Raw genomic sequence first — 482,128 nt, 5'->3', positions numbered from 1 at the left:
GAAAGTGCCATCACTTAAGGAAAGAGTACAAATCAGGAGGTACATTTTACAGAGACAGTCAAACATTTTTTACAGTCTGCAGTGCTACATAGTCTAATTTTTTGACCACAAGGACATAAACCCAAGGTCAATTTAGTCATACGTCGGGAACCCTGCCTTTATGATGTATTGCTGTATGCCCACCCATATTCTACAATGTGTATGTCCACCTTCTCCTCCCATATGTTTTATGTATAACTACCTTCTCCCACCCCATAATATACAGTATTCCCACCTTCTCCCCATATTCTAGTCTATGCCCACCTTTCCCCATAATATTCAGTGTATGCCAACCTTCCCCCATATTCTACAGTGTATGCCCACCTTCCCCATAAAATACATTGTATGCTCACCTTCCCCCATATTCTATAATGAATGCCCACCTTCCCCCATAATATACAGTGTATGTCTACCTTCCCCCATAATATACTGCAGTGTGCCCACCTTCCCTCCATATTCTACAGGGAATGCCCACCTTCCCCCATAATATAGTGTATGTCCACCTTCCCCCTGTATTCTATATTGTATATGTCCACCTTCTCCCCCATATGTCATATTTATACCCACGTTCTCCCACCCCATATTCTACTTTGTATGCCCACTTTCCCCATATTCTACAGTGTCCACTTTTTCCCATATGTTATATGTATACCCACCTTCTCCCTCATATGTTATATCTATACCCACATTCTCCCACCCCATATTCTACAGTGTATGCCCACCTTCCCCCGTATGTTATAAAATGTATACCCACATTCTCCCAGTATTCTACAATGTGTATACAGTATATATCCACTTTCAACCCCTCCCGTATTCTACACTGTGTATGCCAACCTTCTCCCCTTTACTTTTAACTGCTTTCAAAAAAAATTCACGGTCATCACTCCGCAATAGAAAAAAAAATTAAAATGCTGTGGGCAGGTGACAAATGGTTATTTACTTTTTCACTGTGCAGACTCCCTATTGTCACATACACTTGCTCCTCCTCACATTGAGGCTTGCAGGCTGCAATGCCCCATTTCTTCCCTGCAGCCCTTATGGCCAGAGTTTATATACTAAGCCTGCGCAGGCTGTCACTATGTTCATTGGCTGGCCACAGGCTCCCCACTTGTGGCCGGACCACCTCACCCACTTGCGGCCGGACCCCCCCTCCTACACTTGCAGCAGGGCACCCTCTGCCCCTGCTCGCGGCCAGAACCCCGTTACTGGGTGGCAGATGGGCCCCCTAGCTGCTCCAGGCCCTATGCGCCTGCCTGTACCGCCTTGTGGGAAATGTGGCCCTGCCACTGGGCATTTAGTCCATCATTAAGATATGGTGAGAATATGGCACAAATATGTATGGAACAGACTATCCTCTAATCGAGCATTCTCACAAGAAGTACTTTTGCATTGAAGACTGCGAAAAGGTCTCTGGCTGTTTTGACAGAGTTAAAGGATCTGATTCATAGGTTCATCAGTGAATGCAAATTGTGTGTGAAAAAGTCACATGCAAAATGAGCGTATTTTCAGCCATATTCAAATTTATAGACATGTATACTCATAATAGGGTGCAAAATGCACTCCCCAAATGTACGAGAAAAAAACACACAAACAAAAGCAAACTTTTCACCAATACAAAACAACTCTTGTCAAAGATCAGCACATACAGTAAGACCTAAAACTAAGACAAAAAAACAAAAAACAAAATTGATATGCAGTTAGGCCACAGTGATGATTACAAGTGAGAGCAGCATCCTACATAAGCAATTGCATACATAAAAAAAAACACCATGAAAACCTTACAATCTATAGGGAAAAAGGCATAGGTGTACAAGGATAACTGCTACATATTGCATATTGATCAGTCACACAGCAATGTTGGCCTGAGGTCAGCGTATGTGTGAGTGTAGAAAAAGAACATATATAAAGTTGTGTCCAAACTCAAATCTACTGTAAATTGCAGTGTAAAAATAAAACTACCCAGTATTTTTTTGGTTACATGCAACAACAGTCAGTATTTACCCTGCATGCATGCAAAAAAAAAATGTATTTGCTCCCCTTGCATTGCAACATGGTTTGTCCAAGTCATTAACCCTGCATGCAACCAACCTCAGAATCGGGCCCAATCATTCATGAATTAAGGTGCCCATACATAAAGCGATGCACCGTGTAGGGTGACTGCCGATCCGTCGGCAGACTGATAGTGCTGTCAACGCTGGCAATCGTGCAGTCCCCGCAGATCGCACGATATGCCGGCTTCCCCTCCTTCATCTGAATGGGATCGTATCGCATCCCAGATCAGATGAACATGCAGGAAGACCTGGGGATGCGATTTACGATCCCGCGGGAGCGCACAGCATGGTATCAGGTACCCATAGCACCTACATCATGCCGTGTATGTGGGCCTTTAGAGTTTTTGCAGTGTCTTGTATGAGACAATTTCTCAGATGTTTTTAACAGGATTTGGATACAAATCATGGGCGTTGGAATGGGGGGGGGGTCAAATGGGCGTCTTGCGACCCCAAAACACTTCAAAGGAGCATCGGACGCGGGCTGTCAGGGGCTGTGCTTTATAGTAATTTGCTGCACAGCCCCTACTACACCGCATGGAGGAGGTGTAATGTGCCAGTCTTTAAGTTTAAAACAGCGCACATCACACTTCCTCCTCCGTGCGGTGCAGGGGCTGTGCAGCCTATTATAATGCACAGCCCCTGACAGTCCGCGGCTGTCGCTTAGGTAAGGGTAGGGGATAGATCCCCTTCTGTAGCCTTAGGTAGGAGGAGAGTTCAGAGTCAAGGTGACACCCAGGCAGCGAGCTTAACAACTTCGCTGCTGAGGGTTTTCTCATTTGTACCGAGGTCATTTTTTCACATTTGTGCTCATCAATATCAATGATTTTTTTATGTGGTACCCACCCAATTTATACCTTTGGTTTTTTTTTCCAGAAAACTTTGTATTTTCAGATAATACTATTACTTTTTACTCATTCTAATTCTATGTAAATAAACCATGAACCCAAATGGACAACAAAAGTGTTTTTTTAATTGAAATTTCAAAAGAAGGAACCCAAAGCAAACATGCATTCTGTGTTCCCTTGTGGCTCTTGTTTTGCTAATAATCCACTTTTCCAAAATAGTATAAAACAGGATTCTATGTGTAGGTTTTGGGGGGAAAAAAAAAATCTGCATGTCCCCCCCCTCCCCCCAATTTTTGCTGTGTCGATTTGAGCACACTGGGCATTATTCAGAGCTTTATGCTGTTATCATCGCTGCTACATCCCAGGACACAGCAGTGGTGTTAACATATGCTATGCTCAAAAGATGAATACTGTACATCTATTTTTTTTATTAAGGAACAGTTTAATTAACATTTATATAGCACTAACAGATTGCACAGCGCTTTACAGAAAGAATGTTTAGTCATTCACATCAGTGTCCCTGCCCTGTGGACAGGGGCGGATTGGGAATTTAAAATGGCCCTGGAAAAATTTCAGAAAGTGGCCCACGTTGGCTAAATAAAATAGCAACACATGAGAAAGGGCGTGGCATATGAAATACAGTGGCAGCGAGCCACTCCCCTTGTTTTCGTCACACTTAAAACATGCTCCAGTTTATAGACACCCTGAGCGATGTGCACAGTATTTATTCAGTGGATATGAGAGGGCTTCCCCTCCCCCCCACCACAAGGGGAGCTCTGTCTCACAAGGCAAGGAAGGTCTCATCTTGCAATGTTAAGAGATCCACGGTAAAAGTTTGGGGCAGGGCAAAATGTTTGTGTTTTTCTGAATAAACAATTTTATATTAATAAAATATATATGCTAATTTGGTACCATTTATATCAATAATATAGTTTCTAAAATTGGTGCTTTAAATGAAGATTATTGTCCCCCAACCTTTTCTTATTTTACCAGCGTTTCAGGATCCAGTCATAGCACTGACAGCGAGGATTCCGGCAGTCAGCATGCCGGCGCCGGAATCTAGTCACTAGTCAGAATCCCGATGCCAGCATCCTGGCAGTAAGTAGTGGGGTTAGGGGATAGGTTTGGGCATTATGGGTCGATGGTTAGTTTTAGGGTGCAGGGAGATGGAGGATAGGTTTAGGCTCTAGGGTGGGGGAGGGGGGGGTTAGATTTAGTTACCAGGAACGGTAGGTTAGGGTAAGGGGGTGGGATGTAGGATACCGACCGACAGATGTCTGTATCCTAACCCAGTCGGGATGATTGCATCAGGATTTTGACCGCCAGGATCCCGAGCAACGACATCCCGTACCCAACTCAGAGAAAAAGTGGTAGCTGCATTGTTCACAGGGAGGGAGAACACTTGCCTGGGTAGGGGGGGCTGGGGGGGAGAGAGAGATCGTGACATGAGGGACACTGGGCTAGATGAAGGGACAGTGAGATGGGGGTGCACTGGTCTGGATAAGATGGGAAACACTGGGCTCAATGGGGTGGGCACTGTTACTGAGCTGGCTGGGGTTTTTTTTTTTTTTCAAGAGGTGGGGCAGTGAGAAGGGGTCTGGTTGTGGAGGGAAAGGGGAGACACTGGGATGGGGGAGGGAGTCGGTGAGATGTTTGGGGGACATTGAGCTGAAGAAGGGTGAGACACAGGGTTGGAAGCACTTACCTGGGGTTGTTCATGTTCCATGTCCAGCATGCCTGGCCCCCGCTCTCTCACTGGAGCAGTGTCAGAAGCCACAGCAGCCTCCAGAGCAGCAGCACCTCAGCTCCGGCTGCTGCTGGGATTTGGGAGATAGGAGTTGAGGTCCAAGAGCCGAGTTGACAGTGACGTGGTGTCAGTGAGGCACGGTCGGGTTGGGTGGGTGGGATTGCCGGGCTGTCAGTCTCAGGCAGTCACACCACTGAGAGGCTGCTAAACTGACTCAGCTCATGTTCACTCTCCAGCTCAGTGAACATGAGCTGAGTCCGGGCCACCTCCCGATCAGCTGTCCTGGACAAAAACGAAAAAAGGAAAGATTTTAGTGGCCCCAACATGGTCCAGCCCACTGGGGAAAGTGCCATGGAAGTCTACGGCCAATCTGACCGTGAACCTTATAATTTATATTACCTTCCTAACAGACACACACATGAGGTCATTTTGTCAGAAGCCAATAAACCTACCAATACAAAAAATAAAAAAATTTTAGATTGAGAGAGGAAACCATAGCACACATAAGCATACCAACTCAACACCGATAGGGCTCTGTATGGAATCGAACCCATGACCCCAGTAAGGTGAGGCAACAATGTTAATGGTTATGCCCATGTGCTGCCCAACATAGTAATACAATGTTTTTCTTTAAATTATGATTAAGAATATTTTGTGTTGGCTAGTAGTAAGAATTCATTAAAACCTTTTAAATGATGTAAATAGAAGAATACATAAATATAAACTCATAGGCACAGTGTAATAGTATTTTTTGCTTATAACTTAAGTGATTAGTATGGTTTTTGAATGAGGATGTCACACATTACCGAAACATAACGTATTAATTTCACTTTTTATTTATATTCTGCTCCTTTATTATGGATCGCTGGAGATCAAAGTGCCACAAATGAAAATAATGTTCTAGACATAGTCTTACTACTGTAGCTTTTACAGAGAATGTGTGGTTTGTTTGTGTATGCTGGATCATTTAGAACAATCTGCTTTGTTTGGCAAAGGTGTCATTATCACAAGGGCCATCTAGCCTGGCAGAGAGAGAGTACACAGAAAAACAAGAGGAAACATGCTGATTGCAACTCAGTGAATTGAAAATTGATGATAACTTGTTAATAGGGTGTTAAATGATTGATTTATTGTTCTCACTGAGTTTGTGGTACACAGTGTCTAGACTAGGGCATTACCAGTTACAATGTACAGCTGCATTTTCAGCTGCGATTATTTTTTCAGTACCCCCTGCTTCAGATGTATGAGAAAAATTACAGTTCTACTATAGTATATGAAATTGTTGCTATTATTTATGATCTATCAAGTGTTCCGTAAATGCAACACATTTTATAAAAACCTATTTCCCAAGAACTTATTTTTAAAGCTAATTCCAATAAGTGTAAAGATCTGATGGTAAAGCTCCATTTGAAATAAATTAAGCAATATCTTTATTATAGACAAAGGTATTGCAAACTTATAAAGCATCAAGAATGACCTTCAGAGGATCAGAGTCAAACAATTGTGTATTGCATGAGAAGTAACATGTGATATGTAATAGGGGATGAGCGATGACTGATGAGGTGTAGTGACACAGGATGAGTGACAATCACATCATAAACGATGAGTGTTGAGTGACTGCAAGAATGATTGATTATTAAAATGAGGTAGAAGCAGAATAAGTGATATACAATAAATCTTTATTATAGTAAGCTTCTCAATATTAGCTGGAGTATAATCCATATGTATTGCACTTCACAGTTTAGTAGCTAGTGGGGTGGAAAATAAGCGGCCCCCAAGCTGTTATAGAACTACATATCCCAGCATGCCCTTTCAGAGTTTTGTTATTTGGCCATGCTAGAACTGTTGCAAGGCAATCTGGTATGTGTAGTTCTACAACAGCTGTAGGGGCGCTTATTGCCTGATAGTAGCTTGCTTTGGTGGCATGGGCACTTCAATTTAATAATCCAATTCAAGTAAAGAATGGCATTTCAGTACACACCATTGCTTGTCCCTAATTACTTGTTAGTCATGACTTATCCATCATCTCTTGTCATACATTATGCTTATTATACATAATTTATTATCCTTATTCACGTCACTTATTTGTCTGATTCTGTCAAATAATAATTCGGATGTTTGACACTGACATATGTCAATGTCCTATTATGAACACTGTACACTGAGAAATTATATAAGGGCCTATTTATCATCGAAGGCTGTATGGCCCCTGATTGAGTAATGATCTCGCTGCGAGGGATACTTTGCATCGGAGCAATTAATCATTGCTCCAGTGCGGGGACAGCTGCTCCGAAAAGCATCTGTCCCTTCGGTTAGTATCGCAGCTACAGAAGTAGCTGCGTTACTTACCTCCTCCCTGTCGGCGCGGCTACGCAAAGCCACCGGGGAGGTTGTGAGAAGGTGTTGGAGGGATCTGCTGGAATCCCTCTTCGCATCCCTGGCACCTCTTCCCATAGGAAGGAGTGGGGATCCAAGAACAAGCACCATCTGAAAATGGCGCTTGTTCTCGCAAGAAAAATCTGAAAACGTTCTGTTTTCTGAGTTTTCTGAATATCAGGTGATCCATTTGGGACCCCTGATGATGAATGGGCCCGGTAATTAAAATATGCCAAAACTAGCGTTTCTGCATGGTTAACGGGTGATTTATCGAAGATTAATTGGTCCCATAGTCACACACAAATTATATAGGCAGTGGAGAAATATGGAAACACCTGACAAAAAAGATGCACTAAGTATACTGAAAGCAATGACTTACAGTAAGTAATACATGAGCCACAGCTGTTTGTAAGTAATCAGCTCTTTCAGTGTCGGGCACAGCCCGGGTAGTCTAAAATTATAACTATCATGGGTGCAGTGACTTTGGAAAAAGGAAGATTGTTGGGGTAGTTTGGAAGGAGCCTTGGGGACGAAGACTGCACAATTTGTGCTGCATGAGCAGACGTTTCTATGGTGATGTATGCATACCCCAGAATCGTGTGATATTCTTCCATTTGAAGTGTAAGAAAAACAGGAAAGCAACTGCAGATAATTGTCCTTAGCTTGTGGTGTAAGCAGACAGTTTTCATCAAATACAATCTAACTAGAATTCCACGGAGCAGGATATCCGGTTGCAATGCCAAAACTGCTCATCCCACCTGGCAATGCACATTTGTGGGTCCAGTGGGATACTGAGCAGTGACGGAAAGTGATATGGTCAGGTAAGTGATCCTTTCCCATTAATTAGCAACATGTATAGCGCAGCATGTTCTGTTGCGTTTTATAATTGGGTGCAAACAGTAATAAAATAAGACTGTGTAATAATTGACAGGCATAGGGGGCTATTCATCAACGGGGGCTACTCCACAATGATTATGTATCCAACTCGCCGTGGGGGATACTTATCCGAAAAGCAGTTGTCCCAATGATTAGTAAGGGCAAAGCTGAAACAAGAAGAGCAAGTTAGAATGGAGACTGGGACCGTGAAGATGCATTAGTTTGAATAGCATAGGATGGGAAGTAGTGCTCAAATACATTGATAGATTTTCAGAAGGCATTTATAGATTGAAGGCTGTGGGAGAGTCTAAACAGGAGTAGTAGAGAAATCAATAAGAAGATAGCAAAGGAGAAGTTGGGGAGATGGTTATCAGAAACATGATGAGGCACAGGTCATATATAGATTTAAGAAGAAAAGTATTTTGAGATAAAATGTGAGAATTATGAAAGCTGGTGCTGAGGGATTTGCGGATAAGGGTAATTGGAATTGGTTGCTGAAGGACATTATGTGGGTTTTTGCAAAGTGGTGCAGCGGATGTGGAGCAGCAAGAACGGAAGATCATTCTTTATGATGTGTATGGAGAGGTGAGGGGAATGCCAGATAGGAGGAAGTTACAGAAATCGAAGCTAGAAATAATTATGGCAAAATATGACTCTGACACATGTGGGATCTGCCATGTTTAACAAAATTGGGACATGCACTAGTGCAGTGATTCCCAACCTCGGTCCCCAAGGCACACTAACTGTCCTGGTTTTAGTGATATCCATGATTGTGCACAGATGGTTTAAACAAAATAACAGAGACACTAAGTCACCTGTGCTCAAATATGGCTATCCCTAAAACCTGGACTGTTAGTGTGCCTTGAGGACAATGGTTGGGAACCCCTGCACTAGTGTGGACAAACTATGACCAGCAAATTATTTTGAACCACAAAATCTGCTGTACCTTCCTCTAATAGGTTTTCTCTACCTCATTAACCTCATTTTACTCAACCACAGTTACACTATGTAGGCAAAAGTGATTGGACTGTTTCAGCTGGTTTGGCATGGGTCCACTAGTTGTAATAATGCATGGTCACATTAACTCTGAGAAGTATAGAGATATTCTCAATAACTCTGTGCTCTCTACACTGTGGCAGTTCTATGGCAACAACAAATGTTATTTATCAGGACGACAATGCCACCTGTCATGTTTCCAGGGTGACCCTGGACTGATATACAGAAAATTCGGTAACCGGGATGGACTTTCCAGCTCAGAGTCCAGATCTTAACCCCACTGGGACGAATTGGAGCGACGGGTGCATTCTAGGCTGAATCAACCTTCAGTGTCACAATTTATTACTATACTTAAGGTGGAATGGCAAAACATACCGCCTGCTGTTGTCCAGGAATTTGTGGACAGTTTGCCAAGAAGAGTGCCTGCAGTAATCACTGCACATGGTGGACCTACAAGTACTGACGTTAATAAAATCTCCCTGATCTATTTGCTGTCAGTAGCCAATCAAGTTTGTCTGCATAGTGTATAAATGCATTAGCTAGTTTGGTATCACTGAGTTAGTCCTAGGCAAAGATCTTTAGAAGAAACTGTCCTGGCATTTGGTTACAGTCATCATCTTTTGCCTCTAGCATTTACATTTATGTAGTCGTTTCCAGTACGACAGCATTGTTCACTCACTGCCAGTATTACTTATCATGTCGCTCTTCTTGATGGATTTTCCATGGTACAGTTGGCACATTTTTCATATTAGCTTTTTGATAAAGTAGTTCTAGTTCCTCTTTCATGACTTTTTCTTCTGTAGGATCTCTTCAAATTATGGAAAGTCATATCATAAAATCTGGGGCTGTGGTAGTTTTGAAGCTATCGAGCCTACTACAGTGACTGTCTAATCCTGACCGTGGCTGAATCATAGGTTTTGGTGGTTCCATGTATAAATATGGTGCACTTGAACCTCATGTAGTTGTTAATTCGCAGTCTTGGGAAACTGCATTATCCAGCACAAAAGCAGGATCAAGTATGTAATGTATCTAGATGTCACGGTAACTATGGAATGTTAAAAACGAATATTGGTCTCCTCTCCAACTTGAGTCCTATATTCAAATAACAATAATACCCAGATTAGAATCCTAGCCACTCTTCCACCCAGAGGGAGTCCATTAGACAATTTCTGTTATTTACAAATTCCTGATAGATTTTCACCTCCCTTCCCAAGTTTACCTCTGCTTGGAGCCGGGACATTGAGACACAATATGGAGTATTCACTAGGTGTTATAAATGTACCAGTGTTTTGAGTAAAATTTTTCTAGGTTTCTCTGGTGAATGTTGGAGATGTAATAGGGGTTTGGGATCTTTTACATATTTGGTTTCCCTGCCCCATACAGGTTCCCTTTTGGACCAAGATTCTATTACAAGCTAAGGTAAGGAATTTGTGGGTTATTATTGATTGGCCCATCTCCGATATAAGAAGTCACTTTTGAGGCACATGAATAGTGCCGTAAAGGCAGCGATATCCATAAAATAAAGATGTACTACTTTCCATTTGGTTAACAAATGGCTGGTCTGACTAGATATGTATATGGTCATGAAAGGCATAACTTTGTCAACCATGGACTGCTTTTTGGAATTAACTATGACCTGGTTTTACTTGTTGGAATTTAAAGAATCCCTTAAATACAAGACTTTAAAAGTCTAATAAAAAATAAAATAATGTTATTTGCCATGGTTTTTGGCCATAACCTATAATGTTGAAAGGAGATCTGTCCCCCTTTCATTCCCATCACCTACACTTCATTCCCACTCCTCTCTCCCTTGGTTGGTCTGTCCTATCCTTCATTTTGTTATGTGGAAAAAAATGAATTTGCTATGTGCACTATTACCACAACTTTATATTTTTTTTATAATGCACTTATATTCTGCTATATTGTACTTGTGAATATTTAAATAATAGATACTATAAATATAAAGCAGATACAAGGACAGTTAAACTCCACTCAGAGTATTGTTGTAAGGCTTGTATTTGTTTGTGGAACCAGAGTTGGGTAGATGTCTTTTTGAGAGGTGGGAGGTGTGTATGCAAAGCTGGCAGGCCTAAGGAGACCTTTTGGCATGTAAAATAGATTCTTCCCTGACCGGGAATCGAACTCTGGTCTTGCAGAGAGATGCCGTATCGTACCCACTAGACCACCAGGGACGTCGGTATTGTTGATGGTATGAACTATGTAGCAGAGAAGAGTGTAGCAGTATATTTACCAGGCTGAACTGGGGTGTTACTTGATAATAATAATAAAGCACTTGGTTCTGTAGTACAGGACACCTGAGTGGCAGATCTTGGCAGAAGGATTTACTAGGCTTGGACTGGGTTTTCTCTGCATGGCTGGTAACTGTGGAAAAATCTGGAACGGAACCAGGAAAGCAGGAACGGCTAATATACCGGAGTAGACAGATGGATGCTTTGTACGGGTGTAGCACAGATTCCACACACAGCTTATGCGAGCGGCCAAAAAGATGGTAGCGATGGTCAAGACCATCGCGACCATCAGGCTTGCGACGAGACCCTGTGGTAGGGTCTCGCTGCCGCAAGACCTGGCGTACTTTTGGCTCAATCAGAGCCAAAAGCACTCACACTGACATCACTAGTGATGTCAGTGGGGCCAGCCCCAGACGGTAGGCGTTCCCATGGGAACGCCATCTGTCTGGGCAGAAACCCCCCGGCATGCCCACCAAAGGGGGCGTGCTGTCACTCACCATCGACAGCACGCCCCCTTTGGTGCGAGACCCATAGCGACGGCTTGGCCATCGCTGTTCGGGTCTCACGCATGCGCACGACGCAGCTCCCTCCGTCGAGCGCATGCGCACTAGGGCACCATCGACCCGCTTGTGAGTGGGTCTGAATCAGGCCCTGAGCTAGACAGTTGTATACTTGCAGAGGTGCAGACCAGAATCGGCAACACAGGAACAGGCTGGATATTACCTATGCAACTAGAGATGCGGATTGCACAGGATTAGAATGACACAGGAGTTAATGCAGCAAACACAATCTAAACTGCATCTGCAGGATACAAACGAAAGTAGCAGGAGCTCAGTAGGGACTGAGCTAGATAGTATACAGGCAATGACTGAGAGCCAGAGACTGAAATATATACTCGGGGCTAGCTGGATTGGATGAGCAGTGTCAGATGATACTGGCTGACTAGTTATTGGCCGGATCGCCGGCAGGTGATCGGGACAGCAGTACTTCGGGGCTGGCTGGATGTGTGCTGTGGCCTAGTAGGCCAGAAACTGTGCAGCCTGTGTCTCACAGGGATGATAGTGGACGCACACTGAGCTCGGAGCGAGCTGGCAGGCCACAGGAGCAGTGACCCAGCAACAGGGGTAACAAGCCCAGGTTGTGACAATTGTCTTTAAAATTGGTAATGGAGATTTGAACTTTTAAGTTTTTAACTAGACTTGGTAAAATGAAGTAGCAAGGTCAAAACCAAAATACAGAACACAGAAATAATATGTAAGGTAGTTGACAGGTCTGATGACTGAAAAAGACTGATAACCTGGCACATCTGGCTGCTAAATAGATATATGCTTTTATGGGCACAGGGGGAGGTGCAGCTAATTAACTTGAGTCCAGTGCACAGAGATTTGGAGCAGCTGTGATCTTCAGTAATCTTCTTAAGTTTCCTGACCAGGGTGGTAAAACTCCACAAATCATAGCAACAGGCAGGTTTCTGATAAGATTGTTCGCACTCTGTACAGGTATCAGCCCACTGAGGACATTGGACCTCAATCAGAGTCGGTCGTTGCGGCCACTCAGTCGTAAGGTAAAAGGGGCCGCATATGCAAATGAAGCGCTCGCAAGTTGCATCGTTAAGTTGGGATCGTTAGCTGGACGAGCAAGGGGAGGATGCAGCCGTAAGACTAAAAATACACCCCCTTCTCGTTCGCAATACACGTCATCTCCGGGCATATAAGGATTAATCGAGACCATCGGGAACCATCGGAGCTGGTCGTAGAGCTTAAGGTAGACCATACCCTCTCTTAAGCACTGCGATCAAGTCAGTGTAAAAACCTCCCATGTCACATGTGCCATGACACTACTTAGTTAATTATGCACTCCCATAAAACGCTGTTGGCATAGTCAGGCACGCCTGCGTTCGGATCTCCACTCCACCGTTCACAAGCACCTTCCACTGTTACCACCCACAAACGCCTCATCCTGTCACTCAAACTACCGACCTGACCAAGTTGAAGGAGAGAGAAATTTCTGATCGTAATAGCTAGTTTGCGCACGCGAGTTGTGAATTTTACGCATGCGCAGTTTAGCGAACATCGGTGGCGTGCGACCTAGCGGCCGAAACGACCGACTCTGAATGAGGTCCTTTGTGCCTTCAGTCACTTCTTCCTGTTGAGTATGGACCAGCCCTACACCTGCATAGTCTCTATCATAGAGATTGGTCATGTTGTTGTTTTGTGCACCTTGGCAGCACTTTCTTCAGTATCACCATTGCCTATTAGATTTTTTCATCACAGTCAGTAAGTTTCTGTTATACGATTGAAAATTAATGAGACAGCTTTTTTATCCAGAATGAGAACTCCACAGGATCTGAACATTTATCTTTTTCAAAGTAGTGTCCTTCACATTCAATATATTTTTGTAGCGTTTCACTGATTCAAAGACGTGCAGTAGACTGTTTTGTGACATCACCATTCGTGTTGCTGCTTCATCATCTGTTGAGAACTTTTTTCCGCGCAGTTGTTTTTTCAGGGTTGGGTAATGCACAGGGCGCCAAGTCCGGGCTATATGGAGGGTGTTCCAGTGCTGTCCCATTCATTTCAGTCATTGCTGCCATTGCAACAGCAGCAATATGTGGTCGGGCATTGTCTTGGAGCAAAAAACACTTTCTTCAGCAAATGCAGTCTTTTCTTTTTCATGACACCACGAAAATGGGTTTTCAGGACATTTGCATAGTAGTCATCATTATTTGTCTGTCACGGCAGTGGCGGAACTAGGGGTGGTGCAGCCGGTGGCTTGCACCAGGGCCAGTTGTGGTGCAGGGGCCCATGGCCGCCGCCGCTGCACCCGCTGCTAGTGTCCATCGGGCCCCACAAGTGTAGTGCAGACTGCAGTGAGAGCGGTCAGCACTACACAGTAACAAACAGCCGCCAGTGGTGGCAGACTCAGTGTGTTTGTTATAGCAGCCAATGAGAGTCAGACAGACTCATTGGATGCTGCATCCACGGAGGGAGCCGGCTGGAGCTCACTCATGAGCTCCGCCTTCTGGCTCCCCCTGCAGCGGGTGATGGGAGAGACGTCATGACGTCTCTCCCTTAGTGCAGAGCGGGGTGGGAGGAGTGGACACCTGCGGTCGCGGCAGGAGCTGGGATTCAGGTAAATTGTGTTCTTTTTGTGTTTGTGTAAGGGGGCACAGGAACTGTCACAGCATAGGGGGACGTTACTGGGGGCACTGTATAGGGGAGGTGGACGCTACTGGGGGGCCCTGTATATGGAGGACTACTACTGGGGCACTGCATAGGGAGAACTACTACTGGGGGCACTGTGTAGGGGGCAATGCATGGGGGGGCTACTACTGGGGGCACTGCATAGGGGGAACTGCTACTGGGGGCACTGCATGGGAGGGGGCACTGCATAGGGGGTGAACAAAGCATTTTCTTGCACTTGGGCCCACCACTCTCTAGTTCTGCCACTGTGTCACGGGGGAACCCAGTGCTGTAGGATCATACCGTGCCCATGAAAGAACAGCAGAAGTATGACTTTACATGCCGAAGGAATCACACAGAATTTTTTGGACTGAGGAAAATTTGCGTGTTTCTATACACTGGACTGTTTGGATTCCAGATCATAATGACGAATCCACGATTCAATATACACGTCACAATCGATGTCAGGAAATCGGGTATCCTCTCCAACATTCGAAACGTGTTCTTGCCGTCGCATCTGCTCCTCTGTGAGATTTCTGGATACTCACCTGACTAACACGCGATGCATTTTCAGTTCCTATGTCAGAATATGCTGAACTTGTTCAAATTAGATGCCAAATAAAGCCAAAAGTTTGCGTAAATTTAACCTGTCATTTTGCAACATCTTCGCAGCTTTGGCAATGTTGACATCTGTAACCGCGGTGGATGGTCCCAGAACGTGCTTCGTCGCTCACATATTACCCTCTTTGAAGTGCTTTCACTGCCGAAATACCGCAGCACGGCTAATTGTTTCTCCACCGTATACTTTCTGTAACATTTTCATTTCCGCTTTTTTTAAGGTTAACACAAAATTCAATCACACATCTGACGTAATCTCAGTCACATCATCTTCATCCGCCATGAGGAAACGTACGAAGCTCTTCCACTCGCTGTGACCAAACAAAGAAGACTACGGCAGTCCATCCGCAGGTTCAGACACATTAATGCATGAGCTTCACAATAACCAGCATAGCGCTGCCACGTCTACCTATGGGACAGAAAAACATAGATGTTTTCTGTCCCATATGTTGACTTTATCAGTCAACCTTAACCAAGTTACCACTTAAGCCTTCTAACAGCATATAGGTGAAACTGCAGATGCAAGAGTCTTCAGGTAGTTAAAGGCAGTAATAGCTGTTAAGGTGTAGATGAAGTTTGTCAGGCAATTTCATATGTTTTTGAAACTCTTTCCTGACACAACATGTGTTGTGGGTGACAATATAGCTCATACCAATTTGCTAAGAATTCGAATGAAAATGGTTACTCAGACAGGACACCTGTGCATTTGGGCTCAGTGGTCACTCTAAAGCCCATATCAGATCCAACTCAACTTAGTTGCTTTTACAACTTATTTGCGTTTTACTGAAGATGATTACCTCAGGACTGATTACAAATCCAAATTGTATCCTTCCTTGTGCCGTGAGATACAGAGGGCTTTGGCAAGTTTTCAGGTTAGCTAAGTTAGGACTCATCTGTAAACTATCCAATGACAGCGTTAGCTGCAGGAAACTATTAGACATATAATTCTGGGATAGGGCTGGTGGCAGACAGGCAATAAAAATTAAAATTGCAATGAGAAGTTGGGTCAGGCAAGAGACAAGATATGTGGCCATAAATGCACCAAGATCAGGACAGGAAAGACTAACAAGATCCAAAACAGTCAGCAATATAAAACTGGAGACAGGAAGCCTGGTGCCGCTTCTGGTAATGCAGCAACTATCAACGGCACTGGTAAAACACCCTAGTAGCTATTTACACTTCCATAAGCCAATCAGCTAAGTCAGGTCCATTTCCAATCAATGAGCCCTACAAAAAGAGAAATAGGACAACTGGCCCAGGAACCAGAAAAGCTGGGATGTCTGTCTGTAAAATGCCAGAGTCTGTTACTAAGAGCTCAGAGAGCTCATCGCAAGCATGGAAAGAAAAGCCGACATTTCTAACAAAGGCACATTAGGCTCTTTATCATATTTTTGCCCAGAGTTTAATTAAACAGTTTGGAACGGAACCAAAGTCGCATGCAATGTGGCCGTATTGTGTGCTTGGAAATAGATGTGTTTCTGCCTGTATTCAGACTTGGCCATATCTATGTGGCTGTACTGCCCCTGTATATATGCTTATGAAAGCAGCTGTCGTCTCTCGTGGCGTGCATCTGCATCAGGCCTATCCTTGTTACAGGAGATCCATCTAAAATCAGGCAGCTCTCTATGGGCCTGAATAAGAGCTTGTATGGTTTTGCACAGTAGCAGGGAAGTGGTTGTGCAATACCATACAACTAATATGCTAATGCAGGAGGAGACATCTGGTGCAAATAGATGCCTCCTTACTGCATCACAGTTCCGAGTGTTGCGTCCATCAAATCTTCTGCGAGACCATTGCATTCTGAGTAATCCTGAGGTTACTCAAATTGCCCCTTGCAGCTCCGCAGCCGAGGCCAGGATGTCTGGGTGGGAATACGCAGACCCTGGTCATGCCTACAAAATGGGAACGACATGCCCCGTTTTGTAGAACTGTCTGGGTCACCACCCCGCTTCTCCCCTTGACTGTGAGCTTTAAGGGGCAAACTGTGAGCGGTCTTGTGAGAGGAAGACCTGCACATGCGCAGGTCTCTCACAATCAGAGTAGTGTGCAAACAATCTGGTTTACAGACTATTCTGAATCAGTCCCTATGTACACACAACTCAGAATAGCTCATAATGCCATCTTTCCCTGCACCAAGTTACACTGCTATCTCCTGAACCCTAGTGTTTCTATTCTCACCAGAGTGCTGCTGCAGGTTATCTGGACCCAGAGCTGATCTAAGCTACAGCCATCTCTAGCTGCTGGCTGCATGCATTGTGATGTCACAATGCAGGTCACAGCCCTATATACAGGATGCCCAGCTACTGGCAGCCATTTTGTGGTGACTGTTTGTCTTACATTGATACTCTGAGTAGTTCCTGCTTTATTTAAGCGACTTTGGATAACGACTACTGATATGGATTTTGAATTACATCTTTCAATAAGGTCCTCAACAGCAACATCTTTAGAAAAAGAGTCTGAATAACATCTTTAGGTAAGGACTATATAACAAATTTTGGCCTGCCAACCTTACCCTTTCAGGCACCTCCCATTTTATCTGCAGTTTTTAATTTAAAAGCAGTGGATAAAGAAACGTATTCATCTGACACTTGTCCAATCTCCTGGGGATCCAACTGCAGACCAGACTGTTGACACAATCCTACTGGAAACCTAGACGCAGATTCAACACCCAATATATACATCCACCCTATCCAATTTTGCAGCAGATCTTGTGGACTGCCACCAGGGCCGGACTGGGACTAAAAATAGGCCCTGGCATTTTAAAGCACACAGGCCCACCTCACGTCAGCACCTGGCTCCTGGCATAGACTCCTCCATTTACTAATCCTGACTACTCCCACATCTTAGTCTATGCGCTTACACATATAATTAATATTAGAACATAAAAGTGTACATCATTCTCTGTATTAAAATACACACAAGAGCACATCCTGCAGGAGATTCATACATGTGCCATATTTAAACATTTGGTATTTGGTTAGTTCTGTTAAAGCTGGCGCTATGTTGGTATATGTCACACACAATGTAAAAGAAAGGCATTTTCCAATTGACCAAGGCCTAGCCTAGCAGTTGTAGAGGATTAGATGGTGTTCTAATTAGATGGTGTTCTAATTAGCCGGCTCCGTCGTGCGCATGCGCGAGACCCGGCTAGCGACGGGTGATCCGTCGTTAGGGGTCTCGTAGCAGACTGGGCGAGCTGTCGATGTTGAGTGACAGCTCGCTCCGTTTGCTTGGCGGGCCGGGGGCGGCTCCACTGACATCATCAGTGATGTCAGTGGGGAGCTTCCTGCTCAAACAGAGCAGGAAGCTCCCTGGAGCTTAAGGTTGACGAGACCCTACCTTAGGCTCTCGTCGTAAGCCCCATTGGTCGCGATGGTCTTGACCATCACCCTTAGCGGTCGTTAACCACAGCCTAACAACTGACATGGAGGCGGCCTACAAGGATGCAAGCGGCCGCCCTGTTCCAGAACGACCGCTTGCATCCTACGACCGCCTCTGAATGAGGCCCAGTGTTTCTGATCTCACCAGAGTGTTGCTGCATGACATCTGTGCCCAGAGCTGATCTAAGCTAAAGCCATCTATAGTTGCTGCCTGCATGCATTGTCCTGTCACAATGCAGGTCACAGCCCTATATAAAGGATGCCCAGCTACTGGCAGCCATTTTGTGGTGACATTTTGTCTTACAATGACACTGAGTAGTTCCTGCTTTATTTAAGCGACTTTGGATAATGACTACTGATATGGAGTTTGGATTACATCTTCCAATAAGGTCCTTAACAGCAAATTATTTAGAAATAGATACCGAATAACATCTTCAAGTAAGGACTATATAACAAATTCTGGCTTGTCACTCTTACCCTTTCAATCACCTCTCTCCATTTTATCTCCACAACTGTTTAATTTTGCAGCAGGCCTCAGATCTGCATCTGCTAAAACAATCTTCTAAAAGGATTGTGTCACCGTACACACTCTTCAAATCTTTGGCACACCAGCTGCAACTCACAGGCAAGGGCGTAGCTATAATAGGTGCAGTGAATAGGGTTGCTACAGGGCCCAGGCCGCCTCTGGGCCCCAGCCCTCTCCCTGCACCGAGTTACACTGCCATCTCCTGAGACCTGGCTTTTAAATTCTCACCATAGTGCTCCTGCATGAGATATGGGCCCAGAGCTGATCTAAGCAACAGTCAGCTCTAACTGCTGACTGCATGCATTGTGATGTCACAATGCAGGTCACAGCCCTATATAAAGGCTGTTCAGCTACTGGCAGCCATTTTGTGGTGACATTTTGTCCTACATTGATTCACTCTCAGTAGTTCCTGCTTTAAGTGACTTTGGATAACGACTACAGATATTGACTTTGGTTTACATCTTCCAATAAGGTTCTCAACAGCAATATCTTATAAAGAATCTGAATTACATCTTTAGGTAAGGACTATATAACAAATTTTAGCCTGCCACCCTTACCCTTAAAGACACCTCCCATTTTATCTGCATTTTCTAATTTAGAAACAATGGATAAAGCAAATTATTCATCTGATATAAGGCTGCATGACTTAAGGGTACACACTTGTCCAATCATTAGGAGATCTAACTGCAGACCAGACTGTTGATATAATCCTACTGGAGACCTGGATGCAGATTTAACACCCAATATTTACATCCACACCTTTCCAATCTTGCAGCAGATCTACATCTGCTGAAACAGTCTACTAAAAGGATTGTGTCACCGTACACATTGTACCAATCTTTGACAGACCAGCTGCAACGCACAGGGAAGAGCATAGCTACAGTAGGTGCAGAGAATAGGACTGCTACGGGACCCAAACCGCCCCCGGAGCCCAGCCCTCTCCCTGCACTGAGTCACACTGCCATCTCCTGAGCCCCAGCATTTCTATTCTCACCAGAGTGATGCTGCAGGCATGGGCATAACTACCATAGGTCCAAGGGGTGCAGCTGCTATGGGGCCCAGAGATTAAGGGGAGCTTATCTTCCTTGTCAAAGTTACATTTGTTTTATACATTTTTCACCATTGGGTGGTACATAGGGGTTTTTACAAACGTTTGCTATGGGGCCTTCAAATACCTAGTTTCGTCCCTGCCTAAAGAACTGTGTATCATGATGAGAAGGTATATTCTATTGACTCCTTTTTACATGATTAGCAATAAAAATAATTTCCACTATCCTTCCATCTTAGCTTTTATTACACACTTCTGAGTTAAAACATACGTAGGTGTAGCGCTGGGACTAACCCATTGGACTATTGAAGATTATTACATTAGCTAACACTATTTTATATATCGAGTGTAACCAGGCCAAGTAGCTGGGTATCTTAGAGTATCAGTGTCCTGCCAGTGCAGTTGTATTTACCAACGTGTCCAAAATGTAGCTATCCGGTTTTCATTGGGTTATTGAGGTGATTCTGGAACCACGGTCTTTTTATCGGGCCACTTACCAAATATTGCTGCTGACGTTGCAGTGTAAGAATTTCTCAGACTGTATTTATGGAGGTTGTTGTATTTACATTATATTGTAGATAGGATGTGTTAAATACATCTCCTTATGCTGTTGCTTCTAGAGCTGGTAATGCATTTGTTGAGCTGCATGTTGCTCTCCATGGTGCTGAGGGCTCTTGATCATAGGACATATGATCCTAATGTACAGGGTTCAGTTGTTATGCCATAATCAGATGACAGAAGTTGCCAGATTGTCCTGAAGCAAAATTGTCAGTGACATGGCTTTTTCATCTTTTGTCTATAAATGAGTTTTAGACCAATAATACAAATAATTCATCTCTTTATAATTACTTTACTGTTGCATAACAATGAGGAACTAATTATTATGGATAATATTTAAAAAAATAAATAAACATTAAATGTAGGGAATTGGTTATTTCTACGAAGTAGTGTAAAATAATGATTAATGTGCATTAACAGACAGATACTGCTATCAAAAAAGTCATGTAATGGGACACCCCATTATATTAAAAATTTGGATTACAGACCCACCACTGACTAGTGCCTGGAGGCCAGCGGTTTTTGTTTTCCCCCTCTTCCTCTCTCTCTCTGCTTGTTCTCCCGTCTCTGTCTCTCCCTCCCCATTCAACGCATTTAATATGGTTTCCGGCTTTTACCCTCTTCCCTGAAGGTGCATTCAAGGTGTGTTGAGGAGAGGTGGGATTGGTGTCCGCAGTCAAGGGATGTGGGGCTCATGAGGGATTGAATGTGTGACCATCCAGCTGTGTGGGTGAGTGGCAGGGGGGCTGTGTCCTGTCACGCAGCCAGGGAGAGTTGTAGGTGGAAGTGGCATGTGGCTGTGTCTTGGCAGGCAGCAAGTGAGGGCAGGGGGGGGTGTTGTCCTGGCTGGCAGCACTGAGACCTGTGAAGGAACGGGAGGGGGGCTGTGTCCTGGGAGGCAACCTATTAGAGTGGTGTGTGTATGTGGCAGGGTGCTTGGCCTAGACAGACATTAGCAGGTGTGCCATATTCTTTTTATTTCTTAATGATAGATTTAACAGTCCTTCAGAGTATATTAAGAATCTTTAATATCTTCCTATACTCATCCCCTGATTGGTAATCAAATTTGCTTTGAATGTTCTTTGATTTTCATGATGAAGCTCATGTTTGGAAATGCAGTAATCAACTGTGTGACTTATTTTCAAAATCTATTGAAACACTTTAACAGAAATAGATACCAATCAATTTTAATTATTTTACTTATAAATGCATCTGAATACTTGAATAAGTTTGAGGATAGATAAGCACCCTGTTTGATATGTAATTTTGTTAGGTAAGTTAAGGGTTAAAAGCTGGAAGGGGGTGGGGTTAGTATTCGTCACTTGAGGACTATAAGCCTATGGAAGGATTTAGGGGAGGGCTTAGAGGTCCCATATAAATAGCCTGGTGAAGGGAGCCATCTTCCTCTTTCCAGTTTATTTCAACCAGGCTGGCTAAGTGTCATACATATTGTATTATAACTGTCGTCTGTCTTTTATTGTTTATTCACTTCATCTGTTTGTCTTGCATCAATCCTGTGTCCTTTTTATCTCCTGCTTTTCTTATTCTATTTCTTTCCTCTCCTTTTCTTTACACACCTGTTCCCCTCTTTTCTTTTTCCTCCCCTGCTCCCCTTCCTCCGCCCCCAGTTGTTCACCATTGCCCCCCCTCCCTGCCTTGCCATTGCCCAGGCCCCGTCGTCCTGCTCCCCCCCCTGCCACTTGATGCAGGCTGCTAGTCCCTTTAACTCTAAGTCAGTTCCTCCATCTAAACCCCGGGCGTGGCCTGCTTCCGTCCGCGATGCCGCCTCAGCCCGGGTCCCCGCTTCCTGGCAGCGGGCTCCTGGCACCCCCGCCCCCCTCTCATTATGCTCCCCGGTTCCATCCCGGCTGTACCTGGCCAGCCCGCGCCCTGCATCGGCAGATGGCCCCACCCACAGGGTCGCAGCAGCCATTTTAGTTTCTCCTGGCAGCGGCAAGGAGCACTGCCCCCGCAATATCAACCCCACAATTGTTTATACCCAGGGTCTCCCCACATAGCATGCTCCCCATGCGCGGTCCCACATCACTGGGAAAGCAGGAGCAGCACCCAGCAACTTTCTTACATCAGTTTCTCCTGCCCCCATAGGGGGGCTTACACCCCTTTGCATTTGGGCATTTGACACGCAGCAAAAACCCCTGTTCCCCTCCTAATTATATTTGGGGTGCAGCAGACCGACTGGTCCCCCTTATTTTCCAGCTACAGGGCCTCCAAACAACCCCCCCTTACAATTTTCCAACCCGTAACGTCCAGCCCCGCCCATGTACCACCAACCACCGCCTCCCACACAGTACCAATCCGCCCCCTCCCCCATGTTTTTTTTCACCTTACTACCAGGCGCAGAGACCGCCCCTTTGCCCCCGGAGCCACGTGCCCGCAAGCAGCACGCACGCCACAACCCCCACTTCTCCTTCCGCCCCCAGCCACCAGCACCCCCACCCGGGTCCCCTTCACGCCAGGCATCTCTGTGGAGGGACCTGCTGTTCCCTTGGTTTCACCTGTGATTGTTTCAAGCCCCCAGGTTGCATTTTCGGAGTCTTCCAAGCACGTTGTCGAGGTCCCGTGGACGGATAGTATGGTGATTACGTCGAGTCAAGTCGTGGTGGGTGCACCGTGCAGCGAGGGACTGTTGGCGAACACACAGGAGGCAGGGGCTGGTCCTTACGTGTCAGGATCCGGTGAGCATGGTGTTAACCTATTCATGCAGCACACATTCCCCATCCACTGATGCTTCTAGTGATCCTTCCAGTTCATCTGAAAGGCCGCGCAAGCTCATGAGTTGCTTAGTGCACAAATTTAAAGGGAAGTAGGGGAGCCCTTAAAGTTCTACCACAGTTTCGGCAACTAAGGTTGCAAATACGGCCATCCTTAGGGGTTTAAGGTTTAACGTAGAGTGCGCTTAAAGAAGGGTTAATCTGTGGATATGTTTGCGTCCCAAATGGAAAGGTTGGGCAATCTCACAAAATATCTGTCAGATCACTGCGTCGTTTAACAATCTTGCAGACATGCACTGGAAATGGTGCAACGTTTTCAGGGGGGAGGGCACTACTAGCTAAGGCAGATATTGAATCTGCTTTTCGACTGCTGCCCATTTCACCCAGAGTCCTTTAAATATATGGGGTTTGGAGTTGCAGGGCTCAATTAAGTTAGAAAGAGGGAAAGCCCTTGTGGCTTTGTGGTTAAGATGACTGTTTTACATGCCGGCCGATTGGCCTTTCCATTTCGTGTACTTTATTTGAGTGTTTTAGTTACTTTTTGCAGTAGTGTGTCCAGGCGGGCATAGGACATAAAAATAACATAAAGCAGCGCTGATGTCTAAATCCTTAATACAATTTAATAAACATATAAAATGTTAAAACCACATGTAACATACATAAAAAACCATATGATCCTAATGCATATGATATGTAAATTGAGAGCAAAGAGCTGCAACCAGCATTTGAAAGACTGCTGACCCTGGTATGCTGTAAAGGTTAATGCAGACTTAGTAACCTGATAAGTGGATCCAAGTTCAAAACAGCAGCACTTGTAAATGAATTGAAAGTCCAACAGTTAACACTCAGGTTGATTTACCCACTGCAGTAGTCCACAATGTCCAAAATTAGCAATGGTCCCACACTGAGGTTTGTCCAACGCAGAAAGCGTTTCACCTTGAAAAAGCTGCCTAAAACAGTGAAACGCATTGGTGCCAATCTTGAACTGTACCCTGGATGCTGATATCTTATTGGACTACCTGAACTTTTAGATACACCACAGCAGCGCAAGTTGGACTTTGCATTACTAGTTCCAAGCTCCACTTCAACATCACCAGGTCCGCTTTCTGCGTTGGACAAACCTCAGTGTGGGACCATCGCTAATTTTGGACATTGTGGACTACTGCAGTGGGTAAATCAACCTGAGTGTTAACTGTTGGACTTTCCATTCATTTACAAGTGCTGCTGTTTTGAACTTGGATCCACTTATCAGGTTACTAAGTCTGTTATACAGCATTCCAGGGTGAGCAGTCTTTCAAATGATGGTTGCAGCTCTTTGCTCTCAATTTACATATCATGTGCATTAGGATCATATGTTTTTTTATGTATGTGTCATGTGGTTTTAACATTTTATATGTTTATTAAATGGTATTAAGGATTTAGACATCAGTGCTGCTTTGTGTTATTTTTGTTTATCATTGGAGACTAACTATCTCCTTTTTGCAGCTGCTTTGAGTAGCAACACATGTCAGCGCCTTTTCTGTATTTTCAGGAACATTTTTGGGTATAGGACATACTGTTGTGTCCCGCTACTTGGATGTTTTCATGTTAAGGGGCTAGTAGATAGCCGAGTTTGCGAGTATTTAATTAATTTCCTTAGTTTCGTCGTTATGGGAGCCCCGGTGGCTCGTGACAGGAAGGAGGGTTCAGTTATGCGCATATATTATTTGGGGATAGAAATCGATACCTTGATAGGATAATGCCGCTTGCCTATGGTGAAGGCGTGGCGTTTTGGGGAGTTGCTAGAAGCATTTAATTTTCGCGAAAAAGGTTTCGCTAATACAGTTGCAGTCGCCGTTGGGCCCCCTCAGTTTGGCGTTTAGAGTCATACATAGGGGTCGGTTTTTCAGTAGACTGTTAGAGGGAGCCACAGCGGGGGTTAGGAAGCCTCATCACCTCATATGCGTCCCTCTGGAGCGGAGTGGAGATTCTGCGCTTTTGTTTGGTTTTTATGCGCAAATTCAACGGAGTACAGTTCTGCCCGTAACCAAGACCGAACTTAGACTGTTACAGATACGTCGTGTTCCTTAAGTGGTGCATTTGAAAGGGAGTGTGGCGCGGAGCCTTGTCTGGTTTCTTGTGGGGTTCAGTGCCTAGCCAGGAACATCCTTATTATTGAGATTTTTTCAATTGTAGTGGCGGTCGAACTGAGATCCAGCAAGCTTTGCAATAGGCAAATCCTGTTTTGGTGATAACTTAGGTGTGGTATAGGCCGGCACTAATCGGGGACGGACTTAGATCCGACCTCACGGTTAGGCATTTACACTGCTAGGTGTTTAAGGAATATTGAGTTTAGGGCATGGCATGTTTCCGGCGTTGCTAACGAGATAGCGGACGTCTTATATCGTTCAGTGGGACAGGTTTCATTTGCTCGCGCCTCCGGCTAATTTACATGGTTTATCCTTCCCCTTCCATACCTGGCGGATCGTCGCGCCGGCATCAAGGGCCTCACACTGAAGTCATTGGCACCAAGTAAATTAAGACCTACATGCCGGTTTTGTGCAATTGGCAAGGTTTTTAGCTTCCAAAAGCGGGCGGTTTCAGACGGTTGATGATTGTATGGCAGAGTTTGTCTGTAGCTGCTATGACAGGGGTCGTTCCAAGGTGGCTGTGTCTTCAGCGTCACCCAGTATAATTTTCAAAGTTGCACATTTGGCAGATCCTGACAAATAATTTGTATTAACCAAGGCATTAATAGGGTGGGCAAGGGAGCGTCCTAACACAGGCATTATGCGGAGCCCCATCAACCCAGCCCTATTACAGGATTTGATTGGGCCAGTAAAGGGGTTGCTTTGGTCAAGTACCAGGCCCCCCCCCCCTTTTTGAGTATTGCATTTCCTTAGCTTACTTTAGGGCTTTTAGAATGGGCGAGCTAGTTGCTGCTACTAAGAGGTCTGCACTATCAGGTTTAATGTTAACATAAGGTGGTTATCAAGCTAGTATTGATCTTATGCTGAATACATGGGTCTAAGACAGACTAGCTGGCCAGGAAGCAATGGATTTCTATTCAGATGCATGCAGATCCCGTGATTTAGCCAGTTGCTCCTTGGGGTACTTTAATAAGGTTCGCCCTCCAGGTGGCGGGCAGTGGTTATCCATGTTAATCTAACCCCCTTTGTCCAGGTTAACGATACTGAATTAGAACCTCTATACACTCCTTCCTATACCTTCTAATATCCTGCCTATACCTTCTAAGGATGATGCTAATTTGCGTACGCAGTCATACAGTAAATAAAGACTTCAGACCTGGAATATGTGGTTCCAAAGCACAAAGTATTATTCAAGTAAAAGTACAGTCAGTTACACGCTATTGATCCAGACACAATTCAGCGCAAAGGAATTATACAGACCCAAGTACAGTATACATATGCAGCGCTTCCGGACCAGATGTTAGGCATCAGCAAGAAACCCCTTTGTCAATCAGCATTCAGCAAGAAGACTAAAACCCACTGTTGGAGCACACATATTTATACCCCCCAGGAATAGGCAACACAAGAGAAGTTTGTTGCTGATGCCATTGGTTCCCAAGGGGGATGCATCTGTTACAGAGCATTTAACAGGCTGATTCAAATAGACCTAACCCAGCCTCCAACAACTGGGAGTCTCTGGTTTTCCACCTCATGCAACATCCTAACAGTTGTTCATATAATATACATTTTGTTGCTTGAAGTCTCTGCGGTCCATAAGTTGAGAATGCATGATACGATCTCCACACCGATAATACCGGAATTCTGTTGAAAGAGTACGCATCAGTACAAAACCAAACATTGCTTACTTTGCATGTATAAAACCTTAGTTACCAAATAATCTTTATTTCACAGCATTTATACTAAATGAAAACTTAAATCTTGTACTTTAAAGCTTATGGGACCCTGTATGTGGATATGTAATGTGTGAGTATGCGGGGTTTGTTATAAGGACGCTAGTTAACTTGGGACAGATGCGTGCGCATAAAGCTAATAAACAGCGTTTTCATATAGGATCTTATGCATTCGCTAATATGTGACTGGTTAACCGCGCAATTGTGCGTATTAATGTGTATATGAGAAATGGTGAAAGATGCAATCGCATGGTGCTAATAGTAATATCGCCATATGTACTTAAATGTGAGTTTATCTAAAATGGCGCTTGGGCGGCCATTTGCAAAATGGCGTCTTGCAGCCAGTCGCAAGATGGCGTCACTGCGATTCAATTTTAAACTGATCTTGTCTCACCCTCGTAAACAACCACCTTGTCGAAGCTGGATTATTGGCTGTTTCAGAATTATATTATAGCTAGGGCGGTGGAAGTCGTATTTAAAAGGGGGACAACTTGCATTAAGTAGTTGCGCTCCTTGCGAGTTTGTTGGGAAACCCAGGGGCCTTATGCCTACTGCCGCTAGGGATTCTGAAAGGATTTTCAGCTTTTGCCCTCAGAGGTTTTGCTGTTTTTCATCTTCAGATGGGTCACCCAACTATTTGTTTCCCTTTCCTTGGGGTTAGATTGTTGTTGTTGTTATATACATACCAATTTCTGTCTGTATAAATACAAATATCTGTCTGTATAAATGCCAATTTCTGTCTAGGTGAACTTTCGGACAGGGTTGTCCGGGAGTGCTAACTGTCGGGTGTGGGAAAAATTCCTATATTTACTGGCCTAGTCAGCACCCTTTGGAGTTACGGGCCCAATTTTTTGTTGTGAGTGGATAAGTTGCTTTGGTTAGGATTACGAGAAATGCAGTGAAAGTGCCTGCTAGATGCCCCATGGTCAGCAGAGGAGAAGTTTGGGGCCCCACTTGGGAGGCAATGATTTGGGCGCGTTTGTGGGTATTGAACGGATATGGCCATTGCACGCTTGTCATTTAGCGTTGGCGGACGCGTCATACAATACCCAAGTTACGTTACGGGGCGGAGAGCTTTCATAGGCGCGATGGGCTACACCTCACGGGCGCGGGGCTAGAGCAGTTGACCAGTGACCTCCACAGTTTTCACTTTAATTTTAAGAATGTCACAGTTTTGGTGGGGGCCTGGTTCTGCAAACCGGGCTTTGGCGGGAAGCAGTGCTCATGGTCAGCCTATTATTGGCGCAGGAGTGCCTGTGGTAGCTTTCTTCCTTTGAGAGCCGCCAGTTTGTCACCGCCTAAAGGGGGAACATGGTCATTGTTCCAAGGGAGGGGCCAATGCTGTGCCAATTAGGGGAGGCTGGTACTGGCCAAGGTCAGTCTGTGCAGGGCGGGGATCCGCCCCTTTTATTTGTATTGGTATCCATTGGGCTGTGGCCTCGGAGCACTGCTTTCTTCTTGCCACCTATTCTAAAATTTCAATTTGATCAATAAATTATGGCTGTGACCTCTCTTAATTCCATATACATGTCAGTGTATTTCTAGGTTTAGGGTTAAGTTTACAAAAGGGAATAATAAAACAAATGGGTGACTTAAGACGATTGAGATCACCTTGTTTATTTAGGTGAGTCTTAACAACCTGAGTTAATACATCTGTAATAAATTATTGTTTCTCATTCATTTTTTTTAAGCATCACTAATGAAGAAAAAGCTTTAGCGTTTTCTATATTTAGGGATATTTTTTGTTGGACTAGCAACAATTCTTCAATAAATCATTTGTAATTCCAGGATGTAAGAAAATAAACTGACATCTATACTAATATTATAAGAACATTATGCCTGCACTTTTTCATCTCCACCCGTCAAATTAGAGCCGAGCAATAATGGGCACCCACTCACTTAAATAGGATAGTCTACATAGCAGCCTGTGCAGAGGGCACACAGTGACATTAGTGTGAGTGGTGGATGAAGGCACTGCTGCTACCTCCCGGTCTGTATAGCGCTGCTGGTCATGTGAGCCACTCCCGCGACAGTGCCCCTATGCAAAGCAATACACCTCACCTATCTCTATCTATTTATCTATGGGATTACAGTACATCTGACACTAAGCTTTGCGCTACAGTTAATACCATTACACAGGCAAGCCACAGACTACAATTCCCAGAAGGATCTGCATTCTGCACTTGTTCAAGTCGTCAGGAGGATGTCACATGAGCAGTGTCAGGTGGTAAGGGCAAGTGATAGTTGGAAGCAGGGGGCAGTTGGTCGGGGAGGAGGTGAGGCAGGACGCGCTGGTGTCAGAGGAAGCGTTACAAGCAGGGGCGTATCTATGTGTGCGGGGAAAACGGGCCCCTGGGTCCAGGGGGGCCCCGCACAGAACACCCTGCATAGTATTACTTACCTCTCCGGAGTCCCACGTCAGCGCGGGGGTCTGGCGCTGTAGAAACGACTGGAAAATGGCCACCGCGGCCATTTTCCCATCATTTGCGCATGCGCATTACAGGGAAATGCCCTCTACAGCCATTTTCCCGGTGAGCAGCGCATACTCTATAGACTCTGGGTGCACTCTAGCGCCCAGAGTCTATAACTCCAGTGCTGGCCGTGCACATCTCAGTGCGCTGCTGGCAGCCAGACAGAGAGGAGGTGTCCGTGTCGGAGACTGTACACGGGCCCCCTCCTCTCTAGAAATGCCCCTGGTTACAAGCAGTGAGAGACGGCAGCAAAAGTAAAGATAAAGAGCATTGAGGGGAGCAGCAAAATCAGAATCTGACAGAGAGAGCACAGCAGTGAGGGTGAGAGAAAGAAGAGACTGATTTAGAAGCAGTGGTCAGATAGGAGTAGTAAGCGGTGTGAGAGAGAAGGAGACTTTTATTTATCTGCTTTTGAGAGGGCTGTTCTTCTGAGTGACAGTCCACGCGGCACAGCTCTGCCAGTAAAAGACTGGTCCTGTGAAGACCAGCAAAATGCCACAGTTGTAACATTGTATTTTGGTGGAGAAAGCTGAATTCATCTGGGTATTCAGTAAATATATCCCTAAGTGTTAAGCTGGGTACACACTATGACGACGGCCTATCAGATGATTGGTAAGTGCATACATAACTGGGCAGGCAATTACATGTGTCAGCCCAGTTGTCAGTCACCGGTGGCCTTTGCAGCAAGTGGGTAGACGGTCGGCTGAACGTGTGTACACACAGCACAATGTGCTGATAAATCTGCAGATATATTGGGCATCAATAATACAAAATGTTTTTGTGTAGCCGAATGGCGCTGGATATTCAAATGTAAAAATATAGGACAGATAATGTGGTACTTAGTCCTTATAGCAGATGTAGAATCCTGACGTATCTCCTCATATGTGGAGTTCTCAAGGTCTCCCAATATTGTCCATTTAGTACATGGAAAAGAAGAAATACAGAAAAAGTGTCTTTAAAGGACTGGTGGGTTTTCTTTACGGTGTCTATAATGCTATTCGTTGGTCGGGTATAGTGAAGGCGTACCCTGACTCACGTTAAAATAGGTAAAGATAATCCCAAAAAGGTTTCTTTACCCCTTCTATTTGTTAAATGATTTTCTGCATGTATGCCGCTTTCATGAAAAGGGGATTAGATCATGCGTACCCTACTCACGTGGTAAGGGTCTTGTATTCTGCCTATAAAGGTTTCTTTAGACTTGCAACAGGATACTCTTGTAATGTATCTCCATACAGTGAGTCCTCCAAAAAAAAAAGGAGGAATGGTGCCAAATATAGTACAATGTCTTTAATGAAGAAGTGACACAAAACGTAAAATCCAAATAAAAAGAAATATATTGACCTGTGTATATAGCAGATAATGCCAGGTCTCCCGTTTAGTTGTCCAGTAAGTTCCTTATAACCAACGCGTTTCAACCTGTCACTGCAGGTCTTTTTCAAGGTATAAGGGTAGGTACATATCAGGGTGCTTTAAATACCCTGTCTGACCAATTAATTAAACAAAGGAACTTGACTGGTGTATATTATAAAACATATATATAGTGAACCTAAGTGTAGCATATATCAATTCATGTTCCTGGGCACAAAATTAGCCCAGCTGTTCTCACTTGTATGCTTATTTGCCTACCGGAAGTGACAACTGGTGTATCCCTAATAGCAATCCCCATCCAGCTCTAACTTTCCCTTAGTGTATCATCCAAATCTCTCCCCCTCCCCCCGGAGCGCATGGCACCCATCTAAGCCAGCCGGCGGGCACAGTCACAGGACGCCACCCGCGTAGTTCATCGGAAAAACCGGAAGTCGTGTCACGCCTTGGTGACGCTCTTCCGGAATAGGACGGGGCGTAAATTCATCGGGAAAGAACAGTCTCTTAATTGCGGGGCCTCCATGTTGGAGTCCAAATTGACACAGATAGCAGTGTGCCATTTCGTTAGTAACATCTAAACAAATCCACAATACAAAAGACTAGCAGTACACATACCGGACATCCCACAAGGGAAATAGCCCAAAAGTTAAAAATATTTCAATTACATAATGTGATCTCCTAAAAAATAGGGAAATCACATTATATTGTAGACCATACCATATTTGATAAATACCAACATCACAAATCATTGGGGCATAGAATATAAAAAATAAAAATAGTCATCATATAAATATCATTAATAATATAAAATCTGTGCATAAAATCCTAATACTAAAATCAATAGCTTATAAATTAGTAACTTATAAATTAGTAAAAAGCAATTATTAAAAGGGATATGAAAAAGTCTAAGATGATTTATAAGCTTATAAAAACCATTTAACTTCGAAATCTTGATTAAGGCCACCAGGGAATAATGTTTTATATTGGTATATCATTTTCATTTCTTCCCTAGCGATCGCCATCTTATTGTCAGTGCATCGTATAGGCTTTTTTACTATTTTTAATCCCAAGAATTTTTTTATCCCATCAGTCGCACAATGGTGGAATTTTTGGAAATGGGCGGATAATGAATGTGTTTCTACACCTTTTCTAATGTTCCTAAGGTGCTCTCCAATCCTAGTTTTCAAATTCCTTATTGTTCTTCCGATGTATTTTTTATTTATTTATTTTTTATATTCTATGCCCCAATGATTTGTGATGTTGGTATTTATCAAATATGGTATGGTCTACAATATAATGTGATTTCCCTATTTTTTAGGAGATCACATTATGTAATTGAAATATTTTTAACTTTTGGGCTATTTCCCTTGTGGGATGTCCGGTATGTGTACTGCTAGTCTTTTCTATTGTGGATTTGTTTAGATGTTACTAACGAAATAGCACACTGCTATCTGTGTCAATTTGGACTCCAACATGGAGGCCCCGCAATTAAGAGACTGTTCTTTCCCGATGAATTTACGCCCCGTCCTATTCCGGAAGAGCGTCACCAAGGCGTGACGCGACTTCCGGTTTTTCCGATGAACTACGCGGGTGGCGTCCTGTGACTGTGCCCGCCGGCTGGCGTAGATGGACGCCATGCGCTCCGGGGGGGGGGGAGAGATTTGGATGATACACTAAGGGAAAGTTAGAGCTGGATGGGGATTGCTATTAGGGATACACCAGTTGTCACTTCCGGTAGGCAAATAAGCATACAAGTGAGAACAGCTGGGCTAATTTTGTGCCCAGGAACATGAATTGATATATGCTACACTTAGGTTCACTATATATATGTTTTATAATATACACCAGTCAAGTTCCTTTGTTTAATTAATTGGTCAGACAGGGTATTTAAAGCACCCTGATATGTACCTACCCTTATACCTTGAAAAAGACCTGCAGTGACAGGTTGAAACGCGTTGGTTATAAGGAACTTACTGGACAACTAAACGGGAGACCTGGCATTATCTGCTATATACACAGGTCAATATATTTCTTTTTATTTGGATTTTACGTTTTGTGTCACTTCTTCATTAAAGACATTGTACTATATTTGGCACCATTCCTCCTTTTTTTTTTTTGGAGGACTCACTGTATGGAGATACATTACAAGAGTATCCTGTTGCAAGTCTAAAGAAACCTTTATAGGCAGAATACAAGACCCTTACCACGTGAGTAGGGTACGCATGATCTAATCCCCTTTTCATGAAAGTGGCATACATGCAGAAAATCATTTAACAAATAGAAGGGATAAAGAAACCTTTTTGGGATTATCTTTACCTATTTTAACGTGAGTCAGGGTACGCCTTCATTATACCCGACCAACGAATAGCATTATAGACACCGTAAAGAAAACCCACCAGTCCTTTAAAGACACTTTTTCTGTATTTCTTCTTTTCCATGTACTAAATGGACAATATTGGGAGACCTTGAGAACTCCACATATGAGGAGATACGTCAGGATTCTACATCTGCTATAAGGACTAAGTACCATATTATCTGTCCTATATTTTTACATTTGAATATCCAGCGCCATTCGGCTACACAAAAACATTTTGTATTATTTTGTTTATATTGGGATTTTGTGAGTTCCCTTCTTTTTGTGTTAGGCAGTAGGCAGCAGGTGTTTCGCACTACATCTTATAGTCGCTTTTTTGTGATCCAAATATTGGGCATCAACTCTGCTGCACAACCATAAGCGATATGTCTGTGAATTATGTAATTCAGACATATCGTTGGTACACACCAATTGAACGGCCTATATATCGGCCAGTGTGTATCCAGCATAAGAGTTATTATTCCACAAACAGATGTAAAGTTGCATACCCACTATGTGATCTATTGTACGATATATCATTCCGTCGTGGATCGAGCGATATATTGTACAGATCGTGCAGTGTATATGTCTGATACATAATTTGTGATGGACATTCATCGCATCATCCCATCTGCTAATCTGCACAGCATGTAACGATATATTGTGCCATCATATACCGGATCGTGTAGTTTGAACAATGCGCACCATGCATCATTACAAACAGAGGCTCCTCCAGAGGTGTGTGATGTCCTGGTTTTGTTGTGGACCCGGGTGGTGCTAGGAGCAGACACAGAAGCAGATTTAAAACAAAACGTGGAACTTTTAATAAGTGGTTTGGCAGACATGAACAATGGGAGAAAATAAGTCCAGGGATGGCACTAAAGTGCAAATGGGAACTGAGGTGAATGCAATTAGCAAGAGTCCAGGTAGTGGCAGATAGGAGTAGTCTAGTATCCGGGTCTTGTGAGGGTGGTGAAAAAAGACTTGTCCAGCAGTGTGAGGTTCCTGTTAATAGGGAAATGTCCAGTTAATGACAGGCAGGGGAAATCGGGTGTAGTGGTTGAAATGAAAAATGCTGGCTGAGGGAAAATCATCCAGCAGAATGTCAGTGGAGGCAAGGTGCAGGATGAATAGCAGACTCAGGTTCTCAGGCAAGGGGAAGGTAATGGAGGATGCAGGGTAATCCAGCAGGGTTGGCGAAGACAAGCAGGCAGGCAGGTAGCGTATCACAGGAACAGATGGTGAGCACAGGGAACTCTCTCTCAGCTATGCTGAGAAACATGTTGCACTGGCAATGAAGTGAGGCTCTGAACCTCCCTAAATACTAAGTGCTGTGCCGTGACTGGCCAAAGAGAGCATGTGACAAACCAGGATTGGGCGATTAGATCACGTTACCGGAGGCAAGATGGCGGCGCCCGCGCCGGAACGGAAGCACCACCAGCCCAAAGTGACAACATGCCCGCACAGAAACACGCACAGCCAACGCCCCTCGCCATATTGAGACCTCACAGGTAATACCTGTCGACCACCATTCTGAGAAACTCTGGTCGTGACAAGGTGGGGCTGCAGCGTGGTCCAAAATTCAAATAGGGGAGCCACAAACTGTTACCCTAAATGCTGACAAACATCACTGGCAGTTGGTGTAACTCCCCTATTTGAATTATGGACCACGCTGCAGTCCCACCTCCAGAGCCGCCACTGGTCACTTTACTTTTTGGCATATCTGCGCGTTTGTACCGTCATAAGGTGTAAATGTGATTTAACATGTACTTTTAAGGTGAACAAATTAAGGTTAAAACACTGCAGCACAATCAGCCCAGCTTGTGAGAGACTGTTAATTAACATTGTAGGGAAAAAGTATCAAGCTGATGTATACGCAGGACTGCAAATAGAGGAGCCTTGATGCTGGCCCAGCGCTTAATCATATATTTGCAAATGTATGCAACTAATACCTCTGAATTTCTATTATCAGGTAGGATTCAAGTATTTTTATTGATATTGCTGCAGTGTGCTGGAGGGAATAGATCTTCTTTTTCTGTGGTATACGCAATACTGCAAGGTATTACGTATGTGAGATAGCGGTATCAGGATGCGGCCTGGAATCGGCCTTTACTCACCGCTGAACTGGCGTCCTTGGGCTCCAAGGTGTTCGGATGCCAGGTGTAAGTGGTGAGTTATGGCTGAGGATTCTCCCCGGGGTCCGCTAGGGCTTCCATGTGTGCATCCTGGTTCCAGTGGTGGCGGGCATGGGCACAGCCATGTTGGTTCATCTCACCAGTCTCCTCCATTGGCAGTCCTGCGTTCTCACGATCCAATGACCAACTGCCTAGGGGTATTTAGATCAGACTCCTGCAACAGGAAGTTGCCTGATTAACATCACTGTATGACTGAACGTCACTGTTTTCTTGTGACATCCTTATCATGTTCCAGAGCAGGTATTGCTTTCCTGGCTTCCTGTTGTCTTCTGTGACCTTCGTGTACTCACTACCTGTGTTCCTGTACCAGTCCATGTCTGCACCTCCGGTGTGTCTCAAGAGCACAGTTTGTGTGTTTATTTCCAGTGTTCCTGTATCCTCTGTGTACCCAGTACTTATGCCTTCATGTTCGCACTTCCTGTGCATCTCAAGTAGCAACCTTGTGTACTCAAGGTGTTCCTGTGTCTCAATACAAGTTCGTTCCCGCACCTCCGGTGCACTCATTACCCGGGCCTCAGTATGTTCCCAGAGCATCTTTGTGTACTCAGTTCCTGTGTCCGTCCCCGCATTCCCGGTTCATCCCCAGTGCCTCTTTTTGTACACAATACCCTGATCACAGTAATATCTGCACCTCCCGTGCGTCTCAAGTGTATTCCCGCGTACTCACTCCTGTGTACCTTTTACCAGTTTGTGTCAGCAGCTCCAGTGTGTCTCAAGTGCAACTCTGTTTTTATGCCCTTTTTTTCCTGAGCAAGCCTATCTTTGGATCATCCTCTCCCAGTGCTTCTAGTGCCTCTTTATTTCAGTTTCTTTCTAGTGGTAATCCATTCCCAGTCTCCCTGTATTTTTTTTCTAGTGTTCCCTGTGTAAGTGAATTTCTCATTATATTTGTTACGGTCTTCTGTCACTCCCAGGTACCTGTTCAGAGCACCGCGACCTGCTCACTTGGTGCAGCGAAAACCAAAGCCCAACTGGAGGGGTCACTGGAGAAAACCACCAAGTGAGTTAGACTCCGTGCCTTTAGGCAGGTCTAGCTAGACCTGGGTTTGGCTGCAATTAGAAGACTGTCTGTCACCCCGGTCACTGCTTCATGGCTATCCTAAGCCCCCCGGTTCTTGACGTCAACAGAGGTATTTCTAGTGCCCGTTTGCGACGCGCGGTAGTGGGCAGCAGTGGGCGACTATGCTGGCTGTGCGGTGGCATTGCAATAGCATTTATTAGCATTTTTTCGCAGCGGGTCTGCATGCGTAATCGCAGCTGTCATCGCAATAGTGATCCGTAATGAAACAGGCCCCATGTCATCTATATGATTGTGTAAGGCTGTTCCATCTACTCAATGTGCATGCAGTGGAAGAAAGGTTGGGCGCCCCAATGGCTCCCACTTTGAGCAATGTAGATGGGACAGACCTGGAAGATGAGAGTGGAGGGATAGAATGTAGCCAAAGTGGGGGGAGGGGGGAGGGAAGCAGAGGGTGGGGAGTGGGATGGAGCTGAAGGGGGCGGGGCCACTATAATGCAGGTGGGAGGGAAAGGGACAGGCCTAATACTTACCCATAGGCTAAGAGGCCTTCTTTACATGAGGGACTGGTTAAACTGCAGGAACAGGGTTTGTTCACAGAATTCAATGGTCTGCTGTAGCAAAAAGAAGACATTATGTGCGCCACCCTAAGGGGTTGGGTATGAAATACCGGCATCTGACTAGCCGCCACCCTAAGTCTGGAACCAAACAACTTGTAAATGTACATGTATATTATTTTACTAGCCATTTTCTTGAAGAGAACCACATCTTATTTCTCAGTTAGATATTAACTTATAATGGTTATATGTATTTATTGATCTGAATAATATATAACTGCAGCATCTTTAGCATTTATTGAATTCTTAGGCATTTAATGTTTTAATTATTTTTCATTGAACATAGTGTTAGGAAAGGGTTACATGTTTAAATTTTTTCAATATTGGTTCCAGTCACATACTAATCTACTAGTGACTTTGTTTTCTTGCTGGACATCTGCATACTAAAGGTGCCCATCCACTGGACGATTAAATTGAGCGATTGAACGATAACGCTATGGTTCAATAGTTCATTAATTGTCCGCAAATCGATTGGAAAAATGTCTAAAACGACTAGCAATGCGCGCTCCCGCTGGTCATTTAGACATCTATCATCGGGCAAACATGCTGGACAACCTGACGAGAACGTCAGGTTCAGCATGTTTGCAGATGATCGATGTGCCTACACTGAACGAGCAAACGACTGCACGATTACAATGTCGTAATTGTGCAGTCGTTTAGATGTGTTTTAGTGGATGGGCACCTTAGCTCTAATAACTTTATGCTGAACTTTTTTTTGTACATCGGTGCATATTAACCTACACATTTCAGTTGGTAGACTGGTGTTAGGAAGACTTCTTTTTATCTGTATGGTTTATCTTATTATCATTGTATGGATATTTTGTGTGTATATGTTTATTAGATTCATCTGTATTAAAAATTATTTTACATTTACAAGTAAAGAGCCCTCCTTTTGGATTACTTGTCTTTTGTGCAACTATTTCTAGAGAGACCGCTCCTCTTCATGGTAGCTGCAGTTTACTTATAAATTATTTCAATTAACAGTTATAGATGGTCGTGTACATTCAACTCTGCATCAAGCTCCACATGTCACACGTGATTGTATTTGACATGTGGTGTTACTGATGTTTTCCTAACTCCAGCAGGTTACTACACTTAGACTTATGCAGATGGGCACTTTGAGAGCTTTTTATTTGGATTACCTTTAGAACAAAACCTAGTAACAGCGCACTCTCCTATCGCCATATTAAGCTTCTTAATTTGGACTTTAAAGTTTTGGCTAAAATGATGGCGACTCACCATCAGGGTATCTTATCCTTGTTATTTACCGAATACCAGCTAAGTGTTGTGGTGGGTCGCCATTCAGTAAAAGGGCTTCATCTTTTTTTTTGTAGTCTCCCCTTCTGCTCGTTCTAACATGCTCCTCAGCCCGGATGCTCATAAGGCATTTGATGTGGTCTCTTGGCCATATCTCTATAATATCTTGTCTCATCATGGTTTTTGTGTGGACCTTTGGGCATTGATCAGCTTTTTTCTATGATTCCCCTGCCTCCTTATCCCTATTACTTTTCGACATAGTTCTGTATCTTATGCTGAGAGCTATTCAGGTTTGGTTAGCCATTGAACATATTCAGATTGGAGACAGATCCATTAAAATCTCAGCTTTCACTGAATATATATATATATATATATATATATATATATATATATATATATATACCTTTCCAACCCCGACGATTCTTTACGTCTTCTTAATGGACAAAATTAAAGAGTTTGGCCTATCTTCAGGATTGGTGTGACCGTTGATAAGTCATCTGCATTATTGAATCAATCGGGACTGCACATGACCTTCCTGGGCACGAACTGTTGAATTGATGTGGGCAATGATTTTCTTATTTCGGTGCGGGACCTTTAGGTCTAGCTGTATAGATGTGTCCTCATACACTGTTGCTCAAATCGCTGCTGCTGCTTATTTCCATGTCAAATTATGTTGTGCTTCATATACAGTCTCCGTAACACATAGATATGGAAGTGTTGCATATAAAATGAATCAATGCAGATTCCTGGTACGTCTTAGCCACATCACATTGGGACTAAAGGCAGTATTCAATTAGTGGTGATAATATTGCCGGGAACAAAATCAGCCAATTTCGCCACGATTATCGCATGCGAAAAAAAAACAGACAAAAACGTGTAGGCGCGATAAAAAAATAAGTGAGAAAGTCAGGACATGTAGGAAATTGCATCTGTACCCCAAAAAATGGCTGACTTACATCGGAAATTAATTTCGAAGTGTATTATTGGGCATAATAAAAGTATTTAGGGTACTTAAATTGCGTCTGTTGGCGGTAATTTGCATACTTGAAAAACTGATAAAATTAGAGAGAGCTATTATTTTCCAGGAAATTACTGTTCCACATAAGTTGGGGGTACTTTAAAATGGGTGCAAGTATATTTTCTTGTCGTAAAAGTGTACTTTTAAAAACCATAAAAAAAAGGCTGCTGCAATCACGTGCAATGTTTAAACCACTAGACGCATCCATATAGCCCCCCAAAATACCAGACCCAATACATTTAAACCGATTTTTATTGTTTTCACCCAAAATTTGTTCGTTTTTTGCCAAATTACGCAAAAATCTTTTGGGGAAATGTATCATTAGGGAGGTATCCAAAGGGTTCTGAAAGAAATCCCCAAATTTTAGGCAAAAATAGGGATTTTGCTTTTTTTTTTTTTTCCACCTGGTCGAGATGGTGAAAACTTTTTGCTTATTTCTCACCATTCGATTATCGCAGGTGTGATAATTTACAGCAAAATCACGGGGGCGAATAAGACATTGCGGATGCGATAATTTACCACAAAAACGGCACTTATTGCACCTAATTGAATCCGCCTCTGACGCTTTTTTGACCGAAAATGATTCAAAAAGAACCTTTGTGCAAGCAGAGTCACACGTTCTGTGAGTTCACAGATGCCAGGTATCACGCACCTCATGGCATATAGAGGTGCTGGAACCATATTTGGGGCAGACTGCAAGAGATACTGGAACTAGATGATGTAGCACAAAAGAAGCAGAATAGTTGTACTGGCAAAGTGTGATCAGCAGTTCTTGGTTTAAATAAAGTATAGTTAGTGCTGATAGGCTGGGCCAAACATGTGACTGCAGTTGCCGAAAGCTGGTTGGCAGGGCATGTAGTTTATAGACCAGAGGTTTAAATGCTGCCGGTTTATATCCCGAAAGCAGGAGCCCGACAAGGGACTTAAGATAGGCGTTGAAATACCGACGCCTATCTTAATTTCGACGCTGGAATGCCGAAGGACGCCGATCAAGGTAAGTCCGGCCGTCCTTAGCACTTCACTGCGGGGGGTTCGGTTTAGGCACTACCAGGGGGACTTGAGGTCAGGCCCTCTTTGGGAAGGGTTAGGCTAGGGGAAGGGGGGGGGGCTAGAGTTAGAAACCCCCCGGGAGGGTTGGGTTTAGGGGGCGGGGGTGGGGGTTAGGTTTAGGCACCCCCGGGGGGACTTGGGGTTAGGCATCACCTCGTGAGTTTTAGGGTTAGGCGAGGGAAAGGGTAGGGTTAGAGTACTTACATGCTCCATCGGGATTCTCCTCTGTCGGGTTTCCGGTGTCGGCATTTCATCAATAGCCACCTGGATTTCATACCTAACCCGGTTGGCAGAGTGGGTCATGTGATCTCATCCAGGATGACAGCGCTCATGGTTCAGAATGACAGGAACCGCTGTGAGTGAGATGCCAGCCACGTACACAGAAGAGTGACCACAGGTCTCAGGGATGCAAAAGACGGCCACAGATAGCAGTAAGGTGACACCACCAGACTTAGTAACTGGGACCTGGACTTCAATAAGTGACATTACGCAAGCTAGTTAATTTAATAATTTGGATTTTTTCAGGATCAGCACTATGCTAGTTTGACACCTGTAGATACATCTAATCCTCTAGAAAAGATATTATCTACATATTATACCTAGCTCCATTCTCCATTAGACTGCTCTAGAACCATATTTGCAGACTCCTCCTGCATCATACCCGCAATAACCTATACGGAAATACTTTATAATTTTCTTCCTAAGCCTCAGCCTAAGAGACATTTCCATATTGGATTGACAGATGATCACAAATGCCTTACATGTGTGACCACCATGGCTAATTTATTTAATTGCCTTTGGCAATGCCCTACTATTTAGACAGTCTGAATTAGTGTATGGAAATTTACAGTAGACCATGTAGTAAGCTCCTTTCCCCTTACCCCAGAATGGGCGATATTTGGGATTATTCCTGATGTTGTTATTAGTCATTTCTTCAGCAGCACACAAAAGCGTCTTACAGATGTAGATTCATGCTCCCCCCCCCCCCCCCCACAATGCTATTATTCAAAACAAAACCGTTTTACATCTTTAGTATGGAGTGGATAGAGGCTTCCCTTCAAAAAGAGAACTGTTTGAAACATGGGTACGTTTTTTGATGTAGTCTCCTCATATTAAACCCAGATTTGTAGGTGCTTTCGTTCCACGATGTGGTTTGAGACTTTTACACCTTTTACACCAGAGCTAAAACCCGGGCTATTGCAGGGTTAACCCAGATAGCTCCTTGGTGTAAAATGGGAAAGGGTTGCATTCCTGCATCGAGTGACTTGGCAATCCAACCAGGTAACTTGCGGGGTTTAACACGGGAATGACCCGTGAAACCCTGCAGTGTAAACGGCGCGATACGGGTCACAATAACCTGGAGTGAACTGCGCCGACTCGGGAATATCCTGGGTCGGCGTCGGCTAAACTCTGGGTCTGATCCGGTTTGGAACCCTTTTCCAACCTCCGGGTCAGACCCGGAATTTAGGTATAAAAGCGGTACTACTTCTCCAGGATAATCCGATATTATATTCATGATGCCAACTATTATATGACTATTAAGGATTTCCCGTCTTTGCTGTAACCAAAACAAAACAAAATCAGATTATAGATTATCCTGTTCTTTTGGTAACCACTATTTTTCTTTGTATTGTATTTATTGGAGGTTATTGTCATTGAGGTGGCTTCTTCTACGGGAACTTGAAAAATGTTTTTAAATGCTTAGAGAAAATGCATTAAAGTAATTTGTAAATCATAAACTACTAATCTGCTGGTTTTAGTGACTGAAAATTTGATAAATTTTAAAAGTGTAGTCCACACATTTTCCTTTGTTTTTATTCCAATTTTTCAGCTCATAACAATGGTAAGTTAATTGTTAACTTTTATGCTTCTAGTAAAAAAACAAGTATATATTTATACTATTTCTAACCTATATACTTGTCAGTTAACATCTCTACTTCTGACCAATTGCCCATCTCTGTTCACTACAACATGCATAAAGTGGAGTTGCCCATAGCAACTAGATTTTTGCTTTTATTTTCTAAACAGCACTATGCAGTCATAGTTACAGATAGTTCTTTAGTTTATTCTTCAACAATATTGCAGCCATGTAACACAGCAGTGCATCCTTATTGTTCAGTAAAGGTTCTTAAATGTATTTATTTTTGTACAACTGGAATATATACACGTTACAAAAAACTGCGCATCATATCAACTATGAGATATAAATGTAAAAGATTGAGTGTACATCTCCTCTAACACTTAATTTTGCTATGAACTGTACCTTCTGGTTTGAATTACCACAGCCAACCCTTCCTGATTTGATAAAGCACTGTATGCACACATTTAATTACACTGCTGCTTTAAATACAATGCATTTGACAGCAGAGATGATACAGCTAAAGGGAGAATGACTGAAATGACTCAGATACCTTGAAGGATGTGGTGCTGGATCCTCAGTGTGTGACCAGGTTAACCCTTCCCAGGGCTCCGAAGGAAGGCCTCAAATCAAACAGGGAAAACATCTGAAGTCAACTGGGGATAACTGCACGCAAGAGAAGGCGTAATTACTTCAGATTTTATTTAGGGACTGGTAGAAACCACTGAGTCCAACAAGGGAACAGACTTCACACTTATTAAGCAACTTTCTCTGGATGCCAAAATTAACCTCTAGGTTAATGCTGCTACACACACAGTAGCTGTATTATTTATTATTTCCCAGGTACAAATATCAGCTACTAATAGTATAATGTACATTGCATTAATTAGAGGGGATTGACGTTTTTATTTACAGTAACTGACTTTCCTGGTATACACACACTTTATTAAGCAATTTATAATTAATTATACTGTTCATTATTTCTCTAGCTAATTATCATGGGACAGTGAAATCACAAATTCGAATTACAAACCACTACAAGCACCCTTTAACTGCAGGTATATCCATTTATTAGCCTGTAACACATTTACAGAAGTACATCAACATGTCTGTGTTATAGATGTGCTGCAAGCAAATGTTTTAATATTATACTGTATTTAGGCCAGTAATTAATTATTGGAGACCCATCTCTATTTTATCACATGGAAGGACAGGGCACAATCGTATAATGGTGAGCAGGTTATCGGAAATCCATCTGTATCAGCAATATAGTGACATACAGGACTTGCTGTTTTTATTTCTTTTTCAGTCAGCAGACCGGGATATTGATTACACATAGCAGTCAACCCCATCTTCTGTATGTATGTATGTATGTGTGTGTGTATGTATATATATATATATATATATATATATATATATATATGTGTGTGTGTGTGTATATATATAATATGCAGAAGGTGGAGTTGACTGTAATCAATATATAGACATCTGCTATAAAAAGAGCAGTCGGTACATTTGCCATGCAGCAGCTTGATCATTCTTGTACAGCTGTTAGAGTGTACTGTGGCTTTAAGAGACACCTCCCCTACTCTGCTCTAAACAATGGTTTCAACCGAGCTCTGCTTCCCATTGCAAAAATTGTAATGTGCCATTTTTACCATGGATGCCTTTCCATTTGGATGCTGACAGGGGAGGCAGACATGCTGAGGTGCCAAGCTGATCCTGGCTGCAGTCTCCTGCCTGGAGGGTGCAGTGACTCTAGCATGCTGTGAGCTAGGTCTGTGCTCGGATTGATGGGGATTTGGTCCAGGAGTGCTCCGCGTGTATCCAGTGGAGATTGCAGACTGATTTTATTCATCTGGTGAAGAAGCAGCAGAATATAGAGTATTAGGTATTGGAACGTGTTGTTCTTATGAGATCACTTGCATTGATTTTTCATATTGCAATGAGAATCTAGCAAAGTTGAGTAATGCATGACCTAACCATCCCTAACAAGTACACCCCAGTTAGTTCTTGATACTACAGAAATAAGCTTATATAATAGATTTTTTTTTAAATGAGTTAATATTATGGACCTATACATTATATACTTGCTTGCATGTTATTATTGTGTTTATATGACTTCTTATTGGAATTTGCTTCAGCCCTTGGATATACACTGGGGTGAGAGGAGTTAAATAGGAGGAGGGATATGCATGATGTAATGCAATTGAGACAATGGCAAGGATTTTCCTGCAAGAATTAAAGCGTGCAGACTCTACTATATCAGTGCTGCTGATTGATCTCCCTGCCTTAGAATAAGATGCTTTTATTATATGTATCAATATTATAGGTGACGGTTTCCGCCATAGGGGGGTAAAAAAAAATCAATGACGGGAAATATCTCGCCCTGCTAGATACTACATCCATTCCAGGCTGGGGGAGAACGATGCAGCCTGTGAGTTGTTTAATAAATACTCTTCATTCATGAATAGAGATATTAGCAGAGTAGAGCAGAGCCACGGTATGTAGGAAACGAGATGCAGAGCACCTGTGTCTGAACATTGAATCAGGTGCAGAGCAACTCAGCTACTGTAAATGCACAGGGTCACCCTGATCACTGGTGTGGCAGCAGCTGCAATAGGACACAGGGCTCACTATCTACAGTAAGGAATACTTCATGTGTCATGTGCTGAGGGAGTGGCTGGGCAGACAGGTGTAGGAGCTCAGCACCTTGTGGCAATAGACTGCAATATAAGTGCTAATATATGGGGGATGGTGACATCATTTGATGGTAGTGATTACATAAGCCATTTATTTCACATGCATGCAGTACTTGCCATAGCTGAGAATTTTCCTTTCTACATTACACCCCAAGCAGTATGTTCATGGATGTCAGACTGGTCATTGGCTTTTGTCTCTGAAACTTCATGACCTGATTAAGGATAGCCCAGCACGTATACCATATGGGATCGACTGCCAGTCAATCATATGTATTCCGTTAAGTTTCTTAAAGGGGCAAAAAAGTAACAGAAATGCTCATACAAAAAAGCCTGTAATACTCATCCTAAATGATTTATTTAACATGCAATTGAAAAAAATTGCCAGTAATCGTTTTTTCTTTACCACTTTGAATAGCAAGCATTATGTTATATGACTGTTATGTTTGGCTTCTTACTTTCTTTCAGTAAATGCATTTACTTACTTTATTTTTGTACTTTAAAGAAAATATTGGTACTATGATACTACTTATATATTGATTTGTAGACCTTTTTGCTTATGCAAGTTTTCAAATGTTCTCCTTATGACATATTATAGAGTGTATTTATTGAAAGTGATGATGGATGTTTGCAGTTAACTTGAACTACACTAGAGTTAGGAACTTGGTTGCTATGGGCAACATATATTCTTCTGCACACATTTTTGTATACACCACACCATTTCTATAGACACTGGTTGGTAAATTTACTAAAGTGAGAGTTTGTTAGAAGTGGAGATGTTGCCCATAGCAACCAGTCAGATTCTACTTGCACCTTCTAGAAGAGAATAGCTACAATTTGGTTGCTATAGGCAAAATCTCCGCTTCTAAAAACTCTCACTTTAGTAAATTTACCCCTGGGTGTCCAAATCTACTGGGAGTAATTATTGTGTAAGCAGTGTTGCATAAGGCGCAAGCTATGTTCTATTCATTGTACTTGTTAATATTTTGTGGACTTTCAGAGAACACCACACAAACACTCTTCTTAATCCTTTAGTTTTTGTGTCCCCTAAATATACCACTGGAGAAGTAGGGAAGCTTATATCGGAAGGCATTACAGTTGTTTCTTATGTTTGCTCAGAAAGATACGTGGGAGCTTTGCAGTTTAAAACATGTAATTATGTGCTGTTAATCGTAGGGTGAGTGATTCAAAATTCAACACACAATACTCTTCATGATTGTTTAATTGCCTAGGTAACTATGTGGTTGAATTATTGCACTCCATAGATAGCTGTTTCTATGCTTAGATGTAAGGAGCATGAAAAAAGTGCATTTTTGTGTACACTAGTTGTAGGAGATTTTTTTTTTTTGTAAGTGTTATTTTTATAAAAGCAAATTGATAAATGTACAGCAGTTTCCACACCTTTGTATCAGCATACACATGGAGCATCTCATCTGCTTGCAGAAGTCCAAAAAGACCAAGGGGTATATTTATTTAAGTCTGGCGTTAATGTAGGGTACACACTGAAGCTACCCAGCAGCCGAATTACCAATTTGGTAAGCATGCACAATTACCAATTGACGGCTCTATATATCTGGCTAGACATCACAACTGGGTGGGCATTTATATTTGCCTGCCCTATTGTGATGTCAGTGTGGCAGTTCTTGCGTCCAGTGTCGGGATGGTGGGTCGCCATACACACCAGCAGATACGCACAATACAGTATATCCAAGATATATGGCATCTGCCATATAGCACAGCTGTCACAAAGTATCTGTGAACGACATCATTCACAGATATATATCGTGTGTAAATACGAGCCCATGCACTTAACGATATATCATTTGTTGGCTGTGCGAACAATATATTGCATAGTGTGTACCCAGAAATTGGAATGGAATATTTTGCACAGGCAAAAAAAAGAAAATATATTCCATTTTGGGGCACTCTTATTTGAAATCTTCAATGTATGTGATATGATTGTGATGTTTAAAATATCCCTTTTATTATTAAGTAATTTAAAAAATTGTGTTTATAAAGGAAGAAAAAATTCCTATAGGCGAAAATATATAAGTAAATAAATTGATTCTGCTTAACAGTCCAGAAAACTTGTTTATAGAAGCTAACAAAACATTTAGGGCCAAATGTAATAGGGTGAGGGCTTAGAAAATGTGAGAGTTTAGCAGTAAACTCTCACATTGGTTGAGTTTTATCTTCAAAATGTGAAAATATCTGAATGAGATTATAAATCGTGAGAGTTTTTTAAGTCTAAAAAAACATGCAAGTTCGCTCTGTTACTTTGTTTTTGGACTCTATTACATTGGCAAAGTTTAAAAAGTGTCAGAAACTCTCACTTTTCTAAACTCTCACCCTATTACATTTGGCTCTTAGTCTTCAAATTAAGTGTGATCGCTACCAATCATCTGGTTTGGGCAGTGTTGCCTTTTGTACTAAAATTACTGCTCCGCTCACACTTTGTGGCAAAGGTGTCTATAATTGCGTGTGTATAGTGTATGAGATAGGCACTGATATTGCACAGATCAAAATTAAATAGACAAATTGTTTTGCACCAATCAAATTGGCACAGATCAAAATTGCACAGCATTCAATAGAGTGAAACAATAATGCACAGGCTGCAGTACACACTGATATTGCACAGATCTAAATTAAATAGAAAAGATTTGTTTTTGCCCAATCAAAATAGCACAAATCAAAATTGCATGAATCAAAATAGCACAGCTCCCATGTGGTAATAAAACAAAACAATATGAGTGTTCTAAAGTGTTAACAGTCATATAAATAACACAGAACACTATTAAATGAATCGGTTTATAAATCAAATTTGCATAGACCACAAATGCATAGATCATATATAATCATTTATACGTAAGGACATAAAGCAATATCCGGGTTGTATTCCTATCTGTATATCACATTTATCCCTTTAGTAGCAGAGCAGTAATATTATGGTGTGACCACCTGATAATTATTTAGAGATAGTAAGACATCCTAAGTGCCCCCAACTTCTACTTTTGCCCGTTGTACTAGTATTGGACGGGCAATGAGAGAGTGGGAGAGCTGGTGTCTCATGAAAGTAAAGTGTGGTGGTTAGATGTTAGACCCGTGGGCCTGATTCAGACCCGCTCACGAGCGCATATGGTGGGACACTGCGCGCATGCTCCGCTGCAAGTGAGAAATTCACTCGCTCCGGGGCTCGTTACAAACGGGGCGGCTGTCGATGTTGATCGACAGCTTGCCCCTCTTTGTAGGCGGGGAGGGGGGGTGGCTGGACAAACTGAGGCATTCCTGAAGAAACGCCTGCCGTTTGTGGGCAACTCTACTGACATCACTCGTGATGTCAGTAGTGAGCTTCCTGCTCTTTAAGAGCCGGAAGTCACTGGGGCTTGTGGGAATGAGACCCTACCACAAGGGTATCGTCGCAAGCCCGATGGTCGCAACCATCACCTGGCCGCCCGCTAAAGCTGTGGGTGGTCACCCACAGCTTAGCGAGCGGCCTGGAGGCCGGGCAAATAAAAAGGCCGCCCTGATTCAGAGCGAGCGCTCACAACGAGCATCCGGCTCTGAATCAGGGCCTCTGTACGGGTGTTAGGTGGACCTTAGTGCTAAATAGCTTTGCAGGGACCAGATTCGCCAATGGGTGTTAGGTGGATCCTGACGCAATATGCATTGCAAGGGCCAGATTTGCCCAGGTCAGTCAGACTACCACCTGAAAGAGAGAATAAATATACACCTGTCTGTGTGGTCACACCATACCTGGAGGACTGTCTTTCTATGTCAGCTGTATATCCACAATGGGTCGGTATGCTCCCTATAAACAGCAATGTATCGCTGAAAGCTGCAATGTGCATGCTGCTTTTAGAAGCATGTGCTTCCACATCTAGTGTGTACCCAGCATTATGATCAGTATCCCCTATTATCACAGCATTGCAGATTTTAGTTGCACCACAATTTACCAATCTGGGGTCTCCTTTTGGAGCCCCATTTAAATCCCAGAATCTCTGTGAGGGTGTTTTTTCTCCTTTACAGGGCCGGTTCTCCCGCTCCGCATGGTACGCAGCTGCGTAAGGCGCCACATAGTGAAGGGCGCCTCAGCTGCTTACCATGCGGGCCGCGGTGCAGACGGTTACTCTGTGACACAGCTGCACCGCGTGTGTAGTGCTGACCGGACGGAGTTCGGTCAGCGCTACACAGCACAAACACACAGCCGCCGGCGCCGGCAGCTGTGTGTTTGCTTTAGCAGCTGATGAGAGTCAGACAGACTCTCATCGGCTGCTGCTCCCACTGCCGGAGCTGGACATCTTCCGGCTCCCGCAGTGGGTAATGGGAGTGACGTCATGACGTGACGTCACTCCCATAATGCAAAGCGGCGGACGGAGGAGCTGGTATCGGCGGCGGGACCAGGAGCGGGTTTCAGGTAAGTATTTTTTTTTAAATTTTAATTATGTCTCTACTGCAGGGGCACTACAAGGGGGGATTACTACTTAAGACACTACAGGGGGTAATACTACTGGGGGGCGCTACAAGGGGGGACTACTACTTATGACACTACAGGGGGTAGTACTACTGGGCGGTGCTACAAGGGGGTATTACTAGGGGGGGAATACTACTGGGGGGCAGTAAAAAGGGGGAATTACTAGGGGGGAATACTACAGGGGGTAATACTACTGGGGGCACTTCAAGGGGGGATTACTAGGGGGGGAATACTACTGGGGGCACTACAGGGGGGGAATACTACTTGGGGCACTACAAGGGGGGGATTACTACTGGGGGCACTACAACGGGGGGATTACTACTAGGGGCACTACAGGGGGGGACCACTACTGGGGGCACTATATAAAGGGGACTGCATAATGGGTACCACTACTGGGGGCACTGCATGGGGGGGGTACTACTGGGGCACTATATAAGGGGAATACTACTGGGGGGCACAAGGGGCACTGCACAGGGAGGACCACTACCGGGGCACTGTAAAAGGGGCACTGCATAGGGGGTACCACTACTGGGGGCACTGCATAGGGGGACTACTACTGGGGGCACTATATAAGGGGAATACTACTGGGGACACAAGGGGCACTGCACAGGGGGGACCACTACCGATGGCACTGTAAAAGGGGCACTGCATAGGGGGGCGCCAAAAAATATACTTGCTTACCAAAAAATTTGGGCCCTGCTCCTTTACCAACAGAATATTGCTGTTGGTGAAGGGTAATAGCAAACTGTGTTGGCATCACACTCCAGTTTAGCCCTGTGGATATCAAGCAAAACCTCTCTGACTTCACAGGTCGTCCTTTACTGTGTGTAGGGTAACTCCATCCCAGATTTTCTTTGCTTGGTAAGTTGCGTTAAGTCACTGCACCCATAGAGGTCTCTGGGGATGGTGGTAAGTGGCGCTAAATAGGTGAGCATCGGTGTTTGAGAAAGTAGAAGATGAGAAAATCTCTTTGAAAAGATCTGAGAATGTACTTTGCTCACCTTCATAAATAGACCCTCAATTGTCCTCTAAATTGTTGCACAACCTATACATTAAGGCCCTGATTCAGAGCCGGACGCTCTGACCAGAGCGCTCGCTCTGAATCAGGGCCCACCTCCATTAAAATGGAGCGTCCTCCTGGACGCTCGTATAGCTGTGGGTCACCACCCACAGCATATACGAGCGTGCAGGATGATGGTCGCGATGGTCTTGACCATCGCGACCATCGCCACTGCGAGCAGAAGCCTGCGGTTGAGTTTCTCAACCGCAAGGCCAGGAGTGATTTTGGCTCTATCAGAGCCAAAATCACTCCCACTTACATCACTAGTGATGTCAGTGGGGCCGGCTTCTGACGGTAGGCGTTCCCTTGGGAACGCCTCCGTCTGGCAGGCACACCCCCGGCACGCCCACCAAAGGGGGCGTGCTGTCAATCAACATCGACAGCACGCCCCCTTTGATCAGACACTACGAGCGAAGGAAAGTCCTTCGCTCGTCGCATCTCGCGCATGCGCACGATGGAGCTCCCTCCGTCGTGCGCATGCGCAGTGCAGACCATCGACCCACTTGCGAGCGGACAACCGCTCGCGAGTGGGTCTGAATCAGGGCCTAAGTCCTCAATCCATACTTGCTAACTTTCTGACTTCCCCTCCTGGGCAACCAGTCTGACAGGGATGCTGCATGATGGAACGATTGCGATAACCAACACTGTGAAGCGGGGGGGCGGAGCCACGATTATGCGATTCATAAGGTAGTGGGCAGCAGAGTGAAACTAACCCACTCTTTCAGGTGTCCAGGAGAGCCACCCAAAATTTGGGGTTGGACGTGTCGGGAGAGTAGACAAGTATGCCTGGATCTCAGAACTTTGCATTAGAAAGAAAACTTTTTTAAGCACAGTAATCGTAGAAATATTAGTTCTAAACAAACTTTGAGCTTCACTGCATTAAGTAGTTAAGACAGAACAGTTCCCTATTGTACTTGTTCTATATGTACCTCTACAGAGAGGACTATAAGGGGCCTATGTATCAAGCTGGTTGTTACATAAAATGATGCATCAACTGCAGTTTCTGCATAATTGTATGTATTGTACTAATGGCACAATGCAGGCCGTTTCACAGATATCTCAGGCAAAGTGCTAATTAGCACTGCAGAACGCAGTCCCCATTATTATCAATGAGAACTACAATCTGACCCCTACGTACCAAACTCCAAAAAGATAAGCTTTTACGGAGTTTGGCCCCAGTAGTTTACAGCATCTTGAGGTGGTGTAAACTGCTTTAAGTCTATGGAGGTTCCAGGAGCAGGAGAGAGAACTTTCGACCTTTCTCGCAGCCTCCGGCTAGCTTCGGAAGCTTACGCTAGGTGCATGCACAGTGCCAGCTTTCACAGGAGAAGTCTTTCACAAATTGAAAGACTTCTATTAAATGCTGGGGATATAACTTGCAGAGACAGCGGTTATCGCAACCGCTGGCCCTGCTAGTTGCCTTTTGTACATAGCTGGGATATTTCATTAAATTAAAATATCTCCAGTGATAGGGATAGATAATAATTGCAGCAATTTCATGATTATTAGTACATAGATCCCTCAAGCTGGGGTACACATTAGACGATTTTTGGCCCGATCTGAGTGAAGGGCCAACATACAGTATCATCAAAATAGTCTAGTGTGTACCCACTATGTTGGCTGTTGAGAGCTCCCGTTTGGTCGTGGTCGTCACCCGTAGCATCAGGTCATCCCTACATGCAACTTGGATGGGGCAGGGGTCGACATATGAGGCGGTCAGTCTGGCACTGGATCATCTAACGTGTACCGGCCACCCGATATGTTGGCCCGTCATTGGGGGAGGGGGGTCATCTGTCGCATTGCTGGGTACACATAGTTTAATGTGTACCCAGCTTAAGCGGCCAACGTTTTAACTACTCAATATCGCATCGGACGGGCATGCTGGACAATCCGGCATGCCAGACCGAGCGATATTTAACCCTCGGTCGCCCGCACACACGCTACAATTATCGCGGCGATCCATGGATATTGAGTGGATCGCCCCGATAATTGTAGAGTGTACGGCCATTTTAAATGATCCACAGGTAGTTCTAATTATTTTACAAGTGATTCTGTGAAAACAACTAGAAAGCATGCACTATTAAAGAACCCAGAGTACTGGATTTGGGAATACTGGCTTGATGTTCTGGTGCGTATTTATTAACATGCAAAAGATTATTTTTTTATTGCAGTTTACAAAAAAAATAATTTATCAACGCACTGTATCAAAATTCCCTGGGCTAGATGAATGACACTCTGCTGACCTGGCAATACTGTCCTGGAGCGGTACTTGCCACTTCACCAGTCCAGTCTCTGGACATATACATGCGTGGGCAGCTCACATATACACAGGGAAAATATATTTTTTTAAATTAATACATTGAATTAAAATGCTTAATTCAATTAGTGTTATGAATCCAACTGCCTGCTCCATGTGAGACCCCTAGAACCCAGCTAGCGCGATCTTCACCAAAAACAACCGCCCATTGTTCCCTTAGAACTGATACGTTCACCGGTACTTAGACGGCCGCCTGGACTTCCGCTCGGGGTAGTAGGGGCTCACATGGAGGTACAAGGGAATTCAAGAGATGAAGTGTACAGTTAGAGCTGATAAAGGTAATGGTTCTGATGAGTTGGCAATTGCATCGATGATACGGCAAGTGTGCCGATGGTGTGGCAAGTGTGCCGATGTTGCGGCAATAGCCGTAGATACAGTCTAGGGTTTCGAAACTGCTTTGAGAGCCAATGGTGTGGTGACTGTGCCAATGGTGCATAGATAGTCTAGGGTAAGCAGACGGCTTTGAGAGCTGAATGGAAGCAATATCATGGAGAGAACAAAAAGCTACCCATGCAGCTATGCTGATTAACTCCACAGACACGCTATAGTCAGCACAGGTGCAATAGTTCAGTGAGTATAAATAGGCTGAAGCACGTAATCAAGCTGCACATGTGGATGAGACATCACTTCCTGAAGCGTGTCGATCGCCTGGCAACAGGAACAACAGGAGTAACCCCGTTCTTCCTGGGAAACCTATCAGAAAGGGTCAAGTCGTGACCGTGACTTGTAACAATTAGATTGTTTTCTATAGCTATGTTCACAGTGGATGCTCAATGGACCACTAGCAAGTTGCATGGCCTGTCTATTGTGCACTATATAAGCACTATATATGTCATTGATTCCCTGAATATTTTAGTTGTATGCATTTATCCTTTATTAGTCAGGGCGTGGTGGGCGACATTATGGTGTGGTCAAACATCACAGTGGCATGCTCTGCCCTTGGGATGCGGTATGCTGCCCTACACCTCCTACCATTACCCTAAAACCAGTGCCTCCTAAACGTTTTGCGCACATAGGGCCCCATTTACTAACGAGTTTTATCACCAAAACGAGTGATAAAGGTCACTGTGTATGATAAATGGTGCTCCAGCCAATCAGCTCCCAACTGTCAACTGTCAGAAAAATGACAGTTGGGAGCTGATTGGCTGGAGCACCATTTATCATACACAGTGACCTTTATCACTCATTTTGGTGATAAAACTCGATGATAAATGGGGGCCATAGTGCGGCATAAAAAAAGTGAGAGTGATAGTCGAGAAGCACACTAAACTACATCCCAAGACACAACAGACTTTGAATTCACAAAAAAAAAAAGCTCTGTGCTCATTGTCATATACTATTTCATTGCTTTCACTAGCTTCAGGGCCGCAACTAGGGGGGGGGCTGGAGGTGCACGTGCACCGGGTGATCCGCTGTACCTGGTGCCAGTGACCTCCGGCGCTGCAGAGAGGCTCCAAGCCGGACGTCCGCTGGTAATATTTATTACCAGCGGGCGCCCGGCTCCTTCTCTGCAGCGACGCGGTGTAGCCGGAGCCGGAGGCTGGAGTTCTCTCCCGAACTCCAGCTTCCGGCTCTCCCCACGGGCACTATGGGGGAGACGTCATGACATCTCCCCCATAGTTCCAAGGAGCAGCCGGCGGACCGGACGCGACGCTGGATGCAGGAGCGGGGTTCAAGGTAAGTATTTTTTTTTTTTTAATAAGCTGCACTACAGGGGCATTATTATGGGGGCAGGGGCATTACCACAGGGGCATTACTATGGGGGCATAGGCAATAAGGGGCATTAATAATGGGGCATGAGCACTACAGGGGCATTACTATTGGGGCATGGGCACTACAGGGGCATTACCACAGGGGCATTACTGTGGGGGCATGAGCACTACAGGGGCATTACTGTAAGGGCACTACAGGGATATTACTATGGGGGCATGGGCAATACAGGGGCATTACTATGAGAGCATGGGCACTACAGGGGCATTACTATGAAAGCATGGGCACTACAGGGGCATTACTACATTACTATGGGGGTATTAACATATGGGCATTACTATGGGGGCATTACAATATGGGCACTACTGCAGGGGGAATTACATGGGGGGCGCCAAATTACTGTCTTGCCCCTGGTGACAAAAATCCTAGTTTTGGCCCTGCTAGCTTATAGCACCTATTACATTCGTTCTTTATCACTTTCACAGCCATGCATATCTGTTTTAGTGATGGGTATGACTAGATATCCAATTAAAGCATTACTAAAACGGTACCATGTATTGCAGGTAACGAGTGTGCTGGCCCCAAATCTTGTGGGAGGAATTGACATCTCTACTTTGGTAGCGCAGAGCTGCACGTGATAACGGTAGTGTCATATTAGGGCGGTGGAAACAAGCCAAATAATGTAGACTTAATGATGTATTTACTAAAGTGGAGATTTTGACTATAGCAACCAATCAGATTCTCGCTATTATCTGTTAGAAGTTGCTATGGGCAACATCTCTACTTCTAAAATTAGGCATAAATATACCCCTTAGAGTGGAAGGAGCCTAGTGTGACAGGTATAGAGCACAGGGTTTGGATTTTGGCTAGGCCAACACTAATTCAAGCAGCACATAGTGCTTATGTTTGGCACTTGGAAAGCTGTTTGGGGCTATCAGAGATGCAGCCACGTCCCAAAGATGGTGTTGCCACACAAAGTGGGTGGCATATCAATTATGCTTGGGGCCTGATATTCACAGCAGAGCATGGCCATGCCCCCAGCCACTAAGTACTGTAGCCCATCATTTCTACTGGCAGTCCTTATTTAAATGTTACTGCCACTGCCAGCATACCCATGTACACTAAATTATCAATATAATATAAAATTGTAATACAGGTTGAGTCTCCAATATCCAAATATTCCGAAATACGGAATGTTTTTGGCATGATTGAGATAATGAAACCTTTGATTTTTGATGGTTCAATGTACATACATTTTGTCTAAGGCACAAATTATTGCAAATATTGTATACAATTACCTTCAGGTAGTGTGCAAATGTTGTATATGAAACATAAATAAATTTCACTTCTGTACACAAACTTTGTTTGAGCCACAAAATGATTGAAAATATTGTATAAAATGACCTGCAGGCTGTGTGTATAAGATGTATATAACACACAAATGCATTCTGTGTGTATATTTGGGTCCTATTCCCAATTTCATTATGGTATTCAATTATTCCAAAATACCCCTGGTCCCAAGCATTTTGGATATGGGAGACTCAACCTGTATTTACAATTGGTATAATTTTGTAGCAGTTAAAAGTAAAGCTAAACAAAAATTTGAGAACATTATAGTTAGTGCTACACTGACACTTTTGCATTGCATTTCAAATCTTGGGGCCCCTATAACATAATACCCAGGGCTCCTGAGTGCCCCTGGCCCTTTCCTGGGATTAAGCAGAGCCCATCTTGTGGCAGCAATGCAAAGTAGACCATTATGGATATCCATGCACACCCTCAGGATGTAAAATCTAACCGCAGTTTGATAATTTGGCCCTTACCCAGGTCTTCATTATGTACCATGTGATAAATAGATGTGATGGCAAAAGGTGTAAATGCTGTTAAATACTATTTATTCATCAAATTTATTTTGCCAAATAATAAACAGATTTGATGAGGAGACTCTATATTTCCAGTCAGTTATGAACAAAATGGGGGAACAAAATGTAGATTAAAACACATTACTGTGTAAGTACCTAATCAAAATGACAATTCTGATTAATTCCATAAATTGAATAAATAAGATTATAAATAATCGACCGCAAGTAACAGGAAGTGGTAACAAGGCTGTTATTTGCCCTAAGAAAAGAGCAACACCAAAATGGTGCAAGCTTAAATCATAGCGATCAATGAAGTTAGACTTCACTATGACAAGAAGGAGAATATATTTGCTGTTTATCCCAAGCAGAATTAATGTTTAAAGTGGGCATTATTTATTTGTACTGATTGAGTCCCCCATATCCAAATATTCCGAAATAAGGAATTTTTTGAGCATGAGTGAGATAGTGACACCTTTGTGTGCAATGTATATAAACTTTGTTTAAGGCACAAAATTATTAAAAATATTGGTTAAAATTACCTTCAGGCTGTGTGTATAAGGCGTATATGGAACATAAATTAATTTAGTGTTTAGACTTGGGTCCCATCCCCAAGATAATTCATTATGGTATGCACATATTCCAAAATAAGGAAAAATCCGATATCCAAAGTACTTCTGGTTCCAAGCATTTTGAATATGGGAAACTCAACCTGTATTTATTTTTTAATATATAATATCACCAGCATTTTCTGTTGTAATTTACATCCAAAAAGAATACCCCTGTAATAGCACCCTATCATAATGGTCACTTTCTCTACTAGGGTATAGTAGCCCTCTCTCTCATGAATTTGAACACCATGGGCAGTCAGGGTTTTTAAAAATCCAGAAGTTTGCTTAATAAGTTATATGCACAAGTAATTCTGTTTATTAATAAAATGAACATAAAGTTGTTGTCAGGCCTTCTCATCACAGTAATCAGGCACTTACAAATATACAACGCATACAATAGAATTTGTGAATACTGACAAGTATGTTAAATCTGGACAGTATATACTGTATACATGTGCAATAATTGGAAAATGCTCTAAAATGGCAAAGAAAAAACAATTGTAATCTCGTAATTTGATTTTCACTTATTTCTCATCTGTCAGAATGTTGTTCTGCAGATATGGGGCCAAATGTAATAGGGTGAGAGATTAGCAGTAATATCTCACAGTTTTTAAACTCTGCCAATATAATAGAGTCCAAGAACATGCAAACTAACATTTTAGACTAACAAAAATCTCTCATGATTTAAACTCTCATCCAGATGTTTTCCCATTTTGAAGGTAAAACTCGACCAATGTCATAGTGAGAGATTACTGCTGAACTCTGATATTTTCTAAACTCTCTCCCTATTACATTTGTCCCATGGTTTTCATTTTACCAGTGAATAGTAATTTACAGATGATTTGGGGACGATTCTTCTGTAGTTCTCCAGCTTTTCACTTAGTTTGTTAGAACTGGTAAATTCTATCTGTGAATGTACAGACCTAAATGATTTCTCACTACAAATCCCACTGTAACTGTACTGTAAAATCATATAAATGATGATACTAAAGGGCCTGCAATGCAGATTTACACGCAGTTGAGCGAATATCTGTGATCTACGCATGCGTCTGAGTCTCACTGTGCATGCATCAAGTTACACTTTCGCTGTCAGAATGTATTCACAAAGTGATTGACAGGCAGAGACTGTTTGGGGGAGGCAAGGAGGGGTGGAGACTCAAACGCAGGCTGCGATCCCGTATGCAGTCAAAATGGCTCAGTTTCTCAGTTCCTGTGGCCATTCTGCACAACCATAGGGTTACTCAGAAGTCCAATAATCGACTGATCTGTGACCGATGCTGCCTCTTTGTACACAGTCGTTAGGATTTGCAAAGCCGCCCGTAGGCGACTCAGTAGAAATCCGGGCGGCTGCCTTATTTGCATATTTACGCACCGCTGCTGCGTACAAATTTTCAGCTACAGTGGCATTAGCGTACATCTCTGAATTAGACCTTAAATCTCTCAATGTACAGTATGTAGCCACTTCAAGATCAGTGGAATCGATCAGACTGTTGTACCGTTTGTCAGATCTTTTGAAAAAAATGTCAGGTGTATGACCAGCTTAACCCTAATTGAGAAACCGTAAACCAGTCATATAATTCAAGCAAGGTAAAGCATATTAAAGCAGTTTTTTCTCCAGTAGATCAAATGATAACTGTGGTCATTGTCTAATAATTTTTGGTTTATATATAGAGAAACTGGACTGGGGTGACTGTGCATAATTGACATCGTTTGCATTAGGTGTATTATGGGGTCTTGACGTTTTAAGTAAAGTATAATCTAAAGCTGGGTACACACTAGACGATATGTCGTCCGATATGACGGGTTGGGCCGACATCGGACACATAGTGTAGTGCAGGGGTAGGCAACCTCGGTCCTCGTGAGCTACCAACAGTTCACGTTTTCTAGACCACCTAGCAGGTGCACAGGTGTATTCATTACTAACTAACACATTTGAAAAGATCCACAGGTGGAGCTAATTATATCACTTGTGATTCTGTGAGGAGACCTGCAAAACATGCACCGTTGGTAGCTCTTGAGGACCAGGCTTGGCTACCACTGGTCTAATGTGTACGGACATGCAGGCCGATCAGAAGATATCTTGAACGACCCCATGCTCCTGGATGTAGCCACTGAAGGATATATGTGTGGTCGCACAATATATCTAGTGTGTACGGCTACCGACATATCTTTCTGTCTGAGAGTCGGCCATGATCCAGGATTGTCTAGTGTGTACCCAGCTTTAGTTTCCCTGGGAGTAACTATGTTGAATGTATTATTTCACTTTTCCACTATAAGAAGTTATGAGTCATTTAGTAACAAAAACAAAATGTAACATCCAAAGGAATGTCGAAAGGGTGCAGGAGAGGGGTCGTAAGATCACTTTCCTGCGAGAATCCCTCCATAAGCATAAAGCGGTTAACACCATTTGAAGATGGCATTAACCCAGTGGTTCCCAAATTGTTTAGAATCACGGCACCCTAGAGTATCAGCATTGTTTTTATGGCGCCCCTAAGCAGGGTCTAAAGTGGGCAGAAATGGGGTGGAACCGAGTTCAGTCACCTCTAATGGTAGGTGGAACCAATTCCACCTCCACCAAGTCCCTGCACAGAAGTCCTACAGACAGAGAGCCACTCACTTGTCTGCCTATGGATTTATGGAGGCTCAATTTCTTCAGAGGTCCCTTATTTCAGAGAAACCAGCATATAGGTAAGGAAAGAATCAAGCGAAGGCAATACACAGGGGTTGCAAAAAAACATTGGGCATCCAAGTGACATAGACTAGTTTGTGGGGATCCCATAAAAACCTCAGTCAAGGCAGAAAAATAACACTGATTATATAGTGCCTAGGCGGCCCCTAACTATTCACTTTACCGTTTCCTGTATGTGTAAAGAACTGTTTTCACACTTGTTTTGGCCTGTCAGACTAGCGTGGCAGTTGGGGTGGGAAGTAGGCGGCGGGAGAGATGAGTTCCATCACCTATCCAGGACCACTTTAAGCCCTGCCCCTAAGCCATAAGTTTGTTATTGAGAAATTCTGGACAAAAAAAATGATTAAATTGTGCTTACTTGTCATCCTTAGGTTTAGGTATATGGTGGAGGACAGGTTTGTGCTTCTGTTTGTCCACATATTTACATTATATCGACCATAAATAATTTGATTTGGTACTGGTCCTCCAACCTGAGGCACCCCTGCAAGTGTTGTGAGGCACCCCAGGGAGCCACGGCACACAGTTTGGGAACCACTGCATTAAGCAATGGGGCAACCACCTAACCGTTTTCTAGTTTGCTACATAGAGGTCAGACTGTAGTCTGCAGCGCTAATTAGCATATTGCATTGGGCTATTGTTACAGAAGCCGGGAAACAAAATCAAGGAATTGTTGCTTCTGCGTAACTTTATGAAAAATGGGCTTGATAAAAGTGCCCCATAGTGAGAAATAAGGTTTGTTTTTCTCAAAATTAAAGCTGTTTTTCAAGCTTATTTGCTTCTTAGGTTTTATACTGTACATTCCCTACAGTGAAGAGGCACAAAATGAAAAACCTATATAGCAATGTTTGTAGCGGTTTGCCGCCTCCTCAAGATGCCTCCTTATGTAAGTTTCCTCTAGAGACATTGCACACCCCTCATCTCAGTGCTCTTTGCATGGGATCTATTTGATGGCTCTGTACAAATTTGTTTGTTTTCAGATTTCCTTCCTCCTCCATACATTTTAATTTGCTTTATGTTAGGAAACTGTAATATGTTTCATAGAAAATTAGCAGTTGAGCAGAGACAGGAGATCAGCATGGAAACAGTCTGAAGACCCATCAAAATGGTACTACTGCAGGCTGGGAGAAAGGAGGTAAATTATGTACAGAGTCAGCAGACTGTTCAGATTCTGCATTGTCTGCTTGGTAATGTAATTACATCTTAAATTAATTACCATTATTTCAAATATATGGGAACAGATAAAGAATGAATGTAAACCAGTAAACACTGTAATATATTGGAAATGTTATCTGAACATATCTTTAGAAATACCAATAACACACTGAAGAATCACTAAACTCCAAAAGTAATGTTTCAGATAGGAACCATGATGGTAGAATACATTGCATTTGCACTGGCAGTCCTGAATTTCAGAACTTGAATGAGGCGGTACGAGAAAATAGTGGACGGGGCTTCTACAGAAAGTAGGTGTAGTTGATTGGAAAGTACAAGTGGTGGATGGATCGCCGGATCCAGCGATTGTATCGGAAACGCCAATCCGCTGGTTGGAAATGCAGATTGGTGGCCATCTATGTTTTGCGATCCGTTGGCTAGTCTGTGTAATTCTCCATGTTAAATTTCACCGATGTGCCAATCACGATCCTATTTCTACTTCAGGGTCCATAGGGTATCCACAGGATACCTTGGGGTATAGGCGATGGCGGCAGACATCCAGGCACCACAGAGTTAAATTTTCAGCCTCCCAGGATGCACTGGGGTCCCTCCTATACCCCGCCCTCGAGCCTCAGGCCACTCAGTTTTCGTCGGTGCCTGGCCGGACCAGTCGCACCGTACAGAGGGGGGTCTTTTCAAGGCCCCTGAAGATTTCTTCGCAGCTGTGGCTGCACAACTAGAGTGCTCCAGCATAGGACAGTCAGTATTGACGTCCATGCTGTCACTCCTACACCCCGCTGGTACCAGAACGCCGGTACCGATCTGGGGATGCTGGTTGGTAGCTGGGGTCACAGCTAGCGGTGACCCCGGCTACCTGGACTGTGGCCGGATGCACGGGGGACAAGGTAAGCGGCGGGGTCCCGCGGTGGGCACCCGCCGGTAACACAGTCCTTTTTGGTCCCCAGGCAGGGGGCTCCCTGGGGACCAGCTGCGCATGGGGCCAGGTACTGATCCTGCGCCTTCCACTAGACCACCAGGGACAGCGGACCGCAGCATGTGCGGTACAGCGCGGCGTCCCAGGGGTTAATAGCAGGCCAGGGGAGAACGCCTTCCCTGTCTCACAGCCGGCGTCTCCCCCGCTGCACAGTGCCATTCCACAGCGGTCTGAGCGGGCTGTGTCAGCGCTCCTCCTCCGGGCCCGCCTCCTCTCTGCTCCTCGGTGGCCATTTTCTCACTACATGTGCTGGGAATGACAAACGCTGCTGGAAGCTGTTACAGGTGCCATTGCAGTCCGGGTCCCCCGCATACCTCTCCTTCAATAAGGTCAGTGTCTGCAGCACTGTTTCCTACCAGGCTCTGGTCTGTGTAATTGATCGCAGTGCTTGTAATGCAGGATGTTATCTGTGCATTGTATGTGACTTAAATGCTAGCGCTGTTTGCCTGTACTTTCATTTCTGACTGTCAAGCCTTTTTTCCTATCCCTGTTCTTCTGCTACAGCCCTTGCGGTGCGGTGTCGCAGGGTGTTTATTACCTCACAGTAAACGTGGTTTTTCTGTGTGGGAGGTCACATACGCTCCGTTCACAATCCTCATGTCTGAAAGTGAACGAGGATATCCTCTTACAGCTATAATGTACTGATATCATGTGCAGTTAGCGGAGGGATATGTAGACGCTGAGGGTTTATGGAGGGCATGTTGTATTATATATCACGCCCCATTTCTGTCACTGTGCCTGCACAAAAAGGGACCGCCCTCGGCTGGCTAAGATGCTTACAGCCCTTGTGGGCAACGCTCCCTGCGTTTCCCCATAGGGGTTATCGCAGCGAGTGGTGGTCTCATCACATGCAGGGGTCCCTGGGCAGTTGATGGTACCCCAGTGTATCCTGTTTTTCGTCCCCCCAGGTCTCGCAGGAGCCTGTGTGGGTGAATTTATTGTCCAAATGGTATAGCACCTGATGGACGTTTTGCAGGGGGAGTCACCATTTCGGCCTTCTAAACGGCCTTTCGGGTCTCAGACGGGTAAAGACATGACGTCTGATGACGGTGACATTATTGACTTTCAGACACGAGCCCCTTAGTGCAAAGGAGGCGTAGTCTGGGTCTAAAGTCTATATACCTGGCCTTATACAGGCAGTCCGTGCGACTTTGGTTATTACATATCCCCCGTGGCTAAATCCAACTATGCCTTCTTTAAGGATAAGGGTGTTGCCACTGTAATTCCTCTATCTGGTCAGGTGGATCATTTAGAGGAGGCGTGGAAAATCCGGGTAAGCGGTTCCAGCCTCAAAAACTGTTGACCTTTTTGCATACCCCTTTGCGAATAATTATTTTTCCGAATGGGAGTTACCTTTACGGGTAGATTCTCATGTTACACGCCTAGTGAGGAGTATTACGTGGCCCATGCCCTCCAGGTCCTCCTTGAAGGAGGTTACACATTGCAAGGTGCAAATATATCTAAAATCCAATTATTCCCTTGCTGGAGGGGCTTCCAGGCCGGCTATGGCTGTGTGCTGGGGGTCCAGAGCCATGGAGCGCTGGGTAGGTAACTGGATCTCTGCACACTGACTCTCCAGCAGAGCAGGTGGATAGTGGCAAATTCTCAGAGACTTAGCCACGTTCATAATGAGACAGTCTTAAATATAGCCTACTCCTTTCCAGAATCTCCTTGGCAGCAGTAGCGGCTCGCCGCTCCCTGTGGTTGCGCTCTTGGAAAGCGGACGCAGATTCCATTTGGAATGCTTTGCCTTTTACGGGACAGGTCCTGTTTGGCCCTCGTCTGGACACAATTGTGGCCCCGCAGGCAGCAGCTACGTCTGCCTGTCTGCCATCGGCTACAGTCCCATCGGGGTCTGGGGTTTTGTCTTTTCGGCCCTGTGAGGCCAGGGTAAGTCTAAAATATAGCTTTCCAAGACAGTCAGTAGCCAGGAAATCTGCTCAGCCATAAGAACAGGCTTGGATTATAAGACGTCCTACTCCCAAGTTGGACTATAAGCCTTCAGCCTCACGGGACGGGCCTCCTCTCGGGGGACCCCAGAGTTGGAGGCCGGCTTCTCCAGTTCGCCCAGTGCTGGTGTCTGACCTCCACGGACACTGGGGTAAGAGAAGTATTTTCTTGAATGTATGTCCTCTCCTCCCGGTGAAAGCCTCTCAGATGGTTTTTCATTACAGGTCTTCTGTCAATTCAAGACAAGGCCCTGTAATTTTTGAGGGTGTTACACTCTATGCTACAAGCAGGAGTTATAGTACCTATTCCGTTGCCCCAAAGGGGAACGAGATATTACTCCATCCTCTTTCTGGTACGGAAACCCAATGGGTCTTACCTGGACACCCCCAACCTCGAATCCTTCAACAAATTCTTAAGGGTTCCTTGGTTCAGGAGGGGGACCTTGCATTCTCAATCTGGGCGACCTCCTGGTGTTACCAGGGTCTCCAGAGATACTTCAGTGCCATCTGCAACGGACAATATCTGTGTTGCTACGTTTGGGCTGACTGATACACTGGAAATGGTCCTCTCTGATTCTTCACAGAGGATGCTCCATATCCCAACATCTGAGGATCTTTGTGATTGAGGAAAAGATCTCTGCATTACAGGCAAAGGTACGCAGTTGCCTGCAGAGTCGCCGAGTGTCTATTCACTCGGCAATGTGGTTCCTGGGTTCCAGGGTGTCGCTGTTCGACATGGTGGAGAGTACCCAGTGTCACTCTAGAAAAATTGATCCTCTCCGGATGGGATGGGTTGCCCCATAGGATAAAGTCAATAGTGCTTTCCCCGAAGGTTTGTCTCTCTCTGGCCTGATGGCTGCAGAAAGCTTACCTAAACAAGGGGCACCCCCTTTGGGATTGCGCACCGGGTCCTACTGACAACGGACGCCAGTATCCGTGGCTGGGAAGCAGTGAGGGGTCCACACTTGTTACAGGGCAGGTGGACTCCAGTAGTTTTTGCGCTTTCCATAAACATCTGAGAACTCTGAGCAGTATTCACGGTTCTCCAGCATGCAGGACAGGTCCTCCACGGAAATACCGTGCAGGTACGGTCTGACAACGCCATCATGATGGCTTATGTAAACCACCTAGAGGGTTCCCGAAGTCGGGCGACACTTACAGTGGTGTCTCGAATTCTGGCTTGGGTGGAAGGCTATATCCCTGCCGTCATCGGCAGTGTTCATTCAGAAATCCTCAGATGGAAAGCAGGCTTTCCCAGCTATCTGGACGTGCATTCAGGGAAATGTCCTCTTCATCAGGAGGTGTTCAATCTTCTGGTGAACAAGTGGAGCCTTTCAGAGATGAGACTCTTATGGTAGACGTATGTTGGTCCAGTGGACCTTCTAAGTTGTGTACCTCGTCCCTCCGTTATCCCTTCCTCCAGTAATAGCAAAAAGGAGGCGCGCTCCTGCTGATAGCTTGTGCGTGGGCCAGACGGCACTATTACTTAGATCTTTGGAGTGTTTCAGTTAACACTCCGAAGCTATTACCTCTACGACAGACCTGTTGTCTCAGGATCCTGGCTGATACCCAGACCTGGGTTGTCTGTCCTTGCCGGTGTGGCGGTGGAGACTGCCCTCTTAAGGTCTAGGAGTTTTTCCAGCTCTATAGTTAACAGGGCCTATGTCCATGCTAAGAGCTCGGAAGATTTTATCTGCAAGAATTTACCATCAGGTATGGCATACTTTCTTTCAATTGTGTCGCCCTACAGGCTCTGCTCCTCGGGTATTCCAGATATCCAGAGTGTTGGCTTTCCTACAGGTGGGCTTAGATAACGGTCTTCGCCTTGCTTAACTGAAGGTGCAGTATTCTGCCCTGTTGGTTTCATCGTAGGATTGCTACTCTTCCTGATGTCCGCACCTTTGTGCAGGTATACATTATATTCAGCATCCCTTTGTTCCTCCTGTGGCTCCTTGGGATTTGGCTGTGGTCTTTAGGGCTCTCTGAGGACCGCCATTTGATCCACTGGGCTCAGTGGACTTCAAATGGCTTATGGCTAGGAATGTATTCCTTCTGGCCATTGATTTGGCCGGTAGGATCTCAGAATGGGGGGCTCTGTCATGTAGACCTCCCTCTTTCTCATCTTTCCTAGGAACAGGGCAGTGCTTCGCACTTGCCCTGGTTTTGTACCTACTGTGGTGTCTAGTTTCCACATCAATGAGGAAATTATAGTACCTGCCTTTACTTCCCCAGTCCTTTCTGCTGGTGAGGCCTCTTTGGATGTGGTATGGGCTCTAAGAATTTAAGTTGACCGTACCAGTCCATTTAAGAAATCAGACTCTCGGTTTTGTCCTTTCTGGTTTCCATAAAATAGGTTGGTCTGCCACTGCGCTAACTTTGGCAGGATGGATTCACAGGTCTTCCTGTTCCATCCTCTTTTAAAGCTCTTCCACTAGGTCTGTGGGTCCTTTGTGGGCAGCTCGACGTGGCGCTTCAGCGGTGATTGGCAGCCACGTGGTCATCTGTCCATATTTTTGTAAGGTATTATGTTTTTGATACCTTCGCCTCTCAGGATGCTTCCTTCGGGCGGCGGATTCTCCTTACAGCACAGGAGCGTCCCCACCCTTAAAGGATACTGCTTTGGGACATCCCCAAGGTATCCTATGGATACCCTATGGACCCTGAAGTAGAAAATATGAGATATGGTAAGAACTTACCCTTGTTATCTCTATTTCTACGAAGTCCTTAGGGTTCCACAGGACTCCCGCCCTGTCGCACCTGGACTGCAGATGGGCTTTGATCTGGTCACCGGTTTATCAGTCTCCTTCTGGTGAGAATGTGATTCTTGTGTGTTCCAGACTTTCTTCTCTCTCTTTTTTGCTCCTGCTCCGGCCTATAGCTTGTTACGAAACTGAGTGGCCTGAGGCTCGGGGGCGGGGTATAGGAGAGGGACCCCAGTGCATCCTGGGAGGCTGAAAATTTAACTCTGTGGTGCCTGGATGTCTGCCGCCATCGCCTATACCCCAAGGTATCCTGTGGAACCCTATGGACTTCGTAGAAATAGAGATAACAAGGGTAAGTTCTTACCATATCTCATATTATATCGTTGTCTGCAAATCGGTGAAATCCAACATGTTGGATTTCACCGATCCTCCGACCCAGCATCGCAGGATTGCGATGATCCGTCGCAGATGTGTGGGGGCCATTAGTTTGTGACGAATTTGATTGGACGAATGTCGTGAGGTATAAATTTGGAACCCCTGGACATAGTGCTCACCTGTGGAATGGAGGGATGGGTTCTGAGCAGAGCTATAACTAGACTCTTTGGTGCCCTGTGCCAGAAAGAGCGTTGGTGCCCCCCCCCCCGCGCAGATTGTTTGCCATCACGCATGTGTATAAGCTGCACTGCGCATGCGCAGCGATCGCTTTGCAATTACGCACATAGGAATCCACCGCAAAGTGAGTGACAGGTGGACTGCGTGGGTTAACGGGGGTGGTCGGAAAAGCGCATGCGTGTCTGTACGTTAGAACAGCGTTTTATGGGCGTGCATAAATTAGCCACTAAAATTGCATACGCAGCACCAGAGCCCTCTGTGTGCGAGCTGTTGAGTCTGCGGCTGGTCAGACCTGCCAGAGAGGGAGGCCACTTTGAGCCAAGGGATACAGGAGGAATTCAGAGTTGTTCTAGTCGTTTGCTGCTTGATCTGTCTCTCCAAGTTGCTGTTGCGCTAATGCGAACACCCAATTTACATGACCCTTTTTGGTCTTGTGTAAGTAACCTATCTTATTCTGCACTACAATGCGCCTGTACACCTTTGCCCATGTCATAGCCTACCCATAGTCAACCCTTACATTGCCATACACTGCTGGAACTACTGTTCCAATCATCCTTTATTGACACCGCTTAGTGTCCATGAGACTACTTTGCTCCTTTTTTCATTGCACTTATTTATGCTCATTAAAAGATGGTGCTTATATAAGTTACTAGCTATTTCCCTCACGCTGAACTGAGTTTTTCTTTTCTGTCCCTCTTTCCTCATTTCCCTCTTCAGCACTTACTACATCGTTCTCTTTTCCCATCTTTCTATGTCTTTCCTCTGTCTATTTCTCCTGCTAACTCTGACACTCTTCCCTCTTTTTAGATCCTTTTTTATTTTATTTTTTATTTCTGTCCTGCTACTCTGGCGCTCTCTTGCTCTTTTTCCCCTTTTCACCCCTCATCTGTCTTGGTGTTGGGGCTCTCCTGCCTCACTGTTTGTTACTATCACCTTTTCTTTTTGTGTAGACTTCAGTACCATCTTCAGCTCATCCTGTTGTCATGCTGATCGAGCACTGGCTGCGGATTGCACTATGCACATACCAGAGACCCAGGCTATGGAAGATTACATCAAAGAGGCTCTGGCCAATGGCTTAATCCGTCCGTCCAAGTCCCCAGTAGGGGCAGGGTTTTTTTTTTGTGCAGAAGAAGGATGGATCTCTTAGACCCTGCATTGACTACCGGGACTTAAATAAGATCACGATGAAAAATTCGTACCCATTACCCCTCATCTCTGTACTCTTCGACCAGCTCCGACAGGCCTCCATCTTTTCAAAGATCGATCTCCGGGGAGCTTATAACCTCATCAGGTTCAAGGCCGGAGATGAGTGGAAAACGGCGTTCAGTACTCACACTGGGCACTATGAGTACTTAGTAATGCCATTCGGCTTGGCCAATGCTCCCGCAATCTATCATGATTTCATCAACTATGTCCACCAGGATTTTCTGGGCAAGTTTGTCGTGGTATATTTAGACAATAACCTCACCGTCTCATCATCCATGAGTGAACATCAGAACCACGTCAAACAGGTCCTTCAAAAACTTAGAGAGAACCATCTGTTTGCCAAGGCCGAGAAGTGTGATTTCCGTGTGCGACAGGTGACGTTTCTAGGGTACGTTATTTCCCCCCATGGGTTTGCTATGGAACCAAAGAGGGTTAAGGCCATCCTAGACTGGGTCCAGCCAACCACTTTAAAGACCATTCATCATTTCCTCGGTTTTTCCAACTATTACAGGAGGTTCATTGGGTCCTTCTCCACCATTGTGGCTCCCATTGTCGAGCTCACTAAGAAGGGTGCAGACACCATTCACTGGTCGGACAAGGCTGCACACTGTTTTGTTGTCCTTAAGAATGCTTTAATCAGTGCTCCGGTCCTTCGTCATCCAGATCTGGACCTTCCTTTCTTGGTTTAAGTAGATGCTTCTGAGATCGGAGCAGGAGCAGTGTTGTCCCAGAAGGATCCCAGTGACTGCAAGGTCCATCCGTGTGCCGCCTTCTCACGAAAATTTTCCTCGGCTGAGAGAAACTACGATGTGGGGAACCGTGAACTATTGGCCATCAAGTATTCCTTTGGAGACTGGAGACATTGGCTGGAGGGGGCCAAGCACCAGATCTCCATCTTCACTGATCACAAGAATCTGACGTACATCGGGGCAGCCAAGAGACTTAATGCCTGACGAGCTCGCTAGGCACTATTCTTCACTCTTTAACTATACCATTTCCTTTAGACCTGGGTCCAGGAATGTTAAAGCGGATGCCCTCTCCAGGAGCTTCTCTCCCGTACAGCAGGATGAAGCTCATCTTGAGCCTATTGTGCCCAACTCCTGTCTTCACTTGGCACTTACCCGATGTTTAGCGGAGATCATCAGTGCTCATCAAATGGAAGCACCTGCTGACAAACCTCCACATCTGCTCTTTGTGCCTGAAAGATTCAAGAGACAGGTTCTTCTGGACTTTCATGCCCGATGAGCCTCTGGACACCTGGGTATCATCAAGACCACAGACTTGTTGTCCCAGTCTGTGTGATGGCCTTCCCTTCCTGTGGATACTCGTGAATTTGTCCTCACTTGTGAGACTTGTGCCTGCAATAAGACTTCTCGCACCAATTGTGCGGGCTTCCTGCTACCACTATCTGTTCCCAAAAGGTCATGGTCCCACATTGCCATGGACTTTATTGTGTATCTTCCCATTTCAGCAGGTTGTTCCGTGATTTGGACAGTGGTGGACAGGTTCAGCAATATGGTCCATTGTATCCCTCTGCCAAAGCTTCCATCTGCTAAAGAACTTGCAAACCTATTCATTCAGCATGTCTTCCGACTGCACTGGTTACCAGTTGATGTGGTTTCTGACCGGGGGTCACAATTTGTTGAGATATTCTGGAAACATTTCTGTTCTGCCCCGGGGATACATCTTAGCCTGTCGTCTGGATATCATCCACAATCCAACTGGCAAACAAAAGAGCCAATCAGACCCTAGAGCATTATCTACGGTGCCACATCTCCAAGTGCCAGAATGACTGGGTGTCACATTTGCCTTTAGCGGAATTTGCTTACAACTCCTGCCATTTTGCTTCCACGGTGTCACCATTCTTCTGCGTTATGAGCCAACACCCTAGGGCTAATTCATTTGACATCAGCCTCTCTTTATCCACGGATCCTCCTGCAATCTCTAGATTACGGCGCATTTGGGGTAAGGTCCATGCCAATTTGATTGAAGCCGTTGCTCGGACCAAGAGGATCGTGGACAAACATAGTAGGTCATGTACCTTTTCAGAGAGGAGATCTGGTCTGGCTTTCTACCAGGGACATCAGACTTCATCAACCCACTAGAAAGCTCGGTCCCAAGTTCATTGGTCCTTTTTGGATCATCTCACAGGTCAACCCGGTGACTTTCAGACTTCAGTTACCAGCTTCTCTCAAGATAAACAACTCCTTCCACTGCTCTCTTCTCAAGGCTGTTTTCACCTCTGCCACGTTCGGGAGTTCTCGGGTATCCACACCCAGACCAGTGGAGGTTCGAGGCCAACAAGAATGTATTGTTGAAAGAATCCTGGATTTGAGAGTTTCTAGGGGTCACCCTCAGTTTCTGGTGCACTGGAAAGGTTATATACCTGAAGAGCGGTCATGGGTGTCAGAACATACCTTACACGCTCCCTGGCTGAAAAAGGCGTTCTTCCGCGACTTTCCATTTAAACCGGGCTCTAGGGGCTCTTCAACCCAGCGTCAAGGGGGGGGGGTACTGTTACAAGTCCAGTCCAGGACTCGTAGATGGTTCAAGACTTTCCTGCTCCTCCCCCCCCCCCCCCCCACTGGATATGCTCCCAGGAGACCAGGACGTCTGAGACCTGGGCTGGGTTCCTCCCATGTCACCTGTTGGGTCCTTCCTCTATTTCTACACACTGGATTTCAGCTGCCTTGCAGGCTATAGCGTTTATTTCACAGTGCTCGGCTCAGCTGTGCATGGTCAGCTATTTTCTCCAAGCGATTTCACCATGGACTGCATACCCGGCTTCTCAGCTACTCCAGCAGCCGTTCTCCAACAGCCTGCATACCCGGCTTCTTAGCCATTCCAGCAGCCATTCTCCCACAGCTTGCATACCCGGCTTCTTAGCCACTCTAGCAGCCGTTCTCCCACAGCCTGCACTCCCAGCTTCTTAGCCACCACAGCAGCCGTTCTCCCACAACTTCGGCCTCAGGCCACAACATCGGCCTCAGCTGCTCCGCCCAGCCACTCAGCCTAATCTTTGGTACCAACTTCATCTTCACACTGGATTTCAGCTGCTTTGCAGGCTATAGCGTTTATTTCACAGCGCTCGGCTCAGCTGTGCATGGTCAGCTATTTTCTCCAAGCGATTTCACCATGGACTGCATACCTGGCTTCTCAGCCACTCCAGCAGCCGTTCTCCCACAGCCTGCATACCCGGCTTCTCAGCCACTCCAGCAGCCGTTCTCCCACAGCCTGCATACCCGGCTTCTTAGCCACTCCAGCAGCCGTTCTCCCACAGCCTGCATACCCGGCTTCTTAGCCACTCCAGCAGCCGTTCTACCACAGCCTGCACTCCCAGCTTCTTAGCCAACACAGCAGCCATTCTCCCACAACATCGGCCTCAGCTGCTCCGCCCAGCCACTCAGCCAAATCTTTGGTACCAACTTCATCTTCACCGGTTGGCCAACCGCTACAGCTATATGGCGCAAACGCCTCCACTTGTATTTTCTACCATCGATAAGACTACTTCTACCGGCTTTCAGCCAGTTGTCCGGGGCAATTAATAAACTTCCCTTTCCACCTTGTCTGTACCGCTCATCCACAGGGATTCAACCGTAACAGTATCCTTAGCATAACATTTTCTTTACTATTGTACTTTTTGGAATGTCTTCGCCTTTTATTCTCAACACAGTGGCCTGTGCATCCCTTTGTGCCCTTTTCCTTTTGTTCTATACTGGAATACATTTTTGATTATGGATAATCATGTTGCAGTTTTGTGATTGGTTGATTTTCAGGAGTATCTTTGTTTCTTCTTCCTCCATAGGGGATACAGGCTTTATGCTGGGTATAGGTTGGTGGGTTGGAGTCTGGGCACCACATAGTTAATACTTGTTCACCACAGGCCAGGCTACCCCCTGCCACTATACCCCAGCTACAGGCACTTCAGTTTTTCATTGGTGCCTGTAGCAGCGGCACACTGTGTAAGCTTTACAAATGACTTAATTTTTTTTTCTTTAATTTTACTGAGTATGCAGTGCCCAGCCCTCATTTCAGCCTGGGTTGCTAAGGCCATCAGTTGCTGGGCTGACACCTTGGAGGATGGCCTCACTTCAGGTACTCGCAGGAATTAATTTTTGTCTCTCGTAGAGCATATCCGTGAGGCGGCTTCTTATCTTGTGGCTATAGACACAGGTATACTTACTTCCAAGGTTTTTTGCCTCTTCAATGTCAGCTAGAAGAGCCCTCTGGTTTTATTCCTGGAGTGGGGATACTGACTTTAAGAAGAAGCTCTCCCCTTTTCGGGGGATATTCTTTTTGGTCCAGAAATAGACTAAATAGTAGCTACAGTGGCGGCATCTAAGACTGCCTTTCTCCCTTCTGGAGGAGCCTCTAAGTCACGATCTTCTACTTTTCTCTCCTTTGGTCTGGTGGGAAAGCCCAAGGGCTTGTCGTTCTGTAGGTCCCATGAATCCTCCGCTAAGGGTTCTAAACCAGCAGATAAGCAATCCTGGTCTGCCAGACACTAACTGCTAAGCCAGCCGACAAGCCTGCTGCATGACTGGGCAGGCCACCACCTGGGGAATACCAGCGTGGGAGGCCGGCTTCTTTTTTCAGAAATTTGTAAGGCGACCACTGAGGAAGCCTAGTTAAGAGGGGTGGTCTCCCAGTGATACTCGTTGACCTTTTGAGAGCATCCTCTGACCCAGGTTTTTTCCACAGGTCTTCCTTTGAATCAGGAGAAAGCAGGAGCCATGAAGTAGTCCATTCACTCTCTACTGGCCTCCAGGGTCATTGTTTTGGTTCCCGCATCTCAGCGGGGCACAGACTTCTTTGCCTGTCTTTTCTGTTTAAGAAGCCAAGCGGATCCTTCCAACTTCTCAACCTGAAGTCTCTCAACAGGTACTTGAGGATTCCCCAGTTCTGTATGGAATCGCTTTGCTCCATTATTCTTGCCACGGACCTGGGGGACTTCATGCCCTCTTTAGACATCCAGGATGCTTATTTGCATGTTCCCATCCATCTCTGTCACCAGCGATTCCTCAGGAGGAACATTTCCATATTTCGGGCTTTGCCATTTCGACTTTTCACGGCTTCTCATTTCTTCACGAAAGTCGTGGCGGCTCATCTTCAGAGCAGGGGAATCAGAATATTTCCTTATCTGGACGACTTGCTCTCCTGGCCCAGTGTCCTGAGGTTCTCAAGGAGCACGTCTGGGTCTTGGTGTACCTTCTGCATGCTCACTGATGGATCATCAGTTGGAAGAAATCCTCTCTGACCCTTTCAGGAAATAGTGCATTTGGGGGCCTTGTTGGACTCCAAGGCTCAGCGGGTGTTCCTACTGGCGGACAAAGTTTTGGACAACCAGACCAATATTTGTTTATTTCCGCATAATTGCCGGGTGTCAATACCCACTTGCATGCAGATTCTGGGTTCCCTGGTCTCCACTTTCGACATGGAGTATGCCCAGTTTCATTCCGGCCTCTCCAGTTAGAGATTTAGCCCGGTGGAACAAATTTCATGTACAGCTCAGGTCACAAATGATTGTTCTAGCTCAGGAAGTGCCTCATTCCCACTTGTGGTGGCTCCATGGATCCCATATGAAATGGGGACGTCTCTTTTGGGTTCAGGACTGGGTCCTCCTGCCTACTGATGCAAGTTTTCGGGGTTGGGGATGGTGTCCTGTCAGCAGACTTTTTTCAGACTTCTTTACGTAATTCAATTCTGTCAATTAGCAGCTCCACCATTTTGTGAGTGACAACAATCTCCTGTGAGTGTGCTGAATCTGCAGTTAACCACAGGGTGTGATGGCATACCATATTTGTATTGTGTAAGGAACACGTCCATTAAGGCGTCAACCTTAATGATCGTAATTTAATTGCTTTTTGAAGTTTGAGTGGCAGAAAATCAATAGGTCTTGTGAATTTTCAGATCATGTGTAAGCAGCCTTAATGGGACATGTGAAACCGTAAGGTTTTGTGTCTATGGAATATATATATATATATATATATATATATATATATTTAGTACTGTCAATCAGTTTTAGGCAGGTATGGAAAAAAAATGCTGCAAAGTAAGAATGCTTTCAAAATAGAAGTGTTAATAGTTTATTTTTATCAATTAACAAAATGCAAAGTGAACAAACAGAAATCTAAATCAATATTTGGTGTGACCACCCTTTGCCTTCAAAACAGCATAAATTATTTTAGGTACAGTTTTTGAAGGAATTTAGCTGGGAGGTTGTTCCAAAAATCTTTAACCACAGATATTCTGTGGATGTAGGCTTGCTCAAATCCTTCTGTCTCTTCATATAATCCCAGACAGACTCAATGAAGTTGACATCAGGGCTCTGTGGGGGCCATATCCTCAGTACCAGGACTCCTTGTTGTTTGTTATACCTCCCAAATGTCCCCTTTTTCTGGGTCTGTCCCGTGTTGGTGGAAGCATACACGCTATGCAGAGCAGTGGGAGAATAGATGCCATTCGCACGTGCACAGCATCTGTTCTCTAGTGTAGGGAGAGGTGGGGGCTGCCCAGCATCTCTAAAAGTGCTGGGCACAGCCCCAGTGTGATGGAAATGGGGGGGGGGGGTGCCGCGAGGCTCTGCCTCGTTTCCCCTTTACGGACACGCGCTCTGTCCCTCCTTGCAAAACGAGAATGTTGGGAGGTATGTTTATGTTGAAGATAGTTCTCAATGACATTGGCTGTATGTTTGGGGTCGTTATCCCATTCCTTCTGCAGAATAAATTTAGAGCCCATCAGATGCCTCCCTGATGGTATTGCATGATGGATAAGTACCTGCCTGTATTTCTCAGCACCATTAATCCTGACCAAGGGGGGTATTCAATTACAGGCGAAATCGGCCGTTTTTGCCGTCTTTGGCGAAATCGGACGATATCGCAGCCGATTTCGCCAACGATGGAAACATCAGTTTTTCGCCTGAAACTGGAGAAAACTCTTCTCCAGCCTAGGGCAGGTGAAAAAATTAGCAAAATCCCTATTTTTTAGTAAAAATGTGGGGATTTCTTACAGAACACTTTGGACAGCCCCCCTAATGATACTTTAGCGGAAAAAAAAAATCATAATTTGTGCACTTTGGCGACAATCGAACTCTGAAATTTCAGTCAATTATTTTTTTCCACGAAAAATGCATTTAATGTACTGGGGCTGGTATTTCAGAGGGCCATAAGGATGCACCAATTGTTTTAAACATCGCACGTGGCTGGGGCAGGCGGTTTTTTTTATAACCGCTAAAAAAAACCTGCGCCAGCCATGTGCGATGTTTAGAACACTTGACGCATCCTTATGGCACTCCGAAATACCAGCCCCAATACGTCAAACAGATTTTTCACGGGAAAAAAAAAAACATTTTGACCGAAATTTCAGCGGTTATTTTTTGCCAAAGTGCGCATCTTGCGATTTTTTTTTTCCCGCTAAAGTATCATTAGGGGGGTTGTCCAAAAGGTTCTGAAAGAAATCCCCACTTTTTTAGCTAAAAATGGGGATTTTGCTTATTTTTTTTGTTTTGCCTGATCTGGGATGAAGAATAGTTTTCTCCAGTTTCTTTTCTCCAATTGCGTTTTCGACCTGTTTTTTTTGGCAAAAATATTGCAGTTTTTGGGCGAAAAACTACAGTTTTCGCTGCTAATTGAATACGGCCCCAAATCTCCAACTCCATTTGCTGAAATGCAGCCCCAAACTTGCAAGGAACCTCCACCATGTTTCACTGTTGCCTGCAGACACTCATTATTGTACTGTTCTCAAATCATAGTTGCCTACTTTCTGGCTGCTCCTTCCGGGAGGGAGCAGCCAGATCGGCAGGGCAGCGGGGGGCGTGGCCGAAAAAGGGGGCGTGTCAGGACGGGTGCCTGCCGTTTGTAGGCTTCACGGGGGCGGGGTAACGCGATCGCGTCATTTTGGCCCCGCCCCCGCCACACAATGCCGATAATACAGGCATTGTGAGGCAGGGGGCGGGGTCAAAATGACGTGAATCGCGTCACTGGCTGCCCTCAAAGCGGGGGTTAAGAGTAAGTTGCGGGGGATGTCGGGGGGATCGCCGGCTGCCGGGAGGCTTGCCTGCCTTTCCGGGGGGGCGGGAGCTGCACCCGATTATCGGGAGGCTCCCGCCCAAATCGGGAGGGTAGGCAACCCTGTCTCAAATAGATTATAATAATCACATAATAAACTGCCAGTAGTACTGAGTTTATGGGTGAGCCATTTATGAACCTACATTAATGTGTTCTTCTTTAAATGGGTATTTATGGAAGAAAATAAAAATATACAACCAAAGTAAAGCCATGCCCATGTTTTGCACACTGTGTTGTTTCATCCAGTCGTGTATGATGTATGTCTGCTGTACTGGTTACCTGTTTCAGTGGTTTAGGAGCAGTAGCAATGTCTCAGAAATGTGTTACAATGGAATCCCTCTAACTATTAAGAGATGGCTAGCTCAAAGCTCAATTAAAATGTCAGTGTTCTGAGTACAGTCAGATTCTTGACATAGCTTTAAAGGTCATATTTAGCCTGGAGATTTTTTTTTTATTTGAATCTGGAACTACTGTACTGTATGCTGAGGCAAAGAGGGCTAAACTGAGGAATGTACAGAATATGTGCAAACCCAGCAATAGCAACCTTTGTCCTGCCAGGACCTGCTGTACTACAACTTCCATTGTGCCTTGCCAGCTGCTGGTTGATATTCACACTTCCATAAATTAGAGAAATATTCTATTTACACTAAAGCTTTTCCGATACATGAAACTGATTTATTTAGATGGTAAACGTGACATTCTTTAACGACAGTGGTGCATTTATTGCTGAGGTTGAATGCTTTTATTACTGTTTTGGGTAAGTTTTTTGTGAGAGGGCTATATGCCTTTCTAATTCTTCTAATATTATCATACATATTTTATACACCTGCTTATACCATTTAGAAGTAGATAGTATATAGAATACTTTAATAAAAAATGGCCTCCTGTCTGTTTTTTTGCTGTAAGGCACTGGTTCTCTGTAAAACACAAATGTCATATTTCAAAAGATCTGAGGGCATATTTATGAAGCGTCAAGTTTGACCTCAAAATTTAAATCGGCTCTAAAATGAAGTGCAAAATCCAGGGGGCATGATGGTGGAGAGACACAGGAGGATGGGACTAGAGAGAGACAAGAGGGGGGGGGGGGGATGCCTGTCTTTGCACCTGGGCCCACCACTCACTAGTTCCACCACAACTCGCATGTGAAACTTATTAACTCACACTCATTGTTAAAATAGGTTATTGGTGTGTAAGGGAGAGTGTTGCTGTAGAAGTGGAGGCAGGCCCGGCGACGGGGGGACTAAGGGGACACCAGTACCGAGCCCCGAGGGTCAGGGGGGCCCCCGAAGATTCAGGGACAAAACAAACAGGGCCGCAGGACCTATTAATACCTTCTAAACTGCAGTGCTGCTGTGTAGTGTAGTAGACTGGAATCTTTTTCCCTGTCACAGCAACCGTTCAGCACAAGCCCTACCCACCGCCACCCTTCCTTTTCCAAGTCAAACACCGCACTGACACGCAGGGGCCGGTGCTCCTCCTCCTGGGCCAACATCCCTGCCTGAACCCAGCACCTAACTCATTCTCAACCCTCCTGTTCCTTCCTCTCCTCTCTCCCATCTGCTTCTTTCACTCAGCTCAACTGAAAGTTTATCACTTCTCCCCCCCGCGGCACTCCCAACCCTCCTCCTCCCCTTGCGGCACTCCCCCTTACGCCCATACTCCGAGTCTTTCTCCTTAGGGTCCAGCTAAAAAGTGTAGAGGGTCTCTCCCAAGCCAAACATAAGGAGTGTCCATTCACACAGCCTCAGCATCAAGGTAGGTATGTTAATGTCACTATAATATTTTAACACATATATGTATATGTCTATATACTGTGTGTGTGTGTGTGTATATGTGTGTGTGTGTATATATATATATATATATATATATATATATATATATATGTGTATATATATATATATGTATATGTGTGTGTATATATATATATATATATGTGACTATTTATACATGTATGTACTGTGTTAATAGGAAAATGTATGTGGCTCCTACCTCTTGAATAAATATATACATTTCTCTATCTGTAATCATGTGTGTCTGGACCCGGCATGTGTCCTTAGAGGAGTGGTTAAGGAGGAAGGGGTTGGGGGCCCGGAGATATCAGTGTACCGGGCCCCAAGTTTTCTGTTGCCGGCTTTGGGTGGAGGGTATGTGTTGATGCAGTAGGAGGTGAGGGATTGTGTTAAATGGAGGGAAATGGCTTAACACTCCACTATATGGAATTGCTACTATGCTGTACTTTTACAAATTCTGATAAATATGGCAGAATTGCAATTTGCAAAGTGTTTTATTTTTCCTGTACTGAATTCTACAAATCTTATGTGTTAAGTTTTATTAGGACTCCTTCAAATGTTGAGCTATTTCCCCATGTGACCCTTGGATCAAAAGAATGTTTACTGCCCTGACTTACAGTAGAGCATCCTCAAGAAGCCTCTGTCAGGAGAGAAGGGAGGGTTGGGGGCAAAGAGACATCGGAAGAAGGTGGGGAAGGGCAGCGTTAAAATGGGAAAAAGAAAATAACGTTTTAGCGCCTCACTCATAGACAGTTTAATCTCTTTACATGTTGTTTTTGATTTAAATTCTGAATGTGATGTAGAGATGAACTCCTTTACATAACCGTAAGCCAGGTCTCACAGTGCTCATGATCTCTATAACTTACAGTAGATAGGGCAGAAGCCCACAACAGAGACCTGACCATTCATTCTTTCTGGTAATTGGCTTAGTTTGTTTTATTTAAAATGAAAGGCCAGGTTTTCTGGCATTAATTCTGTCTGTCTCTGGTTTAATCCTATATTTTCATCAGTTATCAATTAAGTATAACCCTGAAATAGAAGTATGATTTTAAAAATATATGCTAATGCCCTCAGCCATACATTACTAACAACTGTGTTTTTTCAGTTTTTGTGCAAGATAAATTAACAATGTTCAATTGATTGTGTCCATCAAGTCCCGTCTCCGTCTGCATAATGCCCAGGTCTTGGTCTATCCAAACTTCTTGCTTTGGGGCCGATTTATCTGTTATTTCATTTCACCCCAGTAATTATGATTTCTAGTCCCGGCAATAATCATTGTTCTTAGCTTGCCAATTATTCAGTGTCTCTTGTTGGAACGCAGGCTCCAATATATGCAAAGTGTAAGAAGTTAAGTTAGTGTCACAGCCACTGACACTGTAATGTAGCAATTCGCATGCAGAATACACTAGCAGTCGCACACAGAACATAGGCATGCTGCATATCATTTTAATCAGCAGAAGCTGCTTATGCGTCTTATTCACATTGCTGTGTGACTAAGACGCATTTGAAGGTAAAAACCTGCATGAAAAAAAATTGTTGGCGCTACAGTGTCACGCCACGGCATGGCGCAATTAGAAGGGCATATCATTTTAATCAGCAGAGGCTGCTTTTGCATCCTATTCACATTGCAGTGCAAATAAGACGCATTTGAAGGTAAAAAGTCACACGAAAAGACGCTCTGTGCTACGGAGATGCATGGCGCTTACGCCTTATGTTTAACGCGACTTGTAGCATACAGAGGTAAGATGTATGTGGACACATCTGTAAATGCAGCATTAAAGTTGATTATATCATGCTGTATCCTTGCAAGCCATGGATAACGGCATATGCCGTAAGGCCAAGCAAATTTCTGACCTGCTTCTGTGGAGGCGATTTCATGAGTAAATGTCTATACAACATAGTACACCAAACCTTCCCTAGGTCTCTGGAATAGTACCCGTCTGTCTGGCCCCATGCATTTCTAGGCAGCAAAAATGATCCCACAAAGCTCTTACTTTCTACAAATAGTTTTTCAGCATCTGGACTGTGGACTAACAGTCATACAGCTACTCAGAATACTATTCTCATGCCTCTTACCCATTATTTCCTTTATTTACAAGAATAAAGGTATTACAAAATATCTTTCTAATATCCCTCCTAAAATATTACATATAATGGATTTTACTAGTGTTAGTGCTAGAGAATTGGTTGTAAGTGTGTGATGTATGTATCTTGCACTAAGGCATGCAATTTATTGTCCTACATCAGTGTTGGCTAACCTTGACACTCCAGCTGTTATGGAACTACATAACCCAGCATGCACTGCTACAGTTTTGCTAGTAGGGCATGCTAAAACTGTGGCAGGGCATGCTGGGATATATAGTTCCACAACAGCTGGAGTGTCAAGGTTAGCCAACACTGTCCTACATCATTAAGTACAGGACAACAGTTAATGAAACTATAACATGGAGCGTGAAGGGTTTAAGAAAAATGCCAATTCTTTACACCCCAGGGCCTTAATAACCATTCCCAGCACTTCAGCTGACACAATATACACACCTTGTGGCCAGAAAACTCCTCGGGATGTAGTTTAAATCCCAGCTGTCAGGATGACGGCGCCGGAATCTCGACACCAGTCAGAATCCCAGCGCCAGCATCCTGGCGGTAAGTAGTGGGGTTAGGGTTAAGCACTAGGCGTGGAGAGTTAGGTTTAGGCTGCGGGGAGGGGGGGTAGGTTAAGTTTAGGCTGCGAGTTAAGGGTTAGGTTTAAGGGTAGGGGGTAGGATACTTACCGACAGGTGTCGGTATCCTAACCCTGTTGGGATGCCAGCATCAGCATTTCATACCCAACCCAACTCTCCATAATGTTTAATTCTTTTTTTTCAATGCTATGCTACGTTCCTCACATGTCTTTCACAAAAGTAAGATAGTGGTGCCTGGATCCATGGGTAGCTGGAGTCTATGTGGTGGAGATAAGATTTAGAATAGAGGATTCACTGATGTTTATACTTTACTCTGGCACTTACTCTCCCTAAGGCAATTAGATTGCATATTGCCAGGGGAATACACAGCAAATCACAATACTGCTCCTCACAATAAATCTCCTAGTGGAGTTGCCATCTTTTCAGTGGGTTCCCCAGCAATGGCAGGGTTTGCAAAGAATGGACCCCACAATTTAGGTAATAGGGAGCTGTTCCACATTTTCTAAGGAAATGTCCTTAAACTGTTTCCTTTTGGAGGTCTGAGTTTTAGGAAGTGGCTATTGAGCACATATTACTGCGATGTTTCATATTGCATTTTAATATTTGCCTCTATATGTCCTTATTAATGTCTAATAACTTAGGACCTCCTGCTGCTATTAAACAGCTAAATTTTTCATGTAATGGTTATTTGTGTCATCTGGATTTGTAGTGTGACATTAGCTGGAGTTTCAGGCTGCATTTTTCTGCGTTAATTAACCATGACCTATTTTACCTTTCATGTGATTAAATATATTAACAGATGTTTTCCTACATTTCACTATTTAAAAAAAATAATAAAAATGGAATAAAATTGCTGTATGAGATTTCTGAAGCTATTTTTTGCTCTCCTAGAAATGATGTGTGAAGTAATGCCGACGATAAATGAGGACACCCCTATGAGCCAGAGGGGGTCCCAGAGTAGTGGCTCCGACTCGGACTCTCACTTTGAGCAGCTGATGGTGAATATGCTGGATGAGCGCGATCGTCTGCTGGATACATTGCGTGAAACCCAAGAGAGCCTCGGACTGGCCCAGCAGCGACTTCAAGATGTTGTATACGATCGAGACGCACTCCAACGCCAGCTGAATTCTGCACTGCCCCAGGTAGGCTCATACAGCTCTCACGATAAGCTATCGCTTCATGTTTTATTTTAGTGGTTTAGTTTTTCTACTTTAGTTCTGTTTTAGCTGCAAGTCGTCATCTCCAGAGCAAATTAAAGCTTTAGTTTTTGTAATGTAATGTTGCTGTTATAAATACTGGAGAGATAAAAACAGAGATTGGACTGCTGTACATTCGGTAACAATGTACTTGTAGGCAATTACTGTAAAGTGTCACAGGTTTATTTATTTGTATTTTGTTTTGCTTTGGAGTTGCAACTTTTACTGGAAGAGTAATCTTTTACATTACCGTTTAAATTACAGGTTGATTTTGCAGCTTACTAATGTACTTCTCTCCACTCACCTCCTAGGAAGTTTTCATCAACGCGCCTTATAGAGTTATAGAACTCCTTTGCAGTTCTGTACATTGGGTTCCTTCTTGCATTAGTGTAATTTATAATAAGACTGAACACATATTGGCCTAGAGGAGTTAATGTCAAATTAAACTGCTGATATTTCCACAGCCAGGCAATCAAACATACAGAAGAACAATTTATTTATTACGTGCTGAAGAGTTTAATGTCCGTCAAAAAAGGCAATTTTCACTGGAAAAAGGCTCTTTCACTGCTTTGTCTAAACTTAACATAGTGTTAATGCAACAAAATGTGGACTTTCTCCGATGTTAGCCTAGTTACCAGCACTTACCGCCAACCCTATATTACTACATACGGTATATCAAATTACCTGAGTGGCATTTCAGGATGGCATCATCTACCTTTTATATGAGGCCCAGCTCCCCAGAGAAGCTTCTCTGTTTCTCTCGTCCGGTCACTGCCGAACTTAACAACGAAGTGAATAAATATGTCCTCTTTTCTAATGCAGGGGAGGGGTATATTTGCCAGGGTTTAGCAAGCATCCCCTGCATGTTATGTGGCAACAGTACTACATTATGTATTGCAGAGATGTTCTGTGACAAATGATAGTTACTGTTGCCCAATAACCTTCCATAATAAATCGAATCCTAACACAAAAGAATGTACATACAGGCATAGGACCTATTTATTACCACTTGGAGTCTTTATTAATAATAGGATTTAATATAATATTGGAGTGTTATGTCTAAAATTTCCTCAAGAAATTAAAAAAAGTCTTCTCTAGAACTGCTGTACCATTTTATTCCTTATGGCATGGATTTGGCAGTGCTCTTCACAGTAATGGCGTGGTTTGGCAGTGCTCTTCACAGTAATGGCGTGGGTTTGGCAGTGCTCTTCACAGTAATGGCGTGGGTTTGGCAGTGCTCTTCACAGTAATGGCATGGTTTGGCAGTGCTCTTCACAGTAATGGCGTGGGTTTGGCATTGCTCTTCACAGTAATGGCGTGGGTTTGGCAGTGCTCTTCACAGTAATGGCGTGGGTTTGGCAGTGCTCTTCACAGTGATGGCGTGGGTTTTCGCAGTGCTCTTCACAGTAATGGCGTGGGTTTTGCAGTGCTCTTCACAGTAATGGCGTGGGTTTGGCAGTGCTCTTCACAGTAATGGCGTGGGTTTGGCAGTGCTCTTCACAGTGATGGCGTGGGTTTGGCAGTGCTCTTCACAGTAATGGCGTGGGTTTGGCAGTGCTCTTCACAGTAATGGCGTGGGTTTGGCAGTGCTCTTCACAGTGATGGCGTGGGTTTGGCAGTGCTCTTCACAGTAATGGCGTGGGTTTGGCAGTGCTCTTCACAGTGATGGCGTGGGTTTGGCAGTGCTCTTCACAGTGATGGCGTGGGTTTGGCAGTGCTCTTCACAGTGATGGCGTGGGTTTGGCAGTGCTCTTCACAGTGATGGCGTGGTTTGGCAGTGCTCTTCACAGTGATGGCGTGGTTTGGCAGTGCTCTTCACAGTGATGGCGTGGTTTGGCAGTGCTCTTCACAGTGATGGCGTGGTTTGGCAGTGCTCTTCACAGTGATGGCGTGGTTTGGCAGTGCTCTTCAGTGATCATAGGAAGAAACGAAGCAGAGATAATTTGTTTACTTCTTTTCATTTATAGTATCTTTCTTGATAAATGACTATATTCCTATAGATGGATGACTGTATATAGAAGAGATTAATAAGACTTTATTGCCAGCAAATAAAGTATAACATGTCTAGCCTTGTGTTATAGTAAATTAGGCTAGCGATGGGGAAGAAATTATGTACAGTAGCTGTAAGCTATATTTTATTTGGAAAGAGCATTTTAGTTTTTGAGACATGAAAGTGTTTAATTGCAATGCATTATATTATAACTGTATTACTGTTATAACACTATCTGGTGGGCCTGCCATGTAGCTGGAAATATAATTAGCTACTTGCTTATTTCTGTGGATCATTGAATTGCATTCTCTATCAAAGGGGACCATTTGACTATTAATTATGAAATGACTCCATAATTTTGCTCATGCTATGTGATCATGTTGTAATTGAGTCACCCTGTATTGCCCATAATAAATATATAAGGTTATAAACTATTTTAGCAGGGCGCATGGGCTATACGCTGGTGCTTCATATAGCTGTGAATATGTAGACAGACAGACAGACTATACACTGTTGTGGCCACCAGGTTATTTTATGCAAAGTGGATATTCCGCACATTATGCAGACATAGGATGTCTAAATCTGTATTAGGAAGGCATGCACAGACTAATGCAGTGTATCACTTATGAAACAGTGGGTAAATGTTACGATCTGACGGACTTTGAACATGGACTGATTGTTGGCGCTCGCAGCAGCAGTGCAAACATTAGCAAAATGGCTGCACTGGTGAATTGTTCAAGGGCACCAGTTGTTACAGTGGACCAGCAGACTAAAAAACTGAGTTTGCATCAAATTATGTGTAATGTGAATCGGGGACCAATTCATATGGCCCCACAAACAGTACACCACATATTACATCGATTGCCTCCGCCAGCCTGAAGAGCTGTGATGATAGAGAAGGATCCATGCTTTTGTGCTGTCTCCATATCCTTACCCTACCATCTGCACGGTGTGACTAAAACGTGATTTGTCAGACCATGTGACCGGTTTCCAATCATTTACTGTCCAATTTCTGTGCTCCTAAACAAACTGGAGGCATATCACCCTGTATGCAGCCTGCTGCCTCTGTAGCCTATTTGATGTAACATGAGGGGTACTATTCATTGAGAGACCATCTGACTAGATTCCAGATGCACCGTTGCACGACTGTGGGACTGAACAAGTCTGCCTGTTATCCGTTGCATTGTGGCAGGGCACGCTGGGACGTGTAGATCCACAGCAGCTTGAGTGTCATACGTTGTCCAATATTTTTAAAAAAAGTGTGAATTATGTTCTTAGGTTTTTTTTTAGCTATGTTTACACAAACTATACATGCCAAAAAAGCCTAAATCACGGAAATGAATATAGATACAATGCAGTTGTCTTTTTACAAAGGTGCATAAGGGTTTAAACACCAGTATCGATCTTCATTCCTGAAATGAAAGGAAAACACATAGATTTTAGTATAGTTGAACTAATCACATGTATAGGACAAAACATACAATTATGCAAATTATAATACTTTACCTATAAAATGGTGAACACATCCGAACATTGGGGTTCTGAGGCGAACTAAGTCCCGGCTCTGATCACTTTGAGGTTATGAGTATAACAGAGTCCCAACTCTGGTCTTCTCGGCAAGTTCGGAACTCTGATCTAGAATTTTGGACTGCATTTAAGTCTCTCCCTCTTGATTTCAGGTGCTGTGAGGTGGTCAAAATTGGTTGGAAATGAATGTTATTGATGTTATTAATAAGATAAGAACAACAACAGGTGTCAGGGGTTCAATTTATAAATTTATATTTGTTAATAGTGTGAATGTTATGGAATATTCATACTATAATCATATACTATATATATGTTGTGATTAAAAATACCTATGTGATCAAAACATGTGAATAATATTAATATGTGTAAGCTCAAATATGTGATAATGAGCAGATATATATGATAGATGATATAATATAGAAGGGTCCTGGATCAGGTTATGCTGTGTAATAAAGTGTGTGCAAATAATATTCATTCTCCTTACTGAGAATGTAGGCCGTATATATTGTATATAATTGTGTAAGGGCGTCCTGTTTCTACAATGCACGTGCAGTGAAAGACTGGGCATGTGCCCCAATGGCTCTCACTGCGAGGGAGACGGGACAGAAGGTAAGTAGTGAGTCTATGGGGCAGTGTGTGCAAGGCTATTGAGCAGTGAATGTGTATGTGGCTATGGGGCAGTGTGTGTGTGTGTGTGTGTATGTCTGAGGCTATGCAGCACCATGTGTGTGAGGTGGTGGGTACGCCAAAGAAAATTCTCGCCCTGGCTTCACTTGGTCTAGAACTGGCCCTGGCAGCAGTGGCGTAACTTCATCCCAGGTGCCCGGAGGCAAGATAAATGTTGGTGCCCCCCCAAATTAAAATGTACCACCCCCCCAGCACCTATGCCAGCCCCAGCTGCCGCCCCCCTATGCATTTCCCCCAGTAGTGGTCCCCCTATGCAGTGCCGCCTATGTAGTGCCCCCCAGTAATGGTCCCCCTATGCAGTACCTCCAGTAGTGGTCCCCCTTTGCAGTGCCCCAGTAGTAATGGCCCCTGTAGTGCCCCCAGTAGTAAGCACCCTGTTGTGCCCCCAGTAGTAAGCCACCAATAATTCCCCCTGTAGTGAGGCCCCCCCGCGAGTGCACACACATACAAAAAAAAACAATACTTACCTGAAACTCCGCTACAGTGCTGCTGCCTTCCATCCCCGGCGCCCGCTTCTCGGAACTATGGGAGTGACGTTATGTCACTCCCATAGTGCACTGCGGGACCCGGAAGCGGAGCTCAGGAGTGAGCTCCGTTCCTCCGGCTACCGCCGGGGGGAAACAAGGAGCCGGGCGCCCGCTGGTAACACGCTCAGCGGGCGCCCGGCAAATAGGTGGTGCGACCACACCCCCCGTATTGACGCCGTTGGAGGTGGAGCGCCGATCAGCGGCGCTCCATCTTCATAGCAGTGCCCGGAACGGCCCGGGGGACAATGGAGCCAGGTGCTCCCTGAAGTGCTGGAGCCCGGCGGCAAATGACTCCATTGTCTCCGGGAGTTCCGCCACTGCCTGGCAGTAAGGTATGTACTATGTTGGATATACATATACAACTGTATGTTACATGTTGACTTAGAGGATGGACTTTAAGGAAACTGAGTTTGCATATTTGTTTTTTGTTTTTTTTAACCATATATTGCCAAATGTGCAGCTATTAATATCCTACTGAAATCTGAGTATTTTTTTTATAAAAGCATTTCTTGTAGTTGGTTTTTAGTCGTATAAGATTAAGTCTGTGCATGTCTTACTCTTCTGGGTGTAACCAGCCCAGCATAGTGTGTGTAGTGGTGTCTGATAATAATTTCCATGTATGACATGAATGCAATGTGTACTGCGCCTGTTGTGCTAAACCTAATGCGTTATTAGTTGTTGCATGAATTGCTGTATTGGAGGGATTGTAAATTCTTATGCCTGTATTTGGGTGGAGTAGTCGGACATCGTAGCCACTAATGTGCACGTTCATGTCTGTACATCATACTTGCCGACAATCTGGCTGCCCCTTCCGGGAGGGAGCAGCCAGATCGGCATGACTGGGGGGCGTGGCCAACAAACGGGGCGGGACCGGCCAGTGGATGAGAGTTTGCGGGGCGGGGCCACGCAATCACGTCATTTTGGCCCCGCCCCCACTACACACTGCCTATATTACAGGCAGTGTGAAGCAGGGGGCGAGGCCAAAATGACGCGATTCCACGTGAATCGCGTCACCGCCGTCCTCCGCTGCGGGGGCTTTACATGTAAGTACGGGGGGATAGGAGGGGTCGCTGGCAGCCGGGAGGATTGCCTGCCTTCCCGGGAGGTCGGGAGCGGCACCCAATTTTCGGGAGGCTCCCGACCAAATCGGGAGGGTAGGCAAGTATGCTGTACATAGGACGGACAGATGACGCATAGTTTGATATGTATATTTATTTTCCATTCTTGAATTTTTTTTTCTTGTTTTATACCTGCAGAATATTTGCAGTGGTGTGTGTATAGTACAGGGAATAGCAGAGTGCATACACTTTACTCGATTCTATTAGGTGTGAGTAGGGTCCTGTGAGCCGTTCTCACAGCAAACTTGTGTCGCATGATGGTCTCTGTATTCCTAGAGTGAGTAACAGTGCACTATAGAAATAAATTCCTAAGTCAAACTACAACTCCTGCAGCAGCACTTGGGTAACTGTGGACCTCATTCAGAGGCGGTCATTAGTTGTAAGCGGTCACACTGAATAAGGGCAGCCGCTTGCATCCTGAACGACCACCTCCTTGTCGATCGCTAAGCTGTGGGTTAACACCCACAGCTCTAGCGACCGACATGGGTGATGGTCGCCATGGTCAAGACCATCGGGGCTTACGACCAGACCCTAAGGTTGGGTCTGGGCACTCGTAAGCCCCAGGGAGCTTCCTGCTCTGATCAGCAATGATGTCAGTGGGGCTGCCCCCAAACGGCAAGTGTTCCTGCGGGAACGCCTCAGTTTGGGCAGGCACGCCCTCTGCCCGCCTCCCAAAAGGGGCAAGCTGTCACTCACCATCAACAGCTCGCCCCGTCTGCTGCGAGACCCCTAGCGATGGAGCGTCCGTCGCTAGCCGGGTCTCGGGCATGCGCACGACGGAGCCGGCTCCATCGTGTTCACGCCCAGTGGGGCAACATAGAGTCGGTTGCGAGCGCTCAGGGCTTGCGACCGACTCTGAATGAACCCCCTGTATCCCTATCCAAGCACTGGTTAGGATAAATTGTCTGTACAGGGATGTGCTTTTGTCTGCATATGTTCCCAGAGCTGCATTGTAGCGTTTCAGTGTTGTGTCTGTGAGTGAGGAGGCAGGGTGAGAGCAATGATGTCCTCATACAGAGCCTAATCAGAATAAGATTTTGCATATTGGTTACAAATAAGCTGAATTTGGATCGCCTCTTTTGTACATAGTATAAACCTGTATTTCCTGTGGTTTTTGTATAACATTTATATAGATTATTTCTACTTCAGGGTCCATAGGGTATCCACAGGATACCTTGGGGGTATAGGTGTGACGTCAGTCGCAGGGCACCAAAGAGTTAAGCTTTCAGCCTCCCAGGATGCACTGGGTCCCCCTCCTATACCCCGCCCCCGAGCCAAGGCACCTCAGTTTAGTTTGGTGCCCGGCCGGAGTCGGGTGCACCTGTTGGAGTGGGGGCTAGAAGAGCCCCTGAAGCTTTTTCTTCATGCAGCTGTGGCTGCACATCTGGATGAACAGCATGGACAGTCAGTCCTGACGTCCATGCTGTCTTCCCTACACCCCGCCGGTACCAGAACGCCGGTACTGATCCGGGGATGCTGGTGGGCGTCTGGGGTCACAGCTAGCGGTGACCCCAGATGCTCCGGACCATGGCCGGATTCAAGGGGGACAGAGGTAAGCAGCGGGGTCCCGCGGTGGGTCCCCGCTGATAACATGGTCCTAAGTCCCCAGGCAGGCTGCAGCGTGGAGCCAGGCGACCAACCTGCGCTTCCACTACCCCCTGGGACAGCGGACCGCAGCAGAGCGGTAGCGCTGCGGCGTCCCTGGGGTTAAATGCATGCCAGGGGATCGCGCCTTCCCTGTCTCACAGCCGGCGCCTCCCCCGCTGCACACAGCCCTCTCTGCACTGTGCTGACTGGTCCTGTGTCAGCGCTCCTCCCCCAGGCCAGCTTCTCTCTGCTCCTCGGCGGCCATCTTCTCTGCAACGCATGGTGAACGCTGCTGGAAGCCTGGAAGGAAGCATCGTGGTCTGGGTCCCCCCGCATACCTCTCCTCCGCTGTGGCTCAGGTCTGTGTATGCAGCGCTGTGTCCTACCAGGCCCTGTGTCTGTGTAGTTGAGTGATCAGCGCTGTTAGTGCAGGAATTGTTATTTCTCTGCATTGTATGTGACTGTGCTAGCGCTGCTGCCTGTAACTTTATCTTCTCAAAACTGTCAGCTTTATTACTGTCCCTGTCTTTCTGCTAAAGCCCTTGCAGTGCGGTGCTGCAGGGTGGTCTCTCGCCTATTTAATACTTAATTGGTGAGAGGGGTCACATACGTGGTGCCATCATGTCTGAAAGTGATTTTCCCCTCCGGCTACAGTGTACCACGTGCAAAGTACCGTTAGCGGAGGGGGAGGGTAGCGCGGAGGGCCTTTGCCGGCAGTGTTTGTCCATGGCGCGGCCTATTACGGTTACAGCACCGGTACAGGAGCCGCCCTGGGCTTGTTTCGCTCAGGCGCTAACAGCTTTAGTGGGCCAGTTAGCTCCGCAGCCCGCGTTTACTCCGATGGGTTTGTCCCAGCAGTCTGTGGTGTCGTCACCCATGCAGGGGTTCCCACGACAATTGGTGGTACCCCACAGTCTCCCTATTTCCCCGCTCCCGGGTTCTCAGGAGCCAGCTTGGGTTAACTCCCTGACGAGTTCTGTACAACACTTGTCGGATGTGTTGCAAGGGGAGTCTGTGATGCGGCCTCATAAAAGGCCGGTGGCGTCCCTTATGAGGATGACGAAGGGACGTCTGATGATGGGGAGATTCTGGATCCTTACGATCAGGAACCTCTCCATACTAAGGACGCTGATGCTAAGTCCAAAGTATATATTCCTGGACTTATTCGGGCGGTCCGCACAGCCTTGGTGATTGAGGACGAAGTTCCCCCAGCGGCTAAATCTAAGTATGCCTTTTTCAAAGATGTGAAGGGCGATGCCACAGTCTTTCCTCTTTCGGGTCAGTTGGTGGACCATTTAAAGGAGGCGTGGAAACAGCCTGGCAAAAGATACCAGCCGCAGAGACGCCTGGCGGTGGCTTATCCGTTCGCGGATAATTATTTTGCTAAGTGGGAATCCCCTCCACAGGTGGATTCTCACGTGACCCGTCTTGTCCGTAGTGCCACATTGCCGATGCCATCCATGTCCTCCCTTAAGGATGCTACGGACCGCAAGGTGGAAATCTGCCTGAAGTCCGCTTATTCCCTTGCAGGGGGGGCAGCACGGCCGGCTATGGCCATTTGCTTGGTTGCCAGAGCGATGGAGCGCTGGGCGGATTCATTAGAGGCTTCTTTTGAATCCGACTGTCCGGCCGAACAGGCGGAGTTGATTGGCAATCTCCGTGATTCGGCCACCTACATCGACGAGGCGGCTCTAGACATTAGTACTCTGGTGTCTAGAATTTCTTCAGCAGTGGTAGCTGCTCGTCGCACCTTGTGGCTGCGATCCTGGAAGGTGGACGCAGATTCCAAGAAAGGTCTGGAAGCGTTGCCGTTTACCGGAGAAGTTCTCTTCGGTCCGGATCTGGATAAGATTGTGGCCACGCTGGCGGCAGCCAAATCTGCTTGTCTCCCGTCGGCCGCTGCTCCTTCTGGTTCTGGCCCATCGTCCTTTCGGTCATCTAGGGTCCAGGGCAGGCCCAAACCACAGTCGTTTCCTCGACAGGCTGGCCCTAAGAAATCGGTCAAGCCCCGGAAACAGGCATGGAGTACCAGACGTCCGGCCCCCAAGCCAGATGACAAGCCTGCGGCCTGACGGTCCGGGCCTCCCTTTGGGGGATCCCAGGGTGGGAGGCCGCCTGCTGCAGTTCGCCCGGTGTTGGTCGGTCACTACGACAGACACTTGGGTTCTGGAGGTGGTCTCCCACGGGTACGCCCTCTCCTTCTGGCACAGACCCCCGGCTCGATTCTTCACCACGGGTCTACCATCAGACCGGAGCAAGGCTACGGAGCTGCGGAAGGTATTGCACACTATGCTCCAGGCTGGAGTTATAGTGCCTGTTCCATTCTCCCAGAGGGGCCAGGGTTTCTATTCAAATCTATTTTTGGTACAGAAACCCAATGGGTCATATCGTCCGATTCTCAACCTCAAAGCACTCAACAAGTCTTTGCGGGTCCCGAAGTTTCGGATGGAGACCCTACGGTCCATCGTTCTGGCGCTGGAACCTGGGGACTACATGGTGTCATTTTACATACAGGACGCTTACCTGCATGTCCCTATTCTTTTGCGCCATCAACAGTTCCTTCGGTTTGCAATCCGCAGCGACCACTTCCAGTTTCGGGCGTTACCTTTTGGCCTGGCGACAGCACCACGTGTTTTCACCAAGGTGATGGTGGTCATGGCGGCTTCTCTGCGGCTGCAAGGAGTCCGCATGTTGCCGTACTTGGACGACCTGTTGTTGGTGGCAGGATCTCCAGAGCTGCTGTTACACCACTTGGACCTGACCATTGCACTGCTGCAACGGCACGGCTGGCTAATCAACTGGCAGAAGTCCACTCTAATCCCGTCTCGGAGGATTCTGCATCTTGGAGCCTTATTGGACTCGGGACAGCAAAGGATCTTCGTGACGGAGGACAAGATCTCTGCTTTACAGTCAAGGGTGCGCAGTTGTCTGCACAGCCGCCGGGTGTCCTTACACTCGGCGATGAGGTTACTGGGCTCCATGGTGTCGGTGTTCGACATGGTGGAATACGCCTAGTTTCACTCCAGACCTCTGCAGCAACTGATCCTGTCCAAGTGGAACGGGCTGCCTCAGTCTCTGAAGTCCCAGACGATTGTGCTCACCCCGGAGGTTCGCCTGTCCCTTGCGTGGTGGTTAAAGACGACCCACCTCAACGAGGGACTTCCGTTCTGGGTTCCAAATTGGGTCCTGTTGACAACGGACGCCAGTCTTCGGGGCTGGGGAGCAGTTTCGGGTCCACACTTGTTCCAGGGCAGGTGGACGCCGACAGAAGCGGAGCTTCCAATAAATATCTTGGAACTCTGTGCGGTCTTCAATGCTCTCCTGCAGGCACAGAGGTTTCTCCAGGGTCACCCGGTGCAGGTCCAGTCGGACAACGCTACCACCGTGGCCTACATAAACAGGCAAGGAGGAACTCACAGTCGGGCTGCTCTCGTAGAGGTCTCTCGGATCCTGGTTTGGGCGGAGCGCAATCTTCCGGCCATATCAGCGGTCTTCATCCCGGGAGTGCTAAATTGGGAGGCGGACTTTCATCCAGGGGAATGGTCCCTGCACCCGGACGTTTTTCAACTACTGGTGGACAGGTGGGGTCTTCCAGAAATCGACCTCATGGCGTCCCGGCACAACAACAAGTTGCCGGTGTACGGGTCTCGCACAAGAGACGAAGGGGCATCTCTGGTGGATGCTCTGTCCGTCCGGTGGACGTTCCGGTTCGCATACCTGTTCCCTCCGGAAATTCAAACAGGAAGGAGGGACGCTCCTGTTGATAGCTCCCGCGTGGCCCAGGCGGCACTGGTTCTCAGACCTTCAGGGTCTGTCCGTTGACAGTCCTCTGCGGTTGCCGCTACGACCGGACCTTCTGTCTCAGGGTCCTTGCCTTCACCCGGACCTGACTCGGCTGTCTTTGACGGCGTGGCTGTTGAGACGGCCATGCTGAGGTCCCGGGGGTTTTCCAGCTCTGTGGTGCGTACCATGTTACGAGCTCGGAAACCGTCTTCCGCGAGGATATACCATCGCGTGTGGCATACGTTCTTCCAGTGGTGTCGACCGAGAGGTTATGCACCGCGGGAGTTTAGTCTGTCTCGGATTCTCGCCTTCCTGCAAGCGGGACTAGATCATGGGCTTCGCCTTGCTTCTTTGAAGGTACAGGTTTCGGCTCTATCTGTCTGGTTTCACCGTAGGATTGCTACAATCCCAGATGTGCGCACCTTTATGCAAGGTGTTCTCCGTATTCAGCCGCCCTTTGTTCAACCTGTGGCGCCTTGGGATTTGGCTGTGGTCCTGAGGGCTCTCCAAGGACCGCCGTTTGAACCACTGGGCTCAGTGGATCTTAAATGGCTAACAGCTAAGACTGTTTTCCTTCTGGCCATTGCTTCGGCCAAACGTGTTTCTGAGTTAGGGGCTCTTTCTTGTAGACCCCCTTTCTTGGTTTTTCATGGGAACAGGGCAGTGCTCCGTACTCGGCCCGAGTTTCTTCACAAAGTTGTTTCCCAGTTTCATGTTAACGAGGAAATCGTTGTTCCAGCCTTTAACTCACCGGGTCTTTCCGTGGGTGAGGCCTCTTTGGATGTTGTGCGGGCCTTAAGGACTTATGTTGACCGCACTTCTTCGTTTAGGAAGTCGGACGCTTTGTTTGTCCTCTATGGCTTCCGTAAAAAGGGTTGGCCTGCTTCAAAGCAAACTTTGGCAGCCTGGATCCGTATGGCTATTTCTGAAGCTTATCTTCATGAAGGCCTACCGGTCCCTCCTTCTCTGAAGGCTCATTCCACTAGGTCTGTGGGTCCTTCGTGGGCAGCTCGACGTGGTGCCTCTGCAGTTCAGATCTGCAAGGCTGCTACGTGGTCCTCTGTCCATACCTTCGTGAGGTATTACAGGTTTGACACCTTCGCCTCTCAGGATGCTTCCTTCGGGCGGCGGATTCTCCTTTCTGCACAGGAGCGTCCCCACCCTTAAAGGATACTGCTTTGGGACATCCCCAAGGTATCCTGTGGATACCCTATGGACCCTGAAGTAGAAAATATGAGATATGGTAAGAACTTACCCTTGTTATCTCTATTTCTGCGAAGTCCATAGGGTTCCACAGGACTCCCGCCCTGTCGCACCTGTGCTGCAGATGGGCTTTGCTCTGGTCACCGGTTTTCCGTCTCCCTCTGGTGAGAATGTGATTCTTGTATGTGTCCAGATCTTTGTTCTCTCTCTTCCTTCTCCTCCTCCGGCCTATGGCTTGGTAACGAACTGAGGTGCCTTGGCTCGGGGGCGGGGTATAGGAGGGGGACCCAGTGCATCCTGGGAGGCTGAAAGCTTAACTCTTTGGTGCCCTGTGACTGACGTCACACCTATACCCCCAAGGTATCCTGTGGAACCCTATGGACTTCGTAGAAATAGAGATAACAAGGGTAAGTTCTTACCATATCTCATATTTTTCATCTGCAAAGTAATAGATTTCCTTTTAGAAGTTGAAACGTCTTCCTGTTTGAATGGGAGGTATTTAGGCTAATATTCTGAAGAAGTCACCCCATTTTTATTTAATATGGCAACACAGCCCTGGTGCCTTTTGCTGGCCAACAGTTATGGCCAGTGCTATAGCTTTTAATTAACTAAGCCAGGATCAGACATTTGTCATCAGATATTTATTCCAATTGCCAGAGCCATTACTAGACTTTTTGGTGCCTTGTGCCAGAAAGAGCATTGGCGCTCCCTATTTTTTAAATAGGGACATAAAGCACCCCAAAAAAGGGGCATGGCCTCATGGGGAAGGGCCAGGAAGGAGATAGATGAGGCCAGGAGATGCTGGGGATAAAATAAGAGGAAGCTACATGTGAGAATGATAAAACCAAAATTGACTGGCCCGAGCAGCACCCCTTGTCCTGCGGTGCCCTGTGCCATGGCACTGGTCACACTACCCTAGATACGGCCCTGCCAATTGCTATGGTTAGAGATGGCCTAAGATGATTGATCCAATTTGTTACCCAGTGAAAGGATCCACCTAAGAAATAAAATACATACACCTATATCTTCTTATACTGGAATATGTTAAAATTGATCACTTTATTAATCAAGTGTATGTTTGTATTCTGTTAAAATAGTGTTCACATAAGGAGATTGTGTTTGGTGAAATAACACTGTCCTTTTCCCCATTACCAGGCCCTAACTTTCTTGCCACACAATATAGGAAATTCCAGTGCTTTCAAGAGATCCAACTCAATAGTTTTATATCCAACTAAATTCAGTTTACATAAAAATAGAAAGCATATGTTAATTTTATTTGTAGGTTTAAGGGAAATATATAGTGTAAAAACCATATAAATCAGACAAACAATGAATAAATTAATATTTTCCACCAAATATGTGGTAAAGAACATACACATTAGGTAGGTATTAAAATAGGTGATTTCCACTGCCAATATTGTACTACAAGTTTATATATAAACAAAATAGGTAAATCCAATGACTATATTACCATGTGGGCTTCTATACTCCTAGTACCGGTATACATACATAAAACATGGACAACATGTAAATAGTCTCCAATTGAAACGTTGCACTTATATTCTATATAGAAAATAGTCAAATGGTAATAAATCCGGTGGTTGAAATAGATAGTCGGTGCTATTATAATTCCCAGATGTAAATTTTCAAAACATTGTTGATCCTGATTATAAAAAAGAGATTACCTCTGTAACAATGTTTTTCCCTGAGAGTGCTAGGTGGGTGGGGATTCCCAATGCAAATAACTCACCCTGCTGTCACTGGTCTTCGGATTTTCCATGGTAATTCTGTCTATGGGCCGTCTGACTCTCAGCGTTCCTCTGTGTCACTGTCCAAGGTCGCGGCTATGCAGATGGGCGGTGAGGTGTCTGCCGGCAGACAGTTGCACGCTGATGCTCCCAGCATGTGTTCGATGACTCCGCAATCAACGCGTTTTGCCTCAAACAAGGCTTCTTCAGGATTTTCTGAATAATCGATCCCTCGCCAGCCTTTCATTAAATGCTGTATAGTCTCTGACGTCAAATCAAACCTCACTACTTTGCTCGGCTTCCAAGTTCCTTGCCCTCAGCGATTGGTAGTTAGGATTTCTTCATGTATGTTTCGGATAATCCTTTTTATGTGGGCTAAAAAATGGTTCCAGACACAGCTATAAAAATCCATATTGTCATTGAATATACTTATTTCATAGATGGTAAATTAATAAAAAAACGAAAAAAAAACAAAGTTTAAATTATACAAAAAACACACACAAAAATGAATAGAACATCAAAATATTAATATAGTATTAAAATATGTAGTGTGGACCTGGTTAAAAAAAAAAAAAAAAATGTTGCCAGGTGAATGCCATCCATATTGAAATGCTGGACTTTAACACATTGGTTCCAGGGTAAGGTGCATTGTAGTTTTACTTCTTGATTATAAATTGTAACAAGAAGTAACAAAGGGAAAGCGAAGAGGAATACACAGTGATGAATAGACACCAAATTGTTAAACTTAAGTTTGGAGAACAGAGTATATTCCTAAAAGACATTATAATGACAGAAAACCGGGATTGGTAATCCTGGATAATATCCAATAAAACAGATAATTGAGAACAGAAGTCACACTAATAAGGACCAGCTATTCGGATCTATTCACCACCTTTATTAATTTATATGGGGTAAATGTATAGAAAGAAAGTTCTCTCTTTTTGTTTTGGGCACAAGTTCTAACTGATTAGTTATAAAATTTTACTTTTTTATTTTATTAATTTAAAAGATATAAAGGACTTAAAGACAGACAACATTTACACATGTAAGATGAGGCAGTAGCGGCCTCTGATATAAAAACGGTTATGTTTAAGTGGTCAATCTGTGTGTAACACTTGGATAGATTTAGGCAGTTGAGATGTAATAACGCTAGAGGTGAAATTTGTTCAACTAGAGTAAATTAAATAAGAGGGTTATGGTCCCTTTATATAACCTCGACAAGCACAAGCTATTATATAGCAATTCAATATTTATTGACTATATATGTAAAAGTAAAATTGCATATCTTAATCATATATGTCAGACCAAAAGTTAGCAGTCGCTTTTCTCTTTGCAAACTTTTGGTCTGACATATATGATTACGATATGCAATTTTACTTTTATCAATACATATTGAATTGACCACTATACAATAGAGTACAACGGTGGGTTGCTATATCATAGCTTGTTTTTATATCAGAGGCAGTTACTGCCTCATCTTACATGTGTAAATGTTGTCTGTCTTTGTCCTTTATATGTTTTAAATGAATAAAATAAAAGTTACATTTTATAACTAATCAGGTAGAACTTGTGCCTTAAACAAAAAGAGAGTACTTTCTTTCTATACATTTACATACTTACCTTACTCTCATAGGTGCACCTCCACACAAACTAGATTATATGGATATATAACTATCTTGATGCAATATACGATTGTGGAAGTATTGCTACCTGTTATGACTCGTATATATATTACTGAAGTATTTGGTGCCAGTGCTTAGATTTTTCCTTCACTACCTTTCCCTCATTTGATCATTTATAAGGGGTGTAAGAAATCCCTAGTTTCAAATCAGGGTAGGAAGGATAAATTCATACTTTCAAAAATGACAGAGATTTGGTATTTCAAATATGGTTCAGGATTTGAGGAAGGGATATACTGTATTTCAAAGTCTATATTTAGAGCCTTTCCAGATAGTGTTCCCATGTTATAGATCATCTTGGTTTCTTCTTTCAGAAATTGTCACTTCTTTTATACCTACGAATTGGAGTAAAGCTGGGTCACTTGCATGTGCTGATTTAAAGTGTGGTGGAATGTTATAGTTTTCCTTTTTGTTCTTGATATTGCATATGTGTGTGTTGATCTGTACGCCAAATTTCGAACCGTTTTACCTATTTATTGTAACCCGCAAGGACAAGAATAGCAGATACACAACTCCTTTTGTGTTACAGGTTATTAGATCTCTTATAGTGTACTTAGTGTCGTATGTTTTTGATATGACACTTTTTTGTGGGTTTGGATGTACTGTTTTTTACTTTCTTACATGCTGCACAGAAACCACAGCCACGGAAACCTTCTCCATTTTTAGTTAGCTAATTGTTCTTATTTTCTTCCTGAGATTTTTCTTTTTGAGATGGCTTTTCACCAAAATGGTCCTTATGGTTGGAGCTGTTATAAAAGGATCTCATCTCTTTATCCGCCTGTGCCAGTGTTTCTTTAATATCCGTTCTAGATGTTTGCTTTGTGTGTATAGATGTGTGATTAGTGCAGCCCATCCACTATTTGTTATCTTGCCACACAACCTCATTTTCACAATTTATGCCATCAAGGCTTTATACCGCTATATAGACTGGTACAGAGGCAGTTTTGCAATGTTACAATGTCGATAACACTTCTTTAATGCCTTTCTAGTACTGGGCTGTCCTGTGCTCCGTATTATGTATCAATAGTATACAACTTTCTCTTAGACATAATCAGTAGCCTCTCCATGCTCGTTGTTGTGGTATAAAGATCAGCCGGATAATATCCTTGTACAGTTGAGGAAAATATAATTTTGTAGCTTGGGACAGGGCTGATTACCGTAAGTTAAAGCACCCACCCTGTACACTATTAAATGCTGACTGTTACTCACTGGATGCCAACAAAACCAAATGTTACTTTATTGGTAAACTTTTCATGCTGTTTAAAGCTGGTTACACACTAATCTAGCCACTGCAGCAAGCCACTGGATCGTCTAATGTGTACCTGCTGCCCGATATGTCGGCACGTTGCAGGAGGGGGGGGATGCACTTGATACACACATTGTTTACTGTATACCCAGCCTAAGAAATATATAACCAGCTGTTGGATAATAGACCTCATCATTTATTTATGCACAAAACGGGTAATAGAATAGGGTGCAAGTTTGTTAAAGTTGCAATTTGGTAAGAGATGTATAGCAGCCTTTTAAAATAATCAGTGTTACATCTCACAGCCTCCCCTTCCTAAAGGTTCAAAGATACAGCACATATTGATAACTTGTGTCTTGTCTTGCCTTCAGGAAGGGTAGAAGTGAGAATATATGGGGAATGTACTGGCTGCAGTTTGCAGCTACAGTTATATAAGAACAGTAAGGGACATTAACTTTGGCATTTTGTTTCTGTGGCTTGTAATTTCAGTTCAGGGCTTTATTATCGCCTTTTCTTTTTATTCTTCCCAGGGATTACACATTTACGCATTTTCACTTGGGGACTGATTCTGAGTCACATGCAATGCCGGTATTTGCACAAAAAGTTAATGTTATTTTTAACTGTGCACGTGTCTAATGCTGCCCATCCACTAGAAGACAGGCACAAGACTGTACGATTCCGACATTGTAATCGTGCAGTCGTTTGTCAGTCTGTGATGTGCCTACACTGAATGAGCAGTCCTTCAGTGTAGGCACATCAATCATCTGCAAACATGCTGAACCTGACGTTCTCGTCAGGTTGTCCAGCATGTTTGCCGGATGATAGATGTCTAAATGACCGATGATAGATGTCTAAATGACCAGCGGGAGCGCAAATCGCTCAATTTAATCGAAACACCCAAGCAGCGCATGAGTCCCGAGGTGTGTATGCAGTTGCACATACGTGCAGTTGCTATAGAGACGCACAAGGAAATGTGCTGGGCGGAGACAGCGAGGTGGCTGTTCAGACACACCAAGATGGTCAGTCTTATAGACTTGTTATGGTAATGTTGCAGGCGTGTTGCTCAACTGGTTGTGAAGTCAGCCGGTTAATCGCTCACGTTGGAGGTCATACTCAGATGGAGGTTCTGCATCTAGCTTGGGGCTGGTGCATGTTTGGATGTTGTGACCAAAGCTTGTTCCCAGTGGCATAACCAGGGGGGTGCGTGTGGGGTGCCCTGGCAGACTGGGGTGCTGACAGCCTGGCAAATGTCTAGCGCTGGGATCAAGTGTTGAACCCAGCGCCGGAAGACCTGCAGTCTGGTGAGATGTGTCCATGGCGGGACACATCTCACCGAACTGTTCCCAGCAGCGGGTGACATTTGGCTGGTGTGTACACCCAAAATGTCTGTGAACGACGACGTTCTCAGACCTATCAGGTTGTCCCTGCAGCACAGTTGATGCCAATATATCGTGCAGATATATTGGTGCATCTGCATGTGTGTATATGGGAGACCCTCCCACCCATATGCTGTCTGCAGGAACCAATGACAATTACGTAATTTCAGGTTCCTGTGGCCAGACATGTTGGGCGGCGGATTGGTAAGTGTATATGCACAATTCATTTGAGCAGAACACTTACCATATCAGTGGATCGGTCGGCCCATTTGGCAGCTAGTCGATCCATCGCTTAGGTGTGTATCCAGCATTAGAGTCAGGCCCTTGGTATTGTAGCTCTGAGCTCTAATACAAGGTTATATTGTGTTGGAATATTGGCCTGTCTTTGAAACATTGTGATTATATTTAGATTTATACATTTATTCATCATTATTTTAGTTTTGGTGGCAGAGTATAACATAAAGACAAGGTTTGCAGTAAAAACATTAAGAAAACATTGCGTACATGACATCTACATCAACCTTTTCCAATGCCATAAAATCTACACACTTGAAACCTGCATGATGACACCACTGCATTGTAATGTGGTTAATATATTATGATTATTTGTAAACAATATTTGGAACAGATTAACTATACAGTTATCAATCTAATAAGAAAATTACAATTGTATCACATTTTTATGTTTATCCTTTTGAAAATTTTGTTTTTAATGGATGCTTACCAAATAAGGAGTTTGATGAGGACTCTCCTATGTGTGACACTAGCAAAAAAAAAAGTTGCCAAACTAGGTAAAATCCTATATGTATGGCTTACGGTACATGTTCTCTGTTGATGATGTACGCATAGATAAAAAAATATGTACTAACAATCTGGCATTTTCCATTAGGACTGGTGTACTTTTGCCTATTAGTCAGCTAGTCTTGGTTTCCAGACACGTTTGTTCAGCACTTGTGGGATTAGATACAATTATAAGCAGGGGCAATTTAAGAGAGGAGGGGGCTTGTGTGCATTCTCTGTGCAGGCCCCCTCCTCTTTGGCAGTGCAGTAGACTTAGGCTTTGCCCCAAAGTCTACTGTGCATGCACGGGTCTCCGGGAACATGGTGTCCGTGCCTATTTCCCAGGGACATCACTACAGCACATGTTCAAAACAGTGGGAAAATGACTGCCACACCATTTTCCCGGTGATTAAAGTCTGCAGAACCGGCTGACTTGGGACTACGGAGAGGCAAGTATACAAATTATATGGGTGCAGGGTTTTTGCGTGTGTGTCCCCCTGGACCCATTGTAAATATGCCAATGATTACAATGCGCCCCGTGAATAATGGAATGTGCCATGTACACAAAAGGTGGTTGGTGTGCTTCTTAATATATGGCCGCTTATTAGTTCCATTCCAAAATGGCAAATGATAAAAAAAAATCTGTGCTGCATCAAACCCATGTAAATTATAAAGCAAAGAACACATTAAAGATACAAGCAAGAACATGATTTTCAAATGCTATAGATAATAGACTGTATTACCTAGCCTGAAGGCATGTTAATGAAAGTATATTGCACAGGTTTTTGTTTTTTTGTTTAATTTCATGCCTTGCTATGAGGTTTGCACTGTAGATGGAAAATCAGCTTGTTTCTTCAATTGGGCACTTGCAAAAGGAATCATTCTCCTCCATCCTTCAAGCTGAATCACTGACAATATAGTGGAACACAGTTTTTCAATCAATAACCCATTATGTGTTAGAACACACATTCAGTGGCTGCAGGAGGAAGTCCATTCTTTGAAATTGCCAATGTCTGTAGAAATTGAATCCTCTTATTGAAAACTGCTCTGAGTAAATGTATATATGACATGTCTAATAATCGTAAATTATTTAATACTATTATCAGGACCCTTTTCATTGACATGTAAAGTTCAGCTCTTATTATAGTTGGTAATGCTTTAAAGTTTCTGCATGTAAAGAGTATATACTGATCATATAACATAGAAAATATACTGTATTTAGCTTTATCCTTGTACTGCAGTTATTATAAAGTAAATAAGAAACCTGCCATATTTTGTATTAATATTATTGTCCCTTTTTAATGCAGCGGCCAAAACCACTGAAGACGTGGCAATTTTTAAAAGCGCTGCTTAGTAAATTTATCCCCTTGTCTCAGGAACATGGCTAAGAACCTGGTCTACTTATGCACTGTCAGGGAACGATTCCATTACTGGCTTGGCTGCATCGCGCCGTTCCGGAACAGCAAATCACTACCAGCAACATTGCTAGTTTGTTGTCGCACCCCATAGAGGGGCACAGGATAATTAAGAGCTACTGTAATAGACAGAAGTATGTGCAGCGACCATCGCAGTATGTTTGCTGGCATATCACAGCTAATTGAATCGCTCCATCAATGTTGTTAGAACCATAAAACATTTTTTTACACTTTATAAATGTAAAACCATTGACTTTAGCACTTTTCCTAAGTTAAACTCTATATAAAACCATTCATTTAAATTAAACACTGAAATAGACCTAAGGTTGTGTATGTCTTTCCAGTCTGTTTGAATTTGTTTAGGGCATGAGTTTCTCAAAATATTAGTCACGGATGCAGCTGGATAACTGAGACCAGGTTTTGCAAAGAAACTCTACTATCTTGTTACCTCCATTAAAATAAAAGTATCGGTCTGTACTTTAAATTGTCTTCTGGCGTTGACCATTACATTGAAGCAAAAACATTGTTTCATACTCAGTAGACTAGTAGACTGCATGAGCAAGATAGGAGAGCACGTGGTAAGTTCATAGCAGTTGGTAAGGGTGGATGTAGTTATATTCCAGGCGGACGGGATGCCGGTTATCGATATACCGCCACCCGAATCCCGCTGCCCGGGAAAATGCCGATGGCGAAAGCCCTTTATTGATCACCATACCGGCGTCTGTATCCTGATCATAAGACGGCAGAGCCAGGTAAGTCTTAGCTGCAGGGGGGGGGGGGGGTTATGTTTAGCCACCCCCGGGAGGGTTAGGTTTAGGGTGCTGGAAGTTGGGGGGGGTTAGGCACCCTCCGAGAAGGTTAGGGTTAGGCACCACTAAGGGAGGTTAGGGTTAGTGGGGGAGAGGGGCAGGGATAGAAAACTTACACCCACCGTCGGGTTAACTGTCCTGCACCACTCACCCTCCTACATTTCTGTTTAACTTACAGGATTTCACAGACATGTGGGATGGACTTGTAAATGTGGAGAACTTTGATACATGTGCATCTAATGATGGGTCTCCTGCTTGTCTTGCCCCAAAGCAAAACTCTGCTATGCTTTTGTTGTATCATCCCTTTTATTTCATTTCTTCTGTCTTGTACAATCATACAAATGTAAGCCTTGTGCAGTACGTATAGGAGGGTCCCAGGATATTTGGAGACTCTTAATCAGCTGCTGGTACTAATTGTGATCCCCTGTGGCTGTGTCTAAAGGGTCATCTCAGGCTGTGGAGTTGCTTCCTCCTTGCACAGTTGTTGGTGCGGTCAGAAATAGAACTATAACTGTTCTGCAGAGTTTTTTTTTTTTTTTCCCCATTCAGCCCTTTCAGTTTGCTGATGAGACGGGTAGTTTTTTCAGCAGCGCATGGTAAAGGTCCCCATACATCAGCAATGGATTGCAGCAATTTGCAATCGATTGTGTATAAAAATCTTTCCCTTTTTCAATCGATTGTGGCAATTCTGCAATTGATTGAAAAATGGAAAGATTTTTATACACTATCGATTGCAAATTGCACAATTGCTGCAATCCATTGCTGATGTATGGGGGCCTTTAGATTCAGGTCCTCAGTGACTGCCCTATGATGTGCAGGGTTAGTAGCCCCCAATATCAAGAATCCTTAGAAGACAGCAGGGGTCTCCCTAAGATTTCTGGATTTTGTATTTATTTAGCAGCAACAGTGCTCTAAATTACAATTCTAAAAAAAGGTGCACAGAGTGATTAACATTAGGTATTTGTACTCCCCTTTCCTGTTTGCATATTGGCTGTATCATACTGTATGTATAGATAGTGCAATTTTTAAAGCTGGTTAGCAGGTACAAATGTACCATTTTTGATTGTGGAATGCAGACAGGATGAAAGATTTAAATGACTTAGGCCCTATTTACTACAATCCGCATTTGAAATGCAGTTCGTAGTGTGATATTTTTCACACTATTTAAATTTCACAGGGATCATCAAAAATCCCCTACAGGTAAAGTTCTGTCCCTGCAAATCCCATCCGCAACCTTATCTCTGTATTATTCGCAAACTATACAGTGAGAAGGTGTCCACGCATGCGCCGACCGGCTCACCATACAAACCCCCTCCGCGACCGAGACCACCTCTCCCCGCGATCACCCCTGCACTTTCACTTACCTCCGGTCATTGGTGCTCTGTTATGTCCTTCAAGGCTCCAGTCAGCTGGTCTCTCATCCTGCAGTGTGACCCTGGTCAGCTTTTCTATTCAGCAGCTGACCAGGGTCGCCGTGCAGGAGCCCCGGAGGACATCACCGAGCATCCTGGATGCAGGTAAGTGATTTGTTTTTGTGTTTTTGCAGTAATCAGCTCGTAGTCTGTTTAGACCACACAACTGATCACTGGTCCCCGACTTCCGTGTCTGCTCTGCCTGTTAGAGCAGAGCAGGAGTCGGGGAACCGGGGGAAGCCCTGGATAACGCGTTATTGTCACAGGGCTTCCCCCGGTATTTTTTCACAACATATTTTTAGTAACTTTGGCCAGATCACATTCCCATTACAATTATGGGAAATGCGATCTGCTTACTAAAAATAAGTGATAATTAGGGCTTGGAGTAGAATTTTACGATTTCTACTCCAATTGCCCTTTAGTAACTTTATGTGAAACTAAAATAATGTGAAAAGGGTGTGAAAACACAATTTTTCACTGTATTTTAGTAAAAATAATGTTAATAAATAGGCCCCTTAGAATTTGGTATGCATGTAGAGCACTAAAGAGGGCGACTGTGTTTTGATGTTATCCAACTATAGTATAATTTTGTAGGATCCTCTTCAGTTGTGGCATTGGTATACACAGACCTATTACTTTCAGCACCTATACAGAGCTAGTGTGGAAGATCAGTGTCCATGATGAAGATCAGTGTCCATGATGAAGATCAGTATCCATGGAGTGGTGTCGACTTCACAGGTTGTTTTGGGAATGGTTGCCTAAGCCTTAGATGTGAGTTCTAAACTTTGGAAGCCTGACACTGTGCTTAGTGTTAAAATAAACTTATACACACCTAATGTGTGTAAGTGAAAAAAAAGTGTCCCCTTCCAATAGCTAATATGAGATTCCATTACCAATAGATTTATTTTCAATAAATCCCAGATGGCACACCAAATGCACATGTGTGGAATAAATACATTTAAACCACAGTTGTTTCTTTCATGTGGTGTTCTAAATTCTCTAAATATGTTTCTCCTAGGCAGCATGGAGGAAAGAAAAAATATTTAAAATCTAGTGCAATACTGTGTGAAAGAAAAAAAAGGATACTTTAATCTACAGTGTAGTAATTTGCAATTAAAAAAACAACATATAAAATGACAGCATATAACAAATAATGGTAATTCTGAAATCATACCTCCCAACTTTCTTGCTTTCCAGGGAATCTCTATTGTCCCACCCATGAGCCGCAGTGTCCCACGTGGGAGGAAGGGCTGGTTGGAGGGAGCACTATCACGCTGCATTGCTAAGCAGCTGTTGACTACATGCTATGTACATGCACAGCATCTACACAGTGTGGGGAAAATCCTGAGGGCAGCCCAGCATCTCTGGGAGTGCTGGGCACACCCACAGAGTGATGAAAAATGGGTGCATGCCATGAGACTACGCCCCCTTACACACAAGGTCACTCTTCTTTTTTTACTCCCAAATGTTGGGAGGTATACTGGAATGCAGATGAATAGATCTCCTACCAGAGTCCTATGAAAAAAAGTCACATTAAACACAGCTTGTATCCTTCCCTGGTCGTCACTAGGCGATGTATAGACTCTCTCTCTTGATTAAAGTTCTTCAATGGTGATGGTATTAGTTAAGATCCTCTCCACACTCAGCTTAACATGTTTTGGTATAGATAACATGTTTTTGTATGGATTGCTTTTCTTAAAAGCAAGTATGAGAAGGAATTGTGGGGCTTTTATTTATACCTCCTAACTTATCCCATTAAATTGCTTAAAATTATAACATATACCACTTAGAAATGTTTTTAACTAATGTCATGTAAAGAATATAAACATGGTATAGCCAGAACTTCCAGTTTGTATTCCATTTGGTAAAACATGTGCTCCACCACAAACATGATCACTAGAGCTTCCTGTTTGTATTCCATCTGATAAAACATGTGCTCCACCACAAACATGATCACTAGAGCTTCCTGTTTGTGTTTCATATGGAAACAAACATTGCGTTACTGGAACTTCCTGTTTGTGTTCTGACTGCAAACCTGTATACATTCCACTATGCAATTTAATCAAAATAAAGCTGCATAGCTACAGGATATATATATATATATATATATATATATATATATATATATATATATATATATTACACAGTGCTCGAAGTGGGAATTTAGAGGTGGAGGTATGGAAATTTGAATACTCCCCAAGCAGCACACTACATGCCCCTTCTTTCCCCCTGACCTGTGGACTATCCTCCAGGGTCTCCTTAATGGGAAGCTTGTCTAGGCTGATTTATGGCTGATGCTCATTAACAGGAGAGAGTCACAGCAGCTGAGCAGCGTCTTCCTGTTTCTGCATCCAAGAGCACCGACAGCAGAGCAGTTGTCCCACCCCTGAACCAGCTGTCAGGTGAACCGCAACAGTAGTAACTTTGGATGACAGGAGTATGACTCAACCAGTGCGTATTGGCTGCCAATCAAAAGGAAGGACGGCTTTTCAAATCCGGCGCCTTCTCATTGGCTGGCAAGCCGCGATTAGCTCGCAGCCACGCCAGAGTTAAGAAGCTTCCCTTTTCTTGATTGGCAGCTGGTCCGCGAGCCAAGATTGGCTGGTGGCCAGTGCCAACTTTAAACTGCAGTGCGGGACCTGATGCTCCCGGCTCCGTCCCAGCACTGACTGCCGCTTGTTGAGTTGTGTCCCCAGCAGGACACACCTTACACAATGCTGCTGCTGTTCCTGCGCTGGGATCCCATACTCGATCCCAGCGCTGGCACAAATAAATGAAGTGGCAGCATGTCATACCGCCGTATACTGCCTCACTTCGAGCACTGTATGTGTGTGTGAGGTCGTGGGTTCAATTCCCACCATGGCCCTAACTGTGTGGAGTTTGTATATTCTCCCCGTGCTTGCGTGGGTTTCCTCTGGGTACTCCGGTTTCCTTCCACACTCCAAAAATTATACTGGTAGGCTAATTGGCTCACAACAAAAATAAAAAAAATAACCTTCGTGTGTGTGCGTGTGTGCAAGTGTGTGGTGGGGAATATAGATTGTAAGCTCCATTGGGGCAAGAACTGATGTGAATGGCCAAATATTCTCTGTAAAGCGCTGCGGAATATGTGTGCGCTATATAAATAACTGGTAATATATATGAAAATAAAACAATGCTTGTATAGCTTGGCTACAAAGTCTCTCAAGCACAAATAGAAGGAGGTATGGTGCTCCCAGTTTAAGCAGGCAATCCAAATATTTGAAGTCTAATGGCGCACATCCACTAGGCGATATTAATGAGTGATTGAACGATAACGATAACGACATCGTTATTGTTAAATCGCTCATTAATCGCGCACTATCATGTCGCAAATGACCAGCGATGTGCTCTCCCGATGGTCGTTTCCGACATCACTCATCGCCTGAACATGCTGGTCAATCTGCCGATAACAACAGATTGGGCATGTTTAAGGGTGGGGGAGGGTGCCTACACTGAGCGACCTATCGTTTAGTGTAGGCACTGCAGGGGCAGAGGAATGACTGTACGATTACAATGTTGTAATCGTACTGTTGTTCCACTATCTGCTAGTAGATGTGCCCCTCGAATCATTAAAAGAAAAGTGGAATACATTCACTCGGGAACAATCTGTAGTCATGCAGCAGATCATTTAACATGGTCACAACAAGATAGAGACTGCACTCAGATACAGCAACACAGATTTGCTGAAGTTCCAGAACATTGACAACTGTTGTCTGTGTATTCAGGAGCTCATTCAGACCCGCTCGCTAGATATGTTCACTCGCACCCTGCGTATGCAAATCCAGTGCACGCCCAGCAAGGGAGACTATCGCACGGCAAGGCATTAGCACGCCCACTATGTCTTGGCGTGCGATCACTTCGTGTATGCAGACGCCCATCAGCCACTCTTAAGACGCCCATTTGTGTACGTCATCTCCATGAAACCATTGATACATCGAGCACCATCAGATGCGATCGCAGCACTTTAAGTTGACTATACCCTGCTGCAAGCACTGCGATCACTACAGTGTGAAATACAACCAAGTGACGTGTACTATGACGCTGCCTGTTAATTATGCACGCCTATGAAACTGTGTTGAGACACTCAGGCACACCTCCACTCCCCCATTTCTTATGGCCAGCCCCTGTCACCACCCACAAACGGCTTCTCCTGTCACTCACTCTGCTGGGCTGTGTATGCGCAGCGAGCGATCTCATCCTAGCAAACGGGTCTGAATCCGCTCCTCAGGAAATTTGGCCAACACTTTTTTTTTTCTAACCCTAATCTTCATCCTAACCCTCCCTCCTGGTGCCTAACCCTGTCGATCTTTTGTCCCAGTTGACCTTTTTCCATATCTAACATCTGGTGTCTATCTAGACATTGTCTACCTTTTTACTGTATATCTATAGTCGGGATGGCCGGCGGTTCAGATCCCGACAGGTGAGTATTTTTTCTATTTATTAACCTAACCTCCCCCCCCCCCCCCTAACCCTCCCTTAAGGGTGCCTAAACCTAACCCCCCCCTTCCCCGCAACCTAACCCTAAGTCTCCCCGGGGGGGTGCCCAACGCTAGCCCCCCCCTTCCCCTAGCCTAACCTCCTGGGGAGTCCACCCCGGGAGCCCCTAACCTGACCTTCCCCCCCTCGCGGCTGTCTGCGCCCGGCTTACCTTCGAACGGTAAGTCGGGTGTCGGGCACCCGGCGTAGGTCTAATGACAGGCATCGGGATTTCGACGCCTGTCATTAGACACTTGCCGGGATTAGATTGTCGGGATGCCGATGGTCGGCATTTAGACCGTCGGCGGCCGGACTAAGTACCGTCCGGAAACCCTAGGCAGGCATAAGTACTGTTGTTAAATAGACTTCCAGTGGCCTATAGTGACTGAAACTTGCTACTACCTAGTTCCTACCTCTGTCTGTATGTTACTAGCTGGTTTTGTTCTATGTTTCCAATTGTGAAGCGCAACAGAATCTGTTGTGCTATATAAGAAACTGTTAATAAATACTGTACATTTTTTACATACTCTGTAAGGCGCTGCAAACCCCTTGTGGTGTCATATAAATAAAGAATAATAATTTGAAGAAAAGCTATATTCCTAAAAGGAATATATTAACAATTTAAGTTATTATCTTTAATCTTGTGCTGACTAATAAAATAATGACATTGTATATGTACATAATAAATGTCAACATTATTTTATTTTACTGTTAAAATAATTATATTTTTATTTAGGGATAGTAATTCATTGTTCATATCTATGGTGAGCAGTCATTTCATTAGATAACATGCTTTGCCCAGAAAACTACTTAATGTTAAGCAAGTACATGACGATTTAGAGTATGATCAGCATCTGACAGCAAAAATATGCCTTTGGTAGGGATATGAACCTCTTTTTAATGCTACCGGAGGTATGTATGCATGATAAAAGATCATGGAATGACTGAGGCTTCTTTCATTTCCTGTAAAAGTCAAAATTCACTGATGTTGGGTATTAAACTAATTGAACTACTGCCATCTAGTGTATAAACGTGAAATTAAGTAATAACTTAAATTCTAACTTTTAGCCAACAGCAGGTCCCTTGATCATCTGTTTTTATGTCATGCTTTCACCCAGGTTATGTTTGTGCAGCCATTGCTGCTTGAATTATATTGGATATACTTGGTTCTAGTGGCCTTCCATGAATATATTTCTTTTTAATCCTATCAACTAGATTCACTTGTATCATTCTGGCAGGTTGTCATCTGGAGATTTTATATCTTCTGTCTGCAAAGTGCTAGGGGAAATATGGTTATAGGGATACTTTTGTACATGTAGAACTTTCATTGCCATTTTTTAAGTGGAAACTGCTCATAACCGTATGAAAAGTGCCATAAAAGTCAGACTGATATCATTTTACTGCTCTCATAAAATTTGCACTGAACATCTAACACATCTACCTTGTGCCAGCTGGTTCTCTATACTATCTGCTTTTTCCACACTCGTGGAATAATACAGAATATCTGTTAAAAATATAAAAAAATAAAAATACAAATAACCAGCTAAGATTTCACACAGCCACATTGACTGTAATCATCCACACTGCCTAACACCCTGCATTTCCTGTACATATCCACACAGTCTCACCCCCCCACCTCCACTTTAATGTACATATTTACTGTACATATCCACAGTTTCACCCCCCACACACACATTTCCTGTATACATCCATATAGTGTCACACACCCACATTTCCTGTATACATTCATATAAAGTCACACCCTCAAGTTAATTTAGATAATTAAACACACCCCTCTACACCACAGTCAGCCAATAAGAATTGGGTGTGTGTTTAACTTATAGATCCCATACATCAGCAATCAATTGGGGCAGTTATTCGTTTTGCAGATGATTGTCTGCAATGTATGGGGTTCACCAATCACCAATTCCGATCAAATAATTATTGCAATTGGGGAATCAGGTTGTCCAACATGTTGGCTTTACCTGACCAATCGGGGATGTAGATTGCTAGTGTATGGTACCGATCAGCCATTTTGCAGACCGTTGCTAGTAAAATGACGATCCTTTTATGATTGTCAAATCCGTTTGGTGAAAATGATAATTGCAGGTATGTCAGCAATGTATGGGCGTATGTTGGTGGATTATTATTTTTTTTGTGATTGCTGATGTATGCGCCCCAATTGAATATAAACACACAAAATGTGTATATTATGCACAATGTTTATGGTGCATTTTGAGCTTATTGTGTTTGTTTAAAAGGACCAGAACTGCTTTGATTCTGTAGTTATTTCTCAATTACTTTAAAAATAAATAAAACAATTGTTAAAGGAGATCTACACCCAAACACCTATTTTAGTAGCAAGTCTTCTACAGCCATGTATGCGGATATTGTGACCAGTTGAAAATGGGAACACAAAATTTGTCCTCATCAGTGGCGGCTCCAGAGGTGGGGCTGCAGCACAGTCCAAAATTCAAATAGGGGAGCCACACCAACTGTCACCCCAAATGCTGCCAAACATTACCGGCTAGGACTTAGTGACAGTTGGTGTGGCTCCCCTATCTGAATTTTGGACTGCGCTGCAGCCCCACCTCTGGAGCCACCACTGGTCCTTATGAAAACTCATTGCGCATGGGAAAGAAATTTTGCACTTCCATTACTGTTGCTGTAATTGTGGCTAGTTTCACAGCAAAAATGTAACATTAGGCATAGATGAGTGCAGGATATTACTTACCTGCTTATTTGCACTCAGAAGCAGTAGTAGGCAATCTGGGCATTGACCTTGGGGCCAAAATACAACAACACAAAAAGGAAAATGAAATAATACTGCTTAGGCAGGTGTAAGGAGGTGCCCTTGATGTCTTCCATTATCTAGGTAGTGGCGGATTAGCCATAGACATTTTCCCGGTGGCCCCCCATCATGTCATAGGACCACTTGGGGACAGGAACAGGCAGCTCTGGTTCCAAACTTAATGATAAAGGACAACATTTTTGTTGGGTGATTGTGTACCACATGCGGCCTATTGTCTTTTAGAGACAGTGAGCTGTAATTTACACAGGCATCACTGCCTATTTCTGTATCTATGTGCATCACTGCCCCCACCTGTGCTTGCCATCTATTCTGCTCCTCCACCGCTTCCTCCTCCTTCTCGCTTCTTTCTTTGGGTGTCTGCCATTCTGCAGAAATGGGAATGTGAGTAGCTTTACCTTTCCTCCCCTGGCTCCATTTACCCCCTGCATTTGTCTCGTACTTGGTGCCTGTGTCTCTATCTTTCCCCGAGCTTGCACCCTGCGGTACACACTGCAGTGACCGACCACCCGATATGTTGGGCACCGGCTCCATTCACTATGCCGGCGTCAGCATCTGGGTCGTTCCATCAGCCTTACATGCAGGCCGATTGAACGTCCCCAATGAACGACCTGCTGGGAGTGCGCATAGTGGGTACACACTGGCCAATATGGACGATATGTCGGTCCGATCTGCAGTATCGGGCGAAATATAATCTAGTGTGTACCCACCTTAACACGAAGGGACTGACCAAGACAGACACACGGAGCCAGAGGGGAGCATTCTGCCATAGACACAAACAGAGGGTGTGGGAAGCATGCAGGTGAAATTGAGTCATAGGTTGGGCAGGGGAGGAGAGGGAAAACTAGTCACATTCTCTTCCTCCAATGCATCATAATACAGTAGTTCTTCCCAATTAATTAAGCCAGGGATGCATAAACACACAGCAATAGGTAGCGCTGCCTGTGGAAATTACCTTAATTCATTTAATCATTGTCTATTTACTGTTTATCTTGATTCACTGATTTTCTGCCATTTTCCTTCCAGTGCTGTAACATGGTATATATAGCATTAGCAATTCTAGAGAGTAATATACCAGAATGTTCAGGTTTATGTGGGTAAGGTACAGTGGTAAATGTTTGAAAGTGGTGAATCCCATCACAGTATATTACAAAAGCTTCTGCCCCAATGCTAAGCAGTGGATGTCCATGTTCCAAAGCATGGATGGCTTAATGACTGGAAAACCACTTGCAAACTTGTTTTGGCGAGCATTATTATTTTCTCACACTCATCAGGGGATATTACATATTTAATCCAGCTTTACCACCTATTCTGTATTTGTCATTCAGTCAGCTAAAAAAATGGGTCACAACATTAGAGATCATTGATTTTTTTTTTTTTTTAGGAATACTATTCCCACTTTGCAAGATTAAGATTTCTTATGTACCATTATTTAAGAATTCTGAGCATCCATACTATTTCTATTTTGAGGATATGGTAACTTCTATACCATTTCAACAGATTGTGGCTCCTCTCCGTCCTTTAGATTTTCAAATTGATGACTCTCCGTTTGTATTTTGTACCTGGTACTTGATGAAAACTGGCGCAGGAAGCTGGCAAATTCTCCAGAGTACGGAATAGCTAAAAATACAATCTTGGTTGATTCATCTTCACATCAATAATGCAGGTGAAGTAACTCAGAAGAGACAGAAAAGCCTTGGAGAAGACTGAATGAAAGTTGCTTTTAATATAGCTTGGAGTGCCTGAACAATACGTGGAACAAAAATGTGAATTAAACTATTTAGACTATACTTCCAAAAAGCTGTTGCTATTGAGATGTGCTATGCATTAAAATGTGGAGAGGGAATGTTACATATTTAAACCTAAAAAAACAAAAACTAAACCTAATTTGTATAAGGGTTCTTGACCTTTGAAGAAAATCTCACGTTATTTAGAGACACACTGCATACATCATTACCAGGTGGTGGTAAATTCACTGGAACACCCACCGTTACATTAAATATACTGCAGATCCTACTAAGAGGAGTGGCTTATGGGTGTTGGTGAATTTGTATATTTTAGGCCTTGGAGTCTAGCTTCCTTGAAACTCTATTAGCCTGCTCATAGCGTGCAGGTTCCTGACCTTTTATAGATGATGTTGTTATCAGACACTAGATGAATATTTGAGACTGCTGCTCCTGGGGGCAATGCAGAATAAGGGGGACTACCAAGGGGGCAATGCAGCATAAGGGGGACTACTAAGGGGGCAATGCAGCATAATGGGAACTACTACTGGGGTTAATGCAGCATAGGCAGGACTACTACTGGTGGCAATGCAGCATAAGGGGGACTACTACTGGGGGCAATGCAGCATAGAGGGGACCACTACTGGGGACAATGCAGCATAAGGGGGACTACTACTGGGGGCAATGCAGCATAGGGGGGACCATTACTGGGGGGCACTGCATAGGGAGGACCACTACTGGGGGCACTGCTGTGAGGTGGTCTAAGTTGACTGTAAAAAACTGGAAATTAATGTTATTGAGGATAACAACACTCTAGGAAGAAAAAAAAAGCCCAAATTATGTGATTTTTAGCTTTTTTTTGGCAAGTTTTGTACTAAAATCCAAAGCCGGACGAGAAATCGGCCAAATCCAAATCCAGCAAAAATGGTCCGGCGCACATTCGTCTGGCCACTCTACCATACAGGCCTGATTGGTGGATTGCTACAGGGATGGTTGTCCTTCGGGAATGTTCTCCTCTCTTCACAGAGGAATGCTGTAGCTCTGACAGAGTGACCATCGGGTTCTTGGTCACCTTCCTGACTAGGGCCCTTCTCCCCCGATCGCTCAGTTTAGACGGACAGCCAGCTCTAGGAAGAGTCCTGTGGTTCCAAACTTCTTCCTTTACGGTTGATGGAAGCCACTGTGCTCATTAGGACCTTCAAAGCAACAGATAATTTTTCTGTACCCATCCCCAGATTTGTGCCTCGAGACAATCCTGTCTCGGAGGTCTACAGACAATTACTTGGACTTCATGCTTGGTTTGTGCTCTGACATGCACTGTCAAGTGTGGGACCTTATATTGACAGGTGTATGTCTTTCAAAATCATGTCCAATCAACTGATTTACTCCAGATGAACTCCAATTAAGCTAAGGGAACATCTCAAGGTTGATCAGTGGAAACAGGATGCACCTGAGCTCAATTTTGAGCTTCATGGCAAAGGCCGTGAATACTTATGTACATGTAATTTCTTAAGCTGCATACACACACAACGATTTGGTCACCAACGATTTTATGAACGATTTTCTGTCAGATTATCTGTCAGATTTTTTAAAGTGTAATGAATGATTTTTTTTTTGAACTACAAATGATTTTTGCATATTCCCTTAATGAAAATCATTGAGTTGGTCAGTCTGACTGAACTACAAACTACAAACGTGAACGCGCATGAACGATAATCATTCACCGTTTTAACTCCGAAAGTGAACGATTCTTTTCAACGATTGAACGATAAATGATATGGTTAATCGTTCAAAGAAATCGTTGTGTGTGTATGCACCTGTAGTGGTTTTTTTTTTTTTTTTTCAATTAAATTTGCAAAAATCTCAAAAAAACATTTTACACGTTGTCATTATGGGGTATTGTGTGTAGAATTTTGAGGACAAAAATGAATTTATTCCATTTTGGAATAAGGCTGTAACATAACAAAATGTGGAAAAGTGACAAGCTGTGAATACTTTCCGGATGCACTGTATGTGGCCCCCCCTTACCCCATCCAATTTTTCAAGTTAACCCCTTGTGCAGACAGATAGTAGAGTTCATGAGCAGGGGCGCTGAGATGGGGGGAGGGGGGGGCGGGTACTGATTACCCAGGCCCGGCCATGGCAGGGGGCCTGGGCCGCCCGCAGCACAACAGTAGCTGTTTGTTGTTGTTTCCATTCATGTTTACTAAACTTCCTTGGGTGGCTAGCGACAGTCGGGGGAGGAGGCTCTTGGCATTGGGGCGAGGGGGGTATCAGTCACCGCACTGAGGTGACCACAATGACAATGAACCATGCTGGCTGCAGCAGCCGCCGCACCGCTGCGGAGCTCGTCGTCTTGCGAGATTATTATGTCATCATCTCGCGAGGCTCTGTCTTCACTGGGCTTCAGGCTCCGGGGGCGGCGGACTGGGGGGGAGGTGCTACAGGCAGGCTAAGTGACAGCGGGCAGTCCTGTTTGTGTGGCGAAGACAAGTCTGACAAGGGAAAGGAGTGTATGACTGAGGGAAGAGCCGAGTGCACCACTTCTGTAATCTGTAACTCAACTGTGAGTGACTTGGTTGTCCACTCTTAGACACTATAGTAGTGCTGCAAGTGCTGTACATTGAGAATTTCTATATGGTTATTTAAAAAATATGAATTAACCACCATTAGTACATATTAGGGGTGTGTATATATATATATATATATATATATATATATATAGTGCCCCGGGAAGCTGCTGTACCGGGGCCCAGGATTTCTCTTGGCGGCCCTGTTCATGAGAGCCATACCCCATGACTTTAGTTCTCTTAGTGTACACCTTAATACTAGAATATTGATCAATTTAAATAAAAAAGCATCCAGAGACATGCAGTTAGTTGGGTGTTTTGTAATTGATACAAACATATGGGTTATATAATCCTTTTTATTAAAGTGACATATCCATAGATCGTAGGTTGCGACTTTTTCCAATTATGAAAGTTGGATTTCAGGGCCTATTCATTATACCTTCTTTAACGTTTTTTTTAAACCGTTCCCTACTTTTAAGTAAGGGAGCCCTTAATTAAACTAGTAACGCAGGAGGTATCACTGATATCTCCTGGTTACAGTCCTACTGCATTAACTTCCACCGATGTGGAAATTAGGCAATGCCTCAAATTCCAAAATCCTGAGATGGTGTAAAGGCCCCATAAGGCTTCACAAGCTGTCATTTAATTGGCAGCTTGTGAAGCAGTGGTACCCCACCTCTCCCTTCTGCATTCCGTCCTGGCCAGCTCCCTCCCCGCTGCTGCAGTGTGAAGCGTGTCTCCCCTCTGTCCTGTCCCCGGTGGCACTTGTAAGTGCTTACGTAACTGTTTACTTTAAGTAGTAAATTAATAAAATAGAAGTAACACTTACAAGTGCCACCGGGGAACAAACCTGCAACATGCAAAAAATAGTTAATGTATTTATTATTTAACACCTACCACTGCTGTTATGCATTCTGTGCATGCGCTGCTTCTGTGAAAGGAAGCGATGCATGCATAACAGTGGTAAGTTAGACCAGGCAGGGAAAAGTATCTATTTTCTGAAAAGCTGTCATTGCAAAATAGATATTCAGAATAGATATTTATGGAGCGTAGGAATGATGAATTCCTCTAGTAATTAGGTAGATCTCCCTGGATCACTGAGGGGTCGATTTCTGAAGTAATGAAAAACACTTTCTCTGTCTTTCGTTATCACTGTTTCACCTCCAACTTTTTAACAAGAGGAATACTGCAAAGAAATCACTAATCTCTCTTGCAGTTCTTCTGTGTTTGTTTGTTTCGGAGACCCCATTACCTTCTATGGGGACTGCAGGACTTTTTATCAAGCGGTGGAAAGTGACGGCATTACTCTATACCCTTCTATGGGTGATCTGGGAAGCTGTAGAGGCTTTGCTGGATACCCCCCCAGATTAAGTGTCAGTGTGCTAAGCATTTTGCCTGAACTCGCTGGCAGGGTTAGCTGCCGTTGAGGGACCTAATAACCGCTGCACAGGAGATGGCTTTTGAAACTGCTCCAAGCGGAGCCCCTGATTTATAAATCAAGGGCAAACTGCATTGTTTTTAGACTACTTTGATTTTATGCCATTTAAATAAGTATAGTTGAGCTAAAGTGTCTGGTGCAATTTCTTCTACACTCAAAAAGTTTGTGTGCATCATAAAAAATATGTTCATTTATATGGCTAATAAGAGATAGACCATGAACAAGTGATCATGTACTAAATCCCTCTTCTAATCTGCTAGATCAGTGGTTATCAAACTCTGTCCTCAGGACCCCAAACAGTTAACATTTTCCATGTCATCCAGCTGGTGCACAGGTGTATTCATTACTCACTGACACATTTTAAAAGATCCACAGGTGGAGCTAATTATTTCACTTGTGATTCCGTGAGGAGACCTGGAAAACATGCACTGTTTGGGGTCCTGAGGACCGAGTTTGAGAACCTGTGTGCTAGATGTACGGGAAACTGTTTTCTAAAACATAACTCCTGCTTTAATGTCACTAATAGTTTTCAGCTAAAAGTAATTATTCAAGACAGTAGATGGCAGTAGCACGTCATCTAACAACATAAACAAGTTTATTAAAGTACTTTAATGCGATAAGATGTCTTCTCTCTAGAATGAAAGTTATTTACTATTTTTTAAATGTCTTAATCGTGCCAGTTACTAGTCTCCACTAACCATCAATTAACAATTTAGTGGAGGCCAAGCATCAAATCTACAGAGCTTTAGTTTGTAACACTTAGTGAAAGAGCAGATACTGTGGTTATATGTATATTTTGTGCATTTTCACCCATACGTGTGTGTGTAGAAATGTAACAAGACAAGGGCACCACACACAGAACATTAAATGTGATTAATAATTAAATCAATTGTGAACATCAGTTGTGTACCTGCACACAACAAGGTGGATAGTAGCATGCTCATCAGATTTTAAAGGTGATATGGTGCATACACACGGTACAACTTGAACAACCATAGATATCGTTGATAGATTTCCCTCCAACTTTCTGTAGTGCAGGGCAAACTATTTTGGTTGTACACACTGATAGATATTTCAGTAATGATATTATAGATATATATCATAGATACCTATCTTTTTACAGGCAAATCTTTACAAAATCGTCAAGTTGGCCTGCATGCATGAAAGACCAAAGATATCGTTATCATTCATGCGGGAACGCGCATCGTTGGCCGATTGTTCACTGCATTAAAATTAACGATATGAACGATTTATCGTTGAACGTTATCGTTCAGGAAAATCGTCCCGTGTGTATGCAGCTATAGACTTTCCAGCGTGTGGTTTCTTTTGCAAGCGTTATAGTTTCTCCAAATAACTACAAATAAGACAATAGTGTTATGTGTTCAAGCTTGGTGGTTTTGTAGTGGGTCATTTAACTAAATACTTCAAAACAGATTCACAGAGCTTTAAGAAATTGATCTCTGGGCAGTGGTCGAACTCCCGGAGGCAATGGAAGAATTGGCCTTCGGGTGCCAGATGCCACGGGGGCACCGAGAAGTAGGCCCAAAGGCGGGGGTACAAGGGGCACAGTTATAACGGGCCTCAAGGTTCCAAGCCCACAGATAACTCCTTCTATAACTGCTGCCTGTTCCCTGACTATCACTGCAGCGGCGCAGGCAGCATTTATAGTTGGTTTTATCTGTGGGGTCAGGGGAGCTGCCGTCGCTTGATCCTCCAGCACCACTGGCTTCTAGTGCAATAGAGATTTTTGAAAGACAGAGGAGCAGTGACACAGCCAGAAGACACGTAAGAAGTTAAGTGTCTATGGGCAGGAGTCAAAGGGATGTGGGGGCTGGTGAGACAAGTGAGCTGGAGAGACACTGGAGAACAGAAGAGACAGAAGGGGACTGGCGCTGGAGAGACACGGGGGGAGGCTGGTGCTGCAGAAACACAGGGGAATTGGGCTGGAGAGACACGAGGGGATGAGGCTTAAGAGAACTGTGGGAAAGTAACTGGTGATCATCAACAATTGACAGGATTACTGGTACAGTACATCCTTCTTTGCCGCCTCAGCTGTGCTACTGCACCAACAGACTTTGGCACATGTGTTAGCTGGGGCTAAGGGGAGAGCCAATGTATATTTCACCTCCAGGCACTTGGTATGAATTTACGCCAGTTTCTCCTGTCTCTGGGTATTTCACAAATATGGGTGACACCTCCGATATCATTAGCATGTCTCGTTTTCAAGATTTTAGAGAAAAAGTGTGATATTGTATACACAAGTATAAATGTATTGATAATCCCATAATAAAATGTCAGTGCATAATCATAAAATTGGAGCTTATCTGAGATCCTTGGAGCACAAACACAGATAGAAAAAGTCCTCTGGCCAGGAGAATTACAATTTCCCTCTCTATCTAGCATTTGTCAGGTTGTGTAATAGCTGCTGTGGCTGGGGAGTAAAACATGAAGATGATGAAGCCTACAGCAGTATGAAATAGGAGCACTTCAATTGTAAGCATTTGTTTATTTACCATAAGAGGCAAGAGAGAGACTGGATATTGGCACGTTCTGGTATGCATACTATACTATATGTTGCTGTGGTGAGCGGTGCTGTGTGCTGACTGATATACTTGTTGATTGGAGTGACACAATTTTTGGAGTTGGCAAGTGAAGAACTGTTTTCCACACTTTTTGCACTTGCACTTTATGGTACAGTATGTAGCCAATCTGCCTTCTACAGATGTGTCCACATACATCTAGCTTCCTTACGTGTGAAACAGCCCTTCTAGCTGCTCCATGCCGTAGCGTGACTCTGTAGCGCAGAGTATATTTTCGTGTGTCTTTTTACCTTCAAATGTGTCTTATTCGCACAGCAATGCAAATAGCACAAGCAGCTTCTGCTGATTAAAATGATATGCAGCATGTTTATGTTCTGTGTGGGAATGCATCTGCATGCAAAACACCAAGGCCTTCATTCAGAGGCAGCCGTACGGTCTACGACCGCACGGCCGCCTCGATGTTTGTCAAGTGCGCATGCGCACGAGGGAGCCGGCTCCTTCGTGCGCATGCGTGAGACCTGCTACGACCGACAACGCCGGTCGTAGCTGGTCTCTTTCCAAAGGGGGCGAGCTGTTGATGTTGATTGACAGCTCGCCCCGTTTGGAAGGCGGGCCGGGGGGGTGGCAGCCCAAACGGAGGCGTTCCCATGGGAACGCCTACCGTTTGGGGGAGGCCCCACTAACATCACTAGTGATATCAGTGGAGAGCTTCCGGCTCTGACAGAGCCAGAAGCTCTCCGGGGCTTACGACAAGTGAGACCCTACCCTAGGGTCTCGTCGTAAGTCGCGATGGTCTCAGACCATCGCGACCATCACCCTAGCTGTCGTTAGAGCTGTGGGTGTAAACCCACAGCCTAACGACTGAAACAGAGGCGGGCGGTCAGAGGACAGAGAATAGATGTATGTGGACACAGCTGTACCTCGGTGCGCTACAAGTTGCGTTTACATAACATGTTAGTGCCGAGTGTCTCTTCATGCAACTTTTTCCCCTTCAAATGTGTCCTCTTTGCAAAGCAATACAAATAGGCCACACAATCAGATTATGCTGATTATATGCGGCATGCCTATATTCTGTGTGTGGGTGCTATGTTAAAGTGTCAGCGACTGTGACATCCTATTCGCATCACTTTGCGAATAAGACTCATTTGAAGGTAGAAAGTTGCATGAAGAAATGCTTAGCGCTACAAAGTCACACCAGGGCATGGTGGATTCAGTCCCAAGATAGGACTGAGGCAGGCAAGTGTGTGTATATAGCCTAGGTGGGGTGGAAGCCAGTCAGGCTGCCTGTGGAGAGTCCAAGTGGGATTGTGGCAGTAATAGAGCCCAGTGTGCCAAGCCTATATACTGTATATACACCATGTCACTGCAGCCCCCTGCATATCACAGCAGCCTTCTGCTTGTTACACCTGCCTTGCATATCGCAAAAGCCTTCTGCTTCTAACTACCGCCTCCTATACTTCACCACAGACCCCTGCGCCTCAATCTTGCTTCTTACCACAGTTCCCTGCATCATACCACAGACCTTTGCATCTCATTAGTGTCACAACCCCCCCCCCCCTACTGCTTCCCTGCAGCTGGCTGCGTCCTGACCACTGAGATGTGCTGGGAAGTACAGGAGGATCATGGATGAGAGATTTGTATTGCAGCTACCATAAGCATTATCAGGAGCATGTCCCTGGGGCTGGGGTACCTGTGCTTATTTCCGCAGCCTCCATGCACACCCCTCCCCGGCTTGCGAACGTGGTGATAAGCAATGTCCTTTTTGCACGATGTACGCTGTATTTCCTGGGCTTCCTGTTGAGCTTCCACGCCGTGGAACAGTGCTGACTTCCATTGGAGGTGCCTCCTGTTCAGAGGACGCGTGGCTGAGCGAGAACATCACACTGGAGAGGGAGAACTTCACGCTGGAGGAGTAGTGGCCGGAGTCCGCCTGCAGGTTCAGCGTATGGAATCCGATGGTTGCGATAAATGTTTTTGTTCAGATGGTAGTATTTTTACCATTTGATGGTGGCGGACTGATGTTTGCCACCATCAAATGTAAATCATTTGATGGTGTTCTGATGTTTTTTTCTTTTGTTGTTTTTTTTTAATTCCTGATATCTATGCCTCCCATGGCTCCTTCCTGGCTACTGTCTGCTTCAGGGCATATTCATGGGTTCGTAAGAGGCTGTCTATCACTCTGTCTGCCTCAAGACGTGACCCTGCTCAGTCCCTGACTCCCTTCCCTTTCTAGGCTGCTGCTAAGCGACAGAACACCTTGTTATATCTGATTGGCTCTCACTGTCTCTTGCTGTTTCAGCACTCTGGCCAGCTCCTATACAGCAGCTTGGAGCAAGATTTTTATATCTGTGACTTTGCTTCACTAAAATAGTCATTGCTTGGCTCCCTTTTGTCACAGAGGAATGGTTTATATGCCTAAACCTTCTTTGAATAATGCTGTATAGAATAGTGAAAACCCCATCAAAATACTTCCAGTGTTTCAAGAGATTAGCAGACCCCCTATATATATTACACAGGTGCATAAATATTGGGACATTGACAAAATTTTCATATTTTGGCCTCTATTCACCACCACAATGGTTTTGAAATGAAACAAACAAGATGTGCTTTAACTGCAGACTTTCAGATTTAATTTGAGGGAAATTACATCCAAATCAGGTGAACGGTGTATATGTGCCTCCCACTTTTTAAGGGGCCAAAAGTAATGGGACAATCAACTCAAAAGCTATTTCATGGACAGGTGTGGGCTACTCCCTTGTTATTTCATTATCAATTAAGCAGGTAAAAGGTCTGGAGTTGATTCTAGGTGTGACATTTACATTTGGAATCAGTTGCTGTCGACTCTCAATATGAGATCCAAAGAGCTGTCACTATCAGTGAAGCAAGCCATCATTAGGCTGAAAAATTAAAACAAACCCATCGGAGAGATAGCAAAAACATTAGGTGTGGCCAAATCAACTGTTTGGAACATTCTTAAAAAGAAAGAATGCATCGGAGAGCTCAGCAACACCAAAAGACCCGGAAGATCACGGAAAACAACTGTGGTGGGTGACAGAAGAATTATTTCCCTGGTGAAGAAAAACCCCTTCACAACAGTAGGCCAAATCAAGAACACTCTCCAGGAGGTAGGTGTATATGTGTCAAAGTCAACAATCAAGAGAAGACCACAAGAGTGAATATAGAGGGTTCACCACAAGATGTAAACCATTGGTGAGCCTCAAAAACAGGAAGACCAGATTAGAGTTTGCCAAACAATATCTAATAAAGCCATTACAGTTCTGGAACAACATCCTATGGACAGATGAGACAAAGATCAACTTGTACCAGAGTGATGGGAAGAGAAGAGAAGGAAAGGAACTGCTCATGATCCAAAACATACCACCTCATCAGTGAAGCATGGTTGTGGTAGTGTCATGGCGTGGGCATGTATGGCTGCCAATGGAACTGTTCCCTTGTATTTATTGATGATGTGACTGCTGACAAAAGCAGCAGAATGAATTCTGAAGTGTTTCGGGCAATATTATATGCTCATATTCAGTCAAATGCTTCAGAACTCATTGGACAGCGTTTCACAGTGCAGATGGACAATGACCCGAAGCATACTGCAAAAACAACCAAAGAGATTTTTAAGACTAAAAAGTGGAATGTTATGCAATGGCCAAGTCAATCCCCTGACCTGAATCCGATTGAGCATGCATTTCACTTGATGAAGACAAAACTGAAGGGAAAATGCCCCAAGAACAAGCAGGAACTGAAGACATTTGCAGTAGAGGCCTGGCAGAGCATCACCAGGGATGAAACCCAGCGTCTGGTGATGTCTATGCGTTCCAGATTTCAGGCTGTAATTGCCTGCAAAGGATTTGCAACAAAGTATTAAAAAGTGAAAGTTACATTTAGGATTGTTTAGTTTGTCCCATTACTTTTGGCCCCTTAAAAAGTGGGAGGCACATATAGAAACCATTGTAATTCCTACACCGTTCACCTGATTTGGATGTAATTACCCTCAAATTAAATCTGAAAGTCTGCAGTTAAAGCACATCTTGTTTGTTTCATTTCAAAACCATTGTGGTGGTGAATAGAGGCCAAAATATGAAAATTCTGTCCCAATATTTATGCACCTGACTATCTATATATCTATCTATCTATCTATCTATCTATCTATCTATATATATATATATATATATATATATATATATATATATATATATATAAAATATTATTTGCTAATTTACTATAAGATTTGCATCCTTAATATGGAGGGCCACCTCACAGTTCTCTCCAGCCTCATTCCCTCTGCCTCGCTATCCCCAGGTGTTTGCCTTTGTTAAATGGCCTAGTACCCCCATTTTTACTACCTAACATTTTTATGTCTATGTGCATCCACATAAATGATCATTTCCATTGTTCTGTGCAAATTACACAGTGCTTTAGTATTATTCATGCAGGGGAAAGTGATTTGGAATATTCTGCAGTTTTCAAGTTTCCCCAAATGTTTCCTGACTATGGGCCTGATTCATTACCAATTGCAACTGCGATTACACACGCAATCGGCTGATTGTTGCATTCTGCGCATGTGTGTGCATTGCAGTGCGCGAAGACTTTACTGCGAACGCAGTGACTACGCAGACCCATAGCAGAGTTATTGACAGGAAGTGACCTTTTGAATGGTGGTGACCATTCAAAAGGTGGGGTGGTCGTCAAAACGCAGGTGTTCCAGTGCTTTTGAACGCCATTACAGGGACGTGCATAAATTGGCCATTGCAATGCCATACGCAGCTTGGGCTTTCACTGCGTGCGAAGAGGTCAGCAATTTCTGAATAAGGTCAGACCTTGTGCAATTATGCGTGAGTCTCTGATAGTACTCGATGTTACCGATGGGTTCGCAGACTTGCAAAGTATTACGCATGTGTATAAGGTAAAGTGGGCGTCCTTATGTTGGGCTGTGACGGCATTGCGATTGCAATTAGCCTATTTTCGCTGTGAGACTGCGCGCGTAATCGCAGTTGCAATCACAATAGCGATCCGTAGTAAATCAGATTTTCATGCTTATTTCTGACACAAAGCTATTTTACATCTGTAGTGCTAATATCTGTGCAGTTCCATGTTCTCTAGCAAATTAACTACATTTCTTGAAGCTATTATGTTTTATTCATTTACATGCTTCATCCACCATGTGATGCTGTGTATCCAGGTTTTGAGCTGAAACTCGCCCTGTTAGTTAATAAAGCATAGCTGTATTAGAGCAGATGACTAATGTAGATACAGTGTCTGTGTGGTAATGTAGGTCATGTGTTGTAATGCTCAGATAAAACTCTTTTGTTGTGTATGCTGACACCTGAAATAACCAGCACTGCACAGACAGATTTCCAGTAACTACATTTCTTGTGTTTGATAACATCATCTACTTGGCTAAGATATGATACATACCGTATGTACAGACATTTGCTTGTTGCAGTGCACACAACTAATACTGTGTTACCTAAACCTTTACTGCTGAAGTTTAGTGGTCTGTTCCATAAGAATGTTAGAGAAATACCTATAGATTGATGCTTATAGAAAGTAACTTGATAAAGACTAAGGGGCCTATTCATTAAACATAAAAATTCTCTGGAGATAATTAGCTTTAGAACTCTCATGGAGTTCTAGCTAATTATAGGTGGAATTCATCATTCCACCTCTCCATAAGTATCTATTCCGAAAAGCTGTCATTTTGCGATGACAGCTTTTCGGGAAATAGATACTTTTCCCTCTCTACACTACCTTATCGCATCTGGAAACAGTGCTGCGCATGCGCTGTTACATCTGTAAAACCAGCGCATGCGCAGCACTGCCTACAGATGCGTTAAGTTTCTTACCCCCCCACCCCCTTCCCCCCTCCGCTCACCTTCCCCCCTCCGGCTCCGTCCTGCTGGTCTGTCATGTGGTTTCCCAGCAGACCACATGACAGATTAGAAAAAAAAAAAAAAAACTTTTTTTTTTGTCTAAACTTTCTTGTGCTCTGCTGGGGAGCACACATGTCCGACCAGCCTCCGGAGCCTGAGGACGGAGCAGAGCGCCGGAGGGACTCGTCGGCGGACCTGCACACGCGGATACAGGTAAGTTTCACCTGCTATTCGCCACCTCACAGTGGCGAATAGTAACTGCATCAAATTCCGAAATTTGATAATTTTCGGAATTTGATGAATACCACAATTTCCACATCCCCATACTAATGTATGGGGAGTGTGGAAATTAACGCAGGGGAACTTAGCAAGGAGATATCTGTGATATCTCCTGTACTAAGTGGCTTCATGAATACCAAAATAACGTTATATAAGGAAAATGTCCTTAAAAACGTTATTTTAGTGTTGATGAATAGGCCCCTGTAGCCGGTCATACACTGTGCGATATTCACCGTGCTACGCGACGGGGGTTCTGACGTCCAACATATCGGGCGGCCCCCACACGCAGTACTATCGGGTGGCTGACCGACCGATATGCCGGCTCCCCCACTGCATGGGATCGCACATCGCATACCCAGATCGACTGAACCTGCAGTAAGATCTGGGGCTGTGATGTACGACCCCACGAGTGCGCGCTCTGTCCGTTATCATGCCCATACACAGTGTGATATAGCAGCCAAGCCATACCAATCTGTCGGATCGGCTGATTTATCGCACCATGTATGGGCCGCTTTAGACTAAAGAAACTTTAGAGGAATGATTCAGTTTTGAAATACTTGAATATCTATGACCTAATTAGATCTTTAAAGCACAATACTGTATGCAGAGCACTTGTGCATATGCTACTCTTCTCGGCAATATACAATGCATTACATGTCATTGACTAATTGGAACAGTCTAATCATCCTCTATAAAGACTGTTTGTTTGTTTTTTTCAAAATAGGCTTCTTCTATATACTCCTTCTCCTCCATTCAGGTATTTATATTAAATGAAACACATGCACATTTTTTTTATTTTTTATAAGATACTGTTACTTTGGAGTTGTACAAACAATTCTCTGGTGTCACTATAGAGTCAAAAAGTAACCGTCATCTGTATGATGGCCAGTACATTAATTTTGTGATCTCTGTCTTAACAGCAAAGTTTGAACCTTCACCTCTTGTTTCGGGAGACCAGCGGGCGTCTGCATCGCTGGTCGTTTATGACCTAAATGTGCCTGATACATGCGCGATTTGCAACCGGTTGCACGATAACGACGTCGTTATCATGCAATCGCCTGCAAATATCGCTAAATGAATACCCCCCCTTTAGGTAATTTGTTAGAGCTTTCCAACTAGCTGTTTGAGTGTGATGTGTTGTCACGCTCTTTTAGCCTCCTTGGCCTCAAGTGTGATTACAGCAATAAATATTACTTATTTATACATAAGTATAAACCATGAGGCGTGCTTCTGCTCTCTTGTGAAATGTGCTGCAGTAATAAGTATCGTTCTTGCCCTCTCAGATTGAATTGATGTTCAAATATAGCATTACTGCAGGCTGAGTGTTATTTGAGGGACAGTAGGTGACACTGGGGCTCACTCAGTAGTATGCAAGTTGACCACAGTGGTTTCTTGATATATGCAAGTCGGCTGCACCACCAATATCCGCATGTGATACCTGTTGTCCTCATTATCAGCATGCATATGCAGTTGTACCAGCCTTATCCAATCCTCAGCTGGATCCTTGGATAAGCTAACCCACAAATCTGTCTCCATGTCCACGGCACACTTTTACTGTGTATGAATTCCCAATGGCCACTCAGTTGCACCCATTTTGCTGGCTGACTTGTGTCATAAATGCCGACATTCAGTTCCCTCCTTCCGGTAGGGAGCTGAATGTCTGTGCACAGCGGGGGGCGTGGCCGGGCGATGATGCGGTGTTAGGGGCGGAACCGGGGATGGAGCCACGCGATCGCATCATCGTGGCTCCGCCCCCTCTTCACAATGACGAAAATATTGGCATTGTGAAGCAGGGGGCAGAGCTACGATGATGCGATTCAGCGCAAATCGCGTCATTGGGCCCCCCGCTGCGGGGTTTCTTGTAGTAGTTGGGGGGGGGGTTCAGGCGGCAGCCGGGAGGCTTGCCTGCCTTTCCGGGGGGTCAGGAGCGGCAGCCGATATTCGGGAGGCTCCTGACCAAATTGGGAGGGTAGGCAAGCCTGACTGAATAGCTTGCTGATCTGTAGAGATGTGTGTGTACAACTCTGATCCATAAGCAGTGCAAATAAAGCCAGATGTGGCCACTTTGCGTTTGACTCCGAATCAAGCCCTCTGTGTTTAAGTTGTCACCGTGTGCTCTATTGTAATTCTCCATTTTATCTTGTTATGTTCTGAAGTGTTTTTTATTTTGATCACAGTAATGTATATCCAACAAACTTCCCTGTGTGTTGATGATTGAACAAAGAAGCATATTCTGTAAGAATTGTGGCCTGTGCCTCACCTCATCTCTGGTAATTGTCTTACTCTCACCCATCTTATTTGTCATTTGCTACCTACTAATTTATTATTTCCCTAACATGCCCAATCAGACTCTTCCTTCGAAACAGCCTTAAACTCTTTAAACATACTCTGAAACCCCTTCTCTTTTTAATCACGTACCTAGTCCCATCTATATTACCCAGTCTAATGTAGCCTTACATCTGTCTCACTGAGCCTCACTCATCTCTATTGTTCCAGCTGTTCCTTCTAACTCTCCATCCTCTGATGCACTCCGCACATTCAGTCACACATTTCACTATTTAACGTTATTGAACTAGAATATAAACTAGAATATGGTGTTGGGGATATGAACGGCCTAGCAAGAAGCATATGTTACATGAAAAATAATAAACCCAGGCCAAAACAGCCTGCAATGAGAGAAGCATAAGGCCAACTGTCCATACCTTTTCTTAGCAACTCGTAAGGAGCCTTCTGCCCCCTTTACGGGAACCACTAACTTAACATAGGGCATCTGCCCCTCACTCCCAACTTGAGAAGCCACCCATGCAGCCGGGAAGGACAGGGCTCACCTGGATCGGTGGTGTCCTTTGCAGCCCCTGAGTTCTCGCCTCACACCAACCCGCTGCATGGACAACAATCCAGGGCAAAATGTAAATTAAAACCTGAGGCCATTCAGAACCAGACCTGCCAATGCAAAAAATTTTACCACAGGATACCCCCCCCCCCGCCCCCCCATAAAAAAATAAGGTGAGAGGGTGGGCAACTTACAGGAAAAAGAAAGACTGCCTACCAGGCAACCACAGATAGATAGGTTAATGGTTGTGGCTTAGGTTTTACTAACTAAACCTTTGTGTTCCTGAACCTACGGAAGGTAGGTTTATGACACTACTGCCATATAAAATGTCCTCCGTGTCCTTTCCAAAAGAACGTAAGCTCTCTCATGAGCAGGGCCCTCAGTACCAGTTGTTTTCATTTCCGAATTTATACTTCTTATTTTGTATGTCCCTTTTATTATGTATGCCCTGTTTTTTCGCACTGTGGAGCATTTTGGTGTCTTACAAATCAACAACAATCTTTATTTTATTAGAAATATAAAAAATTATCCAATGCGCTGTAATTTAAGCAGCCAGTAGGGGTTGTCAGCCACCAACAGAATATAGAATAGATGTATACCGCCGCTATATTAAGTTGTTGTATATAATTAAAACACGGATATGTGTGCAATTTAAATCACATTTATTCCATCACAATACTATTCAACATAAGACGTACTAGTAAAAATGATATAACATATAAAATATACCTATATTTTATAGGAGCATAAAATGCAATGTCCAATGCAATCGCTATTGGGGGACTGTTAGTCCAATTAATAAGACACCGGTATTGGGACTATTTAGAATCGATATGTAGGGTCCAGCGAATATTTACGTCTTATGTTGAATAGTATTGTGATGGAATAAATGTGATTTAAATTGTACACATATCCGTGTTTTAATTTTATACAACAACTTAATATAGCGCCGGTATATATCTATTATATATTCTTTATTTTATTAGAACTATTATTTTGGACATGTCAATGCCAGGTTTCTAGCTGTTGCTGCCACTATTACAGGGTTTTTCCTCTCATCTCCCAATATTCCTCCCGTCTCTCCCTATTCTTCCAATCCCCTCTCATCTCCTCCACTTGTCTCTCACTCTTCCTCTCCCATCTGTCTCCCAGCTGGGGCATTAGGCCTATGCAGTCACTGCAGGTACTGCCCGCGTATCACAATGTGAGTGCATGGCGCACATTGCTATCCTCGGCTGGATGGATGCAGTGAAGGGGCTTCCCCAGTTTATGACTTTGGCCGGATGGAGGCCCCCATTTTAATCATCGAAACGAGTGATAAATGTCACTGTGTATGATAAATGGTGCTCCAGCCAATCACCTCCCAACTGTCATTTTTCTAACACTTGACAGTTGGGAGTGAAATTTATCACTCGTTTTGGTGATAAAACTTGTTAATAAATGAGGCCCGGAGTCAGGTGGGGTGGACCCACTATGTTTACAAACCGCGTTGGACTGCGGGCAGGAAGAGGTGTAACGAGGTGGGGATGGGCCCTAGGCCTGTCAAGCAGCGCAAAGAGCCCTGAGAGAGGGACTACCCTCATCTCTAGTGAGGAGTTGCTATAGAGACATTAGCAGCACTATGTAAGATATAGAAAAGCTCATGATGAAGTTTGTTCCTCCTTCCAGTATGACTTTTCTATCCTCAGAAGACATTTGTTTTTGTTAAGCTTTTTTGCTTCTTTTTCTTAAAGTATTTGTTGTCCTCCTTTTCCTTAGTGTCAGAAGAGCAGCATATTGTCAGCATGATTATTTCAGAACTATCTACCTCTTCAACAATGACACCATGCTGTAGGCAGAGTTCCCTTGGGGTTAAAAATCTAACACTGCAATTCTCGGTCAGCTTTACTGACTGTCATTGACTGCATTAAAAGATAATGTCATAAAATGACATAAATCAAACCAAGACTGATCGCCAGGCTCAATCTGACATCTGCCAGATACAGTATACAGTATGTCAAGGACAAGTTGATAACTGTCTGCCATGTTCAGCCACCTACTCGTCACCTCTCTCTCTGTTTAAATTCAAATATGGATCAAAAGCTTTATGAAGGACACCTTGCAGAATTATTTGGTTTATTTAAACTGTAAGAATAGAGGGATTGCTATAAAAAAAGTCTCTCTTTCAAAATATAGGGGTCTATTTACTAAGCAGTGTTAGGAGACAGAGTGAAAAGTGATAAGGTGCCAGCCAATCAGCTCCCAACTGTCATTTTTCAAACACAGCCTGTGAGATGACAGTTGGGAGCTGATTGGCTGGCACCTTATCAATTTCTTATCACTTTTCACTCTGTCTCCTAACATTGCTTCGTAAATAGACCCCATAGTTGTATAATTAAATTGTATGGATCTGCTAGGGACTATGGGGCTTTTTCAGCTGAATGCAGATTTCCAGTTATCGGGAATCTCTGCGTGTGCAGGACCCATTCTGCGAGTGGGCAGAATGGGTCCTACATTATTGCACGCAGCCCCTTCTGTGCTTCTGCCTGATTGACAGGCAGAGGCATTTAAGGGGCGGTGCGGGGTTCCCGGGAACGGGGGCATGTCCACCCCATTTTCTGGGAGTGGCAAGACCAGGGAATGCGTTGACTAAAGCAGTTTTCTGGCCTCGCAAGCCGGCCAGCCCGAGTAAGCTGAGGCTTACTCAGCTGCCCGGCGCCGTCCACCATCGCGACCATCAACCTCCGATGGTCGCGATAGTGATCCCAGCCTGCGACTTCGTTCACAGTGCTGGGATCGCAAATGCAGCAGGGGGTATCGTACACCTCCTGCTGCATTTGCATATTTACAGTGACTGAATTGCAAAGCTGCCTGCATGCAGTTTTGCAATTCCGATCCAACCTGAATCCACCCCTATGGCCTCATAATGTACAATGCATTACAATCAGATATTGGGAACATAAGAACTAGAGAGAGACCCTTGCCTTTTATGAACAGGCTGTCAAGCAACAGGTGGTAGAAGCTATTATGAAGAATTATGGAGTTCCTTGAGCATCGCAAATGTAATGTTTTATGAAGAGTAACTTTCTTAGGGGGAAATACAGTATGATAGAGTGCGCTTTTAGTGGCGAGTTTAAACTCAATGCAAATTGCCATCAGTTATTGCCTTCAAACTTCCTCATTTTAATACTCAGTGAAATGTAGAGTTAATATACAAATTAGTTGATGTGTCGAGATTAATGGTAGGTTTGAAGGAACTAAATCATTTGCCCTTTAAAAAAAAACAGACACTAGAAAATGGGTCTGCCTGGCAACATTGTTCAAACTACATGCAAGCAAGAATATAATAAAGAGGGACATTAAACATTTGTATTTATGTAATGTGAGTAGTTTTAGGTAAATCTTGCTTTTTCTTAGTGGCCCAGCAGAAAGAAAAAGGTCTGGGGTTATAGCTTAAGCTATCCTCATATTATTTTCCTTAATAACCTGTGTACTGACCTTTTAGGGCAATATCACTCCTTTTATACCGTTTGGGTATGGGATTCCGACAGTCACAGTACTGACAGTGGCATCCCGACATCAGAATCCCAACCCTAACATTGCTCTAACTCTAACCCCCCTGCAGCCTAACCCAACCCTCCCCATAGAGCCTACCCCCTAACCCTAATACTTACCTTTGGGATGCCGGCAGTCGGGATTCTGCCAGTGGGTTTCCAGCTGGTGTCGGGATTCCTGCACTGGTATTCTGAGCGCCGGCATCCCGACCATCAGGATGCTAACTACATCCCTTTTATACAGCTAGGAAATATCTCAAAAGAGATGAATAAGGTACAAATGATGTCACTTAAGTGATCAAGGTTGTAGACTTCGAACTATGGTGCACAATTAAATCTATACACTATAACAGTGCTTCACATATCCAGTCCTTGGGACACACTAACAATGCATGTTTTCTAGGTTTCCTCACAGAATCACAAGTCAAATAATTAGAACCACCTGTGGATCTTTTAAAATGTCAGTCAGTATCGAATATACCTGTGCTACAGAAAAGAGATATGTAAAACATGCCCTGTTAGTGTGTCCCAAGGACTTAATTTGAGAAGTACAGCACTGAAAGACGTAAAGGCGTCCATGCCACCCAGCCATGCAGATATAAGGGCTCTGTCGTGCTGTGACGATTGTCCCAATTGCCAGGCGGTTGGGTAGATATGTCCATCCACTGTCGAACAGGTGCCGAGTGCACCTGCCACTCTTGTGCGTAGCAGTAAAAGGTTATAGGATGGGGACCAGTAGCATAAAAAGGGAACAAACACCTGGGGTCCATACCACCTCAGTGATGTGGACATGCCCCTGCCATTATGTGGCCACATCCCCTGTCCTTAGATGCCCATCTTCAAAGTTGAGATGTATGTGTATGCTGCACACAAATGGGTGCAAGAGTTATTGCAAGCATGCAATGTACTGTTAGACAGCTGAAGTGCTTTACATATAACTGGGAAGCGCAGGTTTCCCCTTCAGTGCTGTTACCAATGCTTTAGGACACCACTCATTTTTGGTAAAAAACATTTTGAGTTGAACATTGGCTAGTACCAGTAGCATATGTAATTGATTACTACATCATACGTCATATATAGTGTTCACTCTAGCTCCGGCAGCAGGCAGGGTGCCGGAGTTAGAGAGGGCAACTTTGTGCGCGCGGGCGAAAAGGGGGCGTGGCCATAAAAGGGGCGTGTCTATTAGACGCGTCCCCTTTTTCATCATACTTGGGGGCATGCCCGGTACTTACGGACATGCCGGGTAGCCCCCAAGCGCTGCAGACAGGGAGAACAGATGCCGGGCGCATGCGCCCGGTGTCTATTCTCCGGCGGTGACCGGGTCACCGCACATTTCTCCACCCGCGGGACACTGCGTCCCTCGGGTGAAGACTGCACCCGCAGCCTGTGAGGGCAGGGTGCTTTTTGCCCTCCTTCTGGAGGGCAGGGTGCTTTTTGCCCTCCAGAAGGAGGGCAGGGTGCCGCACCCTGCTAAAACAGCCTAGCGGGGAACGCTGATATACACTTACATCCATGATTTTATCCATTTATTTTTTTTGTTTCAAAATAAGCAATTGCTTGCATAAACTTCTCTAATACAGCAGGCATAATTCTTATGTATCAAAAAGTAACAATTGCTAAAACTCATGCACAAAAACATAATCTATTCATAAACAATGAAGATAGCGCCTATTAACTTCCACAACGATTTTGTAAACAGCCAATCAGAAGCAGTTCGGTCTTAAGGTGCGTACTCACATATTGATTTTTTGGACGATTGAACGATGACTATATAGTTATCATTCAGTCGTCAACAAAATCTGTCAGTTTCTGCCCTAAAACGAAGAACGATAACTACCAATGTGCGCTCCCATTTGTAGTTGGTAGTTGCCGTTCATCGCCCAAACCTCCCGTCCAACCTGACGATAATGTCAGGTTGAACGTGTTCGGGGATGAGGGAGGGAGCCCGTCAATGAACGAAATCGTTCTTGATATGTTCTGTTTTTGTGCTCAGTGCTGTTAACAACACTTAGCACACCCGTGCCGGGGACACACAGGACGATTTTGTTTGGGGAGAAAATCGTCCAGTGTATACGCACTTTTAGTTACCTACTTTTGAAAAAGCATTTCATGGAGATTGTGAAAGCCACACCTATGAGTGTGGTGGCAAGGCAGATGTGTACTGCTACATCTGAGAAGCATGTCATAAAATTGATTTACAGTCAAATGTAAATGAGCCCCAAAGCCGTTTGTATGATCTATGTGTTCATGAAAACAACTGATACTTTTCAGAAAATGCACAGGGATTACTACCTTAATAACCAGTGCAGGGAAATGATACTAATGATTCCATTTGAATGTATAGATCTGTTTGTTTTTTTGTTATATAACAGCTTCATAATGGGGTAAGGTGCAACCAGAGAGATTGCTAGACTCTTCAGGGAGTCAGGGAGATTGCTACTATTTCAAGGAGTCTCCCTGACAATCAGCAAGAGTTGGCAAGTATTAGTTAAGGGGCCTATCCATTACACGACTTTTTGAATGATCCAACCAAAAGTCACACTGTTCACAAAGTCGTCTAATGGATAGCCGGCAAGGACCAGCAATGCGTGTGCACGCTGGGTCCTTGCCGACCCCGACTATCTACGGAACATGCTGGTCAACCTGATGATGATCGTCGGGTTCCACATGTTCCCAGATAGGAGGTCGGGATCCTGCACTGAATGATGTTCAGTGAACACCGTTCAGTGCGGGCAACGCACATGGCGACCTGAAGGACTGAACGCTAGTCGTTCAGTTTTTCAGGTTGCGGAATTGATAGGCCCCTTTAGGGTAGTGCTGACACCTTTTCATCCACATGTACCTGCACCTGCCTTTAAGCACCAGCAAATTATTTGGCTCGGGCAGACATATATGCGTCTGTGCTGGTCTACATTTGCAACTGTATGAATACACTTTTACTGAACTGTGTCTACGTTAGTTGCCATTCCCTCCCCATATCACCTCTCTAGGTAAAAGAATAAGCAAATCTTACATTAATGTAAATTTACATATGCTTGTGTCCTCTCTTCTGGGCATGAACAGAACAATTTTGCAGATTTTATGCTGTGAGATGCTCCAGTAACACTTGCCTAAAGCTTCAACAGGGAACTTTAATATAATTAGGAAAAAAAAAGTATGTTTTTTTTATTGAAATATTTGTGATTAGACTCACCACTTTTGTTAAAAGTGATGGGTCAAATCACTATACAGTGCATGTATGTGTGTGTGTGTGTATATATATATATATATATATATATATATATAGCGTCCACATCTTACTTTTTGCATGTTAAACAGCCGCTGACACTGTAATGTAGCGTTTCGCATGCAGATATGCCTGCAGTTGCACACAGAATATATGCTGTATGTCATTTTCATCAGCAGAAGCTGCTTGTGCATCCTGTTCTCACTTTGCAAATAAGACTCATTTGAAGGTATAAAGTTGCACAAAAAGACGCTCTGTGCTACGGAGTTGCACAGCGCATATGAGTTATATTTAACGCAATTTGTAGCGCACGGAGGTAAGATGTATGCAGACACATCTGCATAATACAAGGTTAGCAGGGATGGCGACACTCACATTAGTTATACACAGGGTACATATAGCCTTTTAGACCTCCTCCAGAGTCCAGCATTTCAGTTTCATCAAACTTTCATCAGGAACCTTATGTTGGAGTAAGGAGGGAGCTTTATTTCCTGTATTTACCCAGTGTGCAAGTCCTGTAAGTACTGCCGTGGCTGCTACCTTTATCCGATCTCTGGAAGGCAGACATTTATTTTATTTAATTATATATATGTGTGTGTGTATGTATATGTGTGTGTGTGTATAACTGTGTGTGTATATATATATATATATATATATATATTATTTTTTTTTATTCTCTGTACAAAGAACACACTTGACAGCAGTTGTCCTTGTCAGATAGCATTTTACCGATGCAAAATGTTACGTCAGCGCATTCACATCCAGCTTACTGTATGGCTCTCTGACACTAAGCTAAACATTAGCAGCTCACTATCACCTGGCCGACTAGTTCAGTATCAGGAGCACCTTCCCCTACATCCCAAAATGCTTTATGCTTCACACAGACACACACCAATCCCATGTGAAGCAGCTGTGTTTTAAAGCTATCCAGCAGAGAACAACATCTTTACCCAGTGCATAAGTACTGTTCTTTATACCCTCTTTGCCACATACCTTTTCCTTTAGCTTTGCTATATTTAATGAAGCGGACCCTTTAAGTGAATAGGATTTTCCTTTTCCCAACCCCCCTCACTTAGCTTTGCCAACATTGGCAACTCGGCTGCCTTGTGCAGCGCAAACTTCCGAGTCCTGGCATCGACATTATTTTGGGGAACCCCAGTTTTGATTTTCCAGTCACCTCCCTCTTTAATCTGTTGAGGTGGGAGTTGAGGACATAAGGGCCTATGGAATCCTATCGCTTCTCAAGGGCCTGGCTCCTATTGGGTGGACACTTGGTCAAACCCCTTGTCACCTGGATTGTAGGAGCATATGGAGACTCGGGCATCAGAGCCCCTCTTTTGATGCCCCAGTGCTCCCTTTAAGTGTTACTTTACTTTTGAATCTTAAGAAGGGGTACCCAGGGAACTCTATAATTAGGTCTCGGTAAGGACTGTTGGCAGACTTTGCAAGCTTGCTAGTATCTCCTAACCACCATGTAGATGCCTGGCCAGTAAAACCTCTGGAGTAGCCAATTGAGAGTTTTCTCCTCTCCCAAATGCCCTCCCCTTAGGTGTGCATGGGCCGCTGCCAATATAAAGGGAACATGAACCCATGGCACCAAGAGCTGTTTAATGTTTCCCTTGAACCACCTCTACCCTACATAGCAGGTCCCCTTCTACTCTAAGGTATGGCTCTCTTTCAGCCAGTCCTTTCCACACTTCATTCATTTCCACAATATTTTTATAGGCATTCGCCAATGGACAATCCTTTAATTGGTCTCTAGTAAAGTCTTAAGGTGCATACACACACAACGATATTTTGACCGATTATCATTTAACGATAATCGTTTGTAAGAATCGTTCACTTTCTGAGTGAAACGATGAACGATTTTCGTTCATGCGCGTTCACGTTTGTAGTTTGTGGTTCAGTCAGACTTGTCAACTCAACGATTTTCAGTAAGGGAATATGCAAAAATCGTTTGTAGTTCTAAAAAATCGTTCATTACATTTAAATGAACATAGTAAATGAACAACTTGAAAAAATGAACTAAAATCGTTTACTAAAGGTAGAAAATCGTTTACTAAAATCGTTCATTAACTAAATCATTGTGTGTGTGTGTATGCAGCTTAAGTGTTGCAGTCCTGGACACAGGAGACGAGTATTCTCCACCAGCTGGCCAGGTTTCTACTTCCTCCCATCCTTTTCTGAGCAGGCCTTCCTCTTCATGCCCTCTGGTAGGTGATGCTGGTCTGATTTCAGCCAAAGCCTGGCACCCAGGCTCCAGATCTTGCTGCTTTCTGATTTCTTCCTCTGGTTCCAGAATGTAAGTAACAGGATCATGTAGGGTCAGAGGTCTGGCCCGTAATTCAATTTCCTGCATGTCCAGACCGATCCGGTCAAGTATAATCTCCCGGAACAAGGGAAAATCTCACCCCAGGATAAGGGGATGTGGCAACCTCAGATAGAGCCTTGACAGAGCAACAGGCAGTGTTGGCCTTGATGGATTCTGGCAGTGAAGTCACTCTTGTTCCAGAAGGACTGATGTATTGGCTGCCACCAGTAAAGGTCCTGTGTGTCCACAGGGACACTGAGGAATATGACTGTGTCTGTCTTCATGTGACCGTCAGGTGGCAAATGGTGCAAGTAATAGATTATGCATAGCAAGAACAATTTAGTAGGATGGACCAAACCACGCAAACATGAGAAGTAAGATATGCTGGACAAAGCAGCAGCATTGCTGGCTTGGAATGCCTCCGCTCATGCCAACCCCAAACAAATTCCATCTTACCTCCCTTACTATTTGATGCGAGGAAACCCTGCCAGATGCTCCAAGCTGCCGAATAAGTCTTCAGCGTACCTGGAGCCAACATCTTCAAGGCTGGCATGATGTTCTGCCAGACATTACCCACCACAAGATGAGCCAGATGAACTAACAGATGGTGTGAGCAACCTAAACCTAGCCATATGAAAATGAGACAGGTCTTCTATCTTGTTCTCGACCTCCGGGACATTCCAAACCCCAAAATCGATGTTCCTATGCAGGCAAAGCAGGGTTAAATGCTTCAGCAACTGTAGATCCCGCCCTCACATTATTATAGCTTGCAATGCCCAAGTTATAGCACTAAAAATGATCCACCTTTTTCTAAGCCTAACCATCCAAAGCTCAATCGCCACCACTATCGGTAAAAGTTCCAACTGCAGCATGTCTGTAGTTAAGCATACTCTTCGCCAGAATCAGGCCAAGGCTCAGCGCACCATTCACCATCCAAAATTACACAGAAGCCGATAGAACCGAAACATCTATAAATAGCTGGAGTTCAGCTGGAAAAAAAAAGCCATCCAAATGCGCAAATCCTCTTTCAATTCCAGAGTAGTGTGAATTAGATGATGAGCTTTCTAAATGCCCACAGTGGCTATTTCCAAATGATGACAAAAAACCCTACCCATAGGAATTACTGAATCTACGAAATTAAGCAAACCTAACTGCATGAAGCTTTCTTCGAAAAAACTAAAGACTCTAGCAGGCAGATGACAAAGGCATAACAAGATTTCAATCTTGATACCTAATTAGGACAAACGAGTCATGGGCTCTTCAGTCCTCTACCAAGGAATAGGAACACCATTGACCAAAAAAAGCGCTTGTACCACAAAAAGCAGCCACACCACACTATCACCAGTATATATCAACAAAAAAAATCATAAAGGAATGGGCAATATCTGACTGCCTTATACCTACCTGAATGCGCCTGTAAAAAAAAGAACTAAAGCACTCAAAGGAGGAACAAGAATCATAAGAACTCATCGGTAGTACACCCATCTACGTAATAAAGGCCATCGATCTTGAAATCCATGTATTTAAAGGCATTTGGATGTATGGGGAGTAGCCAAAGAGTGGATTCAATATCTACCTTAGCCAGTAACTCCCCTTTTCCGAAAACCTGTACCATACATGAAGCTTACTCAAAAGATTGATAAACTATGCAGCAATCCACAGGACCTAACTCATTATTTACTGAGCCATCGGCCGGGAAGACAGATGCTGTATCAGCCTAAAGTTTCCTGGTTCTTTCTTCGGCATCACTTCCAATGGAAAAATGTATATACCCTCTACAGGAGGAGAAGGTAGCAGACTGCACATGCACCCAAGCCTAAACTACACTTCCACTTTACTCCTAACAAGATCAGGCAAATCCTGAGCCAATTTAGGTTTCCTTCTAGCTACAAATGAAACCAGATGAGTCCACCACAACCAAAAACCCTTCCTAAACCCCTTCAACAAAAAGGCCGCCTCCTCCCTGGAAAATGACTCAACCACTGCTCTAAATCACAATGAAGTGGAGAGGTAGCTTTACTTGCTGCTTGCCTCGACCCCAGTACCTGTATAAAACAGTCTTTTATGGGATGTCCAATCCCACACAACATGCAGTAGTCATAGTAGCAACATCCTATCCCTTTGTTGTACTGTGCATTGTTACCCCTCTCTGCAGCAGCAAACCCCAGTCGGACCAGAATGGGCTGCTTCAGGCTTGGTAGAGAATCCAAGACAACCTGAGACTGAAGAGTGACTTTGAGGCAGATTTTAACATCCTTGAAGTTGAAGCTAAAAATCCTCTGCCCATCCTGCTTCTTGCTAAATAGTTTGTTGTACTTTGAAATATTCGAAAACTCCCTGGGCTGAGTGGTTAAATAATGCTTCAAATATCTACATGCTCGACAACCAATGGTTGCCTCTTTCACTGCTGGCCGAGAGGATCTGGCCAGACCCAGAGCCTGTTTAGCCTCTTCCGTAATTGCAAACAAATCAACATATGGCCCCTTGAGTATACGCTCTCGCAATCTAGGCCTAACACCCACTAAAATGGGCATATTGGATCAGTGCATCTACCAAATCCGAAACCCCACTTCTGGAAACAGTGGGGTACTTTGGGGCTCTTACAAATACCCAAAAACTGCTGCGCAAGATACCGCACGAACTTGCATGGCCTATCAGAGGGGCTGGATGAATCACTGCCATCATCCGGTGGCAGCGAGTGCCCCGAAAAGTATAGTTTCTCAGCAGTGCTGATGGCAGCTATGAGGAATGAACTTTAATTGTTATTTATCATTCTTCTCTTGCTGGGACAGTGGTTCTGACAAGTCCCCATCCCAACAAAGTAAAATGTTGAGAGTAAAAAGTAAGAATAAATGGTAAAGTGATGGTATAGTCTGCTGAGTTTGTGCTCAGCTTGCCTAATGAGTGAAAAGACATTGGACCACGCATGTGCAAAAATATTCTTTTGAGGTGAGTTCCAAAAGCTGGGTACACATTAGACGACTTGCAAATGATGCAATGTCGTCAACGATTTCCCTTTAACTCCCTAGAACTCCCGGACAAACAACATAGTGCAGTCTTACCAATGACCAAACGATACATTGGGCGTCGTTAACGATTTCAAAATTGTTTGATCATTAACAGTATAATGTTTGCTGTACCAAACACCTGACGACTATCTTAAAGATATCTGGAAAATTGAAAAAATGGGCTGCACTAATGACACAGATGCATTGACAGATCAGTGAGCTCCGTGCGTGCATCTGTGTGTAAAAAGTGAAGTGTTCAAATTTTTTTTAAAATGACGTGGAGTCCACCCCTAAAAGACCAACCAGCACCGGACTATTCAGAGCCAGTCCATGTTGTGTAAATACGGAGGACAAAAAGCACAGGGGTCCCCTGTATTTAGCACAACCAGCACTGGGCACAGTAAGCCGGTCCTGGTTATAGAAATACAGGGGCCAAAAATGAGTAGGGGGTCCTCTGTATTATATTCCATAACCAGCACCAGAATCTCTTTAGCGGGGGTGTAATACCACAACCAGGGGAACCATTTCAGCGGGTCACTGAGCCCAGTGCTGGTTGCGCAAAATGTAGGGAACCCCTAAGTCTTTTGTCCCGCGTATTTTCAAACCAGGACTGGCTTTAAAAAGTCCTGGGCTGGTTGTGCTTTTAGGAGGGGACCCCACGTTATTTATTATTATTATTTTTTTTTACACTTTACAAGTTTTTACACAGATGCATACACGGATCTCGCTGATCTGTGCATGCATCTGTGTCTGAAGCAGGTCTGGGAGGGTAGTGTCTATAGGAATGCCTGTCAAGTGGCGGCCACATCCTCCAGGTCTGAACAAAATATCTTTAGTCATTCGGTAGTGCATACACACTGCACGATAAGAGGCGCATCGTTAACGAGATTGACCGTTCTTCCTGCATGTACAAAAGATTTGAAGATGCAACCAATGACCCGCAGGAACGTGCATCGGGATCATGATAGAGTGTATACACTGGATGATATGAACAATTTGTTGTTCCGATGCCTCGGAATTAGACAAATCGCTCAAGATATTGTCTAGAGTGTAGGGGCCAAAGACCCCTCTCCTGTGTAAAACTTACTACTGTAGACTATAGTCTACTTTTGCAAATGCGATCTAAAAATGTTAAGCTTGTTTAATTAGAGTGGGCCACAGTTTCCATTGACAAATTTGGGGACTGTAGTTGCTTAGAGAGAGCTCCTGTGTTCAGCTATCTCCTGCCTTCAGTTCATGGTAAGTAGTAGTGATACATGAATCATTTCAGGGTTGATAAGTTTAATAAATAAGACCAATATTGTGGTTGTTACATTCGTTGACCAAGCAAATTTTAATACTTTTAGCATATTAAAAGTGTATTCTAACTGTAGAAATCCTAAAGAATTAAAGAAAATCCTCACGCTCATTTTACCCAGAGAAATAAGAATCCAGAGATTTCAATCAAACACAATTTTATGAAAATAGAATCTACTCATTGGTCAAAGAAACCATCATATTGGTTAAGTATAAACACTGCAGTTATTTCATCTATATTAATTCAACTCTCCCGTAATGCACAATATTTTACATATATTATAAATGTCAAATAGTGGCTTTTCATGCTATGAAGTCTTGTGCATTATTTAAGTAACTTTGTAACTGCCGTCTGTTATGTCTTCAATCTCAGACATTAGAAAAAGCAAAACAATCCAGTTGAATATGGTACTGTAGGTGGTCTTTTCTTATATAATTGAGGTAATCGTTCAATTTAAGTGCAGCTTGCATTGTGACTCAGAATCATCTTCATAATTATATGTGCTAGCTTAAGCTGCTCTCCAAACCAGTATTTAACTTCAGCCTTTTACAACTTGATAACTGTATGGCTGTAACAATTTATTATATAGCTGAAAAGTGGCAGCTAAGATTGGCATTTCCAGTAAATTTTCAAGATTATAGGCTGGAGAAAGCAAGGCTGTATTTTGAAATAGTTAAACCAGTATTATATTAACGTTCACCTGTCAGCTATTTACAGTTAATGTAGCTATTTTGTGCACTCAGATTTTATCTACAATGCAGCTTACCAATATTTTATCATCATTATTATTATTGCTAATAATAATAATTTATGTATAGGGCGTCACAAATTTCTGCAATCAGAGGAATTATACAGTCATGGCCAATATTCATGGGGCACTGGTTTCTGATTATTTTATAGGCCTTTTTTCCATGCATTTTGGTTGACCATGATTTGTCATATTGGTGATGGGTACTCTACAAAAGCATAAAACTATATGATGGTGCACAGGGCTGTAACTAAGGTAGTGCGACCTGTGCCATGGCACAGGGCACCGCAGGGCAGAGGGCGCTGCTCGGGCCTATCAATTTTCTGTTTATTATCATTCTCACTTCTAGCTTCCTCTTCTTTTATCCCCAGCATCTCCTGGCCTCTCCTACAATGTGCTTTCTGGCACAGGGCACCATAAAGTCTAGTTACGGCACTGATGGTGTAGTCCTAATTTAGAACCAAGAAATTCTTAAAATTGGCATACCGTACATATAATAAAAAATAAATGTTTCAGGTTATATTTAACTGTAACTACCTAGATTCTGTTGCTTACAGTTATTAAATATTAAACCCTTATAAAAAGATAATTCACATATAACCATGATAAATTTAAACTCATATTCATTTATTTTCATGATAGTTAATCTTGAGGAGCGTAAACACTAGACGATGTGATATCGTGAGCGATTTCCTTTGCACTCTCCCCGGCACTCCAGGACACTATATGGTGCTAAAAAGTGTCCAATCTGACCAACGATCTATCGTACATCTTGTACGAGATTGGCAGATCTTGCCTGCTGACGGCAAGATCTGAAGATGCGATGTACGATCTGCGAACACACACACCGTGATCATGAGTGGACACACGATTTGGACATATTCTACACGATTTGTCGTTCTAATGTGTCAAAATCGGGTGAATCGTGCACAATATTGTCTAGTGTGTACACACCTTTAGAGTAGCAATGTGTAACAGATGGTCCTCGTGCCACATATGGCCTGCACATTACTTTTATACCCTGCTTTGAGCTTCAACCGTTTCCCCATTTCTTAGCTCACTAGGTGGCGAAATTGTTAAAGGTAACATCCCGTACGGTCAGTGCCACTGACCGTTCATACACGTACTGACACATTGGTGTCCTATCTTTAAAATAGCAGAGCCCAAAAGTTGCAGGGACACATTGCGCCCCCATTTTGCACAGTTCACTAGGCGAATACATGGGGCGAAGTGGTACCTGCAGCACATAACGTGCGCAATTACTGCTTTTGCACGTATCACCCATTCATATCTGCCCCAGGTTAGAACTTGATCAGTTGCATCATAAAGCAAAATAAGTTATTTTTAGACAGCAGTGTGCTGCAAAGTTGTCTAATTTTGCTTCTACCTACACATGTGAACAGATGTTTTCTATCATGTAGCACATTAAATATATCAAGAGCATAGAAACTTTTCTTCAGAATAGAGTTGTGCTTGTTCCAGCCTTATAACTAATTTTCAAATGCTATTGTAAAATCCGGTCCCTAGAAGTCACATTGAATTGTCAGATTTCTTTGTTATACTTTGTTGCACTTGTTTATGTTGCATTAAAATACCAGCTAATATGTTTTTTTTCTTTTTTATTAAATATAGTGTTTACTTATTGTGGTTAAGTTCATGCACAGCCCTTGAAGGTTGTTGAAGGTTAAAGGGCCACACATCTTGCATCTGGAATTGTATCAAGTTGCCCATCACTGTGTTATTATTTAGGGATTAAATGTGCATAATATAACCAGAACCTCTATACTATGTCTAGAAGAGTGTAACTAGCACCTACCTTCCATACAGCTTCTCTAATCTTTGATGACACAGGCATATGCAGTCCTCTGTTCACGCCTGGTCCCTACTACTGCCTTATTAGTAATGACCTTTCAACTGACTAGCGTGAAGATCTATTTGCGCTACATAGTTTAAACTTGATAAGTCTTTGGGGTCCCTTCAGTTAGGAGCGAGTTAGCGAAAGGAAGTTTGTATCATGAAACTGAGTTTACGTCTTGTGAATACGCGCACCCAAGAAATGCTATATTCAGTTACAAATGCCAATTTGCAGTAATTGCTGTGAGATTGCCGGACTTTCTTAAAAAAAGCGACCTGGGAGAAATGAAAAAGTTGCAAACCCATCCGGGACCCCAAAAAAGTGACAACTGAGATAGCAGGACAAATGGCTGATTTTTTCCTCTTTTTAATGGTTGACATTAAAGTCTTTCCAGCATTTTGGGGTACAGGAAAATGTGTATATAGTAATTTTTGTGTTTTTATATAATTAAGTAATAAAAATGGAATACACTTTTTTTTATCTCATCTGCAAATTCAAAAAAACCTCACCCATCAGTAAAACACCTCCACTTACCTTCCCCATATCATTTATCCCATTATTAAGCTGTTTAGAGAAATTCACCTGAAAAATTACATGTCTTCTTTATTGGACAAATTATTCTATTTAAATATATATCCAAACTTTTTTGTCATCACCAATTCACATACATGAACAGTCAATGATAAAATTACATGTGCAGTCAATGAAGTCAATGTTTATTACTGTCGGGGAAAAAGCTACGTTTTAGTTGTCTATTGCGACATACTGTAAAATAGATCTATATTGTTTACTTGATTGCAACATAGCAAACACTCCACGATTTGGGTGGGATAAGTCTCCTAGAATACTTTTGTATTTTATTACTAAGTTTTTTTTATTCATATACCACCTGAATACTAGGATACTTTTAAACCAATCACACTACCTGCTGACTTTACAACCCTATCAACAATTCCATCAGTTAAAACATTTTCAACATTACAAGTTGCACGATTATTCATTGGGAGGGGTGTACCAGAGGTTCTGCACTGTGTCCCGATATTTTTACCTTAAGATAAAGATTTTCCCTACCTTTTCCCCTGCTCATGGGGGGTGCGCACAAGAAGCGCAGACTTCCTCAAAAAGTTAAAGCGAGCTTGGAATTGAATTGCAAATGAAATTCACGGTTTAATTTCGCCATGAAAACAGCTCACAGTACCCAACTCGCACCTGATTGAATTGACACCATTGTGTAACCTGCTGGTGAGCCACTTGTTGACTCTGTTTTAGCTGTAGTAAAGTTAGTTGGTTGATACACTATGGGCCAAATTCAATTACATATGGCACTTAAGTGCCAGGGGGCTATTCAATTACAACCTGCGGTGCAAACAGAAATCCACAGTAAGTAGGGCTTACTGGGCTTACGGCAGCTCCCCACAAGCGTTTAACCCCTTAGCTCTGGGCACTTGACCCGGAATCTATGGGTTACTGCACATTAGCCGCTAGAAAACAGGCTGCTAATTGAATAGAAGAAAAAAAAGAAAAAGAAACTCTATTTTGTGAGCACTCTTTGTAAATATGAAATCGTTAAAACATAAGTTGCACATAGTGAGACATCATTGTATGTAGTGAGTTGGATTAGAACATGGCTTAGTATAGATCAAGCATCCGTTTACAGATAGCACATTGGTTACTCAATATATATATTGAGAGTGAGATACTTATTTCATACTTGGGACATTATCTTGAGGTACATTGCTATAATTATTGCAGGACTTTTTTGGATGCTGTAACTACAATTTACAATGTCACAATGTGCCAGTAAGGAATTCCTGTTAACAGTGTATCCAGTTACCAAGAGTCTCCTATATTTGATGCTTTATCTCCTTATATCCATTGCATCCGATGTTTTGTTTGTCTTACCAGAATTGTATCTTGGTTGACCTCTTTAAGGTTAAATGCTGCTCCAACACTATAACTATATAATTTACTCTATAACAAATGGGTAGCAAATGTTATGCCTCTAAAATTGTGTGTGTGCATATAATAAATGATAAATATCTACACATGGTCTTTTCATTTGTTTCATCAGTCCAGGTCTATCATAAGCAAAAAAATATGTTCATCAATGTGTAAATATGCTTTTAGTACCGGTTATCTGCATTTATGGATCATCAGTCCAGGTTTACTATGAGCAATAAGACATCTTTTATTAATATGTAACTATGCCTCCAGTATTGTTTGCATGCGAAAGGTCTAAATTATGAATAGATTTAATTAACTAGCATATTATTCATCCTACTAGTTCAGGACCTTTGCATGCAATGTTATAGGACGAGATTCACATTTTGTATCCTTGTCACAGAATTTGTGATCATGGTTTAACAGAATTATAATCGATGGTAGTTTACTTACCTTCTTTTTCTATCTACTCTATTAACTGATGACAATCTCATTTATAGTAACTCTCTCATTAGGGATCCAATGCATTATGTAAGACCTTAACAGCAGAAGCGAAATAGTGAGTAATGTTGCGGTTACACTGTTGTTTCTAAGGGTTCAACTGCCACTGGATGATCTCTTACTCCTCATTGATGGCTGTTTGCTAACTGAGGGGAAGTAGAATTATAGGTGGACTAATCTTCACACTGACCGCCCTGTTACTTCATTCTTCTTAGGAGGCATGTTATACAGACTGGTGTGATTTCAAATAGTGCTATTGAGGCATTATGTGACAACTATGCTGCTTCATATTTTCGCCGCTTGTGCTATGAATTTTTTGAATTTTGTCTATATGGGCACATCTCTTTGATTAAATGTGATTGTAATTAACCCTTGAGGTATTAATTCCTATTAACCACCCATTTCATTATTGTCGACCTGAAGGGACTTTTCTATGAGATAGAATACTCTACTAGATTAGTATATATCTATAGAACATAGACCTTCCTAACTGGTTGTATTGTGGGTGGACTCATGTTATATGTTAAATGTTCTGTCTTTTGTCCTTTGTCATAGATATCATTTATATATTATCTTGGACTGTATTAAAAGTTATGTTTTAACGATTTCATATTTACAAAGAGTGCTCACAAAATAGTTTATTTTTCTTCTTTTTTTCTTCAATAAGGTTTTTACTCTAGTGAGCACCTCCACTGCCCGATATGTTTAGTTATGATATGAACAGGGTATAGTGGTTATATGTCTGAATATCTATACCTCATTACTATTGGTCAGTGCGTCGATTTTCCAGCCTTCTCCCCTTTCCCCTTTTTACTTTGCTAATTGAATAGCTCTGGATGTTAATCCCGGGAGCTACAGCCGCACATGAATGTCCCATGGCTAATTGAATTTTCCCCTATGCTACAGTTCTGATATGGCAAATATTTAGATCTAGGATTAGAAGTATTTGCTAAATTATTATTTATTTATTTTTTGCGCAATTTGGGCTATTATTATTTAGCATTTAAAAAAATTACAAAAAAAGTGCCACAATATCAGTAATTATCTATCAAAATATTTGCTGATGCACCCTATGCTTCACAATTGAGATTATTCTTTCAAATTACCTTTTTTCTTAACATATTAATTTGAATAAATTTTACGTGTCTGAACATTATTACATTTTCTAGGTAAACGCTGTTCAGCCACCCAGATCTGCACCTGGCTGTGGGGGATAAATCCCTCCCCCTTTCCAGTGAGCGGTCCCATAGTACTTTTAAAAAAAAAAGTATTTGGGAGGGCCTGTGGTCACACAGACCCGCCAGAGCTCTGATAGCAGAGCTCATTCTGCACACCACCATTCAATTATTGAAATCCTAGCGGCATCAATTTGTGAACCTCTGTTTTATACAATAACAGTTTTTACTCAGAGAACGGGACTTTACTATAAAGCAATTTATACTTTTAGTCCCCTGCTTTGCTACATGTAAGGTGAGACATTCTCTATTTATCATTTGTTTTGGACAATTATCCTTGGAGGGACAATCTGTCCCACAGTCTACTTGGATTGTCCTAAATATATTTATATACCACCTTATGAAAACTCTCGCTAGTATTCCATCTTATTGATTAGTTGTGGCATGTCCTTGTCTCATTTAGACATAACTCTGTGTTTTAGTCATTAAATTATTATTTTTTGTATATTTATTTTATTTAATAAATGCTATAAAAGGGAAGATGGTGGACCCTACCTTTTGACAGCTTACAGCCAAGGGAAGTGTGGAGGTAAACTAGAAGATGAACTGGGAAGAGATAGGGAGGTAGGACATGAATTAAGATTTTGGGTAGAGCTAGTAGTTTTTGATGTAGAGGTGCATTTTCAGGGCATGTTTGGTGTCTTGTAGCCTGGCAGAAAGTCTAAAATGGAGGAGCACGAGTTCCAGAGGAAAGGAACAGCAAGGAGAAAGTCTAGTATGAAATAGTTGGAGGAGGTAATCGGAGGAAATGTGACAGAAAAATAATAGAGAGGGTTAGAGGGAATGTGTACTCTGATGAATTCAGAGAAGTAGGAGAGGAAGATGTCATTGAGTGCTTAGATAGTGGGGCTAACCAGCTTAAACTGGATTCTATAAGGGAAGGGGAGCAGGTGAAGGAGTTGATAAAGAGGATAGATTTAGTCAGCGACAAGATGGGCAGATGAAGTGCACAGCATGCCGCATATCATTTTAATCAGCAGAAGCTGCTTGTGCATCCTATTTGCATCACTTTGCATATAAGATGCATTTGAAGGTAAAAAGCCGCAAAAAAAGACGCTCTGCACACAGTCACGCCACAGCATAGCACGACTAGAAGGGCTGTTTAATGCGCAAAGAAGTAAGATGTATGTGGACACATCTGTATAACCCCTCACAAGAAGGTCATTGGTGACCTTGGCAAGGGCCGTTTCCATTGAGTGAAGGGAGCAAAAGCCACATTTAAGTTGGTTGGGGAGGGAATGGTAGAAATATAATGAAGTGGACAGTCAATAGAAGAAAAGCAATTTCAGGAGTTGAGGCAAAGGGGAGTAGAGAGATAGGGTGGTACTTATATGGGCAGTTAGAATCCAGAGAGGGTTATTTTTTTAAGAAGGTGTGACCTGGGTGTGTATAATGAGGAGGGAAAAGCGAAAGATTGAATAGGTGAGAAAAGAGGTCAGTACGTCAAATAAGAGGGATCTGAGGAGATTGTAAGGAATAGGGCTAAAGGGGCAGGTAGATAGGAATAAGAATGAGAGCAGGGTACGGACCTCATCGGAGAAAGATAAGTTAGCTAGAAACAGAAGTTGGGGGATTAGCTGGAGATTGAGTTTGGGAGGAAATGTCCCAACAGTAGCAATTTTCGAGGATAAATAATTATAGAATCACTACATCATAGATTGTAATATGCCTAAAGGTGCGTACACACTAGACGATATTTTGCACGATTTGCCCGATTTCAACGCATCGGAATGACAAATCGTGTAAAATAAATCCAAATTGTGAGTGTTCCCTCATGATGCTGATGCGTGTCCCTGTGGTTTGTACAACTCATCTTCAGATCTTGCCTACAGCAGGAAAGATCTGGCAATCTCGTTAACAAGATTCAGGTCGTTGGTCAGATCGTTTGTTAGTTTGGACAGTATGTGCAAGATGGCATTTGTCTAGGAGTGCAGGGGAGTTGCCGGGGAAGTTCAAGGAAATCATTGACGACGTTGCATCTTTTGCGAGTTGTCTAGTGTGTAGGCACGTTTAGAATTGACATAATTCAGGTGTATTTAAAATTGCTTAATGTAAGGTTTTTTCATTTAATAACTAGACTAATTAGCGGCTTGACAGCATTAAACAATTAAACATGTGTGAAGCAAGTTTGGTAGATAGAGAACCAAGGAGAATAATCTGTTTATAATTGCAGAAAGTTTTGGTTCTCATCACTGATGACTAAAAGAAAATTGTCCTAATTTATCGAGCATGTCTGTCAAACTGATGATTAAAAGGATCCCTGTTGCGTTTAAAGTGTTTTTATTTCAATATTTTTTTTTAATTAAACTTCTTATAGAAATAAAATAAGATGAAACCTCTTTCATAGAATAATTGGACATCATATGAGAGGAAACCTAGTTCAGCAAATAATTAATGTAATAAACTTTGATTAATCTTTAACATATAATTGTTGCAAAGAAAACTTCCTATCTAACTTCTAAAAAGTAAATGTAGTGATCGAACTCATTAATCAAATGTGTCTACTCCATTAACCACTGATTGTGTGTAGTTATTTGTTTAGGTAAGAGACTTTGAACTTAGGTACTAATCTATTTTAATCGCGTCTTATTATGGAATCAGTATGAATTACCGCTGGACCCCTGGCCGTTGGTTCAAATCCCGACAGCGCCTGGACGAGAGAGGAAAAAATCCCGATAGTCCCTAGGTAAGTATTCGCTAACCTAATCTACCTCCTAACCCAAACCCTCCTTTAGGGTGCCTAACCCTAACCTTCCCCCCTTGTGCCTAGCCCTAATCCCCCCTTCCCTGCCGCCTAAACCTAAGTCCCCCGGGTAGTGCCTAACCCTAACCTCCCGGGGGGTGCCTAACCCTAAGTCCCCCCCGGGAGCCCTAAACCTAACCCTCCCCTCCCACCCCCCCGCGGCTGTCGATCAACCGACGTCGGTCAAATGACAGGTTGTCTAGATTTAGGCGCCTGTTATTCATCCTTAGTCGGGATAACAATGTCTGGAAGCCAGCGGTCGGCATTCCGTCGGCCAGCTTCCAGAACATATACCCTTAGCATATTCATTAGATTTAAAAATACCTATGTTATTATTTCTAGTATAACTTATAAATAGAGTCTAAGGCAAATGTGGATATTCTATTACTTGTTTTTAAAATATATTTTTCTATAACATTATCCACCACTTAATAAAGTTATCTCCCGTAATAGAGATTTAAATTCTAACAAAAAAGTAAATTTTTTATGTTGTGGATTTGAGTGTCCCTATAGGTGTATCCATTTTTCTTTTCTTTTGGTATACTTATTTGGATACAGAGAGTTCACCTTTCCGTATGTATTATAAATATCTCTGGTAATTTGGCATATAATAATTTATTCAGATAACAATTATACTACTTCTATATTATTTTGCAGTGTGATTTTTTTTTTATTTTTTTATTAAGAATTTAGGAAAAATACTGGAGAAAGACTGAGATAATGTTGTTCAGTTCATTAGATTCCCTTAGTTTTCAGTATATACAAATTTTTATTCCACGTAGGGCAAGCCTTATCCCCATCAGAATAGCAAATTTGTTGGCGGTCATGGAACAAAATGTCCTAAACGTGGAATGGTAGCTTAAATTTTTGGCATCTACTGTGGCAACATTTTGCTAAATAACTGGGATTGGTGTCTCATTATATGACCCACTTACGTGCTTCTTTGGGTTGAAGGATAAATAAAACTGATCAGCAATATATAATCAATTTATTGATGCCTGCTAAGGTCTGTATAGCAAGCGTGTGGATGGCATTAAATTGTCCCACAGTTATGAACTGGCACAAATTGGCTAATGAAACAGTGAGTCAGAGAAAATTCTTATATATTCGTAGAAACTGTCTATTTAAATTCTAGCATCTTTGGACCAGTTGGCTGGACTCCCCATCTGCCATAAGTATTTACTCTGATTCTCCTGCTACTGTTTAAACCTGCAAGCACTCATGCCATAATGTACAATTGACAATATCTTTTATAAAATCTGAATTGGATCTCCATGTTTGTATGCAATATATGTAAATATTATGTTTTAATTAAACTAGTTTCGCAGTTAAATTAGAAGTTGCATGTTTTATTTAAAAAAATAAAAACCTTGATTTAAAAAAAAAAAAAAAAGTACTTTTCCTCAAAGCAAGTAAATGATTACGTTTCATTTTTTGTTTAGTTTAACATCAATGGCTTTTATTAAGAGCCCTAAAAGCAAAAAGGGATGGAGGTGGTCTGGGTATGTATTATCTATCTATGGGAAGTTTAATAATGGTTTCAAATAAGTCGTGGAGAAACTATATGATTGGATGAGTAGATGTAAAGCTGGGTACATACCTAAATGATTTTCTGTCCAACCATCCAATTAGTTGATTGGTTGGAATGAAAATCTGGTAACGTATGGGAGTAACTGATGATCAGCAATTTGCTCCTAAAAGCCAGAAATCAGATGAAAATGGTCGGTCAGACAAGTTTGTTAAATGTTTGATCTAAACAATTTGTTAAAACAGTTTTTGTCCATTTTCTGGCATTTAGGAGCAAATTGCTGATCAACATTTACTCCCATACGTTACCAGATTTTCATTCCAACCAATCAACTAATTGGATGGTTGGACAGAAAATCTTTAGGTGTGTACCCAGCTTAATGATGCATACACATGGTCAGATTTCTGTCAGATCTTAACGATAACGATTTAAAAAAATGTTCAATTGTTCATATCTGAGAGAAAATCTGACATGTGTGACTGCAACGATGAACGATGCGCGTTCCCGTTTGCCAGATAACGATACCTGACATCTGATGTGTTTGCAGTCAGATTTCATTCATTTTAATACAGGCAAAAATCGTTTAATCGTTCATCTGACACATCTGACCGTGTGTATGCACCATAACACACATGCCAGCTAAATCGTTTAGTTAGCAAATAAAAGACAGCAACGGAATTGGGTACATCTAGTGTTTCCATCTCAGTTTAACAAAATCTTATGTTATCGGAGGCACTGGGTTCTTGCAATATTGGTAAATTGCCACCGGTATGCAGTCGGGATGCCGACTGTCTAATCCCGGCAAGGGTTTAATGACAGGCGTAGAAATCCCGACACCTATCATTTTTCCTACATTGGGTCCCGACGCCCGGCATCCTGATCGAAGGTAAGCCGGGTGCCGGGCGCAGACAGCCACGGTGGGGAGGGTTAGGTTAGGGCATGGGTCTTCAACCTTTGGCCCTCCAGCTGCTATGGAACTACAGATCCCAGGATGCCCTGCCACAGTTTTAGCATGCTGCTATATCAAAACGGTGGCAGGGCATGCTGAGATGTGTAGTTCCACAGCAGCTGGAGGGCCAAAGGTTGAAGACCCCTGGGTTAGGGGCTCCCAGTGGAGACTTAGGGTTAGGCAGCACCCCGGGAGGGTTATGGTTAGGCTAGGGGAAGGAGGGGTTAGGCACCCCCGGGGGGAGATTAGGGTTAAGTACCCCCCCGGGAGACTTGGTTAGGCTGCGGGGAAGGGGGGGTTAGGTTTAGGCATTTAAGGAGCATACACACTAGACGACATGCTCCCTGTCCCCGGCAGGGTGTGCTCAATGTCGTTCATGACATTGAGCACACCCGCTGAACGATACCATTAACGATATCGTTCAGCGCCGGGCTTTCTACCCCATTCCCAAACATGCAGCAACCTGATGACATCGTCAGGTTGGCCTGCATGTTTACTTGATGAATGATAATGTCGAAACGACCCACGGGAACGCGCGTCGTCGTTATCGTTCATCGTTCTGATGTTAAAAATGGATGATAAAGTGGACGACTGAACGATAACTTTATCGTTCAGTCGTCCACTTTAATCGCCCAGTGTGTACGCAGACTTAGAGTGGGGTTAGGCACTTGGGGGGGAGGTTAGGGTTAGGCAACCCTAAGGGAGGGTTAGGGTAGAGAAAGGTTAGCGATACTAACTTAATTAACGATCGGGATTTTCACCCTTGCCGGGCTGCCGCTGTCGGGTTTTGTGCGGCCGGTGGTAAATCATACTGATTCCTTGCCACAAATAATTCAATGTATAAAATGTTTGAAAAACATCCAGAACAGGGATAAAAAAAATCAGACATCCAGGTATCTTTGTTGAGGGTATATGATCCCAAAGACAGTCCGGATCATTCTCTAAAAAAACATACCCAATACCTTAATGCTGGCGCGATATGCACAATCCAAAAACTGTGCAGAGTAGCTCTCCTGACAAACGCGTTTCGATTCCTTAAAATAGAACGATTTAAAGAATCGAAACGCGTATTCTTTTTGTATTATTTGTCTATTTACTTAATAAATACTGAAAAACACTCACTGACTGATAATACTGGATGTTGTTGGAAAGAGCAGTATAAAAGAAACCGTGATGTGCTTAAACTACATTCGTTTCATGTGAGTTTGGTATGTGATTTTTCTGGAAAAAATCTCATTATGTGATTTACCCCACTCTGCTTTATACGAGTAGGGGTACGTGTTTATTTGATCCATCCTGTATTGTGTTCCATAAATTATCTGTGAGACTGTGTTTAAAGAAACTGCTATATGTTTTCAACCATACAAACTATAAGTGAGTATGGTACATTATTGCATCTTATAAATCGAGAAGAAAAGTGTTAACCCCATATTGGCATCTACAAAGATTTACACTTGTGCTAATATTGAAACAGTTCTACACATATGTGGTTTTTTATCTTTTTCTCATTTTATACATCGATCAATTGAAGAAGAATTATGGAAGAAAGTGACAAGCTACATAATGACTGTCAAATAAGTATATATTGTGTTGGAGGTAGTAGAAAGCGCTCCAGAAACAATATTTTTTGTTTTTTTTATGCTCTTTTCAGAGCCACTGTTCTGCTAAAAATACAATAGACTCCTAAAGGTTAGATGTATCTATTCACACAAATAAATTGAGTTAAATCTCCCACCTATTCACCTGCATACTGGCATTTTAGATCTCTGGTATGCACGATTATTTAACTGTGGTTTATGACCCACCTATCCAAATATGCATGCACATTTATCAGCCTGCGCATGTGCAAGTCGCAAGGAACGGAGAGGGATCCTTCAGATACCTCTTTCAAGAATTTTGTGATAAGAAGCCCATAGGCAGTCACAAGCTCTGGAAAATTAAGCTTTATAGAGCTTGCTGCATGCAGGCACATTGCAGCCCCATAGAATCCTATGGGGACTGCTGTTTCGTGGGGCCGTTGCAGATATCTCCAACCTTTTTAATACATATGGGGATCCGTATGTATTGCAGTAAACCTTCAAAAACGGTAGTTTTCAAAGAATTTATCGCATTTTTAAGTTTGATACATTCCACCCTATCTGATCAGGATGTGTGTGTGTGGCTATGGAGCAAAGGGATGTACTCGGGCAATCAGTATGACAGGATAATCACTCGGCAAGGCCATGTGTAAACATTTTCTTTAATTCTGCAGCTCTGCGAGCATTGGTGTGATCTGTGGAAGTTTTTGCTTTTTGAGAAAAGCACATGCTGTTATAGATTTACATTGAAAGTACCAAGCAGGGCAGATACAGAAAACAATTACAGGAGGGGAGGATTGGGCACAGAGGTCGTTTAGGACAGGAGGGGGCCGTGTGATTGTAAACCCTGGCTTTGTGCCGTGTGATTGACCATCAGTGCTGCAATTAATACATAGACCCCTATATCATTAAAAATTGTATAAACATCAATTTCTTAAGTCACCTACTTTATTATTGGAAATTGAGGTACTGTGCAAGATTTTGGATTTCACACAATTTTAGTTTAATAAATATGCTCCTAAGGATTTTACATTAAAGCATTTCAGTCTCGCTTATGGTGGTTGGAGAATTTATAGGTCTGGTTACAGTATATCCCAGGTTGCTACAATTAAAAAGATTTATTTTTGTTTCCTGATCTTGAAAGTATAAAATGAGAAATCTTGTGAAGGCCCAAGTGTTAAATATGACTTTTTATAAATATGCTACATTAAAAAGTTCTACCTAATCCTCCCATACAAAACTGGTTACTTTTTATGTTATGATAGTCTGGGTATATGCCCCCATATCAGGTTAAGCCTCCTTTATTAAAATACTCAGGCCCTCATTCAGCAGTGCATGCTAGTGCAGAACGGGTCTACGATCCCGCATGTAGACCTTTTGTGGTCTGGGAGGGGGCGGCGATGGTCTCCGTTTCCCACCGTAGGGGGGTGGGAGGGAAGAAGCCAGGATCTCCTCCAGCTGATGGAGATTTCCTGGCTTCTTCCTCTCATCTATAAGGCTGCGTCACCCCATGGGTCACCTTAGCCAGCCAATGTTCCGCAGATTATCCGATGCTGCATTGGACAGTGCAGCTCGGATACGTAATGCAGCAGAAGGCGTGATGCCTCTTGTACATTACCATATCTGCACAGACAGAATTACAAAGCTGCTTGCGAGCAGCATTGCAATTCCTTCCGAAGCTGAATATGGACCGCAGATTGGTGACATACTAACACCATTCTGTCAAATACAAAAAGGACAAATACTGTCCCTAACTAATAAATGTTTGGTACTAATACTAAAAAGTGCTGGTTAGGCATATGAAAAAAAAATAAGTCTTTTAAACATTTGAAAAGCGAAGAACCCAACAACAGCAGCTTCCACTTTTTGTTCCTGCATTCACCATCCCTCGTACTCTGGACTGATACGATCCTGTCTGCAGCTCTGCAATCCATGCAATGTAATCCATCTCTATTTTGCAAATATCAAAGTCAATCTGCTGCTTCTTTACAGTTTGACATGATAATTTCAACTGTAGACACTGATGTGGCTACAGTATGGAAATCCCATAAATTATTAATCAAATGAAGAATTCGTGACATGTATGCTACTAACCATGAAGATATTTTGGTCTTCTGGGAGAATTCTTTCAGGCCACTAAACTGCTGAACCACAAACCCTCTACCTACAAACTGGATTGCCTCATATATATTTCTAATAAGTAATTGCACCCACTTGCTGCCTTTTTTTTTCTGATCTTTGTCTTGAAAATCAGACCTTTAGGGATTAGAAATCAATAAGAAACAATACAAAATAGTTCTCTTTACTAAGCAATGTGAAGCTGCATCATGTATTGGGGGTTCATGCTATATTTCTTCTTGATAGGTCATATGAATGGTATTAAGATAAACATACTATACCATTGCATTTTGTTTACCTTTTACTTCGCTTGTCAACAATATTCAGTTGTCTTATAGCAACTTTATATGGGAGGATAAAAGTCCCAAAACCAAACACTTTGTTCTAGCTAGCCCCTCAGGGGTCTATTCATCATCCCTTAATTTCTACAAAAGTAGGTGAAAAATAAAATACTCATCTACTTTTGTAGACATTAAGTTACAGACCCATTCATCATTCCTGTAACAAAGGAGATAACACCAGGGGCGTAACTAGGTATTTGAAAACCCCACAGCAAAAGTTTATAAGGACCCCTGTGTACCACCCAATGGTGAAAAATATATATGACACATGTAACTTTGAAAAGGAAGATAAACCCCCCAAGCTCTGTGCCCCATAGCAGTTGCACCCCTTGCATCTATGGTAGTTACGCCAATGCCTGCAGCATTACTTTGGAGAATAGAAAAGCTGGGGCTATATAGTCCTTCCCTGAAGATGTTCTTCCGATTTTTTTTTTTTCTGACTATGTTGCTGTTCACGTCCTTCTTGGAAGAAGTAATCCAAAGTCCATATCAGTATTCGTTATCCAAAGTCACTTAAATAAAGCAGGAGCTACTCAGAAAGTATCAGTGTAGGACAAAATGTCACCACAAAATGGCTGCCAGTAGCTGGGCATCCTTTATATAGGACTGTGACCTGCATTGTGACATCACAATGCATGCAGGCAGCAGCTCGAGATTGCTGTAGCTTAGTTCAGCTCTGGGCCCAATGCCATGCAGCAACAATCTGGTGAGAACTGAAAATTCGGGGCTCGAGAGAGATGGCAGTTTAAATCGATGCAGGGAAAGGGCTCGGCCCCGTTGAAGCCCCATTCTCTGCACCTATTATAGCTATGTCCTTGCCTGTGTGTTACAGCAGTTTTGCGAAAGATTTGAAGAGTGTTTATGGTAACACAATCCTTTTAGTAGATTGTTTTTGCAGATGTAGATCTGAGATCTGTTGCAAAATTTGACAGGTGTAGAGTTAAAATGGAGGGAGGTGTCTGAAAGGGTAAGGGTGACAGTCCAAAATTTGTTATATAGCCCTTACCTGAAGATGTTATTCAGATTATTTTTCTGAAGGTGTTGCTGTTCAGGAGCTCATTGGGAGAAGTAATCCAAAATGCCATATCAGTAGTCATTATCCAAAGTCGCTTAAATAAAGCAGGAACTACTCAAAGTATCAGTGTAGGACAAAATATCACCACAAAATTGCTGCCAGTAGCTGAACAGCCTTTATATTGGAATATGACCTGCATTGTGACATCGCAATGCATGCAGCCAGCAGCTAGAGATGGCTGTAGCTTAGATCAGCTCTGGACACAGATGCCATGCAGCAGCACTATGGTGAGATTAGAAACACCTTACTTTAGGAGATTGCAGTGTAACTCTGTGCAGAAAGAAGGCCGGGCCCCAGAGGTGTCCTGGGCCCCGTAGCAGCCCCATTCTCTGCACCTACTGTAGCTACTCCCTTCCCTGTGAGTGACAGCTGGTCTGTCAAAGATTGGTACAGTGTGTACAGTGAAACAATCCATTTAGTAGACTTTGTTTTTAGCAGATGCAGATCTGAGAGATGCTGCAAAATTGGCCAGGTGTGGAGGCATATATTGTTGAATTTATGTCCAAGTCTCCAGTAGGATTGTGTCAACAGTCAGGTCTGGAATTGGATCCTTGAAAGATTGTACAAGTGTGTATACATCTTAAGTCATGCAGCCTCATATCAGATGAATAATTTGCTTTATTCATTTGTTCTAAATTAAAAACTGCAGATAAAATGGAGGGAGGTGTCTAAAAGGGTAAGGGTTGTAGTGCTTACCTAAAGATGATGTTCAGATTCTTTTTCTTTAGATGTTGCTGTTCAGGACCATATTGGAAGATGTAATCCAAAGTCTATATCAGTAGTCATCAGGGGCGTAACTAGGTATTTGAAGGCCCCATACCAAATGTTTGTAAGGGCCCCTATGTACCACGCAATGGTGAAAAATGTATGTAACTTTGACAAGAAGGGTTGACTACTCTCTTATGCCATTAGTACATTACCTAAGTAGTTGGATGTCATCTCACTTATCAAATCATTCTTTCAGTGTCTGGTTCTCTGGTTCATCTTCTATCTGCTTCCTCTAATTGATGGAGGGCTACAAATTTCAGCCCTAGGTTATCTGCTGTTCTCTATCTATATCGAATATGTGCTTTGCGGACTTCAGTAATCTTTTTATACAGATGATGCCCAAATTTATCTATCCTCTCCAGTTCTCTCACCATCTTGTTGATCTGAGTTTCTGAATGTCTTCATATGAAATTTAAATGTCTTTAATAATAATCCCGTAGCCAGCTGCATCTACCTACCTGACGATGTGTCTATTTCAGTTTTCAATATGACAAAAAAACGTACACCTAAAGTTCTCTACTTAGGTTTGATTCTCGAGTCAGCACAATCCAATGTATACAAACCAATAAGGTGTACACACCCTTTGGGTGTCCCCAACCATCACCTTCTCTCTAAGCACTGGGATCGGCAGACACCAATCCTGCCAGTGTAGCTGGGGGCAGTGCAGCAGTAGTATTGTCGAGTGCTCCAATCCAGCACCGCCATGCCATCTACCTTCATCAATGTTATCAACCTTTCCCCAGAAAGACAAGAGACCAAGTGGTGAGCTGCACACACAGAGCAGGGGGAAAAACAAAGAGCATCCCAGAGTGTACAGTGCCCTAAAGATGTCACGTTAGAAGACTTAGGAACAGCAAAGTGGAGCCCTGACCAGGAAGAGGTGGCCACACAGATCAGGTTAGCAGTCTGTTGGTTGGAGAGTTGTTACGTACACCCCTTGCCAAGACCCTGCGTACATCCATGTACAAATCACAATACATACAGTGCATGTAAGAAATCATTCCAAGATATGCCATACTTGCCGACATTAGCAAGTCTACTGCCAGTAGAGGGAGATCCAGGTGGGCGGGTTGAGGGCATGGTATGATATTTAGCAAAATGTTGCTGGGGGCTGTACCGCAATGATGTGATTTGTTATGAATTTATTAATTAGGCTCCTTGCTTCGCCCACTTTACCCAGAAGGCTCCATAAGCCACTTTTTCTGGGGTCATGCCACACTCTTTCAAATTCGGGTGTCTCCCAGAAATTCTGGGAGAGTGCGCAAGTATGAGATATGCACATATCTCTTGCATGATGCTGCAAAAATCGTGCACATACTATTCTAAATTTCACCTTACTTATATTCCTCTAACCAGAGTCACTCCTACAATCTACAGTATATTGAATATATCGGCTAGACAGTCCTTATAAAATGTTTTTCTACTGCTGTTCCCCTCTGCCAGTCCTTAAATTGGTTACCTGTATTTTACCCAATCTAATATACAAACCTACAAGGACATAGACAAAAATGCGTCAATATACATTTATTCACTTGTTTTATTGACACCTCTGCTCTGTGACTCTTTGTTGTACATTCATTAATCTTACAAGAAATAATTTAAATTCAAAACCGTATTTCTAGATAAAGAAAATGTTTTTGTTTTTTTTGTCCGGACAAAAGAGTCTCAGGGACACTTTTAGTACTGAGAGCGATCTGAGCATGCAGTCTCTTACAAATGTTGATATATCAAAAATACTATATGTTTACAGAATATACGATTACCTACCAATCACAATGAAGGTTAACACCTTTCTACATACTTAATGCTAATTTCATAAAAATCTAACCAATCATATTAAATGTCATATTAATGCATAGAGGCAAACAGGTGAACTATACTGAGGCCCATTTCTCAGATACCCAGGAGTTCTCAACATCTGCTGTTTGTATTGTAGCCAAAATATAGCTACATGATGTATGAGAATTGTATCTCATGCCTGTGAAATCCAGTTGAGTAACAATACAAAATAATACAGAACATGTTATCAAAGAAAAATACTTATTAGACACTCTTATTTTACACATGAACAAGATGGCTTTCAGCTTCCATTTTAAATGAACAATGAACTATCACACTCTTGTCAATACACTTATTACCTGTTTCCTGCTTTCATTCTGGATTACAGGTCTTTTTTCATTTTGCACCCATACTGTGGAACTCACCTCTTTAGATAAGCTTAGGTGATTCCAAATCTACCCTCCTTACCTCCCTAAGATACACTACATGGTAACCACCACTCTACACAGTTTACACATAACATACATTTGTGTCTATGCTCAAACAACCCTCTGACCAAGCTAGAAATTTGTGGGCCCCATAGCAACATTTTGAAGGGGCCCCACCCTAATGCATCTAGAGAGACACCTCTTTCCATGGCAGTTGTTAATTGTATTCCCCTTAGTAGTGCCCTAGTTAATTTTGTGCCCCATACTAGTTCCGTAGTTCACATCATACCACACAGTGGCCCCAGTTCATCTTACTGTATGCCACATTGCAATGCCTCCAGTTCACAATGTGCCACTTATTATTGCTACCAGTAGACATTATGTGACAAAGTGCCCCCAGTTCACATGATGCCACATTGTAGTGCCTCCAGTTTATATTCTGCCACATTACAGTGCTCCCAGTTAATCTTATGGCACATTACAGTACCCCCAATTCAGATGATGCCACATTATAGTGCCCTAGTACATTATAACATCCAGTACATGCAACCAGAAAATGGAATTTCACTAGATAATGTCTTCTCTAGTGTTCCATCCCTATTGGCAGCTCTTGAACCTTATTTGGCAGCCCCACGTCTGCACGGACTCCACAGCTGAGAAGATTTCTGTTTACAGTGAGTGTAAAGGCGGGGGTTTAGGGGTGGGGACAAACCTGCTCCTGCCTGAGGGGGATACTTCCTAATGAAGGAAATTCCACTTTGAGTGGAGATTTTCTAAATTTCCGCACACTGTTTCTTTCTGGGACAGTTCTAATCTTGGCAATCATCCCCCGTCTCCCAACTCACTTCACAAAGGCTGTAATGTAAGAAGAACCTTCTCTCCAGCAGTGATGGGCTCACTGACTTACTCTACTCAGCTGTACTGAAAGCAAAATGGGAGTGTGGGAGATGGATCATATCAGTGTCTATACTTAGAGGGACAGATTGTTATCTATAGGAGTGCTAATGAGTCTCCCTTTTCAGGCCAGGCAATAGGCCAGATCCATTTGCTTAGGCACTTTTGGAAATCTGATAGACAATTATATAACCTGAGTCTGGGGCAGAGCTGTATCTAGGGGTTTGCGACTGGTGGTGCTGAACACAGAGTGCAGGGCTCTGTTTGCAACAACCAATGCCGCCCTATGGTCTTTGCTTCTGGCTAGCAGAGTGCCTGGAATGGCACCCTGCAGCCAGTATCACTGCGGCAATGCCACCCATAGCATCCTTTGGACGCTACAGGCAGGCACCCTGCTGTACATACAGCTGCCCGGAGCAGATGCTCCAGGCACTACTGCAGTTCCGGGTGCTCAGAGCCCTTGTTATAGCACTGGTCTGGGGCCCCCTAAGCCTCTGGGCTCCATAGCAGTAGCAACCTTTGCACCCACTATAGCTTTACCCATGCTTTGACCCAAGATCAACACTGCTGTTTGACTGGAATAACTATTTGATCCCCAGATCAACATTGCTGTGCAACTAAACTTACAATATCACCTTTTGCAGTATAATTTTGATGCCGCCTCCACAATGTCTCCCCACAGGGCAGTCCAATGCTAGTAATGTAGCTATAAGTGATGTCAAGCCGCTGGGCGATGTCCCTGTACAGCCACCTCTGCAGTCCTGTTGTTAATCCGGCACTGCATACAGTAGCTCAATAAAGCATTTTTTACATTTGCAATATCATATTGCAATGTATGGCCCTTAACTTTATGTACCAAATTCCTATTGGCCTATACATTGTAAGCTTGCAAGCAGAATTCTCTTACCTCCTCGTATGTTTGTTAATACACAGTATAATTTAGTATTGTTCTTAATTGTAAAGTGCTACAGAATATGCTGGAGCCATATAAATAAATATTCTACCTACCACTGCTGTCATTCCTTACTGCAGATTTAAGCAATTTACGCTCTTAACAGACTTGGTTAAAGGGGAGGATTACGTGAGGAAGACACAGGGAGAGAACAGAAGGAATGGCATAGGATCAGTCATGGCTGCCTGCTGTGTGTATAATTTGTGGATGCTAAGTCCTAATATATTGTGCCTTTTTATGATAGCTCTATTGTTCCCTTAATCAAGTTACAGTATATGTCAGATATAGGTAGATTATAGAAAGTTCACAAAACAAATCAAAAGGAAGAAAATGCTTTTCTATGAAAAAATAAGTCAGTTATAGCCCCTCTTGTGGGTGGATTTCATTAAGAAGTAAAGTACTGTACTGCAGGGTTAAAAACATTGGCAGGAATTTTAAATATGTACAAGTCATCAGATTAGCATAGGTGTCAAATAGAATTATGAATTTACTGTTTTGAAAACACTTTTTAGAATTGGGTGTCTGAAGTGTTTATGCATATTTGTACCCACCATGGAAATTGAGTTATAATATATTGTTTATCAGGACATATATAGTTCAATGTTTAACGATCTCTAGAAACAACAGTCAGAAAGGCTTGTTCCTTTTAGGATTTGTTTAATTTTTTTTTTTAAATGTGTTTTTGTACTGAAGACCCTTGACATAAGCAACTTCCCCAATTCATAAAGTGAGTACTTGAATGTATTTGCCAGTGCCTTTATTGCCAGCTGCTTGCTTATACTATACCAATACACTATATAACTTGGCCATAAAGTTTTAGTAGTAATTAGTAAACTATGCACGCTCAGCTGCTGTGTTATTACGGCATTTCGCTGTGTGTATAATATGTATGCTGCTTTTTTACTTTTTTTTTGTTCTACTACAATAACACTAAATGTATGTATAAACATTTCATTTTTAAATAAGTGTCAAGAATAAAAGGTAATATAACAAAGACAGCTGGGAAAGTCTTTGTAGTAATAAAGTAACAGTATTGTGGGTCGTCCTATTGTTACACACTCTCATCTGGAATGAAAAGAAAGCATCACTGTGTATGCAGTGAGTCGGAAGAGGTCCCCTGTATTACACTGAGCACACATACTGTAAATGAAGTGGAGCGTTATTGGTTAGCTAGGATGCTTAGCATAATCACTTAGCTAGACTGTGGTTGAGGGGAGGTGATTATCACTGAGAACAGATGGGCAGGACCAAAGCATTGCCAGATTCTGTACAAGCTTCATGTATTGTAGGGCTCTTCTCTTCTTCTCTTCCCCCATCCATATGTGTTTTTATTTAACTACCTTTACATGCCCTGTGAGGTTCAAATGAGAGCAGTGGCTAAAGACCATTCCTTTCAGCTCCGATATGCTGGCAGAAGAATATGTAAATGCATCAGCAGTGCATATGATGGGATGGGGCCGATTTTATTTTGTACAGTAACCTTCCGTAATGCATGAAAGGATTTAAAAAGAAGCTTAACTCCCTTGCCTGCATCTGTATCATTTTGTGGATTGTATTGCCTATGAGATCAGAAATGATTTTCTCGGATATAAACACAGTTTCAGGATCTCCTAAAGTACATCCTCCGAATGGGACTAGGTATTACACTTTTCAGGTATGTGTTTGATATTCTTAGGATTCACTTGATCACATTGTAATTTGTCCTTATTTGTTACGATCCATACAGTAGTTTTTGTTGTGATGTGTCCATCACATATAGAATTCTGGAGTTTGTTCTTGTGAATAACAGCTTATAGTTGAAACATTATTTAGATGTGCTCTTGTCATGGTCCATTTTTTATTTAATTTTATTTTATTTTATTTGAAACCAGTACTAAAATGATAATCTTTACAGGAAGGGCATGGCAAGTTGTTTAGCTTTTGATCCTAAGAGGTAAAGGATCACGCAAGACAAAAGGCTCCGTGCAGTTTATGGTCAATTTGAACACATTCATGAACCACTAATGTTCCATGTATACACTGCAAGGGGCAGTACCACCCTTAGAAGCCAACTACTGCTTCTACAAGTTGATGTGAGACCCCTTACAGAGAGCTTAGTCAAACCTGTATTGTCACTATTTCTGCATACTGAGCAGTGGTGCAGAAATCCCATAATAGCTCCAATTTTTATACCCAGCCACTCACGAATGTTGGCAGTCCTTAGACACTGAATAAGCAGTTCTAAAAATGTAACAGAGAAGGGAAAAAAAAAAAAGGACTATTTTTGGTAAATTGCAGAATTTTTCTTCACATGTGAAAATATAAAAGCATCTCTCTAATGGAACCTTCATTGTTTTGTCTTATTACAGCCTTTGTGTTATTACACACAAAATTATATGATTTGATTTCTCTACATTGTGAATACACATTTTGTGTGATTTTGGTTATCTTTTTTCACACTTTTAAATGCATATTAATATGTGGCTGAGGAGAATGAGTATCCTCAGCTGCCAACAACATTAAATACATGAGTATATCAAGAGCTGATAAAAATCTCCACATACATTGATATTACACTCTAGAATGAACACTTCTATATATAATTGGTTTGTTTTTGTTTGTTTGTTTTTTTGGCTTGTAAAGGCATCTTGCACTTGGATCATTTACTCCGTTTATCAATAAGGAAAGTAGGACACATATAATATGACTTTTGTATTTTATTCACTAATCACCAGCAGCGGCTCCTTCCCTTCTACCTGGGGGTGGGCTGCCGCTGGATCTGGCAGGCGCCGAGACCGGTGCATGAGCGGCTGTGGTGCTGCACATAACACAGGCTTCTGGGGACTACATTGGTTGCAGCCCCGACAAGCCCTTTAGGGCTGCCCAAAAGGCAGAGACGCGGCTTCTACTGGAAGCCGCTCTCTGCTAATCGCAGCCCGGACTAGCAGTCCCAGGGGGAGGAGATACCTCCCACTGGGGCAGCCTATCCTTTAAGTGACTGACAGGTGGCGCTTCCAATGGGAAGCCAACTCCAGTCAGTGTAGCCAGTGCAGTCACGGACTGCAACTGGCTCACTGAAGTAGTGAATTTTACTGGGGGGCTGCAGCCCCTAGTTAAAATCCGACACTGCATCACTACTTTGTTGTTCTAAGTTTAATCCTCTGCAATAATACAGAATCTACAATATCATGCATAGATGGCAGCACCTGAATACAGATTTCAGGGATGCTTTGGCATTAGGTCTTTACATGTCACTATGTACATCACACCCCGAGCCCCATACTTAACCATAGCTACAAAACACAACGCGAGTATTCTTCTTTAATACATTGCTTGTAGCACTATGAATAATAGATGTTTAAATCTGTAAATGGCTTAATTAAAATTAATGTAAGAATATGCAGTGAGCAGTGTTTTAATAGAGCCAATATTTTCCAAGAAACTGCCAAAACCTGGCACAACTGATGAGGATTGGGGACGGTTGGTAACTATATAGTAGCATGCGTCATTCTAGAACTATGTATCACTCTAGCACTGCATCAAACTAGCACCGAATATAAGGAACCTTCTTCCCAGCTCATGATTGGATTGAGACTTTATAAGAGGGTTATCCACATTTTTAGATTAATTTTAATTATTGTTTTTTATATTCCATCTTCCAACTTTTACTTAATGCATTGCATTTTCTTTCTTGCTTTGGTCTTTGCTTTACATAATGATCTAAGCTAAGAGATGATTGTTTATTATGATTGCACTGAGATAGGACGCAAAATCTATTTGTGGATACAATTTTACCCAATGTAGAAAGCACAGTATAACCTTATTGCATTCAAGGTCGGGGAGAAATATGACTTAAATAAAAATAATGTATTTAAAAAAAGTTGCAGGAGAACATATACAAACATATAAATTAGGCAACTCAACATCTGGTAAACATTTGTTTATCCTTTAAGTGACTGACTTAGGTATATTTGTATTTATAGACCAGAAAATGTAGTCCTGATTTATTTATTTTTTGGTTATCTCATTTTAAAAGCAGTATATGGTAAATTGGGAACGCTGCCCAGCTGTCATAATCAAAGGAGTAAACACTAAAACAATCTGCAGTGTGGTCATGTACAGAGAGAGTGAGTGGGCCTCTCTATATGTATACTAATGTAGATATATTTTTATAAGAAAAATTCCATTAATGCTATTTTCACTCGCATGTTAATAGTTTTTGGACACCTTTATTCTGCACTGAGTTTTTGCATTGAAATCCATTCTGGAGGAACATTTTGCCTAAACTTGTGCTGTATTTGAAAGTGTGCTGTACCTTTATTGCCACAGTGACAAACTGCAAAATAATAATGCGAGCCTGCTGAGCAGTGGCGTAAACAGCAGTGTGGGGGGCGCCGTCTGCTGCGGTTCTGGTTAATTTCAGTCAGTGTAGTGTGGACCGCAGTGAGTGCATTCCGCACTACACAGTAAAATAAACATTGCCGATGGCGCTTGGTAGTACTCATATTAGCCGGCGGCGGTGTGTTTGTTTTAGCAGCCAGTGAGAGTCAGACATTCTCTCATTTGCTGCTGCACCCACGGCCAGACGCAGGAGCGGGGATTCAGGTAAGTATTGTGTTTTTTGTTTTTTTTGTGCGTCTTTGTGATATATGTAAGGGGCACTGCATAGTGGGGACCACTACTGGGGGCACTGTATAGGAGGACCACTATTGGGGGCACTGTATAAACTGCAGTACTGGGGGCTCTGCATAAGGGGGACCACTACTGGGGGCACTGCATAGAGGGGGTTACTACTGGGGGCCTTGTATAGAAGGGACCACTATTGGGGGCACTGTATAAGGGGGCACTACTGGTGGCACTGTATAAGGGGCACTGCATGAGGGGCACAACTACATGGGGAACTGCTATTGGTGACATTGCATAAGGGGCACTACTACAGTGGGCATTGCAAGAAGGACACTACTACTTGGGACATTAAGGTGCATATGGAATGGCAAGGAATGTTCCCAGAGTGACAAACGGGTGTGTCATGTTGACACGCTGCATTTTTCAGTGGCCACGCTGCACGTGCACATAGGGGGGGGGGTCTCCATTTTTCATCTTGCCCTGGGCTCCAAATACCCTAGTTACACACTGTTGCTGAGACTAGTCATTATCCAATCAATTCTATCAAAGTACTATTTGTATACACATCAGTAGGAATAGAAAAGATATTGATATTGCACAATTTCTGGCTATGTAGTAGCTTTATCTTTGTAGACAACCTGCCTTCTGCTTCTTTTCTGTGTTTGTTTCACTTGGTTGAAAACTGACAACACCCTATCCTCTTTGTCTTTCCTACAAATTCTTCAGCAGATATTGTGAGAAATGAATCAAAAGTGATAATTAAGTTTTATCACTGCCTTATGCATAGACCCCATAGTAATTCTTTAGTAAGGTTTTTCTTCATGCATTAAAAAAAGGCTTTAAATAGTTTCCTCTCGCTTATGTTTTTCTCCTTTGCCGTAAAACATAGGATATGTGGGGAGCATCATACACATGCACATTGATGACTGCATTTGCCATATTTCTTGCTCCTCGGGTCTCATTTACCTTTATGTAGTATGCATTGTACGGTAGTAAACAGAGTTGACATTTTACTCTGTATACAATATATTTATGATATGAAATATATGCATGCCATATGTACATTATTTTGCTGAGGCCTTCAGAGTGAGCACAATAGGCTGTTTGACCATTCTATTTGTGTAGGCCAGTGGTTCCCATGGACCCTGTGGTGCAGGGGTGCCTCGGTTTGGTGGTCCAAATAAAATGATTTTTATTAAGTGTGATAGGCAAAACCAGTGCTGGCTGCTGCCAATCAAAAATATGTGGACAAAAAGATGTGCAGCCCTGTCATCCACCACATAACTGAACCTAAGGGTGACATATAAGCACAATTTACTTCCCCAGGGGTGCCGTGGAAAAAATGCTGATACTCCTAGGGCACCGTGGGAACCACTGGTGTAGGCTACGTAACCGATCTGTTATTTTGGGCGTGGGATGATCTGTCACCATTCATTATGTTGACACCACATGTTCTGAATGTTGACAGTCAGAATGTCCTCACTACTATATAAGCCTACAACTACCCCCGATTACAGCCTAGCCCTAACCTATAATTGTAGCTAAACCCCAGTTCTTAGTGTTAAAGTGGTCCTAGAGACGTGGTAGATCTCCCCCACCCCCTTCCCCCCCGTCCTCTGTGCTTTTTCAATAAAGGGACAGCGCCGTAAAAAAAGGGGCATGTTCTCAAAAGAAAGGGACGTGATCACACCATAGTATCCCCAATTCAAATTACACCACACAGTAGCACAATCTTATTCACATTACATAGTGCCCCTGATTCACATAGTAGTGTCCCTTTATTCATGTTATGACACAGTAGTGACCTTTTACACAATGCCCACATTAGTAGTGCCCTTAATACACAATGCCCACAGTAGTAGTGCCCCTAATACACAATACCCACAATAGTAGTGTCCCTCATACAATGCCCACAGCAGTACTGCCCCTTACACATAATGCCCACAGCAGTAGTGCCCCTTATGCAATGCCCCCAGTAGTAGTGCCCCTTATGCAATGCCCCCATTAGTAGTAATGCCCACTGTAGTAGACCCCCAGTAGTAGTGCACCCAGTGGTAATGCCCCAATTAGTAGAGCCCCCATTAGTAGTACCCCCAGTTGTAGTGCCCCATTAGTACTGCCTCCAGTAGTAGTGCCCCTTACACAAAAAAAGAGGGTTCTGCCTCCAAATGGAATTGACGGAATGCAGTTCCGCCTTGTTCCGGCCCACTTTAACCTCTGCCTGACCCTAATTGCATGTGTTGACATTGTTACTGTTAACATTCACAATGTCAACATTATTTTGCTTTAGTTGATGTTATCATGTTACCTGTTGTTCTAAACGTGAACATCTTGAATGTCAACCTTCAGAACATGTCAACATTATGATGTCCCTATATTGATTGTCGACATTCTGAATGTCACCCGTTATTTGCCCCTACTTCGGTATATATACAGTAATTAATTTATCTATAGTAATGATTGTTTGGAATAAATGATTGCAATCCATGAAATGTTTTTTAATATATTTTGTATCCAAATTAGCAAAATAACATGATGGTTTAAAAATTATATCACACTGGCAGCTTAATTCATGTTTTTCTTTATTATTACAATATGATTTATGTGCTGTGTTGTGTAACATTCCACATAACATGTAACATTGTGTATTGCAACATTTCTGAGACTTTTACATTTGAGCTATTTCAGAATATTAAAGTGTTTAGAGCTGATACTGTAAATTTACATAAATTAAAAAAAATATAATAAGCTCAAAAATAAGTATAGACTCCAACACAGAGAGAGGTTTTAATGAAAATGTGAAATAATTACAAATATGAAATTTAAGTAGTTGTCTTTTTGTAGACTTTAAAAATTTGAATTTTTCAGAGACTGCTTGTCACAGTGAAGTACTAGATGAGAAACTCTCTCATACAGATTAAATACAGTGCACAACCATCTGTGCTTCACCCTATTTTCCAATTCTTGAAGCCTTCCAATTAGAACGTAACGTGTGCACTGCAGTGGTCACAATGGGGACAAGACCACGTCGCAGTGGAGGTATATCTAGCGGTTCTGAAGCTGTAGACCATCAATTGTTGTGCCCAGCAGTTGTAGTTGCATGTGGCATCCATTGATGCAGCTCTGGGCAAAAAAACGAGCAGACCCCTGCCTCTTAGAGATTTCCAGTTACTGTGTGACCAGCCAAGGCTGTATAGTGCTTACATAGATTTGAAATATATGTAGATCATTATCAACAACATAAGCTTGAACCAGGCTAAAAATAGGTATATACCTGACAGATATGACAAGGACTAGACAAATTACGACGACCGGAACGATCCCGATAACACCAGATGGTGGACCGTACACCCTACACAATAATTGCTTAGTTTTAAGCAATCAACTGGACTTTAAATAGTTGAGGTGACTTTTTTGTAAATGCAGGAGCCGGCCGGTAAAGCACACCTTATGTCGGTGTCAAAGCCGACAGGTTATCGACAGCACAGTGTCATCCACACTGTGGTGAGAGAGGCTGGTGGCCTAGCAGCTCCCAGAGCACTAGGCAAGCCCCCAGCGTGATGAAAATGGGGGCATGACATTCAGAAAAATGTTTCCGTTTGCAGCACGAAGTGGCGCTGCACATAGTATTTACCATAATTTTTGTCGGGAGGGGCCATGACCATGCATCCCAGATTTTGCCACACTTCCTTCAGTACCTGGGTCCCGCGACTGTCTCAGCATTGCCACATAACCCCATCCCCATAGTAATCTATGGGGGCGGCTCCTGTGATGGCTGCCGGTTTAGAAAGCAAGAGATGTCTCTGATATCTCCAGCTTTCTATATTGGTACATCCTGGTGACTCACAGGGATGTAGTTAATTGACCGGCGGACGCAACGCCGCCGGTCTAAGGGCCTGATTCAGAGCCACTCGTAAGCGGCAGCTCGTTCGCTCCGAGCGATGTTTGCCCAACTGCGCATGCGTACGGTTCGTTATACGCATGCGCGAACCAGTCAGTGCGGCCAAAATTCATGTGCTCGCAAAATAGCGAATGCCTGCTAATTTGAGTGATAGAATGAGGCGTATGTGGGTGGTAACAGGGGAAGGTGCTTGAAAACGGGGAGTGGAGATTCGATCGCAGGCGTGCTTAAAGGTCAAAACGGGCGTTTTATGGGTGTGCATATTTAAAACAGCAGCGTCATTGACCACGTCACTGGGTTTTTTTTAAGCTAGAACTGCTCGCAAAATTGTGGTAGCAAAAACCAACCACAAGAATAGCGAGCAGTTCATACCCTGCTCGATGTACTCGATTAATCTAATAAATAGCAGACATGACGTAGGATGCGAGCGGCCAGGGGGCGTAGTTTCCCAATAAACGACCGCAAGTTTTGTACGCTCGTTCAGACCTAGAGGCGTGAACAGACCGCAAACAGCGAACAGTTCATTTGAATAGCCACCCCTATTTTCAGGACGAGCGAGCGCTAATTGCATCCGGCTCTGAATCAGGCCCTAAATCCCAACACTACCTACCTGACACGGGACTTAAGATAGGCATTGAAATACCGACATCTATCTTAATCCTGATGCCGGAAGACCGACCCCCCCCCCGCCATCTCGGTAGTCGTGTGCCGGGTAAGTATATCACTTATCCCAGGGATGGGGGGGTCTGGTTTAGGGACCCCCAGGGGGACTTAAGGTTAGGCACCCCCCTTGGGGAAGGTGAGGGTTAGGCTAGGGGAAAGGGGGGGTTAGGATTAGTCACCACTAGGGGGAGGTTAGGGTTAGGCACCCCCCGGGAGAGTTAAGTGTAGGCTGCGGGAAGGGGGGTTGGGTTTAGGCACCCCTGGTGGGAGGTTGGGGTTAGGCACTAGGGGGGAAGGTTAGGGTTAGGCACCCCTAAGGGAGGGTTAGGGGAGAGAGGGGATAGTTAGAATACTTACCACCGGGCGTCGGGATCTCCTACTGTTGGCCTTCCACTGTCTGGATTTGAACCGGTGGCTGTTGAGTCGTCGGTATTTCAATTCCATTCCGACACACAGACCCCTATGCGTGGATGTAGACGGCCGGCCAGGGTCCCCATCACTATCGGAGAGTGGCCTAGTGGTAGGATGTGTGGCCACACGCCTTAGAAAAGTGAAAAATTAAAACCTCCTTTTGCTGTGCCGCGAAGTGGCATTGTGCACTGGGGCGCTGTGAGCCCCTTAGCCCGGCACAAATCTACGGGGAGAGGAGACTGCTGCTGCTCCTCAGCGGCAGCAGTCTCCCTGGTCTCCCACAGCAGCATGTGCTGGGCTGCTGATAGGTAAAAGGGATTGGAGGGCAGCGTTGGACCTGCTCCCCTCCCCTCTTGACGCCCCTGCCTGTATATACTAAGCCTTGGAGAGCGAGAAAGCGGAAGGCGATAAAGTACCTACTAGTCATCTCCTAACTGTCACTTTACAGGCTGTTTGAAAATTGACAGGAGATGATTGGTTGGTACGTTATCTCTGTCCGCTTTATCTCTCTCCATGGCTTAGTAAATAAATCCCTCAGACCTTTGAATGTTGATATATATACTCCTGTAAATGAAACTTCTATTTAGCCATGTGTGTTGTTTTCTTTTGTATCCCAAACTGCAAAGTAACATGATGGTTTATTAAACTGTAACACAATCAATCATCTCAATTGATGTTATTTTGTTTTCTTACTACATGATTACAGCCATAAAATGTGAGGTAAATCAACACGTTATGTATTCCCTAATGCAATATAGATGTTGCCATTAGGTAAAACATGGCTGTGCCCTCAAGATAAAAGCCTACCAGGCTGTATGCACAGTCACAGAATGTTTGATGAGCTCTAGGGTATAATACAATCTCTGCAAATACAACATTTCATCCTGAATGATCTGTTATTTGCAATAAAACTACAAAATGTAGATGAAAACGTTCATGTTTAAGCCCAGGTTTGTGTTGTTTGAAATCTCAGAGCATTTTATCCTTTACAAACATTATGAATTCAAACATTCTTCTCTGAAGACTGTTGACCTTGGTTACATGTTGACAATGTTCCTGGGATCTTTTTGGTTTTAACATTTACCAGCTAATAACTTTATTTTGTTTATTCTCTGATTGTTATTCCCAGTACCTGTTATACAGTTTATACGTTTCTCATGCATGTAACTACAATTACAACCAGTATTAACCTCAACCACATCTTACTGCAACCTGTGCATTTTCCATATATGACTGTGCACTAATTATATGATATGTGCCTGATTTTTATCAATCATACCTTTGACTTTGAGCAACTGACCAAGTTGCTCACATGTGGCTGGTTTTATAGATGAGCTTTGCTATAATAGAGCCATTTGCTGGGTGGCAGATACATTCGTTATTTCCTTAAGTGTTTAATTTCCAAAATGAAGGAAAATTACACTTTGGTGCCTATTTCTTAATATTCGCAAATATGAAGTGCTCATTTTCGAAGCTATTCTCAGTGTGTTCTCCATGAACATCATTCTTGTAGAGCTTCATCTGCTGCCCGGTGAGTAACTACCTTCCTGTGCGGAGAAGATGTACAAGACTTGCCGTGCTTCTCTTCAATGTGTGCGTGCGTCAAATCTAATTTGGGCATGTTCACCAGTCTGTCAATTACTCATGTTCCCAATATTTGGTGTACATATTATCTGAATTTAAACCCCTTCTCAGGCTATGATCAATTGTCTCCAGCAAATCATTCTTCCCAGCATCTAACACTGCCTAAGCCATTGCACACTCCCTAAACTCCTCCCGCAAAGTAGACCATCCAGGGTGAAAGTTTTCTACTTCTCATTACTTTTTTCAAATACACTGCTACCTCCCACTGCTTCCACCTTGGGCATTGCCACACAATATTCTTCCCATCTCTAATTTTCAATCAAACTTCTAACACTATATCCCTTTAATCATTTTTTCCCACTTCTTTCCCTCTGACCACCAGCAATGCCCAGGATCTTAATTCCTACTAAAGTCTGACAAAATTCAATATGAAATTATATCTTACCTGAGCAATAACCTGCTCAAATCCTTTCATACACTCTCGGGTATCTTCACTTCATTTATTTTCCACCAAAGAAGATGAACAATCTGATCTCTTCTCCTTGTCACACTCCATTTCCTTTGTACTTGATCTATCCCCTCGCAAATCAGTCAATCGATCTCTCTGATTCCCATTCTCTCTTTAAATTAACATACTATTTTCTTGAGTATTTCTCCTGCGCTCTACTCATGTTCTGCCTTTCCTCACACAGCCTAATGGATGCGATCAGACATTTGTTCCCAACATTACACTGCAGTGACTAAAGCTGGCCCCACACTAGATCAGCTTACATCCAACCAGCCAACTAGTTGGATGGTTGGATGAAAGTTGGTCTAGTGTGTGGCCAGATTAAGGATTTGTTCACTTCTAAATTTCAATCTTCTAAATCCCCTAGGCCCCTCCATTGCAGTTGTCACCAATGGTCACTTTTCTTACAACTGTTGGTTCACATCCTACTTATCAAGCCACTCCTTCTTTGGATCACTCTGAGGAGCTCATTCAGACCCTCTCGCTAGATGCGAACGCTCGCTTGGTGCGTATGCAAATTCAGCTAAGGGACGGCAAGGCAGGCGATCGCACGGCAAGGCATAAGCACGCCCACTATGTCTTGGCATGCGATCACTTTGTGTATGCAGACGCCCACCATCCATTCATAAGACACCCACTTGCGCACGTCATCTCCTGGAAGTGCTTGAAACAATTGGTACATCGATCACCATCGGATGCGATCGCAGCGCTTGAGGTTGATCATACCCTACCGCAAGCACTGCGGTCACTTCAGTGTGTATTTCAACCAGGTGACGTGTACAATAACGCTGCCTGTTAATTATGTACACCTCTGTAACGGCGTTTGGACACTCAGGCACAACTGCATTTGTTCCTCCACTCCCCCGTTTCTAGTGGTCTGCCCCTGTCACCACTCACAAACGGCTTCTCCTGTCACTCATTCAGCTGGGCTGTCTATGCTGGGCGAGTGTACGCTTCCTGATCTCTCGCTGTGGTTCACGCACGTGCATTGTGATGCATGCGCAGAAAGCTGCAATCGGTCAGTTACGAAGCAAACGCATCCTAGCGATAGGGTCTGAATCAGGTCTTGAGTTCAGCAAGGGTCAGTCCTTGGCCCTCTTCTCTATATATAAAAATTTTCTTAGGAAAACTAATACAGGTTGAGTGTCCCATATCCAAAATGCTTGGGACCAAATGTTTTAATATTTTGGAATATTTGCATAACATAATAAGATATCTTGGGAATGTGACCCAAATCTAAAAAAATAATGCTTTTTTGTTTCATATACATCTTATACACACAGCCTGAATGTCATTTTGTACAAGATTTTTTATAATTTTGAGCATCAAACAGTTTGTATACATACACAAAATTAATTCATGTTTAACATACACCTTATACACACAGCCTGAAGATATTATACAATATTTTTAATAATTTTGTGCATTAAAGAAAGTTTTTTACATTGAACCATCAGAAAGCAAAGGTGTCACTAACTCAGTCACGCTAAAAGAATTCCATATTTTGCAATATTTGAATATGGGAGACTCAACCTTTGTTACTTTTGGATTTTGTCATCCCCTCTAGGCAGATGATTATACCCAAATTATATATACCAGCTCTGGAGCTGTCACCATCTTTGTTGACCGTTGTTACTGAAGATCTTTATGCTGCAACATCTTGGATGTCCTCCTACTACTTCAAACTCAATCTAAAAAACTGATTCTATTGGCTGGTGGAATGATTATATCTACCTGTCATTGCAATGCTCTGCTGACTGATAGTCTCCCAACTAGACATTCTCCCCTACAAATTAAACCTCATAGTCTCCCAACTAGACATTCTCCCCTACAAATTAAACCTCATAGTCTCCCAACTAGACATTCTCCCCTACAAATTAAACCTCAAACCTTCTCCACATCTGTAACCAATTCTGGATACATGCATTGATAAGGGGTGTTTTTTTTTCCTTCTTTCTATTTGTACACACAGGCCGTTGCCAGCTTGTTTAATCCCAATATATCTGAAGCAAATTATTCTATTTTTCATATAATAACTATAAGGTTATAAGTAACAAATATATGAACTTCGCAAAGTGTTAACCAGAATTATATACCTTTTAAATCATTTGGATAATTTCCTTTCATAAAGATAACGATACACACAGTGTTATAAGTAAAATGTTTTATTTTCTTCCAATCAATCTTCATAAAATCAATGCTTGTTAAAATACAATATGAGAGAGAGAGATATTGATTATATATATGATTGCCGAGTGGGGGTTGTTGGGACCCTTTGTCCTATTGTTCAAACCGCATGGTCTCTGAACACAAACTCCATTTTGAAAACTCACATTGAAGACTCCCATAATGCCATAGTTAATTAAATATGCAAGCTGAATATCATATGCCAACACATGAGGCAAACACTGCACCATTTAATATTCCAACATGTACAACACAAGCTGATTCCAATATACAACAATATCATCCTACAACAGACCTCATCCAGTACCCACTAGACCGTGGGGAGGGGGAAGGGCCAAAGCACATGTTTTTCCTTTGTTTGCAAGCCTCATGATCCTTAGGCAAACTCCAATTTGAAAACTCACATTGAAAACACCCATATAACACTCCATTTTGAAAGTAAGAAAACTTGCATAATGTTGTAACTTCTGTAAATCATATATCCATTAATGATCATAATTATAATATCTAATTATAACTATGATCACAAGACTAGTAATTCACAACTTCCATTGAATCAAGCACATGATTCAATGGGGAAACATGGAGCACATGGAATTTCCTTTGTTCACACCACATGGAGGTAGTAGCCATCTTTAAATGCACAAACTATGATAATATATAACTTCACAATACTATCACAATATGGCTAGCAATCTGCAACTCCCATGGAACCACAACCACTAGCTGTAATCAAACAAATATATATCTACAGATTGCAATATATTACCCAATGTCCATCTTAATCTTAACTACACAATGATACAGTCAGACCACAAGAATACAACACATGGGAAGGAAGGGGGAAAGAAGTACAGATTAACACAGCCAGCTATATGTATAAAACTGAACCCAAATCACTGCAAACTTTTACATATCGTCTACTACAAATTAACACAAACTAAGGAATAACCAAAGCATTACAGCTTGATAACCTGGCCGCTAACAAAGATTCCACTATGAACCACAATATTCATAAATCACTACAAACTATAATAACTACTTAATAGATAATCCATATCCCTAAAAACACATGATTTCTACATCTTGCCTGTATGCCATGTGTGGTAGGAGAGACAGTATACTTAGCCTCCAGGTAGATAAACACCCAGTTTCTCCATGTCTCCAAGAGATGGAGGTTGCATCTTTCTCATCTGGTTGCCACAGTCAGAGTGACCATGTCCTTCAGTTAGTATAATTGAGATCTGGGATCTCTTTGTGAACCCAACTCCGCCTTGAACACACCTGATAGGTATGTTCAAAAAGGGGGTGTGTCAATCCTGTCCCAACAGTGAGTCAGCTGTGTGTTTTGATTTTCCAAGCCTCCCACCTGCAAGGTGTCGTACCCCAAACAAAGGCCTCTCAAACCTTATTGTGTTATCTAGAGCCTTCAGGCAGGAAACTGTGTCTCTTAGCTAGGGTAAACAAATGCTAATCAGCTTGTATTGTGGGGTCTCTTCCCATCTATGGGTATGTTAAACCATCTTGTCAGACTAGTTCTGGGATCTGACTCTCTCTGGAATATATGAATTACACACACATATATATATGTATATATATTTGATTCTAATTGTATAAGGAATTATTATTGATTTTAATATACACACTGTAACATGCATCTACAATATATTTCCAGAATATACACTCTCTCACATGAAACTACAAAATGTTTAAATCCCCTGCATTACCTATTGTAATCCTTTTCTAACTGATCGTCTGGCAGTTAGACATTAAACGACATTAAATGCAGTTGCTAGACTCATTGGAGCTTATTTAGAGTTGGTTATACATGTTTTTTTTTCAGGGAAGGCTGGGTGGATTAGGGAGGGACCATGGCAGGGCTGGCTGAATTAGGGGGGGGGGGGGGCACAGGGCAGGGAAGGCTGGACTGGGGAGGCTTGACAGGGCAGGGAAGGCTATCTGGATTAGGTGGTGCACAGAGCAGGGAAGGCTGGCTGAACTAGAGGAGGGGGCACAGGGAAGGCTGGCTGGAGTAGGGGGAAGGCACAGGGGAGGGGGGGCGGGGCGGGAGTTAAATCCACAAGGGGAGTATTGCCACTGAGTAGTGGGGATATTTAGACAAGGGGAATTTTATGAAACTGAGGGTTATTCTTCAGTTGAGACATATGGACTCGGGGGTGGGTAATAATGCCACTTGGGATGTGTAGTACCACTGGTGGTTATATAGTAAATGAATAATCTATTGCCACTGGGAGGAGGCTAATGTTACAATGAGAACATATGGACACTGAGGTGTGCTATACACCACCCCTTACAGTAGGATTTTTTTTTTCACTAAAATTTTCAAATACATTTTTTAAAATGTTTTTTTACTTCATTAAATACAAGAAAATCAACATTTGTTATGTCATTTTAGAGAACAATAATCCTCAGGTGGTTAAGAATGGAAAAGCCATATCTCCTTTGAAAACACCCATTTTTCTCTGTTGTATAAACACACCTCATAAGTGAAGTTGAGGGCCAGTGTATCTGCATTGAAGTTCCCAAACTTTTTTGAAGCCTGGTGCCCTTAGGTATCAGGATTTTGTTTCTTGGCACCCCTAGGCCAAACGTTTCTTATTGAAAATTCAGAAAAAATTTAATTAAGTAAATTTGACTTAACTGAATTTGATGAGAGAAATGTGAAGGAGGGACAGGGTTGTGTTTCTGTTTGTCCATTAATTTTATGATTGGCAGCTGCCAGCAGGGCTGTATCTAGGGTAGTGCGACCTGTGCCATGGCACAGGGCACTGCATGGTAGGGGGTGCTGTTTGGGCCTGTTAATTTTCTGTTTATCATCATTCTCACTTGTAGCTTCCTCTTCTTTTATCTTCTTTTTTTTTCAGGTGCATGTTTTATATTTTTGGAAAAATGGGGGGGCGCCAATGTTCTTTCTGGAACAGGGCACCAAAAAGTCTAGTTATGGCTCTGGCCACCAGCACTGGTATTGTCGATCACATTGACCACAAATAATTTGATTGGGTTCTGGGTCTCCAACCCATGGCACCCCTGCAAGTGTCCTGTGACACCCAGTTTGAGAACCACTCCTTTAGAGGTTCTTTTACAATTGACACAATTGCTTGTGAAAGGCATTCACTTCTATGTTTAAATGTTTGTTAAGACTGCAAAACTGCATTTAAGATCTCAATTACAGTGTAATTTGATTTGTCAGCATTTGCAAAAAGGTTGCCCACTTCAAGTGAGATAATCATATCATTCTCCAGGCAGCAGAACACAACATTGTAGAACTGACTGATGTCAGTATATATATATATTACCCATTTATCACTCTCTGCGACTTGAACAGATGCTGGAATTCTAGTTTTCACTTTTGTGTTTGGTTCAACTTTTATTTTCATTATTATTATGGAGTAAACTCAGAAAAGTAAAATAATTGAACATGAATATGTCACAGTTGAATATTGGCATAAATACAGCAATAATTTTTATGTTTTTACAAATTGTGTTTTTGCTCTGTAATAACTAATACTGTTAATGAACAATAGTTCACTTAAAAAATGTGTCCATGGCTAATGTACATCTTTTGTCCTGTATAAAATGTTCATTCAAATCCAAATAGCTATAAACTTAGGATATTTATTCTAGTGCTGCAGTGTGACATTTACTGGCGGATGTACTTGTATGCTGATGAAAATGTCTCCCCTCACCCACCCAAGTTCTTTCTATAATTAGAATAATTGTGGATCAACTAGACTGCGTGATTTGCTGTGTATGCGCCCTAGGCTTGCCATGGTTTATCTTTTTTAAACTGTTTGCCCATGGAGTGGATGCACAGCACTTTAATGAATTTGCTTCAAGAGAATACTTTTATTTCACAATTTGACACACTTGGTAGTAAAGAAACCGGGATGTGTAGAAATTTGGTATTAACAAACAGGTATTAATATTTTTGCAAAACATACCGTATATACTCGAGTATAAGTCGACCTGAATATAAGCCGAGGTACCTAATTTTACCACGAAAAACTGGGAAAACTTATTGACTCGAGTATAAGCCTAGGGTGGGAAATGCAGCAGCTACTGGTAGTAATCCCCCCCTGGTACTGTCCCCAGTAGTAATCCCCCCCTGGTAGTGCCCCCAGTAGTAATCCCCCCCTGGTAGTGCCCCCAGTAGTAATATCCCCCCCTGGTAGTGCCCCCAGTAGTAATATCCCCCCTGGTAGTGCCCCCAGTATTAATCCCCCCCCTGGTAGTGCCCCCAGTATTAACCCCCCCTGGTAGTGCCCCCAGTATTAACCCCCCTGGTAGTGCCCCCAGTAGCAACATCCCCCCTGGTAGTGCCCCCAGTATTCCCCCCCCTCCCTGGTAGTGCCCCCAGTAGCAACATCCCCCCCCTGGTAGTTCCCCCATTATTAATCCCCCCCCTCTGGTAGTGCCCCCAGTAGCGATATCCCCCCCCCTGAAAGAAATGTAAAAAAAATGTACAAAAAACAAACACTTAACTGTAACCCCGCTCCTGGTCCCGACGCTGCTACAGGCTCCTCCGCCGCTTTGCATAATGGGAGAGACGTCGTCATGACGACGTCTCTCCCATTACCCACTGCGGGAGCCGGAAGATGGCTCCCGCAGTGGGAGCAGCAGTAGCCGCTGAGAGTCTGACAGACACTCAGCGGCTGCTGATTATACCAAACACATAGCTGCCGGCTCCGGCGGCTGTGTGTTTGGCAGTGTGTAGTGCTGACCGAACTCCGTCCGGTCAGCGCTACACACGCGGTGCAGGCTGCGTCACAGTGACACAGTCTGCACCGCGGCCCGCATGGTACGCTACTCAGCAGCGTACCATGCGGGCATGACTCGAGTATAAGCCGAGGGGGTGCTTTTTCAGCACAAAAAATGTGCTGAAAAACTCGGCTTATACTCAAGTATATACGGTAATTATATTTATATTACTATGAAATTCAGTTTTTCTGCAGTTCGGCTACCCTGGGCGCAAAATGTTTTGTTTTTAAAATGTTGCCGCCTTATTGGTGATACAGCACTACCCAGTTTTCAGAACAACTCATACTTGCCTACTTTTGAAAAAGCATTTCAGGGAGATTGTGAAAGCAGCACCTATGAGCGCGTCGGTAAAGTGGACTGTACTGCTACATCTGAGAGGCGTGTCACAAAACTGATTTACATCCACATGTAAATGAGCCCCAAAGCAGTTAGTTATATCTACTTGTTGATGAAAACACACTGATACTTCTCAGAAAATACATGTAACCATAGGGATCATTGTGCCTTATAATCAATGCAGGGTAATTATAATAATGATCCCATTTGAATGTATATATCTCTGTTTTTTCTTTTATATAACAGTGTCATAATGGGGGTAAGGTGAAATGAGGGAGATTGGTAGACTCTTCAGGGAGACATGGAGATTGCTGCTGTTTTAGGGAGTCTCCCTGACAATGAGGGAGAGTTGGCAAGTATGGAACAACTGTAAAATGCTTAACCACTGATATGCTGAAATACTGCAGTGAGAGGGTGCAGTTTCTACAGCTCGTAATCTCTGTCAGAGCGTCCGGCTCTGAATCAGAGCCTCTGTCTCCTATCACTGCTTAGTAAATAGACCCCTAAGGGTCTATTTACCCTAAGGGGTCTATGTATCAAGCAGTGAGAAGTGGAGCCATGGAGAAGTTGCCCATAGCAACCAATAAGATCCTACCTATTATTTTAGAGACTGTACTTAATGCTACTTCAAAGCTGATTGGTTGCTATGGGCAATTTCTCTACTGTTTCACTTCTCCACACTTTTCACTGCTTGATCTAAAGACCCCTTAAACTTCTGGCTATATCAGTGTGTACTATAAGCCTGATTCAGAGATGAACGCTAATATGATCGCAGCTGCGATTTCGTACTCAACGCAGCTGCGAAAATATGCTAATAGTTACAAAGTTTACCAGAGCCTACCGGCACCTTCTCATGTGAGTACGATGTCGCCTACCTACGTATACTGTATATCGGTAACATTGATGCACATCTTGCCATCTTGCCCTTCTGACAGGTCTGACCAGCTGCAGACTCGGCGGCTCTCCTAACATGCAGAGAGCTCTCATGCTGTGTAGGAGATCACTCATTTATACACGCCCATCATACAGTCAGACACGCCAGCGTTTTATTGACCACTCCCCTGTTACCACCCCCAAACGCTGACAACCTGTCACTCACTTAGTGATGGAATCCTCTGCGTATCCGTAATCGATGCGCAGTACGCGCATCGATTGCGATTATGGACGCGCAGAGGATTCCATCGCTAAGTGCTTATATACATGCATGCTAGCAAACTATTGCTGGATATCCGTACGTAATCACCTTTGGATCTCTGAATCAGGCCCTATATGCAGCAACTAATTGTCTGACAATATAAAATGCACAGTTTCTTCAATGCAGCTTGTTAGGACAGGTTCCGGCTGCTGCACTCCATCCTGTGCTATCACTTTCAAATTACAGATTTTCTGTCATCAAACTATTTTTGTCGGGGTCCGAATCTCAAATTTCTCTCTCATAATTTGTACTTAAATGCTATGTACATACAATAAATGATATAGTTAGCATGATAGCTAACAAAACTAAGTTCCATTAGTTATCTTCTTTGTTCTTTCAGTGCTGTAAGCTAGAGTGAAAGACTACTGCATGTACCATTGAACTCCGTCTTAAGGTGCGTATCCACTAGGCGATTGAACGATTACAACATAGTTATCGTTCAATCACTCATTATTCGTTCACAAATCAGGCATTAAAATGTTTAAAACGACCAGCGATGCGCGACATCTATCATTGTCTGAACATGCAGGCCAATCTGCCGATAACGACAGATTGGGCATGTTCGGGGATGAGGGAGGGTGCCTGCACTGAACGACATATTATTCAGTGTAGGCACATTATCCACTGCACAGGATGGAGAACGATTGCACGATTACAATGTTGTAATCGTGCAGTCGTTCCACTCTTGTGTGTAGTGGATACGCACCTTTACTTCCCTCCACAGGGGCAGAGAAGGTGACCCTTGTGCAGACTCCGTGTGGGCCCCCTGCTTTCTTGGCACGGTACCAGAGTCTATTGCGCATGCACAAGTCTCAGGTAACATGGTGCCAGTGCCATGGTCCCAGAGACTTCTCTACTGTGTATGTGCAAATCTCCGAGAAAATGGCCGCCACAAAATTTTCCCGGTGATTTGTGCTGCTGCTGCAGCTCCGACACGGGACTCCAGAGAGGTAAGTTTTAAACATGGGTGCAGAGTGTGTGGTGTGGGCCCCTCTGGACCATGTGGACCGCACACCATGCATCAGATATAGATACACACCAATGTTCCTGCCCTGTTTCTTCCCCATCCCTCTCCACTGCATTGTGTTTCCTGGCAGAGAGAGGGGAATCCTCCAGTTTATGCAAATCTGCGATTTGACACTGAAATATTTATTAATTTAATTAGGAACAACCCTAAGCTAAGTGACCACACTCAATATGTAAGTTACGCACAGGACTTCAAATATATGAACAAGAGTGAAAAAAAAAATTATTTAGGCAGTAAATTAAGTTAAATCTGTCACCAATATAACCAAATGGCCTGAGATATGTGAATTTTAGGTAACACATACAATATATGAAAGGTGAACATGTGGGCCACTGTGTAATAAACCACTTGTTGCTGTTCATTTGTGATAAAAAGGTAATCAACAATTGTGTACTTCTTCTGTGTGTGATAACTGTACTGTACAGTATGAGTTCTTTGTTTTTTATAATTATTATTAACCTTTGAGAAGAATAACTATCTGCAGCCTAAATAATGAAGTCCGGTTTTATTCTTAAGAGAACTGAAAGCAGACTTAGGCCCTGATTCAGAGCCGGACGCTGTGACCAGAGCGCTCGCTCTGAATCGGGGCCCACCTCCATAATTATGGAGCGTCCTCCTGGACGCTCGTATAGCTGTGGGTCACCACCCACAGCATATACGAGTGTGCAGGATGATGGTCGCGATGGTCTTGACCATCGCGACCATCGCCACTGCGAGCCGAAGCCTGCGGTTGAGTTTCTCAACCGCAAGGCCCGGAGTGATTTTGGCTCTATCAGAGCCAGAATCACTCCCACTGACATCACTAGTGATGTCAGTGGGGCCGGCTTCTGACGGTAGGCGTTCCCTTGGGAACGCCCCTGTCTGGGAGGCATGCCCCCGGAACGCCCACCAAAGGGGTCGTGCTGTCAATCAACATCGACAGCACGCCCCCTTTGATCAATCACAACGAGCGAAGGAAAATCCTTAGCTCGTCGCGTCTCGCGCATGCGCACCACGGAGCTCCCTCCGTCGTGCGCATGCGCAGTGCAGACCATGGACCCACTTGCGAGCGGACAGCCGCTCGCGAGTGGGTCTGAATCAGGCCCTTAGCTCGTACTTGCCGACTATTTAATATTCTTCACCGGGAGATACCCGGGGAGGTGAAGCAGGTCGGCAGAGTTGTGGGCGGGGCCGGCCCAATCGCGCCATTAAGCCTCACCCCCTCACAGGAATTCACCGCAATTATGCATATTTCAACTAGGGGGCGGGGCTAAATGACATGATTCTTGTCACTAGGCCCCACCCTCAATGCTCAGACTAGTCGATTCCTGCTAACATTCTCCACATTCTGCCCACTTCATTAGGTAGTGGGCAGAATGCGGGAAAAGTGCCTACCCTTCCGGGGGTGCAGGGGGTTACCCGAAAAATCGCGAGCCTACCGCGAAAACCCACACTGGGTACACACTAGACTGTTTTTTGAGCGATTTGCCCGAATTTTACTGACTGGAACGACCACTCTTCAAAATCGTCTAGTGTGTACCCACTATATCTGGCGGTGCGCGCTCGCGTGGGGCCGTCAGTCCTACATGCAGGCCAACCTGACGATGCTTCTGATGAGCCCAGGCAGCGGGTTGTCGACCTGTCGGGCGGTTGGGCACTGGTTCGTGTAGTGTGTACCAGCTGCCGGAAATGTCGGCCCATCGGCGAGGGGGTTGCCCGTCTGATCGCTGGGTACACACGTCGTTTAGTGTGTACCCAATTTAAGATTAGAGTATGGTTTCTTATAGGACCATCATCTACTAAAAAGTGGTGACAGTGATGGTTTTCTATCGCAGAGAAAGTCTTTGTATGTTAAAGCACATGCAGGGGCCTAGTTATTAAAACAGAATTATCACTTGTGATAATTATGGTTTGAACTCGCTTAAAGTTCAAACACAGTTTAGGAGGCATTCATCATGCCTCCTGCCCTAAACTATCACTTCCGAAAATATGCTGTGTCTATGAAGTCAGTTTTTTGGAAGTGACCAATCTTTCTCCTGCACTTGGTTAGTTTTCACTGCCTGTCATCAAGCTGCACATGCGTCCGCAGTCGCACACAGAATATAGGCATGCCACATATTTTAATTGGTATAAGCTGCATTTGTGTCCGATTTGTATCACTTTGCGAATAAAACTCATTTGAAGGTAAAAACCCAGATGAATAGACTCTCTGCGCTACCGAGTCGCACGGCTCTCAAGTGTTATGATTAACGTGACTTGTAGCGCACAGAGGTAAGATGTATGTGGACACATCTGTATATAGTGGGGTTGGGTACAGGATCCAGACGGTCAGAATACTAACAGCAGCATTCCGACAGTCAGAATCTTGACAGATTTCTGTATGTATTATAACCCTTACCCTAACCCACCCCTCCCGCAGCCCAACCCGAACCTCCTGTCCTGCAGCCTAACCCTGACCCTGCTGTCCTGCAGCCTAACCCTGACCCTCCCATCATGCAGTCTATACCTAACTCTCCTCTCCCACAGCCTAACCCCAAGTCTCCCCCTGACCCTTAAACCATACATGCCTACTCTCCCGGGAATCGCGGGAGGCTCCCGATTTTTCGGGTAACCCCCCGCGATCCCGGAAGAGTAGGCATATCTCTCGCATCTCGCCCACTTCCTAGTGAAGTGGGCAGGATGGGGAGATTTTACCTGAGATTATCGGGTCCGTCGGGAAGGGGCGGGGCTAAATTAGGCAAATCGCGTCATTTAGCCCCGCCCCCTCCTCACGGACCCGCGAATCACGGGGGTTTTCTGCAAAGGGGGCAGGGCCTAATGCCGTCTATCGTCTGGCCCCGCCCCCCGAAGAGGAGAGCAGCAGGTCCCCTCCTGCTGCTCCCGGAAAGCTGCCCAGCAAAGTAGGTAAGTATGCCTTAAACTTACCTCCGAAATCTGTCTGGATTCTGACTCTCGGGATGCTGACTGCAGTACCTCCCATATAGTGTAAAGTGATTACTCTTTTTCAATTTCCTTTTTATTTTGCATTGCTTTTGTATGTGTATGTCTATTTTGTTTTTATTAATCATATTATATTATTATGTTCTGTAAGCATTGTACCTGTTTTGTTATCCTGGTCTGGTGTTTTCAGGTGATGCTGAGTTCTGAAACATTAACCTCTATCCCTAACCCTCCCTCCGCAGCCAAACCCAAAAGATGGCTTTCTGTAGAATGTCTGCATTTCACATGTCAACATTTCAACGATGTTGAAATCATACTTTTCGACATTCTGACTGCATCCCAGGATCACAGATTAGCTGCTGATGGGACTATATATTGAAATTGTCTTAAGAAGTATGAAATGTATGGGGGTAACCAAAAAGAACAAATACAGGTGATGCAAATTGCAGGAGTAAAGATTGTCTGTCTAATCTTCAGTAACATATTTATTGGATTCAACTATATTATATAAATTACCCTAGTCTTATTATTTCAAGAATGTGCGTGTCACATATTCACAAGGTTTAGAACTCTGACAATATCCTATCTATTATTAGGCTACGGCATTCAATTTAGCTGCATCTCATCATTGAAACAAGTCTCTAAGCTCCAATCCCCTGTGTATATTTCATCAAAGCAATTAAAATACAACGCTTCACTTTCAGAAAATGTTAAGCAAAATTAGCAAATGCAATATGACAGGATTCAGTTTTTTTTTTTATTTTTTAAACAAAAGTATATATACAGGTTGAGTCTCCCATATCCAAAATGCTTGGGACAGGGGTATTTTGGATATCGGAATATTCTGTATTTTGGAATATTTACATAAAATAATGAAAACTCTTGGGAATGGGACCCAAATATACACTCAGAATGCATTTGTTTTATATACACCTTATTACACATAGCCTGAAGGTCATTTTAGACTATATTTTTAATAATTTTGTGCATCAAAAAAAGTTTGTGTACATATGCGTGAAATTCATTTATGTTTCATATATACCTTATACACACAGCCTGAAGGTAATTTTATACTATATTTTTAATAATTTGTGCTTTAAACAAAGTTTGTGTACATTGAACCATCAGAAAGCAAAGGTTTGGGAGACTCAACCTGTGTGTGTGTGTGTATGTATATGTATGTATATATATATATTAGTATCCAAACACAAGGCGGCACTCAGAGACTTGAAAAAAGGACAACAGGAAGGGGAAACGTCGATCACCACATTAAATACCCCATATGGGGTTCACCTTTTTTCAAGCCTCTGAGTGCCGCCTCGTGTTTGGATACTAGATTGGGGGGGTTTGCTTACCCTGAGGAAGGCACCAAAGCAAGCTGCATATGGATTTTGGTACTGGAGTGCCGGGGTTGAATCTGGTGTGTGTGTGTGTGTGTGTGTGTGTGTGTAAAATATATTCTCAGAAACCATGCACCCACTGTTAACTTAACTTGGCAGACATTAGCATATATTCGATGCCATATTCCGTGCAAAATCGCAGCTGCAGTCGCATTAGTTTCCACTGCTGAATCAGGTCCATAATCTCCTACAGTGTTTGTCTAGCTCTAGAGAAGCCCTGTCCCCTCCTTTCCCTCACAGCTCTCACTGGCTGGCAGACTTCCTGACACATCTTTTTTTTGTCTTCTGACCCCCAGCGCTGTTAAGATGGGGCTGCTCCCTCATTTCAGTACCTACAGCCAGCACCTGATAATGCATGTTTCAACCTATTGAGATCTTTTTCAAAACATTTTTGAAGAAGACTGCAGGGGCAAAACTATGGGAGACAATGGAAGCGCCTGCCGCCGGGCTCCAGCTCTGAAGGGGCACCTCCTCCATTGTCCACAACACATTCACCCCAATTAGGGCTGTAACTATGTACCCAGAGTATAGCGTCACAGCTGCCCAATACATGGCACCCCTTCCCGGCACCTGAGAAGCCACCATACACTAGTGGAGAGATCCATGTCAGACCATCAGCTGCTGCCTTCGTCTATCTATAGCCTGTTTGCATGCGAATTGTTACATTACAGTGTCAGCAGCTGTGACTGTGGGGGGAGGTGGTCCAAATTATAACTTGATCCCGGGTGTCTGGGATGAACTTATGCCACTGGATGACGGCAAGAGATAGAACATGTCTAACAAGAATCTTTAACTTCAGTGCTGGATTTTAATTTAAATGATAAATTATAATATGCACAACTCTACTGTGTACAGATTTAGTCAAACCCAATCACATAAACTGGGCAGGATGTACTACGCATCACATATTGGATGCGGTACATCCTGGCACTTATTGGATACATACCGGCGTTAATAAAGCCGATAAATACCTATAAAGAGTTGTCCTTTGCGAAGAGGGAAATTCCAGGTATATGACCCAGAAGTCCTTCGGGAGTCCTTCTATGCATTTGACATATGACGCACACACCGATGGGGGACACTGGATGGGATCAGATTTGATTCTTCCCATGGCACAATGCAAACCTAAGCCCATAGGCTTCTATTGGGCTATTCCATCTTTAAATAGCGTTGTCCTCCGGGTCCAAGCTCCTGAAAGTAACGCATTCCTGAGCTTGCGGCATATTGGGAATGTAGTCAGAACCCTGAAAGCGGCAGTTTTCAGATCATTCCCCGGATTTTCCCTTTAGTACATCTGTTAAACATATTGCACATATACAGATGCTCCTCACTTAATCACAGAGTTCCATTCCTACGACTAGGTCGTTAAATGACTAGGTAGTTAATTGGTCGCTAAGCGAGGAGCTGCAGGTAATAGTGTAGCCGGCTAGAAGCAGGACCCGGGCAGAGGGTGACGTGTGTACCCCACCTCCTCCTAGACCACACCGCATCCCCATCTGTCCTTTTAACACCAAAGGCACGCATCCTCTCTCATAGCAGGCAGGGTCTTCTGTCAGTCCCGTGCCACAGCCATGCCCCCCTCTCACGGCAGGGTCTGTCCTTTTATATTTTTTGTATGCTGCAACTATTTTGGAACTGCAGTGCAAGCCACAGTTAGCTTGTTGGAGAGCGGGTCGGACGTCCGAGATGTCGCTAAACAGGTAAGTCATTAAGTGAGGAATATCTGTACAGTATTAATAATGGTTTCAAATGTTATCTACTTTCATGCATATTCACTTTAATCTAAGAAATTATATCTATAATGCTTCTATTCACAGCAATACAGAATCATTGTATCATAAAAAAAAACCTCTCATTAGTGACAGCACAGTATGCTAGTTTGATCTGGTTTGCCGTGAATTTATGCTAGGAAAGAGAGCTCATAGTTGTACATCATTAATGTTCCAAATGGAATATTTGAATGACCAGACCAACCAAAGTTCATAAATAAAGAGAGGAGCAGCCGCAAATGTCTAGAGCAAAATTAAAATATTGATTTGAATAAAAAATGGCATTTATATTTCTATATTTTATAATTATATTTGAGTATACAATACTGTATTTAGCAGTTTTAATTCTGTAGTTGGATTCCTGGGTGAATACTGTATCATACCTCCCAACATGACCCTCTCCAGGAGGGACACAATGCTCTGGTCCTAGACTTCCCTGGTAATTTATGATTGGTGGAGGCTCCAAGGGTGGGGCTGCAGCACAGTCCAAAATTCAAATAGGGGAGTCACACCAACTGCCAGTGAGTCCCAGCCAGTGATGTTTGGCAGCATGTGAAATGACAGTTGGTGTGGCTCCCCTATTTGAATTTTGAACTGCGCTGCAGCCCCACCTCTTACCAGGGAAGTCCAGGACAAGAGCATTGTGTCCCTCCTGGAGAGGGTCATGTTGGGAGGTATGCTGTATGAAGCTGTCACCCATTTGCAAATGGCACAGCCAGAAATACTCTATTATCGCTACTGACTAATTTATGTGAACGCCTAGTAGCAAACACAGTGACCACTCATATCCATGTGTTTTCTGGAGACCGCTAAATTCCTGAAGGTGGTTTCTGCCTGCAGGATGTACAGGTATTAACCAAACAGCAGGTGTTGCAGCCTGCGATATGTTGGTATTCTCTGGAGTCTCTGTAATCAGGAGGTGGCTATTCACTGCCACGTGCCTGGTAAACTGCTGCAAATCAAGGCTCTGTGACACCCTCCGCTAGAGGCAGGTGTACCTCCAGTATGACTCACTAGTGCCAGATGGTGGAGTCTGGCTGCAGGACACACTTAACTGCACAGCCTCCATCCTCTACAATGCAATTTATAAGCAATAAGCCAGCTACAGTAGTTACCATCAATTGGTATTGCTGTGGTAGAGGTGCATAAATGAGGAGGGCAGCTTAATTATTTTACCTAACGTATGTGCATTAAGTGTGAGGTGTGAAGGTGTGTTACCATACTTGTCCAGAATAGGTTAATTCACCATCTCCCCGAGGGGTAGATGTATGAAGCAGTGAAAAGAGTGGAGAAGTTGCCCATGGCAACCAATCAGTTTTGAGGTTGCATTTATCAAGTACGTTCTATAAAATTATATTTAGAAGTTGTTTGGTTGCCATGGGTAGCTTCTCCACTCTTTTCACTAATTCATACATCTACCCCTCGGAGTGTTGTGTCAATGCAAGGGATCTATCCCCAGTATCTCCCACAGGTGCATGGGCCGGCCGACCCAAACCAGGAAGCAGAGGGGTTGCTTAAGCTACCACTCTACTTCCAGCCTTTCACTGGGATGGGCATTACTCATCTCCCAACAAGAGCTTGTTACTAAATTTGCATGAAAAGTTACATTTTCACATTGCAAATTTACGCATATTTTTTCTTTAATCACATCCGCATTAAAAATGCACAATGTAATAAATAGGGCTCCAAGGGAGGTAATTATGGGTTTTATGTGCAAGAATGGAATTCTTTCATGATGTTGAGGCTAATTAAAAATGGGGTCTATGGAGGTACTGATTGTAAAGAGGTTAATTATATTGAATGAGGCTGATACATTGATGCTAAAATAGTTGATGTTTTTTGAAGAATGGTTAATTACCGATGAGGGAATCATTGTAAAGTAATCCAAAATACTCTAAATTTTATTTTGGTCACTGATGCTCTAAGTATTATATGACATCCACTGGTGCCCTCTGAATTGTATGGTGGTAAGTGATGCTCTCTGAATTGTATGGTAGTCACTAATGATCTCTGAATTGTATGGTAGTCACTGATGCTCTCTGAATTTTATGGTGGTCACTAGTGCTCTCTGCATTATATGGCGGTCACTGTGATGCTTTGTGGTGGGTGAGGAAATGTAGTACAGGCAGTAATACTTACCTTATGAAACTTAAGACAGTGAAGCCTGTATGCTCCATTTAAAAATGAAGAAACCCCAGAAACACAGAATAACTGCAGCAAGCTCTGGCACCTTAATGTATTGGGTTTTGCCCTCACCCTACAAACATTTTAGTCTTTACAATGTTGACAACTGTATTCAAGTTTGTCTACTATCTAGACTAGAGGAAAAGGGAGGTTCTGAGCCGAGTCTGTGCTTGGATCTTCCCACCAAGTTCGGATCTCAGAACGAGGCAAAACGTTAAAGATTATTTTTTTGTCCGTTTTGCCTCATTCTGATATCCAAAATTGGCAGTAAGATCCGAGCCAAAACTGAACCGCTCATCTCTACTTTTGCTTTCCAACCAGAACTGATTATGGATGTATGCACCAGGTCCTATCTTTTATTCTATTCTATAAACCTCCGGGGTACAAAAAAGCAAGTAACTTTGTATCTGGATAAACCATGCTGCAATGGATGGGGTGCAAATAATTTTTTTTTTTTGCATGCAATGTAAATACTGGGTGCTTTTGCATGTAGCCCACAAACGTTATGATGTTGAAATTGTTAAATTGTTAAATTGTCATCAAGCATTGTGTGGACATCTTCAGAATGTTGACAGGTGAAATATCGAAATTAGTACAAAAATAGTGGTGGCTCAGATCAACTTAATAGTTTTTGCTTATAAATGGAGAAGTTTACTCTAGACTAGAAAAAAAAAGTTCCCTCCAGCACACTGCAAAAGGCCAGCAATAAGATTTGAATACTGCATGACAATAGAAAATCAGAGGTCTTTGTTGCATATATTTGCAAAGATATGTTTATGAACCGGGCCACATCAAGGTTTCTTTGTAACAGTGTCCCTAATGCTACATGATAATAGCACCCTCTCTGGGTCATATAATTGCATATTGTTTTGCCACATGATAATAACATACATTCAGAGGAGTAGGGTGGAACCATGGCGCCCAGAGTGAGTGCATGTCATAGTGCCTCCCCCCCCATACTGAACTGTGCCAGTGGGGTATGGCTAGCCTGTGGGGGAATACTGAAGTGAAGAGAAAAACAGCAAACAATCACACTGGGCATTCAGGTCCCATCGGGGGAATAGAATGCTTCGGTGATGCACTATCTGACATTAAGGGGTAGCTCCTTTTGGCACTGCTTTATTTATGTATAGCACCTAGGATCTGACATGTATCTCCTTTGAATCATTGTTATTAGTCAATAGAGGAGATTGTATTATATATTCTGATCATTTAACTTGACATAATACATGTGCTAGAGTGAAATTTCACAGGGTGCACAGCTTATGATTGCAGTTACAGCCCCAAGCAGCTTTCACTGGAGTGAATTTGCATTACACCTATATTAATGTGAGTACTACTAATCATGTTCTGTCTACCACCATTCTTATTATTTCAGGTCTCCTAATATTTTTTTAAAAGACCTTTCAAATAACACTGTCTAGTCAATGGCACCATTAGTTATAATCTCATACCTTATGATTGAAGTTTATGATATTACCTCAGATGTGTCACTTTTAAGTCCATTGAAGCACAATGAATGAATGAGGAGAGTAGAAGGGAGGAGATCAAAGAGGAGAAGGGGAGAGGAAAGTGCTGATCAAAGAGAGGAGGTGACAGAGGCCAATAAGAAAGGAGAGGGGAAGGGCAAAGCCAATCAGAGAAGGGTCAGTGACAAAAGCAATTAGAAAAGGAGAGGGGTGGTGACAGAAGCCCATAAGAAAGGAGTGAACAGGGGCAAAGAGCCTATCACAGGGTAGAGAGGGGAGAGAATTAAAGAGGTGAAAAGTGAATGTAATCCATCTGACAGGAAAGCGGAGGTGACAGAAGATGATCACAGAGGAGGGAGGGGAGGCAATCTAGGCATCTTGAGGGAGCATGATGTGTAGAAACTGATCTCAGATCTGTAACTTATTTAGGATATAGAGCAAACAAACCGAGATAAAACTAACAGGTAGCCGTCATACTGTGCAGTGCCCCATGAATTCTGGAACCCTGGATGGCGCCCTCTGTCCATTTTGGCACCCGGAGTTCATGCTCCACTGGAACCACCATCGCTACACCCCTGCATACATTGATATATCTAAGTTGAGAGCCAACTCACCTGGAGGTACCCCAGAGATCTCCAAATAACACTACAGGAACCAGCACAACCTCCCAAAGCTGGTTCCATCCATGCCTCTCAGAACAGTAATCCAAAATAGTCGTTACACAGATCAATTTAATAGCCTTTCACATGTGCTTATAAAGAGAGGGGTTTACTCTAGACTAGAAAAAAAAAAGAAAAGAATGTTCCCTCCGGCACACTGCAAAAGGTCAGCAATAAGATTTGAATACTACATGAAAAAGGAAATTTAGAGATCTTTATTGCATATATTTTCAAAGATATGTTTAAGCACGGGCCACGTCAAGGCTTCTCTGTACCGGTGTCCCTAACGCTACATGATAATAGCACCCTCTCTGGGTCATATACTTGCATACTGTTGTGCCACATGATAATAGCACATATACTTATATATCAAAGTAGAGAGGCAACTAACCTGTAGGCATCCAAGAAACCTCAAAATATCACTACAGGAACCAGCACACCCTCCCAATGCTGTTCCCATTTATATTGACATTGTTAGAATTTTGACATTAAAGCTAGGGTGTGGGCAGGATTATGCTTTTGCAGGGAAGTGAGGGTTAGACTGCGGGGGAAGTTGGAGGTTAGGGATAGACACTATAGGAAGGGTTAGGGTTAGTAGGACACCACCATCCTCATCATGACATGCAGCATTATCCTAAAACTTATTTTCATATATGAAATATTGTCACAGATATAGAAGCAAGGTAATGGTTTAAATGTGTACAACAGTACCTATAATATGTACCTAGAATGTCTTACAGATAGGAATGTAAATCAAGATATAGTATAGCTTATTCTGTATTGTTCATATTTTTGTCCTCCCTTTTGTTATGTGTAGAAGTTTCTAAAACATATTATTATGAAGCTACAGCTTATTTGGGGTTATATAATGACTGCTTATTTCTTAAATGTTCCTCTCGTGCGACAATTAATCTAATCCATAACCAATCATATCATTGAAGAAAAACAAAACCGGGATATCTAAATGAGCTATGCTTGATATTTGAACACAGTTGGAAAATACAGTACATGAACTCATTAGTGATACATCTGTATTTAGATACTGGAGATGGAAATAATTATACTTCTGTGATCACGTTTCTGACCAATACTGTAAATAAAATTTCTTACTGTGTGATTGTTTGTGTTCCACATATGTAGAGATGACTGTTGTACGGGCATTTTTACAGTTAAAACCAATCAACACATGTATCATTATAAAGGAATTTAGCATCTAATCCTTGCTCTGTTCCTTCTGTCTAGTTATTGGAGGAGTTTAGCCTAGTGGAGCGCACAGTGCTACTTTATTTTATGGACAGTGCAGATACTCTCTTAGAACAATTAGTACATGCCCAGCATTTGTAAAGGTGAGAGAGTTATATGCCTGCACCTGATCTATTACACTCCCTATCTCATACTGCTGTCTGTAGCATCCTATCTGTGATGCATACTGCCTCACACTGACACATCAATATGATTTAGGGCCCTGATAACTTATGCTTCTGTGATATTACACTGTCACCTTACATCTGATAATGTATGTGTGCATAACATCTTCACACTTTAGCTTTACAGTGTTGACACTGTAAATGTAACTGCCCCTGATTTGTTTGGAGTAATGCAGGGATTTTAGCTCTCTATTTACTTTTTTATTTTCATTACACGTGGGATTGTATTGCGCTCTTTTCTTATGTGCTCTGCTCTTTATACAGTGCATAATAATGAAGTAGAATTTATTGCAGATAATTGTGTTCTGGTTTGAACAGAGAATTATAGTTTTTAAATGGTGTGTTGTGCATTCTCTGCTTTTTGTTCTTTAAAAAAAAAAAAGGGCAGATAATGTTGCAACCTGTTATTTTTAAATGCTGTCCAATACCCGGCATAGCATAGAGCAGGATTCCAATACTTGTATGTGGCATTTCATTGTGGCACACCAGTGTTTCATGTTCTTTTATAAGAGCCCATGGAATATGAATATGACAGCCTTCAGAACAAAAAACGAGTAGGGGGTTTGGTTAATAAAATAGGTGAAGAACAGTCTGGTCGCCAGCATCCGCCTGTTGAGATTTCTATATCCTCTAGTTCTTGCTGAATCTTCCTACTTTGAATCACACTTATCACTCCACCAGTGGCTGCTTTGTTATTTGATGGCTGATGTAGAGCATTTCACACATGACGTCTTCATGTTGGCTTATATATTTATGGTAAAAAAATAATTACACAATATAGAAAGGGTGATTTGTAGGAAGACTTGATATCTCAAATATTATATCTATGCCATATTATGTAAGAGTACACATTTGCACATTTTTGGGAATTTGTACATAAATATCACATCTGCAACAACGATGCCTAACCCTAACCACTGGGGGTGTGTGTTAGTGTTAGGCACTAAGGGGGGAGGGTTGGGTTCAGGCACTAATGGGGTGGGTTAGGGTAAGGCGGTTAGAATGCACAAAGGGAGGGTTAAGGCATGAGGAGGGGAGGGATAGGATACTTACAGAGCCCCTGTCGGGATTCTGAGCATCAGGATGCCACTGTTGGTCTTTTGACCACCAGCATCCCGACTGCCGGTCTCCCGTATCACACCCGTTTTATTGAAATATGGTAAGGTTTGAAACAGTGAGAGGTAGCTGACAAGTGACCTCTAGAAGAAAGGCTCTTTCCAGTTCTTCAGAGACTCTGGACTTCTGTTACATTGTTGATGCACATTATTCTGCTTTGTCTTATGTGTAATGTGACATACGTTAAGTTTGTTCTTGTGTGGTGGCTACTCTGTTGGAAAATTGAGGATTCTACTGCACAGGTTTGGATTTCCGTTGGTATAATTGGGTGTTATTCTTGAAAGATTTATTTAGCACTCTGTACTATATTACTATTATTATTATTATTATTATTATTATTATTATTGTGTTATATTTTATTTTGACATCTGACAGTTTGTTAAAAGAGAACACTTTTGATGAAGGATTATGAGAAACACCTTGCTGAATGTAAATCACAATTGTTTCATGTATGTAATTAATCCTTCCAACACCAATTTTATAAACGTTGGAATTATAAAACCAAAAAGAAGTACATCAAACATTTTGCAAACATGGGTTTCGTCGCTGAGCAGTTGCCATCTATAAGACATGAGGATTATAATCAACTTTTTGGTCATAACAGTGAATTATCTCCATGTAGCACTTTTTTAATCCTCTGGAAACATTTACGTATACTTACAGAGCCTCTGGGTTATGAACTACTTTAATCTGCAAATTCTAAGAGTTCTTTTCACGACTGCTGGAAATTTAATGGCAAATCACATGGCTCACTGATAGGAAAGGATGCAGTCTTTTCCCCAGTCACCTTTCAGAATGATAATTATGTGCACAGCAAGCCATGCATTATTATTTCATCCCATCTGGGATTTCTGAGCATATAAACTTGGTTCATGGAGAAAGATCTATCGATATGCAAGTACTGCAGGGATAAACGTGCTCCATAAAGTGCTTGTGTGTAACGTGGCTTTTTTTATTGTATGTATGTTGATTATTAACATATTCTCCTGATGTAAATTACAGTATTTAATTTTATTTTCTATTGTGGAATACGCTTTATTTGGTTTTGACATAAATTGATGTATAAAAGGTCTACACACCCTTATTGAAATTTCAAGGTATTGTGATTTAGCCTTAGCCTTAGCCAATAAATATCATGTCAGACAAATGTCTGCTTTTATGTGACCCTGCAACCAACAAAATGCAAGTAAAAAAACAAATATTCATTATTGAGGTAAAAGAAGTGAAAAGAAAAAGAACAAAATAATGATTACCCCATTGCATAAGTGTTCACACCCCTAGGCTAATTCTTTTGTAATTAGTCTCTATAAACTTTGCACACCTGGGCTTACAATGCTGCTTGACCCTTCCCTTCAAAAATATTATGGTCCATCAAATTACAAGGCAACCTCCTGTATGCAGCCTTCTGTAGGTTCTCAATGGGATTTAGGTCTGGACATTAACTGAGCCATTCCAAGCTTTTAATCTCCCTTTTCCTTGGTTGATGTATTGTGTGATTTGGGTCGTCGTCATGTTGGAATGTGAAATTCCTCTTGATCATAAGCTTTCTGGTCTGATGGCCATTTATTATGCCCTCTTTCCTGACTATAGGTTCTGTGCCAGCTGAAGAGAGACAGTCACAAAGCATGTTGCAGTCACCAAGGCAGCAACTAGTGTTGTGCGTGCGGTGCAGCCATCCAGAGTGCAGAGCCTAGGGGGTGGCGCCATTGTTGCTGGACCGGCACCCTGCAGTCTAGAAAGCCACCACCTGGAGAGTTCTTTGGACAAACCGGGTGCTCAACTTCCTCCTAGTCTTGGTGGGCAAACTGCTGCAGAGTTGCCCAGAGCATCCTTAGGACACTGTGAGTGCTCAGCTGTCCACTGGTCCAAGTGCAGAGACCCAGAGCATCCCAATGCTTCCCCCCTGGTGCCAGCTGCACAGGCCTCCCTTATTGACAAGCTAAGGCCCTGGTAGTCACAGTAATGTTTTAAAGAATGCACAGTGTTCTTTGGGTTATGAGTTATGTTGTGGTGCAGGTCCTGGTGGGGGGGGACGATCGGTGCCATTGCCTACACCCCCCACCCTCCGCACTCCATAACACTTTTTACCAGTCCAATGCCACTGTAGAACAAGGGAGAGATGGGAAAATGCTGTTGCAACTAAATGTTGTTTGAGATGCATTTATTTTTAGCTCAGTCACATATAAGTTTAGCTATATATATATATATATATATATATATATCTCAATGTCCGGTATTGACATAAGAGCCAAATGTTTTAACTCATTTTTTATTGTGTGCCATTTTCCTCCCACGGGGTAGCCCCACAATTAGTGGATTCCTCGGTGGTGCCCCTCTCCAGTCAGAAGGGACTGGAGGTTTGGTGCTGTGAGAACTCAGCCCAGTAACAGACTCTTAAGTATATAACAGACATGGATGAGGCTAAGCCAGCAGATTCACATGTAAGAAACTGCTGGCTGCTTCCCCCAATGTTTCTTGTGGGGGCAGCACATGTCCATTAAAAACATGGTATTCAGGGGTGACGAGGGGATGGGGGTTGAGTACTGATTACCCTCTTTCCCCAAGTACTCAGACCCCAATCGTTCCTAACAGTATTTACTAACATTATGTATTTAGTGTTCTATACACCCCTAACCATTGGTGCTCTTAACAACCACTGTGGCCTAAATAATTATTATACCATGTAGCAATGAAGATGAAACCTTGAAGTCCACTTTTAATATGGGGATATTAAAAAGCGCCCCCCATATTTAATGTGGGATTTCATTTAGTTGGTGACTCTTTAGCTGCTACTTATGAGATGATGAAACTTGCACTGTGACTCTTCACTGGCAAAGTATATAAGAGGAAGGGAAACCCCAAACCAAGCAGGATAAGGCAGTAGTAGGACTGTAAGTAAGAGACGGCAGCTTTAATAAATGTAGGGGAGACACCCATGTGCATTCTTAGAAAAAAGTGGAGACATGAAATGGAAGAATAGGAAAGAAGAGCTTTGCAGATGGCTAAAACACATGTTCAAGCCTGTTCACAAATGTGCAGTGTCATATTGATTATTTTTTTCCTATTACATTGTATGACCTTTACATAGAAATCCTATGGTATACCAGAGTAGTAACCTGGCTTTCCTGGGTCACCCATGCATATTTGCCCTAGGAATAATCTTTATTAGCAATAGTATACCTTTGGTATCAGTGGGATGTCATACAGTAATAAGTTTGACTATTGTATTTTACCTTTAATCAGCTGTCAACAAGTTTTTGGGTTTAGTGTGAGATAGCTGCCAGGAATAGAGAAAGATAGTCAATATAGATAGGTAGTGATCATGAATATCATTGTATACAGTATCTATCGTTATCATAATATTGTAATGGTTTTGGGGATCGTCTGGCCTGATCTGTGTGATAACTTGCTCATGGGCTAATAGAGAGATGCACCTCCTACTGTATCACTGTGTGTCAGATAATATCGTGTTTGATCACTTGTACTGTATTATTTACTATGTGTCAGATAATATCGTGTTTGATCACTTGTACTGTATTACTATGTGTCAGATAATGTTGTGTTTGATCACTTGTACTGTATTACTGTGTCAGATAATATTGTGTTTGATCACTTGTACTGTATTACTATGTGTCAGTAATACAGTACAAGTGATCAAACACGACATTATCTGACACATAGTAATACAGTACAAGTGATCAAACACAATATTATCTGACACAGTAATACAGTACAAGTGATCAAACACAACATTATCTGACACATAGTAATACAGTACAAGTGATCAAACACGACATTATCTATGTGTCAGATAATATTGTATTTGATCACTTGTACTGTATTACTATGTCAGATAATATCGTGTTTGATCACTTGTACTGTATTTCTATGTGTCAGATAATATTGTGTTTGATCACTTGTACTGTATTTCTATGTGTCAGATAATGTTGTGTTTGATCACTTGTACTGTATTACTATGTGTCAGATAATATAGTGTTTGATCACTTGTACTGTATTATTTACTATGTGTCAGATAATATCGTGTTTGATCACTTGTACTGTATTACTATGTGTCAGATAATATTGTTTGATCACTTGTACTGTATTACTATGTGTCAGATAATTTTGTGTTTGATCACTTGTACTGTATTACTATGTGTCAGATAATATTGTATTTGATCACTTGTACTGTATTACTATGTCAGATAATATCGTGTTTGATCACTTGTACTGTATTTCTATGTGTCAGATAATATTGTGTTTGATCACTTGTACTGTATTTCTATGTGTCAGATAATGTTGTGTTTGATCACTTGTACTGTATTACTATGTGTCAGATAATATAGTGTTTGATCACTTGTACTGTATTATTTACTATGTGTCAGATAATATCATGTTTGATCACTTGTACTGTATTACTATGTGTCAGATAATATTGTTTGATCACTTGTACTTTATTACTATGTGTCAGATAATTTTGTGTTTGATCACTTGTACTGTATTACTATGTGTCAGATAATATTGTATTTGATCACTTGTACTGTATTACTATGTCAGATAATATCGTGTTTGATCACTTGTACTGTATTTCTATGTGTCAGATAATGTTGTGTTTGATCACTTGTACTGTATTACTATGTGTCAGATAATATTGTGTTTGATCACTTGTACTGTATTACTATGTGTCAGATAATATCGTGTTTGATCACTTGTACTGTATTACTATGTGTCAGATAATATTGTGTTTGATCACTTGTACTGTATTACTATGTGTCAGATAATGTCGTGTTTGATCACTTGTACTGTATTACTATGTGTCAGATAATATTGTGTTTGATCACTTGTACTGTATTACTATGTGTCAGATAAAATATTTAGTTTTTTAGCTGCATAATGTGTGGCACTTTTTCCACATAGATATGTCCTCATACACCTAGCGTCAATACGCCATACAGCGCGAGACGCCCTGCGTGCCTGTGTTCCTCCAAAAGATGTAGCATACTGTTGATTTCTGAAAATGTTGCATTTTCTTTGCATCACAGATGCAGTGAAACACCACCCAAAGTGTACTAAATACGCTGTGCTGCGACTTTAACTGCACAGAGATGTTTTACACACGTTCAAAGTCGCAGGGGAAGCACAACAGAGCTCGGCATGAGGACAAACAGTGACAACTACTTTGTGCCACTTTGTATACAGATTCAGTCTCATTCGCACACAGAGGTCCAAGTGTCACACATCAAATTGATCAGTGCAGTCTAGCAGAGCAGTTTTGTTGCTTCCAGTTGTTTTATTTAAGGCGAACAAGATGCAAATGCTGATCAAGAAAGACACGCTGTGTGGCAGTCGCCTGGGACCTAGTGCCCCGTGAGGAGTCGTTTGGCGCGACTGAAGCCACAGTGTATGAGGACAAATCTGTATTTATCTTTTTAAACTTTGATTTCATCGTGTTCAATTTTTTTTCTGGTCCTTTACGCTTGAGGGAAATGGTATTTCCAATTATGAGCTTGCACAATATGTGCCAATGTTTAAACAGAAGACTCTGAAGTATGTTAAAAATGTTTAATTTGATATTGTTTAAACAAAATATAACTCTACAGTGCATATACAGTATCAGCCACACACATGAGCTTGTTCTACATTATACAGTGTTACAGATTTAGCCAAGAACTGTGATTTTCACACTGGGGGTGTGAGTGGTGTTATTTATATGTTACCAAAGTGGTATCTTAGCAACCTTCTAATTAGTAGATTTACAATTAAAAAATGAAAGTGCTGCATGCATTCTTCCATTACATTAAAACATGTAAAACTGTAAATGAAACCATTAATGAAACTGACACAGTTCAATATTTATGGTAAATAAATCTCTACTACATCAAGTGATCAATCTGCCTTTTCATGTGGTCTGTAGACCTCTCAATCCTGCAATTAATTATAACATTTAGTACATCTGTACAACAGACGGTCCAAGAAATAAATTTGTGTAATGGAATCACATGGTTTAATTTTCTGTGACAAAGGGAACAATGTGAACCGGTAAATAAGTACTGTATATAGATTGCAGGTTGTATTCATATATTACTTTGTGCTCAGGGGTCATGTAATGTCCCAAATATACAAAGCCATTAGACGTTAATAGCAAATTTTAGCTTAATGAGGATTATTATTTAAATACAAAGGGGTCCATTCATCATAACTTAATTTCTACAAAACAGGTGAAAATTTAAATTTTCACCTACTGTTGTAGAAATTAAAGGTGTGTACAGACTAGACGATATTGTACACGATTTGCCCGATTCAGACACTTCGGAGTGACAGATCGTGTCAAATATGTCAAAATTGTGAGTGGGCAAGTCACGATGCCGATGCACGTCCCCGCTGGTCATAGATCTCATCTTCAGATCTTGCCTACAGCAGGCAAGATCTGCCAATCTCATACATGATCCGGCGTCATATCGTACAGTTGTTTATGCCTGAATGATATGTCGTTTGGATCCGTACGATGCTTGCAGGCATGGATCAGGGAGATCCGTGCTGCAAGCATGAAGACAAAGATGCATGGACGTATCTTCGTCCGTGCATTTGTGTCTAAAAAATGAATACCCGGTGGAAAGAAAAAGATGACGTGGGCCTCCCCCTAAAAGAGCAACCAGCCCCCGGCTTAGTGACCCAGTGCTGGTTGTGCAAAATACAAGGGACAAATGACATAGACCTCCCCTGTATTTAAGCGCAACCTGCACCGGGCTCCTATCTGGTTCTGGAAAAACAGGAGAAAAAATGCTTAGGGTTCCGCAGTATTATCCAGAACCAAACTTTCTCTAGTGGGGGGCTAATGCCACAGCCAGGGGAACCCTATCACCGGGTCCCCTGGCCGAAGCATTAACACTGGGAGCTGGGACCCCCCCAATATAGGGGTCCCCCTCTCCAGGGCACCCCAGGCCTAGGCTGCCCGGGGCTATCCCCGGCACCCCTGTCAGTGTAGTTTAGTGCATTTGAAAGTGTTGAAAATATTGTTTTTTGCTGTGGAACTACAGGTACCAGCAAGCCTCTCCTGCATGCTGGTACTTGGAGAACAAGTACCAGCATGCGGGGCATTACGAACCCACTGGTACCTGTAGTTCCACAGCAAAATCAATATTAAAATAAAAACGGGGGACACACACTGTACAAAGTAAAAGTTTATTAAACATACGTGCACACACACGTGTACTCTTCTCCAAGTATAATCCATAGGGTAACTGTAAAAAAATGTATCCATACTCACCGTCTCCTATGTGAAGTACGGGTCCTCTTGGTTTTATGTAGGCAATTCATGGGGTCTTGGCAAAACATAAAATGCGAATACGCGTGCCACCGGACTCCCACCATTGACTTCAATGGTGAGAACTGCAAAGGTAACTTAAGGGGGAGCATGCCGTTTTTTATTTTACCAAGGCTTTTATTTTTTTTTAAACACAGCAGCACAGACTGATCTCACTGATCCGTCCATGCATCTGTGTTTATTTTTACAGACAGATGCATGAATCACGGATCTCCCTGATCCGTGCAAGCATCTGTCTGCTGTCCTGCATGATCTATAGATCAGCAAATCTTTAGATCGTGCTAGATCTTGTGACACATTGTGCAGCTTTTTCTGCACATAGGCCCTCATTCAGAGCCGTACGCTCTGAGCAGAGCGCACGCTCTGAATGAGGGCCGCCCTCCATAAAAATGGAGCGTCCTCCTGGACGCTCGTATAGCTGTGGGTCACCACCCACAGCTTATACGAGCGTGCAGTTTGATGGCCGCGATGGTCGTGACCATCGAAACTGCGAGCCAGAGCCTGCGGTTGAGGTTTTCAACCGCAAGGCCCGGAGTGATTTTGGCTCTATCAGAGCCAAAATCACTCCCTCTGACATCACTAGTGATGTCAGTGGGCCGGCTTCTGACGGTAGGCGTTCCCTTGGGAATGCCCCCGTCAGGGAGGCACGCCCCCGGCACGCCCACCAAAGGGGGCGTGCTGTCAATCAACATCGACAGCACGCCCCCTTTGATCAGACACAACGAGCGAAGGAAAGTCCTTCGCTTGTCGCGTCTGGCGCATGCGCACGACGGAGCTCCCTCCGTCGTGCACATGCTCAGTGCAGACCATCGACCCACTTGCGAGCGGACAGCCGCTCGCGAGTGGGTCTGAATCAGGCCCATAGTGTCTTGGAGTGCCGGGTAGATTTCAAAGGAAATACTCAAGATATCGCATTGTGAGCACATCGTCTAGTGGGTACGCACCTTAAGGATCTGGGCTATTCATTATAAAGGTAATGCAGGATGTATCACTGATATTTCCTGCTTAACTTTCAGACCCCAATCTATCCTGCTGTGCCCATACAGTAGAATGGGGACCTAAATTCATCAAGCTCTGATAATATAATCTTTTTGGAGTTGGACTGCGGGAGCATTCGCCATCTTCAGAAGGTGTTTGCTCACGCACCCCAAGGAGTCACGGGTTGCAAAGAGGGATTCTTTCAGATCCCTCCGCCCCTGTTCTGCCCCTGTTCCTCTTTCCTTGCGGATATTTAAAAATAAGTTATTCCATATTTTCAATATGGACTGGACAGAAACCTCCTTGAACAAAGAGCGTTTAGCCTCATGATTTTCGACACATGCGAGAGTTATATCTCCATTGTGCCTGGGGAACTTCAATGTAGAATTGAGGATGCTTTGAAAAATAGCATGGGATATAGGCAATGGCGACTTTTGGGGGATGTTCCCTTCAGTACATAGTAGGTACTCTGATTTTACCCTCCCATTTAGTTTAAGGAAACTTCAGTGGTTGGGTTGTCCTATGCGACTCCAAAGAGATGCTGCAGCAGTAAAGATATAGAATCCTGCTTAACTATTGGAAAGAGGTATTGCCCATTGCCTACTCACTACTATATTGCTAACCATTGTGTTGAAATTGCTATATCCCTTTTGTGCTGCAATGTATGGTGATCAATGTTTTCAGACAGTGACCTGCCCTGGATCTATGTCCTCCTACCCCCTTTAATAAATGTACTTGATTATTCTACACATTATGTACTTTTACTGTGTGTATGGAGCTAGCCTCACTGCTACAGCCTGATATGGATAAAGCTTGTGGCATCACCGGGAGCCTACGGCAGTTTATTTGGGCGGGGTCCTGTGCTACCCGTTGCCTGCCACTGCCCCCCCAGGCTAATTCACATGCACAGCAACAGGGTGGTACAAGGGGCCCGTTTTAGCCCGGGCCACCAATAGACCTCTGCTCCCTTCTGACTCTCCAGCCCCAAGTGTCTCCCCTAGGAATGTAAGTGGGCATGGGGAACTCTGGCACTTTGTCTTCTCTTCCCCTTCCAGCCAGTGAAGTCAAGTTTTTTTTATTTAATACGGTACAGTGAGATGTCACACCGCTGAGAGAGAGAGACGGAGGAGCCGCAGCATAAAGAGGAGCAGCCAACAGACACTTAATCAGGTAAGTGACTGTGGGCCAGAGCTAGAGGGACGTAGGATGCTGGAGCTGGAGAGGCAGAAGGGGTCTGAAGCTGGTTATGCACAATGGAACTGGAGAGACATAAGGGGGCAGGAGAGATACTGGGAGGCTGAAGAGACAGAAGGGAGCTGGACATATAGAAAAGGCTTGAGCTAGAGAAACACTGGAGGCTTAAAAAAGTACAAACATTTGATGTTACAATAGAAATGTTAGTGTACATAAGAGTTGGGATTTTTTTTGACTGTTTACTGTTGAACATAATCTTTTTTTAATATAGTACTGTGTGTATATATATATATATATATATATATATATATATATAGTGAAAAATGAGTAAGTGCAAAGAAAGCTACAATACGATTAGCACCTGATTAAGTGAACAGAAAGGGAACAAGTTTGTAGATCATTATCATTCAATCCAGGCCAAGTGGTGTGCAGCTCATTAGCAGTTAATGAAGTGTTATTGCTGAAATAGAGTTTACAGCCTGCTGCTGGTGAGGCTGAGAATGAACTTGCTGCCCACGGTTCATGAAATATTCTAGTCTTCTTTGGAGACTCCATTCAATTTCACTACACATCTGCCACAGGTTTTGCATCATAAGTGCCAAGAAATTTGATCAATCTGTAATCAGCAGATATTTTATGGGAAGACTAGGGATAATTGGTAAAATTATGTGAGAAATGTCTACTTCCAAATCTAAGTGATCTAAAATCTGGATACAGGTTTTGTAATGATTCTGTGTTTTGAAACGTGTCCTATATTTCAGAGAGAAGCATATTTTTCTGTGGACCAAAACTGTGGGACGAAGAGGGGTGGCAGATGGGGCACATGCCCTGGGTGACGGAAGGAGGGGGTGGTTGCCAGCAGGGGAGTTACAGCTGCCACATCTGTGACGATGAAGAGCAGGGAGAGGCCAACAGTTATCCCCTCCACAGGACCATTCTCTGCTGCAGTAGGCTGCATGGCCCCTGTTTGTCTGTGCATGACCCCTCCTCCTCCTTACAGACAGCTGCAGCCTTGGCATTACTTGCCTGACAGACAGTTGCTAATGTGGCACTGCTGTGCTGTGTGGCTGCTAAAGGAGAGTGAATGTTTCAGCAGATGAGATCTCCAACAGGTAAATTAGGGTATGGTGGGGGGTAGACAGTAGTTTATGGTAGGTAATACTAAGAATAAGGGGGTAAGGAGTTAATGATTTAATGGGGTTAATTAGGATCAAGTTTTTTATGAGAGGGGTTTAATGATGTCTGTAGTATATGGCGGTCACTAATGTTGTCTGTAGTATATGGTGGTCACTGATGTTGTCTGTAGTTATATGGTGGTCACTTATGTTGTATGTTGCATTTTGTGGTCACTAATGTTGTCTGTAGTATATGAGGTCACTAATGCTGTCTATAGTAATATGGCGGTCACTAATGCTGTCTGTAGTATACATTATAGAGGTCACTATTGCTGTCTGTAGTATATAGCGGTCGCTAATTCTGTCTGTAGTATATGTAGATCACAAATGCTGTCAGTATTAGTGCCTACCATATACTAATCTGTATTATATGGTGGTCATTTAGGTAGAGAATGACTACTGTCCACTGGGATGCGGATGTTTGCACCATGATGAGTCTTTTCCAGAAAGTCTAGCTTCACCCCTGCCAAAACTATAACACTTTGAGAGTCTATTCATCATCCCTTCATTTCCACAAAAGTAGGTGAAAATTAACATTTTCACCTACTTTTGTAGAATTATGTTTCAGTGCTATTCATTATCTGTGTAAAGAAGTAGATATCACTGATATCACCTGGTTACAATTGTCCCACGATAATATATATAATTATAAATGCTGTATGGTTTACAAAGCATCTGTATAATGCTAGCATGATCTTGTATAATAGATTGCTCAGTTAAACAAAATATGAATCACAAAGATTTTTATGTCTACAGTGTACTCGTTATGATATGAACAATTCCATTGCTATGTAAACAAACATCTGTACAATATGTAAAAAATTGGCATAAATTATATATTTAATAAAAGTCTGAGATCTGAAGTTTTAGAAGGCACTGTACTTTTTCCTATATATATATATATATATATATATATATATATATATATATATATACACTTTTTTTTTTTGTTGTTGAAGCATTGTACATATAATTATACAATATACAAAATAGTTAAGTTTACAATCGTCGTTTCAAGGAATAGTAGTCTCAACATAGGTACAAAAATTAAATCAGCTGAACATAACAATTTGATAAACAGTTCCTTGGACAATCCCCTAAGGACAGTATAAGGTGAATATTGCTGTTCCACATTTGAAAAACACAATTGCGATACTAGAAGCGCCATAGTCACCAACCACCATCAAACAGGGTATGTCAGGCAGTGGTGAGATCAATCTCTATTGGTCTATTGGGGAATCATTATCCAGTACAGGTTGAGTCTCCCATATCCAAATATTCCGAAATACAGATTTTTTTTTTTTTTGTAGCATGACTGAGATTGTGAAAACTTTGCTTTTTGATGGTTCAGTGTACACAAGCTTTGTTTAAGGCACAATATTGTATAAAATTACCTTCAGGCTTTGTGTATATGGCGTATGTGAAACAAATGAATTTCATGTATGTACACAAACTTTGAGCAACAAAATTATTGAAAATATTGTATAAAATTACCTGCAGGGTGTGTAAAAGCTGTATATGAACCATAAATGCATTCTGTGCTTAGGTTTGGGTCCCGTTCCCAAGATATCTCATTATGGTATGCAAATATTCCAAAATACGGAATATTCCGATATGCAAAATACACCTGGTCCCAAGCATTTTAGATATGGGAGACTCAACCTGTACACGTAATAAGTACCAAGATGTGTTTTTGAGGCAATAGTGTATTTGACGCCTCATTTACAAAAACAGAGTAGATATATAATTCTCCCACATGATAAAAATGTTTCCACTTTGGATTCCTTATTCACTGTTAACTCAATCCAGTCCATACGGAACAGATGAAGCAGTTTTGACTTAGATAATGATGGAGAAGATGATATCCATTCATGTAACTAACTGCTAGGAGTAAACGTTTACCCCCTTTACTAATCCTCATATTAACAGGGACAAGGAAAACCTCACAGGGATGGAAGATTGATGACCAGGTAGTTTAGCAAATGTGATTTGTGTTCAAACTTTATTTCCCTATGAAGTTGGTGAGACTTGGGAGGGACTGATTGGTGCTTAAAATTGAAACATTATTGTTCTTATTTATTTATTTTTGAAATGCAATTAAGGTTTACTATACAGGAAAAGTTACGGGTTTCACGTCTGGAGCTATTCAATTAATCTGAATTTTTCCTGGGCGTTAAATCATGGGTTAATACACTCTTAACCATAGACTCTGTGCAATGTGAAATGCAGAGTCTGCTTTTTAATGCAGATTTTTCCTAGCAGCTCATGAGGCTGCAAGGAAAAATGCACCTTCTGGGGCTTAACGCACAGGGTTCCCTCAACTAATTGAATTGGAAATTCCCCGTCCCGCCTCCTTTAGATAACATGAATCTGCACACTGCAAAAAGCTAATTCAAGGGCCGGAATCTTCAGGCTTTTCTCAAAAAAGAGATATGGTTCCTTCACCCTCGAGCTCCTGGGCAATAATGCTCCAGTCGAAGCAAGGGTTGCATATCCATGAGTGTAGTTGGAAACACAAGATCTTGGAGAGAAGCTCATTGAAAAAGGAAACAATTTGGAAACCAGGGTGAAAAGTGAATATATCAGATTAAATGAACACTGCCAGTTGTGTGATTTAAAGACCTGTCCTGTTTGCCAAAACGCCAGTGCAAAGTATGGTGGATGCAGCTAACAAAATAACGAGCAGTGCCAAGTGCCCTACTAAAACATGTGGGGTTACTACTCCCAATGTGAATTGGAGACTCCCAGGTCCCATTCCCAGGGACTTTTTGCTGACGGCCCTCCAGTGAGAGGACCACGGTGGCATTGTCCTTGGTTAGCGGTTTTGTCTTTCTACTAGTGCACTTAATTCTAGGAAAAGGCCTGTACAGACAACAAAGATTATTTTCACATAACAATAACCTCTAAACACATCTGTATTAAAAATGAGACACAAAAGGATAAATAATATTTTTTTCGAGATCTTTAATATTAGAGGTAACACAATATATATTCATGAAATCTTAACATCATCTTTGCAACACAAGCTGAGTTTGAGTGTCAAAATATAATTATTGCCATTTTATAATGTTGTCATAATATAGCACATTATAATTAAGTTCTAGCTGGCAGTAGTAAACAAGAACCTAGGAATTCCATGAAATCCTTTAAGTGTCATAGCCAGGACAGACTTTTAAGTGCTGAGCAGAAAGGTGACATAAGCACTTGGCACTGTTATAAGAGATTGTATTTTGTAGTAAAATGAATGACTGGTGGAGGATCAGTAAAATAGAAAAACACTCATTGTTATTTTTAGTTTATTGTAGCTCGTTTAATGGTAACATTACAACACAATTTTATTCAAAATTGTTGTGATGTTCATTCACACTACATATGAGTTATGCTGGGCATACACTGTCAGATAAAATATTTGTCGGTCTGACAGACCTGCTCATGGTCTCTCATCCTTATATACAGACATTTTGGGCCATATTCAAGTGCCCGCGAAAAGTCCCGGAGTTTTCGCCGTCATCGCCAGTCTTGCCTCCGGAAAAGTAATGTGCTAGTCACCGCGATTCACCCTATTCAATTGCAAAAGGCGCGAGAACGTGTACCGGCAAAACAGAGATCGTCGAAAAGTACTGTCATATTTGGGGAAATCAACCTGACACTCCCCTAAAGATGCACAGACATGGGGGATCACTATGGATACCCCTGAATAGCTCTGCTGAAGGTATTTGGGGTGCTTTAATGCTCTCAATTGGTGCTATTTAGCGTCTTTGCACAAGTGATGAAGAATAGCATTTAGCAGGTTTTTTTGGGGAAAAATAATTAGTCCTAGCAAATTTGGGGTACATGAAAATGGGTGCAAGCATGTTTAAAAATCTCTACAGTGCATTTTTCAAAATCCTAAAAATGCACCTTCTGCAAGTACCTGAAATCAAAAAAACAGGTTGGGCATACTTGGGGGACCCCCTGGAGTCAACTTCGCTAGTTTTTAAGTTTGTCCCCCAACTTATTTTTTTTTTTTGCCCCCAAAACGAAAGTACTTTTTTGGGGTGTTCTCAAGTATTTTATTAACTTTTTTTTACACAGTTTACCTTTGGGGGACTATCCCAAGGCTGTAGAGTTATTCCCGCAACTTTTCACCCCAAACTCCCAATTCTTCACTTTTTTCCGCCTCCATTCACAGGCGAATCTTTCCGCTGGTTACAAGGCGCAGACTTTTCGCACCGGCAGAAAGTGTTTGCAATTGAATACGGGGAAAAGTTCTCGTCTGGCGAAATGACATCACCTGCGAGAACTTTTCGTCGATCTCTGCTTTTCGCCGGCAATGGAATACGGCATGCCTGCATTCCAGCAGATATCATGGCCATACACTGTGAGATATTTCAGAGTGTATGGCCACACGATATCTGGGTTCCTCCTCTGGGGAGACAACATTTCCCTGTTCCTCCCCTGTGTAGGAACAGGTGAAATATCAAGCGGTCGGTATACACTGCCAGATGTAGCCAACCAATGATCAGATCAGTCGGGCATGTTTGAAGATTTCACACACTATCCAATCATCGCTGATCAGTTACTGCCATACACTATGCAATTATTGACCCAATCAACAGATAATCTGTGGATCAGGCCAATAACTGCATAATGTTTGCCTGGCTTTAGTAAAGCAGTGCTAGTTAATTTAAATGCAAAAAATATATTTCTTTGAATTTCATACCATAACTTGCTCACATATACATTATGATAGACAACATATACAGTGGAATCCAAGACAGTATTATCAAACTTAAGGCCTCATTTACCAATGAGTTTTATCACTCACGAGTGTTAAAACTCATTGCGTATGATAAATGGTGCTCCAGCCAATCAGCTTCCAAACAGATGACCGTTGGGAGCTGATTGGCTGGAGCACCATTATCATATGCAACGATTTTAATCTCATTGTTGTGAATTATAAAACCTTACTGACCAAAGATAATGGGACTGGAGGACAAGGTATAGCTTTCAATTTTCATCAAATATAATCATTTATACAGGTCATATGTAAAGATTGTTCTTTTTTGATTCTGTGGGTTAAATTTACTGCAAATACCGATGTTTCTTTAAGTTTCTAATCAGTAAATTTAAAACATCAATACTATTCAAAGCAAAACAATGTAAATTTAACCCTGCGACGGTTAATGTAGTCTCTGATACGGAAAAGGATCTTTCTAGAAGGAACAACAAACCCATATGCTGTATATTCCAAGGGTGTATATCCCCAATATTATACCTCCCTTTCTTTCCTGGTGGGGTATTGAAAGTGCTTGCCTGTGTTTGTCTGCGCTGCTAATTTATCCATCTTTCGCTCTATTCATTCTTCCTGCGGCTAGTCATGAGTGGCCAACATTGTTTTACCCCTTTTAACGTCTGAAGAAAAAAAACACTATTTGGTGCATATTTTTAGATAATACTGTACATCGGTCACAGTATAAGGACATTGAAACCCTAATACTGTAAATGAATATAAACTGTTGCTGTCACAATGCTTTGATCCTGGAAAAAGTAACTAAAGAAGCTCCTGCAATGATTCATAAAATATCTGATTGCGTATGACTGATCGATCTGTGCAACAACAATTCTGGAATATAGGGACATTCATCTCAAGAGACACTTTATTGCTGACAAAGGAATGGCCTGGAAGAGAAACAAATATCCACAAAGGCTACATGGTAAGTGCCGTACATCTTCCTACGGTACTGAACTTGTTCCGTGCTGTGTAATATTGCACTTGTTTGGCTATACTGCATGGATTGCAGTGGAAATGTCTGTTCTAAGTATTATCTAAATACACACTATTAAGTTACTATTTTTCCTGTCTCTTATACCTCAGAAATGCAATGGATGTAGCTGAAGAAAATGATGACTTCACAGTGTACCAAATCCGACATGCAGGGGCAGAACTATGGGAGACAACGGAGGCGCCTGCCGCCGGGCTCCAGCTCTGAAGGGGCACCTCCTCCATTGTCCACAACATATTCACCCCACTGTAACTATGTACCCGGAGTGTACCGTCACGGCCGCCCAATACATGCACCTCTTCCCGCCACCTGAGAAGCCACTATATACTAGTGGAGAGCTCCATGTCAGACCATCAGCTACTGCCTTCCTCTATCTATAGCCTGTCTGCATGCAAATTGCTACATTACAGCGTCAGCGGCTGTGATGGGGGGCACCAAATTATAACTTGCCTCCGGGCGTCTGGGATGAACTTACGCCACTGCCGACATGGGTTTACTAATATGTAATTTATCTTTTAACTCTGGAAATTCAATTGAAGTACAGACAAACAAAGTATGTTTTTTCATTGTTATCACTGGTATGTTACTGTACACACTAATGGCAGTCTGGCATACATTAACTGTTGTTGCCCGCTGAGTTTACACATCTCAGTGGTAATATCATTTGTGCACTGAATTCTACTTGCATTCTGGAACGTCTATTGGAGCTCCAGCAAAACCCTGAACCTCTGCAAGGGTTTTCTCTGCTTCACCATCAGCCGAGCTCTGCCAACGAAGGGTCTCTGTCATACGCATACGGCACAATACTGTAGCTTCACACTGGGTAGCAAACACGCCTTTCTGCTTCGTGGGTCCCCTATTGATGTGAAGATGGCGTTACCTAGTGAAGGAAAGCTTCTCTTTCCTTAGTTTGTTTAATGAGCTGACACTATAGTCCTCATTGCAGGCTTCTTTTCCAATGTGTCTGGCATAGAAGCTGGAGAAAGGGATTATCACTGATTCCTAAATCGGCCCCCAAATCTGAAAACTGTGCAGAAAGCTGATGATGTTTCTTGTTCTTGCGCCATAGACTGCAGTGTACAGCTGTTTACTGTAAATACTGTACAGTTAGGCTACGGTTTCTATTAATTAGTGTTTCTTTTCTATATTAAACATTTTGCTTTAGCCCTATGCAGCCTATGTCGGTGACTGTTCTTGGAATAGGTGAACTTTATGATGAATTTTGTAAGGCAATGGAAGACCATTCAGAAGAAGTGTAGGTCCGTGGTGGGATAACAGCCAAGAGAACTTGTGGTATGTGTTGTGCTTGGAAAAGGTAACTTACTATTGGAATATTATACTGTTTATTAATATGTTATACACTGTTTAGTCACCTTTACCATAAGTACGGCATGCTTTTCACTTGGGTCTGCTAAGCTATATGGTGTTTATTGCTGTGAAATTACACCCAAATTTATTAGGCGGGCAGTGTGAAATATTGGTTATAGTATGAAGAAACTCTAGGCAATTGTGGACTAACATTATCTTGACTACTGTAAATGTATTTCTTTTCACAGGCATTATACCATGATAAGAGATGTCAACAAAGAAAAACGTTATTGAGACAAAGCAGAGGCTTCAATGTGAGGAAACCTTCCAGTGTGTAATCTTCACCGACGTGCATTCTACTGCACTGGTTAAAACGTTTGATAAAGTTTCAATAAAAACTGTCCATTAAAGTTTATTGTGGAATGCAGTACAGTATCGTAGCATTTATGTCTTGTGTTTTATTTTATCATGGACAACATACAGTACGCCTCATGGCAGCACAGGACACTTGTGTTATATACAGTATCAGAAAATAATAGCTCGCTGAACATAAACTATTTCAAGCAGTCAGCAGCTACTTAATATCTGGAACATACTCTGGGAAATAGCATCACCAGAATTTCCAACTTAAAAATGCCATTGAACTAATATGGGCAAAAATGTAACCTTTCCCAAGGAGCAAAGTTCAAAGACCAAAGAATATAACCTGTTTGTGGTTCTCAAGACTACTGGGGAAAAAAAAGCGACCAATGTTCATACCCTGCACCTACAGTACTGCCCGTTGTAGTGAAAAGACCAGGAGGGGAACAAGCAATCAGCATGCAACTTTTTTTTTTTTTTTTTACTGTACTTTCAATAAATAAAGCTGCCTACTGTACAGCATATTGTTTGTTGTGCTTGTGTAAATTACCTTCTCCACCCCCTTCTATCATGCGTGGTGCAGTGCATTCGTCCTCTTGAGACTTGTTTGCTGAGACTTGTATTTCCACAGCAGACCCAAATCCTCACCTGAGCTGTGGGGTGGCATCCTTGTGCAGTGTGTCTGGATGTAAAGGAAATTTATCAGATGATAATGTAGGAATAGCACAGAAATGAGTGGGCTGCATGTGATTTACAACAAGGTGGTATAGACTTCCCTGTGTGTGGCAGTGAGAGCATAGGAATAAATGTGGAAGGAGTGATGCAGTTAGATGTTAAAAGGCAGCAAACATGGAGACCCTGTGGCAGGGCAGTTTCTAGGGTCTGAGGCTCCCAGTGCGAGCAAACAAAATGCGCCCCCCCCCAGAAGCGGAGTGGGCGTGGCCTCATCGTGAGGGGGTGTGGTATCACAGTAAGAGAGCGTGGTCTCGAAAGACCAGAGAATGTCAGCCGCTGTGACTAGTGAGCCCATTGGTGGCTAACCTGTCAGATGCAAAGCACTGAAAAATATATGTAGTTAAAGGAAAGACCGACAGGATGCGCGCGCCGTAGGCGTGCGCTCCAAAAATGGGGTGTGGCCTAGCTGTCAAGCCCACGCCGCATTTGTTTGTGCATGCCTTTGGTGTGACATTTGCAGGAGTATGACCTTGTATCACACCCGTTTTTAGTCACGCTGGAGGGCGAGCCCAGCACATTGAAAATACAAGCCAGGTCCACATAAAATACACTGAAAAAGCCACTTCAGGATTACACTGCAACAAACCACTTCCACATAAAATACATTTTGAAATCCAAGACCACATGATAAAAACACATTGAAAAAACAAGATTCACATAATACATACTTCATTCCAGCCCCCTCCCTTACAATTCCAGCCTGACAGGTCTTAGGCTTCCCCCCCACTGGCTCTCAGGCAAAAGTGCCCATTATGCAGTGCACCCAGTAGTAGTGCCCCCTATGCCATGCCCCCATTAGTAGTGCCCCATCAGTAATGCCCCCAATAGTAATGGTCCCTGTAGTAGTGTCCCCTGTATACATTCCCCAGTATTAATGCACCCCTGCCCCCCCCAATTAATATTACACAAGCTGCACCTCCCCCCCCCCAGGCCCCAATATGCTGCTGCAGGCAGCTTGCACCCTGCACAACTGACAGTGACATTATTTACATGCTGCATGCGCTCTCCCTCCCCCTCCCCCCACAGAGGTGCAGTTTAGTTACCTGGAAGTTGGAACCTGTTGAAGCTGCTGTGCGCTTGCCGCACTTCTATCCCATGCCCAGTCAGTGCCGCCCAGTCCGGAGAGCAGGCACAGCCGCCAACCGCCCAGAGAGAGAGAGAGGAAGTCGAGTGCAGCAAGCAGTAGGAGGAGGTCACTCACAGCCGGCATCCGGACAGTCTTCAGTGCGGCTGATGTGTGTGCCGCCCCGCCCCTTCCTATCATGTGACACCCAGGAGGAGAGGAGGGAAGGCGGCTATTGGGTGCGCGCCGTGTGCGCATGAAGTTACTATAGTGCCACCCGGCGTATCTTGCATTGAGGGCGGAGCGCCCCGTGCGATTGCACGGGTCGCCCGCCCCTAGAAACGGCCCTGCCCTGTGGCTCAGTCCCCTGAGCAATTGCTTTGGATGTTGAGCCTAAAAACAAGCCTTGTTGGAACTTTTAGTTCCTGGCCAGGTACCATTCCTCATCTGGACTACTAGTACTGTTGTAAATGCACATTGGTTATAGATAGTGCACCAGAACCCTTCCGCTCACACGCGTTTGTTTTTTACCCTTGTGTGGTGCAGTACACTGGTCTGCTGTGCTAGGACTATTGGCTCCACAAACCCACAGCTGGGCCAATACACTGCACAGTTTTCAAAAACAGACACACAGCATTATGGGGTATATTTACTAAAGTGTGGGTTTTTAGAAATTGAGATGTTGCCCACAGCAACCAATCAGATTCTAGCTATTATCTTCTAGAAGGTGCAGGATAAATATTAAGTAGATTCTGATTGATTGCTATGGGCAACATCTCCATTTCTAAAAACCTGCACTATAGTAAATGTACCCCTATGACTTTATTTTATAGTTAATAAACTAAGGAAATAAACTTGTAGTTCTGCTTTTTTCCATTGACTTTAAACAAGCCTTTGCTGAAGGGGAGAAAAGGCACACTGATCCAGACATGGATGCTATAGCACATCCTCTGAGTCTTTGTTTGCATGCAAAAGCCGCAAGAGGCGTTTAAAGTAAAATTATGCCACTGCTGGATTTTTTGATATGCTGCTGTGCCCGAAGACACAGTATCAGATCAACTGCCTAGACATCGGACATCTGAGTAACCCTCAGGTTACCCAGGATGGCCGATGTAATCACGCTGCTGAGGCCAGTGAAGCTGTGTCCTAGGATGCAGCCACTGGCTTTGGTACACCCACAAAATAGGAGCCAACATGCACCCATTTTCTGGAATGCTGCCAATGTCATTCATGCTGCAACTTATGGGGGGCTATGAGCGACATTCGCATCCCCAGATCTGCACATGTACAGTGCAGCTCCTGGGCATGTGCAGATCCACAACATTTGCCATCTGCAAAAATAATCAAAATAGTGTTCATTTCTGAATCAGCCCCATGTCTACATACTGTAGGTACAACATGGAAGATTCATATCAGTGAAGTCCAAAATTGGTAGGGGGGCAATAATAGTGATGGGCAAAACTTAATTGTAAAAGTAATTCAGCATCACAGTGTCAACCTTAAATAAAACCAACAAACATAATAAAATATATAAACTATAATCCCATATTCCCAGGAAGGAAGCACGGTACAATGCACTTTAGCTGATGGGGATGCAGTACAGTTTATAGACCGGCGGACTAAATGCCGCCGGTCTATATCCCGACAGGAGAAGCCCGACGAGAGACTTTAGATAGGCATCGGTATTTCGACGCCTATCTTAATCCCGACGCGGGAACGCCGAAGGACGACAGCCAGAGCGAGGTAATTCCGAGGCATCCTTAGCGTTGGCCGCTGGTGGGGGTGGAGGTTAGGTTTAGGGAGTCTAGGGTAAGACACCCCCCTGGTAGGGATAGGTTTAGGGTGCTGGAAGAGGGTGGTAGGTTTATGCAACCCGGGGTCTTAGGGATAGGCACCACCCTGGGAGTTTTAGGGTTTGACACCCCTAAGGGATGGTTGGGGGGGAGGTACTTACAAGCCGGCATTGGGATCTCCTCCTATCGGGTTTCTCCTGTCGGGATTTGGTAAACAGCCGCCGGTATTTCATACTGAACCCAGCTGATGAGGTATGTACAGTACACATTGGGATCTAAGGCTGCACTTGCCCTAGGGATGCTAAGCTACATTCTATCCACAGCATACAGCCAATCCCATTCCTCTTCATCTTTTCACTATTGTGTTCCAAGCTAAAATAACTATGCACATCATCAATGCTTATATTTGTAATTTATTGAAATATAAACGTCTTTATCTATTGGTTAAATTACTCGTACATGTGAATGCTAATGCAGTAGTCTCTTAATGTGATTGGTTAATGAGGATCTCGTATAACGGAGCATGGAGTTTTGCTGTACCTTTTGCATAGGGAACTGCACTTGCACAGTATTGCATTTTGTGAATTTTGCATACTTTGGTCTCAAGAGTATGGTCATTAGAGGTCACAAGCAGTACTGCAAGTGTCAGGGAAAATCTGGTGTGACACAGCGAATAAAACAGTATAGTTAAGCAGGTCTGCATCCTTACAGCATCAGCGAATCATGCAGTTTGTCCCAAAGAACCATGTGCTACCTGTGTCTGCTGCAACAGTCTCAAAAGAAGGACTGTTTGAATGGTGTGAGGAATAGTGCAGTAAATGTCTAAAATAATTTTGAACAGGTTTCTAAAACACAATTTTACTGTTAGATTTCTCACTTTCTAAGTCTGGCATTGATGCTTTTGAATTCTAAATACTAGAGTTTGTGTTGATGAGTACTAGTATAGTATCATACTATAGTATAACATAGACACTTTTACTTTGTATTAGTACAAATGAACAAAAAAAAAAGATAATGTTTTCGTATATGATATCTACAAGTATGGGCATGGATTATTTTCATTATGGGGGATAAATTAAACTGGAATGTCATATATTATCAAACCATAGCAGTAAAACCTGTAACCCCCTTCATAATTTTTATTCATCCCATCAACTTGATTTAATTGTTTTTATTATTTGCACCATTGTCCTTTACATGTTTTATGTCACATTTGCTACGAATGTGTGCATTATACCATAGGCATCATTAAACATTGTTTTCTGCTCTTGTAGTGCTCTGGTGCTGCTTCGCATGAAATGAGAAAAACTGCTTTGACTGAAACTGGTAGACTTTCATTGGGAAAAATACAATACGTGCCCTATTCTACATGACTTTCCAGCTATGGTATGACTTACTGATATCTCTGTTCCTCCTGTTCCTCTCTAGGGGGACGTGTGGTAGAGATAGCTCCTGTGTTCTTGTCCACTCGTCCTTATGTCTCAACAATAATCCTCCTCCTGTAAAGTAGTCCTTCCATGTCGTCTTTCAGTGGACCTCCATGTTCTGTGTAGTTGGTGCTGCAGTGAGTTTGCTGATGATCGGAATTATATTGTGTTATTAAACATTTTAAAATTGGACACTTCTTTTCTTATTTTTTACCTTTAGCATACATGCTTGCATTAAACATATAAGGCGGGATGTATTAAGATGAAAAACGTGGTTTACCACATTTTCCGTATGTACTAAGCATCGGAATGCAAAACTTCGTCCCGGTGGGTAATACAGTCTTCACATGGCGTTAACCAATAGAAGCCTATGGGCTTCTTATCGTAGACCCCCTCTGAGAAGGATCCAGTCAGATCCCTCCCAGCTCCCCCTGTGACACGTGCATCCTTCTGCGAGTTTAATCCGGAAGTCCCTCTAGCTGAGGCTATAGCAAAGGACCGCTTTTCTCGGCAGAGCTGTCCTTTGCAATTTAAATCGCATTCCTAAGTACATACCGTGGTAATCAACCCCGGTATGTACCCGATAAGATACGGGATGTACCACATCGCAGATGCAATGCTTAGTACATCCCGCCCCAAAATAAAAATAGGGGTTAGGCTGCGGTTAGGGTTTGTTGACGCAAAGCTGCATGGTCGACATTGTCTTGTATATGTTGACATTTAGAACATATCGATGCCTTGAATGTCAACATTTTGTATCGCATCCTATTAATCAATCATTAAACATAATCAATGTACTAGTATGAAGATAAAGAAAATCATTGAGAGCCTGTAATACAGGTTATTGAGGGAATTTGCTGCTTAAAAAAGTGTTTAAAACACTGCTGCAAATGACATTTAGAATTATGCATTATTGTCAGGACGAAATAAAACTTTTATCATAGTGGATGGATTTTTTTCCATCCTGTAATGATATTTCAGTTTTCATATTGAACACTTCTTGAAGCCCACAACTTTCTCTGCTGGCCATGTTGGGGTGCTGTTCCCTTGTGAGTGATCTACAGTATTTAATAATTACTGTCCTGCTTTCATTTAAGGGTGGATTAATGCCGCAGTGGGAGCTACAAAGTATTTCTTTTGCGTGTTTTATTAAAAAAATTAATCATATTGGTTTTTGGTTCAGTTTTTTGATATTTAAATAAAAAACACACTTTGGCCATTATTGTTAAATTTTATTTGATGTGTTATAAGGAGCAAAAAAGTAAATGTATAGTCTGATAATTCAAGGCCTGAACCTGAGTTGAAAGCAAAGCAAAAAAGCAAATAACTTAGCACCTGGACAAACCATGCTGCACAGCACGGGAGAAAGTACATTCTGCTTCTGCACGTAGCACACAAATAGTGGACAGCTTTGTTGTTAATATTGCAATTTGGATTTGAGTTTGCACATTCCCCTCTCAAATTGCCTTCCTGCTCTAGTGAGAAACTCCTGGTCACTAGAGGAGCTTGTGCTGAGCCCTGAGTGGTGGAGCTCAGCACATGTTCATCTGACATCAGCAGGGGGCGGGGCTACAGCAGCATGTCGAGGAAGAAGCTGCAGGGTCCACATTAAGGTAAGAAAGGTTATACCCCAGTAGTTATGTCTATCACCCTCCTGCCTATATGTACTGTATGTGTGACCCTTCCTGCCTGTGTGTATGTGTGACCCTTCCTGCCTGTGTGTGCTGTATGTGTGTGTGTGACCCTTCCTGCCTGTGTGTATGTATATATGACCCTTCCTGCCTGTGTGTGTGTATGTATGTGACCCTGCCTCCATATGTATGTATGTATGTATGTGACCCTGCCTGTATGTGTGTGTATGTATGTATGTGACCCTGCCTCCATATGTATGTATGTATGTATGTGACCCTGCCTGTATGTGTGTGTATGTATGTGACCCTTCCTCCATATGTATGTATGTGACCCTGCCTGTATGTGTGTGTGTGTGACCCTGCCTGCATGTGTATGTATGTATGTATGTGACCTTGCGTGTGTGTATGTATGAATGAATGTGTGACTCTGCCTGCATATGTATGTATGTAACCCTGCCTGTATGTGTGTATGTATGAATGTGTGATCCTGCCTGTATGTGTGTGTGTGTATGTATGAATGTGTGAACCTGCCTGCATATGTATGTATGTGACCCTGCCTGTATGTGTGTGTCTATGTATGTATGAATGTGTGACCCAGCCTTCATGTGTATGTATGAATGTGACCCTGCCTGCATATGTATGTATGTATGTGACCCTGGCTGTATGTATGTGTGACCATTCCTGTATGTGTATATGTTTGTATGTATGTGTATATATGTAGTGGTTATATTATATAGCACACTTTTTTTGGGATCCTAGAAAGAAGTATTATGTGTATTTTTGGGGCCTGAACAGACTTTAGTCATGTGTCTGTCCTGGTTTTTTATTTGAAAAAATGAATGTATTATTAAAAACAGCTTTATTTAGTATCAAAAAGACTGTCCATGTGTATAGAAACATTGTTTTTGTTCACTTTCTGTAGAATTCCAACTGCTGCTAGAAGAACCGTAAGCTGTGGGAGATTAACATTTACTGTAAATCTCCTTAGTGTTTCCTCCTTCATTATCCATTCCTAGTAGCAATTACACTTTTGCATTGCAATCAATATTTAGGAGCACACATGGGAATACACTGATGTTAGAAAAGGTTGCTCTGCATTTAAGTGCTTTTAAGCTGTTATATTATAATATACTAATAAATGAGAAGTGAGGTTGTCAAATTCAGTAAATTAAATAACAATAATTTCAACATTAAAAAAACAAAATAGAAAATATATAAATATAACACCTTGTTTTCTTGCTATTTCAAACTAATATTTCCCTCATGCCACATTTCCATATGCGGTATGCCACAAGCTTGAGAATTGCATAGAGCACCACAGGGAGGAATCTCAGGCCCCAGACACTCAGTGGCCATTTTATTAGGCATATAATTCCTGTACTGGTTAGGACCTCTCCTTTGCCCCTAGAAAATACTGAATGTTTTGTGACGTGGATCCAACAAGGTGCTGGAAATATTCCTTAGAGATTCTGGTGATGACATGATGGCATTGTGCAGTTACAGTAGTGCATTCATGCTGTGAATCTCCTGTTCTACCACATCCCAATGGAGCTTAACTGGATAGAGATATGATGACTCTGGAGGCCACTTATTTGTCATTGAACTATTGTAGCTTGTGATGGCGTGTACTTTGACATGGTACATTATCCTGCTGGAAGATGGTTAGACTGTGACTATTAAGTAATGGAAGATGGGTAGACTGTGGCCATAAATGATTTTTCAAAATGTAGTGTTACATAGCCCTGAGGCTTCCCGACTTGCAAATAGTTCTACAGACACCTGTTCCTTATAATTCCAACAGCTGCTCTACTGTTGATTCTGGTTCGCTGTCTTTCTTCATTAGGTTAATTCTGAAAATAATGATAAACTAAAATGAATACTAGAATATATTTAGGTTAAAGGGTTATACAATATAACTAATTCAAATAAGTCTGTGAAAATGCACAGTCAGGTGCATAAATATTGGGACATTGACAGAATTTTCATATTTTGTCCTCTATTCACCACCACAATGGCTTTGAAATGAAACAAACAAGATGTGCTTTAACTGCAGACTTTCAGATTTAATTTGAGGGTAATTGCATCCAAATCAGGTGAACGGTGTAGGAATTACAACGGTTTCTATATGTGCCTCCCACTTTTTAAGGGGCCAAAAGTAATGAGACAAACTAAACAATCCTAAATCTAACTTTCACTTTTTAATACTTTGTTGAAAAATCCTTTGCAGGCAATTACAGCCTGAAGTCTGGAATGCCAGACGCTGGGTTTCATCCCTGGTGATGCTCTGCCAGGCCTCTACTGCAAATGTCTTCAGTTCCTGCTTGTTCTTGGGGCATTTTCCCTTCAGTTTTGTCTTCATCAAGTGAAATGCATGCTCAATCGGATTCAGGTCAGGTGATTGACTTGGCCATTTCATAACATTCCACTTTTTAGCCTTAAAAAACTCTTTGGTTGCTTTTGCAGTATGCTTTGGGTCATTGTCCATCTGCACTGTGAAGCACTGTCCAACGAGTTCTGAAGCATTTGACTGAATATGAGCATATAATATTGCCTGAAACACTTCAGAATTCATTCTGCTGCTTTTGTCAGCAGTCACATCATCAATAAATACAAGGGAGCCAGTTCCATTGGCAGCCATACATGCCCACGCCATGACACTACTGCTTCACTGATGAGGTGGTATGTTTTGGATCATGAGCAGTTTCTTTCCTTCTCCATACTCTTCTCTTCCCATCACTCTGGTACAAGTTGATCTTTGTCTCATCTGTCCATAGGATGTTGTTCCAGAACTGTAATGGCTTTTTTAGATGTTGTTTGGCAAACTCTAATCTGGTCTTCCTGTTTTTGTGGCTCACCAATGGTTTACATTTTATGGTGAACCCTCTATATTCAGTCTTGTGAAGTCTTCTCTTGATTGTTGACTTTGACACATATACACCTACCTCCTGGAGAGTGTTCTTGATTTGGCCAACTGTTGTGAAGGGGTTTTTCTTCACCAGGGAAATAATTCTTCTGTCATCCACCACAGTTGTTTTCCGTGGTCTTCCGGGTCTTTTGGTGTTGCTGAGCTCTCCGGTGTGTTCTTTCTTTTTAAGAATGTTCCAAACAGTTGATTTGGCCACACCTAATGTTTTTGCTATCTCTATGATGGGTTTGTTTCGATCTTTCAGCCTAATGATGGCTTGCTTCACTGATAGTGACAGCTCTTTGGATCTCATATTGAGAGTCGACAGCAACTGATTCCAAATGTAAATGTCACACCTAGAATCAACTCCAGACCTTTTACCTGCTTAATTGATAGTGAAATAACGAGGGAATAGCCCACACTTGTCCATGAAATAGCTTTTGAGTTGATAGTCCCATTACTTTTGGCCCCTTAAAAAGTGGGAGGCACATATAGAAACCGTTGTAATTCCTACACCGTTCACCTGATTTGGATGTAATTACCCTCAAATCTGAAAGTCTGCAGTTAAAGCACATCTTGTTTGTTTCATTTCAAAGCCATTGTGGTGGTGAATAGAGGCCAAAATATGAAAATACTGTCAATGTCCCAATATTTATGCACCTGACTGTATATCTATTTAAATGCACTATTGTATTTTACACTGGGGCCTGCTGTGATATGAGCTGAAAGCTTTTGCTCCTTCGTACGTAAGTATTAGTATTTTTAGAATGTAAGTTCTTATGAGTAGGGCCCTCTACCCTCTTGTGCGTCTCCCTACTTTACTTCCATCTACTTCTTGCTCCCCACTAGGGCACCTAACACTTGGTTGTTTAAGCTCTGCTACTTATGTGGGTGTTATGGTCGCTAATGTAGCAATGATTATTATCCATGTCCTTGTCCTGCGTCATATTGTATTTTACTGTAGGTCTTTGGTCACCTATTTGTTTATGTACTTTGTAAGGCGCTGCGAAAACACTTGTGGTCACCATATAAATGATGATAATAGTATGTTCCAGTGCTGTCTTTTACCTGTATTTTTTTATAACATGACCGTCTGTGGCCAGTTCCTCTATACGGCACTCCTTTGTTCAGTTTATGGGCTCGGTCAATTTATTCTTGCCTCTGGATATCACATTTTGACAGCATATTGCTGCTTATGTTATGGAGTCCTTGGTTCTGTACAATTTATTTGTTCTTTCCGTTTCTTGTTGTAACACTTGTTCTTATCCAACATTATTGTTTTTTGCCTGGTTTCATATTTGTGACATTCCTGCCTTCAATTCTGATTCTATACAGGCCTTCATCTGGTATCCATCCTGTCCATATTTCTGTCACATTTGTGTATTGTACGACTATTACTACCTTTTATTTTTAAAGAGTCAACATGAAACATTAGTTATAGATGAGCTTACTATATAAACAGTAGGGGAAACACTAGGGACGGGATGTACTAAGCATCGGATCTGCGATGCGGTACATCCTGCCACTTATCAGTTACATACTGGCGTTTATTACACCGGTATGTACCTAGAAATGCAACTAAAATAGCAAAGGACTGCTCGGAATGATTCGATTGGACAGACAGGGCCGGTGCAAGTAAGGATTCTACCTTTGAACCTCTATATACCCCTGCCTATACCTTCTAATATCCTTCCTATAAACCTCTAAGGATGACGCTAATTTGCGTACGCAGTCATCCAGTAAATAAAGACTCCAGACTTAGAACATGTGGTTCCAAAGCACAAAGTATTATTAAAGTAAAGTACAGCAGTTACACGCTATGATCCTCATATAATCTTGGCGCAAAGAGATTATACAGACCCAAGTACAATTATACATACGCAGCGCTCTCTGGTCCAGATGTTAGGTATCAGCAAGAAACCCCTAGTCAATCAGCATTCAGCACAAAGAACTAGGAACCCAGGGTCAGAGCATATTTATACCCCCCAGAAATAAACACAATAGAGAAGTTTGTTGCTAATACCATTGGTCTTAAAGGAGAGGGCATATGTTACAAGGCATTTAACAGGTTGATTCAAATAGACACAACCCAGCCTCTAACAACTGGGGGTCTCTGGTTTCCTGCCTCATGCAATCATCCTAACAGTTGTTCATTTAATGTACATTTTGTTGCTTGAAGTCTCTGCGGTCCATAAGTTGAGAATGCATGATGCGATCTCCACACAGATGGTACCTGAATACTGTTGAAAGAGTACGCATCAGTACAATACCAATCACGTCTTACTTATCTTGTATAAAACCTTAGTTACCAAATAATCTTTATTTCACAGCATTTATGCTAAATGAACAAACTTAAATCTCATACTAAACCTTTTATGTGAATATGTAATGTGTCAGTATGCGGGGTGTGATGTAAAGATGCTAGTTAACTTGGGGTAGATGCGTGCGCCTGAAGCTAATAAACAGCGTTTTCATACAGGATCTTATGCATTCGCTAATATGCAAGTGTGTGTATTCATGTGTGTATGAGAAATAGTTTAAGTGAGATTTAAGTGCACCAAGTGAACACCTAGCAGTGTGGAATTCTGAGCATTATAGTTCCACATGCCCCCCCCTCTCTCAGCAGCCCCCACCCTTCCCAGGCTCAAAAACACAGTCCTTTGTTCTCCCAGGTTCTTGTGTAAATGCAAATTAGCACAGCTACAAGACCCAAACCTCAGATAACACTCTTGGCTTTGAAGGTATTTTATTGCAGGAAGCCTGCTAATGTAAGATGCTACAAACTACCCTCTTGCTGTATTTGAGCAGGGCCACCTGGAGTGAGAGCAGACGTTATGTCCAGGAAGCTTATCTACACAGGCTAGTTGTCACGTGGCCATTTGCTCTGTTTAGCTAATGCAATCCAATTTTGAAAATATATCCTTTAGGGGAATTATAATAATATACACTTTATCCAGAGCACCCAATCTACATAAAGTAATGAAATGGACTTTTGGTGAATCGCCGTAACTTATGGCGATGGTCACAGATGCAATCGCATGATGCTAATATCGCCACATGTACTAAAGTGTGAGTTTATCTAAATGGCGCTTAGGCGGCCATTCGCAAAATGGCGTCTTGTGATCTCATTTCCAAGATGGCGTCTTGCAGCCGGTCGCAAGATGGTGTCGCTGCGATTCAATTTTAAACTGATCTTGTCTCAGCCAATAATCCAGCTTCGACACAAGGTTTCCGGACGCCCTAGGCAACATTTCACCAATCGCCCCTGCTCCCTCCAATTCATAATATGACACGCATCAGTCTCCCCAGTTCAATAACATGCCACACAGCAGTGTTCAAAATTTATAATATACTATGCAGAATATTGCACACAGCATAGCGCCAAAATCATAATGTACCTCATAACACTACCGCAAATTCTTAATATGCCACTCAACCATGAATTAGGCGATTCAATTTTTTTTTTGTGGACTCAGCGGCGCCCTCCAGTGGCCGGCGCCCTTAGGCAGGTGCCTAAGGTTGCCTAATGGTAGCATCGGCCCTGCTCACAGAAGAATGCGGAACGAAGCTCATAGGCTTCTATTGACATTACCCACCAGGTCTAAGCTCCATAATGTATGAAAACTGCATTTTCCTGGGTTTGACCTCATTTTTGCCCATAGTACATCCCACCCTCTATATGTAAGTTAGCAGAAGAACACCTGTAGCTGTTGGTGGAAGTTGATGTATGTGGACAAATCTGTAGCCTCCTAGCGCTTTAAACAGCCCTTCCAGTCACTCGGTAGCGCCACGTTTCTTTTCTTGTGACTTTTCCCGTTAAAATGCATCTTCTTTGCAAAGCGCTGCGAATAGGATGCACAAGCAGCTTATGATATGCGGCATGCCTAAATTCTGTGTGTGACTGCGGCTGTATCTGCATGCAACATGTTACATTACAGTGTCCTAGCCACTGACTCGAACGTGGCTGCAGATATAGCCGCAGTTAGCCAGGATCCAACTGGAACACCTCACATTGGTTTCATCCCGATCAGTGCAGGAGTGTCCGAATGCATAACCAACCAAACAGACCGACTGACCAATGAATTTTATATATAAGATAAGTGAAAAAAGTAACCAAGTTTATAAATGTGAAAACTCAAAACTAAAATGGTATAAATACAGTACCTCCACATTAGCAACCTGTCTGTTTTTGTATCTAATATTGTGTGGAATTTATATTGTGTTTAGTAATAACTCTTATAGCAGAAGGTGGATATATTAAGGGGAACACTGAGGCAAGCGTCATACAGTGTGTAATTAGGTTTGCCTATACCAGTACAGTTTATATGGAGCTAATGGTATGCAATTGGAAAGTAACAGGTGATGTGTTATAGTATACTATACTCTGCCAATAATCATGAGAAATGAGTGGAAGATGTACAATGTATTACATGAATGAGTAGCGCTTTATCTATAACAAATCTGCCTAGCGGTCAGTTGTGATTCTGCACAGGGGTTTAGATTTTCTCCATGCAGAGAAAAAAGTTAGAACCACATGCAGTGAGAATAATGCTGATGCTTAATAGATAATGAAAAAAATAAAATAAGTTATGGCTAGAATGAAGGAGTAGCATGCAAATACAAAGAGAAGCTTATTAAATATGAGTTAATAGTTATTAATTCTTCTGTTATGGGGTGATAAGATTAGATTGAGTGGGGAATTATACACAGCAGGAACTGGGAGTTTAATGCTGATTGCCTGTTCTTCTGCTAGTCACCACATTTATTGGACAAGTAATGTTGACTAAAGTGCTTTCTCTTGATTCTTTCTGTTTAGTGTAATTCCTAATGCAATACATGAACATGTGTGAATACCTGTAAAAGCAACATGAAACATACCAAAGTATCTTTGTCAATCTCTGACATCAGGCATCAACAATAAAAGTATCCTTGTTTATTGTGTCCATTTTAAGACCTGCTTTATCCAGGCCAAAGAACAGCGAGAATAATATTCTTCATTGCTGTTAATTCACTGAGTTTATATACGACCTACTTTTTCTCTGCATTTTCTCCCTTTCACAATCCATTTTTCTTCTTCTAGGTCCATAGGGTCCACAGAATCTACCTTGGGTATGTAGTGGAAATGATCCATTGCACCAAACAGCTCTAGCTTTGTCGCTCCCAGCATGCATTGGTCCTCCTCCCTATATATCCAGCCCCCAGCCACAGGCATTCAGTTTTTTTTGTTTGGTGCGTGGCAAGTATCCAGACGCACCTGTTGTAACAGCGTGACTGCCTAGGCAGTCCCAGGCTTTTTTATTTTATGATTTAGTTTTTTGAACTACCGAGTTTAGCAGTCCCAAGCGCCGGTAAAGACGCAGGTACTGCAACTCCTACTACCTCTGCCGGGGCTGAAAACACCAGTACTGCTATATGCCCAGAAGTTTTTGGCGGGCCTCAGCGTGGCTTAGCTAGCGCCTGTGCTGAGGTCCGGACTGCAGGTCTGGCATGGAGATGACAGGTAAGTGCGTGGCAGTATTAGCATCCGGTGTAGGAGACGCATCGGTGCAGCTGCTGAAGGCCTCGTGTAACCTATCCACGCTAAGGCGGCCGGGTCCTTATCGTCTGTCTCCGGGGACAGGTAGTAGATGCACTAGTAAGCGTCTACTACTATGAGGCCAGCCGTCAAATTTGCAGCTTAGTGGAGATAAGGCGCTCCCCCGGCCACTCCTCCCCCAAACCAGGCGCAACTTCTGGGGCGGAGTTTAGCATCTGGTTTGCTATATTTGACCACCTCGTGGTGAGACGCTCGCAGATTGCAATTGTGTGTGTGTACTGCTGTAGCTGTTGGTCTCGGAGGTTGGTCGATCTCCCTGTATACCTCTCCCTTGGCCCTGGTATATAGCACTCTATATCCTACCATTACCCCTCTAGGGCTGGTTAGTTGATTGAGTACCATTTGCAATAGCAATTGTGCGTATTTATGCATTGTATGTGTCTTTAATGCTAGCTGCTGTATTGTACTGCCTTTTTGTTTCAAACTGTCAGTTGTACCTGTCACTGTGTTTCTCCTCATCCTTCTGAAAGGTGTGGGGGGTTTAATTGATAGGGAGTCCCATTGCATTTACGTTGTACACCTTATACCATTTATACATTTGTCATGTCTAAAGGTGTAGGTGAGAAGGATGATATGCCAGTACTCAGATCATGTGTGTCTTGTTTGGCAGGCCTGTCTGAGCAGGATGTTAACCTGTATGGTTTGTGTAGCCTCTGTTGTAAACAGCTACCTGTTCAAGCCAGTACATCTAGAGCTCCAGTGCTAGAACCACCCGAGTGGTACCAGGTTTTGTCACACTTAGTGGACAAGGTCGCAGAAGCGCGGGCTCCAGCTGTGGTGTTTCCCCATGCTATGGGGTATTCACAGCAGGTGCATCCTTCTATGTACATGCCCCCCAAGAATTCCTGTTGGATTAATTCTGCTGCTCACTCTATTCAGAGTATGCCGCCGTCTATAGCTCCTCAGCAGCCAGATAGACAGGTGGCAGCAAAGCAGGGGCCTAAGAGAGGTTCCCATCAGTTGCGTCATGACGACCCGGACTCCTCTTCAGATTCTGACTCTGAGTTCTGAGTATTACTCAATAGAAGAAGACCATCAGTCTCTGGTGGATGTCCCCTCTCTGGTGAGAGCGGTCAGATCTGTCCTCAGTATATAGGAAGAGGAGGCCCCCACAGACAGCCAAAGTGGTCTTTAGGCGTCAAAAGGTGGCTAAGGACTATTTTCAGTCATGGAGTACTCCTGGAAAGCATTTCCATGCTACTGTACAAGGAATATAACCTCTCGGTACACATTTGCACTTGGTGAGTGTAACAAATGAGAAGTTCCCCCAATGATAGACGCTCATGTCACGAGGTTGATTAGGAGCGCTACGTTACCCATTCCTGCAGCATCCTCTTTAAAAGAGGTTACATAGAAGAAACTTGACAATCATTTGTAATCAATCTTTTCATTATCTGGAGCTATTACCAGACCAGCTATGGCTGTAGCCTGGGTAGCAAAAGCTATTGAGGAATGGACGACATCTCTGGAGGGGTACTATGCCTGAGGATACAAGAGAACAGCAGTCTTTGCTCTATCAGATGCGAGAAGCAGCTGTGTACATGGGGGAAGCAATCAGTGACGCAGGTATTTTGGCTTCTAGGGTCTCGGCGACTTTGGTTGCAGCCCGAAGATCCCTTTGGCTAAAAACCTGGAAGGCGGATGCAGGATCCAAGAAGGCTCTTGAATCTTTGCCTTTTGTGGGGAAGGTACTGTTTGGACCAGAGCTGGATGACATAATTACTTCTCTGGCAGCACCGAAGTCAGCTGAATTGCCGTCCACGACTACTCCTTAATTTAGGCAGTCGGCAGCTTGGTCCTTGCGCCACCTGTGGGGTCTCAGGGTTGGAGGCAGACTCCTACAGTTCTCCCAGGCCTGATATCAGACAACTATGGATTCCTGGGTTCGAGAGCTGGTCTCTCTCAGGGTTATGCCATCACGTTCCTGAGGCATCCCCTTCAGAGGTTTGTGGATACAAACTTTCCTTTAGACCCAGGCAGGACTTTGGCCTACCAGGAGTCTATTGGGGCCTTGCTGAGATCAGGAGTCATAGTCCCTGTTGCTGTGATGCAACAGGGAAAGGGTCATTAGTAAAATTTAATTTTTTATTCAAAAAACAAATGGGTCACATCGCCCTATCCTGAATCTGAAGTCTCTCAACAGGTTCATCCATGTGCCAAAATTCTGTATGGAAACCCTACGGTCAATTATGCTGGTGATGGAGCCTGGGGATTTCATGGTATCCCTGGACATGCAAATGCATATCTGCATGTTCCGATTGCATGAATCCACCAAAGATTTCTAAGGTTGGCGGTGGATCAGCAACATTACTAATTTCAGACTCTACCATTTGGGTTGGCCACAGCTCCTCGAGTATTTACTTAAATAATGGCAGTCATGATGGCTTATCTCTAGAGACGAGGAGTCAGGATACTGCCATACTTGGGCGAGCTCTTAATATTAGCACAATCTCAGGAGATGTTACAATGTCATCTCCAGATGACCATTGTCTGTCTACAAGAGCACGGCTGGATAGTAAATTGGAAGAAGTCCGCTCTCTTTCTCTAACTTAGCAAATGGTGCACTTGGGGGCACTGCTGGATTCTCTGGGATAGAGGATTCTTCTACCAGAGGACAAGATTGTGGCACTACAATCTCGGATGCAGAGTCTTCTCTGCAAGCACAGAGTGTCGGTACACTTGGCAATGCAGGTGCTGGGCTCCATGGTATCCACATTTGATATTGTGGACTATGCCCAGTTCCACTCCAGGTCCCTGCAACAATGGATCATGGCTCATTGGGATGGTCACTGTCATCAGATAGTCCCAGATGATCTGCATCTCGCCAGAGGTTCGGTTCTCCCTCGCCTGGTGGCTGGAGATGACTCATTTAAACCAGGGTTGTCCGTTATGGGTACCAGATTGGGTACTTCTCACTACAGATGCATGTCTGCGAGGATTGGGAGCGGTGACAGGTCACCACACATTACAGAGAAGGTGGGCGGTGCAGGAAAGTCACCTACCAATAAATATATTGGAGCTTTGTACAGTGCACAGAGCACTCCTACTGACGCAGGACCTACAGGGCAAGCCTTTCCAGGTTCAGTCCGACAATGCGACAGCAGTGGCCTACATCAATCATCAAGGAGGCATATGAAGTCTGGCTGCCATGAGGGAAGTGGCGGAAATTCTGCGGTCGGCAGAATGCCATCTTCCAGCAATATCGGATATATTCATCCCAGGGATGCTCAACAGGGAAGCTGTCTTCCTAAGTCACTAGGACATACATGCCGTAGAATGGGCTCTTCATCCAGATGTCTCTCAACTCCTGGTGGACAAGTGGAGAGTCCCGGACGTAGGCCTCGTGTCACATGAGGCGGCTAAGTGGTCCCCAGGTACGGGTCCAGAACAAGGGACCATTTAGCCGCCTTTGTAGATGCTCTGGCGGTGAGATGGGATTTCAGTTTGGCATACCTGTTTCTTCCAATCTCTCTCCTCCCAAGGGTCCTCAGAGAGTTCAAGCAGGAAGACGGCAGGATAATACCAATAGCCCCCACCTGGCCCAGAAGGCATTGGTTCTATCCATAGACAGACCACTTCCACTGCCTCTATGGCCAGATCTGCTAGTGCAGGGTCTCTGCCTATATCAGGATTTACCTCGTCTGGCTTTGACGACATGGCTGTTGAGTCTGCCATCCTCAAGGCCAAAAGTTTTTTGGCCTCTGATCCAGACAATGCTGAAGGCAGGGAAGCCTGCTTCTGCCCGCATCTATCACAGAATTTGGCATTATTTTTTTCTTTGGTGTGCTATAAGAAAATATGACCCTAAGATTTTCAAGGTCGCAAGAATTCTTGCTTTTCTTCAGGCGGGATTAGACTTAGGTCTTCGTCTGGCTACCTCGAGAGTTCACGTTTCTGCATTGTCAGTTTTGTTCCAATACTGGAGTGCCCCTCTGCCGGATATTAGAACATTCAGGCAGGGGGTTCTCCGGCTGCAACCTCCATTTGTCCCTCCGGTGGCACCATGGGATTTGTCTTTGTTTCTCAGGGCATTGCAGACGGCTCCCTTTGAACCTTTGCATATGGTGGACATAAGATGGTTGACAGCGATGACACTTTTTCTCCTCACTATCGCCTCGTAGAGTTTCTGACTTGGCAGTGCTGTCATGTCGCTCTCCATATTTAATTCCTCATCAAAATAGAGCTGTCCTCTGTACTAAGGAGGGTTACCTTCCAAACGTGGTTTCCCGCTTCCATATAAATGAGGAGATTGTAGTTCCGGCCTTTCAGTCTTCAGACCTGTCTACAGGTGAAGTTTCCCTGGATGTGGTTTGAGTTCATCATATCTACGTGGATCGTACCAGCTCCATCAGGAAATCAGACTCGCTGTTTGTGTTATATGGGTTTCACAAACGAGGCTGGCCAGCAAATAAGCAGATGTTGTCTCGCTGGCTGCGTACGACTATTTCTCAAGTCTATACACAGGCTGGTCTCCCTGTTCCTAACAAGGGGACAGCACATTCTATTCGGTCTGTCGGACCGTCGTGGGCGGTTAGACATGGTGCCTCGGCTGAACAGCTGTGCAAGGCAGCCACTTGGTCTTCCGTCAATATGTTTATCAAATTGTATGCAATTGATATGTTTGCCTCCCAGGATTTTTCTTTTGGGCGGCGGATTCTCCTCTCTGCTCAGGAGCATCCTCACCCTTAAGGGAACTGCTTTAGGATGTCCCCAAAGTAGATTCTGTGGACGCTATGGACTCTGAAGAAGAAAATCAGAGTTATGGTATAACATACCTTAGATAACTCCTTTTCTTCGAGGTCCATAGGGTCCACAGAACACCTTCCCTGACGCACCAGGCCTCAGTTGGGATCTGTGCTTTTGTATTTTCCATATCACTGATTCCCTCATCGTATGTGGAGTGTCTTGTGTGCAATGTACTTCCTTCTCCACTTTCATCTTTTACCGTTAGGCTTCTTAACAAACTGAATGGCTGGGGGCGGGCTTTATAGGGAGTAGGACCGATGCATGCTGGGAGCGACAAAGCTAGAGCTGTTTGGTGCAATGGATTGTTTCCACTACATACCCCAAGGTAGATTCTGTGGACCCTATAGACCTCGAAGAAATTGAAACTGATTATCTCAGCAAGGAATTATACTACCCACAATAGTGTCACAAAAGAGCAAAGGCAAAATCTTTGATTAAATTGGAACACTTTATTTGCAGCATGAACAGATACATAACTACAAGTGGCACATCTACAGATATATTGTAAATAAAGTTCAAAGAGGGGATATCAATGTCTGTAACCCAGATTGGACAGTTAGCAAGAGTGAATTATAATATTGTCCAAGGAATAAAGGTAACCAGCTTGTGCTGGACTTGAGTCACAGGAACTGAGGGTTGCACATTGGTAATAAGAATCACAGGAACTGAGGATTGCACATTGGTAAGAAGAATCACAGAAGCTGGGGATTGTACACTCAAAGCAAAAATTTTAAGAAACTGAGAATTGCAATAGCTAAATTAGACTACATACTGGTAGCAAAGGAGTTGAAGGCTACATTACTGGTAACAAAGCTTGTAAATATATTGTGAAGGTAACAAGGATGAAGGTGCTGGATATTAAGGTAATGCTTGGCAATATGTTGTGGAGCGAACAAGATTTAAGTAGCTGGGTGTTCTGGCAATTCTTGTAAATAAATTGTGCAGGTAAGCGCTACAGAATATGTGTGCGCTATATAAATAACTGGTAATAAAAAAAATAAACATGGCTGAAGTAGCAGGGTGTTCATTCAATGCTTGTTGTTGGGGTGACAAAGTTGAAGTAGCTGGGTTCTCTGGCAATACTAGTCAAAGAGTTGTGCAATAATGATGAAGTAACTGAGTCTTCTAGCAATGCTTGTTAATATATTGTGGAGGTATCAAGATTAAAGTAGCTGGGTGTTTTGGCAGTGCTTGTAAGTAAGCTGTGTAAGTAACAAAGCTGAAGTAGCTTGATGAAATAGAGCAGTGGTTCTCAAACTCTGTCCTCAGGACCCCACATAGTTCACGTTTTCCAGGTCACCTATCAAGTGCACAGATGGAGTTATTACTCACTGACACATTTTAAAAGATACACAGGTGAAGCACCCTGATTTAACTGGTAATAATCAGGTATGAGGCATCTGGAGAGTAGTGAACCCAGATTGAGCAAAGGAATAATCAGAGGCAGCTGGAGAAGAAGGGACTTGAAGATACTGACAGCTGAAGACGAACACACTGAGCATGCTCCAGAAATAGAACACGGAAAGCTTGTCTTATGCAATGGGATTGTGACACCCAGTCTGTGTCTGTCTTTATGCTTCTATACCTACATTGAACTCCTTGCTGACTTCTACTGTTGCAGTATTTCTCATTAGCTGGTGAATAATTTCATTTACAGACTGTGATGACCTACCAGTCTAATTGCAGGTGCTTTTTGTGAACACATTCTAATCATTTACCCTGCACATTCCAATGCAATTTTGAAACTGTGGTTAGAAAAGGTAAGAAGGGATACTTCTCCCACGTGTCAGACATACTGGTGAGGTGAAGTATTGCCCACTTTTTAGTATTTTTAACTAAAATGTGTATTTTTTTTTTTAACATGATTATTGCTAATCTGTTTGGGCATTTCTATTAATATTAGGAGTTGGAGTCCTACCCAAGTGCAGCATTATATATTTAAGTCCTACTTCTACACACAATAGTGTTGGACATGAATGTGTGCTGTCAGTGATATCAGCGCACATTCATGCCGTGGATAGTCCCAGGGGTGCCGTGGAAAGCCCCGGTCTATCAGAGCAGCCCTGGGGTGCCCTGCAGATGGGAAACCCCTTTATTGGGGGGTTCCTATCTCCCCAGGGATCCCCGGCATAGGCTGACTAGTGTGGCATGATAATGCTATGACATTACACCCCTTCTACCAAGACTCCAGTGCTGGTTGTGGATAATAGGGGGGGACCCCTACTCAATTTTGTCCCCTGTATTTCCACAACCAGGACTGGCTCAGATAAGCCAGGTGCTGGTTGTGCTTTTTTGTTGGGGGAGGGGGGTGGGCGGCACGCACGTACTCAGGTCATTTTTGTTTTTTTTACTGTTTTTATATTGTTTTTAAACACAGAAGCATGCATTAATCTCACTGATCTGTGCATGCCTCCGTGCAGTTTGCACCTTGTAATAAGTCGCATTTCAAGGTGCGAGTTTACCCGCAGTTTTAACCCGCATGCATTTGTATCTGAGTCAAAATGGGACACAGAAACTCGCACACTTACATTTGCAAGTTTTGGGACAAACTTGCACCTTCCAAAGGTCTGAATTTGTCCCGCACAAAAAACTTGCACCCTATTATTTTCGCCCCATATCTTTTTGCATGAAAAGCTCCAGCCCAAGTAAAGTCTCTACTTTCATTATGTTAAATCATACAGGGATGACATTGCATGCCTCCCCTCATCAATTTATCATGAAGCAGGTAGTGGCGCTTAATGACTGGATTCTCTACAAATCATGTAATCAAGCCCCCTGATGGCTCATTTCACTGGATCTTGGAGGATGGTCTGCTCTCTCAAGAGGCTGGGAGAAATTCGGGAGTCTGACAAATTTGCTTTTAAAACATTGAATAGGCAGCAGCGGCAGCGCTCTCCTCTCTCTTACTGCCCAATGTGCGGCTCTGGCTGTGCTGCTTTACAGACGTGGCCGCAGCTGTAGTGGGCAGATTTTTCCTGTGATCGCTGACCCAGGCCCCTCCAACTGGCATAGGGTAGTAGTACTCGCTCCCCTCCCAGTGGCGTAACTTCATCCCAAACGCCCGGAGGCAAGTTATAATTTTGTGACCCCCCATCACAGCCACTGCCACTGTAATGTAGCAATGCACATGCGGACAGGCTATAGATAGACGAAGGCAGCAGCTGATGGTCTGACATGGAGCTCTTCACGAGTGTATGGTGGCTTCTCAAGGGCCGGGAAGGGCTGCCATGTATTGGGCGGCCGTGACGGTACACTCCAAGTACATAGTTACAGCCCTAAGTGGGGTGAATATGTTGTGGACAATTGAGGAGGTGCCCCTTCAGAGCTGGAGCCCGGTGGCAGGCGCCTCCATTGTCTCCCATAGTTCTGCCCCTGTCCCCCCCACCCCCCCCTCCTCAGCTCCCCCAGGAATGCCTAAAATACCTTTGCAATACATGGGTTCACAATATTACATCGGGAAGGTATTGGTATGTAACGCCAGCGAGCTAGATAACAACTCTGGAAGCCTGAACCATCGGGATCCCGGCTCTAGTTGGTAACTACCCTAACCCTCCACTTTCTCTGACCCCCCCCCCCCCCCCTCCAGGGTCGTGCCTAACCCTAAGTACCCCCGGGGGTTCCTCAACCTGACCCTCCCCCCCACGGTTAAGTGCTAACACTACCTGGCTTATCTTAGTTCGGGAAGCAGTCTGTCTAGATTCCGGCGTCGGGATCTAGACAGGTGTCGCCTGTCCTTAGTCCCGCGTCAGGATTTAGACGCCGGGACTGGCTTCCCGGCCATCGCCATTTTGATCGCATCCCATTGAGAGAATGGGATCTCCTCATGTAGATTGATATGGTGCAGTGAGAATTGTCATGGTTACATGCGTGTATGTTACCCATGTGACTCATGACCATTTTTTCACATGCATATCTGCATTAGCTGTCACCATCCAGTCACAATATTATAATCACTATTTCTATAGCAATATACTCGTATCATCTTAAGGGGTCCCATTTAAATATTGGTTTGTTATCACAAATACATATTTGTACATAATGTATAAACAATTCCATTACTTTTGGACTTCATGGACAACACTGATTAAATTTTATTATACCAAACCTCAAACTAATATTAAAGGAGATCTTCTGCCAAATCTAAAATATATTGTAAATTGATCAATATATGTTAAAGTAGACGCGTCATTGTCTATTCCAGAGGTTCCCAAACGCGGTCCTCAAAGCACCCCAACAGTTCAGCATTTAGTGATATCATTGTTGAGCACATGTGCTTAAATCAAGTTGTCTGAGGTACTAATTAAGTCACTTGTGCTCAACCATGGATATCTCTAAAGCTGTATACACACACAACGATTGAGTTAATGAACGATTTTAGTAAACGATTTTCTACCTTGAAAAAGTGAGCTAAAATCGTTTACTAAAGTTGTTCATTTACTATGTTCATTTAAATGTAATGAACGATTTTTATGAACTACAAACGATTTTTGCATATTAACTTAATGAAAATCGTTGAGTTGACAAGCCTGACTAAACTACAAACGTGAACGCGCATGAACAATAATCGTTCATCATTTGACTCAGAAAGTGAACGACTTTTACAAACGATTATCGTTAAACGATATCGTTTAACAATAATCGTTCAAAAAAATCGTTGTGTGTGTAGTCACCTTAATACATGAACTGTTAGGAAGCCTTGAGGACCGCGTTTGGAAACCTCTGGTCTACTCTATATACTTTGCGTTTGATTTTGATCAGGTTACTAATGGTGCTTTACGTTTAGGCAGACCACATATACTTTGGCCCGATTATTGCAGTATGTACCTAGCTAATCAGCCGATTTACAGCTGTTCTTTCTGATTATCTCAAAGGGTGTACTCAGCATCATGGCCGATTAATATTCCAAAACCAGTCAGATTGATGCTTGGCTCTGACCTGCTGCATAACATTTTATTATGACATAATCGTTCAGATTAAAACAATAAATCACTAGTGTGTACACTCAAAATTGGATATTCTCAAGATCGTTTGATCACTCTGAAAAGTTGGTCAGATCGTGATCAAAATCAAGTCTGTGCCCAGCAGCGTAGATGGGCTCTGGAGGGAGTGTCCTGTGCCAGCACGCCCCCTCAGCGAATAACATTATGATGTTGTGCAGAGTGGGAGTGACCGCTGGCAATGGGAAGTGCAGCACTGTCCTAAGGATGCTCCGATCCTCTGCACAGACTGCAGGTTGCCTACCTGGGGCGTATACAGGACATTCCGGACTGCACTGCAGCAGCGAAACTGGCTGCATGGTGCTGTTCAAGCAAGAAACAATGGCTGTGGGGCAGTGACTGTGCCACCCACAGAGCCCCTGCGCCCCTAGTTATGGCTCTGTACCTATCATTAGATGGTCTGGTAAATTGCCATATTTATAGTCCTGCAGCATTGAAGGCCTGAATTATCATTTTATACCTTTATATGTTCGTAGCAGTTTTCTGTGCTTGTCATTAGTACCGTTACATACACGGATGAACACTGTGATATAAGTCTGCGTATTTTTGCAGTCTATTTAATGGCGCAAAACACAATTTTTTTTGTAATTGTCATTAGGTCAACAAATATAAATATACATTATAATATTAAAAGCTGTATTTGTATAAAAGGGGATGCAGTGAATATGCTGGCGGACAGGATGCCAACCATTGATATACCGATGCCGGAATCCCGCCGCCCGGCAATATGCAGACGCCGATATCACGAAAAAAGGATCCGGGTTAAGTATGCACATTAACCCGAGCAAGAGGGGTTTAGGTTTAGGGAGCCCCAGGGGGAAATGAGAGTTAGGCACCCACTGGGAGGGTTAGGCTGTGGGGAAGGGGGGTTAGGGTTAGGCACCATTGGGGGGAGGTTTGGGTTAGGCATCCCCCCTGGAAGAGTTAGGTTTATGGTGCGGGAAGGGGGGGTTAGGCACCACCGGGGGGAGGGGGAGGTTAGGGTTAGGCACCACTAAGGGAGGGTTGGAGTTAGAAGAGGGAGAGGGTTAGGTTACTTACCGCCGCTGCCGGGATTCTGCACCTTCGGGCTTCCAGCATTGTGCTTTAAACCATTGTGCTTTAAACCGGGTATTTCATACCCAACCCGTATAAAAGTTCTGACTGGCAATAAACACAGCTGCTACCATTTCTAAAACAATCGCTTACATATTAAACTGCATGTGTGCTTGCAGCAATCAGGCTACTGATGATGTTAGTGCTGGTCAGATTCTGTAGGTATTAATGATGAGAGAACTATAACTGATGAGAAAAGATGGTGATGTATTAGCAGTCATGGTACACAGTATATTGGTATTTAATCACATTTCAGCTTTATCCATCCTACAAGTGTACGAGATGTAGTTAGCTTGTCGACAGTGAGTGTTGATAAGAGCACAATATGGACAGTCGTATGTCAAACCCTGGGAAAGGGTAGTGGAGCGCTGACTTTGACTGACCAAATATATGTTTTAAGAAGCTTAGTTTATATTTAAAACATGTTTAATTCATATGAAAATATTAAAAGAGGTGTAGTTTGGTTGTGAATTCATACACACAATAACAATTCATAATAAATAAAAACCTACAACATTCACAACATGTAATGCAGATCACTGTAATTCTGAAAAAAATGCAGTAATGAAATTCTGTCAACCAGGATTAGTAGTGAAAAAGTCTGCTTAATACTGTCCAGCTTGATTAGCAGTCAAAAGCAAGCAAGTTCAACAGCCAATTGGTTAGTATGCCTTTAGTTAGTAGCAGAAAGTAATAGGCAGTGTCAATGTAATATCTTAATATGTTAGATCAGGGGTTCCCAACCACGGTCCTCAAGGCACACTAACAGTCCAGCTTTTAGGGATAGCCATACTTGAGCACAAGTGACTTAGGGCCTGATTCAGACCCACTCGCAAGTGGCTGTCCGCTCGCAAGTGGGTCGATGTTGTGCTCTGCGCTTGCGCACGACGGCGGGAGCTCCGTCGTGCGCATGCGCCAGACGCGACGAGCGAAGGACTTTCCTTCGCTCGTTGTGTCTGATCAAAGGGGGCGTGCTGTTGATGTTTATTGACAGCACGCCCCCTTTGGTGGGCGTGCCGGGGGCGTGCCTCCCTGACGGGGGCGTTCCCACGGGAACGCCTCCCGTCAGAAGCCGGCCCACTGACATCACTAGTGATGTCAGTGGGAGTGATTTTGGCTCTGATGGAGCCAAAATCACTCCGAGGCTTGCGGTTGAAAACCTCAACCGCAGGCTCCGGCTCGCAGTTTCGATGGTCACGACCATCGCGGCCATCAAACTGCACGCTCGTATAGGCTGTGGGTGGTGACCCACAGCTATACGAGCGTCCAGGAGGACGCTCCATTTTTATGGAGGGCGGCCCTCATTCAGAGCGTGCGCTCTGCTCAGAGCGTACGGCTCTGAATGAGGGCCTTAATTAGTACCTCAGTTACTTTGATTTAACCATCTGTGCACAATCATGGATATCACTAAAACCAGGACTGTTAAGTGTGCCTTGAGGACCGAGGTTGGGAATCACTGAATTAGATAGAACCTCCTAGTGTTGATCAGACACTGGGGAATTACTTTGGATATGTCATTGTTCACATTTGCACCCAGACGTTTTTTAGGCTGTAGGTTCAACTCCTGCCAAATAGGAGATCGTGTATCCCCATTCACATGCACCTCCGGTATTAAACTGTGTTAACTCCGCTTGTGGGAGGGAATTACTCACTGTGCACAGTGTCCCGATGGGTGTAGCGCTGACAGCTGGTTTGTAGTGAGCCGCTTCTTAGTGCTGCATACTCTGATCCTGCATTCAGTGTGTTTTTTCCCCGCTTGAGACTTTGCTGCTCGTGATGTGTAGCGCTGGCAACTTCCTGGTGTGACGTCGGGGCGTGGCTTACCGCTTTTCTTGGCCAGGTGCCGTTTCGTCAGAAGCACTTAGCCCTCTTATGGAGCATACACACGGGCAGATGTGTCAGATGAACAATTGAATGATTTGAACAACTGAACCAACGATTTGAACTACAAACGATTTTTGACTGCATTAAAATGACTGAAATCGTCCACAGCTGACTGCAAACACATCAGATGTCAGATATCGTTATCTGACCATCGTTTATCGTTCAGACATGTCAGATTTTCCTTCAGATATGAACGATTGAATGATTTTTAAATCGTTATCGTTCAGGTCTGAAGAAAAATCTGACCGTGTATATGCACCATAAGGTTACCTTCTTTAATATGGCTGCCAGCCAATCGGCTGTTACAAACTATCAAGTCATGGTAAAGGTATTTAAAGGTCCATTGTAGTAAAAAAGAAGAGAGACTCTCATAAGCACCAATTGTATTCTCTAAAATGGATTTAGCTTTATATTTATTTTAATTTTAATGTAATGTATTTGACCTGGCAGCGCTATATGAGCAGAAACATAGATAAAAAACATACATGGTGTGTGTATTATATTTATGGTTAATGAAAATATAAACGGACCATACTGGACAAATAGGTAACTCTTCTCTTCTTTGCATTTCTTTGTATGTCAAACCCAACATCCTAGTAATGCAATGTTAATCATCGTAACCGTCTGGACTTTACAACTTTTAAACATAATGTCCAAACTTCATATTTGAAGTACTGAAGCAGAGACGGTTATGATACTTAACATCACATACTATTATGTCGGCATGTTGTATCCGACATACAGCTATCAACCCTTGTGCACGTCTGCATTCTGAATGACGATAAGCTATACACAGCCCAAGTGATATGTCAAACCCAACATCCTAGTAATGCAATGTTAATCATCGTAACCGTCTGGACTTTACAACTTTTAAACATAATGTCCAAACTTCATATTTGAAGTACTGAAGCAGAGACGGTTATGATACTTAACATCACATACTATTATGTCGGCATGTTGTATCCGACATACAGCTATCAACCCTTGTGCACGTCTGCATTCTGAATGACGATAAGCTATACACAGCCCAAGTGGAGAATGGACAAATTTGTTTTCTCCATTTGAACTTCTGTGCTTTCTTTTCTTCTTTTTTTTTTAAAACTACAGTGTGTGTGTGTGTGTGTGTGTGTGTGTGTGTGTGTGTGTGTGTGTGTGTGTGTGTGTGTGTGTGTGTGTGTGTGTGTGTGTGTGTGCATAGGCAAACGCAGGGGGGGTTTCCATCTGCCTGGAAACCCCCCTCCCCAGCACACACCATGACCATAATAGAAATAGTGATATAATAGAATGTTACTAGCGCTGCATGTTCTTCTCAGTATCACAAATGAAATGATTAGCACCATTTGTGGATCTTTTAAAATGTGTCAGCTAGTAATAAATATACCTGTGCACCAACTAGGAGATGTGGAAAACATGCACTGTTAGGGGTGCACTGTTATAGACCATTAATAGGGTTAATTATTAATACTGTATAATAATACACTATCCAGTACATAAGGAGACCGATATGTACATATATGTCCAGGGCAGTGCTGGGTTCTTCTGCCGCTCGCCCAGACTCCCGGACTTGCTCCAATGCTCTGGAATGGAGCCCACATCTGACATAAATACATTCTGCTCAGACAGAATGGACCTACTGCCGCATCTAATGGTTTCCTGTACTGTATGTGCTGGGATTATGCAACACAATATACTATGTATGTAACATATTAAAGCCGGATAAGTACTAATTCTGCCCTCTTCATGGACAGGACAAACTCACTTTAAATCAAGCATTTGGAAACCCCCCTCTAGAAATCCTGCGTTTGCCACTGGTGTGTGTGTATTTACATAAAATTAAAGATGTGCGCAGACCCCCATGTTTTGGTTATAAATCATGTTGTGTTTTTGTTTTGGCAAAACCATGCTAAAGTGTTTCTTTTTCGGCTTTGGATTTCTTTACAAATTGATAAAAACAGCTAAAATTACGTAACGTGGACCTGTTTTTGTTGCTATAGGATTATTAACATCAGTAACATAATAATTTCCAGTCAATTTTGACCACCTCAAAGCACCTGAAATCACGAGGGAAGAACTTAAATGTAATCCAAAATATGCAAGGTTTGGGTTATTATATCAAAGTTTTCAACTTGGCGAGAAGACCCGAGCCGTCACTTGATTCAACTCAGAGCCTCAAAGTGATCCGAGCTGGGGCTCTGTTCGACTCAGAACCCCAAAGTTCAGGTAGTGTTCATTCTAGCACCCTGAACCTGTCACAACCTGTGTAGTTCCTCTTTCCTGTCTGGGGTGTCGCTCTCTGTTAGCTTATGCAACAAACTACTGGGATACAGACCAGAGTGTGCTAGAAGCACCAGAGCAGAGAGCGACACCCAAGGTAGGAATCAGGAACTGAATGGGTTGTAGCAGGTGCAGGGTGCTAGAATGAACAATAGTTTTGTTGTGTTCGGTTTCCAGCAAACTGAAGCGCTCATCTTTACATTGCATAGGAACAGAAACTTTAGTGGAAACTCATTTCCATGTTATGATAACCTGTAAGCAACATTTGTTTTCTACATATGTTTTTAACAGAACTTTCTAGATCTATATTGACTGACCTTTCTACATATGGCAAATGTAAACTGTACACAATAGGACTGAAGCTGAACGAAGTCTGGCAGATGTTGCTCCTGAACTGTGCGCACAGAATAACATGTACACTACATATATGCCTCGCTAGTTATCAGTAACAGGGCATTCTTACACCTATCCTATCCTAGGTACAAAAGATATGCCTGAAAAAAGGCATGTCTAAGCTTACTATGAACTCTGAATAACACATGGTTCCATCTCTATAGACTGACTGTACTTTGCCTATGTGAGAATGCCCTGTTGCAGCCCGGTTATACCGCTTCCGTACTGGTATGCGCTCAGATCTGGAGCATGTGCAGTACACGCAAGATATGCACCGCAAATAGGTATATGTTCAACCCTGTATCAGCCCCAGTGTTAAAAAATAACGCCATTCTAGGTTTACACAGTGTTTTGTTTCTATGAAAATAAGTATCAGTACTCAACTACAGCTAAAAGTAACAGACCATGTAAAATAAGAGACATTTCCATACATATATTTCCTATCATTTCTGATGTCTCCTTTTGCTTGTATGCCCATATATACATCAGTTTAGGCCACCGTTGCCTGCTTTCCAGGAGCACCTGTTTGAAAGCAAAATTAATGGGAGACCTTCTGGCAATTCTCCTGGAGACCACTTACTGTATCTTCCACTATGGACAGCAGAGATCTCTTACCATCCACAATGGGGGCACGAGCATGTAGGAAATCAACAAGTCATCTCACCTCTTCCTTTCCTGCCTTGCCTCCACATCTCCTGGCAGCACGGTTGAAAAAGTAGGCAAGTTTGCTTTACTCATCAAAGTAATAGTCTCCTCCAAAGATGTGGCTGTGAAGTTGCACAGGTTAGTAGGATGAGCACAAACTGCATCAAGAAATCCCAAATAGCAGGGTCTCCAGGCACAACATTCCCATCTTGAGCTGCAGATGCCCTTGCTGTCACTGAGGAAAGACACTCCTCTCAGTTGGAGTGGTTGCCTATAATGTATTCAATGTAACTTTTTTAAAAAAATGTTTGCGCATTTTGCTCCTGATCCAGAGCATCTAAGCTGTAGTATGCCAAGTATGTTGGCCTCACGTTGTCTTGGGTGAATGATTATGTACCATAAATGTCATGTTCCACAATGGCATTGCCAATCAGGATGGCAGACAGAGTCCTCTAATCTGGACTTATTCAAATTGGACCAGTTGGGAGATATGGTCTAAGCACCATCTCATGAGATACTTTCTCAGTTGACCTTGGACCACTGCAATCCCCGTTATGTTATGTTTTCTGTTTACAACATCCTTTTTGCATTCTTTTCAATATTATTATTACAAGAAAATAGGAATAGATGGAGGAGTAAGGGGAGGGTAAATGCATGCAGTTAATTTTAAAAATATAAACATTTCCAGGGACAAACTTCTGGTCACTGGGACGGGACTGCCCTTGGAAATTAGAGACGGGTGAAAACTATGGTAGATGTTAATTTTTCTTATACTCTTTTGTTTACACTAAATCCAATGACTACTTTCTATAGGTATTTTTTAACTTAACTGTGAGTGGTGGTAACTGGCTTTAAATTAAAGTTGTGTTTCCATAGAATTGTTTTTGAAGCATGCTTTCATCACAAAAGCTGACTTTAATTAGATTGACATTACAGGACTGTTGTCCAATGTAAAATGAGGGAGATAGTTGTGTTTTCCAAAGTAAAATTATATTGTTTATGTTCCTTTTATATGCAGGGATACTTGGATAACTTGATTATATATACAGCTGTTATTTAAAATAAATTTGTGTATGTGTGTGTCTCGGCATGTGTTCTGCAAATGAGATGTCAGACAATTGTAACCCTTAATTAGCACATTGTATATTGTTATGTACACACTTACCATTACATTTTAACATTTAGAAAATGAATAAATCTTGTAGTACAGAGCAATTTTAGAAACAAATGATAAAACTGTCAGTTTTACTTGTGAAAATAAAGAAAATCTTGTGTTCAGTATGTCCTGAGAATAAACTGAGGTGGGTTTATGATCAGTGGCGTCACTGTGAGGTGCGGGGGGTGCAGGCTGCACTGGGTGTCACCCTTGGGACTAGCCTATTATAACACTTTTTGGGTGGTCACTTGCTAACATCAGTATGAATAAAGTTTTTAAAGAAATACCCACATACAGTAATTAGTCCTTGTCAGAAGAGTTTGTAAGTTGAGAAAATACTATTTGCTTATACCTGTTGACATGGCAAATAAACCCTACCCAGACTAGACAAAAAAAAAAAATTTTTTTAATTGAAATTACAAAAATGTGCATTTTTCTTCTAATTACCATCAATAATTACTATGTGGTTCTTGCTTTGGCATCGATCCACCTTTGGAAAACACCAGAAAGCCAGGTTCTACACACACAGGATTCCATGATAAAATGTGCGATTGAAATTTCAAATTCATTTTTTTTTTTATTTGCAATACCAGGAATGAAATGCTTACAATAACAGGGGTGGCCCAGAAAGAAAGTTTTGAGAATTTATCGCATGAAATAAAGAGACTACTGAGCTTACACCACTGTGGGTAAAATATCGACTCTATATCCTGCCCCATACATGGAAACCTTACCATTTCCTTTAATACAGGGTCTTATTGCCTGGTGTACTAAGGATCCTGGGATGATCATATGAAGGAGGGGAGTTTCCTCTTTCAAATGAGGGTTTGTTCTCTGATTTCTTAAGCTGCGTATCCACTTTGCGATTAAACAGAGCGATTGACCGATAACGACATCATTATCGTTCAATCGCTTGTTAATCACCCACAAATCGGGCATTTTAATGTCGTTTTTGACATCTATCATCGCCCAAACATGCTGGTCAACCTGACGACGTCAGGTTGACCATGTTCGGGGATGATTGATGTGCCTACACTGAATGACTGAACGTTCATTGTAGGCTCATCACAGACTGTGAAACTACTGCATGATTACAATGTCGTAATCGTGCTCTCGTTTCACAGTCGCCTAGTGGATGTACTGCATTAGGTTTGGTGGATATGGACATTACAACACCCAAGCCCCATCCTTGGGCTACTTAATGTTTCTGTAGTGTAGGGTTTTATTGGTTGGTCATCACATGTGATCTTCATACAATAGCCACATAATGTTAAAGAGGGGACTCTTTAGAAAAGTGGGGTTCCCTCTTTCAAATGATGTGATCCCTTAACATTTATTGTCTGGTAATCGCTTGTGATCACCATACAATATTACCCTGTGTTGCAGAAAAGTATGTTTTTTCATAGGTCGCAATGTACTGTCCCCATCTATCTCCCTGATACTGGCCTGTACACACGTGGGAAACACTTAACTGAAAGAGGGGAGGCTGTCTATGTGCCCCCTACACATGAGGCAAGAAACTAAAGCCTCTAATCTCCCTTCATCTTTTATCAAATAAAAATTGGGCTCCCCAGTTAATGCAGTACATCTTATTGTTGGAAAAATGCTATGCATTGTTGGGCTACTATATTATTCCTACACATTGTCATTGTTTAAATCGGTATGGAGAACATATACAAGAATAAAAATGCATTATCATTTTCAAGTGCAGATTTTGTTATGAAAACCCCCACGTAGAATCCTGTTTTTTTGTTAATTTGGAAAGGTTGATTAATGCCAATTCAAAAACTGCAAAGAATTAAAACTGCAAAAAAAAAAAAATAGCTTTAGTTCGTTTTAATGAAATTTGAATTAACAGAAAAAAACACTTTCTCCATTTTGCTAAAATTTTATTTGATGCAAAAGTACTACGGGTATTTTCTGATAAGGCAATGTTTTTGGAATTGATACAAAATATATTATGTGTGGGTACTTCATAAAACAATAGTGATATCGATGTTGGAATGTGACATGGGCAAATGTCAAAATGTCCTCAGCACAGGAGTAAACCTTTAGCAGCGAATGGGTTAATGACCCCTGTCAAGCCCACATCACATTAATAGCTGCTACATTGAACACTGATAACACACATTGCAATATCAGCCCTTATCAATGCCACAAGAATGTACAACAAAGACAAAAAATAAAGAAAATGGAGCCACATTGGCAACAATGTTACCATATTTTAATGTTTGCGCAAGTGGCAATGTGAAACAGAGTAAAACGAAGAAAAAGATCAGCTACTTGCTTGTTAACTATAGAGATGTCACTAAAAGTTGTTTTAAAACTTTGCATCTGATTGCCTGGTTCAAGTTATTTAGTGAATAGCAGCATGGAGATTTTGGTACCAGTTGTACTAAATCTACCTGAACTATGTTTGCGTAGATTTAGACAATGTATATTGGGTGAGGTGTATGGGTGCTGAACACTGGATCATTGGTCACAATTCTCAAACATCTGGAAACCCTACAATACATTAATAGCCCCCAAATTGTATTACATTATTACCCCCACCACATTGTAATAGAAGCCACTACCAGCCCAACATTACTACCTCACGCCCACCACACCACAGAAGTTGAACGCTGCGGGAGGCAGACTTCTGCACTGTATCTGCAACTGGGAAGCTGTCACCTGTCCCATGTATGCTGAGGGGAGTGAGTGGGAGGGGTAGAGTAGAAACAGTAGGGGTAAGTGAGGGAATGAACACATGGGAAAAGGGAAGGAGCATGAGAGATGGAAAAATAAGAAACTGAAGGAGAGGATGGGAAAGAAGAAGTAGTGATGGTAGAGAGGAAAGGTGGGTAGAGAATGGTTGAGCCAGTCAGACCATTAAAGAGATTGGATGGACCAGCCAACTGCCCTGACTGGCTGTGCACCCAGCTTGTTAGCATAGGCATCTAAGATACAGTATGTATTTTATTCATATCAGGCTAATTACTTTTAGTTTTCATGATTTAAGATCTTTACAACCGATTGATTATGTTCAAAGGACTGCTATATTTCCTCTGTCTATAAAAGCCATCTCACAGTTTAAGGCTAAGCGTAACAATTAATTAAAAGCCAGAATGATCAGCATTCAAATGTGTCAGCAAACTAGAGTAGCATTTATAAAACACAATCAATGCTGAACTTAATTATTTATTTGAACAGTTTGATTTTGAGTAATCCCTTCACCAGCTTCCCAGCTGAATAACTTGTGTACAGACTTTAAGAGTGCAGTTATGCTTGTCTAATGTCATTAACTATGCAAAGGGATTTTACCTCAGGCTTGTAGGCTATGACCAAACATACAAAATTACTGTTACAAACAATGATTGTGGATGACAGAATTCCCCTGGTTCATGTACATCTGGAAGGCAAATGTAAGAGCACAGGCCATTAACATCCCGTACCATTGTATAACACAGTACTGCAAAAAATTACGGTTAAATACTTTTACATAATTTAAAAGGAAATGCAATCCTACCCTTACATCTGACAGCAGGACCAACATACGTAACTGATATTTCTATTTATTATCTTGTATCCACATTGTAGTTATACTATAGAGTGCTCTTGGAAGATATGGCATTAGTTTGTCCTCCACCCATAGACATTTTTTTGATAATATATAGTAATGTGTTGTAAATTTTGTGATCATTTGTTACAATATTTGTGTGTAAGGACATATTCTACACCATTGTTTTTTGTATTCTTTTTTTTTTAATGTAGGTTAAGAAGAACATTCTTCAATAGGCTTACTGGAAAAGTCATACATTTATTTTATAGACCTATTAAAACTATGACTAATGTCGGCCATACGCAGAGAGATCAAACTCGCCGTCAAGCAAACAGACCCATTACCTGACATTGCATACACTGTCATATAATTGGTCTCTCTGTCTAATCTGAGCACCAATTATCACATCTGTCGGACATGTTAAAAGATTTTTTATTTATGTCTGGCTATCCGATTATTGGTGATTGATTGCGGCCATACACTGTACAATTATCTGCCTGATCAGCCAATAATTAGCTGATCGGGCCAATAATTGCACAGTGTATGCAGGGGCAAACGCAGGTTTTCTATAGAGGAGTTTCCTAATGTGCGATTTTAGAGTGAGTGTGGCCAGTCCATGTCGAGGGAATAATTATTACTTTACAAGCTATGCGGCAGTATCCAGTTAGCAGCACTAATGTAGCACTGCTAATGGATCGTTGCAGGGCTATCCAATTAGCCCTGAAGTGCCGGCACTTATCCACGAAAACATAGGTACATGAGAAATGCCGAAAACACACAGGTCCGTGAGCTTATAATGGATCCTATTTGTTTTCGAGAGAAATATCCTATTATTTAGTTAAAATGATAGGTTAAGGGGAAAAAAACAGGGATGATCGCCGAAAAATCCCAGTTTTTGGCCAATCGCGGCAGAGTCTGCCTCATACAAAGTGTAGTGTGTGTAATATATCAGAGCTATACATGGGCATAGATCACAGAAAGCCATTCGATTTGGCAGTAGGAACAGCCTGTGTGAGCTGAATGTTTCTTTTTTTCTGACTGTGGGCACCATTCCACAATATAAGTACCCTACTCTGAGGAGCAATTGGAGAGTTTGGGGGAGTTACAGAAGAGCCTAGCACTGATCCTGGACATATATGTCCTCATTGGTCTCCTTATATACTGGATAGAATGCGTAATACAGTATTTACAATTAACATCAAAGTATAAGTGTTCAGGACAATGTAAACCATCCCATAATAAATTTACTTACATCGTATAACTAGTGGGAGTCCGAATTTAGCGTTTAGCACACATTCTCTCAGATCACGGTAAGACATCTGTCTCTTCTTGCTGGCAGCTGTTTTCAGGTGTCTCTGGTCCAGTGCACTGTCTGAGTGCTCAAATCCAGACGCAGCACAGATTTTTGGGGGAATTCAGTTAACTGTGCTAATTTACCACGCGCTAATTGATTCCCCGAGGCTATTCAATTAGTCCCGAAGGCAGGCTGCACTTGATCAGCCCATGTGTGGGCCAAGTCTGAGAGTACTGTTTGCCCGCTATACAGACTGAGTAGATATATGTATTGATACACATTGGCACTATTGTACAATGACTACATGAAATGAGGGGGAAGTTGTTAGAAAAATATTTTTAAACCAACATTTGTTTGGTTAAAACTTTTCTTCATTTCTTCAGAGGGAGGCTGTATTTATTATTGGATCTTACAGCAAGGAGAAATATGGATGCTAGTTACTCAGATTTATTATTAAATAACATGGACTCTAATTCTGTTCTCTCCTCTTTCATTATATTAACATTTACCAATATGTCAATAAAGTTTATTTGCGCCATTCCTGGAGTATGAATTTATCTATTTGCATTTTCATTTTGTGTTTATTTTGTAGTACTTTAAGACAAATATATTAACACACTTTTAGTCAATCATATCAAGCAGTTTAGCTTTTCTTTTAAGGTTGTGTTGGTCTATAGATTTGTATTATGGTTAAATGGTAATTTGTATTTTCACATCTCTGTTAAGGAAATATACTTTATAACTCTTTGTTATTAGACACTGATATAATCAAAACTTTTATACAGCTTCTATTTGCTTTTCTTTTTAACAGACTCACTGTCTTTATGCTTCCTTCCTGTCTGTCCTTTGCATATCCTGTCCTGGTGTAAATGTTCTCCAGTTTCCTAAATTTTTATTTTCTCTTTGTCACTTTTCCCTTCATTTATTTGATATTTTCTAGGAATGGTCATCGGGGGGTTAACCATCTAAGGTGCCATCTGTGCTTAACTTCAATGGCAGGAAACAGTCAATGGTTTGCACCACCTTTTCCTGGCCCGGGGCCTCCCATGCAGCAGCCCGGTAGGGTCCGTCCTCTCTTCTGTTCGACTCCTGCCAGTTGTGTTGCGCATGTGCAATGCATTTGGCAGGGCACGTGATCGGCACACGTGCAGAGGCACTGACTTCTAGGGACTGAATGAGCTGCAGCCCCTAGAAGCCGGATAGGACTCATTTGAAGCATTCTCTCTGCTAATCATGGTCCGGACTGGCAGTCCCAGGGGGCAAAAAATGTCCTGGGACTGCTTGTCTGTCCGTGATTAGTAGGGAGTGCTTCTAATAGGAAGGCACAGTCTGCCATTGCCAGGAACACTTATTGGGTGTGAGGGACTGCAGGCCCTAGGTAAAGTCCTCCACTGGTTTGCACCGATCTTAAGATCTCCCTGCTGTGGATGACTACATGAAATGAGGGGGAAGATGTTAGAAAAATATTTTAAAACCAGCATTTGTTGGGTTAAAACTTTTCTTCATTGTCCCGTAGAGGGAGGCTGTATTTATTATTGGATGTGATGATTAGCATGTGATGACCAATTAGTGAAGTGGTGGGGCTCAGTGTTGCATCAGGGACAAGGCTAAGCTCCATGCCCCAAGGGGAAAAAAAAACATTGCTGTCTCTAAGCCATCGATGGTGGAGGACCATGGGATCTCCTCCATAGATGGCAAAGCCATTGATGCAAACCGGTGTTCATCCCTAATTTTTCAGGTTTCTCTGTCTGGTTTCAGTCCATTACCTCATTTCCCCCTCATATTGCAGTTGCTTGGGACCTACTGTTGTCTAAAGTAACTTTAGAACTTAGTTTTTTTTTTCCCATGTTACATTAAACTTAATCACTAATAGGGTGATAACAAATGTGGCTTCCTGTAATTTTTCACCTACAGCTTTAATGTGTACAACCACTGGATATCCTCAATTATGAGCGCATTTTGTCCTGTTGTTTTTGTTGATAACAAGTCCATATCACATTGTAATGTGAAACCAGATGATAGTTTTACAAACCTTGCTGAACCTAATCTATTGGAAGCATAACTTATATCAGTGGAATGTGATTACAATGTTTGTGTTGTATTAATGTTCTCTTTAGAAAACTATATACACTTTGCCTTTGGGATATACTTCTAAGTTGGGGAGCTATTAATATACTCAGCTGGTTCTAATACAAAATCATTGCTGATATGTTTGCTGAATTGCAGTTACCGCTGAGATGATGTAGGATCCATGCCTTCAAGCTGTCATAGTGACATTTGTCATCTGTTTGTAGGAGTTTGCTGCACTGACAAAAGAGCTGAATGCATGCAGGGAACAACTACTTGAGAAAGAAGAAGAAATTTCAGAACTGAAAGCAGAAAGGAACAACACAAGAGTAAGTGCTGATTGTACCATTGTGTAGTGTATTTCCTCATATTTCGGTTTTCAACATTCATTATATGCTTGTGACATGTGGGTATAAAAGCCTTAATCAAACCAAAAACACATAAAGGGACTAATTCAGAGGCGGACACAGAAGCGCCTCAATCTGCGTCTATTGGCGGTCGCCTGTCTGTGCCGTTATGCAAATGCCGCTACAACGTCTATCCCTGTTGTTTATCCTTGTGTATGAATGTGCAAGGACTGAGACGCCCACTTTTAGTGTCTGTACATGCTGTAACACAGCCTTGCACTTATTTAGACCCCACTGTCTGTCGCATCATCAAAACTTGCAACTGCCCGATTGAGTGTCTGAGTGCACAGACACTTCAGTGACACCCCCATAACTCGCCCATAAGACTGACCATCTCCTTGTGTCTTTTTAGCCACCTCACATTCACTGCCCAGGAATGGAGAGCACTTTTCCAAGACATTTCTGATACTGTGCGTCTCAATTGCAACAGCACTCACTCTGTGAAATGCATGCGCTGTAGATTTTTTGGGGGGGATTTTCAGGCAGTAGCAAAATATCGCTCACCCCTGAAATCATCAGCATTTTGTGCAAATCCGAATCATGCCCAGTATGTCTAGAGGCACCCTTCACCAAAACTATAATGAATTAGACATTGTTACCGCTAAGGTTTTTGCTAATCTAAAGTTTCTCTGTGACACATCAAAATGAAATAACAACCTAAGATCAGAGTTATTGTAGACCGAACAATACCCTGCATAAATGTAGGGTCACAAAAATTTCACCTAACACATTGATTTTTTAAGAACACAAACACAGAACATTATTAAATTGTATTTAATATAACAAGTTCATGGAATTAAAAAGTCATTAAGAAAAGGACGTCCAAATATAAAAAAAGCAAAACTGTTTTTTTAAGATAAAGCCAAGCTTTAAATTCTCTTTTGTTTGATAATTGGGTAACATGAAACAGTAAACAGAAAAACACAATAACCCCTGGTTGGCTTCTCAGCAGCAGGACTAGTGACAAGAAAATGACTTTTTGGGAGACCTCTACATTCAGTTTTCATAGTTATCTTGATCAGACGAAAATCACAGTGCATTTTTAAATGTATATTTCATGCATAGTAACCTTTCTTTTTATACTAGAAATTTTAATGATTAACCAAAGGTTCAATATGTATCTAATTTATGTCAATAGCTAACGGTTAGTCACTTCATGTGGATTGTTTTCCTATTTGCACCCAAGATTTTTACTTTTTAAATTTAAAGACCTCCCAATTATTTGATTGTTTATTTTCCCACATTACACTCTTTAGAATCCTCTTCTGAAGGCACCTACCTGCCATCCTCCTGTGATATTGGTGCCCTTGATTTTCTGCAGGATAGCTGACTATGATGGTAAATGTACTCCCTATTCCAATGTTCCACATTTTGGGGCATATGTATCAAATCGTGATGTGAGATAAAATTGTGAAATATATATCACCAACCATCATTTCTTAAACACAGCCTGCAAAATGTACTTTAGAAGCTGATTGGTTGGTGATATATCTCACAATTTTCTCACATCAAGCTTTGATACATATGCCCCTTTATTTCCCTAACTCCCAAAGAGAAGGTTTGTTAATTGTTGGTGACCTATTTGGCATGTAGAGAGATATAAAGGATAATTATTTAAACTGGTTCACCATGAAAAGCACAGTTTGCAACTGGTAAAGAGACGTTGCTGTTATGTCTCCAAAACAACTAGGCAATTTCAAAATCACCTGCAGGACACCTACTGTACTCTGCAACATAAGAGCATTGCAGCATTCTGTTTGCAGCTGCTTCAGGCTGCTAGTACAGTACTCAACTGGTCTGTAGTAGTACTCTGACACATACAGTGACTGCACTACTGGTAGGTAACACAAAGCTCAACTCAAGCAACGCAGTGCTATTACTTTGATTTTAGAGTGATGTATAATAGCAAGAAAAGCAATAAAGCCACCTCAATCTTTATGAAAGTAGCATTGAAAACAGAGTATGATAGACAGGCTACCAATCCTTTAACATTTCAAAGATGATAAAAGACTGTGGGACTGATTCTAAAGGCCGGTACACACTAGACGATATCTAGTGTGTTTTGGAGAGGGAAGGGAACTTCCGCACAGGAACTGAGCAATTAATGTTATTAATGTAAGATAAACCAACATGACACGATATGCAATTGTTACATATAACAAAACAATCCTATGTGTTGGTGGTGCTCCCCAGAATCAAAAATACATTGTTAGAAATGTGTGGTTCTTTGCAAGAAGACAGAGATAAAGACAGCAATTCCTCTGTGGGGGCACTCTTATCATAAATCACATGGTTAAAATATAGCTTTTAATAGTTTAAATGAAGAAAAGTACGCAGCAAAAAATCCTTAAATCTCAAAAAATCTAAAAAATGTTGATGGTGCACCAATGGCTGATCAGTGACCAGGGGCTGGCTGGCAACTTTTAGCCTGGGGGGCAAATGCATGCAGGCGGCCCTGGCAGAGGAGTAGCGTGTAGCCAGGGTGCCCGAAGAACGTGCATGCCACGGCGCCTCCCACCCTCCCCTCAAGTGTCCCAGGGTGGAGGCGGGTCCATGTGGGATTAATGTAAAGTTAAAATAAAGATATGGGGCAGCCCCGTCATGGTGCCCATATGCAGTGCCCCAGGAGAGGACCCCCTTATGCAGGCCTCCAGGAGTGCCCCCAGTAGTGATCCTCCCTGTGCAGTGCCCCTTATACAGTGCACCTAGTAGTGGTCCCCCCTGTGCAGTGCCCCTTGTGCCCCCAGTAGTGGCACCCCCTATGCAGTGCCCCTTATATAGTGCCCCCAGTAGCAGTCCACCCCCCATGCAGTGCCCCTTAAATAGTGGCCCCAGTTGTAGTCTCACCCCCTATGCAGTACCCCCAGTATTGCCCTTTTTATAGAGCCCCCAGCAGTGGTTCCTCGATGCAGTGCCCCCAGTGGTAGTCCCCTCCCCCCTATGTAGTGCCCCTAGTAGTAGTAGTCCCCCCTTGTAGTGCCCCTAGTAGTAGTAGTCCCCCCCTTGTAGTGCCCCTAGTAGTAGTAGTAGTCCCCCCTTGTAGTAGTAGTCCCCCCCCTTGTAGTGCCCCCAGTAGTAGTCCCCCCAGTTGTAGTCACCCCAGTAACAATCCCAAGTAGTGGTCTCCACCTTGCAGTGCCACCAGTAGTGCCCCCCCCCTGTAGTCGCCCCCAGTAGTGATCTCCCCCTTGTAGTGGCCCCAGTAGTGGTCTCCCTCTTGTAGTGCCCCCAGTAGTAGTCCCTCCCTCTTGTAATACCCCCAGTAGTGGTTCCCCCTTTGTATTGCCCCCAGTAGTACTAGTCCCCCCCCCTTGCAGAGCCTCCAGTAGTGGTTCCCCCCTTGTAGTGCCCCCAGTAGTAGAAGTCCCCCCCTTGTAGTCGTCGTCCCCTTGTATTGCCCCCAGTAGTAGTAGTCCCCCCTTGCAGTGCCCCCAGTAGTAGTAGTTTCCCCCTTGTAGTCTATCAGACTCTCATTGGCTGCTGATCAAAACAAACACACAGCTGCAGGTGCCGGCGGCTGTGTGTTTGTCACTTGTGTAGCGCTGACCGAACTCTGTCCGGTCAGCGCTACACACGCGGTGACACAGACTGCCCATGGCCCGCATGACGCTGCGGCCCAGGGGGCACATGGCACCCTGCCCCCCGGCCCAGCCCGCTACTGTCAGTGACCCTATATGGGCAACAAAGTCTTCGCTAGTTTCAAGTAGCTATACTATAATGATACTCCCGGTATGACAATTTATACCAGGTAGTACTTAATCAAATGGATTTGATTTATAATAGTCCAATGGTGTAATTAAACACTCTTATTGTGTATCTGAGGGTGAAAATTATTTATATTGGTATTACATTGAGCACTTCTCGGTAACATACTCCAGTTGTCTACTGTATGACATAATTAAAGAATCTGAACATCTTAATATCAATGGTTGGCTATATAGATAGGTAATTAGTAGTAAGGAGAAAACAGTACATTAAAACAATTATTAAATCAATCCAATATGTTTCAGAAGTAGCTGGATGTGTTCATCAATTGTCAGGGCATAAACAGATGGGTTGTGTCCAGCTATTATGTATAGCCAGTTCTTAAAGTGGTCCTAGAGAACTGGGGGAATTCGCCCTCCCCCTTCTAAAAAAAAAGTAATGACAGTACGCACCGTAGATGCGCGCCAAAAAAGGGGTGTGGTCTCAAATTAAAGGGGCATGGTCGCAAAATAAATGGGCGTGATCACACAATAGTATTCCCAATTCAAATTACACCACATAGTCGCACAATCTTGATTCACATTGCACCACATAGTAGTGTCCATGAATTCTCTCATCCATCATTCACTGTCCATAGTGACACATGATTGGAAAGTAGAAATCTCCGGTAGCATAACAGGACATCTCTTTGATTTTATGACACATATGTTTTACTGAATTTATACTTATATCCTGGTGTAAATACACCAATTACCTACTTTTTCTGGTAACATATATACCTATAGCTGGGATCCAATATACAATTTTCTGTCAGATATCTGTCAGATATCTGGCTGGTTGGAATGAAAACTTGGTAATGTATTGGAGAAAATGACAGTCGATCATATGGTTGTAAACACTGAAAAAAGGACAAAAAAAATTGTTCAAATTGGTTACATTTGTGTTTTTTTAACCAATTTGTCTGAACAAGCATTTTTGGCTATTTTGTAGTGTTTATGAGCAAATGGACTATTGTCATTTGTTCCCATACATTACCAGGTTTTCATTCCAACCAGCCAGATTGGACAGCTATCTGATTGAAAATTGTATAGTGGATGCCCAGCTTATCAGATATTCCAGAGACTAGTGACATCTACCAGGAAATCAGATTTAAACAGCTATACATAATAGCTGGACATAACCCATCTGTTTATCCCCTGGCACTTGATGAACACATCCAGCTAGGTTTAACTGATTGGTTTCTCACAACTTCTGAAATATATTGGATTGATTTAATAATTGTTTTAATGTACTGTTTTCTCCTTACTACTAATTACCTATCTATACAGTCAACCATTGATATTAAGATGTTCATATCCTTGAATTATGTAATATGGTAGACAACTGGAGTATGTTACCGTGATGTGCTCAATATAATACCAATATAAATAATTTTCACCCTCAGATACACAATAAGACTGTTTAATTACATCATTGGACTATTATAAATCAAATCCATTTGATTAAGCACTACCTGGTATAAATTGTCATACCGGGAGTATCATTATAGTATAGCTACTTGAAACTAGCAAAGACTTTGTTGCCCATATAGGGTCACTTATCAGCCATTGGTGCACCATCGACATTTTTTAGATTTAAGGATTTTTTTGCTGCATACTTTTCTTAATTTCAACCATTAAAAGTTACATTTTAACCATGTGATTTATGATCAGAGTGCCCCCACAAAGGAATTGCTGTCTTTATCTCTGATATCTAGTGTGTACTGACCTAGTTAGTGACAGGACCCGATGGGGTACCACATTGGAAAGTGCGTACACCCATAACTGAGAGTGCTATATGTATTTATCGTGTTACAGACATACCTGAGAATGTTATACAGTATATACTTATTTTATTACAGTTATAGTGCATAACTGAGTTATACAGTATGTAATTATCTTGTTACAGTGCATACCCGAGAATGTTATACAGTATGTACTTATCTTATTACAGATACTGCATAACTGAGTGCTATATGTACTTATCTTGTTACAGTACATACCTGAGAATGTTATACAGTATGTACTTATTTTATTACAGTTACAGTGCATACCTGAGAATGTTATACAGTATGTACTTACTTATTACAGATACTGCATAACTGAGTGCTATATGTACTTATCTTGTTACAGTGCATACCCGAGAATGTTATACAGTATGTACTTATCTTATTACAGATACTGCATAACTGAGTGCTATATGTACTTATCTTGTTACAGTACATACCTGAGAATGTTATACAGTATGTACTTATTTTATTACAGTTACAGTGCATACCTGAGAATGTTATGCACTGTAACAAGATAAGTACATACTGTATAACATTCTCAGGTATGCACTGTAACTGTAATAAAATAAGTACATACTGTATAACATTCTCAGGTATGTACTGTAACAAGATAAGTACATATAGCACTCAGTTATGCAATATCTGTAATAAGATAAGTACATACTGTATAACATTCTCGGGTATGCACTGTAACAAGATAAGTACATACTGTATAACTGGCAATGTTATAGATACTTATCTTGTTACAGTACATACCTGAGAATGTTATAGGTACTTATCTTGTTACAGTGCATAACTGGGAATGTTATAGGTACTAATCTTGTTACAGTTACAGTGCATAACTGGGAATGTTATAGGTACTTATCTTGTTACAGTGCATAACTGGGAATGTTATACAGTATGTACTTATTTTATTACAGTTACAGTGCATACCTGAGAATGTTATACAGTATTAACTTATCTTGTTACAGTGCATAACTGGCAATGTTATAGGTACTTATCTTGTTACAGTACATACCTGAGAATGTTATAGGTACTTATCTTGTTACAGTGCATAACTGGGAATGTTATAGGTACTAATCTTGTTACAGTGCATAACTGGGAATGTTATAGGTACTTATCTTGTTACAGTACATACCTGAGAATGTTATAGGTACTTATCTTGTTACAGTGCATAACTGGGAATGTTATAGGTACTAATCTTGTTACAGTTACAGTGCATAACTGGGAATGTTATAGGTACTTATCTTGTTACAGTGCATAACTGGGAATGTTATAGGTACTAATCTTGTTACAGTACATACCTGAGAATGTTATAGGTACTTATCTTGTTACAGTGCATAACTGGGAATGTTATAGGTACTTATCTTGTTACAGTGCATAACTGGGAATGTTATAGGTACTTATCTTGTTACAGTGCATAACTGGGAATGTTATAGGTACTTATCTTGTTACAGTGCATAACTGGGAATGTTATAGGTACTAATCTTGTTACAGTGCATAACTGGGAATGTTAAAGGTCAGTGTTGGCTAACCTTGACACTCCAGCTGTTATGGAACTACATAACCCAGCATGCACTGCTACAGTTTTGCTATTAGGGCATGCTAAAACTGTGGCAGGGCATGCTGGGATATATAGTTCCACAATAGCTGGAGTGTCAAGGTTAGCCAACACTGTTATAGGTACTTATCTTGTTACAGTGCATAACTGGGAATGTTATAGGTACTTATCTTGTTACAGTTACAGTGCATAACTGGGAATGTTATAGGTACTTATCTTGTTACAGTGCATAACTGGGAATGTTATAGGTACTTATCTTGTTACAGTGCATAACTGAGAATGTTATAGGTACTTATTTTGTGGCCAACAGAGTGCAATTTTTTTCTATTTATTTTTTCTCTATTTACATATATAATTAATATCCTACATGACATTATTAGATGATGGGCCTGATTCATTGCTGCACGCAATGCCGATATTTACGCAGCTGGCCGATGTTGAATGTACTGCACATGCGTCCCGATGGTTACGCTCTAATATGCAGAGCGAATTTGGATGCAGAGAGATGCCATTTCAGTGGTCGTTTCTGAATGGTAACGGGGGTGGCTAGCCAGATGAGGGCAGAGCCATGGTCAGTTGGAGAATTTGCAACTCTTCTGTCTGGCGCAACCGATGGTGTGTTTTAGTATGCACAGCGATGGATTGGTGCTGCAGCTGGTGGGCGTCTTAATAGGAATACCATCGGCAATGGCATTAGCATAAAGACGCAGATGCAGCTTCGGCAGAAGATGCAGTCGCATCAAGATGCAATTGCGTCTACCTCTGATTCCAGGCCAAGCCACCTCATAGTGCAAATCTTGTTTCCCATTATAAACAACTCAACAGATTTTTTTTTTTTTAATCTCTTATCTGTTGACTACAATCCTGCATTGAGGGTATAATGCATTCATGATGTTAAATAATTTGCCTTAGCTGCCGTATATACTGAATTATTTACCTTCAATTCAACAGCTGTTATTGGAGCATCTGGAGTGTCTTGTTTCAAGACACGAAAGGTCCTTGAGGATGACGGTGGTAAAACGCCAAGCACAGTCCCCCTCAGGTGTTTCCAGTGAAGTGGAAGTTCTCAAAGCTCTGAAATCTCTTTTTGAGCACCACAAAGCTCTAGATGAAAAGGTATGTTATGGTGCATTACACACGGTGGCTTTTAGAACTCAACAACACCATGGAATTCTATGTATATGTATTTATTTGTTCCCACAGATTATTAGGGTATAAAACTGCAAATATAGAAGGTAACCTGATTGACAGAAGTGACACAGACTGCATAAATACATCTATTCTATCTAGCTTTGCCTTTACTTTGTTGGACATCCTTATCATCGATAATGTTAAATGTGTAATGCATAAATACATGAAGAACTGACAAAAACAAAAGTTAATGGGTTTTTAAACTGTCTAGTTAAGGCGGGTATCCACTACAAGATCTGAAAACGATTGCACGATTACGACATTGTAATCGTTCAGTCGTTTGTCAGTCGTGTGATTAGCCTGCACTAAACGAGCAGACGTTCAGTATAGGGTCATCAATCATAGGGAAACATGCTGAACCTGACGATATTGTCAGGTTGACTAGCATGTTGGAAAGATGATTGATGTCTAAACGACCAGCTGCCACTCGCATCGCTTGTCTGTTTAGACACATTTGCAAATGATTGAGCGATCGTTATCATTCAATCGTTCAAATTAATAGTCTAGTGCAGAGGTTCCCAAAGTCCGCCATTACAGTCCACGTTTTGGGGATATCCATGCTTGAGCACAGGCGACTTAATTACTACCTCAATCCATTTGATTTAACCATCTGGACTCAAGTTTGGATATCCCTAAAACGTGGACTGTAATGGCGGACTTTGGGAACCTCTGGTCTAGTGGATACCCCCCTTTAAGCAAGCAAGTCTTTCAGAGATTTCATTGATATCAAAAAATATTAATTGACCTATTGACTAATTTCATGTGGTGTTGATAATGTAGCTCATGGCAACATACATTATAAAACATTACGGTAATATATTTTAGGGGAATAAATGCTGTAGACTGTTATGTCTGAGATTGTAGCTGCTCATAAATGTTTCATATTAGAATTGTCATAGGTTATCGATTAGCATGATTTTGGAGCTTTCTGTGAAAATTCATAAAGTACAGGGGTATGGTGTGTTATATGTATTTGTTAATATTGTTGCTCTCAGTCTAATACATATATGAATATCTCTGTTATTAATTAATGTATTTACCTACAAGTATTAAAACTTGCCAATATTAAACACAATCCAGTGTACTTCTAAATATATCCTAAGCCACACCTATGCAGTTCAATAAACTTTCAGATCTAAAATACTGAAACATAAAGCACATTTTACTACAAGAAACTAAAAACACTAAAGATAATGTATAAACTAGAATTCATTTTAAAAAAGTGCTATGGATTCTATTGTATTGATTATTTTTTTTATTTAGATAGATATTTGAGTCAGATGACAAAAAATATATAAACATCTTTATATACAGTATCAGTGACAAATGGGACAGTTTTTGGAAATAGAGAGGGACAAAGGAGTAGGCCCGACATATGCACTGTGATGCTATATATAGAGCTTTACTGCACATGCATTGTAGAGTCTCCTGTGCATGCCTCCATTGCTCCTGTGCTTGCTTCCATACCCTGGGCTTAGAAGGTATAACGGTACTCACTGACTTTTCCACCCCATAAATTAAATTTCCTGTTAGGCTGATTAGCCTCAACTATCATGTTTCACTCAGCCTTCAAAGCAGTGAGAATAGCATAGATAGCTTATTAAACATTTTTCAAGAAGTTACAATTATCAGTATGTGAGGTACTTGATACACTCATGTGTGGATGGTCAACACATTCTCTCACTCGTTGTCCTCTTCATCATTCTCCTCCTCCCTCCCATATCATCTTCAGTCTCCTCCTCCTCCATCCCACATCTTCTTCATTCTCCTGCTTCCTCTAACATCATCTTCTTCATTCTCCTACTCCCTCTAGCAGCATCATCTTCATTCTCCTGCTCCCTCTAACATCATCTTCTTCATTCTCCTGCTCCCTCTAACATCATCTTCTTCATTCTCCTGCTCCCACTAACATCATCTTCTTCAGTCTCCTACTCCCTCTATCATCTTCTTCATTCTCCTACTCCCTCTAACATCATCATCTTCATTCTCCTGTTCCCTCTAACATCATCTTCTTCATTCTCCTGCTCCCTCTATCATCTTCTTCATTCTCCTACTCCCTCTAACATCATCATCTTCATTCTCCTGTTCCCTTTAACATCATCTTCTTCATTCTCCTGCTCCCTCTATCATCTTCTTCATTCTCCTACTCCCTCTATCATCATCTTCTTCATTCCCCTACTCCCTCTATCATCATCTTCTTCATTCTCCTGCTCCCTCTATCATCTTCTTCATTCTCCTACTCCCTTTATCATCATCTTCTTCATTCTCCTACTCCCTCTATCATCATCTTCTTCATTCTCCTACTCCCTCTATCATCATCTTCTTCATTCTCCTACTCCCTCTAACATCATCATCTTCATTCTCCTGCTCCCACTAACATCATCTTCTTCATTCTCCTGCTTCCTCTAACATCATCTTCTTCATTCTCCTACTCCCTCTATCATCATCTTCTTCATTCTCCTTCTTCCCAAATAATGTTCTTTATTCTCTGCCTCCCTCCTGCATCTTCTTTTTCATTCTCCTCCTCCCATTCCCACATCATCTTATTAATTTTCCTCTTCCTCCCTCTCACATCCTCTTCTTCATTCTCTTCTGCCATATTACACAGCAGTTTAGACTCTGATAAAGATTGGTTGTGCTACCTTTATAAAAATCACTTGTTTTATGTGTAAGTGATTCCTGAAACCAGTGTACTGTAGTAGAAGTACCTAATTCTACAATTCTTTATAATTCTCCTGGGCAGGAAACCTTTTCTTGATAGAATCTTTGTCAATATATTGCTTTGATATTCCCAATTGTGCGATCCCAGGGATTGTACAGATGATAACAGACTCAATATAATTTGAGCTGAAAAGTCCTTGCACACCAGTCTTATTATGTTGATACTTCAGAAATTTTCCTTTAGAAATTTTTTACAAGTATAGCAAGCTTGTTTAGTGTTTAAATGATAGATTGTAACAGTCGTGTTTACGATTTCATTTGTGACATAGTGCAAAATCTTTACATATAATAAACATATCCTAATATTGTTATTTTAGATTCAGTGCAGCACAGTCCTCTCCTTGTCAGTGGGTGATATGACTTATGTGCTTGTAATTATAGTTTCAATATGCCAAGGTCTGTCTTTTATACTTTCTGCCATCCTAGCAAAATTGTTGCATTTAAGATTTAGGGGTCTATTTACTAAGCAGTGTTAGGAGAAGTGAAGGGTATGCAGTCGGGAAGCCGGCGGACATAATCCCGACAGCCGGCTTCCCGACTGCTTAATCCTGGTGAAGGGTTAAATGACAGGCATCTAAATCTAGACATCTGTCATTTTACCGACGCTGGGAGACCAGCGCCCAGCATCCCGATCGAATAGATGCCAGGTGCCGCTGCAGACAGCCGCGGGGGGGGGAGGGTTAGGTTTAGGGCTCCCATGGGGGACACGGTTAGGCCCCCCCCAGGAGGTAAGGGTTAGGCTAGGGGGAGGGAGGGTTAGGGTTAGGCACCCCCCCCGGGGGACTTAGGTTTAGGTGGCGGGGAAGGGGGGGTTAGGGTTAGGCACTGGGGGGGAAGGTTAGGGTTAGGCACGCTAAAGGAGGGTTAGGGGGGTAGAAATAGGTTAGCTAATACGTACCTTCGACGATCGGGATTTCCTCCTCTGCCGGCCTCCTTGTGTCGGGATTCCAACCGCCGGGCAGGGGTCCGGCGGTAAATCATACCGATTCCGAAGTGAAAAGTGATAAGGTGCCAGCCAATCAGCTCCCAACTGTCATTTTTCAAACACAGCCTGTGAGATGGCTGTTAGGAGCTGATTGGCTGGCATCTTATCACTTTTCACTCTTCACTTTTCACTTCTCCTAACACTGCTTAGTAAATAGACCCCTTACACAGCCCATACCACATATATTATAATAATAATTGGCATCCATACCAGTATTATACAGTTGGTACACCTAAAGCTGAAGCATTTTTGATAGGAGTATATTGGACATGCAGAATATAGACCATGGCATATCTGAACTATAATCTGTGCATCTCTTTAATACGTTATATTGAGACTGTCCTTTTCCTCTGTACAATCCTTGCGATCCCACAATTGGATTATAAACAGAATACACTGAAATAAAGATGAACGTTTTCCTCCCCACGGGAACTATAAAGAGAAAGTAGAATTGGGTACTTCTACTACATTGGTTTCAGGAATCAATTGTATAGGTATAGAGCCAGTTCACCCAAAACAAGTAACCCCTCTTTCCTCTCGTTGGGTATCTCAGTATAATTAGTATAACAGAATGGCACCTCTTAAAGGTATTTGTCACAAGACTTGATCGTTTTCTATTAAATACTGGTGTGAATGATTTCTTACTCCTACTATTTGGTATCATTTACCTCAAGCCCTGTCAGAGTTAAGCTTACAATCTAAATTCTGGACATGTCCAGTCAGTTAACCAGAATATTTCTGGGCTGTTGATGGTAATTAAAAGCACCCAAAGGAAACACTTTTTTGTGATGCTGTTATTATTATTTATTGTTTTATTTATAAAGTGCTGACGTACAGATGTGTCCTCATACACGTAGCATCAATACACCATATGGCGCATGACTGACTCACTCTGAAAGGTGTAGCATAGTGTCTATTTTTTAAAATTTTGCATCATATTAACTTATCAAATACAACACAACACCACTCACAGTGTATTAGAGATGCTAGGCTGCCACTTTAGCTGCACAGGAATTGTGCAAAGTCGCAGATGAAGCACAACAGAACTTGGCATGAGAAAATGGCGCAGCTGCACATTGTAGCACTTCGTACACAGATTCAGGTTCATTCGCATACAGATGTACATATTTTACACATCTACAGTAATTGATCAGTGTAATCTAACAAAGTAGTTTGGTCGCTTCCAGTTTTATTTATGTGAATTAGATGCACATTTTGAGCATGGAAGATGCTCAGCGCGGACATATTGCACGTGGCCTGGTGCGCCGAGAGAGGCGGTTTGTCACAACTGAGGACACAACTGTATAGGCAATGAAGGGATTGCATGATACCATACTGTACAATGACTTTAAACAGAAGGTAAAGCTGGCCATGCTCAAATGAATTTACAGTCTAAAAAGGAGGAGCACTTGATACATAACGTAGATCAAATAAAATTTTAGTAGACGGTGGGAACTCTGTATTGGCACTGATGACAATCAATAGTAAAGCAGCCATTGGTGACTGGCATTTATGTGCAGCTACTAGTGATAGGGTTGTAATGAGGACACATAGTGGAAGGTGAAGTAATGATGAACTAGTCTTTGTAGAACTCTTCACACAGTCATCAACAGGGTAACTTAAGCTGGGTACACACTAGACGATATGTCGCCTGATCCGCCCAATCAGGCCGACATATCGCCCATGTCGGCAAGTGTGTATGCGGTTGGCGAACGACATTTCATGTGGTTGTTCACCAGATTGTGCAGTGTCAAACGACCGCACAATGTTGTTCATCGCATCGTGCGTCGGCTGGATACACACATTGTCTGGTGTGTACCCGTCATTGGACTATTGATGTTGAGTGGTCCCTTTGATGAACATTTATATAGTTTATGTCAGCGGTAATGTTCTGGGTGTTCATATAGAGTTAACAGCAAGGCACTAATACAGAAGTACCTAGGATAATATTTAAAGCAAATTTAGGTAATTCTAGAGCAATGACATGACTTTCCTTTTAGAAATTCCCCATTAGTATTTACACAGCACACAATATATATTATACTGTAAATATGTTTCATTGTTATATGAAATATGTATATACATTGGAGTTTTTATTGGGGGCTATACAGTTATGTTACCAAAGCATGTCATTGGGGTGCTGTTCAGTTCTGTAAATACTGAATTATTGTAGCACGTTTTGCACTTACCCCAGATATCTTTCATTTGTTTATGCTCAGAAAAAAGCCTACCATAGCATCCTAGCATTAAATACTAATTTTAAGTTGATCCATAATAAATAAACAAATCAAAAGTATATGGTGATCACCTCACTATAGCAGATTCTGTATGTTGTGATTGACAGTGGAGTTCAAAGGCCATTAGCACTAGAGGAAGGAACCACACGAATGCTTGGGATTATGTGTACATATTATGTGGACTGCTGAATTTGCTTTGGGCGCACTTTGTTTTTCAGTGCAAATTTACAATGCAAACATGTCTAATTCCCTGGGCATTGTTAAAATAATGTTCTAAACCTATTTGTTCTGTAGGGAAAATATGTTCTTGAATAAGTAGTAATGAGTAGTGCAATGTTTACTGTTATGAAAGGTGAATCATCAGAAGCCTTAATAATAATATGCATAATAAGGTGCAATAAAGGTATCGTGCAGGTGTAAAATAGCAATTATTCCGGCTGCCCTGGACTCATATTGTGCTTTGTAATTTGTTTAAGTAGAACACAGCATGAACCGCATGCTTCTGCTTGGCTAAAACCAGAGTTGTACTATGTAAATCAGACTTCACAGGCGAGAACATTAGGAGGGAGAGAAAAGATATATTTAGCACAGTTATGAAAGCAGTGCATATGCTCAGCAGTTCCTAACAACAACCTTAAAATCCATTCAATCACCATAACTACCTAAAATCAAAAGGCTTAAAGGCTGAACAGGGTTTGTGTACAGTAAATAAATCAAACAGTTTGGTTCAGTTTGCTGTTACATACTGTAGTCATTATATGTGTATATACATATATATATATGTGTGTGTGTGTGTGTGTGTGTATGTATATGTGTGCGTGTATATATATATATATATATATGTATTAGTCAGGCGCATAAATATTGGGACATTGACAGAATTTTCATATTTTGGCCTCTATTCACCACCACAATGGCTTTGAAATGAAACAAACAAGATGTGCTTGAAATGCAGATTTAATTTGAGGGTAATTACATCCAAATCAGGTGAGCGGTGTAGGAATTACAACGGTTTCTATATGTGCCTCCCACTTTATAAGGGGCCAAAAGTAATGGGACAAACTAAACAATCCTAAATCTAACTTTCACTTTTTAATACTTTGTTGCAGATCCTTTGCAGGCAATTACAGCCTGAAGTCTGGAACGCATAGAAATCACCAGACGTTTCATCCCTGGTGATGCTCTGCCAGGCCTCTACTGCAAATATCTTCATTTCCTGCTTGTTCTTGGGGCATTTTCCTTTCAGTTTTGTCTTCATCAAGTGAAATGCATGCTCAATTGTATTCAGGTCAGGGATTGACTTGGCCATTGCATAACATTCCACTTTTTAGCCTTAAAAAACTCTTTGGTTGCTTTTGCAGTATGCTTCGGGTCATTGTCCATCTGCACTGTGAATTGCTGTCCAATGAGTTCTGAAGCATTTGACTGAATATGAGCATATAATATTGCCCGAAACACTTCAGAATTCATTCTGCTGCTTTTGTCAGCAGTCGCATCATCAATAAATACAAGGGAACCAGTTCCATTGGCAGCCCATACATACATGCCCACGCCATGACACTATCACCACCATGCATCACTGATGAGGTGGTATGTTTTGGATCATGAGCAGTTCCTTTCCTTCTCCATACTCTTCTCTTCCCATCACTCTGGTACAAGTTGATCTTTGTCTCATCTGTCCATAGGATGTTGTTCCAGAACTGTAATGGCTTTTTTAGATGTTGTTTGGCAAACTCTAATCTGGTCTTCCTGTTTTTGTGGCTCATCAATGGTTTACATCTTGTGGTGAACCCTCTATATTCACTCTTATGAAGCCTTCTCTTGATTGTTGACTTTGACACATATACACCTACCTCCTGGAGAGTGTTCTTGATTTGGCCAACTGTTGTGAAGGGGTTTTTCTTCACCAGGGAAATAATTCTTCTGTCATCCACCACAGTTGTTTTCCGTGGTCTTCCGGATCTTTTGGTGTTACTGAGCTCTCCGGTGCGTTCTTTCTTTTTAAGAATGTTCCAAGCAGTTGATTTGGCCACACCTAATGTTTTTGCTATCTCTATGATGGGTTTGTTTTGATTTTTCAGCCTAATGATGGCTTGCTTCACTGATAGTGACAGCTCTTTGGATCTCATATTGAGAGTCGACAGCAACTGATTCTAAATGCAAATGTCACACCTAGACTCAACTCCAGACCTTTTATCTGCTTAATTAATAATGAAATAATGAGGGAATAGTCCACACCTGTCCATGAAATAGCTATTGAGTTGATAGTCCCATTACTTTTGGCCCCTTAAAAAGTGGGAGGCACATACAGAAACCGTTGTATTTCCTACACCGTTCACCTGATTTGGATGTAATTACCCTCAAATTAAATCTAAAAGTCTGCAGTTAAAGCACATCTTGTTTGTTTCATTTCAAAGCCATTGTGGTGGTGAATAGAGGCCAAAATATGAAAATTCTCTCAATGTCCCAATATTTATGCACCTGACTGGACTGTGTGTGTGTGTGTGTGTGTGTGTGTGTGTGTGTGTGTGTGTGTGTGTGTGTGTGTGTGTGTGTGTGTGTGTGTATATATATATATATACATCCTGATGAGAAGTGTGCCCCAGAAGACATACAGCAAACTAATGCTGAAGGAGCTTGAGATAATCGGTACACTCTTGTACAATACCATACATGCTGACTACTTTATGTTTTGTTTTATTAATATAATTATTAACAAACTTAGGTATCTAGTGTTAGCATATTCAGATCAACATTTGCTTAAGAGTGTCTAATAGATTAGTCACTTGTCTTTATCAAGCTCCATTTCACAGGCATTAGTAGTGAACAGTTAGCAGTTGCATATTGGTGTTCTGTAATATTAGTGTCAGCCTCTCCCAGGACTGAATGATGAAGCTAAATTCACTGATTCAATCCAGCTGCTGCTGCTGGAAGCAATACTGTAACTGTATATTCCATGTACAGTATTCAGGCTTTCCCAGTTTTAGTGGGTTTTGAAGGACCCAAGCTGCCCTCAACTCTCCTGTGCTGTTAGGCAGTGAAGTGCAGTCAGGGGAGACAGAGACTCCCCTGTCATACTCCCTCTCCTATCATACTCCCTGTCATGTGCCAGAGTTTTGATATAAAAACTTTGTTTTTATACATGTGTGCCTCCCCAGCCATGGATCTCCCCACACATCACAGCAGTTAGGTCCGCTTTCATTGCACAGTAGCTGTGGGCAAAGCAGATCTTGATTGGAAAGATAAAATTGATGGTAAACCACACACATGGATCTGTATCATATTTATTGTGAAACAAGTGATACAGCATAACATTTCATGATCTTAAGATTTCATCAGATGGTAAAAATTACATATTATTAAAGGTATTATACCTTATAGATGTACTAAACTTTGGGGAGAGATAAAGTGGAGAGAGATAAAGTACCAACCAATTAGCTCCTAACTGTCTGTGTTTGAAAATGGCAGTTAAGAACTGATTGATTGGTACGTTTTCTCTCTCCGCTTTATCAAACTCCAAGGCTTAGTCCATCTCCCCCAAAGGGTCACATGAACAGTAAAAGCCAAAAACATTCAGACTACGATTTGAAATATTCTAGCTTGTAGTCTGTGGGCCATCTCTGAAGTTTGAGGACTTGGCAGATATCATATAATTCTGGAAGGAGGGTAATGAGGTCTTGTTCTTGACTTGTCAAGATACCACAATAGAACATGCAATCTGTTGGCATCACAACATAGGCATATGTTTCATTCCATAGAATCCCTTAACTAGTATACAGTATGTGTATTTATTCTTATATACTAGTGACCTTCCCCGGCTTCGCACTGGAGCAATGTCATTTCGCCAAAGCCACCTGCATCTCATAACCTATACCATGTCACAACAGTCCTCTGCAACTCGCCACAATCCCCTGCTTCTCACTTATGCACTCTACCTCTCACCAGTTTCACCACAAGCCCCCCCGCTGCAGCTGGCTGGGGCCCGGCCACTGGGATGTGCTGTGAAGGGCAGGAGAATTATGAATGAGAGATTTGCAATGCAGCTACTGTAAGCATTATTAAAGGCATGTGCCCCGGGCTGGGGTACCTGTGCATATTTCCACAGCCTCCATGTGCACTCCTCCCCCGCTGCCAAACATGGTAATGAGCAATGTCCTCTTTGCACAATGTACCCTGTATTTCCTGGGCTTCCTGTTGAGCTTCCTTGCCCTGGTGCCCCTGTCTTAGAACAGCGCTGATATTCATGGGAGGTGCGTCCAGTTCACAGAGGGAGTGTGACTGAGTGGGAGCATCACGCTGGAGAGGTAGCACTTCACGGTGGAGGAGTGGTGGTTGGAGTCCACCTGCATGTTCAGCAGGTTACTAACCATCAATATTGATGGTTGCGGTCCAATTTTTGCACCATCGAATGGAAATCATTCAATGGTGTAAGGATGGTGTTGTTTTTGTTTTAATTCATGATAGCATTGCCTCTTTTGGCTCCTTCATGGCTACTATGTCTGCATCAAGGCATCTTCATGGGTTCATTGGAGGCTGTCTCTCACGCTCTGTCTGCCTCAGACATGACCCTGTTCAGTCCCTGAGTCCTTCCACTCTCTAGGCTGCTGCTAAGCAACAGGGCACATTGCTATCTCTAATTGGCTCTCACTGTCTCTTGCTGTTTCAGCACTTTTTCTAGCTCCTATACAGCAACTTGGTACAAGATTTATTTCTGTGACTTCCTCGACCAATGCTGTATAGAATAGTGAAAACCCAATCAAAATCCTTCCAGTGGTTCAATAGATTAGCTAGTGATCAACATCTACAGTAACTTACTGCATGATTCAGTGTTGCTTTGTTACACAGATTAGTAGCTAAAGAACTTTTTATTTTGTGACTTTTACCAAACTGTGTTGCTGCCACCTGGTTAGAGTTTAGAAACAGTCTGTAGTATTAACCATTTACTCATTTAGTATTTAAAGCAATATTACAAAATAGAATTACTACAACATATTATATTCTTAACTTTTCATGGTGTACAATTTAGAACTGACTAGTAACTTGTAAACACATAAATATGTTTTTACAAAGAAATTCTTAAATAATAATTTTTACAGCAACTTTAGGAGAAATACTTTTCAAAAGTAGAATGGTTGCCAGTGTCGGACACACACCTTCTCTATAGTCACGTTGTGCACCCGCAACCTCCCTCTCTTCCCCACCAAGCACTCACTCACATGCTAGACTGTTAGTGAGTGAGGAGGTGGAGCAATTGATATTAATTTGATTTTATTTAAAACTGCATTACCACCTAACTGGCAGAAACTTTTAGTACACTACTTTAAAATTGCTGCAGGGAAGGGGGAGTGAGTGTAATGATCAATAGGAGGCTATAATCTCTGTGATTACCATTTCTAAGAAATACAAATGATATAATAATGTAAACCAGAAGCTGACAAGTAAATAGTATGTCTAAGTGTGTGTGTATAGCTATTGTGGCAAGGACAGGATAGATCTGACATAGTGGTAACACTGCAGGTTGTCAGATCCAGGCCAGGGTTTGTGTGTGTAAGTTTGAGTCTGGAAAGGCAGCTGATTACAGACACCTGTGTGAGGCTGATAAAAGAGCTGCAGAGACACTGGGAAACTGATCCTGATGGTGAAATAGTTGCCACGTTATTGGCCCGTGGGTGACTAGTGTTAGAGATCCTGGACCTGTGAGTCCACTAAAAGAACTGTATTTCTGTTTGGAAGATTCTGTTTACCAGCCTATAACATCTTGCCTGTGAACACTGCACTGTCCTGTATACCTGCTTGTGGTGAGGAAATAAAGCTTATGTTAGATTTTACCTGGTCTATGTGATTCTTGTCACACTAAATACAAGTAAATATGTATTTATAGTATTTAGAACAGCGTTCCTAATTATGTCATAGTTAATGAGAGGCTCAGAAACTGAGTTCCTGCTTCTTCCTGCTGAAAAATAGAACTGAGTTTTTCATTGAAAGTGCTGGCCCTTTAAATTGGGGGTATATGTAGTTTGCATTGATGTCTAAATCTTAAGGCTGACCAGATCTCAAACCGTGCTGTTAATTGAAAATTATCAGTTTCATTTGGTGTTAATTGCTTCTAGCAATTTTAATAATTACTTTTAACAACTTGTTAGCTTGCAAGCTTCCTAGTATATAAATAAAATGAACATGGCTAATAAATTAGATTCAGCTTTAAATGCATCGTGCAATTTTCTCTTTCCCACAAGGTGTATATAAGATACTAGAGTAGCCAAATTGGTCATTTTTATGGGAGAGTAGAATTAATTCATAATTTTAAACCGTAGTTACTTACTTATTTAAAACTGACCGCTTCAGGGAGTGGGGTCGGACTGTAGACCTCTTTAGGCCCCGCCCCCTTTACGGAAAAACTTGCTATTTTCAGATCCACGACACAGGGGCATGGCTAAATGACACGATTCACATCATTTTAGCCCAACCCCCTCCTACGAACCCGCAATTTCCCTGTAAAATCTCCCCATCCTGCCCACTTTACTAGAAAGTTGGTGTGATGTGGGAGATCTGCGTACTCTTCCGGGGGTGCAGGGGATTACCTGAAAAATCGGGACCCTCCCGCATCGTCTGTGAAAGTAGGCAAATATGTTTTATAGTATTCAGCATATAAATCAGCATTTAAAAAAATAAGTAATTTCTAAAAATAGAAATACTTTATTTTTAAAACTTTACTGGTTTGCATTTCTACTTAAAATATGTAAAGAATAGGTGTTATGACAACTTTAAGGGGCCTATTCATTATTGAGGGCCCATTGTCCCCAATAATTAAGTATTCAGCCGCGAGTTGCAGCAATAGATACTTAACTAGCAGTGCAAATCAGTATTGCTCTGAAACACAGCTGTAATCGCGATCCCTAACACTGCTACCAAAGTAGCCGATCATGCCCACTGCGTCCACGTATATGCATGGCCACAAGGTACATAGTGCAAAGGTATCTGATTGGATCCCTCTTTGCAACTCAGGCTTCCTTCCCAAAGGAATATTGCGTTGCTTCCCGCAGGCAAACTCTGATAACTTAACATTTTTAGAGTTTGCTGAATATTAGGTGGCTTTATTCGACCCCTTATAATGAATGGGCCCGTTACAAAAAATGTGGAAACTAGAGTTTCCGCATGTGTAAAGGGCCCATAAGGGATCATAAATAGGCCCCTACTATATATGGGAAGCTGTAATATTCTCCCACATAATGGGCAGGAGGCATTAAGCATCACATTTTGCATGTGATGCATCCCGCCACACATTGCATGCTTGTCGGCGTAAATAAGACCGGCCGGAATGCATTACTAAAATCGCAAAGGACAGCTCTCCCAGTAAGAGCTGTCCTTTGCGAGAGAGGGGTAGTCGTGAATAGAAGCCCATAGGTTTCTATTGGGCAACACCATCTAAAAATGGTGTTGCCCACCGCATCCAAGCCCTGGAATGTATCATATTCCGGAGCTTGGTGCATACGCGTGAGCGGCCAAACCTATGAAAACGTCATTTTCGGAGGTTTGACCGCAAAAAAACACAATAATGCAACCCGCCCAATATTCTGTAGTATTGTTTGAGAGAAAGACAATTGATATGTACTGTACAAACTATACAAAGTAATAAACTGCCTATAATATGTAACACACAAACAAGCTTCTAAAAGTCGCCTTTTTTTAGGTTTTCTATTTATAAACCACCTTATTAATGATAGTAAATTATTAATATATATCTGGTGGGTGGGGTAACTCCTAGAATTGTGTGCTTTAACGCTTTCAAGTTAGATCTGCAACATAAATATCCAAGAGGTTCTATCATAGAATGCTTCTGCAAAGAGCCTCCCATAACAATCAGAAGGAGTGGTGGGCTCCTGGAAAGAAATTATTCAACCTGTTTTATAGGTGGCACGGCTTGTGAATAATGAATGCAATACCTACAGTGTTTGAATTAGGGATGTGCACCAGACCATTTTTGCTGGATTTGGTTCTGATTCGTCGTCCGGCTTTGGATTTGCAAAACCTGCCGTGACTGGATTGGATTGTACGATGTGCCACAAGATCTATCGTGCAGGATCTAAAGATTTGTCAATCTTTAGATTGTGCAGGATAGCAGGCAGATGCTTGCACGGATCAGGGATATTCGTGATGCATGCATCTGTCTGTAAAAAAATAAACACAGATGCACGGACGAGATCCATGAGACCCATTCATGCTGCTGTGTTTAAACCCCCCCCCCCCCCCCCAAAAAAAAAAAAACAGCATGATCCCTCCCCCAAAAGAGCAACCAGCCCTGGGTTTTAGTGACCCAGTGCTGGTTGTGCAAAATAGGGGGACAAACGATGTAGGGGTCCCCCATACTTAAGCACAGCCAGTACTGGACTAGTCACAACCAGCCCTGGTTGCCAAAATATGGGGACAAACGACGTAGGGGTCCTCCGTATTCTGCGCAACCAGCACTGGGCTCTGGTCTGGTTCTGGAAATACAGGGGGAAAAAATTTGTAGGGTCCCCTGTATTATCCAGAACCTGCACCAGACTTTTTCTAGTGGGGGGGACTAATGCCACAGCCAGGGGAGCCCTTTCACCGGACCCGCCAGCCAAAGCATTAACCCTGACCGCTAGTCAGCCCAGGTCGGGGATCCCTGAGGAGCTGGGGCCGCCCAATAAAGGGATCCCCCCTCACCAGGGCACCCCTGGCCTAGGCTGATAGCTTGGGGCTATCGCCGCCACCCCTGGGCAGTGGGTGGCGTGTTGCTAGTGTAAGTGTTGTGTAAAAAAAAATAGGAGTATAAACATTGTCTTTACAGCAGAACTGCAGGTTCCAGCAACCTCCCCCGTATGCTGCTACTTGGAGAACCACAAGTACCAGCATGCGGGGCATTAAGGGCCCGCTGGTACCTGTAGTTCACCTGTAAAGAAATGTTTAAATAAACACAATACACCCACACCGTGATATTAAAGTTTTAATACATACATACATACATACATACATACATACATACATACATACACACTCATACACACACACTCACCTACATTACCTGGACTGGTTCACTTCTCCCCGTACGCATCCATGGTCTTGGTAAAACAAAATAATGAGTAACGCGATCCACGCAACAGGCAACAACCATGATGGTTTCCTCCCAAATAAAAGAGCTCAGACGCGGCTTCTGCCTTTGTAGAGCCATATCTGAGTGTTCATTGGCTGAGAGAGGTCAGCCCCCGCCAGTGCTGGTTGCGCAGAATACAGGGGACCCCTACGTCGTTTGTCCCCCGTATTTTGCACAACCAGCACTGGGTCACTAAAACCCGAGGCTAGTTGCTGCTTTGGGGGAGGGATCACGCTAGTTTTTTTTTTTTTACACAGTTCTATTCATTTTTATTAGACACAGATGCACGGACGGGGATCCGTCCATGCATTTGTGTCTTCATGCATGCAGCACGGAAGTCCTTGTCTGCAAGCATTGTATCCAGTCACGGCGCTTCATGTAGAGCCTAACTCTTGCGAGAATCTGACGTCAGGAGGATGACGTTCGGCCTCGCAGTGGGATCCGAGTTAGGCGGGAACACCCGAGCCGCAGCTCGGGTAGATTCGGATCCCCGATGTTCGGATTACACAGAATCCGAAGCACTCATTTCTAGTTTGAATTCAACGCAAAGCATATTGTAAATATATAGATACGTTTTATACTGTATATAGAACATTCTGCAGTAGTTTTAGCAACTGTACTTTGCGGAACAAAAGCATGAAAATTTAAATAACTGTTCAAGACATTCAGATCTGGATGTCATCTAGCGCTTTACTTTTTGCCTCTCATTTTACTTGACTTGAAACCAAATTCTGTTGTGATTTTATAATATGCTCATTGTACTTCCCTTCCCCACCTTCACTCTCTTTTCACTGTGTAACCCTGCCCTGTTTATATATTAAAAATATAATGAAAGTAGGGATGGACATCAGAAGCCCGGCATCGAATGTTTGCCGGGCTTCTGACTTCGAATCCAGCCATGCTATGGTAACTAGCTATCGCGACCATTACTAATAATACTTTAAAATTTTACTTTATTGTCATTGACGGCACGAATGATGTCAACGAAAAACCAAACAGCACTGTACCACATAATAAAACAGGCAGCAATTACATTACTATTTAAACAGCATTAATCAATCAGAAATTTAAATCAAACATTTAACATACGCACTGCAGTAGGGAAAAAACTATTATGCAAACGTTTTGTGCGAGTGCGCACAGCTCTGAAATGCCTATTAGATGGCAGTTTCTCAAAAAGAGCATGGTTAGCATGACTGGGATCTGCTAGAATAGATCTAGTTTTCTTCAGGAGCCTTTTTTCATATATCTCCTGAGTGCGTGGTAGCACAACTCCGATAATTCTACTAGCCGTCCCAACCACCCGATCCAACGCCCTACGTTCAGCCACAGTTCAATTCCCGTACCAAGCAACAATCCCTTAAGTCAAGATACTTACCACAATGCTCTGTTAAAAATTTAGAAGGGTCCATCTACTCACACACGCTAATCTTAAGCGACGCAGAAAAAAACAGGCGTTGATGTGCCTTCTTAGCCATAAACACCATGTCAAAGTAATCAAAATAAAAAAAAATAAAACAAGTTAAAAGAAGACACTACCTCAATGGTCAAACCACGTAAACAAACAAGGGCCTTTATAGGAACACTACATTTCCTGAAGTCGACAATAATTTCCTTTGTTTGCTCCACTCAAACATAGATAGACTGAGACGCACAATCATGGGTGAACAATGAATACAGAGCTGGGCTCAAGACACACCCCTATGGGACTCCAACATTCAGCACCAACTCCTTGGAACTGGATTTCCCCATCTTGACCATCTGAGATCTATCAGATAAAAAATTGAACAGCCATCTACAAGCAAACCCATTTAAACCCAGCTTAGTATTCAGAGCACTAGGGTCCTGCTCGCTCTGAATCAGGGCAGATTTAAAAAAAAAAAATCCGCCTCCATGCCGCTCGCATAGCTGTGGGTGACCACCAGTGGCGGGCTGGGCCGGGGGGCAGGGTACCATGTGCCCCCTCGGCCGCAGCGTCATGCGGGCCGCAGGCAATCTGTCACCGCGTGTGTAGCGCTGACTGGACAGAGTTCGGTCAGCGCTACATAAGTGACAAACACACAGCCGCCGGCACCTGCAGCTGTGTGTTTGTTTTGATCAGCAGCCAATGAGAGTCTGACAGACTCTCATTAGCTGCTGCTGCGCCCACTGCGGGAGCCGCTCCATCTTCCGGCTCCCGCAGTGGGCAATGGGAGAGGCGTCATGATGTCATGACGTCTCTCCCATAATGCAGAGCGATTCGGCCCGGGAAGGACAGACGGAGGAGCGGATGGCGACGGCGGGAGCGGGGATTCAGGTAAGTGGTTTTTTGTTGTTTCTTTTTTTATTACTTGTGTCTACTGGGGGAGGGGCGCGCACTACAAGGGGGGTACTACTACTACTGGGGGCACTGCAAGGGTGGACTACTACAAGGGGGGGGACTACTACAAGGGGGGCAATACAGGGGGGGGACTACTACAAGGGGGGGGACTACTACTACTGGGGGCACTACAAGGGGGGAACCACTACTGGAGGCACAGCAAGGGGGAGGACTACTACTACTGGGGGCAATACAAAGGGGGAACCACTACTGGGGGCACTACAAGGGGGAACCACTACTGGGGGCACTACAAGGGGGGACCACTACTGGTGGCACTGCAAGGTGGAGACCACTACTGGGGATTGTTACTGGGGTGACTACAACTGGGGGGACTACTACTGGGGGCACTACAAGGGGGGGGACTACTACTGGGGGCACTACAAGGGGGGGACTACTACTACTAGGGGCACTACAAGGGGGGACTACTACTACTAGGGGCACTGCATAGGGGGGAGGGGACTACTACTAGGGGCACTACATAGGGGGGAGGGGACTACCACTGGGGGCACTGCATCGAGGGACCACTGCTGGAGGCTCTATAAAAAGGGCAATACTGGGGGTACTGCATAGGGGGGAGACTGCAACTGGGGCCACTATTTAAGGGGCACTGCATGGGGGGTGGACTGCTACTGGGGGCACTATATAAGGGGCACTGCATAGGGGGTACCACTACTGGGGGCTCTATAGAAGGGGCTTACTACTGGGGGCACAAGGGGCACTGCACAGGGGGGATCACTACTGGGTGCACTGTATAAGGGGCACTGCATAGGGAGGATCACTACTGGGGGCACTACTGGAGGCCTGCATAAGGGGGTCCTCTCCTGGGGCACTGCATATGGGCACCATGACGGGGCTGCCCTATATTTTTATTTTTACTTTACATTAATCCCATATGGACCCACCTCCTCCCTGGGACACTTGAGGGGAGGGTGGGGGGCGCGCCGTAGCATACACGTTCTTCGGGCACCATGGCTACACGCTGCTCCTCTGCCAGGGTCGCCTGCATGCATTTGCCCCCCAGGCTAAAAGTTGCCAGCCAGTCCCTGGTGACCACCCACAGCTTGTGCGGGCGGCATGGCGATGGTCACGATTATCGCGATCATCGGGCTTGCGACGAGATCCTTGTAGTAGGGTCTCATCCACCGCAAGCCCCAGTGAACTTCCTGCTCTAATAGAGCAGGACGTTCACTACTGACATCACGTGTGATGTCAGTAGGGCCGCCCACAAACAGCAGGCGTTCCTTCAGGAGAGCCTCCGTTTGTGCAGCCATCCCCCCCCCGACCTGCCTACAAAACGAGGCGAGCTGTCAATCAACATCGACAGCTGTCCCGTTTTGCTGTGAGCCCCGACCGAGTGAAGTTCTCACTCGCTCCAGGGCTTGCGCACGTACAGTGCGCACTGCCCGACCATCAACCCGCTTGCGAACGCTATGCACTCGCGAGCAGGTCTGAATCAATAATGTTAAATGCTGAACTAAAATCTACAAATAAAATTATTGCATAGGTTTGCCTAATTTCTAAATGAGATTGCACATGTTGCAAAACAGTTAGGATAGTATCTTCAGTTGAACAATTAGCCCTAAAGGCAAGCTGCCACGGGTCAAAGCCCGCTACGAAGTGAGACTTTGAGTCAATACTAGATAGTATAACCATCGTGATGGCTATACTTGAGTGCAAAAATGGGGCGGAGCCTCTGAAAAAGGTGACTGAGCCTTGTGGCACCCACGTGGGGGCGTGCCCAGTACTCTCCAAAATGCTGGGCTGCCTCCAGGCTCCCCCTACACTGAGATGCTATGCACATAGTTTATTCGTTTTACAATAATAAACCATTTAAACTTCTTTCACAGATTTTGACAAAATGAGAAGATCAGAAAAACCTTCTTGTGGAATATTATGTGCTAAGCTTCACAATTATTTTTAGTTTAAATGTCAAAGAAAATGAAAATCAGAATTAGTAGAACTATGATTAGTGTAAACAAAAGTAAGCATCTTCATATCAAAAAGTCTTTCTACACATTGTAAAATGTTTGCCTTGATGACAAAATCTAAAAATTAATTTTAGAAAATGTTGCAGAAAATAATAAATGTATATCATGGGGGGAAAAAACCCCACAGAGATTAATTTATCATATTTTCCATATTGTAATAATATTATCCATGTGCCTGTACCAAAAGGGCATTCTGAATTAGAAATACACTGATAATAGTACGAAAGGAGGAAGGGCTGGACTGCGCACCCTAATTTTAAACCTAATAAGAGGTGCTATCACACTGAGATGTAGTGCCATACAGAAAAAAGAAAATGCAGGTGCATTCCCTAAGCACTAAGAGCCAGATTTACGCAATAGCGATTACACATGCAGTCGATTGATTGTTTGCCATTGCGCATGCACACAAGCTGCACTGTGCGTGCGCAGTGATCACATTGCTATAAAGTAACTAATCACAAAGTGAATGACAGGCTGTCAACGATTGCATATGCAGCATGAGAGCTCTCTGCGTGTGACGAGACTTGCCGTTTCTGGTGAGACCTGCTGTAAATGTGCATGATAGGCCGATGTGCATCGATGGTACCGATTGTGTACGCAGAAGTGCGAGGCTGAACGGATATGAGAAAGCAGCAGTGGGCGTCTTTATGCTGGCTGAGCTGTGGCAGGCGTTAGCAATTGCGATCTGCACTGAATGAGGCCCTAAGAATACTGATAACCAAAATATTTTTAATTAACTCTGCATTTAACATTGAGTATAAATAATAAGGATCCCTACTAATTGAAAACTCCTAAGGGAAGGTGGGAGGGGTGCTAGTCAAAGCAGAAGGAGTTTCAGCCTTCAAGTGTACAATGTACATACAATTACAGTGTACTTTCTTTTAAACCTCTCACCCAAACTGTGAATATGGGCTGCAATTAGCAAATAAGGAATGACCCAAATTTAGTAATCAATAATTGTATTAAATATGTTATTGGCATCACAAAACGTATTATTGGCATGGATAAACAAAATTAAAAAACTAAATAAAACCATTTTTACTATTGTAGACAATATTTGATGATAATGAAACATCAAAATAGTATAAATCATAGTATCACAAGATAAAAGGAGGCATAAAAATAAACAAAAACAAATTAACATTTTCACTAGCAATAGCAATTTGTGGTGGTGTGACAAATATGTGTTTTGTTTGTAATTTATGCTGGATTTGCAATACCCTATCCTAAGTAATAATTTAAGCCATGTGACCCACCTTAGCCTTTATGGTGGTGTCCTTAGTAATCAGACAGGAATTTGTACCAAATAAATCAGTATTTATTATGGTTTGTGTCTTGGGGTAAAAACCTTGCCTTTCTGCTATGGTGTGTAAGGAGTGTGTTGCTGAAGAGAAGAATTGGGACAAGAGTATCTCCTTCTAGACACACCATTAAGAGGTAACATCAGTGCCTGTGATCCATATACCACAACATCATAAATAAAATATATTTATTTGAAGTACCACAAGTACCCAATAGAATTTGACACTCAGTATATGGAATTTATGACTAGCATCATCAAAAACTTCTCCAAGTCCTTCATCAAAATCTCGAACACGAATATATTTCACATCCCCACCTTTCATGTCATTTAGAATCACTCCACTCTATACAGTCCCACTGGTATAGTTTCTCCCCCCACCCTTATATGTTTCTCTTTTGCAGTTTCACTCACCCTCTTTTTCCCTAGTTCTACTGAAAACTGGTCATCATTGAGCAAAGGCACAGACTTTTTTTTTTTTTTATATCTCCACATTTTTTACCTTTTCTACTTTGTTTTTTATTTAAGTTTTTGAATGATCAATGTTATTTCAATCTATATGCCTTGTGTTTAGTTACTCTGAACCCTAATAAACAATTGCTTAAAAAAATAGACACACCTCATTCTATATTCAGCATGAAGCGGTGTAATTAAGCAGAAACCAGTAAGGGTTCACAAATACTGTCATTCATTTGAAATATACTGCTATAATAATTCATCCTCACTAATACCATACTCAGGGCCAGCTCCAGGGGTAGCCACGCCCTGTGCTGGCTTGGTGTAAAGCACTTCTAGTCGCACGTGGTCGAAACTTGGGGCATGTTCGAATTGCCATAGGCCACGCCCCCTAACTGCCGGTATTTGGGGGTGTTCCCGCATGGCACGCCTCCCTTGTAACATCAGGTTGGGGGAGAGCGCAGCACTCCTTCACTAGCTGGGGTCCCCCCAGCCCTCTCCCGGCACTGAATGGATGCCGCGCAGCATCCATTCAGCTACTCCGAGGTCCGGCACCGCTGCATAGTTGCGGCGGTGGGAGTTCCCAACCTCCCAACCAGACCACCCGCCGTACACTTCGGCCCATGGGTGGAACAGCGAAACAGTGCTGTCCCGCTGAAAGTGGGATGTTGGGAGGGGGTGCGCTCTCTATGGGGTGGCGCCCCTGTTCGACCGCACTGGTTGCACGCCTCAAGAGCCGGCCCTGACCATAGTAAACACCTATTTATATGTACTTTGTGGGCAAGTGTATGATATGTACAGGATATATTTACAGGATATCAATGTATCAATCCTCTGAAAACAGTTATTTTATTACGGCTTTATTTTGTGCTTTGGGCTATTTAACAAGGGGGTAACACAACAAATATTAGATCCATCTCTGGTATGCGCAGTAGCTCAGTCTGTGTGTTGGTAACTCATTCTTGCTACATGGCCTAAAGAGAGCATTTCAAATCACTGCAATATGCAGCAATGAGGAAAGCTAATTTTCAGGATTTCAGTGTAAAATTTGCTAAATATGCCCTTATATACCAATCAATGTTTGCATATACAGTATGTGTAGAAACATTCAAATCCTGCGTAGAGTACCAGATTATACAATTTACTATACCGTGGTGCTACTTAAATGTATATTCTGGAGAAGTCTGCAAATCATACTTTACTCCAAAAATTAAGCAGTGAATGGGCTTATGTTCAGTTTTTTTTTTGTTAATGTTAAAATTGATGCCTTGCACAATGTAGGATGCAAATACCAAAGATCACCAAATACAAGATCAAATTACACATACAGCCGATCACTTTATCTTAAGGATAGACTCATCTTCAGTTACTGTAGTTGCCATAGCAACACTTCTTTCATCTCCAGGATCATTCCCAGTAAGAAATAAAAACATGAGTGATAATCCCACACAATTAAGAGTAGTCTGATTTGGATCATTTATAAAAATATGACACATGTTTTTGTAAAGTTGATATCCACCGTGCCGTTTAAGCAGATGTCTCCAGCTTGTATACTAAATCTGAAGAAAAAGCTGAGGGCCTGATGTTTTTAGAAATTAAAATTGACACACTTCATGGTGTGTTCTTATCTGCCTTCAAATTTTATGAGCTTGTCACAAAATGTACACAATATAGAAGGAGTAAATGACTATTCTTATCTGTCATACAGGGTATCGGCTTATTATGTATGAATAATAATAAGTTCCTTTTAGAAAAATAATACATTCTATACTCCTTTCTCACTATTGTTTGGTGTGTGTCTATCTGTAATGCATATCTCCCAACTGTCCCGCATTCAGCAGGACAGTCCCGTTTTTCTGGGACTGTCCCACCCACGGACCGCAGTGTCCCGCGGTGGGGGGGAAGTTGGGAATAGCACAAACCGCTGCTATGCAGAGCAGCGGGTGTGCAGGAGGAGAACAGATGCCGTGCGCATGCGCAAGGCATCTGTTCTCATGTGAGTGGCCTTCCTGGGAGCTGCCTAGCACCCCGGAGAGTGCTGGGCATGCCCCCAAAGTGACAAACGGGGGAAGCCGCGAGGCTCTGCCTCGTTTTCAACAGACCACCACCTTTACTTAGACCATGCCCCCTTTTCGGTCGCGCGAATTTATCATCAAGCGCCGATGGTTTCCAGTTAAGTAGGTTTCAAATTTGCTGCAAGTTGTGGCAGCCAGTTCCAAAGTACCAGAGAAATTAAGTATTGCTCCGGTTCTGGGACAGCTACTCTGAAAAGCAGCTGTCCCGTGATTCCTAGCACTGCCATGTTTGCCAGTAATAATTAGCGGCAAAAGTTTACATGAACAGGCAGGGACATATTAAGGGGGGGACACAGGGTGGCGAGTACTGCTGGACCCGTCTCAGGTCCTTTCCCTGTGGAGGAAGCTGCTCTAACCCAACTGCAATAGATACCGCAATGCTGCTGCCACCAGAGGTTAAAGATGAGCAAAATCTGTCCCTGCGCTGCCCGACAGGAGGCTCCCGAGTCTGCCCCCGCTGGAAGAGTGCAGGTAGGACCTGCTCTGCTGCTGCCTCATGGAGGTTGGGGGGACAAAAGTGCACACATAGCGGGGACAGCCAAAGGGACGGAGCTGACGAGGAGGAGGGCCTCCCTGCCTTAAGTGCCTCTGGCCCCCCGAAGGCTTAACACGGCCTTGCTGACAGGCAGTGCAAGTGCACATGTGTGAACATACATACAGAGTGGGCCACAGTTAGTGGACGGCAATGGCGTATCTATAATGGGTGCAGAGTGTGCGGTGCACATGGGGCACTGGGTTCAGGTGGGCCCACACCATGCACCCATATAATTAGTATGCTTACATCTCCAGAGTCCTACATCGGCTGGTTCTGTAGACTTTATTCACTGGAAAAATGGCTCAGCGGCCATTTTCCCAGTACAGCAAGAAGTAGCCATAAAATGGCGTTACTTCCACAATTAAACTGCAAAAACTTTCAGCTTTTGGAGTTTGATGAATATGCGACAGCTACATACATCTGGCCACTGATGGTGAATTAGTTGCTTCACACAATGCAGTTTCCACATGTGTAATGGGCTTGTTCAGGGTAATAAATAGGTCCCTTAATAACGTAAGTGTATATATAGCAACTCCATGTATGACCAACTGTGACAGTGATATACACAGTACAATATTTAACATTGTACAATATATATGCTTAGCACAAACCTCACTACAGGCTATTATCTTCTGTCATAATCAATTTATGAAGTGTTTATACAGGGTTAGTCAATAATCTTTCTAAAAGTAAACCTGGTATAATGAAATATATACCAGTGATGTTGATAAAAGTAGTTTCCTGGAGCTTTCACATTTTGAAAGGATTCATTGCGTTATGTATCCTGCTCTTACTGGCTGTCTAGATTTGCCCTGTTAGCAAACAGTTGGGGCTTGTATACAAGTCCTGGAACAGTTAGAACAGATATGCATATTGAGCTTTAACAGAAAGGAGATTGGTATAGGCACAACCTACTTTAGTCTGTGTCCAGGTGTTCATTAATGGGTTGTGGATACTAACATGATATTCTAGAAAGAAGAAAAATGATGGACTGCCCAGCCCAAGTCTGGTTAACTGACTTAGGATGCTTACCGAAATGGTCCAGGAACTCTGTTACTGAAGAAGAGGGGGCCAGACAGCTTTGATGTTGTAACTGTAGACATATCGGATTCAGAATTTTCAACGAAGGTTCTAAATTCTATTGTACACTAAGCATCTATCCTGAGATTCTGAGACACAAAGAGTCTCCATCAAAAACTACTGGGAGAAGTGTTATCTCTTAATTGAATCTCAAGGTTAAGCCCTTGCTTCAATTCTTGTTTGCTTTGTTTGTTTGTTTGTTTGTTTGTTTGTTTTTTTAATACTTTGACTATTATATAATAACTTGGACCTCAAACCTTTTGTGAAATCAGCTTTAAAGTACTGGAGACAGTGCCATTAAAAAGCAGATGAATTCTGTTCAGGATTCTGATGCAGAGCATTGGACTCGTAAGTAAATATTGTATTGTAGTGGTAGGTTTTGTACTAATATGTCTGAGGCCATAAAGGACTAAAAATGTATTCTTCTGCCACATGCTTCTCCATAACATTTCCTAAAGTTATTTGTGGATATCAGTAAGTAGGAGCTGTTCTTATAATAATTTTTTCCATTTATAAAGTTGTTGGATTTATGTTGTTCATATATATATATATATATATATATATATATATATATATATATATCTCTTTTCTCCCACAACAAATTTCTCACAGTTAAAATACTTGATAAAAATTGATAGTTAAAAAAAAAAAGTATATAAACGTAATGGTTGACACTTTGATCCATAATAATGTATCGAAATTGAATTAAGTGTTACAGCTATCTGATTATATGTTTTTTTTTCAAGAGCAAACCTTAACTGCGTTCACTGAAAACCTATAATTGGCATGTTATTTACAGCAAAAATAGTTATACTAAAAAATACAACTAAGTTTGTTTTTTGTCTTAAATATTTTTGTTGGTGCTCTTGAGGAGATTCAGATAAAACAAAAGTAAATGTATGTATTCTTCTTACTCAACAGAGGCATACAAAAATTTTGTTACTGCACATTTTGGTTTTTCTTCTAGGTAAGGGAACGGCTGAGGGTTTCTTTAGAAAGAGTCTCTGCACTGGAAGAAGAACTAGCTGCTGCCAACCAGGAGGTAAAAATAAAATGATTTATCCCTTTAAGTTACAATATATAACTTGTGAAGCATTAGGGCCTGCAGCACGTCTTTTGAAACTGTCAACAAATAAATTAATTAGATTTTGCACAGATCATTGGGCATAGCCCAATGGGACTTGATATGAGAGACAGATATTTATGAGATCCCTTCCCATTAGTGGAAACATCCTACAAACCATGGTGAAATGATCTTATAGGCTGTATCCATCACCATCTTCATGAAACCGAGTAATACCAACTTATCAGTGAGTTAGAGGATTAAAAATGCTGCTTCACTTCAATAATTTTACCGAATTTCAAAGTTTAAAGCAGTTTTTCTACTTACTCTACTTTTAAGCTTTTAGAATACAAATATTTATGAGATGACATCACATGAGAAACAGTCTCATTTAATTTTTTTTGTGGGTCTTCTAAGAGTACCCTTCGTATCAATCATAGCATCAGGACCGAGCCAACCATTAAGCGAGCAGAGGCAGCAGCACTTAGAACACAGATGTACTGTATCAAAGCTCCACAAGAGATAAAGTAGAATGAGATAAAGAACCAACCAACCTTTCATTTTTTTTAAACAAAGCTTGTAAAATAGCAGTTAGAAGCTAATTGGTTAGTACTTTATCTCTCTCCAAGTTTTAATACATCTCCCCCTGAATGAGAGAGAGACTCATTCATCCAGTCCGCATGTAGCACTGGCTACTGACATGAAGTTGAAGCAGGAATGTGACCATTGGCTGTGAAGTCACGGAGCCACACTTCCAGCCCCTGTCCTTCCCCACCTTCTACCTACTGTAATATTTTAATATTACTTGACTATCTTCAGCATGACTTTATTAAAAGCTATATGAATATGTTCAAAACATGCTTATTGCAGGTGCTTTCACCATTTTAAAATGGCTGCAGAAGGGTGTGTGAGCAGTAGGTCCAATCAAAAGCTACAATATCCGTGTTAGTTACATCGTTTTGCCTCCCCTCCCCCATTCATCATTCCTCCCCTAGTAGCATCACACAGCCCTAGTTTTTAGCTGAATACCAGAGCACAGAGAAAAATGGATGCATGAAGCAGCTCCCGGGGCTTCAGAGAGGGAAACAGTCTACTTAGCTTCAGGTTCGGTATGAGTTCCCGGCGGTCGGGATGATGCGGGTCAGAATACCGACAGTGACATCCTGACAGTGGTAGGTAAGTATACTACCACTAACCCTACCCTAACCCTCCCTCCCCGGTTCCTAATCCTAACCTCCCTCCCTAGTGCCTAAACCTAACATTCCCCTCACCACATCTTAAACCTAACCCTCCCCCCTTAGTGCCTAACCCTCTCTCTAGTGCCTAAGTCTAAACCAGGGGTCTTCAACCTTTTTGGCCCTACAGCTGCTGTGGAACTACACATCCCAGCAAGCCCTGCCACCGTTTTGATATAACAGCATGCTAAAACTGTGGCAGGGCATCCTGGGATCTGTAGTTCCACAGCAGCTGGAGGGCCAAAGGTTTGAAGACCCATGGTCTAAACCTAACCCTCCGCTAATCCCCAAAACTTACCTTCGGGATGCCGGCGGTCGGGAGCCAGGATCCCGCTGCTGTGGATATTCCGGCACCAGTATTTAGACTGTCGGCATCCCGAATGCCAGGATGCTGACTACATCCCCTTAGCTTCAGATGGTATAGGAACATTAAAGGTTTGAATGTCATTGGTTACAGCAAGTTATTCATTTAATAACCTAAATGAAACAAATGGAGAAAGAAAACAGTCTTTGTTCATGAGCACTAATTGGGAAAGTAATGCAACCCCAGGAACTCTTATTTCCCAATGAAAGCTATATGTTTATAGTAACAAGCCAATATTATGTTTTAAATATTTCAACAGTAAATATTTTAAAGTAGTTTTCATCTACTTTAAGCGTGATATGTAACTTGTGACATAATTACCACTGATATTGAAAGTATTTACCAAGACTGGATGCTAGTAAAGTAAGGACTACAGTACTTTGTGTTCTGTTGCAAAACTAAATTTTACTATGTCAAAACAACACATCTCCTACTAGTCTCCTACTACTAATCTAGTGCTCGCCAATAGGCTAATTCAAGGGCCTCAGTGGTGCAATAACTTGGGTAGAAATATTGCAGTAGATAATAGGAGATTGTTTGTTGTGGTTAGGGTGTGCATTTTCTGTCATAATAAACATAATCATGGCATCTGCAATGTTTCCATACATGCAGTAATATGCAGGGCTGCCATCAGGGGGGGAACTGCCACTATTCATGTCCTGGACCCGGACAGAGAGGGGGCTTGTCTCTGCAGCTGTGGATCAGGGTATGACTATAATTATATAGAAATGTCTTCAACAAAATGGCCACTGCCAGGAAGGAGACAAAAGAACCAACAATATGGAGTAACAAATACATAGGAACACAAGAAAGAATCAATGTAACAGGTTTCTTGAGAGACGGCAATTTTATGTCTGCAAAATCAGCAGCTAGCATGCACATTGGGGAACTTCGGCTGATAGCGGTGAGGCAGGGCTAGGAAGGTAAATGTGTCTGTGAGAGGGAGTTTGATGGTGTAAGGCTCGGGAATATGTGTTTGAGAGGGAGGTGGTTGAGGTGTGTGTGTTTGTGTGTTTTTAGCTGTCATGATGTTATGTATGTATCATACTGAGGTGGGGTCAGTGGTGTCCCTTTCTCTGTCTTCACCCGATGCAGGGAGCTTGTACTGCACACGGCGCAGCCGCGTTTTGGCAGATAAGGGGGCGTGGCCTCGTGGGAAGGGTCGTGGCTTTGTGGGCCAAACCCCCATTTTTTGTCACACCGGGGATGCCGGAGGTGCAGGCTGCCCTAGGGGACTAGCTTGTGTGAAGTGCAAGCTCCCTTACTGTTCTAGGAGCCTACATGCAGCACCCGGCTCCTGTCACTGAGGGGGAGCCAGCACTTTGGTGTCACCCCTCGGCTGGTGACACCCGGGTGCGCTCCGCACCCCCCCCTTGTGATGCCAGTGGATGGGGTTAGTGTATCTATATGTAGTGAGAGGGAGGTGGGTGGTGCAGGAGCATATAGGGGGCTGCGGTATATGTGTGTGAGAGTGAGGTGGTTGGGGAAGGGCTGTGTATATGAGTGAGAGGGAGATGGTTGGTGTGTGTGCATGAGTGAGGTGGAGATGCCATCAGGGTATTTATGTACCAAACTGAGGTGGCTGAGGCAGGGCAAGGGTATCATATAATTTATATGATAGATTGACATGTCATAATAACTCCCACCCCCACAGCCAAACTTTGCTCTTTTTTTAAACTAGGGATGGCCATCGACCATCGATGATTCATAATCATGGATTGTTTATGGTTGATGTTGAATGTTTTTACCATCGATGGGGTAGAACCAAATGGTTTCCCTCCATCGATGGTACAGCATCTAACTCGATGGGTTTTTTTATTGGTTTTTTTACAAGGTGCCGGGACACAGAATATAGCTCTGTCCCAGGCACCTGCGAAGCCCCGCCCCCAGGTTCAGATTAGCCCACGGGCCAGTCAGTCAAATAACAGGGATGACCATTGGTTGGTGAAACCATAGATGGTCATCCATCCTTTTATAGCTGTAGCATATAGCTATTGCTCCACCCACATTATCCACAGTTCTGCCCTCAGAGGGGGGGGCCTTCCAATTTTGTCAGTCGGGCCCCTGGTAATATGTCTCCCTAACCTTCAGCTCCATATGTTAGTTATTTCCCAGCAATATAATAGTAGTTAAGTGCTTACAGTGCTAGGAAAATACTACTTAACCTTTTTGATAGCATATCAAAATACATTTATCACTGATTTGACAGCACTTTGAAAAAGTCTAACAATGCTTCTGTTCTTCAACTTTACTGACGACTGTGTACAAGAGATCATTTACAATAATTCAGCCTTGTGATGATCCTGTTCATGAGAAAAGAAATTTGTTTGAAACACTGAATAGAAATTTGTACTATCCCTATGCATTGAGCCAAAGTGGTATTTCATTTTCTGCTACAATATATTTGTTTTTTACTGCACCAATATAGTCATTTTGCTGTTAGGCATCATTTAGTATTATGAATTTAATTTTATTTTCTACACAGATAAATGCTTATTCAGGTTACCGAAAATACATTCTGAACGTCTAACATTTTTCCCAGTGATTAGCATGTTTACCTTTGCTGGACATATGTTGACATTTATAACTGTCGTTTTAAACTAAGGGAAGTCAGTAGTGATTTTCTAGGTCCTGTGCATCATGTAGTGACAGAGGCAGACTAGTAACGGAGGCATGGGCGTTTATTTTCTAAATGATGATATTTGGATCTAGTGAGGGCTGCTTTCATTGTTAGTTCATGGATCTTGCAAGACTTGTTGCTTTGCAGTCAAGTGGTAGCGAATAAAAATACAGCTGCCTTGCTCCGATTTTCTGCCAAGCTGCCTGTTATTGCTTGCTCACTGATGAGGACCTAACCGCTTAGGTCCAGGCTGCCCAGTCTCAATAACCATACTAAATTTAAAAAAATAAACGGAGAGGAAAAATAGGGGGATCACCAGACTTCTAGGTAAAGAATTAAGGTAGGTTAAGATCTATTTGCCCCATGTAGACAAAAACAAGAGAGAAAAGCAGGGACTATTAATGGGGTATCCACCCCCCCAAAACAGCGGTAAGTGCTGTGTCTATTAATAAAACCCTGTAAAACTCTGCAGATGTTCTCTCAGAGTTAGAACATGTTGTTGACGAGTAAGAAAAATTACATGATTACATAATAACCGAATATATTGTGCATGTAACATTACCAATGCCTGGGGCTTTTTTCTTCTTTCTTACAGAAACTGAAGTAAGAGCCTTTGTTGGAAATAGGATGATAAAGACTGTCGGCACTTGCCGTATGGGTGGACACTATCAGTTTCATAGAGTAGAGCTTTCAGTGCATTGGAACTGAAATAATTTCACAGACTGCAATGGGAATTCATAAATAACAAACAATTCTTTAACGGATACATTTGAGTGTTTCTTGTACTGTAGGCAAGCATTTTCTTTTATTCTTCATCTTGAACTGGGGACACGTAATTAGTGAATAGACAGCTTGAAGAAAATTACAGATCCCTTAATTCTGGACAGATAATTACCTATTCCTTTGAGATGTCACTGAAAGGTTATTTCATTGTGCAATCTTACTTGATTTTTCTCTAGCGTAATTTCAACCGCAGTGCATCTGTCCATATTGCTGCTCAATTTTACACGTTACCAAGTTTCTAATCCTCATAGGGGAAAGCGTTTTGTAAAATTTTCTTTGTGATGTTAGGAAAGAACTTTTGCTAGTTTGTACCAAAGCCTGGTCCTCCCTTACGAACTAGGGGCATATGTCTTTCACTATAGGATTCCAGGAGTGAGGAGATGCTATTTACATCATGACCTCACCCCTGCTACAAAATGCTGTGATTCGAGGATTCACTCAACTTGGGAAGGGTCATAATGGCGTAAATTGCGGCATTAGACTCCATTTCACCCTCTTCATCAGGGACGTAGATGGGATCCAGGAGTGTGGTCTGCTCTGCCAGGATTTCGAGTCTCCCGGACATACTAGGAGACTAGGCTAATAAGGCCAGGCAGTGGTGATATTGTGGGGATGGATAGGCCTTCTGACCCATCTGCCCATCTACAACCTTATTTGAGCAAGATTATGTGCTAGGGAAAGTAATTGTGTAGAACCGTGGTTCCCAAACTTTTTCTGATCACAGCGCCTTAGAGTATCACCTCTGGGCCAAAAGTTTCTTTTGAGAAATTCAGCAAAAATAAAATGAAGTAAATTGTGCTTACCTGTCACCCTTAAGGCCCCCATACACCTATGCGATTTCTAGACGATTACACGATTTTCGACTCGACGTACATTGTCTTGTTGAAAACGTGCATTTTTTCATCCGATGCACGCTCCCATGGCTCCTTCAATCGTATCTTATAATCATACGTGTAGCACATATGTTCTATCATATCGTGTTCAGAACGTGACATTTTTTTGTACATGCGATCCATCGTGTGGTAATTCAAGTCATTTCAATGACTGTTTGTCCTTCTTCCCATAATGAGCGCATGAGGCACAGGATCTAAATGGTGACAACGGGACTGCAGGGTAATCTGCTGTGAATCGGGTGCTGATCGCGTAGGTGTATGGGCCCTATTAGGTTCAGTTATGTGGTGGTTGACAGGGCTGCGCTTCTTTTTGTACACTTTTTTATTGGCAGCCATTAGCACTGATTTTGTCTATCACACTGACTAAATATAATTTTATTTGATACTAGAACACCAACCCGAGGCACCCCCTGCAAGTTCCCTGAGGCACCGCAGGGTGCCACGGCACCAGTTTGGGTACCACTGGTATAGAACAATAGCTTCTTATTGGCTTCTCTCCTGTTTGAGTGTAGCTTATATTGGGTGTCCCAAGGATCAGCTGCACCAGGTCAGACATTTTGTTTTTGGCAGCCTTGGTGGGGAGTGGCTTTTCTACGCATATAGTTGAATGTACCCAAGTGAAGCTAAGGATGTGAAGATGAGAAATGTCAAATAACATTAATGTCAGATTATTAAATCATCAACCTAACAAAAATGTAACTTTTAAAATAGTAGTCCCTGTGTTCCTTGTTTGGGTTTATACGCTTTTATCTTATGATATACTTTGACATTAAGATTAATTGAGCTACATTTTGTTTTTAAATATTATGTGCTGCGGTGTTCTAACATACTGTTTATTATACATAGCAGAGTAGTCACTTCTCCTCTAATTTCAATTTGAATGTGCCACAGCACATGTAACTGTAATTTAGTAGTATCACTGCTAAATAGGTTGAAAACCACATACACAGTATAAAAAAAAGAAATGTAGGGCATCTGAGTATTAAAGACTTCTTCAACTAGATTCATTTTAATCCTTTGTATGTTAAGAGATTGAAATGGTCAGCAGAGTATTATGTTTGTTTGCGCTATTAATCAGAATGTTCATTCCAGAAGTTTTTCAGCACAGATTCTGTCCCCGTGGCTGTATTTGTCATATTCCAATTAAACCGTATGCAGGTTCATATGTCATTCACATTGTGTCATATAAAATTGCAATGTTCTAAACAAGAGTTTGGTCTTTCTTGATGTATATATGTTATATTAAATGTGCATTTTATTGGTTGACACTTTGGTCTTTATTCTCCCTACAACAAATTAAAAAAAAGTTCTTTTAGTGCTAATAATATAATCTCAATTATATGTGCTGAGACAAATTGGGGATTGAGTACAGACAAGACACAGAAAGATTAGTGAAGTCAAATGCCATCGCAGCTGTATTGTATTCTTCAAATCCGTAGCCTATGAACATTTGGTCATTTCTTTTTTTATTTTTTTCCCATGCAAATTAATGTTTTTTATTTTTTTATTTAATAATGGATTCCAATAATGTAGTAAATAAATTTGATTGGTATTACAAAATTGTAATAGAATTTACTTCAGATTGGCCAAATCCTCATTCAGGGGGTCACTTTGGAATGCCAATGTCCATTACTTGCTACCTTCAAACCAGCCCTGCAGATCATAATGGGGCTGATTCTGAAACAGACAGATGCAAATAGCGAGTTTTAGTATATAGCATATGGGCATCCTGGCTGTGTCTGTCTTTGCGTGAAATGGGAGTTTTGCGTTGGGATCTGGGAGACAAAGCTGTTCTGTCTTATGGGAGTGTCACTGGAATGTCATGGGGTGTAGTGTGATAGTGTTAATTCTAGCACCCTGCACCTATTATAACCCGTGCAGTTGCCTGGGGTGTTGCACTCTGCTCTATGGCTTCTAGTACATTCCCGGTCTGTATCTCAGCAGTTTGTTGCATCAGCTGAGTGTGCTAGAAGTACCAGAGCAGAGAGTAACACCCCAGGCAAGAAAGAGGAATTGTGACAGGTGCATGGTGCTAGAATGAACACTACTTTGAGTTCCGTGCTATTCTGATTTGTGCGTATGGGGAAGGCAAGTCTGTTTCAGACACATCACTTGCAACTAGCATGGGACTGGTGCAAGTGCTGATACTGCTTCAAATTGGATGGATCCTCATATTAACCCTACAGACACTGACATTGGCATAAGGTTGTAAATCAGGCTACCGCCAATGTGAGATTAACAATGGGGTGGATGGAGCTACTGCTCCAGGTCTCCACATAAAACTCTGCCCATCATCATGACAGCATGATAATGACCAGCCACCAGCTGGCCACACAGTCGCCCTTAAAGCATAAGTATTAAAATTGTCTTTATATGTTCCTTACAAAATGATGCCATTTTTATACTTTCATATATTTAGGGAGTTATTGGGGCTGATGGTGTAGGAATTGTAAAACACACAAATATAGAGTGCTAGGTGTGCAGAACAAAGTGGGTTGCAGCTAATCAGGTATGTATCATAGAGAAGTTTTACTCATCCTTCACCAAACAGAATAAAACAACAAAAGAAGACCCCACTCAGCGAGCGCAATCAAACGAAATCAACTTTTAAGAAGGAGGAATATTGTCTCTCCATTATTTCAGGTATGTGCCACCACCGACACCATCCTGGATCTCCTGTCACAATCTCCTCGTTTGCTCATAATCATGTGCCAGAAAGTTAAAAGAACTGTCAACAGACAGTCCTGTACAAAAGTTTGGATGAAAATCTTTCTCACAGTAAAACGGTCCCAGGTCCGCTACTTGTTCTGACTCCAAACTACTCTCATCGGGTCTTGCAGCACTGGTTACCACCGGCACACACGTCCAAAAAACCTACACGTTTCTACCCTGTCCAGGGTCCAACTCACGGATATGGCAGAAACATCAACAATCGGAAACAACATCTCTGTGGACTGCATGGTTTGGTCAGGTACAGCATCGGATCATGGGACTTGTAGTTGATTATTGTATAGAGATCAGCTGTACCTGACCATATGGGATTGGATAGGAGGGGTTTTTAAGGAGACCCAGGATTGAACAATGCATTCGCATTGAGGACGGACACTGAAAAAGACCATGGATGGGGTTGAAACTATTAGGTTTATTGGCAGTGAGCAGATGGCGACCAGTGCTGCAAGACCCGATGAGAGTCGTTTGGAGTCAGGACAAGTAGCAGACCCGGGACCGTTTTACTGTGATAAAATGTCACAACCCATGTTTGTTACCCTTGCCGCTGGGTCACTCCTGTGGCCAGTCAGCTCACTCCCTGAGCACGGGTTGTGCCTCCACTACCATTCCAGTGAGACGCAGGCTTCACTATTCCCAGGCTGCTAGGCCGCAGATCACACCCAGCCAATCCCTATCCAGTTTGAGTCAGCCGGGACCATCTGATGCTGCTTGTCAAATCCTGGCTAACCCTGGGGTATATATTACAGTCTCTGGCTCTCAGTCATTGCTAGTACAATGTCTAGCTCAGTCCTTACTGAGTGAAGCTCAACTGTGCTCCGTTAGTCATATTGCTATCCGGTTGGTGCAGTTATGCTGTTGTTTGCTGTACTAACTCTCTATGCTGTTCTATTCCTGTGTTACCAGTATATTAAGTTGCACTGGTAATCTCAGCGTGTTCCAGCGTGCTGTAATCTGTGATCTGTGCTACATCTGTACAAAGCATCCGCCTGTCTGCTCAGGTATATTGGCGTTCCTGTATACCTGCATCTGCTCCAGAGTATTCCACAGCTGCCATCCATTCCGGTGTTCGGTCTGTATCCGGTCCTGTCATCTATAGAGTGCTTCCAGACTACAGAGAAAACCCAGTCCAAGCCCGGTAAATCATTCTGTCAAGATCTGCCACTCAAATGTCCTGGACTACAGAACCAAGTAAGAAGAGTGCCTTATTATTATAAGTAACACCCCAGTTCAGCCTGGTTAATCTACTGCTACACTCTTCTCTGCTACATAATTCATATCTTCAACAACACCGACAGCCTTGATGGTCTAGTGCAGGGGTTCCCAACCACGGTCCTCAAGGCACACTAACAGTCCACGTTTTAAGGATGGCCATACTTGAGCACAGGTGACTTAATTAGTACCTCAGTTATTTTGATTTAACCATCTGTGCTTTAGCATGGATATCACTAAAATCAGGACTGTTAGTGTGCCTTGAGGACTGAGGATAGGAATCACTGGTCTAGTGGGTACAATACGGCATCTCTCTGCCGAGACCCGGATTCGATTCCTGGTCAGGCAGGCATCTAACTACATGTCAAGAGGTCTCCTCAGGCCTGCCAGCTTTGCAAACACACCTTCCACTTCTATAACAGACACCTACTCAACTCCGGTTCCACAAACAAAATCAAGCATAACAGTTTGTACTGGCCAAACTGATCCGGGCGAAGGTATTTGCCTGGCACCAGATCTCAATATTGTGGGACTTCTGGAGGTGACCAGTTGCCAGCTGGCACAATGCTTACAGGAAATCTATACCCGTCAGGATAAAATCCAAAACTCTGCTGCAGGATCTGGAGTCCCTACCCATCCTGTTTCTGTTCTTCGTCCTGCACCCAGACTTCTTCAACTATCACCACCTAATAAATCCCAAATTATGCCATGGGATCCTGAAACCAATGTGATGTCCAGTTTAATCTGCAACCTACCAACTTCCCATCTGAAAAAAAACAAAGTAGCCTATATTGTCTCCTTGCTATCTGGTCCAGCCCTAGATTGGGTCTCTCCATTATTGGAGAGATTGGACTCACTGTTATCCTATACAAATTTTATTTCTACATTCCGTAGGATATTTGACGAGCCCAGAAGATCTACATCAGCAACTATGGATATTCTATGGCTGTGTCAGGGCAGTAAAACCATGGGTCAATATGTGGTACAGTTTCAGACTATTGCATCTGAACTTCGATGGAATGAGGAAGTCCTAGTGGAGACCTTTTGGCATGGACTGTCTGGAAAAATTAAAGATGAGTTGTCAACCCGTGATCATCCTTCCAAGTTGGTAGATTTAATCTCTTTATGTACTAAAGTGGACTTAAGCCTCCGTGAGCGTTCCTGTGAAACGGCTAAATCAAAAAAGTATTCATCTTTCCTGTCTGAAGAAGAACTTATGCAAATTGTGAGGTCCTGTCTTTTTCTCGAGGAACGTCAGAAGTGACGACAGTCAATGTTATTGTGGTGAAGATGGGCATATGATTTCCTCCTGTATTAAACGACCTGAAAATGGTCTCTCCTAGTCCTTCAGAGAGGGAGGAGATTAGGCGTATGTAACTCTGTCTGTGACTCTGTCATCATTTCCAATAAACTGAAAGTCCTTTCTGCTCTCCTGAATTCCAGTGCTGTTGAAAACTTTGACGCAGAACTGTCACCAAACACCAGGTTCCTACTGTATTTCTGGTCCATCCATTCGCATTATCTACTGTGGATTGCAGTTTGATTCCACATGGTTCCATCACTTTTGTTTACTTCAGCAGTTAGGGGCTCTACATTCTGAGGAAATATCATTTTTGGTCATCCCTAAAGCTACCCACTCTGTTGTACTAGGACTTCCATGGTTAAGACAACACAATCCTCAAATTGAATGATCTACCATGTACATTTTTTTTTTTCAAATTTATTTATTGAACATTTTCAAATAATACAAAGATCACGCCAGCATCAACATAAAGATGATCAAACAATAACAGACTGACAATGAAAGTCAAAACATCAGGAGGTTCAGTATCATTAATAAGAAATGTAGGTTAACCAACTGGCAATATATTTCACTAGTAAATGAACGAGAATGTGTGTTAAACCACATATTTTCCATAAGTTTGTAGATAACGTCTCTCTGTAACTTAACCATCCACCATGCACATTTTATTGTAGGGTAAGAACTGTTCCAATACCTGTTTGAAAAAAAGTGGTACCTGTCCGGTCATCAAAAGTGGTACCTGTCCGGAAATTACCATCTCAGGCCCTGATTCAGAGCCGGACGCTCTGACAGAGTGCTCGCTCTGAATCAGGGCCGTCCCTCTGAATTTAAGAGCGGCCTCCTGGCCGCTCACATAGCTGTGGGTGACCACCCACAGCTATAGCGAGCGGCCAAAATGATGGTCGCGATGGTCAAGACCATCACGACCATCGGGCTTGCGACGAGACCCTTGTGGTAGGGTCTCGTTGCCGCAAGCCCTGGAGTGCTTTTGGCTCTATCAGCCTTAAGCACTCCCACTGACATCACTAGTGATGTCAGTGGGGCCGGCCCCAGACGGTAGGCGTTCCCATGGGAACGCCTCCCTCTGGGCAGCCACGCCCACCAAGCCGTCGCTATGGGTCTCGCACCAAAGGGTGCGTGCTGTCGATGGTGATAGCACGCCCCCTTTGGTGCGAGACCCATAGCGACGGCTTGGCCGTCGTTATTCGGGTCTCGCGCATGCGCACGACGGAGCCGACTCGTCGTGCGCTTGCGCACTTGGCCAACATCAACCCGCTTGCGAGCGCTCAGCGCTCACGAGCGGGTCTGAATCAGGCCCTCAGTACAATTCTTTCGCTGATGTTTGTAGCGAATAGGGAGCTGATGTTCTGCCTCCTCACAGAGAGTGGGATTGCCCCATAGACCTGGTTCCCAGTAAATCTCCTCCCAGGAGTCGCACCTATCCATTGTCTGTTCCAGAGACTAAAGCAATGACCGAATATATCCAAGAAAATCTGGAGAAAGGTTTCATTCGCCCATCATCCTTTCCTGCTGGTGCAGGATTTTTCTTTGTTAAAAAAAGATGGTGGACTCCGTCCCTGCATCAATTACAGGGGTCTGCATGAGATCAGTCAAAAATCACTACCCTTTGCTGTTAATCACAGAACTCTTTGACATGGTGAAAGGATCAACTATCTTCACAAAGCTAGATTTGAGGGGTGCCTACAACCTGATTCGCAACCATCAGGGAGATGAATGGAAAACAGCTTTTAATACGAGAGATGGGCACGCTGAGTACCTTGTTATGCCCTTTGTGTTAAGCAACTCTCCTGCAGTGTTCCAACATTTTGTGAACAACATTTTCCGTGATCTTCTGTACCACTCTGTTGTTGTTTACTTAGATGGCATCCTCATCTTTTCCAATGATCTTGTTACTCATCTTGATCAAGTCAAAGAAGTTCTTCGGAGGCTCCGTATAATTCATTTGTATTAAAAACTTCAGAAATGCTTCTTTGAAGTTCCTGACATTCCTTTTCTAGGGTAAATTATTTCCGGTGCCGGTCTCAAGATGGATCCTTAGAAAGTCCAAGCAGTCATCTCCTGGTCTGAACTAAAAACTCTAAAAGCCATTCAAAGGTTCCTGGGCTTTGCCAACTATTACCGGAAATTTATCAAAGGGTTCTCTACGTTGGAAGCACCCATCTCTGCTCTAACATGAAAAGGTGCCAATCCAAATGAATGGTTTCCAGAAGCAGAAACAGCATTTCAATTGTTGAAACAATCTTTTATTTCAGCTCCTAAATTCAACCAGCCAGATGTTGCTCAGCCATTTATTGTGGAGGTGGTCGCATCCTCAAAAGGGGTAGGGGCCATTCTATCACCCTTGTGGTTTCTTCTCCAAGAAATTTCTGCCTGCTGAAAAGAGCTATCCTATTGGTGAAAAATTACTTTTAGCCATTAAATTAGCATTTGAGGAATGGCGCTATCTGCTGGAGGAAGCTCGTTTTCCAATTTCTATTGGAACTGATCATAAAAATCTCCTGTACCTCAAGACTGCCCAATGTCTTGTGCCCAGACAAGTCATGCCAGCGTCAAAAAGACTTTTGAATTCATGAAATTATCCTATTAGTGGCCTTCCCTACGTTCAGAAGTACAGGAATTTGTGTCCTCATGTTCTCAGTGTGCCCAGCATAAGATCTCTCGCCAGTCTCCAGTGTGTCCTTTACAACCATTATCCATTCCATTACAACCCTGGACCCATTAATCAATGGACTTCATCACCGATCTCCCAGAGTCCAAAGGTTTTATCACCATCTCGGTGATAGTCGATCGGTTTTCTAAAATGGCACCCTTTACCCCTGATCGGCCTACCTTCTGCTTCTCGTCTCTCTCAGCTTTTTATTTCTGAATTGTTCCGCCTGCACGGATTACCCACGGAGATTGTATCAGACAGAGGATCACAGTTTGCAGCTCTTTTTTGGCGAGCTCTTTGTTCATCTTTACAGATCCAACTAAAATTCTCCACGGTTTACCATCTACAATCCAATGGACAGACTGAGAGAGTCAACCAGGACAAAGAGACTTTATTCCGTATGTACAGTCGGGTGCATAAATATTGGGACATTGACAGAATTTTCATATTTTGGCCTCTATTCACCACCACAATGGCTTTGAAATGAAACAAACAAGATGTGCTTTAACTGCAGACTTTCAGATTTAATTTGAGGGTAATTACATCCAAATCAGGTGAACGGTGTAGGAATTACAAAGGTTTCTATATGTGCCTCCCACTTTTTAAGGGGCCAAAAGTAATGGGGCTATCAACTCAAAAGCTATTTCATGGACAGGTGTGGGCTAATCCCTTGTTATTTCATTATCAATTAAGCAGGCGATAGGTCTGGAGTTGATTTCTAGGTGTGACATTGCATTTGGTATCAGTTTCTGTCGACTCTAAATATGAGATCCAAAGAGCTGTCACTATCAGTGAAGCAAGCCATCATTAGGTTGAAAAATCAAAACAAACCCATCAGAGAGATAGCAAAAACATTTAGGTGTGGCCAAATGAACTGTTTGGAACATTCTTAAAAAGAAAGAACGCATCGGAGAGCTCAGCAACACCAAAATACCCAGAAGACCACGGAAAACAACTGTGGTGGATGACAGAAGAATTATTTCCCTGGTGAAGAAAAACCCCTTCACAACAGTTGGCCAAATCAAGAACACTCTCCAGGAGGTAGATGTGTATGTGTCAAAGTCAATAATCAAGAGAAGACTTCACAAGAGTGACTATAGAGTGTTCACCACAAGATGTAAACCATTGGTGAGCCTCAAAAACAGGAAGACCAGATTAGAGTTTGCCAAACAACATCTAAAAATCCATTACAGTTCTGGAACAACATCCTATAGACAGATGAGACAAAGATCAACTTGTACCAGAGTGATGGGAAGAGAAGAGTATGGAGAAGGAAAGAAACTGCTCATGATCCAAAACATACCACCTCATCCTTGAAGCGTGATGGTAGTGTCATGGCGTGGGCATGTATGGCTGCCAATGGAACTGGTTCCCTTGTATTTATTGATGATGTGACTGCTGACAAAAGCAGCAGAATGAATTCTGAAGTGTTTCAGGCAATATTATATGCTCATATTCAGTCAAATGCTTCAGAACTCATTGGATGGCGCTTCACAGTGCAGATGGACAATGACCAGAAGAATACTGCAAAAGCAACCAAAGAGTATTTTAAGGCTAAAAAGTGGAATGTTATGCTATGGCCAAGTCAATCCCTTGACCTGAATCTGATTGAGCATGCATTTCACTTGATGAAGACAAAACTGAAGGGAAAATGCCCCTAGAATAAGCAGGAACTGAAGACATTTGCAGTAGAGGCCTGGCAGAGCATCACCAGGGATGAAACCCAGCGCCTGGTGATGTCTATGCGTTCCAGACTTCAGGCTGTAATTGCCTGCAAAGGATTTGCAACAAAGTATTAAAAAGTGAAAGTTAGATTTAGGATTGTTTAGTTTGTCCCATTACTTTTGGCCCCTTAAAAAGTGGGAGGCACATATAGAAACTGTTGTAATTCCTACACCGTTCACCTGATTTGGATGTAATTACCCTCAAATTAAATCTGAAAGTCTGCAGTTAAAGCACATCTTTTTTATTTAATTTCAAAGCCATTGTGGTGGTCAATAGGGGCCAAAATATGAAAATTCTGTCAATGTCCCAATATTTATGCACCTGATTGTATATCTCATGTTCCCAAGATGACTGGATTGATTTTTTGCCATGGGCTGAATTTCCTCACAATCATTTCTCTCACACTTCCTCTAGTACAGCTCCCTTTTTTTACTGTGTAAGGGCGACATCCCTGAGTTCCTGAGTTTCAAGCTCTTCCAGTATTTGATGTACCAGCTGCCAAAGCATCTCTTCAATACTTTGGAAATATCTGGAAGGAAGTGCATACCACACTTAAAAAGTTGTTTACCCGCTACAAGATTTTTGCTGATAAGAAGAGATGGGCTATTCCTCTCCTCAAGGTGGGCGATCGTGTTTGGCTATCCACACGCAACATCAGACTTCGAGTACCATCAATTAAGTTTTTCCATCAAGATCATTAATCCAGTGGCTTATCGTCTACAGCTTCCTCCATCACTCAAAATTCCCATTTCCTTCCATGTGTCTCTCCTCAATCCTCTTGTTCTCAACAGGTTCCAGACTCGCTTCCCAAGACTTCTCCAGTTAAGACTCAGCGTGGAGTGGAGTTTGAAATTGACATAGACTCCCGATGTCATTATGGGAAACTCCAGTATCTGGTCTGTTGGAAAGCATATGGTCCTGAGGAGAGATCCTGGGTGACTGCCGAAGATGTTAATGCTCCTCATCTAGTTTCTGGTTTTCATGCCAAGTTTCCTAAAAAACCAAAGAGATGTCCTGAGGCCACTCCTCAAGGGGTGGTACTGTCATAAACCATGTTTGTTACTCTTGCCGCTGGGTAATTTACCACTCCTGTGGCCAGTCAGCTCGCTCCCTGAGCATGGATTGTGCCTCCACTACCATTCCAGTGAGACGTAGGCTTCACTGTTCCCGGCCTGCTACGCCGCAGCTCACACCCAGCCAGCCCCATAGTACTGTTCCGATCACCTGATCAATCCGGCCAATCCCTAACCAGTCTGAATCAGCCTGGACCATCTGATGCTGCTCGTCCAATCCTGGCTAACCCCGAGGTATATATTCCAGTCTCTGGCTCTCAGTCATTGCCAGTACATAGCCATTGACATAGCCATATACATTGCCATGTCTAGCACAGTCCTTACTGAGTGAAGCTCAACTGTGCTCAGTTACAGTCATATTGCTATCCGGTTGGTGCAGTTATGCTATTGTATGCTGCACTAACTCTCTACGCTGTTCTATTCCTGTGTTACCAGTATATTAAATTGCACAGGTAATCTCAGCGTGTTCCAGTGTACTGTATCTGTGCTACGTCTGTACAAAGCATCCACCTGTCTATTCAGGTATATTGCGTTCCTGTTTACCTGCATCCGCTCCAGAGTATTCCACAGCTACCATCCATTCCGATGTTCGGTTTGTATCCGTTCCTGTCATTTATAGAGTGCTTCCAGACTACAGAGAAAACCCAGTCCAAGCCTGGTAAATCCTTCTGTCAAGATCTGCCACTCAAGTGTCCTGGACTACAGAACCAAGTAAGAAGAGTGCTTTATTATTAAGTAACAACCCAGTTCAGCCTGGTTAATCTACTGCTACACTCTTCTCTGCTACATACTTCATATCTTCAACAACACTGACGTCCCTGATGGTCTAGTGGGTACGATACGGCATCTCTCTGCCGAGACCCGGGTTCGATTCCCGGTCAGGGAGGCATCTAACTACATGTCAAGAGGTCTCCACAGGCCTGCCAGCTTTGCATACACACCTTCCACTTGTATAACAGACACCTACTTGACTCCAGTTCCACAAACCAAATCAAGTGTGACAGAGAGATTCTCATCCAAACTCTCGTAAGGACTGCTCGTTGACAGTTCTTTTAACTTTCTTGCACTTGTTTATGAGCTAACGAGATTGTGACAGGAGATCCAGGATATAGACGGTGGATGCACAAACCTGAAATAACGGAGAGACGATATTCCTCCTTGTTAAAAGTTTGATTTTCTAATCATTGCGCTGGGTGGTATCTTATCTTGTTTTATTCGGTGTAGGAAGTGTACACATCCACACGGCACTGATTACACCCACACAGCAGTGGCTACAGCTCCTCCGCTTCTCACAATCGGCCCTTGAACATTTTCAGCCCCAGGCCCATGTGGCTCTTATTCCGGGCCCTGGCTTCCCAGGCATCATGCAAACACATCCACTTTGCGTCCAATTCAGAATTGTTCAGATGATGCCTTAGTCATTCATTAATTAATTTAACTAGTAGCACACTGATGGATGCTTATCAATAATAATAAACCACTCTGATTCCAAAATGGTTGCAATGTCATAATGCTCAGAAAATTTTCCATGAATATTAATTTATAGCAGAATAAGGTATTTATTTTTCGAGTAATATTAGTCACAGCAAAGCTAGTAGAATTACAGAAGTAGATGACTAATCAAAAATATTTCTGCATTTTCCACATTATTTGAAACAATGAAATAAGCTCATTGCTTACTGTTCTCTATATAATATTCTGCAGCAGGGGTTAACATTTATCCATTTATCATTTGTGCCAATGATGCGCCTGTATCATCCACACATGCTTTCTGCGTTCATTAATCTCTTAATGGCCAGAGGCATTTTTATCTCAGTGTCTATACCGATTTTCATGTACTATATTTGTGATATGTTGGTTTCAGTGGGAATAGTTTTCTTGCTATCTTTATGCTAACCAAGCACAGTTTATATTGTTGTTTCTAGGACAAATGTTTTGTTTTTTTTCAACATTAATTTATATTGAATTTTACACAGAAAATAGGGATACAGAAAGTAAACAGGGAAGAGGAGAAATGAAGCCTGCTAGCAAAGGTACATCAATAAATCACATAAAAGGGTACACCAAAAATCACATAAAAGGGTATACTAAAAATCACCTAAAAGCAACAACCTGTGTAGCTACTGCGCAAGGTGGATGGTGATATTAGGTGTCAATGCAGATAATAAATCGCATATGTGCTCTCTGTTCAAATGAATGGAAGACTGGATAGATAAAATGCTCTATTTAATAACCAATAAATACACATATATAATCACAATCCAATTGCTAATTCTCCATATGAAAAAGTCCTAACTTGATATAGGACGAAACGCGTTGACCAGAGCCACCAAGTGCTTACCACGAGACCCCGGATATTTGCAACCTTATTGTCATTTAGTCATCGTTTTTGAATTGTCCCTCATTAAGGACGCAACGACGGCTATTGAGGATTGACACATTACTACAGCCACTCAAGTTAGCATTTGCCCAGCAGGACTTGCTGATTATCCATCCAGAATTTGGAATTGTCCCAAACACAGGCGTGCTTGGGTTAGGAGCTGCTGGAGGACTTATTACCCAGCAAGCCCTACCCGCTACACATACAACGGGATTTGCCGATCAGCTGTCTTTCAGCGCACACCTTGTTCGGAATCATCCAGCGGCCGGAGCCGCTATATTGTAACACGCGGCCGGAGCCGCTACATTGTAACACGCGTCTGGGGCAGGAGTCACTGGAGGACTTAACGCCCAGCAAGCCCTGCATGTTTTTAATATAACGGTATATGCCGATTGTTTCTGCAGCACCCATTAGCAGATAAGAAGAGCATTTCACTCAGCGCTCTTGATGTGTACATCTAACTGCTACCATTGCATCTCGTGAGATCTATATATCTATTTGGATACTATTTTGATATGAGTGTGAATATCTCCATGGGACCGTATGTATATTAGCGTGGCCACGCTTAGAGCACTTTATATTGGTTACCAAGAGATCAAGTAAATTCTTGTATTTTATAGCAGTAGCTGGGACGCCAGCACCCTTTTTATTATCTCCTTTATATATGTCCATCTAAAGTGATTCTTATCCAGTTGTAATTATTTCCACCAGATTTATTGTCATCTGGAGAATTAGCGATTGGATTGTTGCTTTCAGGTTGATTTTTCAATTATTTGGTCTTAGCTAGATCAAAGATTGCTACTAGCTAGCAGGTGGACTATTTTTGGTATTTATTTTTTGAGCGCTGGGTATTGTAGTTTGCTTAAAAATCACCTAACACTCAAAGGGGTACACCAAAAATAACATAAAATTAAAACACGATAAGTTAACATTAGATAATAACATCAAAAGAGGGAGAGAGGTATATACAGTAAGTTATTGGAAAAACCACACAATACCGTTACTTGGGTGTCAGAGTTAGAGATAACGGGCCACCTGCTGCCAACCATTTATCAGCCCAGTATTCATTACACCTAAACCATTTCATCATTGGGGAACTAGCCGGTGAGGAGTAGGGGCACCAAAACATCTCAACCTCAAAATGGCTTGTACCTTTGTATCAGTAAAGTCTAGACTAGAAATGTTGATGCAATACACTTATTCCTATTAAGAATACCTTTGAGGAGGCTATCCTGTAATTTCAGTAGTGTAAGTAAGGTGATACAGGCCAGTAAAGAATTAGTAGCTGGTACACTGTACTGTACCACTAAGAATTTAAATCTACTCGCACCACTGGTTGAGATGTTCAAATGGTCCTGGAATGCCGACTGGGTGACTTCTTTCTCTGAAATAAACAGATGTTAGGACAAGCAAATTCACAATTTTTAAACATAGACCAGACAAAGATACGGACAGCATGGGAAACGGCTGTATATTTATATCCTTGTGGCCAGTGGATTGTCTGGGGGCTGATAAACTCCTTCACACAAAGAGCTCAGTTGGGGATGCAGTAGGGCAGGCAGTGACGGATCCAGGGTGGGGGGAACAAGACGATCGCTGCATCGTAACACACACCCCTTCTCCACATTAGCATTTATGGTGTTCTCCCTCTCGCCTGCGGTGCCTCATCTCCTCCCCGGAGCCAAAGTCTCAGTGATGATCAGTAAGTGATGAGGTGGAGCCATCTGAGAGTTCAGCCCTGAAGAGGAGATGAGGCATTGGGGAGCAGGTGGAGGCTGTCCAAAGTGCTAATCTGGAGAAGGTTTGTGTGTGTTATGGAGGGGTGATCATCCTGATCGTCACCTACTGGATCCATCACTGACTGCAGTCCTAATGCCCAATCTTTAATATGTGGCACAGGCCTGGTGCGCTACTTTATTACCATAACCTACAGTAATGTCCTCTCTTAATGTTGCCTATGGGCCTAGCACCCTATTATACATGTATGCTCTATTTTAGGAAGAACTTCCTTCCAATGCCAGGACTTCCTTCTTCTGTTCTTGTTGATGTGGTGTCTTAATTCTCTCCTCTGCTGTCTTTTTCTCCCTTCTGGCAGCTTTTCCTTTCTTTTGTCAAGCGTCATCCTCTCCACTGTCAAACTGTGTTTAACACACTAACAGCAGTTAATACATACCGAGACTCTAGATTGGCCACTCATCCGCAAGCAATAATTGGCATGCAGACAGCTGCAAATTCAAATGACTGCATGCTGATTGGCCACAGCACAGAAGCAACAGGGAATACCCCCTCAGTGGATCCCTTGCAGCCCCAACCAGTCGAGTCTCCTCTTTCCCTACAGTGCTAGATGTAGGTCCGTCGCTAGTCTCGCCACTACTCCCTCCAAGCTTGGGCAGAGTTGCTCCAGCTTTTGCTTTGTTCCAAACTCTAATCAGTCCTATTATCTGCAGTAAATTGTGTGGGAAGACTCTCTAAAACAAATCACTTACTGTAAGTGACTTTGTATTTTGCTCTTTATAAATCACAGTGTCACTGCTACAAGCCAAATAATATGAAGCCAATGCTGGACACTGTTGACAAGATGAGCCAACTTGGGCTGACATGCTTTGTGCAGGATTGGTTACAAACACTCAAAGTGAAGTACAATATTAGTGAAGCAAACACACAATTCATCATACTTTGCCAAAGAAGGAGTGTAACAAGTGCCACCAAAAGATCAGTCGGGCTGGCCACACCATCTTAGTTGCCTCCAGACTGCTCTGTCCCCAAGTAGTATGTTCTCGCTTCCCACCCATTCAGTGTCCTTGGATATAGTAAATGAACTGACCAGTTTCCACTGTGGTCAGGACAAAACAAAGTGTGCTTCCATTGGACTAAGATACTGGACAGCTAAGTACTGGATAAATCTCAATTTCTGCTATTCCACCTGGTTGAGCTATAAAATAGCAAAAAATATAAATTTTCATAGACCCATCCTGCTCTGTGTCAACAATACAGATCTATTGCGGATTTGTAATGTTGTTGTGGGTGTTTTTATTGCATAGATTTGTTTTCTTGATACACAGAGTGTAAGATTTGAATGTCACTGGGAATCTGAAAGTCCTAGGGGTAAATTTACTAAAGTGAGAGTTTTTAGAAGTGAAGTTGTTGCCCATAGCAACCATTCAGGTTCTAGCTATTTTCTTCTAGAAGTCATACTTGCCTACTTTTGAAAAAGCTTTTCAGGGAGACTGTGAAAGCAACACCTATGAGTGCGGCGGTAAAGTGGACGTGTACTGTTACATCTGAGAAGCGTGTTATAAACCTGACTTACATCCAAATGTAAATGAGCCCCAAAGCAGTTAGGGCTCTATTTACTATAATCCGCATTTGTAATGCAGATTGTAGTGTGATATTACCGACTGAATTCGCATTGCGAATTCAGGCAATATCACAGGGATTTACTACAAATTCCTTGCAGTGACAGAGCTTGCGAGAAAGCTCTGTCCCTGCGAATCCCCTCCGGAGCCTTATCACGTTATTTTTGCAAGTGACAAGTGCCCCGTGCATGCGCCGACTGGCCGCTGCTGCTATCCCCCGTCGCCAAGCCCCGTCCCAGTTGCTAAGCCCCCCCCCCGGGATTGCCGCCCCCCCTCCCTTAATTACACTTACCTGCAGCTATCGGGCCTCCGGTGATGTCCTCTGTCGCTCCGGTCAGCTGACATCCCATACTGCACTGGGACCCTGTCAGGTGACGACCGGGCCGCAGTGCAGTATGGGAGACCAGCTGACCGGAGGGAGGACATCACCGGAGCCCCGAACTCCGGTCCCTGGACTCAGGTAAGTTTGATTTTTTTAACTTTTTTTTTTTTTTTTTACAGTGAATCAGCGTGTGGTCTATTTAGACCACACAGCTGATCATTGGGGCCGGCTCCGGGCTCTGCTCTGCCCATTATAGCGGAGCAGGAGTCCGGTAACCGGGGGAGACCCTGAATAATGCCACCTCCAGGTGGCGGTATTATAACAGGTCTTTCCCCGGAATTTATAGGACATTTTATTTTTAGTAACTTGCAGACAGATCACATTTTCCATTACAATTATGGGAAATGCGATCTGATTACTAAAAATAGTGATACTTAGGGCTTGGAGTAGAATTTTACGAATTCTGCTCCAATTGCCCTTTAGTAACTGTAGGTGAAACTAAAATAATGTGAAAAGGGTGTGAAAACACCCTTTTTCACATTATTTTAGTAAAAATAATGTTAATAGAGCCCTTAGTGAGAGCTACTTGTTGATGAAAACACACTGAAACTTTCAGAAAATGCATGTAGCCATAGGGATCATTGTGCCTTATAATTATAACCAATGATCCCAATTGAATGTATATATCTCTGTGTTTTTTTTTAATATAACAGCTTCATAATGAGGGTAAGGTGCAATCAGGCAGGGAAAGGGATTCAACAGTCAGGCATCCACTAACCCTAACCATCCCCCATAGGGGTGCCTAGATCTAATCTCCCCCCCCAAACCTAACCCAGATAGACTCCCTAATCCTAACTCTCCCCCCGCGGCTAATGCTAAGGGCGCCCCGGACTTACCTTCGTTCTGGGCTGGCGTCATCGGTGTTCTGGCGTCGGGCTTAACATAGGCGTCGGTATTTCAACGCCTATGTTAAATCCCTTGCCTGGATTCCGCTGTCGGGATTGAGACCGGCGGTCTCATAACTACATCCCTCAGGGAGATTGGTAGACTCTTCAGGGAGACAGGGAGATTGCTGCTTTCACATATCTTAAACATATCTTTGCAAATATATGCATGATTTCTATTATCATTTAGTATTCAAATTTTATTGCTGGTCTATTTACAATGTTTATGCAGAATATTAAACCTAATGCATATTAAAGTTAATTAGGTTATCAGAAATTATTTTATCAATTGGCACCTACTTCCTGTGGCAACACATTCCAATTGTAGTATTGATGCTTCTGCCCTAGTCAGGGGCGTCTTAAGAGATAAGGGGGCCCGTGTGCACTCCCCGTGCGGGGCCCCCTCCTCTCTTCCCGGTGGCCGGCAGCCGACTGACGCGGCTGGCCAGTCACCGGATCATTAGTAGACTCCGGGCACTAGAGTGTGCCCGGAGTCTACTGCGCATATGCAGAACACCGGAAAAATGGCTGCAGTGGCCATTTTCTGGTGTTCAGAGCAGCCCTTTTGCCCCGCACACACTGCACCCATTATAGATAAGCCACTGGCCCTAGTGTATTCTGCTATCTAGCTATGACCCATTCATATCACCATATTATCCATTTCACAAAGCACAGGAAATCTACATACTGTGGGCCTAATTCCGAGATTTCCGCTAATGCAATCGCAACTGCGGTCTCTTACGGATCGCGATTGCTAAAATATGTTAATGTCTCCAAAGCTTGGGCGAGTATAGAGACGCCCACTGCTGCCTTCTCATACCCGTCCAACGGCGTACAACAGTGTAAATATCGGTACCACTGGCGCAGATGGAAGCGGTATGAAATACCACCGGCCGCATGGCCGTCAGTTCCATTCCCGGCAGCATGAGGCAGACAGCCGGAGAGATCCCGGCAGCGGCAGCCCGACAGCGCTGGAAATCCCGATCGTCCCTAGGTAAGTACTTCCTAACCTAACCTAACCCCCCTAACCCTCCATAGGGTTGCCTAACCCTAACCTCCCCCATTGTGCCTAACCCTAATCCATACTTGCCTACTTTTGATAAAACATTTCAGGGAGATTGTGAAAGCAGCACCTATGAGCGTGGCGGTAAAGTGGGCGTGTACTTAGACATCTGAGAGTCGTGTCATAAAATTGATTTACATCCACATGTAAATGAGCCCCAAAGCAGTTAGTAAGATCTACTTGTTGATGAAAACACACTGATACTTCTCAGAAGATACATGTAACCATAGGGATCATTGTGCCCTATAACCAATGCAGGGAAATTATACTAATGATCCCATTTGAATGTATATATCTATTTTTTTCTTTTATATAACAGTGTCATAATGGGAGTAAGATGAAATGAGGGAGATTGGTAGACTCTTCAGGGAGACAGGGAGATTGCTGCTATTTCAGGGAGTCTTCCTGACAATGAGGGAGAGTTGGCAAGTATGCTAGAAGGTGCTAGTTAAATATTAAGTAGAATCTGATTGGTTGCTATGGGCAACATCTCCACTTCTAAAAACTGTCACTTTAGTAAATTTTACCCCCTAGTCTGCTTCTTTGTATACTGATGTTTTAGACTGAAGGACAGACCTGTTTTCCTTTCCTGGCAGATTACCTGGTAGAGGTCACTGCTGCAGGCATAGTGACCTGTCACAGGAAACTTTGTATTTTCAGATGTCATGTGTGTTCAGTCCTTCAGAGGCTGGGGAGCTTGAGATACTTTATGATTTATCATTGGTGAGAGTTAGGAATCGTACACTGTAGCTAAAACAAAATAAAAGTATTTTAAAAACATTATTAAAACCTTGCTTTAGCAGAGCTTTAGTTTAGAAGAATGTTCTCAAAACCTCCTTGTAGTATAGTCTATTTTGTATTTATTGATTGTATCCATAGTACCATTAATGAGGCTTGATGGCACAATGTGGTAACACACTTACTATATACGTATTGTGGCTTGATTTACCAATTCACTCAATCAAATTTATTTTTTAATTAGAAAAGTTGTTTTTTGCAGGCACCAGGTTCCACATGTGTTGCAGCAATTGAAGAGTGTAGAAGCTTCACAATAGAGCTTTAGAAGTTACAGGGAGAGCAAATTATTTGGAGGGCAACTGGGGAATCTCTGTATTACCAAGATTTGGGCCAATTTTTCATACAGTACTTACCTACTCCTCCAGAATATCGGGTGGCTGTCTCTGACTCCCATAAAAGTATGCAAGTCTCCCAGAGACTGCCTGCTACTGGCCATCCTCCTGAGTGAAGCCGGCGGTCCGGGGACTTGATAACACAATTCCCTCTGACCCTGCTTCCTGCTTTACTGGGAATCACAGATTTACAGGGCAAGGGGCGGGGCCATGATGGTGCGATCACAGCACCATGCCCTCTCAGACTTCTCACTCAGCTAACTCCTCCTAAAGGGGACAGCCAAGATATCAGCATAAATGATATTAAAATGGTGCATTAAAGGAACTTGGGTTTTTAACAGAAGGATTTTGCAATTACTGTAGGACCCTAATCTGAGAAAAATGCATTACCCATGGGGAGCTATATAAAGTCATAAATGTTCAAACCAATCTCAGGTCCAGCCTAACATGTTATTGTAAAACAATATTTATAGCAATGCCCCAATTGTGGGTAAATAGTATATACTGTTTGTGACAAAGGGGTATACTTACTAAAATGCAGATTTTTAGAAGTGGAGATGTTGCCCATAGCAACCAATCAGATTCTACTTATTTATCTAGCACCTTCTAGAAGATAATAGCTAGAATATGATTGGTTGGAATGGGCAACATTTCCACTTCTAAATACTCTCACTTTAGTAAGTATACCCCAAATAATTCCATTAGTCATTCATAATAAACAACACAACACAACAACTATACAATATCAGTAATAGGCTCAATCCAAGCAGTTGCGAAGGGTGTGAGTTGCCTTGCTACGGCGTTAAAATGGCCGACCAAGGCACCACATCTCACACCCTAGTGGTCGACGCCCAAATTCGCACAATTTTGGTCGGAGCGCTACGGGGCGGCAAATACTTCCGTATGAGTTTGGGCTACCGTAATTTGCGGCTGTTGCTGCGATGACTCGTAACCGCAAACTCATTGCGGCTAATTGGATTGACCCCAATGTGTGTAAATAGCAAATTAACCAATAAAAAAACGTCGAAAATAAAAGTTTTCTTTGGAACACATGAAATATACATATACCAAAAATATAAAAGTGAGCAAAAGTAACCTCATATGTTGCTTCTACCTCAGTTAGTCAGTCAAATAGTTGTCTGTCTCTATCATTGGGTGAGCTGGAAATAAAGGGGTCCACCATTACACTACAAATTGTAACACACTTTTGAGGAGATGGACACAAAACTACACAGCTCTCTTTAATAAATGTGGTTTAGAAGGAGTGCTATAACAAAACCATCAGCGCATATATATATATATATATATATATATATATATACACACACAACACAATGCCTACAATGCGCTAAAAATATAGTAAAATTATACAAAATAATTCAATAAATTCTATATATTAGTATAGGCTGATACCCCAAGTTAAGTCCTTTTGCCAGGTCAGGAACACAAAATTCTATGGATTGGGGGATCTTAAGGTGCACCAACACTTTTGCATTATCACCCAACGCGTTTCGTCAAAATATCGACTTCTTCAGGGGTGTTTAATATCCGAACAGATATGCCCAATAAATACTTCTTTATCTGGCCACCGCTGGTTTAAATAAATCACTTTTTGATATGCTTAATTTCCAATGAGTGTTTCAAGCTTTCTTGAGGCAATGGTTTTGCATTAATATTCCTCAGATGTACTCGATTCAGTGAGGATGACCGTTCTCTGCATATGTGCTCAGTTCCCTTGTCAGGGTGATAATGCAAAAGTGACCAAAAGTGGGCTAACTTGCTGTTAAAGAGCTCTTACTCCTGAAGAGGAGGGACATCAAGTTATTAACATCTAGCCCATATAGGCCACTCTGCATGTGCTATGTAAGATTTTTAACCTTTTTAATTTTTATAATAAATAACTATGAATCAAGTATACAGAAACTAACTATTGCATATTTGGGTGAACTCTGGTGTGAGGGTCTCATTGTAGAAACAATAAGAAGAACCTTATCCTCCAACTTCGACAACTAAAAGAACACTGAAAGACTTAACAGGACAACTAAGGCGTTATTGAACTATTATAAACAAATTGTGTTTTGACGCACCTTAAGACTCCCCAATCCATATATATATATATATATACACACACACACACACACATACAGTATATAATAGCAACTTTTCATGCCGGGGTGCCTTCCTTGGCAACGAACATACAACACAGAGTCTCTGTCTCAGACAAAGAAGAGGCGGCACTTCATGGTCTTAGTGAAAGAAGGTTTCTGTATTAACAGCTACACAATTGTTACAAATCCATTAGCCAACATTTCCAGACCATATAGGTCTCTTCATCAGGGTGTGTAAACCACCCTGATGAAAAGACCAATATGGTGTTGAAACATCGGCTAATGGGGGGGGGGGGGTATATCAACAGTTAACTTATCTCTGCGCTAAGTGAACAGAGATAAAGTACCAACCAACAAGCTCCTAACTGTCATTTTTCAAACAGAGCCTGTGACATGGCAGTTAGGGGCTGATTGGCTGGTACCTTATCTCCGTTCACTTTATCTCCATCCAAGGCTTAGTAACTAGACCCCTCGGGTCTCCAGGGAGGTCTTTTGGTAACTTACTCCTCCAGTGTTCTGTGTCCCTTTGTATCACATCAGTGTAGTGCTGATTCGATATGTGACTGACACGCACACAAGACTACGCGGACTGTGTATGAGCAAGTTTATACAGTATACAGAATATGGAAGGAGCACTGTGAGCCACAGCTGGACTTTAGGCAAGCAAAACGCCATTATCAGATGGTGTTATGTTTTTGATAAGTGACAGAAAGCTATGCATTTCGTTGTTTGATATGTAGCCAAAGCAGTTTACTACTTATGTTATACCCCTCTGAATGCCTTTTGTTATATTTTGGGTACCACGAAAAATACTTTTTCAGTGAAAAAAAAGGAGCTATCTCCTGTTGATACATCTGCCACTTGGTCTGGATTGATACAGTTGTATTATTTAGGAACATGTTCCTACTGCAGTGGAAAGTGTATGACAAGCGGGGGCGGCAAGAGGAGCGGGTACCGATTACCCGGGTCTAGGCTTGTCCCCTTTGCAGCGTTCCTATATTACAGCACACTGTTAATTGCATAATATTTTCTTTTTCAGGGGATGTGGCCACACCTCCTAAATTAGGTCATGCCCCCAGTACCTGGGCTCCGTTCAGCTCTCGACGGCCCTGATGACAAGCTCCTACTGTATATAACCTGTCTCCCATATGCAAATAACTTGAATTTATGCAACTTATCAGGATCCATTTCAAACTGGTTACTATTATAAGTTGTTTCAACCTTCAAGTTTTTTATATTTCATTTTTGTTGAAATATGTCAAGTTACATTTTGCTTAGTCTTTCTAACACACCTATATTTGATTGTAGTGATTTCTTTTCGGGTGCCCTACTATAAAATAGCATTTTCTGTTTTCCAGTTTCCCATTCAGTACAGCTATTCAGGGTGCAATATATACCGTACACATAATAATCAACCATAATAAGGGCAGGACACAGGGGCGTAACTAGACATAGGTCCCCGGCCTCCCTCCTTGGTCTGCGCCTCCCCCCCTTCTGCACTCTCCTTGCACCCTCCTCACTCCCCTCTTCTTGACTTACCTGCTCTGTGGTCATGCTGTGCAAGACTGGCACACCTCCTCTCCTGGTCGGCTCCATCTCTCCTCACTGACTGATGCTGGGAGGAGGCGGCCATGTCTCCTCCCGGTATCAGTCAATGAGGAGAGCCGAGGGTCATGTTTAGTAACGCCATATGCATGATCATTTAAGCAAAGATTCCCTCGGCGCATGCACGGCCATCGCCCAGTGCATGCGTGAGCTGTGGGGGACCCTGGAAGGGATCCTATTAGATCCCTCTCAAGGAAGTTTCCAGATAAGAAGCCTATAGGCTTCTATTAGGCAATGCCATCTATAGATGGCATTGCCTTGAGTTCAAGCTCCGAAAAGGGAACTTGATGCATATGGAAATTTTTGGGGGTTTGACCGCATTTTTAGCTTTGATGCATCCTGCCCCTAATGAGGATATTTCCCAGGACATCCATGTATCTTGCAGCATTAATTAGTATTTTCCAAATCAAGCAACAGAAGAAAAACATTCCTAACATATGCAAACTATATTTCAAGGTTCTTTTTGGTGTAACTGACTACTACAGTACACTATGGTTTTTAAGTGGGGAGGAGGGATCCTGACTCAAGTGTGTGACTGCAGAGATCTCCTGCTGTCAGTAAGTGTTCTGTGAATGTTGTGGTTTCTGGTGGTACAAGGATTAAAATGTATATGCTCTTAAAAGAGCCTCCATTTTCCCAGTGACTTTTGCTGCTCTGCAGTGCTTGTCTGGTGCTACAGAGCAGCACTACTGGAGACAACATACAGGTAACTATAAAGAGTTAATGGGTGCAGTGTGGGCCCCCCTGGACCCAGGGGCCTGTGTGGACCGCACACCCTGCACTCATTATAGATACGCCCTGGAAGCCCGGCATCGAATAGTTGCCATGCGTATGACATCAAATTCATCATAGCTACTAGCAACCTTCAAATTTCCGCAATTTCGATAGGAAAAGTACTTCTATCGAATAGGGGACATCGATGGTAGCTAACCACCGGCTTCCGATGTCCATCCTTACTTTTTGCTTACTTCAATCAGAGGGGCAGCTGAGTACAGTCAGGGCAGTACTGCAAGAGTTAAATGAGCTACAGCTCAACCGTTGGCCACTGCTAAGGGGCTGGGCCGGCATGTCCCTTCATACATGAGAACCAGATCACAGCTACAGCTCTTCTGCTGGCATGCCCCCCTTCTCCATCACTCGTGGCACATGCCTCATCTGCCCTACCTCCCCCCATAGCTGCGCCCCTGGCACTACGTGACCTACGTCATTTAGAATAAATATTTATATGAGATTGCAATAATGAAAAATTATTATTTGGTAGTGGGGTTGTCTTCCATTGCTTATTTACTATAATACACAACTTGGTGCATTGATAAAATCCCTTCTTTCTCTACAGATTGTTGCACTTAGGGAACAAAATGCCCATATCCAAAGGAAGATTGTAACAGGGGAAGGAGCAGATCAGGAGCCTATGGAAGGCATAGAGCAGGGGCAGAAGGTTCTTGACAAGGTAATTTGTTAGTAATACCTAAAACCGATGATATTTAATTGTGTACTGGTCTGAATTAAAATAACTGTTTGCTGTTTTGTGTGCACCTTATATTCAGATTTATGTATGTTCATAGCTTTATACAGTCTGTAGTGAGCAGGAAAATAATTTTTAAAACTGTTCAGTGAAATACTGTAGTTGCTTTACAAGTAGAATTTGGCTGAATTGTTTTCCTTCCTACCCTAACCACTGTATAATGCAGATTCACCAATACTCAGAAGATTATAGCAGTACTAAAATACTGTATGTTGTGGATCTTCTCTATATATTACCCATGTTTTCTGAATATATAATAAGGGATGCGTATTGTGATAAGGTCGGGGTAGCAGGTCCCTCTCCTGGGGTAGATGGACACCACCTTACACACAGCAGCCAGGAAATAGCACTCCAGTCATGGATTTCGTGCAAGCTGGACGGTGCCAGTATTTATTATGCAATTTCAACAATCAAATAAACAAAACATAAAATAAACCCTAGCCCGGCTGGGCACTAACTAGACAGTAAGCTCCCTATCTAACAGAACAGTAACAAAATCCCCATCCACAGTACCTTCAGGTTCACAGCCAACAGTGTCTCAGAGCAAGCTAACCTGCGGCCTGCTCTCCCAGGTATGAGACACTCAGCTACAACTGAACACAGCTTATCTCAGCCAGTTCCAGCTGTAAGCCCTAATGAGCCTGCTACCAAGCTGAAAGACCCAAAACCTGGAGTGGCCTGTGGATGGAGCCCTCCCTCTCCTCACATCCACACCCCCAGGACCCAAACCGGCTTTTCCAAAAGCCGATACTCTGGTCTGCTTACAAAGCAGACTTCTCCTGGGGTTTTTTAGAACACATAAGCCAAAAACCTAGGACAAATGTACCTACCATTGACCACTTTACCAGTGCTTCTATCACATATCCCCCCCCCCCTTTGTTTCAAGCTGTGGGGCAGAATAACCGCAGCCCCCAAACAATGGACATGTGACAAAGCATCTGCATTGACCAGCTGGCTTCCTGGCCTGTGTTCTACCATAAATTTAAAGGTTTGTAATGCCAAGAACCATCTCGTTATTCTCGCATTACTGTCCTTGTTTTCTGACATCCACTTCAGAGGGGCATGGTCAGTGATCAATCTGAACTTTCTTCCCACCAAGTAGTAACAGAGAGTCTCTAACGCTCACTTTATGGCCAATGCTTCTTTCTCGACCGTAGTATAGTTTCTTTCATGTACATTTAATTTCCGGCTTAAGAAGATTATCGGGTGTTCTTCACCCTCTTTGCTTTGGGACAAGACCGCTCTGATGCCTACATCTGTACAACAAATTCTCTGTCAAAATCAGGGGTCATCAGAACTGGTTGGGTACATAATGCTATTTTTAACACCTGGAAAGCCTTCTATGCTTCAGGACCCCATTCCACCATGACTTTCTGTTTGCCTTTGGTAAGGTCAGCCAGTGGGACTGCAATGGTAGCAAAATTGGGTATAAATAAACCTTCTATAATACCCAGTGATCCCTAAGAAGGCTCTCACCTGCTTCTTTTTCAGGGGTCGTGGCCAGTTTTGGATTGCCTCAATCTTTTGAGCTGTGGCTTTATCAAACCTCTGCCAATGGTGTACCCAAGATATTTTACTTCTTCCATCCCCAGACAACACTTTTTTGGGTTGGCTGTCAAACCTGCCTTATAGATGGAGTTCAACACTGCTTGTACTCTGGGTAAGTGAGACTGCCAATCAGGACTATGAATGACCACATCATCTGGATAAGCAGCACCATACTGTCTATGGGGCCTTAGAATCTTATCCATCATTGTTTGAAAGGTAGCAGGTGCCCCATGTAGCCCAAACGGCAACATCTTGTATTGAAACAACCTCTTTAGTGCAGAAAACGCTGTCTTTTCTTTGGCGTTCTCAGTTAACGGCACTTGCCAATACCCTTTAGTTAAGTCAAGAGTAGTTACATATTTGGCTGTCCCCAGCCTTTCAATTAGTTCGTCCACCCTAGGCATAGGGTAGGCATCGAACTTTGACACACTGTTCAATTTCTGGAAGTCATTGCAGAATCGCACACTCCCGGGTTTTGGAATGAGCACAATGGGACTTGACCACTCACTATGCGATTCTTCAATTACACCCAACTCTAACATTTTTTTAATTTCCTTGGATACTGATTCTCTTTGGGCTTCTGGTAACCTATAGGGCTTTAGGTTAACCTTAACCCCTGGGTCAGTGATTATGTCATGTTTGATGACCGTGTTTTTCCCTGGTAGGTCAGAAAACAGCACCCTATTTCTGTTCAGAAATTCCTTAACTTCCTGCTGTTGACTGCCTGACAGGGTTTTTGCCACTGTCACTTCAGGTACCATGGGCCCTGGGTTTACTGGAGAGGCTCAGACGGCTGACAGTGCTGCTCTATCCTTCCAGGGTTTTATAAGATTTACATGGTATATCTGTTCTGGCTTTTTTTTCCCCGGCTGGTAAACTTTATAATTGACCTGCCCCACTTTTTCTAAGATTTCAAAGAGTCCTTGCCATTTAGCCAAAAGTTTACTTTCTACTGTGGGAACCAACACCAACACTCTGTCCCCAGGAGCAAAGTTGCATAAGCGAGCATTGTGGTTGTATACCCTCTGCTGTGCCTGTTGGGCCTGTTCCAAGTGCTCTCTTACTATCAGCACCACAGCAGCAATTCTTTCTTGCATTTGAGAAACATGCCCAATAACTCTTTTATACGGACTGGACTGCCCCTCCCATGTCTCTTTGGCAATGTCAAGTAACCCCCTTGGATGTCGCCCGTACAATAAATCAAAAGGGGAAAACCCTGTGGAGGATTGGGGAACCTCTTATGGCCAACAGCAAATAAGGTAACAAGTAATCCCAATCTCTACCATCTTTTTCCACTACTTTCCTTAGTATGTGTTTTAAAGTTTTATTAAACCTCTCCACTAACCCAACAGTCTGGGGATGGTACACAGAGGTTTTTAATTGGTAAATTTTAAATAGGCGGCATAACTCCTTCATGATTTTTTACATAAACGGGGTACCTTGGTCAGTCAGGATCTCCTTAGGTATTCCCAACCTGCTAAAAACATGGATTAATTCTCTAGCAATGGTCTTGGTTGATGTTTTGCGTAAGGGTATCGCTTCCGGGTACCAGGTAGCGTAATCCATTATCACCAGAATATATTGATGGCCACGGGCAGATTTAATTAATGGCCCGACCAAATCCATAGCTATTCTTTCAAACTGAACCTCAATAATGGATAACCGAACCAGGGGACTTTTCAAATGTGGCCTTGGAGCATAATACTGACATTCAGGGCAGGATGCACAATAGTCAGATACCTCTTTATGAACCCCGGGCCAAAAAAATCTCTTCACAATTCGCTCAGTAGTTTTCTCTACCCCTAGGTGGCCTGCCGTTATATGACCATGGGCCAGATCTAACACTGTTCTTCTGTATGTTTTGGGAACTATTAATTGTTCCGCAATATCTTCCCCCTTCTTAGTCAACTGATACAACAAATCCTGACATACTGCCATGTGAGGATATGACAAAGGACTATCTGGGTCTATGGGTTTACCATTGATCACCTTGACATTCTCCCTGGCTTTTACCAGAGTAGGGTCATTTAACTGCTTCACGGCAAAGACCTCTCTTCTGACCTCTAAATCAGGCAGATGATCAACTGGCTCAACAACACTACCCACCTCAGTGGGAGGCACATCACTTGGCGAGCCACCATCAAGCTCCGCATTGTCTAGTTCGCCAGTCATACTAGAAAAAGGGAACATCTCTGACTCTGCTACTACGTCAGTAACCCTCTCAAACGAGTCAGGGTGATTTACCTCTGTGCAAAATCGGCTTTCCCACAACTTCCAGAAGTGAGCAAAGTCTCTCCCCAATATTGCATCATACATTAAGCCATGTACCAAACCCACAGTGACTATCGTGGAACCACATAATGCCTCGATGTTCACTTCTGCAGTAATATAATAGCGAGTGTCTCCATGTATGCAGGTCACACCAACAGTTTTTCCCTTATGCTTCAAGGGGTTCACCAGCTCAGCTTTAATAAGTGTCACCAGGCTACCAGAATCTAACAGAGCCTCTACACGGTTGCCTTCTACAGTGAGTACACACATGTGCTTATCAGTCTCAGCCCGCCGGTCAGCAGTACAGGCTGGCTGTGCAAAGAAAGATCCCCTGCGGTATACATGAGCAGTATCACATTCAGTGCTCGAAGTGGGAATTTAGAGGTGGGGGTATGGAGATTGAATCTTCCCCCCCTTTGGGCCCCTGCTTCCATAACACCCATTTGTACATCTCACCCCCCCCCAACACCACACACACACACACACACACACTTCTACCTGCCTGCTCCCCTCTCTCACATCCTGCCCTTCTCACTTACTGATTCCCTCTCTTTCATCCCCTACAATACTAACTGCCTGCCTCCCTCTGTCTGCCCCTCTCTCACACCCTCCCCTCTCTCTAATTCCCTCTTACCTGCGCTGCTGGAATGGAGCCACTGGAAGCCTCTGTTCCTCATTGCTGCTATCTGGCACTGATGCGTGCCAATGAGAAGCTGCCATTTAGCAGCTTTTCATTGGCTGGCGGCCGCGAGCCTCGTGATTGGCTGGCGGCCGCGAGCCTCGTGATTGGCTGGCGGACGCGAGCCTTCTCATTGGTTGGCGGCCGCGAGCCTTCTCATTGGTTGGCTGCCGCAAGCCTTCTGATTGGCACCAGTGCGTGGTGCTTCTAGTGCAGCCGGGACCCTGTACTTTGTCCCAGCTACATGCCAGCGCCTCCGCTGCCCCGATTGAGATGTGTCCTCTGCGGGACACATCTCAACACATTGCCGCCGCTGTTCCAGCGCTGGAATGCCATACTGGATCCCAGCTTTGGTACATTCGCCTCTGCATTTAAAGTGAAGTGGGACCGGGAAGTGGCGGTATGTCATACCGCCATATACCGACCCACTTCGACCACTGATCACATTGCATAGGTTCAGAGGTAAGAGAATAATTAGCTGCAAAATACTGAAGCCACCACATCGGAAACACTAAATCACATTATAATCTAGTCTTTTACGGGGAAGGAACCTTCCTGGCCTGGCTGGCCTGTCTCCAGGTTCCTCACCCTCAGTCTTAGGTACATTCCATCGCCCAGCACCCTTCTACCCTGGGACAGTCTTACCAGTGCCGATGGGAGTTCGCTGTTGCACCACCGGGGCTCAGTGGGGCAGACTCAACAGCTCCTCAGCCGCCACGTACCTCTCCACCAATTCGACTAGCTGGTCTGCGGACTTAGGGTCTGCATGGCTCACCCACTTATGCAGAGATGCAGGTAGCGACCGCAGATACCGGTCCATCACGACTCTTTCCACGATCTGTGGTCCTGTCAGCGTCTCGGGCTATAGCCATTTTGTGGTTAGATGGACGAGGTCATGCATCTGTGAGCGTGGAGATTTTTCCATTTGGAACTTCCAGCGGTGGACTCGTTGGGCCCGAACAAATGAGGTGACTCCCAATCGGGTTAGGATCTCCCATTTTAACTTTGCATAGTCCTTGGCATCAGCCAGGCATAAGTCATAGTAATCCTTTTGTGGTTCTCCAGACAGGAAGGGTGCCACAAGACTTGCCCACTGTTCCTTGAGCCAACTCTCCCTTTCTTCGATTCTCTCAAAGGCCGTAATCCATGTCATCACTCAGGGTCATCTGCAAAAAATGACTGGCACGTATAGAGCAAGTGTGAGTTGGAGGGTCAGTGGAAGCATCTCCAGTCCGGGCTACTAGGTGCTGTACCACCTCTTTTATGGCCCGGCTGCTCTCCGATAAGGCCTGGCGGGTTTCCTCTATGGTAACTTGTTGTTGCCTTATGGTTGCCTCCTGAATTTTGTTGGTTTCCTGCTGGGCTGCTGTAGCCTGGAGCAAGGCCTTAACAATCCATGTTGTTTTTAGGGGTCGGCTGAAAGCAGAATCTGGCCTTTTTGACTATCTGCTGATGCTACCTTCATGGATTCCACAATCTCGTGTCTGTCCCTTTAAATTTTAAAGGACAATTTTTTCCTTGCTGCAACTCCAGTGTGCTCTTGCCCGCATTCTCCACTAATTGTGATAAGGTTGGGGTAGCGGGTCCCTCTCCTAGGGTAGATGGACAGCACCTTACACACAGCAGCCAGGAAATAGCACTCCAGTCGTGGATTTACGTTCAAGCTGGACGTTGCCAGTTTTTATTGTGCAATTTCAACAATCAAATAAACAAAACATAAAATAAACCCTAGCCCGGCTGGGCACTAACTAGACAGTAAGCTCCCTATCTAACAGAACACTAAACAAAATCCCCGTCCACAGTACCTTCTGGTTCACAGCCAACAGTGTCTCAGAGCAAGCTAACCTGCGGCCTGCTCTCCCAGGTATGAGACACTCAGCTACAACTGAACACAGCTTATCTCAGCCAGTTCCAGCTGTAAGCCCTAATGAGCCTGCTACCAAGCTGAAAGACCCAAAACCTGGAGTGGCCTGTGGATGGAGCCCTCCCTCTCCTCACATCCACACCCCCAGGACCCAAACCGGCTTATCCAAAAGCCGATACTCTGGTCTGCTTACAAAGCAGACTTCTCCTGGGGTTTTTTAGAACACATAAGCCAAAAACCTAGGACAAATGTACCTGCCATTGACCACTTTACCAGTGCTTCTATCACAGTATGTTTAAGAATTCCATAAACATGGTGCAAGATAATGATGATGACGGCTGCATCTTTGCTCTGGAAATGTCTATACACTACATTTAAAGTTGCATGTATTTTACATTAAAATACAGCAGTAGAAATGTGCAATGCTGCGTGTGCGCAGAAGATGAGCAAGTGAGAAAAGAGCAGGTGACCAGTGGGAATGTGTATCTAGGCAGAATATTAGGACCTGGAAACAAACTTACAAAATAGAAATTTAGAGGACTCGGAGGAATGGAATAACTTAGTATAGGGATGATGCAGGAGTTCATTTATAGTCCCATAAGATGATAGAGAATGTCTTTGATACGACTCGGAGCATCTAGGTGGTCATTTTGGATGCCTAGGTTTTGGGGGCACCTAAAATACTAAATAATAAAAGAAGCAGTAATAGTTTGAAATATCCTACATGTTATTGAGGCATATTCCAAAACTATAACCACACAATTTAAATTAAACTTCATTCCAGGACAGACCTTGAGCTAAAGGTCTGTTCCAGCGTAGATCCCAGAGATCAGTCTTGCTTCGAAGCGAGGTTAATCTACACTGCACATACGCCAGCCCATCTGATGCGTCTCGCGACGTCAGATCCAGCTGAATGGAGAGGGACAAGAGTGCACGGAAGGACCTGCTGTGGATGAGCTGCTGTATCTCTCCACTCATAGGTGTGTTTACATATATAAAAATTTGTTCACTCACATTTATTCCAGCTGCTGGGGTGCTACTCCTAGTAGATTATTGAAGGTGAAATCATGTTACTGAATATATAATACAGAAGTCACCAGTCTTCTTGGAGCTTTGACTGAGGTAATGCTGTTTGTTGTATTTAAAGCCAGGAGAGGCTGGGGGCAGCCCGAGTGCTGGGCTCGTACCCAGCGTGACGAGATAATGGGGGCGTGACAAGTGGTCAGACCTTAAAATGCCATACATCAGGGGGTTTGAGCTAGCAGACATGAGGCCATACCCCTTTTCGTGAGTGCCCGAGGAGTCCTGCCGCGGAATTTCTCAATGTTGGGAGGTATGCACCTCATTTGGATTACCCATGCAGTGATTACTGTTGCTTCTGCTCTCTCTTGTTAAACTGGGCCCAGTGGCTATCCCTGGTACAACATCCTGCTATCATCATATGTGTGGTACCATCAGGTTGGTCACCTGTTTACATTCTCCTACTGTTATCTTGGAAACGGCACTTGATAAATTATCACTACTTTGGGTTTAATCTCTGGGGACAACAAAGTACCGGTGAACACATAACTTTTTCATGGTAATTGGCTTGGGCGTAGGTGAAGGCGTCATCAAGATCGGTCCTGATAATTAAACAAGTGCATAAGTTTTGTTGCCGAAACAATTGTGAAGTACTCTTATTGTCACCAGCTCATGTTTTGTCCTACCAGCATCAAAAATTGTCACAGATTGTACAAGACCTCTCTAATAGACTTTCTGTTCAAGAAAAGGTATTTTAACCTCAAGGAAATGAGAATAGTGAACTTAAGCTAAAGTTTCTTGATAGATTTTATTGCAAATGTGGGGTATTTCCAAATTTAAGACACAGTTGTAAGTTGTACTTTAAATTTGGCATACAATCCTTAAGTTCTGAGCACAGCACCATGACTTAAAAAAAAAAAAGTCTATTATAAGGGAATCCCCCTGGTATTATGCCACATTCTTGTTGCTTGTGGTCTTCATTTGAGTGAGTTGAACCAATACAGTGAATTCACACACAACAGAGAAATAGGGAGGGTTAACCAGATCCTAAATCTGCCTAGCATCAGCAAATACTCCACAAACTCCTTCCCTAAATAGGACAGTAGAAAACCACAACTAATAATTTCAATCTCAAAGGGTAAACAACTCCAACACATTAAAGAGGTTTAATCTCGTTCATGTTTATTTAAATTCAAAACCTTCATTCCTACTGAGATGAGTGGAAAGATTAGTCTAGTACTCTTTTGATGAGATAAAAATCCTAATAATTTTGGATTGTTAATGTTAGAAATCATTAAACCATGATGATCAAGGATTCTAATAAAAAGCAATGGCCCTCATTCAGAGCCGTACGCTATTTGCGGTCGTTCGTTTAAAAACAAGGGGTGGCTATTCAAATGATCCGTACGCACATTGCAGTCTGTTCACGCCTCTAAGTGTGAACGAGCGAGCAAAACATACGCTCGTTTATTTGTTAAAAACGCCCCCTGGCCGCACGCATCCTACGTCATGTCCGCTATTTATTAGATTAATCGAGTACATCGACCAGCGTATGAACTGCTCGCTATTCTTGTGGTTGGTGTTTGCTACCACAAATTTGCGTGCAGTTCGGGCTATAAAATAACCCAGTGACGTGGTCAATGACGCTGCTGTTTTAAATATACACACCCATAAAACGCCCGTTTTGACCTTTAAGCACGCCTGCGTTCGGATCTCCACTCCCCATTTTCAAGCACCTTCCCCTGTTACCACCCACATACGCCTCATTCTGTCACTCAAAATAGCCGGCACTCGCTATATAGCGTACAAAGGATTTTCGGCCGCACTGACTGGTTCGCGCATGCGTACTAAAAAGCGTACGCATGCGCAGATGTGCAAACATCGCTCGGAACGAGCGTACTGTTGTTAACGTGCGGCTCTGAATGAGGGCCAATGTTTCAAAGTATTAATATAGTAAGCAGGATTCCATTTTTTTCATTAAAACATTAATGCAAAATAAACTGGTTTAAACCAAAGAAAAAAGTAACAAAAAAAAAAAATGTTTCCAACCCTGGCCCAGAGTAAAGATAGCAATGTTTTTCCTGGGGAGCTATAACATTCAAGTAGCCCATCTTACAGCATCTCCCCTTCAGATGTACTGTATACACTTACAGGTAATGACAACAAGGATGAAAAAGGTAAGGAGCCAGCAGCTATGATCTCCTATAATTATTGCTATACACGGTTCTTCTCCAGACCCCCTGTGGGAATATCTGCCGTGTGACTGTGTGTGAGGGCCAGGGGGCACCAGTAAACAATCACCAGAACATACTAAAAATGTTAAACACAAAAAGCTTAGTGCACAAATGACAGCAATAAAGTAAGCTTATACTTTCTGTAAAAGGAGGGACAACTAGAGGACAGTTGGCCTATTGTGTTTTAAATGTCATTATGTGTTTATCATATTTGTTATTGTAATAGTGATGCTTTCATTACTATATTTAACATATATGTATATATTTTTAAATAGTCAATTTTGTTTGATGAATAGTGGTTTTGTACTGTACCAAGGGCCTGATTCACTACGGATCGCAATACTGCGTACGCACGAAGTTCAACTAGCTAGCCAATCCACTGCGATCGCAATGCAATCTCAGCACAACATAAGGACGCCCACTTTACCATACGCACATCCGTAATACAGGTTGAGTCTCCCATACCCGTAATTCTAAAAAACAAAATATTCCAAAAAACTGTATATTTCGGGGCAGCCATGACATCATGACGTCACTAGTATCAATAGCCAATCACTAGTGGTGCGGGCATAGTCTACACACCGGATTCGCCCCGCAGGTCATGCCAGCTGCTCTGTGACACCTGCCGTACCCCATCGTGACACTGGCAGCAACCCGCTGGACCCCTGTAACACCCTCCGGACCCCCGTGCTGCACATGTTGGGCCTCCTGCGACACCAGCCGAAGCCCCCACCACACGCGCAACACCCGCCGGACCCCCCTGCTGCACATGTTGGGCCTCCTGCGACACCAGCCGAAGCCCCCGCCACACGCGCAACACCTGCCGGACCCCCTGCCACATGCGCAGCACCCGTCGGACTCCCCTGCACAGACGTCAGGCCTCCCATGACACTGGCTGGACCCCCCGCGACACCAAAAGCACCCACCGGATTCCCCATTACACCTGTCGGACCCCCCCCCCCCCCCAAGGTATTCCGAAAACTGGAATAATCCGAAATGCTCATGGTCCCGAGCATTTCGAATATGAGAGACTTAACCTGTACAGCAAAAAAGAAGGGGGGAGGAGCAGGTGCACACTGTAAGCACTAAGAATACTAATGATCAAAAATATCTATAATAAACTGCAATAACTAGCATGGTTTTAAATGTAAGGTTTCTTAGTACATGTTTGGCCAAAGATGTTTGCCCACCTGCCACATCACGGCGAACCTTATATAGGTGGGTCCATAACATCTCTAATACATAATCTATTATAGATTTTTTGATAATTAGTATTCTTAGTGCTTATAGTGTGCACCTACTCCTCCCCCCCTTCTTTTTTGCTGTAGAACTACAGGTCTCAGCATGGTAACACCTATTATCATGTTTAATATTAGGATGTGCAGCCCAGCCCCTCCATTTTCACGCACATCTGTAATACTTAGCAGAATAGCGAAACCATCGGTACAATCGAGTACCATCGGAACCCATACGCACACTTGCACAAGCCCTGACCTTACTCAGAAATTGCTAACAGCCACACACACTATGAGACCTTACACAGCGTATGGCTTTGCAGTGGATAATTTATGCACACCCCTGAAACTGCTTGCGAACACAGTGGCACGCCTGCGTTCGCCCGACCACCCCCCCATCACCACCTAAAAACGGCACTTCCTGTTAATCAGTCTGCGATGGGTCTGCATAGCCTCTGCTGATCAGATCGGACAACATCATCTAGTGTCTACACTCAATGTAGCGGACAATGCGCACTCCCCCGCATCGTCAGCGACATCTGCTGTCTAACCTGCATGCGGGTCCGACAGTTGACATCGTCAGCATTTGGGAGCATGGCCCCTGCTGTCGTGATGTCGCTCCCGACATCGGCAAGTGTGCATGCATTTGCCGATGTCGGGACTCCCGCTGGGTCCCATCGCACGACAGGTCGGCTGGGTACACATTGTTAAATATGTACCCAGCTTTGGTCAATATTTTTTTCTCATCACTTTTTCATCCCTTGGAAATATTTATATGTATATTCACACTCTTCAAATTTAAAAGTTTCAATTTTGTCCAATTAGCCATTTGCCATTTGTAGCCATGAAACAAATTCCAAGTTTTTCCAGGATTTGCTAATCTTCACTGCTGCTTATTAGCAGTGATCCCTAGGACCGATATTGGGGACCATACTGAATTTAACAAAGTACTATTGTGGGAAGTGTGTAGTGTGAGGGTCACAGTGTAGAAAAGTGGGAAATATATAATTTATTTACTAAAAATTAGTGATCAATGCAGCAGCAGCTCCTGCCCTCTTACCTGCTGCTGGTCTGGCCATGGCAGTCCGGGTCCCAGCACCTGCGCAATAGATCTGCCAGGCGCCAGGACCGGTGCATGCGCATTACACCGGCTTCTGGGGGCTGCATTCACTGCAGCCCCAAGAAGCCGTGTAGGGCTGCCCTAAAGGCAAAGCAGCGGCCACTGGAAGCCGCTCTGCTAATCTCAGCCCGGATTGGCAGTCCCAGGGGGGACTGCAAGCAGTTTCAGGGGCAGCCCCTAGATAAAATCCGCCACTGGTTAAACGAGACTGTCCAAAAGTATGACCATAAGTTTAAACTCCAGGCAACTAAACTATTCTGGCCACTTTTTGTTTAAAATATTTCATATGATTTACACTACATAATATCATTAATTCTCATATAGCTAACCGTATTCAAAGCAGACAATGAAGAAATATTTGTATTCACCAGATTTTGATTTAATTTATTTAACATCATTTATAGCAACATAATATGATAGTCAAAGCGTTCCATTAGTGTTCATTGAGATGTTGCCTTTGCAAATTTGGCGGTTGTTTATTAATCTGTAAATTCCACCTTGGTAAAGTGGCCCTAAAGTTTCACATCAGCTCAGGAGCCAAAGAGCATAAGCTGCTAATTGGAAACCTGTCATTGTAAAACATGTCATTTTTAATATTTCTTCATTTACACCCCATAATAATGTTCCTTGTATAGTTTTCAGCTATATTAACACCTACAAAAAAAATAATTCAGACTTTTTGCACTTCAATTCTAACAAATTATCTAGTTCATCAACCAGATGTATATTAATTTTCCACTCCTAATCTACATTGCAATGCTCTAACTGCTATGTACATAATGTATTAAGGGGTTGAGTACGGGATCCCAGCGGTCAGGATGCTGCTGGTCAGAATGCAGACAGTGGGATCCCGACAGTCAGAATCCCAACACCATCAGGTAAGTACCCTAACGCTAACCCTTACCCCTAACCTTCCCTCCCCGGTGCCTAAACCTAACCCTCCTCCCTTAGTGCCTAACCCTCCCCCTAACCCCAGATACTTACTTCAGGATGCCAGCGGTCGGGATAATTAAGCCAGTAAGCCGAAGCTGTCAGGATTCTGGCACCAGTATTTTGACTGTTGGCACCCCACACGCCGGTGTGCTGACTACCTCTTGTATTAAGTTAATATTTCCAAAGTGGATACCTCTTTTTACACTGAGAGATCTATTTTTCTTCTATAGGGTCCACAGGAACTACCTTGCGTATGTAGTTGGAGTAATCCATTGCACCAAACAGCTACAGCTTTAAAGCTCCCAGTAATCATAGGGCCTCATCCCTATATACCCCGCCCCCACCCACAGGCATTTAGTTTTTTTGTTTGCTGCTCGGCAAGTGTCCAGATGCATCTTTTATAACAGCAGAACTGCTTAGGCAGTCCCAGGCTTTTTTACTTTGTTGATTTACCTTAGTTTTTTATATATACTGGGTTGATAGTACTAACCTCGCTTGCGGGGAAGCGTCCAAGGGGACGCATGTACTACGACTCCTGCTACCTCCGCTGATGCTGAAACACCAGCTCCTAAATGGGCTTTGGGGATTTTTGGGGGTCTCAGTGAAGCTTAGTTAGCAGCGACACTGGGGCCCGGACTGCAATCGGATCCAAGGATATGACAAGGTAAGGTGCTGCAGTCCTAACTTCTGGTGTAGGAGACGCATCACAGGCTGCATGCCGGTGAATGGCTCGTCAGAGTGCCTCACTAAGGCGGCTGGGACTTTATCTTCTGATAAGGTCCCAGCCGCATTAGTGAGGCACTCTGACGAGCCCTTCACCCGCAGCAGCCTGCGATGCGTCTCCTACACCAGAAGTGAGGACTGCAGCACCTTACTGTGTCTGGGGATGGGTAGTAGACGCACTAGTAAGCAACTACTACTCTGAGGCCAGCGTACCCGGTCGTCAAAATAGCAGTTTAGGGCAGATAGGCTCTCCCTCGGGCCTCTCCTCCCCCAACCCAGACGCAACTTCCTGTGTTCCCGCGTCTGGTTTGTTATTTATGACCACCTCGTGTTCTCAGAGTTGTGGGTCAGTCTCCCTGTATGCCTTTCCCTTGGGTCCAGTATAGAGTGCTCTATATCCTACCAAGCTCCCGGGGGTTTGGTCAGTTGAATCAGAGTCCATTTACATTTGCGAGGCATAAGTAATATATTTGCATTGCATGTGACTTAAACGCTAGCTGCTGTATTGATACTGTCTTTTTATTTTCTGAACTGTTAGATATATCTATCACTGTATTTCTCCTCATCCCTTTGCACAGGTGTGTGGGGTTTTTCATTGTCTTGCACATTTACTTGTGAAGACGGTCGCTTTACATTTATACTTTATACCTGTAATACACTGTTACAGTATGTCTAAAAGCACAGGAAAGAAGGAGGTTGAGCCTCCTACACTGGTATCATGTAGATCCTATTCGGCAGGCTTGTCAGAACAGGATTTTGTGCAAGATGGTTTATGTAGGGCCTGTTGTAAACAGCCTCTACTCCATTCTGGTACACCAGCATCTGCACAAGAACCGCTTTGGGTGGCCTTGTGGTCTAAGGCCTTGTCGAATTTAGTGGACCGTGCAGCAGCTTCACAGGCGCCTGCAATGATGCTGCATCCCTCTATGGGATACCCACAACAGTTACATCCATCTATGTATATGTCTCACATGAATCCTCTTTGGTTTGATGCTTATGCTCACTCTAGTCAGAGTATGCTGCTGTCTATAGCCACTCAGCAGATAATGCAAGCGAATAGTCCAGTGGTGGTAAAGCAAAATATTAAGAGAGTATCCCTTCAGGCATTGCTTCTGGATCCTCACATGGCATCATCATCATCAGACTCTGATATTCAGAATTCCGGCTCGTACTCGGTTGATGAAGACCACCAATCCTCAGTAGATGTCCCCTCTTTAGTAAGAGCAGTTAGATCTATCCTAAGTATAGAGGAAGAGAAGGTTTCGCCTAAATCTAAGACTCCGGTTTTTAGGCGTCAGGAGATGGAAAAGGATTATTTTCCTCAGTCTGAACAACTGATGGATCTCATGTCTGAAGCATGGAATACTCCAGGTAGGCGTTTCCATGCGACAAAGAATTTAACTTCTCGGTACCCATTTTTACCTTGTGAGTGTGACAAGATTAGTCTGGAACTCTACATTACCTATCCTGCCCGCATCCACTCTTAAGGAGGCTACAGATAGAAAACTTGAAAACTTTTTTAAATCCGTTTTTTCATTATCTGACACTATCACCAGGCCGGCTATGGCTGTAGCCTGGGTGGCTAAGGCTATGGAGGAATCGACAACGTCTCTGGAATATAGTATCGCAGATACTACCAGAGAACAGCTATCTTATCTCTGCCAAATGCGAGAAGCAGCTGCATATGTTGGGGAAGCAGTTATTGATGCAGGTATTCTGGCTTCTAAAGTATCGGCAACCTCAGTGGCTGCTCGGAGGACCCTGTGACTAAGGACCTGTAAGACGGATGCAGGGTCCAAAAGAGCCCTTGAGTCTTTACCTTTTGTCAGGAAAGTACTGTTTGGGCCAGAATTCGATAACATAGTGACTGCGCTGGCAGCATCTAAAACCGCGGAGTTACCCTACACGTCTACCCCTAAGTATAAGACGCCCGCAGGGAAGGGCAAAAGGACAGTCTTTTTCTAGACAGGATATTTCCCGCAGAAAACACAGACCAAGAAATCTTGATCAATCAAACGTTTAGCCTCCAAGCCGGACGTTAAGCCTGCTGCCTGATGGAGCGGGCCTCCCCCTGGAGGATCTCAGGGTAGGAGGCCGACTACTCCAGTTTTCTTACCCCTGGCATCTGCCAGCTATGGATGCTTAGGTTCCAGAAATGGTCTCTCATGGGTATGCCCTTAAATTCCTGAGGCATTCCCGTCAGAAGTTTTTTTTGTATAACTCTGCCTTCGGACCCAGTCAATGCCTTGGCCCTCCAAGAGGCTATTCGTACCCTCCTGAGGTCAGGGGTTATAATCCCCATTCCTGTGACACAACAGGGAAGGGGTTATTATTTAAATTTGTCTCTGATTTTGAAACCAAATGGGTCTCATCGCCCTATTCTGAATCTAAAATCTCTCAACAAATTCATCCATGTACCCAAATTCCGCATGGAAACCCTACAGTAAATTATGCTGGCAATGGAGCCTGGAGATTTCATGGTTTCCCTAGACCTACAGGATGCGTATCTGCATGTACCTATTGCTCGATCTCACCAAAAGTTTCTGAGGTTTGCGCTGGGTCAGCAACATTGCCAATTTCAGGCTCTGCCCTTCGGTGTGTCTACAGTACAGCACCACGGGTATTCACCAAGATAATGGCAGTCATGGGGGGTCATCTCAGGTGACAAGGAGTCAGAATACTATCATACTTGTACAACCTCCTAATATTGGCACAATCTCCGGAAGTTTTACAGCACCATTTCCAAATGACCATTGTCTGTCTGCAGGAGCACGGCTGGATAATCAATTGAAAAAAATCTTCTCTTCTCCAACTCAGCAGATGGTACATTTGGGGGGCGCTGCTGGATTCTCTAGGTCAAAAGATTCTTTTACCAGTAGATAAGATCGCTGCCCTACAAGTGTGGGTATACAAACTGCTCCGCAAGCAGAACGTATCCGTTCACTTTGCAATGCAGGTACTGGGTTCCATGGTATCCACCTTCAACATGGTGGCTTTTGCCCAGTTCCATTCCAGGACCCTGCAATGATGGATTCTGTCTCATTGGGATGGTTGGTACCATCTGATAGTCTCAAATGATCTGCATCTCACCAGAAGTTCACCTCTCCCTGGCGTGGTGGCTTCAGATGACTCCTTTAGACAAGGGGCGCCCATTATGCTACTCACCACAGATGCAAGTCTGCGAGGATGGGGTGTGGTGACAGGTCATCACACCTTTCAGGGAAGATGGACAGCTCAGGAAGGTCACCTGCCCATAAATATTTTGGTGCTTCGTTCAGTGCACAGGGCGCTCGTTCAGGTGCAGGACCTCCTTCACGGCAGACCTGTCCAGATTCAGTCTGACAACGCAACCGCAGTGGCCTACCTCAATCATCAGGGAGGCACACGAAGTCTGGCAGCTATGAGGGAAGTGGCAAACATTCTGGTTTGGGCAGAATGTCATCTTCCAGCAATTTCGGCAATATTCATCGTAGGAATCCTCAACTGGGAAAGGGACTTTCTAAGTCGTCAGGACATACACACCGGAGAATGGGCTCTTCATCCGGATGTCTTTCAGTGGCTGGTAGACAAGTGGGGACTACCAGATGTAGACCTCATAGCATCACATCACAACCACAAGGTCCCCAGGTACGGGTCCAGAACAAGGGACCCCTCAACCGCCTTGCTGGATTCTTTGGTGTTGAGGTGGAACTTCAGGTTGGCATAACTGTTTCCTGTGATCTCCCTCCTCCCAAGGGTTGTCAGAAAATTCAAGCAAGAAGGCGGCAAGATAATACTAATAGCTCCTTCCTGGCCCAGGAGACAATGGTTCACCAATCTGATATGTCTATCCATAGACAGTCCACTTCCTCCAAGGACGAATTTGCTAGTGCAGGGTCCCTGCTTATCACAGGATTTGGCATTAATTTTTTGATGGTTGTCCCACAGAAATTATGACCCTAAGGTTTTTAGGGTCTTCCGAGTTCTTGCTTTTCTTCAAGCTGGACTAGATTTAAGTCTTCGTCTGGCTACCTTAAGAGTACAGGTTTCTGCGTTGTCAGTTTGGTTCCAGCGCAGAATTGCCACTATGCCGGATGTTAGAACTTTTTTTTCAGGGTGTTCTTTGTCTGCAACCTCCGTTTGCCCCTCCGGTGGCACTATGTGATTTATCCTTGGTTCTCAGGGCACTGCAGCCCCCTCCCCCCCCCCTTTTAGACACAGTTGACCTTAAATGGTTGACAGCGAAGATGCTTTTTCTCCTCGCTATCTCCTCAGCTCGCAGAGTTTCTGATTTGGCAGCCCTATCATTGTCGCTCTCCATTTTTGACTTTTCACCAGAATAGAGCTGTCCTCCGTACAAGCGCAGGTTACCTCCCAAAGGTGGTATCCTGTTTTCATATACTATAAATGAGGAAATTGTAGTCCCAGCCTTTCAGTCTTCTGGCCTTTCTGTAGGTGAAGCGTCACTGGATGTGGTTCGAGCTCTTCGTATCTACGTGGATCGTACCAGCTCCATCAGAAAATCAGATGCATTTTTTGTGTTATATGGCTTTCATAAGCGAGGCTGGCCAGCTAACAAGCAGACTCTGGCTCGGTGGCTGTGTATGACTATTTCTCATGTGTATACTCTGGCTGATCTCCCGTTTTGCTGCGAGCACCAGAGCGAGTGAAGGTCTCATTCGCTACAGGGCTCGCGCACGCCTCGCTCGCGCCTGTGCACTGGGCCACCATCGACACGCTTGCGAGCGGATCTGAATCAGGCCCTCTGACTTCCGATGAATTATAAAGAAAGTGCTTAGGCACTGCATGAAGATTGCCAAGTGCATTAGTGGTACTTAGGTCATATAGAGAATCATTCCTTACATATCATCTCTGTCTCCAAAATATATTGGTCTTGTTGAAGTACAACAACAGTTACAGTCTAGGTATTTCTTGAGAAACAATGCTGGAGCTGTATCTTAGGTTGTCATTGTGTAGTCTCTCTTTATGTGATAGTACTATGCTATATAGTATCTTCTGTTCCATGTTGTGAAGTTTACTATGTATTGGGCACAGTAAAGTTTATCCCACAATTGTTACCAGCATGTTTGATGCTTGAACAACAGATTTACACTTTAAACTAATTTTAAATTCTTGTTGCATGTTATAAAGGTTTGCAAAACTTATTTCAGTATTTTTTGTCAAATCAATAGGCAGGATAAAACCCATTTAGATACAGGCACTAATTTTGAACAGCAATAAATATATGCATATATTTAACTAAATTAATGTCAAACTAGCTATATTTCTGAACATGTCTTAAATTTGCAATTGAGCAATGAATATTTCAGCTGTGATTGAAGGTGGCCTGCTTAGTGGTTTGTTTAGTCATTACTGAGCTGATTTCCTTTTTAATGAAGTTGTGTGGTGTCACATGGGATTCTGGGTTTCATAGAAAAGTCTTTCATTGCTGGAGTTATGCATGTATTAGATCTTCATTAAATGTATAATTATGTGCATCAGGTTTTAATAGATTGCTGTATTGTACAGAAGTACCAATTCCCAGTGGTGCAAGTAGAGAAAATGTCTTTGTGGTACTGTGTGTTTGGGGAAAAAAATGGGTGTGGCCACTCAATACAGGGGTATGTCCGCATGACACACCACACCTTGTTACTCTGGGAACATTCCTCTCCATTCCATTCTAAATACACCTTTCATATATGGTGGTTTCTCTACAGCGGCGAACCTCTAAGGAGACTGATCCTCCCTGGGCAGACAGTGGCTAAAGTTGGTACTCACTATTTGTGTAGGAGATAACATAGTCCAGTAGATGCCTTTTTGTTTAGGAATATAACCAATGTCATCATCATGCAACAGAAGTTCAACCAAACTCGTATCCTCTGTGCACCTTCTGACACCTGTATCCATTCCAGTCTTTCCAGTCTCCTACCCTCTTTCTTTCTAGCTTCTTGCTACGGCTGTCTCTCCAGCCTCCTACCCCATCACCATCCTATCTTTCTAGCCTCCTGCCCTTTGTGTCTCTCCAGACTCCTTTCTTTCCTGCCTCCTGCCCTGTCACACAAGCCTCCTGTCACTCCAGTCTCTTGTCCCGTGTCTTTCATGCTCAACCCCTCTCCAGTATCTCTCAGCCTCCCCGTCTGTGTCCCTCAGCCTCCTCCTCACTCTGTGCCCCTCATCCTCCTCCTCACTCTGTGCCCCTCAGCCTCCTCCTCACTCTGTGCCCCTCAGCCTCCTCCTCACTCTGTACCCCTCTGCCTCACCCTCACTCTGTGCCCCTCAGACTCACCCTCCCTCTGACTCTCAGCCTCACCCTCACTCTGTGTCCCTCAGCCACCTCTTCTGTGTCTCCCCGCCTCCCCTTCTGTGTCTCCCAGCCTCCCCTTCGTTGTCTCCCAGCCTCCCCTTCGGTGTCTCTCAGCCTTCCCTTCGGTGTCTCTCAGCCTTCCCTTCGGTGTCTCTCAGCCTTCCCTATGGTGTCTTTCAGCATCCCCTTCTGTATCTCTCAGCCTCCCTCTCTGTGTCTTTAAGCCTTCTCCTATGTATCTCTCAACCACCCCCTGTGTGTCTCTCAGCTTCCCCCTGTGTGTCTCTCAGCTTCCCCCTGTGTGTCTCTCAGCTTCCCCCTCTATCTCTCTCAGCTTCCACCTCTGTCTCTCTCAGCTTCCACCTCTGTCTCTCTCAGCTTCCCCCTCTGTATCTCTGAGCCACCCCAACTGTGTCTTTGAGCATCATTGCCATCCCCCTGTCTCTCAGATGCACCCCATCATCCTCTGTCTCCCTAGCTCATGTATTACTCTCCAGCCCCCCCAACTTCGACCCATTTCCTCAACTCAGCCCAGCCCACACTTACCTCCTGCTACGTGACGTGGATGCTGCTTCATCATCATGGATGGCTTGGCTCCTCTTCAGTGTCCAGCAGTGCATCGTTTTGATGTCACTCTGCTATATCTGCACAAAAAAACATTATTGTGCGGCACACCAGCGGCTGTCCTGGCTCTAAATCTCTCTGCTTGTACAGTTTGTCCCGTTTTCATGTCGGACATGAAAACGGGTCAGCCTGTCCAGGTGATGGTAAGGTGATAGGTGGTACAGCGTACCAACTACTAATTTCTGTAACACCCGTACCGCCATGGAGCAGGTTGAGAACTCTTTTAATTATTAGTGTTTCTCTTATCATATTGTTTGACTGTTTTCTAAGCTTTTAGTTGGCCACACACAAATTATTTTGCTACAATTTTATTTGAAGTTAAACTAAACAGATTTGAATTTTTAGTACACATGTCAAATGGGTGCTGGAAATCAATCTGATTTATTTGATTGGATCATTTGCTGGCCTGCCACTCATTTTGGGACTGTACTTGTGGCAATATGTGGCCTATTCATTGATATTTGTCTGTGCGATATGGCCAAAAGTATGTGGACACCTGAATTTCTCACCCATAAGAACTTTGCATATCTAACGCCAAAACCATGGATGATATTATTGTGTTGTTTCCTCCTTTACTTCAATAACAGTCTACAGTCCTCTGTGGAGGCTTTACACTAGTTTTTGGAACATAACTGCAGCGATTTGCATCTATTTAGTCTCATCTATTTAACCTCAAGAGCATTAGAGCAGGATGTATCAATTTTCATATGAAAATTGCAATACATTCTGCCCTTTTTAGCCTACATTCTGGTATCTGTGATCACTGCTATGCAGGTACACATACCAGCTCTTCCAATAAGAGCTGTACCTTGCAAAGCAAAGACTCCCAGGTTAATGACCCGGAAGTCCAATTGCACGGCCTCACATGGGCCCGTATGCTTCTATAGGCAATGCCATCTTCTGAATAGACTCATCTCTTCAGAAACCGCATTATGGCCCTGAAGAAGCCCCAGGGGTCTGGATGTATTATTCCACCTTTTCCTCAAGCTCTAGAGGTGTCTAAGATTTGGTCCGTAAACATATTAATTTTCGTCTGCAACTGTCCATATTGAACCCTCGGGCTTCTATGTTTTTCTCAGAGCATTTATTCTTTACTTGTTCACATTCTGGTGCTATATATCCTTCCTCCGTATAATACTGATGATGTTTTAAAATGGGTGACTTTGTTTGTCGATCTTTCCCCCCTCCACTCCAGTTATATGCCTAAATGATTTTAACAATGAATGGATAACTCAATGCGTTGTGGGAAAGAGTTCTTTCCTTCTCCTCCCTTACTCCTTTCTCTAAACTCCCAGGTTTGCATTACTATTTGCGCTTCTTTCTCGGATGGTGCCCATTGTTGGAAACTTAACCTCTTTTGGTTTGATCTCATGGGTGCTAACTCCGAGTTAGAGGCTGCTTTTGTTTCATATTTTGAGGATAAGGCTTCTGGTATTGATGTTTCTATTCTGTGGTACTCATTTAAAGACTGTCTTCGGGGCAATTTGATTAAAAATATTTATGACATTAAATTGTACAATAGAAAAAGGAATTTTGCTTTTGAGAGTATTTGACATTGCGGTTTGACTCTAATTGGGAGGCCATGTTCCATGCTCAAAGGATGTAGTCGGATCACCTGTTTGATGAATCCAAACATCAGTTGTTATTCTCCCATCACCTACAATATTCTCAGGTGGATGTTGGGGCCAGTTACAGTATTTGACCTTTTTGACACAAGAGGATGGTGCTGCCAGGGCACTCTTGGATATTCTAGTCTGCTCTGGTTTCTTGCATTCTTGGCAGGGGACATAGCAGATGTTTTTTTTACAGTACTGTTCTTCCCCTTATACCACTAAGATGTCTTATTTTACTACCCAACTCTGTGCTTATTTAGGTTCTGTAAGGCTGCCCCATTGAGCAGAGGAGGTTCTAGAATATTTAGAAACTCTTATGGAGGAGGAGCTTGATGTTGCCATGTCCTCCTTTCCTCATTCTAAAGCTCCTAATGTTGATGAGGTATATCAAAAGTTTAAATGTTTCTTTGTTCCCCACTTCCTCAAAACTTATAGTGTTCTCCTTGTTGTTGATGTTCTTTCCTCCTCTATGTCAGAAGCACTCATAGTCGTGCTCCCCAAATATGGTAAAGACCCACTTCGTACCGATTTTTATAGGCCAATTTCCTTGCATACTGGTATAAAAATTCTGGCCGAAATGTTAGCTATTCAACTTAATTCAGTAATTGTTACTATAATACACCCTGACCAAACTGGTTTTATTCCAAGTAAGTCTATTTTACCATGTACAGATGTCTCAAGTGGCAGAGCCAGGGGCGGTAGTGTTTTACATAGCCAAGACCTTTGATACTGTTGAGTGGGGGTACCACTGGGAAGACTTGTATAAAATCTGTTTGGACCCCCGCTTTATTGCTTGGGTCTATCTACTCTACTCTTCTCCAGTGAACTGGGTGTCTGTGAATGGTTAGGTTAACTCTTCTTTCACTTTGGGTCATTGGCACCTGATAAGACTGCCTCCTCTCTCCTGCACCATTTGCATTGGCCATTGAACCTTTGGCATATCTGATTCTTTCAGATCCTGGTATTAGGGGCCTACTGACTGGCAATATTGTTAACACAATAGCCCTATATGTGGACGACAGGCTTCTGTTCCTGGATGATGTGTATGGTTTGGTGGAGCGATTCATGCCAGTCTTTGAGGAATTTGGTGTGTTCTTGAGACTACTTATCAACTGGTCTAAATCTAATATTTTCCCCATTAATGTTTTTTTTTTTTTACCAGAATCATTTACCCTCCCTGTTCCTTGCAATGGACTCTCTCCTTTAGGTACTTGGATGTCCTGAAGATATTGTATCCCATATTGTTATGCCTATTACTGCTTATTTGAAACAAAAGATAAATATTTGGAAAAAACTCCCACTTGCCGTCATGGACCGAATTAACTTATCTAAATAGGTTTTTCAGCCCAAATAGTTGTATATTTTTCAGCACTCTCCTATTTTATTGATTCTATACTTTTCCCCTTTACATGTGGGGACAAGAGACTAAGAATTACACTGCATACTTTGTTTAAATCTAAATTCTCTGGGGCTAATTTGAGACTTTATTACATGGCTTCTCAACCAGTGCATTTGGTTCCTTGGTTGGAAGATTGCTCTGATTCAACCTTGGCGGGGTTGTTTGTTGTTATTTCCTTTACAGGTCCTTCTCTCTAAGTGTTTGGCAGGGGGTCAGATTGCTTTGTTGCGTCAGGCCTCTGATTTGGATTTGCTCATAATTTATTTTGGGGGGAGGGTCTTTATCCTGATGTTCCCCTTTGGTTCAATTGTGATTTTCCTGAGCTGGACATGCTCGGTTGAGAGAACTTTTGGCTTTCCTGTTATATTTTTAAAATTGGCCGCCTGTTTTGAATTATTTTGAGTAATTACAGACATAGATTGGTCTTTCTCTCTCAGCCTTCTTTAGATATATCCAGTTTCCCATGTTGTGCATGCCCAGTTCAGGAATGTCTCTCTCCTGGTCTTCCCTTTCTCACTTAGGACTACACTTCTTAGGTTGCTTCTTAGAATGGTGATCTGTATTGTGATCTCAATTCCTGTTATTTAATAGGTGCAATGGTTTCCCTTGGCTGTAAATAGGTGACAGACTTAGGTCCTCACCAAGATGGTCATTGAGCTCAGATCTTGGGATCTCTCTGATAAACCTCTCCATTTGTCCGATTTCAGTAAATTCATTCATTTCATTTTTGGGTTGAAGAATTTTTTAACACCACTATTAATAGATATGTCATGGGCTCGTCCACCCTTGCCTGGGTTGTCATTGCTAGATCCTGGTCTGCTACAGATTATCTGGATTTTTATAAATAGCGGACATTTGTTATAGGTACCATTGATCATAAATCTTAGGAATGGTTTACAGAAATTACATAAAACTATGGGATATATGGTCCAAGTCCACAATGGGTATCTGGAGGTCTGCTCATAGGAACTTTAACTAACTCCTGATGTTGAACATTGTTCATTATGTTTTCTTTTTTTAGTTAATGGTATTTCTTTCTTTCTTTATGCTATGTTGTAAAACCAATAAGAATTACGTGATTTAAAAAACCTCAGAAAGTGTTAAAACCAATAAGAATTACGTGATTTAAAAAACCTCAGAAAGTGTCAGATTTGAGAGATTTTGCCACATTTTTGTGATTAGTACATCCCACCCTCAGTGAGGTCAGGCACTGGTGTTGGACTATGAGTCCTGGCTTGCAATCAGTATTAGATTTTTTCCAAAAGGTGTTTGATAGGATGGAGGCCACAGCAGTCCAGTTCTTCCATACCATGCTTGACAAACCTTTGTTTGATGGACCTTGCTTTGTGTACTGGAACATTGTAATGGTTTGTTATGGAGCCTTCAAATACCTAATTACGCCCTCATGCATCCAAAATTGTTCTGTGCCTCCCTGCGGTAGCCATCAGGACAAATGTGCAGAGCGACTTGGATGCATGGGCAGTACATTCAACATCAAGTAACTGCATGCATATCCGCATTGAGTGCAGTTGGCGTGCACCTCTAAATCAGGCTCCAAGTCATTAAGAAGTTCTGGAATGATCGTTCATCAAGCAGCCACTGCCGCATGTTGTCAGTAATACCTAGTATTGTATCATCAGTAGTCTAACCTGGCACCTATAGCATAGGAATCGGTTAAGGTGGTATCAGAGGTCCTTCATTTCTGCTTTAAGTCATGAGGAATCTCTGTGTTTGATTCAGAACTAGATTTTTTTCTATGACGTGTTTTTATTAACACAGTACTTTGAATCAATTTTATATATATATACTAACTGATGTACCCGGCTTCATCCAGGTAGACCTTAGATCAGAGGTTCCCAAACATGGTCCTCAAGGCTTCCCAACAGTTCAGGTTTTAGAGATATCCATGGTATAGCACAGGTAGTTAAATCAAATTGACTGAGCTACAAATTAAGCCACCTGTGCACAACCATGGATCTCTCTAAATTCTGAAGTGTTGGGTGCCTTGAAGACCGCATTTGGGAACCTCTGCCTTAGATACTTAAGCTGGCCATCCACTATACAATTTTCTGTCAGATATCTGTCCAATCTGGCTGGTTGGAATGAAAACCTGGTAATGTATGGGAGCAAATGACAATTGACCATTTACTCACAAACAATGGAAAATAGCCAAAAATGGTTGTTCGGACAAATTGAACCAATTTGAACAATTTTATTTGTCCTTTTTTCAGTTTTTAAAACCATATGATCGACTGTCATTTGCTCCCATTCATTACCAGGTTTTCATTCCAACCAGCCAGATTGGACAGATATGTGACAAAAACTTGTATAGTGGATGGCCAGCTTTACTGTTTCCATTTCCATCTCACCAATCCAATAACACATTAATGCGTCAACTGTATAGTAATGCATCCCCTCCCCCACTACTATAGTAAGACATTACCCTCCCTCACCTATGTACTAACACATGCCATGCCCTCACCTTTGTAGTTACACTTATCTCTCCTTCGCCTGTGTTGTAACACATTCGACATTCCCTCCCTTAGCTGTGTAGACATACAATCCCTCCCTCACACCTGTAGCAACTTCTTCCCCTCTCTTACTTCTGGTGTAACACATTTCCCTCCCATACCTGTGTAGTAACACATTCCCCTCTCACTGCTGTTGTTACACATTCCCCTCCCTCACCTCAGTAGTAACACTTTCCCTTCGCTCACTATTCAAATAGGGGAGCCACACCAACTGCCAATGATGTTTGACAGCACTTGGGGTGACCGTTGGTGTTTTAATATGAACTGTGCTGCATCCATGATGAGGCAGTCAGAAAGGACATGGTACAGGGGGAGTAAACATTCTAGCTCTTTCCACTCCTTAGAAGGCAAATTTCCCAAAATCCCTGCTAGTGGAAACCTACGTCATGGATGGAATATACTCCCCGATTTTCATATTTCTAAGTCCAGGGGTTTGAGTTGGGAGTTGATCAGTAAGTGAGTCAGTCAGGACATTTGAATATATAAAAAAAAATATATATATATACAGGTTGAGTCTCTCATATCCAAAATGCTTGGGACCAGGGATATTTTGGATATCGGAATATTCCGTTATTTGGAATATTTGCATTCCAGAATGAGATATCATGGGAATATGACCCATATCTAAACACAGAATGCATTTATGTATTATATACACCTTATACACACAGCCTGAAGGTAATTTTATACAATATTTTCAATAATTTTGTGGCTTAAATAAAGTTTGTGTACATACATGAAATTCATTGATGTTTCATATACACCTTATACACACAGCCTGAAGGTAGTTTTATACAATATTTTTAATAATTGTGTACCTTAAGTAAAGTTTGTGTACATTGAACCATCATAAAGCAAAAGTTTCACTATCTCAGTCATGCTAAAAATATTCCGTATTTCGGAATATTCCGTATTTCAGAATATTTGGATATGGGAGACTCAACCTGTATATAGATATAGGGAGAGAGAGATATAACATCGATTAGTATGTTATGTACAGATGCTTATTAAAAAAAATGTATGTGGTTAAGGGGTCTATTTACTAAGCAGTGTTAGGAGACAAAGTGAAATGAGATAAAGTATCAGCCAATCAGCTCCTAACTGCCATGTCACAGGCTGTGTTTGAAAAATTACAGTTGGGAGCTGATTGGCTGGCACCTTATCTCCTTTTATTTTGTCTAATAACACTGCTTAGTAAATAGACCCCTAAGTTATTTTAGGTATAAAAGCACAATTGCTTGCCCTAATTCATGATGAAGGAATTCTGTTCTTAAGAATTATTATATTCTTAATATTAAATTAGTGATCATTCAAATGTCTTGTTTATAGTCCTCATCTTTTTGGATGGTGAAAATTCTTTACATATGTATTTTGTTTGCTTAGATTTTGTAAAATAAAATTGCAATACAGATGTGTCCACATACATCTATCCTCAAATCGTGCCAAATATCCTCATTTAGCATGCCACAGACTCTGCTAAATTAGCAACGTCAAAACACTAATCAAAAATACCTAGTACACTATACGTGAACTAAGATGCAAAACTGAGGAAAAAGTACACCATCTACAGTAGGGTAAAATGACAAAACCAGGTTCAGTACGAGTGACCCGCTCCATGCATTGTCACGCTTAATCTGCAACTTTATACTGATAACTTTGCTACAAAAATACTAATCCTAAGTACCTAGTAAACTTTAAGCAAAGAAAGACACAATATTGGGGAAAAAGTAGCAAAACAGGAAGAAGTACACAGTACGGGAATCACTACGCGTGAGGTTCTCCAGCCATCTAGTTCCACAAGGCGCAAAAAGGATAGGGGTGTGAAGACTCAACTGTATTATACAAGAATATTCAAGGAAATAATGGTGAATGAGCAGTAACATTTTCCTATCATCTCTCCGTACAGAGGTTATCCAATGGCTCTATAGATTCCAATGATGAAGCCAGCCAGATGGTTGAACTCCAAGAACTACTTGAAAAGCAGAACTACGAAATGACTCAAATGAAAGAACGATTATCATCATTATCAACTCGGGTTGGAGAAGTTGAGCAAGAAGCAGAAACGGCAAGAAAGGAACTAACAAAGACGGAAGAAATGAATGTAAAATATCAGAGAGACATTAGAGAGGTAGCGTCATTTACTATTGATTTGCTTAGTATCAAAGGATACATGTACTGTACAGCGAACATTGGTGGATAATCATTTAATATTTACATTATTTTCACACAAATGATTGTAACGAAAGCAGAAATTCCTTGGCCAAACCGGCTGTTATGGAAGTTTCTTGAATATACATTAGTGCATTAAACAAAAGTAACAGTGATTTCGCATCATTTTCAAACATAGGGGCCTATGTACTAAGCCTTGGAGAGAGATAAAGTTGATGGAGATAAAGTACCAACCAATCAGCCTCTGAAATTTTTCAAACACAGCGTGTAAAGTGACAGGAGCTGATTGGTTGGTACTTTTTCTCCATCCACTTTATCTCTCTCCAAGGCTTAGTACATAGACCCCATGGTATTGTAAGCATGTACTAATATCAGAATTTCGGGTAACATGATTGAATGGATTTTACCAGTAGTGAAAGCTCCAAACCATTTGTCTGCACTTTTGTATCTTGTACTGTTGCTGTTCTTCTGCCTTTACAGTTACTGCAATCGTGTTCTCAAAATTGGGGACGCAGGGTTGTGCAGGAGATGGCGTTGGTAGGGCTAGAATGTACAGAAATACATATGGATGAGTGTGTTAGGTGGTGCACTGCTGCACCTACAGTAACATACTCATGCTTTTCTTTGTGTCTGTATAGTATGTTAATATATTCTGATGAGTTTGAAGTAACACCCATGGTATATATGATCTAATAGGATATTACCCTGTAGATAGAATAAACAGGGAGGAAATACTGAGAAACCAAGAAATAAAGAATTATACGTATATATCTACATAACTGCCTTGGTTCAATGCAGAATGACTCCTATCGCAGGGCTAGATTGTAGTCAATCGGAGATACTTAGCCCCATAGCAACATTTTAGAAACCCCATTCCCAAACCACTAGATCCTGCTCCTCAAAAAAAAATAAAACCATTAACCTCCTTTGCTTGGTCTAGACCAGGAGTATTCAACATGCAGCCCTCCAGCTGCTGTGGAACTACACATCTCAGCATGCCCTGCCAAAGTTTTGCTATTAGGGCATGCTAAAATTGTGGCAGGGCATGCTGGGCTGTGTAGTTCCATAGAAACTATAGGGCCACAGTTTGGTTGGCTATCCTATATGTACAAAATGCAGGTATTCTTTTCTTCCATAGTTTAATTATATCTACTCTCAAAAGCCTAACCCACTCTCCAAACCAGTGACTCCTATACCACCACTGTATGAGCTTTATATGACTGAACCTTTTAAATTACCAAAGGGGAGATTGGAACAAACAATAATATGCAGGGTTCACACTATTTTAAGTCAAACAAAATCTTGTATAATCTTTTGGTATACTTAGGATCAATTTAGCTATACAGATCTATATATTATACCTAAAACCTAGAAAATGCAGGAAGCAGAGTGAATTTGTCCAGAAGTATGAGTCCATGCTTTTAATTTAAATCTTAAATGCTTTTGTTTGTACCCTCAATAAAGCTAAATATATGAGAGTGATTCTTTTTGTATTATTATAAGTTAATTAGTATTAATTAGAAAAATGTACAGTGTCCTTGTGGTGGTTCAAGCTTTTCTGGCACACAAGTCACAAATGGCCTTTTCACCCTAGACTAGCACTTTTATTATTTATACATTATTGATGTAAGGCAAGTAGTACCCTACATATTATTCCAGAAGTATCCCGTATAATATACTGGTATAGTGACCGTAGCGTTTATACCTTTAATAAGTGGTCTAATTTACAATACAGAAACGATTGCCTGGTAACATATACATTGGACGGTCACTAGAGTATAATTCTCTGTGTTCAAAACAGCCTGTTCCCTGGTGGCTCAGTGTGCAAGAGCTCATTCCTTGACAGGAGTGCGCAGATGGTAGAAGCACTATCAAGTTTTCAGCTGATCCAAATGCCTTTTCCTATTCTCTCCTTCTCTGAGCTCTGGAACTTAATCAGAGTAAAGTAATGGACAGAAAACTGGACTCTGTCAGCCAAACATAGAAGCTGAAAGTGCGTAGTTTCCCTGTTCTGCTTTAAACACCACTGCTAATATTCAATGTACGGATGTGTCCTCATACAACTAGCCATGTGGCACAATGCCCTTGGCATGAGTGAACCGCTTTGAGAAGTGTAGCGTAATGTCTCTTATGCCTGAGAATGTGTGTTAATCGCAATTGCATGAGACCAGACAGTTTCACAAGACTACACTGATTGATTTGATATGTGACACTTGTATATCTGTGTGCACCGGAATCTGTATATGAAGCACAATGGAATTTGGCATGAAAACAGCCGCAGCCACTATATTGTAGCACTTTGTATACAGATTCAGACTCAGTTGCACACAGATATACAAGTGTTGCATATCAAATTAATTAGTGCACTTTTGTGAGGCTTTTTTTTTAGCATTGTGACTAAGATGTATTTTCAGAGGAAAAAGATATAAAAATGAAGTTTGGCGCAAGTTAATTTGCACTGGACCTCATGTGCCGAGAAGGACTTTTTGGTGCAACTGGAGCAATAGTGTATCAGGACACATCTGTAGGAGAGGAAGTTGTAGAGCAGAAGCTGATAGGAACTCTGAGGCTCAACAGGCACAAGTCTGACTCACCAAGGCTGTAGGTTAGAATGTTAACAGCAAAGCAGAGTATTTTAGCACAGCAAATTCCTGCATGCCATGTTCTTCTACATTTGCTAAAATGTTCTGTACTAAAATGTGGCAGGTACTTTTCACCTAATATTGTACTTTGTAGTCATTATTTTTACATGTGCTTTGTGCAGCAAATTGAATGTTCGTGCCATTCCAGAAGAAACGTAAGCATGTTAATGGCTCTCGCACACATGCGTTCATTTACATTTTCAATGCATGTTCTTAAAGCCAAGTGAATGCACCTCAACAGTAAAGAGAATAGAAGTATACCCATATAGGCTAATTTCTGAGTAGTGATTGCTGTCTTCTGCTTCAAGTCCGTGTCCACATTGCCTTTAACGTTCAGTACAATATAAGTGAGACTGATGGGAGTGCTAAGTAAGTGTATAGTACACTATGAATGAAGATTTGAGATTTATCTAAGTTCAACAGCTCTGTTAAAAGCAATGACAAAGTATTAGGTTTTGTGTATGCTTTTAATAGACTGTTATTCAGTGCCCAGGTGTATGAGCCCTAAATATTGCAAATACTGTGTATGCCACACTGAAATTTGCAGACAACAAAAACTAAAATATATACAAAAACCATGTAAATTATATATCGGACTTATCAGACTCCATATCAGATCAGGGTAATGGTGTTGGTGAAGGGAGCTGGACTGACATGAGGGAGGTGGTGTGTGGAGAACTATGTTGGACAGTAAAGCTGGTTGTATTGCTCAATATATTTAAGTCCCTGCAGAGACCATTCCTTCCCCATGAAATTACACCACAATATTTATTTCATAGAGTCAATTTCAATATATCCATCATCTCACCAGGTCACCCCTGGGAGTCACTCACCACCCTGGGAAGGGGTATCCCCACCCCCCACGCCCCCTTCTCAATGACCTTATTAGGTTAGAGGTGGGATGTCATACACACCCAAACTCCACACACCCTGCTTAACATGGATATCCAGGAGCAGCAGCCAAAAGCTTCACATGTAAGAAGCGCTGGTGACTTCCCCTTAATGTAAGCAGTCAGTGCTAACACTGTGATGACATGTGACTAATGCAGTGTTATAGCTGGCCATTACCCATCGGTGCCCTAAGTCCACCTAAGCATAATCACTGCTCTGCACCTCCCTGCGAGATCTTACAGTACAGGTAAACTCTAATAATTTGAAACACACCCTGTAAAATTCTCAAGGGACAGATTATATCTGTATATGAGAGGACTCTGTACACTACATTTTTTAAGGCATTTGCATTTATTTAAGTGCTTAAATTTCATTTTTGTGCCTGAAAAATGTTTTCAGAAGAATTAAAAAACCTTATAATGCACACATAATCATTATACTAATACAATCTCATGTTTCTCAGATGCCTATATGAATCAATATTACAATGTATTTCTGTGGATTTCAGGCCATGGCTCAGAAAGAGGATATGGAAGAACGAATCACAACACTTGAAAAGAGATATCTTAGTGCACAGCGAGAATCTACGTCCATTCATGATATGAATGATAAGCTGGAAAACGAACTGGCAAACAAAGAAGCTATTTTACGTCAGGTTCAGTCATTTTATTACTTGTGTATCTGATCACATTATACCTGATTATATATAAAGAAATGTCTTACATTTCAAGTTACTGTATGAGTGACATACTGTATTTTATAGTGACCTTATAAATGTATCATCCTATATGTAAATATGTACAGTTGGTGTAAGGATAGAACTAAACACATATATCTGCTGAAAAATTAGCAGAACATATTTTCCACAAAAATGTAATTAAAGGAGAATGTTCCCTTCTGTGAAATAAATACTGAACCTAAAAGAAGTGAATGATAAAAAGGAGCTTGCACTTAAGTAAAAAAAAATAATCAATGATAGTATTATACTTTAGAAGCGTATCTTCAACATTTAAAAACTGTATCCAAACAGGTCTGGTCAAGAACATACAAAATGTAGTGGTTGGCAGAGATGCAAACATACTGTAGATAGTGCCTACAGCTTAAGCGTTTGTTTCTTCCGGAAACACATGCCCAGTAAATGTTTCTGTATTCATTTTTTATTACCTAATTATTTAGTTATAGCCTAGGCCAGTTCATCCACTAGGAAACTTGGCTCTTACCTAGGGCCCTTTGGGCACTGAGGGGCTTGGATTACCCTAACCCGTTTTTATGTAGTTTATTTGACAAACATAGATGGAAAAATGGGCACCATCCCAGTAACTTGCCTAGGACCCCTAAGCTCTTTATCCGGCTGTATAGTTAGAACTGTTCTGGTTAAACAGATGCACAGTTAGTAATGTTACAGTTAGCCAGTTTTTGTTATTATTTCTTAATTGCGGTGTATTAGCTTTGTTGAGCCGACGAACAACAACCCAAGTCCCAGGTGTGCAGAAACATCAATAGCATCCGGAGTTACTGATCTAGCTACAAGCTTGTTAGTGTTTTGTTTTCTCTGTAACTTTGTGCACTTCTGATGCTGTAACATACATTGACATGAAAAAAAGTGCCCACAGTATATCTGATGATTAGCAATTTTATTTATAAGGTCTATTTGACACTGTATGATTTGCATCTTTCTTGTGCATGGGTTTGGTCATGTTTGTAGCATTACTATATGCTTATTAATTATTAAATCAAAATATTTGAGAAACATGAAGCAGTGACCAAAAGCAGTAACGGGGTGCTAAAAATTATGATCAAAAGTAGGTGAAATGTACACAATCAAACCTGTTGCAGTTTTGAACACATGAAAAGAGCATTTAAAAATAAAACATATTGTATATGAGTCAGGGCGCCATTCTCTCCATTGTGTTTTCAAACTTTGGCACACAAAGTAAGGGAAAAGAAAAAAGTACTCTGTATGGGAGCACGCTTAAAGAAAAGAGACACTAATAAATGAAAAAATATATATATTTTACATATATTAAATTAACTTTTATTAATATAAATATGGAGCATAATAGGTAATAAAAACTAACATGTATTAGTAATTATATTGGAATTTCTTCAAAAATTCTTGCTGTGCTACAATATGTCAAGAAGTGACATATTGATTATAAATTGCTTCACAAACAGTAATTTTATGATAGTGATAGTGTGAAGCAGAACATACGCCGGCTAAATTATGCTTCTGCATTTATTTTAGTATCTAATTGGTTACAGTTATACAGTGAAATCAGGGCAGTAACTGTGCGACCAGTGCCATAGCACAAGGCATCGCAGGGCAGGGGGCGCTGTTTGGCCCTGTCAATTTTCCTGTTTATTATCATTCTCACTTGAAGCTTCCTCTTATTTCATCCCCAGCATCTCCTGGCCTTCCCTATCTCTACCCTGGCCCTTCCCCATGAGGCCATGGCTCTTTTTCAGGTGCACTTTCTTATGTCCCTATTTAAAAAAATGGGGAGGGGGGGTGCCAATGCTCTCTCTGGCACAGAGCACCAAGAAGTCTAGTTATGGGTCTGAGTGAATTACAGGTGTGACCCTGCTGTTACTCAAAAAGCATGTTCCCACATATCCTAGATTATATGGAACACATAGAAATGGACACTGTGAATAGATATATACCTTATACTCTTGGATGAAATGGAATCATTGGAAAATACAATCAATAATGCAGGAAGAATTCTACTAAATTATCACACGCACCCTCTGTGCATATATAGATAAATAACGGCATAACTTGCTAAATGATGTCACAGCTGAAAATTTGATGTGATATAATGATTATGGTCACATCACATAGAAAGATTGTCAATAGATCAAAACATGTACAGTATATGCATTACTAATATCATAAAACAAGTAAACGTGGCCTAAATCATATATTTTCACTGTTATACCCCTAAATGCCAACATTAATAATGCAGAAAAGTATAAAACAGGCAGTTGTATAAACAGATATTGTTACTGCTCGTCTAATAAATAAATTAAAAAGTGCCTGAGTATGCAATGGCATCACAAGGGGGGTGTGGGCCGCACCCGTGTGTGTCATCCGCCGAGGGGTGACACCAAGGTGCAGACTCCCCCTCAGTGACAGGAGGCGGGTGCTGCACTGTAGCATTACATGCGGTACTCGGCTCCTGACACAGTGAGGGAGCCAGCACTGCACACAGAGTGGTCCACAGCGGCAGTTCACATCTCTGGGAGTGACTAAACTGGGGGGTTCAGGGCACGAGACCACGCCCCTGCATGTGAAGCCCTGCCACCTTTTTTACCGCCCTTCTATACTCTCCGGACTCTAGGCCTGATTCAGAGCCGGACGCTATTTGCGGACGGTCGTTCCAAAAAAGGGGCCGGCTATTTAAATTGAGTGCTCGCTCTTTGCGGTTTGTTGACGCCTCTATGTCTGAGCGAGCGACCGAAAAATGCGCTCGCTATTTTGTAAGGACGCCCCTTTGCCGTACGCATCACACGTCATCTCCGGTATTTATTAGATTAATCAGGTACATCGATAGGCATCTGAACTGCTCGTGGTAGCTTTTTCTTACCGCTATCACTGCGAGCAGTTCAGGCTAAAAGACAACCAAGTGACGTGGGTGATGACGTTGCTTTGTTAATTATGCACTCCCATTAAACGCCCTTTTGACCATTAGGCACGCCTGCGTTCGGATCTCCACTCCCCGTTTTCAAGCACCTTCCCCTGTTACCACCCACAAACGGTACATTCTGTCACTCAAATGAGCAGCCCCTCGCTGTTTTGCGAGCGCACGATTTCGGACCGCAATGACTGGTTTGCGCATGCGCATTACGACCCATACGTATGCACAGTTGTGCGAACATCGCTCAGAGCGAACGAGCGGCCACTTACGAGCTGCTCTGAATCAGGCCCTCAGTCCGCACCAGGTGTCCCGTAGATGAGTGACTCCACTGTGTGTATGTACACATGAAAAAAGCCAACCCCTTTCTGTAAATGCACAATTAGAAAATCTGCTAGGCAGCAGTTCAAGATATACAGGGCGAGGGTAGGAGTGCGTCTCCAGTGCCGTTTCTACTGTTCACTGTTGTGTTGTATTTCCCCACACACAGTACTTTTTTAATTTCTCTGAGTTTGTATATTGACTCTGGGTAGCACCACTGACTGGCCATAGGGTTACATCTATGAATAATATTCATTATGGCAGCACTGGTGGCCTAAATAATTTGGATTGGATACCAATATTTTTAGTCAGTTAGATGAGAGAACAACACACACTACTTTATCATCTTATTCCTGAGCGGTTTTCCCTTTCCCCTTTTGTCATGTTCCAAATTTTAAAGCGCAGCAGAAACTATGGGCCTGATTCTGAGGTACAGGCAGGTGTGGCTGCATCTTTTGCCGATTGTGAGATTACTGAGACGCCTGCAGCACTATTTCATCTCTTGCGTATTTAGGTGCACTATCGGTTGCAACATCGAAGCTTGCACCTGCCCTACGGCAAGTGTAATTTCTCCATCTGAACACAACAGTGACACGCCCATGCCTGGCTATCCACCACCAAGTTACCTCCTAATGGCCCCTACACAGTACATGATATCTTTAACGGTTTGGCTGATTCCAAAACATGGGAACAACAAATCGTTAATAACGTGTAGTGGCTAGCACAAGCGCACTCTCTGCTGATCGCAGTCCGGACAGGCAGTCCCAGGGGGGGAAACACCTCCACCTGGGATGGCCTGTCCTGTGTGTGACTGGCAGGTAGCGCTTCCAATGGGAAGTTACTGGCTTACTAAGGTGGCGGATTTTACTGGGGAAAATCTGCCACTGATCCTCATACACTGTGGCTTCAGTCACACCAAGCAGCCCCTCCCGAAGTGCCAGGTCCCAGGCAACTCATCCACACCAAGTGTCTTAATCACTCAGAAGTGGCATCTTATTTGCACAAATAAAACAACTAGAAGCAACAAAACTACTTAGCTAGACTGCACTGATCAATTTGATGTGCGACATTTATACCTCTGTGCGAATGTGTCTGAATCTGTATACGAAGTGCTCCAATGCCGAGACTTTTACTAATACCAAGTTCTGTTGTGCTCTGTCATTGTTTGTATTTAAAATTACGTTGCAATCCAGCATCTCTAGTACACTTTGTGTGGTGTTTCCCTGAGCTGCAAATATCATGCAAAATATAAAGACAAAGAGTTATATGCACATATTTGTAGAAGGGAAATGTTAAGTAATGCAAATCTATTATAAATCCATGTGCCAGATTTCCGCACAAAGCAGCCATATACAAATATACACAGGAAGACACAGGAGGCTATGAAAAGAGTTCAAGTGCCAATAATACATCAAGCTTAAGTGCAATGGCTATGATGCAGCTGTAATGAGATCTGTAAGCCTGTCAGGTAGGAATAAGTACGACCCCTCAACATTTGCCATTGAGAAGCCATGTCCTTCTCTGTGCATGTGCGGGTGTATCTGCACGTTACAGCCGCTGATAATGTAATGTAGCATTTCACATGAAGATACACCCGCAGATGCACAGAGAACATAGGCATGCTGCATATCATTTTAATCAGCAGAAGCTGCTTGTGCTAGCTACTCGCATCACTGTGTGAATAAAAGACGCATTTGAAGGTAAAAAAATTGCATGAAAGATGCTTGGCGCTACCGAGGCACACGGAGCTCCCGTATTGTGTGGCGCGACTTGTAGCGCATGGAGGATAGATGCATGTATATATATGCGTTTGTGTCTGTACTGTATATATTCACATATATATATATATATATATATATATATATATATATATATATATACACCGATTAGCCATAATGTTATAAACTGCCTAATATTGCATAGGTCCCCCTCGTGCCCCCAAAACAGCTCTCCCATCAAAGTTTGAACTCCAAAAAGATATCTGGAGGTGTCCAGTGATATCTTGCACCAAGACATTAGCAACAGATCCTTTAAATCCTGTAAATTGCATTGTGGGGCCTCCATCGCTCGGACTGGTTCCTCCAGCACATCCCACAGATCCTGGATTGGATTGAGATTGTCACGGCACTAGAAGGTTGGTAATTTGGGTCGGGACCCCCTGGGACAGCTATACTTAAGTGTGAGTGAAGCTGGATGGCCTAATAATGCCACTCTTCATGCAAGCCACTGGTAGTAATAGACTGACCCTACATAGGAAGTCAGAAGGACAGGTACTGAGACAAGAAGCCGGTTAGCAAGATTTGCCAATAGCTGGAGGATCGGCAAGGGCAGATTTACAGGCATATACTGGAGCAGTATGATGAGATATCTGGAGCACACTGCACATTACTGTAACTTGGTGCTGGAGCACAACTGGAGTAGGCTTGCCCATTTGTCATGCTTTCAGCACATCAATTCAAGAACTGAGTTAATTTGCTGCCTAATATATACCATCCCTTGACAGGTGCCATGCTAACGAGTTAATCAATGTGATCCACTTCTTGTTACTGGTTTTAATGTTATGGGTTATTGGTGTATATATTGTGATATATCTGGATAATTAGCTCTGTAGAGAGGTCAGTGGTGCATAATAAAGATACACATGCGCTTTGCAGGTTAAAATTTAAATACTGTAAATGGTGCTTTACGGTCAGCATTTCAGAAACAAATTAATAAACAACCTAGCCCCTGATGCAGGGCACTACCTCACTGCTTGAACCCTGATTATAATAGGCAGCTAGTCTGTAACACAGTCTCTTGTAGTCCCAGTCCTGTTTCTTACAGGTATAAACACGGCCTTCACACAAAGTCTCTCTTGTGGTCCTCCCCGCCTGGCTTGTAGGTCTAGACACTGGCCTCTTGGCCTGACTTCCGCAAAGTCACACAAACAGTCCTAGAGATTTGCGGTCCTCCCAGTCTGACTGCAGGTCTGGAGACCGGCCAAGCCTCCAGGCACTCTGGGCTCTGTAGCTGCCACCGTCTATCTTGGACTGTCCTATGGGACTGGTCTGCCTCAGTCCTCCCTGGACTGAATCCACTGGGCAACCTCTAGGTGTGGTCAAACTCAGTTTTTCTACCCTGTGTGGACAGATCCCTCCAGCCCCACACAGAATCCATGGCTAACTATCGCCAACTAGCATCATATTGCCACAATATATACAGAATAATTAATAGAAATAGCACTCACCAGTATTCAAATTCAAAATACGTAGCTTTTAGTAACACTTCAGTTTAGATGCTTAAAAGTGTGTATAGACGCTTCAGTCCTGATGGACCATTATCAAGATTACAGCAGTTTGATAACAGCCAGAGCGGCGTTCCATGCCATCTCTGAGAAAGTTGGCAACAACAAAATGCGTTGGTTGGTTCCTGCAAACTATCATTAATATATCATCGTCCTGAAGTCCTATGCCAGCCTGGATTTCCTTTTTGCTGGTTGTGGATGGTTCCATCCTTCTTGATTAGGGTGATCTTATGTGATACGCACATTTATATTTTATTCATGTATAAGTTTTTAATTCCATTACTCTTGTATTAAATCTGAGATACTACACTACGGTATTTTCTGGTGTTTTTGGTGCTGGGTCTGATTTCAGGTATACCACTTTTATACAAGGTCCATAAATCATCTGGCTCATCTTCTAAAGGACAGTGAAGGATAACATTTAAAGTGTCAGACAACAGATAAGCTTTATTTATTAATTTCAAAGTTTGCACATTAGTTATGTTTGCACAAGCCTATATATATATATAATATATATGTGTGTGTATGTACATATATATACACACACACAACTGGTCATTAAGAAAATAGATACACAAATAAATTAAATATACAGTATGTCTTTAATAAATTCCCCTTTGAGATTTTGATTCTATTATAATCTTTTTTTCTTTATTTTGGATTTGGTTTGTGGAATCAAATATTAATTGTCCTTGCTTTTTGGAATCCGTTAGTGAATATTTTGGTTAATTAGGTGGTTGATTAGATGAAACACTGTAAAATACAGTATTTAACTGATGAATGGCTTGTAAATAGTTTACTACTGACTACTCCTTGATAAAACTTGAAATTTGATATAGTAAATTAATCAATATACTGTGAACACTAGGAGGTTATATTGATTCAATAGAATGTATGATACAGTGTTGCACAGTTTTTATTATATTATGTTTATATAAGAAAATCTAATTTGTTGCCAAGCATACAGTTTTTATGTAATTCTCTAGTTTTGTTACCATATTTGTGACTACCATTCTCCTTGATGACTATACAAAGTACTGTACCTTTGCTGGACAGCAGTATTTAATGCTTAATTTGTAAGTTTTCACAAAAAATAAAAAAGAAATAAATGTGATTCTTTGTTTTATAACAAAGGTTTTCTGTTTCTTTTGTGAAGTGTAGATGGAAGAGAAAAATAGACAGTTGCAGGAACGTTTGGAAATGGCCGAACAGAAACTGCAGCAAACAATGAGAAAAGCGGAGACTTTGCCGGAAGTGGAAGCAGAACTAGCACAGAGAATAGCAGCTCTTACGAAGGTACTGAACCAACAGGAAGATTGTTTGCATTTGCAGGATGGGATAGGGACTGTGTCATATATTGATTATGAATACTAGTCAGTTAACTTCTTGGTCAAATCAAGTATATCACCAATCCGTCTGTTCTGGCAGCATGGAAGATGCTAATTAACAGATCCTTAGGTGCTGATGGGTGCAAAATATATTACTTAGGCCCTTCCTCCCTACCCAGGCGGTTGACACTGTGAGCTGCAATGCACAGGTAGCACCCTAACTGTGTAGGCTGGCAGGGTGACTTCTCTCCCCTTTGTGCCAGAACCGATTACAACGTCAGACATCTCATTCCCCTGCAACAGCAGAGAAGAAAGGGATGGGCTCCCCTTCGGCCGTACAGCCCCCCATGTTTGTTACTCATATGGCCCACACGCTGTGACAGCACACTATAATGAGTCACTCAGACTCTCATTACTCATATTAGTACTAAGGGGCCCATTTATCAAAGTGTATTTGAGGTATAATCCCCGAAAACACCAGTTTTCGGGGGTTTACCTCCCCCCGTATGTATTAAGGAGGGACCGGAGCAGGTATCTCCGATAACTACTGTGATCCCTCTATTGCTGAAGGCAGCCATCTTCCCCATAGGTTTCTATGGGGGATGCGATGCTGCCAACTCTGCCAATATCCGGAATGCGTTGCATTCCAGAATTTGGCCCCTGCAGCTAATGCCATCTGAAGATGGCGTTAGTCGCTGTAGCCTATGGGCTACACCGCGAATAATTTGCTGGCGGAAGGACCCACTGGAACCCTCCCCGGCTATGGTGGCTGTGCATGCGCAGCACCCCCTGCAATGGCCGGCAGCTCTTAGAAACATTGCATGGACGGGATCCTTTTGGAGCCCATGTCCCGGATGATACATCCGGCCAGTATGATCTAATTTTGCAATGCGATCATGAGCGTTACTGGCATACCCTGATCGCGTTGCAAAAGTGATCGTTGATAATAGGGGCCTAAGAGTAGTGTCACTACCAGAGCCGTAACTAGAAATTTTGCAACTGTTACAAATAAATCTTATGGGTACAGAAGGCAATCCATACTATTTATTTGTATTTTTCAAATGACACAAGTTACCCTTAAAGGCTCTGATATCGAAGCACCAATTTTTCACGTTTTAATCTCTCTGTTTCTACTCCCTTAATGGCTTTATATGCTCAAAAGCAGCAGCATTGTGTTTAGCCCCCATCCCTTACCTCCTTCTCCCTCCTTATCTGTTCTCCTACATACATGCTCCTTCACTTCTGCTTTCTACCTTTCATTTCTTCTGCTTCTGTTCTTCTGTACTGCTCTTCTCTCTGCAGGGCTGTCCTGGCACTCCACTTCATGGCTCTCACTGTCCGTCTGTGCCAGCCTCATCCCATGATGTTACATGAGTTGGCTGACAGTAGAAAGTGTAGAGCTGACCAGACACTCCAGGCAGCACTGAAGCAGCTCTGCCACAGGGTGTCATTCCAGGCACCCTGCTAGCCAGGTGAAGAGGCCATTGGGCAGCATTGCTGCTGTCCCCGTAGCCCTGCACCCTAGACGACTGCACCACTCGCACACCCCTGCCTACAGTCCTGCAAAATGATGTCCCATTCCTCACTGCAGTCTAGTGTAAGCAACAGCCTGAGATTCAGCTACCCTAGAGGATGTTCGAACAGAGTCGGGGACTGAAGCACATACTGTGCACATCTATCACGGCTAGCGCTCTGGCACTAAATGGCATTGATAGATGGGCTGACAGCACTATTATGGGCTAGGTACATGTGAGACAGAGCTCGTGGACCATATAATATTTTTAGCCTTTTTTTGCTAGATTTATTTCTTGGTTTTCTCTCTTTTTTTTGGACAGCGGATATATAGTTCATATGCATGTCTATATAGACGACCCGCCAGCCGGGCCCATTAGGCAGCCGCAGGAGCTGCCAACAGTGACATCATAGCTGGACGGGCAAATGTAAATACCCGTCCACTTGTGATGTATGCCTGGATATATAGAGCGGTCGATTGGTAAGTGGATATAGCCAACCAAATTGGCCGCTTAAACAGGTGTGTACCCAGCATACGATAGAGGGACAGATGTACTAAGCCTTGGAGAGATAAAGTGTATGGATCGGCTCCTAACTGTCACTTTTCAAACACAGCCTGTAACATGACAGGAGCTATATATATATATATATATATATATATATATATATATATAAATAGATATATATATCTTTTTGGTGTGTGTGTATGGATAGTTAACTAGATAAATTCTTCCATCTCTAGCTTATAGGATATTACTAATGATAGTAGTTGAAAGCACATTGTACTGTAGGTGGTACATGATAGATGAAGTTTGGGATGGGTTATAAGCAGGGCCAGATTAAGGCTTGTGGGGTCCCCAGGGCAACTAAATTGTAGGGGCCCCCTTCAAGCCACACTGAGTCCCCCCTTAGCCACCCTGAGGCTACCCCCAGATCACACACAGCCTATTGCTCCGCCTCGGACTTACCTGGGTGATGGCGTGCGGGCTTGACCTCCCGGCAGAGCTGCTCCTTAGTCCTCTCATCAGCGTCACGGACATAATGTGTCACGTGACGCCGATGAGAGGACCCGGGAGCTGCTCTGCACTGTATGCAGCAGCACTGACTGCTGCTGCATTCAGTAACACCGGATCGCAGCAGTGAGCCTCAGTCCGGGAACAGGTGCCACTGGACACCTGTTCTCGGCCGGGTCACACCGACCCTGTGTGGATGCCCCTCCGTGTGTGAGGGCCCAGGGACAACCGCCCCTGCCTCTCCCCCTTAATCCAGCCCTAGTTATAAGAAGTATAATCTTGGGAAGATATTGCTGATGCCAAGAGAGATGAAAGGCTGGATAGTTTTAAGGATTTGCAGTCCTAGCAATTTTTTTTATTAAAAATGACCAAAAATTAAAGAGACAGAAGGGTTTAGTTACAGTATTGATATATCTTAAAGTAACTTTCTTAAAGACAACTTGTTAGCTAAGATTATTTTTACTTTATCAACATGTGAAGACAAGGACAGAAACTTTATATTAGGCTTTGCAAAAGCATGTATGTAATTACGTTGAAGTAAAAGTTTTCAAATTCTACACATCCTTGAAATTACACTTGTTTCATTTAGGATCAAGTACAGTACCCTGTATTTGTTGGAGCTAAACATCCATATAGTTAATAGAAGCAGTAAATGGATTTTAAAATGTGATTTGAAACCACTAACAATATACTATTCCCTTTTTACTAAAACCTGCACCATCAACACATCACATCCTAATTAGTAAATTTTTTTAGTACATTTATGAATATTTCTTGCTAGTCTTTGGACGACACACTGTATATATGTCATACTCTATGCTTCTTAAGTTCAGTAAATTCCACTGGCAGGCTTACCCTTTGGTGTGTTGTCTTCTGTGGTATTTCCATCTAACAGTCAAGTACAGGGTGTGGCACTTATTTTGTTCAGCGTTTTATTCATCTCTCACTATAGTAAATATCCATGTGTGACTTACTGCTTTATGCGCTGTGTTAAAATGTACCTGTTGCCTACACGCAGCGGGGCAGCCATTTTGTGGGCTGAACTAAAATTCATGACAATACAGATCATTAGTTAACTAGGAACTATTGGCATCATCACTGAGACATGCATGTCACCAATTATTAGTGAATTGATAGCTGCATTTATTTCAATATTGGGCTCTACTCTGTGTAGGCAATTGGTACACTTTAATTAAACATAATCACTGCACCATTCCAACCAAAGTATAGCATACAGTATTATTTCATAATTTTTTCTTCTAAACTGCACTGATATATACTTTGTGTCACATTATTTTAAGCATTTTGTGCCGCTTTCTTTAGTGTTTTGTAGTCATTTGTCCTGATTTTATCAACTTTGTCCCTTTCCTTTTCCTCGACTCATTAGTCTGATCCAACCTCCTCTACCTCATCTGATGATTATCAATATGTTATGGAAGCTAAGCTACAAGACATGATCTCCATACGTAGGAAGGTAGTCCTACTGGACTTTACTTTCTATTGCTAAATAGAATCCATCTAATTTTGTTTTGATTTTAATTATTTGTTGTTTTTTTATTTTATGCTTTAATTATTGATAATCAACCATCATGCAGTTTAGTGCTTCAAGGGCTTATAATTTATGATGGCAGGTTTGTGGTTAAACCATGGACAGTCTGCATGTTACATTTTGGCTGACTTCATTGCTCATAAACAAACCCAAATGTACTGCTAGTGCTTGGATGTAGCAGGCTGTGTAGCTGACACATTTCAAGCAATGCTGTCCAGCTGCCGGCTTCAGTACTGTTGCTGTTCCTAGAATAAGTCTGCAGTTAGTAGTAGCTTGCTTTGGTCTAGTTGTTCCTTACTTGCAGAACATAACGTATTCCCAAGCACTCTGATTTCAGATCCATTCCTTTTGTGTTTTTCACAGGCAGAAGAAAGGCATGGTAATATTGAGGAGCGAATGAGGCATTTGGAGACACAGCTTGAAGAAAAGAATCAAGAACTTCAGAGGGTGTGTATAAAGGATAGTAACAGTGTAATTAAATATAAGTTGCCTGAATAAAACATTTGGCTTTGCCTGAGGATGTCCACTTTCTTGGTTCTTCTAATAATATCATAAGGATGAAGTGCACCTACAGCTTTTTTTTTTTTTAAATCTTTTATTTCATAGTTTTTATGTTTCTGCTGTTCTATTTTTTTCATGTGCTAATTTTTGTTTTTGCTTACATTGTTAATTACCTATACAGTTTGTGTTATTTTGAAAAGAGAAACTTAAATATAGAATTTTGCAGAGCTTTTTTTTTTTTTTTTACACTAATGGACATATTTGTCAATATTATTTTTACTAAAATATTGTGAAAATGTGTGTGTTGAAATGCTTTGCACATTATTTTAGTATCAAAGGGCTTTTGTAAAAACTACTCCAAGAAATTAAAGTTGCATATTTTTAGTAAACCGATCACATTTCCAATACTTATAATGGTAAACGCGATCCGCTTCTATTTTACTAATGTTCACTTTTTAAAAAATACTGAAGGAAGCCCTGCAATAATAACAATACCTTCAGATGACATTATGCAGGCTTCCCTCCGGTTCCCTGACTCCTTCCAGAGCCAGTACCTGTCATTAGCATAGTGTGTTTACTACATCTCCGCTGACTGCATACATCAGCTAGTAGGGTCACAGAGAGGAGATCAAAAATCAGCTGTCCGTTGCAGGTAAGTTCCCTCAAGCGCCAGAAATTGATACGACTTTCACAGGGGTTTGTGTAGGACTTTTATCTGCTTGCAATTACAAGAAACCCATCCTTACTCTACTATGCCTCTCCCATCCATCCACCCAGCTACCAAGCAGCCTACTTCTAGGCATGTGTATAGCCAATTTTCCGATTTTACACTACGCAATCCAGCTGTACATCAGCCTTTATATATCCTGATGTTATTTAGCTGCAGTAGCATTAGTTCGATGTACTTAGTTTGTTATGTTCTATTGCATAGGCTCGACAAAGAGAAAAAATGAATGAAGAGCACAACAAGAGGCTCTCTGACACAGTGGACAGGCTCCTAACTGAGTCCAATGAAAGGCTGCAGTTGCACTTGAAAGAAAGAATGGCTGCCCTTGAAGACAAGGTAACTAATGCTGCTCAGCTTTGTTCTATACGTCCTTTAATACAGCACACGGTGTGACACTTCTTAATTAATTTGTTCAGTGTAGTTATTCCATGGAATATATGACAATTTAAGAGGATATAGGGCAGTTAATATGTTATTCTCTCTGACCACCTATATTAGTTACCTTTTCTAACAAGCTAAAACATTTTTTTAATTATAGAGGCTACAATAACACGATCATGTGGACAAGCAGCATTAGTACACAATTTGTCACTAAAATGGACATTTTACAAATGAGTAAATACAGTGCTGTGCACATCAGATACAATTACCCATTATAGTATTATAATACAGTACAAACAAGGTCCAGAACATATAGCCCACTATAGGTTTACTATTGATGCAGTTCCATTGGCAGCAGGGCTGCCATCAGAAATGATCGGGCCCAGGACTGACATAATCGGCAGGCCTCTCCGGCCCCAGCGTGTCTCTCAAGCCCCAGCTTCTCTCTCTGGCCCAAGCGTGTCTCTCTGGCCCCAGCGTGTCTCTCTGGCCCCAGCGTGTCTCTCTGGCCCCAGCGTGTCTCTCTGGCCCCAGCGTGTCTCTCTGGCCCCAGCGTGTCTCTCTGGCCCCAGCGTGTCTCTCTGGCCCCAGCGTGTCTCTCTGGCCCCAGCGTGTCTCTCTGGCCCCAGCGTGTCTCTCTGGCCCCAGCGTGTCTCTCTGGCCCCAGCGTGTCTCTCTGGCCCCAGCGTGTCTCTCTGGCCCCAGCGTGTCTCTCTGGCCCCAGCGTGTCTCTCTGGCCCCAGCGTGTCTCTCTGGCCCCAGCGTGTCTCTCTGGCCCCAGCGTGTCTCTCTGGCCCCAGCGTGTCTCTCTGGCCCCAGCGTGTCTCTCTGGCCCCAGCGTGTCTCTCTGGCCCCAGCGTCTCTCTCTGGCCCCAGCGTCTCTCTCTGGCCCCAGCGTCTCTCTCTGGCCCCAGCGTCTCTCTCCCGTCCTCTTTTGTCTCTCCAGTCCTCTTTTGACTCTCCAGTCCTCTTTTGACTCTCCAGTCCTCTTTTGACTCTCCAGTCCTCTTTTGACTCTCCAGTCCTCTTTTGACTCTCCAGTCCTCTTGACTCTCCAGTCCTCTTTTGACTCTCCAGTCCTCTTTTGACTCTCCAGTCCTCTTTTGTCTCTCCAGTCCTCTTTTGTCTCTCCAGTCCTCTTTTGTCTCTCCAGTCCCCTTTCGTCTCTCCAGTCCCCTTCTGTGTCTCCAACACAGCTCCCAAATGTCTTCTGTACTTGGCACTAGGTCCACTGCTATGAAGCAACCTGTGCCAGTAAGTGTTAACAGCAAAAATATTTAATAATTTCCTATAGTGAGGTCTGCTTTTCTGTGGTCATTGTAATAAGTACAGCCAGTGATGTAGCCAATAACTGCACTAAGATTGTTTCTCAGCAATGGCTCTCATCTCACATTCCAATTTTCTCCCATGGTGGTGTATTTTGCCATGTGTTTCACATGTGTTCAATTAGTGTGCCAGATGGATATAATATCTGATAAAAAGTATCACTTGTCATGCCTGCTTCGGCTGGCCTCTTGTAAAGGTTATAGGTATAGTATAGTGGTTTTGGTTTATTGAAAGATAGATGGTACACTTGTACTCACTGTTACATGTACACTGGTGATGGAGCAAAGCTTAAGTGTAGCAGGGTACTATACCTCTCACCAGCCAGTGAGGGTATGCTGCAAACGGGTAATGGTGCAGGGATGCTGGAACAGCTTTATATGCAGATATTAACCAGGTCTCAGAGGAGCTAAGTAGGAGGCTTCTGTCTCCCACTATGTCATTCTGCACAGTAAAGACAAGGTGGTCCCTGCACATGTTCAGTAGTTATTTACAACTCCGCTATTGTTTTTGAAAATTTTAATGAGATATATCTTTCCTTATAGTATACACTGCCGGTCAAAAGTTTTAGAACACCTTCATTTTCCAGCTTTTATTGAAATGTTTGCAGTTTAATGTCTCAATGTACTATTAGAGAATAAAACAAATAAACAATTGGAGATGAGAAAAAAAAAATCATAGAATAATTTTGTTTAACAAAAATATTCTAAGGTTTTGACTCCTCAAAGTAGCAACCTTTTGCCAATATTTATTTATTTATTGCCAGTTATTTATATAGTGCACACATATTCCACAGCACTTTACAGAAAATATTTGTCCATTTACATCAGTCCCTGCCCCAGTGGAGTTTACAATCTATGTTCCCTAACACATGTACACACGTACTTAAACACTAGGGTTAATTTTTTTGGGGAGCCAGTTAACCTACCAGTATATTTTTGGAGTGTGGGAGGAAATCGGAGTACCCAGAGGAAACCCAAAATAGAACACTTGAACACACTGGTGGCATTGTTTCTAGTGGAAATCAAATATTCTTTGGTAAACTCTTCCCAACACTGTTGCAGAAGTTTCCACAAATATGTTGCCCTTGTAGATTTCTTTGCTTTCACCATTCTGTCCAATTCACCCCATACTAGCTCGATGGGCTTAAGTCTGGAGACTATGATGACCATTCCGGGATTTGCAGCTTAACTCTTATTCTTTTCCTCAAAGGTAGTTTAGTCAAAGCTTGGAGGTATACAGTATACAGCAGGCTTGGACAGGGCCACCGGGGATCCGGGTAATTCCCAGGTGGGCCCCTGTGATATCAGGCCATTCCTCTTTCTGAGAGGGGCAGAACTTAGTGGACCATGATCGGTGGTGGGGCTTAGCGGGATGTGATCGGGGAAGGGAGAGCATCGGTGGGGGGTTGTTGCAAACTCCCCAGCATGTATGTCTGCCCCTCCATGGCTCCTTCCCTCCCAGCCAGTCGTCACCAGACTGATCAAGAAGACTAGAATGTTGAGCCAGGTCGGGGACTGTTGAAGCGCACCACTGCAGAGGAGGATGCCAAAATGAGGTCTCTTCAAGGAAATCAGTTAAGTGCATTGCTCTGCTAGAGCTATGAAGGTGGGGCAGTGCCATCAATGAGAGGGGGTTGTGAGGTGGGGGAGTGCGATCTGTGAGGAGGACTGTTATGTGACAACATGGGGCCGTGTGATCTCTGTGGGGGTTTGTGATCTGTGAGAGGTGGGGTGTGTGATCTTTGAGGGGGCCTATTTGATGATCTGTGACATGGGGCATTGCAATCTGTGAAGGGGGCAGTGTGCTCTGTGAGGGGGGCTGTTTGATCTGTAAGTGGGGGACTGTGTATGGGGGCAGTGTGATCTGTGAGGTGTGATCTGTGAGGGAGGGGGCTGTGCGAGCTATAAGGGGGCCTTGTTTGATCTGTGACATGGCAGTGTGATCTGTGAATGGGGGCTTGTGTGTGGGGCTAGTGTAATCTGTGAGAGGGGGCTGTGAGGTGGGAGAGTATGACCTGTAGGGGAGGGGGTTGTGTAATCTGGGAGGGGGTTGTGTAATCTATAAGGGGGGCTGTTTGATTTGTGACAAGGGGGCAGTGTGATCCGTGAGGGGGCAGGGGGTCTCTGAGGGGGGAACCAGTGTTTGGGGGCAGTGTGCTCTGTGAAGGGGGGCTGTATGATCTGTGAAGGGAGGCCCAGTGTATGGTGGCATTATGATCTGTAAGTGGGGGCCTGTGAATGGAGGCAGTGTGAGAGGGGGGGCTGTGAGGTGGGGGAGTGTGATCTATGAGGGAGGGGGCTGTGTGTGCTATTAGGGGGCCTTGTTTGATCTGTGACATGGGGACAGTGTGATATGTGAGTGGGGGACTGTGTGTGGGGGTAGTGTGATCTGTGAGGGGGGGAGTACAATCTGGGGGAGGGGGTTGTGTGATCTATAAGGGTGCCTGTTTGATTTGTGATATGGGTCAGTGTGATCTGTGACGGAAGGTAGGGTGTCTCTGAGGGGGTGTGATCTGTGATGGGGGTCTGTGTGGTGGGGCAGTGTGATCTCTAAGGGGAGGCCTGTGTGTGGGGGCAGTATGATCCGTTATGAGGGGCAGTGTGATCTGTGAGGGTGCAGGGGGTCTCTAAGGGTGGACATGTGTGTGAGGGCAGAGTGAATTGTGAGGGGGCGTGTGTGTGGGATCAGTGTGATCTCTAAGGGGCCTGTGTGTGGGTGCAGTGTGATATCTGAGCGAGGACCTGTGCGTGGGAGCAGTGTGATATCTGAGGGGGAGGCCTGTGTGTAGGAGCAGTGTGATCTGTGAGGGGGCCTGTATGTGGGGACAGTGATCTCTGAGGGGGGCCTGTATGTGAGGGCAGTGTGATCTTTAAGAGGGAGTCTGTGTGTAGGGCCAGTATGATTTGTTTGGTGGGGGCAGTGTAATCTGTGAAGGGATTCTTGTGTGTGAGGGCAGTGTGATCTGTGAGGTGGGCAGTGTGTGTGTGAGGCTATGGGGGCAGTGTGTGTGTGAGGCTATGGGGGCAGTGTGTGTGTGAGGCTATGGGGGCAGTGTGTGTGTGAGGCTATGGGGGCAGTGTGTGTGTGAGGCTATGGGGCAGTGTGTGTGTGAGGCTATGGTGGCAGTGTGTGTGTGAGGCTATGAGGGCAGTGTGCGTGTGAGGCAATGAGGCAGCGTGTGTGTGAGGCTATGGGGCAGCATGTGTGTGTGAGGCTATGGGGGCAGCATGTGTGAGGCTATGGGGGGCAGTGTGTGTGTGAGGCAATGAGGCAGCGTGTGTGTGAGGCTATGGGGCAGCATGTGTGTGTGAGCCTATGGGGAAGTGTGTGTGTGAGGCTATGGGGGGCAGTGTGTGTGTGAGGCTATGGGGGGCAGTGTGTGTGTGAGGCTATGGGGGCAGTGTGTGTGTGAGGCTATGGGGGCAGTGTGTGTGTGAGGCTATGGGGGCTGCGTGTGTGAGGCTGTGGGGGCTGCGTGTGTGTGTGAGGCTAAGAGGCAGTGAGTGTGTGAGGCTATGGGGGCTGCGTGTGTGGGTGAGGCTATGGGGGCAGTGTGTGGGTGAGGCTAAGAGGCAGTGAGTGTGTGGAGGGAGCGGAGCGCAAAAGGGAATTTTCGCCCTGGGCTCCACTTGGCCTAGAACCGGCCCTGCTATTCATCAAGTAGTGTGTAATAATTTCAAACCGTATAAGCAGTGGTGGATTCGGGACCCCTTGCTGTCATGTGGGAAGCAACAACTAGGGTATTTTACCTTCTGGTCCCACAGGGAGCAGGAGGAGTCCAGAATGCAGAATGCACTTTGGCTGTCCTTCAGGTCTTCTGCACAGATGGAATAGAAGGAAGCCTCTGGAGTGTGTTCTGCTCTGCATCCCCCCCTCCCCTCTTTCACAGGGATCCATCCAGCTGCCAGCTCTACAGTGGCCATTGTAGCAACACAGCAAGTGCTAGGTGTCAAATGTGTGAAGCCTGTCCTGTCTGTGTTCCATACCCAGTGTCTGCCAGTTGTCTGTGTTCTATGTCCTGCATGTGCCTGTCCTGTCTGTGTTCCATATCCCTAGTGTCTGCCTGTCCTGTCTGTGTTCCTGATATTGTATCTGCCTGTCCTGTCTGTGTTCTGCTAAAATGTCTGTACTAACTACATTCCCCAAGTCCCTGGTTTATGCAGCTGGTACTTAGAGGTCCCTTAAGGGTAGAATAAAATGTGTTCTGCGGCGGGTTGGTAGATTTGCAGCCGGCCCCTAATGCGGCATTCCCCTGGTGGACCCTTCATGTCCCTGGTGTATAGTAAACAAAATATAATATACCGTCTTGATGGCAAAGCCAGTATATCAAACCAGGGTCTCAATAGTTTGATTATAAAGATATTCTTCAGGTAGTGTCGATCTCTTCCTGTGGGCTCCACATAAAAAACAAAAATGATAATGTACTATATTATTCCAATGCAAATGATTATACAGTAGAGCACTCCCAATCATGTGCACACGTTCATGGATAGTGTATATCCCAAATTGACCACCATGTTCTGGGGGATGGGTTGACTCAATCCACTTACCCCCTATTTTATTCTACTTACAAAAAGCAGAAACATTATAGGCATATCTCATAAATTCTGTGTCGTCTTTATCCTTATCAGGTGGCATCACTCCCAACAACGATGCAATTTAGGGATGAAAAATAAACGGAGAAGCATTATCTTTATCTACATTTTGTTATAAAATTACATCAAATAAAAATGAAACCTAAATAAATAAAAATAGGCTAGTAGTGTCAGCCAAATAGGTCTCCTACCAGATCTTAGAGAGTGATGAACACAATGGTACAGATAACTCTGAAGATCTCCCTGGAAAGATCAAGGTCTTGTGGTCATCACAGGTAGGCATCTGGCTTCTACATGTACAGCAGCACTCCCATAAGCAGTGTTTTGACTCCAATGGTCTTTTTCAAGGTGGACTACCTTGAAAAATACCATTGTAGTACCATATTTGTACGGACTATTTTTACAAAGGGGGAAGGGGGTCCAAAGCAGTCAACGTTTCTGAGGTTTTGCCTATGGGATTTAAAAGGCCCATAATATTGATGCATGCAAAATCATTAACTGGAATACTGTTGGCGATTTAATCCTGCAATGTGTCTGCTTTGAAAACTCACCGCTTATTAAATATAGCCCTCCAGTATGTGCTTTCTATGATATTACATTTTATGTGTAGTGTAAAATGCTAACATATTTTCCAAATACATGACAGTATTAGCTATGACAATAATACATTTTTTTTTAGAGAAGACATTTTTTACGTGTGTATTGTCATGTACCAATCATGACATTAGACACAATTTGGTTATGAATGTTGTGTCGTTTCTGTGTGTTGCAGAATATTTTACTTCAGGACTCAGAACATTTCAGAAAACAATTAGAAGAATGTTTACACGATAAGGTAATACAGTTACTGTATGTTGCATTGTTAGAATGTAATTTTTTCTGAAAATAGACTGTATAGTGCATGTTTTAGATCAGAGAAAATATGTTTGAAACACAATCATAGTATTATAAACGTGTGCAAATGATGTAATATATGTGCATGTAGAACACACGTGCATAGTTACATGTATTTATTTATTAAGGACCGACTAGCAGAAGAAATTGAAAAATTAAGAGTTGAGCTTGACCAGATGAAGCTGCGTACTGGATCCTTGATAGAACCAACATTAACAAGGTATTGTGCTAGCATACAGTAGGTGCTTCAGGTATCTGGTTGTCTCAAGGGTATATCATCTATAGCAGGGGTGGGGAATCTTTTTTCTGCTGATGGCCATTTTGTTATATATAACATTATTTGCAGGCCTGGTGCAGACCTCACCCCCTCTGTATGACATCACATCGGGGCGGGGCCACAATCGCCGGTGATTACAGCAAAACCCGGAGCATCCTAAGGATGCTTCGGGAGCTGTTAGGGCCACGGTGTGACCGTCTGAAGCATCCTAAGGATCCCCCAGGCGGCACTGCTGCATAGATTCTGGCTGTAGGGTGCCATTCTAGGCACCCTGCTAGCCAGATGAGGCTATCAGTAAAAAGCTTCATGGGCCAGACCAAATGATTCCGCGGGCCCTATACGGCCCCCCATCCCTGATCTATAGTAAGAGGTCGTTGCTTTACTTTAGTGGCAAATCTTTGGTTTGACCAGATCCTACCTAAAATAAGTTTCATTGTGTCCTTTCCATCACAGACAATAAAACCACAATGCAACTCTAACTTGACATTTTAAAATGTGTTCCCGTTTTAAATTTTATTTGAAATGCTTCTAGCAGTGTTAAAAAGAACTATTTTTGTTTTTTGTCTGTAATGCAATACTTTGTTTTCAAATACTATCGCCTCTTTATTTTCTTCCATTGGTTCAGTATTTTTGCATTGTATTTTTGTATTTCTGAATTGATCTTTATTTTTTTATATACTGAAAGGAAAACCATAATTACTCTAGACCCCCGTAGCACCAGAATTTAATTTAAAATCGACACGATATACTGATATATATATAATTAAGTGTCCTAGTCTTTACATATTATAATATGTGGATATTTACAAAAGATAATACATTGCTAGTCAAAAACATCTTCACTAAGTACCAGAGCCAACTTGGTAAGAAGCTGCCAGTGAGCGCGTTAAATGTAGATGTGTTCCTGTCTAGATAAGACATGGAAAACACCAAGGGTGTTGGTAACTTTTGAGGATTACTATACAGGTTGAGTCTCCCATATCCAAAATGCTTGGGACCAGGGGTATTTTGGATAACGGAATATTCCGTATTTTGGAATATTTGCATATCATAATGAAATATCTTGGGAATGGGACCCAAATATACACACAGAATGCATTTATGTGTTATATACACCTTATACACACAGCCTGCAGGTACTTTTATACAATATTTTCAATACTTTTGAGGCTCAAGCAAAGTTTGTGTACAGAAATGAAATTAATTTATGTTTCATTTACCCCTTATACACACAGCCTGAAGGTAATTTTATACAATATTTTTAATAATTTCTGCTTTAGACAAAGTTCGTGTACATTGAACCATCAAAAATCAAAGTTTTCATTATCTCAGTCATGCCAAAATAATTCCGTATTTCGGAATATTTGGATATGGGAGACTCAACCTGTATATATAGAATTCCTTTAACTTAGCACCCACTGTTTCCTCTGTTCTCCATTAATTAGGTTATAAATAAATAGTCTAATGACAAGATTGCTTTCCTAATTTGTATTTATAGAACATGTATTCTAAAATAATATTTGTGATTTTTAAATTGAAAGTTCTGTATCTGCTTTTATTTAAAATAGGAATATATTATTGTACTATACTATACTATTACTCTTCGTTATATTGTAGAGAATGTTAAGAATTACATTAGTTTTATCCATACGTTCCTCACTGTTACCCACTATGCCCCAGCTCCTGCCTACTTCCCAGTAGTAACAAAGCCATTAAAATTGTAGAGTTTTACAAAATGGTTGCAGCAACTAAATCAGTTCAGTGATCATTTTTCATTTTTAAGCTATAGTCTGGTGCAATGGGATCAACCAAATTTTTAGAAAAAATTATTCTGTATTTGTGTTAGACCTCACTTGGACTCATCTGCTGAGTTGAGATACTCTGTGAGCTCGCTGGTAGATAGTCAGCCGGACTATCGATCAACTAAAGTCATTAGGAGACCACGAAGAGGGAGAATGGGAATAAGACGTGAAGAACCAAAGGTCAGGATTTTCCCAGTTTTATTTCTGCATGTTTACAATTTATTGTATTATGATGGCTCTAAGCATGTTGTGAAATAAGTACAGATTATTTGAATAATATGTCCTTAAGTACATTATATACCCTTCTGGTATTCTGGGCAGAGTGGATGTCTCTGCACACCATAATCAAAATGAAATCCAATATATTGGTTGGTAGTAAAATTCTCAGGATTAATTCCAAAGCCCAGATTTCTTCCTCCACCAAATGCATTATATTGATGCAAACTCCTCTTTTAATTATCTAGTCAAAAATGTTATAACATTAAAACATTCATTGTTTGGAAATCAATCCTTTGCTGGAGCAGTCTCTTTTTTACTTTGGACACAAAGTCCTACCAGCCAAGGACCCCTCATACTAATATCCTATGGGACGAATATTTGAATACGACTAATGAACCTGCACCCAAATGGTGGGTACACACTGGGCGACATTACTGAGCGACTGCACGATTACGACTTCGTAATTGTGCAATCGCTCAGTAATCATGCACAAATCGTGCACTTTTATGTCAGAAACGACCAGCGATGCGCACTCCCGCTGGTCGTTTCCGACATTGTCCATCGCCTGAACATGCAGCACAATCTGATGATAACGACAGATTGGCATGTTCAGGAGTGATGGACAGTGCCTGCACTGAATGACGTTCAGTGCAGACACTACAGGGGATCAGGAACGACTGTACGATTACGGTGTCGTAATCGTACTGTCTTTCCTGATCGCTTAGTGTGTACGCACCTAAAGAGGTAACACCTCATCTTCTTAAGAATATTGTGTACTATAATCTCAAAGAAATTGGTTATAGTATATAGTGATTTGTACACACTGCAAATGTCAACCCAATATATTTTTGTACAATATATTTAAATAAACAATTTGATATTTTTGCTTTAAATATTTGAAGGTTTACTATATGGTGCATTGATAATTGCAGCCATTTTAAAATTGTGTACAAATCTCTGTATTTAGCTTAAAAAAGACCTGTGTTCCGACACTTGTGTCACAAATAGTAATTGAATATGTAGCTTGTCCAGTTCATTGTACTATCAAATAAAGGTCTAGCTAATCAGTTCAAGTCCCAAAACCCGGGACAGATGGAACATTAATAGAAGGACTACAGTGGGTAAAGAAATATGGCAGCTGAGACAGCATTGTCCACATGTCATAATTTTAATTCATATTTTTGCAATTGATTAAGGTTAAGTCTCTGGGCGACCATGAATGGAATCGAACGCAGCAGATGGGAGTCCTTAGCAGCCATCCTTTTGAAAGTGATACTGAGATGTCTGACATTGACGATGATGATGACCGTGACACTATTTTCAGTTCCATGGACCTTTTGTCACCTGGCGGACATTCTGATGCTCAGACGTTAGCCATGATGCTTCAAGAGCAGCTAGATGCCATTAACAAAGAAATCCGGTATGTTACATTTACTCTTGTTTTTATTATATAAATGGGCAATATGCTATGTATGATATATATGGTAGTATACTTCTGAGTTATTATGTAATAAACTGTATATCACTATTTGAATATCTAGTGGTGGTATTTCAGGCTACTGTACTACAATACTTGAAGGACCTAGTTATGGTAATTGTATCTCCGTAATAGGTTGCCAGTAGTGGATGGAAGAAATATCTGTGAAGTTTTAATGTGATACATACTAGTGCTCATCTCACTCACAGTGGCAAGTTCATAGCTACTCTCTTAGAAAAATGTGTACCACCCTAACAGAGCAGACAGAGCTTTCTGAGGCCCATGGCTGGGTTCCACGTCTCGCTGTACTGCCAATGCTTCAGACACAATGTTCATCCTTCAGACAACACAAGTCACCCTGGAGCGCAAACTGGAACTGAGGATAATGCACAAAACATCTTTATTCTGCAGCGCTCAACCGGCATTAGGGGCAGACACTAACACATCATTTTTACAATGTCTGTACTGTCACGTCTGCTTGCACCAGCAGCACCTAAAACAGACATGCTGGTGACATTAGAAATTGGCTTTTTTACTTTGAGAAAACTAAACTACTGTGACTGTGTTTCTGAGCTATTTCTATTTATTACGTTTCAGCTCCTTTGCCTGTGGCTGCTGTACAAAGACATCCTGCTTCTGTCCTATTCTTAGAGAGGCTAGGTACACATGACACAAGAAGTTATATGAGGTTAGGAGGGCTGATTATCTTTCAATAATGCTTATAAACAAGGATTTTCCTACACATTAACATAAATGTTCACTTTTTTTCATCTTTGTAGTGATTACTATGCATAAGCAGTTTTGTTTATTCAAACTTTGAACTTGTTATATATTCTGCTTGCTTTGTACTGCATCTTGAATTTGTTTCCTAGCTCAGGGCTGGGAATAAAACCAAATAGATAAGACCCTAACATTAAAAAATATTCTTGTTTGTGGTTTCTATCATTGTAATTGACCAAAAACTTTTAAATACAGTAGAGTTCTCCAATGAAACTAGGATACAAGCTGGTACTAGAGAACCCTTGTGTACACAGTCCTAGCACTATTAGAGACTGAAAGCACAGAAATTACATAGCAAACAGAAGAAGGTAATATAAAGTGTGTACATGTAAATCTTGAAACAGCAATTCACAATGAGTAGGTGGAGTGTCACTTGCTGGTGCCGATAGTCCTTGCTGTGTCTATTGTATATTCCTGTGGTGTGCAAGGTTTTCATAGGAAGTGCTGCATAGATGTAATTATATTTATTTACAGACCACACTACAAAAATGTATTCAATTAGATACCCAGATGTACTGAAAGAGGAGGTCACAAAAGAACTTTGATTGGCCTCTCCAGTCTGTTTGTGCCACTGGTCTGGAATCATATTGTATCTTATTCTAATCAACGATATCACTACACATCATAAACTTACAGTGCTGCATACAAGCCGACTTTATAAATCTCCTCTCCAGGAGAAGCCCGGAGAGGAGACGCTGCTGGTCACTTCGGGGGGCGGAGCACGGCTCCTAAGTCATTAGGCAGTACTAAATGACACCCCCTTCATATGGACCCGCAATTATTTCCCCATACTGCCCACTTCACTAAGATGTTGGAGATCAGGCCACTCTTCCAGGGATGCGGAGGGCTATCCGCAACTTCTGGGAGAGTAGGTAAGTATGTGTGCTGCATAATGAAAGGTGACCATGGGGCCTATGTATCAAGATTTCTTTTTCAGAAAATTATGTAGAAACTGAAGTTTCTGCATAGTTTCATGAACTGTTGTTATGTACTAATAGCACACTGCAGGAGATTTCACAGAAATCTCTCACAAATTTCACAGAAATCTCCTTCAGAGTGCTAATTAGCAGTGCAGATCGCAGTGCCCATTATTCTCAATGGGGACTACAATCTCAGCCCTATGTACCAAACTCCAAAAAGTAAAGTGTTTCGAAGTTTGGCCCCATTAGTTTACAATGGTGTAAACTGCTTTAAGCTTATGGTGGCTTATGAGCAGGAGAGAAATCAGCATCCAGCCGGCGGGCGGCGGATGCTGATACTGTGCGCATGCGCAGTGTCTGCTTCCCCCGGAAAACTCTTTCACAAATATAAAAGACTTCTACAACATGCTACAGATATAACTCACGGGCACAGCAGTTACTACAATCGCTGTACCTGTGAGCTCCCCTTGGTACATAGCGGGGTTTTCTTCTTCGGGGTCCATAGTGATCCACAGAGATACCGTGGGGATATCATAGTTGGAAGACCAGGCACCAAACAGTTAAAGCTTCAGCTCCCAGGATGCCCCGGGTCCTCCTCCATATATCCTAGCCATAGGACTTCAGTTTGTAGATGTACCTTTGTAACGGGGACTGCTCAGAGCAGTTATAAGCTTTTATTTTATATTGTATTTTATGTTTTGTGAGTTGGCAGTACCAAGCGCCTGAATGAAGACATCTACCTCTGCCGCACCGCAACATCAATAATTATGCTGGTGATTTTGGTGGGTCGTGGCTGAGCTTAGCTAGCAGCAATGCTGTGACCTGGACTGAATCGGATCCTCAGAGATGTCATGTAAGGCGGTTCCTCGCTTACGAGGAAACACGCGCGGAAGTCCTTGCTTATGGTGTCCTCACTACACCAGCCGGAGCCTTATCATCTGATGCCGGGGATCGGCAGCAGACGCTATCTGCTACCACGAGGCCAGCGTACCCGGCTGGTTAATGCAGCTTAGAGGAGGTAGGCGCTACCCCGGCAGCTCCTCCCTCGACCTAGACGCTGTACCTACGAAGGGATTTGCGCGTCTGGGTTATTCCACTACCCTTCACGTGTAATGAGACGCTCGCGATCCACGCTCAGTGCGCCCTGTAGCTGTTAGTCTCAGGAGGGTTTGGGTCAGTATCCCTGTATACCTCTCCCTAGGTAAGGTATATGGTGCTCTATGTCCCACCATTCCTTTGCATTGCTGTAGTTGATTTAGAGACGATTGTAATTATATTACATTTGCATTGTATGTGACTGTTTGCTAGCTGCTGTATTGACACTGTCTTTAATTTCTGTTTGTCAATTATAACTATCACTGTTTTCTCTCCATTCTCTTAAGGTGGGGGTTTCTTTCTGAGTACTTCACATTCATTAAGATGTTTGTGAAGGTGGTCACACTGCATTGTTACCTTTATACGTATATAAGCTAAGCATATAGGGAAACAGGAGTTCCGGCAGGTTTTATTTATGACTGTCAGTTATAACAATCACTGCTATTGCTCCATTTGACCCAAAACTACCAGGATGTGTAGGGGTTAAATTGTACTTCACTCTCTCCTAATTGATTGGAGACTCTCCACTGCAATTGATCATGGAAATGTTTGCTGAGGGGAGATTTGGGCTCTCTCCCTCTCTCTGAATATACCTTTCTCCTAGGACCAAGATATATAGCACTGGAATCCTACCAACTTTTTTGCTTATATAAGTTGATTCAGTGCTGATTTGTAAGTATATTTGTATGCATTGCACTTATATCCTCCCAATGTGATTGCAATTTAGTGCCCATTTGCAAATATATATATACATGTTGACCCTACCAAACTTGTGTTTAGGTAGTTGATTTTAATGCCCTTTTGCAATTATATGCATTTTATGTGATTTATGCTAACTCTGCTGTAAAAATAAAAAGTTAATTTTCTTTGGATTTTTTCCTAACTCTCAACTACCCGGTGTATAGGGGTAAGAGAGTCACATTTATTTTTATCTGTGAAAAGGGTTACATTGTATTGTTAACCCTACACTGGTTGTAGATTACTTGCATGTATTTCCCATGTCTCAGGACAAGGGTAAACAGGAGACTGTTGTCCCTGTGCTGGTTTCATGTAAATCCTGTGCAGTTGACCTCTCAGGATTTCATACAGGATGGACTGTGTGTTGATTGTTATACACCACAACAGTCCACCTCACCAGCACCTGTTCAGGGGTCACCTAGAATGTCCTCCTGGTCTCAAGTTATGTCCTCCTGGTCTCAAGTAGTTAGTGGACCGCTTATCAGCCCCCACATTGCTTCCCACTTTTAGATTACCCACAATGATTACAACCTGCCATGTTTCCTCTTCCCATACATCCTTCCTGGATGGAGGGTTATGTCCACTCAGTTCAAAATCTTGCTCTTAGCATCTACCTATCTGCAGGTGTTACAGACGCGTCATTCATCAGTGAATGTTCCTCTCTAGAAGGGGCGGTTAATTCAATCCTCATTATAGAAGATGAAGTACCAGCTCTTAAAGCCTAATAAACCTGGTGTTTAGATACCAGAAGGTGATTTAGGCTGGATTCCCTCAATCTGAACAGCTTACTGAGTTTATGGGGGAAGCATGGAACACTCCAGGTAAACTGTTCCAGATTCCCAAAAGACTAGCGTCTTTTTACCCTCTCCCACAGGGAGAGTGCATTTGGTGGGAAATCCCCCTCCCTACTGGGGATACTTACATGATACCTTCCTAAAGGGTTACTCCCCAGAAGGTTGTTTGCATAACTTCCCCATCAGATCCTATCAAGGCCATTCATGCCCTGCTAAATTCAGGGGTGATAATCCCAGATTCCTTTAGCTAACAAGGAAGGAGTTTTTACTCAGATTTGTTTTTTATTCAGAAGCTAAATGGGTCTCATTGCTCTATTCTGGATCTGAAATCTCTACAGGTTCATCCATGTGCCCAAGTTCAGTATGGAGACCCTACGGTCAATTATGCTGGCAATGGAACCTGGGGATTTCATGGTTCCCTGGACATACAGGATGCATATCTGCATGTACCTATTGCACTATTCCACTAAGGGTTTCTGAGTTTTGTTGTTCCTCAGCAACATTACCATTGCCGTTTGGTCTGCCCAGAGCCCCTCGGGTGTTTATTACGATAATAGCGGTCATGACTGCTCATCTCAGAAGCAGTAAGGATACTGCCATACTTGGACGACCTCCTGATGTTGGCAGTATACAGAGGTTTTACAACATCATCTCCAGCTGGCCACTGCCTGTCTACAGGAGCAGGTCTAGATAATCAATTGGAAAAAGTCTTCACTTTCTCCCAACACAGCAGATGATACATCTCGGGGCACTACTGGATTCCCTGGCACAAAGGATCTTTCTACCAGTGGACAAGTTTTCGGCTCTACAATTGGGGGTGCGCAAATTGCTCCACAATCAGAGGGTATCCATTCACTCAGCAATGCAGGTCCATGGTATCCACCGTAAACATGGTTGAATATGCCCAGTTCCATTACAGGCCTCTACAAAAATTGATTCTCTCCAGGTGGAACAGACAGCAGCATCAGTGGATCCTTTTCACTCCAATTTTTTCATCAGGATAAAAGCTGTTCTTCATACAAGGGAGGGTTATATCCCTAGGGTAGTGTCCTGTTTTTATGTGAATGAAGAAATTGTTGTTCCTGTTCCAGCTTTTCAGGCTCCACACCTTTCTGTAGGTGAAGTCTCCCTGGATGTAGTTCGTGCTCTTGCTCGATTTATGTGGAGCGTACAAACTCTGTTAGAAAATCACAAATGAGGATGGCCGTTTAACAAGCAGACACAGGCTCGATGGTTGCGTATGACTATCTCTCACGCTGATGAACCTGTCCCAAGCACGGTCACAGCACATTCTACTCGGTCTGTAGGGCCATCGTGGGCATTTAGTAATTGTGCCTCTGCTGTGCAATTGTGCAAGGCAGCCACGTGGTCTTCTCTCCACACTTTTCTTAGGTTTTATGCCTTTGATACTTTTGCCTCTCAGGATGCTTCCTTTGAGCGATGAGTGCTCCTTTCTGCTCAGGAGCGTCTCCCACCCTAGGGGAACTGCTTTAGGACATCCCCATGGTATCCCTGTGGATCCCTATGGACCCCGAAGAAGAAAATTAGAGTTATGGTAGACTTACCTAGATAACTCCTTTTCTTCGAGGTCCACAGGGCACCCACCCTGACGCACCTGGCTTCATTGGGTGATTTTTCTTTCGGTCACAGATTCCCTTATTTTGTGTAAGAGTGTGTCTGGTGTACGATTGTTCTTCCTACTCCTCTTTCCTTCTCCTGCCTTGACGCTTGTTAACGAAACTGAAGTCCTATGGCTAGGGGCGGGGTATATACTGTATGGAGGAGGACCTGGGGCATCCTGGGAGCTGAAGCTTTAATTGTTTGTTGCTTCATCTTCCAACCATAATATCCCCATGGGGAATCGGTATGAATTACCGCCGGACGCCCGAAAATCCTGATCGTCCCAAGGTAAGTATTAACTAATCTAACCTCCCCCCTAACCCTAACCCTCCTTAGGGGTGCCTAACCCTAATCCCCCCTCTAAGTGCTTAAACTTAACCACCCCTTTCCCGCCGCCTAAACCTAAATCCCCCGGGGGGGTGCCTAACCCTAAGTCCCCCCCGGGGGTGCCTAACCCTCCCTCCCCTAGCCTAACCCTAACTCCCGGGAGGGTGCCTAACCCTAATTCCCCCCCGGGGGTGCCTAACCCTCCCTCCCCTAGCCTAACCCTAACTCCCGGGGAGGTGCCTAACCCTAAGTCCCCCCCTTGGAGCCCTAAACTTAACCCTCCCCCCCCCCCCCCTCGCGTCTGTCCGCAGCGGCGCCCAGCATCACTTCGATCGGGATACCGGGCGCCAGTCTCCCGGCGTCAGTAAAATGACAGGCGTCTAGATTTAGACGCCTGTCATTTAACCCTCACCGGGATAAAGCAGTCTGGAAGCCGGGTGTCGGGATTACGTCCGCCGGCTTCCCGACTGCATACCCCCAATGGTAACCCTGTGGACCCTATGGACCTAGAAGAAAAGGAGTTATCTAGGTGAGTCTACCATAACTCTGATTATTTTCATTATTAAGGTTCCGTATAGCGGCGGATATGTTAATTTCTAATCGGGGCAAGACAGAAAGTGGAGTTAAATTGTAATAAATCAACATTCAATTTAAATAAAACACTCCTTTTCGTTTCCTGTGTAACATGCAGATAAGCATCACACATTTAAATCACATGTAAATGATCAAAAGTGAGAGTAGTTTCAAGTTACTAGAAAACTAACACCATTGTAAAAATGTCTTTAATACACTAAAAAAATGAAAGAAAGACAAAAGATTATATAAATTATGTATTGGTAACCTTAGAAATTCTAAGCATTGGCCCTCATTCAGAGCCGCACGCTCTGAATGAGGGCCGGGCTCCATTTTCATGGAGCGTCCTCCTGGACGCTCGTATAGCTGTGGGTCACCACCCACAGGCTATACGAGCGTGCTTTGTGATGGCCGCGATGGTCGAGACCATCGCGACCATCGAATTTGCGAGCCGGAGCCTGCGGTTGAGGTTTTCAACCACAAGCTCCGGAGTGATTTTGGCTCTATCAGAGCCAAAATCACTCCCACTGACATCACTAGTGATGTCAGTGGGCCGGCTTCTGACGGGAGGCGTTCCCGTGGGAACGCCCCCGTCAGGGAGGCACGCCCCCGGCACGCCCACCAAAGGGGGCGTGCTGTCAATCAACATTGACAGCACGCCCCCTTTGATCGGACACAACGAGCGAAGGAATTTCCTTCGCTCGTCGCGTCTGGCGCATGCGCACGACGGAGCTCCCTCCGTCGTGCGCATGCTCAGTGCATAACATCGACCCACTTGCGAGCGGACAGCCGCTCGCGAGTGGGTCTGAATCAGGCCCATTGTGTTTACTTCAAAGTCATTTTATGAGTATCTACTTAAAACATTTGTATTATCATTAAAATTAATTTAACATCACTTAAGAAATACATTGGTTTATTGCTTCTAACCCTTAACAACCTTGTATAGCTTACTTAACTATAAACTAATAAATAACGACACAGACAACCAGAGCTTGGCTAAAAGGTCACAGCTTTTATTTATAATTAATTAATTAACCTAACCAGGGTGGCAAAGAGACGCTGCAGGCTCAGTTCTAGCTTTTACTTTGCTCAAATACTCGGGGAACGACTGACACGTCCCCCCTCTAGACGCACTAACGCTGCGAGGGTCCCACTTCCCTCCTGGGCCAATCCGAGGCGCTTCCGTACCAAAAAGCGCCCGAGTCCTCCCGTGCGGAGCAGGACAAATTCGCCAGGTTCATCGAGGGCAAGTGCCCCCACAATGTATCTTACGCCACATAAAGCCACTGATCTGCAGCGTACTCCCGCCAAAGCCAGACTCCAAAGGAAACTGGCCCGCCACCCAACACGACCTAGCCCAAAACAAGAATTCCTAAATAAGGAATCTGAATCCAAGTCATCAAGATGCCCTCAATCAGGATTAAAAAAAAATACAGAGTTAAATCGCCAACTAAAAGCTATGACTCACAACCAAGCCACCCAGTGACATCGCCTGACAGTATTCTGACACATTCACCTTCTTCCTCGTCCTGCCTACCGCACCATGCTTATACACCACTCTCCAAGTCACACTATGCACCATACAGATCACACATCCTCCCATTTGGCTTTAAGCCCAACAAAACCTCTCACTACGAACGATCACCTCGCACCTTTCTGCTGTCGCTCATCGTTGCTCCTGACAGGCAACCCTCCTAGTCAGGCACATCCTATTTAGTCACCGAGGACACAAGAAACCCAAGCACGAAACTCAACACCAAACCGCGCACATCATACACAACCCAAATTGTCAACTGCTGCAATCCCAGTGAGCAACAAAGTTCCGTACCATGAGTATCGCACCAAACCCAAACCATCCCGACACATCTTTAAGAAAACACATAGCAACTAAATAGCAGGGATGCATAAGAGGGGAAACAAGTAACCAGAGTGAAGGGGAAAAACTAAAAAACCTACCCGTGAACCAAATTGGGCCGGATCAAGGCTCCTGGGAGGAAAAACTAAAAAATCCCTTCACCACCCCCCAATTGTTGAATGCTAGTCGTTCAACGATTGGTTGGTAAACAACGTTTCAGGTTGTCGCCAGGTGCGCAACTAGTTCTAGTCGCAACTGAATAATTGTCTCATTCCCAGCCCTTTGCACGCCCTAAACTCTGCAGGAAATGCCACCGCAATCGCTGCGCCAATTTGAAGAAAATGAGTACTAGAAACTGAAGCATAGAAACTGCCCCAATCAAAACTTAGACCAAAAACCGCAGAAAACTAACATGTAGTACGTAGGATAAGATTGGCCTGTACACCACCCTCTTGCTCTAAGTGAACTGAAAAATGCAGGGTAAGATTGGCATGAAACTTTCCTTGTGTTCACTAGCAGGGCACCACATCTGTAATGCACCGCAAGGCGTACCGGGCATATGAACCTCTGGATGTTGGTAAACGGAACTATCTACCCCCACCTTTATGGTCTGAATTGCCCAATGAAAAACTTGCAAAGCACCACTAATCCCCTGAAAAACAATATCTTAGTTTAAACCCAAATCTCTGACGAAACTAAATACTCCAAATTGCAGCTGGAAAGTTCAAATGTAAAAACGAGGCCTAACACCCTCCTTGCAACTCTCCTTGTGTTCACTAGCAGGGCGCCACATCTGTAATGCACCGCAAGGCGTACCGGGCAAATGAAACTGTGTATGTTGAGAAACAGAAACTAGCCACCCCCACCCTTATGGTCTGAACTACCCAATGAAAACTTGCAAAACACCACTAATCTCCTGAAAACGATATATTTTAAAACAAAATCCCTGACGAAACTAAAACACTCCAAAATTGCAGCTGGAAAGTTCCAATGGAAAGACGAGACCTCACACCCGTCAGAATCCCCCTGCTCGTAACCACAAGTAAAGCATCAAAACTGTACATCAAAAAAGGCCGTCTGGAGACGACGCGAACGGGGAAAACATTCACCCAACATGTAATAACTGACTGGGTATGCACATGAATACTCTCAAGCTTACCATAGAGGAGATCCCCGCTGGCAACGCCACTGCAGAGTCTTTGGAGCCGCTCCGCTACGACTGGCTCCGAACAAAGAATTAAAGCAAATATTGAAAAACTTACCCTCCGTAGATGGCTGAGCCCATAAGCTCGCCAAAATTGCCAGGCAGACGATTACCCCCTTGGTATCATTGGCACAAGAGACCAAAGCGCAATTTGTATGTAGAAATATAATATTCTGAACCTAAACACACAAACCTAAATGACAACGCAAAAGCAAAAGGAACGAGTTTCGGTTGTAGATGACATGAGCTGCCCAATTCAGCAGATTAGAAAATAATTAATCCTCAGTCGCACTAACCAGCCTTATTAGGCCATGAAAACTGGGAACGGCTACCAACAGCAACAATTATTCGAAAAAGCTGTATCGTAATAAACCACGCTGAAAAATTTCCCTCCAATTGAAAACCCAAAACACCTGGCCAGCCAGCCGCATTGGTAAACAAATTGCAGCAACAATTGCCGCTGAAATACTAATTAGTTCACCATTAAATTAAACAAGAAACCTTGCCCAACAACAAAGTGCTTGCTCAAACAGTGTAAAACTATAAATCAGCCGCATTTAAGCAAACAACTTACAAACCCAATACATCATTTTTGTTTATTTATTTATTTATTTTAAATGCTTCCACTGAGGCTCAAAACCTTAAATGCCTAGTGTGATATGTGGTCCATTTCCCACTACGCTACAAAATCTACCAAACAACCATAACCTGCTATCGTGACTATCTCCATCTCCAACCTACCAACCGGACACAAAACCTACCATCATATCACGCGCAACTGGAACACCCAAAACACGGAAAAAAGGTGACTGTGCCAAAAGAGGAGGTCCAAACAGACGTCACTCCTTCCCGCACCCATGAAGAGAAATCCGTACGGAAAATGCGCTACACAGACCTGGTCAGTGCCGGCCTGAACCTGCGAAAGTAAGAAAAATGGATTTCTCGATATAGGTGCCGGAAACCGCACCGCCCGAAGGCAACATTATTTGCTAATTCACCTGAACACCCTAAAAAACCCCACGCATTGAAAAAGAATATATGGAGGAAACACAAACACAGGGAGATATCAGGCCAAGGTGGAAACCGAACCCACAACCTCTTCGCTGCGGGGGAGGAACGCTAACCACTACACCACCTGTGCTGCACAGAAAAAAACAGCCTAACAAAATGGTGACTGAGCCCGACTAGCTCCCTTAGAGCTAACCCCTGAGACGGGAGGTAAAACCACCTATACACGTAGGCTATCCTTGGACAGGAGCTACCCACGCAAGTGCGGCACGAGGGCAAACGACAGCCCAACCTACAACGCATCGGGGACCATAACTGCCGAAACATATACCTTAAATAAACCAGGATTACCCCCGTTTCGAAGAAGGAATGCGGAGGCAGCCCCGCAACCAAGGAGGGTAGAAATTGCAACACCCCTTGTACCCCAAAAGGTATAACCACCCTACCGCCATGGTTCCGCCCGCATTGGGCATCAAAAATTCACCCCATGCCAAATTTCTGGAATAGACAAACATGTAACTACAACACAGATGCATAAAAAATCCACCCGTGTTCTGCACTCTGTGCGTCAAATAGCCCATGGTACCGAGGAGCATGTAACTCCAGCCCCAACCCAATTTATTATATTCCCAAAAATTGCGACAGTCGCCGAAGTCGCCTGATTCCACGCTATGACATCCCAAAATTGAACCAAAAAAAAAAATCAGCAAATTTACTTCTGCGGATCCTTATTCGCTGAGGCGCAAGGCGCACAGCAAAAGCTGAATTCACACAATGCCCACCCCCCATAACTGTGTCATAAGCCTCCCTGTAAGTACCGCCTAACCCCCTGTCTAACCTCTGCGCAACCCTCCTGTCAATCTAACGCGAGCGCGCCAGGCAAACAGATGAAAAACAAAAACTGGAGTCATAACAAAATTTGTGACACAATCATACTCGCCAGCACCAGGTGGCCCAGAACCTCCTCTACCATGCTTCTGTGAGGCGCCATCTTTGATGTTTCAATGCGGCGGAACCGCCAGCTCGACCGCCATAACCGTCTTCAAATGCACAGGATCACTAGAGTCTTCTCCCAACACTCTTCTGTAAACCAGGGCCATCTCGACGTGCACTGGAATAGCAGCCGTACAAACTACTGCATTGACTTGAGGGACCATCACTGAGTCCGGCTGACCTGTAACTTAAAGCAGAGGTGAGCTGGAGAAGGGGGTGAAGGCATGGGGAGGGAGGGGGCAGGGGTTGCAGGAACAGGGTGCAGGCAGGGGGTTAAAGGGAACCAACCGGGTAGTGGGAGGATGATGGATGACAAAGGAAGATGGGGTACCGGGAGAAGATACATAAAAGAGGGGCAGGGTCCCTAATAGAGAAAATTATATGCAGGCAGGAATTAATTTAAAAGGAAAGATACCCAAAGGCAGTAGAGCAGCATATAGAAGAAAAAATGGGGGGGGGGGGGGGGCTTCTGGCGTGAGTGAAAGGAGGTGTAATAGAGGGAGGCGTAAAACTGCCAGATGTGGCTGACAGAGACATGAGAACATGGCCTGAGGATGAACGCTGGGGATGTATAAAACTACTAAGGGGGAAAAGAGAAAATTGTAGGTGATTTTTTTTTTGTTTTGTTTTTTGTGGGGGGGGGGGGAACAAACCAGAATATTATAGAACATTGGATACATGCATGATAGGAGTGTGGCCGGATGCTGTGCAAATGACGAGCGGTGCTGAGGAGCACCACACTACAAAATGGCCGCCGGGGTTAAAATGGCGGCCGAGACCGCTGAAGGGACAGGGTGCTTGTAACATGCATATGTTTGGGGAGGACCAGCAGCACATCCATGCTGCGCGACGGTGCTGGCCGCCGGGAATGTAGCTGGGTATACGCAGAAAGCGCAGCAGGAGCTCCCGCTGGGGGAGCGGGACACGTGGCAGACGGAACTGCTGAGCTGGAAGACCGCGCAGCCCCGGGACGGAGCGGGTAGTGACTGAGGATGTAGCGGGAGCCCAGCAGCGGAAGCTGCCGCTGGGACCGAATGGTGAGAAAGCTGACAAGGCTGCGTTCGGAAAGACCACGCAGCCCCGGATAGCAAGGTAGGAAAGGGAGGGGGGCGGGAGACACATGAGAGAGCCGCGGGGGCCCGGCAGCGGGTGCTACCACTGGCGCCGGATGGAAGCTGATCTGACAGTCAGATTGTACACGAAGCTCGGGGGAGACAGAGAAATAAAAAAGGGGGGGGGGGGGAATGAAGGTCCTGTAATATATGTAAAATAGTGACTGAGGATGGGGGGCAGTAGCAGGGTAATAGTGTGATGAAAGGGAATGCAATGAGGGAGGATTACAAAGGGGAAAACTGAAATAAAGGTGTGAATACAAAGTGGACAGCCTATTATAACAGCAAAGCTACTCAGCCTGATCTTGTTTCAAAGATCCAGGAACCAAGAGGCTGTCCATGCTCACACAGCCCAATATATACTGATCATCTGACCACTCCTTCAAGCAATATCATTGGCTCACCCAACCAGCTGACCAGACAGCCTTATAATCTGCCCAGCAACAAGGCTGACCTCGACATCCATACAGCAAAAAACATAGTATTCTTAGTTATACTCACGCATATCCCGCCTTCGTATACTATTTTAGAAAAGTTATTAAATGGATGCCTGCCAAATAAACACCTCCTTCATTACATTGAGAACCAGCTGATAATGAAAATTCATAATGATCATATTTTTCTCCCTTTCCAGCTACTTTATTTTATAAATGACTCTCTTGCATTTTAGAGTGGCATTTTTCATATTATGGGGGAGATGTGCTATGCCTTGGAGAATGATAAAGTACCAACCAATCAGCTCCTAACTGTCATTGTTTAAACACAACCTAAAAAGTGACAGGAGCTGATTGGTTGGTACTTTATCACCCTCCAATTTATTTCTCACCAAGGCTTAGTACATCTCCCCCTATGTAGCATAACACTTTCCTATGTTTCATTTGCAATGATGCGTTTTGATAAATAGATCACTCACCTTAAATTTTACATGTAAATATATATACATTGCACTGTTTCTTAGTGGCGTGTGGTGAGGTCAATGGCTGGTGGATAGTATCAGTGCCAGATTTACACACACATATAGTATATGGACTCGAAAGAGATACCTTATATTCACCATTCAATTGGCAGGTTGCATAATAACATACATTCCCCTGTATCTCAACAGACTTTACAGCACAGGAATACTCAAAGCCAACAGCACAATAACTAGAAATACATTTACTATTACTAGGTGGTCATACTCATGTTAAGGATCTCATTTATTCCAGTTAAGACCTAACACTAAAACGTATTTAAATATGTTGAATAGCCACTTAGGGCGGTATTCAATTAGCTGCGATAAAACAAAAACGTATCCCTGGAGAAGTTTTCGCCCTATTCACCAGTTTTGGTGCAATCTTTTCGCGTATTTCCGCAATGCGCACTCCCTTTTTTCGCCCTATCCAATTACAAAACACACAAATGCATATGTGTGATAATTGCGCATGGCGAAAGTACCAATAAATACAGCATGTTTTGGGGACATCAGGCTGTACCCCATAAAACGCCTAACTGACATAGGAAATCAATATAGAAGTGTAATAATAGCCCTAATAAAAGTATTTTGGGTTATTAAATGGCTGTTATATGAATATTTGCATGTGTCAAAAAATTATAAAACCTTTCCCATCCATACAGCCCCCCAAAATACCTGACCCAGTACTTGAAACCCATTTTCCAACAATTTTTACATTTCACCACAAAAATTACATGTCATTATTAGGGGGAATTAAGCTGATTTAAGTATTATTTTTGCCTAATTAGTCATTAGGGGGGGGGCAGGCGCGGATTGGGAACTAAAAGTGACCATGGAAAAATTTGTCAAATTGGCCTCATGTGGGCGGCACCAAATCAACTGTAGGCGGAGCCAACACCAAAGTGTCCCTATCCACACACCTTAAAAAGAGGATGGCAGAGCAGTGAGAGCCCATACTACTCAAACCACCTCACCTGCTTCCAACACACTTACCCCTCTGACCATCCCACCTGCTTCCACCTACCACAACATGCCACTCTGACCACACCACATGCCACTCTGACCACACCACATGCCTCCAAATGCTATAACACATGCTAGTCTGACCACAATGCATCTAGAGATACACCTCTTTCTGCAGTGCTGCACCTGTTCATGCTTTCGGATGTTGACAATTTTATAATAAACCTAACCTTCAGCTAAAATGCATCATATCACGCACACTAATTACACCATAACCGTAAATGAAGCCTAACCCTAACTGCAGCCAACCCTAATAGCAGCCTAACCTTATTCGAACCCTAACCCTACCCTAACTACAGCCTAATCCTAACCCAATCCTCACTACAGTCTTACCCTTACCGCAGCCTAATCCTAACAATCCCTAAATACAGCCTAATCCTAACCTTAGCCTAATTAACCCTACCCTCACTACAGCCTAACCCAAACCTCACTATAGACTAACCCTGACTGCAGCCTAACCCTACCCTAACCTACATCTTCATTCTAACCTTACCCTCACTACAGCCTTACCTTAACCACAGCCTAACTTTACTACAGCTTAAAGCTGGCCACACACTAGACCAACTTACATCCAACTAGCCAACTTGTTGATTGGTTGGAATGAAAATCTGGTAAGGAATGGGAGTAAATGATGATCAGCAATTTGCTCCTAAATGCCAGAAAACAGATGAAAATGGTCATTCAGTCAGGTTTGAACAAATTGTTTAGATCAAACATTTAACAAACAACAGTTTTGGTCCATTTTCCAGCGTTTGGGAGCAACTTGCTGATTGTATACCTTACCAGATTTTCATTCCAACCAATCAACTAGTTAGCTGGTTGGACAGATAATCTTTAGATGTGTGGCCAGCTTAACCCTAACTGCAGTTTTATTCTAAGCCTACCCTAACTGCAGCCTAACCTTAACCTAATCCTAACCATACCCTAACTACAACCTAACCCTAACCGCAGCCTAATTCTAACCCTACCCTAACTGCAGCCTTACCATTAACCGCAGCCTAATCCTAACCTAACAGGCTAACCCTAACTGCAGCCTAACCGCAGCCTAATTTTAACCATACGATAACTGCAGGCTAATCCTAACCCAACAACAGGCTAACCCTAACTGCAGCCTTACCCTAACCACAGCCTAATCCTAACCCAACAACAGGCTAACCCTAATTTAAGCCTTACCCTAACCACAGCCTAATCCTAACCTAACTACAGGCTAACCCTAACTGCAGCCTAACCCTAACCGCAGCCTGTCTGGGTGGATGAAGGAGTTCAATCGTACACCTCTGCAGCTATATAGTATAGTCTATCCTTTTAAAGCAGATATGTGACCACACTGAGGTATCAGAGTGAGTGAAATTACAGGGTTAAAAAAATACACAATAATGGCAATGTTTAAAAATATAAATTACTTTATGGATAAGATATAAACTAAATAAATATTTATTAAAATCATACAAAGATAACAAAACCAATCAAAATCACACTTTGTTTTGTTTATGTGGTAGTTGTGCCTGTGGAATACTGTGCACATATTAGACACAATATGAACAAAAAGTGTATGTACTATATGTAGCCAGATGCTGATTAGAAATGCTGTTGTGTGTAGGTAATAGAACTCATCTGTTAGTCTTCTATGGCCCCCCATCTGAGTGTAGATGTGTAACAGAATGCAGTTAGCCCTGCATCTGAAAGCAGCAGACAGTTGTGACACATGCTCCTCAGGGATAATAATAAGCTAAGTGGGCATGAAATCTTGGCATGTATCTTTCAGCACAGTTACACAAGGCGTTTCATGATACTGCACTCAGATTGGAGTAAACTGCAGAAAACAGCATCTGATGTAATTTACATCAAGTAAAGAACTTAAATTATGTACAGACCTTTCATACATAAGCAGCTTGAAAGAGGAATGGGAATAGATAAATTAGTTCCGCGGCACTGATATACCAAAGGCTGATTAGTCTGTCCTTTGTTCTAAAGCTGGATACACACCTGCAGATAAATGCTGCAGATCTGATAAACATTGACTTGACAGAGTAACTATTGGCTCTGTGTGCACCTGTACATACTGGGCAATTTTTAGTTGTGTGTGTGCAGTCTTCAGGTGTCTTCAACGGGAACGAGAGGTCGGGAACGAGATAGCGTGTGCAGCACATCAGATCTGTTCCTCTGACTGTTACAGGAGCATTTGTAGCCGCTTATCTGACACCCCTGTATACACACTACACAATTTTCGGGCCGATCATACAATTATCAGCATGATAATTGTATAGTGTGTACCCGGCTTTAGTCTGACTGTCTTACGACACTGGTATTATAATATTTTATTCTGCTCTGTTTTAAACCAGACTCATTCAGGAAGAAAAGGAGTCTACGGAACTTAGAGCTGAGGAGATTGAGAACAGAGTAGCCAGCGTTAGCTTGGAGGGACTTAACTTGGCCAGAATTCTCCCAGGTACCTCTATCACTGGTTCAGTGACGGCTTCATCCTTGGCCAGCTCGTCACCTCCAAGTGGACATTCCACCCCCAAGCTTACACCACGCAGTCCTGCAAGGGAGATGGATCGTATGGGAGTAATGACACTAGTAAGTCTGCTATATAGAAATATTATTTGGCTTATAGTAATGAAGGTTTGGTTGATGACAGCTCTGTTTTTTCTAAATATCCAGTATAATAGAACATTCTCTGTGAAATTTAAGTTTTATTTATGTGTTCTCCAAGTTGAGTTATTAATATTTACCACCAAGCCTGGTTAATGTTAAAATGGACAAGTCATCCTTAAAGATAATTATATCAGTGTCTTTAAAGCATGTCTTATTTGTTACATGTTAACAATAGGAAAGAACCATTGTATTATTTTGATTCAGCTCCCCGTAGATCAGCATCTTAATGTTTACACGCCTAAAATATCACTGGTGTCAGCGAGAAAACAAGTAGGCAAATAACCTATACAAGTAAATAAATTATTATATGAACACACAGCAAGCATGATCTAAAGGACATTTGAAGATACTATTAAATTTGTAATTCATATGGTGTACTTTAACACATCCAAAAGTACGTGGAAAACTATATTATAGGGAGTATTGAAATCATGCATTAATACAATAGAAAATCTATAGTGAACAGTCTAAATTGTGCCAGCATTTCTATTCTATAGCAATGACTTCTAGTATGTATTCCTTTTATGACAGGATGCATGACTGTTTCTCATATACCACAGTATATTATCACTAACACTAATGCTTTTTTTTTTAAATGTCATTTTCTCCACATTTAGCCTAGTGATTTGCGGAAACATAGAAGAAAGGTAATTTTTACTGTTTGTTTTATTCTTGTTTTTGGTAGTGTCTGCACAGAGAACAGGGCTTACTTTGTGCTTTTGGTATAGTCTATATTTGGTTATTGAAAAGTAGTTATGACTATTTATTTCAAACTTTTGTCCTTATTGGCCACTTTTAGTGTGCCTACCTTTATCATCTCTGAGCTTCGTGACTGCTACTGTCCACAAAATAATAAAATGTATTTTACCACTAATTTAAAATAATCTCAGATTTTTTTATGCTGGTAAACTTTTTGGATGTTGGCATACCAATGTGCTCACATTAAGAACTACAAATGGAAAAACAATGTGAATTACGAAGCACCGGCAGAACAGTCTGCCACTTTCATTTCTGCTGCACTAGGCCCCACCCTAGGTGAGCGTTCTATAAATTCACACCAGTAAATGACGTGTTGATGCATTCAATATTTAAAGTACAGTACACTTTAGTTTACTTTATTTCCCCTCTATACAGGGCCAGATTAACAGCCGCATGGGGCCTAGGGCTTAAAAAGACCAAAGATCTACTGTGAGAAGAGAAGGAGCCATGGCCAGTACTTAATAAATGTTACCTCAAAGCTGATTGGTTGCCATGGGCAACTTCTCCACTGGTCCACCCTGTGGCATCGGCCGCACCACCCTCCTTACAACCCAACGCTGCGCCCTATTACAGTGCTGTATGTGGATGTGACTAGTGCAGGGCTTGACAAATTTTTCTAAAGTCTAGGAGCCAGGGTGAAAGTGTAGGAGCCGGATCACTGTCCCCCCAAAAATAATTACAGGAGTGATTGAGGAGCACAGCTCTGTGTGTTATGCAACTGTTATACACACTATACTAGTCCACAAAATGGTCGCAGTTGAATGGATATAGTAACATGGAGGCCCCCTCACTGCTCTGCACAGCTCCCCTGCTCCACCCCCACCCTCCAGTAATAACGGACCACATTTCATATAAAACAGTGGTTCCAGAAAGTACAACAGAACCCTCATGGTCACACCACTATCCCTCTGAAGCTGCTCCGCAATCCCTGGCCATGCATAGACCCTACTATCGGAGAGCTCTATGCAGCCAGAAATAGGAGACAGTAGACAGCCGGGAGGATCAGCGTAGACTGAGACAGACAGCTGGAATCAGAGCAGGCCAGAATGGAGAGGAGTCGTCAGCACAGGCTGGGATGGAGAGGAGGAGTCAGCGCAGGCTGGGATGGACAGGAGTAGTCAGCACAGGCCGGGACAGACACAGGCACAGCAGTCACTGTAGACGACACTCAGCACATGCACTCCTGTGCATGAAATGAACGCCGCAATACTATAGGCACGAATCTCCACGGGAGCTGATGAGGATCTGCTTCCTCCCTCACTGCAAAATCTGGTAGCCAGTCAGCAAAATCTGGTAGCCATGTCGACCTGACCCCTGGGATTTGTCAATCCCTGGACTAGTGCCATGTGTACACGCCTACACTATCAGTAAAAAAAATGTCTCCCTAAATAGGTAAAGTAGAAAAATTGTGTTTTTTTTAGGGTAAATAGAAAGCTAATATTAATACTCGTACTTATGCTTTATGTCTGGCTGTGGGGCCAACTGGCTGGCTAGTCGCCATCATACTACAATGATGATAAGCCTATTTTCATGAGGAAGCCTGGGGCTGTAGTCACATCTGCCCCATTGTTGATGTGGCTCTGCCTCCATAAAACCTGGTCTTCATTAGCAAACAGTTGTTTGCGTGTTGTCAGCATAGCTTTGTGTTATACGATCTTAAAAGCTCTATGTGACATGCAACAATTTGTATTTTATTATTCCCAGGCAGAAAATTTGTTGTTGCTTTTTTTATTTTCATGTTTTTATGGTGTTGATGTGTTCTTGAACAGTTAAATTAGGTATAAAAGTATTACTCTTTACATACAGGATGTGGACAAGGCTGTTGCTACTTCTGTTTTCTATGGTCTAAAGCTTTTTGGTATATTAGGGCTGTGGAAGTCCATTTTAATAGAAAAAAATAACACAAGAACAAATTGGTCCTTGTTGTTGTAATATTTTTATTGTACTGTCAATAAACACAGTAAATGTTTTACAGACTGGATTGGTTTATTGAAGTTAATATACCAACTTTCCTTTTTAGATTGCAATTGTAGAAGAAGATGGTCGTGAAGATAAAGCTACAATAAAATGTGAAACCTCCCCTCCTTCAACACCGCGTGCTCACAGGATGACTCACACTCTGCCATCTTCATACCACAATGACGCCAGAGGGTGAGCTAGCAGATTTCCGTAACTACTCATCCACTTCTTATATCTCATGCTGTGTACACACCTGAAAGATATATCTGCAGACTGCCCGTTGCGCTGTTTGAGCGGCCAATTTGGTTGGCCATACCCACTTACCAATCAACCACTCGATATATCTGGGCAGACATCACAAGTGGACGGTCATTTACATTTGCCCATCCAGCTGTGATGTCACTGTCATCAGCTCCTGCAGCCATCTAATAGGCCGGATGGCAGGTCGCCTGCATACACATGCTAGATATACTGTCAGCAGCTGTCCTGCAGGGCCAGTCAGATATGTCTGTGAACAACGTCATTCACAGACATATCTACTGTACACACACAGATGTACTATGCAATATATCGTTCATCGGCTGGATGGAGAATATATTGCATAGTGTGTACCCAGCTTTAGTCTATTAGCTTGTCACTTGTAATGTGTTTGACAACTGTCTTTTTTAGTGAGGGGTACAGTAGTAGTCGTTAGGGTTATACAGTTCATTCTTATAGGATAACTTAACAAAAATGCCAGTTGCATTTTATTAAAAGGCTAATAACAATATACACAAATTTATGACAACATTTTGGCTGTTATCAGAACCACCCCATAATTTGATAAAACTCATGCCCATGTGGTTGTAAATCTTTTTCCGTATTATTATACAGGCTGGATCCATAAGAAATTTGGACACACATGGGTGGTCAGATTACACACATACAGCTATTCATGTAACAAGCATGTGATTGAACGGTTCATCTGAGCTCCTGCGCTTCAATCTTCTTTCCCTATTCAGCTGATGGCCTCACATGCACTTAGATGGAGGTCCATTCAGATGTGCATGTGTGAGGCCTCATGTTGGAAGGACATGCAGGATACCTTTCAGAGCCACAGTATAAACATACCTGTGTGAGCTACCTATATATTATTATCCTCAAACAATGATTGAATAACCTAAATTATTCTCCTCCATTCATCAAAAAAGGGAAACAATTCCCCAAAAAGGCCGAACATAGTATGGTTTATAGTAAACTGATTCTACAATAACAATCCATTTAATTACAATATCTGCACACACAAAAAATTCAATACTGACCCCTGCACACCGCCAGGTATTTCTCATGTTTAAAGCAATGTTTATGTAATATGTAAGCATGTTCCTCATAAATGCAAAACATTTTACCATACAGCATATTTTGAACATCATGTTTATATAAATTATTGTATTTATTGTCCATGCATGAATGTCCAATATGGTAGCTCAGACTAATGGTTGAAATCCTATTGTATAAATAACATAGAGAAAATTACATTCAGCATATTTGTATATTGCAAATTCTCCACTTTGTTACAGTAAAGTGGAAAACTTGGTCTTAGTAGCATACACTTTATGAGAGTCCTCTTTAGCCATATGAAGATAGTGACAGCTCCAAATGATTGGAATTGTGACAGCCTAAAGTATTGCTGCTTGATCAAACTCAGTGATCAGTACTATGGAGGAAAATCTACATTTCTACTTCAGGGTCCATAGGGTATCCACAGGATACCTTGGGGTATAGGTGTGACGTCAGTCGCAGGGCACCAAAGAGTTAAGCTTTCAGCCTCCCAGGATGCACTAGGTCCCCCTCCTATACCCCGCCCCCGAGCCAAGGCACCTCAGTTTAGTTTGGTGCCCGGCCGGAGTCGGGTGCACCTGTTGGAGTGGGGGCTAGAAGAGCCCCTGAAGCTTTTTCTTCATGCAGCTGTGGCTGCACATCTGGATGAACAGCATGGACAGTCAGTCCTGATGTCCATGCTGTCTTCCCTACACCCCGCCGGTACCAGAACGCCGGTACTGATCCGGGGATGCTGGTGGGCATCTGGGGTCACAGCTAGCGGTGACTCCAGATGTTCCGGACCATGGCTGGATTCAAGGGGGACAGAGGTAAGCAGCGGGGTCCCGCGGTGGGTCCCCGCTGATCACATGGTCCTAAGTCCCCAGGCAGGGGGCTCCCTGGGGACTGGCTGCAGCGTGGAGCCAGGCGACCAACCTGCGCTTCCACTACCCCCTGGGACAGCGGACCGCAGCAGAGCGGTAGCGCTGCGGCGTCCCAGGGGTTAAATGCATGCCAGGGGAGCGCGCCTTCCCTGTCTCACAGCCGGCGCCTCCCCCGCTGCACACAGCCCTCTCTGCACTGTGCTGACTGGCCCTGTGTCAGCGCTCCTCCCCCAGGCCAGCCTTCTCTCTGCTCCTCGGCGGCCATCTTTTCAGAAGCATGGTGAACGCTGCTGGAAGCCTGCATTGGAAGCATCGTGGTCTGGGTCCCCCCGCATACCTCTCCTCCGCTGTGGTCAGGTCTGTGTATGCAGCACTGTGTCCTACCAGGCCCTGTGTCTGTGTAATTGAGTGATCAGCGCTGTTAGTGCAGGAATTGATTTTCTTTGCATTGTATGTGACTGTGCTAGCGCTGCTGCCTGTAACTTTTCTTCTCAAGACTGTCAGCTTTATTACTGTCCCTGTTCTTTCTGCCTATTTAATATATAATTGGTGAGAGGGGTCACATACGTGGTGCCATCATGTCTGAAAGTGATTTTCCCCTCCGGCTACAGTGTACCACGTGTAAAGTACCGTTAGCGGAGGGGGAGGGTAGCGCGGAGGGCCTTTGCCGGCAGTGTTTGTCCATGGCGTGGTCTCTTACGGTTACAGCACCGGTACAGGAGCCGCCCTGGGCTTGTTTCGCTCAGGCGCTAACAGCTTTAGTGGGCCAGTTAGCTCCGCAGCCCGCGTTTACTCCGATGGGTTTGTCCCAGCAGTCTGTGGTGTCGTCACCCATGCAGGGTTTCCCACGACAATTGGTGGTACCCCACAGTCTCCCTATTTCCCCGCTCCCGGTTTCTCAGGAGCCAGCGTGGGTTAACTCCCTGACGAGTTCTGTACAGCACTTGTCGGATGTGTTGCAAGGGGATTCTGTGATGCGGCCTCATAAACGGCCGGTGGCGTCTCTGTCCTCTCCTTATGAGGATGACGAAGGGACGTCTGATGATGGGGAGATTCTGGATCCTTACGATCAGGAACCTCTCCATACTAAGGACGCTGATGCTAAGTCCAAAGTATATATTCCTGGACTTATTCGGGCGGTCCGCACAGCCTTGGTGATTGAGGACGAAGTTCCCCCAGCGGCTAAATCTAAGTGTGCCTTTTTCAAAGATGTGAAGGGCGATGCCACAGTCTTTCCTCTTTCGGGTCAGTTGGTGGACCATTTAGAGGAGACGTGGAAACAGCCTGGCAAAAGATACCAGCCGCAGCGACGCCTGGCGGTGGCTTATCCGTTTGCGGATAATTATTTTGCTAAGTGGGAATCCCCTCCACAGGTGGATTCTCACGTGACCCGTCTTGTCCGTAGTGCCACATTGCCGATGCCATCCATGTCCTCCCTTAAGGATGCTACGGACCGCAAGGTGGAAATCTGCCTGAAGTCCGCTTATTCCCTTGCGGGGGGGGCAGCACGGCCGGCTATGGCCATTTGCTAGGTTGCCAGAGCGATGGAGCGCTGGGCGGATTCATTAGAGGCTTCTTTTGATTCCGACTGTCCGGCCGAACAGGCGGAGTTGATTGGCAATCTCCGTGATTCGGCCACCTACATCAACGAGGCGGCTCTGGTGTCTAGAATTTCTTCAGCAGCGGTAGCTGCTCGTCGCACCTTGTGGCTGCCATCCTGGAAGGCGGACGCAGATTCCAAGAAGGGTCTGGAAGCGTTGCCGTTTACCGGAGAAGTTCTCTTCGGTCTGGATCTGGATAAGATTGTGGCCACGCTGGCGGCAGCCAAATCGGCTTGTCTCCCGTCGGCCGCTGCTCCTTCTGGTTCTGGACCATCGTCCTTTCGGTCATCTAGGGCCCAGGACAGGCCCAAACCACAGTCGTTTCCTCGTCAGGCTGGCCCTAGGAAATCGGTCAAGCCCCGGAAGCAGGCATGGAGTACCAGACGTCCGGCCCCCAAGCCAGATGACAAGCCTGCGGCCTGACGGTCCGGGCCTCCCTTTGGGGGATCCCAGGGTGGGAGGCCGCCTGCTGCAGTTCGCCCAGTGTTGGTCGGTCACTACGACAGACACTTGGGTTCTGGAGGTGGTCTCCCACGGGTACGCCCTCTCCTTCCGGCACAGACCCCCGGCTCGATTCTTCACCACAGGTCTACCATCAGACCGGAACAAGGCTACGGAGCTGCGGAAGGTATTGCACACTATGCTCCAGGCTGGAGTTATAGTGCCTGTTCCATTCTCCCAGAGGGGCCAGGGTTTCTATTCAAATCTTTTTTTGGTACAGAAACCCAATGGGTCGTATCGTCCGATTCTCAACCTCAAAGCACTTTACAAGTCTTTGCGGGTACCGAAGTTTCGGATGGAGACCCTACGGTCCATCATTCTGGCGCTGGAACCTGGGGACTACATGGTGTCATTGGACATACAGGACGCTTACCTGCATGTCCCTATTCTTTTGCGCCATCAACAGTTCCTCAGGTTTGCAATCTGCAGCGACCACTTCCAGTTTCGGGCGTTACCTTTTGGCCTGGCGACAGCACCACGTGTTTTCACCAAGGTGATGGTGGTCATGGCGGCTTCTCTGCGGCTGCAAGGAGTCCGCATGTTGCCGTACTTGGACGACCTGTTGTTGGTGGCAGGATCTCCAGAGCTGCTGTTACACCACTTGGACCTGACCATTGCACTGCTGCAACGGCACGGCTGGCTAATCAACTGGCAGAAGTCCACTCTAATCCCGTCTCGGAGGATTCTGCATCTTGGAGCCTTATTGGACTCGGGACAGCAAAAGATCTTCGTGACGGAGGAAAAGATCTCTGCTTTACAGTCAAGGGAGCGCAGTTGTCTGCACAGCCGCCGGGTGTCTCTACACTCGGCGATGAGGTTACTGGGCTCCATGGTGTCGGTGTTCGACATGGTGGAATATGCCCAGTTTCACTCCAGACCTCTGCAGAACCTGATCCTGTCAAAGTGGAACGGGCTGCCTCGGTCTCTGAAGTCCCAGACGATTGTGTTCATCCCAGAGGTTCGCCTGTCCCTTGCTTGGTGTTTACAAACGACCCACCTCAGCGAGGGACGTCCGTTCTGGGTTCCAAATTGGGTCCTGTTGACAACGGACGCCAGTCTTCGGGGCTTGGGAGCACATCTGTTCCAGGGCAGGTGGACGCCGACAGAAGCGGAGCTTCCAATCAATATCTTGGAACTCCGTGCGGTCTTCAATGCTCTCCAGCAGGCACATCGGTTTCTCCAGGGTCACCCGGTACAGGTCCAGTCGGACAACGCTACCACCGTGGCCTACATAAACAGGCAAGGAGGAACCCGAAGCCGGGCGGCTCTCGTAGAGGTGTCTTGGATCCTGGTTTGGGCGGAGCGCAATCTTCCGGCCATATCAGCGGTCTTCATCCCGGGAGTGCTCAATTGGGAGGCGGACTTTCTAAGTCGCCAGGACGTTCATCCGGGGGAATGGTCCCTGCACCCGGACGTTTTTTCAACTACTGGTGGACAGATGGGGTCTTCCAGAGATCAACCTCATGGCGTCCCGGCACAACAACAAGTTGCCGGTGTACGGGTCTCGCACAAGAGACGAAGGGGCGTCTCTGGTGGATGCTCTGTCCGTCCGGGGGACGTACTGGTTCGCATACCTGTTCCCTCCGGTCTCCCTTCTTCCACGGGTAATCTGGAAATTCAAATAGGAAGGAGGGACGCTCCTGTTGATAGCTCCCGCGTGGCCCAGACGGCACTGGTTCTCAGACCTTCAGGGTCTGTCCGTGGACAGTCCTCTGCGGTTGCCGCTACGACCGGACCTCCTGTCTCAGGGTCCTTGTCGTCACCCGGACCTGACTCGGCTGTCTTTGACGGCGTGGCTGTTGAGACGGCCATGCTGAGGTCCCGGGGGTTTTCCAGCTCTGTGGTGCGTACCATGTTGCGAGCTCGGAAACCGTCTTCCGCGAGGATATACCATCGCGTGTGGCATACGTTCTTCCAGTGGTGTCGACCGAGAGGTTATGCACCACGGGAGTTTCGTCTGTCTCGGATTCTCGCCTTCCTGCAAGCGGGACTAGATCATGGGCTTCGCCTTGCTTCTTTGAAGGTACAGGTTTCGGCCCTGTCTGTCTGGTTTCACCGTAGGATTGCTACAATCCCGGATGTGCGCACCTTTATGCAAGGTGTTGTCCGCATTCAGCCGCCCTTTGTTCCACCTGTGGCGCCTTGGGATTTGGCTGTGGTCCTGAGGGCTCTCCAAGGACCGCCGTTTGAACCACTGGGATCAGTGGATCTTAAATGGCTAACAGCTAAGACTGTTTTCCTTCTGGCTATTGCTTCGGCCAAACGTGTTTCTGAGTTAGGGGCTCTTTCTTGTAGACCCCCTTTCTTGGTTTTTCATGGGAACAGGGCAGTGCTCCGTACTCGGCCCGAGTTTCTTCACAAAGTTGTTTCCCAGTTTCATGTTAACGAGGAAATCGTTGTTCCAGCCTTTAACTCACCGGGTCTTTCCGTGGGTGAGGCCTCTTTGGATGTTGTGCGGGCCTTAAGGACTTATGTTGACCGCACTTCTTCGTTTAGGAAGTCGGACGCTTTGTTTGTCCTCTATGGCTTCCGTAAAAAGGGTTGGCCTGCTTCAAAGCAAACTTTGGCAGCCTGGATCCGTATGGCTATTTCTGAAGCTTATCTTCATGAAGGCCTACCGGTCCCTCCTTCTCTGAAGGCTCATTCCACTAGGTCTGTGGGTCCTTCGTGGGCAGCTCGACGTGGTGCCTCTGCAGTTCATATCTGCAAGGCTGCTACGTGGTCCTTTGTCCATACCTTCGTGAGGTATTACAGGTTTGACACCTTCGCCTCTCAGGATGCTTCCTTCGGGCGGCGGATTCTCCTTTCTGCACAGGAGCGTCCCCACCCTTGAAGGATACTGCTTTGGGACATCCCCAAGGTATCCTGTGGATACCCTATGGACCCTGAAGTAGAAAATATGAGATATGGTAAGAACTTACCCTTGTTATCTCTATTTCTACGAAGTCCATAGGGTTCCACAGGACTCCCGCCCTGTCGCACCTGTGCTGCAGATGGGCTTTGCTCTGGTCACCGGTTTTCCATCTCCCTCTGGTGAGAATGTGATTCTTGTATGTGTCCAGATCTTTGTTCTCTCTCTTCCTTCTCCTCCTCCGGCCTATGGCTTGGTAACTAACTGAGGTGCCTTGGCTCGGGGGCGGGGTATAGGAGGGGGACCTAGTGCACCCTGGGAGGCTGAAAGCTTAACTCTTTGGTGCCCTGCGACTGACGTCACACCTATACCCCAAGGTATCCTGTGGAACCCTATGGACTTCGTAGAAATAGAGATAACAAGGGTAAGTTCTTACCATATCTCATATTTTCAGAAATAGAAAAATAAGGTTACTGCTGTATCTCATTGAAATATATTTCAAATACTTGCTTTTGTTAGTTTAGCAGTGCGATATATTCAGTAGGTAGAGTCAGACTGTACTCCAATATACAACATTATATTAAAGTGCTAAAAAGAAACTCATTGTTATCCATAGAAGTCTGACTGCATCTCTTGAACCCGATGCCCTTGGTCTAGTGACTACCAACAGCAGCCAAGACTCTCTCCACAAAGCTCCAAAGAAGAAAGGAATTAAATCCTCTATAGGACGGCTGTTTGGTAAAAAAGAGAAGGCAAGACTCGGACAGCTCAGTAAGGAATTTGGCCTCCAATGTCACTGTTCTTTAACAGGATTGTATTACCTTGTAATAGCTTAGTTATTTTCGTATGTATCCTATAGGCCACCTAGCATACTACACTATTAGCGCACAGTTATACTGCATGTAGGGATCATGCCATATCAGCTGCTGAGGGTACAGTAGTGTATTGGGCTACTACACTGAATATTAGAGAGCATAAACAAATGTCTGTGACAAGGGGCGCCACAAAACTATGGTTGAGCAATAAACACAGTGTTAAAATATAAGGTTCACGTTTGACCACAGCTTATGTGAAAATATTGTCTGTGCTATCAAACACGGTATCCTCCACTCCACCTAATGTAACTAGAAGAAAGTCATATGTAACGGTTGATTGCTATGGAGTTATGGGAAGGACTGACTTGATTTAGGGTTATTTAGATCTGGACCAGAGTGGTAAGCAAAAAACAAAAAACAAAGCACTTCTCAGCCGTTGGTGGATGAAAATATAGGAGCAGGATAGTGAAAGTAAGTTCTTTGTTTCATTATTATTAAAGATGTGCGGTTCAGTGTTCTTGAAAACTGAACTTTGGGGTTCTGAGTCAAATTGAGTCCCGACTCGGATCACTTTTGGGGTTCCAAGTAGAACGGAGTCCCGGCTCGAGTCTGCTGTATATTTGGTACTCTGTTTTAAACACTGAGGGGGTATCCAATTAGCCGCGGTAAATTACTGTAGCTAGTTACCTCGCCCGGGGCTATCCAATTGGTCCCGAAGTCGGCCAGGAGGGGGGGTTTTCGGGACCTGATGTGTCCCGAAAAAGAATACACGGTAATTAACTTTTTTTTTTACCTGAAAAAAGGAGAAAATACATAGGTCTGTGAGGTTATCGTGGCACCTATGTGTTTTCGGGAGAACATCGGGGATAATAAAATCCCCGTTTTTCACCAATCGTGGGGATCAATTAGCGCCTGAAAAATGTTCGGTGCTTATTGGATACCGCTGTATAGCTAAGGTTTTGGAAGGCACAAAAACAGGTCAAAATTACATGATTTTATCATTTTTATACATTTTAAAGAAAACCAGATCCGAACCAAAACACTTGAGGGTGGTCCGTCCGAGGAGGTTTTACCAAAACACGGGGGTCCGCGCATGTCTTTATACCCTTGTGTACACTCATTCACTGTTGAAAATATATAAGTATTGGTGAGTTTTAATTTGCTGTGTTTCCCCGATCTGCCAACAGATCACCAATCACGGATGGCCAACAATTGGTGAATCGAATCAGCAGAATGGGGAATCAGAGCCTTAGATGTATGGCCCATATTATTCTTATACACTTACATTTATTACCCAGCTCCTCAAACAATAATTATTTTTCCTGAAAGACTGACAGCTTGTACATACCAAGAGCATAATTTAAGTAACCAATTTAAATTCATTGATTTCATCTCTTGAAATATTAATAAAACAGCTTTGGACTTTATACGTTCTTATTTTTTACCTTTGTTTTCCTTTTACTAAGACATCACATCTCTTATCTTCCCTTTTTAATTTTTCCATTATTATTTGTATATTTTACATCAGCTATTTAGTTCCACGTATTCAGGGGAACTGAGGGCCTGATTCAGAGCCGCTCGTAAGCGGCCGCTCGCTCGCTCCGAGCGATGTTCGCACATCTGCGCATGCGTATGGGTCGTAATGCGCATGCGCCAACCAGTCATTGCGGTCGGAAATCGTGCACTCACAAAATAGCGAGGGCCTGCTAATTTGAGTGATAGAATGAGGCGTTTGTGGGTGGTAACAGGGGAAGGTGCTTGAAAACGGGGAGTGGAGATCCGAACGCAGGCGTGCCAAACGGGCGTTTAATGGGTGTGTATAATTACCAAGCAGCGTCATCGACCACGTCACTTGGTTGTCTTTTAGCCTGAACTGCTCGCAGTGATTGCGGGAAGTAAAACCTACCACAAGCACTGTGAGCAGTTCAGACGCCTTTCGATGTACTCGATTAATCTCTTAAATAGCGGAGATGCCGTATGATGCGAACGGCCAGGGGGCGTCTTTACAAAATAGCGAGCGCATGTTCCACTCTGTCTGGCGGTGGCCGCCTCCCCATCCTCGGCTTCCGGCTCCGTGTTCCTCCTCCTCCTCAGCCTACGGTCTGCCCCTTCTGTCACTCACTTTGTGGCCCTTCGGATCCTTTTGCGGCACAGCGTATGTGACGTCATACCATCACCACAGCTACATAGTGCACTGAGAAGCTGTAAAGAGGAGCAAGGACCAGGGCAGGCACGAAGATGAGCTGCTGCTAGAGAGACATGGGGGGGATAAGCTGCTGGTGGTAGAGGAGACACGGGCAGGGAGCTACGGATAGAGGGATATGGGGGTAAGCTGCTGGTGGGAGAGGAGACACAGGGACAGTGAGCTGCTGCTAGTGGGACATCGGGGGGTGAGCTCCTGGTGGGAGAGATGACACAGGAGCAGAGAGCTGCTGGTGGTGGACACAGAGGCAGGGAGCTGATGGTGAGGGACACAGGGGCAGCGAGCTGATGGTGGGGGACACAGAGGCCGGAAGCTGCTGGAAGGACACAAGGGGATAAGCTGAAGACATGGGAATGACGCTGGTGAGTTGCAGGGGGTAGGGGGCTGATGCTTGTGAAACACAGGAAAATGGTGCTGAACAGACGGTGAGATATATAATTTTTGTTTTCTTTTTAAGTGATCTAACATTGTAGACTCAGCTGATGGCAGGAGTGCTAAAAAAAAAAGAATCTAAAATGTATTTCACACATCACAGCCGCCAATGCTTCGGGGGGCCTAGGTGGCCGCCAGCCATTCACTTGAAAGTTTCCTATACACAACAGTGTGTTTGTAAAGAACAGGATTTCTTCACATTGTTCTGGCCTCTCAGAGTAGCTCCACCTAGCGTGGGGTAGGGAGTAGGGGATGATGAGTTCCACCACCTCTCCAGGACCACTTTAAGCCCTGCACGTATTGCTATTTTATTCCAATCATATATTTGAGGTACTAGCTATTACTTTTACCATCCTGCTCCTGCATTCATTCACCACCAAAGGGTACTGCAGCTTGCTGTAGCGACACTCTGGACATCCAGATCTAGGAAATCTAGAGAAACATGACCCCATGCAATTAGTCTATCCAGCACTGCAGAGTATTAGGGTATGCCTAGTTATACCCCTTTCACATCGGAATGCCAGGTCGCACCTGGGATTTTGTTCACAGGTCCATCCCAGGTGTGACCCAGCATGAGAAGGGTTGAACACAGGTTCAACTCTGCTCACGATGCAGTGTGAACGGGTAACCTGGGTCGATGCGTCCCGGGTCCCGTTCACAACTATCAGAAGAGCCGGCACTTGGAGATGATCTCATCTCCAAGCGCTGGCTCAGCATGTGAAGGCGGTGACGACATCGACCCGGCAAAAAGCCGGGTCGGGCCGCCAGTCTGAAAGGGGTCTCAGCCGGGTCACATCCGGCATTAAGATGTGAAAGGGATATATAGTGACAATGTAAATGTCACCCATTTAAATTATTATTAGATTTAGTAATAAAGTATATGCAGACAATTTTTAAATTAGCAGAAAGAAATCAATTTTAAAATACATACAAATTTCTATCTTACATCTCACTTCTCTCCAAAGAGTGCAGCTTGAAAAAGTAGCCTAAGTTTGCTCTCATTATAGTTACACACTGCTTGTCAGAGGGGTAACAGGGGTACGAACTCGTTCTCTAACCTACAATTATACTTTCTCTCTGGGCTGTATTTATGAAGATTTCTTATGTTGATACAAAATCTTTTCACAGAGCTTGCTTATCTTTAGGGGGAGTGTGATAAAGGGCTTTCCAGAACATTAGAAATGGAGCCCTTTCCTTTTTTTCCTTCTTTCTTTCCATACTTTTCTTTTTCTTTCTTTCTTTCTTTCTTTCTTTCTTTCTTTCTTTCTTTCTTTCTTTCTTTCTTTTTGTTTCTCTTTCTTTTTCGCTCTTTCTTTCTTTTTGTTGCTCTTTCTTTTTCGCTTTCTTTCTCTTTAGCGCTTTCTCTCTTGTTTTTTGCTCTTTTTCTCTCTTTCTCTTTCTTTTTCCCTCTTTCTCTTTCTTTTTTGCTCTTTCTTTTCTTTGCTCTCTCTTTCCTTCACACTTTCTGTATGTTTTCCTCAGTAACCATAAATAGTATACTGTAATCCAGTAATGGTACAGGTGGTAAAAACTCTATATTAAGCTGCTATTACTCTTCTGTGTTGGAATGTCTAAAATAACTGACCAGAGAAGCTGCAGTAAAGCACAGTTTGATAAACAAATTGTAGCCTTATATAACAGGGTTATATGCATGCAGAAGCCAAATATGCAACATAAAATTGCTTAGGAAAATAGATGAAATATCAATGTGCTATTTGCTGCTTTTGGATCATTTCATGATGCACTATATAGGGCACTTATAAATATATAGCATTATATTTGTAATAAGAAAATTGTATTCATCTATTGTTGTGTAAATTTTTATGTGTGTAGCCTTAACTGCAGTCAGTGATATTTTGGAGCTACCAGCTATTGTCTCTCACTGACTGAAGGTTCCTTTACTACTTCTGATTGCATTATAATGTTCCTATTAACCAACTAGATCCATTGGTATCTCCCTGTACATTTGTTTGACCCCTTATAAACCCTTCTTAACTGATCTGGTTCTGATTTTTCCAATATCAAATTATACAACAGCCAATTTATTTATGTATTTATTTATTTCTTTTATGCCCACCAAACCTAAGGACACAACCAATGCAAATCACCCCTGACCCAAACCCCAAGTGAAAATACTTACATTTTCACTGATGTTAAACTATTTATTTCAAACTCATTTTTTTTTATTAAACAACTTAAAAAATAAGAAGCAAATACAATGACGTCCTGTACTTTATTTATGATTATTATCAATTAGTAATGCTCCATAGTGGTTCGCAGCCAGGGCTGTATTATTCATAAGGCTGATTAGGCTTAAGCCTATGGTCCTGTCAGGGAGCAGTTGCCAGGCACACTTGTAGTCAGCTGAGGCTTGTTTTGAGACAGTGGGGTGGGAGTCTAGAGACAGCAGACCAATAGCGCACTAGCATCAGGGTTGTTACACCTTCATGAGAGGACACGTGACCACCGACCATCACAGCTGCTGTCACTGCCACTACCTGGAGGAAGTTCTCTCTCCTCCAGACCTCAGCACACAAAATACAGGAGATTCCGCAGGACTTGTGAAGATTCTGGATGACCACTAGAGAACCACCACTGAGTGCAGAGCAAGTTTACCCCAGCATAGGGGCAGAGCCAACTGGATTGAAGATTCGGAATGCACACACCATGATGGCTGCTGCAGCCTATTGGTAAGTGCACAGTGCAGGACACCGCCACAACACACACACATGGATATCCAAAACCCTGGCGACAACCTTCAGGGTGAGGGAGACCCAGATATTTTGCACACCATACGGGAAGAGGCCCTCCCAAGCAAGGGTCATCTTACACATCCCATTCCCAGTGTGTGACTGCAGACGCTACACTGTTGACAAGCCACTGGGAGAAATCACAACTATTTGGAATACGTATAGTGGAACACCCTAAGGGAGCCAGCTTATCTCGCTAACAATCTCTCTGATAACAGTCTTCCCGCACTGGACATTATTGATAATGTAATGTACATTTTATTTAGATTACCTGGAGCACTGTATCCATTTTTAGCAATCTAATAAACGGAAACTCACTCTATACAGAATCAAGTCACTCCATTATTGCCTTAGATACTATACACTATGCTCGATTTAATCTTTTGGCCAATCCGTATTAGACCATATACTGTTGCTCATTTTCCACTCAAGCATACCAGACCTACTCAACATACAGAATCGCAACCAAGGCAAAGTACGCACCCCTCTCTCTTCAAACCAATGGGACTAGCCAAAACAGTTGTTTATACATTATTGTTTTTAGACATTTTTAAAAATAACAAATGGCCAACATGTACAAGCAAAAGTCAGGATTCCAAAAGAGACAAGAAAAGGAAGAACGATTGTGCTGTGAGTTCAACTCGGTATCGGTGTCTGTGTGAATACTGAAAGTGTGAATGATGGCATAAGCTCTGCTTCCCAAATGTCTGCTTGTGAATTTCACACGGAGATGGACACTGATCTAACTGACAAATGCTCTCTGCACGAAGACGAAGTTGTTCATGAAGCAGAACCGGTGGTCGAGATTAAAAGACTCAAGCCTCCTAACACAAGACCCGTCTAGTCATGCCCACCAATAGATCTTCCTCATGACTATACTATGGAATGTGATCTTAGATATTGGCCACCTGTAACCGTGGAGATGCGGGATTCATGGTCTAGGAAAGGATTGATGAGGGCCGCAATGAAAATGTTAGAGCCCTGTTAGAGCCGAAAGCAGTCTTGAGCTTGCGTCAACGAGACCCTACCACAAGGGTCTCGTCGCAAGCCCGATGGTCGCGATGGTCTTGACCATCGCGACCATCTTCCTGGCCGCTCGCTATAGCTGGGGGTGGATCAGGCCCACAGCGTGTAGAGAAATGACAAGTTCAGCATGCCTCACTACCATTAGATCCAGATATTTTGCAAAGTTTTAGTTGACCTTTCTCAGCAGTGATTTAAAATAGTCATGATAAGTTTGATTAGAAAACTTTGCCTTATATTTAAATATATATATATATTTTTTAATTTATTTTTTTAATGACCTTTAATGGAGTTATATAATATGGATAAAATATTGTTTAAATACTTTTTTACTTTGGATGCAATTCTTAATAAAGTGTTTTACTAATTTTAATTTCATTCTTGATTGACAACAGGAGGTTTCATGGACACTGACCTAGGAGGACAGGACTCTCTGGGGTTGAGTAAACTTGGCACTCAAGCTGAGAAAGACAGACGACTCAAGAAAAAGTATGTACAGTAATTCCATATTGTCGTCATGTTCTGTGTCAGTATTCTTTGTTTCAGTGACTGTTGCTGACAACATGCCCCCATCTGTCAAAACATGTGTTGGCCTTAAGGTTTATACATATTTATGCTCAATCCAATAAAGAATAGATTGCTTGAAGGACCATTATGTTAGGTTGGTTGGATGAGAGCAAAATTACAAACAAGGCAGCATAGGCATGTAGATAGGACCTGAGTTTCTCAAACCCAAGTTGGAAAAAGCAAAGGAAGTATGTGTCCTCCACAGTTTGGGCGACTTCAGTCTCCGCACCACTGTATCTGGAGTCTGGACCCCACTGGCAGATTTCTGTTGGTATGCAGTTCCCTAGCACCCTATCAATGCAAAAATATTTAGAGTTCCAGTCCAGCGCTGTCTATCTAATAAACAAAAGGAAAGATTCTTACATCTAAAACAATGGTAAGATGTCCAGTTGAAATATTCTCAAAGTTTAGTAGGTTTCAACCTTTGTTCATCCATTGAATGTATCTTTGGGTCGAAAACTCTCAAAAGAGAAGAAAAAAGAAAAATAGTGCAATATGTTTCACAAATAAAACACATTTTATTACAAAAGTAATGCACTCACATTTTCATATAAAACAACAAACATATCGCATCACCAATCGGATGCACTCTCTAGGTAAGTTGTATAGGGAATACCGGTACGTCTTTGATGTAAACAGTGCGGGGTAGAAGGTTCCGGATGCCAGCCACCACCTCACAAGATTCACCGTTCTCCCGATTTCGTCCTTATCTGACGAAGGTTAACTATATCCGAAACTCGTTAAGCAAGTGGGACGGACACTCTAGGGACATTGAAATCGGGAGAACGGTGAATCTTGTGAGGTGGTGGCTGGCATCCGGAACCTTCTATCCCACACTGTTTACATCAAAGACGTACCGGTATTCCCTATACAACTTACCTAGAGAGTGCATCCGATTGGTGATGCGATATGTTTGTTGTTTTATATGAAAATGTGAGTGCATTACTTTTATAATAACTTGTGTTTTATTTGTGAAACATATTGCACTATTTTTCTTTTTTCTTCTCTTTTGAGAGTTTTCGACCCAAAGATACATTCAATGGATGAACAAAGGTTGAAACCTACTGAACTTTGAGAATATTTCAACTGGACATCTTACCATTGTTTTAGATGTAAGAATCTTTCCTTTTGTTTATTAGATAGACAGCGCAGAACTAGAACTATATATATTTTTGTATTGTTTCGTTTCAAAGAGACGTGTAGGGAGTCTCTATAGGTACCATTGACTGCAGCGTCGATTGCGCAGTTCCAGAACTGCATTTTTGTATATCTACCACCCTATCATGCACACCATATGATTATTTCAGCCAAATCAAAGTCCCAGGCAGATGTCAGCATCATAATGACCTTCATTACCTCCTCAGTACAAATATGGTTAGTGCATCTGAGTATTGTAACAAAGCTTTTGAAAACTGTTTGAAATTCAAAAGTTTGTAAAGAACACAAAGGATAAAATGCCACAATATATTTATAGTCGTGATTTGTAAAGGAGAATATAATGCAGGGGTTCCCAAACTTTTTTGCATCATGGTACCCTAGAGTAATCAGTATTTTTAAGGCACCCCTAGACCAAAAGTTTCTTATTGAGAAATTCTGGAAAAATTATTAAATTGAGTACATTGTGCTGACCTGTCATTTTTAGGGTGAGTTTGTGCTCCTGGTGGTGCATATGTTTTATATTTTGCAGCCCCCAGCACTGGTTTTATCTATTATATTGACCATAAATGATTTGATTTGGTCAGGGACCACCAACCCACGACAACCATTTTTGAACCACTGCGTAATGTAATCTACAATATATCTAGACCCATTAAATATTAGAACATGTGGATATCACAATCTTAAATTGAAATAGGTTGGGAAGAGTATCTGGAAAAAGAAAATCAAGCTCAGAAAGAGAAGTGCATTTTCCTGGTGGCACTCAGGGGTACGCAACTACAGTATTTTTAGGGAGAATTAATTCTTTTAGCTAATTCCAAAGCATACTGTAGTTGCTTACTCTCCCAGAACGGCCAGGAGGCTCTTATAAATCGTGAGGCGCCCCCGGCCACCCAGAAGAGTAGTCAAGTCTCCCAGAGCCAGCATGCCACTTGCCCAAACCCCCTGGACTTGCCCACAACCCCCCTTACCCTTGCCTGCTTACCGAGCACAAGTGGGCGATCCAGGGGGGGCCGATGACGCAATCTGCGCTTCATTGTAGCCTCCCCCAATTTACAATTCCTGTGATCTCGACACTGTATTGTAGTGGGCGGGGCCATGATGATGCAATCACGCCACCATGCCCCTTCCGCACTGCCCACCTATACCACTGCCATGCCCCTTGTTGAGCCGACCAGAGGGGGCAGCCAGAAAGTCAGCAAGTATGGTTTTATCTGGGTACTAGTAACTTTTTTCATACAGTATATACTGTATAATCAGGTAACCTAAATTTTACATCAATTAAAATTGTAGCTACCGTTTGCATAAAGTACCTATACCTGAAGTTAATCTGCCTTTTGCAGACTTGCAGAGTGAAATAACACTTTGATAAGGTACATTTCATCTGATAAAATGTGATAATTTATTACATTAATATACTGTACATACAATGTCACATATTGGAAGAAACATTGAGCTGCATGGACCAGTCAGTATTGCAATGTTTTAAAAAATCCATACTAAGGGCCTGATTCTGATTTGCACAGATCTCTGGTCACAGACGCAAATGGTGAGTGTTTGCATACAGCAGATACGAATTTACACATCTTTGCATATGTCCTCCCTATTCTGAGTTGGCCGCAATTCGCCCTTATCTGTCTTTTCGTCAACTGGGCGGTGACTATGTGTTCACACGTGATTGCACTGATGTGTTAGTTTTATGAAAGTTTCATGGGAGTGTTATGAGTGTGTATGTAAAACTCTGTGTGATTAATGTGTATGGGGAAGGGGCGCCTAATTCCGATGTATCTTCTGCACCTAGCATGGGGCAAGTGCAGATACTAATGATCATGTTGCGGCAGCCAATGTAACATCAGTGGGTGGAACGGAATGCCACTTGCACACAAATTATCCCCTCCATCAGATGAATGGATGCTCGCAGTGGCATAAGGTACAGATGTAGCCGCCATCATCGTTGGCATGGATGGCTCGACTAGTGTGCCCCCGTCTATGGCGTGCTAATGCATGCACACACCATAGACTTCAATGGGGAGAATGCCAGCCACACCCAGGGGTGCCGAGAGGGGGGGGGGAGCGGGTACAGATTGCCCGGGCTTCCTGAGGGGCCCGGCGGGGGCCCGGGTCCGATGCCGCCCCCCCTCCCTCACAGCAGCCCAGCACACAGCGTGTGCTGAGCTGCAGTTGGAGACTGCTCGTGGCTGCTGAGCAGCAGCCACAGCAGTCTCCTAAGCCTGTGCAGGGGAGCGATCGCACTGATCGCACCCCCCCTGGCTTTGCGCCGGGCTGAGGGGGCTCAGAGCGCCCCCCTCCCCGGCGCGCAGAGCAGCAAATCTTTTTTTATTTATTTATTTTTCAGCAAGGGGGCGTGGCCACGCCTCCCGTGATTAGGCCACACCCCCTATTTCCAAGGCCCGCCTTGGCTCTTGGCGGCCCTGGCCACACCTAGTTGCAGCCCTGCGAGAGCTGCACTATGCCGCGATGCGCGCATCGCATATCTGTAGTAAATCAGCCACTTTACATGCAACTCAGAATCAGCGTCTAAGTATAAATGCTAATCCAGGGGTTCCCAACCACGGTCCTCAAGGCACACTAACAGTTCAGGTTTTAAGGATAGCCATAGTTGAGCACAGGTGACTTAATTAGTACCTTAATGATTTAACCATCTGTGCTTAAGCCTGGATATCACTAAAACCAGGACTGTTAGTTTGCCTTGAGAACCGAGGTTGGGAATCACTGTGCTAATCCCTAGAACCTCAACCTTAACATGGAGGATATTGTTTTAATAGCATTGTGTAGGGAACAGTTCCTTCACTATTAGGGGGAATTACCTAAAGGATGCAACATACAAGGTACCTTCTACAAGCTAATGCTTCAGTATAGATTGGTGCTTATAGTTGGTTAACCAGTTAAATTAATTTCCAAAAGGAGAGAGTAGAGACTGTCCTCTGTAAATAAAAATAAAAAAGGTAATTTTTGTTAATTTCCTGCCATTCTATACAAGTTACAAAAAACATTATTTTTTTTTTTAGAAACCCTATATTGTGACAAGTAGAGGTGATGAGCAGCCTAAAGATTAGACAGGCTCCATCATCCACTGTTGCCCTCCTGACCCTGCAAGCATATTTCTGGTGGTGCAATTTTCTGTACCATTAAGAACCGCTATGTGACAATGTGTGCCATCTGGAGATTGTGGGCAAAAGTTCAGCAATATGAGTACTTCTCTTACATCCTCTTTGGGGAACACTACTAACCTTTGGCGTATAGAGGGCGCTCAAACTGCTACAACTTGTTTGTGATAAGCTCCTCCCCTATATAACTCTACTTGCAATAGCTCCTCCGTTTTTTCTGAGTGCCTTAGCAGGACAGTTTCATTACAGATGGCTGCCTGTATCTTTTTATTTTTTTTCTATTCTGTCCAATTGGCAAAGCGGTATTGTGTAACATTCCCTCTTAATGATATGAGCCATTGGTCTGACTTTGTTCTTCTGCATCCTTAAGAAGTAAAAAAATGAGAGGGCCACAGTCTGGTCAGGCTTAGCTTTGAGGCTCTTGGTTGTGTTCTGACCAGATTACGTCTCATTTTGTTAATTTTCAGGGCTCTGTAGCCAGATCTTCCAGGTTACCAAGAGCTTCCTGGACATTGTGGTAAAGACCCAAGCTGGAGCTACTGTATTGCAAGGAAGGGTTATATAGGGAAGGAACTACATTACAAACAAGTTGTAACAGTTTGAGTGCCAAATCTTGCTTTACACCCCCTCAATACCCCAAGGTTAGTAGTGTCCTCCAAATCTATTAGACAAAAGGATTTAATGGTAAGTTCAAAAATTCTATTTTCTGTGACACTCATATAGCTGGACTTCCACCCAGAGGCTCCAGGCAGCCCGTGCATCACACAGAGGCTCCAGGCAGCCCATGCATCACACAGAGGTTCCAGGAGGGCAAAACAGCTAATTGCCAGGAATTTGTCTGATGGAACACTTCTGATTTGGTAAGTGCTATAGAGAGGAAAAAGGTTAGTGCATCTACTGGCTTTTCAAATGCTAATATGCAATTTAATTAATAGTACTACTTAATTTAAATATTGGAATTACAAGTAAAAAGCTAATTTAAAAAAATTATATTGACAATTGCAAAACTGAGAATTCAAAGCTGAGCCTAGGCAGAAAACTTAATTTTCAGCAGGTTTATTTTCCTCCACATTTTATGATAGGGACAGCAAATCAGAACCTGAAGCAATGCTGTCTTGAATGTGTGAGTTATACTGTCGAAGACAACAACCAAATATTTAACATTATACTCAACTTCGGACACCTATGTAATGCCGGGTACACACTAATCGATATGTCGTCCGATCAGGCACATCGTCTAGTGTGTACCCTTAATGTCACTGACTATGCACACTCCTGTGCGTCATCAGCGACATCACCCATCGCGACATCGTTAGCAAGGGCCATGCTGCCGAATGCTGATGCCGGCACTTCACCGGGTGCTGTCGCTTGTGAGGTCGGTACACACTTACTAGAAATCGTCTAGTGTGTATTGGCCTTTTGCATAGAAGAAAAAACAACAGCAGATATGGCAGTGACAATTTATTTTTATTTTCCCGTACTGTTGATCTAATTTAAATAATTTTATATATAGGTGGATATCTATGTATATGATGAGATAAACTCTACAAAGATGTTTTATTTATATTATTGTCTCTGAAGTCCCTTCTCCTAAAGGTGCCCATCCACTTGTAGATGCGGGGACAATGGCACAATTACGACATGATTGATGTGCATACACTGAGCGTTCAGTGTATGCACATCATTCATCCCCGAACATGGGCAACCGTCTTGTTCGGGCGATGATAGATGTCGGAAACGACCAGCGGGAGTGCGCATCGCTGGTCGATTTAGACATTTAAATGCCCGATTTGCAGCCGATACCTGAGCGATTGCATGATTACGATATCATCTGGCCATTTATGTATTGTGACTGGATTATCTCACATGAATGACCGCTCTGGGTATGGCATAGTGCCATGAAAACATCGGAGAGCAGTTCCACTACAAATTGGAATTAGTTGACAATTCGTTCTAATATTTCCAATCGGAGAATGTTACTGTAGGTATACCCAATGGATAAGTTTGGTAGAACAAAGCAGCTTGTACATACACAGCATATATATATATATATATATATATATATATATATATATATATATATATATATATATATATATATATTATAGTTTATGTAGGCAGCAGAGGTTCAAGATTGCCCCACATGTATGATACTAATGGTCACTGTGACAAATCACCAAAATTTTGAGCATTAAATTATATAAGTTATGAGTGAAGTCAGTCTGGAATTTAGAGTAATGGGGGCTAATATAATAGATTTCCGATTTTACGGAACTGGTGGTATTTTAGCGAGATTGGTGCTAAATTTATAGGGTCAACCATTTCTAAGGCTTAACCAGCGGCAATCTCGCTGAAATCCTGCTGGTTCAATAAAATAGAAACTATTACGTAACCATCGTAGGGTTTGATACAACAGAAAATCACTTAATGCACTGAGATATTCAGAGTAAATTTTTTTGAACCATTTAGTGATTGTTATTTATTTGGAACAGGCTGATTATGGCTTACAACCCCATCCAGTGCTATGGCTCCTCCATGGAAATGTCCAATTTCTGATCTTTAGCCATGTTAGACAAGAAAAGTAATAAATCTTTAGGGCTGTAACCTTTCAGATAAACATTCTGAAAAACTTCATTTATCAACAATAATGCACAGTTAGCTCATGCTCAAAAACTCTTTGTCAAGCATAAATATATATATATTTTTGTATCTTGTCCAGGAATAACTGCATTTACTTTAGTTGGCAGATACATGGAATTATTTAAGTGAAGATGGATTAAATATATATTTTTTGTTTTGTTTTGCAAGAGCAACAGTGCACGATGATTGAACAAGACATATCAAAGTCTGAAGAAGACCATTATAAAAGTCGTACATCAAATACAGCAATAACATCTGAAGATATAATCATGACATAAATCAACATTGTCAGAGTAGCATCCAAGTTAAGAGAGGGGGGAAGGAGTAGAGTTTAAAATTCAGATAGGGGTCGAAGAAGGACGTTCATTTTGATAGTGCCGCCCTACCTAACCAAGAAATGAATAAAGTGCCTTTTGGGCAGGTGTCTCTTGGCTAATTTACCAGACATATAGATGTATCCTTATACACCTAGCATCTTTTCGTTATATGGCACAAGATTCTTGGTGCGACTTGGACGCTCCACCACAAGTAGCGAAGCATACTTTTTCCTAAATATTGCATTTTCATTCTCATCGTAGCCACACCATGCCACTCACTGTGTACCTGGGACGCTAGGTTACCACTTTAGTTGCAAAGGCATTGGTATAAAAAGTGTATAAAATCTCAGATTAAGCATAAATGTGGTGGAAGGAATGGTTCCTGCTGCTCATATCAGAACCTTTCTTACACAGATTTGCGACTATGGGCTGTATCCAATTAGTTTTGCACCCGCGATAAAGTGTAGCCTGCCGTTCTTTTGGACGCGGAAATTTATTGTGCACGTATTCAATTGCAAAACACGCGAAAACGGCAAGCGGCAAATTCAGAACAGGCAGAAAGTGCTGTCAGAATTGGGGAAACCAGCCTGTATCCTCCAAACAGATGCACTAACATTGGGGATCATCGTAGATGTGTCCGAACAGTCCTAATAAAATTGTCTGGGGTACTTAAGTTGTTTCAATAGCTTCTTATTAGCATCGTTGCACAAGTGGTGAAGAATGGCATTAAGCAGTATTTTTTGGTGAAAATAAGTAGTCCTGTCAAATTTGGGATAATTGAAAATGGGTGCTAGCAAATTTTAAAGTCTCTAAAGTGAAGTTTAAAATAAATGTGAAAAACACACCTGTTGCATGAACCTGCAATCCTAAAACACCTGACCCATCCTTTCAGACCCCCAAGAAGTCTATTTCGCTAGTTTTTATACTTGTCCCTCCAATTTGTGCTTTTTCAAACCCAAAATGAAAGTACTTTTTTGGGGTGTTCTTAAGTTTTCCCCAGGGATTTTTTGACACAGTTGTCCTTTGGGGGGCTGTCCCATGGGTTCTGAGAGGATTCCCCACCTTTGCACCCCTAAATAAAAATGTTGCACTTCTTTTCACCTGCTATTCACAGGCGAATCTTTTTCGCCTATTACAATGTATTGACTTTCCGTGTAGGCGAGAAGCGGTTGGAATTGAATACGGAGGTAGGTTCCGACCTGGCGAAAAGATGCAATCGGAGACACTTTTTCACGGAAAACGGCTTTTCGCATCTAATTGAATCTGGCCCTTAGTCACATACAGAAGTACAAGTACTGCCCTTCCCAGTGGTCATTGTGTGCTTGCAATGTAGTGGCGAATAAGCAAATAGTAATAATAAAGATGCATACCACGTCTAAATCATAAAGTTCATGGCAAGCCACACGGGGCTATTAGGTGTGATTAGAGCAAAGGTGTAGGAGGACACATCTGTATTGTGACCAATAACGACCATTAGCGATGGTGGTCAGAAAGATAAGAAACAGTTTTAAAAATGATGCTGCATACATGTAATTTAATAAACTTTATTCGAACAATTAAAATTATATATACATATACACATACACACACACACACACACATATATATATATATACATATATACACATACTAATAGTGGAAAGTATAAGCGCCTAAATGTGTCTAGAAATTAGAACATTTGTGAAGTATATACATATAAATACACCCGTGTTAATGATAAATGACAACTTATCTGGTAGTTGTATCTTCGGTCAAATGACCCTTATTGGTTTCAGCAAATAAAAGAGAGAAAAATGCAACATAGTGTGTACTGTTTTTCAACACTGTATATGTAATAAATATTAATCATATACCCTTTTTAGGAGCATATTTTGCTCCATATAAAATCACAATCACAAGTGATTTAGGGTAAAAAATAAAATTTTAATCTAACAGTGACATAAATGGCAAAAAAAACACACGTACAAGATATCAATAAAAAAGGGCTTATCTGTCCATCAATAGGGGTACAGGTACAGTAGGCCCAATGCATTTTGTCCTTCAATAATCAGACTTCATCAAGGGGATAGTTATATATATATATATATATATATATATATATATAATTATATATATGTATATATATATATATATATATATACACACATATATTTAGGTAACATATTTATTATTTTGGTTGAATACTTGAGATATTCAGCGGCCATAATGAAGCAATCTATTTTCTATCGACCCGCGCACTCAGCAGTGTAATCAGAAAGTGAATATGTTTAGTTCTGGGTAGACAATATTGTCCATTGTTATTTTTGATTTCAAACTAAGGATACTGAATTTAAACCTCTATACGCTCCTGCCTATACCTTCTAAAACCTGCCTATACCTTCTATTTGCGTACACAGTCATACAGTAAAATAAAAGCCTTCAGACCTTGAAAATGTGTTTCCAAAGCACAAGGTATATTATTCAACATAAAAACAGTAGGTTACATGCTGTGATCTAAAGACAATTTAGCGCAAATAAATTATACAGACCCAAGGTGCAGTTATACATACGCACGCGCACTGGGACCAGTTACCGGCATCCATAAGAAACCTCCATCAACAGCATCAGCATGAAGACTCCAGACTGGGGTCAGAACACACATATATATATATTCCCTTACAGGGATAAGCAATACAATAGAAAGGTTTGGCATGGTTTCATTGGTTCCCAGTGCGGGTACATCTGTTACAGGATATTTAACAGGTTGAGTCAAATGGACACAGGTCAGCCTCCGACAGACTATTGTCTCCTCTATCCCCCCTGCATGCAAATCTAAGCTGTTAATTTTACAAAGTACATTTTAGTGTTTTAACTCTCTACTGTTCATAAGTTGAGAATGCAGGTTGCGGTCTTCTCACCTTACATACCAAATAATCTTTTATTTCACAACATTAGCAATAAATGAATAAACCCTGGATATTACACTTTGAAGCTATGGAACCTTTTACGTGAGTGTGCAGTGTGTAAGTATTATGGGTTTGGGAAAAGACGCTAGTTAACTTGTGGCAGATGCGTACGCATGAAGCTAATAAACAGCGTTCACATGCAGGATATCATGCATTCGCTAATGTGCGATATGTTAACAGTGCAACTGTGCGTCATGTGCGGTGTTTGTGCATGTGAGTCTATTTATGATGGATTTTTTATATATATATATATATCATCCCTTAACTAACATTTTTAAACGGCAATGCAATGTGTTATGGGCAGTGAGCTTCACTCTCAAACAGGGTGGAGACCCCCTGCCGATTGCTGGTACCATCCTGTCTGACAGTGAGTTTAAAAGCTTTCTCCTGCCTAATTAGGATCCCTGTGTCAGTTCTTTTCAAGCAGATTTCTTACCATTGTTCATTCAGTCAAATTCAAGTGTCTGGACCATATTACAATTGCCACAGCTACACCTGTCCACATGTGGGGTCTCTCCCTTTACATGCAAAAACACCCACAGTTACTGGTGTATTGTCTTTTCTAATTACTTTTCTCAGGAAGCTGTTTTTCTAGTTGTTTTGGTATTTTTCTATGCAAGGTTGTTCCCAGAATGGGCTTGTCATGGCTTCTAAAAGGATTACCAAAAACATTGCCATCTGTACTTAGCTCGTGAGTTGTAACTTAAAATGGCGCTGGGAGATCAGTCGCAAAATGGCATCTTGCAGATTCCGATTGTAAACAGATTCTGCCTCAGCCAATCATCCGGCTTTGACAAAACATACAGGTATGCCTGGGGCATTTTTGTATTGACATCTATGATAAACCTGTACAACCTCTCTTTAGGGAAAGCACTCTGGCACCTTCAATGTGGATTTCATGGAGATATGTTTTGAAGAATAGTTTTGCAATAATAATAATATATTTATTCCAAAACTCTGAAATCTTTACTTACGTTGTTGCCATCATTTTGAATGGGTCAGACGAAAAGAGGAAGTAGAACAAAAACCTACAGCACAAGAAACAACTAGCAACCTTAGCAGCAAACAACGCCCTGTCAAAGATTAAGCTCAATAACCAAAACCATAGCAGCATGTAAAAATCATAGAGGGCTCCATTAATTAAAAAATATCAACAAGTCATCCATTAAAGATGTGTCCAATTCAAGATAAGGGACAAATAGAAGACTTGAATACGTTTTTGTTTTTTTTAAATCGTTAGCTGGTCATGATTTGGATATATTTGAGCTTATCTGAAACTCTACAACATAGTCCTGGAAAATGACACATTTTTGGTTGCCAAAATATGTCTGTTTTTTCCTTAGCTCAAAGGCTCCATGTTTGTTTGTCAGGAGGCCTGCCACCTAGCAACAGCAGGTGGGAGGGAATAGGCAGCAAGCCTCCTGACAATCTGCTGCCAGCAGGGAAAGTGAAACTTATAAATCGCTTCCCTGCCGACCAGACATCAGAGCTACGCGCACGAGAGGTTACACAGATCGTCGGAAGCTTACTCGTGGAAGTCATGATCCCTTAACAAGTAAAGAGAAAGAAGGATACAATTGCCCTATATCCACCATAACCAGACTGGATAAAGGCATATAAGAGGTATCCAAAGGCTGCAGAAATTAAAATGTATTGATGAAGTAGTAGTTTATTAGGCTATGCCATACTGAAGAGCAGTTTTTCTCTCACATGGTCTAAAGGGATCTTTAACAGTGTATGTTTTACATTCGCTGACCCTGATCCACTGGCTTGCTAAGTGCTAATTATGCTGTCTTCATGGGTTGACCACACTCACTCTAAAATCTAGAATTTGGAACCCCCCATTACAGATCCTGGGCTTGCCCCTGTGTTTGTGATTGTTAATTGTAGCCTGTTTATGTCAGGCAGCTTGTGGTTTAGGTTCAGTGATCTTTAATTTTTTTACATTTTATTTAACCGAGCTGGTTGGAATGAAAATCCGGCAGTGTGTGGGAGCAAACGATAATCATTTATTTGCTCCCACCCACACGCTGAAAAGCGGACAGAGACAGTCTGTTCAACTAGTTGGGAAATTAAACATGTTCGATTTTTCCCAACTAATCGCTTTAGTGTAGGGGGAACTTTCCCCCCAACTGAACGATAAGTAGGTGGGCACAAGCTGACAGTGTCCTCCTACTTCTTCACCGTCATTATTGTCCATCACTTACCAGGGCTGCTCCTTCCTGCCCGGGATCCCTGCCAGCAGCAATAGCAGAGCCGGAGGATCGGTGCTGGATCAATCCTGCAGCGCTGCTGCATGTCAGTAAAGTGTCTGCTGCCTCACTAGTTTCTAGCCCCCCTAACGGATCACGGCAAGCCACCCAGCCCCCCATTGCGCTCACCCTCCTGCCCCCCCCCCCTGGATAGTGGCACCCTGCCATAGTAATAAACCACTCTGTCCCAATTCTGGTACAGGGACAGAGGGGTGTACACAATGCTAACCATGGTTTGGGCAGTAATATAGGGGGGACACAATACTCACCATAGGCTTGGCACTGGGAATAGGGGACACAATGCTGACCATTGGCTGGGGACTGGATCAGGGGGGACAGAACACTGTTCATGGGCAGGGCACTAGGAGAAAGGGGGGCACAAGTGTGACTGGGCTGGCACTGGGACAGGCAGGAGACAATTCTGACCATGGGCAGGGTACTAGGAGATAGGGGGGGACAATGTTGACCAAGGGCATGGCACTGGTACAGGATGGACACACAGTGCTGGGCGCTGGGACATAGGAGATACAATGCTGAATAAATAGAAAGTTTGGGAGAATGGGTGGTCAGCATCTCTCACACCAGTAATGCTGGCCATTTTGGTTTAAAAAAAACAAAAATGTTTTCAAATCATGCAGAAGTAGGCAGAACCTGTCCACCTACTTCTGTGACATCACAAGTTGGAGAGAAGTTGGCTTCTGTGCTGAAAAAATTGGCTGGTTGGCTGGTCTGATGAAAAAGGTGATGGGGCAGCGTTTTAGTTGGACAGACAAGTTGGACAGTTGGTCTGATGTATGGCCAGCTTTAGGTTTATATTCAATACATCTGCTTTAAATTGAGCTGTGGCGCCCTCTGTGTCTTAATCAGACTCACAGATTGAATAACGTGGATCCTGGACACTATCAATCCATATTGGCTCAAGTCACCAATGCAAACTAGAAGAGTTAACTATGTGTCACGTGAATATTCCTTTTATCCCATTGAAAATAGGGGAGGTGTCTCCCCAGAACACATACATTAATAGTCTGCTTTTATTAGTAATATGGGGCAGTATTGACACTATTATAATCTTTGTGAAATATGCCATGGCCATGGTGTCTTGAGAACCACCTTAATGACATATTCATCCCCAAATAACACTTTATCTGCGCTCATCACTATGTGCCCTGCACAAATTTGAACAAGGCCTTAAAACAAGATAGCGTTGTTCTAAAACAAAAGCTTATATCAGCAGATAATGGTGGGAAAAGGGTCACAACAATTACCATTAACTGTACTGGTTACATTGATGTGTTACTGTGTCTTAGAAAAATTACATGCTTATTGGTAAATCAGTGCTGTCCACATGGTGGCACACTACAGTGATTTTTTTTTTGTTTGCATTAACCATGTATGCTGACTTCATCCACAGATGACTAAGGGCCTGATTAACAGTTAACAGAATTACGTTATTTAACCGAGCTTTGTCGTACAACGCAGCATCGGACAATCTGCGAGAACTGTAGGGTCACGCAAGTCAGTCGGCGCAGATGCGAGAAAACGGCCAGGAAGTCTCCATCAGCCGACCAAGATCCTGTTACCCTTCCCCCCCCCCCCATACCTCCATTTTGGGAAACTGAGGCCATCGCCGCCCCCTCCCTTCCACAGATGGCAGCAGACTGTCAATCACTGACGAGTCTGCTACCGATCGGCGTGCGATCACGTGCGCAGTACAAGTCGGGCACCTGCGCAGAATTCCCGACCATCAGGAATCTACATTCAGTACACTGTTGATTAAGAGTCTAAAACATTTTGTAAGTATAATTTGGCTCACAGGCACATATTTGTAACTCATCTGCAATCTTTATGTAAATATTTGGACTTTGTTGGGTTAATTTATTTTTAGAGGACTAAGCCAACATCTTAAGTTGAAGTCTTTTGACTCTACAAACAGGAGTCAGAGATTTTTATACCTCAATATTACTGCAAAAGTCTTCCAGGAGCACAGTCCTAATTATTTAGAGCTGCAATGTGGCTGAAAGTTTCTCTTAACCCTCTTTAGAATAAATAAGATCTATGATTACAAATGCAGTACAATACAGAATTATGTTTTTAAGTATGCAGTGAGTGCGGTCCCCTCATCATATATTCAAACTTGGCAAATTGTAAAATTATGAAAATATTTGTTATGACATCACTAAGAGCGGTTGAACAGAAGGGGGAAGGGGGGGTGCATTCTCCATGGACTCCCCTCTCACCGGAGCATGTCACAATGAGGCTCTGGCACTATGCCAGAGTCTCCTGCACCATTTTCCAGTGATTTCAGTACTGCGCATGAACAGAGCTTCAAGAAAATGGCACCCGTTCCATTTTCTTAGTGATTTGTGCTGCGCTGACTGCTAGGTAAGTATCGTGTGGGCCCCTCTGAAGCCAGGGGCTTGTGTGCACCGGAGTATGATATGCCTGTGAGTTTCACATTGATCTATTTTCTCTGGTTATCTCTGACATCATGTTTTAGAAGAACGAAAATAGGCTGTAATCTAAAGAGTACTGAGAATGTAATTATATCAATCTCAGATTAATGCAGATAATTCCACACAGACGATAATTAATTCTGCTGTCTTTAAATCAGAAAACCCCTTAACTACTGTATGTTTCTCTGCTAGCTGCGGCTATTGCAATGTAATTAGTTTAACTGCTATATACACAAAGTAATGAAATATAAAATTCCATAGTCTGTTATATGACAAGACTCCTTATCTTTATACTAGATAGTATCTCAAATTTAAAAATGTTTATTTGTTTTATCTCCAGATGTTAACATATATGATGGGCAGTTTATGATGCCATTCAGCGTTAGAATGCTGCTTTTTCAGAGGCTTTTTGGTGAAGCTCGCTATTGACATAATTTGAAACCTTGAATTATTAAGTAGATTTGTCAAGTTGTTTAAAGGAATTCTGGAATCATCGTTTGGGTTTTAATATCTGAAATAACAGATTTTTTTATTACAATAATGTATGTTGGTATAATCGATACATATACTGTAGCCCTCGTATGTAAATTTTAAATTGTTAAAGGTTGCATTTTGTGAACACTGTGGGATCCATGAATGCTAATAAAGAGGTGAAACTTTAATTTGAGTACATTACAGATTACAGTCCATCAATATGTCCTCAGGACTGCTGGCCTAGTCTTTCTTCCCATATCTCAGGAGTTGAATTCTGTGCCTTTCTCTCCTCCCTCCACCAGCTCTCTCGAACCTATCCCCTCTCACCTACTCTCTCACCTAATACCTCAAATCGAATGGTCACTTCACTGTACTGATCTTCCCCAATCTCAGAACTGAGTTGTGCACCACTCCCTGCTTTTACAAATCTTCCACTCTGTTGGCGTCTGTGACACATATAAATAAAAGATAATAACTGCAACCATAATGAATCAAAAAAGGGTGGTGAAATAGAAGTGATATTCCAAAATGATTGAAGATTATCCAGCATAGTTTATTTAGTTGCTATTTTATTTGAAATGTACTGTGTGATCTACATGTGCTGTTGAGTTTTAAATTGCACAAGTAGCTTCCTGTTGCTTTGTGAAAGCTCTCAGCACAGGCTTCCATTCTGTGATTCTTTTTCTCAAAAGCATTTATAAGCTTAATTTTTAAGAACCAGGATTTACATAGTAAATACTTTCCATGTATTTGCAATGGAAATGAATTAGACATATTTCAAAATAAAATGTAATAAAGGGGTCTATATGAACTGTGAGTTTGAAATACGCCACTCAGTACTCACGTGCCTCACTTTCCAAAAGCCAGCGGATTTTCCCAAAATGATTATCTAATCTGATTAACCAACATTTCACTCCGCAGGCTAGTGAAATCTTTCATGCTCTTTCTAGCATTTATAAAAGCATGTGGAGGCAAGAAGAAGCTGCCATTTGCTTTTTGACACTGCTCCTGGCTGCTCTGATCTAGATATCAACCTGCTGGTATTTGGAGATTGGTAATATCAATCAGTGCACCAATAGAGCACACTTGTTTAAATAGAATAGCTTCTAGTTTTAGTACAAAGGACACACAAACAAGTAGCTCACACACACAAAACCCAATGTACCAAGCAATTTTGCTAACCCAGGAACCGCTTGGTTGGTGGGTACACATGGTCCCAGGTCCTGCTGTAGAACACCATACAGTTGGTAAATGGCTGCTGAGGATACACGATAACATTTTATCACCTGATCATCACTTCGACCAATCAAGAAAATATCTGGTACGATGCAGACGCTTTAACACAATATATTATCAACTTTTACCACACCCCTGGAGAAGTTGTGTTTATGATGAAATGCTTTGGTGGCACTTGTTGCTGGACTGAGAAAGCTACTCTCATATACACTAAGAGTTTGCACCATTTTGTGGGGTGATGTGGATGGGCTGTTTCAAAACGATTACAGTTTAAGTTCAGTCACATATATTCAAGTGATTTTAAGCAAGAGTGTTTCAATCAACTTTTTAAAAAAAATTTATTCAACATGTCACATCCTACATATTGAATGGCCTTGGGCCTCTTTTGTTGGTGCAAGGGTTTATTTGCTACAGATGAGCTAAATCTGAGATAGCTTTGGAAACAAGTGGTTTTTAGAATGAATTAAACAATCTGAGAAATCGACTAAGGAGATTGGTGCAAAGGAGCAATGTTAAAGTATATTCATATAGGCAGTTTGTCAAGAAAAATAAATGCATGCACAATTTAAGAGAATTGTATCCAATGAAAGAAGCTTTGAGACTTACGACACAATATCCACCCTCTTGGTGTTTGTATTGTCTGTTATTTATTGCAGGTCCTAAGGGGCAGGGACCTGCCAAGAGGAGTAGCTTCTATGTTGAAACATATTAATAGTTGGAGTCGTTGTTTTTTTTAATGTACTTACTGGGAAGTGCAGAGTAAGAGTCTTTGAGAGAAAAAAAATTTCACCTATTTACGTTTTTCCATCATCAATGCCATACTGTTTGATGTAGGCACATACATAAGTACACAATACTGGACATTTATGATACATCTACTGCAGATTATATTGTTGAAAGCCGTAGTAAAACCAGATAATTGTATTATCAAAAATTTCAATGGGATTATAGAGATTAAGTTTACGCTTCAGTTTTTGGAAGTATTTTGTCAGAACATTTTCCAGCAAATGTATTCCACTGGCACATGAATTTCCCTGCAATACTCCATATTCCTGGCATTGGATGAAAAGCAAATGATTATAATCTTTATTATTAAACTATTAGCTTGAAAAACATAATAGGTAAACCAAATAAATATTATGCAGTCATTGGCTGTTACCAACATTGCCATTCATTGTTAATTAAGGTTTTTTATTTAAATATATCATAAACAAATAATACATTTTTAATTGCTGGATTTTTTACAATGCATGTTCCCACAGTAGATAATTCATTATTTCATATAGCTGGCTTTCTTATGCTTCTACAAAATGATCAAAACATATAGGGGGAGATGTACTAAGCCTTGGATAGTGATAAAGTAAAGAGAGAGTAAAGTACGAGCCAATTGGCTCCTAACTGCCATGTTACAGGCTGTATTTGAAAATGATAGGAACTGATTGCTTGGTACTTTATCTCTCACCAATTTATCACTCTCAAAGGATTAGTACATCTACCTCATAGTAAATTCAGGCCATGATGTAATATCCTCCTTCGATAAGTAATGTGTGTGCAAGTATTAGAGTCTTTTTATCTTTATATTAAAGCTACTGTATATGTGACAGAGCATATCGGGGTAATGAGGCTGAGGGGATCTAATGCAGTATTGGGCAACAGTCGGCCCTAGGGTTGCTTTCAGCCTTCCTAGTCTTTACCTTCTTCCCCCAGGTCCTTCCTGCTTTATTATCAGATTTGTTTATTACAGCTTATAACACTTGCCTGCTGATGTTATTACATATAATTTTATTTTTTATTTGATTAACTGTATTTTTTTAACTTATTACTGAGATTAGGGACAATGTGTCACCCTTTTGAAGGTTAGAGGGTGCCTGAAGTGTGTCATGTTGCCTATTGTCTAGAGAATACCTATTTTACATAGTTGTTATATTCTATATTGCAGTTTGATCATATTGAATTATATATACGTAACTATGTATGTGTGTGTATCAATGTAATAATTTCATATGCTCTGACCCACCTCTGAGTGCGCAGGCCATGGAGCGCACCCCAACGACTCCCGTTGCCAGGGTGATGGGGCAGACCTAGGATAGGAGCAGAGCGTAGGATGTCGTGGGGGGTTTGTTGGTAGACCGAGTGTGGACAGGACAGTGGGGCAGATGTATGAAGCTCTGGGAAGTGATAAAGTGGAGAGTGATAAACGACCAAACACTCAGCTCCATACTGTAATTTTTCATACACAGCCTGTAACGTGACAGTTGGGAGCTGAGTGGCTGGTGGTCTATCACTCTGCACTTTATCACTTTCCAGAGCTTCATACATCTGCCCCACGGTGTAGTGGGGGCAAGGATGGACAGAGCGCGGGGGTAGACTGAAGTGACTTGGCGTATGCTGGGTCTTTTTACTAGTATTATATATATAATAATTGGAGCACAAAATTTGGAGATGTTATTCTTAATTTGGTTGTTTTCTGATCCTTATTTTTATTAATTAATAAATCTGAATGTAGCTATTTAATTATCCATAATAAGTACCAGTTTGTGGCTAATACTATATATATGAGTAAGAAATAATTGGAACTTTAGGAGACAAAGAATGACCAAATGTAGTTCCCAATGACAGTGAAAGATTTGAATACTACTCCATGAATATAACATTACTATGTTGGTACATATTGATAAATGGAGCCCTCAAACAAGAAAGGTGACCATAAATCAGCACTGACCTACTGAATAACTAACACACAAGACAAATAAAGTAATTCAAAATACTTCTGCATTACAATAGCCACACACACTTTCTCCATCACCATCTACAGTTGTTATCCATACCCTATGTATCAAGTATACTCTGAGGTGTGGAGTGTTCACTTAGACCACTATGACCTTCTATTCCATTACATTGTGTGTCATATATTTGTATTGTTCCCCTTAATGTACAGTGCTGAGTTTTATATTGAAGTTTTATAAATAAAGGATAATAATAATAATAATAATAATATACCAACGGTCCGTCTTTGCAGAGTTTTGTAGAGCCTTATAAATTATGATGATGATGATGATAAATTGTCAAAAAACTGTGGCCCAACATATCTGGGGCTTGTGACAAGTTCTAAAGTATTATAGTTTCCTTTTACTAACATCCAACATAGAAAGCAATTCTACTTTTTAGCACTTTAGTTGTGAAGCTTGTTAAAAGATATGATACAGTTATACCCGCACTCTTGGGCAAGTATGCTGGAAGTCAAGTAGTAAAAAAAAGGAGCATTGGTTTGGCATACTAAAGAGTGACACAATACAGTTAGTAATATAAGAATTACAACCTAACTCCAGGGCCAATAGCCAAGGGGGCAGATGTATGAAGCTCTGGGAAGTGATAAAGTGGAGAGTGATAAACGACCAACCAATCAGCTCCTAACTGTCATGTTACAGGTTGTGGCCCGTATTCAGTTACCTGGAAAAAGTCGGAATCCGCGAAAAAGTATAGCCGATTGCAATTTTCACCAGGCGGAAACTAATCTCCGTATTCAATTGCAAACACTTTTCGCGTACGTGAAAACGCAATGCAATGTAATAGGCGAAAAAGATTTGCCTCTGAATAGGTGGAGAAAAAAGTGCAATACGCTATATTGGGGTGCAAAGGTGAGGAAACCACTCAGCACCCTTTCACAGCTCCCCAAAGGATAACTGCATCAAAAAAACTCAAAAAAATAAAAATTAGGAACCCCCCAAAAAGCACTTTGAAAATGGGGGTGAAAAAAGTGCAAAGTGGGGGTACAATCTTAAAAACTAGCTAAATAGACTATTGGGGGGTCTGCAAGTATGGGTGAGGTAATTGTTTGATTGCAGGTGTTTGCTGAAGGTGCGTTTTTTACCTTTCTTATAACTTCACTTTAGCGCCTTTCAAATATGCTTGCACCCATTTTCAAGTACCCCAAATTTGACAGGACTACTTATATTCTCTTAAAAATACCGCTTTATGCCATTCTTCACCACTTGTGCAAAGACGCTAATTAGTGGCAAATGTGCGAACTTAAGTACCCCAAACTGTTTCATTAGGGCTAATTGGGCACTACTACATTGATCTCCAATGGTTCCACATCTCTTTGGGGGGTTCAGACTGATTTTCCCAATCTGACACCACTTTTCACTTATTCTGACTTAGCGTGTCTCCGTTTTCGCGTCTTTTGGAATTGAATAGGGTGAATCATGGGTACGCGCATGATAAGTTTCAGCGGTTAAAATACACGCCTACTGGAGTTTTCATCGGGTACGCAAAACTAATTGAATACGGGCCTGTGTTTGAAAAATTACAGTTAGGCGCTGATTGGTAGGTAGTTTATCACTCTCCAATTTATCACTTTATACATCTGCCCCAAGATCTGAAAGTACTGTACGTTTTGCCATTGTGGAGGTTTGCCGAATTGTTAATGGTTGCCTTCATGTCATACTGACAGTATCAAACTCAAGGGATTACAGATGTGTCCAAATACATCTATACATGCGCCACACATAATGCGGGAACGCTGTGTGACTCAGTAGCACTGAGCGTCTTTTCGTGTGACTTTTTACTTTCAAATGCGTCTTATTCACATAGCGATGTGAATATTTAGCACAAGCAACTTCTGTTTAAAATAATATGCTGCATGCCTATGTTCTGTGTGTGCAACTGCGGATGTATCTGCATGCGAAATGCTACGTTTACAGTGTTACAGCCACTGACACTGTAATGTAGCATTTCACATGCAGTTACACCCGCAGTCACACATAGAATATAAACATGCTGCATATCATTTTAATCAACAGAAGCTGCTTGTGCTAACTATTCACATTATCATCCCAATCAATAAGACGCATTTGGAACTAAAAAGTTGCACTAAAAGACGCTCAGCGCTACCGAGTCACGCCACGGCATGGTGCAACAAGAAGGGTTGTTTAGCGCACAAGGAGGCTAGGTGTATTTGGACACATCTGTAGTAGTGCTGTATTCTGAGAAGGTGCCCTGTGACTCCCTCATTGGACCACAAGTATTTCATCCAAACACCACTTATACTTTCACAGACCCAACTCTAATCATACAAAAATATAAAATCATTACCCTCTGCTTGCTCACATTGTGTCACAAAATAATAGATGGCTTTCATATCCTCCAGATCCTTGAAGTTATTTCACATGATATTTTGGTATGTTATAACTGAAAAATATTTCATAGATAAATTATATTTTCATGAAAAACGATTCATGTAATAAACTCGAATACTTGACCCGGGATGTAGTCATGAAGCTGACGGTCTAAATGCCGACTGCCGGCTTCCCGACTGTCTAATCCCGGCAAAGTACTAATGACAGGCGTCGGGTAATCCCGGCGCCTGTCATTAGACCTACGCTGGGAGACTGACGCCCGGCATACCGAACGAAGGTAAGCCGGACGCATACAGCCGTGGGTGGGGTACCCGTACCCTCCCCACCCCCGGGAGACTTAGGTTTAGGCTGCGTAGACGGGGGGGGGTTAGGTTTAGGCACTTAGAGGGGTGGTTAGGGTTGGGCACTTAAAGGGGAGGTTAGGGTTAGGCACTCGGGAGGGGGGGGGGGAGGTTAGGGTTAGGCACCCCTAAGGGATGGTTAGGGGGGAAAGTAGGGTTAGTATACTTACCTTATTAGCGAATGGGATCTTCACCTCTGCCGGGCTTCCGCTGAGGCCGGTGGTATTACCTACTACACCCCTTGACCCAGATCCTAACACTTTTGGCAATAGATTTCCACATGGAATGTGTCCTAAATGTAGATCATAATTTCATACAATGCAACATCATATAAATCTATGTAATACACAAAGGGGTACATTTACTAAAGTGAGAGTTTTTAGAAGTGGAGATGTTGCCCATAGCAACCAATCAGATCCTACTTAATATTTAACTAGCGTATTCTAGGAGATAATGGCTAGAATCTGATTGGTTGCTATGGGCAACAGCTTCACTCTCACATTAGAAAATGTACCCCAAAGTGTTGTTTAAATAAGGAGATAACTGTAGCTGCTGAGTTTGATGTACTTCACACTTGTCTCTGGTTTCTAGACATGAACTTCTAGAGGAGGCCAGAAGAAAAGGGCTACCGTTTGCACAGTGGGATGGGCCCACAGTGGTGTCGTGGCTTGAGGTAAGGCTTAGTAACAATTCTACCTTCTTGCCAGATAATATTCTTTTCCAGTGCGTTTTTAATGGTTACATTCCCATGCTACTGAGGACATATAATGGATTACACTTAAAAACAGATGAAAACTAGTTTGTGTATTTAGACATAGCCCTAAAATGTTACACAGTATACCCTTCTTTCTGTATTTTATTTATTTTTTCAACAATAACACAGTTTAGAGAATCAGATCCTATGTCAAAGCTGAATATTAGTGTGTTGCTCCATTAATGGCATGGCCCAATATGCAGCTAAAATAACAGGTGGATAATTTATTAAAAGTTCTATTTTGCCCTAGTCCTATAGCTATATACATTACTATAAGGCACTAGTCATGCTAATCATATGATCGTGCCCAAACACTGACTGCAATTCTGATTTTTGTGTGTTGTGTGTAAGATGTTATACCAAGGGTGGGCAATTAGCAGCCCGCCAGCTGCTGATGAACTGCACATCCCAGCATGTCATGCAACAGTTTTAGAAATGGGCAAATAGCAAGACTGTGGCAGGGCATGCTGAAATGTGTAGTTCTCCAACAGCTGGGGAGCCAAAAATTGTCCACCCCTGTTATACTATAGTATCGTGTTACAAACACTATTTGAGGTGATTTCTACTAGAAATGTAACTAATTATAAAGTACTGAACTGTGATAGCACTTTATAGTATATAGGGCTAGGTGTATCAAGCCTTGGAGAGAGATAAAGTGGATGGAGAGAAAATACCAACCAATCAGCTCCTAACTGTCATTTTACAGGCTGTGTTAAAAATGACAGGAGCTGATTGGTAGATTTTATCTCTCTCCAATGTATGATACACATACCCAATAGTACCATGTCATCTCAGTGATTGTTTGCATGGAAGCACGGTTAAGCCAGTACCTAGGAATTCCTTAAAATGTTGTAAGTATAACACCTTACATCTACCACGCTTAAGCTGTGCAGGACAGTCTAAGGAAATGGTGAGCATTGGACGGCAACAGGGAAACAATCCCTAAAACATGTTACCCCCGTTTTGTGGAAGTGCCAATGCCAGGGTCTGTGACTTCCGAAGCAGATTTCCTGGCCCCGGCAGAGGACATTCCCGTTGCCCAGTAAACTTAGACTTACTCAGATGGGCGATGGTGATCAAATGCTGCATCTTCAGATGCAACACTCGGATCTGCGGTGTGGACAGAAGGCATCTTTTACACACACACACTTATAGTGCAGCACACCTTCAAAACTTGGGTTGTAGAATAGAAAACATAACACAAAGCAAACATTCTCTGACCCCAGCAGACCTCACTACAAAACCAATGATTTAAGGGTCTCTCTATGGTTGTGCATAGGTGAATTGTTTCACAACTGACCAAATTGACAGATGAAAATATTAACTCTTTATCTAAATGTAAAAATTCTTAGCACAGGTAATAATTGCAAAAATAAGAAACCTATTTTAAATCTTGTGTCACATTAGTTATTTTGCCTCTTTTTTTACTAGTTATGGCTGGGAATGCCAGCCTGGTATGTTGCAGCTTGTCGTGCCAATGTTAAAAGTGGTGCCATCATGTCTGCATTGTCAGACACTGAAATACAGAGAGAAATCGGGATCAGTAACCCCTTGCATCGATTGAAACTACGCCTTGCTATTCAGGAGATGGTCTCCCTTACCAGTCCATCAGCCCCTCCAACATCAAGAACTGTAAGTCTGTTTCCTCTTCGCTCAATGAGTCCCAATGAGCATACATACATAGACCAATGAAATAGACCTATTCCACACATACAATGTCACTCATGTTTATGTTCACACACAGGTCTGTTTTTGCTAGTTAACAATTCAGGGACATTACAGTGATATATTTACCTTCATTCTGTCATGCATCTTAGGCAGAACTGCTGTACAGGTCTGGCATGGTGAACCTGCCATACTGCACTATCACTATCTAAGAGATATGTCATAAATAGCTGGAGTGGTTAGTGGTCTAGGTAACCTGGTGCGACATATCCTTACATGCCTTATTCTGCCTCTTTGTTACTGTCTCCCATTTTTAGCGATATATCAGACTCATGGTTGCTTGTAGCACAAGCTAGCAATTACTGGCAGGGCTGAATTAAGCCTCTGGGGGGCCTGGGACACTTAAGACTTGGGGGCCCTCCCCACTTTGTCACCCCACCCCCCCATTGTGCCCACCACCTGCCTCCTCCTCCTGCACTTCCATGAGGCAGAAGCAACAGTGCAGGTCCTGAACCAACAATGAAAAGATGGCTGCATGTACTCCTAAATCACATATACAAAAAATGGAAAATATAAAAAATATGCTATATAATATGAAGCTACAATACGCACCAGTACTAATAAAATCACAAGTGATTACATAATTAATAAAACCAACAGGGTTCCTGATAATGGGATGTAGTCAGCATCCCGGTGTGCGGGATGCCGATGGTCGGACTCGAAACAGCGTCGGGAGCCCGGAACCAGAATCCTCGCCGGCATCTGAAGGAAAGTATTGGGGATTAGGGGGAGGGTTAGGCTTAGGCACCAGGCAAGGGGAGGTTAGTGTTAGGCACTTAGACGGGAGATTAGGGTTAGGCACTAAGGGGTGAGGTTAGGGTTAGGCACCAGGGAGGGTTAGGGTTAGGCACTAAGGGGTGAGGTTAGGGTTAGGCACCAGGGAGGGTTAGGATTAGGCACTAAGGGGTGGGGTTAGGCACCAGGGAGTTTAGGGTTAGGCACTAAGGGGTGAAGTTAGGGTTAGGCACCAGGGAGGGTTAGGGTTAGGCACAAAGGGGTGGGGTTAAGCACCAGGGAGGTCAGGGTTAGTCACTAAGGGGTGAGGTTAGGGTTAGGCACCAGGGAGGGTTAGGGTTAGGCACTAAGGGGTGAGGTTAGGGTTAGGCACCAGGGAGGGTTAGGCACAAAGGGGTGAGGTTAGGGTTAGGCACCAGGGAGGGTTAGGGTTAGGCACTAAGGGGTGGGGTTAGGCATCAGGGAGGTTAGGGTTAGGCACTAAGGGGTGAGGTTAGGGTTAGGCACCAGGGAGGGTTAGAGGTTACTCTTACCTTACTTACCTAAGGGTGTCGGGACTCTGACTGTTGGGATGCCATTGTCTGTATTCTGACCAGCGGCATCCCGACAAGCGGGATCCCATACCCAACCCCTGATAACAGCAATGGCAATATGTAACTAAACGTTGGCTGATATAAAATAGAACCAGCAAGATTAGTGCTACTTTTTTAATTGAGTTAAGTGCCTAAGATCCTATCTGCTCACAGTCCACAGTTAGATCTAGAGATGCCTGCTCTTGCCCAGGTGTAGTTGTACAGTGGTATGCTGCAAGTGCTGCTTCTTAAGTGGTGAGATGCTGGCTGGAGAAGAGGCCACAGCAGTAGTTGGAGTGCCTGGGGAGATGGAAGCCACCTGCTCAGTTGGAAATATCACCATGCGGTGATGCGCTGGTGGTGTCGCTTATGATGGTATGCAGGCAACGTTGCCTAGGTATTACAGATGAGCCCCTTGAGAGGAAGCTCCAAGCTGTATGGAGAATGTACAGCTCCGGCTTGGAGCTTCTTTGCTTCACTGTGTTTGGGAGCTCAAATGCTGTATGGCAAGCATGCAGTTCTGGAATAAAATAGCCAATGCTGCAGCTAGCAAGATGAGCGGATTGCAGATAGAATGAAGCTCCTTATAGAACTTCCAGAGACATTTATGGATCCTACCTGCACCTGCTCTGGCAGTGCGGGGACAGATCCTGCTCTTCTGCTGCCACACTGCTGCATGGATAGCTTCTGCTGGCGACGAGCTGAATCGTCTCCCAACAGCCGTATCAGAGCACTGGCCGGGGGGCCTTCGGGTACTCACCCCCTTTGCACCACGTCCCCCTTAATCTGGCTCTACAGTGTTGGACTTGAGCACGAAGCGCCCACTGGGAGAATGCAGCGGTAGGGGACCATGCTTATGTGGTGGGGTGTGGCCAGATGCCACAGAGGCTTGGCAAAGCATTAGAGAGGACATAGAATGCAGACAACATGGCTACTTGAGTGCATGGTTTTGACCCATTTACAAATATATATAGTAAATACTGAGGGCAGAATTTACGAAGCAGCGGCTTCTGTAAATTCTGCACCCAGCGTGCTTTACACTGACTCCGAGTGCTTTAAACACACTCCGAGTGCCATTTAAAATATTCATCTGCAACCCGCCGGGAAGCAGCGGCTTACAGAAGCAGCTGCTTCATAAATTCTGCCCTGAGAGTTCATGCAGTATAATCAGTCTAACCCTAACCCCCCCCTTCCCCTAGCCTGGCCTTAACTTCCCGGGGGTGCCTAACCCTAAATCCCCCCGGGAGCCCCTAACCTAACCCTCCCCACCCCGCGGCTGTCCGCGCCCGGCGCCTGGCTTACCTTCGATCGTTAAGGTGGGTGTCGGGCTCCCGGCATAGGTCTAATGACAGGCGTCAGGATTTTGACACCTGTCATTAGGCACTTGCCGGGATTATGGTCGGGATTACATCCGTCTGCTTCCCGACTGCTTCCCTTAGAATGATGTGTTCCCGGCCGACAGGCCTACATATCGCACCTTGAGCAATGTTCAATGACATGCTGCATTTAGCAGCATGGCTTTGTACATGATATCTTCTGATTTAATGTGGAGGAAAACCAACCAGAAGATACCGTAAACGACTTACGGGAGCGCGCCATTGCCGATACACACTGAATGATCTAAACGATTTGTCGATCCAATTTGCCTGGAAATTACATATCGTGAAGATATTGTTCTAGTGTAGGTGTGGGCAATAGGCGGCCTCCCAGCTGTTGTAGCATGCACTGTTTGGTATTTGCCCTTGCTAAAACTGTTGCAAGGCATGCTGGTATTTGTAGTTCAACAGCTGGAGCTTATTGCCCACTCCTGTTCTAGTGTGTACCCAGCCTTAGGTTTCCCTGATAATCAAGTTTGGGAAACACTGCTTTACAGTATGGTATAGCCTGTTGGCGAAAGAGTCTAAAAAAACAAACTTTCTGTACAGTATAAAACATAGTTTTCTCATATAAATAACATAAGTGGCCCAGAAAAGTTTAAAAACCCCATACTACATACATAACAGTAGGAGACAGAACTGAGCTGCATAAGTACACATTCTACCACCTCATGATAAGACAGCGGTCTCTTGTTGCTGGCAGCTGCTCTCTGGTATCTCTGATCCTGTATGCTGATTCAGCTGATCCACACATACAGCTGTCTTCTGTCACTTCTACTGCTATTGTGGTCCTGATTATAGCTGCTGACTGGCCATAGCCAGGGGGTTTCAGGGCAACCGGACGCCCCCCCATGTGATTTTGTGTTTGTGGGCCAGTCTGACCCTGCTGGTAGCAGATACACGTATGTAGAGATACGGTAATTCGCCAAGCTGAAGGACCCAGGCTTTTTGTGGTCACAGGTTCAGGCCAACCCACTTGTGAACACTGTGACACACGTTATTATCTCTCCCTAAATTGGTCACAATACTGAACCCCTGTTGTTTCAGTTTTATAAGATAATCTCTCTTGTAGTGTTTATTTTTGTGTATAAAACCTTAGCACACTTTCAAGACGGGTAATATTCAAAGTGACCTTGTTGGCATTACCCTTCAATATCTGCTTTTATATAGTGACGGTTAACTTACATATAGGTGTACATATGCAGATTATGTATTTTTATTACATACAATACAAATGACCCCAAGCAAACCAGAGCATTTCATTTAAATATTTTTCTGTTGAGTACAAACTTGAAACACAAATGAGATCATTAATATTTTTGTACAGTATACATGCTTGAGAATATCTGTAATGCTGAGCATTAATTTGATTTTACGGAGCCATATGTTGTCATATCTGAAATTGCATAAAAAATTTCCTTTACTAGATTTCTGTTCTTAGCAGTTGTGGGGACTGTGGGGCACCTATGACACAGCCGGTGTATATATTTGCTGATTGTGATGTTATAACACTATTAACTTACAGTGGTGCTGACTTTCTTCTTTAATGCTGCTTACCTAATGTGGATCCCCCCTGCTCTCCCATGGGTCCTCTCATTAGCCGTCCGGTAATGTATGGGTTACCCATGAGGAAATGGAAAATCTTACAGCTCCTGCCAAAACGGTTAGTCACCACTTATCATGTGTTTCTAATCATGTGTTTATATATAATAAGGCGTCTGAGCTCTGACCCTTACTGTAGTATACCTGGCTTAGACACCTGTATATTCCCAATGCCACTGAAATACAATACCTGGCAATCTGATGACTTTTGCACTGGAATTATAGCCACAGCTATACATGTGGCTGGTGATCTATATTGCAGTCCCATTCAGTATATTAAGCACAATGTAAAAAATGTTTCTTTAAATTAGAGGTGTGCGCCAACCCCTGTGTTTTAGTTTTGGTTTTGGATCCAGATTCATCTTTGTGTTTTGATTTTGTGAAACCACCCCCACATGTTTTGGTTTTTGATCTATATTGTTTTAATAATAAATACAAAAAGAGCTACAAAATACAAAAACAGCAAATTCAAAACCCGAGTTCGATGCTTAAATCAGAGTTCTAAACCGTGGGAAGATCTGAACCGGGACTTGGTTCGATACGGAACCCCTAAATTCGGTTGTTGGCTGTTCTCTGAGAACCAGACCTTCACATCTCTACTTTAAATACACACCTATCATACGTCTAATGCAATTTTATGTCATTGTGCTTTGACACATGTAAAGTTATTTGATCTGCTTTAAAACTAAATATCTAAAAGGAATATAATCTTATCACATTAAATCAGATCTTTGTTATATATTGGAGTCCAATCTTACAATAATTATACAATTGCAGCAAAAATATTGTGTAACCACTCTGAAACAATTTAAATATTACATTTTTCCTAGGAAAATGAATAGATTGCTCTACTAAAGACATAACAATATAAAATATTTGCATCTTCACATAACACGAGTTCAATTAATTCATCTGGCAGGCAGTGTCAAGCAAAATCCTACAGCAAATACCCTATCTTCATGCAACATATAACATTACAGTAGTTATCCCAAAGCACCTCACATTATACCCTGAGCCATTTGGAAATATTTACTACGCTTTAGGTGCCTATTAGTTTCAGAGATAACTCTCTTGGACTCTCTGAGAAGTCATTTTGGGATAACTAGTGCTTTATTTAGAACTTGATTTCCTTTGGGATATCTATAGATAATTGTCTATGTGAATGTACTGTCTATTTTGCAAAATTGCCCAATGTTTGACAGGGATGCAAATAAAATAAGGAATTATTACCAACTTCTGTGTTGGGATGTTAATAATAATAATCATATTACTATGCTTATAATTAGACTACTGACTCTGTTATGTTTTACATGTATGTGCATTGTTCTTTCCTGCTGACAACACAGAAAGAGTTAGAAGAAGGCAGCTGGGCACAGGTAAGCTTTCCTTGCCTTATAGTGAGAAACATACATAAATACACATGAAAAAGTTGACAAGTATCTCACACATGGTACCTATGTACTCCCCATGGTGACTTATTTACAGATGTGGTAACAGATGTGAATAAATTCCTTTTGCGTACTTGCAACGTATAAGCACGGCGTAGACTAGGTGAACGCTGCTTGACTTCAATCTCCAGCATGACTTGGTGACAACATATAGTTTAATGCCATTGTTTCAGACTTTCTTTACATTATCGGAAATAATATCTTACAAATCAGAAATAATACGACAAAAGACTTAGAACCAATTTAGGCTCCTACCTTATGAATATCCTGCAATTTTATTTCGGGCAGCAGCCAAGCGTGTTCATGGTGTGAACAGTCTAACAGGGAAGATGTGCACAATCTTATGTTGACTGCATTGGCTACAGCCCCTAGAAACCAGAAAGCGCTGGCATACTACACGCAGAAGTGGCCGCCCATTGGATGCGCTTTCTGCTAACGGTAGTGCTGACTGGCAGCCCCAGTTGGAGAAAATGACAGTCCAGTGTGCAACTAGCAGTAGGTGCTTTCAATGAGAATCCTGCCGGCTGCCAGGGCATGGACTAGGAGACTGGGGGCTTACTGGGGAGGGGTGTGAAAGAGCTACAGTATTTTATAGACAGTTAGTAGGTAGAGGCCAAATCTCATCAGGCTCTCTTACCCACATTTAGCCAAAATAGCTGCTAACTGCATAGCAAATGTAAATAGAATGTGAAATATTATCTAATTATGTAAAGCTGTGGGAATTCTTACACATATAAAAGAACTATCACTAATATTCTCACACATCCAGTGGTATGCCAAATGTTGGGCAGCCCTGGTCATACACATACTTCACTATATTGTAAGTGAAAAGATGTTATTACAACTACTGCACCATACAAATGTACACATGACATATTCCTATGTATTAGGATTTATTCCTATTAGTATTTAGTTGCTGAATTTATAAATAAAGTTTGGACACCCTTCCAGTTGATTTACATTTTTTTTTAATGGCTTCAAATTTTGATTGCCTTGTCAGACCTCACATTAAGTCATCCTGTGAACAGATTTCCAAAGTTGAATAAAATAAATACTGCGCTCCTTCTATCCTTGGTTGGTATAGTGTGCTTATTATCAACAACCATGGACAAGTCTAAGCAGCTGACTGCGGACTTTAAAAAAAAAAAAAAGAGAGAAGAGACTTATAAAGCAGAGGATGGTTATAACAAAATATCTAAGTGCTTGAAATTTGCACAATCAAAAACTTTATAAAAACAGGAATGTAAAGATCTGGAAGGCCTACAGTATAATACACAAATGTTCTGCATGGAATCAGTGAAAACTTTCCTATGATTTCATCACAAAACTAAATATTTTAAGATGGTAAAACAATGTATAAACCAGAACTAATGCTGGGGACACACTTGTCAATATATAGTTTATTCAATCGACAAACGATATATCGCGAGCGCATCGGTGGGTTAGTACACCCGATATGACTGTGAACGACGTTCACAGGCCTATCAGGTCGGCCCTGCAGCACCACTGACATCACAACTGGGTGGGCAAATTTAAATGATACCCAGTTGTAATGTCAGCCCAGACATATCGAGCGGCCAATTGGTAAGTGTGTATGACTTACGAATCAGCCGCTCTGATGGCGGATCGGTCTGCTGACTTATCCATTGTGTCAGTGTGTGCCCAGCATTAATGTTGTGGTCTCATGAATAAAAATTTAGATTTCTGGCCACAACAACAAAATATACATTTAGGAAAATAAGGGGAAGCATCCAGAAAGAAAATAAATGCTTGCCAATCTGAAAGCACAGGTGAATCTGCTGTGCTCTGGGGTTGTGTGGCAGCTAGTGGCAAAGCAAATATTGTATGGGCGAAAGAAATAATGAATTTAATGAAATAACATCAAACCCTAGAAGCTAATATCTCAGAGTCAGGGAAGAAACTGAAGCTTATAAGTGGCTGTATAGTTCAGCATAGCAACCAGTAACCAATAATGGGCCCACAACACACACCCTGTACCCATTTCAGTTACTTACACCCTCCCTCCCTCCACATGTGCCATTGAAATCTCCAGAATTATGGCACTGGCGAGATAATTCTGGATTATTGCGCATGCGCAGGAGATGTTCTGCACATGCGTCACCGACATTTATTTTTCATGGGGGAGGGGCCCACAGACATCTGCAGAAAGGACCCTACAGTCTTAAAGCTCAGCAGCATGCACCAATCAAACAAACATACAGTACCATATAATCAACCAAGAAATGTTTTCAGGAATGAAAGATTAATTTGTTGCTATGCCCTTCATAGTCCCCAGGCTTGAATATAATTGACAGCCTGTGGGGAGATGCTAAACATGCAGTGCATACAAATGACCAGATTATTTCTGAGCTGAAAGAGTTCTGTAGTAAAATAATTCTAAGCCCATCACACTGTAGAAAGACTCTCAGCCGGCTTCAAGAAATGCTTGAGAGCTATATTTTCTTTCACAGGTGGTGTTAGTAAGTGCTGCTGACAGGGCGCCCAGACATTTGTATGCGTCGCATTTCACTTTCTTCCCTGCAGATGTTGACTTAACGTTTGTATTTGTGCTGGCAACTGTAATATTTGTTTTAGTACTCACAGAAAGTATTTGTGAGAAATCAAAGTGTAATGTATGTATCATGGTGCTGATCATGAGTCGGATGCAGTCGCTTCCCTATCTGCGTCTATTGGTGGTCGCAGGTCTGCGACTTTATGCAAATGGCGCTCCAGAGCCCTTCCCTGGTGTACATCCAAGCGTACGAATATGCAAGGACTGTTACCCACTGTCAGCGACGGCAGACGCTTAAATACTGATTGGTGCGTCCTTAGATGCCACCATTGGTAACACCGTCAAAACTTGCACTAGCCCCATGTCAACTGCATTCTCTCTGACTGAGTATGGCTTTCTATGTGAGCGTTCGAGCGTCTTTGTACACAACCACTTTTGCCAACAACCCCGCGTCACGCCCGCAAAATGGACCATCTCTGTGCATGCGCTAAGCCACCTCCTTGTCACCCACCAGGAACAACCACTACATTTTCAATACACTTCTCCCTGCATGCGCTTGAAATTACAACTGCGTGTCTGTACGGACATAATAGGGACACGTGCAGTTTACCTTAGACCAGTGTTTCCCAACCTCAGTCCTCAAGGCACACTAACAGTCCAGATTTTAGTGATATCGATGCTTGAGCACAGATGGTTTAATCTAAATAACTGCGGTACTAATTAAGACACCTGTGCTCAAGTATGACTATCCTTAAAACGTGGACTCTTGTGTGCCTTGAGGACCATGGTTGGGAACACCTGTCTGAGACACATAAACAGCAGCAAAAAATGGTTCCACTGCATCAAACATCTGCAGTGCGTCCGACTCAGTATCAGCCCTTATATGTTAAATAATTGCAATCCTAATCTTTTTATAATCATTAATTTGCCAAAATCTCAATCTCCCTCTCTAGACCCTGGCATATGGTGATATGAATCATGAGTGGATTGGTAATGAATGGCTGCCTAGCTTGGGTTTGCCTCAGTATCGAAGTTACTTCATGGAATGCCTGGTAGATGCTAGAATGTTGGACCATCTGACAAAGAAAGACCTACGAGTGCACTTAAAAATGGTGGATAGCTTTCATAGGTATTTCCTCAAAATATTTACACATGTGCTATGATAACTGATAAAGATGGGAATGTTCTTTCGGGATTTGTGGTTTCCAATAAATTGCCGATGGTTGATGGATCATTTTTTCCGAGTGTATTAAAGTTATTTGAGTTACAACTTCTCTAAGCAAGTTAGTACATCATTTATGATGTAAAAGGTAACACCTGCCTGCTCAGTAAGCTGTGTGAAAGTTCAGTGCTTGGTTGTATAGTGCTCCCTGTGATCCTTTGACTGAGTTAGCAGGATAAAATGTAAGAATCATGAGCATAATTCATCATTATCAGGGTATTAACAGCTAAAACCACACAGTGCTCAGGGTCTGGTTCAGAGTTGTATGATATTGATGTGCAATTCCGGACAACTAATAGGCTAATGCAGCAGGAGGCTTCTGGTGTGAATACACTCCTCCTGACTTCATCGCAGATCCGAGTGCTGCAGCATCTGATCTTCTGCGAGGCCATCAGCAATATGAGTAACCCTGAGGTTACTAAGATTGCTCCTCACAGCTCTTAGCTGAGGCCAGGAAGTCTGCGTCGGAAGATGCAGATCCTGGCCTGGCCACGCTTACAAAACAGGGGAGACATGCCAACGTTTTGTACAACGGTCCCAGTCGCCACCCCCCGATCTAGTTATTTACAGGTTTTTTTTTTTTCAAAGAAGACTATGAAACAGAATCAAGGCGGCCGCTAACACATATTTATAGCAGCATAGCAGTGCCTGTTATTAAGACTGGATTAGGAACAGAGTCATGGCTACCTGCGCAGGTGTTAATCTTTTTTTGTGTCCCTAGTGGACAATATTATCTTGGTGTTTGTTGATATAGAGGACTGTAGGAACTTTATTTTATTTTTTTAATTGAAGAAAATAGAAAGGTGCTAAAATCATGGACATTATAAAGTAAGTTTGTTAGAAACACATATTCTGAATGTGCAGATAAAACACAGTTTCTGCAGAGATAAGTAATGTTTTAATGTGAATTTAAAACAATGTAAAGTGTTCTAGGCAGTAAATTGCTCATCCTTAGCAATCTAAGGGATAATATAGAAGAAGTAATACACTGTACATACTGTAGAAGGCCATAAATAAGAAAATCTATAGGAATTTGTGCTGATTGTTTTAACTTCTTAAACCGTAAACTACTGTTGACTGATAAGTGCCCTTCCTCTCTTTGGTTGACTCATGGAATTTTCACTCTAGGCCATCTATATTGAGAGGGAGCTTTTGGCTCCTTTTCCCAGTTCAGTACGGACTTTGGTCTACCAAGATCTATGTTTTGTCAGTTTTACAGCACCGCCATACACTGTGTGCACAGTGGGATGGGGGCATCCCTGCTTTGGTGGAGTCACCTTTTAGTACATTGATACGCTCTCTTCTCTATAGGAAACATATTTCATCTGCTTATTAAACATTAATGTCAGCTGTGGGACTGGGTGGGTTGCAGGCCCTGAGGTTCAAGTAGGAGACGGACTAAGGTCCGTTCTCGGAGGAGGACTGGAGCTTCGCTCTCTGTTCTCTTTGCACCGTCATATCATATGCTAGTTTCCAGCAGAAATAGTTGTACTTTGTATACTCCACAGAGTGTATTGGGCTCTGGTGCATCTGGGATAGCTTGAAGGCTTAGTGCCCTAAATGTGAGACGCCTGCTGTGGACTTCTAGCATCTGCTCTGGTCCCCTCCCTTGATCATTGACTTTTGTAGTTAGGCCATTAGCTGTGCGGTGGCATTAGAATGTGTTTGTCTCACCTGAAAACTTGTTTGTTTGGTATAGGCCTTGCCGATGTGTTAAATCATTAGCTAATGTGAAAAGTATGATGACATAAGTTTTAAAATAAAGTATATATTACTATACAATTGATGGCTCCACAGACCCCTTCCCTTGCTTCTTGGATTGGTCTGGCTAATTTCACGGTTTACCATGAAAACATATTGACGAATGTTGACGGACAATTCTGGTCAGCCCCCATTAGTCGATGTGTGACTAAGAAGCAGTAATTTCAGATTGAGAGCGATTATATTCCAAGTGGGCAGCGTTTATGTTCTGAGTAAAATCTGATCATGAGAGAATACTAATGGATTCTTGCTTTTGATGATTCTTGAACATTTTAGCCATAAAGAATGGACAGAATGTTGATTAGCTGCTGCCATCATGATTGCAAATATTTTATTTATATGTTTAGTATTCTTAGGTACAGTATGGGGGTAAATTTACTAAAGTGAGAGTTTTTAGAAGTGAGTTTTAAAAGTGATGTTGCCATAGCAACCAATCAGATTCTACTTAACATTTAACTAGCACCTTCTAGAAGATAATAGCTAGAATCTGACTGGTTGCTATGGGCAACATCACTTTTAAAACTCGCTTCTAAAAACTCTCACTTTAGTAAATTTACCCCTAAGTCTTTGTGTAATTTACTATTTAGGTACGCTGTAACCAGTTATTTTTCTGGTCCTTTTCATGGTCTTTTTCTAAATATTGTTTCTTGTTATTTGTATCAACAGAACAAGTTTGCAATATGGAATTATGTGTTTAAAAAAGTTAAATTATGACAGAAAAGAGCTGGAGCGGAGAAGAGAAACAAGCCAGCATGAAATCAAAGGTACACTCCCGTCTATCAGAGAATGAAGTACAGATTTTCTATACTAAAAACTGAACTGCACCTATTCCCTTGACCTAGTGCACAGCCCAGCTTCACAGTGCTTATCTTCTGTCTTTCCCAGCCATGCAGGCCCCCTCCACTCACCTCACTCCCATGGTTTCGCCTCTACTCAATGTTTCCCTACTCTTCTGTGTTCCCTGTCCCTAATTTTAACCAGTCACTAAAGGCACACATCCACTAGCAGACATGAAAACGACTGCACGATTACGACATTGTAATTGTGCAGTTGTTTGTCTGTCTGTGATGTACCTACACTGAACGAGCAGTCGTTCCATTTAGACACATCAATCATCTGCAAACATGTGGAACCTGACATTATCGTCAGGTTGTACAACATATTTGTACAATGATAGATGTTTAAACAACCAGCGGGAATGTGCATCGCTGGTCGTTTTATACATTTTTCTAAACGATTTGCTAACGATATCGTTACCGTTCAATCGCTCAACTTAATCGTCTAGTGGATGTGTGCCTTAAGGGCCCTATTTATCACAATCTGCATTTTTAATGCGGGAGTGATAAATTTTCTTCGCTTAAATTCGCAATCATGAAAATTAATATTTAAATGAGAATTTAGCAATCTTCTGTTGCCGGGAGACAGGCTCCAATAAGAGCTGTCCCGGCAAAGAGACAGAAGCCCAGTAACAGCTTACACTACCACCCTGGTTCAGGTCCACCGTGGCTAATGCGCATGTGTCATCGGGGGCTGACAGAGAGGGTTTTAGAGGTAAAATTTGTGATACAGTAACTCATAGGCTACTAAAGGCTAAGTCCATCTGCGTAGCATTCTAGAGATTAGTGAATCCAATTGCATAGCAGCCCCCGTAGACCGCTATGGAGGCTGCATTTGGAGTTATTTGGAGATATCTGATGCGGTCCATCCATGATATATCATGCAAATTCTTAATATATGCGGGTACCAGAAGCAAAGAGACGTTTATTCCGTTAATATAAATGAATAAATATGCCCCTAGGGATTACGGATCTGTACTTCACTCTTCTTCTTGTCCCATTGGCTCCTATTTCTTCACATCATATTTAATTGCTCCCTCTCACCTGACATTTTCCCTCTCCTCTGTAAGCATGCAGTGATCACTCTGTAGGAAGCCGTCCCTTGAACTTCCATAACTTCCAAGGAAACTCCTTGAAGACCTGAGAGTGCGCTGCTCATGAGAATTCAACGTCTCTAGTCTCAACTAACACTATTTAACCACCTCCAAACTGGATTATGTGTACTGTATTAAACAGTTCTCACAAAAGTGTTAAATGATTTATTGGCTGCTTTATCTAGCATGGCTTTAGTCCTCTCTCCAGCTGTTCCTTCAGCAGTTAATTTGGCCCTACCTCTTCTTAACTTTTTCTATCATTGTGTGTGCCCCAGGGCTTAAATCCTGTGGGGCTTCATGTAGAGTTGGACACACAAAATGCACCAAAGAAAGTACATTTGTGCAGCTTGCAGAGCTCTGCACGGGTAGCATATGTCCCAAATAGCAATTCTATGGGGCATATTCAATTACCCGCGGGACTTCTCCCGCAAGTAATTGAGGGATGAAAGTCCGGCGGCGCGGGGTTAAGCTATTCGATAGAATAGCTTTTTCCCCGTGTCAAAAAACAGGACTTCCACGCGAGAATACACTGATTCCGCGAGAACTGCGGAATCAGTGTGTTATTCATGCTCGCGCGAGGCCGAATAGGGCGGCCTCACGCTGATTTTACCTTGCACCTACATGAGGTGCGAGGTAAAATCAAACAGCAGGGGACTCGCACGCGGGGTCTCAGGGACACCCGCGCTTGGAATCCCCGCTAAATGAATCCCGTCCAGTGCGCCAATTAGCTAATTGAATATGCCCCTATGTGTAGGCTTTCACAAAACACAGATGATCGCCAGACAGTAAGTATGAATGGCCTCCATCATTAAAAGAGAAATCCCCCTCTTTCTAATGGTGTATGGGTGCCCCTGAATTATTGGAAGCCAGGTTGGGGAAGATCTTTCTCCATCCCTAGACTCCATAATTTGATTACACTGGTCACCAGCCATTAACTTTTATGGAGGCACCTAGTTTGAAAGAGGGGATCTGCAGGTAAATCCACTCATCCTCTAAAACTCAATTGTAATGTGTGTCTGATATGGCAAACAAGTATTTGTGGTAATGGATGTCACAAGACCATTCTACATTACTATGTTACAGCCAAGCATCTAAAAAAAAAGAAAATGTATTAAAAGCATTAATCGTTTGCCTTACACCTGATGTACTGTATCTGGCATTATGTTGAAACAAAATACAGTGCATAAGTTGGTAATAGTAAAACATGCTACGTAATGTATACTGTGATAAATAAATAAAAAAGTGCTGCAAAATTGTAATACTTGAGCCAATTGCCTAATACTGTACGATACACATGAAACCACTTCAGAAAAAACGTGGTATTCTTGGTGTGTTCTGTTTTCCCGTACAGGTAAATATGTGAACTGAATAATTTATGATAGTGGATGAAAGAAATAGGTGTTTTAAATAACAATTTAACTTAATGTTTTATGTTGTTGTAGATGTGTTGGTATGGAGCAACGACCGTGTGATCCGCTGGATCCAAGCAATAGGTCTTAGAGATTATGCAAACAATATATTAGAAAGTGGTGTGCATGGTTCTCTTATCGGTCTGGATGACAACTTTGATTACACCAGTCTGGCATTATTACTGCAGATCCCAATGCAAAACACTCAGGTAAGGACGGCAGCAATGTGTTTGCATTTTTAAGGAACATTACAAATATTTGGTCAGTGCAATTTATTAACTTCTTAATAGGGTAGAAACGTAACCTACTGATTTCACCTGCAGTCACTGAAGGCAGCTATCTTGTGTGTTAAACCACATGAATAAGAATGTGGTGTGTCTACCAGCTCACTGGGAATCAATTCTATGGAGGATATTCAACTAATAGCAATTTCTTCCTATTACTAAGACTAGTTATAAAAATGACACAAAAAAAGTTGCCGCTGAGTACTGTACCATCAGGAAAAAACACTGTACATGTGTGATGATATTGTGGATAGTGTAATACAATAGATTCATATCTTTAACAGAGGTTTAACACGTTCCACGTAAACCCTAGAAACCAAACGTGTATTAAGCTGCCCATACAACGTGCAATTTTGCTAAGTCACTTTGGTAATACCTGCAACTACTAATCCCATTCCACATGTGATTGGGTATGGCAGGAAAACTGGCTGATCAGTGATGCATCTTCATGCATTTGTGTGGTCACTGTGCCAGATGGATGTGCAGATTGGGTGACAACATTGTGATCTAGTTGTTTAGCACATCAATAAAGAGATCACTGCAATTTGGTTATCCATATGTTCTGTTCAAAGCTTGTGCTGAACAAGTGAGAGAGAGAGAGAGAGAGAGAGAGAGAGAGAGAGAGTGTGAGTGTGAGTGTGTGTGTGTGTGTGTGTGTGTGTGTGTTTAAGTTATTAGACATAGTAGAAACAGAACATATCCCACATATTCTATCTATACTTTTAAGTTTCTATTACTTTGTGAAAAGGACCTTTGTAGCTAGACTCGGCCATTGATGCCCGCTGGCAATGAGTAGCATTATTTGCCTGGTGTCTGCTTAGTGCTTGAAAAGCAAATGAATTGTATACAAATCACAAGTAAGAGGCTGACTGGTGAGTCTTTCAATATGTGTATAATGGCTTTTATGGGGTTCCAACTCATACAAATCTAATTGTTTTCAGGCAAGACAGATCCTGGAAAGAGAATACAATAATTTGTTGGCACTTGGAACTGAAAGACGTCTTGACGAGGTAAAATAATTTTGTTACCAAATCATTGTTGTTCACTGTAATACATCTGTCAGCGAGTTTAGTATACTTTTAATTTCTTTATTATTATTATTTTATTCTAAGTATTACAGTCATTAGCTACTGACTTGCAATTTCCTGTGACAATTTTTAGTGAGTTTTATACAGATTTAGGAGAAAATATTGAGCAACTTTCTATCTTTATGCTCAAATGAGAATAGTGATGGCACTACCACTGAGGGCACCTTTGTTTAAGGTAATACTGATTGTTATAAAGGAAATAAGGACAATAAAACAGAGCTGCATAATAGGATAGGATCTAGGACAAAATTATAAACCACTATTGCATTTCCGTTATGTAGGCTCTTTGTTTGAGCTACCTCCCTATTGCAATAGCATATAAACTTAACACTTTTTGGTTTCCATTAGAAGCTGCACATGGTTCTCAGAGTTGCCAAAAATCATAACTTAAATAAATACATAAAAAGGGAGGCAAACACCTGGAAGCGCAAAGGGGGATTTAAATAATGCAATAACAGGCGGATAAAAAGGGGAACACACTATCACCTGTTATCTTTTCATCAGTCTCCATTGCTTCTGCCTTCTCATTTAAGGACTAATAAGACGGTCTCATTTTGGAAATTTACTCTATCCTATACCAAGTACTTTTTTTTTTATATCTCATACTCTAAGGCTTATGTGACTTTATTGAATTGGATGCTAATAATTTTTGCTTTATTTGCACCCTCTTTTGTGCTGCAAGGTGTTTACCTTCTTTCTTATACATTCTTCCCCATTATGTGCATTCTCTATTTCTTTTTATTTGTCTGTGCATCATTGAGGTGCCTTTTAGTACTACTGTCTGTATGAAGCCAAGGTGCTTACTCTGGAAGAAATAGTGTGTACTCAGAAGGACATTGATCCATTTACCAATTGAAAATTAGACAAGATTATTCCATATGGGTAATGTTATACCTTCATTCCTTGAAGGAACCCTTTCAGAATGCCACATGCACAAGGTTCCTCTTACCAGTACTGTATGCTTATTCTGCTTAGTATTTCCTCTTGTATGAACATGGAGAATCTAAAAGAGGAAATACAAGCAGAATAAGCACATTGCTATATTCTACTGATATAGATAATAAAGATAAACGACATTACAGTGAGGCTTAGTACTTACTAGAAACTATGCTACGTATCATCTAATAACTATCAGCTGTACCCGAATCTCTAAATAACTGGCATGATACAGCATATTTCTCCATAAGAAACAGTTCTTGGGATAGCTCTATTAAGATTTTATAATCCTACAGTATAGCAAAAATTATTTACAAGTAGGGCTGGACAAACTAATTCAGCATATTAGCAATTTCGGAGATTTGCCAAATGTTCCAATTCACAGAATAAAAAACACCCATTAGGGAATCGGGTCAATTGCCTCTATATAGGTCCCCAATGTTCTGTTCTTGGCCATTGCTCATTTCTATTTACATCTCTTCTCTTCCAAAATCACCTTTATGCTGATTTTACTCTAATCTACCTTTTGCTCGCCTTCTCTTCTCTCCTGCTTTTCTGCCATCATTACCGGGATGGCTAATGCTATGTCAAGCTCAAGAAATCTAAAACAAGCTTATAGTTATTACCTTACTGTCACATCCCCTTTTCCCATCAACCTTGATTGCATTATTTTCTCCCACTGTTCCCCATGTTCACAACCCGGGGGGTTGTCCCTCCCCCATTCCGGTCACCTCCACTTTTGTAACACTGGCAAGACTTACCCTTTCCTCTCTCTGGATGTCATCAGGACCGCCATCCATGCTCTGGTCATTTGCCTCTCCTCTTACTACCGTACCTTTGAGCCTTCGGGATTTCAACAGAACTGCTCCCCTTCTTCAGAAATTTTCAAGCACTCCTTTTAAATGTAGCTTTTTATGCTTACCCATACTAGACTGCGGGTTGGGTATGAAATACCGTCAGTCGGGATGCCAGCTGTCAAAAGACCGACAGCGGCATCCCGATGCTCAGTATCCCGACCGGGGCTCAATGAGTATGCTAACATTCTCCCACTAACCCTCTGCTCCTGCATCCTAACTTTAACTCACCCCCCATCTTAACCCTCCCCGTTAGTGCCTAAACCTAACCCTCCCCATTAGTGCCTAAACCTAACCCTCCCTGTTAGTGCCTAAACCTAACCCTCCCTGTTAGTGCCTAAACCTAACCCTTAGTGACTAATCTTAACATCCCCCCCCCCGTGGTGCCTAAACCTAACTCTCCACCGCCCCCCATTGCAGCTAACACCTAACTCCCCTGCTATACTCTCGGGATTCCGGCGCCGGTGTTCTGTCCCAGCTCCCCACTCCACTTGAATGTCAGATTTCACAAACATGGTCCTCCCTACATCCCCTCTGCTCATCCTCTTGGATTGGTGTCCCTTTGTTGTGTCTTTTAACATAGTTACCTTTTCTGTTGTGTAATCTTGTATTGATATTTACTGATGCTATTGTCTTGCCCCTTTGTTCTGTTTATATTTTGTTGATTGTACAATGCTAGAGAATCTGTCGCGCCTTATAAACTATGATGATGGATTGTAGTAGAAGAAATATGTGTGTCCATGTACAGTGTGATTATCAGTAGCCCAGATAACTGTACACTTCTACTATATGCACGTTTTACTTGGTGCATTGCTATATTTATTGCAGCATTGACTGATTGGTTTTCACAGCTTTACTGTATCTACTAAACCTTTTTTTCACAATAAATTCTACATTTTAAAAATATACACACCATATACTATATACAGAATTCTTCACTTGGTGTAATCACTGACATGATGGAATGTTACAATTTCAACCACAATTTGCCTACATACAGCACAACAATAAAACCAGAATAACTTCTAGCACTGTAGAATATTTAGGGTCTGCTTTTGAGTTGTACGCTATTGGTATCACTGCTGCATCATTGGATGCAGCTACTGTGCTAAAATATGGTAATGCTTCAGGAGGCGTCTTGTGTAAATAGACTCCTCCCACCGGCTTCTGTGATCTGCTGTTGTGTCCAGAGATGCAGCATCGGATCACTCTGCGTGACCATCGATCACCTGAATAAGCTTCAAGTTACTCAGGATGACCGGTGTTTTCATGCTGCTGAAGCCAGTGAAGCTGCGTACTAGGACAAAGCTGCTGGCTTCAGCACGCCCAGAAAACAGGGTTGACACACCCCGTTTTCTTGGACGCTACCTGATCCCGCCCCAAAAGGCCACAACCTGTCGATCAGGCTGCTGCATCCGGGCACTGTGAGCGAACGAGTACACTATTTACATTTTAACACTATCATCGTTTTTTTTTCATTTTTCAGATTTCCTTTATTTTTAGTTTTGACAAAACCTTAGTAAATTTCAAAATTATTTCTATTGTGTTTCTATTGATACATAGCTGTAGGGAAGTGCTTTGGGTCACCTTAAAAAATAACACTGCATCATATAGAGATGAAAACCTCAAACTCCATAGATTTAAAGTCAGAATGATGTATTAATCTCTTTAGGTGGCACTCAGGCTCTTCCATGCGGCACAAAATCCTTAGATAAATTATTGTGGTGAGGTGTGCAGTGTATATATTGGGACTATGTATTATTGTCACCTTTCCAGTGCCAACACACTTTTTATTGCCAAGTGCAATGGGCAACATTATGCATGACTCAAGTCTCTGGCATCTCGTACTGCATATGTCTAGCTGTGAGCTATTTCTGTATTACAGTGGGAAAGAAAAACATGTATTGCAAATCCATGAACATCACCAAATGCGATCTCATAGAATAGTAGTTTATTTCAGCGCAATTTGGAATACTTTATATTTCCAGAGTGATGACAAAAACTTTAGACGTGGACCCTCCTGGAGGAGGCAATTTCCACCGCGTGAGGTCCATGGAATCAGCATGATGCCGGGCTCTTCAGAAACACTGCCAGCTGGATTCAGATTAACAACAACATCCGGGCACTCACGGAAAATGACAACAGATGGTATTGCTTTATCTATATTATTTTTTAGCTTTGCTTGTAGCAAGACAACATACTATTATGTACTGTATAACTGCATTAAATGGATTATGTCAGAATAGCACACTACATGTTTACAGCATGAAAACAAATTCAAGGTGTGGTATTTTCATGTTCTAGATATTATAGGAGTTGCAATGGAACAGACATTATACTCATGATAACATTCTACACTTATGTTAAATTTGTGTTTTATATATATATATATATATATATATATATATTATCTGTTACTAGGTCAACAGTGAAAATATTAACGCAAAATGTCTTACTGTATGTCACTTAATGCAGTTGCATGACAGGGGTTAGTATTATGCTATGGGATGAACTCATTATTTAAAATGACTTATATAACATAGTGAATTCTGTGTACAGTAAAATGTTTGTGTGACCATTTTCACATTCCTCCATATACTGTATAGCTCTTCCCACTGATAAAAATGGGCTTCTTTTACCAAAGCTACTGAATTAAATCATGTTTGTGTAAGTGGAACTGTGCAACATAGATTGGTAAACCGGTTTCAGCACTACACATAGATATACGTAGATAATGTATAGCAAGGTGCTTAAAAAGTGGTTTCTATTGACACAGTGTTGCAGGTGTCACTGAAAGTGATTGCATACAGGGATGCTGAACCAGAGGCGGCCATACTCAGACAGACAAGTTTGCTGCAAGTTTCGATGGTGCGTTATTTCAGCATCTATGGCACATTTGGGTGCACGGCTGTACACCAGGGAAGAACCTTGTAGCTGCATTAGCATAAAGAGGCAGGCTGCGCCCAACTCTGAATCAGGCCCAGCAGGGCCGTCTCCAGGGTTCGGAGCACCCTGTGCCGGCCCAGAACAAGGCGCCCTTATATAGCGTGTGTGCGACTGAAATTGGGGGCGCGTCCTAATTACCATACGCCTCCAAATAACGTCAGGCTGGGGGTAAAGCCCAGCCCTCCGTCACTGGCTGGGCTTCCCCCAGCCCTCTCCCGTCAGGGATTGGATGCCGCGCGCATGCGCGCTGCATCCATTCACACTCTGGGGGTCCGGCACCGCCATACAGCTGTGGCGGTGGGGGTCCCCAACCTCCCGATTTGACCACCTGCGGGCCATTTCGGCCCACGAGTGGAACAGCGGGACATTGCTGTCCCGCTGAAATCGGGATGCTGGGGAGGGGTGCGACCGCACTGGTCGAACACCCCTAGAGCCGGCCCTGAGGCCCAGAATGTTTTCCCTCACATGTAATTAGTTTATGTCTCTTAGTCCTGTGCAATAAAATCTGATTACATCTGTAGATTAGTGGTCACAGCCGCTACTCTGGAGAGTTGGCGGAACATGATGCGTTTCACTTCCAGGTAGGTACCCTCCAGAGACTATGGTAGAGTGGCGCCTCTACCTTACAGATGTTGCGAAGTCCAGTTGTTGCTGTGAAGGCAGTAGTGTGTAGGTCTTTCCATGTACAGCGGCTTATTGATATCTTTCATCTTAAAAAATGCATTTCTGGAGATATTTATTCATGGGTAATGGTAATCGGTGAATAAAAGTGCAGCTAGTTTATATAAGGTCCATTATGGTTATGGACATTTCTCATTGGTGTTCTGTGTAACTGGTCTATTATCATGGGACCGATGCAGAACTGAATACATGCCCTATTGCGGAGCTTACCTTGTGTTTTTGCTCTGCACATGCTCCGCAACCAGCCAACTACAAGCGATACATAAGCATTTCAGTTTCATCTCCACATGGCTGAAATGGTGGATTAAGTCAAGATAGACTTGGGGGGGTTCATCTGAGGATCAAAACACCTACTTGCCCATATGCAAATATGTTTGGGGGTTCCTTAAGTGGTAATGTACCTGGTGTAATGTAACTGGTGATAGTCTGCAGGGCAAGTCATCAATTTGCTGGCATGTAAATCGAAACCAGAAAAAGTTGCTTATGCCTCTTTGGCTCAGCTTATGAGCAGATTGCGGTATGTTCCACTTGAGGGTAAGGCCAAAAGTGAAGCGGCCGCAAGATGGTACATTCATTAGCCCAAATTGGAATGGATTGCAGTGGGAGTGAGCCTTGTCATCCAGCAAGGAAGGCAAACGTCATGCGCTCTATCACTGGAACAAAAGCAATTTTATATATAATTGTCAGACATCTCACATGTCAAATCAATTGGACATCACATGAAACTTCCGGAACTAATTCCAAATACATTAAGTGCACTCCACATACAGGAAGTAAGACAAGCCTCCGGGCTATATTTTCCACCATTAGGAATATAAAAACTATCGCTAATGGAACAGCACCACATAGATTGTCAAATCAACAAATAGCAACATAAATACATAAATCTAACACAAAACATTACTGCTCAAAAAGACTGGAATCACCATTACTGGAGACACACATTTCCATGCAAAGCACAGAAACTTCATATTAACCATCAAATCCACTTATATAATGATTAGGAAAAAAAAAGACCAACCTCAGACAATATAGTACAATAATGCATTAAGTCAACACTAACAAGAATACAAAAAATTATAATATATATATATATATATATATATTCCACAGACAAAAAACCTTACGGTTTCACATGTCCCATTAAGGCTGCTTAGACATTGTCTGAAAATTCACAAAACCTATTGAATTTCTGCCATTCAAGCTCCAAAAAGCAAAGAAATTCTGATCATTAAGGCTGACTCCTTAATGGACGTGTTCCTTGCGTAATACAGATATGGTATGCCATGACACCATGTGGTTAACTGCAGATTCAGCACTCTCACAGAGTGAGAATGCTGTCACTCACAAAATGGTGGAGCTGCTGATTCACAGAATTGTGCGCTCATTGGAATACACACATGCAGTCTATGCAACTGAGGTCTGAGCAGTTATGTAGCACACACATCTCCTTCAGTGCCCACAATATTCCCATTCAGTCACCAAAGCCCGGTGCTGGTTGTTGTTTTTGGGGAGGGGGCCCACGCCATTTTTTTTTTACACATTTTTTTAATTAATTAAACACAGAAGCACAGACGGGTCTCACTGACCCATCCCTGCTTCTGTGTTTGTTTGTTTTAAACACAGATGCAGGTATTATGGATATTCCAGATCCGAGCCTGCATCTGTGTGCTGCTACCTTACCGGGTCCTAACTCCTGTACCACCGCCACCCGCACTGCCACCGCACCACTGCCGTTAATGCCTGCTACCGTTCCTGGTTCCTGGCCGTAGCTAAGGCCCGCTAACCCCTACCCCCTCTCCCCCGCATCCCGGCCGCAGCAAACGCCGTCTTCTTTCCCCCCAGCCCCCGCCCGCAAACGACGGCCATCTTGAAGCCACAGTGAATACACCTACTGGAGGCTCCTACTGCGGCTGCGCAACAAGTTGAAAAGTCCTATCTATTCAATGGCGCATTCTTGAGGTAATAGTTTAAAAACTGTAACTTTCTAACTTACCTGAACCCCAAAAGCACGTACCCTGGCACACTAGCTACCTAATAAAACAAACCCCAAGTCTAAATTCGCCCACTACCCTGAGTTATGCTTTCCCAAAAAAAAAAACATAGACTACAGCAGAAAAGTGGTCCTAATTGAGAATGTCAGAAAAATGTGACAGTTGGAGATTTAGATTACACCCAAATCCTCATTTTTTATGTTTTTGCCCTGAAATTTGGCATGCAGCACCGAGCTACAGTTCTACTCGCCCATGCCCAATTTCAGCTCGGTACCTCCAATAGCTTTTGAGGTGTAGCCTAAAAAAAATTGCAGTTTTTTTAAACGCAGCCTTAAAATAAGGGCACGACTGTGCTCTTATTATATATTATAATATAATAATGTAATAGTCATCTAGTCTGTAAACGTAATACAATCTCAGTCTTAGTCCTGTCTTTCAAAGTAAACTGGCCGTCTGGCTTGGCTTCCACAAGGTCTCTCTTGTGGTCCTCGCTGCGCTTTCTAGCCACAACTTCACACAAGTACAGTCAGAGGTTTGTGGTTTTCCCTGCCTGACTGCCTCCCACTGGCCTGGCTTGGCACACTGAGCTCTACAGCTGCCTCAGTCCTCCTTGGACTGACTCCACATGTAGCCTGCCAGGTCTGCTTCATCAGCCCCACATGAGATCTGTACACAAGGCAGCCCTTAGGTGTGGTCACACTTCCTTTTTGTTCTCTGTGTGGGCGGATCTCTACAGCCCCACACCCAGTCCATGGCTCACTATCTCCACCTAGCTTGATCTTACCACACAATATACAGTGTATATACCTAGATTTGTCAAGTCTGCCAATAGTAACTTGGGTCTTTAGGCCCACTCATCTCATGGATTTCACTTCTGATATGAATGAAATACATTTACTGTGAAGTGGTCAATGTGTTTCATAGACATATTGGTTTACAACTACTTATTATATATAGAAGGCACAGGTACATTAATTGATTGCATCAATAGACCAGAAAACAGGTTACACAGAACACCAATGAGAGACGTTAATACCCATCATGGTGCTTGTATAAACCAACTGCATTATCATATTGATCACCATTATCCCTGAAGAAAGTTCCCAGGATCTGAAACGCATTCTATTACATGATTTAACAGCAATACAATTTGTAATGTGAAGACCTATACAGACTTTAACACTACTGCTGTAACACTACTTACAGCAACCCCTGAACTTCAAAAATAGAGTCTGCATTCCCCAGTAGGGATGGACATTGAAAAGCAACATCAATAATCAATGACAGGTGATTTTCATTGGAATATGTTTTACCCGGAACATTTTGTCTGTGTGGATCTGGGTGCAGGCATAAAATAGCATTATGAAAACTTATGCTAATGTTGCAATTACAGGTAAGTTTATTTTCCCTGTTCACTTTACCAACTGTGGTTTTCTTTATATATTACAATACTGTATCTATATAGTCCTATATTTGCATTAATAGTATATCCTTACATAATGTCTTATCCTTTGGTGGTTAAATCAAGGTTAATTTAAAATCTTGAGCAGAACATACTTTATAACTTACAGTATGCCAGCTATGTACCAATGGCTGAATGTACAGATGTGTCCTTTCCTACTATTGCTTCAGTGTCGCCAAATAGCCCCTCTTGGCGCCAGAGGTCCTGTATGACTTGGCCTCACCGAGTGTCTTTTTCACTCATAATGTGAGTCTTATTTGCATAATTAATACACATTGAAGCAACAGAATGACATTGCTAGCATACACTGATCATCGGGCTGTGTGACATTTGTACATCTGTGTGATACACACAGCATCAGGCGCAGATCAGTCTATAATCAGCCTCCTGAGTAACCCTATGGTCATGCAGAATGGCCAGAGACGTTTTTAGTATATATGGGATCGCAGACACAGGCAGAGACGTGCCCAGAAAATGGTTGAAACGCAGGCGTGTTACAGTCACCACCACCCCCCCCTTTGCCGCCCACAACCAGTCTCTGCCTATTACTTTGCTAATATATCCTCACTACGAGCGACATCGGTAATGGAGCTTGACGCATGTGCAGTGCGACTCAGACGCATGCGCAGAACATAGATAATCGCTCAACTGTGTAAACATCGACATTGCATCCATCTCTGATTCAGGCCCTGGGTCTGGATCTGTGTAAGAGCTTTGATGCAAGCAGCTGCGACTTTCCCTCTCAATGGGTTCTGTTGTGCTTCATCTGTGATTTGTAAAACAAATTCCTGTGCACTGAAAGTCTCAGCCTGGGATCTCTAGTACACTGTGAGCGTCTGCCATGTGAATAAGATGCAAAAGTTAAGAAGAGAAATACGATACGCTTCTTCTCCCCTAGCTGCTCAGCCGCATTGGATGTCTCGCACTGTATGGCGTATGGACGCCCAGTAAGTGAGGACACATCTGTGCTGTATGCATCAATAAAAACCAAGCGGTAGATGGGGGCTGGCCAGCCACTAGAGCTAGTCAGTAGTCAGTGACACCATCAATGGTGAGTAAACATCGCAAAGCATCTGTTTTAACTAGGGATGTGCAGGCTCGAATAGGTTCGAGTTTGCACGCTGAGTTCGGATTTTTCCCTCAAAAAAACGGAACTCAGAAAGAGGCAAAACATCATCTTGCATGGACAAATATCATCATTCCATAATAGACCACAAAATAAAACAAAAAAAATTTAGAGATAAAAACAGTCACTTTGTAATGCGATGAGGTAACTTAATAAGGCTCCTTTGGTTAATTGTGCGGTGCACATGTGGTAGTATCTGAATGTTGGTTTGGAGATTGCAATAATCAGATACAGTAACTTTTTACATGACTATTGTATGTCCATAATATTGAACTCCCACTGTGTGGTGGGTACGGGTGACTGGTGCCTGTAAAGCAGGTAATGAAGGTAACTGAAATCGGCGGGGGGGAATCAGACTTGCTCTCGAGGTGCGAGAAAGAAGACGCAGTGATTTTTATAGAAATCTCTGCATCCCATTTTCAGTCACCTTATTAAATGTCAAATCTCCGCGGCTATGGGAAAAACCCAGCACAGCGGGGTTTTTTTAATTTTCACACCTGCAATTGGATATGCCCCTAAGGCAAAGGATCCCAAACTCTGCCATTACAGTCCAGGTTTTAAGGATATCCATGTGTGAGCACAGGTGACTTTAGTCAATTTGATTCAACCATCTGGCCTGAAGCATGGATATACTTAAAACCTGGACTTTAATGGCAGAGTTTGGGAATCTCTGCTCTAAGGGCCTGATTCAGGGATGGGCGCAATGTCGATATTTATGCAGTTGAACGATTATCAGAAAATTACATTACAGTCATCACTCACAGTGACTACTGCGGCAAATGTGCAGGCGTGTTGAGACCTTTTTCGGGGCGTAGCGCAGCCTTTTTCTGCAATCCCATACGTAATATAAATGGCTTCGGCGCCTCAGTACATGTGCCCATTCTGCACGACCATAGGGTTACTCAGAAGGCCGATGCTGCATATTTGTGTGCAGTCACTTGGATTTGTGAAGGCACCACTGGGCATCTCAATACAAATCTAGGTGTCTGTGCACAGCCAATGTGTACAAATTTGCAGCTGCAGTGGCAATAGCGTACATCTCTGCATCAGGCCCTAAGTGTAGCACTGAAACTTATTTACCTACAGGTTTATATGCAATTTGATTTCCAAGCTAAACACCTCTGCTTCATCTGGTCCCCACCAACTTTATAACAAGACATTCTGCTGGTGGATGAGGAGTCATGCTATAGAATAAATAGTATAGCATTAACCTACCTACAAAGATTGGAACAGGATATTTTGCATAGCTGGCACATACTTGCCTACTTTTGAAAAAGCATTTCAGTGAGATTTTTAAAGTAACACCTACAGATGCAGCGCACGGAGGATAGATGTAAGTGGACACAAGTCGTGCCACACATAACTTTTTACCTTCAAATGTGTCTTATTAGCACAGCATGCAAAATGCTACGTTACAGTGGTACAGCCGCAGAGACTGTAACATAGCGTTTTGCATGCAGATACACCAGCAGTCACTCACAGAACATAAACATGCTGCATGTCATTTTAATAAGCAGAAGCGGCTTGTGCTATCTATTCGCATCACTGTGCAAATAAGACGCATTTGAAGATAAAAAGTTGCAAGAAAGACGACAATCACTCCATGGCATGGCGCGACTAGAAGGGCTGTTTAACGTGCCAGGAGGCTAGATGTATGAGGACCCATCTGCATGAGTGTGGCAGTAAAGTGTGCGTGTACTGTTATATCTGGGAGGATTGTCATAAAAGTGACTTACATGCAAATGTAAACGAGCCCCAAAGCAGTTTGTAAAATCTACTTATTGATGCAAACACACTGATACTTTTCAGGGCTTAACATAGAATTTGACAGCAGATAAGAACCACTTGGCCCATCTAGTCTGCTTGCTCATGTATTTTGTTTTACAGGGGGTTCCATATAAGCGGCCGCAAGACACCTTATATTAAAATACATGTAGCCATATGGAAATGGCATTGATGATCCCATTTGAATGTATATATCTCTGATTTCTTTTTTATTCCCAAGTATATAACAGCTACCTAATGGGGGTAAGGTGCAATCAGGGAGATTACTAGACTCTTCAGGGAGTCAGGGAGATTTCTGCTATATCAGGGAGTCTCCCTGACAATCAGGGAGAGTTGGCAAGTATGAGCTGGCATCAGTTTGAAAAATAATTTATGTGGGTATACTGTAGTATTTTTTTTTTTTTATCTCTGCAGGGAAAATTACTTAGAAGTTGCAATCTAATTTAAGTTCACCATAGGGGTGTGATATTTAGGTCGGCATTCAAAATGTCGAAATTCATTAGACCAGCATGAGAATGTCGACATGGTTGTAATGTCGACTTTGAATGTCAACATATTAATTATGCTGACATTAACCATTTCAACCCTGATGTGATGTCGATATGGAATGTAGATCATATTCTGGCTGTCAGAATCCCAGCGCTCAGAATCCCGATGCTAGCAACCAGACGGTAAGTATTGGGGTTACAGGGAGGGTTAGTCACACCCAGTACTAACTCTGGATACCCCCTGCGTGCTGGAGGCACGCCCGGCCAAAAAGGGGACATGTCCTAAATAAAGGGGCGTTGCCTTGCGGGGGATCCCGACAACATGACTCAGATGGCAGCCCAATATCACCGGAATCTGCACTGTCGGCCCCTCTTCTATGACAGGATCCGGGGGCTGGCATTTTGGTGTCACCCCCTCCGAGGGTGACACCCAGGTGCAGCACGCATCCCCCTCATGACGCCACTGTTCCTAACCGTGTCGGGATTCTGAGTGACAGGATCCTGAGCACCGGCATCCCGTACCCAACCTGTCGATAGTGGCTTTTTTGTGTAATTCTGTCCCCCTCAGCTCTAGGCACCATAGCAGCTGCACCCCTTTAACCATGGGCGTAACAACAGTCCCTACCATAGTGTGAGTATCATACTCACTGGCGGGTTATTACTAGTATAATGCATGTAACCAGTTCTAAAAAATGAAAACCATTGCTTCAAATGTGTTCATATCCATTTACAATGTTATTAATGTTGGGGAATCTGTGGCACCACTGAGTTTTCCCAAGCACTGCCTGCTCCATTCACTTGCCTCCACTTGAACACATTGAGAAACCTAGACAGCCTAAAATCACCTCCTGCACGTGGATTAAAATTCTAATAACCACCACAATTTAAATGCATTTTCACTGGAGTTTGTACTTTCATGTTTGAATGCAAATGGAACGCCCGTGAGTATGATGTCTAATAAATGCTGACTTCAGGGATACGTATCAGTAAAATATACATTTGTAAACTAGTTGTCCTCTTTGTGAGTCCAGAGATTTTATTGAAACATTAGGAGAGTACTTAAGAATACCTGGATTGTTACTTCAATATGATAGTTAGATGTGATAGATGACTGTCAATCAGATCAGATGTCAGTGGGTTTGAAGACATTGGGTAGATAACGGGTTGCTGAGCTTACATAGTATGCAGAGGACAGCAATCATTTCTGCTCACACAAAAGTGAATTATGCATGGGTTTGTATGTACAAAATAGATTTTAGATCAAGAAAAAAAAATATAGCAAAGTGGACCTATCTTTTAATAGCTAAAAATGTACTTTGGTATGTATATTTTATTAAACTTTTATTTTATGAGGTCCTGAATGTTTATGCAGCTTTTTAGTTTATGTTAAATAGTGGTTCCCGACCTTAGTCCTCAAGGCACCATAACAGTCCAGGTTTTAAGGATATCCATGGCTGAGCACAGGTGGTTTAATTAGGACCTCATTCTTTTTTATATAAACAGCTGTGCTCACCCATGGATTACCTTAAAAATCTGGACTGTTATGCATACTTGCCAACCTTTGGGCTACCCACTCCAGGAGGGAGCAGCCACGTTTGGAATGGTGGGGGGCATATCGCTGCAGAGGTAGGTGGTGCTGGGGGGTGTTGACATGATTGCACCATTATGGCCCCACCCTTCACTGGACAATTCTATGATTACCGGCATTGTGAAATGGGGGGAGCTGGGCCACGATTCAATGCAAATCTCATCATCGGCTTTTGTACAGCCATGACCAAAAGTTTTGAGAATGACACAAGTATTGATTTTCACAAAGTTTGTTGCTTCAGTGTTTTTAGACCTTTTTGTCAGTATACTGACAATACTGAAGTAAAATTACATAATTTCATAAGTGTCAAAGGCTTTTATTGACAATTACATTAAGTTTATGCAGAGAGTCAATATTTGCAGTGTTGACCCTTCTTTTTCAAGACCTTTGCAGTTTGCCCTGGCCTGCTGTCATTCAACTTCTGGGCCACATACTGACTGATGGCCGTCCATTCTTGCCTAATCAATGTTTGGAGTTTGTCAGAATTTGCGGGTTTTTGTTTGTCCACCCGCCTCTTTAGGATTGATTACAAGTTCTCGATGGGTTTAAGGTCTGGGGAGTTTCCTGGCCATGGACCCAAAAGGTCGATGTTTTGTTCCCCGAGCCACTTAGTTATCACTTTTGCCTTATGGCTAGGTGCTCCATCATGCTGGAAAAGGCATTGTTTGTCACCAAACTGTTCTTGATGGTTGGGACTGATGGTCGCGCTCACATTTTCTTCTCCAGACAAGCATTTTTCCTCAAACAATCTGAAAGGGTATTCATCAGAGAAAATAACTTTACCCCAGTTCTCAGCAGGCCAATCCCTGTACCTTTTGCAGAATAACAGTCTGTACCTGATGTTTTTCCTTGAGAGAAGTGGCTTCTTTGCTGCCCCTCTTGACACCAGGCCATCCTCCAAAAGTGTTCGTCCTGTGTCATGCCATCAGTAAAGCATCCTGAGACCATTCATGTGTGGGGTAGCTTCTCAGGCAAAATTGTTAGTGATCCCACTCCCTTGGCTAAGGACACATCCATTAATAAGGAATGGTACCAAAACATCCTCCAGAGCAACTTCTCCCAACCATTCAAGAACAGTGGTGACAAACAATGCCTTTTCCAGCATGATGGAGCGCCTTGCCATAAGGCAAAAGTGATAACTAAGTGGCTCAGGGAACAAAACATCGAAATTTTGAGTCCAACGCCAGGAAACTCCCCAGACCTTAATCACATTGAGAACTTGTGGTAAATACTCAAAAGGGCGGGTGGACAAATAAAAATATACAAACTCTGACAAACTCCAAGCATTAATTAGGCAAGAATGAGCGGCCATCAGTCAGTATGTGGCCCAGAAGTTGATAGACAGCATGGCAGTGCGAATTGCAGAGATCTTGAAAAAGAAGGGTCAACACTGCAAATATTGACTCTTGCATAAACGTAATGTAATTGTCAATAAAAGCCTAAAAACACTGAAGCAGCAAACTTTGTGAAAACTAATACTTGTGTCATTCACATAACTTTTGGCCATGGCTGTACTACCCATTCCCTCGAGAAGTGGGCAGCTGCGAATGGCTCTGGGAGACCTGCCCACTCTCCTGGGTGGCCGGGAACACAACCCGATTCCAGCTGAGTAGGCAAATATGCTGTTATGGGAAGTCGGTATGTAATGCTGCCAGATCTATGCCCGGAAGATGAAAAAGTGACACCGGAAGGCCGAAGCATGAATATCCCGACTGGGGCAGGTGTAGTACCCTAACCCTCCCCTCCTCCCTTAGTGGTGCCTACCCCTAAAACTCCCTGGGTGGTGCCTAAACCTAACCCTCCCAGGGGGGGGTGCCTAATCCCCCCTCTTTACACCCTAACCCTCCCAAGGGGGTGCCTAACCCTAAGTCCCTCTGGGGGTGCTTAAACCAAACCATTTCCCCTGCGACTACATGCTATGATTCCCCGCTTACCTGTGTTCGGGATGCCGGCCGTCGGGATTTCGGCGTCTGGGGATTTAGACACCTATCTTTAGTATAAGGTCGGTATTCCGTCAGCCGGCATTCCAGATGCCGGTAATTGAACTGCACCCCGTTATGGTGCCTTGAAGACCGAGTTTGGGAACCACTGGAAAGGATAATTCCACTTGTCTCATATTGATGCTCGAACATTAAAATGTTATGTCTGTGGGCTCCAGAGGCAGCTGGAGGGACTATGCTTTGGCTAAAACAAATATCACGCAAGCAGAAAACAGGGTCCCATGAGATATTAACCATTAACAGAGGGGCTTCTTTAGTTTTTAAAAAGTGGAATTATCCACTAAACAAATATAACTATACTAAAGTTTATTTATGTCCAACAACTAAAGAAACACTTGTATTTTATTAGCAGCTGCCCCTTCAGGAATGCAGAGAGTAGACAGCTCCACAGTCCGGACATACTCATGTTGACAAAACTAAAAACAAAAAGAGCAAAGCACTGAGTTGCAGTAAGTATTCCTTTAAGTTTTGCACACATATTTCTTTCTAAGAGAAAATCAAATAATGAAAAAGGGAGGTATATAAATGTATCATGTGTATCATGTCATATATGTATTATCCAAAGACGTTGTTGTGTATTTCAGTTGATCACCCATATTTGAGATGCTTAACAGAACATCAAATAAAGCTCCTTACATAAAAAAAGATTTTTTTATATTTAATATTCATTACTCCTTTTACCCTGACTTTTATTTTATAATTTATTAATAAGCAGTAACAGACCCATCAGAGGAATTTACTGCTTGTGTTTGATTTGGAATATTATCACGCACCATGTGTGAGGTGGGAGCACACAGGGCCCTTGTGTAAAGTTGTGTGTGCTGCATCCCTAAAACATTCCCTTACTATGTTTGCAGTCTGTGGGCAACTGTGCCTACCCCATTCTGCATAGCGGGAATTACACATATTGGGCCAATGCGGAATTCTATTAATAAAGCTTTTCATGTGAAATGCGCGTCAAGGTTAAGACCTGACAAGCCGGCTGCAATTTCTACGGTAGATAATATTGGCCGAGCCAGTTCCATGCTAGATAGTCAGCAATGCCATTCTTTGTTATTTTACATATCAGTTATGATTTTTGCTACATCTTCACTGTGTGTTTATCTGTTGCATAATATAGGTTTATAGAGAGAGAGAAGGGATGGGGGTTATCCCAGAATGTCCAAGTGAGCCACACTGTGTGGATACAATCACTTACCTGCAGCATATAAGAGGGTAATAATGTCAGAGTGTTTATGTATAATACACTGTATATACATGACTGCAGGTGTGCTTTTAACCACATCAATTTTGTTTCAAGGGAATGTTTAATCTCTCTCTTTTGGACAACTAAGAATTAGCCTTAAACCCATTACTGAGATATGTTTGTGGCACATTCTGATTACAAAATCCCATTCTACGCACAGAAACTATAGTGTTAATATCAAATTTCATAATACAGGTTGAGTCTCCCATATCCAAATATTCAGAAATACGTAATGTTTTTAGCATGACTGAGATAGTGAAATCTTTGCTTTTTCATGGCTCAATGTACACAAACTTTTGTTATAGGCACAAACTTATTGATACTATTGTATACAATTACCTTCAGGCTGCGTATATAAGGTGTATATGAAACATAAATGAATTTCATCTATGTACACAAACTTTGTTTGAGCCACAAAATTATTGATAATATTGTATAAAATGACCTGCAGGCTGTGGATATATAAGGTGTATATAAACACATAAATGCATTCTGTGCTTAGATTTGGTCCCATTCCCAAGATATTTCTTTATGATATGTAAATATTCCAAAGTACGGAATATTCCGATATCCAAAATACTCCTGAGCATTTTGGATATGGGAGACTCAACCTGTAGAAGTGCAGATAATTGTAGATATTAAGGGATTTTGTCATAAACTGTTATAACATTAGGCACTTGGGGGGGAGGTTAGGGTTAGGCACCCCTAAGGAGGGTTATTGGGTTAGGTTAGTTAGTACTTACCTATCCACGATCGGCCGGCGGTATTTCATACCGATTCCTTGCGAAGTATTCAAATATCGCATAGCAATTTTGGGCCAATTTATCACATCTGAGAGGCTTAGTAAATAGACCCCTCAATTATTTAAATTGAAGACATTTTTTTAAATTCTTCTAATGATCTGGGTGTGAAGGAATGCAACACTCAATGTTAAATAGAAAACCCCTGCATATTCTATATATCTCCTAATAGGAGCATAAGCCATGCAGGTGAGGTCCTAATATCAAGAGGCAGTTGTCTGAGATAGCAACTGTATTACAACTTTATCTTTAAATAGTTATACATATTACGGAACTTTTTCATAAACAGTTATATAATACTAATATATAGAGATGTGCGGTTCGGTTCTCAAAAACGGCATCATATTGGCTTTCCAGCTGTCGCGTGTTTTGGATAGCCAATATGAGAAATCCGAACTTGCAATAATTTGGCGAGAAGCACTGAATAACACCGAACCCGTACATCTCTACTAATAAAGAGACCTGGCATATGGAGGGTCCCTTCAGTCTATCTGCCTGAACTCTGTCCGTCCCTGCCCCCCTCTTTTTGCTGCTCACCCCAAACCCTGCCACCCCTGCCCTCAGACAATGAGCCTGTTGCCCAGCCATCTGCTAATTTTGCCAATAAACCACATTATTGGGGCATGTTACAGAATATGAACACACAGATAATGATGATAGTGATCACCTAATCACATTTACCAATTTGCATGATAAAGATCCAAATTAGTTTTTATTACTGAACACTGGGGTTGATTTGGAGCTACTCAATATCCTCAACCTCAGCTTTGATATCTTGGAGTGTGTGGTCAGCAGTATATACACTGATGAGGCAAAACATTATGACCATCTGCATAATATGCTATTGTCTGTTGAGGCATGGACTCAACAAGACCTCGGAAAGCATCTTGTTGTTTCTGGTACAATGAGGTTACCAGCAGATCTTTTAATTCCAGTAAGTTGCAAAGTGGAACTACTAAGGGTCTGTTCCAACACTTAACACAATGGCTTGATTGAATTGAGCTTTGGTAAATTTGGAGATCTTGAATGTACCACAAGCTATTCTGGAACAACCATGCAGGGTCCATTATCCTGCTGAAAGTGGCCACTTCCACCAGAGAATACTGTTGCCATTAAAGTTGTACCTGGTCTGGAACTATGTTCCGGTAGATGGTATGTGTCAAATTTATGTCCACATGAATGACTGGACTTCGGTTTTACCAGCAGAATATTGAAAAAGAATCACATTCCCGTCTTGTATTCTTCCCACAATGGATCCTGGTGCAACCTCTTCACTAGGTAAATGGTGCACACCTACCCAGCTCTCCATGTGATGCAACAGATAATGGTATTCATTGGAGCAGGATACCTTATGCCATTGATCCAAGGCGCAGTTCTGACTCTGGTGTGCCTATTGAGGGCTCTTTCAACAGTCAACAGGTGTTAGTGCATCGAACACTGCGGCGTAGACCCAGGCCAGTCTGAGAGCCCTTACTGTGTAATTTAGTACATTACATCTGTCACCATCATTAAAAAAAACAAAATCTGCACTTCGCCCCACAGTAGTCCTTTTGTTGGTTTGTACCAGGTGGGATAGCATTCGTTGACCTCTCACATAGATGAGTCTTAGCAGCCCAACACCCTGTTGGCGGTTCATGTTTGTTTCCTTCCTAGGAATACTGTTGGTAGGTACAGTACTCTCCACAGTGGTCCTTGAGCACCCACAGTTTGCAGTTTTAGAAATGCTCTGGAACCTGCCCATATTTTTTGCATTCAGCACGTCGACTACAAGTACCTAATGTCAGATTCCAATCTAATATATCCCTGACCTTGACATGTGCCATTATTATAAGGTACTTAGTGTTGTTCATATGGGAGTGGTCATGTTTTGGCTCATCTGTGTATGTAGTTTTTGCCTCCATGTGTAAAAGATAATAATCATGTACAATTGTGTGAAATGCCCTCACCTATGATAGAGTCAACGGACCCTTGTCAAATTTGACACTTACCAGTGTGCATGAATCCAAACCTTTTAAACGCAATATTCACATTAGTTACAAAGAGGGTGTATACAAAATTGAGATGACAATAGTATACAATACAGTGTAGAGGTAAGTCCTTACTGAGCATGCTAAAATCGCACCAAAGACTACTGTCTTGCACCAGTGATGGATACAGTGGCACGCCATGCTATCGTCCGTTCATTAAACTGCAATGCACATTGCAACCACAGGGTGGCCAATAGCCTGCTTGCAGTGTGCGAGTTCCTACTGTCTGGCCTGGCTGTGTGCTTACATTTGCTTATTTATTCATTCCAAAGAGGTCAGTGTGTTACTTATCATAATACACCACAGAGTATCAGAATATTGTACAAATCTCCATATATACTGTAACTTGTGAAATATTTGATCCTTCGGTACTTGCAAGTTTCTCTGGTTCATTGGTGTATTCACAGCACAAAGCCGATTGTGATTATACATACTGTCCTGGAGCAGCTTTACGAATTCTCTCAATTTGCTTTTGAAGTTTTGAGAGCAGGGCCGGACTGCCCATCTGGCACATGCCAGAATGACCAATGGCCAGTCCGGCGTCAAACCCCGGCCGAGCAGCTCTGCCTCCCCGCGCTCTGCTCGGCCGGGGATACTGAAAGAAGGAGGTGTGCCGTGAGGCCAAGTCCCTTTTTGAGATGAGGCCATGCCCCTTTTACGGGACTGCTTCGCAGCCCCAGTTCGTCCCTGTTTGAGAGTATTAGAAAAACTATGCCGGGACCTCTGAGATTTTTACGTAATTCAGGACGCCAATAAAAATTATTGAAAAACACTCAAATTTAAAGGAAAAATATGAACATTAAGGAAATCATAGCATGAATACTATGTGCATGACTACATAGGTGTAGAGTTTAACAAAAAGCATCCCGTCTCCTGTCTGGTACACTACAGGCTTGCATTTCTTCAACTTAATGTTTGGTGCAGCATATCACTGGATTGTTAAAGTGAAGAGGGAAATAAAATGGTTACAATTACTGTAAACAGAATTATATACATAACTATATTGTACCTAAAAATATATTTACTGTGAATATCTAAATACAGTATTTTTTCTTGATGGTATTGAAAATTATTAGAGCTGCTCGGAGTAAGTATGTACTGCATTTGGTCATAAAGCAAAAAGGCTCTTGTATGACCTCACCCTTCATAACTGTTATGCATCCAATCATCAAATGCTTTCCAAATAAAAAAAAAAAAAACTGGAATACCACCTGACTAAAGTACAAATGAACAGCAGTGGACAGGCACAAAAAGTGCCTAATTTTCAGAATTGAACAAACACAAAGAAAAAGTAACATTAAATAAGATTTCTTTAGTATCACGGAATGTTCAAATCACCACCAGGCTATAAACAGTCATTATCAAGCTCTTGAAATTAAACAAAAAAAAAAAAAAGTTCTCTCTCAGATGTAGTAAATTAATTGATTTACCATACTTTGCAGATGATCCCAAAATTATTCAGCAAATTCTCATACTCATCATTTATTTTCCCCATTAATTCATCTAATTTAAAATATTTCACCCTAAACTGAAGTCATCAGAGCAGCTGGAAATTATTCCAAAATCCTTTCTGATTTGGGAAAGTTTTCATGTAAATAAACCATTCCATCTAATTCCTTCATCTGTTCTTGCAGGTGGCCTCTTTTAACTATCTACCTGAAGTGCACTACCTAGGAGACCTGTAGCAGCGAGAGAACAACTGGGTGAAGCCCGGACAACAGAATGAGCGCTGAATACAAAACTAAAATGTGAAGATATTTTTTATGTACTTATTGCATAATTATATGCTTAGTTTAAGAGACAGAGAACACACTATCAATATAAGAAGGATATCCATGATCCTTAGAGATTTAAATGTGCACACATTAATGGGATGGAACAAGTTGTTTTTATGTTCTGTTACATCTGTTTTCCCTGTAATATACTAGAAATATTTAAGTATTTAATGTGTATTTATTTTCCAAAGTGTAAGTCTTTTATTTTCTGAAGTGTAAATGGTTATAAATATGTTTTTTTTAATAAAAGTTAAAGTTGAAGAATTCTATGTGGGAAGAACTGACAAAATAGCATTGTTACTATTTGTACCTTTCCATCTCACTGTTTTTACAGTTTTTGGATTGTAACAGTCAGTATGTTTAGCAGTTAGATGCCTCAACATGTTTCTCCTTCTGAGCCTCTATAGATACAGCTGAATACCTGCCTCTGCTACTGTCTGGTATAATCTGGCTGTGGAGCCTGAGTGAACTTTCGAAGGCGCCGATAGGTCAGACACTTAGAAAAGCACTGTGACGGCTCTTCGAGTAATGAACTGTTTACATAAGTCAATAGCAATCACCGAAACAAAACAATCTTTGTAAATCAAAGTCATTAAATAACGTAACCTGTGGACCAAGAAATTACTTTGCTTTACCGAGAACAAATTTTGCTTTCTCTCATCTGTTTAGATGTCAGTGTCTGCTGGATCTATGAATCCAGCAGTCTAAACATCCAGGTTTTCTATGTACAAAACTTACTCATATCTTTATTCAACTAACTGGGGCTTTTAGGAAACATATTTATTGTTATGCTCTTAGCCAAGATGGCCTTGTGACGTTCAGAGGACATAACTGAAAGACAGTGTAAGATATGCTTACATGTTATATCTGACGATACTGTAGATATAATACATATGCATACCTGACAGGTTACCCTTTGTGGCTTTATTGTTGTTGCAAACCGTAGCCGCTTCTTTAATAGTTTCTATGGACATTTCTAAGTAGAATTTAATATTATTTGAACTATTTGCCAACTTCTGCTGCCTCACTTTTGCTAAAAACTGTCTTTTAGTTATTCCGTTAAGTAACTGCACGTTCATAAACATTTATTTAATTGTCAGATCCCATTTTTAACCAATGAAAGTTGGAAGTTTATGGTGACAAAATGTTTTTCCTTCCATTGTCAATAAAAAGGGAAAAAACTAAGAAAATTCTTTATTTGGTTTCTATAAGTTGCTACTAATATTTAAGATATTTTTGTATGATTAACATGGAGTATATAAAATGTCCGCCAGAGGGCACTATAGGTTTGTAGTGATTTTCTTGAAGCTGTACCGTTAAACCATTTATTTATTTTTTTTAATTCTTTTATAGGAGCAAATATTGTGTTAAAGCATTATGTAACCTGCAGTCTGGAAAGATATGAACTTTAGTTGAAGAAGCATATTCTGCTCCATACAGCAGTCCTGTGTTAAGAGCGTAATCTATTCACCTTGGGTTATTTTTAACTATGTGACTGTTATATTATATGCATTAAAGTAGTAATTTAAAAAAGAAATTAACGAAATTGATAAAATAATGCATCTGTTTTGATAAATAACACTAAACTGAACTTAATTCAAAATTGATAATATTTAGAACTGCTCAAATGAACAAAAATAACTAAGTTTAATTTTGTTTTCTTTAAGTCTCAAATAGATTTCTTCACAATAACTACTTTTGTCTCTCATGAGAGCAATAACTACAATATCAACAAAAATGTTCTCTAGATGGCAACATTTAATGGCAAAGTACACACAATGGGAATAGTGCTCTTAAAGGTATTAGCGTACATTTATACAAATGTTGATTAATGCATCTCTGCCATGACATATTCACTTATGTTAGTGCAGTGCCATTAATTATTATGGTCTTGATCATCATATTACATTATTGGGTACCAATATTTATTTAAATTTTTTATACACTTTAGATTTAAAGTACTTTCACTTGCATTAGCGCCTAAAAATCATTTAGTTTACAATTTATAAAAATGTATTATCAGGTTTGGAGTTAAGTTTCTTTTAGCAAATTAAATATACAAAATTTAGAAACACTTCAACAAAATTAAAATTATTCCCTGATCCAGCTCTATGACAAACATTCAGCAAAGAATCTTGCAGCCTTAAAGGTGGGTACACACTGGAGCAATGGACATTCATTCAGACATTGGAACGAATGCCCTTGAGCAGGGGGGGGGGAGGATTGCCCATGCACACGAGTTAATGAAGGACAGAACGATCACTGCTCCATCCTTCTTTAGCACACCACAGATCGCTAGCGTTATTGTTAGGTTTGATGTGCAGCACATCAAAGCTAGCGACCTCGGGAGTGTGCAATCACCCGTATACAATGAGAGATGTAGGAGATTTGTCGTTACAAAACGGCAAATCGGCTCGACATCACCCCAGTGTGTACCTACCTTAGACAAGAAATACAAAATGAAAACTTTTTGTCTGCTCCCATACTGCTTTCTGACACTACAAATATAAAACATTTGCAGACATTTTTTCAGTAAACAAGGACTTAATAAAATTCAACAAAACAAACACAAAATTAAAAAATTACAGCATAAATTTTAGGGGTAAATTAGTTTGGGTGCCGCAAATATAATAAAAGAACAGAATTATAATTGTTCATTTGGGTTGGGTAAGGAATCCCGACAATGACCATGTGGACGGTCACAATAGCAGCAGCGGATTCCCGACGATTGTTGGTAAGTATTCTAACCCTTATCCTAATCCACCCCTCCCATGGCCTAACCCTTACCGTCCCCATTGGCAGCCTAACCCTAAGCATCCCATCCCACAAGCCTAAACCTAACCCTCCTCCTACAGTGCTTAACCCTAACACTCACCGTCTGGATTCCAGAAACAGTATTGTGACAGTCAGGATGGTCACCGCCGGGATCCTGACTACATCTCATTCATTTTCCCCTGTATGACCATAGTAAAATGTATATGTAATTATCAATGCTGCTAAAATAAATCCCCACCTGTCTAGGGAATTTAACTTACTTTCCTTTCTAGAGTACAAAAAGTAGTTAAAATGGTAGTTTAACAGTCACAACAAAAATGAGACACAAAGGCACAAAACATGTCTGGTCATTACATCGTTAACAGGAAATGCTACATTCTGAAGTGTTATTGAACTGTACTCTGTGTTGCCATTGGAATATTTTTACAAATCTCTCACACATGGACTGAATACCAAAATATTATAAATCTCCATGAGAATGGTAATAATAATAAAAAAATAGTAGTAATAATAAAAATGAATAGTAACGTTACCTTTTGCTTTTAAAAATTGTGAAAAGCATGTTTGAATCCTTCCTTACGTAGAGAACCTTCAATTATTTGAGTGATTAAGATTTTATGAACAAACAATATAATAATCTTTGTACTTTACCTCTACAGTATGTTAAAAGATTCAGAAAGATTCATTCACAAATGCATGTTAAAGCACCTCATGATTAGATCCTAATGCAGACCTCTAAATTCAGCCAGAACATACAGTATATTAAACTAAAATGACATATACATTTTCTCAACTTATTAATATGTACTTACTATTTCTACAGTGGACTGAGGAAATGGCTTATGATCAGATGCAAGTGCCTTTTGTCTGATGTTATACTTTAACAACTGTACCTCACTAACGTGCAACTCTTCTGTAACTTATATTCAACATTTACAAGGTTAGTTAGCACTGGCGTGGTGTGTGTGTGTGTGTGTGTGTGTGTGTATTAAAATTACAAGTGCAAATGAAATGTGAACACAAGACATGGTATGCATTTAAAAAGAGGTATACTTGTGTTTGCAAATTCTTCCAGATGCAAGCAGCAGAGCTTCTCCAATTCCTTTCAATAGCATATTTATTTTAATGGGTTTTCCAGTGTATACAAATGAATGGGCTGTTGAAATGAAAGAGAGAAGTACTGCAAATTACGAATTAAACTGAGCAGCTTGTGTCATTTTCAAATTGCACCAACACAACACAGCCTGGACTAGTTACCACTAAAGCCCGGAAATAATGACTGCGGGGTTCTCTAAGCACAGTGGGAACCAGCCCCAGACTAAACAGCTTGGGGTGATTCCTGCTGTTCACAAAGAAACAGGCTAGTCAGTGTGTGGCTGGAACCACCACTGGTGGGGAGAAGTGTTTTGCATGCTTTGCAGTCCTGTTAAAAATGCTAGACGCAGATTTTAAATACTAAGAGGGTCTACACATCTGCAAAGGTAGGACTGATCACCACTAATGTGTTAAACAATTACAGACACAATCAAGCCCCCCCCCCTTCCTCAGTTTGTTGAGGGGATAAAAAAAAAAAAAAAAAAAGGTACCAGTACAGTATGTGAAGTCATTCCTCCTTGGAATGCCTCTATTCAGGAGAGATGCCAACAACGGGAGGAACTACTCAAATCGGAAAAGTTGAGAGGTATGATTTAGTTCAACTATGATGACCTATAGCTTCCAAACAAATGTGATTATTATTGCTTTGCTACACATACTCTGCCTTGCATTATTGTCATTTTCTTTGATGTATAGAAACTCAGGATAGACAAATATCTGGTTGAAATCTAGTAACCATCTACAGACACTAGTATATTGTATGCTAGGGCACATTAGCCCTTAACAGGTATAATCAGTCCCTCAGATTTGCAATAGATGGCAATCACGCATGCAACAGCCCCACACCTTTGTCTATCTACAAGTTAGATGTTCTTGACTAGTGGACAAGGAGGTGCTCTGTTTCCTGCACAAGTACATGGGTAAGAAAAAGATGACATTTAATTTGTTGTACAGCAGTCTGTCAAACCTCCTGCACTCGCTATGTTATGTTCTGAATTGTTTATGTTAGAAATCTTGTTTATTGTTATAGATTGAGTGATTGTGTCTTTTTAACTCAAAATTCAAAGATTCTGTCTAGCTTGTAAAAAAACATTCTTAACATTTAGGTCACAAAGCTCCTCTGTACCATTTGTTATTTTCACAATTTTTGTTAAAAAAAAGTAATGACTATTCATAAAGTGCCATTTCCAAAAAAAAACAAAACAGCCACTTGGCAAAAATGTTATGTGTGACTTTTGTTAAATACTAAAAACTTGCAAAATGAATTAAAATACGCATTTGAAGGTCTTCAATAAAGTGGAAGATAGGCTTTTGGAATTCTATCCATGAAAAACACACACAAATTGCCCAAAAACAAGCTCTCAGTGCAAAGCTTCTACATACTTGGAATGTGGCAAAAAATGTGCAGTAGTGTAGAGGAAGATGAAGTTGTTTAATATACAATGTTTTTGTAGTAACAATATAAATTTGATCTGCCAATAAAATTGTATTACAATTTTTTTCTCACTCCAATTTCTTTCAGTTGTGCATACTAAACAATGCCCTTCCTAAAACATTCTGAAAAAAAAATATCAAGAAGCAATTAAAATTTTTCCAAGAAGATATGTTTAGTTACAGCTGAAAGTAATGAGTCCGAGAGACCGCCTGTACCAATGTCGTGACATAAGTAGGTTGCACCAGTTGAAGGTTAATAAAATCTGGGGCATAAACAGGTGCTCTCTGCATCACATTTATGAAAACGGTTAGTAGTAATTCCAATAAAGGTTATTTGTTTGTGGTTTTTATTACAGCCTCCCCTTAATCTGTCATAAGTAAGTGCCTAACCACTTGCCTGGCATGCAACCACTTGCGACCGCAGCAAGGAGTGCCTTACCTATGCAAAACATCCTCATGGTATATATATATTTTTAATCAAATATTTAAATATACATTTTTAAAAATACTTTTTAAATATAAAAAAACATCTGTAGACATCACTGACCAGCAGACGCTACGTAACCATCCTTGCGGATCATTTGCACCAGTTCATGTCATGCATTCACTCAGAAGGGAGCGGGCACTTTCAGCACGACAATTCACCACCACACAGGTCCCCTCATTTTTGCCAGATTTGAAAAAAACAAAACAAAAAAACATGCACCCCTGAGGAAGTCTTGGTCATGCCACTGCGAAACACAGTCTTGGTCATGCCACTGCGAAACACATTGGGCCTGGACCTGGGCTACTTGGATGAATTCCTCTAGTTCATTCAGATAAGCACATATTGTTTTTAGAAATCTACACTTACTATAATACAATGTTATTGGCATATGTTTTGTCCTAATAGTATTGCACTATGTTTTTTTAGTCACAAAGGACAAAAGATACAAAACATACAAAGTCTTCGGTCGATTTTGCCGTTTGCTGACTCCTGGAACTACGTTTAGATATCAGATAAGCTGTACTTTTTATACCTATTGGTATGGAACCACTTTATATTGTATTAGAGCACAGTGGAACTTAAATTATTGCACTAGGACTAGGGGGCATCTTTTTATAATTTATTTTAGGGTTCAGTGTGACTGTACAAGGTTGGCTGCTATCCCTTATTTTTGTGGAACTACACTGATGAATGTACTTTTGGGAATTGATAGAATTTGCATGTATACCACATTAAATTGTATAATAGGTGGATACTGGGCCTGA

The 482,128-nt window shown here is 42.8% G+C and overlaps 1 protein-coding gene across 7 annotated transcripts; it reads left to right on the top strand.

Annotated features, from left to right (window-relative positions):
* Nucleotides 1–23,142: 23,142 nt before the first annotated feature.
* PPFIA2 (PPFI scaffold protein A2) lies at nucleotides 23,143–475,837 on the top strand. Of its 7 annotated transcripts, none has more exons than XM_088454381.1 (32): nucleotides 23,143–23,187; nucleotides 81,744–81,994; nucleotides 256,027–256,128; nucleotides 264,252–264,416; nucleotides 290,313–290,387; nucleotides 321,259–321,372; nucleotides 349,431–349,652; nucleotides 352,458–352,490; nucleotides 353,735–353,881; nucleotides 361,627–361,761; nucleotides 366,231–366,314; nucleotides 367,300–367,431; nucleotides 374,170–374,232; nucleotides 374,420–374,511; nucleotides 376,415–376,550; nucleotides 377,786–378,009; nucleotides 395,406–395,643; nucleotides 396,339–396,368; nucleotides 398,501–398,631; nucleotides 406,192–406,346; nucleotides 413,194–413,287; nucleotides 436,039–436,120; nucleotides 437,633–437,833; nucleotides 442,210–442,272; nucleotides 443,558–443,587; nucleotides 447,125–447,300; nucleotides 449,821–449,918; nucleotides 452,527–452,702; nucleotides 453,719–453,787; nucleotides 457,644–457,803; nucleotides 470,075–470,174; nucleotides 475,433–475,837. In XM_088454381.1, exons 2-31 carry the CDS (start codon nucleotides 81,746–81,748, stop codon nucleotides 470,134–470,136), a joined length of 3,738 nt encoding a protein of 1,245 aa, XP_088310507.1. In that variant the 5' UTR covers nucleotides 23,143–23,187; nucleotides 81,744–81,745; the 3' UTR covers nucleotides 470,137–470,174; nucleotides 475,433–475,837. The 7 variants fall into 7 exon arrangements, with proteins under 7 accessions (XP_088310507.1, XP_088310508.1, XP_088310506.1 ...); XM_088454382.1 differs by lacking the exon at nucleotides 23,143–23,187 and adding an exon at nucleotides 43,888–44,175 and having other exon boundaries at nucleotides 470,078–470,174; XM_088454380.1 differs by lacking the exon at nucleotides 23,143–23,187 and adding an exon at nucleotides 43,888–44,175.
* Nucleotides 475,838–482,128: the final 6,291 nt, after the last annotated feature.

This window comes from Taudactylus pleione, unplaced genomic scaffold (assembly GCF_031769625.1).
Source record: "Taudactylus pleione unplaced genomic scaffold, aTauple2 ptg000040l, whole genome shotgun sequence".
Taxonomy (NCBI): Eukaryota; Metazoa; Chordata; class Amphibia; order Anura; family Myobatrachidae; genus Taudactylus; species Taudactylus pleione.
Note: the sequence above shows the minus strand (reverse complement) of the source record. Positions and strands in the feature narration are given on the sequence as shown.

Coding starts and splice junctions, on each gene's coding strand:
- PPFIA2 (XM_088454381.1), top strand. CDS start 81,746: ATGATGTGTGAAGTAATGCCGACGATAAATGAGGACACCCCTATGAGC. Junction 396,369..398,500: donor TGCGGAAACATAGAAGAAAG/GTAATTTTTACT, acceptor TTTCCTTTTTAG/ATTGCAATTGTAGAAGAAGA. Junction 442,273..443,557: donor TTACAGCTCCTGCCAAAACG/GTTAGTCACCAC, acceptor CTGACAACACAG/AAAGAGTTAGAAGAAGGCAG.